Source organism: Myotis daubentonii, chromosome 2, assembly GCF_963259705.1.
Source record: "Myotis daubentonii chromosome 2, mMyoDau2.1, whole genome shotgun sequence".
In the NCBI taxonomy this organism is placed as follows: Eukaryota; Metazoa; Chordata; class Mammalia; order Chiroptera; family Vespertilionidae; genus Myotis; species Myotis daubentonii.
The window spans coordinates 181137401-181674969 of NC_081841.1; the positions used below are offsets into that span (position 1 = coordinate 181137401).

Below are 537569 nucleotides of genomic sequence, written 5' to 3' on the forward strand. Positions count from 1 at the left end.
TTCTGGATCAAAGCTCCTTCCCACGGAGAGGAAACACTCAATGAAACTGAGGGGAAGCAAAGCAGACCACAGTGCCTGGGAAAGTGGATGGTGGAGTTTACTGCATAATCTTTATCTTTTATTCTATTTCTCTATATGTCCCAGTGCTAACACTCACTGAGCTGCAACAAGTCAGTTTAAATTCAGGCCCCTAATTCCCAAACTCAAAATCATAACATTCAGCCTGACAAGAATGGGTGTATTTGTGGATAATGGAACAGAAAACCTTCAGACGCTCTAGTCACAGAAGCTTAAAACTCTCCAGCCAGGCAGTGTGTTAGGGAAGCCACCTACCTGAAGCCGCCCTGGGCTTGGAAACGCCAGCAAAGGAGAAAGAAGAGGAAGGCAAGCATGGCTCTGCTCTGGCTGAATAAAACAAGAATCAGCTGTTGATGCTATCCTCCAAAAGTTCATCACTCCAGTGAAAGCCCTCCCTTACCCAAAACGAGCTGCTGCATTCTCAAATGAGAGAACTTAGCAGCTGAAGGGAAAATCAAATGAATAATGTAACAAATTTGCTCCCCTGGCCAGACTGAAACAAGAAATATGCAAACGCTTAACTAAAGCTCACACCATTATTCCAGGATAATAATTGTACTTTGATTCAGAGGTCAGATTTTAGAAACCTCAGCCTTCCAGAAGCACAGAGCAAAAATTTAGGCCTCCAAGCACAGAAATAGAGTCAGGAATCTCGAGCCCAGAATTCAAATGCACTGCTCTTCACAAGAGGGAAACCCAATCCCTATCTCAGAAGATTCAGGTCCACAATCAACACATACTCTAAGGAAGGCCAACACCTGGGTTCCTAACCCACAACAGATTAGAAGCAGCAGACTGGGCAAGGGTGGCAATGACCCTAAGTGGCTTTAATCACCAGTCAAGAGAGGAAACGCAGACCATGAAGGCCAGCTACCTGGTGCCCTCTGGTGCAGCAGCAAACCCCTCCACTCCCAGGCAGTGCCAAGGACATCACTGAATTAAGGGATGGCCCAGAAGACCACCCCGGCTGTGAGAGGAAATGCCAGCCACCTCCCACAGGGTAACGTCTGAAACTGCCCTACTGAAATAATAAAGATGTATGCCAAGAAAAGGATTTGCTCCTGACACAAAAAGACACCAGATTTATGCCAGTTTCTCCTTAAAGTTATCCTCCTCTCAATAACTTCTTCAATTCTACAAATGGAATCCGGGAGGTGATCTCTGCAAGGCCCTTCTCTAAGGAAGCTGTGCATGGCTCCTACCTGCACTGCTGCAGCCCGTGGGGTGGGCTGGGTCAGACCAGAGCAGGGCCAGTGAGTGCAGGGGTCCTGCTATCCCAACTGATTACAATGACACACATGATCTCCTACCAATGGGAAAGTGATCAATAAACACTGTTAAAGAAATATTTAAACGAATAGGCATATCTTTAAAGGATTCTCACCAAAACAGTTAACTATTTACTACTAGATATCTATCTATTCTAGATAAACCACATATTAATGCAAAAGAAACCTCATTTTACTTCTACGTCCTTCTTGGTCCGATAACACAAATAGCATGTAACACAGATTATCTCTAATTCGAAGTCAGTCATGTTGATGGAACCCAAGCTTTAAAATAACTATGATGACACTCAGGTAAAGGCAAAAGGAAAGACACACGTATGCTTCTCTCCTCTAATCCACACTGAAATAACTAAAAGAATGAAAATGAGAAAAAAAGTCCATCTACAATAAGACTAGAAAACAGCCATAACCCAAAACTACAGATAACAAAGACTATCTGCAAAATACAGTGACAACTGAGCCACGGCCAGGGAAGAGGAGAAAATTAATCCACAACTCGCCAGGCCTGGGGCAAGAAGCACCTTCTCTGAACTGAGATGCCCTTTTCTAGGAATGGCAGGGGCTGAGGCTGTGGGCAGGATTCTGGAGTTACAAGACCCTGCCTCTGGGTACCTGGTTCATACCACAAAGCAGCCCGGGGAGGCCTGGCAGACGAGGGCCATCTCTACTTCCCCAACAAGGAAGAGAGAGAACAGCTTACCCACTTCAGACCAAAGGCAGAGGAGCCCAGCCTTCCCTTCAGCTCTGAGTGGATCATCTAGTCACCCCACGCAAGACCAAGGGGAGGCAGGCTCCATGCCGGGCAGAGAACTGTCAGGTGCTCAAGGACAGAGCTGACCCACACGGGCAGGCGCTTTAGCGGGGCTCCCTGTCCCTGCACTAGTCTCTGCAGAGATGCCTCCTAAGCCAAAGGACTCCACACAGGAGCAAGCAGAGATGCCTGGAAAAGAAAAAGGGGTGTGAAAAGGAAATACAACCAGCCAAAGGCAGAAGGAAACCTTTCCGAGGAATTCCCAAGGGAGAGGGGAACCGGTTCATACAAATACTCCTCTTGACTCTCGCAGAAATTCAAGAAAACTGGGACGCTCTTTTTTTTTTAAAGAATCTCAAGAAAGATCAACACAGTTGGGGATAAGTTAATGAAAACCATTACCAACGTAAACATCACATTTAAAGTAGCAAAAGTAGGAGACATTGCTAAAAACAGTGACAGAGAGGACAAAAAAATCATTTAAACATGAGAAGCTAAAAAGATAAAAGTGGTCACAGAAGATGCTACATATAGAAGCAACAAAGACTATATATACACGTATGTACTGTTTCTTAAAAATGCAAATAAGGAAGCAGCAAAAATCTCACTTCTAGTTTATCCTAAGGAAATAGATGAGCGAAACATTCATATATTCATTAGAGTTCTCCATAATTTTTTTCAAGTTGCAAACTATCTAAGCAGATGTCAGTGTAGAATTAATTACAGGAACTATCCTGCAGCCATACAATGAAATACCAAAGAGCCACTCAAAATAATGTTGATTTATTGACATAAAAAAAATCATCCTAATGTTTAAAAGGGAAAAGCATATTATAGAACAGTACATATAGAATGGTTTCATTTTTGTGGTGTGTGTGTAACTTTGGAAGAATGTACACTAAAATATTAACAGTGGTTATGTGTTTTTTGATTGTTTATTTTTTTGTTGTTAATCCTCATCCAAGGATATTTTTCCATTGATCTTTTAGAGAGAGTGGAAGAGAGAGGGGAAGACAGAGAGAAACATCAATGTGGGAGAAATACAGGACCCCTCGGTCCACAGGCTGACGCTCTATCCACTGAGCCAAACTGACTAGAGCAGTGATGGCAAACCTGTGACACGCGAACTCATTTTTTTGGTTGATTTTTCTTTGTTAAATGGCATTTAAATATCCTATATAATAAAAGGCTAATATGCAAATAGACCAAACAGTGGAACAACTGAACAACCAGTCACTGTGATGTGTGCTGACCACCAGGGGGTGCACGCTTCTCTACTTCCCCCTGCTCAGGGCTGGAAGCTGCCTCTCTCAACTGCTGCCGGCAATGGCTCCACTCTCACCTGCTGCCGGTGCCAGAGCTGCCTCTCATACCCACTGCTGGCGCCTGATACCGGTCCCGATCACCCCTAAGGGCTTCTCTACCTCCCTCTGCTCATGAGAAACAACCAGGGCATCAGCTGCTGCTCACACCCATGGATGGCCCCGGCCGCGATCGCACCTGCTGTAGGCACCGGCCCCAATCACTCCACTCAGTCAGTGGGTGCGAGCGGGGCCGGTACCGTCAGTGCATGGGAGTGGGGCTGCTGGCAGACAGGGAACTGGGGGCCACAGTGGGAGGGGCTGAGCGGGGGCGTGGAGGATGGGCCAAGACCCGCCCCTATGCCCACAGCAGCCTCATGGCCCACAGTTCCTTTCAAGGTGCACGAATTCGTGCACTGGGCCCCTAGTATAAAATAAGTATCAAAAATATAAGTCTTTGTTTTACTATGGTTGCAAATATCAAAAAATTTCTATATGTGACATGGCACCAGAGTTAAGTTAGGGTTTTTCAAAATGCTGACACGCCGAGCTCAAAAGGTTCGCCATCACTGGCCTAGAGCTATCTATGTTTTTTTTTAATTGATGTCTTTCTGCAGTGTCCGAATTGTTAACAATAAGCTTATTTTACAAATGTACTAAGAAAAGTGGAGCTATAACCTTTCTACACGTAGGTACACTGAAAGATGAGAGAAGTCCAGGCCTGACTTCAGAAAGAAAATAGTCCAGAATTCTTGGATCAAACCATTCTGGCTACTACAAAAGACTGGTTACCAGACATCTCTAATCCATTTCCTAAATCAATCTGGATAATAAAGAAGCTAAAAGCAGCAAATGTCCTTCTATATTAAATTAAACATCCTGAATTATATTATACCAAACACTGTAGTTATTGCATTACTTTTAAATAATTCTCTCCATAAGAACCAATAAACAAAATGAAAATACTAAAAAAGATAAATCCTCCTCTAAAATCTCAAGAAAACTTAAATCCAGCTATATTTGCACTTATTTTTAAAACCACTTAAAATTTTTATTCAGAAGATAAAAAGGAAACATGAAAGTTGTTTGAAAATTGGGAGTTCATGAGCTCTGACTGGATGGCTCAGTTGGTTGGAGCATTGTCTGGTACAACAAAAGGTTGCAGGTTTGATTGCTGGTCAGGACACATACTCAGATTGCAGGTTCAATCCCTAGTCAGGGTCTGTATAGGAGGCAACCAATCAGGGGGCTGTACAGAAGGCAACAACCAATCAATGTTTCTCTCTCACACCTCTTCCCCCTCCCCCCGCCCCTCTCCTCCCCTCTAAAAGTAATGAAGACATATCCTTGGGTGAGGATTAAAAAAATAATAGGGAGATCATGAGAAATTTTTAAGATATGATGTAATGCAATACTAGTTTTAAAACCTTTGTCAGGCCCTGACCAGTTTGGCTCAGTAGGTAGAGCGTTGGCCTGTGGACTGAAGGGTCCCATGTTCGATTCCAGTCAAGGGTATGTACCTTGGTTGCGGGCACATCCCCAGTAGGGAGTGTGCAGTAGGCAGCTGATCGATGTTTCTCTCTCATCCATGTTTCTAACTCTCTATGCCTCTCCCTTCCTCTCTGTAAAAAATAAATAAAATATATTTTTTAAAAAAAACTTTGTCATTCTACATTTCACTGAAGAAACAGAAATAACTCCAATATATGAAATCATTAAATTTAAAAACAATGACATGGTTTCAGGCAAAGACAAGTTTCACAGTAGCAAAGGCTGAAGAGTATGATTTACCTTTCACAATGGACACTTGGTAAAGAAAGTGCTGGCCTGCACGTGGCATTGGTCACCTTCTCCCTAAAACTGTTCTCCATCCAGATAGGTCCCTACAGGCCAGGCAGATCTCAAACGGTTAAGCCCATAAATGAAAAGACCCCCCACTCTTCACTTTCAAAGACCTACTTACGTTCTTCCCACTAGATGTTACAAAACTCAAATAACATTTGAGTAATTCATTGTAAAGTCCTTTTTATATTTTGTTTTGCTTTTTTTATGATGAAACTATAAGAACTATCAAAAAGCTTCAACTATGGATAACATTGTTATAAAGTGACCAATTCTGCCAAGAATATGGTGAACAAAGGCTTTCTTCCTTCACTGACCAACTCAAGTGCTTACAGAGGCAGCAATGGCCTTACCTACCACAAGAGTAGCTGTTGGCCGAAACCGGTTTGGCTCAGTGGATAGAGCGTCGGCTTGCGGACTGAAAGGTCCCAGGTTCGATTCCGGTCAAGGGCATGTATCTGGGTTGCGGGCACATCCCCAGTAGGAGATGTGCAGGAGGCAGCTGATCGATGTTTCTCTCTCATCGATGTTTCTAACTCTCTATCTCTCTCCCTTTCTCTCTGTAAAAAATCAATAAAAAATAAAAAAAATTAAAAAAAAAAAGAGTAGCTGTTGTATTTCTACCTGGCTTCCATTCAACCAACCCAAAACAGGCAGTCTGGCTGCTCATCTTCCAAATTATCACCCACCACAGGTCTTCTTATCACCAGTCCCACAAAAGCAGGTAGCATAACCTCCACCATGGAAAGTTAAAATCCCATTTCTCACTTCCAAAAAGGTGTCGAGAACCAAGCAACAGGCGCAAAAGAGCCAAGAAGATGGATTTTTCTCAACTAAAAACTGACATAGCACAATCTCTTCAAGCTTGTCAGGTGAACCATTTTAGAGTTATTCACACCTTGATTTCTAAGGCCCTCTAACAGCTCAGGTTCCCCTTCTTCCTATATCTAATTGTTTTAAGGAACAATTTTTTTTTTTTATCCCGAAGATATACGTACTGATTTTTAGAGAGAGAGAAAAAAAATCAATGTGAGAAACATCAATCAGTTGCCTCCCTTACACACCCCCATTGAAGATGGGACCCACAACCTAGGTCTGTGACACAAACAGGAATCAAACCCACAACCTTTTCGTGTACAGGACAACAACCCAACCAACTGAGCAACCAGGCCAGGGCTTATGGCACAATTTTTTATATTAAAAAAAAATTAAAGATGATACAAAGTAAAAAGTCAATAGGGTGCTAGCTGTGCATTGTTTTCCCCATATTTGTACCAAGACACTTCTTGTCCACAGATTCCTGTTAGGGGACGCCTTGGGGGTGGGTGAGGGAAGATTAGGGCGTGTAATCTTCAACTGGCCATCATTATTTCCTGTCAGGCTCCCAGTTTTGTTCAGCTATCAAGCCAGTAACCTTGGCCTTATCATCAACTCTTTCTGACCAACTGAGCAAACTGAAAAAATGCACAACACATACAAGTAACCTTTTCTATGAGTCAATATCACAGCCTCAATCACCTATCCAATCAAATACTCCAATAAATCAATCTCAAGCCATGGCTCTTCACCAAACTAAAAAACCTGCTGTTAAACCTTCATGGTAGGTAATACCACTGATGGGGCTGGGTCACCAATTCCCCCTTCTCCCTTGAGAACTCGACATTCCAGTGGGTAAGTCCACTGGTGAACCTGGCACCAAATGCATGTGGATTCAAATCCATCTCCACCTTTTACGCGTTATTTCTCTAGCCCAGTGGTTCTCAACCTTGGCTGCACATTAGAATCACCTGGGGATCTTTTTAAAATCCTGATTTCTGGGCCTCATCCTCCGGAAATTATGTTTTTTTGTTACTAATGTTGTGGCCTCACCCCATAACAAAGAAATAGGCCTTAGTTTACTCATCTATAAGAGATGAGTGAAAACGCATACATACTCTAATTTTCCTGTGAATAAAACAGGAAAAACTAACTTAAAAAAAAACCCACAAACTAGTACACAACTAATGTTCCCATTATAGTTGCACCTTAGTTGCATTTTCCTTGAGTCGGAACTGTCAGAATTACAAGCATTATTAGTTGAAACACAGATGAATATCACACAGTACATTTCAACTGATGGCTGGATATGGGAAGATAAATCATGCCTGACACATCTCAAGAGTTTATCCTCAAATTATACACCTGACCACATACTATGTCACTATTCTCCCTCATGCTACATCTTTTCTATGAAAAATGAATAAACTAATCTACTGTATGACATTCAATGTGCATCTGGATCTCTCAGGTGAGCTTTAAATAATAATAGAGAAGACGCCAATTATTGTTCGTGCTAGGACCACAATGGTCGTGATTCAGAGGCCACTGCAGTTGGGCTATTGCTAATACAACTCCAGCAGCAGCTCCATCCTGAGACCACATAGGTAACAGAAATGCTATGAAACACAATGGTTTCAGTTAAGGGAATTTTTTTGCTCCAACCATTTGAAAAATAACCTCATCAATTGAGTTATCAACTTCCTCCATTAGCCTAATGCCACCCACCTCTCCTCTGCCCTGCCAGCCTATGCTTGGTGTAACCTGACAGAGTAGGAAGTCACATCCTCCAACTGTCCCACTTAATGACCCTGACTGTTCTACAGGAACCTCACTTACTCATTTAGCATATTAACACCTTTGTTTACAGCAGCTAGAGTTATAGTGCTGTAGGTTTCCCCTGGACAACCAAGTTATCACCTAATTCCCAAAACATCACTAACATTGTTAGTCACTGCCTAATGAGATAATTTTACAGAAAAGCTAAGTTTGTTTCTTAAAAAACGTGTGTGTGTGTGTGTGCAGCCTCCTTCCTACAGTTCTGTCGTTTTCTCAGAAGACAAACCACCGGTAACCATGACTGAAGTCCAACTGTGCTTCCTAATACACTGGCCTCCCATGAAAGCTCACTGGCAGGGCCATTCTTTCCTCAGATGAGAGAAACCCCAAAGCTCCTGGCTCAAAGGTAAAAAATGCCCGTTTGCATGTTATTTTTTGTATAAATTTTACTGTTTAGTTCTGAAGTATGAAAATAAAATGAAACCATTTATACAGCAAACTGTGCTCCAAGTGTATTCGACTACTCTTCTCACCTGGCCAGTGTGGCTCAGTGGCTGAGTGTCAGCCTATGAACCAGGAGCTCACAGTTCAATTCCCAGTCAAGGCACATGCCCGGGTTACGGGCTCTACCCCCATTAGGGGGGCATGCAGGAGGCAGCTGATCAATGATTTTCTCTCATCATTGATGTTTCTCTCTCTTCCTCTCCCTTTCTGAAATATATACTAGAGGCCTGGTGCACAAAATTTGTGCACTGCCCCCACCCCACCCCCACCCCCAGTCCAGCCTGTGCCCTCTTGCAATCCATAATTCCTTGCTCCTTACCACCGGCCTGCTCGCTCACCACTCGGTTCGCTGCTCCTTAGTGCTGCCAGGGAGGTGGGAGAGGCTTCCATCACCACTACTGCGCTTGCCAGCCATGAGCCTGGCTTCTGGCTGAGCAGCACTTCCCGTGGGAGCACACTGACCACCAGGTGGCAGCTTCTGCATTGAGCGTCTTCCCCCTGTTGGTCAGTACGCATCATAGCAACCAGTCATTCTGGTCATTCCACCATACGGTCACTTAGACTTTTATTATATAGACTAGAGGCCCAGTGCACAAAAATTTGTGCACTCGGGGGGCGGGGGGTGTCCCCTCAGCCCGGCCTGTGCCCTCTCGCAGTCTGGGACTCCTTGGGGGATGTCCACCTGCTGGCTTAGGCCTGCTCCCAGGAGGTGGGGGCGGAGGGGGGGGGGTTGGCCTAAGCTGGCAGTCAGCCATCCCTCTGGCAGCCCGGGAGCCATTGGGGGATGTCCACTTGCCAGCGAGGAGCAGGCTTAAGCTACAATCGGACATCCTTAGCGCTGCTGAGGCGTGAGAGGCTCCCGCCACCACTGCTGTACATCAGCCTGGCTTGTGGCTGAGCAGAGCTCCCCCTGTGGGAGCGCACTGACCACCAGGGGGCAGCTCTTACACTGAGCGCCTGCCCCCTGGTGGTCAGTGTGTGTCATAGTGACCAGTCATTCCCAGTCATTCTGCTGTTAGGGTCAATTTGCATGTTACCCTTTTATTATATAGGATAAAGGCCTGGTGCACGGGTGGGGGCCGGCTGGTTTGCCCTAAAGGGTGTCCCAGGTCAGGGTGGGGATCCGCTGGAGTGCCTGGCCAGCCTGGGTGAGGGGCTGATGGCCGTTTTCAGGCTGGCCATGCCCCCTAGTAACTCAGCTCCCAGCCCCTCTTTGAGCAGAGGTCACTGCCGGCTGGAAGCAGGTATCTGGGATTTATTTATCTGCTATAACTGAAACTTTGTAGCCTTGAGTGGAGCCCAGGTCCAGCCAGGGCAGGTGGGAAGCTTGGCTTCCTCCATCGCTGGGGGCTATCCAAGCCTCCTGCTCACTCCAGCTCCATGGCCATCGCCATCTTTTGCAACAGTGATGGTTAGTTTGCATATTGCTCTTTTATTAGATAGGATAGATGGCACTCTTCTGTATCAGGAATGAAGATTAAGCTCAACTTTTTAAAAATATACAGACATATGTGACCAGCCTATAAAAATCAAGACCCACCTAGGTTTCCAATCTCTCCTTGTGATCTGTCCCTGAAGCAAATCAGAAATATACTAAGAAGCCACCAAGGCCACCTTAAGATTGACCCAGATTACCCAATCCATTAAGGAGAAACCCCCACCATATTTCCTTTGTTTTTTAGCACTTTTATCCCACTCCAAACTAAAATCTTTCTATTACCTTTTCTTTCCCATGATCTCAGGTAGGAGGAGGGGGAAAAGAAACCTGACTGAGTCTTACTCCTCTCCACCAGTCACCCTAAACTATAGGCAATTCTATGAACAGACCCTATCTGCCCAGAATGCCTTTTACCCAGTAGCTCCTTAAGGAGTTGCTTAATACAGATGTAGATACAGATATAAACACAGAATTGCAAAATTCTTTGCTTGGAAAATAGTGAAGACAATATCCTCCAGCATTGCTATTTCTGGGGTAAAGGCTGGTCTGGTGGAGCAGGTACTTGATGTTCTTTGTACCCTGTTTGTCATGCTCTCTCAGATACCATCTTCTCACAGATGCTCTTTCTTCTCACCTAGGCCTCAGCTCAGAAATTACATGCCCAGGGAGGCCCTCTCCCTGCACCCATCACCAGGAGTCGCTGGTTCCCTGTATGCTCTTTGGTATTATTTGATCACAATTTCTTTCTAATAGTATCTTGTCTATTGGTCAATTATTTTGACTGGTCCCAACTACAGTGGGGCCTTGACTTACGAGTGTCCCGACTAACGAGTTTTTCGAGATACAAGCCGTCTCTCGGCCGATTTTTTGCTTTGAGTTGCGAGCTAAAATTCAGGTTACGAGCCAGCTTCAGATACCCCACCGCTAGTTGGCGCCGCGAACGTCACAGTGAACACCACAACATCAGCCCAGCATCATGTGTCTCACTCGTTCACTTCTTGATTTGACATACGAGTAATTTGAGTTACGAGCTCTGTCACGGAACGAATTAAACTCGTAAGTCAAGGCCCCACTGTACAATGTTAATTTCATTTAGTTATCTGTTTTGCCCCTGCTATGTCCTCAGTGCCTAATATGGTGCCTGGCACTAAAGAGGTTCTCAACAAAGAAATACATTAAATTTTTTTTAAGAATTGCTTAAATCCACTTGAATGCCACCTCCTCCAGCAAGACTTCCTTTCTTTTACCCATTTTGGTTAATATCATTCACCTTGTACTCCCAGCACTTGCTTGCTGGAATGTCTGCCCAACAAAGCTGGGCTGAGTGTGCATTAAGAACAGCCTCTAGCACAGTGCTTTAAACCTAGCAGACATCCAATAAATCTCTGCTGGTTGAGGAATGAGTACCATGTCTCATCAGGACTACGGAAGCACTTAAGTGCTGGTAGAAATTAGATTGCTTAAGGCAGCAGTTCTCAACCTGTGGGTCGAGACCCCTTTGGCAGTCAAACGACCCTTTCACAGGGGTCGCCTAAGACCATCCTGCATATCAGATATTTACATGACGATTCATAACAGTAGCAACATTACAGTTATGAAGTAGCAACAAAAATAATTTTATGGTTGGGTCACAACATGAAGAACTGTATTTAAAGGGCCAGAAGGTTGAGAACCACTGGCTTAAGGGGTCTTGGTTAAAAGTTAGTGACATTTCTGATGGAATTGCTACGATAGGGAAGAAAAGAAAACATTAAATGGAATTCCCAACCTTCCCTTCAGTTCTCAATGGAGGATAGTAACAATTCTTTGCAATTAAGGTAACCACAGAACATATACTCTCAACATTAGTTAGCCCTGGGGAATAAAATCATAAAATTCTGTAGAGTTCGATCTTTTACAATAAGTTATGTATTATTTCTATAATACTGTAAGTGAATTAGTATTTGTAATGGCTCAAATTAAAAAGAAAAAAATGCATTAGTTGGGGGGGAGGGGAGAAGCACCATGTGGCATTTTTCCCTCCTTACAATCCCTAACAACCTTCCACAAGAACTGGAGTTAAGGAGGTGATTTAGACCATAAGTACCAAACCAAGGTCAGAAACATGAGAGACACGGAGGCCAGGTCCACAAGGTGAGGGCAGCAGTTTCACAGGGCCTCAGAGACTGCAAGAGCAGGGAGGCGGGAGAAGCGGGGGAGGGGGAGGCAGAAGAGGCTCAGAGGCAAACCACTTGCAAAGGCTAGGGGAGTGCCTGCCTTTCCATCCCTGGGGTGAGATCTCCTTCCACTTGACCCAGCTGGTAAAGGGCAAGATAAGGGAAATTTTAGGGAGTAAAAATTTAAAAATAAAGGGGGAGATCTATGTAGAGAAAAGGGGACCTCCATTTTCAGAGTGGACACTTAATTTTTTGACTTAAGAGTCTCAAAATAATTGGAGGGAAACAGGACCAAAAGGGCTGTCCTATTAGTATAGTATCTTCCCTTGTGGGGTTCCTGGGTGGTTGCTGAGAGCCACTAACTTCTCAGGATTTAATTTCAGACACTCTCACCTTGAGAACCCCATGTGGATGCAGCTTTCATGATGATAGAGACCAAGGGTGATCCAAGTACCACCACACCAAGAGAAATTACTTTTACTTGAATCAGAAACTGAAGAAGCCAATAAGGAAAAAATTATATATACAGAAAAATAATTCAGTAGAATTCAAAATAACATGTTGTTGAGGGAGGTGAAACTATTCTGTATAATACTACAAAGGGTGGTACATGTCATTATATACTTGTTAAAACCCATAGAATATACAACTCCAGGAGTGCACCCTAATGTAAACCTAATGTAAACTTTGGGTGATAATGATGTGTCAATGTAGGTTCATCAATTATAACAAATATAATCTGTTGCAGGTATTGATGGGGGCAGGGGGAGATATATGGGACATCTCTGTATCTTCCACTGAATTTTGTTGTTAACCTAAAACTGCTCTAAGACATGAAGTCTATTAAAAAATATATACCCCCATTATTCTAGTTAATCCCAGAGAGCCCACACTTTGCAGACATTTAATGCCCACTGCCAGAACAGAGCTTTAAAATGGGCCATTTCACTTTAATTACTAAGATTTCCTCTGGCTAAGAAGTCATAAAACCGGAATTCTGATTTAACCTGCCAAGTTTAATAAACTGTCATTTCCAGACCCCCAAGTTGTCTAAAACATCACGCCTCTAAACCAACTAGACGAAATGCCAACATCCCTTTCTCATATAAAAGAAGCATTTTGTAATGCTTAAACTGTACAAACAGTAAACTTTTAATAACATGATCACTTAAAACATCCTACCCCTATCAGTGTTTCAATATTTTTTATTACTCTCCACTTGTGCCAGGTGGGGTAAGAGGCACCACAGGAAGCCCAATACCATCCGTCTGGGTTAAGATGAAAGTTTCCTTGGTTTAGTTAACCAAAGAGGCTTCTACACCAATTTTTGCAGGTATAACCAATATGCCCGAACAACATCCTTGTTAAATTTTGCTATACAAATTATTTGAAGTTACGGTGTAATCTATTTCAGGAGTCACATCCATGAAAGTACACATTAATGAGTTTTAGGGTAAAAATTAAAATACTGGGTACTCGGAGCTCTGACAGATGATTTATCTAGTAAAACATTTAAAAAGTAAGTCCTGTCACTTAAGAAACTACATACAAGCTGCTTTTGACTTATGAACAATCAACTCATGATCTGCTCCCACTGAAAACAGATTAGCCAACCACACTGCCCCTCTCTCACCCTCCCTCCACCCGGGGCCCTTGTGGAGATCTCCAGTAGGAAAGCCCTGACACTGACAGCAGTGTGGGCTCTGTGAAGGCAGGTAAAGAAAGGTGGAGCGCCTGGGAGAGCTGAAACACGGGCTCCTCCCTTCCAAGCACCGTCTTCAGTGCTCACACCTGTTCTACTGCTCTCCACCACTGGTGACCCAGTTAATAAACCACCAGCCTCAGTCTTCAGCCAGACTCTTCCCCCACGTTCCAGACCCACATATGTAACCACCTCCTCATCTCCTCCACCTCCATTCCAGTTATCTGAAATAGAATTCCTTTATCTTCTATACCAATTGGTAACCAACATACCCAAGCCAGAGCCCTAGAGGCCATCCTAGGACTCCTTCCTCCATTGCCATCACCACCAAACATGTCCCAATCTACCCACAGCTCCCTCTTGAATTCCTCCCCCTCCTCCTCACCCAGCTACTGGTGACTCAATCCTATCCTGGTAAGCTCTCCCCTAGGCCACAGGAATGGTCTCCAGGCTGAGAGACCAGCCTCTGCCCTCTACAGTCCAACCACCAAACTGTTAAAGCCCCACATTGGTCTCATTCTGCCACTTCAAACTTCCTTGAGAACTTCACATCACCTAATAGGCTAAAGCCCAAACCACTCAGCCTGGTCCTTTCTTTATGACCTGGTTCCCGACCACCTTCTTTAACCTCATGTCTCTTGTTTTTTATTTCCCTTTGAAGTCCAGCAAAACTAAATTCTTACACTTTTCCAAACATTGTTCTTTAAAAAAAAAAAAAAAACCTGTCATTTTTTTGCCTTGAACAGAAATTCTTCTAGAACAGAACTCAGGCATCATCTCCTTACTAATCTTCAAGTTGCCACCTCAATAGTTAATTGCTCCCTCCTCTGTGCTACTTCTGTGCTTTATGCTGCCTTCTACAACTCCGTCTATCCAACTGAAATATATGCTTACATACACGCCTCTGCTAATAGACTGTAAACTCCTTGAAGACAGGGTTTATCATTTAGCTACCTAATCTCAATGCCAGCAGTGTCTGACACTTGGCAGATTTCTTCAACCCTAAACGTCATCTATAATAATAAAAGCATGATATGCTAATTAGACCAGAAGTCCTTCCAGACATCCTTCCAGATGAAGCCAGGGCTGCAAGGGAAGCCCAGGTCCCGGGTGCCAGAGGGAAGCCGGTGCCGGCAGCCGGGGGAAGGAAGGCCTACTCTTGAATGAATTTCATGCATCAGGCCTCTGGTTCTTATATAATGTCATCAAATTTTCACTGCCTGATATTCCACCTATTAGATATCTATTTACATCAGGGTGGAGAACGTCTGGCCCACAGGCCGTAACAGGCCTGTGAAATCATTTGGTCTGGCCCTGCCAAGGCAACTGCAGGCGGGACTTGAAATTCAATAAGTCTAGGAGCTTTTTTCATAGCAACATAAATTTATATTAAGTGAATTATATAAGTGAATTATGTTATAAATATCCAAATGGCCCTTGGCACAAAGAGGTCCCCCACCCCTGATTTAGATTAACACACATTCTTCCTATATTTAAAAAGGACTACTACTGCCCGGCGGCGTGGTTCAGTGGCTAAGTGTCCATCTATGAACCAGGTAGTGGTTTGATTCCAGTCAGGGTACATGCCTGCGGTTGCAGGCTCAATCCCCAGTGCGAGGCGTGCAGTAGCCAACCAATCCATGATTCTTTCTCATCATTGATGTTTCTATCTCTCTATCCCTCTCCCTTCCTCTCTGAAAACAATAAACACATATATATATATATAAGGGAGGAGCCCGTGTTTCAGCTCTCCCAGGCACGGAGGTGCTCCACCTGGCTTTACCTGCCTTCACATACTCATATATATGTGTGTGTGTGTATATATATATATTTTAAAGGACTATACTACCTCATATTAACTGTACAAGTGCTTTTCCAACATCTAACTAAAATCAATTTTAAAACAAGGACTGCCGGGGTCCAGCCCCAGCGGGTCCAGGGGTCCCCAAAGGTGTAGACGGAGTCGGCGAAGAAGGAATGACACGGAGACAGCGTTCAGTTGATCAGCAACCTAGCCAGGATCTCCAGCCAAGTTCTGGTCTCGATCTCCAGAGAGGTTCTGCTCAGGTTCTCCAGTCAGGTTCAGTCACCAGGTTCTAGTCAGGCTCTCCTGCCAATCTCCGCAGTCAGGTTCAGTCCAGGATCCCCTGCCATGCTCTCTCGCCAGGCTCTGCCTCCAGGCTCCGAGGCCAGTCCCAGTCCAGGATCCTCCGGCATGCTCTCGCCAGCGAAGTTCTTCTGTCTCTAGAGAACGTTCTGTGTAGGTTCTGTGCCTAGGCTCTGTCTCTCTTGGTCCTGTCTTCCAAGCCCTGTCTCTGAAGTTCTGTCTTATAAGTTCTATATCTTGCTGTCTTGTTACATCTGTATTTATACCAGTTGATTTTAATCCTGTCAATTTCTATTCCAAAGGTTAGGGCGTTTCTTATCTCCATTCCAGGGAGTAAAGATTATGTAGCTTAAGCATGATTGTTCATAGTTAAAGTGATTAGTTACCCGCCTGGCACTTAGTTGAGGGGTTTTATTCCCTCCCTAACTTCAGGGGAAAATCCCTACCTGGGGATTCAACCTTTCTCGGAGAGGTGACCTTGGTTAAAACACAGCGCCAAGAAGGTGAGCAAACATATTAAGAACAGTATGCCATATATGCCAGGTCCCTTGAAACAGCAAGGATGGACCGGCTCCCGGCAAAGGACTAGGAAATTTAAGTGAGAACTTTTGAAACCTACTAAAGGGATGTAGGAAAGAGGGCACCACACTGGAGACATGGTATCAAGAAGGCATCAAAGGATGGAGGAGAAGGGGACTGGAAGTACAGTGAGGACCAGCACAGCACAGCAGACCAGTCTGAACTCGGATATATTGCAGGGGACCAGCCCTGCACCAAGAGTAAAGAAAATTCTTCTTTCTCTTCCAACTCGCTTCCTGCCTTCAGAACCAGGAACTTAACTCATAGCATTATAGTTTCGTTAGGCTTTTCAAGCCTAGCCTCTCAACTTAACCACCATTTATAAACTAATTTCTACAAGAAAACACACTGGATTTCTAACTAATGAACTCAAAAATGAAGTCTGAAACACAGGAACTACCCATAATTTAAATGTTATTTCTGACACACACAAAAATTTGCTTTTTTTTGCATCAAATTATAACAATGGTGATCAAGTGAGTAAATTACAATCAAAATATTGATGTGTCCCTTGTTAATTTTTCAGTTTTATAAAATACTATAAGGTAAATGGTCAAATTCTTCCGTTAGAGTTTCTCAGCTTAAAATAGCAACAATATTTATGACACAGTCTGACAACACTTCCTGTTTTTCTTTAATTGTACTTCTATCCAACAAGTTTTCATTTCCGTGTTACTCTCATAAGAGTTAAACAAGTACCTAAAAAAAATCTTTCATTTGAATAAAGAAAAAAAGCAAATGTGGTCTAGCAAAATTCAGAAATGCTAAATTCTCATGTTATTACCTTATATTTCTCAAGTTTTTCTATTCATTTTATATATAAATGGTACAAGGGCACTAACAGGTCCATGCCCTTTACCCAAAATCCTGGAAATCAACTGTTTTTCATAACTCCTTAGAGGGAAGATCTAAGAGCCCATTTGGCAGGAACATCTGAGCGCCGTGGGACGGATGCCTTCTCAGTGCTCCAGCCACAGGCTGCTCCAGGCAACCTGGAGTCCAGTGTCCCGTCTTCAATGCTGGCGTTACTGCCAGCAGTCCCTCACTAGGGTATGCACCTTGAAACATGTATGCCCGGTATGTTATTATTTCAATGACTATGCCCCTCAGTTAAAATGCATTCACTATGAAATTGTTAAAAAGCAGACTGGTCCCATTTGGGGGTAAATGTTCATTCAGCAGCAATTTTAAGTCACAATATTTGTGCCTCTCATAGTCCTGCAAATTTCCATATCTTCTACACTTTTTCATCAAACAGAACGACTATAAAGAAACAGAAAAGAAATAAAAGCTATTCCAGAACTGGAATATTCATCACATATACAGTGTATTCATCTGAAGGACAATTAAGAAGAACATAATTCAGGCAGGCGGAATTCCCTATTCATCTTCTTCAGGCCCTTTAATTAACAGCCCAGAGGTGGCCCAGAAAGGAGAGTGGTTACACACACACACACACACACACACACACACACGCAGTCTTTGTGGACCCCAGTCCACACACAGTGTCCTCTGGGCAAGGAGCAAGGAGCACAAGGTGTATTTGTAATACCACTGGGCTAGCTTATCAATGTAAGCAAAGCAATTAACTACAAAAACCTCACTAAATAACAGTAACAGTGTTTTCCAATAATAATGTTAAGGGAGAGAAAGAATAATTTTTTTCTTTACCTAAAGAAAGCAGAGAAATTATTCTAACTAACACAGCCAAACAGGAATGTGTAACTGACTATAACTGTGTCCTAAAGATGAGACATGCCTTTCATTAAAGGAGGCCAAGGTAAGTCAGTTAAGACATTAAAACAACCATTAGGAGCCCTGACTGGTTTGGCTCAGTGGATAGAGCAATGGCCCATGGACTGAAAGGTCATGGGTTCGATTCCATTCAAGGACATGTACCTCAGTTGTAGGCTCGATCCCCAGGCCCAGTTGGGGGGAGTGTGAGGAGGCAACCAATCGATGTGTCTTTCTCACATTGACGTCTCTCTTTCCTCCCTTCCACTCTCTCTAAGAATCAATGGAAAAATATCCTTGGGTGAGAATTAACAACAACAGCAAAAGTAATAATAATAAATTAAAAGGCTAAAAATATTTTATCTGGATTAACTTTTCATTCCAATTATTTTTCAGGATGTTGACGATTTTGTTCCTTTTAGAAATAAAGAGGAAAAATGAATTCTGACCAGGAGCGATATGGCATGAGCTTCTTTTAGGCTACTTACTCATAAAGTCAGATTACAATACAAAAAAAAACCAAAATAACAGTTTTTATATGCACACACATGTGTACATAAGCATATATGTGCACACATATTTGGGAGCGGGTGGCTGAGAAAGCCTACCCTAAAGAAGCCATTTGCGCCACAGAAACAACAATTCATCTGAGGAGTCAGGTAGAGCTCTGGGGAAACTGCTTTTCAACTCAAAACTGTTGTAAATTGTGTGATCATGTGAAAATATGACTCTACTTCATGCCTATGGGGAGAACTTTCATCCCCCAATAGCTGGGGTCATGCCTTCAGGCTACTGGCACTAATGACCCAGACCCCTTTGGGAGTGCTGAGACCACCCCTATCACTAGGTGAGCACCCTTCAATCACATCCTAGCCTGCTTCACACACAGCCTGAGAAGGCCAGGAAATGAAGCAGTTTCACTTTTAAGTGCCTCGTTTTTTCTTGAAGACAATATGGAGGAAACCATTCTGAATGACATAAGCTGGGTTTTTAAAAAGACTTCAGATTCTTCACTGACAAAGGAAAGGAGTCCAAACCTCACAACTTCCTTCCCTGTCACAGTCCATCCCCTAAGTCTGCTTAATATGCCATTTACAAACCACAGAAAAATTACAATGACTTTTTTTTAAAAAAGTACCAACCCCCCCCCCCATAAATAAAAAATAAAAGAAAACCCTCAAATAAGCAAGTCTGGTAAGATCAACGTCTAGCCAATTGCAGTGCACTCTAATAAAAGACTGCTAATAAAGACTTTTTAAAATTAAAAATCAAATCAGACATCCCAAACATTAAAAGGTCTACTGATCCAGAATATTTTTCCCAGTTCAGATACACACACACACACGTGTGTAAAATCTTCAACTAAGGGTTAACAGGACAATTTCAAGAAAAGGAAGGCAAGGCTGCCCAAAGAGAGTCCATTCATTTCCTAACTGGAACCTCAACCCCAGCAGGTGCTCATCCAGGGGCCTGTGTCCTAACCATGAGGGGAAGCTGGCTGGTTGGTTGGTACAGGCCTTCTTTGAAGCTCCTTCCTTAAAATGCAATTAAGAAAAAGAGGCAACATGATATAAATAACTAACAGCTCACCAGGGGTTACCAGGCAAAGGAATCTGGGGGTATCCTGCAGGGGTGAGCAGGCTCTCAGAGGCAGGAGGAGCACAGGGAGATGAGGTGAGCTGACAGGAGAGGTGGTTGGAAAGCTGCCCGAAAGGAAGCTGGGTATTATTAACACAGACCCTTAATTTTAAGCTGGAGTTTATATCTGGTCAGAAAACAGCAGGAAGCCACCAAATGTTCTTGAGCAGGGAGTGACATGGCAAAAACTAGTTAGTGTGGAAGCTCATCAGGTTCAGGGCTTTTGTTCTGGCTCAGGATTTTCCAGCGAAAGCACAGAACGCTAGCCCTAAGAGATGCATTTCTTAAAAAATAAGGTCCCAAGACCATAAAGACAACAGCCCCACACAGCTTATAACACATGCTGAAATAGTAAAGGCTCTAGCAATTCTTACATCAAAGCTCATTCAACTCCCAACGTTAGACCAGGGACTCCAGGTCGGTCTTCTGAAATACAAGCCACGGTCCCAAGCATGGTTTCCACTGAGCTGTTTCTCAAAGGGATCGCAGTAGTGTGCTCCGCAGCAGGGAGCAGTAGGGATTTAGGAGTTTTAATGTCCAATGCAGTGGTTCTCAAAGTGTGGCCCCTGAGGCAGTCACACATTAGAAAAACTTGTTAGAAACAAAAACCCCATCCCAGACCTATGATGAGGATAAACACTAAAATGTGAAAACCAGCCCTGACTGGTTTGGCTCAGTGGATAGAGCGTTGGCCTGTGGACTGAAGGGTCCCAGGTTCGATTCCAGTCACAGGCACCAAAAAATAAAAATAAAAATGTGAAAACCACTGTGCTAGATTTACAGGGGATTTTTTCAGTTAATATTGCTTCCCACTTCAAAACCATATGGGAATACCTGAAAGGCATAAACAGAAGCCAAAGGCTCCATGCCACTGTACAAGAGGGCCTGAGGGCTTTATCTCTAGACAGAATAGAGATAAAGGAAGAACAAGGAAAACATCTTAAAGTCTAAGTCACTTTCCCCCACACCCACAATACCAACTTCCAAGATGCCAATTAAAAATAATACTGGAACATGAACAAAATCTTTTTTAAAAATAAAAAAATAAAACAAACAGTGGAGCCCAGCCAGCGTGGCTTAGTGGTTGAGCATCTATCTATGATCCAGGAGGTCACAGTTCAATTCCTGGTCAGGGCACATGCCCTGGCTGTGGGCTCAATCCCCAGTGGGGGGGCGTGCAGGAGGCAGCCGATCAATGATTCTCTCTCATCATTAATGTTTCTATCACTCTCCCTCTCCCTTCCTCTCTGAAATCAATAAAAAAATGTATTTTTTAAACAGTGGAAATAAAAGTGCCTACAAATGCCACCAGTGACTAACCCTGAACTAGGTCGGTTTCACGGAAGCTGTATGCACAATGAAACAGAAGCCCATGGGGTGGAGGGTCAGGATCTGAGATGCTTGGTAGGAGGCATTCTGGTGTAGAGAAGCAAAAACCACAAACGCTTGCACCAAAAGTTAGAGCTCTGATACCAACTGGGGGCTGTTTTCTAGCTGAGGGCCCCTCCCTCCCCCACCCGCACTCCCACTCCCACTCCCACCATTAAGCTTTGTCATCTGTGAAACTAGTGTAACAGCCCAGCCCTATACAGAGGCTCTAGGACAATCCAAGGGCATAAGCAGCCTACCACAGGGCCTGGCCCTCAGGAGGAATGCAATAAAATGCAATTCCCTTCCTAGAAGGCTTCTACTATTCAGGTAACAGAGTGAACAGAAGGAAAAACAAATCCCCCCTACCAGTTGGAACTGCTGAGGAAGTAATTCTTTGTTCTTTTCTTTTTAAATTACCTCTCGTGAATGTTTGGTACAATGAAAGTTCACGAACACACTAACGTTCAAACAATACCTTCTTCAGCAGGTTCTCAGTTCATCAGGAGTTCAGGTAGCAATTTAACTACTTTGAATTAACCACTCTGACAATGACTGTAAAATTCTATAAACCTGTGCCTACAATAGCTGCTGGCTAGCACCTAATCCCCAAGTTCTTTCATTTTCACTCAGCGGTTTATCGCTGTAAATTTCTACCCAATAAAAGTGCTTTGTTCTTATGTAGGAAACCATTTTAAGGCAGTATCCCAAAGAGCAGCTTTTCCTGCTTCTATCTGCACCCTTGAGTCATTCATCCATCCTGTCAAGTGTGTAAGGCACAGTGCTGTTCAGTGCCCCAGCTTGTGCCGGGGCACTGAGCATAGAGACGCCCCTCTCCATTCCTGAGTCTGCAATCCTTTGACCAGCAGCAAACTGGACTGCCACACGGGCTCCTGAACCCACCCTGGCAAGCTATTCAACATCCGCTGTGCACCTGTGCTCAAGTCCTATGCTGACAGCCACAAAACATACAGCCATGGCTAACCCGGCCCCCGCCACCCTCCCAAGAAGCAGACATCAATTCTGGACTATTGGCTGAGCCCCCAAAACATCAATCAACTTAAGCAAATGTTTCTCCAAAGAGGGCTCCTTGAAACGGTCCTGTGCGCGCCAGATCTTGGGACCAGTAAATGAGACAGAATGGAGAAAAGGGGGTTCTCGGTCCAAGTTAGGGGGGTAGAGGTCACTGACTGTTAAAGATGCGGAGAAACAAGCACAGGTTTATACGGCTGCTTACTTACAGAGAGAAAACAAGGTGCAATCTCCAACGATGGGAGAGAACAGTGTGGCTGAAGAGTCCTTCCCCACCCTCAGGCCCCAAGCAGTCCTGACCTTGGAATGCAAATTCTACTCATTGCAAAGAACTTGTATGCATAAATGCATAACCCATGAACACAGACAAGAAGGTGATGAGGGCCTGGGGTGGGCTAGCAGGATAGAAGGGGTCCATGGGAGAAAAGGGGGTCATATATAATACTTTCAACAATAGATTTTAAAAATGAAGGGGGGGGATAGAACTTTCACTTTTAAAAAATTCTATTCATTCATTCACTTATAAATTGAAGAACAGTGACTTCCAGATAGAGAGCATGAGCATCTATTTTGGTTAATCCTAAAATCCCACTAAAGAGGGTTTTCTTAAAAGACTAACCCTCTGTGTACAAGAAGGGGAGAGAAGAGCAACAGCAATGAAATTCCAGAAGCTGCAAAGTGGGTAGTGGGGAAAAAAGATGGAGAGGAGAAAACTAATGCTCATCAAGAAGTGGAGAAAGCAGAGTCAACTCTGTCCAGTGCCGAACCAAATCCCTAAAACTCAGGAACTGGCAGCACAGGTGCCTCTGGAAGGGAGCACCTACAATGAGGAGAAGTTAAAGAAGTGGTCAGATATTGGACTGCCTTCCCCACTCCTCACACCAGACAACTGATTCATGCCTCCCCTATCGAGGAAACCACTGAAAGCATATTCCCTGGAAAGGAAAGCTGAGGGTTTCTGGAACAGAATGAAGCCACATAAGACACTTGTGCTCACACTGTCCTTTCCCTCCATCCAGTGCTCAGGTGGGCATAAGGCCTCAGGCCAGAGAAGGGACTAGGCATCAGCTTGAGGGGTACATCAAGGGTGAGCAAGGACCACCAGTCCAGGAGCAGGTCAGAAGGTTCCAGGGAAGGCTTTCAGAAGATGTGTATAAAAAGCTAAAAGAAACTGACATAAGCCATTCCTCAATTCTCCAGTCCAGTAGGAGCACCTGACATTGAGGAGACAGAGGGAAACTAGATAGGGACTGGGACCATTTGGGGCGGGATAGAACCGGGAACCCAACTAGGCAGAGTTACTAAGGCACTCCAACTGGGCTGGAAAGGAAGGGTGCCTGTGGGAGACATGAGCTTTAAAATGTATGAATGTTGCAAAGGCAGGCAGCTTGCAGATTACCAATCACAAAGATGTTATAAACCTATCTCAAAGATGTTACTAAGGCAAAATTCTTTGAAAGGACTAATCAGCAACTAACAAGTATATACACAAAAAAGCCATGCGCTTCCTGCTTCTCACCACCCCTGCCCCCCAGCTAGATTCTTGGGTTGATGCACTCCCCTGCGCCCACATGTTTATGGACATGTGGGCCTCCACACACAGATTAATACACTTTAACACCCGGCTGTAACATGGAAAGCAAGCTCAGAACACTGGCCTGCTCCTGGAACCCCAGCTGCACCTTTTCCAGGACTGGCCTCCTTCAATAAACTTTGGTTCCCTTTCGTGTGTGGCTTCATTCTTCAATGTCATACGACAACAAACTCAGATTCAAACAGCCCACACACTGGTTTCAACATCTCCATGCTTAAAAAAGCCTCATTCGAGGGCTGAGATTTCCAACCCACTCTGACATGAGTGGACATCTGAAGGCAGCCTCTATCACAAAAGGACAGACCAAAGCAGTCCAGAAGGTCCAACATCCAAATAACAGAGTTTAACACATTAAGCGCCCAGCCTGTTTTGTCTTCTGGACGGAAAGTACATATAGTGTCAGTCACCAGTGACTGACATGCGCTTAACGTGTTAAGAAAAGAGAGAACATGTGAGGACACAGCAATAAGACACTGTCAATGAACAAGGGTTCTCACCAGAAACTAAATCTGTCAGTACCTTGATCTCAGACTTCCCAGCCCCCGAACTGTGAGAAAGAAATGTTGGCTAAGCCACCCAGTCTAAGATATTTTGTTACAGCTACCAGAACTAAGTACATTACAAAAAACAACTTCCAAAAGAGATCTGAAAAGTAATCCTGGTTTACTAATGGCTGGGCTGTGAATACTGTTTACACAGTCACATTAATGTTCACACTGATCTAACCAAAGTTACAATGTAACTATATGGGTAGAGGAAGGGGAGACAACAGGAGAGTGAAGGAGGCAAGAAGAGAACTAAATCCTCATCTTCAGAAGGGATGTCTGAAACAAGAAAAACAGTAACAGCAATCTTTATTATTCTTTATAATCAAAGGAGTAACAACAATCAGCTAAGAGAGATCAAAGGGGCTGCCTCTGGGGAGGAGAAAATGGAGGCAAGGGGAGTAACTGCTATCTTTCCAAGCAAACCTTATGAAGCCATCTGACTCTGTAAGACATATGTATAATTTCTTTAATAAAATATAAATTAAAATTCTAAATTTTTAAAATTTTATCAAAGGATTTGGGTCTACATGGTCCTTTCAAATCTTAAGGCCTACATGTCTTTTTAAAAGTAGAAAGAGACTTAAAATAATAGGAAGATAAACAGCTACATATTTGGTAAGCATTAACATAAAACCTGAAATGTTCCCACAATTTATTCTGATACCAGGAGGGTGCTGACCAGGTAAGATTTCTTTTGCTGACAAAGAACCTTCCTGAGAACATAATGAAAGGTCCCTAAAGTCAACAAGGGGCTGTGCAGTTGTGCAGTTTAGGGGTGTGTACATAGACTGCTTTGTAATCCACAATTTGGGATGTTTTCTACTTTGTAGCAAACAAAGGTACAACTTGTTTTATTTTCTCTAATCTCAACCCTGGAAACCAGGGAGCCAAGTTTTAGATTAGGAAACTCATGTTTACCCCCAGGAGCCAGGTGTTGCAATAGCTATGTTTTTCTTTTTCTTTTCCCAAGAAAGAGTTTTAGATACACTGCAATGCAAAAACATGAATTATGGGAAATGACTGGTCCAATGACAGCAGTTGACTCTAAGCAGCAAGAGAGGGATATCACAGGGCAACTTCTATTTTCTTCACTCCTGCCAGATTCCATTCATGATAACAATGTTCAGCTAAAGCAGAAAAAAAGCCACAGAAGGCCTGGTTGGGTGTGGTCTGTTTCCTGCAGGTAGGAGTTTCCAAGCAGGCAACTCTGAATCACGGGGAGAAATCACCCAAGTAGAGAGTACAGTGAGTACAGCAGTATGTTTCTCAAGAGATCAAAGGACTCCTGACTCTGGCTCTAGGACTGAAAAAATACACACACTAGAAAGCAGCAGCAACTACCAACAGCCCCATTTCTTCAGCAACTACTCACACTACATCTAGAACCAAGGTCCTAGAAACACACAGTTCAACTGAAAAGCAAAGTCAACCTGCATCAAAGGAAATAAGTAAGCTCAGCTCCACTCCAGCAATAAGAGAATAAATAAATGAAGGACTATAAATAAATGAAAGACTCTAAAATGTTCATTGAGAGGTCAGATGACCAAGGCTTGGTCAGCCTTGTGAAAAGGTCCACATGGGCTAATCTGCTGGCACGGGGACCTGCAACCACTCACTCTTCTCCGCTCCTACTCTCACTGCCCTGAGGTTCCTTTGAGCTAAAGCACTACTGCTGCCTTCCAAACTGGCACGCGGCACTCGCCAGAATCCAGCTCCTTCCACCATTTCCTACCACAACTGGCCCTCCTTCCCTGGGCCTGAGATGCCCCTCCTCCCCCAGCCCGAGAACCAGCTCCCCAACCACAGCTAGCACCTCAGTTATTCATTTGAATCGGCCCTACTAGGCTGCTGAGGTCCTGAGGACAGGCCCAGAGGAGTTTCTCACCTGTACCTGCCATGGCTGCTGACAGCACACTCCTCAGACAAATGTGCTGCGTGAACTCGGGCTCCCCAGCGCTTTCCGACACTAGGCCCAATTCCCACAGTTCAACATTTCCCTCCAAGTGCTTTCAGAACCTACATCACAAATACCCTCATGTCCACACTGTAACATGCCAACCTTTCCCCACGGTGCCAATGGTAACAGGCTGAACATGGGGAGGCCTCTTCCATGGAAACAGGGGAAAAAACTACGGAAATGTGACACTAAGAGGGAAAAATAGGACAAGAGCACTTAAGCCACAATTAAATGCAGCTGTCCTTCTGTTTGCCTTCATTTCCCAGATTTTGCAGAGCACACAGGTTTCCCCAGGGTAAGCAAGAGCACTTGAGAAAAGCTCCCAATGCATCCAAACTGGCCATTAAAAGTCTTTCTCACTCTCCCCGCACAAAGGGGCGTTCTCAGGCAAAGGTTCCCCCAAGCAGCTAGAGAAATGGAAGGATGATGCCGACCAGGAGGAACTTTCCGTTTTCTAGCCATGTCTACACTTTGAAATGTGAGACTATCCTATACTTATGACATCCTTAAAACGTGCTAATTGAACTTAGGTCAAACTTAGGTCAAAACCACTCAGCTGTGAAATCAATTTAGTGTTGCAACCAGTTGTTTTTGTGTGTTTTTTTTTAAAAAAAAAAAAATACATCACACAACTACTTCACAAGTAGGAAGGACTAGGACTGTCTCCTAAAGCTTTTGTTTCAGGTGTTGATGTAAAATATATTTCTTACGGGGGTCATGGCCCAGAAAAGTTTAAAAGTGACTGATAAAATTCTGTAATAGAAATTTATAGACCAAATCTAATTCTTTTTAAATTACAATTTATGCAAACTATAAGCTGTTCAGTGCACTTGCCTGGAACTGATGCTTGATTTTCTTTTAATCTTAATTAAATTGAATGAAACGCCTCATGTTCAATGAAGGACAGGGTGTAGTTAAATCCACAAATCAACCTATTTCTTCATGTCTCCTTGTGGTTACTACATTCAGTTCATGATTTCTACACCCCCTTCCCCCCACCACTCATGTTAATATGAAACTGAGGTGTGGGAGGTAAAAAGGAAAGGCCCCTGGCAACCTCCATTAAACATTTATTTATAATGATAAGTCATTCAGATTTACAGCCATCAATCACCTAGGCCCTGGCACAAGACTGTTCAATAACAACTGATTGAATAAATAAAATATCGGTCTTAACTTCTAATTTCTTCAGCAAACCCAAGTTGGAATGAAATAAATGTTAAATTTCTGCAAAAGTAATGATAAAGCAATAATACATCATGGTAGGGAGTATGGCCTTAAAAGTAGAAAATAACCTGGTTTCAAGTCACAAATTTGCCACACAACACTATCTCACCTTCATCAGTTCAATGAGGCTCTGCTGGTTTCCACACCTAGATAATGGCATAGGTGATACCTACGCTTCAAGTGGTACCAGTAAGAATCAAGAGGCATAAAAATGATTTGCAAAACAGTGAAAAATTATGTTTCTACTAAAATGTCCTTTCATTCAGGTTTATTTTTTAAGCATCTTTGCCTAAGCTGCCAATGCACACTGATGCCTTTCTGAAATTTTTAAGTGAGCTCCTTATGAGCCCTGGTCAGGAGATGAGATAGGGGAAAAAAGGAAGGGACATGAGATGTATCAGGACAGGGCACAGGAGGGTTAGTAGTTCTGTTTTATCCTAGAGAACAGGCAAAGCCAGGCGTGCCTATAACGTAATCCTCAACAACTCTGAGGAAAGCCTCCCTGGGCAGCTGCTAATGCAAAGAAAATAAATGTGCTTGTTTTTGGGGGGGAGGGAGAATGTTCTTCCCCAAATGGCACACTAAAAACTATACAGTTTGTAGATGTACAACACAAATATAGTACCAAACAGTTTGTGGCTGTAAATGCTGGGATGACTGTCAGAAGTCACCTTTGCACTTCTGACACTGTAACAGCTGCAAATTCGGTTGTTTTAACCAAATAAAAACTCATCAGCTTTTATCCTGAAAAAGGAAAATAAAAACCGCTCCCTTGTAACATTACGTAGGAAATACACTATATTTACTTGAGAGGCAACGTTATTAAAGGAAATTCACCTTCTTTGCCCATGATTTAAAAATGTTGGTCCACACCCTTGAAGAAAAAAAATGAGGACAAAAAAAGTCTAAGACCTGATACCACCTGGTAACCATCCGATACTGACTTCAGGGCACCAGCCAGTGGGGCTTTAAGTACCTTTTCAAACTCTCTTTCCACAAAGGCTGAATACCTTGTGGTAAACACGAAGGGAGGCATTTGTGCTAGATTGCAACCTGATTAACAGTCTAACAGGAAGCATTTTTTTATCATTACAAGAGGGCCTTCTTGCTCTACTGGTCAGAAATAATTTTTCACCCAGTTCACCCTGCCTTCCCATTCAAACCAAACCAAAGCAGGAACTTTAGGAAATACCAAGAAGCCACATCTGATTTTCACCTAGCAGTCAGCGGAAGCTGAGTTCTTAAATGCCTGTTGAGTTTTAAACCTCTTTAGATGAGATTCAAGGGCAGTTTTCTTGAAGCACACTCTTCAGATACTAACTTTAACTGCTGCTCCTTTAAAAAAAAAAATACAAAACAAACAAAAAGAAAACCTTGGACTACAATTCTGGCAACATGATGTTACCATTTTTCTATTTCAAACCTGAACGGTGAAGTCCAGGTTTCTTTTTATGCTTTAAAAGAGAGAGAAAATGACCTATCTGCTGGGCAGAGGGGAACAGATTCCCGACTTCCAGGAGGCCGGGTCCCAGCCCGCAGGAGCGCAGGAAGGGCGCCTGGGCCGGCAGATGCCTCTCAGAGAAACAATCCGCTGGGGTACTGCGGCGGCTTCCTTGGGCTCACTCGCTAAACTAAACTGGGAGAACAGAACTTGAAGGACATGCCCTAACTACACGGAGATGTCAGTCCCCATCCCTTGGCCACCACTTATACACGCTGACCAATGTGACACATCAGCCGAGGATGGTGATTGTGTTTTTTCAAAAAGGCCAAAAACAGCCCCCGAAGGAGGAAAGCTTGGGTGCATCCGCGTACATTAGGAATTCACCCCCTCCCCCCAAAAAGTCAGCGGCAGGCCAAGAGGCCACCCAGGACCAGCGGAGAGGTGTCCCGGGGAGGAACTCGTCTGGATCCCATCCAGCCTCGACGTCCACCAGCCCAGCGCCCCGGGCTCGGCGGGTCGGCCCCGGCTCGGGGCCCACGGGTTCCCGCTCCCGGTTTCCAGGCTCGCACTTTCCCGGCCGTCGGCACCGGAGGAAACGCGCGGAACAAGCGCACTGCGAGCGGGGCCGGCAGCTGCACCTTCCTGCACCCCACCCTCCGCCGCCGCCCGGCCCGGACTGGTCGCCGCGCGCCCCGGGCTCCCCTCCCGCCGCAACTCACGGCCGGCTCCTCGGGAGGGGAGGGGAGGGGAGGGGGCCTCCGCCGCCCGCCGCCCCCCGCCCCCTGCCGTGCGCAGGGCCCGGGGACGGCGCCGGGGCCTCCAAGGGCACTTCCCCCCGCTCTCCCTCCTCCCCGGGGGCTGGGGCCGCGCCGGGCCTGCGCTCGGAGACGCGGGGGGCAGAGGGGAGCGCGGAGGGCGAGGCGGCCCGCACCCCACCGGCGCCCCGCATCCCCCCCCCCTACCACCACCGCGACTCGGAGCCAGCGAGGGCCGCCTCCAGGCCGCAGCCCCAGGCCCGAGAGCGCGGCGCCGCGCAGGGGCGCCCGGGGGGCCGGCGCGACCCCGGAAGGGGCGGCGTGGGGGGCCGTGCGGACACCGGCAAGTTCCCCGCTTCCGCCCCGGCCCGCGCATCCCTCCCGCCTCCTCCCTCGGCGCCGGCCCCTGCCTACCTGCATGCCGGGCAGGCCCGACTGCACCGGGGAGTGCGCCATGGCGCTCGGGACGGCCGCTTCCTGGGACGGGGCGGCCGGGCCGCGGCGATTCGCGCGGGCGACCAGGCCCGCGGGCCACGCGCAGCCCTCGGGCGGCGGGGGCGGCCGGCCAAGCCCGAGTGCGGCTTCGGCGGGGCCGGCGGGAGCCCGAGGCCACCGCAGCCCCCGCGGGTCCCGGCCGGACGGTGGCTCAGCGGCGGGGTCCGGCGGCGGGCGGCGTCTCCATGCACGGCGCCCGGGGCGGCTGCGAGGGGCGCGGGGCCTCGGCGCGAGCTGCTCGGCGGGAGCCCGGCGGCCTGGAGCCGGAGTGGGCGCGCACAGACGGCCGAGCCCGCGAGCGCCGCGCCCCGCCCCGCCGGCCCCCGCGCCCGCCTCCGCGGCCCGGCCGGGGACCCCGCCCCGCGCTTCCGGGAGGGGGAGGAGGCTCCGGCCCCGGCGCCCTAGGCCCTCCGCCTGCGCCGCCGCCTGCCGGCCTGGCAGGGACCCGAGCGTCGCTGCGAGCGGCTCCCGCCCCCGGGGGTGGACCGGGGAGGAGGGCGCTGGGTGCGGGGAGGGCACCTCAGCCAGTCCGCCCGGCGCGGGGAGGGGGCCTGGGCTGGGCCCGGTAGGAGCTTAGGAAGTCTGGCCGGGCAGGCGCAGGTTCCTACCAACTCTTACTCTGCCATCTTCCTCCAGCTCTCCAAGCTAGCCCCCCTGCACCGCAGTCCCCCTGTCCGCCTGCCCCCCAGCCCCCCCCCTGCCCGGGGCATGGGCTGGGGCGACCTCCCCTCCCCCAGCGCAGACTGTGGGCCTGGAGACCTCGAGGAAGAGTGCCTGGCCGGCCGGCCGGGCGGTGCAGAACTACCAGGGCAGAGCTGCTTGGGTGTCTCCGTGAAGTTTGCAACCGACCCAAGGAGGAAACCGAGAGGGAGAGTCCGGGAGCTGTGGGTTCCCAGCGCTTTAGCCACTTGAAAGCAGCCCCGCTTGGAATGTGGAGCGGTGAGGGTGCTGAACCCCACCGTGGCCGGGTCGCTGGGCTCCTGTGGGTCCGAGGCCCAAGCGTCCACCACGAGAAGGAAAAAACGGAGGGAGGGGCGGGGAGGAAGGGAGGACAATCGAAGGAAACGTGTCTAGACTTTCCCCAGCCCTCTCCCTCTTTCCGCTGCCTGCAAAAGCTCTGCCTCCACCTTTTAATCCCCTGTTCTCCAACTAGAGGAGAGAAATAAAGGAGTCCGTGCCGCCTCTGGGAAGTATCTATATATTTAAAAGCCAAGCGACCTGAGTGACTGGTCACTATGACATGCACTGTGGCCGGCTAGCAGGCCGGATGGGGGTGGCTACCCTCCCGCGTTTCCTCCCTCCAAACACCACCACCACCACCACCACCATCACGGGCTGCCCCGATCTAGGCCGGGGTGGCCAGCCAGACCCCACCTGTGCAGGAATTCATACACCAGGCCTCTAGTTTTATTTATAATGACAGAACAGTAGCCACTGAAATGATCTGTACCTCAAGTTTTTGGGGCCCTGGCATCCCCTCATGCCCATGACTGCCCATGTTGCACCATTGCTGTGTGAGATTGGACATAGAAAAAAATGAGCCCCCAAGAGTTCACAGACTGTTGGAGGAAACTCTATAAAGTCTTCCACTGAGATAAGGCGTGTTTATTCTCTGAGGTGTCATTGTACTCGGAGAATTTCATTTTCCTCCCATGCTCTGGGTCAGGCAAGGAAAGGGGTGCTAAAACTTGAACCCTGCTTTCCCTTTTGAAATGTGCGTGTTTTCTTCAGGGTTCTCCGAGATACCTTCAAATACCTTCGTGGTCGGTGGTGGTACACTAACTTCACTAAAACCTGCCAGCCCCAAGTACTGTGAAGGGAGTGTGGTAGGTACAAAGTTGAGAAAAGCATGAACCCTCATACCTAGGAGTTCATCATCTTGTGTAAATTTTGTGTACTTAGAAAACATAGATGAACAACAAAACAAGCAAGAGCATGAATATTAAAAATGTTCATAATCTTCATCCCAAGAATCCTACTTACAGTAATGTGTGCTAAGGAAACAACCAAGAAATGCATGAGAACGGATATAAAAAGATGCAATGCAATGATACTTATAATTATGGAAAACTGGGAACAGATTAAAAGTCTAACAGAAATTGTTAAATGATAATATATGCATCAGTTAGTACTACATAGTAATTAAAATTGGCATTTCAATATTTAGTGATATGGCAAAATACTTTTATGTTGGTAAGAAGGAAAATTCAGGGTACAAAACAATATGTAAAGCCTGATCTCAAGCTACTTCATCTATATATATAAAAGTATATAAAAGCCTAAGCGGCCATTACGACAGAACAACCATAATGACCAGTTGCTATGATGCGCACTGACCACCAGGGGCCAGATGCTCAACGCAGGAGCTGCCCCAGCCCACAGGTCCCAATCTCCAATAGGGCCTGCCGGCCAACCTCCCAGTCTCTACCCCCAGGCCGCCAGGCCCCTGGGCTGGGATGGGGAACCGGGGGTGGGTGGCAGCAGACACGGGCAGTGAGTGAAGGAGGGGGGGCGGGGAGGTGGGGAACCAGGTAGTGGTGGCACAAGCAGCAAGGGAAGGAGGAGGTGGGGAACCTGATCGGCCCTGATCACCAGTCAGGCCTAGTGATCCCACATGTGCACAAACTTCATGCACTGGGCCTCTAGTGTATATATAAATTTAAATATATATCATTTATAATATGTGTGTAATTTTATGTGTACACATGTAAACAGAGAAAAACCTGGAAGTATATGCACCAAGATTCAGCAGTGGCTATCTCTGGAATTAAAGATGATTTTTTTCACTCAGTAGTCAGCCAAGAGACCATCAGGATAAGAGGTTTCTCCTTAAGGTTAGCAGGCAAGGCAATAACAGGGCAGCAATATAAGGAGGGAGAAGCAGGACAAATGGACAGAAATGTTTGGGCACTGATCTGAGGCATTACCAGAGGTAACTCAAACAGTGGGGCCTATTTTGCTGTGGGTTAATTTCCAAAAAATAAGCCACAGGGGGATTGGACCATAATGCTCTGGGCATAAAAAAGTAATCCGAGTCCCTTTTGGCATCCAGAGGCTAGTGAGGTTCAGAACATGTGGGTTACAGTGGGATATAATTTATCTGGACACAGTGACTTGCATTCATTAGCTGGTCTGTTTCCCTACACCCTGTTTAATCTCCTCACCATAACTGAACTTCATTTCCTCTTTTGGCCATATTTATACTATCGAACACCATTCTCCTTGAAAGAGAAGCAGCAAATTAGGAGTTACTGTTGCACTCAGTCATATTCGGACATTACCCAGTAGACCCTGGATAGTGGCTCTCTCTCTTTGTTCTAGCAGAGCAGAAATGATTGACAGGGCCCAAGCCCATGATGTGGTCCTGCCCAATTGCTCATTATATTCATGTATACGCAAACACATTTTTTGAATGCCACCTACATGACAGACATGTATCTGGTTCAGCGTTGGGCATATAAATACTAGATTCTCAGGTGCCTCTTATTCTGTCCTAGGGATATGGCCTCCCAGAATCCTAACTTAAGAATTTTATAACTCAATTGATTAAATTTAGTCACAATAGCTATATTTCTACTAAGGAAAGAAGAGGTTTATGCTTTCTCTTCCTCTTGTCACTCTTCCTTTAACCCTTAACTTAGAAGTACAACAGATCATATACTACTGTAATAACAGAAGGAGAGATTTTGAGGGTCTCTATAGAGAATATGCATTTCCTAGTCTCCATAGAGACACTAACCCATGGAATTATTTTCATCCATGGCCCTCTTTGTTTTTTGTGTTGACCTAAGGACATAAATTGTGCAATGACTTGTGCTCTGACAAATATTTGGGACCACAAAGGACATTTCCATAAACCTATGTAAGGCCTTCCATATATAGAACCCTGTGTTTTTACTTCCCCTAAGCCAGCTCATAGCCTCCGCAGAGCTCAGAATGCAGCCAAAAAAACAAGAATTCAACAATCAATCTCTTCACTTCTTCTGAGTTGAAAAGATAAACACCCCCAAATGCCACTTTATAAAGAACAGCTAGACAAGTAGCACATTAGCAATTTAAATTTACAGATTAAAGAAAGGGACTTACCCGGTGAACTTTAAAGAGAGAAATATGAGTAGCTTGGATAAGTAGCTAACAGAAGGCTTGGCAAATTTCTACACATGTTCAGCAGGTGAAGACACAAAAGAGGAAGACAGATTGCTGAGATCAGTAAAAGCAGCATGGCTAGTCATACTTAGATGACATGACAGCAAGAAAATGTGTGCTAAAGCCTTCAGAAAAGGTCCAGCTACATTGTGGAGTGATGAAAAGGCAGTTTCGGTGGGAGTGAGACTCAGAGCACAAACTCTCACAGCAACATCACTATTAGAGGGTTCCATGGGCGGGGTGGCCTAAATGTCAGAAGTTTATCTCCTCTCAGTTCTTGAGGCTAGAAGTCTAAGGTCAAGGTATCAGTAGGGTTTGTTTCTTCTGAGGCCTCTTTCCTTGGCTTATAGATGGCCATTTTCTCTGTGCCCTCACATAATCTTCCATGTGTGTGTGTGTGTGTGTGTGTGTGTGTGTGTGTGTGTGTGTGTGTCCTGATCTCCTCATCTTATAAGGACACTCACCAGATTTGACTAGGGCTCACCCTAATGATTTTATTCAACTTAATTACCTCTTTAAAGACCCTATCTTTATTTTATTTTATTTTTTGAGTAAATACTGAAAAAAACTTTTTTATTTCACTGCACTGTATTCATGATTTTTAAAATAGGGTACTTTCATAGTATATTTTCAAATAAGAATTTTAGTAATTTGAAGAAATCTCTTCATGGACTTTCTTAAATAAAAAAGATCAGTAACAAATACATATAGTGTCAAAATATAGAGTGAAAGTGTTAAAAATTTAAAGTTTTTTACACAAATGTTGAATGTAATAATACATTTAAAAATATATATGCTAAAGAATAGTGAACAATGACTAAATCTTATAAAAGCTAATATTATGCTATGTGAGTATTAAACATTGACACTCACAAATACAAATAAAAATAGCATGAGGCAGAAATATGATCAGCAAAGGACACCTTTCATACTGCTCCTAGGCTCAAAAAATGAAACATAAGAAATCAAGTTTTAGTAAGTTAATCAATTAATATTGCCATTATTTCAAAAGCATGTATTTAGTTCATAGAATATGTTAAACACTTTATGCCGGGGTCCAACCCCAGCGGGTCCAGGGGTCCCCAAAGGTGTGGACGGAGTCGGCGAAAAAGGAATGACACGGAGACAGCGTTCAGTTGATCAGCAGTCTAGCCAGGATCTCCAGCCAAGTTCTGGTCTGGATCTCCAGAGAGGTTCTGGTTAGGATCTCCAGCCAGGTTCTGTCTGAGATCTCCAGCCAGGTTCGATCACCAGGTTCTAGTCAGGTTCTCTTGCCAATTTCTGTAGTCAGGTTCAGTCCAGGATCTTTTGCCATGTTCTCTCGCTAGGTTCTGTCTCTAGATTCTAAGGTTAGTTTCTGTCCAGGATCTTTTGCCATGTTCTCTCCAGGAAGTCCTTCTGTCTCTAGAGAACGTTCTGTGTAGGTTCTGTGCCTAGGTTCTGTCTCTCTTGGTCCTGTCTTCTAAGACCTGTCTCCTAAGTTCTGTGTCTTGCTGTCTAGTTACATCTGTATTTATACCAGTTGATTCAATCCTATCAATCTCTATTACAAAGGTTAGGGCGTTTCTTATCTCCATTTCAGGGAGTAAAGATTATGTAGCTTAAGCATGCTTGTTCATCGTTAAAGTGATTAATTACCCGCCTGACACTTAATTGAGGGGTTTTATTCCCTCCCTAACTTCAGGGGAAAATCCCTACCTGGGGATTCAACCTTTCTCGGAGAGGTGACCTTGGTTAAAACACAGCGCCAAGAAGGTGAGCAAACATATTAAGAACCGTATGCCATATATGCCAGGTCCCTTGAAACATCAAGGATGGACCGGCTCCCGGCAAATTCCCCCTTTTTTATTTTTAAAAAGCAAGCATTAAAAAGAAAAACCTCAAATCCTCTCTTATATCCATTTTAAGAGTAGGATTGGCGCTTTCCGCTATTACCTGAGTCCTGATCTATCATCCCAGGGAGAGCTTGCCAATCCTGCACTTTCCCAGGGTAGAAAGGCTGCAGTGGGGTTAAGGATAAGGCTCCTTGGGCCTACCTTCTCCCATGCCATTACATTTACCTTTCCTTCCTCAGAAAAGCATGGACATACTTCTTGTATAAAACGTTCTGTCTGACTGGGAGTAACCTTAATTCCTCTGCTAGCAAGCATATATGTTAAAAGATCAATACAGAGTCTTCTTTCTTTAGACTCAGTATGGCACATCTTCTTAATCTAAAGATCAATACAGAGTCTTCTTTCTTTGGACTCAGTATGGCACATCTTCTCAATCTAAGTTCTGTACTATCCACCTTCTTACCCTACTTATCCTCTGTAGGGGGGTTTGCAGCACCCTGGTGGAGTCCTATCCGTCCTGAATGTGGGGGTTCTCAATGGGGGGGGGGCTTACCTATGGGAATCCTGTTCCAGGGGTTCCCAAAGGTGTGGACGGAGTCGGTGAAGACTATCCACCCTTTTCCTACGGTGGAGTCCTATCCGTCCCGAGTGCAGGGCGCTTGCCTGGGAGAATGGGGGGCTTACCTAAGGGAACCCTGTTCGGGCGCCAGATGCCGGGGTCCAACCCCAGCGGGTCCAGGGGTCCCCAAAGGTGTGGACGGAGTTGGCGAAAAAGGAATGACACGGAGACAGCGTTCAGTTGATCAGCAGTCTAGCCAGGATCTCCAGCCAAGTTCTGGTCTGGATCTCCAGAGAGGTTCTGGTTAGGATCTCCAGCCAGGTTCTGTCTGAGATCTCCAGCCAGGTTCGATCACCAGGTTCTAGTCAGGTTCTCTTGCCAATTTCTGTAGTCAGGTTCAGTCTAGGATCTTTTGCCATGTTCTCTCGCTAGGTTCTGTCTCTAGATTCTGAGGTTAGTTTCTGTCCAGGATCTTTTGCCATGTTCTCTCCAGGAAGTCCTTCTGTCTCTAGAGAACGTTCTGTGTAGGTTCTGTTCCTAGGTTCTGTCTCTCTTGGTCCTGTCTTCTAAGACCTGTCTCCTAAGTTCTGTCTAAAGACCCTATCTTTAAAAACAGTCTGAGACACTGGGGATTAAGACTTCAACATATAAATTGGGGGGCAGGGGCACTCACTCAGCCCATAGCACACCCCTTTTACTGTATATGTATTTATGGTCAGTGCTCTGTAACTGGTTCCTCCAGGCTCAGCTCCAGGAGCAAGCGCTTCCTTTCTCCTCTCCCAAGGCCTCTGGACCTTGGTACATACTTCACATTTCTGCTAAAAGGCATTGCTTCATATTTCCTTGGGCGTAGTCTCTAAACTTTATCTCCCATAGAAACCAAGGCACTAATCTCCAATCACTGGACAACTGAGCACAGAAGCAGGTTAAATATTTCTAATTAATTATAAGAAATCATCTGGAATACATGGCAAAACCCATCAGAAAAGAGTTCAGAATATTTTGCAGGGAGTACATCAAAAGTAATAAGTACGAATTTCAGCCAAAATGTTACTGCTTTACTAAGGTCTATCTTTCTCTCTAGTGCCTCCTTCACCCCTATCATTGCAGTCGGAGGTGAAATTTCCAAGGAGGACTGGGGTCTGAGATCCCCATGGGGAAGGGGGATTAGTTACACAATCTCAGTGTGGAAGTTCCAGAGGCTCACACTAGAGAAGTTTGGTCTGTTTAGAAGGGCGCACTAGAACAGGCTCACTAGAAAAATTCTCAAGTGCAATTTTGCCTGGCAAAGAGCCAATTAATGGGGCTTGTCTCTCTCTGAACAATGGCCACTTGACCATGCCAATCAGCTTATAAAGGCTCCAGTATACAAAGACTCATCAAGCCCGTGTGTGTGTGTATGTGTGTGTGTGTGTGTGTGTGTGTGTGTATTTCCCTCCCTCCAGGGGCTGAGTTTGCTTTCAGTTCTATTCAGAAAGGGCATAAATGAAATCATCCCCAGAAGGGTGATGTCATCTGTCCTACGGTCACAAAAACTGCAGCACCAGTTCTTAAAAGCCCTTGGCCCTGCTTTTTGACAAGGAAGAAAAATTGTGGGAAATCATTTTAATTTTCACTTCAAAGGGATCTAGGGAATTGTGTGTTTAAAGAGGATTATATAACCACACAAAGGTAAAATGTGCCTATGAGTTACAGGCACTGGTTCCTAATGCACATAGCCAAGTATTCTTGGACCCCTCATGGAAATACTGACCTAAACACCTCTTTGTAAAGTCTTCACTACAAAAAAAACAAAAAACAAAACAAAACAAAACAACAACAACAACAACGAAGCATGTCGTCTCAGACCTTGATTTTCCAGCCCAGTTTTATTTGGTTTCCTGAGAAGCTGTGTTAGTAATAGTATTAGTCAGAACTCTTTGAAGAACAAGTGACAGAAACCTAGCTCAAACCTCCATAAGCACAAAAAGGAAATTTTAGCTCAGTGACAGCTTAGCTAAATCAGGCATGGATAAATCCAGGAGGGAGAGTTCAATGATAAAAATCAGCATGCTCTTTCTCTATGCCTTTCCTCTGTGTTTCGCCTCTGCTAGGCTCTGTGTGGCTGTATCCCCATATGTGCTGTCTCAGTGTGGTGTCAAGAGTCACTCTATATGGTCCTTGTAATCCCAGGGAGAGGAGAGTGGCTTTCTCTTACCCTGTGTCCATATGCCACATCTAGTGAAGGAACTCACATTGGTGTATGTGCATCCTTGTAACCAGAGGACAAGAAGAGGCGGGGAGGGAACAGTCCAATCCCAAAAGCATGCACTGTGGAAGTGGCAGCTTCTCAATTAAGAAAAGATTCTGGTCTGATACATTCCAACTGTCAGTGCGCAGCACGTGCATATACTTGTGCACACACACGTGTTCTCTTTTTCCATGTGTATGTTTTCTTCTGTACCCTTCCCAACATAACACAGCCCACCCAGGTGTGACCATTCATGTACCTATCTCTTCCCCAAAGTAAGTCAAGCCCAAGTGCCTTCTAGTTAGACCATCCTAGTCCAGGGGCTCTGGATAATACGTGTTACTCTTTGTCTCTGAATGTGGCATTTCACAGACCAGCAATCTGTATCTAAATGGTAAGTGTTATCTTCCTTAATGTGCTTAATATATTTTGGAAAAGAACATTTTGATAGCCACCTTAAAAACTTGTTTATGAAAGGGGAGAAAAAGGGAAATAATATAACAGTGATTCTCAACCTGTGGGTTGCGACCCCTTTGGGGGCCGAATGACCCTTTCACAGGGGTCACCTAAGACCATCGGAAAACACATATAAAATTACATATTGTTTTTGTGATTAATCACTGTGTTTTAATTATGTTCAATTTGTAACAATGAAAATACATCCTGCATATCACATATTTACATTATGATTCCTAACAGTAGCAAAATTACAGTTATGAAGTAGCAACAAAAATAAGTTTATGGTTGGGGGTCACCACAACATGAGGAACTGTATTAAAGGGTCGCGGCATTAGGAAGGTTGAGAACCACTGATCTATAGCATATAGTTGAATCTTAAACAATGCAGGGCACCAACCCCTTGTGCAGTTAAAAATTCACTTATAACTTTTGACTCCCCTAGAACTTAACTACCAATAGCCTACAATTGACCAGAAGCTTCATCAATAACATAGTTGATTAACACATATTTTGTCATATGAGTCTGCCCCTTGAGTGTGTCTCTGGTGGAAGTTGTTGGGTGGTGCTTCTGAAGCTGGTGAACAAATATGCTAGGTCTAGTAGGTGCAGGCCCTTTTGCCTGTGCCTTGCCCAGGGCCATCCTGCATGAGGTACAAAGCAATCTGCAGATGGCTGTTACTTGTGCTGAGCTTGGAGGTGTCATATTATATGTTGTATCCTTACAATAAAGTAAGCTAGAGAAAAGAAAATGTTATTAAGAAAATCATAAGAGAAAATACATTTTATAGTATTTATTGAAAAAAAACTATATGTAAGTAGACTTGTGCAATTCAAACTCATGTTTGTTCAAGGGTCAACTGTGCATGACGCCTTCCCTGAAAGTAAGGCAGTAGGAGGAGGGCCTGGGTCAGCGCTGGTGCTGCACTGGCTCTGTTCTTTGGAAGGTTCTACCTTTTCCGTGGTCCTTCATGGCCTCACCTGAGAGGAGCCTGGGCAGGCTGGTCCTTCGGGAGGCTGCACTACTTTACTAGCCCAGCTCTATTGGTGAGGATTTGGGGTTCTGGGATCATCTTAGTGCAAAGGTACCAAACTTTCTCCTTCACAGCACCCTTAGTATCGTAGTAATTTTTCATAGCATGTAACAGTCCAATGAACTAAGAAGCTAGGTACAAAAAAGTTGAGTATTTCTGTCTTAATTGCTTAGTAGTCTCATATAGGCTGACTAATTAATTTGAAGAATGCTACAAATTAAAAATAATATTTTAATTTCATTCTTTTTAAAAATATATGTTTTTATTGATTTTTGAGAGAGAGGAAGGGAGAGAGAGATAGAAACATTGATGAGAGAGAAACATCAACATCAATCAGTTGCCTCCTGCATGCCTCCCAACTGGGAATCGAACCAGCTACTTCCTGGTTCATGGGTTGACGCTCAACTATTGAGTCACACCGGCCAGGCTAATGTCATTATTAAGTAATTACAATTATTTGCAAAGGGTACAGGTGTTCCTGTTGGACACTGCACAACATTTTAGAATCAGATTGGACACCACCAGTTTCAGTTCTGGTTTCACTGACTGTTGTGCTGTTTATCACAGCAACTGCCAAATATATAAGCAATAGCTTTGCAAGACGTCTGACATCATTGAAAAGAATGTTATAACTGTGGACCACCTGTCAGTGTGGTATCTGATAGATGTTTAGTACTGCTGTGTTTCCTAAAAAAATTAAAAATATCTCATGGTACCTTTGTAAATTCTCTGCAGTACTCAAAGCACGGTGGGCAGAGTGGGAACCATGGATTTGAAATTAGTCACTAAATTGCTCTGAAAACTAAGTAGAAGACCAAAGTCATCAACCTGTTGAGTCAGGGTTCCTGAACCTGAACCTTTTCATTGCATTTTCTGGCCTTTTTATATCTAGATCCTCATAAATGTGGGCTGTGGCACACCCATATGGCAGATGTCTGTGCCATGGGCAGTGCCAAGGCATCCAGAGCCCCAGGCCAGTGGCCTCTGGTGGGGAGCTCCCTCTTTTGTTTAGACCAATGTATACAGATTTCCATCCTCTGTACCTACTGAGTCCAAAGCCTACAAATAATCCAGGTCCTGAAGTACAGCTGGTAACCATTCGGCCAACCTCAGACCAAGGATCGTTCAAGCCAGGGATCACCAGCTCTCTGGATACTGTCTTCCATCCAGTCTTACCCATGCCAACTACCCAATTTTTCTCTTGCACCTTCCATTCCTGGTTCCAGTTTTTTTACTTGTCTGAACTCTTGGTTTCATATGACAGAAACCCAATTAAATTAGCTTAAAAAGAAAGAGTAATTTATTGTCTTGTATAACTGGGAGATTTAGTATTTATAAGGAAGTCACAGTCAAGTTCAAAGAGAAAAATTATAGGAGGTAAAACTAGCTTCTGGGGATTGACTTGACTTGGGGATTCAAAGATGGTAATCAGGACTCTGTGTGTCTTGATATTTTGGCTCGTTGGCCTCTGCCTGCATTACTTGTCAGATGGGCTCTTTCCATCTCTTTCCATAGGAGAGCAGGATGGTTATGTCAGCCTTAGACCTTCATCATCCTCACACTGTGAGAACCCAGATTTAAAGGGAGCATCTCTCCTGATAGCTCTACCAAAAGTTGTAGGGGTGATTCCTATTGGCTGGTGCAGTGAGTGGGGCAGAATCATTCCATCAGAATGCAGGAACAGAGGACAGTCTCTTAAAGGGCAGGCGTGGGGGGAGAGCAGACAAAAGACCTGGAGTGAGGGAGATGGAGGGTCACTTGTGTAGTTGCTTGATCTTATTAAATTCAGGATCTTCCTGTAGAGTTATAAGAACCAGGGGTTGGCAAACTGTAAAGGGTTGAATAGTCAATATTTTAGACTATGTGGATTGTATGATCTTCACTGTTGTCAGCAAAACAGCCACAGACTATACCCCACAAATGAGCATGAGGTGATCCAAGGACACTTTGTTTATAAACACAGCTGGCAGGCCAGATCTGTGCCCAGGTGTCCTTTGCTGAACCCTGAATCTCAATGAATGACCTTGGTAAGCTGGGTGAGTGGTCAGACCATTGAATAGAGTTTAAACAGGACAAGTTTAGGGAAGTACAGGAAGGAGGAAAGAGAAACTATAAACATGCTACATGTCTGTAGAGTTGACAGGAAGAGACAAAGGAGCTATCCTGGGCTGGGTATTGTAAATATATCCATACTACATAATTGTAGTTAAAGATAAAGGCAGCGTCCAAATTACATATACAACTGGTGAGAACACCAGGAAACAAATTTCCATACTGAGGATCCAGGCCTTCTGGGAACATTACCAATGAACCTGCATAATGAAAAGGACTCATGGAAGAATTATGTGTGAAGAATCATGAGCTCTTTAAGGTCAGCATTCAAGTTTAGTTTTTTCCCTTGTGATTCTAAGAATGTTCCTGGTATGAGGCTACATAAGAAAACTATAATAAATGTTTGCTTATTTGTGTCAGACACAGGCAAGTTTAAAGCTTAAAATTCTACTATTTACAAAGTGCTTAAAAATATAGGGAAACTGGCATGTATACACTGCTGGTGGAAGTATAAATTGATATGATTTTCCTAGGGGATTTTTTTAAATTAAGTCTTTATTTTTCAGATTATTACAGTTGTTCCTCTTTTTTCCTCCCATAGCTCCCATCCACCTAGTTCCCACCCCACCCTCTGCCCTTACCACCCCCTCAACTGTCCTCATCCATAGGGGTACGATTTTTGTCCAGTCTCTTCCTGCACTCCCCACACCCTTTTCCCCCTGAGAATTGTCAGTCCACTCCCTTTCTATGCCCCGGACTCTATTATATTCACCAGTTTATTCTGTTCATCAGATTGTTTATTCACTTGATTTTTAGATTCACTTGTTGATAGTTACGTATTTGTTATTCATAATTTGTATCTACCTTTTTCTTCTTCTTCCTCTTCTTAAAGGATACCTTTCAGCATCTCATATAATACTGGTTTGGTGGTGATGAACTCCTTTAGCTTTTTCTTATCTGTGAAGCTCTTTATCTGACCTTCTATTCTGAATGATAGCTTTGCTGGGTAAAGTAATCTTGGTTGTAGGTTCTTGCTATTCATCACTTTGAATATTTATTGCCACTCCCTTCTGGCCTGCATAGTTTCTGTTGAGAAATCAGCTGACAGTCGTATGGGTACTCCCTTGTAGGTAACTGACTATTTTTCTCTTGCTGCTTTTAAGATTCTCTCTTTGTCTTTTGCTCTTGGCATTTTAATTATGATGTGTCTTGGTGTGGTCCTCTTAGAATTCCTTTTGTTTGGGGTTCTCTGCACTTCCTGGACTTGTAAGTCTATTTCTTTCACCAGGTGGGGGAAGTTTTCTGTCATGATTTCTTCAAATAGGTTTTCAATATCTTGCTCTCTCTCTTCTTCTGGCACCCCCATAATTCGGATGTTGGTATGCTTGAAGTTGTCCCAGAGGCTCCTTAAACTATCTTCATATTTTTGGACTCTTTTTTCATTTTGTTTTTCCGGTTGGGTGTTTTTTGCTTCTTTGTATTTCAAATGTTTGACTTGATTCTTGCGATCCTCTACTCTGCTGTTGGATCTCTGTATAATATTCTTTATTTCAGTCAGTGTATGCTTAATTTCTAGTTGGTCCTTTTTCAAACCCTTGAGGATTTGCTTTCCTCCATTTCTGTCACTTGTGACCTATTTCTTTGTCTCCGCATTTTGGCTGCTTCCCTGTGTTGATAGAGTGGCTTTCTGTGCTAGGTGTCCTATAGGGCCCAGTGGCTCAGCCTCCCCAATTACCTGAGGTGGACACTCTTGCTGCACCCCTTTGTGGGCTATGTGCACAGTCTTGTTGTAGTTAAGCCTTGATTGTTGTAGGTATCACTGGGAGGAATTGACCTCCAGGCCAATGGGCTGTGAGAATCAGGTGTGTCTACAGTGGGAGAACTTCTGTGCTGGAGATACCCTTATGGGGCAAGACTTGCTTCAGTGGGGCTTTGGTGCTCACTGAGTCTGCCCTCTGAGTATGTCCCTTATGGATCTGAGGAGTTGTAATCTGGATGGTCCCACTCTGACCACTGGGTACACTGGCTCTTGGATCTCTAAGGAGGTGCTAATTTAGCCTCTGCCAGAGGCTACCCAGCAGGTGCTATGGAGAGATCTGCAGATTCCTCTTTTTTGTTTGGGGTTTGGAGGTGCCCAGATGAGGCCCAGCTGTGAAGCAGTGCAAGCTGCTGTGGGGCCTTGGCCCTTCTTTTGGATGTTTGGGTCTCTCTGACCCAGCTGCAGTTTGTTAGGTAATTTTAGATTGCAAAGGGCCAGGCCATTCATATGCAAAAGCCTCTGTGCACAGCTTGGGTGGGGCGGGGTCTCAGGGAATCAACAGGGTGTAGCAAACAGTTATGGCTGATCCTCAACCCTGCCCTAAGAGGCCCCAGGTCTCAGTGTCTGCAGTAATTGCTGCAAGCACCTCTGAGAGAAAGCCGCCCTTGAGTTCCGCCCGATGCCAGACAGTCCAGTTTCTCCCTGTATGAGTCTGGGCCCCCAGAGACTCGCCCGGAACTGGAGTTCAGAGCAGTCGGGAGCGTGTGTCTCCCTCCCGATTGAAAAAGACAACCGGGTCCTCAGTTGGCAGCCCTTTCTGCGTGCGCCTCTGTACCTCTGCACTTTACTTCCGCACCTCCTCTGGGTCTCAGTGTGCTTTTCTCTTTCCTTCTAGTTGTAGAATTTCCACTCAACCAGCCTTCCTGTGGTTCTGGATGATGTCCGTTTTGTCTTTTAGTTGTATTTTTGATGTGGTTGTGCGAGGCAGCAATTTCCAGTGGTTTTAAACAAATTTTAAAAAGTGTTTGATGTTATCAGAGAACAAGTAAGGTGACTTGTAGAGCCAAGATCCAGAAGAAAGGAAGCCAGGAGATGTGGACCTGGCATTTGGGGTTGCTTTTTTCCCCTTTGAGGCAATTGCTAATTTGAAAGAGACAATTGAGTAGCGAAAGATCAAAACAGCACTTTCATGGGGCCAGGTGAGCAAAGTTTAGATTTCAGTGCCCTCTAAGGAAGATAGGTTCTGGCAAACCGGAACCTATGCCACCATCATCTCCTAGGGGATCTTAAGATAACAAAATACTTATACTTTTTAATATTATATTCTTCTTTCAATGTATTATACTTAGGAAATAATTACAACTACTTAGGAGTGTACTAGTATATATGAAGATGAGCCTCACATTGCTGTTTATAATAGAGAAAAAATAAAAACAGTAGAAATGTTGTATAAGGATTTGGTAAAAAAATTATGATTCACTAACAGAAAGTATAAATTTTTTTTTAAAGTTTATTTTTTTTATTTTTTTATTTTTTTAAATATATTTTTTATTGATTAAGATATTACATATGTGTCCTTGTCCCCACGTTACCCACTACCCCCCCACCCCCCCGCTCATGCCCTCACCCCCCCGTTGTCCGTGTCCATTGGTTAGGCCTATATGCTTGCATAAAAGTTCTTTGGTTGATCTTTCCCCCTTACCCCTCCCCTCCCCTACCTTCCCTCCAAGGCCTGACAGTCCAATCAATGCCTCTCCGTCTCTGGATTAGTCCTTGTTCATCAGTTTATGTTGTTCATTATATTCCACAAATGAGTGAGATCCTGTGGTATTTATCCGCTCTCCAGTTCCATCCATGCTGTGGCAAATGGTAAGAGTTCCTTTTTCTTCTTCCTCTTCTTAAAGAATACCTTTCAGCATTTCATATAATGCTGGTTTGGTGGTGATGAACTCCTTTAGCTTTTTCTTATCCGTGAAGCTCTTTATCTGACCTTCTATTCTGAATGATAGCTTTGCTGGATAAAGTAATCTTGGTTGCAGGTTCTTGCTATTCATCACTTTGAATATTTCTTGCCACTCTCTTCTGGCCTGCATGGTTTCTGTTGAGAAATCAGCTGACAGTCGTATGGGTACTCCCTTGTAGGTAACTGACTGTCTTTCTCTTGCTGCTTTTAAGATTCTCTCTTTGTCTTTTGCCCTTGGCATTTTAATTATGATGTGTCTTGGTGTGGTCCTCTTTGGATTCCTTTTGTTTGGGGTTCTCTGTGCTTCCTGGACTTGTAAGTCCATTTCTTTCACCAGGTAGGGGAAGTTTTCTGTCATTATTTCTTCAAAACGGTTTTCAATATCTTGCCCTCTCTCTCCTTCTGGTACCCCTATAATTCTGATGTTGGTACGCTTGAAGTTGTCCCAGAGGTTCCTTACACTATCTTCATATTTTTGGAATCTCTTTTCTTTTTTCTTTTTCGGTTGGGTCTTTTTTGTTTCTTTGTATTTCAAATCTTTGACTTGATTCTTGGGATCCTCTTGTCTGCTGTTGGATCTCTGTAAATTATTCTTTATTTCAGTCAGTGTATGCTTAATTTCTAGTTGGTCCTTTTTCATGTCCTCCATGGTCTCACTATACTTATTGAGGGATTCATTAAATTTATCTGCGGTTTCCATAAAATTCTTGAAAAACCTTATAAACATGGCCTTGAACTCTATATCCAGTCGTTTGCTTTCCTCCATTTCTGCCATTTGTGACCTGTTTCTTTGTCTCCGCATTTTGGCTGCTTCCCTGTGTTGATAGAGTGGCTCTGTGCGCCAGGTGTCCTGTAGGGCCCAGTGGCTCAGCCTCCCCAGTTACCTGAGGTGGACACTCTTGGTGCACTCTTGGTTCCTTGGTTGTTGTAGGATCACTGGGAGGAATTGACCTCCAGGCCAATTGGCTGTGAGAATCAGCTGTGTCTGCAGTGGGAGAACTTCTGTGCTGAAGACACCCTTCTGGGGCAAGACTTGCTTCAGTGGGGCTTTGGTGCTCACTGAGTCTGCTCCCGGAGTGTGTCCCTTATGGATCTGAGGGGTTGCAATCTGGATGGTCCCCCTCTGACCACTGGGTACAGTGGCTCCTGGATCTAAGGAGGTGCTAATTCAGCCTCTGCCTGAGGCCACACAGCAGGAGCCAGGAAGAGGCTCAGCTGTGAAGCAATGCAAGCCGCTGCGGGGCCTTGGGCCTTCTCTTGGAAGTTCCGTGTCTGCCTGGCTCGGCTGCAGTTAGGTAATTATCAGTTTGCAAAGGGCCGGTACATTCACATGCAAAAGCCTCCGCCGCAGCCTGGGTGGGGCGGGGTCTCAGGGAATCAAAGGGCGGAGCAAAGAGCTATGGCTGATTCTCCGCCCAGCCCTAAGGAGTCCCGAGTCTCAGTGACCCGATAATTACTGCAAGCACCTCTGAGGGAAAGCCGCCCTCAAGTTCGCCCGCTGCCCGACAGTGCAGCTTCTCCCGGTATGAGTCCTGGGTCCCCAGAGACTTCCCGGAACCGGAGTTCAGAGCAGTTGGGAGCTTGTGATTCAAAAAGACAGCCGAGTCCTCAGGTGCCACCCGCTTCCCACGCGCGCGCGCGTGAGCCGCTGTACCTCTGCACTTCACCTCTGCAGCTCCTCTGGCTCTCCCTGTGCTTTTCTTTCCTTCTAGTTGTAGAATTTACACTCAGCCAGCGTTCCTGTTGTTCTAGATGATGTCTGCTCTGTCCTTTGAGGTGTTTTTCAATTGTTGTGGGAGGAGGCAATTTCCCGGTGTTTATCTATGCCGCCATCTTAGTTTCTCCAGAAAGTATAAATTTTATGTAGCCACTTAAAATTATTCTATAAATTAATATTGACATACTTATTAAAGGTATTCATAGTGCATGTGAGGATGCATAAGAAAACTAAATTATAAGAATGTATGTATAGTAGAATAATATTTTTCATTGGACTATATGTAGAATCCTGCCTTTGGCAATGGCTGACTAGGTTATTTCAAAACAAATCTGCCATTAAGAATGACTAGAGCCCTGGCTGGTGTTGCTCAGTTGGTTGGAGCATCATCCCATACACTAGAAGGTTATGCATTCAATTCCTGGTCAGGGCACACATCCAGGTTTCGGGTTCAATTGCCAGTCTGGACACATATCTCTCCACCTCCTTCCTCTCTCTTTAAAATCAATTTTTAAAGAAAAGAATGACTAGAAAAGCTAGACAAATTTTTTAAAAAGTGTTTGACTTTATCAGAGAACGAGTAAGGTGACTTGTAGAGCCAAGATCCAGAAGAAAGGAAGCCAGGAGATGTGGACCTGGCATTTGGGGTTGCTTTTTTTCCCTTTGAGGCAATTGCTAATTTGAAAGAGACAATTGAGTAGCGAAAGATCAAAACAGCCCTTTCACGGGGCCAGGTGAGCAAAGTTTAGATTTCAGTGCCCTCTAAGGAAAATAGGTTCTGGCAAACAACCCAGGGCTTTGATTGGGACTACAAAGCAGTATATCCTAAGAGTAAGGGTGAATGAGAACTAGACTAATCCTCACAAGGAATGAAGTCTAGCTTCAAAATCAGCTCTCTAAATTAGAGATTGAAAGGATCTGCCCTAGCCTTGCTCTATGCCAGAAGTAAACATAAATTTTTTCTGAAGAAGAGACCATCATCTAGAGTTTCAAATCATCTCTACATTTTTCAAACACAATGTACAACACTTAATAAAACGTAACCCAGCATGGTGAAATAGGACTTACAAAATAAAACTAGGCCATTGATGGCGATCCTTTTGAGCTCGGTGTGTCAGCATTTTGAAAAATCCTAACTTAACTCTGGTGCCGTGTCACATATAGAAATTTTTTGATATTTGCAACCATAGTAAAACAAAAATGCATATTTTTGATATTTATTTTATATATTTAAATGCCATTTAACAAAGAAAAATCAACCAAAAAAATGAGTTCACGTCACCTCTGACACACGTGTCATAGGTTCGCCATCACTGAACTAGACCTACAAGAAAGCAAGACTTGACAGACAGCCAAGAGAAGATATATACAATAGAAATAGACTCACGGGAGGTATTGAAGGGATCAGAATGAACATTAAAATAAATATGACTTACATATTCAAAAAATTAAACGACAAGATGAAGATTTTTTTATTGTTAATCCTCACCTAAGGATATTTTTTTTTATTGATTTTTAGAGAGAGTGGAAGGGAGAGTGGGAGAGAGAGAAAGAGAGGAACACTGATATGAGAATGACACATCAATTGGTTGCCTCCTACTCTTGCCCCAACCCAGGCCAGGGATGGAACCAAGGTACATATCCTTGATCTGGAATTAAACCCGAAATCCGCCCCTTCGAGAGCTGATGCTCTATCCACTGAATCACACCGGTCATGGAAGGATGGAGAATTTTGACAGAAAACTGGCAACTATAAAAAAGAATCAAATGAAAATTCTAAAAACAGAAAATATAATTTAAACATTTTTTTTTAATTTAAACATTTTAAAAAAATGTTTGTGTGTGTGAGTATGTGTGAATACACATGGCAGCTCAAAGCAATGTTGAGTAAAAGAAGGCAGACATAAAAGAATACAGTACATATAACATACTGTCCAGTTATACCTGTATAAAGTTTAAAAACAGACAAAACTAATCTATAGTGTTAGACATGCTGAATGGTTAAATTGGGGGAAGATGAAGGGAATAATGATTTGATATCAGAACAAGGGCGGGTATTTTTTGCCCAAAGTGGTTTCAATGGTGTATTCATTTTGAATTATTCATCGAGCTGTTTGTGATTTGTGTTTTTCTTTCTGTATATGTTATACATAATAACATGTTAAAATACATGTGGATACACACACATAAACATGAAAGACTATTAAAAGAGATTATATTTCAGCATTGTGGCCAATTTTTTCATTTTTATTTTCTTCGTGGTTTTTCCTACAATGATCATGGATTTCTTGAGGAGGAAGAGGAGGGGGAGGAGGAGGAGGAGGAGGAGGAGGAGGAGGAGGAGGAGGAGGAGGAGAAGAAGAAGAAGAAGAAGAAGAAGAAAAAAAAAATACAGGGGGGCCTTGACTTACGAGTTTAATTCGTTCCGAGACCGAGCTCATTAGGGAGCTCATTAACTCAAATTACTCTATCAACTCAATGCAAAAAAATCGGCCGAGAGACAGCTGGTATCTCAAAAAACTTGTTAGTCGGGACACTCGTAAGTCAAGGCCCCACTGTACTGGTCAGTTTTTATTTATCCTAGTTCTTCTGATCATGGAATAAAAGAAAATGTGATTTATATTTGGTGTAAGAAAGAATATCCTGGAACTAAAAGATGTTAAACAGAGAAAATGATGGATTCTTCTTGCACGGTGGCCTTTCAAAATAGAGTAAGTGTTAAGTATGCTCTTTCCTGAAGGCATGGTTATAGACCAGAATACCTCTTAAGATTCATTTTGCATCTATGATCTTATAGTTTTCTGTATGAGGAGATATATTGAAGAAACTTGTTTTATAGTGAGTTTACCTTCCAGGAAATAATAATATGTAACCATGTTTTTAGGACCTTGCAGTCTATGAAGATCATATAATTATAAATGAAATGTGATAAAGTAGAATAAATTAACAATTCATTCACTCATTCATTGACAATTATGAACTGTACTAGAGGCCTGGTGCATGGATTTATGCACTGGTGGGGTCCCTCAGCCTGGCCTATAGACATCCCCTGAGGGGTCCCAGATTACGAGAGGGCACAGGCCAGGCCAAGGGACCCCACTGGTGCACGATTGGGGGTGGGGAGGGACCACTGGAGGGCTCCAGGGCGTGTCTGGCCCATCGCACCTAGTCCCAGTCAGCTGGACCCCAGCAGCAAGCTAACCTACTGGTTGGAACATCTGCCCTCTGGCAGTCAGTGCACATCATAGCAACTGGTCAAATGGTCGAACAAATGGTTGGACACTTAGCATATTAGGCTTTTATTATATAGGATAGGCATGAGTCAGACTCTGATTGGACTGGAATTTTGCAGTAAGCAGAAAAAATCCATGCTCTCATGGAGTTTATATTCTAGTAAACATATATATATATACTAGAGACCTGGTGCACAAAAATTTGTGCACTCGGGGGTGGGGTGGGGGGGGGCGTCCCTCAGCCCGGCCTGTGCCCTCTCGCAGTCTGGGACCCCTTGGGAGATAATGCCCTGCTGGCTTAGGCCTGCTTCTGGGTGGCAGAGGGCAGGCCCAATCCCTAGGTGCAGCCCCTGGTCGGGCTCAGAGCAGGGCTGATTGGGGAGTTGGGGCGCCACCCCCTGTCATGCACAGAGCAGGGCGGATTGGGAGGTTGCGTTGCCACCCTCAGTCACGCTCAGGGTAGGGCCAATTTGGGGGTTGGGGCACTGCCCCCTGTCACACTCAAGGCAGGGTCGATGGGGAGGTTGTGGCGCCACCCCCTGTCACGCACAGAGCAGTGCCAATCAGGGGGTTGGGGCGCTGCCCCCTGTCACGCAGAGAGCAGGGCCCATCAGGGGTTTGGGGAGCTCCCCCCTGTCACGCAGAGAGCAGGGCCCATCAGGCGGTTGAGGAGCTCCCCCCTGTCACTCACAGAGTAGGGCCGATAGGGGAGTTGGGGCACCGCCCCCTGTCACACACAGAGCCGCAGGGTGATCAGGGGGTTTGGGCGCTGCCCCCTGTCACGCTGATCCCGGTGCCGGGAGGCCTCGCGGCTCCGCTGATCCCGGTGCTGGGAGGCATATTACCCTTTTACTATATAGAATAGAGGCCTGGTGCATGGGTGGGGGCTGGCTGGTTTGCCCTGAAGAGTGTCCTGGTTCAGGATGGGGGTCCCCACTGGGGTGCCTGGCCAGTCTGGGTGAGGAGCTGAGGGCTGTTTTCAGGCTGGGAGTGAAGCTCCCAACTGCTCCTTTTTTTCTTTCTTTTTTTTTTTTTATTCTGGGCCAGCTTTAGCCTGGCTCCAGCTCTGAGGCCTCAGCTGCTGGAAGCAGGTATCTGGTTTGTTTAGGTTCTATAATCGAAACTCAGTATCAACTCCAGTTCTGAGATCCCAGCTCGCTGAAAGCTGGTTTCTGGGGTTTTGTTTAGCTTCTATATTTGTAACAGTGTTTCAAACTGCAGGCTCAGAGGCCGGCAAGGCAGACGGGGAACGTTGGTTTCCTCCGTCACTGAAGCAAGCAAGCCTCATGTTCAGTTTAAGCTGCCTGGCTGCCGGCCGCCATCTTGACTGGCAGTTAATTTGCATATTGCCCTGATTAGCCAATGGGAAGGGTAGCGGTCGTACGCCAATTACCATGTTTCTCTTTTATTAGATAGGATATCACATTAAATGGTAATAAGTGAAATGAATATTTTTTTAATCTTTATTGTTGAAAGTATTACTTAGGTTCTCTTTTTCCCCCCATTAACCTCTTCCAGCCCACTCTCATCCTCCCCGTCACCCCCAACCCAGTGCAATTTTAAAAAGCAGAGCAATGATAAAGAATAATGGTGACATGGTTGTAGAGAGCTATTTTATTTTTTAAATAGTTTTATTGATATCAGAGAGAAAGGGAGAAGCAGAGAGAAATAGAAACGTCAATGATGAGAGAGAATCATTGATTGGCTGCCTCTTGCATGTCCCACACTGGGGATTGAGCCTGCAACCCAGGCATGTGCCCCGACCAGGAATCAAACCATGATCTTCTGATTCATAGGTCTATGCTCAACCACTAAACCATGCCAGCTGGGCATAAAGTGAGCTACTGTAGATAGGATAGACAAGGAAGGCCTCTATGTTGAGGACATTGGGGAAGACACCTGAATGAAGTGGGAGAGTGATTGATCCACATGGCTTTCCAGACCTGAGCAGTACAGAAACGGACCAGTATGAACAGGCAAGAGGGAATGGTAAGAGACCACATGGCTTGGAGCAGACCACATAGGGACTTGAGGTCCTTGGTAAGGACTTTCAACTTTATCTTTGTGAAGTGGGAAACTACTGGGGAGTTTGGAACAGAGGCATGATATGATCCAACTTAAGATTTGAATATCTGGCTACTAAGTAGAGAATTGGTGATGAAAATAGAACTGTGGAAGTAAGATTATGAGAAGGTTCTTGCTCTTCTCTAGGCAGGGCGTGATAGTGGTTTGGACCACTACCACAAAGATATCATAGGAACTAGGGAAAAGGGACATAATTCTGGAGATATTTTGAAGGCAAAGACAATAGGACCCATTGAAGGAGATGTGGAGTGTAAGAAAAATAGAAGGGTCAAGAATAATTCCAAGGATTCTGGTCTGAGAAATTAAGAGAATTGAGAAGCAACATTTACTAAAATGGTGATGGTCTTTTTTAAAAATATATTTTTTATTAATTTCAGAGAGGAAGGGAAGGGAGAGGAAGAAAGAGATAGAAACATTAGTGATGAGAGAGAATCATGGATCAGCTGATTCTTGCACACCCCCTATTGTGGATCAAGCCCACAACCTGGGCATGTGCCCTGATGGGGAATCCAACCTTGACCTCCTGGTTCATAGGTTGACGCTCACCACTGAGCCCCTCGGCCAGGTGAAGTGGTAGTCTTGTGAACTACCATTTGGAACTATAGCACCAGAATCAACTTATTGTTTTGTTACCACAAAGGCAGCAGCAACTAAAACAGCGGTTCTCAACCTGTGGGTTGCGACCCCTTTGGCGGTTGAACGACCCTTTCACAAGGGTCGCCTAAGACTATCCTGCATATCAGATATTTACATTACGATTCATAACAGTAGCAGCATTACAGTTATGAAGTAGCAACGAAAATAATTTTATTGTTGGGTCACAACATGAGGAACTGTATTTAAAGGGCCAGAAGGTTGAGAACCACTGAACTAAAAAGACTGAGTTAGGCAGGTAACCCTTCAAAATGGATGAAAAGAACCATTCTCACATTTCATAGCGCTTTCAAAAATTTTGCGCACCACAGAGTTTGCAATGCTAATAATTTAAAAAAACCACTTGCTATTAATTTTGCTCAAATTGCTCTTTTTTTCCCCCAGTTGTTTGAATAGGATCATAATTAAAGCAAAACATAATATTCACTCCTGGGGGCCATGTGAACTCCTACACATCTTCTATCGCCATCCTCAAGTGTGGCCCTTCTTGGGAAACTTCTGTAGAGTTCCATAAAACTCCAAGGATTATTTTGTCATATTTCTTTAGCAAATACACTGTATTATAATCACCTATATTTCTAACAGATCAAATGGACAGGTACAGTTATCTTTGAATACCCCGTAGCAAACTCAGGACTTGGCACTCAATAAAAAAATGGGGAGAAAGGTAGAGAAGGAAGGTGGGAGGAGTCTGGAATGTACTGTCTCTCCATTACCTGGAGATTATTTTATTGTAACAGGTCCACTTTGGTTAAGTTCAATTAAAAAAAATCCTCTCCTGTGGATATTTTTCCATTGATTTTTAGAGAGTGTGGAAGGGAGGGGAAAGACAGAGAAACATCAATTTGAGAGAGACACATTGATAATGTTGCCTCTTACACTCACCCCGTCCCGACAGGGCTGGGGATCAAGCTTGCAACCAAAGTATGTGCCCTTGACCAGAGTTGAGTCCGGGACCCTTCAGTCCAAGGGCTGATGCTCTAACCACTGAGCAAAACCGGCTACAGTACTTAAGTTCAATCTTGAGCCAAGTGAGATGTAGGTGTACTCCAGAAACGTTGTCTAGTGTGATCAACTGGGAAATCAGAACATGATGACTTCCGGAAGTATCTTAACAGCTTCCCTCTGTTGCAGTTGTATTGAGACTAGCATCACAGACTAAAGCTGCTCAATAGAACTTTCTCTAATGATGGGAAGGTTCTGCTTCTGTGCTGTCAATAGAGCAGCCACAAGCCACATACAGCTGAAATGTGACCTGTGCGACTGAGGAACAGATTTATAATTTAATTAATTTAAATTTAAGTAGCCACATGTCGCTAGTGACTGTTTGGATAGTTTGGATACTGAAAGTCATATTTTTAAATTTCCTCACTTTACACATGAAGAAACTCAGCCTTATAGAAGCAATGTTATTTGCCCAACTTCCTAATTCCTTGTATGAAACATGTTTCTGATTTTGTCATTAGTCATTCTTAATATGACCTTTATGTTGAAACCTACTTTTTCCATAGAAACTTTAAATTTTCAGATAGACCAAATGCAACCCTTACAGACTAGCAACAATAATAAACCACTTAAAAGGAAAAAAAACCCCACAACTTTAAGTGCCACTATATTTAGAAAAATGTGACTTTTTTCTCAATAGGGAATTTTAAAAAATTATTATGATTATAAAAATTACATACGATGGCTCATCTGATGAGTACTTTTCTTAAGTGGTATCATTTGTTGGAACTCAGAGTTAGCTGCACGTACCACTACTCCAGGAGTAAACTGAATAATTGAACAGAGAGCTCAATTTCTGATACTTTACATAGATAATAATGAAGTGGGGACACATAGAATAAATGAAAAATGACTGACTATATAAAATAAATATCACATCTACCTTCAAAGCACCTCCACATTATGTATAAATATTGTGGGTGGACAAAGGGTTTGAGTTGTGTGACTAGATGATGATGATTGGGCAGGAGTTGGTGGAGGGCTGGCTGGAAGTGGGGAATTATGTCTCTTCTCCTGTAATAATGAGCACAATTCTTGTGAACCTACTGTGTGCCAGGCCCTGTAGCCTATAGAACATTCTTTTCAATAGTATAAACCAAACTCTATTCCTCTTTGGACTTTTCTCACATATTCACCTGACAAATCTCCAACCCTAGATGAACATCTACCTTCTCTCTCTTGCAGCTGGGATGCTGCACCCCCGGGGGAAATCTCACTGGGGGCAGACTGGCTACAGATGTAAGATCACCAAGTCCCAAATCACCACCTGCTACCTAGGGAGTTTTCCTCCCACTCTCCTCACAGTCCAGCACCCTACCTCTGCCCATCACTCTTTATAAATGACCTCTTCTCCAGTCTTGCTGAGAGCAGAATTTAAAGTGCTTCCAGTATTTACTAGTAAAGGTTGGGTAAAATAGATTAAACGCACTGAGGTTTCTCATCAGATGAGAAACTTCTCAGTAGACGCTCCATGTCGACAAACCTATTGACATTGGCCCCAATTTTCTCTTCCTGTTACAATTGAGACATGACTTTCCCCACATCGAAGTCCATTTCCTCCACCCTTTTCAGCGACCTTATGCTCTTTCTTATTCTTTGTCACTTCTCTCTTTTTTAACTTGATCTTTCCCATCAGCATTTAAACACCCTCATACCTTTAATTTGTTTGAAAAGATACAAAAACGACCTTGCCTATACACCACATACTCCCCAGCTACCATCCCAACTATCTTCCTTCCCACAAACAAACTTTTTGGAGGTGCATTTAATTTCTTTACTTTATCCTCCCGTCTCAGACCCCTCCAATCTGGTGTATACCCACCACTCCACAGCAACGGTACTAAATTCACCAATGACCTAGGTGGGTAGCCTCATGGGCCATTGGCCGTCTTTTCTTTTTATTCAGCATCTGGCATGGTTGACTGTGCCGCCTTCTTGAAACATTTCTTCTGTTGGCACCTACATCACACATTGTCCTGGTTTCCTCTTACCCTTTAGGTTTCTCCCTCTTTGCCTCCCCAGTGGGTTCAATCTATTTTTATCCAACCTTTAAATACTGGAAGCTCTTAAGGCTCAGTTCCAGGGCCTCTCATACTTGCACTCCTCTTTGCTCTCTTGGGTCCATTATACCATTTAGTTATCTGATGACTCTCAAATTTATATTTCTAGGCCTCCCTTTTGAGTTCAAGACTTAGACATGCAACTGTCTACCTGCCATCTCCATTTGGATGTTTCCAAAGGTTGAGATCTTCTCTGACAATCTTGACTCTCTTCCTGTGTTCTCAACACTGACTAATCAGACCACAAGACCAATTCACTCAACATCATGGGACTCATCCTTGGCCCTGCATCTACGTCTCCTTATTAATCAGTTAATCCTACTAGTCTATCCTCCACATGGCTCTGAAATCCAGCCAATTCTTCCATCTGTGCTACTATGGCCCTACTCTAATCCCTTGCTACTCAAGTGTGGCCCATGACTAGGAGTACCATATTCATCTTGGAGCTTGTTAGAAACACAGTGTCTCAGGCCCCACCCAGACCTACTGAATCAAAATCTGCATTTAGTAAGAACCCCAGGTGGTCTGTGTGCACGTGAAAGCGTGTTATTCCCCCACCTGAGTTCCTTGCTTCGACGTCTGCCTCTTCCAACAGATTCTCCACACAGTGAACCAAATCATGTCACTCACATCCTAAAAGCCTCTCAATAGCTTCCCATTTTTCTTAGAATAAAGTGTACCCTGTCTACTTTTCCTTTTATCTGCTATGATTCAAGATACTGTTGTCCTTTCATTGTCTAACTTTCATCTTTATTGTAAATCCTCTAAGACAAGAAATATTTGACAGCTTTAATTTTTAAAAGAAACTTAAATCAAGAAATGTTTTATCTAATTTTGTTCTTTGGTTTGAATGTTATGTTTGCATTGCAAATGGGACTATTTCTCAGTCCATGTAGTTAATTTATATACTAAATGCACATAAAGAGCCCTCAAGTATTAAAGAAGTGGCTTTCTTTGCAAAATGGCATATATTATGCTCTGAAAGCGTGAGATAAATCCAATTGGGTGAACAAGATTAAAATCTGAATGTCATAAGCACAGAAAATAAAACTCATTAATTGTACTTATTTTTTTATGAGGAAGGCAGCATTCTGGTCACAAGGGCCACTTCTTTGAAAGAACATCATCTGATTTATCCAAATATGTTAAAAACAGGTTCTGCCCTCTGTTTCAATTCCCATGTCAAATGCCACTGTGGAAAAAGTTTTTGTTGTCATGGGTAACCTTCAGACCTTTGAAAACAAAAGCACTACTGTTGAGTCATAAAATGCAATTAAAAAAATATCCCTCTTACTTGTTCAAATATAAGAGAGGAGTTTGGGAATAGAAATATTTCATAAGGCTATGGATTCTAACCCATAATAAAAATGCAGTGTATATTCTCTTTGAAAGCTCTCTACACCTCATAACATGCAACGCGGAATGAGATGCTGCTGATAAACTTGACCTGAGCTGTCTGAAATGTTGGCTGCAGTCCTTAGGCAGCCCTGCTTTCAGGTAGCAGAATCCCAGACGCTTCCAGGAAGACAGAGGGAACTTTTCTGAGTCATTTGAAGACCTGGTGTTGACACAGGGAGAGCCACAAGCAAAAAGCAGGATTTCTTAAGGACACCTTTGGGAGGGATGACAGCAAAGTTTCTACAAAGTAGGGACTGCAGAACCTGGAGCTTGGAGATGGGCTTGAAAGGACCAAACTTGTGGGAGAGAAGGAGGAGGATCACAAAACCCAAAGCAGCTAAATAGAAGAAGCCAGTGACACAGGACCACATATTGCACAATTTCATTTGTATGAAACATTCATAATAAGCAAGTCCATAGAGACAGGACGTAGATTATTGATTGCCAAGGCTGAGGGAGAGGGATGGAGAGGTTGTAAGTCAAAGGCTAAGGGGTCCAGTGTTCCCTTTTGGCGTAATGAAAATATTCTAAAATTATAGTAATGATTGCACAACTCTGTAAATGTAATGAAAGGTACTTCAAATGGTTGAATTGTATAGTATGTGAATCATATCTCAAGAGAGCTGTTAAAAAATAAATTAAAATAAATTCTAAAAAATACCTCCCTCCCAAAAAAAGATGAGGAAGGAAATGGGTAAGGTATTGAGCAATAATAGTGATGATTATTTCATCAGATTATATATAACTATTTCTAGATATTTTTCTAAGTTAGCTATCAACCAATGACTCAGTTATATAAAATGAACATTTCACTTCTTATATATCACCCTTCAACATGCACACACATACTTTTTTCTCCCACCTTCCTCCCATTATAGCTGTATTGCAATTTTTGGTAGGATCAATATTTAGCACTGACGACTCTCCATGTTGTATCGCCAACAGAGTTCTTCCCAGTGTCTGAACGCTATCCAAGTGCTTCATAAACATCTATACTTTACTATTTAATACACATCTCAACCTTAATTTGTCCCGAACTGAGCTCTTCATACTGTCCAAAACTTTCTCCTCTCACTGCCTTTCCCTTCCTAGTAAGTGGCATGCTATGGTCCCAGTTGCTCAAGTTATGAACCCCAGAGGCATCTCTGCCTTCACTCTACCTCTCCCATCTCTAACTCTGCCTTCAACAGACATCCACACTCCGACACCTTCCCACCACCTCCTTGATACCCCCTGGTTCATCATTTCTTCCTTGAATTGCTGCAGTGGCCTTGCAGTTGGTTTTCCCACTTCTGTCCTTGGTCCTTTCAGCCTCCTCTCAACAGAGTGATCCAGTTAAAATAAAAGCAGATCACACCACTCTTCTGCTCCAAAGCTCCCTTACATTGCAGGGACATCAGTGGTTATGAGGTTCCTGAACCAGTAAATGCAATTGGCCTCTGGCTGGTCTCTTACCCTAGCACACGAGCCTAATGCCTAGGATCTGTAGTTTTCTGGAAGGGTTAGGAAGGTTAAAACTCCGCTTAAAACATCAACCACAGAAAACAACTCAGCCTGTGCCTGTTAAGCTTTTAACACTCTCCAGTGAAGCATTTTCCACGCTGGTAAACAGAAATCCTCACTATTGCCCTGCGCCTGGGATGAGGACTCCATTTTTCTACCCAGTCTACACTCCTCTGAAGCAAATCTATTTCTGATTTCCTTTATGAAGAGGAAGCCGCTCGTTTTTCCTGAACTGCTTTCCATATACACAATCCTCTCTGGGTCCTTACACAAAGCACATGCAGCCTTTGCAGGGTCAAACAAGACTTTTCAAGAACAGACTGAGACATCCATTGGGGCCAAGCTTGGAATGTCTTAACACTGTTGCTTTCTGTTTTCAAATGGCCCTCTCCTTTATTAGCATGACATTCTTGATCCAGTGTTTGTTTTATTCATCCACAACCATCATCTTAATCTGTGAAATTCAAGTATGTTATCTGGGAAGCAGTGTCACTAGGAATTGAGAAATAGAATTTCCTCCATGGATTACAGAAAATTTGCCATAAGCTGGAAGGATTTATGGAAAATTTGCTATAAGCTGGTTCAGGAAGCATGCTTAGTAAAATACTCATTTTTGAGCCTATTGTTTCTCTGAACTGCTGGGAAGGGCGCAGTGGCTAACGCATTTCCTTTTGCTGAGCCTATTAGAGACTCTCCTTGCAGTGAAGGAGGGCCTACAAGGGAAGCCCTCCTCTCTAGGTCTCTTGCTAGTTAAGCTTCCTCAGTCCTGGCCCTACTCATCCATCTCTGTTGATTCATCCAGGCTCCTGGGGTTCAATCTGATTTCCTTTTCTCCTCAAGTCTTTTACCGAGTGTCTACCTCTTAGAGCTCTTTTTCCAAACCCACTTCAGTTCCTCCAGCTTTCTTTTTCCTTGCTGTCCATCATTCTCCTACTTACAAATATTTATTAAGTGCCTGCTATGCTTTTATCAGACTCCATCTCTGCACTGGTGAAGATCACAAGAGCAAGGCAAGCAGATGGAAAATGCCAAGACAACCCTATATACTCACACACAGATGCATGAGCTTTTGCATTTCAGCATTGCTGAAGTTGAAATGTATCTTACAGGGAGGGGGGAGGGGGGACGGGACTTTCCAGTCCCCAATTTAGAGAACACCACAGCATAGTTATCCTTGAGTACTTTTGGTTTTTCTCTCTTGTATGTGCCTGTGTGCTTCTAAATAACGTGCGGAAGTTGCACTCTGATGTTGCATTCGCCTGGGAAGCAGAGCCTGGGGCAAGGGCTTGCATCTGAGCAATCTACTGGGGCCGATGCCAGTGAACAGGAGCGAGGGGCAGGCGAAGTGCAACAGGGGAGGAGGGAGAGTCAGTACAGGTGCGCCATGATGGTCAGCACTGTGAGCAACTGGGGTTCAATTCTTTGGAGGAGCCATGTAGAACAAGCCTCAGAATTGCCTACCCACGGATAGGAGGGGGAGCATTTTCACACCAGCTCCCCATTTCCCAGTGCGTGAGTGCCACAGTGCGTGCTGGAGAAGGCCCAGATGTGTGGTGCGGCTGAGGCGAGATGCTGTCGGATGATATGGACTTAAAGCAGGTTGCTGAAGCAATGCAATGGTTAGAGAAAAAGGTGGGCTGTGGGGGCAGCAAAAATGTCCAATACAACTACTGTTTCTTCTCTTTTTAGACAGAATGTTTATAGCAGTTTTATTACAATAGCCCAAACTCAAAGCAACCCAAAAGTCCACCAAAGGAGAATGGATAAACAAATTATGGCATATTCATCCAATAAAATCCTACTCAGTGACAAGAAAGAATGGATCATTGATACAGGCAGCAGGAGCGAAACCAATCTATGGGTGTGGATCAGAACAGTGGCTGTCTCTGCTGGGAAATGAAGATTAAATGCAAAAAAGCCTGAGAGAATTTCTAGAATGAAAGAAATGGTCCATATCTTGATAAGGGTAGGATTGTATGGATTTATGCATTCATCAAAACTCATCGCATTGTGCCCTGACCAGCATGTCTCAGCGGTTAGAGCATCGGCCCACATACTCGAGGGTCGCGGGTTTGATTCCCGATCAAGGGCACGTACCTGGGTTGTAGGTTCAATTCCTGGCCCCAGTTGGGGCACATCCAAAGGCAACCAATTGATATGTCTCTCTCACATCGATGTTTCTCTCTCCCTCCCTCCCTTCCACTTTCTCTAAAAGTTAATGGAAAATGATCCTCAGGTGAGGATTAACAACAACCAAAAAACCCCCCAAACTTGATGCATTGTACATTTAAGATGTGTACATTTCACTGTGTGTAAATTTTACCTAAAAAACAACAACCCTATAAACAAATATTTAACTCTAGCTGGTAGATTTACCTTTCACAGTGGTATAGGTTAGTAATTCTAAAATTACTTTCTGTGTACTCAGGTCTTGAGCAAATGAATTGGATATGTTTAGGATAATGAGAGCTAGGCTTCTCACTGTTGGAGAAAGGAATTATAAATATGGACAGAAGGAAGACTAGAATGTGTGCCCTGTGGTGTTGGTTTGAAACTGGAGGTATTCATACAAACTCATGGTTTTATATAGATAGATAGAAATATACCTTCGTGTGTGTGTGTGTGTGTGTGTGTGTGTGTGTGTGTGGTATATGTGGATGCATACACATATACACACACAAATACACACACGCACACACATTTCCTGACTCTGTCTGCTGAGAGGGCCCACCCAGAAGCAATGATGCACCAGGAATAATGAGCACATGGAGAGCCCAGATCTTGGTTTCTAAACATCACTCTCTACTAAAAGGAACCAAGGCTCTTTGGAGAAAGGGCTGACGCCAGGGCTAGGACAGTGAAAGTACAAAATCACCCTGAAACATCTTGTACCATTAAGTAAGAAAGTGGCTTACATACCAATGGGGAGATATCAAGGGAACAGAGGGACCAAGCTGAAGGAGTTCCCAGTGGTCAGATGTGGGGCAATCTGAGCATCAAGATAAATAATGATTGTGATGGAAGCTTGTTGTCATGGAACCCTTGACAAACTAAATTGAAAAGGATGTTGATAAACTAACAGAATTAATAAATGAAGCAGGGAAGGCAGCAGTTGGAGACCATGTCCAACTCAAGACAGTACTGTTAATGCCCTGATAAATAGCATCCTTCCGCTGGACTGCGGGAATGCCAACTACCCAAGTATGTGCAAGCGCTGCCAACTTACCAAGAGTTTTCGGGCGGCCAGCCAGACTTCTGCAAAGCACCTGACTTAGACTCTTGTGTCAATTCTCATCAAACTAAATCTTTCAACCCTCCCGTCTGCCCTGCTGGAGGAAACTTATGATTCCATTGTTATGGAGGTCTTGTTCTTTCCCAGATTCTCAACAGAAGTCGGAAATTCTATGTGGTGCAGAAAACTTGCAAGTCCCCTTGCAAGGGGATTTGAGCCCTCATCTCCTTTTTCTAAATTCATCATGATCTCTTTAAGCCTCTGCTTCTTGGAGCCTTGTAGCTAGGGCCTGGCTTTCCTAACCCTTCTTAAATCTCAACACTTCCGCTGGGGGAGCAGGGAGCCAAGCCCAAAGGCTGGGAGAACCCCCTGCTTCCCTACCTTTGCCTCTAAGATGCTCCTCTCCCCATTGGTGTCTTCAAAGGAAGAGAGCATGATTCTCTAACGAGCTCTGGTTTGGGGAAAATAAAGGCCAAGAGGAAAAGCATCTGTTGAGTAATTTTATTTTTAGCACAGTAACCTCCAACTTCCTCTGAGGCACAGGGTTAATGGCAGAGGTGAGGGGGCATAAAGGTCCTACCCAGCTTGGGGGGCGGGAGGGGGAAGTGTCAGAAGAGACACCCCAATAAATCATCTTGTCACCTATGTTATGTATAAGTGACCAGACCCTGTGTTGTTTGTAAAATGAAAACCAATGACTTGTGCTTTAATCACTCCTAAGAATCAAGAGAGAATTTGTATTTTAAGACCGGTTTTAAGTTCATCGGGGGAAATTTGCGGTCTACCAGTCTTTCGTCAAGAATCCTGACTTGGTCCAGACTCCAGTCATGTAGGACACCCTTGTCACAGGACGGTCACCCAGCTCCTGCTTCCTGTGTCCAGGCACAGGAAACAGCTGCCTCCCAGGGCAAATGATGTCTTTCCTGAACAGCTCTAATCTAAGGGCACTTTCTGCCTCTTGAGCTTCTTTCCACTGATCTATCTTTCGCCCTTTGATGCTACCCTGGATTTGTCTGGTTTACTAGCAGTGGTTCCAGGGACATAGTTTTAAAGTTTCTGCAGGGCTCTGGGGAATAATCTGCTTGGGCCTGGCGTCTTCAACTCATTTAAAACATCTAGATCTTCTCTTATCTCATCCTTGAGCTAGGACTTTGTATCCTCTTAAGGATATCTGTTCTCCCAACTCACGTTGAAAAATTTCTCATTAGAAAAAGCTAACTTAAAATTAAGTCACTCTTTTCTTTCTTTCAATGTTTAACACTATTTTCATTATAAAAACAATGGAAGTTCATATTTTTTAACTTTTAAAATATATTTTTTTATTGATTTCAGAGAGAAAGGGAGAGGGAAAGAGAAATATCTATGATGACTCCTGCACGCCCCCTACTGGGGATTGAGCCCACAACCCGGACATGTGCCCTTGGCTGGAATTGAACCTGGGACCCCTCAGTCCCCAGGCCAATGTTCTATCCACTGAACCAAACCAGCTAGGGCGGAAGTTCATATTTTTTTTTAAATGGGGGGAAAAAGATAGAAGAAAAAGTTGCCTATTACTCAATACCCAGATCTCTCTCTCTCTCTTTTAAATGGATAAATATAAGCCTGATTATACATTTACCAAATATCCCACTGGCTGTACTGTTTTGGACTTGCTTTCTCCACTTAACAAAGGTGTCTTGCAAAGGCCTGCATTCTCACACTATTCATTTGCCATTAAAACCCAGTCTCAAGCAGTGAGTTACACCTTTGTGATTCTTTTTATTTCAAATATATCTATTTTAAGCTTCTGAATATTTTGTCTTTGGGTTCCTGGAGCTGCTTTTTGTTCCATACTTTCATTCACTTGATTCCATATGCATCCTGTTGTCTTGTGTACACAATGACCTACAATCTGCCCATGTTGGTGTCACTCATGTACAACCTGACTTTCTTTAGATGGTCTCCCATTTCTTCCTCAAGAAAAGGATATCACTGGTCATTGCTTGTTCGGAATTTTGCTTTTGGTAAGCCCTCATCCCTCTTGAGCCAGCTAGGCTTTTAGAGCCTCTGGCTGTGGGGTCAGATCTATATTGTCCATCTGGACATTTTTGATATCAGCTTTCCTTAAATCTAGGGTATGAGGGTGACTGAGCCCAGAGCAGGGGATCCAAAGCAGAGTTGGCCATGCCCATCCTGACCCTTTCAGAGAACTTGTTCTTCTGTCTACTCCTCTGCCCCAACATCACTCACACACACACACACACACACACACACACACACACACACACACAGACAGACACACACACATGCACTAAGGCTCTGTACTCAGCAGTTGACCTATGGATCATTCTTGGATTTGTGACGACAGTCAGTTGGACTTGGATAGATATGCCTGGCCAAACACTCCTGTAGATTCTCTTTCCTGGGAGGATGGAACCAGGAAGCAGAGACTATCAGTCTCTTACAGGCACTTGCATGGGAAGTGGTAGGGAGCAGAGCCTGGAACAGCCACCTCTGGCCCAGATGCACGCAGATGGCAGAGAAAGCTGGGAGAGAAAGAGAGAGAGAGAGAGAGAGAGAGAGAGAGAGAGAGAGAGAGAGAGAGAATACAGAGCAGCTACAGGGAAGGCAGCAGAGATCTACAGCAGACATAATTGTTTCCCTGCCCAAATCCCCTTGAGTTCCCCTTACTAGCTCTGTGCATGCCCATTGCCAGCCTCTGCAAGCCTTGTTGCTCACCACCTTCACTAGTGACTTTTGAGGATTGCCTTGGGTGCCGAAGCCTCCCCGTCCATATGGAGAGTTAGAAGCCCCTGGGGGTTGTTTCCTCTTATGCCCCTCCTCCCCTCTACCCACGGACTATAAGCATCAACTAATCAGTGTCCAAGTATAGAAGTCCAATTTCATTGATTAAGGCAGAGCAAATCTGAGGTCTAATTTGCAATCCTGAGCTCCCCATTCCCCAGCCCTAACTAACACCCAAACCCTTGGTGGCTGGAAGAACCTGATGAACAACAAATGGAAACCAGGCAGCCCAGAGAAACAGACTGGGGCCTCAGGCCTAAGAGATTGCTAGTTCCTGCTTCGGGTCCCTTGTGAGTCCAAAAGATTTCCCCTCTGTTGGTTCTGTGGCCTGCTCCTGAATCTTTGACTCACTTCTCCTCTAAGCTTGAACCAGCCAGTTTCTCTGACTTGTTACCCTAAACACCCTCCCCAGGCACCCAGCATTCCCTCCCTGGCAGAGGCACTGTCCTCCAGATCAATTTGATTATTTATTTCCAATTTGTCAGCATCTGGGAGATGAAATTATCAGCAAGACAGATTTAGAATTTATCAGAGGCTCTGCTTTTACTGAAAAGTGGATGCTGGCAGAATTTCTAAACCTTTAAAGTCACTCAATCACTGTTATTTTTGGCCATACTTATGCTTCTAGATATATTTCTAGACCTTGAAAGGCTAAATATACATTATATTATTAAATAAATATATACTTTTAATATATGTAAATATTATAGATAAATATTTATATATGTGTCACATTTGTCCTAGAACAAATTTTTTTACTGTAATTAACAGCTGTAAAAATATTATTTTAATGGAAAGTTCATGTCCTTTGCCCTGTTATCCAAAAGTCTATTTCTAGAGTGGAAAAAATAAGCTCATGTTCCTTATTTGGTGTTTGTGTTTCTTCTATTATAGTCTGCCTCACAAAGATATTTTTGTTGCTGACACAGTTTCTTTTACTTTTTTTTCTTTAAGGTTCTTTCATAAAAGCTATAGACTTTTTAATATATTAGTTATCAAGATCCTCCACGCTGTGATGAAACTAATATTGACTAATAGACGTTTCTGTCAATGGATTGCTTCCATTGCATTGAGAACACAACAATTTAACAATAAAAAGTCAGGAAGAAGAGAGGGAAATCACTATGGATCTTCTAAAAGTCATGTCTCCATCAGGCCACCAACCCACCCGTTTCACCCTGGTGAAATAATAACCTGGATATAAAATACCTCGACGGTTCCTTTTAATAGTCAGAGGGAGATGTTGGAAGGAAATGGTAGCCACACATTGATTTGGAGAAGCACAGGACTGAAACTTAGTGCTCATTCATCGTTCAATGCTTTTCTGTTTTCATCATCTTTAAGGCCGTGGTTTTTTTCTGTGTTCTCCCCAAACTGCTCCTTGGTTGCTTCTTGTGATTCCCTGATCTCCTTCCACCTTTAGACACACCTGAGCAATGCTTAGGGACTCCCAACATTTCCAGCCAGCACTTCCACAGGTCACTGGGCTTGATTTGGTTGAATGCTGATCACAAATCTAGAGGGCCCTTTGCACAGCACCGCACATAGTATTTCAGCAAATGCTTGCTAAGTGGCTGGATCAAAGAAGGCAGAGAAGATAAGGGAAGGACCTAGAGTTCAACTTAATAATCACACATACTGGGTGTTTTGTTTTTTTTTTGGGGGGGGGCATTTTTGGATCCAAACCTCAGGACCTCTGCCTTCTGAAGGACTGGAATTATGTAATAACTATGTATGTAATGAAATAATAACTGCTAACATTTAGTGATGCTTAACATGTGCCAGGCATAATTGAATTTAATCATCACAAAGCTTTAAGATGGAGGTAACACTGATATCATTAAATCAATGGGGTTTTTGTTTGTTTTTCCCACTAACATCTCAGAGTCCAGATTGATCTTACAAGTGGTGGTATTTTACAATCAGTATTGACTGGCAGTGTACATAAACCTGGTCATTGCTGTTAATATTTGCATTTCAACTGGGTTATATGCATTGTTGGGACTACGTGAACACAGAAGAGCATGGAGATAGATGGAAATGTGTTTTTGGAGAAATGACTGCCCTTCTGTATTTTCTTGCAAAACCAAGAGCTTCTGGTATAGATGACAGAAATTTCAAAGCCATTAGATGTCAGTATGACCAATTTATGTACTCCATAGAGCTATTTTTTAAACTAAGGCAACATGCCAAAGTTTAATTGGCAGTATTTGTCTTGCTTAGAAGTAAATAAATGATTCCTTTTATCAAAGGCATCTTAGATTTGATTGAGTATATTATCTTCATTTTGCAGATTTGAAAACTGAGGATTGAAGAAAGTAGGTGATTTGCTCATTTACAGTGCTAGGAAATTATAGAGCCAGGGTTCAAATCCAAGCCCATCAGATTCTAGATCTCATGGTCCAAGCCACAAAACTACACTGCCCCTAGCATGGTGCCTGGTAAAATAAATATTTGTCAATACCAACTGAACTATTTATATTCTTGGTGAGAAAATAATCAGCCCGACTGGCATGGCTCAGAGGTTGAGTGTTGACCTATGAGCCAGGAGGTCATGGTTCGATTCTCTGTCAGGGCACATTCCTGGGTTGTGGGCTCAATGCCCAGTAGGGGATGTGCAGGAGGCAGCTGGTCGATATTTCTCTCTCATCATTGATGTTTCTATTTTTCCCTCTCCCTTCCTCTCTGAAATCAATGAAAATATATTCAAAAAAGAAAAGAAAAGGATCAAATACATAGAGAATGTCACCAGACATGGAAACATCATCAGTCTGATGAGAGCAAATTTAGAGCATAGTTGCTTTCAGAGTGCCAGCCCAAGGATCATGGGAACCTCAGAGGACTGCATCCTGCACGCAGTGTCCTGCCCAGACCCCTGAGTGGGGGGCCCAGGGCTGGGAGCTAACTGCCAGGGACCTGGGTCTGAGGCAGCAGCATGCTCTGGGACCTCTGGCTTGGAGTTTGTAAGAGCCATTCCCCAAGAGGCTAATGTCAACCTATCAACTGAATTATTTCTAATTTTGAAACTTAAAAGTTTTATTATAACATTAATTTTTTCCTGATTTCTAAACTAAGTCATGCAAAATTTTTTTTGAAAAATTCATGAAAAAATAGTAGCCACTGTTAATGTTCTGGTACACATACATTTTCTAGTTTTGAATTAGGTGGCTTGGTAACTTTTATCTTTAGACTTAGTATATTTCATAAATACCTTTCCATATATTAAACATCTAAAATATAGTATTCTATCATGCAAATATTGTCCTTTTGAAACACTTAAAACTTGTAGAAAGTCAAAAGATGTATATATATATATATATATATATATATATATATATATATATAACACACACAAAAAAATACACCTGATGAAAGCCACAAATTGGGTGGCTTAAAACAACAGAATCTTATTCTGGAAGCTATAAGTTCAAAGTCATGGTGTCGGCAGGGCCTGTCCACTCTGAAGACTCTAGGGGAGATGCTGCCTTCCCTCTCTGAGCTTCTGGGGGCTGCCATAAGTCCTTGGTGCCCTTTGGCTCATAGAGGCATCACTCCCATGCCTGCCTCCGTCTTACCAATGCTGGCTCCCTAGGTGTCTCTCTGGACCTTCACAGGGCCTTCTCCCCACTGCGTCTTTTCTTCTTTTAAGATTAGCAGTCATGTTGGATTAAGGGCCCGCCCTACCTCAGTAAGACTTTACCTTTTCTTTCTTTTACTATTATTACTTCTTGTTGTGGTTAAAATATGACTAATATAAAATTTACTATTTTAACCATTTTTTGTGTGTGTACAATAGCATCAAGTATATTCATGTTGTATCATCATCTCCATGTTCTACTGCCAGAACTCTCCATTAATTTAGGTATTCATTAGTTGCTTTCAGGATTTAAATTTTTGTTTGTTTTTAAATATTTTATTGATTTCAGAGAGGAAGGGTGAGGGAGAGAGAGATAGAAACATCAATGATGAGAGAGAATCATCAATCGGCTGCTTCCTACGTGGCCTGTACTGGGGATTGAGCTGGAAACCCGGGCATGTGCCCTCACCAGGAATTGAACCGTGACCTCCTGGTTCATAGGTTGATGCTCAACCACTGAGCCACACCAGCTGGGATATGCTCTTTATTTCTATGTTTTGCCTTATTGCACTGGCTAGGACTTTTAGTGAAATATTAAAGAAGATGCAGAGCTTTTGTGGTTTTTGTCTTTTTGTTATATTTTTTGAGGTTGCATTTATCAATCTCATATGAATTTGGGATTTTAAGAAATGATAGAAAAGAGTTTCTCACTGAAAATTATTTTACAACTGTCCTTTTTAATGTTTTTTGGAAAAAAAGATGCTAGGGAGGCTCTGAGTCGGAGATGAGAGAAAAAGAGATGTAAAGAGACAGTACAGTAGTCTACGTATTTCTTTTTATAATGTTTGAGAATTGTAATACAAAAACTTGAGCTATTTTGAAATTAATTTTTTATTAGTGTGCTCTAATCACACACCACTCTTGAGACAGTACTATGTGGGTGAGAGCTGTTTAAGTGTCATATTACCAAGGATACAAAAGGTATCCACACTCACTTTTAACACATGGGTCTGTTTATTGATGCAAAGTGAGATAAAATTCAAGTGGCCTGACAACTTTAAGTATGATTTCAAGAATGTTTGGAGGGGTGGGAGGAGGTGGCACAAGGTATAAGGGGGATAAATGGTGATGGGAAATTTTTAAATTTAATTTAATTTAAAATTACTGGTCATTTCTTCTACCATGCAAGGGACGTGCCCTCTTCTTTAATTCCTCTCCTCCCAGGTTATGATTTCTGTCCATTTTTTGGAGAAAATTGTTAGATATCCTTTGCCTTGTCCTATAAGATTTAAGCTAAACCTTGTGGACTTTAAGTTTATAATAAAACATGTCTATTTAGAGATATTGCTAAATAAAAGTGGTTTCTCCTTGAGAAAAATTCTGTAATACACTACTTTTTCTTCTTTTACTCTGAATTGAGAACATAAATTAGAATTAATTGTGAAAACTGTAAAATGTTACCACTCTATATCTGTGTGTGTTAAGATTGTGTGTGATTGTTGCTTTCTCTTTTTTTTAGGACTTTATATTTTCAAAAATTTCTATAATGAACATATATTTATAACTAGATAAAAAGTAAATAAACCATGTTAATCTAAAAACACAAATAAAATTATTAAATTGAAAGAAAAAAGAATGATTAATAAATATATGACAAGATTCTCATTCTTAGTAGACATCATGAATGCAAATTGAAGCTCTAATGTGACACTGTTACATACTCAACACAATAGTTAAAATGGAAAAAGACAAAAATCTGTTAGGATTAGTCAGGCTATGGAACAAACAGAACATTCATGCACTGATGTTTGGAGTGTAAATTGGCACAATCACTTTGAAAAATTGGTAATATTTACCAAACACTACCATGCATTTGGACTGTTAGTAGGTTACAGTCTTAAGTAGATGTCCAAGATAAGTGTATGCATATGCTTGACAAAAGACATGTACAAGACTTCTTAGCAGCACTATTGAAATTGTTCCAAATTGGAAGCTATCCAACTCTTCACTAACAGTAACATGGACCATGAAATTATGGCATATTCACACTGATATACACTGAGTGGCCAGATTATTATGACCACCTGACGTTTGTAGGCAAATTAGCTATAATTTCGTGCTGAAGTTGCTAGAGGGCCAGACCATTGTAAATAGGGAAGCAGGTTGTTTACCACAACAGTAGAAGTGATTTTTTTCTGAAGATATGGGTAAACTACACGATTTAACAGCCTTTGAACGTGTTCTATATATATATATATATATATATATATATATATATATATATATATATACATACACATATACACACACACACACATACATACATATACACTGAGTGGCCAGATTATTATGACCACCCATCAGTACTGCGTTGGGCCACCTTTTGCCTTTAATACTGTGACGATTCTTCTTGGCATTGACTCCACGAGATGTTGAAAGGTGATGCGAGGAATCTGACACCATGCCTGATGAATAGCACTGCCCAGTTCTGTAAGATTTGATGGTTGTGGAACCAGCTGCCTGATGGCTCTTTTGACTTTGTCCCACAAATGCTCAATTGGATTGAGATCTGGTGATTGTGGGGGCCACCTAAGCAAGGTAAAGTCTCCCTCATGTTCTTGAAAGCACTCCTGCACGATACGAACACCGTGGCATGGCGCATTGTCTTGTTGGAAGAAGCCATCTCCATTGGGATACGCCATCAACATGATAGGATGAACTTGATCAGCAATGATACTTAGGTATGTTGTGCTATTCAGACGTTGTTCTACATCCACCAGCTTGAAGGGTTGTACTCATGCATGTGGGGTGCATGCTTTCATGCTGTTTCCGCCAAATTCTCACTCTGCCATCTGCATGATGCAACTGGACGTGATTCATCGGGCAACATGACTTTTTTCCAATGCTCGACTGTCCAATCCTTGTGTTCCTGTGTGAACTGGAGACATTTTATCTTGGTAACTGCAGACAGCAAAGGTGTTCAAACAGGCCTTCAGCTTCCATATCCCATACAATGCAGTGTACGGCTAATTTGCCTACAAATGTCAGGTGGTCATAATAATCTGGCCACTCAGTATAGAGTATATGGCATAGTCACACTGATTCACAATAATATAATGAATCTCAAAAACATAATGTCAAGTGAAAGAAGCTAGACACAAATTAATACATACTATATTCATTTACATAAAGTTCAAAAGTAAACTAAACTGATCTATGGTGCTAGGAATCAAGATAGTAGATAGCCCTGAGCAGGGTAAGAATGAAAGGAGGCGTGAGAGGGCTTCTGGGATTCTGATAATGCTCTATTTCTTAACATGCGTGCTACCCATGGATTTGCTCAATTGGTGAAAAATTACCAACTAGTACACTTATGACTGAGACACATTCTTATGTATTTAACACACTTAAAAAAATTCAGTATGTTCTTATTTAGGCAGTATGGCAACTAACAGGTGGAGTAAGATACGACTAACACCAACATACAACCTTATGGACTTGAAGGTTATAAAGGGTCTGTTTATTGATGCAAAGTGAGATAAAATTCACTTTGAAAGCAAACCGCAGCTTTCAGAACACAGTTCATCTGCCGTGGCATTCGAAGAATCAGTGACACCTCGGTCCACTGCCTTGCTAGTAATGTCCGTTCTTTAGGTAATTTGACACATGGAATAAAGTGAGTGATGCTTTACTTTTAATGTGCTGTTGCTAACGTTTTATTAAGATTGTTACATTGCTATTCATAAGTGAAACTGGTCTATAGGTTTCTTTCTTGGTGCCATCTTGATCAAGTACTGGGATCAAAATGACACTCGTTTCATAAAATGGCCTTGGAAAATTTCCTTCTTTTCCCATGCTCTGGACTACGCTAAAGAGTGCTGGGACTATCTGATCTTTAAAGGTAGATAGAAAATAGAATTCCCCTGTGGAAGCTGGACCTGGTGCATTGTTTAGTGGAACGCTTTACTTTTTTTTATTTCTTCACTGGTAATTAGTCTGTTTAGACAGGTGAGTTTTGACAAGTAGTGCTTTTTTTTGAAAATGATGCCTTAGATCACAGTGTTATCGTAGGCTAGTTTCCTAATAACTGGGAGCCTCAGTTTCTCTGTCTGAGGGAGGGAGAGAATGACAGAACGCCTTCACATGTGGAAAACTCCTGTCTGGTAAGTAGCAGGTGCTTGGTAAATAGTAGCCAGGATGCTAGCAAACCTCAGCTTTCACAGCACAGTTCATCTGCCGTGGCATTTGAAGAACCAGTGACACCTGAGTCCACCGCCTTGCTAGTAATGTCCGTTCTTTAGATAATTGGACACATTGAAAATTTTTGCTTTTTCAATTTTCCTTATTGTTTTCAAAGCAATTTCACATATACTGTATTGTTTTCACATAAGAATTGAAGATGGTGGTTTATAAATATATCTATTTAAAAATATCTCTTAAAAATTTCTGAACATGAAATTCATAGATGCTCATCAAAGAAACTTTAGACATTTTAGAAATGCCTAAAGTGTAGAAACTTACTATCCTAACACCAAAAAACAGGCACTCACATAATGGTGTTTTCACCTAAAACATTTCCTGTGCATTTAAGAATAAAAGTTGTGATTCAACTTTATATGCAATCTTGAGTCCTGGTTCTTAAGCTTACTATACTGAAAACAACGACTTCATCATCTCCAGTCCAGTCTCAGCACAGCATCCCACCCAATAACAACTCCGATGTGACTCTAAGAAGCCTGGAGAGATAAGGTCGAACTTTACTCAGTGTCTCTTAAGGAGATGCAGATCGAAGCAGGTGAAATAAGAAAAACTCCATGAAAAGTAGAGCAGTGTAAAATGGATTTGGGGATGTTTTGGTGTTTTCACGAGTAGCACTTCTCTGACAATTTCTACGGATGGTAACAGGATAACAACTCTTTTCTTGTTTGTCTTCCTTTAGCCTTTTGGGCTAATTGTCCATCCACATGGACTCTCCTAATTTGATAGCAATGGGATCATCAGTTGGGCATACAGTGGCTCTGCTAAACACTACATTTCCCACACTCCCTTGAACGTGGTATTGTGATCAAGTTCCAGCCAATGGGGTATGTGTAAACTGATTCTCATCACTTCCAGATTGTGGCCCCGAAGGGTAAGGGTGTTTCCTTTCCTTCCCCTTTCATCCATCTCCTTGACTAGGATATAGGAATTAGAACAGTCATCTTGACTGAGGAGATGGAAACTGTGCTGTGAATGGCAGCGGCGCAGAATAGAAGGAAGGGGTCTCTGAACTGGGAATCCAGTTCCGGACAACCTGCCTGGATTTCTCTGCAAGAAAATTATACTTCAGTCATGTTAAATAGAAGTTTCTCTGCTAGAGCAGCCAAGTCTAAATCCTAACAATACATCTTCTCACATGAGTTTATAGTCGGTTCTCACTGGCTTTACGCTTATGCTGTCCTCTGGCCCACTGGCCTGGCGTCTCTGTGAATGCCTTACCCAAGGTGGCTGGTGCCCATCCCTGCTGCCACCCTCCTCCACCCAAGCTCATCTGTTCCCATCCTTTCCTTCTACACGGGTGCCTCTCCATCTCCGTTAAGGAGAAGACTCTATTAAGCACTTAAGTAAAAGTGATTAAAAACTTTAAAGAAACGGGATTTTAATGGCTGAAAATGTTCCATTGTAAAATTTTAAAATCAATCCTTATCATTGGCTGTTTAGGTTGTTTCCAAAAGGTTGCCATTACAAACAAGAACAAGGCACAGTGGAAGGAAAATGGGCTGCGAGAAAGCGAGAAAGGTGGTGGGAGTTTGACTTCAGCCCTCCCACCTGCCATGTGTAATCTGGGGCAGGCCTTTCTCCTCTCTGGCCTTCAGTTTTCTCATTTGTACGATAAACACTACAATGCCCACCTCGCTGACTTGTTCTGACGATTAGATAAATCAGCTAGCACAGCAGCATTCACACATTAAATGAGTCCAGGCTTCTTAGAGTTTGTTATAGCAGCCTTAACAAACGGTAGTTATGAACAAAGGGGTGATAGCATTTTTTGTACATAATGCTATTTCTGCATACCAAAATTTTTCTTAAGTGATAAAATTTCTGAAGTGGGGGATTATTTGTTCAAAGGACAGAATGTTCTTTAGATTTCTAATACGTAGTTGGTAGGACTTACTGACATTTCTCAAATTCAGAAACCAAAGCTCAGAGAAGTTAAGTGATTCAGCTATGGTTTTAGGAGTCCAGATTAAACCCATATTTCCTAACTTCTGTCTTGGGAAATTTCTACTAATTGTTACAGACCCCAAACCTTAATCCTTGCATCGTGGGAAACTGAATTAAAACCCTTCATGGAAACCAGCTGTGTATGCGCTTCCTCGTAGACATACTGTTTCATTCTGATTGTCCTTCCCTCAGAAAACGTCTGGGCATGCAGTAAGGAAGGGGGTGTGGTGAAAGGCCATCAGCTCTGGTCAGGGAACCAGGAGGCCTGATGTTTCTTCCCAGCTCTGTCATCGCCTCTTCGTGTTATCTTGGCAGACCCGTCAGCATATCTGGATGACAGTCACCGTGTCTGTACAGTGATAGCCCTTCTGTTTCCTAAGGTCACTTGTTTAAAGTCCTCTGATTAAGTGGAGTGATGTGGACCCATCTGGGTCATCAAAATGAAGTTGCCTTCCTATATGCCTTCTACTAAGTGCTCTGCCACCGCTGAATCAATGGCTGCAAATGTGTGCACATTAGTCCACATTTTCTTTCAAAATATAATATCTTCAGACACAGAAAGAACAACCCATGTCTGCATATTCCATAAATGTTCATTAGAAGGTAGTATTGAGAATTTGAAGTTGGGTCTACTAACGAGTTTAATGTCCGAGAAAAACATGTGTTCGTGTGGTTCAGGATCAGAAGGAAAATGAAAAAATGAAAGCTATTGGATTTGATGACTAGCATAAGAGTAGAATTTTTCCATTATCCTCAACGTTGTTCATGCAATGCCAACATCAACAACAATAATACTTCCTAAGATGCTGGGGGTAAATTTTGGCTTTGAGAACTTTAAAAAAGTAAAAGTCTTGTTCTTTAAAACATTTTCCCCCACCCTGGCTCGTGTTCTCAGTGGTTAGAGTGTTGGCCTGCACAATGAAAGGTCCAGAGTTCAATTCCTGGTCAAGGGCACATACCTGGGTTACAGGTTTGATCTCCAACCCCCGGTCAGTCAGGGTTTGTGAGGGAGGTAACCAATTGCTGTGTCTCTCTCACATCGATGTTTCTTTCTTCTCTCTTCTCCCCCCCCCCCATCCCTGCTTCTCTCCTCATCCATCCCCCCCTTCCACTCTAGAAATCAATGGGGAAAATATCCTCGGGTGAGGACTAACAAAACAAAAAAACCCCCAATTCCCCCCCACCCCAAATCCTGTTTGAGTCACAATGAGTAAACATAATAGATGTGGGAAGCCTTCAAGTGGTCTCTAAAACTGGCCAGAATCTATGCAAAGGCAGATTTCGGCACAAAGCTTATTTAATGGGTTTTGAGATAAAGGCAGGGGCCCATCTGAGTCAGGACACACCTGCTCACTCCAACACTTCCCTCACTCCAGTCTCTCTGCAACTATCCGAGAGGCAATTAGTGATAGCTGCTTGCCCTCCCGGCCTCTTCCCTGTGATTTTGAAAGCACGGGGTCCCCTTTACATCCACACTTCTCAAGCAGGGGTGGTTGGGCCCCCTACCCCCACACCCGGGGTCTTTATCCATGTCTGGAGGTATTTTTGGTTGTCATGCACTAGGAAGGTGTTTGCTGTCTAGACTGGGTAGAGGCCAGGGATGCTGTTAAGCCTCCTGCACAGGACAGTTCCCACAGCAAAGACAAATCCAGCCCCAAATGTCACTAGTGCTGGTTGAGAAACCCTGCGGTAGAGATAAGGGAAGTGAAGACAGGGTGGGGGCTCCTGGCCTAGTCCCCGTGGCAGGCTGTCATTTGCAAAGGGCACGGAAAGTAAGTAAAGGGTCACGGCCAGTCCTGCAGTTCCGCCCGGTGACATCATCAGCCCCTGAAATCGGGACCAGGAAGCTTTGTCTGGATGTTGACCAACCTCCCTGGAGTCTGCCCACATGTGGACGCAGGAAATTGGACTTTGACATACACTCCTACACACTCAAGGCTTCTTCGTGCCAATTGCCCTTTCTGCGAAGCCTGTTTCTCACCCAGCAAGCTTCCTGCAAAACCAGTTTCTCAAGTTTGACAGCATATCCCTGACAAGTCCAAATCTCCTCTCTCTTGATTATGTGAACTCAAAGGGCATGTAGGCAAGGAGGCCAAATACGAGGTGAAGGGGAAATTGGCCTAAAAAGAGAAGCTATCTGAAACTATCACAAAGCCAGCAAGTCCTAGTGAGGAAGTGCATGGAAAATTGGCACAGACTCCACCCAAAGGATGACGACGGGGCAAGAGCTGGCGAGTTTAGTTCTGAGAGTTGGCTTGCGGCATTGAAAAGGGAAAGGAACTGGTCAGAGACCCTGAGCCAGAGAGGAAGAGGGTTCAGAGACAGGATAAAATAATGCCCAGGCCTCAAGAGTGAGGAACAGGAACCTATCACCGGACCCTGCCTTGGTGACAATGTTTCTTACAGCCTCTGGCTTTTTACTTTAATTTTGTATTCACTGTGCAACTCTGACCTCAATGTGTTTTTCTAAGATCATGGCTTTCTGTTGATCAGCTGAAATGAAGACGTGACTGCCTTTGCCTTAAGTTAATAAACGAGCATTTGGGCTTGCCGAGCGCTGCCCGCTCACCCCCAGTGAGTCTGAATGGCAGGACCCACAATGCCAAGGAGCCCGGAAACAGCAGGAGGCCTTTGGTGACTTCCATGGCAACGCGATGAGAGCCCATCTTGCCTCAGGGGCGTCCTTCTGTAAGGCGGTATTAGCCATGGATTTCAGCAGGAGTGGGTCCCTGTGACAGATACAAACAGCACAGCGCACAGCACAGCTGTGCTCCCGGAAGCCCAGGCCCTTTCCGTCTTTAGGGTTGACAACATTGAGGGAGGGAAGACAGAAAATAAGGCCTCTGGAACACCAGGTTACTTGGCTATCCCCCTCCTGTGGAAGGGGTTTGTCTTCCCATCAGTCCAGCCAAGGATATAATCGCATTAATTAACCAAGACAATATGTGGCAAGGGAAAGGGAGGGCCTTTTAAATCCAGAGGAGTGGGACAGATGGATGAGCCTGAGAAGGTCATTTAGCATAAAAGGTTTTTCCAGCGTGAAGCTCAGAAGAATCCCTGGTACAGTTGTCGAGGCCAACGTGGTTAAGAGAGAAGGGACCAGGCGAGGCAGGCAGGGCCCTCTCTCCTGGTGCCTCCTGACATTCTGAGCCCTGGGCACATACTCCTGGTGGTTTAGGCCTTCTCCCAGCTCCTCCGCCCACCAGCTCTGGAATTTCTGCAGTCTTAAATCTGCTGCTTCAGACTTTGACTTTGCCCACCTCGGATTCTGGGACTGAGCCCGCTCAGACTCGGTCTGCTTCTCTACTTTGGGTCTCCTCTTGGCTTCATCACACCCAGATCTGTCGGGCTGCTTAAATGGATTCAATTAAAGATTCCACCAGAGGTGTACAATCGTGCATCCCCTCGACTGACTGTTGTATTCCTACGCCCTTTACCTGAGATCAACACAACCACAGAACAATTCTGGGCTAGGAGAATACCACCCACACTGTCACAGAGCATATGAAGACCCGCGGAAAGCCTGTAGAGGCCAAATGATAGCTATGAAGCCCGTGTAGCAGCCAGGAAAGGGGCTTGTGGGTGAAACGTTTCTGAGAAATATGATAGGAATGTACATGATGTCACAAGGATATTTCTCAAAGTCAATGCTACCAGAAATATCTAGGTCTCCAGTTCCAGTTCTGCATTTGAAGTTAGAGGCCAGGAATCTTAACTGTAACAAGCATTCCTGTGGCTCTTACGACTTTAAAGAATGAGCGCCATGATGGAAAGAACTGTGTGCGTAGGACCTAACCCTGCAGTAAGGCCTTATGTCAGATGCAGTGGGATTCTTTTTTATTCTCACCCGAGGATATTTTTTTTATTGATTTTTTTTTTTTATCCTCACCCAAGGATATTTTTCCATTGATTTTTCGAGAGAGTGAAAGAGAGAGGGAAAGACAGAGAGAAATATCATTGTGAGAGAAACACATCGATTGGTTGCCTCCTGCAAGAGCCCTGACCAGGGCCTGGGCTGGGGAGGAGCCTGTAACTGATGTACATGCCCTTGACCAGAATTGAACCTGGGACCCTTCAGTCCGCAGGCCGGTGCTCTATCCACTGAACCAAACCAGCTAGGGCTGTTCATTTTTATTGATTTGAGAGAGAGAGGAAGTTGGGGGCTGGGGAGAAACAGAAAAACACTGATGAGAGAGAGAAACATTGATCTGTTGCCTCTCAAACAAATGGACTCAAACCTGCAACCCTTTGGTGTATGGGACAACGCTCCAACCAACTGAGCCACCCAGCCAGGGCCAGTTGTAGTGAGATTCTTGATGGATTTTTCTTACACCACAATTTGTACTACTGCTGTTTTATTTTTATAGTGCAAAGTGAAGTACTTTACTTTTACAATCACAAATAAAGACAAAAAAATAGATAAAAAGGAGGAAGAGGGCATTAGATGGAGAAGGACCTACAGACAGGGACCCAGGTAGAGAGCCCTAAGAGCCCAGGTGAGAGATGGGAAAGACAGGACCTATGAGATGTGGATATAGAAGGGGGACCTTTAGACCTACTGGAAAACTTGGGTTTGACACCAGCTCTGCATCACCTGCTGTTAGCTTGGGTAAAATATTGAGGCCAGGTTTTTGTGAAGTCTGAATTTAATAACTGCTGACGTCATGGCACACTTTCTATATGCCAGTCCCTGTTCTCAGTGCTTTACATACATGATCTCATCCAATCATCAGGGAAACACTTTGGGACAGAAATTATTATCATTCCAACTTTTTGGAGTAGAAAAGTGAGAAACAGAGAGGTTAAGTAACTTGCCCAAAGACACTCAGCTAGGAAGGGGCAGAGCTGAGAAAAAAGTATGAAAGCTCACTTTGTAAGGTCATGAGGCAGGTGTTTTGTGATTTTTGTTTTGGTTACCATTGTTTGCTTTTGTTTTTTAAATGGCAGAGTAATCCCTTTAATCAGAAGGCAACCTTTTGATCCTTCTCTGTGACTTTACACTTTGTCCACTCTGTTCCCCAAGCGTTCTTCTCGTTGAGATCAGCACCACCTGAGACAGGCTCTTACCTGGATCTGCTGGGAAACATCATCCTTCCTGCGACAAGTACTAAGTATTGTCACATGGAAGTCCGGTGGAGGCCAGCATCTTTGCACTGCACCTGCCCTGCGCCTGAGAGGTGTTACCGACACGATGAGCTCCATGAATTGGCTCTTCAGCAGGGCTTGGGTTTCAGTGTCAATAGACCTGGGCTCAAGTCCCAGCCCTGCCACCTGCCGGCTGTGCAATGACGGGCAACTCATTTAGCCCACTGGTTACAATCCAACCTGCTGCACTTGGGGATTACTGGGTTCTTAAAAAGCCCTTCAGGAGATTTGAATGTGCAACCAGCGCTGAGCACCTCTGATACACCTCTCCAAGATTTTTGTTCCTTATGTGTAAAATGGGAGTTACCAGTCATAACAAAACTTACTTTTTGAGTAGCTATAAACATTTTCTCATTTATCCATTAGAGAAAAAAAACAAACCCCCAAAACAGGAATCCAGCACTATTTATCTCTTATTTCACAGTTAGTTTGTGGTTAGTGGCAGAACTGAGCCTCCCACCCAAGTGCCCCGACTCCGGCTCCTTCCACCGCCTGACATCACTCCGTCAACACATTGTTCACACACAGTTGTTCTGAGGAACAACCAAGAAACTCCTAGCACAATGTCTAGTACATAAGTCACTAAATGAAAACTAATAACAAGTATTTATTGATTTTAGAGAGGAAGAGAGAGGGAGAGATAGAAACATCAATGATGAGAGAGACTCATTGATTGGCTGCCTACTGGGGATTGAGCCCACAACCCAGGCATGTGCCCTTGACTGGAATCAAACCCAGGACTCTTCAATCCACAGGCCGATGCTCTATCCACTGAGCCAAACCAGCTAGGGCTGAATAATAATTATTAACTTGAGATTGGAATCTATTGGAATCTACATCTTTCAAAATGTCTTGAAGCACTTATCTCTCTCTCTCTCTTTCTCTCTCTCTCTCTCCACACACACACACACACACACACACACACACACACACACACACACACATATATATATATATATATATAGCCCGGTGCATGAAATTCGTGCATGGGTGCGGGGATTGTCCCTCAGCCTGGCCTGCACCCTCTCGGGGCCCCTCGGGGGATGTCCAACTGCCGGTTTAGGCCCTGGGAGATCAGGCCTAAACTGGCAGTCGGACATCCCTCTCACAATCTGGGACCACTGACTCCTAACCACTCACCTGCCTGCCTGCCTGATTTCCCCTAACCACTCTGCCTGCCGGCCTGCTCGCCCCCAATTGCCCGCCCCCGCCGGCCTGATCACCCACAACTGCCCCCCTCTGCTGGCCTGCTCGCCCCCAACTGCCCCCTCGCTGGCCTGATCACCCCTAACCGCCTCTGTCTCAGCCCTACCACCATGGCTTTGTCTGGAAGGACATCCAGAAGGTCTCCTGGAAGTTCTCCTGATCTAATTAGCATATTATCCTTTTATTAGTATAGATATTTAAATATATTTTTATTGATTTCTGAAAGGAAAGGAGAGGGAAAGAGATAGAAGAAACATCAATGATGAGAGAGAATCATTGATTGGCTGCCTCCTGCATGCCCCCTACTGGGGATCAAGCCCACAACCTGGGCACGTACTCTGACCAGGAATCAAACCAGCAACCTCCTGATTCATAGGTTGACGCTCAACCACTGAGCCAGGCCGGCTGGGCTCCTTTATATTTTTTAAAGGCAAGGCAATGGGTTCTTTCCCAGTGATTACTGGATGCATAAGATTAAACATCAGGGCCTTGCCCCGGTCCTGCATTTCTCAGGCTAACTTTGCTCAGCCGCGGTCTGCATCCGGAGGTCCTTTGCAGCCACTCCCACACGGTCTGTTAGGGAACAGAGGAGCACGATGCCTTCCCGCCAGGGTGGGAAGTGTTGGTGACATAATGCAGCTGGTGCTGTAGCACCTTTGTCTTCGTGAGGGTCTCGTTTCAGGAAATCTCTGACTGTTGTCTTTGGGTATCTGGATGACTTACTGATCCAGTCCAGAAATACCAGAGTTGTGGGCAGCGCCTGCCAGCCCAGTGGGCCAGCCGAGGCCTGTGCAGTCTCTTGGTGACAAGGAGGTGTATGAAGGGCACGGCATGTCAGCAAATCCTCCCCCCCACCCCCTTGAAGTCCTCTGCTCACTTTCTCTGTGTGTCAGAATCACCTGCAGGCTTGTTAAATGCCCATTTCTGGACCCCATGCCTGAGGTTCTGATTGAGTACAGTTGTGCAATTTGAACTAGTTCTCAGGTGATGCTGGTCAGGAACTTGGAGAACTAGTACTGGACTAGAGAGAACAGCCATCATGATCACCTGGGTTTTGGGAAGCTGACTCTTGGGGATTTCATGATGACTTTGAGGCAACCTCACACCATGCCTGGCCTGGCCCAGGAACTCCCTTTGGTCTCATTGAGGATAGAAGTCCACAGTGAGGCGTGGGGGCTGTGATGTTGGGCAGACCCAAGACCAGGAGTCTAGAAACTCTAGGTGATACCAAGGCTGGACAGGGACCATCTGGAGTTCAGAAAGTCTTACATGCTCGCAGTGACTATCAAAGTACAGGGAGAAACAGCAAAGTCTAGGGAAAGCTTAATTGGGTTGGTGACGCTGATGAGTGGGGATACTACCACCATGACTGGTTCTCGGGCAGAAGGACTTGATATTCTGTATGCTTACACTTTTGGCTGCAAAGGGAGCAGAAAGGGAGGCGATGTACTGTGCTCGCAGGGGAACAAGTGATAAGGAAGAGAGAGTCAGACAGATGTGCTCTGTGCCTGACTGGGGCCAAGTCCCAGGGGCAACCCTGGCTAAGCTGTGTGAAATATGCTTGTGATGGACGTGTGCTGTTGCCATGGGAAATCTAAAAATAATATTTTGTATGATGCCTAGTGAGGCAAGACGTTGACCTTGAGAGACCGTTTTGGTAGAAAATGACTAATGGCGATGGCTTTTGCACACTGTAGACAATTAGCACTCAGGCCAACCACGGCTTTGCATCTGCTGGTTCAGTCCCAACCCCTGAAGCGTCACCTTCATTCATTTTGAAATTGCACTGCATTCTGCGACATGATCACGAGCAAGCGAGATGGCAAAGCTGAGGTTAGGAATGGTTAACTGTGTTCCTGTAGTGCACAGCGAAACGCTGGCAGAGCCCCAAGCCTCTCCTAAGCGTCTCCATTAATCATTCAGGCTCTCTGTGACATTTCCAGACCAAATGAGGACACACGGCTTTAGGAGAGAAAAGAACACGACCCAGCCTGGGACTTATAATTATTCTCATGAAGAAAAACGCCGCACGTTGCCTCATCCTAATAAAAAAACATTTGAAACCAACTGCTCATCTATTGGTCACTTGTTTTTATTGGAGAATCTAAATAGCATTAGGGCGATCGGCGCGCTGCAAAATGCACTGGTATCCAGGTCAGGGGAGGCTGTTTCCTGCACCAGGCGCCGCTAATGAAAAGGACGCCAGGGTCTGGATGCTTAGCATTCTCCGTCGGTAAGCACGTTTCAGTTTTGTCTTCCACATGTTTTCCCCTTAATGGAGTTTTAATTTGATTGAAAAGTGTAGTCACTAAAATAAGGGTGAGTGATAGCAAGGAAGTATCAAGATGAGGAAGCACAAAAATGGAACAGGAAGTGAAAAAATTTCCAGTGTGATGACTGACAGTTAAAAACGAGAAAGGCTGAGAAAATCTCCCAGAGCTGATAATGGCCTTCGACACAGTAATTACACTAAAAGGGATGGGAACGTAATGGGAGACAGTGGAGTTTGACAATGCTCGGCTCATCATCTCTGAGGGCTTTTTCAGAGCATTTTTTAAAGAAAAGGTCCATAAAGCGAACCTTAGTGCATTCACCAGGTTGAATATTCACCGGGGTGTCATTTTGAGACATTCTCAGACCAAGCAAACGTTACTACTGTCGCCATCTGACGGGGACAGCTCCTCATCTATTCTGACTACGTTTTGATGACCAGATCAAACCTAAACATCCCTGTTACCTGGTGCTTTCAGCCACACAGATGCTTGTTAGCATTTGCTTTGTCAATTCCTCTCTTTTCATCCCCGTGCCTTATTTCTTTGAGGCCTACAGGGTTTTTCTGTGGACAATAGCAAAAGCAAACAAAAGAAGAACAATACTGGAGTTAGCAAGGACACTTCGTGTCCAATCTCGTCTCTGATCGGTGCTGACATTTGGAGGATTGGTTATGTATGCTTCTTTATAATCCTTGGATCATCCCACATGGCTGAGTTAACGTTCTCTCAAAACATGGGAGAATCAGTTTTAGTAACATCACAGTCTTTCTCCTAAGGGCTTAGCATAAAAGATAAAGGCAAGAGACATCTCTGAATATTTTTCTGGAAAGTTAATTTCATTTCATGAAGGAAGAGCTGGAGAAGGTATGTGAAACTATCTCAGGAGGTCTGAGTCACTGTTTCTTTTTTAAAAATATATTTTTATTGATTTCAGAGAGGAAGGGAGAGGGTGGGAGAGATAGAAACATCAATGATGAGAGAGAATCATTGATCGGCTGCCTCATGTATGCCCCCTACTGGGGATTGAGCCCGAAACCTGGGCATGTGCCCTTTATTGGAATCAAACCCCGGACCCGTCAGTCCCCAGGCCAACGCTCTATCTACTGAGCCAAACCAGCTAAGGCTGAGCCACTGTTTCTACTGGTAACCTGACTCAGTCTTTGTCTGAACGTGGTGGTTGGGATGGGGAAGAAGAGGCTGCCTGGGTCACTTATCTGACCAACGCTATCACCAGCCATCACACTACCCCAAGGCATTGCCAGGCAGAGTCCTGCTAATGCTCTCATCGTGTTTCCCTTCCTACCTCAGCCCTTATTGCCACCTGCACACTGTTTGCTTTCCAGAGGAGGTGGGCCATGGTCATTGCCCACGAACCTCCAAAATGATGCCCACAGATCTGATGCCTCAGTAACTGTCCAGGTGGGGAAGATGCTTTCATAACATGTGAAAACCACTCAGACTCCTGCCTCATCCCCTCCTTTGGGGGGAGGCCAAGCTGGAATGAGGTGGCAGGACTGATGGTAGGGTAATGGGAAAACTCTGGAAGGAAGAGGGCCTTTATGCCACAAGCTGGAAAATGGCATGATATCTTTCATAGCTTCTGCCTGTGGTGACCTTGACCATCATGCCCAGTTCTGCAAAGCATCCTGGCCTCTTGGACACATCCCCACAAACTTACTTTGGCAGGAAAGGAGGCCATTGCTCATCATGCACCCCACCCATTTCCAACCCTGGAAGGAATCTTCTGAGACAAGTGAAGTTGGTCTTATTTTTGTGGAAATAAACAAAGACCAACCCAATAAGAAAAGCAGAGGCTACTTATTCAGAGCTTGCCCTAGCAAGAGAGGCAGCCACCAACACTGTGGTTGGCAGAGACTCAATGCAGGCAGAGGAGTGGAAGAGCTTCATAGAGGAAAGAGGGGAGGCTCCCGGTGTGCCCTGGTTGGAGGCTCCTGGCCTGGGGAGGCTGCTAACTGGAACTGGGGTGTCCTGGATGATTGGCTAAGGGAGTATGTTCAGCTTTTCCTGATTCTTCCTAAGTTGGAAGTGGGGACAAATATATGGGAAGCTTACAGTTATTAATCAAGTCCTAGCCATTTTTGACCAATTGTTAGAAGGGCTACTGTTTAGCTTCCTAGATGGGCTGCTAGAGCTAGTGGTCTGACTTGCTACAAGTCTGACTTGCAGATAGGGGGCCGGCTTCCTGAGCTGGTTGCTGCCACTGCTACTGTTATATCTGGTCTGGCCATTGCCCATTTGTATATTTAGTCTCTTTCCTTCATTTTATGGCCCCAAGTTTCCCCCCAAAAGGATAACAGATTGGGGACCACCAATAGCAAGATGAAGAGTAGAATGAGGTGGAGGAGCCCTGTATTCCCAAACCCAAAGGACCTACTGAAGACGGATGGCTCTCCCATCTAATCTAATGCATCATAATGCACGGTCCATGAATTTCCTAAAATACTCCCCCGCCCCCCCCCCCCCCCCCGCCCATGGTGCCCTTCACTTACACACCCAGCTCTAAAATAACTTTCTCCATATCCACCCTTCTTTAGTCCTCATCTTCTCTTTCTAAACTCCATCTCAAAACATGAGACATTGGTGTGACATTTGCAAAAAGCAAAGAGGTTAAGATTGAGTGTGCCGGCAGAGCCTTCCTGGGAGAGGTGAGGAGGAGGCGTATCCTGGGGCAAGTAATTCTTATCCTGTGCAGTGGGAAGGCCTCTTTAACTGTGTTGGCTTGCTGAGTGAGAGGACAGCCACAGCCAGGGGCAGGCAGCAAAGTGAGGAGTGAGCACGGGATTTGATGCTTCCTCGGGGCCATGCAGGTCATAGGAATCATACCATTCACCTGGCCTTCCAGGTTGGAGATGGAATGAAAGCATTTGGACGGTCAACAGCCCCCTCAGGTCACGTACGAAATTCTGTTCCCATAGATTAAACCACATAGATTCAAAGCCCAGAGATACAAAAAAAGTCAGTGGCTAGGAATCTGGGAAAGAAGCCACAGAGAGCTGGGTCTGAACTGCCTTTGTTGGGTCTATAGAGAGGTTTCCATGTCTTCCTGCTTGTCCTTGACATGAAATTCATGTCCCTGGTGTTGTACAAAGTGTGGGGAATGTAATTGAAAACAAAATCCACGCCTAACCTCCAAAATCTCTCCACAAAGGTGGAAAAGAAAACAGTTATATTATTGAATAAGCATTAAACCAGAATGAGAGGAGGATCATAGGCAACCTGCTGAAGGGATTGCAAAGACAAAATAATCTTGCTCTGATGATGCTACACGGATAAATTGATTACATTAGGTAGGTTTCCGCAAGGTGGAGTCAGGTAACAATTTAGGCCATTGGCTCCCAGGAAACTGGGAGATAGACTGTTATCTTCCTCAATGATTACATTGCAATGAGGTGGCTCCCAGGTCCTTGAGGAAACAGTCCTGAGTTGTAACACTGGCAAGTGACTTATATGGCCACGAAAAAGATTTAAGTACATTTGAAAAGGACAAAGAAATTCTGAAAGAAAAAGGAGAGGTGGGGTAAGCCCTTTTCCCCTTCCTTTCACGTGGGAGAATTAAGCCTCTTATTTTTAAACTAGAGGCCTGGTGCATGACATTTATGCACTGGGGGGTGGGGTCGAGGGAGGGAGGGAGGCCCTCAGCCCGGCCTGTGCCCTCTCACAGTCCGGGACCCCTTGGGGGATGTCCACCTGCCGGCTTAGGCCCGGGGAACAGGCCTAAGCTGGCAGTTGGACATCCCCCGAGGGGTCCTTAGCACGGCCGCAGAGGCAGGAGAGGCTCCTGCCACCACCGCTGTGCTTGCCAGTTGTGAGCCCAGCTTCTGGCTGAGTGGCACTCCCCCTGTGGGAGCGCACTGACCACTAGGGGGTAGCTCCTGTGTTGAGCGTCTGCGCCCTGGTAGTCAGTGTGCATCATAGCAACTGGTCGTTCTGTCATTCTGCCATTCGGTCAATTTGCATATTAGCCTTTTATTATATAGGATTTATAGTTGCCCTTAGAACAGCCCCACCTGACTCAGGACTCAAGGGCTTGGGCAGGTTTAGAGGGACTCCAGGGACCTGCAGCCACCAAGCCTGGCAGGGACACCGGGCTGTGCAGGCAGTTTCCCTTCCAGATGAGGTTCTGTCTTCCCTCTGCTCCTGCAGCCCACAGTGAGGGAAGAGGGCTCCACATTCCTGGCTAGCCAAGCCCTCTTGGGCAAAGGTGGGGGGTTTATCAGGGTTTATGTTCCCCTTTGCTTCTCCCCACTCAGCCTTAACCTCCACCCACTCCCACCCATTCAGTGCTCACATTTTTATCTCTCACCCTGACTCACAAGATAAGGTTTCTATAATAATGGAAATAAGAGCAAAAACAAGCCTCAGGTGGTGAGTCAGAGTCATTCAACAAGCAACTTAGGAAGCCCTGCTCCTAAGGCTGACGCTGGGCTGCAGCAAGAAGTGGGAGAGAGCAGGGACCTGCCAGTGCATCACAGTCCTATCTGCACACATTTCCCCCATTTCCTGCTGTGCAGGCAAGATGCCTTGCCTCACCTCGCCTCAGGGTCCTTTTGTAAACAGACTGTTAGCCCCATTTTCTCTAATACTTTTCCTTATTTCGTTAAAGGTATTAAAGGAGAGTGGTCCATGCATCCAATTACCTTGCTGATCTTGCATAACTGGGCAAGCCCAAAGCTCTCCTTCTAATATAGCTTGCCTGACGCATGATCCCATAACTAAGGAACTAGTTGATGAGTGGAGGTGGAGGATCAGAAAAGGGTTCCTCTGATGGTGGGGCCTTAGGTATTACAGGCTCTACTTCAGGAGGAGGGGGTGGTGGTAAATCCTCCTGGCATTCTGAAGGCTTTTGATCCTCAATATGAAGTGGGCAGAGTGCAGCTCAAACAAGATCCCACATAGTTAATGATGACAAGGGCACTCGTTTTCCCTGGGCTGATTTCTCTTTAAATTCCTACCTACTTGTTCCCAGAGATCAAGGTCTAATGATCCAGCATCAGGGAACCAAGGATTATCCTATATAATAAAAGGCTAATATGCAAATTGACCAAATGGTGGAACGACTGGTTGCTATGATGAGCACTGACCACTTGGGGGCAGATGCTTAATGTAGGAGCTTCCCGGTGGTGGTCAGCGTGCTCCCCCAGAGGGAGCACCGCTCAGCCAGTGGCCGTGCTCACAGCTGGCAAGCACAGCAACAGTGGCAGGAGCTTCTCCCACCTCCATGGCAGCACTAAGGATGTCCGACTGATAGCAATCAGTTCGACATCCCCCAAGGGCTCCTGGACTGCGAGAGGGTTCAGGCAGAGCTGAGGGAGCCCCCGTGAGTGCAAGAATTTCATGCACCAGGCCTCTAGTAAATTATAACAGTCTGCAGCAGGCTCTTTAATTGTTCTTCTATAACCGAGGCACCATTTGCTTTTAATGACTGTTTCAGTAACAAAGAAATCTGTTACTTGGTGAACAGCTGCTGTCCTATTGTGAAACTTTAGCTGAGAAACAATTCCCTTGAACTTGGAAATCCCAAACAAGCTCCAATAACTTATTGCACAGTTACTTTCATTTCCTTCCTCTTTGTTTTCGAGGTTTCCGCCATGTCTTGTTGTGTTCCTTGGTCCTCACACAGGGCACCACTTTGCCGAGGCTGACCAGCAGACCCTGAGTGACGGATGAATCATTACTCTGACACAGCGTTTGCTGTGAAAGAGAGGGCTAAGGGACTGCCTGGATAAAGGAACCAGACAACCTTGATTGCCTGCCTTGTTAGGCTTTTATTGTAACAGCAGTTTGAGATAAAGTTTATCTTTTAGATACAATCAGTAGGGTAAGTAATCTTGGGAGGGCACATGTGTCTGCAGTGTTCTCTAAGCAAGGACACCTAAAGATTAAGCATAAGGATTCCAGTAAACACCTGGGGGTCTGCACAATGCCAGACTTGTTTGGAAAGGTCAAGGAACAATTAGGGGCACCACCTTCAGCACTCCCCTAAATTGGAATTCCAATAAACAAGAATGGCCGTTTTCAGCACACTCATTTTTTTCAGAATGTCCTCCTTACAAACTTTCCAACCAAGTCCTGTGCTTCCCTACATTGTAATACTATATGTAATACTTTAAACAACAAAGAATTAAAAAAAAATCCTCTGTGCTCTTCCTATTCATTCTTCCCTTCCCCCAATCCCTGGCAACCACTGGCAAAACTATGGAGACAGTAGAAAGATCAGTGGTTAGATATTGATTTTAAAACTCAGCTATCCTATTCAGCCAAAAAAACAAAAACATTCAATGCCTCTGTAGTCCCAGAGGACACCATTACTTAGGCTGAGTGGTCTATGGGGAAATTGAGATGGGATGAGGTGGGAGTGAGTGAAGGACAAAGAAGGGAAAGGTAAAAGGGTAACCAAAATAGCTGAAGAAGCTGTGAGCTCAAGAGCTTATGATAACACTAGAGGCCTGGTGCACGAATTCGTGCATGGGTGGGGTCCCTCGGCCTGGCTGGTGATCAGGGCCGAGGGGCCAATTGGGACAGGCCAGCCAGAGGGAGGGATCGTGGAGGTTGACTGTGGGAATGCACTGACCACTAGGGGGCAACTCCTACATTGAGCATCTGCCCCCTGGTGGTCAGTGCACGTTATAGCTACTGGCTGGTCATCTGGTCATCGGTCATCTGGTCGTAACAGTCATTTAGGCTTTTATATATATAGATTAATCTTGCAGCTCATCCTGTATGGATCGCCTCTTCTTTCTCAAGGAAGGGATATCTGCATATCTTTTTGGGACCAGTGCCCTGTTTGGTAGGAGCATTTTAGCACCTGTATCCTCATCTTGTCTCTACTCCTGTTCTAAGTTCTTTTGTCTAGCGACCTTGTTCCTCCAGGACTGGGATCTCACCTTGTCCCCTACAACTTGAGGGCCCCAAAGCCTGCCCTTGAAACCCTGAGCTTGTGGCTACACCCCTATTACCCACTGTCAGGTTCTCTTTTTATCTCCCAGAGCTTAACCCTGTGTCTCTCTCACTGCATGGTCCCCTCCTGAGCTGAGCCCCTGGATGGGCTGGTTCTGCTCCTGACAGGCATGTGCTAAAATCCTGACAGTGGCACAGATGCCCTATTAAGTATAGAAATGTACTTGAGCAGATCTTTAAGACAGAATGAACTGGAATTCAAGAAATCTTTGGAATAAACAGGTAAATGGAGAAAAACATAACACAAGTATAGGCATTTTAAAAAACAGCTCTTATATCAAGCCACCCCATACCCGGCCTTGAATAGATACTGATTACATCAGTAAACAGGAAGTGGGGATGCCAGGAGTCAGATAGCTGGGGAAGAGTAAGTGGGCAGCTCACTACAACAATATGTTACTTCACCTTGATTATATGCCTAAAGCAGTGGAGCAGATGCTCAAGAAAATTTGCCATATAATTAATTGAATTGGAAATCTTATGTCTGCCTTTTCAAAGCAGGTTTGTTCATGTTGGATTTTAAATTTTACAATGCTTATGTTTTTTTAAAATTAAATCTTTATTGTTCAAATTATTACAGTTGTTCCTCTTTTTTCCCCCATAGCTCCCCTCCACCCAGTTCCCACCCTACCCTCTGCCCTTAACCCCCCCCCCCCACTGTCCTCATCTATAGGTGTACGATTTTTGTTCAGTATCTTCCTGCACGCCCCACACCCCTTTACTCCCCGAGAATAGTCAGTCCACTCCCTTTCTATGCCCCTGATTCTATTATATTCACCAGTTTATTCTGTTCATCAGATTATTTATTCACTTGATTTTTAGATTCACTTGTTGATAGATGTGTATTTGTTGTTCATAATTTGTATCTTTACCTTTTTCTTCTTCTTCCTCTTCTTAAAGGATACCTTTCAGCATTTCATATAATACTGGCTTGGTGGTGATGAACTCCTTTAGTTTTTTCTTATCTGTGAAGCTCTTTATCTGACCTTTAATTCTGAATGATAGCTTTGCTGGGTAAAGTAATCTAGGTTGTAGGTTCTTGCTATTCATCACTTTGAATATTCCATGCCACTCCCTTCTGGCCTGCATAGTTTCTGTTGAGAAATCAGCTGACAGTCATATGGGTACTCCCTTTAGGTAACTGACTGTTTTTCTCTTGCTGCTTTTAAGATTCTCTCTTTGTCTTTTGCTCTTGGCATTTTAATTATGATGTGTCTTGGTGTGGTCCTCTTTGGATTCCTTTTGTTTGGGGTTCTCTATGCTTCCTGGATTTGTAAGTCTATTTCTTTCACCAGGTAGGGGAAGTTTTCTGTCATTATTTCTTCAAATAGGTTTTCAATATCTTGCTCTCTCTCTTCTTCTGGCAACCCCATAATTCGGATGTTGGTACGCTTGAAGTTGTCCCAGAGGCTCCTTACACTATCTTCATATTTTTGGATTCTTTTTTCTTTTTGTTTTTCCGGTTGGGTGTTTTTTGTTTCTTCGTACTTCAAATCTTTGACTTGATTCTTGCGATCCTCTAGTCGGCTGTTGGATCTCTGTATAATATTTTTTTTTCCAGTCAGTGTATGCTTAATTTCTAGTTGGTCCTTTTTCATATCCTCAAGGGTCTCACTACATTTATCGAGGATCTCACTAAATTTATTGGTGGTTTCTAGGAAATTCTTGAAAAACCTTATAAGTGTGGTTTTGAACTCTATCTCCAGTAGTTTGCTTGCCTCCATTTCTGTCATTTGTGACCTGTTTCTTTGTCTCCGCATTTTTTATGCATCCCCGTGTTGATAGAATGGCTTTCTGTGCTAGGTGTCCTACAGGGCCCAGTGGCTCAGCCTCCCCAATTCCCTGAGGTGGACACTCCTGGTGCACCCCTTTGTGGACTTTTTGCACAGTCTTGTTGTAGTTAAGCTTTTATTGTTGTAGGTATCACTGGGAGGAATTGACCTCCAGGCCAATGGGCTGTGAGAATCAGCTGTGCCTACAGTGGGAGAACTTCTGTGCTGGAGACACCCTTCTGGGGCAAGACTTGTGTCAGTGGGGCTTTGGTGCTCACTGAGTCTGCCCCCTTATGGATCTGAGGAGTTGTAATCTGGATGGTCCCACTCTGACCACTGGGTACACTGGCTCTTGGATCTCTAAAGAAGTGCTAATTTAGCTTCTGCCAGAGGCTACCCAGCAGGAGCTGTGGAGAGATCTGCAGATTCCTCTTCTTTGTTTGAGATTTGGAGGTGCCCAGATGAGGCCCAGCTGTGAAGCAGTGCAAGCTGCTGTGGGGCTTTGGGCCTTCTTTTGGATGTTCTGAGTCTCTCTGACTCAGCTGCAGTTTGTTAGGTAATTTTCAGATTGCAAAGGGCCAGGCCTTTCATATGCAAAAGCCTCTGTGCACAGCTTGGGTGGGGCGGGGTCTCAGGGGATCAACAGGGCAGAGCAAACAGCTATGGCTGATCCTCAGTCCTACCCTAAGAGGCCCCTTGTCTCAGTGTCTGCAGTAATTGCTGCAAGCACCTCTGAGAAAGCCGCCCTCGAGTACCGCCCGATGCCAGACAGTCCAATTTCTCCCCATATGAGTCTGGGTCCCCAGAGACTCGCCCGGAACTGGAGTTCAGAGCAGTCGGGAGCGTGTGTCTCCCTCCAGAATGAAAAAGACAACCGGGTCCTCAGTTGCCAGGCCTTTCTGCGTGTGCCTCCGTACCTCTGCACTTTACTTCCGCACCTCCTCTGGGTCTCAGTGTGCTTTTCTCTTTCCTTCTAGTTGTAGAATTTCCACTCAGCCAGCCTTCCTGTGGTTCTGGATGATGTCCGTTTTGTCTTTTAGTTGTATTTTTGAAGTGGTTGTGGGAGGCAGCAATTTCCTGTGTTTACCTATGCCGCCATCTTGGTATCTCCTTATGTTTTTTTTAACTTAAACTTTTTATTCTGAAAAAACTGATACCAGAAAACTTACAAGAATAGTATAATGAATTCCATATACCCTCTTCCAATTTTAGCCATTTTTATGCATTTGTTTTCTTTCTTTTTGTTGTTTTTGTTGTTGTTAATCCTCACCTGAGGATATTTTTTTCCCATTGCTTTTCAGAGAAAGCAGAGAAAAGGCAAGTGGGGAGGGGAGAGAGGAAGATATCTATGTGAGAGAGAGACAGCAATTGGTTGCCTCCTGCCTGCACCCTGACCATGGGCAGGGAGCAAACCCACAACCGAGGCTTGTGCCCTTGACTGGGAATTGTACCTGAGACCCTTCAATGAGCAGGCCGACACTCTAACCACTGAGCACACCAGCCAAGGCTGTTTTCTTGATTTTATCCTCTACTCTCTCTCTCCTTTCTCTAACAAGAACAAAGATATTCTCATATCTAAGTACAATTAATCCAAGTCAGGCGATTTCACAATGCCATTTTATTATCTAACCAATTACCCAGTAATATCCTTTATAGCCATTTGTTTTTCTCATCCAGGATTGTACTTTGCATTTAGTTGTCATGTCTTTTTGAAGAGTACAGGCCATTTGTTTTGTAGATTGTTGTTCCATTTTAGCTTTGATTGTTTCCTCATGATTAGAGTCAGCTTTCTTTTTGATTAGAATCGGGTTGTTCATTTTGGGCAGGATTTCTACATCGATGATATTGGGTCATTCTTAGTGCATTGCATCAGGGAGCCTATGATGCTGGGTTCCCTCATTATTGATGATCACTCTGTGAAGGTAATACCTGCTATGTCTCCACTGCAAAGTTCCCTTTTTGCCCTTTGCAATGAATAAATGAATTGTACGGATATATTTTGACATGTGTAATAGCCAGTAACCCATTGTATTAAGGTTCTCCAGAGAAACAAACAAATCAATTTATCTATCTATCTATCTATCATCTATCTATCCTAGATGCTCAATGCACGAAATTTGTGCAAGAGTAGGCCTTCCTTCCTCCAGCTGCCTGCACTGGCTTCCCTCTGGCACCCGGGACTGGGGCTTCCCTCGAAGCCCCGGCTTCGTCTGGAAGGACTTCTGGTCTAATTAGCATATTACACTTTTATTATTATTGATATAGATATATAGATATATAGATAGGTCCATATAGAAAATAGGGAAATATTAAAATTGATTGATAGATTTTAAGAGATTGGCTCAAACAGTTGTGGAGGCTATCAGCTCCAAAATCTGTAGGGCAGGCTGGAGGCAGAGTTTTCTTTTTTTTAATCCTCACCTGAGGATATGTTTATTGACTGTTTTAGAGAAAGGGGAGGGGGGAGAGAGAAACATTGATTGGTTTCCTCCCATATGGGCTCCAACTGGGGATCAAAACTACAACCTAAATATGTGCCCTGACCAGGAATCATACACGCAACCTTTTGGTGTACAGAATGACACTCCAACCAAATAAGCTGAAAAGTTCATGTTTTTTTCCAACAAATTGATAAGAAAGACACTTTTATCAAATTCTAATTCCCATATAATTTGGGTTTGTTTTGATTTTTATATTCTATTACATTTGTTTGTCTTTTCATGACTTGTGTTAATTATAGAGGTTTTATAATATGCTGCGCTATCTGTTGGGAGACAATTGTCTTAGGGTTTCTTGCTTTTTTACATCTTTTGAACTGAAGATGCCTTTGTTCTGGGCTGTTTTTCAAGGGTATGTGTGTAGCAAACAGCCTTGTAAGTGAAAGAGTGTCTCCTAACAGAAAATTTTAAGATTTTCCTAAAATCTTAGGAAAGATTTGGGCTTCCTAAGCTCAGTTTCTGCCTCTTAATGCAACCCAACTGGCCCTCTTTGTGTCACCTGTTGAAATTAGGGCTTGGGGAACCCATACAGATAATAAAAGGTGGATAATGCTGCCCCAGCCAGGTGGTTCAGTTGGTGTGGAGTGCACCAAAAAGGTTGTGGGTTCGATTCCCACTCAGGGCACATACCTAGGTTGCTGGTTCGATCCCTGATCAGAGAGAGTCTGGGAGGTAATGGACTGATATTTCTCTCACACATTGATGTCTCTCTCTCTAAAATTCACTCTCTCTCACTTTCTCCCCTCCATTCCCCTCTCTCTAAAATCAATAAGCATACCCTCTATTGAGGATTTTAAAAAGAAAATAAGGTTGATAATGCTGACATTTTGACTTTACCCAGCATCTCATGTCTCCTACCAGCCATGTAATGGTGCCAGAATAACTTTTAGCTTGCAAGAAGGGTACTGTCTCTGATTCTTCCTAGTTCTTGACATCATCTCTTAGGGAAGTCCTTTCTCAATGCTCTTCCTGTTTAGCATTTTCCTGCTATTGCATGTTTATTTGTACAACTTTAGAAATTAGTTAATCCCAAAGTCAGTCAATCAAACAAACAAAAATTTTTACTTTTATATGAAGTGTGTTAATTTTTCAAATCAATTTAGGAAGAACATATAACTTCATTGTTAAATGTTCCCCTTTTCTGTTCTCATGGTCAATGTTTTAATCCAGGTGTTATAGATTTATACCTGAATTGCAGCTCTTTTTTTAAAAATAAATTTATTGATTTTTTACAGAGAGGAAGGGAGAGGGATAGAGAGTTGGAATCGATGAGGGAGAAACATCAATCAGCTGCCTCCTGCACACCTCCTACTGGGGATGTGCCCACAACCAAGGTACATGCCCTTGGCCGGAATCGAACCTGGGACCTTTCAGCCCGCAGGCTGACGCTCTATCCACTGAGCCAAACCGGTTAGGGCTGCAGTTCTTTTTAAAATCAAAACTTGTATTTGTTTTAAATAAGTTGGGAAAAAGCCCTCTTAAACCCCGAAGATGAAAAGTATAGTTGACAAACACATGCTTGACACTTAATAGATCCTGAGCTTCATCTGTAAATGAGTAACAGAACACACCCCACAGGGCTGCTGTGAAGAGGAAATAAGTTCATCCACGTGGGTCAGGCACGGTAAGAGCTCAATAACTGGTAGTAATTATAACTTCATTATTATAACTATTTATTTTTTTTGTAACAGGGATCTTTTATTTCATTTGTTCAGAAAAATCCCAGCTCTAACCACGTTAATATGTACAAATCTGTATGGTGAGGAAGTCTGCGAGAATTCTTAAAATAAGAAAATATGATTAAGTGGATACCAATCTAACATGATTCATTAATTTGACTATATGATTGTGATCATCTATAAATAAAATCCTCTTTCTCAAGTGTATCTTTTAATTAAAAAGCATTTCACATTCCTCATGGAGGCCACTACTCCATCATTTTTACAGCGAAATGAGAAGGAAAGCCCTGCTTATTCAGGAAAGTGATCATAATGGATGGCTTTGTTCTGTATCAGAACTATTACGATAGTTCTGAGTCCCCTGTCCTTGGAAAAGGTTGGCTCATAGATGAAAACTGATAGGAGACATAGCAATCTTAAGAGCTTTTAACTGGAATTTGGTTATTTGCTCTATTCAAAGGCATATTTTTCAATTGTTATTATTTCATTTGGATAGTAAAAGGCATGCCTTTTATGATATAAGGTACCTGAACGATTTCCATGATAATATGCTAGCCTTTTCTTTACAAAAGCCTAAATCTAAAACGCAGAGGGAGTTCTGGGCTGTTAAGAACAAGCAGGGTAGCCTCCCCAGACGCAGGAACAAAACTGAGGCAAGGCCTGAGTGGGCATTTGGAGCAGCCGGTGGGGTTTGAGGCCTGGTCTCCAAGCCCAGCCCCACCATTCCCCAAATCCCTAACACTCAATCTAATGGGGGAAGGGAAACCAAGAAGCTAGTTTCACATCAGTTGGTTAGCAGGGATAAGAAAACCTGATTAACACATTTCTCTGGAAGAAACATGTTTTATGAGGAGTTACGGAGGCGAGCAGGAAAATGGCTCCAACATCAAAGTCAGCCCTGATGGGCGCTCTGGTTTTAATACTCCGTCTGGCTCAGGATCCCTCTCCCACTCTTGGCAGTTTAGAGTATCAGAAACTGCCGTGATCTGTAGGAGCAGATACACTGCAGTGTGGCCAAGCTCCCATCTTGTCATGTAATTTGGTTCTCTCTCATAGGTGCTTTACCTTTCAGAAAAAGCATCCAGGGTATTCACTGGTTCTCTCAGAAGGTTGTAGCTGAAACCACATTTTGTTTTTTTCCCAGGCATAGTTTCCAGAGGCCCTTCGAAGTCCACTCTCCATCCATCTCCACTCTGCTCTCTGCCCTAGGAGCCTGGTCTGTCGGAACTGCATCAGCGGGCTGCCTTGCTCTGGCTTCTGGTTGGGTTTGGCCAATGGAAGAGGGAGGCCAGGGACACTAATTTCTTCCAGTTGCTGTGGGTGAGCTGCACACCTCCATTGAGGACCCCAGCCCTCTCCTGCAGCCTCTCTGTTCTCTCCGGGTTTCAGAACGGCTCCCTCCCTTTGCCCCCTGAGAGTGACACTGGTAAGGTCTTTTCTAGACCCAGGTGCTTATCCTCACGTTTGGGTACCAGCAGGCTCGTCCACACTTTTGCTTATGGTTCCTACAGATTCTCCTCATTGCCCCTTTTGAGTGTGCTCTCTGTCTTCTGCTGGGGCCTGCATTCATTTCCTGCCCTAAACAATCATCACAAACAGGGTGGCTTCAGACAGAAGAACTGTGTCCTCTTACAGTTCTGGAGTCTAGATGTCCTCGATCACAGTGCCAGCTGCTGCAGAGGCGTGCTCTCTCTGAAGGCTCTGGTGGACCGTCTGTCCAGGAATTTCTGTTCCCTTCGGGAGTGCCAGCCGGTGGGCATGCCTCGGCTTGCAGCTGCATCACTCCCGTCTCTGCCCTGTGTGTCTGCGTCTATTCTCTTCTTACAGGGACACCTGTCATATTGGATTAAGGGCCCACTCTATTCCAGCACAACCTCATCTTAACTCAGTGGTCGGCAAACTCATTAGTCAACAGAGCCAAATATCATCAGTACAACGATTGAAATTTCTTTTGAGAGCCAAATTTTTTAAACTAAACTATATAGGTAGGTACATTGTTATTAACTTAATTAGGGTACTCCTAAGGCTTAGGAAGAGCCACACTCAAGGGGCCAAAGAGCCGCATGTGGCTCGCGAGCCGCAGTTTGCTGACCACGGTCTTAACTTGATTACATCAGGAAAGACCCTATTTCCAAATAAGGTCACATTCATAGTGCCCGGGGTTAGGACTGCACACAATTTTTTTTTGGGTGGGAACAATTCAGTCACAATAGGACTTGACTAATGTAGTGTCTTAAGGGGGCTTTTCTCTCCCTCCAGGTTCCCATGCCCCCAAATCTCCCTCCCCTGGTCCTTCCTGCCTTGCCCTCTTCCAGTTGCTTTCCCACTTGATTTCCCAATTACTTCATGTCCCCCTGAAAATTCTTCTTTCTGTCCTGGTCCTATTGCCATCACTCTAGTTTTAAGGCATTCATTTGCTTTGCCCTGTCTGGGTTGCCTGACTAACTCTTACCCCACCTCCAAGACCTGAGCCCATTGTCCATTCTCTGCTAACAGTTATCAGAGCAGACATGGCTGGCATGTGGTATACAATGAACATGAAAAGAAGGAATTTTGCTTGGTGAACAGAGATAAGACTCTGTTTCTTCTTGTCTTTCTTTGAGCCAAACTGATGACAACCGCCAGGAAGCAAAAGCTCAATGGATTGAGGACATGCTTGAGAGAATGGCAGTTTTGCAGTTTATTTTACACATTAGAATAAAAGGAGGAGCTGTAAGGAGTGTTCCCTGAAAATCATTGGTGGTAGATTAAGGGGGCAGAAGAAAGCAAAGCAGGCAATTCTCCGAGATTGATAAAGAGTAAAATGAAGAGACAAATACTTCTTTTACATTGGCAGGTACAGGACAGCTAACAAGGAACATGTACAGCACATAGAGCTGGTATGTGAGGAGCAAGATAACCATGAGGGGTTCTGTGGTCCCCTGCTCTGGTGGGAGATTGTGCGCTGAGGGGTCTGAAAAAGGGGGATTACTCTGACGTTCCAAAGGTGCATTACCGTTGAGGCACAAAGACAATAGACAGGCTTGTTTAAGGTAAAGATTGATTGACCTTTGTCAAGGAAGATACCGGCCTAGGACATGACTACCTTCCATGACTCATTTTTAGTTAAGAAGGTTTTTTTTTTTTTGTGTGTGTGTGTGTGTGTGTGTGTGTGTGTTTTTAAATTTATTGATTTGCAAGAGAGGAAGGAAAAGAGGGGCGGGGGGAAGGGGGGGGGAAACATGGACTTCTTGTTCTGCTTATTTATGCATTTATTGGTTGATTCTTGTGCGTGCCCTGACCAGGGATTGAACCTGCAACCTCGGTGTATCAGGATGATGCTCCAACCAAAGAGCTACCTGGCTAGGGCAGCTAAGAAGTTTTAATTTCAGACCATCCTATGTGGTTGCTTTAGGTCTCTGTGCTGTGAGGCTGCCACGCAGGCCTCCCCGGAGCGTGTCAGGGCCCGTATGTGGCCCCTGTGCACACACACTGAGCACGCCTCTGGAAGCTCTGCTACGGGCACAGCCTCCCATTGGCCGCGAGGGGAACTGGCTTTAGAACGAGACAAGAACAGTGTGAATGGAGAAAAACTGGAAGGAGAGGAAAAGCCTGAAAGAACTGGGTTGCTGCTGACACTGTAGAACAGCTGGATCGACCAGTCCGGACGGCTATCCCGCCCTCGGACTTTCAACTATGTAACTTAAAACAGTGTTCATGTCACTTAAATTGGTCTCCATTGGGGTTTCTGTTACTCGCAGCCAAAGGCAAGTAAGTACACGACCGGGGCTTTTCCTGTTTCTAAATGACTAAGCAGATGGGAAAAAACGAAACACCAATCAGAAAACAAGTGTCCTGGATGCAAGGTGGCCGCATGGGAATCTGAGGCTGCCTGGTTCTCAGTAAGGAAGGCGATGGAGGCCACATCTCCTCTTCCAGATCCCCGGGTCTTCAGCCCCACGGCCTGTGTGCCCCGCGGGCCGCACTCTGGCTTACGGCTTGAGACCCCGAGGGAAGGAGAGCGGTGGCCGGCTGGCCTCTGCGGGGTCCAACAGACGGCTTTGGGTTTGGGAAGGACAGGTTGGCAAGCTGCCCCTGGAGGGAAAGGCAGCTTCCCCAAGCATTTGAGCAAACTGTTGGGAAGAGTAGAGACGGAAAGCATGTTTAATGTAAAGAAGGCTGCCCTGGGACTTGTGGATAGAGATGAGAGCGGAATATAAACATTTACATTTACTTCCTCCTTAAGCTCACTAAATGACAGCGGAGATGGTAAAATATATTCTTTTAAATGTATAAGCCCATAAGAATTGGAGAGGAGACAATATTGACAATTTTGGAAGCCAAAAAGCAGTGGTAAGTAACTTAACTGATTTCAGAAAACTGGATCAAAAGCTTGTTTTATAGGCAAGCCATAAAACAAGTCAGATTGTGCGTGCTCACACACACACACTCTCTCCCCCTCCCCCACCTCTCAGGATCAGCAGCACTGGTACCTTAGGAAGCAGGGGGAAGGTGGAGCAACAAGCAGGGATTTGATCCTTAAAGGCCCTCCTGCCCCTGCACAGTTGAGAGCTTTTCCTGCCCCACCACCTCGGTGGCAGCCAGTCTTTGGGGAGGGTGGCTCAGGAGGCAGCTGGCACCACTGGGGGCAGGATACTAGATGGCAAACAGAGTGTAAGCGAAGCTTTACACCCTGAATGCTAAGCTCTTCCTCCTCCTCCCCCACCTGGAGCTCAGGACAGTCATCCTTTCATCCTTTCATCTGGATTAGCTGAAGGGAATCAGACCTAAAAGTGCCACCTTCCAGGCCTGTGCATAGAGATTCCAAGTGGCTTTTAGACCCCTCGTCTTCACCATGAGCAGACAGCCAAGAATCAGAGGACACTGGAGGAAATGCACTATTTGGAAAAACAGAGTAAGAAACAAACAAGCCAGAAAAAGAGCAACTTGGAGGGAATAGAGACTACACAAAGCACCCATAGGAATAGTGTAAAAGTTAGACTAGAGGATGCTGTCATCAGGAAATAGAAGCTGGGTACTGCCATAAGTAACAATTCAGAGTTAAAAAGACTCTGGATTAAAGACACGATGGTAGAAACTTAAAAAATACATTAGAGAGTTTGGAAAATAAGTTGAAGAAACCTCAAAAGTAAAACAAAAATAATAAATCAGGAGAGAAAGGATAAGAAACTTAGAGGGCTGTTCAGGCGTGAATAACATTTAAATAACAGGGAGTTCTAGAGAGAACAGGAAATGGAAGAGACAGAATTTTAAAAAATTCATGAAAATGGCCCAGGCTCAAAGGACATGAGTTCCCAAATAAAAAAGGCCCACTGAGCATTCAGCAAAGTAGACAAAATGGACCCACACCAACATACATCACCATGAAATTTCAATTACTAGAAGCTAAGAAGCGACCTGACCAGCTTCGAGAGAAAAAAAAAGTTTTCATACAAAAGTTTGATAGTCAGAATGTTTTGGGCTTTCAATAGTGACACGGAAAGCTAAGAGACGATGGCTTTCACAATTCCCGGGGAAAATGGCATTCAGCTGGAATTCTATACCCATGTCAATCAAAGGCGAAGGGAGAATAAAAGCATTTTCATGCATGCACGACCCTAGAAAAAATTTACCTCCCATGTTCCATCTCCCAAGGAGATATTACAGAAAAGTGTCCAACCAAAAAAAAAAAACAAAAACAAAAAAAAACCACAAAAGGAATAAATCAAGAAAAAAGGTGACATAGGATAGACAATGCAGGAGGTGACAAAGTAGAGAGGTAAAGGAAACCCCAAGAAGGATCCTTCTGGCCTTTAGAAGGTTCTAGACCAGTGGTTCTCAACCTTGGCTGCACATTAGAATCACCTGGGAATCTTTTTAAAATCCTGATTTCTGGCCCTCATCCTCCAGAAATTCTGTTTCTTTGTTACTAATGTTGTGGCCCCACCCCATAACAAAGAAACAGAATTTCCGGAGGATGAGGCCCAGAAATCAGGATTTTTAAAAGGTTCTCAGGTGATTCTAATGTGCAGCCAAGGGTGAGAACCACTGGCCTAAACCCTTCATTGTTTCACTGTCCCCAGCTTTAATAAACGTCTCTTATAAAAAAATAAATGGTTGAATGAATGAAATGGATAGAACATTTAGTGTCTGTGATCATACCGAGAGAAGATTTCCTAAACCAAGGGAGATTTGGAGGTTGAATTAGTAAAAATGTGTAGAAAGTAAGCAGAGAAGAAAAAAGTTGTAGTACACTATGTGGTTTATGTGAAAATAGAGCTCACAGGAGCATAATAATGTGACAGTGAATATTAATCTAACAAAAACCACTGTATAGCTATATTGGGGAACAGGGACCCCCCTCCCCACACAAACAAGTCTGCATTTATTTGTAACTGGTGTCAATGGCAGCTGTGCGCAAAGAACCAAATCCTCACCCTCTATAGTAGGAAGTTAATACAGAAAGTTTAAAACTGGAAACCAACAAGTAGTTTTAGAAGAAGGCTACTTAGAGATCAACAATCAGATGAAACAATTCAAAGTGGTTCCTAGAGAGAGGGATTGGGCGGGGCAGGGGAGGTGGAGAGCTGCTCTTTTTCAAAGTAAGTCCTGTAGAGATCTTTGCCTTCTTAGATTTTGCATATACTGTTTTGATCAAAACACTGATGCAATTAATTTAAGAAATATACGACATCAGTGGTTCTCAACCTTCCTAATGCCGCGATCCTTTAATACAGTTCCTCATGTTGTGGTGATCCCCAATTTCATTGTTACAAATTGAACATAATTAAAGCATAGTGATCAATCACAAAAACAATATGTAATTATATATGTGTTTTCCGATGGTCTTAGGCGACCCCTGTGAAAGGGTGGTTCAACCCCCAAAGGGGTCTCGACCCACAGGTTGAGAACTGCTGTACTACACTAATACAGAGTATTTGAAAAAATGGATTGGGTTGGACAAACGTTTTGATTCGGGTGGGTGTGGAGAAATTTCATGCACCCAAAGCTCTGGTGAGAAGCTGACCGGAGCCTGAGGTAGCAGGTGACCAGCCACTCGGTATGCAATCTCGCCCAGCCCTTGGTTAAGGGCACCTGATCTGCAAGCCTCGCGCTCCACCCTGTACTGTGCCTTTGCACCTCACTGGGTGCTCTGGAGAGGAACAAAGAGGAGCCAGCAGGATGCTTTTTCCTATCTTTGTTGCCAAACCACATTGCTGAGAGTGTACCATTCTTTGTGGGTTGTGTGTGTGTGTGTGTGTGTGTGTGTGTGTGTTTAGTTGCAAGTAGGTAGAAATTTCAGAAAAGTTTCATTTAATCTATATTAAATACTACATTCAACTGATATATGATTTTGATTCACATGAATTTCAACCTTCAGCTTAAATGTGGGAAACATGGAGGTCAACATCTACATCTAAAGGCTCCCTGGGCCCAGGGCTGGTGCTGCTGGTGCGGCGACTGGAGGAGTCGGGTGAGGAAGGAGATGGTCGAGAAAAGGGCTTGCTGGGTTCAGGAGAACTCTGGGAGGGAGTTCCAGCAAATGGAGAGATGTCCAACCTGTTGGTAATCGGTTATCTCTCCAGGGCAGAGATGGGAGCCCAACTCAGGCCGGGAGGGAATCTCATCACATTTTATTTCCCAATAAAATGGGGTCCAAGCAAGGCATGTGTATATAGTATTCATACTTCCTCTATGCAGAGGTCTTGGCTGGCATACCTTGCTGGAGAAAATGATCTAAAAATTACACACATCTGTACCAGGGTCCCAGGCACCACTGAGGTCTGCTTAGGAGACCCCCAATATAATATTTTTCTCTAGCTCAAAGTCAACATGCTCACTCAATTAAATTAATATCCTTATTTCCATAGATTCCTTCAGCAGATCACATGCGGATGTGGACAGATGAAAGAGCAAAGGCCCACAAGGAAGGGCAAGGATGTGAGAAGGTTTTACACTTTACGGAGATGTGACCACCAACATCTCATTATGCTTGTTATTAACCACAGCACCACAGAAATCCAAACCTTGCTTTGGAGAAATTTATATCTAAATTTCACATTCTGAAAAATATACAGGAAAGGAAATATGCCTGTACTTAGCTCTACACCATACTTATTATGCCAGTCATCACAGCACTGAGCGACCCATGATGCTTCAGAAAATGCATTTTCCCAATAAAGATTCACCTGGGTTGATGGGAGGCAGTTCCCACTTAAAGTGCTTCGTTTTGAAGGGTTGTCTTCCATGACCCAGGCCTCATTTCCATGCACTGACTAGATCTAAAGTTGTCTTTCCAGAAAGGCACATATTCTTAACCACAGTGTTCACCTCACATTTTTGCAGTTTTTATTTTGGTTTCACACATGATTTTGAATGCTGTGGTTTTAAGCTGTGGCTACTTCTTAGAATCCCTGGGAGCACTTAGGACAAAACCAGCTGCCCAGCTGCAACCCCAGAGTTCTGATTCCAGGCACTAGGGTGAGGCCCAGGCATTGGAATTAGAGCTCCTCAGATGGTTCTAATGAGCAGGCAGCATTGAGAGTCCCTGACCTGATAGCTTCCCAACATGCAGAAGACAAATCCCAAGGTCCCTATCATGGCCCACAGGCCTTCAGTAGTCAATCTGGGTCACCTCTCCCTCATCCCTTGCTCACTACACTCTGGACACAGGAGCCCCTTTGCTATTTTCAAACACACCAACCAAATTCCCATGTCAGGACATCTGGCCTTCTTAGGACTCCTTCTGGAATGTTCTTCCCCTAGGCATTTTTAAAAATAGATTTTTATTATTTCAGAGAGGAAGGGAGAGGGAGAGAGAGATAGAAGCATCAGTGACGAGCCTTAGACGGTTTGGCTCGGTGGACAGAACATCAGCCTGCAGACCAAAGGGTCCTGGGTCCGATTCTGGTCGGGGGCATGTACCTTGGTTGCAGGCTCCTTCCCGGCTCAGGCTTTGGTCAGGGCTCCTGCAGGAGGCAACCAATCAATGTGTTTCTCTCACATTGATGTTTCTCTCTGTCTTTTCCTCTTTTCCATTCTCTCTAAAATTCAATGGAGAAATATCCTCGGGTGAGGATTAACAAGAACAAACAAACAATCCTATATAATAAAAGGCTAATAGGCAAATTGACCAAACGGCAGAATGATCGGTCGCTATGATGTGCACTGACCACCAGGGGGCAGACGCTCAACATAGGGAGCACTGCTCAGCCAGAAGACAGGCTCACAGCTGGCAAGTGCAACGGTAGTGGCGGGAGCCTCTCCCACCTCCATGGCAGTCGGACATCTCTTGAGGGCTTCTGGACTGTGAGAGGGCACAGGCTGGGCTGAGGGACCCCCCTCTGAGTGCACAAATTTCATGCACTGGGCCTCTAGTAAATAAATAAAGGTGATTAAATGCTAAAAAAAAAACACCCAAAAAACACATCAATGATGAGAGAGAATCATTGATCAGCTGCCTCCTGCATGGCCCTTACTGGGGATTGACCCCATAAAACCCCAACCCAGGCATGTGCCCTTGACTGGAATTGAACCTGGGACCCTTCAGTCCTTAAACCAACGCTCTATCCACTGAACCAAATCAGTTAGGCCTTCCCTGAGGCATTTGCCTATCTTGCTCCCATACTCCATTCAGGTCTCTGCTCAAATGTCACCTCTGAGGAGAAGGCCTCCTTGGTGACCCCATCTAAAATACCAGCCTCCACCACTTTCTATCCCCTTACTCTGCGTATTTTTGCTTCATTGCACTTATTGACACCTGACACATATTTATTAGTTCATCTGGCCTACATAAATACATGTAAACAGTAGAAGCTTAATAAATATTTTTGAAAGAAAAAAGAGTGGACAAGGATAGATGTAAAATAATGCAAACGCTGGCATGTAGACAGTGCTTGATAAATGTGAGTTTCTTTCCCAAATCACATAAAGCCAGTACTTCCACATGCTGCCTTGTGACATACTGAGAAACAGTGACCCCTGCTGGAACTTGTATTGGAGTCCCAGAGAGGCCAGAAGTCCGCTAATCGCCAGGCCCAAGAAACTTTTAGAGATATAAATACTCCGTATCTGATGAGGCCTTTTGATGTGCATTCACGAAACATTCCCAATAAGACATTTCTGACATTTGCAAAAGCCTTTGGTTGGCACCACATTTTCCAAAACATGTTCTCTTCTGCTGTCTTGTGGCCAAGATGGGGAATTTCCAGGCTGTGTGATGAACCTGTTTAGTCAAAAGGAAAGTTCGGGGCAGCTGGGCTGGCCCAGAGCCATTTGGCAAAACACCCGTGGTCATTTGACCAGGCCCCGGCGCTACCCAGATTCTCGGGCTTCCATTTTTTAGAAACATGAAACAACTGAGGTGTCTGCCTTCTTTGGTGACTTCTGCAGCGTGACACCTAAGATCAGCGCCTAAGGGCCACCTCCCAGGGCCCAAGCCCGTCTGAACTTTGTCCTCCCATCCTGACACAGCTCCCATTATCAACCAGTCGCAGCCGGACCCTGACCATAAATTCTTGTAGACTCCACCAGGGCAGGCTTTATCTATTTTGTACGCCCTATTTTGTGGTTTTGTATCAAACCACATTTAGCACAGAGCAGGTTACTAAGTAGTTGATGAAGGAATAAGATAATTGCTGGCACTTACGGAGCACTTACTATACGCCATGCACTGTAGAGAGCCCAGGCGCTTTACATACATCCGTTCATAAGTTTGTGTTCATAAACTCGTCCTGGTTTGCTCAGAACTGTCCCTGGAGCTCCCTCAGCCCCTGACGAAGGGGTCAGTTGGCCCCTGTACAGTGGGGCCTTGACTTACAAATCCGAGACTGAGCTCGTTAAGGAGCTCGTTAACTCAAATTACTCTATCAACTCAATGCAAAAGATCGGCGGAGAGGAGAGACAACTGGTATCTCAAAAAACTCGTCAGTCGGGACACTCGTAAGTCAAGGCCCCACTGTATTAGTCATATCAGGCTGCCGATCTCTACACCACAGGCTGGGGAGCTTAAAAACACAAAGGAAATTAATATTCTCACGGTTCTGGAGGCTGGAGTCCGAGAGGCCATCAGGGTTGGTTTCTGGTGGGACTCTCTTCCTGGCTGGGAGGCTGCTGTCTTCTCACTGTGGGGCGAGGGCGGGGCGGGGGAGCTCCTTTCCTCTTCTCGATGATTCCATCACGAGAGCTTGCTCTCTCCCTCGTTCCGGGCATGCCTGCTGCGGGGCCTTAGTACTTACTGGACGCACACGGGCTGTGACTTTTAGTAGCTGCGCGAGACATACAGGTGTACCTTGTTTCATTGGGCTTCGCTTTATTGTGCTTCAGAGAAGTTGCAGTTTTTACAAACTGAAGGCAATGTGACCGCGGCTCACTTTATTGCGATGCCTGCTTTATTGAGGGGGTCTGGAACCAAACCCACAATATGTCCGAGGCATTCCCTGTGCAAAGAATTCTTTCCAGGCTCGCAAACCAAACCAGGACCTAAGAAAGACTAGTGACCTCCAGAAGTTTAGTTTGAAGGTCAGTCTTACCAAAGACTAAAACCTGGGCTGAACAGCAGGGGGCAGCAGAGAACGTCATCTCTGCCCAAAGGTACAGTTTAGGGAAGGAGGGGCTCTTGGCATCTTTGGCTGACAACTGCAAAGCTGGGGAAAGCCTCAAGCAGAATTCTGGCAACTTCCTCTCTCTTTCCTGGGGGTGAGGGTGGGCGGTGAGGGTTGGGGAAGGGGGGACGAGAGGGAAGAGAGTGTTGTAGGAGCCTCCTATAAAATGGAGACCTACGGGAAACTTCACTGACCCAGTGCGTAGGATGAGGCAGTGCCCAGGCACAACAGCCTGCAGTGGGGACCAATCCTCTGCCTCCCCCACAAGTAGGAAGCTCTTAGGGTCCCACACTGGCCTCCAGAACCCTCAGCCTTAAGAAATACAAGGCTCGTTGTTCCAGGGTCACCAGGATGGTGACCTAGAAGATCCGACCCCTGTTCCTTTTGAGCCTTTAAACACATGTGTGGATTCTGCAAGTCTCCTTAGAACAAGCCAGGTGTTCCATCAATAAAATCTCTGGTGGCTTTCATTGCCAGAGGTTAGTAGAATACAGGAAAGTGAGATGGACAGCCATCCTGGTCACACTGCAGTGGATGGAGTAAACTGGGGTCCTTACTGACATATCTCAGGGCCCTGAGAGGCCTGGGCTCTCTCGTTTATTGCCTTTGATCAGGTTGGAGATGGGGCCCCAGACACACAGGGCTCCCTCTGACATCACACGATGAAGGCAACTGGAAGGAGAAGTGCTTCTTGTTTCTCTGGAGGCCGGGGGGGGGGGGGGGGGGGGGAGGCGCGAAGGGAATGGGGAGTTGGTATGAAGTTTCAGGTTTGCAAGATGAAACAGTTCTGGAGATGGATAGAGGCGATGGTTGCATAGCAACGTGAAGGCTCTTAATGCCACTGAACTGCACACTGAAAAAAATGGCTACATGGTCAGTTTTGTTATGTATATTTCACCACAATTAAAAACAAAATGAAAGGGCCTGCACTTCTCTGCCGTCCTGTGCGGGGACCTCCTGCCTCCTTCCTTCTCCTGCACTGCCACGGCCACTCCCCCTCACACCCACCCCTCCCCCAACCAGCTGCCCCTCAGGGTGAGACACTGGCCTCTGCGCGGCAAGCGTCAGAGCGAATCACCTTTAAGGAGCCAGCACTGGGACTCCCATTGGCAATGGGGATGTGCAAACCTCAGACGCGTGGGGCGGGGCTCCAGCATTGTCAGGACGTCAGAGGTTCTTACAGGAGGCCCTGGCTCCTTCTAACGTGGTAAATGTGTTGAATCTTTTCTGTTTAATCCAAAGAGCAGGACTTACAGCCTCTCCTCCCTACACACAGCTCCCCTTGTCCCTCTAGGCCAGCCCTGGGGTGTCCACCATCACCTCTCTGAGGCCTCCAGCATCCATTTTGCTCTTGGTCCCTTTACCTCACTCCCACCATCACATGTTTGCCTTTCACTGTGTGAAAGGAGACAGTATAGCCTGGTGGTTAAGAGACAGGACTTTCTGTTCAGACATGCTTAGGTTCAAATCCTGCCTCAACCAACTACTAGGTATATGGCTTTAGGTAAGTTGCTTAAGCTAGGTGTTTCTCAGTTTTCATATCTTTAAAACAGGGGTAATAAGACCTCCTTAGTGTTATAAGGATACAATGGGTTTAAACCACACTGGCAATTAAACATTGGCATCAAGAGGCAGGTTTGTGGAGTGACTGGCAGCCTGGGCTCGGGACCTAGACCAGTGATGGCGAACCTTTTGAGCTCGGCGTGTCAGCATTTTGAAAAACCCTAACTTAACTCTGGTGCCGTGTCACATAAAGACATTTTTTGATATTTGCAACCATAGTAAAACAAAGACTTATATTTTTGATATTTATTTTATGTATTTAAATGCCATTTAACAAAGAAAAATCAACCAAAAAAAGTGAGTTCACGTGTCACCTCTGACACACGTGTCATAGGTTCGCCATCACTGCCCTAGACACTACTTGGTTTCTCTGTGCCTGCTTTCTCCTCTGTGGGATGAGGATAATAATAATGATAGTGATCTATATTGCAGAGCTGTTACAAGGGTTATATGCTTATAAACTTCATGCAACAGAGTGTGTAACATGCTATCTACACATACTCAGTATCCAATAAGTGTTAACTACTATTGTTTGTCATTAAAAAAATGAAGCTGCAAAAAAAAAAAAAAATCCCAGAATGCATGACAAAATCTATGGCTAAAATGTCAACAAAAATCAAACTTGAACATACATTTAATAAAGTCATTTTATGATGCCTAAGATAGACTGCAAAACAAATATTTTATTACCCGGAAAGAACTAAAGAACACCCACAAAATTAAAAAAAAAACACTTATAGAGAAATGTGGAATCAAAACAAGAACAGGTTGATATGAAAACGACTCATATGAACATTATAAACACTTCTCACAATGTTCTGGCTTTTTGGTATAAGCAATGAAGCCCTGCTATTTTCAATGAAAGCATTTCCATTCTCTCCAACCCATGTTGAATTGTACTTCAACAGTCAGCCAGTCTTTCACGTGTACTATTTTTGTTATACACTGATCAGCTCAGAACTTAGAGAAAGGCATCAAACACCAAAAAATGGGGGCTGAGGAAAGGGAAGAAGACCAGAAGTTATTGACCTGGCCTCACGCGTCCCTTTCACCACCCCTCCCCCATGACATTTGCCATTGTCTTATGTCTCACATCTAGAGCACCCATCAATCTTAATTATGCTTGGAAGAGGTCAAATAATAGCCAGAGGGAAGATTACTCTGAAAACTCTACCCTCATGACCCAAGTGCCCCAGTTCTCCTCCGTGCCTTAATCATATCGTTTAAAGGCCTATGAAGATGATGTAGGAGTCATTTCCATCCATATGCAAAGCACTCTATAGTGTTAATGTCAGAGTCCATACAGGGGCGGGCCTTCATTCAAATATTTGGAAGACCATTGTGTGCCAGAAACCCTCAAAGGATTTTTGAAACTCAGATCATCTAGGGTTCTGTTTCATAGAAGAAAATGAGATCTAAGAGGTCCAGAGGTGCCCAAAGTTACCCTGAGGCTGCAAGAAGAGTTAGAAGTAGCATATCTTTCAATTACTGACAAGGAAAGGAATGAAAATTGAGTGCTCATCACTGTTAGCTTCCCCCATCAAAGGCATAAAATAGAAGCTAGAGAGCAGAAATCATCAGAGAGGCAAAATTAGCTGTCCTGTATACCCAGTCTTTGACACTGGACTTCGTTAATTAGGCTCATTCAAATCAGTACTGAATGTTAAGTTCTTCATCTCTTCCATCTCATTCCTCCAGCCCGAGGTTCACATTTACTTAACACATAGAGGCCTGCTGTGTTCTGGAGAATGAAAGCAGAACAGGGTGCATGCAGAAAGCTTCAGGGAAAGCTAGATAGTTACAGTACAGTGAGGGTGTGTGCTGAGAGACACCTCCAAGGAGACACAACCCAATGCAGGGGAATGGGGGCAGGGAAACTCTTGGAGAAAGTAGCCTGAATCCTGAAAATGAAGAGGCCCGAGCCAGACGGAGAGGTTGAGTGAACAGTAGGTAGAGATTAAGTGTCTCAGGATTTGATTTTTCTTTAGCCTTTGACCTGGAAGTGAGAACCTGATGCATTCCTGATGCATTGAAGAAACTCAATGTTGGTTAGATCATGGTGAACAGAGAGTAGAGAGCTATGTCCAGAGAAAAAAAAGCCTCATGGGCCCAGTTAAGGAATGAGCACTTGATCCTAAGGGTGGAGAAGGTCTTCAGCGAAGTGTGATCATCTCATGTGCATTTCTCTCTGGATTTTGAGTTACCCCTGCTTCCCCCACCAGCTTCAATCTGTGCCCACAGTGCAATGACAAGCGTGTGCATGAAACACCTCAGAGATCCAGCATGGGCTCTTCCTGCCAATCCAGAAACCAGTTCCAGCATTCAGGGCTGTGTACAAGTTTGTGTAAGAACAGTGGCTTGTTTTTATAAGAGTGCTAATGTAGACTTGCTTTGGGTCTGAAACCTGGGAATGGTTAAATGAAATATATCTATAGAATGAATTAGGCATTCAGTGTTTATAATGTTTAGAAGAATTTTTATTTAAGCAAAAAATGCTTTAGTATTGAGAAAATCACTTTGAGATGGTACATAAATATGCACATAGAAAGATCTTAGTAATAAAAGAGAAAAAAAATATATACTAATAAAAGGGTGATATGCTAATTAGACTAGACATCTTCTGGACGTCCTTCCAGACAAAGCCATGGTGGCGGGGGCTGAGGCAGAGGCAGTTAGGGGCAACCAGGCTGGCAGGGGACAGCAGTTAGGGGTAACCAGGCCAGCAGGGGAGGGCAGTTAGGGTCAACCAGGCTGGTGGGGGAGGGCAGTTAGGGGCAACCAGGCAGGCAGAGTGGTTAGGGGTGATCAGGCAGGCAGGCAGGTGAGCAGTTAGGAGCCAGTGGTTCTGGATTGTGAGAGGGGTGTCCGACTGCTGATTCGAGCCTAAACCAGCAGTTGGACATCCCCCCAAAGGTCTCTATTTGGAGAGGGTGCAGGCCAGGCTGAGGGACCCCCCCCCCCCCGACTCCATGCATGAGTTTTGTGCATGTATGGAGATAGATAGATATCTATCTCCCTGGGGAGAATAAAACCAGGAAGAAACAAACCTCCATATTTCATGTTCCTTTCATTTATTAATGTGGTCATTTCTTTTGTTCATGCTTTTATCAACCTCTGATGAAATGTTAACATGTGTATAGCTTTAACACTCAGGAAACATGTTAAGGATTACTCTACCCAAAGACATGCAGACATTTATTCTTAAGAACAGGAATTTATTTCATACCATTGAGACTCTAAAAATCATTATTGACTTTTACCTGAGTGGTTTTTTAAGTTACACATAATTTAAAAAGAGGTAGGGACTGGAAAAACAAAACAAAACAAAACAAAAAACAAAAGGCAAAGGTATCAGTTAATACTAGCTTATCATATACCATTCATAAGCCTATAAATTCACTTTCACATTGTCTCTGGACTCGTTTAACATTGTTTCCATATAGTGTTAGAATGCAAACCATACGGAACTTGGTCACTTTTTCCAACAATTAAGTTAGTCCCAAATAACTTCATTTGTGTGACAGGAAAAGAGTTGAATGCAGGGAATGCTCATAGTGCTGTAAAAATGTGTATGTGCACACATGCGCACCTTAAATAAGATTTCTCTTAAAAAAAAAAAAAAAAGGCTTCTTCCAGAGTTTTAGGTTCATTGAGGGCTGCTTAGAAAATTGCTTTCTTGGTTTGGTTCATAATGCTGACATCGTCCCCATTAGGGGCCACCCAACAGCATCCTGCCACCTGGAGACACAAGTCAGGGCATACTCTGGGCCCAATTCGTCCTCCACTGGCTTCCTGACATTCACATCTTTGTCTGCAACGTCTGTGAGGCGGAATCTATTTCGGCATATACGGTTTCTGGCTTCTTCTTTTTTTCATCCTGATCAAACTGAGCTTCAATTTCCGCCGGATTGATGTAAGTATACAATCGAGCCATGATGGCAAAGATGATGCAGACAACCAGAAGCAACGAAGCAAACAGAATGTACTCGGCCCACTTTGAAGGAATTGGAGTTGGAGCAGGAAAAAAACACAAAAACAATCCCGGTTATAGTAGTGGATATAGCACATGTATATTTTCTTGCTATGCCCAGATGGGAGGTACTTTGAAATTAAATGGTGAGGGAAAATCGGTAGGCTTCTGCCACAGACATAGAATGGTCAGCAATTGCCACATATACAGAAGGGCCAGCTTTCATGAATGCTCAAGTATCAAGATAACATTCTTTCTTATAGCACTGGAAAGTAGAAACACAAGACTTTGGGAAGATGAGGGAAAATTTCTGAAAAACCCAAGTCATAAGGCACATAGCTGGGCCCTGGGAGACCAAAGAAACACCAGGCAGTACTCTTGAAAGAAACAGAATATGCCAAACTGTTTGAGGGAAGAGCCCCATGCTATCCTTTGCAGTACCTCAAGCCCGTGAGCTCGCAGCAGTAGCGCATGTTCTGAGGGGACCGGGTAGGGAAACTAATGAAACTGATGGGGCGGGGTAAGGGACAACCCCCTTATGAGGATATGCTGATGTGCTGAAGGAGAGAGTTTACTAGTGAGTATCATAGAAAGGCCTTACTTTATTTTAGCTGGAGAAATTACAACCACCTTTAGGATGCCTTTAACTTTAGGAATAATGCCAGTTTCTGGATAACATGCCTAGTTTGGGGCCATTACGTTGCATTCTCTGAAGCCAGGACAGAACTTTTCTTTGATAGTAAACGGCATCAGGGTGTATGCTTGTGAACTCAATCTGGTTATTTTGGTTGTTACTTTTCAACTGCATAATGCCCAGTGGACGTAAGAAGGATCAGCACACACTTGGCCATAAGACCATTTGGTAACCGCCCCATCTGGCCGGCCTGGCAGTTTATCCAGCCGCTCACCGAGATGACCCTGTGTATCTAGGAAGGGTCACCATGATGACCACTGATGGGTGAGACAAAGGTAGCTCTCCTCTCCCACCCCTACCTGTTCCTTGATCTGGCCTGCTCCTGCCACGATGAGCACGATGATGTTGCCCACAGCCACTGTCAGCAGCCATCCTGCCTGCAGCACCGACTTCATGTTGGAAGGAGCCTGAGGAAGCAGAGCAAAGAGGATGCCAATCTGGATCTCAGCCTCAGCAAGAGAACACAGCCAGCGATTTCTGTGTGTAAGCAGTCACCCTAAACATGCACATGAAAGGTCAGGCTGGTTTGAATGTAAAAGGGATAATTGCTTGGGTAGCAAGATACCCCAAATCTTCAAGTGGCACAAACATACAAGGAACCCTTGTTTTTCACTCTCAAAGTTGCCATCCTAGTTAGACAGACAAATGTACAGGCGAATGGATCCCATTTCTACAGAAGGGCTTCCAAGCAAAGCCATCCAGCACAACACCTTCGCGCCCCCCACCCCCTTCCCCCATGGAGGCTGCGCTCTGGGCGGTGATCTTGCTCTCCTGTGAGCTTCTCTGCCACGTCACCAAAGGCTCCCTTCTAACTTTTGTCACCTATATTATATCATCTCCTGTGAGGTCACCACAGAAAGGGATCATCCAGCTCATATTAACGATTGTTACTGCAAGACTTGAAGGTACTAGACATGATGGGCATACCCTGACTATAACTGTAGCTTTGATAAAATCATTCAGAAATTAAGTTCGGAGTCAGGTATTGGCAAACTTTGCCTCATTAATACACTAAGCAGTGTTGTTGTTTTTTTAATGTTTAAAAGCTAGGCCCTAATCTGTGTGTTTACTAGGAGCTATAGAGAGACCACGACTGAACCATAAAGATAATGAGGACACAGGCCTGGAAGTGAGCACTTTTATGAATCATTGATACCATTGGTTTGTTTCAGAAAGAAGAGCCTTCTCACTCTCATGACCCTGGTGACCGTTGTTAATATAGTTTTTCCTACTTAGGACTCTAAACCTCTGAGTATGACTGTGGGAATATAGACACAGATGATATACACACTCACAAAGCTAAACAGTAATGCTATCAGTCAATAAAGACAAGGCGTGGTGACCTCAACAACCTGGTTTGGTGGAATATACCAGAATGCTATCTTTAAAACTATAAATGTATAGCTAACACAGATTTAAATGAAGTCCCAGCAGTGTTTTGAAGGCAGGGTAGAGGAAGAGTGGTAAGAAAATGAACAAGAAACCTGAGAATATGAGAACTCCAGTCCGGTGACAGAGAAAACCACCTCGCCGCAGGTCATGAGGAAATACTGTGGGATTTGCAGGGCCATGTTAACGGTATTGGGTGGAATATCTTCAAATGCATCCAGTTTAGGGCATCTACCACTCTAAACCAATAAGGCAAAAGTGAGAAAAATAAATGAAAATCAAGACTGCTGCTAAAGTAAAAATTGCTCAAATTGGAAAATTAAGTTTTGACTTCTAGAGTTACGTCAAATGATTTACCAAGTAAGTACACATTATCTTTTCTTTAAAAATTTATCTATCTGTCTATCTATCTATCTATCTATCTATCTATCTATCTATCTATCTTTATTTATTTACTAATCCTCAACTGAGGATGTTTTTTTCCCATTGAATTTTAGAGAGAGTGGAAGGGAGGGGGAAAGACAGAGAGAGAGAAACATTGATGTGAGAGAGACATCAATTGGTTGCCTCTCGCACGCTTGGGGATCAAACCTACAACAGAGGTACATGCCCTTGACTGGAATTGAACCTGAGACCCTTCTGTCCACAGGCCAATTCTCTAACCACTGGGAAAAACAGGCTAGGACAACTAAGTACACATTTTCAATGAAAATATGCAGCATTGTAATTTGTACTCATGATGAGATAGCTATGGTGGGATTTGGAAATATGTTCCCTAGTGTATTCCTTTTAAATAAGAGAGTAGATTGGGAGTCAGATTTGTTTCAAAGATTGCCATCTCTGTGCACTAAGAGCACCAGATACTGGTCAATGTGAAGTTTTGGTGAGAGTATGTCAGTCTGCTCAATGTTATTCTAACAGTGAACTTAAGTCAATGACAAGTTAAAGACTTGGTGGTGAACTTCATTAATTCTAAGCCCATTTAAAAATACAGATCCTAATATTACTCTGGTCAAAACATGACTATGTCCTAAGTGTCTGTGAGACTCAGATGAAGACGGTTTGAGAGGCGCTTCTGGCTCGATGGAATGGGCTACTAACCTCGGTGATTACATATGTATATGCACTACCGAATCCAAAGTCTAATGATTTAAAAAAGTTATTGCAGCCTCCTGGAATCCCTAGTGAGCTCAGTGTGATGTTTTTCCTATGGAAAGAAAGAATAATATAGGTTAACATTCTGGGTATTAGAAGTTTCAATGTACTGTTTAAAGAATAAGACTTGGAATCCATAAACTTTGGAACAAAGTATTCAGTATAGGTACTTACGTGCCATAAGAAAAGAACTGATATTTGCTGGCATTGTAACTGGTAATGTCTTCATAGAGGATCCCATCCACTGTGACGTTCAAGCTCTCACCAAAAGCATTTACAAATCTGAAACAGAAAACCATCTTTCTTGTGGCTGGACTAGGGAACGATTTGCTCTCAGTCACAGTATTTTGCACCTGAAACTGGTCTATGCTCCCTATCAGAGGGAACTGAAGATTTCTAGAGTAAAGGCAGAAGGTAAGCAATCCCAGGCTCACCCACTCATGAGGACACACCTAAAGCAATTTATTTAATACAGTTAAATGCCAGGAACTGTTCTAAGTACGTTGTAACGAGGAACAATTTCAGTGACGTTTGGGATATTAGGGACAGGCTGAAATAGGTGCCGATCCCTTCCCCTTTAAGAAGGTAGCTATGCCTTTGCATTCCTTGCTTCAGAAGCTTTAGAGCTAACGCGGTGAAAGACCAACAGCAGAAGTTGCTGAGAATGTATGAATTAAACTCAGGTCTGACATCCTTAAGCATTCCACTTGGTGTAGTTTGATAGGTGATTAATATAGAAAATGGCAGCTGGTGCGTGTCACCAGGAGCCTAATAGATAGAATGAATACTGCTCCAAATTGTCAAAGCTGCTTTTATCAAAGATTAAGATGAACCATTCAAAAGCGAGACAGTGGGCAGAATATAAAGTTAGGAAGTGGACACTTGGGCCTGGGTAAGAAAGTTCCCTTCATAGTTTGCTGGGAATTTTTCTCAGAAATGGATACTGAATTTTATCAAATGCTTTTCTTCTGCATCAATTGATATGATTTTATGGATTTTCCTCTCTAGTTTATTAAGATAATAAATTATATTGGTTAATTTTAAAAAATATATTGAACCAGCATACCCTCTTGGGATAAATCCATATTCTCATTTTATATCCTTGTTACAGTTGGACATTACTATGGGTATACATTACTTCCATAAGAAGCTGATACAACTTAATTTTTAAAGGCATACACATACCTGATTCCATTTTGTCCTTTTTCTGGCTTCTTGTTAAGGCCATCCTTTATCTGAGAAAGAAAACATGTTAAAATCGAATCCATTAGAATACATTTAGATGACCATTTTAGCCTCTGAAAGGAATGATGTTGACATTTATCCTGGGAGCTAAGGGCATGATGATTACATTTGCAGGGCTCCATCCTTCAGCCCTAGTTTTCCTTGAAGTTAACATGTGTCTCTACAAGTTTTTTTTTTCTTTTCTTTTTTTCCTCTACAAGTTTTGATGCTTGCTTCCCAGTGGTTCTGCAGAACACTGTGCTCCAAGAATTCAGAACAATCCATTCAACAGCTCCCCAATTAAACACATGACTCAGAGGTCTTACTTCAATATTGCAGTCCTATAGAAGCTCACTTACATGCACCTTGCAGAATATCTACAACTCCCTCATTTAGTTCAATGACACCTTCACAGCTTCTTTATATGCTAAATGGCATATCTAGATCCTATACTTTGTCATAAAATATTTTATATGATTTTTATTGCTTTTACTTGATGCATTCACTATACTTTTTTATAGAAACTGCACCAATTTCGCAATTATTCAGGGAAAGATTTTAAAATTAATACAATTAAAGATATATTTTAAATTTTTTATTTCAAAAAGTCACTGAGAATGCACACACATACTCTGTGTGTCTTATGTACACACACACACACACACACACACACACACACACCATGCTCAAAGGTTATTTTTTTAAAAAATCCTCACCCAAGGATATATTTCTATTGAGAGAGAGAGAGAGAGAGAGAGAGAGAGAGAGAGAGAGAGAGAGAAGAGAGAAACATTAAATTGCCTCCCATATATGCCCCAACCGGGGATCAAACCCACAACCTGGGTATGCGCACTGATTGGGAATCGAACCTGCAACATTCCGGTGTATGGGATGATGCTCCAACCAACCAAGCCACCTGGCCAAGGCACTAAAAAGTTCTTTATACATTATTTAATATTAACCATTCACATCCACCAGTCAAACTTTTATTGGAAGGCAAATGACTTGTGTGATTGAAGAAACAAGAAATTGAGGGCTAGCCCTGGCTGGTTTGGCTCAGTGGATGGAGCGTCGGCCTGCGGATTCGGGGGTCCCGGGTTTGATTCTGGTCAGGGGCATGTGCCATGGTTGGGGGCATGTCCCCAGTGGGGAGTGTGCAGGAGGCAGCTGATCGATGTTTCTCTCTCATCGATGTTTCTGGCTCTCTATCCCTCTCCCTTCCTCTCTGTAAAAAAAATCAATAAAATATATCTTTGAAAAAAAGAAAAGAAAGAAATTGAGGGCTCTCTAATATATTATGACATAGAAGTAAAAGTCACACCACTAAAAGACCATGTAGACCATGTCTCTAATAGCACATCTAGAAAAGAGTCAGCTGCAGGTGTCCAGCTACTTACCACTCGATAATCATTGGGGCCCCACACTAGAAGAGTATGGCGATGGCCCTGCTGAAAATCAGGAGTTACTGGAGTGACTGGTGATCCAGGAGAAGAAATGTTTATGCTTGTCAATTTGTCCAAATCAAAAGTCCTAAATTCATTTGTCTGTAACAGGGGAAAAGGAGTCATAGTTAACACCTCAGAATCTTGCTCTGCACTGTGTAACTGAAAATTGTCATGGCATATTACTTGACATTCCCAGTGCACATTCATACACATCAAAAAGTGCCTTGGGGGAGCTGGCATGTCTCAGGCCCCCATCCTTACAGACTCTACCATGAAGTTGTTTAGTATTACCAAAGGAATTACACTTTTCATCCAACATTTTATTATCATTTTCATTTATGAAGATACATGCTATAGAAATCATTTCTATCATTGGGCAAAGAACAGCATCAGCCCTGGAGATCATCAATACTGGATTGCCCCAAGCATTAGGAGTCAAACTTTTTTTTTTACTTCAAGATTATTAATTTGGCAAGATCTAAGGTAGTGGTTCTCAATGGTGTCTAAATAGGAATGAGACAAGTTCAATCAAAATCTATGGGGGTGGGGCCCAGATATCAGAATTTTCAAAGCTCTCCAGGTGACCAAATAAGGACTCAAGATTGACAACTTTAATCCAGACCAATGAATGTCCACATTAGGGTTTTCTAACATTGGCACTATTGACACGTGGAGCTAGGTAATTCTTTGTTGGGGGGAGGGACTGTGTGGTGGCATCCTGGCTTCTACATAGGAGAATAGCACACTTCCAGTTGTGATAATAAAAAAATGTCTTCAGAGATTGTCAAATGTCCCTTAACTACAGAACACCTGATTTCTAGGACCTGATCTTAGACTAAAGGCATTAGGAGTCAGTGTGGCTCCATTGTGGGTTCAACAGGCATGTGAATTAGCTTGGAAACTAACCATTATTAGAAGAGTTAGAATACAAAAGGGAAGAAGTCCATAAAAAAGATAATTTACACACTTTTGAAGTATTTTGTGAGTGCTGAATTTCTTTTAACTAGATATTTTAAGAGTTCATAAAAGAACAAGTTTTATAAACTTCTCTCCCATTATATTGCCCCTGGTGGAGGACCACCGACGCAGATCTTGCTATTTAAAGTGTGGTTCATGCACCAGCAGAGCAATATCACCTAAAAGCTTGTTAAAATGGAAGGTTTCAGACCTACTGATCAAGAGTCTGCGTTTTAACAAGCTCCCCAGGTGATTCATATGCACATTAAAGTTTAATGTGCACTGATCCAGATAGAAACCAAAAGGAGATCATGATATTAAGACATTTCCCTTCTGGGCTTATCTTGGAATTTATACCAGGACCAAGAAGATCAGATTCTGAAAATCCTATTATCACTCAGGCCAGATGATAAAAAATAAATTTCTGTTCCTTCTACTTACTGCAGATATTTGGCCAACGTGCACCGTCTCTCCAGGAAAATATATAGTCATGTTATTGCTTCCTATATTCAGTACTTTAATTTGGACTTGGTTTCCTTCGGGGAAGACGGGAAGAGTTTTCTGAACAAAATAAAAGACAATTGGCAGTGAGGTCTTCAGTTTGTATGGAATATACCTTAACCAGAGGCATAGGGTCCCCTTCCCCAGCCACGGAAAGCTGTGCTGGCTGAGGCACACCACGTACTTAACTGGCCCCCAAAGCCTCTAATCACTCCCTTCATGGCACCCATAGAAAATGATGTTTGTACAGAACATGGAAGTAATCAGAAAGAGGCTTTCTTGCTCTTAACCTCCAGGCCAAGGGATGGTAGGTTATGAGGCCTAATAAGTGAGGGGGTCAGAGAAACCATAGCTTAAATGAATGCGTGTCTTGAGGCACCTGAGAGCTGCTTGCTCGGGGTGCCTCCCCTCCAACTCTGGACGTCCAGACCTCAGCCCTGGACATGGTGCTCTAAACAGCCTCTCACAGATGTTTTATGCCCTCCTGCCCCCACACCTTTTCTCAGGGTTTCTGCCTTTCCCCTACATGTCCTCTCTCGAACTCCACTGTCACTGAAGTGATCCATTTCTATTTCAGCGCCACAAAGCTAGCTATGTTCAAGAGAAACTGAGTACACCCATGTTCATAATAGCATTATTCATAATAGCCAAGAGGTGGGACAACCTAAGTGTCCATCAACAGATGAATGGATAAGCAAAATGTGCTATCTCCATAAAACAGAATATTATTCAGCCTTCAAGGGCATTCTGACACATGCTCCACATCGATAAACCTTGAGGTCATTATGCTAAATAAAATAAGTCAGTCACAAAAAGATAAATACTGTGTGATTCCACTAGAATATTCAAAGTCACAGAGACAGAAAGTAGAATGGTGGTTACCAGGGTTTGGGGGTTGGGGAGGAGGAATTGGGAGTTGTTGAATGGATGTAGGGTTTCAGTTTGGGAAGATGAAAGCGTTCTAAAGATTGTGTGCACAATAATGTGAATATACTAGTATTTAGCATTGCTGAACTGTACACTTAGAAATGACTAAGATGGTAAATTTTGTTATGTATATTTTTATCATAACTAAAAATATAAATTAAAAAAGAGAGAAGGAAAGAGTGAGGAAGAGAGAGCGAAAGAGAGAGAGAGAGAGAGAGAGAGAGCGCGAGAGAGAGCTCTTCTACCTCTTATTTTACGTACTACATAACACCAGGTTCCTAGGACCTGATCTTAGACTAAGGGCATTAGGAGTTGAGTTTAGCCCCATTGTGGGTCCAATAGACATGTGAATTAGCTTGGAAACTAATCATTATTAGAAAAGTTGGAATACAAAAGGGCAGAAGCCCATCAAGAAGACAATTGACAGAGTTTTGAAATGCTTTTGAGTGCTGAACTTCCTTTCACTGGCTCTTTTAGGAGTTCATGAAAGTACTAGTCTCATGGACTTATCTCCCATTATAAAAACTGCAGAGGAAGCTCCTCATGTAAATGTGGTCCAGGTTTTCTCCTAATTAAGTGTACCTATCGACCCTATTCCTGGCTGCATCCTTTGCGAGATAACACCCAGCAGTCCATGCTGTCAGAAAGGGACTATTTTGCCCCTGGGTGCATTGTCCATAGTTCCAGGACAGTTGATTAGCAAAGATCCTGGCCTCCCCTAATCCTTTCACTCCTGGAGAAAGAAGACTTCTGAACACCCCACCCGAATGCCTGAGCCAGGAAAGGCCACTGGAGAATCAGAGGACAACTCACATCAATTTCCAGCTGCACAAATGCAGCCACCACGAAAGACATGGAAGCCAGGAACATGCCGACTGTCATCTTCTTCAAAGGGCTGATGGGATACAAGAGAGTGACTCCCAACCAGTCTCATACAAACAAGCTAATGCTATGCCCCCCAAAGACGCACTCCTCTCCCACCATCCCCAAACAGACTAACTTCCCTTCCAAAGCACACGCGATGGAAAGCATCTCTTCATTTGTTATTCATGACCAAGACTAGGGACACTAAATGTAATAGAGAGTCTCATTTGTGTTTTTACATTTACTTTATAGAAATTATAATTCGGGTGATACTCCGCATGATAGTTAACATTTTATCATCTAGATCAGCGGTTCTCAACCTGTGGGTCACGGCCCCTTTGGGGGTCGAATGACCCTTTCACAAGCGTCGCCTAAGACCATCGGAAAACACATATTGAATATATAATTACATATTGTTTTTGTGATGAATCACTATGCTTTAATTATGTTCAATTTGTAACAATGAAAATACATCCTGCATAGCAGATATTTACATTACGATTCATAACAGTAGCAAAATTACAGTTATGAAGTAGCAACGAAAATAATTTTATGGTTGGGGGTCACCACAACATGAGGAACTGTATTAAAGGGTCGCGGCATTAGGAAGTTTGAGAACCACTGATCTAGATTATGGGGGAGGAAGAGATTTTCCTCTACCCTTCTAGGTTCTTTCTGTTGGTCTGATAATTAAATTGACATGAGATAGATTAACAAGTGAAAGTAACCAAATTTAATTGCATATATATGGATGGGAGCCCCACATACATGAGAGGTTCAGAGACAGAAAGGGAAAGTGGGCTATAGATAGCATCCTGAGTCAAGATGCCTTGGGCTTCAGAGGGGAGGAGGGCAGTTTGTAAGATAACAAGAAAAGCAGTTGTTCAGTAACGTGGATGTTTACCCTGCCATTTAGATAAGTCATAATAAGTTATTTCTGGTAATGACTCAATATAGGCAAGCCCCCCCAATTTAAGTTCTCCAAGGGAGAAACAGGCAGTTTTTTTTCGTGAGCCCACAGGGTCTAGATTGGGTTCAGCTCAAAATACAAAATACTCTCTGAGCCAGAGTGGCACATCCTGGGGACCCCTGTTCTGAACAACCTTCAGCATATCTGAGAGAGCCTTCCTCTGAGGCCATTTCAGGCTGCTGGTAATAACATTGTATTTTAAGGGAAAGTTTTCAGGAACATCAGCACACAGACATCTAATTCAAATGTACTTCTTTTTTTTTTTTTAATCCTCACCCGCGGATATGTTTTTATTGATTCTAGAGAGGGAGGAAGGGGGAGAGAGAGAGAACATTGGTCGGTTTGCCTCCTGCATGTGCCCCAACTGGGTATTGAACCCACAATCTTTTGGTGCATGGGATGACACTGCAACCAACTGAGCCACTTGGCCAGGGCTCAAATGTATGTCTTTAAAAGCCCCATCACATAGATGGTGTTGTGGGAGGGAAGACAGGTTCTTTTTTCCACGGAGGCCTGGAAGCTGAGGGAGTGCAGCCTAGTTGCAAAGTCCTAGGACTAACGGAGCCTCCACCCCACCCTGCCGGTCACCTACGTGAAGTTGAAGCCACATTTTGCAATCAGGGGATACACCACAGCGTCTACGATGGGGACCATGACAACGATCAAGATGGCATTCACGGTCTGCAGATGAAGTGGAGATGGACTGTTACCACTGGCTCACAGGTGACTTGGATCTCTGAAAGCAACTTAAATGTTGTCTCTTACCTGCATCTGATCCGGCTGAATGTCAAGAAGTCCCTAAAAACAGAGAAGGGGGAGAAGTCTCATTGATAAGTTCCCACAGGTGATCAACTGGGGGGTTGGGAATGTCATGAAAACGAAGGAGAAAGGCGGCAAAGGGACGAAAACAAAGGAAGAGTGACCAGGGGATGTCTTAAACTTACAATTTTCCCATTCATCGTTGTTGCTTGCAGCGTCCACCTTGAGCCCTTAAAAACAAATAAGTTCATTGCATCATTTGGGAACATGGGTTTTCAAACATTTGACGAGTCAATGTTGATTTTTTTTTTCCAAATCAGGAATGAGGTCTGAAATGTTATGGGATTTAAAATTTTTTCAAAGCCGAGTTCATCTCCCAGCTCCATGTAATACTAGGTCAGGAGAAACAACTTGGATTTCTGCTCTGCAAGTTAACATAACATATAATACCCTGACCCCAACAGAGCACCTACACAGCTCTGCTCTGAGATAAAGCTGCCCTGAGGAAAGACAAAAATGCATTTCTGAGGTTGGTGGAACATTAGCTGCCAGGTGAAAGCAGCTTCACAGCCTGAGGATAGTCTGTATTCACTGGCACCACAGTTTTGAGAGCATTGTTATGGCTAAGAGCCATTTTGACAGCCCAAGCTGTCCCAACATGTGATTCCATGAAGAGAGTGACAAATTTAACCTGAGCGGCTTCGTTATGTTAAACCCATTTCATAGGAAAAGGTGACTCAGGACTGTACGAGTATCATTATTCCCACAGAGGACTGAAGATGTACATGTTTCAGCGTAACCGATCCCCTCCATTAGGAGGACACCAGAGTAAGTCAGGGTATGGCACTGTTCTAATTCTCAATACAGGGGTATATGCCCTAGTTCTCCATGTTGATCCCCACAGCCTTGCCGCGGGTTACTATCCTTTCAGCAGGGTTAAGGGATCACCTCAAGACACACAGCTACAAGGTGGTGAGTGTATTTCTAGTGCAAGTCCACATCCAGTAACAGGTTTGAATCAATGTGCAAAACTGCCTCCCTGGTGTTTCAAACGCTGTTCTCGATTTCACACTTACCAATAAGGAGGTTAAATGTGTACACTCAACTTTCTTACGAGAGATGGTTTACCCATACAGTAATCCTCCCTGAACCATACAATCACACATGCCTGTGAACTTTTTAAAAACTTCAGTTTCTAAAAGGAATAATATCTTATTCCTTTGACTAATAGGCATCATGCATTCAATTATCTAACTCAACGCTGAAACATTCCTAGGCCAGCATCTTACAGCTGTGGGAGAAAGAGCAGGCGACAAGGCAATGACCGGGGTCTAGTTCCTGCTCCAGAACGACTTTGGGCGTCACCGTGGATCCCTGGATGGTGCTTCTAAACCACGCATCCCATATGGATGGAAAGATGTCAAGTGCCTGTCAGGTACAATATTCTGTAGATCCCATAAAAGGGACTGCATCTGTTGACCATGATGCATCAATGGGAAGACACTTTATTCTCAGTGTTTAGTTTTCTTTTTTTCCTCAGCTTTTCTTTTCTCAATTTTTCTTTATTCTCAGTTTTGATTCGAAAGAGTGTTGGACACTCTGATCCAGTTTTCCCTAAGTCTCCTTTACTTGATCACACCTAATTTCTTCTTGTTTTGCAACAGAGATGAGGCTAGAGAACCATGTAGAGTTGGTTTTTTAAAAAGAAACTCAAATGTGATTAAGTGGTCAAATAAATGAATAAAAGAGAAACTGGAAGAGAACGTTTTAAAGAACCAGATCCCATGGCTTGGTACATGGTAGCACCCAAAGAACGTTTGCTCATGAAGATGTACGAAAACATAGTTTCCCATTACCTGCTGGTCGAACAAGGCCCAGAACATGGGGAGTGGGATATACAGGAACATCACCTTCGTCACCATCTTAATTTGAGAGATAAGCCGCTCCTGTGGTTGGAGTGAGGGAGGGACTAATCAGGCAGGATTATGTCATAGCCATCAGCAATGTTAGGTTCAGTGTGGACCTATCTGCAGCTGGAGACAAGCTGGGAGGTGATGAACAATTCCGAAGAACCCTACCCCAGGCTCCTTTTGAAAACGAAAACTTCCTAAGCTATTTAAAATATGAGTGAAAACATCTGTGTAGGAGGTAAATTGCGCAAACTTATATAAACTATTAAATGTACACTCCATCACCATTTAACTCTTCTAGATTCAAACTAAAGTTATGTGATCACAATTACATGTATTAATTGGCAGATTGTACCAAATGAAAATCTATGACAAGATAATATTGTTCCCAGGTACAATTGTTATATCTTGTTAATCAAGTTTGACTCAATACGAAACAATCACACTCCCAGAGTCTTAGTTAACACGCTGTTAAAGGTTCTGAGGACACAGTTGGTGACCTCATCCAGGAAGCCTTAAGAAGATGAGTTGTAACTGTGGGCGCTCACTAGAGGAAGGTCCCTGGGACACTGCAGCAATATGATCACTTACGTCATACTTCTCCTGGGCCCAGTCCAGCCAGTGCTCCCTTTTGGGAAATTCCTTACTCCGGTGCCTAAACCTATTTTTGATGGCAAACTGAAGGAGGGAAGAAAAAGCAAATTTCAGAACAGAACTGGTTACTTTATCAGGGAAATACATTTCAATTAAACTCCTTTTAATGGAAGACTTGTGAGAGACACAAAATATAAAATTGTATACACTAGTATAATGACATTGCTAAAAGGCATGATGCGTTTATTTCTAAACTCTTGCTATCTTCAAGTGAGTTGGGGTAAACAAAGTCACACTGTTACTACTGTACTCTACAAAGTGGCAGTCAATAGAAACATAACCTGTAACATTTATGTTTTCCCGTAGCCATATTAAAGAGCAATGGTGATTTATTTCAATAAATAAATAGCTCCAGAGGTGTGATTCAAAGAAAAGAAAGAAAAGCAAAAGGGAAACAGGTAAAATTAATTTTAAATATATTTTTTTTAACCCCACAAACCTAAAACATGATCTTAATATGTAATCAATATTTTAAAAATTCATAAAAAGTTTCACACTCTCTTTTTATACTAAGTCTTTGAAATCCAGGGAATACTTTGCCCTCACAGCACATTTTAATTTGAGTGCTAAATTTTTAACAGGAATATTTGATCTGCATGTATATATTTCATAAAATTTATGTTGGAAAAACTAGAGTTAAATACTTAAGTTGTTCCAAAGATACTTAAAAATTTTCCAATAACTGAATTAAGAATCGGTTTTTAGATTTAAAAGGACCCACTCCATAGAAATACATATATAAGGAGTTATATAATTTAAATGACTTTAAGGGAAATTTAAAATTCTGTTCCCCAGTTGAACTTGCCACCTTTTATTTTACTTTTTAAAATAATTATTTTATTGATTTTTTTTTTTTTTTTTTACAGAGAGGAAGGGAGAGGGATAGAGAGATAGAGACATCGATGAGAGAGAAACATCGGTCAGCTGCCTCCTGCACACCTCCTGCTGGGGATGTGCCCACAACCAAGGTACATGCCCTTGACTGGAATCGAACCTGGGATCCTTCAGTCTGCAGGCTGACGCTCTATTCATTGAGCCAAACCAGTTAGGACAAACTTGCCCCATTTTAAATGTTCAATAGCCTCATGTGGCTGGTGGCCACCATATTATACTGAAGGTCTATAATAAATGGTACAGCCATATAAAGGACAATGAGAACCCACTACACAGAAATGGGTTTATAAAAAGTAATGGCTACAGTTAAACATGTTTTAAAACACGGTAACCCTGATTAGAAAATATGCTGACCCACCATCATACAATTAGGGGCTTTTAGGATTCCTTGTCAGTAAGAGGCCTTCCGGAAAAGCCAAGTGCACTGTAACTATGCAGCAGCAGAGAAGCTGGTGGTGGGGCAAGTTGGGGACATGCATGACTGAAAGGCAGTAACTCAAAGCTGTGGGCTGGTATTGGATGCAGGGTAATACAAGTCTCATGATTCTAAATAGCATGAAGTTGTTTTGGAGTTTGAACTATGTTGTCAGTTACTTGGGAAGGAAGGACTTGGAGAGAGCATTGGTAAGATCCCCTCCTGGCTTGGAAAAAAATTTGTGATGGGGATCGATGTCATTAATGTTAGAGGAAAGTACGGAAGAAGGAATAGCTGAAAGGGAAGAGAACAAAAACGATTCTGAGAGGACACGTTAATTTCACAAAGTAAAGTGCCCATATGTAATTTAATGCAATAAAGCCAGGCAAAGAGATAGAAAGTGACCCAACATTATCTTTGAGGATTCTTTTTTTTTTTTTTTACTGATGTTATTTAGAGAGAGAAGAAGAAAGGGAAGGAGGGAGGGAGGAAAGAGAGAGAGAGAGAGAGAGAGAGAGAGAGAGAGAGAGAGAGATTAATTGGTTGCCTCCTACACAAATCCTGACCTGGGATGGAACTAGCAACCTTTTGGTGTATAGAACAACCCTCCCACCGACTAAGCTACTCAGCTGGGCCTAACTTTATCTTAAGGCTGCCTTTACATCCAAAAAATTATTCACAATTATTTTTTTATAAAGTGGCACATTTCGCCCTGATTATACAATGTACATAGTCACTAAAAACATGGGGCGTAAATAGGGGAATCAAGTTATTTGACTCCATCACTTATATCCTGACTTTAAATGTGCCCGTATGTGCATACACCATGTAGCGGTATGTGGAAGAAACCATGTTCCGCATGTTCTCATCACCAAACAGTCTCTGAAGACGAGACTTCTGAGGGCTGCGTAACGCGGCACAGACGCGAGTTAGCCGCTGTCCTCCCATTTTTGGTGGACTTATATGTTTGCTGCTGCAAATATTTGTTTTGTTTTGTCGTTTCTTCTGTTGTAAACATTACATTGATAATCTTCACATGTGAATTTGTGCTGGTTTTTAGCCTTGATTTGTGTCCAATTTCAGACTCCTGACACGCAGCACCAAACCACGCCTCTTCGCTGCCACACCGCTGCCCAACAAACATCAGACACTGCCTACCATTTTGATAGGTGAGGGGTCGCTTGGATTTGATTTTTCATGTCCATTGATCTCATTTTGTAAGTTCAAGAGTCATTTCCATCCCTCGTTAGTTGAGTTCTGTTTTGTGTCCTTTTCCATGTGACGAATTTTATAAGAAAATTCAATTTGTCAAAATACAGGGGTGGGCAAACATAGGTTTACAGTTGTGAGCATGCAAAACACAGTTTATCCTTGTATTATTGTTTATTAATTATTGTACTGTTTATTTGTGTTGTTGTTATTGTTTTTATTTCGTATCCTTACCCGTGATTTACCTTTTAGGTGATGGAGGCTGGTAATTGAGCCCACTTCTGCCCACCCTGTAGTAAAGAACACTAATACAACGCTCAAAGGAAAGTCGACACTTCATCGAATTCTAATTTGAAGGAAGTGAAAGGTTCTGGGGTGACCCAAGGCCACTGAGAGAGAGCGACTGAGATACTTACCCCAATGCACTTGGCCACCTCACCCATGATGTTCCCTTGGGGCTGGTACTTCGTGTACATGCTGCTGCCAGCGATAAATACAACTGCAGGGCAAACGGAGATGGGTAACAGGGTGTTGTCAGAACTACCTGGGACCCAGAAGATGTGCTTTTATTTGAGTTATAACCTTGTTTTGGGTACACCAGGGTTACTCATAGAATGGGGGTACCGCCCTCTCTCCCAGTGAAGAAAGTGCTTTTGATTCTAACAAGCAGAGGAGCTTCTGAGTCTGTTATATCTGTGTTCTCACATACAAACAGTGACGTCTACTACTATCTACTTCCCAAAACTTGGGGCCGCTCAAAGACTTATAAAGTGACACATTTCTTAGTTCAGCTATTTAGGCACAAGTTCTATCACTATGTAAAGGGAGACAAAGAAATAAGTGCTTTTACATATTAGGTTAATGTATTACTCTATAAAGACAAAAATCAGCTTTACTTTTTCAGTTGCAATGACAAGAAAAAGTTCTTCTTTCTTAAAAATATAGTTGTGTTGATTTCCAAGAGGAAGAGAGAGATAGAAATATCAATAATGAGAGAAAAGCATTGATTGGTTACCTCCTGCATGGCCCCTACTGAAGATTGAGCCCGAAACCCGGGCATGTGCCCTGATGGAATCAAACCATGACCTCCTGGTTCACAGGTCCATCCTCAATCACTGAGCTACACTGACCGGGTAAGTTCTTCTTTTAATCATCAGAAAAAAATAAGGACTATCTGTTGGAACTTTTACTTACTCACATTAACAGAATTTATTCTGTGGTCATGGTACAGAATCACGGTTACAATTATTTGCATCTGCAGCTCCAGTTTTACACAAGTAAAAGCACTTTTACAATGAAGCAACTCTTAGGAAAGACATATTGTAAAAATAATGCAGGGAAAAACAGCATTTCTGGAAGAAACTCTGAAAACACAATCCCTATACTAGGATTTCTGATTATCCAATATCAGAATTAAAAAATTTTTTAAAACACTAATTGATCATCTGAATTACACTTTTTCCCCCTCAATTAAGAGAGGGCCTAAGATTTTGATAGGTGCCAACTCTCAAGCATTATCTCCAAGTATATGCCTTATTATAGATGTTCTTTATAATTAAAGAAAGGGGAGTTTACTTATAGTCTAACTAACCCAATGCCAATTGTCCTTAATCAAACATGGATGGAAGAGGCGCCCAACAGACTAAGTCTACACTTTTAAAAAATATATTTTTCATTGATTTCAAAGAGGAAAGGAGAGGGAGAGAGATAGAAACATCAATGATGAGAGAATCATTTCTTAGCAGACTCCTGCACACCCCTTACTGGGGATTGAGCCTGCAACCTGGGCTTGTGCTCTGATGGGAAATCCAACCGACCTCCTGGTTCATAGGTCAATGCTAAATCACCGAGCCACACTGGCCAGGCCAGTACATTTTTTAATTAGCTAGTATTTTAATATTTAAGCTTCTGATTAACTGAAGCCTAAGTCAAGCATAAGATTGCTGCAGATAGAAGCTTCTAGAGAGGGTGTTGATACATAGGATTTGGCTTGTTTTCAATTCCCCCACAAGAAAAAGCATAATCTTTGATGTAAGAATGACTCATACAGACTAAAAGACCATTTACCTAATGACAACTTATAGTGTCCAGCCTAAAACAACAGTTTCTGAAGTCCTCTCTACCTCCATTTCCTCACGCAGAATTAGAGAGAAAAGGGTATACATGAGCCTTTCGGGGGAGTGTGGCTGTAGTTAAACAATTATGGAAGGAAATGGACATACGAAGGGGAGAATTCTGAGCTTGAGATGGCAACTGGGCTCTGTTTCCTTCTTGTACCCAAAGATGCTGAAGTCCTCACCCCCAGGACCTCAGAATATGGCTTATTTGGAAATAAAATCGTTTCAGAAGACAATCAAGGTAAGGTGAGGTCATTATGGTGGCCCTACTCCAATATGACCGGTATCCCTATAAAAAGGGGACATTTGGACACAGATATATACACAGAGAGAAGGCCATGGGCAGACTGACATTATGTTGCCACAAGCCTGGGTACCACCAGAGGGAGAGAGAGGCCTGGAAGAGATCCTCCCCAGGGCCTTATGTGGGAGCATACTCTTCTGACACTTGATTTTGGACTCCCAGCCTCCAGAACTGTGAGACAATAAATAAATCTCTGTTGGTGAAGCCACTCAGTCTGTGGTATTTTGTTATCGCAGTTCTAGGAAACGAAGACCCTCATTATCTCTCAAGCCAAACTATCCCATGTAGTAATCTCTTCACACTTCCTAAAAAGCCAGTGCCAAGAACTCATGTGTGAATGAATGCATCTAGCACACATGTATTCATCCTAGAGGGGAGAGAGTCTAGTAGAAACATTTTGAGATGCTACACTATGGAACTCTAGATGGAATTGGAAGTATTTAAACAACTGGACCAGGTTGTCATGTCTTCAAGTTGTAGATGAGTACATGCTGGTAAGAAGGAAAGCCTTCAGCTATGGGTTCAGCTAGTCCAGCAGATTCGCCATCTTCATCTCAATCTGCCTAAATAGTATCACATGTTTAGATGTCCAACTCAGTTGATCCCTTTTCCTGCAAACACTTTTCTGGTCTTATTCCTTCTGAAAAATGCCAACTCTACATTCTTTGACTTCTCAGAGCATGTTTAACATGGGTTGGCAAGTCTTCATACTATTTACCATTACAATTTGTTACATGACTTTTTAAAAAGTGGTCACAGTGATTAAGTAAAGGCTTGATCTGATCAAAGGATTGAGTTAATTCAACTGATTCTACTTACTCAGAGCAACGGCCATGAGAGCAGCAGGAACCCCAAACGCCAGTGGGTAACAAGCTTGCTTACTGTGAATTCCACATTCTTGAACTGGGGAGAGATTACCAGATTAAAATTTATTATGGCATTGGTAATGCCCATACAGTTCCCATTTTCTAAAAATCCCTAACTGGTTATTACGTATTGTTTTTCACTTAATGTTTGAGACATGTCCATTTGCCTCACTGATATCAATGCCAGAGGAGCCAAGCAGCTTTGTAGTAGAAAGAGCAGGAGATGGAGACAGGTTTAACCCCCGCCCCTGTGTAGATCTCTGATACCGGTCATGCCAAAATCAGTTCTTACATTCAGTGGGTTTTCTTAGTGGGGGAGATAAAAATGACCTGAATACTCAGTAAATAAAATCAAGAGTGGCTTGGAAAATTAATCTCGTATGTCCCTGAATTTAGGCTAATTTGAAAATACTTAGATAACACAGGGCAGGGGTCAACAGACTTTTCTGTGAAGAGCCAGAGAGCAAATATTTCAGGCTCTATGGACCATTCAGTCTTTGTCCCAGTGACTCAAGCCGGCTTCTGTAGGAGGAAAGCAGCCATAGACAGCACACAAATGGATAGTCTTCTCTACATTTCTGGATTGGGCCTAGAGGCCAGACTTTGCTAGCTCTCAAATCCTAGGGTTGGTATACAAAAAATTAAGACATTAAGGGGCAGCAGAGAATTCTGGAAATCCTCTTAATGGAATGCTGGAACCTCCAGGAATCTGATCCTAAAGGGGTTTTAACTTTGTCTTTGACCAGCTATTTCACAGCTCTGTAGAGAAAGAAGTTAACTAGTAGAAAACATGCAATGACTTCTGTTCATGGCAAAGCAAAATAAATTCCTGTTAGTCAAATCCCTATTGGCACTGACTTGTAGCTTCCAGTTTCCTCATTTATTATTAAGTTATATAAAATCATTGTCACATGCTCATTCCATATTTGTGTGAGAATCATGATTTCACCTTTAAAGATGTTATCCTGTAACACATTCTCTAATGCACCACATGCATAGTAGATATTCTAGTAGGTGGGGGAGGTGAGAAAACATAACATAAGAATAAAAACTACTAAATTTTTATACAAAACAAGTTGGAATGTGTTTTAAGTATCATCTCCAAACTACTAGTCTATACAGAAATACAGAAACCCCCACAAAATATTTTATGTCATAATTTAATCTGATCCCATGGTCTAATTTGACCCCAAATATTCCCTTCGATGTGGGAAATCCACAAACTCTCAATGGATCCTTAGCAAGCACAAAAATCTGAGTGCTGTTGCCAGTTGCTGTCTCATCCTCTTTCTTGGGCAGTTCTTTTTGAAATATCTGAGATGATAGGAAAGCAAAATGTAAAACCTTGCCCACAGAATTCTCCCTAACTCACTGAACATTACCCGGGAGCAAAGCTGGCAGGCAAAAATGTGTGTTTTTCAGAGCTTCTACTGTCTTATCTCCTACATGAATAAGGACTTTGCATTAGTGATCCTTTAGAAAAAGTGGCTGCTGTGCTAAGGATGCTATAGATCCTCCAGTGGTCATTAGGATAAGGGATTCTAGTAAGATTGAAGAGGAGATAAAACTGGAAGGAAAAGAAGCTCAAACTCTGGATTTCAATGTGTACTCTGTTATGTGTCTGGTGGCTGAAGTATAATGGAGGAACAGAGGACAAAACAAGCAAAGCAAGGACAAACTTTCCACGTGATTTTCTCCCCACAATTAAAAAAAGAAAAACAGAAGCCCCCTCTGACATTTTTTTACCTCTGAGAATGGGAGTGATGATAGTAGAGAGCAAACTTCCAGCATTAATGGCCAAATAAAAGATGGAAAAGAATCGGTTTCTTTGTTTTTCCTATAACAAGAAGGATAAAATTAAAGTACAATGAAGTTGGCTATATATCAACTGATTGAACCTGATTATATAGCTGATAATCTGACCTTGCTTCAAACTTAGTTTTGGTCAGTATCTCACTTTCAAGTCTACTTGAAAAGAATCCAGTGGCACGCGGACCTTGTGTCGGTGGAATTTGATTCCTAGAAGTTTAGAGTCCATTTATGTGGTTTCTGTGAAGGCATGAGCTCTTACCTGGCCCTCTTCAAACTGATCTCCACCAAATGCAGACACACAGGGCTTGATTCCTCCAGTGCCGAGAGCTATCAGGCCCAGGCCGATCATGCACAGCGCCCTAGAGGCAGAAGGGGGTGAAGGTATTGCTGAAATGTGAGGTCTTAAAAGCAGGAACCTCCTGTTTCTTAGCTTCCCTCAGCACAACAGGTGCAGGGGTAAGCACAGAGAAGGGACAGCAACCTCTATACAGTGGTTCTCAACCTTCCTAATGCCGCGACCCTTTAATACAGTTCCTCATGTTGTGGTGACCCCCAACCATAAAATTATTTTCGTTGCTACTTCATAACTGTAATTTTGCTATTGTTATGAATCATAATGTAAATATCTGATATGCAGGATGTATTTAGGCAACCCCTGTGAAAGGGTCGTTCGACCCCCAAAGGGGTCGTGACCCACAGGTTGAGAACCGCTGCTCTATGAGAAGATAATGGGCAGGAATGCAGTCTTGACAGGTGAAGGGGACTTGATCTCATGGGCTTCCATGTGTATACTGTTATCTAATAACTTACTAGCTAGAAAATGTAAAGCAATAGCTTGAATACTGAACAAGGATTTTTGTATGGGATTCTTCTGCAGCCTTATGATTGTTAGCAAAAGAATAGGTAAGTGATATGTTTAAGCATTGTCTCTGTATAATCTTAATAGACTCATAACAGTCATTAAAAGACATTAGAAAACATGATTTAATGGCAAAGCAGAATATCAGGTTAGTTAATATGATCTTAACTTATTTACAGAAGACTGGAAAGTAAAGGAAAATGTTTATTATAATCTTTTACAATATTGAAAAAGATTATTTATAATAATTAGAAGGGATTAAGGATCATTTATTTGTATTTACTTTTGCATTATCCAAGTTATCTGTGTTTTATTTTCTGAATTGAAAAAAAAATCACTCATAGAATTTGCCAACCCTCATTTGTAGTTTTGTTAAATGATAGCAGGCACTACAAATTTTAGGTTTTATGTGTGCATTTTTCCATATTGCTTGATTGCTATGTTGCTTTAAAGTGCTAAAAAATATTTTCTGAAACAAAATCTAGAACTACTACGTGTAGAAAGAATTCTTTAAAAAATCACATTCATCTAGCTGAATTAGCTGGTTGAAGCACCTCTTTCCTTGTTTGCTTCTTAAGAACTTAAATGCTGTCACTCTAAGCATTTTAAAAGACAACAAAACATGGCCAGTTGCATATAACACACCCAGCAATCTTGTGAGAATTGTGGGTATGCGCTAACACAGTGATGGTGAACCTATGACACGCGTACTCATTTTTTTGGTTGATTTTTCTTTGTTAAATGGCATTTAAATATGTAAAATAAATATCAAAAATATAAGTCTTTGTTTTACTATGGTTGCAAATATCAAAAAATTTCTATATGTGACACGGCACCAGAGTTAAGTTAGGGTTTTTCAAAATGCTGACATGCTGAGCTCAAAAGGTTCGCCATCACTGCCCTAACAGGAACCCCATGAGAAAGAAAAGTAGCTAAGCTTTCCTGAGCACTTGTCACTTGCCAGGCAATGCTCCAGGTGCTCCATCTGGATGAACACACACAGTCCTATCTTAGGGAGGTGCTATTACAAATGAGGAAACCTGGGCACAGAGGTTAAGAAACAGCTAGTAAGGAGCACAGCCAGAATTTGAACCCACAAAGTCCATGTTCTTAATCAATATTGTAGATTAGGAAATTGAGGCGTGGAGAAGATAAGTTGCCCCAAGCCCTACAGCTGCTCTGTGGAAGGGCTGGGGGTCAGAAGCTGCCAGGCTGAGCTTATAGCCACTGCCCTCGACCAGCAAAGTTTCCTGTGGGCACCATGGGCGTTACAACAAAGGACCTCGTCTGGGCAGCAACCTGACTGATGAACAAACCAGAAACTCGGGGGCTGCAGATAGGAATTTAAATGTCTTTCTTTTTAAAAAAATACATTTTTATTGATTTTAGAGAGGAAAGGAGTGGGAGAGAGAGACATTTCAATTATATTTTCCCAACCGATAAGGTAGTTTACTTAGAGACCAAGGAATCGAAGCACACGAACAGGAGACAAAATAAATCTTGGTAACTTGTCTACTAGACCAGACTGCAGGGAAGGGAAATCAGTCTCACAGAGGAGCACTTGTCAATGGCAGCGTCAATGGCAGCGTCCATCAAGGACGCAGAACGTAGGGCTCGAACAAATATTTATGAAACTGAGTTAATGGGAACTCAGTAAAAGTGTAGTACAAGACAGAAAACCAAAGGTACAGGGTCTTGAGGAAACCGGTCCAATTGAGGATCAAGGTCAGTGGCAGTAACGTCTGTCCCTCCAGGGAAGATGATGATTAACATAAGTATCCCATGCACTGACCACGCGCCACATGACATGTACCCCAGACAGCAAGCCTTCGAGTGAGCAATGACTCCAGACAACTGTTAGGATGGCAACATACCAGTAATGAAGACCCAACACTTCAGTCAATTAAATGGCTTTCTCTCTATCGCTATAAAGGCCTCCTTTACACTTACGGTGAAGTTCAAGGTGAAACATTGGAGCACCAAATAAGCAACCAGTGGGAGGGGGGAGGGTAGCAGGTAACATCAACTCACACATGTAAAGGAAGATTGTTGGGGGTTCCATCGTGGTCGAAGTCTGAGAGGTCATGAATGGAGCTTACTGCGGTGACTGCCTGCCCAATTGTGTAGACGATGGATAGTGACACGATGGTCCTGTGTTTGGAGGGGTTAAGAAAAATCCAAGTTAATTGTACAGTCCGCTTCCTACTCCACCACAAAAAGGCCCCCGGCTTCAAACTTTCGAGAGCCTGGTCATGAAGGTACTTGTTTCTCAAATTGAGTAAAACTGGTAACTCTTAGAAAGGCAACCTGCTGACGAACCTGTTGCCCAGCCTGCAAGCGCAGAGCAAAGACTTGCCCAGAGGAGCCGGAGCAAGGGGGGAGATGCGTTTTATCTTCGAGCTCTTTGTAAGACCCAGTGTTTTTTGTTACCTAACTACTGAAGTCGGTACTTGTCTCTTTAGACAACAAGAGATTCTTACCTGATGCCTGGTAACAACATTTGGCCAGGAGTGGACCACTGCTTGCTCGTGTATTGAGTTATTTTGAGAGAGTGAATTTTCCTGCTTCTGTCCACATCATGCCTTGGCCTGGCAGAACCTTCACTTCTTTGCTGATTAAATCCTGGGGACTTCCTGATAACCCCCTCTCGAGTGCACTTGACCAAGGGCTGGGCTGGTGCCCCGTGTCCTCTCTGTCCATGGAGCAGTGTGAGCCTTTTGGCTGCTGGGATATCAGTTGGGGAGCTTCTTTGTTCTCCCTGCCCTTAACTCAATGCTTCCCACATCATTAATGATAGATGGTGTCCCTGCTACTATTTCAAGATGAGACAAAGATGTTATTGCTGCTTGAAGGAGGAAAGGAGAACCTACAAACGCCACTTGCACTCACTGCTAAATGCCAGGCACTGTGCCACGCTCTGGGGGTACGCGGAAGAGCAGAAACAGGGCCTAGCATGCTCTCCTAAGAGTTTCAGGTTTCTGATTCTTTGCTCCCCGAGTCCATCATCTCAAACCACTAAGCTAATAATTACTTTTTGGCTTGCCTGGGAACAAGGAAGTTGCAACTACTCACGAGAATTTTCCCAGCCAGGAGTCGGCAATGAGAGCACCAAGGATAGGCGTCAGGTAGCAGAGGGCCACAAAGGTGTGGTAGATGGCGGTGGACAGGTTGTCGTCCCATTTAAAGAACCGTGTGAAGTACAGAATGAGGAGTGCTTTCCGCAGCAGACAGGGCAGGGGAGGGAAAAGCACAGTTAGGAGTGGCCGCGGCAACTGGCGCTCTGCACGCAAGGGGGCGGGTGTCGAAAATAGTTACCTTTCATGCCATAGTAGGAAAATCTTTCGCAGAACTCATTGATCACGATGAAGAAGATGCTCAGGGGATAACCAAAGCAACTCTGACAAAAACAAAACAGTCCAGGGTTAAAATATGCTCCCTGCTGGCCCATTTTCACAAATGAGTGCTAACGGCATGAAAAGTAATCTGTGCCTATTAGTTACTTGTCAGTGACTATCCAGAGGTAGAATCTTAGAATTAAAAATTTTTTAGAATTAAAAATTTTTTGTTCCCTTACATTCCACACAGAGGCAACGATGAAGCATCTAGTTTTGTTAGCCTGAGAAGGGCTGCACAAAGCATTTCCTAAAGAGAAGGAACATCTCATACTCAGGACTGCCCTCTCATGAACGATAGATGCACGATGCTCATTTGTTATGAGAATGAAGCACAAATGTGAACATTTTGGAGCAAAACAGACTAGAGTCTATAACAACCGTGGGCAAACTACTGCCCGCGGGCCGGATCTGACCCGTTTGAAATGAATAAAACTAAAAAAAAAAAAAAAAGACCATACCCTTTTATGTAATGATGTTTACTTTGAATTTATATTAGTTCACACAAACACTCCATCCATGCTTTTGTTCCGGCCCTTCGGTCCAGTTTAAGAACCCATTGTGGCCCTTGAGTCAAAAAGTTTGCCCACCCCTGGTCTATAAGGTGAAGCTACACAGAAAAGAAAAAGGGATACTTACATATGATTTGGACGTCCCTGAAAGAAAAACAAAAATGCCACTATTAAAGTCAAATAATTCAAATGCTTTCTGCTGAGTCTAAACTCAGGCCCTGTGACTTTTCCTGACAGTCAGATGTGTTATCCAGACCGCTGCAGCCATCTCCAGGATCCCAGCCCTAGCCATGCCTCTTGTCCAGAGTCAGGCCTGGAAGCTGCATCTTCTTTAATTAGCTCCAGACAATTCTCCTGTGGGTCAGAGTAGAGAACCAGAGGCACAGAGAACGGTGCCAAACCCATTTCCTCCTTAAAACACCCCAAAGGCTGCCCACTGCCCACAGGCTAAAATCCAAACTTTTAGCATGTTCTTGCTATCTCACAAGGTCAGCAGATTTGGTGAGGATTAAATAATGGAAATATAAAATGCTCAAGGGTACTTAAAACACAGTGAGGGTTCAACCAGCATTCTCGTCACCTGGGCCCACCTTCCTTCCAGCCCCTTCCCCAGGCAGAGAGGGCTCCCACCATACCCAGCCATTTGTTCACTGAACCGGTATGTACCCCCCCAAAGTCCTTCGTGCACAAAACAGCAAATCCTTTGCCAGGATGCTCCCTGTATGCCCTCCTTCCCTTCATGAAGCCTTCTCTGACCTCCTATGCTGCCTCAATGCCATAACAGCTTCTATGTCTGCCTCCACTTTAGCGGAAGAATCACCACGTGCTGTTCATCTCCGCTTTTCCAATAGCTACCAGTGCAGGGCCCACTGTTAGAAGAGCAAAAAGACAAAGGGCCAGAATCCGAGTGAGTTGGTACAACCCACGTGCCATTGACCATCTTCTAAACTGAGTGCCCTTCACCCCTGTTGCCAGTCTCTGCTCCTCTGTCTCCCCTGAATTTTGACAAGATTTCACCCATAGTCTTGTCTCAAGTCTTAACATTTTCTGGTGCTTCTTTCTGTACTAACGCATTGCCCAGTGTTAGTATAGAAACAAGTCTGTGTCTGTTACATGCTAGGCCCCTCGCCCTGGGGAACCATCTCCCTCCTCCTCTCAGCCCCCATTGACCACATCTTAGAGTTCTTTGCTATTAGGGTCCCCTGAGCAGTCCCCTCCTCCTCTATTAGGAATCAGTGACCCCCCAGCAGTGGTTCTCAAACTGAAGTGTGCCTCAGCATGACCCTGAGGGCTATGAGAACTGGTTGCTGGACCCCACGCCCAGAGTTGCTGTCTCTGTAGGTCTGGGATGGCCCATTGAGTTCGCATTTCTAACAAGTTCTAAGGTGATGTTGCCACTCGGGTGCAGGGACCCCACTTTGAGAACCACAGGTGAGCTGTGATGTTGAGTTGCCCGATGGATCTGCACAAATAAGTTTTGCCACTTCTCCGGCCCTGAGACCCAGACAGGTCCTCCTGTGCCAGTTCAGAGCAGGAACTGAATACAGAAACTGCTCAGCACGCAGACGTCTCCACCAAGCCTCCCCACCTCACACTCTCACAGGGTTCCCCACTCAGGGCCCTTCCTCTCCCATCTGCCATATTGTCTTCTCATTATGTGCAAATCCAGGGCCCGTCCCACAAGAAACAAAACTGGACTCTGCCCTTGGCCCAGACCCACGTGGTCTTGCAGACCTTCCCCTGCTCATCTGGGGGGGCCTTCCTTCCCCATTCTGGTCATGCTGTGCTGTGGGCATTTGCACTTCTCCAGCTCAGCATGGCCACACACCAGATGGTCTCACTTTTGCCCACATAAGAACAGTGATGCTATTTTAGTCCTTGTCCCGAGACGGGAAATAAACTGTCTGGTCTCATGGGACCCCAATTCCAAGCTCTTCTTGCCCATAACCGTTCTGGAAGGAGATTCCTCAAACCTAAAAGACTGTTTTTTTCTCCTCAGTTAGACTTCCCTGTGGGGATAGGCTGCTTTGAGGGGCATCGTGTGAAGAATGCGGGCATGGGGCCAGTCATGTGATTGAATCTCTGTCCTGTTGCTTTCCAGCTGTGACTTTGGGAGAGCCCATCTTTCCTCGGACAGGCTGCCTATCGGATGAAGATAAGGCCACCCACCTTTCAGGACTGCTGTGAGTGCTCGCTGGAAAGCCCCAGCCAGGGCTTGATGCGGCATTCAGCAGGAGATGCTACTACCTAGGAATCCTCAGCACCTCGCCGCGTGCTGCTTTCCAGGGTGGATATTAAATACTTGTTGAATGAATATGTCCCCCAAAGAACCAGTAGTATCGCGCATCAAGCACCATGTTCAGATCCTGGCTCTGCCACTCGCTTGTTCCATTGGCCCCTCCAGGCCCGCTAGCCACCCTCTGCCCATGAGGCTGACCTGCACGGATTTCATCTGTGTCCCCCCATCCTCCTGCTTCCCCCATATGGTTTGGCCGGTGGGGAGCCCCAGCAGGAGATCAGAAGATCAGGTGTTCCTTTTCCTGGCTCCTTCCTGGAAAGGTCACCTGAGACTGCTGTGTCCTCAAGCGACCGACACCGCTCCTCTGCAGTCGACACTTTCCACGTGGCTCTCTCCTTCCGGGGCTTGATCACTGTTTTGACTTTCCAAGGGTGGTAGCAATGGGGTCATGACTCTGGGTTCCTGCACTATCATGTATGGTCCCCACAATCAGTCTTTTCTAATCAGTCTTTTTTAACAAATGCTCCTATTTTGAGAATGCCATTTGTTTTCTGATGGGACCATGACTGCCATAGCCCACAAGTCAGATTTCATCACCAGACTGGGGAGAGCGCCACTCCCCAGGGAAATGAAAGGACCGTGCTTCTGTAAAGCCCTCTGGCCGTATTCGGAGCCCAGTTTCATTGCAGTGGTGCCCGGTCTGCTCGAGGACTTGGACGCGGACGTGGCAGGACCGTACCATGCTCCGCCTACTTAGACCTCATGTAATGTGGTCTCACCACGGTCTCCCACAGACCAGGCACAGCGTGGAGTGACACCACATGGGCTCCAACCTTCTCCAGAAAAGCAGGAGGGAGGTATGAACCCAAACTCAGCAGAGAGAGCCTGGGGCTTCCCTGCAGTCCTTCCTTTTGCAGATTTCTCAGAATTTTGGTTTCCAGGAAAGACTTTGCTAAATATTATTTAACACTGATTACTGCTAAATAATACTGGCAAAGGTTTTATTTACTTCAAAAATAAATAGTGTTATAGAAAAAAGACCAAAACAATCAGAGGGCTTAGGTCTTGTTGCAACCATCGCACCCAGAACTACATTATGGAAAATGGAATTTCTAAAGCCACGCAAGAGAAAACCTGAGTCCCCAGTCATTCCCTGGCAGGTGTGCATTCCAAAGGTGCGCACTGCCGGGCAGAGGTTGGCAAACTCTTCTTCTGCAGAATTCGGAACTGTTTACTGGGTGTGATACTGCAGTCAGCATTTTTTTTTATATATATCTTTATTCACCTGAGTCAACAGGATTGCTATCTTAGAAAGTGGACGTCGTGCATAGGGTGAGTCTTAAGTCTGGACTCAAATTTCAACTCAGTCACAAGAGTCTGTTTACTTTGGTACAATTGTGTCTGTTCTTGGCATCGAATCAGCAGAGCGGAGTGGTCTGATGTTTCTAGCATCATTCACGGGTCACCTGGATTTAACTGCTGGTCTGAGGAAAACAGTTTAGAATCAGGCTCGCCATGAGCTTGCTTGGTCAGCACGGGGCACAGAGCAATCGCCGAGTCAAGGCCTGTTCTTACTGTTTCTAGGCCCAGCAGTGCCTTTGTCTTTTTCTTTTGGCTAAAGAATCTAATAAAATAAATGTACACGATGGATTTCTATGATTACTGACTTGGGGGGAACAACAGGAAAAAACAAGAAAGACAGTCTAATCCAGCCCGTTTGAAATGAATAAAACTATTGAAAAAAAAAGACCGTACCCTTTTATGTAATGATGTTTACTTTGAATTTATATTAGTTCACACAAACACTCCATCCATGCTTTTGTTCCGGCCCTCCGGTCCAGTTTAAGAACCCATTGTGGCCCTCGAGTCAAAAAGTTTGCCCACCCCTGGATCACTTCCCATTACTTAATAAAACCTCTCATTGCGGTGAGCACTTCCTACTGCCTAACAAAGCACATGCCATATTTTGGACCATTTAGGGATGGAAATACGAACTTATGGTTTGTTACCTAGACATTAAGAACACCTTCAGCACCACGATGGGTGTAAACAGTGGATTTCTAGCCCTTGGACATGGGAAGAGAAGGGATGAAGCACTTTGCTAACGTCTAAGCGAGGAGAAAAGTGTTCCCTATCGTCACCAGGAATGAAATGGAGGGAATCCTGTAGCGTTGCTGGGTGTGTTAGAGACGGTGTTTCTGAAGCTATAGGGTGTGGTAGGCAGAGCACTGGTGCCCCCAAGCTGTCCATGTCCTACTCCTTTGAACTTGTGGCCCTGTTACCTTCCATGGCAAAGGGACTTTGCAGATGTGACTCGTTAAAGACCTTGAGATGGGGGTTCATCCTGGGCTGGCTGGGTGGCCCCAGTGCGATCATGAGGGTCCTTGAAAGAGTCAGAGGCGGAGACGTGAGGAAGAAAGCGGAGGCTGAGCGGGGGCCATTGCTGGCAGGCCACCACGACAAGGAATGTGGCGCCTCCAGAAGCTAAAAAAGACAGGGAAATGGATTCTCCCCTGGAGCCTCCCGAGGGAACTCAGCCCTGCTGACGCCTTGGTTTAGCTCAGTGAGACCCATGTCGGCTTCTGACCTCCACAACCGTAAGATAATAAATCTGTGTCATTTTAAGCCGCCAACTTTGTGCTAATTTGTTACAACAACAATTGCAAATAACACATGGTTTTGCCTTAAGCTTTGTAAACAGGTTTTTAATCACTATTTACAAAGAACCAAGACACAAACTTCCTAGCAGTTTTATTTGTTGGCAGGATGCCCTTTTAGTAATCCTATTCTCCCCCTCCCCGCCCCCCCCCCCCCCCCCCCGCTACATTTTCTATCTGGGGCCTTGGAAGTCCCTATCTGGTGACTGCCTTGTTGATGCGATTTGGCAGAACCTGTATGGGCGCTGCTACCTTCTGCAGGTTACCGACTGTCCGCTCTCCATCTCTAATGCGGGGCTGCTGCCAAGCAGGAGTGGTCTGCAAACGGTTCCACCAACCGGGATTAGAATAGGTTGATCATTGTTCCTTTAGGGCAGGGGTGGGGAACCTTTTTTCTGCCAAGAGCCATTTGGATACTTATAACATCATTCTCGGGCCATACCAAATGATCAACTTAAAAGTTAGCCTGTTATGTTGGGTCAAACATCTAGTTAACTCACCCCTAACGCCTTGGCAGGGCCAGACCAAATGATTTTGTGGGCCTTATACAGCCTGGGGGCTGGACATCCCCCACCCCTGCTTTAGGCCACGCAAGTGCCTTACAACGTAGGTTATGTGAGAGCCCAGAGAATGCGGTGGCTTCTGCTAGACGATAGCCTCGCTCTTGGCCTGAGTGGTTTCCGTTAGACACATTGCCCCTGTGTCTCAAGGAGGAAGGACGTGGGCCTTGGAGACAGGCAGGCTGAACCGCAGCTTGGAGACATTCTTCCTAGCCACGTGGCTTTGTTCAAAGCACTTAACCAGGGGACCCCCACTCCTTCACCCAGAGAGGCCAGCACCTTCTTTGCAAGTGGACTTATCAGGCAGAGTCTACATGAGGTTTGTTATTCACCGAGTGCCATCAAGACCGCTGGGTAGGATGGATGGGTGTTTGGAATGAATTGACTTAAAATGAAAACATGGCCCTGACCGGTTTGGCTCTGTGGGTAGAGCGTTGGCCTGCAAACTGAAGGGTCCCAGGTTCAATTCCGGTCAAGGGCATATGCCTGGGTTGCGGGCACATCCCCAGTAGCGGGGGTGCAGGAGGCAGCTGATCGATGTTTCTCTCTCATTGATGTTTCTAACTCTCTATCCCTCTCCCTTCCTCTCTGTAAAAAAAAAAAAAATCAATAAAATATATTTAAAATGAAAACACGGACAAGAATTTCCCATGGAGAGGCTTGGCTGGGGTGAGGAGGCTCTCCAAGAAAGAGGCAGTCCCCTCCAGGGTTGCTCACATTCAAAAGCAGAAGGCCCTTCTGATATCACCCGGGGAACTTCAGGCCTGGAGATTAGGACAGAGAAAAGCCAGCCTTCTCAGGTACAAGCCATAGCAGCAGGTGCAGCTTCTCAGTCCAGCTGCTTTTCTGATGGGCAGACCACAGCGTGTGGCTCCGGGGTAGCTGGAGGGGCTTAAGGGTCATTTTTAATTCCCAGGGCAGTGGTTCTCAGAGTGGGGTCTCTGGACCAGCAGCTATACCTGGGAATTCATCAGAAATGCAAACTCTCAGGTCCGTCCCAGACCCACCTAATTAGAAACTCAGAGGGCGGGCCTGCCGCTCTGCATGCTATCAAGCCCTCCCGGTGCCGCCCCACGTGCTGTGGTTGGGCGTTTGGGAGGACTCACTGCTCTGGAGTGACACTTTCTGAGGCTCTGTCTTATCTTACCTTCCGGTCTCCTGTCCACCCTGAGCTTCCCGAGATGGAGCCCTCCAGGACTGCTCTCTAGCCTGGCTGGCTCTCTGAGGCCTGCAGGGTCAGACCTGCTGCTCATCACAGCAGGTGAAGCCCTTCGGCTTCTGCCTTCCGCCTCCCTGCGCCCCACACGGAGGAAGGCACAGGACTTCCCGCTCCACGCAGGCTCTTCACAGCTGTCTGCACCATTGGGCAGTCAGCACCCACCTGCCCCCTCAGCCTCCCAGATACTCTCTCCCCACTCTTGGGTCTCTTTAGCCTCTTTACAACTGCCCCCGGCAAAGCTAGTTGTTCTGATTTTTGAAAAATGTTACAGAGCTGCGTATACTATTTTTCTTTTTTTGAGAAAATAGTGTGTACCACTTCAAAAAGAGCCTACCAGGATATGCCCGAGGCGTGCCTGTGGCTGACCTGAGGCGAGGTGATGGGACAGGGGGAAGAGGAAGGAGCTAGGTGCCTTGTGCTGCACACTTGGTTGGATTCCCGCTCCCTTCCCAGCCCAAACACACACACACACACACACACACACACACACACACACACACACACACACACACATGATCAGCTTTGATTAAGAGGAGAAATGTGCTTTTCCCCCCCAGATCAGTAGTCAGGTTAACTCAAGAGCCAGTTCTGGGCTTGTCACCAGCCCTTCGTTCTGCAGTGGCTCTCCTTGAAGCTGTTTCTTGCCTGACTTGGTGAGTTTCCCCCCTTGTGTGAATACTTCGCCCCATTTCCCACCCCCAGGGTTCCTGCTAGTCCACATGGCACTTTTCTATGCATTAGGAAGCTGTGATCTTTCAGGCCAGCTGCTGCCCTGGGAGGTGTGGCTGACGAGTGGACAGTGGCTTAGCGCCAAGAAGCAAAGGTGCCCCGGGTGGATGCATTGCTTGGCAATGGAGCAAGGGCTGCATCCCAGGCTGTTCTGGGCTGCATATCTGGCGCTTCGGCCAGCGGGGCACCTGTGCTCTCTGTTCCTAGAACACATAGATAGGAAGGTGGTCACTACTGATGCTGTACTGTGTCAGGAACAAATTGTGTAAACACGGCTTTGTAACTAACTTTGTGGTTTTTGCAAATAAAAACGCTGTAATCCTGCAGTCGGCACTGCAGCTCAGCCTTTGCTTCGGCAGAGTGCTGTAACTGTAGTCGCTGGCCAGCTTAATAAAGGCTCCTAAATCTTGATCTGAGTCCCTGGTGGTCGTCTCCGCGGGTCGCCCCATTACAAGGTCCTGGGGCCCCTCTATGGACTGTGACCCTGCCCATCTTTTAATTGAGTGTGTGATTTTTATTTTCAATAGAAATAAACCCCTTTCTTCAACTACCTTCTTCCCCACCACAAGAGAATCTATTTTTTCCTTGATACATCAACAAGTAGCTACATAAACAGGGAACACACTGGTGTATGGTCATCAGAATGCCACACTAATCCGGCCATGGGCTGTCTTACTGCACCATGGCTGAAAGCAAATGAATGATCAGTCCTTTGAGAACTAAGAGTGTCAGCTAAACCCCAACAACATGAAGCTACTTTAGAAATGTGGGGAAATCAGTGTGAATGGGACAGCACAGGTTTTACTAAGTGACTTTGGCATGGTGCCACTGCAGGGAGTGGCTGGGCTCTGGGGCACCGGTGATCTCGCTTGTACCCACGCAGGCCAGGCGGGCAAAGGGGCGAGCCCTGCTGAGGAGGACGGGGCTCTCCGTCTTGCCCCCTGAGAAGACAGATACAGAATATAAATCCATTTGGCTACAGTCTGGCATAGGCTTCTCAGCAGTGGGATATCTCATGATGCGTGCCGCCATTGTCCTTAGCTGTTGTTCTGGTGTTGCCCTTTTATTGTGGGAATAGGGCCCACAGGGAGGTGGCACCATTGCCCAGCCTTCCATTGCCGTGTGAGTAACAAGCTGCCCGAGTGTCTTTAGCCATCCATCGGCCAGGCCTGGCCCTTGTCTTATCCTGCGTGTGTCTGGCAGCCATGCCTTTGCCTTTCTTTAACCCACCTCGTCCCTCAGCTTGGGGCCCACTGGGCAGGACTGAGGGAGGCAGCTCTTGGTCGGCACATGAGTTTGCTGGGGCTGCCATAACAACGTACCACAAATGGAGTGGCTGAAAACAATGGAAATTTATCGGCCCACAGTTCTAGAGGCTGGAAACCCAAGGTCAAGGTGTGCGCAGGGCTGGTTCCTTCCGAGGGCTGTGAGGGAGAATGTGTTCCAGGCCTCTTCCCTGGCTTCCGGGGCTTACTGGCGAACTTCGACGTTCCTTGGCATGGAGGAACATCGCCCTATCTCTGCCTTCATCCACACGGGCCTTCTCCCGTGTGCCTGTCGGTGTCCAAATTTCCCTTTTCCCCAAGACACCAGTCACATTGGATTACGGGCCCACCTACTCCAGAATGACCTCATCTAAACCGATTATATCTACGATGACCTTATTTTCAAACAAGGTCACATTCTGAGGTACCAGGAGCTAGAACTTCAGCACATGAATTTGGGGGGCCGAGGGTGGGGGGCATAATTCAACCCATAATAGTCAGAGAGCACCTGTAGTGCTCAATATATGGCTGTGGTTACAGATATTCTCCTTTTAAAAAGATTTCTACACAATTGTCCAAAGTGATAGCCACCTCTGATAGTTTTATAAATAACTATGACTTTTATCATTGCTTCTGTAACCAAAGGTGTGCATCACTGACCGCCATATCTGTTCTCTTTCAGAAAGAAATGATCGTTATGGACCTCAGGATCTGACTGGCTTCGGACATGCCTAGAAATGGTTTGTTCCTCAATTCAAGGAAAGGGCAGCCAGGCTAGAGGGTGCTAGGAGTTCATATGCAATAAGCTGTCATGCAAAACAGAAAGATCCAGGCACAGGCTTAAGCTCTGCCTCAGTTACTTCAGCGAGATGGGTGTTAGGAAGGCAGCCCTCGCTCTCCAAGTTATGTCCTTTATCTACACCTGGACATTCCTTCATTCAGAAGAACATCCTTTATTCTGAACTTCCAGCTAGGCTCACTTTAAATGCTGTGACTGCTGGGAGCGAATAAACAAATCTACTCTCAGGTTAAGGAGAAGCCAGACATCCTCAGAGCAGGCTCTGAAAGGGAATGGGAGAACAGAACAAGAAGGGAAGCAGCTGTCAGCCTCCCGAACAACACCCTCCCACCACAGCCAGCTGCACACACCCAACACACAATATGAACAAGGGAATTAGTAGCAGCCCTGATAATATTGTATATGGCGGAGAAAACAATACCAAGACACGTAAGTGTCACTAAATCAAAAGGAACCAGTCTCTTGGTCCTTTGAGGGGAGGGGTTGTTTTGGAAGCAATTCAGTTGGAAACCCTAAATATTAGAGACAAAGATTTTTTTTACACTTAGATGTGAAAGCGTGGCTAGAAAATTTGCTTTATGATCACAGTAAGTGGGAAGTTAGCTACAAAGCTATGCACGAACTGTACATTTCTCCCTAGCTGATATTTAGACTGCACATGCCTCCTTCCCATCATGAATCTTCCTATAAGACATTTCTAGAAGCAGAATGCTGGTAAAACATTTGCATATTTTATTTTGTTACATATTACCTAACAACTCTCCATAGAAGTATTAGGTGACTAATTTTTTCCAGTCTTATAATTTTGAAATGAGCATACGTAGAAGAAAAAGCTATAAAAAAGTTTAAATATTATCCATAGCTAAGTGTTGCCTGGAAACTTTATCCACAGATGCGCACTACAATACCAACGGAGCGTGCACATAAGTTTTAGAATTAATTTGAGGTAAATTACCTGAATCTATGACATCGTTGTGAGCATTTCTGATTCACCTACTATTACACATGGTGGGGGGAGTGTTTTCCACACGCTTATGTCATTAAACGGATTGTTGTTTAGGATGGATCAGAACTGTGAGCAGGCAAGTCCATCTGCCGTGCTGGGGGAGACGCCAGGCACCAAACGTAGCCCCAAAGCTGCCGCAATGCGCTCATCCTTACACACTAAGAATGTTCCCTACCTAAAGTTATGTGTAGGTGATGCACGTATTTCAGAGAGAACCTTTCTATTACCATGTGTATGGGTTGGAGAGGATGTCCCCCCAAAACTCATCTCCTTCTCAGAATCTCAGAACATGACCTTATTTGAAATGCGGTCATTTCAGGCAAAGTGAGTTAAAATGAGGTCATACCGGAGTAGAGTGGGTCTTTAACCCACTAGGACCGGTGTCCTCCTAAGAAGACAGCCATATGAAGGCAGCTATGCATGGAGGGGAGATGAGGTGAAGACACAGGGACAGGAGAAGGTGACCACGGAGGCAGGGATAAGAGCGGTGTATCTACAAGCCAAGGAATGCCACAGACAGGCAGCAACCCCAGAGGCCAAGAGGAAGGCCTGGGAACTGATTCTCCCCTGGAGCTTTCGGAGCCAGCGCGGCCCTGCCAACACCTGGATTTTGGTCTTCCAACCTTCAGAATTACGAGAGAATACATTTCTATTGTCTTAAGCCACTCCATTTGTGGTACATTTCTTTTCTTTTTTTTTTTTTTTTCTACAGAAATTTATTCTCTCACAGATCTGGAGTCCAGGAGTAGGAAATTCAAGTTATCAGTAGAACACTCCTCCCTCCAGAGGCTTCGGGGGAAACCCATCCCTTGCCTCTTCTGGCTTTGGGTCACTACCGACATTCTTTGGTGTGCCTTGATTTCACTCCAATCTCTGGCTCCATCTTATCTATTACTTTATTATTTTTTTTTATTATTGCTTAAAGTATTACAAAGGGTATTACATATGTGTCCATTTTATCCCCCCGCCCTAGACAGTCCCCTAGCCTCCCCTATCACCCAGTGTCTTATGTCCATTGGTTATGCTTATATGCATTTCTTACAGTAGCCCCAGGAAACACCACTTGAGCTTATGTGTATTGACTAATGGGAAAAAGGGTTGTTCCTCCAAGAACGTCTCAGATGTACCTCCTATGTCCTACTCGCTTTTATAACAAAATCGTCCCACCTGAGGCAGATTGTAGGCGTTTTAAATGCTTGGCCCGAGAGCTTCCAATGACTTGTGTTATGTAAGTACGTTTTGCAAATTTTCCGATCTCAAGTCTGATTCTCAAACCACATTTTCCTTTGGTTATGTGCTCAGTTTCACAAGCCCCACACAATAACCGATGACTTTACACCCTCACCCAATGGCCGGCTCCTTTCAGCAGCCCCGTGGGAGGCCTTGGCTGGTTTCCAATCTGGAGTAATTAAATCTTCCTCTCATTTTAGGAGCATCTGTGAAGATCCGATCCCTTCCCCTTGACGGTGGTTACTTCCGACCGCTGAGACCATCCTTTATCTCTGTGCTGCTTGTGGACTGTAGCTGCACTTGCACCCAATCTCGGCAGCGAGCAGAAGCATGGCCCGGCCCGTGTGACACAGCCCTGTTCACATCAACCGCATGAGGCGACCCCGTGGTTTCTTCCGTGATATATTTCTGGCCTCTGAGGCCAAGGCATGAAGTTGCAAAACAATGATTCTCTGGTTCTTTGTGTTGCAACCCCACTCTGAGTCAACGTTCTCGTCTGCTGACAATACTGCTTTCCTTCTTTCACCACCCTCACGGAGGAACGTGGAATGTTCCTCGGATTTCACCCTTGTTTTTATTTCCCTATCAGCTCACCTGGGACACCTACCTACTTTCTCTCCTGCCAGGGCTGAAATCAAGATGCAACTGTGTCCTAGCGCTCCCCCGAGAGGGGGCCCGGCCGGCTGTGGAGTCCCAGTCCCTTGCTTCCATTCATTCCCTGTCAACCGTCCCTCTCTCTAGCGAGCTTTCCTGCTAGCTCAGCTAGCCCACTGCCTAACCTCTCCATCTGTTCTCTGCTTTTCAGAAACTCAAAGGGCAGCAGGAAAATCATTCATCAAAAAATCCGAGTAAAGCAAAAATGGAGTAATTCCACCCAGGACATTGTGCGGAGGTATGAGGGACTATGGAAAAATTTAGCATTAAGGAGGCAAATCCTTCAACTCTGGCAAGCCACTATTAGCTGCTGCTTTCTCTGGTCTTCTGATACGTCATGCACCTCAACTGTAACACAGTGTGGAAAAATGGGTATGGGCGAGGGTGTTCCTACGCCTGAGGATATGCGTTTCTACAAGGCAGGACTATTTCATACCTGCACATGACAATTAAATACCTGCACACATATTTAAGGAATGCAGGCCTGCCCCCTGCAGCCTGTGCTGGGCCACATGATTCATCACCTCTGTGCTTTTCTACCCTATGTTCTTAGCCTCTGCAAGCTAATTTTCTAATTCTAGCTGCTCATTTACCCCAAACTTGATCACCCTGGGCAAGCCAGGGGCCAGGCTGCACGAGCCATGATTTCATTTGGGGGCACAGTGGCAACGTTTGGATGTGGGGAGAGCCTGTCATTTAGAGCAGTAATTCTCAAAGTGTAGTCCTGGCCCAGCAGCTCCTGGGAACCTGTGCAAACACTAACCCTTAAGCCCTGCCCTAGACCTACGGACACAGACAGTCTAGGGATAAGGCCGGGCAACCTGTCAGAATAAGCCCTCACTCAGGGGATCCTGATGCATGCTGCAGTTTGAAAACCATGGACAGTCATTCCAGCCTGGGGGAAACAATGCCAGTCCTTTCTTTGTGCTGTCTGGGAGGAAGGTGCTCCCAGGGATCAGAGGCCCAAGGCCACCTTTGGCGTGGCGCTATCTCAGCATCTAGCTGTACACGTGCCACCTGTATAGGAGTGCCAGCTCCCCTGTGACCTCAGCATTGTTCTTCGGTTTACCCAAGAGCCTCTGGGAAGAGGAGAGAATGCGGAAGGATTTATAAATGGCCAGGTTCACAGCACCTTTCCGGTTAGTCCATCATTTTATGCTCCGGCAGGAGGCCCCCTCGCAAAACTCACCAGAATCCCATGCAAGGCCAGCAGGAGGCTGGGGGTTAGGGGGACAGGGGGTGCGAGGGGCAGGAACATAACAAAGTATCCTTCATTAACTGAGAGGATTTCTCAAATCAGCCTGGAGGCCCTGGGAGAGGGAGACAGGAGTTTGCTTCATAGAACTAGAGTCCTCCTCATATTTAATTTTCAAAGTCAAATATGTGTCAATGGTTTTTCAGACCAAAGTAATTTGCTATAGCAACAACTTGAACTCTGGGTAAGGGAGTGGGGTGGGGTGAGAGGAGGGATCGAATATTAGAAATCTTCAATCAAAGCATCTCAACACCCACAAAGGTCTCCGCGGTGGCTCTCAGTCACTGGAGAGGTTCTCAGCCATTCTGAGACCTGACTGCACAAGACAGCCCTTGGGAGACGGACCCTCTCTCCACCCTCAGCTCCGATCAGCACACCCATAGTTTATTTTTAAAAAAATATTTTATTGATTTTTTACAGAGAGGAAGGGAGAGGGATAGAGAGTTAGAAACATCGATGAGAGAGAAGCATCAATCAGCTGCCTCCTGCACACTCCCCACTGGGGATGCGTCCGCAACCCAGGTACATGCCCCCGACCGGAATCGAACCTGGGACGCTTGAGGACGACGCTCTATCCACTGAGCCAAGCCAGTCAGGGCCCCATACTTTATTTTTTTAAAATATGTTTTTATTGATTTCAGAGAGGAAGGGAGAGGGAGAGAGAGATAAACATCAATGATAAGAGAGAATCATTGATCAGTCGCCTCCTGCACTCCCCCTACTGGGGATGAGCCTGCAACCTGGGCATGTGCCCTTGACTGGAATCGAACCCGGGACCCTTCAGTCTGCAGGCTGATGCTCTATCCACTGAGCCAAACCAGCTAGGGCTGCACATCCATACTTTAAAGCAAGGGTTGGCACACTATTGTTTACGGGTCAAATCCAGCTCACCACCTGCTTTTGTACGCTTGCAAGCTAAGAATGGTTTCTACATTTTTAAATGATGAAGAAACAGTTTTTAAAGGCTATAGTGTGACACATGAAAATTACATAAAATTCAAATTTCCGTGCCCATAAAGTTTTATTAGAACACAGCTCCTCCCATTTGTTTACATATTTTGAACTATAAGGGCGGAGTTGAGTAGTTGCCATGGAGACTGTAAGGTCCCCAAAGCCGAAAATATTGACTCCTGGCTCTTTCCAAGAAAGGTCTGCCGACAAAGGGTCGGTTGGCAGTTTAAGATTCTAACCAGATCCTGCAACCAGGTTTAGCTATGTATCCTCACCCCCAAAGCAACTTTCTATCCAGTTTATTTTTGTGTATCCCCGTGCTTATGTTACTAAGTCTAACAAATGCCTCAATGGTACAGTTCTGACTCTCTTCACACCCCTCACTTTCCTATTCGGTCATAACTCCTGCCCCTCCATTTCCAGGGCGAGTGAAAGAACTTGGCGTTAAAATTTGTTCCAATGACAGGAGAGGACATCAGCTCAAAGCAAACATTTTTCTCTGCACCGTTTCCTGCTTCTCTCCCTGGGGCGCTCACCAACTCTTCCAGCTCTTCCCCTTTCAGTCACCAGGGGATCTGAAACAACGTGGCGCAATCTAAGCACCAAAGATCTGTTCTTAAGAGGGAAAGTTACTGCTAGCTCTTTACTAAAAACATTTTCTAATGATCTGCGCTTCACTTACTAAACCCAGATATTGAAAATTTAGGACTTGAGTAAACTGGTGTCTGCATGCCAACATTTTGTAGCTGCTCACACACTGCCAAACTCAGTTGCAAAAAACACCCACTTAGGACCAATTTGCAAACTGGAAAGGGTCCATTCACTGGGGCTACGCGTCAAAAGCTGCGTTTATTCCCCAACAATCAGCTCTCCTGATGGGAACTCTTAGGGAAGTTCTCCTGCAGAACAGACGCTTCGCAGGTAGTAGCCATCTACAGATGGAAACAACCGTTCAGAGCCACTCCCAGAAAAGTTTACACGGACTGACGGACTGACGAGCGAATGGTGCTTCAGTTGGGATCCAGAACTCTAGCCCACGAGGCAGTGGCCTGGGAAGCGCTCCTGCTGACAGCCTGCACCTGAGAGCACAGCCTCTGGACCAGCTGTCAGCCACACTCCACGCCCCGCGCTTCAGCCGGGACAGTGTGCCTCTGGGAGCCCACGCCGCTGCTACGCTCTTACACACCTCAACACAGCCACGGGGGCGGCACTGATGCTTCTATTTGATGGCTGAGAATTTCGGCCCAACGAGCTTACTTGACTGATGCAAAGTCATAGAGGTAGCAAGTGGTAGAAGGAGAACATTGGCGCAGGCAGGTGGAAGTCCGACTCCCAAAGCCCCCCTGTCTGCCTGGGCCCTCGCACGGCCCCACTTAGGGGCAATCACTGGACTTGCTCCCCATGTTGGAGGGAGAAGGGGGCTGGCTGATGTCTGGCCTCTTCCAGAACCTGCGCTCTCGCGCCTGCAATCGTCCCAGAGCGCTTTGTTCTGAAGCCGGCAGCGGGAACTTATCTCCTCGCTGTTGTGCTGACACTCCGTGCCTATGGAGAAAAGCCTCCCTCCTCGGTGCCTTCCCTTGGAGCTTAAGGAGGGTGGCAGGGTGCTAAGAGGGGCCCCAAAGGGCCAGCCCCAGTTCCTCTCCGGCCAGGCAGCACTCCCGGGGGATAAGAGAAGAAAAACATATTCTATCGCCTGAGCGCCCACAGCGGATGAAGTTTCTGCGCGCCCGATCGAGCGCACCCAGTCAAGCCCGAGCGGAAAGCCAAGGACTGAGATTCCCAACCGGCGCGGGCTGGCAAAGTGACTGCATTCATTCCAGCAACCTCTAAGCCTGGGCGCGCGGGACCCTCTGCCTCTGCAGCGAGGAGACCGCCCGGCAGAGCGACGCCTCGCCCGCCCGGTACCTTCCCCGGAGCCACGGACTCCCCGGTCGCTCGCAGCCCGGGCGCCGCGTCCCTGCCCCGCGCCCCGTGCCCGCCCGCGGTGCCCGCCCTCCCGGCTCTGCGCGCAGGTCCGCGAGCCGCCGACAACTGCGGGGACAAGCGTCGCAGCCCGGCTGGACCCCTGACATCCCCTTGGCAGCGCCCCGATCGCGCAGCCCATGCTCCCCGACGACCCCGCCCCAGCCCGGTCACCCTCGCCTACCCATGGTGGCGGCTCCGAGGGCTTCCAGCGACCGGCGAGCGAGGAGTCCAGGCGGGAGGGACTCCTGTCCTCTGACAGCAGCCCTGCCTTCTTCGCTCACTTCTGGCTCCTATGACTTGGTTTCCAGGCCCTGCCCAGCCACCTGCGCAGCTGGAGGTGTGCAGACTGGGCGGCCGGACTCCACCCTCGGGGCCGGGCGGTAGGATAGCAGGGAGCAGAGGTCAGCGCCCCTTGCGCCTCCACTGAGAGACACCTGCCCGCTGTCCGTGTCCAGCCAGGGACTCCTCAGTTCCGCCGAGGCCCTGGGGGAGGGCCAGGGGCAGGGCCGCGGCGAGAGACCTAGACTAGGGACGCTCCACCGTGAGCACTCATCGGAGTCACCTGGAGGGCTTCTTAAAACGCAGGTTCACCGCCTCTCCCCTACTGGCTGAGCGGGTAGGCTGGGGGTGGGGCCCGAGAATTTGCATTTCTGACAAGTTCTAAGGTGCTGCTGCTGCTTCCCAGGGTCACCACCTTGGAAACCACCGCGCTGAGAAAACACACTGCGGGAGGGGAAGCAAAAGTGGGCGGGGCGTTGACCAGTTTCACGTGCGTGCACGTGAGGCTTTACCTGGAGCCTGAGCCCAGGAAAGCATTTCTGGAGGGAGGATTCTGCCTACCATTTGAGGGAGGTGAGTGAGAAGCTAGGAAAATTGCTTGGCATGTGGAATGGGGAAACTGAGGCAGACAGCTGCAGAAACTGGTTGAGCCATTTATAGCGGATACAGAAGGTCACCAGCGCGGCAAGCCCAGTGCCTAACAGCAGGCAAAACTGGTGTGGGACCTCCCCCCAGGTGGCCTTTCCTCCATGGCAGATCGCTGGCCACGTGATTTAGACCCCCCTGTCCTGGTGCCGGCCAATCAGAGGAGACCACAACCCTGGAAGGGCAGGCCTGGAAAAGCTGGTGAATCTTCTCCTCAGATCCTCACCTGAGACTTCTTCCCCTAAACTCACCCTCTCTAAAACCTTCCAGATGAAGGGCCCAGGGCCTGCTCTCTCCACCCCCAGACACACCCAGGCCTTTCCCTCCTCCTTCTTATTTCCCCAATGCTGTGCATCTCCTAAACTCTAGGGGACCCAGGAGACTTGCAATCAGGGGAGCAATGGGCAGCGGCAGCTCTTCTGGGGTAACCCCCGAACCTGTCCCCAAGGCCCCTTTCCTCTGACAGCAGCCCTGCCTTAGCTCACTTCTTTCCCATAACGTTTCTGGAGCGAAAGCAGCCCAGCTAATGTGGGACAACAAACGGATGTTTCTCTCTCCGCCCACCCCTTCCTCTCTCTCTAAACATCAATCAATAAATTTTGAAAAAATAAACAACAAAAGCAGCTCAACCTAGATTCATTTCCCCACCTGGTCCCTCTCCTGTTGCTTCTTCTGTCCTGGGCCCTTCCTTGTTCCATCTTTAATGAATGTACTTTCAAAATCACCTGGACTTAATGTTATGCAATCTTTCCTACATGAAGTCAAGAACCTACACACTGCTCTGGGCCTAGTCCCCTTTTGCCGGGAGCCGGTCCATCCTTGCTGTTTCAAGGGACCTGGCATATATGGCATACGGTTCTAAATATGTTTGCTCACCTTCTTGGCACTGTGTTTTAACCAAGGTCACCTCTCCGAGAAAGGTTGAATCCCCAGGTAGGGATTTTCCCCTGAAGTTAGGGAGGGAATAAAACCCCTCAACTAAGTGCCAGGCGGGTAATTAATCCCTTTAACTACGAACAATCATGCTTAAACTACATAATCTTTTCTCCCTGGAATGGAGATAAGAAACGCCCTAACCTTTGTAATAGAGATTGATAGGATTGAATCAACTGGTATAAATACAGTTGTAACAAGACAGAAAGACTCAGAACTTAGAACAGAATTCAGAAGACAGAACACAGAACTCAGAACACAGGGCTTGGAAGACAGGACCAAGAGAGACAGAGCCTAGGCACAGAACCTACACAGAAAGTTCTCTAGAGACAGAAGAACTTCACTGGAGAGAGCATGCCGGAGGATCCTGGACAGGGACTGGCCTCGGAGCCTGGAGGCAGAGCCTGGCAAGAGATCAACTGAACACTGTCTCCATGCCCTTCCTTCTTCGCCGACTCCATCCACACCTTTGGGGACCCCCGGACCCGCTGGGGTTGGACCCCGGCATCTGGCGCCCAAACAGGGACCCCTAGGTAAGCCCCATTATCGGGACGGATAGGAATCCACCGTAGGAAGAGGGTGGATAGTCTTCACCGACTCCGTCCACACCTTTGGGAACCCCTGGAACAGGATTCCCATAGGTAAGCCCCCCCCATTGAGAACCCCCACACTCGGGATGGATAGGACTCCACCAGAGTGCTACAGACCCCCCTATAGAGGATAAGTAGGGTAAGAAGGTGGATAGTACAGAACTTAGATTGAGAAGATGTGCCATACTGAGTCCAAAGAAAGAAGACTCTGTATTGATCCTTAGATTGAGAAGATGTGCCATACTGAGTCCAAAGAAAGAAGACTCTGTATTGATCTTTAGATTAAGAAGATGTGCCATACTGAGTCTAAAGAAAAAAGACTCTGTATTGATCTTTTAACATATATGCTTGCTAGCAGAGGAATTACGGTTACTCCCAGTCAGATGGAACATTTTATACAAGAAATATGTCCATGCTTTTCTGAGGAAGGAAAGGTGCCAGAAAGGTAAATGTAATGGCATGGGAGAAGGTAGACCCAAGGAGCCTTATCCTTAACCCCACTGCAGCCTTTCTACCCTGGGAAAGTGCAGGATTGGCAAGCTCTCCCTGGGATGATAGATCAGGACTCAGGTAATACCGGAAAACGCCAATCCTACTCTTAAAATGGATATAAGAGAGCATTTCAGGTTTTTCTTTTTAATGCTTGCTTTTAAAAAATAAAAAAGGGGGAATTTGCCGGGAGCCGGTCCATCCTTGCTGTTTCAAGGGACCTGGCATATATGGCATACGGTTCTAAATATGTTTGCTCACCTTCTTGGCACTGTGTTTTAACCAAGGTCACCTCTCCGAGAAAGGTTGAATCCCCAGGTAGGGATTTTCCCCTGAAGTTAGGGAGGGAATAAAACCCCTCAACTAAGTGCCAGGCGGGTAATTAATCCCTTTAACTACGAACAATCATGCTTAAACTACATAATCTTTTCTCCCTGGAATGGAGATAAGAAACGCCCTAACCTTTGTAATAGAGATTGATAGGATTGAATCAACTGGTATAAATACAGTTGTAACAAGACAGAAAGACTCAGAACTTAGAACAGAATTCAGAAGACAGACAGAACACAGAACTCAGAACACAGGGCTTGGAAGACAGGACCAAGAGAGACAGAGCCTAGGCACAGAACCTACACAGAAAGTTCTCTAGAGACAGAAGAACTTCACTGGAGAGAGCATGCCGGAGGATCCTGGACAGGGACTGGCCTCGGAGCCTGGAGGCAGAGCCTGGCAAGAGATCAACTGAACACTGTCTCCATGCCCTTCCTTCTTCGCCGACTCCATCCACACCTTTGGGGACCCCCGGACCCGCTGGGGTTGGACCCCGGCACCCTTTCCAGTAACACTTCCTTTAAAATAACAAAAACAGCCCTGGCCCACGTGGCTCAGTTAGTTGAGCACTGTCTCAGGAACCAAAAGGTCCTTGGCTCAATTCCCCATCAGGACACATGCCCAGGTTGCCAGGCAACCCATCACTCTCTCTCTTTCTCCCTCTCCCTTCCTCTTTCTCTCTAAAATCAATATAAATATATTTTAAACACAAGAAAATAAAAATAACAGTGATATAACAATTATCTCCAGATAATTTGTGGGGTTTTTTTGTCTGACTTGATTTGTGCTCTACAAAAACTGAGAGGAACATTAAAAATGGAAATGAAGGTGAGTTTCTATTGCCTTAAGAAAATTGTGGTAAAATATACATAACCTAAAATTTACCATCTTAACTATAAGTGTTCATTAAGTACCATTAAGTATATTCATATTGTTGGGTAACCATCACCTCCACTCATTTCCAGAACTTTTTCATCTTTTCAAATAAACTACCCATTAACCACTAAGTCTCCACTCCCTTCTACTTTCTGTCTCTATGAATTTGACTACTCCAGGTACCTCATATAGCTGGAATCAAAAAGTATTTGTCCTTTTGTGTCTGGCTTTTTTCACTTAGCATAATACTTTCAAGGTCCATCCATGTTGTAGTGTGCATCAGAATTTCCTTCTTTTTTAAAACTGAGTATTATTCCATTGAATGCACCTACCACATTTTGTGAGTATCCATTCACCTGTCTGTATTAACTTTCGAGTCTTAGCAATTCCCCCAGCCTGACTGGAAGACTGTGGTATGGAGGGAGAAACCCAGGCAGCTCTCGACAGGAGTGCCTGGACCGGCCCTCCTCAGGTTTTTCTTCAGGAGGAGAAACCTCATCATGCAGTGGCTTCATTGATACACCAGGGCTGCAGCTGATGTTACCTAAAGGCATGGGGCTACAAGTAGAAAGGCTGCATCAAGTAGAAAAGTGCAGCATTGACTGAAGGAAAGAAAACTTGCTCTTGAAGGGTTGGAAGCATGCTTCATAGTTGTCCTGCTATCAGATAAGCCAGCGGGTAGAAAGGGAAAGCTTGTGCCCAGCTGGTGTGGCTCAGTGGTTGAGAGTCAACCTACAAACCAGGCGATCACGGTTCAATTCCCGGTCCCCAGTGTGGTGTGTGCAGGAGGCAGCCAATCGATGATTCTCTCATCATTGATATTTCTATCTCTTTCTTCCTCTCCCTTCCTCTCTGAAATCAATCTCTTTATATAAAAGCCTAAGTGACCATTATGACTGAATGACCAGAACGACCGGTTGACCAGTCGCTATGATGTGCACTGACCATTAGGGGGTAGGTGCTCAACGTAGGAGCTGCCCCCTGGTGGTCAGTGCACTCCCACAGCCAACCTCCCACGGTGGGCTGGTGGCGTTGGCATCCAGCATCTGTTTCTTCCATGCCCAGTCTGGCGACCGTTGCCTCCCCTTCTGACCCCTTCGGGCCCCAGGCTGAGACATGGAGCCGGGGGTGGGTGGTGGCGGACATGGCCATTTCCCAGGGGCGCTGAGGGCCGGCTCCCTCCTTGGGGCCAGCAGCCAACCTCCCACGCCCTTTCCCTCCTCCCGAATGGCAGGCCCCAATCGGCCCAGCCCTGATCAGCCCTGATCGCCCGGCCAGGCCTAGGGACCCCACCCGTGCATGAATTCATGCACTAGGCCTCTAGTAAGGATATATTAAAAAATAATAATAATAAAGGAAAGAAAGGGAAAGCGTGTGATATTTTTCTTTTGATTAAAGTTTTCACTACAAGGTGGTATTTCTGTTGTTGAGCTCATGAAGCTTGGAATCCTGGCACTCTTGTTCTAGGCCAGTGGTCAGCAAACTGCGGCTCGTGAGCCACATGCAGCTCTTTGGCCCCTTGAGTGTGGCTCTTCCACAAAATACCGACTTCTGCACATGGGCCACGAAGTTTCAATTGCACTGTACATGCGCGCCCGCACGTGGTATTTTGTGGAAGAGCCACACTGAAGGGGCCAAAGAGCTGCATGTGGCTTGCGAGCCGCAGTTTTCCAACCACTGTTCAAGGTCATGTTAACCCCAAAATAAAAGGTCTTTCAACGTGAGAGACACCAAGCATTTATTTGAGATCAAACAGCTATGGGGAAGCACTGATTCAGATAGAAGCCCAAATACTGTTTTGATTAAGAGACAAAGGCAATGGGTATTTGAGAAAGGGAAGGGGAACAATTATATCAATAGAAAGAAGGCATTTCTATTGGTGCAAATCAACTAACACAGCAGTGCTAATTCCAAACAATGTTTTCACTTCCACCCCAGTAGTCAAAATAACTGCTGTCTTGTTATCTTTGCAAATGGTCTTTGAGGCACAATGTTGCTTTAGGTTCAGTCCAAAGGCCCTGCCCCGCTTTGACATTCTAAAGACTTGAGGCCGAAGACCTGCAAGGTAGTTCCTCTGGGGTGACAGCTCCAGCTCCATTGTAAGTGGTTCTCAAAGTGAGGTCCCCCGAACAGCAGCATCAGTATTACCTGGGACTTTGTAACAAAAGAAATTCTCAGGCTCCACCCAGATCTACTGAATCAGAAACTCTCTGGTGGGGTGTAGCCCACTTTTCAGTGCTCATGAGGGAAATGCTATTTCTTCCATAGGTTTATTTAAATTCTTTGTTACTGGCTCTGAGTGGGTCTGCCTAGGGCAGGGGTGGGCAACCCCTGGCACACATGCCAAACATGGCACGCCAGTAACTTTTGCTGGCACGCGAAACCTTCTCTTATAATCTTCCATTTACAATTTTTTTCTTAATATCGACTTTTTTATTTTTCAGATAAATTCAGTGTAGGTGCATCTTAGATAAATAAATAATTTTACATGACATGTATACATTAAAAAATAAATGTATTTTTCATCATCATATACTGTGTTTTTGTCACTCGAATAAATTTTATTATTTCTTCAAGGTTCTTCACATACGTACATCTTAAGAGATATCACGTGGGGGTAACATGTTCTCAAAAAATTAGGGTTGGCATGCAGAAGAATTTTGAGTCAGAGATTTTGCTGGTTTTGACACGCACTGTTGGAAGGTAATTGTTTATTAGTTGAATCATGACCACAAAAAGGTTGCCCACCTCTGGCCTAGGGCCTGGCAGTAGTGTGTGGGTTCTTGATTTCATGCAGGAAAGATTTCACAACACGAATCCAGATGATTTTGAGAGGACATTTATAAAAGCTGGGGCAGTGAGACAAGGATGGGCCTAGAGTAGAAGAAGCAACAGGAGAGAGACTAGGGGGGGAAATGAGCCTGGGCTGGGCTGCTTTGGCTCACTAAGAAGTCAGAGAAAAGGGGGCCTTGGGGACAGGTCAGGGGTCAGCCCAGGAGGAGCTGCCGCTGCCCATTGCTCCCCTGAGATGGGTGTTTGTGGAGGAAGAGGGAGGGGGAGAAGAGGGGGGAGGGAATGGCAGGAACGGGCCTCCCCAGAGGGAGAGGCACAGAGTCCTTTGTCTGGAGGGCTTTATCCCTTTCAGGAGGGAATCTTAGGGGAGGCCTCAGGGGAGGGTTTTTGCAGAATATTCATCAGTTTCCCAGGTGTGCTCTTTCAGGGTCATGGTCTGTACTGATTGGTCAGCACGCATTGCAGCTTGTCATGGCATGTTGTCCTCCTGGTTTTGCTGCTTTTCTGGGCCTGGAGCTGAAATACAATTGAGGCCTAAATGTTATCTCTAGGGAAGTGACCTTCTGTATCTGCTATAAACTGCTCAGCCAGTTTGTTCAGCTGTCTCAGTTTCCCCATTCTACCTGCCAAGTAATTTTTCTAGCTGCTTACTCTCTTGCCTTATCTTCATTCAGCCACTATTTATCACCTCCAAAGGCGAAGTATTGTGTTAGCGACAGTATTGTGCTGTCACTGTTGGAAGGTAATTGTTTATGATTTGAATCATGACCACAGAGGCTCATATTGTCTTGTTCTTGTCTGTCCCAGCTCTGCATTCACAGAGCTTATAGTTGTTATTTTTTAAGCATGACAAGAAGAAGCATGTTACTCAAGATGGAGAAGCAAAAATGAAGAACAAAAACTGAGGGTACAGAGACAGCTCTGCTGACCCTGAGCCCATCGGCCAATCCCTCGAGCCCACTGGAATTCCCAGGGTTTTCTGGAGTATGAGGCGGTGCTCTCACCGGATGCACCCTTGTCTGTGGTGTATGTAGGGAGTACCTTGGACGTGGTGCTTCCACCTACTCACCTGTCTCGAGTGAGTAACACCATGTCAGCCTCTATTTATTCCTCCCTTCCCCTCAGCCCTCTGTGTGCTGACTTCCTGAGGCTGCCATGAACAAATGACCACAAATTGGCGGCTCAACATACAGATATTTATTCTCTCACACCCTAGAGGCCAGAGGTCTGAAATCAAGATGGTGACAGTGCACTCCCACTGAAGGCTCAAGGGGAAGACCCTTCCCTGCCTCTTCCAGCTTCTGGTGGCTCCAAGTGTCCTTGGCTTGTGGCTGCATCACTCCAATTTCTGTCTCTGTCTTCATTTCCTCTTCTGCTCTGTGTCTCCTTAGGGCACTTGTCATTAGATTTAGGGCCCACCCTAAATCCAGGAGGATCTCACCTCAAGATCCTTAACTCCATCGGCAAAGCCTCTTTTTCCAAGTAAGGTCAGGTTCTCAGGTTCCAGGAGGACAGGTCTGGGGCAGTGGTGGGGTGGGGCATCAGTGACCCCACTATACATCGCCAAGTGCCCCATATGTGGAACGTGAATGTGCAGAACTGGCAAGCTGGTCCTGGGTACACAAAACTGTCACTTGGCCTCAGAGGACTGTCCTCTAAAAACTACTGGGGAAGAAGTGAATGTTAGTGATAACGATGAGATCAGCACAAAATGGTTGCATTAAGATCATTCAACCTTAGACCTTTCATTATTATCTTTTCCCAAAGGCATGGACAGAGGTTTCACAGAGTTTATTTCAGTAAGAATGCTACCAGGGAAGGTAGCTTGTGAGCTTTTTGGAGTGATAAGCAGGGGTCCTCAAACTTTTTAAACAGGGGGCCAGTTCACTGTCCCTCAGACTGTTGGAGGGCCGGACTATAGTTTAAAAACAAACTATGAACAAATTCCTATGCACACTGCACATATCTTATTTTGAAGTAAAAAAAACAAAACGGGAACAAATACAATATTTGTATTTGCATGTGGCCCGCAGGCCGTAGTTTGAGGACCCCTGGATAAGAGTATCATTTTCTCCAGCCCTGTCCCTCAGATTTCTTGGCTGTAAAGACCTTTCAATTTGGTCTCAGAAAAAAATTGAGTAGAAGTTTTGCTAATAAAGCAACTGGAATCAAAACAGAAATAAACAACAACAAAAAAAGTGGGTCCCACTGCTACCTATTTGAGAAGAGCCGGAGATTCTGCGAAGTGGCCTGGGATGGGGGAGGAAGAATTTGAGGTCTGAGGGTACACTAAGGGTCATTTGGAAAACAGGTTCCAGGAAAAGAGAATCAGCAATCAGCTCATATTGATTCAAAGATTCTTGTTGGGTTTCGTGACTCATACCATTTCTGCACACGGCTGCTGGGACTGCTCTGCGGAGCACCTTGCTGGCAGCATGGGAGGCATGCACGGATGTACCAGGTTTCCTCTTTAGACTTTAGCTACGTATATTTGTATCTGACCAAACTCTGTTTTTTTCTTTGTTAATCCTCACCTGAGGATATTATTTTCATTGATTTAGAGAAAATGAAGGAAGGGATGGGAGGTGGGGGGGGGGGGGAGAAGAGAGAGAGAGAGAGAGAGAGAGAGAGAGAGAGAGAGAGAGAGAGAGAGACATTGATGTGGGGAAGTATATAAGGCATTTCCCCCTGATCTGAGGGGGCTCACACCCAGTGTGCCCATCCACCCTGACTGTCCTATAGAACCCCTTAGCACCTGCCACCCGGTGCAGGGGATATCTACATGGTTTTGGCACCGCCCAGGATGCACCTCATAGGTTAAACTCTTAATGTAACCAACCATGGAGTTGTCAGCCTCTTTCTCTTGGCCCCAGGAAATTTTACATAAAAGTCCTAAGTATACATAGGCCTTCAAATGCGGAGGACCAACACTTCATTACTTTCCTCATGTGGTTAGAAGGAGTACACATCTCACTAGGAAAGAAGTAAGGGAGAAACTGGGGAATATTTAAAAATTGTGATATGAATATTTACAAGTTAGATCCTTTGTTATTATTGGAGTCATTACCTAACCACCTTAGAAACCCTCTGGGAATGTTAAGAAATTGGTAGCCAATAGAAATGAGCAACCAAAAAACTCTGCTTCTAGTTTTAGCTTTAAAATGCCTCCCCAGGGCATTTATTACAAAAGGAAAAGCAGTAACTGCACAGTGGAGCAATGCCACACATACCACCTTGACCACGTGATCAAGGTCAACATGCACCAAGAAGACATGTCAACATCATGAACCCCCAATATGATGCACTGAGATGAGCAGGACATCACTTCTGTAGAATTCTTGCAAAGAATGCATGACTTTATCATGAGAAAACATCAGACAAAACCAAACTGAGTGACATGTTACACAATAAGTGACCAGCGTGCTTCAAAAATGTGGAGGCTCTGGAGAACAAGGAGGACTGAGGAACTGCCATCGATGAGAGGAGGCTGTAGGCTCAGATGACTGAATGCAATGTGCGATCCCGGGACAGAAAACGGGTGTTAGTGAAAAGCCAGTGAAATTCCAATAGGTCTATAGTTTTAATTAATAGTCTTGTATCATTGCTGATGTCCTGATGTCACTCTACAATCCTACATAATAAAAGGCTAATATGCAAATAGGCCAAACAGCAGAACAACCGGAACAACCAAACAGCCGGCCGCTTTGACGTGCGCTGACCACCAGGGGGCGTGTGTGGACTATGGCAGGCATTGTGAGCAGGGGTGCCAGAGCAAGGCAGGGTGCTGGTCACTGTCATTGGGGTGAGCCTCTGGTGGTTACTGAAAATTCTTTGCTCCCGCACACTGCATTCCCACCCAGTGCTCGCACCCACTGCCAGCGCCGGCCCCACTCGCACCTGCAGCCAGGACCAGAGCTGCTGCTTGCACCTGCAGTCAGTACCAGAGCCGCTGCTCACACCTGCTGCTGCTGCCTGGTGCTGGTCCCAATCACTCAGCGCCATCAGTGGGTGTGAGCGGCGGCAGCCGGCCCTGATTGCCCCTGAGGGCTTCTCCACCTCCCCCTGCTCCTGAGGGGCAACTGGGGCAGCAGCCGCTGCTCATACCCACTGACAGCACTGGCCCCACTTGCACCTGCTGCTGGCGCCTGCCCCAATTGCTCTGCACTGTCAGTGGGTGTGAGCAGGGCCAGTGCTGTCAGCACGTGGGAGTGGCAGAGGTGGGAATGGGCTACTGGTAGGCAGGGGATGGGGGCGGGGGGGTGCTTCGTCGGAGGGGTTGGGTGGGGGCATGGAGAATGGGTCGAGACCTGCCCCTGGGCCTACCACAGCCTCTCGGCCCACAGTTCCTTTCAATGTGCATGAATTTGTGCACTGGGCCCCTATTGGTTATATCAGATGTTAACATTAGGGGAAATGGGGTAATAGTATATGGGAACTCTCTGTATTATTTTAGCAATTTTCCCAGAAGTCTAAAATTATTTTAAAGGAAAAATATTTTGAAGATATGACATCTAAATTATATATTTTTGATAGATGGTGACAATTTAGACATTTATGTACTATAAAATAAATTTTCTCTTTTATATTACATTGCCTCAGTACTCTGGGAGATTTCTTTATCTTTCATCCTTAAATTCTTATTTAGCAAAAAGTATTCTTTTTAAATTCTAAGAGCTCTTTTTATTACATTTAAAAGTGGAATGTCTTCTTGAATCTCGCTGAAGATACATATTGAAATTTCAAAATCAAATCCCCTCCTGTCTCTAAATCATCCCAGCCCCCATCCAGGGTCTTGTTCACTCATCCAGAGGCTCCTCCTTTAAGTTGCTGGATTTCTTCCTCCGTTTGGCGAGCCTTCTTTTTTTGTCCCTTAAAAGAATGAAGGAATAGGTAGTCAATTGCAGGCATCTGGCATGGGTTTCCCCTGCACGTGGGCAGGTAGACGGATGTCCTCAATGGGCCTTCCCTCGGAACAGAGAGGCTGAGGGTGGCAGCTCTGGAGTGTGAGCAGCAGTGGTGCCCTGGGCTGGACCCTGAACTGATTGTGCGTATCTCTTCTCAACTCCACCTTTAGACTTCAGATGGGTAGCTTGATATCAGCCATGGTAGGGGCATTTACACCAAAGAAATTGGCAAATACTACTCAGGACTGTCCCCCGTCCAGAGAGCTGATTTTTATCATTCTACATGATTTATATCATTATAAATACCAATTACACAGTTTTTATGTATCAGATTATCTTAAGACCATATGTTTTTCTGCTTCCTTTATGTTTTGTTTCAAATGATATAAAATCTGTTATTCACATTAAATTATACACGTATCTATAAAGACCTACTATATTTAGTATTGTTCTCTAATATCTGCTTAGACTTTGTTGTGTAAATTTATTTCTTGAAAAGGAAAACAGAAAGTGAATGATATGAACCTAACAAGGGTACAACGCACTCACAATTGCTGTATGAATCAGCTTCCCAAAGCTGCAACATTACGTATCAAGCAGGGAGAAAACTGTATGTAAGGTTGTAAATGAGTAATGTGAGAGGTGGTGCTATTTTGTTACAAGGGTCATGATACACGTGTCTTGCTGATGATTATACAAATCCCATGGTCACAAAATTATTTATGAAAATGTGTTCTTTATAAAAACTATGTCCTTCCAAAATACCAATGTGCTTTTATAAATGTTTTGGAGTCTTTCATTGTGACGACACGTTATCAAGGATAGATTAATATGACTGCATAAAATTGGGTTTTGATTCTCAGCTTCTGCTACATGTAGTCCATGGACTTGGGCAGGAAGAGAGGAGGCAAGACTATGGTTAATTAGGTTTTTCAGTCTTCTTAAAGCCTTTAAAGAATTTCCTTTAACTCTGCTGAATGTGAGAAACTGTCCTTACAGTCTTTTAAAAAAAAATAATTTTATTGATTTCAGAGAGAGGAAGGGAGAGGGGGAGAGAGAGATAGAAACATCAATGAAAAAAAGAGAATCACTGATTGGCTGCTTCCTGCACGCCCTATACTGGGGACTGAGCCGCAATCCGGGCATGTGCCCTCACTGGGAATGGAACCGTGACCTCCTGGTTCATAGGTCGATGCTCAACCACTGAGCCACACTGGCCAGGCTGCCCTTACAGTCTTAATTTTCTACCTTATGGCAAGGCTTTGTTTTGTTTTTCCTTTGTTTGTTTGTTTTTCTTTGAAAGAGTAGGTTAATTACCACAACGCAGTGGCTTAAAACAATCGAAATTTATTCTCTCACAGTTTTGGAGACTAGAAGTCTGAAACCAAAGCGTCAACAGGGCCATGCTCCTGGAGGCTCTAGGGCAGAATCCTTTCTTCCTCTTCTAACTCTGGTGGCTCCAGGAGTCCTTGCCTTGCAATCCAATCTCTGTCTCTGTCTTCACATCACCTTCTCTTCTGTGTGTCCTCAACTCTCTCTCTGCCCCTTTTTATAAGGATACTAGAGGACCAATGCACGAAGATTCATGCAAGAATGGGCCTTCCTTCCCCTGGCTGCCGGCACCACCTTTGCTCCGTCCGGAGCCGCCTTTCTGCCTTCATTCCAGCTCGGAGCCACCTTTCCTCCTTCATTCCAGACCGGAGCCACCTTTCCGCCTTCCCATGTTGCCCAGAGGCCTGGAGCGGCTGGGGCAGTGTGGAACGCAAATTAACCTGCCATCTTTGTTGGGTTAATTTGCATACACACTCCTGATTGGCTGGTGGGTGTCATGAAGGTATGGTCAATTTGCATCGTTCTCTTTTATTAGTGTATTTATGTGATTGCATTTAGGGCTTCCCCTATAAACCAGGCCCATCTTAACCTAATCACACCCACAAGGAGCCTGTTTCCATATACTTAACATTTACAAGGTCCAGGGATTAGGGCCTATCCTTGGGAAGGCCATTCATCAATCTACCACACTTATGGGTCTATTTTCTTTTTTACTGTTGCTGGTCAGCCTCTAAGACCCTCTCCTCCTTTGGGCAAGGTCATTGGTAGAACATATTTCACCTCAGTGAAACGTGAGAGAGGTTGCCACATCTGGCATTATGGATATGGTCTCAGAGTCAGTCCATGGCAAGGAAAAATCATCCTTGGTCAAAACTGTGTGACTGGAATTGAGTTGTACTGATGAACTGATCTTTCTTTGAAACTGGAGATGCTCCTGAAATTTCCAAATCCCAAAATATTTACAATATAAGCATATTGATAAACTGGACAGTTGCTCATCAAAAGCTCATGTTTACACATTTGCAAGTGTGTGTGTGTGTGTGTGTGTGTGTGTGTGCACTTCATTCAGGTCTGGCTACTTAATTTGTGGATGTGGGTCCAGTGTAAAATGAAAACAGAGGCCTGCCTCTTGTTCAAAAAGCAGGACAAATGTGCCATTGAAGGTGCTAAAATACATAGCTTTTTCTTTCCTCCAGTTTCTCTATTGACTTGTCATACTGTTCATTTGCTATTTAATGTCATTTTGAGTAAAGAAAAAATGTAAATTATTAGCCTCAATTTTACTGTTCATCTTTGTATTCTATGATGCTTGTTTAAATGCAAGTATAAGTACATATAACCCATATTCAAAATCATCAAAATTGTATAATTCATATTCCATAGCTCACACATGCATGGGTGCTTTGTTCTCACCAGAATAGTGGAAACACTGGGAGAAACTAACTTACTGTTTTTATTTCAATTCTTGCCACACACATATTCTACCAAGACTCTTGAACTTTGGTTTACTGATGAGTAAGGAGATCAGAAAGGAAAAGGAACTGAGTTGCCCTATCTTCCTTTTTCCTTCTATGTCATCATTTTCAGTATAAGGGAAGGGCTAACAGAAAGTAAGAATACAAGTATGCGGGATGATATGAGAGAGTTCCTTGGCTGTGTTTCTTTTTTCTGTTTTTTTTTTTTAATAAATCTTTATTGTTCAGGTTATTACAGTTGTTCCTCTTTTCCCCCCCATAGCTCCCCTCCACCCGGTTCCCATCCCACCCTCTGCCCTTACCGCCCCCACTGTCCTTGTCCATAGGTGTACAATTTTTGTCCAATCTTTTCCCGCACCCCCACACCCCTTTCCCCCGAGAATTGTCAGTCCACTCCCTTTCTATGCCCCTGATTCTATTCTATTCACCAGTTAATTCTGTTCGTTAGATTTTTTATTCACTTGATTTTTAGATTCACTTGTTGATAGATATGTATTTGTTGTCACTTTGTTGTTCATAATTTGTATCTTTACCTTTTTCTTCTTCCTCTTCTTAAAGAAAACCCTTCAGCATTTCATATAATACTGGTTTGGTGGTGATGAACCCCTTTAGCTTTTTCTTATCTGTGAAGTTTTTTATCTGACCTTCAATTCTAAATGATAGCTTTGCTGGGTAGAGTAATCTTGGTTGTAGGTTCTTGCTATTCATCACTTTAAATATTTCTTGCCACTCCCTTCTGGCCTGCATAGTTTCTGTTGAGAAATGAGCTGACAGTCGTTTGGGTACTCCCTTGTAGGTAACTAACTGTTTTTCTCTTGCTGCTTTTAATATTCTCTCTTTGTCTTTTGCCCTTGGCATTTTTTATTATGATGTGTCTTGGTGTGGTCCTCTTTGGATTCCTTTTGTTTGGGGTTCTCTGCGCTTCCTGGACTTATAAGTCTATTTCTTTCACCAGGTAGGGGAAGTTTTCTGTCATTATTTCTTCAAATAGGTTTTCAATATCCTGCTCCCTCTCTTCTTCTGGCACCCCTATAATTTGGATGTTGGTACACTTGAAGTTTTCCCAGAGGCTCCTTACACTATCTTCATAATTTTTATTCTTTTTTCCTTTTGCTTTTCTGGTTGGGTGTTTTTTGCTTCTTCATATTTCAAATCTTTGACTTGATTCTTGCGATCCTCTAGTCTGCTGTTGGATCTCTGTATATTATTCTTTATTTCAGTCAGTGTATGCTTAATTTCTAGTTGGTCCTTTTTCATATCCCTGAAGGTCTCACTATATTTCTCGGAGGTTTCTTAAAGATTCTTGAATAACCTTATAACCGTGGTTTTGAACTTTATCCAGTAGTTTGCTTTCCTCCATTTCTGTCATTTGTGACCTGTTTCTTTGTCTCCGCATTTTGGCTGCTTCCCTGTGTTGATGGAGTGGCTTTCTGTGCTAGGTGTCCTATAGGGCCCAGTGGCTCAGCTTCCCCAGTCACCTGAGGTGGACGCTCTTGGTGCACCCCTTTGTGGGCTTTGTGCAGTCTTGTTGTAGTTAAGCCTTGATTGTTGTTGGTATCACTGGGGTGAACTGACCTCCAGGTCAATTGGCTGTGAGAATCAGGTGTGTCTACAGTGGGAGAACTTCTGTGCTGGAGACACCCTTATGGGGCAGGACTTGCTTCAGTGGGGCTTTGGTGCTCACTGAGTCTGCCCCCTGAGTGTGTCTCTTATGGATGTGAAGATTTGTAATCTTGATGGTCTCACTCTGACCACTGGGGAGACTGGTTCTTGGCTCTCCAAGGAGGTGCAAAGTCAGCCACTTCCTGAGGCCACCCAGCAGGAGCTACAGAGAGATCTGCAGATTCCTCCTCTTTGTTTGGGGTTTGGAGATGCCCAGATGAGACGCAACTGTGAAGTAATGCAGGCTGCTGACGAGCCTTAGGCCTACTTTTAGAAGTTCTGGGGTTCTCTGACCAAGCTACAGTTTGACAGGTTTTTTGGCAGAGAAAGGCCAGGCCATTGGTATGCAAAAGCCTCTGCGTACAGCTTGGGTCGGGTTGTAAATTGGGTGGGGCGGGGTCTCAGAGAATCACCAGGGCAGAGCAAACCACAGTGGCTGCCAGTCTGCTTTCCCTCGGAGAGGTCCCGGGGTCTGTGTCCCACAGCCCTGGTCAGGAACAATGAACGCTGCAAGCACCTCTGTGAGAAAGCCGCCCTCACGTTCTGGCCTGATGACAGACAGGACAGTTTCTCTCTGTATGAGTCTGGGTCACCAGATTCTCACCTGGAACTGGATTTCAGAACTGGATTCAGGAGCATGTTTCTCCCTCCCAATTGAAAAAGATAGCAGTGTACCCAGCTGCCAGCCCCTTTCGCACGCGCCTCCATACCTCCACACTTCCACACCTCTGCACCTCCTACCGGACTCAATACGCTTTTCTCTTTCCTTCTAGTTGTAGAATTTCCACTCAGCCAGTCTTCCCATGGTTCTGGATGCTATTCGTTTTGTCTTTTAGTTGTAGTTTTAATGTGGTTGTGTGCGGCAGCAAGTTCAGGTGTTTACCTATGCCACCATCTTGGTTGTCTCCCTTGGCTGTGTTTCTTGGAAAATCATTGCCTTCTTTCTGCATTGGAAGCAAGTTCTAGGTAGTTGGAATGGAAAGTGTGATCTCTCACGGACGTCAGTGGCCCTGCTTACTAAGTTGTAGATATAACTCTTTGCCTTGCACTCGCTCTGGATCTTGCTGAACTCACACACATCACAGGTCCATTGGGATCTCATGGACCACTGTGAACGCAATAGGCCAATGGGGCAGCGGGGAAGGACAGCAGACGATACTTATGAGCATATCGCCACTGCTCATGCTCCAGTGTTTCATCAAACTTCACTTACAAAACATAAATGCAAGGATAATATTATTAGGAGTTTCAAGATGGTGACACAGAGTATTAAATGAGTACAGCGCCCTTCTGAGCTCGTGACCCTGGGTGACTGTATGGGTTGTTGGCCCATAAAGCCAGCCTTTGCAAAGTATAAAAAATGTTTAAGGATTGCTGGTTCAGTTTAAGTTCTTTTATACCCTCCTAGCCCCAAATTTTACTAATGTCCCTGTTAGTGACACACTGGAAATCCCTTAAGCTCTGGAGTCAGACGTACCTGATTTGAGATCTCAGTTTTGCTGCTTATCTTGTGTATAATTGGTCAGGTGGCTTAACAAAAATGAAAAAATGCAGATAATGATACTTAACTGATGGTGATGTTGTGGGGATTTAGGGCATATAAAATGTATAGTCCCAGGAGTCCCATAAAACAAGGAAGCACTCACAATTGGAAGCACTATGGGTAATAATAAAAGTGTAATATGCTAATTAGACCAGACATCCTTCCGGACAATCTTCTGGATGAAGCGGGGGCTGCGAGGGAAGCCTGAGTCCCGGATGCTGGAGGAAAGCCTGGATTCCGGGTGCCAGAGGGAAGCTGGTGCTGGCAGCCGGGAGAAGAAAGGCCTACTCTTGCATGAATTTCATGCATCAGGCCTCTAGTTTCTTATAAAGAGAGAATAATTTGCATAAGTATACCTACAACCTGCTCCCTCTTAGTTCTTCCTGAGAAAACACAGTGTTGAGGAAATGCATGGAATGAGTAAATCTGAAAACCGAGGACTGATTCCTGCTCAATTAAATGGTAGCTATGTGAACTTGAGTAAGTCACCATCAAGGTTCATGTATGGGTTCCCTTTTTGTAAAAGAGTAATAAAATTACCTTTCTCACAGGAAGCTTAATTAAGATAGCATATATATAAAGTAAAATAAGCATCCAATCTTATTGTTGAGGGTGATGGATGAGGATCATTTAATAGAAGCTGGACTGAAGAGAGACACTTTGCTCATCCTTTTATTTCCCGTCTTTCTAAATCACTTTGTTTTGCACATGTCTCCTGCAAACAGCATAGAGTTGAGATTTGCTTTATGAGCCAAACTGAAACACTTTTATTTAATAGGTGAGTTAATCCATTTATGGATGTTTGATTTCAGTTCTGTCGTATTATTTCATTTCATATTTTATGTTTTCATAGTTTAAGACTTTTCATTACATGGTCAATTTCTTTGCAGTTTTAATTTTATAGAGATATAATTTATACAACAAAATCTGTCCATTCTAATGTGCAGTTTGTTGAATTTTAGATCTTTGTATTTTGGGAACTTAGTTTTTCCTGACATTTAGGGAAGAAGACTTGTATTTTTGCACAAGTGATCAGTTTATAATTATAATCTTATGTAATACCCTTAATTAGCCATTTCTTTAGATATTATCAAGTGTTCCCTACTATGAGAAATAACATGAAAATATTTCTCTTCCTCTTGAATTCCTTTCCTCCTCTTTGCCACCCAACTTAAGGGAGTTCTCTTTCTTGGTGTTTGTGTTTGTACTTTTACTTGATTTGTCAGTTGGAAGGAATGTTTTTGACTCCCAGCTAGTATAGATGAGGCAACCAACAAACCTACTCTCCTCTCCACCCCCATCCCATCCCTCTTTCCCCAGCGAGTTTTATCAGTTGTGTCCTTTCTAGCTTCTCAAGGCTCAAAACATTTACACTACGACCTGTTAGATTTTTCCCCCCACATTTGTTTTAGTCTTAATTTTATTTTTAAATATATTCAGTGCTCCCCACTGGTCCCTTTACCAGAATTTCCCAGTTATCTTTTGGTGAATACATTTCATTCATTCATAGCTCCTGTAGGGTTCATGGGGACAATATTGCCTGAAAAATATTCTTTGAACAAGGTGAACTGTATCACTTTAGTGGGGACAATATGAAATCAGAAAGCATACTTTCCCTTTCATGTGTTAACGTAAAAAAAAAAAAAAAAAACACCATTGAAACCTGTAAAGAATTTTTGTGAGTTTATTTGAGCCAAACTCTCGACATATGCCGGGAAGCAGAACCTCAACAGATTGAGATAATGCTCTGGAGAATGGTGGGGTTACATCTGCATTTATACATTGCAATCAAAGGAGGAACGTAGGTGGGTTACATGAAATTCATTGGTTATAGATTAAGGAGGAGGGATAAGCAAAGCAGGGAAAAAGTAAAATGATGGACACATACTTAGGTGGGTGCAGGAACAATTAACATGATGATGAAGGAATCTGTGGTATCTGTCCTGGTGCCCAGCACATTTGGTTATGCCCCAGGGGCTCCAGATAAAGGGAAGTCACAAGTTACCCAGACATTTCAAGGGTATGTTATCATAGATGCAAAAAGACAGATAGGCTCAGTTAAGGTAAAGGTTGACCAACTGCCCACCATAACTTCTTTTAGTTAAAGTTTAATTTCAGACCATCCTTTGTGGTTACTTTAGGTCTCCGAGTCTGCAAGACTGCCATGCAGGCCTCCCCTGAGCTTGTCAGGTCAGCATGTGGCCCCTTTCGTCCACACATGCAAGAATCTGCGATTAGATGAGAAAAGCAGCTTCAATGAACTGAATGTGCTACTGGATCTCTGAAAATAAGGTTTTCTAGGACAAACATTAGTGTCGCATCACTTTGGGGGTCCTACTTTCTAAAAGCTGACCGACAAGCAACAGGGCCAACACAGTGGCCAGCAACTCAAAGAATAAGTTCACTGATTTTATTGAGCAAGCAAGCCCAGAGGAAAAGAAGTAATTCTCTGCAGGAAAGTTTTCTTATCTGTAAAACAGACTAATAATGCTTTCTCATCGTCCAGGAGAGTGTGTCCTAAGATCACCGTGTGTCCTTTAGTGAGAACAGACTGGATCTGCAGAGATTAGATATGCTTTAACCCTCCCTACCTCAGTCATTTAGTAAGTAATCTTTGCTCTCTGCAGTGAATGTACTGGGGAATTTTTGTTTTAATCATAGTTTCTTTAAACCTACTCACCAAGAAGAGCTAACATTCTTCCTGAAGATAAGAAAGTTACTCCCATGTTATCAACAAAATCAAGGAGACAATTTTTTTTATATCTTTTTTCTTTTTTACCCTCTGAATGTAAAAGTAATACATCTTCACTATAAAAGTTGTTGGAAAGTTCTTAAAACTGTGTCCAAAAAATCTATATATAGTTAAAACTAATATTTATTGTACTTTTCTGCAGACTTTTTCTTTGTACATAAATTAATAAACTCAGCGACACTGGATCGTATCATGCATGTTGTTTATAACCTTCTATTTTCACTCAACCTTATCTCCTGGACGCTTGCCCATGGAGTCTTAAATTATTATTGTTTTTAATGGCGGAATTTCATTTTAAGTAGATACCATAAATAATTTACATTTTTCCCTTTTATTTGGGCCTGTAAGTTGGTTTCTGATTGGGGCTTTTTTTTAACACTGCAATGAAGACTCTAGTACTGAAATAGTTGTGTGTCTCTCCAACGCTTTCCTAGTATAAATTCCTAGAAATTGGAATTTCTTGGTCAGAGGGTACGGAAACAATTTTAGGCTCTCTCTAAACACATCGCCACGTTGCCTTCCAGAAATACTTTTCTCTCCTCAGCAGTGTATGAAAGTAATGGGCCAAATGTATTGAATGTGGGGGAAAAAATCTCATAAACATAAGGAGAATATTTAACGTCATTGCTTCTTTAGAGGATCTGTTTCCAAGATTGCTGCGGGCACCTCCGGATGGGGACTGCCTGTGCCGCATTTTATAGGCAACTGGCCAGTGGTTTGCCCACTCACTCAGGTTAGAATCCCTCCGCAGCCAGGTGCGGCTCTGCGATCATCTGCCTGCTTCTTCCTTCCTCCTGCTCATCCTCGGGCATTTGCTCTGCGCCTACCGGCTGCCCTCTGCTCCCACCCGCCCCCCCTACCCCTGCCCGCCCCCTGAGATGCAGCCCACACCGAATGTTAATGAGTTGTGCACAGCACACAGCTGTAGCTACGTGTGTCCTCAAATTCGGCTCTCAGCTGGTAACCTCAGGACAGGTGATAAATTAGTCATTACTTGCTGCAATAATATATGACTAAGGCTGAGGAAGGGAGAACTCTGGTGGGAGGACTAAAGGGGGAGCCCAGGTGTACACTTGGGCCTCAGGAAAATGTTTTTAAATAAGATAGAGAAGGGCAGACAAATGGTACGTTTGGCTGGAAGGGGAGCACATAAGCAAGGCCTGGTTACCTCATCTCTCTAACCCTTAGTTTCTCTGTTCTGTAACCAGAAAATTACCTTCTTGGTTGTTATAAAGAGGAGAGGCAGTCTATGTTCGGTGTGTGGCCCAGTGCATGAAAATCTATAATAAGAGCTCTATCGGTACTGTTTTGAAGAATTATCATTAGTTGAGTGACACGAATATCCAGAGACCCGAGTGTGTAGAATCTGAATTGAGCTGAGCATCAGTTTTTGGAGGAACTGACCTTCTGCCTGTCCTTTTGCCGACTGGATTTCACCAAATCTAAGATGCCAACTATCAGGAGCAGCTGCATGCATTACTAAGGAAGAAAAACCCACAGCTAACTGATGACACAGGCTTTCTTTTTCTTTTTTTTTCTTTTTATTGTATGAATTTTTTATTATTATTATTATTAGTTAAGGTATTACAAATGTGTCCTCATCCCCCCCATTAACCCCCAACCACCCCCCAACACACAAACTCATGCTCCCATCCCCCTGTTGTCCATGTCCATTGGTTTGGCTTATATACATGTATACAAGTCCTTCGGTTGATCTCTTCCCCTTACCCGCGCCCTCCCCTACTTTCCTTCTGGGGATTGATAGCCTGATCTCTGTTTCTCAGTCTTTGGGTCTGTCCCTTTTCATCAGTCTATGTTGTTCTCTATAAGCCACAAATGAGTGAGATCATGGGTATTTATCTTTCTCTGACTGGCTTATTTCACTTAGCATAATGCTCTCCAGTTCCATCCATGCTGTTGCAAAAGGCAAGAGTTCCTTTTTTTTTACCGCAGCATAGTATTCCATTGTGTATATGTACCACAGTTTTCTAATCCACTCATCTGCTGATGGGCACCTAGGCTGTTTCCAAATCTTAGCTATGGTGAATTGTGCTGCTATGAACATAGGGGTGCATATATCCTTTCTGATTGGCATTTCTGGTTTCTTGGGATATATTCCTAGTAGTGGGATCACTGGGTCAAATGGGAGTTCCATTTTTAGTTTTTTGAGGTAGCTCCATACTGTTCTCCACAGTGGCTGCACCAGTCTGCATTCCCACCAGCAGTGCAGAAGGGTTCCTTTTTCTCCACATCCTCTCCAACACTTGTTGTTTGTTGATTTGTTGATGATAGCCATTCTGACAGGTGTGAGATGATAACGCATTGTCGTTTTGATGTGCATCTCTCGTATAATTAGTGACTTTGAGCAGGTTTTCATATGTCTTTCGGCCTTCTGTATGTCCTCTTTCAAAAGGTGTCTATCTAGGTCCGTTGCCCATTTTTTTATTGGATTGTTTATCTTCCTTTTGTTAAGTTTCATGAGATCCCTGTAAATGTTGGAAATTAAACCCTTATCGGTGGTATCATTGGCAAATATGTTCTCCCATGTAGTGGGTCTTCTTGTTGTTTTGTTGATGGTTTCCTTTGCTGTGCAAAAGCTTTTTATTTTGATGTAGTCCCATTTGTTTATTTTCTCTTTAGTTTCCATTGCCCTAGGAGCATTATCAGAGAAGAAACTTCTTCGGCATATGTTTGCGATTTCGCTGCCTGTGGATTCCTCTAGTATTTTTATGGTTTCCCGTCTTACATTTAAGTCTTTTATCCATTTTGAGTTTATTTTTGTGTATGGTGTGAGTTGGTGATCTAGTTTCATCCTTTTGCATGTATCTGTCCAATTTTCCCAACACCATTTATTGAAAAGACTGTCTTGACTCCATTGTATGCTCTTGCCTCCTTTGTCGAATATTAATTGGGCATAGTGGTTTGGGTCGATTTCTGGGGTCTCTATTCTATTCCATTGATCTATATGTCTGTTCTTGTGCCAGTACCAAGCTGTTTTAAGAACAGTGGCTTTGTAATACAGTTTGATATCTGGTATTGAGATCCCACCTACTTTGTTCTTTCTCAGGATTGCTGCAGCTATTCGGGGTCTTTTTTTATTCCAGATGAATTTTTGGAACATTCGTTCTAGATTTGTGAAAAATGCCGTTGGTAATTTAATGGGGATTGCATTGAATCTATAAATTGCTTTGGGTAGTATGGACATTTTGATGATGTTGATTCTACCAATCCATGAACACGGTATATTCTTCCATCTGTTTATGTCTTCCTCTATCTCTTTTTTCAGTGTCCTGTAGTTTTCAGAATATAAGTCTTTTACCTCCTTAGTTAAGTTTATTCCTAGGTATTTTAATTTTTTTGGTGCAATGGTAAATGGGATTGCTTCTGTAGTTTCACTTTCTGTAAGTTCACTATTGGTGTAAAGAAGACACAGGCTTTCTTATTGGCTATAGGAGACATCTGATTTCAGAGATGTTTACATGGGAACACACATCTTAGACTCAGTGAGTGATGGTTTGCTGTGCTTCATCAGATAAGCTCTGTGACCCCTGGACTCTACCTGGGCAGGGAGCAGGGGAAGGAGTGGGCACGGGCGCAGGCAGGTGAAGAGCCTCTGAGAGTACAGTCAGGACCAGAGGGGGGGGGGGCCGGGAGGACTGGGTGACTTGTAACCCTTCGCACGTGCATGGATGTACCTGGGCACAGGCCGAGGATACACAGGTTACTTATACACTAGCTACACTTTCCAGTGACACACCTCAGAGAAGGCTGTGTGCTCAGAGATGGACACAAGAGGCTGTCAGATAACTTCGGGAGATCAGAACATTTTGTCTCAAACTTCCTGACTCTTAAACCATCAAATAGGGTCTCTAACCTTGTGAATGTGTTTTATGTCATTTTTCAGGGTGACCTGAGGAAATACAGATTTTACAGCACAGTGCAAAGAGAAAATATTCTGAGGAGAATTAATTCTTTTGTTCAAACGTATTTACTGAGCACCTATCATGTGTATCCTATTAAAAATGAGAAGCTCTTCCTCTCATAAGATTTCCAGTCTTGTGGGACAGGCTATGCACACCAATGAGTGACCTTTCTTTTTAAAAAAATCGATTTCTTTTATTGATTTCAGAGAGGAAGGGAGAGGGAGAGCGATAGAAACATCAATGATGAGAGAGAATCATTGATCGGCTGCCTCCTGAGTGCCCCACACTGGGGATCGCTCCAGCCCACAACCTGGGCATGTGCCCTAACCAGGAATTGAACTGTGACCTCCTGGTTCATAGGTCAACACTCAACCACTGAGGCACTATGTTTTACTGGCATTGTCAGTATTGTGTCTGTTGCAATTTCTAAAGCAACCTCTTAGAAAATAATTTAAAATACGTAGTTAAAAAATCAACAGGAGTTACAATGATATGTTATAACATACTAGAGGTCCGGTGCATGAAAATCATGCACTGGGGCGGGGGGGACCCTCAGCCCAGCCTGCGCCCTTTCGCAGTCCCGGAGCCCTCAGGGGATGTATGGCTGCTGCGGAGGCAGGAGAGGCTCCCGCCACTGCTGCTGCGCTCACCCAGCTTCTGGCTGAACCTGACCACCAGGGGGCAGCTCCTGCGTTGAGCATCTGCCCCTGGTGGTCAGTGCGTGTCATAGCGACCAGTCGTTCTGGTCGTTCTACCATAACCGTTGCTGGGCTTTTATATATATAGATTTGTTTAACATGAAAGAAGGCAGTGATGATTAGAAAGAGGAACAAAAAAGGACATGAGATATACAGAAAACAAAAGCAAAATGGCAGATGGAAATCCAATCATATCAATAAGCACATTAATGGGAACTGAATATCAACACTCCAATCAAAGACCAGAGATGGTCAGATTGAATTTTAAAAACAGGATCCTTCTGTATTTTGTCTACAAAGGACACATTTTAGATTAAAATCACGAGTAGCTTCAGAGTGAAAAATGAAAAGAATATATGTCTTGGAGAATGGAAACAATATAAGAAAGCCCAAGTTGCTATGTAAATATCAGACAAAATAAGTTTTATGACAAGAACTATTTCTAGAGGCAAAGAGGGACACTTCATGATGAGAAGAGGCTCAATACATTAGGAACATACATATAACAATTATAAATGTACGCACCTGTAATAATGGAGTTCCAAAATATATGAAGAAGAAAACCAACAAAGTTCAATACAAAATAGGTGCCAGAGGGAAGCTGGTGCCGGTAGCAGGAGGGTGGGGGGGAGGGGGGAGGGAGGAAGGTCTATTCTTGCACAAATTTTGTGCATTAGGCCTCTAGTCAATAATAAAAAAGAATAAAAGAGAGAGAGCATCACTATTGACCTTACAGAAATTAAAAGGATTATACAGAAATAACATACAATTTTATGAGAACCAGTTTGATAATCTCAATGAAAAGGACAAATTTCTAGAAAGACACAAAATGCTGCTACTGATTTAAAAAAAAATCTGCATAGACTTATAACAAATGAAAAGGTTGAATTAGTAAATAAAAATCTTCCCCCAAAGAAAAGCCTAAGTCCAGATAACCTCGTGAGTAAATTCTACCAAACACTTAAAGAAGAATTAATGCCAAACCTTTATAAACCCTTTGAAAAAATGTAAGAGGAGGAAACACTTTGCAATTCGTTGTATGAGGCCAGCATTTCCCTACTGCCAAAACTAAAATCATTGCAAGAAAAGGTCAGCATGCCTTATGAATAGAAGGAATTTCTCAACAAAATACTAACAAATTGAATCTACCAACATAGAAAAAGCATTATATGACATAACTAAGTCGGATTTATCCCAAAATGCAAGGTTTAACTTAGAAAAATCAACATAACATGCCATACTAATGGACTAAAGGACAAAACCACATAATCGTTCCAATAGACACAGAAAAAGCATTAAACAAAACCCAACATCTTTTCAGGTTAAAAACACTCAACAAACTAGAAATAGCAGGGAACTCCTTCAGTTTGATAAAGACTACCTTTCTCCTAAGATCAGAAACAAGGCAAGGATGTCTGCCCTAGACACATCTACTCAACAGGCATCCAGCAATTCTACTACTAGTTAAATCAGGAGAGAACTGAAAACACAAACACTTGTGCTCAAATATGCACAGCAGCATCATTCACAAAAGACCAAAAGTGAAACAACCCAAGTGTCCATCACCTGGTAAAGGATAAACAAAATGTGGTCTATCCAGGCAGTGGAATATTACTCAGCCATACCAAGGAGTGAAGTAATGACATAGGCTACAACATGGATGAACCTTGAAAACGTTATGCTAGGTGAAGGAAGCCAGATACAAAAGACCACATAGTGTATAAATCCATTTAAATAAATGTCCAGAATAGACAACTCCATAGAGAGAGTAAATAGATTAACAGCTGCCAGGAACAGGGAGGAGAGGAGTTGGGAGTGACTGTTAATGGGTACAGGGTTTCTTTTTGGAGGGATGGAAATGTTCTGGAATTAGATCATGGTGATAGTTGTTCAATAAATATACTAACTACTGAATTACTTATTTTAGAGGGTGAATTGAATGTATGTGCATTATATCTCAATTTTAAAAATCCACGAGTTAAAAAAATTGTGCCTGAGATTCTAACCAGATCATAAGCTTGAGGAATTTTCACCCACATGAGTGCATCCACATAACCATCACCTAAATAAAAATAAACAGCCCCACATTCCCAGAAGCATGCCTGTGCCCCCTCTCATCACTACCCCACCCCAAAGTGACCACTCTTCTACCTGCTAATACCAAAGGTGAATTTTGAACTGCATACAGATGGATCATACGATACATACTCTCCGTGTCTGGCCTCCTTCATCCAACATTATATTAATGAGATTCATACATCTGGTTGTGAACTTGAACAAAGGGCATCACCTGCCTGGAACCATGTGGACCACACCTCCCTCCTTTGGCCTCTGCAGTTGACCATGTCATTGTGAAGACAGACTTCCAGGTCTTCTCCTGATATTAAATATTTTTGTGTTAGCTGTGTGGGTAGGTAGTATTTCTTATGTAGGATATTCTCGCTGTGTTCAGTTAATCTCCCCGTGTTTATGGGGCCCTGTTTTGATTTTAGCACCATGTTAGGAACCAGGAGGGGCAGATGACATTTCACCCTTGGGACTAGCAGCAAGTTATGATCAGGAGAGCTGGCTGGCAGAGATTGAGTAGCCCTGTGGATGGTGATCCAGTCCCAAGTGTCCCCGGAGAGCTGCCTGACTGGAGTTTCTATGTGGGCCACACCTCTGCCCTGTTCTCGAGAGATGGAGAGCAGACAGAAAATGCCACTCTCCAAACAGGTGTAAATGAAGGTGAACCAGGTGCATAGACAGAGAAACATTTATAAATGTGCACTGGTCCAAACAATCTGAAAACTTCTTAGGGAGGAGATGGTGATGTCTTTTGAGAGTCCACCTGGGCCAGGTGCTAGGGCAGGTGGCTTCACAGACTCTCACATGAGCTGCCTGTGGGGCGGGAGCTACCACCTCCATCTTCCAGGTGAGCACATGGAGGGCAAGGACTGTTAGAATGGCCAGTTGGACTCCTCAAAAGAGGTCATTGTCCTCCCCCACCCTCACCCCAGCTTTACTGCTGCCAAATTTACACACAACAAAATTCTCCCATTGTAAGTGTGCAGTATGATGACTTCTAGAAATTCTGCTGTAGGCTTCCAGGATAGCCATGCCAAAGAAATGTGCACGAGGTTAACTTTCTTTTTTAGACCTCACACCTTTATTGAAGGGCAATTACATGCCAGGCGCTTGCATAGGCTCTGAGAGTACAGATGCGAACAAATAAAAATGGGGTTAATATCTCTTGCAGTTCACGTGTAATTTTAAGAAATACATGAGACTCTGTGCAAAATACCTCACAGAACCCTGGCACATTCCAGGCCCTCAGGAGGTGCTGGTGGAATTGAAATTTGAAGGAAAGTGAGAAAGGTCCATAAAAAAATGTAAATGACCTGGCAAAGGCAGTGGATAGTACCCAGTGACTTCCCCTCTTCCTCGGGCACACTGCTGCCCGGAATAAAGACTACATTTCCCAGCCTCCCTTGCAGCTGGGTGTGAGCATGTGACTAAGTTGTAGGGGGGCTGTATGTGGATGTATGTGGTGGTGGTGGGGGAGTTGGTGAATAATAGTGGAGATGGGGTAATAAATATCTATTTTAGTCATCTATTTAAGCAGTTACATCTTGAATAAACAGCAGATCTTGGGAGAGCAAGGACTCTAAATAAAATACTTGAAAAATGAATTTTCCTTGATGCACTGTCTATTACAATAGTTGAACTAGGGAACCTCTTGAAGACAGAATTGCCTGGTCAGGGGACCAAGTGAATACTCTGCAACTGGTAGCCTCCAGTTCAGTTTCACTGACCTTTGAACCCTCTGTTTTGATACTTAACAGTGTTACATTTGCTGTAACATTTCAGTCACTCAATTCAAGACCTTCTTTTCAAGTGTAAAGCTTAGGCCTCAGATTTCATTTTCAATCATAAAGCTGGACTATTTCTTCATCTGATAGTCAGTTTACAGGATGAGAGCTCTCTAGAATCCTAAAAGGCATACTCAGGGGTCAGTTAGTCTGAAAATAAACTCTAGAACAGAAGTATTTTACTTTTTAGATGACCATAACGTCTTTTTGGATGGTTATTACAACTAATCCATTCCATAAAATGACTCAGGTAAAATTATTTGAAAGTCATGATGGATCCAGCCCACAGCCCCTCTCCAATCCCTCCTTTGATCTGCTACTCAAGTTATGTTTCAGACCTCAGAGCTGGTCATGTCTCCCTCTTCCCCATCCACCCACCACCTAACAAGACCTTCTGGGACTTCTCACGGGATAAATTCCAAATTCCAATCCTATATAATAAAAGGCTAATATGCAAATTGTCCCCTTGACTGGGAGTTCGACCAGGGGGCAGGGCCAGCTGGCGAACCACTCTCGGCCCCTTCCCCTGTCCGGCCCTGCCCCCATCATCCCACCTCACTTTGATGGGGGCGGGGCTGGCCGGCCAACTGCCTGTGGCCCCTCCCCCTGGCTGGCCCCACCCCCAATTGGCCCTCTCACCCAGATTGGGGACGGGGCCGGCCTACCAACCTCCAGCATCCCCTCCCCCCAGCTGCCCAGCCTGATGGCCCCAATTGGGGTGGGCTGGCCGAACCTCACCCATGCATGAATTTGTGCACCGGGACTCTATATATATAATAAAGGCTAAGTGATCGTCCAACTGGCTGACCGGCCAGTACCTATGATGTGCACTGACCACCAGGGGGCAGATGCTCAACGCAGGAGCTGCCACGCTGTGGTGACTTGGCAGCAGCGGTTCTCGGGTGTCGCACCCCGGAACCAGAGAGGAGGAAGCCTTATATTAAAATATTTCTTCTAATTAATTTCCTTTCAATGTGCACAAATCAGTGCACTAGGCCACTAGTAGGCACATAAGAACCTTCAACTCAACGCCAACTTTGTTTCCAGCACTGGTTCCTATCATCTCAAACTCCATGTGTGAAGTTTCCCAAACACAACTGTGTTTCCTAGATCCTTATAAGAACACAGGCTGCTCTTTCTGCCCGAAATACCCTCCTCTACTTTGAAATGTCTGCCTTTGTTAAGTTGGCTCAACTCTCCCTTGGTGCTGTATAAATTGTTTTGTTTCAACACTGATGACATGGTATTGTCATGAGGGTTCCTCATAATGCAGCACAGGGCATGGCACTAGGGTTTGGCCAGCATGTGCTAGTGTAAAGAGTAAGAGGACCAGAGGGAGATTTCTGTCAACTTTTGGTCAACTTGTGACCGCTTTAGTATGGGTGGTTCAATTTTACAAGGACCCAGGTTTGCTTCTCCTAGCTTCCTTGTTTGCTTTGTGATAGGGTAGAAAGACAGGAGAGATGCCAGAACAGAATGTATTGATTTCAGAAGTGTTCCTCTGGCCTTGATCACAGAATCATGCTTTCCCAAATTACCAAAAATGGTGAAAACTTTCTGGGTTAGTTACCACTCATTAACGATAAGGTGTGTCTCATAGCTGCCCAAGGAACTATGAGCTACTCAAATAGCATGACTTAAAGTAAATGAGTTCACATCCAAAGTCACAAATTCAATGACCATGATGGCCTATAGCCCTGCCAAAGTTTTACTGGGTTACCTATTATTTATGCAAGCCCAAGTAAACAGAAGATTACACACAGTGCCATGTGCTAAGATGGGGAAGTCCAAATGCATTGGTGGCCTATCAGAGGAGCACCTAGCACAGACTCATGAGTCAGGAATTTCTGTTCAGGAGAAGTAACATTTACATTACATATACTTTCAAGAGAAGGAAAAGTGGCCAGGCACCCAGTGGCACAGCTGTGTGGGGCATGAGGGCTCTGTGTGAGGAGGTAAGGAAGCCAAGGGCAGAATGGAAGATGTTGCCTATTTCCTTAAAGCTATTAATAAGGAGTCAGCTTTTCTAAAAAACCAGGACACAGCATGGTCATATTCACATCTTAGAACACAAAGGCAGCTATTTACAGAATGACCTGGACAGAGGCAGCTTGGAGATAGGGAACCATTGTAATATTTCAAGGAAGTGGTGGGGAGACTAAAAACAAAAGTAGGGTTCATGAAAAGAGAAGGAAGAAGAAGGATTCTGGAAATATAAACGAGACAGAAATGACTCGATGGGATAATCAGGGAGAGGAGGACTACGGAGCCATGGACAGGGAGGTGATCCAGTCTTGCTAAATCTTTGTTTCTCTGCTACTGATCTTATTAATTTGGTTACTTTGGGCTACAGGTGACAGAGACCTAGACTGAAACAGACTTAAACAATGAGGACATTTATTTTCTTGCATCAAAAGGAGTCCAGACAGAGGGTCTGGTGGTTCTCAGGGCTCGGCCCCACTTCTCTGCATCTCCTGGCTCTGCAGGCATCTTGGAGAACTTCCCCCTCAGTCTGGGATCAGGCCAATGGCAGCTATTCCAGATGAACAGGAAACTTTTCTGGAATCTCCCAGCAGCCTTTCTCTTGGGTTTTACTGGACAGAATTGGGTCACATGCCCGTACCTGAAGTCCTCACTGGCCAGAAGCCTGGCATTGGTATGAGCAGTGTAGATTAATCATGATCCTCCACCCAACCAGGAACAGGGGTGGTGGTCCTGTTTGGTGATTCAGGTCTACACCTGAAATGAACCAGACCTGCAGGGATATGTGCCAGACTGTGTGGTGGTGCCCTTTGTAGAACTGCTTTATTGAATTGCCCTTCCATATGCCACCCTTGGCTTTTTGATATGAGGTCTACTGGAAGCTTGTTGTCAAAATGACCATTCTTTAGGGACCCTAAGGAGAAGTTCATGTCCTATCTCCGTTTCAAGACCACTTATGTTTTCCTTCAGCAATTGTCTTAGTCATCTATTGAAAACTGAGTTTCTTTTTCATTGACAACTAAAGATCCAAATGTGTGCTTTCCTGTGGATAAATATCTGGGTCTTTAATTATACACATTTTTGTCTCAGTCCCACTTCTTGCCTCTATTTTATATTCCTGGCCTGGTTTTCTTTTTTCCACACACCTTCCACTTTCCACTGAAGTTATTTAAGGGACAATGTGAAATACAAATAAATTAGTTAAACATGTTAGTTTTAATATTACTAAGAAAAGGGGAGCTCTCTTTTTCTGCCTTATCATCTCTTCAGCAGCTCTATGAGCCACTGCTGTTTGTTCTGGCGCAGGGAACACTGGCATCAGGGACTTGGAGTTTTGGTCCTGACTCTGCCAGCAAATCACTGTACCCTTTGAGCCTCCTTTTCCTGTTATGGAGCTCACTGGGAAGTGGTGAAGAATAATAAGATAAGCACCAGACACATGGGCCAGGTGCTTTATCAGCACAGTAATAGGCATAATTGTGGTGAGAGTTCTTCTGCTGAAACGGAACAACCCTTGGGTTTCAATGGGCAAAGAAAGGCAATCAAGAGAGGGCAGACAGCTCAGGGGGCAGGTCCAAATTCTTGCTAGACCATGAACTCTTGGCCAGTCAGGGAGATTATTATTCCGGAAGTGATGTGTTGTTGTGGGTAGAGAAGGAGAAAGCAAAGGCTTCGAACTGATGACTTTCAGGTAGAAGAACATCTGGAAGCGATTCTGAAGCCGGAGAGGGGACTGGTGGGAGTTGACGGGCTCTGGTATCTCACTGCTTTCCTCCGCCGCCCTTACAATGGTCAGGCTGACCGCCATGAGAGTTGTACCTCAGGGAGCTTCATTCTCCTGGACTTACAGTTCTAGTCCCGAGTGTCTTGTGGAGGTGACCTCTCTCTCTCCTCCTTTCCTTCCTTCCTTCCTTCCTTCCTTCCTTCCTTCCTTCCTTCCTTCCTTCCTTCCTTCCTTCCTTCCTTCGTTGCTTCCTCCCTCCCTCCCTCCTTCCTTCCTCCCTCCCTCCCTCCCCCCTCCCTCCCTCCCTCCCTCCTTCCTTCCTTCCTTCCTTCCTTCCTTCCTTCCTTCCTTCCTTCCTTCCTTCCTTCCTTCCTTCCTTCCTTCCCAAATTTAACCAACCATGATTGGATTGAAAATATTCAGAAAAAAAGTTGCATTGTTGCTAGACCTACGATGGTTGCTGGGTTCATTTGTACTGAACATTATAGACTGTTTTCTTGTCATCATCCCCTAAACTACACATATAACAATTATTTACATAGCATTTATATTGTATTAGGTATTATAAGTAATCTAGAGATGATTTAAAGTATACAGGAAGATATGCACAAGTTATATGCAAATACTATGCCATTTTATATAAAGGACTTGAGAATTGGCAGGTTTTGGTATCTGCGGGGCTCCCGGAACCAATCCCCTGCAGATACCGAGGGAAGATCATATTTACTAATTGTCCAGCACTGTGCTTGGCAACTTCCTTGTGAAGCCACTTTCTGGGCAGGTTATTCTGATACTTAGGAAATAACAGGGGGTGGGAGAGTGAGTGGAGGGTTTCAAGGCTGCACCCTCTGTAACTGACGAGCAGCTACTCAGACCAAGAGCCTTATGGGAGCTTCACAGCACTGGAACATGCAATTGAAATGTTTGTGGGATCTTCTTATTTTGAGATTAAAAATCAAAATTATTGGACATAGACAATAGGGTGGTGAAGGCATGGGGACAGGCTAGAAGGGTCAATGGGGGGAAAAAGGGGACATATGTAATACTTTCAAGAATAAAGATTAAAAAACAAAATCAAAATTATGGTGGCATCTGTCTTCACACAGATGACTGATTATATATATATATATATATATATATATATATATATATATATATATATATATATATATATAATCTATCTCCATTAGGCTAAATCCGTGGTTGGCAAACTGTGGCTCGTGAGCCACATGTGGCTCTTTGGCCCCTTGAGTGTGGCTCTTCCTAAGCCTTAGGAGTACCCTAATTAAGTTAATAACAATGTACTTACCTATATAGTTTAAGTTTAAAAAATTTGGCTCTCAAAATAAATTTCAATCGTTGTACTGCTGATATTTGGCTCTGTTGACTAATGAGTTTGCCAACCACTGGGCTATATCATTCCTTAAAAAAACACTTTGAATTTGTTAGAAAGAACTGGCTATTTGGACAAAACTGTCTACATTTTTGTAGGAGATTTGACTTTTGCTATCAGATCCCTCTTGGCACTAGGCTAGAGATTGGAGATCATGTAGAGCAGTGATTCCTAAACTTTAACAGGTCTTGTTGCAATGTAGGTTCTGATGTAGGTCTGGGGTAGAGGCCAAAACCCTCTATTTAACAAGCGTGTGCACTTTCTGCTTGAGGCTGCTGGTCTGTAGACCCCGTCTTGGCCAAGGATGGATTAATTAGATCAAGGCCTCTCAACTGTGGCACCACTGACATTCTGGGTCTGGCAATTATATGTTGAGGGGACTGCCCTGTAACATTAGAGACCATTAGCAGCATCCCTGGCCTCTGCCCACTAGATTCCAGTAGCACCCATACCCCCAAATGTCCCCTGAGGGCAAAATCATTCCCAGTTGAGAACCACTGGATTCGATGACTTTCAAAGATGCTCCCAAGTCCACGTTTCTATAATCAAAAGTCCCTATCAAAACTTCTCACTTTGAAAACACACGTGTCACTAAGCCTGGAAAAGATGGCCCCAGGGCTGGTCTCATTGTCCTTATAAAGGTATAAGGTCACAGAGAAAACTGTCTTCATCACAGCCACATGCAGCAGCACCACCCCCCCACCCCCACCCCAGCACAGGCTGGGCGAAGTGGCACTTGCACCCTGGTGTGTGGTGTGAGTGTGTGGGGGTGGCAGGGAAGGGATGCCTGTTTTACCTGTACAGATACTCCCTGACCAGGACAGATGTGAACCTACCTGCTGGAACAAGTGTCCTTCACCCTGCTCAGCAATGGAGCTCTTCCTCAAGAGGCAAGAAGGCAATTCATCTAAATCAGCAGAATGCGTTCCTTTCTTTACAAGGGGACTTTGCTCCCATTATCCGAGGGACCTAGCGGGTGTGTGAGGGCTTTAAATGGGACTGGATGAGCGGCCGATTGCTCAGTGCACATCAGGATCCTGGCAGAGGTCCAACAGTAATTGAAAGACAGGCACTTGGGTCCAGCCCAGGATGGTGGAGAGCCTGGAGATTGAAAGCCACAGCAAGAGTGAGCAGAGAGGATGATTATGAATGGCTATTGCCTGTTTAATTGAAAATGCGCTATTAGCTTTTATTGCTTTGAAGGAAAGATGAGACAGGATTTCAACAGCTGGATAAACTACTGTGCTTCCCACGTAACGAAAACAAGTCTTCAGCTGGCAAGTTCCCTGTACAATGATAGAGGAAGCTTCATAGAGAGCCCCAAGTGGGAATAGTGTGCGTGTGTGTTACGTTGAAAAAAATGGGAGGATGATCTCAAAGGCTTAAAAGGGTGTTCTTGAAGGAGAAGGAAAGACTAGAAGGGACAAGCATAGAAGCTAGACTTCTTTAAATATGTCTCTTTTTTTCTTAGATATTTGACCTTGGAACTGTGTGAATTAAAAAGATAACAGACTTTTAAAAAATATATATTTTATTGATTTTTTTTTTACAGAGAGGGAGAGGGATAGAGAGTTTGAAACATCGATGAGAGAGAAACATCGATCAGCTGCCTCCTGCACACTCCCCCACTGGGGATGTGCCCGCAACCAAGGTACGTGCCCCCTTGACCGGAATCAAACCTGGGATCCTTCAGTCCGCAGGCCGACGCTCTATCCACTGAGCCAAACAGGTTAGGGCCAGACTTTATTTTTTAGAGTAGTTTTATGTTCACAGCAAAACTGAGGTGAAAGCAGAGAGTTTTCACATACTTCCCACCCACTCCACACAAGTACAGCCTCCCCCATTTTGGACATCCTGCGCCAGAGTGGGACAACTGTGACATGCCATGATCCAACATGTCATTATCACCCAAAATGTACAGTTCAGAGTGGGGTTCACTCTTAGTGTTGTATGTTCTATGGCTTCTGATAAATGTAAAATGACATGTATCCATCATTATAGTATCATACAGGATAGCTTCACTCCCCTAAAATGCTGCTATGTTCTGCCTATTCATCCCTCCCACCCCTGGCAACCACTGGTGTTTGTCCAGAATGTAAAATAGTTGGAATCACACAGTATGTATGCAGTCTATCAGGTTGGTTCCTTTCACTTATCAATGTGCATTAAAGTTTCTTCCATGTCTCTGTTGCCATGTAAATATTTTACCAAGTCATCAACAAGATTAAATTTGAAAGGAGAAATCTTTACAAAATGAAAAAACAAAATGATACCAATGAACTTAACTTTCCAAGTGACTTAAAAGCACAGCAACTTGACTGGACATCCCAAGTTGGACAAACCCTAAGGACAAAATAACTGCAAAAAATTGTTTTTAACAATTTTCAACACTTGCTATTATATAGTGTGTTTTTTTTTTTTTTGAGGTAGTGTTGGTACTGTTATTCTGAGGTTGTCAGGTATAGAAGGTGGAGTAAAGCAAACAGGTTATTAGTGATAGTCTATCCTTCCTGATGTTCTGAAAGCCAGGATTGTCAGTGTGGAAGAGAGGGGGTAGAAGTGGAAGATAGACGAGGCTAAGTAAACAATTGCAATTCCAGATATAAGTTGACAGTAGCATTAGGAGCTCATGGGGTAGGAAGTATTTTATAGATGTGTATTTCCTAGCTGTCCCACCATAAAAGCCTAAAGCCAGTGGCCAACTCAGAGCAATGAGCATCCCTGGTGTCTACACTATGATTTGCAAACTTCTAACAAAACAAAACAAAACAAAACAAAACAAAACAAAACAAAACAAAACAAAACAAAAACCAGCCCAGGGATCCTTGGAGAATGGGCTGATTCCACATCTGTCCCAGGGAATGTACAAGGTGAGTCTGGAACATGTCATTAGAGCAAATAGGGAGAAGTTACCAAGTTTGAGGTCATGACAACAGGGCTCTGGTGCAGCCCAAGGAGGCACCACTTGCCAGGTGGGGCAAGCTGAACATCAATAAGAGTAATTACTGCAGTGCAACATCAATTACGTTCGAATCTGTGCATTCAGAATGGCACTAAAAAAAAAATAAACTGGTCACTGTAGGAGGATGGAGGCAAGTGATCTAAGTCATTATTTTGAAATATTGTAATTAAAGAAGAAGAGTGAAGTATTTAACCACTTTTCTTACATGAACTGTACTGAGGGCTAATGAAATGGTGGATGAGGGGCAGTGTTTCTTATTAGAGGAATTCCTGTTTGTAAATAAAGAACATCACCATTTTGCAGACTCTAATCAAGTAATGGAATTCTCAACAGGCCCACAAGACATTATCTACCTCAGGATGAAAGAACACACTGCCACCTGCAAAACAGTCTCACCAAAAAATAAAAATAACCAACACTATAAATTGATCAAGGCTCTGGATCTCAATTCCCACTGATGGGCCACACAAAGGACAGAGGAACACATTAAGGGACATTATAGGAATGCAATCTGTAAAACCTAGTGGGAAACTTCACGGGACAAATGCCCTCTTTCTTCAACAACTACATTTCAAGGTAGAGGAGAAACCTACCAATGAAAAAGGCTCGAAAGAAATGTCTACTTCTCAAAATGTGGATAACACTAAAAAAACTACTTTAAGAAAGCCTGACATTAATGAGACCATGGGAAATAACACTGACTGGGTATTTGATGATATTCAGGAATAATTGTTAATGTTGAGGTATAATAGTGGTACCTTTATCTTTCAGAGATACATACTGAAATACCTGGGGATGAAAGGAGGCGTGCCTGGGCTGTGTTTCTAAATAACACAGGAGGGGACAGCGGTGGGGGGTGAAGTGGGGGGTGAAAGTGAAACAAGATTGGCTGTGAGTTGGGGGATAAATGTGTCGGTGTGGGCAACATAGGTCTACAGCTGTAATACACATAAAGAAGACAATGATTAATAAATAATCATACAAGAATAAACTCCGTGTTTGGCACACTCACAAATGCAAGCCTCCCTTTGCCCACCCCTGCACATCAGAGTCCAGTGCGTATGGAAACCACAGGCTCCACAGGAAGAGGTGTCTTAGCCTCTATATTCCATTTGCTTTCAGGCTCTCTCACCATTCAGTACCTGATCTGTAACGGGGGCCTGGATGGAGCCTTGAGGATCATTAGTAATGGCTCTCATTCTGCAGAACAGCATGATGGTTAAGAGTGTGGACTTGAGCGGAGTGCATTGCTCCAAACACCAGCTCTGCCATTCCCTCACTGCGTCATGTTGCACCAATCAGTCATCCTCTCTTACCCTCAGTTCCCTCCTCTGGGAAGTGAGGCTAATAGAAATACCACTGTATTGTTGGTTGTCGGGCAGATTAAATAAGTTCACATTTGTCAATCACTAAGGCAGTGCCTGCCACATAGTAAGCACTGAATGTGTGTTAGCTTCCTCTTGTTCTCTCACTATTTCTTCAGCTCCAGCTCAGGGCGAGGAGAGTAGAATAAACAAGCGCTAATTAAGCACAGAGCACTATGTGGGTGCTGCTCTGCTTGTGCAGGGAGTGGGGGTGGGCCACACCCTAAAGGATGCAACAGCTAACCAGCACCCACAGTATGGAAAACTGACCCACAAAGAGGGCTGTGTTGGGGCAGGGCCTCCCAGGCCAATGCTATTTCACGTGCAAAGGTGCAGAACCCTGCAAGGCTGGGGCAGAGCTCAGTGGGCCATAGCGGGACAGAGCGGAATTCCTTGGGTCCCCAGGATGTTTCTGAAACTGCACCCTCCGGGCAGTGCAGGGACAGATGAAAAGGCACATTTCCTAAGAAATTACTGGGTGCCAGGCCCTGTTCGCACGGGACTGCAGCAGCCCTGTGATGTTGGCAGGGTAAAAGAGCATGAGTCATCTGCCCAAAGCTATGCGGTTAGTAAGTAGCTAAGCTGGAATTAGAACACACAGGCCTGTGTGTGATTCCAAAACCTTCTAGAGCAGTGGTTCTCAACCTTCCTGATGCCACGACCCTTTAATACAGTTCCTCATGTTGTGGTGACCCCCAATTTCATTGTTACAAATTGAACATCATTAAAGCATAGTGATTAATCACAAAAACCATGTGTAATTATATATGTGTTTTCCGATGGTCTTAGGCGACCCCTGTGAAAGGGACGTTCAACCCCCAAAGGGGTCGTGACCCACAGGTTGAGAACCGCTGTTCTAGAGATTTGACTTCTATCGGATTCTCCCTGGCTCTAGGAAAGTAAAAAACAAACAAACAAAAAAACGTTGATGGCAGTGATCTGCAAGGAGCAGGAAGGACTAGGGGTATTTTGATTCTCATTTATATTTTTCAGTATTTTATACATTTTCTACTAGGAGCAAGTATTGCTTTCATACTTAGAAAAAAAAGAATAACTACATTTTTAATAAAGAGAGGAGAAAAAAGTTTGTTGGATTTGCCTTCACATGAGACTGTGAAGAGATTAGAGATACATTCATCTCTTCTAAGCTAAATAAGTTTAGAACATTTAAAAATGTTTAGAAATGTAGGAAATTTGAGTTTAGAACCTAGGTGGATTCTGTTTTTCATGACTGCACATTGAGATAAATTATCATTTTAAATACTGTATAAAAGAGTTTTTAACAATACTTTAAAAGAGTACAATAACTGAAAAAGCAGTATCTTAAACTTTATAGTTTTCTTTTCCCTACTGTTAAAATTTTCTTTGATTGATTTTTAGAGAGAGAGAGGAAGGGAGATGGAGAGAGGGAGGGAAGGAAGGAAAGAGGGAGAGAGAGAAACATCGATTTGTTGTTCCACTTATTTATGCATTCATTGGTTGATTCTTGTATGTGCCCTGACCAGGGATTGAACTTGCTATCTTAGGGTATCGGGATGACACTCTAACCAACTGAGCTACCCAACCAGAGTCATTTTCCGACTTTTGAAAGTGTTGTACTTTTTCTTTTGGCCGCCAAGATGCTCAAAGCTAAAATTTTAGGCTTAGTCCATGTTGTGTAGTACAGACATATCTTGGATATAGTACGGCTTTGGTTCCAGACCACTGCAATAAAGCAAAGTATTGCAATAAAGCAAGTCATAAAATTTTTGCTGGTGGAGGGTCTTGCCTTCAATTTGTAAAAATATACAACATCTGTGAAGTACAATAAAGTGCAATAAAATGAGGTATCCCTGTAAATATCTCCTCCCTCTATTCCTTAATTGCCAGTATGGTATGCTTGCTTGGATGGTTTTGTTTAGTATGTCTTTATAATAATTTTCCTACTATCCTTTTGGAGAGGGTGTGGGTATAATATTAATGATTGCTCTGATTTGAGGGAAAACCTCTGTGAAGTCAAGAGGACCAGGATTTTTCTCATTTACAGATGACGAGACTGATGCTCAGAGATGGTGATATAACCTACACTTATCGCACTTGAACTAGAACCCAACTTTTCAGACTCCTCATCCAGTACTCCATCACTGTGCCAAGGTAACTAATGGGGCATTAGGATGGCTCCCTGGGACACTTGTCAGGGATGGTGACAGGAAGGGCTATATGCTGCCCACTCCTGGTAACTCCCCATCTGAAAAGGTGCAAACTAGACCAGGTGACATACCCACATTGCTGTTTATCGACTCCTAGGAAGCACATTAGGAACCAGTCAAACAAGACTGCCAAAGTCAATGGTGACAATTAATATTTCCCAATCTTGGTTTCAGAGCAAGGGTTAGTTCCTCCAAACACTTACTGCCCTCATTTTTGTCCTGTTTCAGTGACATTTTTTATTCAAACTGCTGTCCCTCTATAGGTCCCGAGTCTCTGGTACATGTCCCCGGGGAAGCCTTTGCTCTGTGTGCCCCCGTGGACCGGGATCTTGCTGCGCTAGTACCACAGACTGGGGCTTATGCAACAGAAATTTATTCGCTCACAGTTCTGGAAGCTGGAAGTCCGAGATCAAGATGTCAGCAGGGTTAGTTTCTTCTGTGGTCCCTCTCCTTGGCTCATAGATGCCATTTCTCCTTGTGTCTTCACATTGTTTTCCTCCTGTCCAAATTTCCTCTCGTTATGAGGAAGTCCATCATACTGGATTCAGGCCCACCCTAATGACCTCATTTTAACTTGATTATCTCTATAAAAGAGGTCACATTCTGAGGTGCTGGGGGTTATGACTTCAACATGAGAATACTGGGGGATATATTCAGTCCGTAACACCTGCCCTTCTGAGGTTTGGGCCATAGCTTCTGCAGAGGCCTGCATTGCCAGGTGGCCCCAGGCTGGCCAGGGTATACCCACTCTTCTTCTTTTTTTCTTTTTACACCCACTCTTCTTGAGCCAATAGCTGACCAGCCTGCCAGTCAGACAAATTAGAACCCCAGCTCCACCACTCACTGGTGGTGTGACCTTTGGCAATATCCTCCACCTGTCTGAGGTTTGGTTTCTTCATGTGAAACCACCACCTACTTAACAGGATTGTTGTTAGGATTAAGAGTGACACGTCTGTAAAGTGCTAATACCTGGGAGGAGCTCGCTGAGGGGAGGCTATGGTTGATACTTAAGCAAATCACCAGCTTTTGCAAGGAGATGCCAGGCCTGTTCTACCTCTGAGCTGGTGGGTCAGTCACACATAAAACAAAATTTGTCCAGAACAGTCTTTGGGCCTCCTCCAACATTCTCCAAGTTTCAGAGCTCAGTTCAATGTCTATGTTCAAAGAAAGAAGTTCTCCCTCAACTTCTCTCCTGCCTAGTGACTTCAAATCCCAATAGTGGGTTTAGGCCCTGAATCAGGAGTAATGCTGCTCTGACGTCTAAGGCGTAGTTAGCAACTCAGCCTCATTTCTTCACCATGGTTCCCCTCACAGACCATAGGTGTGATGGCTGATTTGTGTGTGTCGTTCCAGCTTCACCGAGCCATAGGATGCCCAGATACTTGGTCTAACATTCCCCAGAATGTTCCTCTAAGGGTGTCTGGATGAGATTAACATTTGAAGCAGTAGACTGAGTAAAGCAGGTTGCCCGCCCTAATGTGGGTGGGCCTCATCCAATCGCTTGAAGGCCTGAGTGGTACAAAAGGCTGACCTCCCCTGAATAAGAGAGAATTCTTCCTGCCTGACAGCCTTTGAACTGGGACACTGGCTTTTTTCCTGCCTTTGGACTCAAATTGAAACATGTCTCAGAACTACACCATTGGCTCTGCTGGGTCTCCTGCTTTCTGACTCACCTGAGATCTTGGGACTTGCCAGCTTCCATAATCTGTGAGCCAGTTCCTTAAAATAAATCTTTATACTCTCTCCTATCTCTCTTCCTCCCTCTTTCTCGCTGTCTCTCTTTCTCTCTCTCTCTCTCTCTCTCTCTCTATCTCTCTCTCTCTCTCTCTCTGATGAACCCTATTGGTTCTGTTTCTCTGGAGAACCCTAATACAACAGGCAAACTCCAGGTGACTACCTCCAGCATACCTGTAGGTGCCACCCCCCCCATCTCAAGCAGCGAGTCCACATTCCAGCAAATTCTAATTGACAATGACTTTAAGGAACTATTGTAGACATTGTTCTCATTTCTTCCAAACAAGAGGAGGGTGCTCCTTCTCAGCCTTGATGGTCCCCTGTAATATGCACAGCACCCCCATCTGACGTGGGAGATGACATGGCTTTCCCCTGACTTGTAGAGGGCAGTGCAAAGTGAAAGATGAATTTGCTCAAGTTACATGCAAACAAGGAAGGAGCATGCTCCAGACTTTTGTTCCAACCTTTAGCTCTTCAATGTCCGTGCAGCATGACAAGCCCCAGGCTCTTGCTGGACATCAGGCTGGTCTGTGACACGCCCCTTCAAAGATCAAGAGCAAGGCTCAGCTGGTCGGGGGGGGGGGGGGCGCGCAACCCTCTTCCTCTTCGGCTGATGTGAGTCTTACCTCACTGCATGGGCCAAGGGCAGCAGCACATGACTGCCCAGGTAAAGAAGTGACGTTGCACCTGTGCTCCTGACTAGAGCCTAAACAAGCATCTCAGAGGCACTTCTCCACATGGATCTGGGAGAGAGAGCAGGGCAGAAGATGATTTCATGTGGTCAAAAGGAGCAGTCTCAGAGTACTGAAGGCATGGCCTCGGGTCCATCAGTTGGTGAAGAGGGAATGGGAAACGATGGGCGTGCTGGCCAAGGGAACTGTGCGGTTGACAGCAGGACTCAAGGCCAGGCTCCTCAGGCTCTGTCCCAAGGTGTGCATTACCCAGAAACCTGGGAGGTCAGATGGGACTGACATGGTCTCAAACTATACACGTGCCAAGAGAATGACGAATGTGCACTCCAGACTCTGTGGGGAACCCCCTTCCAGATTCGTCACCATGGGGACATGCATACAGTTACGAGGAAGAAGACCAGAGAGTGAGTCAGGAAAAGGAAACTTCATTATTTCCATACCATGTGAGACCAGCTTGCTTAAAGTGGCATTACACTTCACTGAAACACTGGACAGGTATTGATGACCCTAACTCTCAGCCGAGCCCGGTCACACCCACTCTGCTTGATGCTCAGCTGTGGTCTTGGCTCAGACAATCCCCCTAAAGGCGACACAGGCCGTCCCAGCAGTAGGAGCATTTGGCTGGCAGGACAAGACAGGCAGCTTCGGGTAAACATCACGCTACCTTTTTACAGCCCCTGGCTTCCTCCCATCCTGTCTCCTCTCTAATCCCTGACAGCCAGTAACCTCTCCATTTCTATAATCTGTCATTTCAAGAATGGAATCATACCGTAGATAACCTTTTAGGACTGGCTCTTCTCACGCAGCATCATTCTCCAGTCACAGGCCGTCGCGAGCACCGGCAGCTCCTCCCACCTTTCTGCTGAGCAGCACTGCGGGGCCTGGATGCACCACCAACCGGTTTGCCTGCTGGAGAGCATCCAGGCTGTTTCCAGTCTTGGGCTATTGTGTATGAAGTTGCTATGAACATTGATGAATAGGTTTCTGAGTGGATATAAATTTTCCTTTCTCTGGGACAAATGACCAAGAGTGCAATTTCTGAGTCACATGGTTTTTACATGCTTAGCTTTTTAAGAAACCGTCCAAGTTTTTTTGCAGAGTGGCTGTGCCACTTTACTTTCCCAGGAGCAATGGACGAGTGATCCAGTTTCTCTCGCCAGCATTTGATGGTGTCACTGTGTGTGATGTTAGTCATCCTGACCAGTGTGTGTATATGACCTCTCATGTAGTTCTTTTTAAAAATTTTTTTTTTAATTTTATTGATTTTTTACAGAGAGGAAGGGAGAGGGATAGAGAGTGAGAAACATCGATGAGAGAGAAACATCATCGATCAGCTGCCTCCTGCACACCCCCTACTGGGGATGTGCCCACAACCCAGGTACATGCCCTTGACCGAAATCGAACCTGGGACTTTTCAGTCCGCAGGCCTACGCTCTATCCACTGAGTCAAACCGGTTTCGGCTCTCATGTGATTCTGATCTGCCTTGCCTTCATGGCGAATGATGTTGAGTACCTTTTCATTATGTGCCACCTGTCTTTCCTTTCCAGTGAAATGTTCAAGTCGCTTGCCCGTGTTCTGAGTGGATTGTCCAGAGAATTATGCTGAGAAAGGAGAGCCAGTCCTAAAAGTAAACATTTTTGCTCTGAGAAGACCCTGTTAAGAGGATGAACAAGCTACTGACTGGGAGAAAATTTTGGCAAACCAATATATCCAACAGAGGATGAGTTACCATTTTAAAGTGTACAGTTCTATGTCATTAAGTGTATATACATTATTGTGTAACCAGCACCACCATCCATCCCTACATTTTCATCTTATCCAACTGAAACTGTGTACCAGCTAAACACTAACTCCCCATTTCCCTCTCCCCACACCCTGCACCCACCCTGCTGCTATGACTGTAACTGCTTGAAGTGCCTCCTATGAGTAGGATCATGCAGTCTTTATCCTTTTGTGTCTGGCTCACCACACTGAGCACAATGTCCTTAAAGTTCATTCATGTTGTAGCATGTGCCAGAATCTCCTTTTTTTTAAAAAAAATATATTTTATTGATTTTTTTACAGAGAGGAAGGGAGAGAGATAGTCAGAAACATCGATGAGAGAGAAACATCGATCAGCTGCCTCCAGCACATCTCCTACTGGGGATGTGCCCGCAACCCAGGTACATGCCCTTGACCAGAATCGAACCTGGGACCTTTCAGTCCGCAGGCCGACGCTCTATCCACTGAGCCAAACCGGTCTTGGCAGAATCTCCTTCTTTTTTAAGGCCGAATAATATTCTGTTGTATGTACACAGAATATTTTGCTTTTCATTCATCCACCCATGGACACTTGGGTTATTTCCATCCTTTGGCTACTGTGAATATTGCTGCTATGAACATGGGTGTACAAATATCTGTTCAAGTCCCTACATCCATTTCTTTGGGGCATAGCCCCAAAGTGGAATTGCCAGACCCTGGATGTCTGGTAAGAAAAGATGCTCCAGACTCATTTTGGACACCTGTTGTCCTAAATCTCAACACAGCCATCCTCCAGGGAGCCCTGGATCCTTTTGGTAGGAAGGTATTTAGAGAATAGGATTTGGACATACAGGGGTGGTCATTAGCTACTGGCTTGGTCATTGTTTTTAGGCCTTTTCAGTGAACCAAGATAAGAAATAGTGTAGATGTTTAAGAAAAACTTATCATGAGTTCAAATTGGTATTTCCACATCAAATTCAAAACTAAAGGGCTTTAACTTTTTTGGTCTTATAATAAATTATTTTTTAAATATATATTTTATTGATTTTTTTTTTACAGAGAGGAAGGGAGAGGGATAGAGAGTTAGAAACATCGATGAGAGAGAAACATCGATCAGTTGCCTCCTGCACACCTCCTACTGGGGATGTGCCCACAACCAAGGTACATGCCCTTGACCGGAATCGAACCTGGGACCCTTCAGTCCGTAGGCCGACTCTCTAGCCACTGAGCCAAACCGGTTAAGGCTTTTTTGATCTTATAGATGCAACTTTGTTTTCTCCCATGACAAAAACTTGATTTCCAATGATATCAACGTAATTACTCACTTACTTTCTCCAGCAATAAACATATAACAGTCTCAGAATAATAATACAATCTCACAAAAACAAAACACTACTTCCACAAGCAAAACGATTACTGAAAATGGTTTTATTACTCGTTGGCTTATTTCCACTATTTTTGTCCTTAGGGTACATCCCACTGGGATGCACAGTGAAATTCCTATAAAGTCATTTGAAAAAATTCCTGTGTATTTGTCACCAATCTTCTATTGGCTTATGTCCATTTGTTGCATCTGCCTTCAATTTTTAGGAATTAAAAATAAATATTATGGAAATTATTGCATGATTCTAAAGGTAAGTATATAAAGCAAATTATATTTGGACAGGTTCATCTTCTAACCCTGTCTCCTATATCTCATTCTCTATCCCCCTATAGGTAAGAACTTAAAACTTTTTCTCTTCCATCTAACAAAATAAATGTAGCCTGGCCAGCATGGCTCAATGATTGAGCGCTGACCTGTGAACCAAGAGGCTGCAGTTTGATTCCTGATTAGGGCACATGCCCAGGTTATGGGCTTGATCCCCAATGCGGGGTGTGCAGGAGGCAGCCGATCAATGATTCTCTCTCATCATTGATGTTTCTATCTCTCCCTCTCCCTTCCTCTCTGAAATCAATAAAAATATATTTAAAAAATTTTAAAAAACCAAATGTGTTTATTTCTATATCCCTCCTTTCTTAAATAATGGGGAGCACACTATTCACACTTTTCTTAGTTTTGTGTTTTTCACTTACAGTTTCTTGAAGATCACTCCAAGCAGTATACAGAGATGTCAATTCCTTTTTATAGCTACACAATCCTCCACTGGGTAGTTGTACCATAGTTTATGCGAACGATCCCCTGTTGATGGAAATCAAGTATTTTTTTGAATGGTGTTTTTACACAGAGTAACTGTCACATGGTTAAACAAATCCTCATGGTCACTTCATAAGTTACCTTTCAATGTTCCATCCTTAGTCTCCGCAGCTTTCTCCATGCCAGGGGCTGGCTCTGTTTATGTCTACTACCTAGAATTAGTTAGTTCCCAGGTAGCAGATATGCCTGATGAGGTACTAACTGGAGTTTTATTATTTGTATCTTTATTTCTATTGTTGACACTGTTACAGATGTTCCCATTCACCCTCCCTTTGCCCACCTCCACCCAGCCCATGCCCCACCTTCCCTCTGACCATCACCACACTGTTGTCTGTGTCTATGGGTTATAAATACACATTCTTTGGCTGGCTACTAACTAGAGTTTTAATTTCAAAGTTATTTCAAAAACAATTTTCCCAAAGGGGGAATAGGCAGTTATTGTTTAATGAATATGAAGTTTCTGTTTGGTATGATGAAAAGTTTTGGGGATGGATGGTGGTGATGGTTGCACACAATGAGAATGTACTTAATGCCACTGCACGGTGCACTTAAAAATTATTAAAATGGTAAATTTTATGTTATGTATACTTACCTCAATTTAAAACAGAATAAGGCTTATGGGAAACACTAAAGAAATTACTGAAAAACAGCCATAAATATTATTTTTGAAAAAATATTTTTATTGATTTTAGAGAGGAAGGGAGAAGGAGAGATAGAAACATCAATGATGACAGACTCATTGATTGGCTACCTTCTACACACCCCACACTGGGGATCGAGCCCACAACCCAGGCATGTGCCCTGACTGGGGATCGAACCACAAGCTCCTGTTTCATGGGTCAATGCTCAACCACTGAGCTACACCAGCCGAGCATAAATATTCTTTAATGTTAAAAAATTTCTCCAGTACATTGTTACTTTAATATATAACTTTATATTGAAATTAAATTTCAATACAAAAACTAAGTGAGTTTTTTTTTTTCTTGTTGTTGTTAATCCTCACCTGAGTATATATTTTTTCACTGATTTTTAGAGTGGAAGGGTGGGGGGGGGGGGGAGAAAGGGAGGGAGAGAGAGTGAAACATGGCTGTGAGAGAGACACATCAATTGGTTGCCTCCTGAATGTGCCCTGACCAGGAGCTGGGGAATCAACCCTGCAACCCAGGTACATGCTCTGACCGAGAGAATCAAATCCATGACCCTTTGGTACACGGGGCTGATGCTCTAACCACTGAGAAACACCGACCAGGGCTAAATGAGGTTTTTAATTGATATGAATGTGTGTCATTGAAGTCAATAGTAGATGTCCTCAACTTAGAGATGGCTCCTTTCTCCACTGGTATAATAAATGAGGGCTGGTCACCTTCCAAGCGGAATCTTATCTGACAATGACATTGGTACAGATTACTCTCCAAGTTTAATGATGAGATAGCAAGTTAGCTCTTCCTAGACTTTTATTTATGTTACTACATGGTGACTTGAGTTTTATGGCTTCTATATGAGGCATTTATGAGTAGGAAATCCAGCTCAGTGACAAAGGAGATAATATCTTATATCTATTCCTGTTAATGTCAGAGTCCAGGGTGGGGATGTCAGACCCTCAGGGCAAACAAATATAGAAAAATTTCTTAGGCCCTAGATCTTGATCCACTAATGAAGGGGCTGTAGCCTCTGGTGAGTTCCTATAACACTTCACTTTCTCTTCATGACCTGTCTCCATCTGTGAAATATAGCCTCACCACGGAGAGAGAACATTTCAAAGACATCAAAGGATCCTTGGGTGCTCCAGATGTACACACCATCACATTTCCTCAACTGGTTATGGACAAGGACAGCCTTTAAAACCCTTCAAGTAGGTAAGCCAGCCGTTTCACTTCTTGTGGGAAGAATCCTCTTCCTCCACCACTGGAGCCACATGGGGCCGAGTGACAGGGCGCTGACTCACCTGCCGGGCCACCGGGCACACGAGAGGCAGGCCTGGCCCCTGCACTCTGAGCCATCACTTGACTTGGGTTCAGTGTTTGTGATAACACAGGCACAGGGAGTGTGAGCACATGTGGCCAGCGAAGCACGGCCGGGGCAAGGGACCGCCTTGTCCCAGAGTATGCATCTTGAAGCAGCAAGGGTGATGGCACAGATGAAGCCTGGATACAGTTGAAGGGGAAAAGCCAGAGGTAATACGGTGTCTACGTACACGTGGGGAACGACAGAGCCAGACCACGGTGTGACAAAGCATTTATCCAAATTCTCCGGGAGGTCTGTTCCTCACACCTACCTGCCTCTTGACATCTGTATTTTGGAAACTTACACAAAGGCAGAGAAACCGGTATAAAGACTTCCCGTATACCCAACCTCTGCCTCAAGAATTACCAACATTTGTCATTCTTGTTTCATGTACTTACCCTCTTTTTTCCCCCCTCAGGTATTTTAAAACAAAGTTCATATACCACCTTTTTTCACTCCTGAGTATTTCAATATCCTGTCCCTCCCACGGCTGTTAAACAATAAATACCCAATATTCACTACCAGAAAATCAGCATATTTTTAATACAGATGTGGTACAGAATGTTTAATTACAGCAGGGCAGAGATTCCAGTTAAATAAAATTAAAAACCTTTATTTTCCCCAATATAAAATTACTAAATTAATGTCTCAAAAGAAAATATAACATGGTGAAAGCTTTAAACCACACCATTGTTCACCACAGGATTTATGATTTACCAATGACATTCTCCACCACTTTGGCAAAAGGATGAACTTTTCAAAAACAGTTTAAAAACCTAACATAGCAAAGACTGTGTACATCTCCATATTGCACTTTTTTATGTACAAGAATAAAACAGTAAAGTCAAGTGTCTTGCATATACTAAGAACAGCACAAATCTGTCACAATGAAATTTAATGCAGAAGCTCATGTGAGGAGTATTAAAAATGTAGAAACATAACACACGTATGTACAGAACGCCGAGACTGTATTAACAAGCTCTATGTACATGACAATACACTGCATTACTTTAAACTTTTTAGCATAGTTGTGTTTATTAGTAGAGGCCTTTGGTTCTAAACTGCTTGACTAGTTTGAAGCTCACATAGTTTCTTAAGCGTTTCTGGTTTTTTCTAGACGCAAGTAAGTAAGTATAAAAGCACTAAACCTTCTGTTCACTGGTACAAAAATTACAGCGGTCAGATCCCTCAAGTCATCAAAAACTAGTCACAAAAATAGTTCTTGTATTCAACCTGAATGTGCCACAGGAAAAAATATTTTCAAGATTTCCCAGCTTAGCCTAGAGGCAAAGGGCTACCCCAGCCTCAATTTCAGTGCTATGTCCCTGCTATGTTCATTCCAGAACACTCGTTTTCTCTAGGCCATTTATCTTAATACTACTTTGTAAGGAAGAATAAAATCTAGCTTCAGTGTATGAGGGTCCACCACACGCCTCTGTTAAGACATCATGAAAACTTGGAATATTGCCAGAGAGACTTAAAAAAAATATGTGCCTTCCCCTGACTCCTCTAGAAAATCTGCTATGAAAGAACAGTTCTCTGTTTCCTCCCTCTCCCATTCCCCTGATTTCTCCTTGTGCCCCGTCTCCCCGTGTCCTGCACGAGCCCAGTGATTAGCTTTGGAAATCATCCTGAGTTTGCAAATGACAAAGCAGGTCCCCACACGCGGTCCATGAGGCGGATCACAGAACTGAGGACGAGCTGGTCATCCCGTGAACCATTGTGCTTGTTGGAGTCCCACTGATGGCATTGAAGATGTGAAGGGAATTCGGCAAAACGCTCGTCTTCTCCTCCAGGGGGCAAATCTTGAGGCACAGAAACACAACATTACCCAAGTGCAATGCCCTGAACAGCATTTTCCAAAATGGTGCGTTTCATGCAACCCACAGGACTTATCTCATCCAGTGGTAAGTGTTCCTGTGAATGATGGTCTGCTTAGATAGTTTGGTTTTGGCAGTTTTCAGAAGGATTGTGTCGGCTCATCTAGTGAATGATGTTTTTTAGATCAGGATTATAAGGAGAAAGTCCAGAACAAACATATTTTTGTCTCCTTTACAAGTTAATAAGTGGAGAGCCTTCCAGACTCACCAGATGATAAGGAGGCTTGAAGTTTATCTTACACATACTTGATGGGGACACGACCTAGCCTTGTCCCCTGGAAAAGTCTTTTAAGATGAATCTGGAGCATCTGTGTTTCTCTACTGGCTCCTTTTCTCGGGGTCCTACAGATAGGGGCTGCCCCTTTGACCCTGAGCTCATCTCTTTTTGCGTTCAGTAATTCAGGGAAGGGTCCTAAGGGCGGGAAGTGACCTACTGCTAGGCAGAAACTGAGAAGAACATACACACTCAGAGGCTCCCCTGGAAAAGCCCAAAGCAAGTCTACTCCGGCTTATGACCCTTTTTCTTTAAGCGTTCAAAGGAGTTTAATCTTCATAGTTGTTGAGATAATGGAAAGTTCAAGTTTAGAGCACAGCACTGCATCAAATGTCCACACATACAATCTGGGAGTTTATTTTAATATTTTCAGCCCATAATTTTTTTCCTACTTTCATCTTTTCTAGTGCCAAATGCTGGCACCCACTGATCAAGCTCTCCATTCTACAGGAATCTGGAGGCCATGGAAAAGACCCTGAGTGTTTTCCAAATGCTTGTGCTCCTGAGACCTTCACAGTCTGGTTAGTTATTCACATGTATTTCTTTAATCATTTCCTACTTTTCCAAGAGCCCAGAAGAGGGTTGCCTTCTTCTGCACATGCATTTGTCCTTATGCCAACATCTGCAGCTTCCCAAACTCAGGAATAACTTTATGTGAGTCAGTAAATCAAGTTTTAGAAAAATAAAATTAAAAAAAATGACATTACCATCCCATCTGATGTGTGAGCATGAAGGAGAAAAAAAAAGTAAGCAAGTTAAAGCTCAGACATTTGCTTTCCTACAACAGAAATTTCCTAAGTAAATCATCACATGACATGTTAACTGACACAAATGGTCCTGGCTTCGGTTTTGCAAGACTGAGGCAACAATGAGGGGAAGAGACAGGAGCAGTTCTGTGTTAGCAAGGTGCTAGCACTACCTATAAAGATGGCTCTGCACTCGGAAGGAGTCACTATGGTTGATGGAGAGCGGACCTCTCTGCAGTTATGTGGAGGCTGCTCTTTGACATTTACTGGGTTCCCTGGGCAACTGTCCTCTCTGATGACTACTGGGCCCTCATCCACAATTCTCCTGAAAGGAATCCGTACAGGAAGGCAATGATAGCAGTACAATCAGAAAAGATCCCATAATGACAGGGAATATAGAAACAGCCAGGCGTAATCTACTGGGGCACCCAAGTCAGCTTTAAAGAGTTAAAAACTGAACAACCCTATTTTTGTAAATGGCAAAAGACATTTAATAGAACAGGTAACTCCTTAAACTGATGGGTAAACCCTGTTCTTTCAAAGGACCGGGTGAATAAAGAAAATTCTACCAACAGTATGGGTATTTCTTCTTTATGTGAGAGGTTTTTTGTTTTATTTTGTTTTGTTATTGTCACTGTTGTTTTACGCTAGATTGGGGTGGGGGAGGGGCCACCCCCAAGAGTGTGGAAGAGGAGGTAGGAGCTGCTCTCCTCTGGTCACATTAGGTACTAATAGGTAGGCAACCTGTTCCTCGAGCTATTCCTCAATAAACTGTGGTGAGACAGTGGCAGCGGAGTAGAGCGCTACATTATTCTCCAAATCCTGGAAGGTTGTCAGAAGGGGTAGGCCATCACAGGGTGTCCTGAAGACCCCAACCAACACCTGCTTCCCAAACATGAGAACTCCAGGTGGCACGTACCTGCTCATGCATGATTTCAGAAAGCTCTTTTGCCATTTCCCTGTAGTTGGCCTTCATTTCTTCCTGATACTCTAACTGGTCTTCCTTAATCAGACGTTCATTTACCACTAAGGCTTGACCGCACGCTTCCACAAATTGCCTGAAGTGGTAAAGGAGAGGAAGAAAGGATGTTGAGGACAAAGAATGAGTCCAAGTGGCAGTGGCTCTTCCTTGATTGAGCTCTGAAGCTGTTCATACTTGAAGAGAAAAAGACACTTCTACTGTGTGCTTTACCTGAAAACTTCTTTAAGCAACTTCACTTTATTGTCCGGATATCTCTTTGTGTTTGTGTCATCTAAGAAAGCTCGGGCATATGCCAGTGGACCAGCATTGACCTAAATAAAGAACAAAGTTTTAAAATTATGTTATAAAGAAAATGACCTTTAATTTCAGTTGGTATGTGCTAAAAATGATGCCTGTAGTCATGACCCCTACCAGGAACTTACAACCCAAAAGAGTAAACCATGAAGAAAGCTACATGTCATTTAAGTTTACCATCTCAGCCATCCTCAGGGCACTGCTGATGATGGTTCATTCTATGTAGGAAGAACCAAAGCTTGGAAAACATAAGGGCCTATTCAACGTTGAACATCCAATAAGCAAAATACCTGAGATCAGAGCCCAAGTCTTCCTATTGATAATTGGCTACACTATACTCAACCTGATTAGTTCAGTGAAAAACTGGGGAAAAAAAAAAGTATATGCCAATTGTTTAAAAACCAATTGTTCACCTCACTGAATTGTATAGACAGCCATGGACAAACTGATTTGCTATCCTTGAATGGAGTAACCATCGGAAGTGTGCGGCAAGTGCCAAACATTAGGGGCATTTAGCAACAGGGTATGTGAACCAGAACCCTGCATATCTCAATTAGCCAAGAAGAGTTCTCGGTTGGGAAGGTCAACTTGTGAATGTAGATAAAAAGAAAGTTAGACATACTGGATGGGAAGGAAAAAGTCCCAGGCATCCAAGACAGCTTGGGAAAGGACTTTACCACGTGATTCCTGCATAACTTCTCCTGGAAGATCTGGTGGGCTTAGGGGGTAATTAAGTAGGGAGGGCTGTCTATCTTTTTTGTTGCTGTTGGTGAAAGAATGGGCTGTGGTTCTGATCCATGGTGTTCAGGACTTACATGGTAACGGCAGGAGATTTGCAGTGTGGGAATTCACACCAGAGGTGGGGAGCACTTTGAGACAGGAACCGCTAGCTAACCTTCTGTGATGACTATGTCATCACCCTGGATATGTGTGTGTGTGTCTGTGTGAAGATGACCAAAATGACTGATTATCCAAAATGATACAGTTGGCTTTCTGTGTCCGATAGTTCTGCATCTGCAAACTCAACTACCCACGAATCAAAAATATAGTTAAATAAATTACAGTTTGGTTGGAGCACTGTCCCATGCACTAAAAGATTGTGGGTTCGATCCCCCATCTGGATGTGTACGTAAGGCAACTGATGTTTTTCTCTCACATCAATGCCCCCCCACCAACATATCCTTGGGTGAGGATTAAACAAAACATTACATTGTTGTTGATATGTACTATGTAGTTAAGCCTAAGATGGTTGTTACTGTTCTGAACATGCACAGACTTTTTTCTTGCCATTATATCCTAAATAATACAGTATAACAATTTACATAGTATTGGGTATTATAAGTAATCTGGAGATGATTTAGAGCAGGGGTCCTCAAACTACGGCCCGCGGGCCACATGCAAATACAAATATTGTATTTGTTCCCGTTTTGTTTTTTTACTTCAAAATAAGATATGTACAGTGTGCACAGGAATTTGTTCATAGTTTTCTTTTAAACTATAGTCCGGCCCTCTAACGGTCTGAGGGACAGTGAACTGGCCCCCTGTTTAAAAAGTTTGAGGACCCCTGGTTTAGAGTATACAGGAGGATGTATGTAGGTTATATGAAAATACTACCCCATTTTATGTAAGGGACTTGAGCATCCATGGATTCTGGTACCCTGTGGGTTCCTGGAACCAATCGCCCAAAGATGCTGAGGGATGACTCATTCAATTTTAAGAAAATGCAAAGGGGAAAGTTGATGAAACGTCCTAAGGTCTAATGTAACAAGGTCTTGGAGCGCAGCGCCAGGGAGCCAGCCAGATGGCTCTGTCTGCACAGCAGCAGCCCCCGTGAGGCTCTCAGTGAAAGAATTAGAGAAACGCACAGATAAATCGATACAGCGCATATCCTCCGGCTCTAACGCTGTGTTAACGTTGGTGGGTACACATGTATGAAGTTCATCTTACTTCATCATGCAATTCTTTGCTTTTTAAGATGATTGAGCATCTGTAAAACTCTAAGGTCACAGTCGAATGGCAGGGCACATTTTGTCCTTTAGAAAGCTCAACCAGTCCAGCCCCACCTTTTACTGGCGCCCACACCCTTCTGCTGGCCTTTCGATAGAGGCTGGAGGCTCCTGGGTCACGTTGCTGAGTGGTTTTGTTGCTAGCTGCAGAAACTGTGGCCTCTGGCCCCGTTATGTAATCACTCACGTTGCTGGAATGATTATCATATTCACTTGATAACTTATTTTTGGCGCATAAGTCTTTTGGGCCATAAGAAAAGAGGTTGAAAACATCTATAAATACTTTTGTGGTGAATGACATTTAGAAAAATGTTAGGCAGCAACTCAACATGAATCTCATAAAAAGCTGACAAAAAATGATTTCAGAAAATGAACCAAGGAAACTCCAAAATCTATATATTACAATCTACATGTAACTTTCATAAACACCCTCTTGAAAGAGAAAAAATATTAGAAATACACATAAACACACACACATAAAACATGTGTTTGAATTACTTATATACACTTAAAAATATCAGTGAAGTAACAGGCATACTGCTCACTGGAAGGAGGTGATTTAGCATTTACCAATTTCATAGGAAACTATGTAAGAAACCTTTTAAAAATGTATTTTTGAAGTGTAATATACACAGAGAAAAGTATACATAATGTAAGTGTATAGCTTGATGAATTTTCATACACTGAACATATTTGTATAATCATCCCCTAAATCAAGGGTGATCTTTTTCATAAATGGTGCACACCACTTGGATAGCTATATGGAAAAAAATGTGTTTTGACCCCTATCTGCTACCACATACAGAAATCTAGATGGACTGCAGGTCTATATAGGAAGGTTAAGCAAAGAAGGAAAATATAAATATGTTTCAAAGATGTTCTTTTAAAAACAGATTTCTTCAAGTGGACATAGAAAAAGGCTACCAGTAAAGAATAAATTAATCTATTGGGCTATATTAAAATCAAGATTTTTTTATATTAATCAAAAAATACCATTAAGAGAGTAAACTTGAGGTACTTTTTCAGATAACAAATTTTATAGAAACCAGACAATCATAGTTTTATAAGAAAACCTAGAGCTATTCTTTATATTTAGAAGAGTCTTAATGGTTCCAATTAGGCACCCAGAATCCCCCAAATTACAAACAAACAAAAACCCAGATTAGTGTGGAGGGCTGTCTCCTGCCCCCGGCAGACAGTTTAGCGAGAATGATACTCTTGCAGATGGGGGAGAGCGGAGAGTGAGGGGTAGGGTGGGGTACCCTATGGTTGCTGGTATGAGGAGAAGCTGCACAGACACTGGGGGCAGGTTACGGGAATCACCCGGTAAAGCCGAGATCTACACTAGACCTTGCTGGTGCAAATGACCTGAAATATTCCCAAGGTCTTCAGTAAGGAGTCTTCCCCTGGGTTGCCCCGTGGTTTGCTCCGCCCGGCGCCTGGCTCACCTGAACACTCACGCTGCCCTGGAGTTTCAGCTGGAGTTTGATCATGTCCACGTCAGCCGAGGAGCACAGCTGCCGCAGCTCAGCCACCTTCTTACTCATCTCGTCAATGGCCACTTCGATGGGGTTCAGGTCGGTGTGGTGCTGGTACATGACGGGGACCCGCTTCTTCACGTACGGGAAGCAGTGTATCGCTGCGGAGGAACGGGTCCCAGAATTACTCCACGGTCTGCATGACCTTCACTGCTATCGAGGTAGACGCCCCTATTATTCCCATTTTACAGAGAAGGAACGAAAGCCTGCCAAAGTCATACGTCAGTACTTCATGGACCCAGAATACGTATTGTCCTTCTGTATCACTGTGGATGTCTGATGACAGGTTGTATCATAGAAAGCAACGGGAGTCGGGTGTTTGTTAACGTTTACTGTGAGAAGTGTATCTTTGAAGAAATTGCTATATTGTTCCCTCCTCAATTTTCTCATCCACGACTGCCTTGCCTTCCTTGGAAGTTGAGAGATCTGAGTGAACTAGCAGATATAAGGTGGCTTTGGAAATATAAAAAAAGACTGAATAGTTTAAAGATATTACATACAGCTTAAGTCCAGAAAAAATATAAGAAAATTCATTTTTATCCACAGAACAACTTTGAATCAAAGTCTGCATAAATCAGAAAAATGAAAAATAAGAAGTGAAGATATATTTCCAAGCAAAATATTTTATGAGCCAGAATGGCAAAAACTGTTGAAGTAGCAATAATAGAGATATTTTAAAACAAATAAAAAAATAAGTAAAAATATTAACTATTTTTTATACATTTTTAAACCAAAAAAATCAATATTGTTTTCATTTATCATAGTAAGACACCAAAGAGTTAAGTTTAAAAATGAGCAGAGAAACAGCTGGATCTACTTTGGGTTGTTTCATGTTTCTACTTTGCTGCTTTATATGGTATATAAATACCTGTACTATTCTCATTTAACATAGATGTAGTAATAGATCTTTAGATATATGCTTTCTTATTTTTTAGTAAGCAAAAATAAGGCAAGGAGAGTGTGAGTTTGGATTCGTTATTATTTATTAAGTGGCTAGGGTGTGGGGAATTACTCAGAAAGGGCTGGTCACAAGATGAGAAAACAGGCCAGCGACACGGAGTTCCTGTGGGCCACATCTGGACAAGGCTGGAGAGGGTGTTCAACCTGACCAACCTCCTTTGTCACACACAGGCCTGTTCTAGTCTCTACATGTTCTATCAACCTTAGTCCAAGAGTCTGTGTCTCCTGTTTCTTTTGTGTTCCTTGCGGGCAGTTTCTAAGTCGCAGCACTGGGATGGGTAAATCCGATTAGAACCAAAGGCTCCTCTGAGAAGGTGACCTGACTGGGCACTGCTGCTTGCCGGCCAAGGACACGGAAAACGATCCTGGGAGCAGAGGTGCACCTGGATGGGGCAGACTGACAGGTGTATGGGGAACTACAGCTTTCTCATTTGTAAGGAAGAAGCACGTGTGGAAACGTCTATGCAGCCACGGCCATGTTAAAACACAGGCCGTTGTTCTGTCACAGTGCTGAGGGCTATGGTGTGGTGGCACCACCATTTCCGAGAGAAAAGCCAGCTCCGAGGATGTGTATATGTCCATGGATTATACTGATTTCGTGTAGCATAAGAGTTCTGAGTCACTGCTTCTTGCTTCTTGCAATGATAACTGGAGACTTAAAGAGGTGAAGAAGAGTACAGTGTGGGGCAAATTAGGCTTACTGTTGTGAGTATGTGAAACACAGTTTATTCTCGTATTATTATTTATTAATTATTGCCTTATTTTTCCGTATGAACAACTATAAACCTACTTTTGCTCACATATATAATGATACAGAAAACTCAGTCTGTGCAGGAGCCTACCAGTTCCATGTGATCTGGGACTGCCTCCCCCCCCCCCCCCCCCCACGCCCCCAATGCCCTGCCTTACTTGCTGGCCTCATCTCTCCTCCTCTTCCTCAGCTCCATCACACCCCCCTACTGGCCGTCCCCTGAATGTGCAGGGCATGAAGACACCTGCCCTTGGCCTTGGACTCAAAATGTCACCTCCTCAATGAGGTCTACCCCATCACCCTACATAAACCACAGTCCACCCCCTCAGCCCCACATTTCCAATCTCTTTTTCCTTTTGTCCGGAACACATACCACCTTCCAACATGGGTATATTTATGCATTGCTTTCTGTTTATCATTTGTCTCCTGCTAGCATCTCATCTGCACAGCCGGAGCTTTGTTTTGTTAGCATGCCAACGTGGAACACCACCTGTACGCAATCAGTTTTGATGGGTTAATGACTGTATTGCTGCCAAAATGGCTAAGTGAAAGCGCAAAGTGGCTCGGAAGGTGGAAAATTAAGTGACAGACTCAGTGAGCCATCTCTAGTGATCTGCAGCTCTTTAATAAGGAAGGTGAGGAAGAGACGGTTGAGAAGTGACTGTCCATCTGCTTAGACTGAGTAGAAGATTCCAACCTGAGTGGGAATCTAAGCATGATTTAAGAAACTATGGAATAGTGATTGGAAGGAAACTCCAGTGATTGGGTAAAAATCATTCCTAATATAATTCTGTATTTGTTAGGAAGTTCTATGAAAAAAGAAACAAAGGGGATCATGCTGGGAGGGAGGCTCAGAAATACACACCAAAGGAGCCAGGTGGGTGATCACTGGGTTTTTTTTGAATGATCACAAATGTCAGTTGACTGGACTATCCTGAAAAGCGAGTGTTTGTTGGATTCAGAGGGCAGGGAGCCCTAGGGCTCTCCCGTATCTTGGAAGGCTAAAGGTCAGGTTTGAAGCAATGCAATGACAGAAGAACCTAAGAGATTAATAACATGAGGGAAAACTCTCAAGTTCAAAGTCTTTCAGGATATTCTTTAACTAAAGGTTGTATAGAATTTACATGTTTTTAGTAGCATTTTTATCTTTTTTAAAAGTATTTTTTATTGATTTCAGAGAGGAAGGGAGAAGGAGAGAAAGAGAAAAACATCAATGATGAGAGAGAATCACTGATAAGCTGCCTCTTGCACACACCCCCACTGGGGATCAAACCTGGGCATGTACCCTTGACCGGAATCAAACCTGGGACCCTTCAGTCCGCAGGCTGACACTCTATCCACTGAGCCAAACAGGCTAGGGCTTTAGTAGCATTTTTATGCTACTAAATCTCTAAATCTTTACACTTCCCAGTAACTATCTTTTCAATATTCTTAAGACTTTTCATGGCAACTATTGCACTCTTGTTCTTGTGCTTTATTTACTGCAATCCCCTTTTGGTCATCATCACCCTCAGAGGCAAGGTGAGATTTAGCAAAATGAAGTTCATTCTTTCCCCTCCTGGGCATGATATACACAATGTTTAATATGAGATGGAAAGTATAACTCTCCTTTTACAGAGGAAGAAACCAAGGCACAGAGAGGTTAAGTGACCTGCCCAAGGTCACACAACGGGGATGTGACCCGGTCTGCAGGACTCAGGCTTTGCACTGCCCACGCTTTTCAGCCCCCAGCTGTGTAAGGTGGTTATGTCCCGAGCCAGCAGCACACGTGTCTCCTCTGCCTCTCCTGCAGCGGGGTTACTCTTGGTCCCCTGTTCCTGCAGGTACAGAGCTTTGCTCCCTTTGTTTATCTAATCTAAAATACTTCTGTGACCAAGTGGTAACCCTCGAGGAAATCTGCCCGAGGAAAACACCTGGTAATAACTTTATGAATCAGAATGCCACCTGAGCGGAATAATCATAATAAAATAAAAATCCGGACCCTGACTCATCAGGGAATGAAGTTCATTTAAAGCAGCAGTTCTCAAACTTGAGTGGCATCAGAATCAACTGAAGGGGCTTGTTAACCACAACTCGCTGGGCCCCACCCCCACAGTGTCTGAGTCATAGGTCTGGGTGGGGCACGAGGATTTGCATTTCTAACAAGTTCCCAGGCGATGCTGATGATGCAGACCCAGGAACAACCTTTGATAAGCACCGATTTATCACAACTACAGTGACAAACAACCTAAGCTGATAATTCCCATAAAATGGCTCCATTTGGAAATGTAGTTATCTTGTTTATTAAGAAGCATGTGCTACTGTGTCCCTTAGAAAAACAATTCATGACATATGGAAGAGACAATATTGTCTGTGCTTTACATGTAATGTTATTATTCTAAGAGCAGGGGTAGAAACCCCTTCTTTAAGAAAGCAGATTAAAAAAATTTTTTTAAACTTTTATCCTAGGTCCCTTGTAGAAAGAGTGAAAAATTCTCTGCAATATGCTGTTCTGAGCTGTTTTGCAATGAGCTGTATTCTCTCTTTAACGGCTTTACTGAGATATCAATCATATCCCACAGAATTCACCCACTTAAAGTGTACACTCCAGTGGTGGGGGCGGAGCCTCACCCGCGATGCAGCACCGTACAGCGCTCTTCCATTATTACTGTAATGTGCACGAGCTCGCCCAGGTGGGGCACTGGGCAACACTGACTCTACACAAAAAAAGTGGGTGCTTCCTGGCTCAGTTGAACTATGGCCACCCTTTGGAAAACGTGCCTCGGCAGTGGACACAGACACACCTGGCCTTCTGAAAGGGCCTCCCCACTGATTTTTTTTAAAAGTCAAGAAAGTGTTTTATTTTAGGTTACTGCAGTCGTGTTGCTGACCCTAACCTAAGAAGGGATGAGTCAAGCTCCCTCAAAGAAGGTAAAAATCATTCCTAATATGATTCTACGCTTGTTAGGAACTTGGAAATGGTGCAAAACACATTTTTGAGAATGGGTTATGGGTGGTAAACAGCACCAAAGAATTAAAACTCGGCAACAGCTGAACAGGTGGCCTCTGACTGCAGCGAGGACCCTGGAACTGGAGCTACTCAAGTGGAAGCTGACCAACGACTCTCCGGGGCCAGGTGGGAGGGATGCAGCCTCAAGTCCCATTTATTCGCTCAGCTACACATCTCTGAGCAGGTCCATGCTGGGACCTGTGCGACCGAGATCACGCGGGTCTCTTCCCGTGAGGAAGAAACGGTACTGAGTGCAGAGGTTCTTGACCTGGGTGCTGTGGGCCCAAGATGGGTCCATGTGGGTGTTAGAAGGAGTCTGTGAATCTCCTAAAATGGTGTGCAAAAGCATCCTGAGGAGGGAGGGGCCCACTGTTTTCATCAGAGTCTAAGAAGGGACCTGACCTGACATTGGATATAAACTTGTGGTCAGGGAGAAGAAGAGAGTAGAATCATGTAACTAGAAAAATGCCATGAGCCATACCTGTCAATATGGTGCGCCGTTTGCACTGCTCCTCGACCCCACCCTGCCTCTTCCCAGCCTGCGTGAAGGGCATCTCAAACATGAAGCGGCGAATGTTATGAGACCTTTCAAACTCCGTTTTCCTTTCTTGCAATTCTTTTTCATCAAAGAATGGGGTGACGTGAGTCACCTGGATATATGCATACTTGGAATCCAGATCCTTGGGGTTGACCTTTAAATGAATAATGAAATGGAATATTGGTGCTAGTTGTCAAAGCATGCCTATGTTGTATTTTCCCACTTTTTACTAGTAAAAGTTTTGGAAAAATTCAGAAAAGTTGGAAAAAAATAGTACAAAGAATACCCGCATACCCACCAGTTAGAACAATTGCTAATACTTCGCTGTATTTGTTTTAAATATACACACACACACAGACATACATATAGACTTTTTTTTAGCTAAGCCATTTCAAAGTAAGTGGTATACATCATGATACTTCAGCCAACATCTCCTAAACATGAGGACATTCTCTTCCTAACCAATATACATTATCATACCCAACAAAATTAACACTAATTCCCTAATGTCACCCAATACCCAGTCTATATCAAAAGGTTTCAAATGTCCCCAGAATGTTATTTATAGCTATTTGTGTTTGAACCAGAAACTAATCAACAATCACATTTTACATTTAATGTTATGTCTCTTTAGTCTTGTTTAACCTAGAATTTTAATTTCCCACTATTTTTTTTCATGACTTTAAATATTTATTTTACTAAAAATATTTAAAACCTAGGTCCCCAACTGCCTTGTCTGGGCGGCTCAGTTGGTTAGAGTGTTGTCCCACTACGACAAGGTTGTGGGTTTGATCCCAGGTCAGGGCACATATGAGAATCAACCAATGAATACATAAGTAAGTGGAACAACAAATTGATGTTTCCCTCTCTATCCTCTTTCTCTCTGTCTTCCTCTCTCTCTCTGTAAAGTCAATAAATAAAAATTAAAAAAAAACCTAATTCCTGAAATTATAATTAATCTGGAGGTAGATTAGATGCAAACAGATGTAGATGAATTAATTTAATACAGGTACAGATTAATCTAAAACTAATCTAACCATAAGTTTAGTTCCTGATCAACTCAGCACATAACTACTTTCACAACATTTCTGGAATTAGTGGTGTTCCAACTTCTGGGATATGCTACAAAATTAAACATGGGCATTTTCCATAGACAATCAACAGCTAATTTATTAGGGAGTCAAATCAATTTTGCACATATCAATTGTATCCAAGCTTCTTAGAAAAATAAAAGGGGACATGAAAGAAAGGCATAGAACCTGGAGACTATACTGGAAGCAGGGCAGGCAAACGAATATGGCCAAGATAGTTTTACTGGTCTCAAATTATCACACACCACTGTTCTCCTAGGGATGTTTGTGAAGAGAAACGAAAACCAGATGTGAAAGTGCCTTAACCTTTGGAAGTTAAGAAAATACAGAGTTGTGAGTTACTTCTATTTTAGAAAAGGCCATCTGGCCAATCACTATACTAATTGCATTCAAACTTATTAAACTTAACTTCCTTTAGCAGAAACCAGTTAAAGCAGTGGAAATAAACATTCCTGACCATTGTTTTAGCGGTGTTTCCCTAGTCTGCATTTTCAAAGTTGCACATAAGTTCCTGCAGAAGGAACGGAGGCCTGGTGTTTAGGGAAGAGAAGATCTAGAAAGTCTCTCAGCTGCTACATCAGGGACTACATGTGACAAGGGGGAGAATGCAATAAGGGAAAAGGCTATAATGTTCAAGTCACAACTTGACCCAGATAAAGGTTTCAGTTCCAGAAAGAAAGGTAAATTGGACCTGAGTAATTTGGTCTAGGAAGAAAGTAGGCCTTAATACGGTTGTATTGAGGTTCCTGGTTAAAAGTGGACCAACAACACGTGTTTATCCCTTTCACTTTGTGCAATCTGTTAAAATGACAGTAGAGAATTAATAGGAGAGGACCAAGAAAAGAGGATGGCAGACAGCAGTGAATTGGAGGGTTTACAATTTCTGGAAGGTAGGCGAGCAGAGGTGTGCTATCTGATTCAGCAGAGCGAAGAAGTTCTAATCCAAGTTCCGACAGAGAAGGGTAACAGGTGACTCAGAGCACCCCTGAGAAGCTTGCTGCTATAGACTGTATGTCTGTGTCCCCCAGAATTCACAGGCTGAAAGCCTAACTTCCAATGTGGTGACATTAGTGGGATGGAGGTGATTAGGTCATGAGGGTAGAACACTTATGATGGGACTAGTGCCCCTTATAAAAGAGACCCCACAGAGCTCCCTCACCCCTCCCACCCTTAAGGACATCACCAGATAATGAATCTCCTGGCACCTGACCTTGGATTTCCCAGCCCCCAGAGCTGTGAGAAATAAATCTCCGTCGGGTATAAGCCACCCAGTCTATGGCGTTTGCTACAGCAGCCTGAACGGACTGATATTGTAGAGCACCAGCGCTAGGATTGGGGTGACCAAGAGAGGGGTGGGGCAGGAAGCAGGGCGGGTGGCCCAAGTCTATCTGGAGTGGAGGAACCCCAGGTTCCTTCCCTAGTCCTTGCCCCACAAGAGGAAAATGCTCCTTGGAGAAACTGGTCTGGAAAAAGTCTAAGTGGGGCCACCAGTGTCAGCGGAAAGCAGGAGTGAGGTACAGAGTAGAACACAGGGCAAGTAGGTGAAAGGCTGCAGGCCAAACTCGGATGTCAGCTTGTGCCTGTCTTTTGCATCTAGAAGCCAGAATCGCGCCCCGCCCCTCCCCCCCCCCGCCCCACCCTTTTCTTTTCCCCTCCCTAGCACTGGGCAGGAGACTGGAAGATTATTTTCTGGAGAAAACGAAGGGCCCCAAGATTCCAGACACTGGGGTTCAGGACAGAAACTGCACTAGGGAGCCTCCTAAAGGGCTTAGGAAGAGGGAGAGCTTGTTATTGCTGCAAACTGAGCCGGGGAAGCATTTTTAATGCCAAGAACAGGAGCTCTACCCTGGCCTGAGTTTCAGGAAGCAAAGCGATAGCCCACTTCCTGGAGAGATCCTGAACCAGTGGGACACATAAATGTACCGGGAAAACAAAGCAGGTTCAGAAAGGGTCTTCATGAGAGCGATACGGCAGAGGACAGCCTCTCTAGACAGAAGGTAGGTCTCATTCCTATAAACGTGCTGGCTAGTTAGTCCATTCCTTGATGTGTCCGTCTGCTGGTCCATCTGTCCCTACATCCACCAATCAATCGAGTGTCAGCTAATAGATAACCCAGTGTGGAGTGCAGGGGAAAGTGCTACGAGAAACAGAACCTCAGGCCCTTCTCTTACAGAGTTTCTAACTTTCTGGACTAAAAAATTTATATTCTTTCAGACGTTATTTTGTAAATGAATGTCTCTTTAAAATTATAAAATAAAAATCTGCTTAATAAAGAATTTCTAGAAAGCCAAGGAAGGTATTAAGAAGAAAAAAAAGAAAAAAATACATACACTTGCCACTCAAGGCCAACCATTCTTAATTTTTCTTGGGTCTTTTTTTTTTTTTTTCTATACACACTTATGAATATACTCGAGGCCCGATGCACGAAATTCGTGCAAGAGTTGGCCTTCCTTCCCCCAGCTGCCAGCACCGGCTTCCCTCTGGCACCCAGGACATGGGCTTCCCTCACAGCCCTGGCTTCGTCCGGAAGGTCATCCGGAAGGACGTTGGGTCTAATTATTAGTATTATATGATATGATCCATCATGCATAACCAAAACAATATTATATTGCCATAAAATGTTTCCAAACATGGTCCTACCTTTCCAGAATCCTGTATCATTCTGACATTTTCAGAACCAAATTTATCTGAGTAAAGTTTAAGGAGTCTCTGAGAAATTTCGGATAGAGGTGTGAGTTTGGGTTCTTTGTAAATATACTCCTTCCCGTCTTCATCTTCAAAGAATCCCTGTGACATAGAGCGCAATTAGAGAGCTATCACTGAATACAACCCCACAGCTACCACCCAGGAAGGATTATAAGGGTTAAAAAAATAAAATATTCTAAAATAAAATCCTAATTAAACAGGCTTTTCAAACAGGAAGGAAAATGATAATAATATGAAGTCTGGGTGCAAAGATAAAGTTAAAACACAAAACTGCAAACGCGTTCAAGAATGCTGTCATTAAGTGCTGAGTGAAATGAGAGACTGAGGATTCAAGACTGTGTTCTCTCGGTGAAGTCTGATGATGGGCTTCAAGCCTGTTTCACATTCCCAAGAAAGAAATCAACGGGGAGAGGCTCATACAGCACTTTAGGGCACACGAGGAAGCTTTTAGGTCCGGGGTAGGTTCAGCAAAAACTAAGTAAAGTTTGTGTAAATTCTATTTTGTTTCACTGATGGAAACATATTAAAGGGCTGTAGCATGATATCAGAAAATATTTTCATTATCACCAGTCATATCTGGTGCCATATCTCCAGTATTGCCATTATCGTAATATTTTAGCACCAATCATGCCTGAATAAAACAAGGCTTAGAATTGCATGGGAAGTGAAAAAGGTTGAACATTTGAAAGTCCAGACTGGGGTTAATATTTGAAATAAATTAAAACAAAACATTTCTCATCTAAAATAGAGGAGGAAAAATGGTGCCAAAAACATAGTATATATATAAAAAAATATACAGGCTAACATGAAACAGAAAACATCCACATCAAACTAGGAGTTTAGATGCAGTACTTTCACTACATAATTTGCTTATTAAGCTTTTACTGTAATTACCTCCACATCTGTTTCACTGTCTGTAAACTGGTATTGCTATAAAGTTATAAAAGACAATAACAGGATAAATTGAAGGTTATATAATGTTCATAGAAAAACCACATGACCTAAATAAATGGATTATAATTTATATCATCTAATCATGTTAGAGTCTTGGAGGTTAAACGTTCAGTTAAATTTAAGTGAACCCTTTTATACGGGGTTTCTGAAATATTACAATGGTAAATATACTGTGGAGATGATATATTACAAGAGATAGAGATAGACATAGACAAAAGAAACCAGGAAGTCTTAATTTTTGTTTAAAACATGCAGTATAAATGTATGAGGAAACAGATGATTTACTTCTGTAAATGACATAAAATGTTAATGTTTTTGGAGTCTGTGATGACTGGACAGATATACATAGAGACTTGAAAGGGAAACTTGCAAATCATATGAAGTACCAAAGATGCCACTAAGAAAGTCTTATGGAGGGAGAACTTACCGCTGCCTTAAGAAAGTAATAAATAAAAAACAGGAAGAAAGAAAAAAAAAGAAAAGCAGAAAGTTTACTACTGAGGAAGAATCATACTAAACATGACAAATTCATCAAATTAGCATTTATAGAGAGCAGAAAATTGACAAAATACAATTTTATAGAGTTAAGAAAAAAATAAAAAAGGGACTGGGGCCGCCTACGGAACAGAGAAGAGGCTCACCTGCCCGAAGAAAGCCACTCGGAAGTAGGTGCCCAGGAGCCTGCGGCCCGAGTGCATGACCTCGGTCACCTTGCTGTAGGCCCGGTGGAGCGTATCGTACAGATGGGCCAGCCTCTGGAAAGCAGAGCAAAACCCAGTTCTCTCTACTTGCAACGCGTACAACCAGTTTAAAAAAGCAAATGAGATCACGTGGGTGAAAAATCCTTGGACTTGAGCTTTTAAAACAATCAAGACTATATTTGGATTGCACAACTGGCAGTGATCCTTTTTGAATTGTAGTGTTTCCTTCCCAAAGGACCAGTGTGCATATGAGAACCCATCAAATTTCCACAATGCAGTAAGCAAATTCTGCCTTCAAGTTAACACGAAATGTCAGAGATGATAAAGTCCTATGGTGATGTTTTCAGTCCTTGATCTCCCCACTCCATCTGATATGCTAAGAGAAACTGGACGGCCTCCCAGGCCAGGAAACATGGAAGGGACACTGTTTTCCCAGGTAGGGGGAGCAACAAAGCGTCCTGAGGAAAAAAAGGCACCTGGTGATTATAAAACTGTTCCGGGCACCTTTCAAAAGTGGAGTGTCAGAACTAATTATATTTATAACACGAGATTTGGGGTCTGCCTAGAGATGGGGTCTGGGTGTGGGATGCCTGATGGCTCAGGGTGGTGACCCGCCAGCCCCACGTGGAGGGTCAGAGACCACATGCTCATCTCTGACCGTGGCCTGCTTGCTCTCTTTGCATGTAAGGAACCCTGGGGGTATATGTCATTTCACTGTTCTCTACACTGGAAAAAACAAATAACTCAGATACCTCAAAATCTCTCCGCTTCTCATAAATGGGGATGATGAGTTTATAGATGTCGGCGATCAGCTCGTAGCGTTCGGCCTTCCAGAGTCCATCGGCACACTGCTCAAGGAGCTCCATGAGCACATCCTGACCAAAGAAGGCGGCCATGGGCCAGAAAGGAGTATTACTAAGGAACAAAACAGTGTGTCCCTGCAGAATGCATGGCTGGTTAAGATGGCTAGGAGGAAAATGTCAAAACATGGAATATTTTTATTTATTTGTTTATTTATTAAATTTATTGATTTTAGAGAGGGAGAGAAAAAGAGAGAGATAAAAAGAGAGAGAAGGAGAGGGAGAGAGAGAGAGAAACATCGATGTGTTGTTCCATTTATTTATGCATTCATTTGTTTATTCTTCTATGTGTCCTGACCAGGGATTGAATCTGAAACCTTGGTGAATTGGGACAATGCTTTAACCAACTAGGTTATCTGGTCAGGGCCAAAATGTGGAATATTTTTAGACACTAACATACATGCTTGTAAATGGCTCATTAAAAAATACCAGGCATGTTTGCAAGCAGAAACGAAGGGTCACACATTGTATGACTCTGTAGTGAATTGCAAGGAAGAAACTGACACTAATAGCCTCTCATAGGCTCTCAATTTTTGTTCTTAGTTCTCTTTTTATAAATATAATGAGAAATTTTTTTTTCCTTTTTGAGGAATGATGACAATGCTGACACATGGGGAATTACTAAGCATGACTTTAACCCAAATTAAACATCTCAGAACAATTCAGCGATGACATGTAGTAGGCATTATGCCTGCTTCACCAGCATCCTTTCCACCTTCCCTTGGAGATTTCTATTTGCTGAAGTTTGAGTAGTTATCTTACCTCCTTAAAATTTTTAAACTTTTGAGGAAGCTAATACTATCCATGACAGGGTTGGGGCATGTGGCTCAGGTTTAAAGTAATCAGCATAAATCTATTACCTGGCTGAAACTGGTTTGGCTCAGTGGATAGAGCGTCGGCCTGCAGACTGAAAGGTCCCAGGTTCGATTCCGGTCAAGGGCATGTACCTGGGTTGCGAGCACATCCCCAGTAGGAGGTGTGCAGGAGGCAGCTGATCGATGTTTCTCTCTCATCGATGTTTCTAACTATCTCTCTCCTTTCCTCTCTGTAAAAAATCAATAAAATATATTTTAAAAAATCTATTACCTGGCCACAGGCATTGCTCCATCATGGGTGGACATGTGACCTAAATCAGCCAATCAGGGTAAATTATTGGCTAGCTTGGGATTTGGGGACAGAAGTGCTCTCACCAGACTGGACATAAGAGAGGCAACATGTAGTGTGATTGGGGCTGACATCCACCTCATGAAGAGTCAGGGGCCTGTCACCCTTAGTAACAGAGTGGAGGGCTCCCCCTACCTCCCAAAGCAATAGTATTATTAAATGCTTGGATTGATTGCTGCCAACCTCTCTGTGGAATTTCCTAACGGGAGCCAATTTATTTGACCTTTCCTGTTTAAGCCCATTTGAGTGGGGTTTCACGAATGATGTTGAGTAAATTTTCATGTGCTTATTTGCCATCTGTATAGCTTTGGTGACGTGTCTAGTCAAACCTTTTGCTCATTTCTCCACTGGGTTGTTGACTTTCTTATGATTGGGTTTTGAGAGTTATCTATTTTACATAAAATTCTTTACCAGACATGTGATTTGTAATTTTCTCCCAATCTGTAGCTTGTCTCTGAATTTTCTTAACAGTGTCTTTTGAAGAGCAAGAGTTTTTAATTTTGAATTAGTTCAATTTACCAAGTTGTTACTTTCTGGATTGTCCTGTATATATTATATCTATTTAAGAAATTTTTACTTAACCCAAGTTCACAGATATTTTTTCCTATGTTTTCTTCCAGAAGTTTTATATTTTACATTTAAGTCTATGATTCATTGAGTTATTTTTGAATAGTGTAAAGTATGTGTCAACATATATTTTTTCCATATGTAGGCCTAATTTTTCCAATGCTATTTGATAAAAGACTGTCTTCTTTCCATTGCATTGCTTTTAAATCTTATTAAAAAATTAATTGACCATTGTGTGCAGGTCAATTTTTGGCTTCTCTATTGATATATGTCTATCTTTGTGCCAATACCCCACTGTTTTGATTACTATGGTAGCTCTGCAGTGACATTTCTGACATTTTGGGCCAGACAACTCTTTGCTCCTGTGCATTACAGAATGTTTAGCAGCATCCTTGGCCTCTACCCACTAGATGCCAGTAGCAGGAGCAACTCCTGCCCCCACCCCCAAACAAATAACAAAAAACACCTGTGACAATTAAAAAATGTTGTCTGATTTGTCAAATGTCCCCGGGGGGAGAAAGGGGCAAAATCAACCCCGGTTGAGAACCACTGCTTGAAATCAGGTGAAGTGATTCTTCCAACTTTTTCAAAATTGTTTTGGCTAGTATAGTTCCTTTGCTTTTCCATTTGAATGTTAGAGTCAGTTTGCCCATTTCTACCAAAAGTCCAGAAGGAGTTTGACTGGGACTGCTTTGAATCTATAAATCAATTTAGGAACAATTGGCATCTTAACAACATGGAGTCATCACTTCATTTATTTACATCTTCTTTGATTTCCCTCATCTGTGTCTTGTTTTGACCATACAGATGTACACAGATTTATACCCAAGTTTCATGTTTTTGATGTTTTTATAAATAGTAGTGTCTTTGAATTCTAATAATTTATTCTTTTCAAGGAAATAAAAGTTTGGAATAAGACTGAAAGTCATCCAGTGTATTTGTTTGTAAAAACTATATAAGATAATCATTAATGATATAGTAAAACTATGGTATAAGGGTCTCTAAAAAGAAGGTTGATTGATTTTGTATATTGATCTTTTATTTTATAATTTTGCTAAATTCACTTATTAGTTTTAGTATTGTCTTCCATAAATTCTTTGGCATTTTCTCTGTCACAGAGACAACTGCATCTTAGGTTAAAATAGACAGTATTATTTCTTTTTCTTGCCTTACTACATTGGCTAGAACCTCCAGCACAATGTTGAAAAGGAGTGTTGAAAACATTTATTCTTGTCTTGTTCCCAATTTTAGGGGGAAAGCATTCAGTCTTTCACCACTAAGTGTAATATCAGCTCTAGATTTTTTGTAGATCATCTTTTTCAGGTAAGGAAGTTCCTTTCTACTAGTTTTTTTTTTTTTTTAAATCATAAATGGATGTTGATTTTTTCAAATGATTTTTCTGCATCTATTGAGATTATCATATGGTTTTCCTTATTTATTCTGTTAATAGTTATATTTACTGGCTTTCCCATGTTGAACCAATGGGGCGCTTCCAGGGTAAATCCCACGTGGTCATGATACATTCCTCTTTTTTGTATACTCTCAGATTCAATTTGCTAATATAATTTGTAAGGGTTTTATAGTTGCTTTTTAACATGTTTGATCCTCTGTCATAGTGTCAATGAAGGGTAGACACTGAATTAAGAGCAGCAGGGGTTTATTTATGTAACAGTAGTCAGTGTGTCTCTGGGTGAGTACTGGGGAGGCCAACCATAAGGTGAATGAAGCATTTCCTGCTCTCACTGAGCTGAGGCTATTGTGGAGACAGCTCCATAAAGAGATTATAAAAGATGGTGGCAAGTGTGTTGACAAAGACATGTGCAGGGAATCAGGGATGCAAAGAGGTTCGGCATCCATCCAGTGATGAGAAAAGAGGTGGGCAAGGCAGGTTGCAGAAGGTGACCACTGACTGAGTGGTCAGGAGTTAGTGAGGTGAAGGAGAAAGGTGGGAGTGGATGTCAGAAGGATGAGAGGGGAGACATTCCAGGGAGAGGGAACCGCAAAGGAAGACACAGGAGAGGGCAGCAGGTGTGGGAGGAATTTACAAGCAATATGAGGGGCTGGAGTATAAAAGCTGAAACAGAGAATGGCAAGAGATGAGGCCGGGGAGGTGAAAAGGATTAATTAAACAAAGGCTATATTGCCACACTCCAAGTTTTCTATGTCAAACATAATTTAATAATTAAATGTCAATAATTTTATGAGACATGAAAATGCATACAGACATACATCAACTACCACAACAATGAAGTAATATATAAGAGAGATGTTAGTTGATTTTGAAATGATGTTCTGTCACCCTAGCTGGTTTGGCTCAGTGGATAGAGCATCGGTCTGAGGACTGAAGGGTCCCGGGTTCGATTCTGATCAAGGGCACATGCCTGGTTGCAAGCTCGATCCCCAGTAGGGGGCGTGCAGGAGGCAGCCGATCAATGAATCTCATCAATGATGTTTCTATTTCTCTCTCCCTCTCCCTTCCTCTCTGATATCAATAAAAAATATATTAAAAAAATAAAATGATGTTTTGTCTCTCCAGGTAAGGCATCTGTGTATGGCAGCCTTTCAGGTATATTTTTAAATGGCCCTAGATTTAGTCACTTAACGAATATATATAAAACAGAGTTTATGTGAGTAATCTCCTGGGCCAAATGCTCCTAAATGGGAGACTAAGATTTGAATATTATTTTTACTCTTGTTTAGTCAAATCAAGAACAAATGGAAAGTTTAATTGAAGCCTGAATTTAAGTAGCAGATCAACACTATAGATAATTGAGCTCATTATGAAAAAAATCTGCCATATTTGGTACAAAAAGATGAACTTCAACCAGGGATACTGCTCAGAATGGTTGGAAAATGGGAAAGTTTGATAAAGTGAACTGAGCTTAGCAAATAACTTTGCAATAATTATTATGATATGATGGTAATCAAAACTTGGGAAATAACACATCATCAACTTTCATATACTACTGGACATTATTTTTATCTTTTTTTCTGATTCAGGAGGCATTTCTAGAATCTATGGTTTATAAGTCTGAATTCACAATGAATACTATAAACAGCAGAGTCCATGCAGATTTTATCCAATAACAAACTAAAGATGGCTTTTATAAAAAGGCAAGTCCTTCTCTCAGAAAAGTAGAGTATAGGTTACTGAATATCAAAGCTAAATTTGGTAAGGTACGTTATTCAAGATAACATCAATGCTACACCTAGACTTTTAAGGCTGGTGAAATCAAGTAACAATTCTTTGAACAGAAAGAACCATTGATCATCCATAAGTTAGAAAGACCATATATATGTCAACAACACAAAACTATTAAGTGTCATAAAAACTAAGACATCATAGTAACTAAATAATGGGGCACAGAAATCAGTAGGAATTCCGTGTATTAGCTGACTTTGAATTCTTAGCAATCACTGCACCTGAAAACCAGAACTAATCCAGACAATGGTCAGATAGTAATGACTTCAAAAGGCAATCATACAAAAAGACTGATGGTTTTACCACCTTTTTCAAAATTTAAATGCCAAGATTTTGTTTTTCTAAATTGTTGATATACACTAGGAACTGTAAGTAATTATTCGTTGGGGGGGGGGGGCGGGAATCCCTCAACAAACTCTATGTATTGGAAAAGTATGTATTTTATGACTAGTCTTACAAAGACCTCAGTGCACTGAGCTCATGAGCCATTGCGGAAGCTGTTTAAGACGCAATCAGCCAGCCCCATTTGTAAGTGTGCCACGGTGATGCGGCTGAGGGCACTCACAGCCTCTCTGTGGCAACAGCACACCAGTGCTGTGTATGTGCAGCTTATTCAAAATGTTTGTATTTAAATGCCATTTGCTCCATTTTAGAATTAATTTAACTTTACCTTTCCTATGAAGTTAGTTACTACTATTGTCTCTATTATCGGCCACTTGGGAATAACTGTGAATGGGTGACTTCGCTTGGACAATGTTGTACTTTATGACATAATCCCTATTACCAACTATGTTATTATTTCTCAAGATACAGTTGAAAACTCCTTGCATTAGAAAAATCACCTGGGATGCTTGTTAAATACAGATTCCCAGGTGCCACACCTACCCAGCTGAATATGTGTGTGTGTGTGTGTGTGTGTGTGTGTAGAATGGGAATCTACTAGTACACTTGTGACAAGAATACAAGTAATTTCTAAGCACACTAATGTTTGAGGACTACTGCACTGAGTGAAACTTTCTGAGGCAGGCAATTCACTTGTATATCCCAAAGTTAGCACATGGCACACAGCTAGTTTATGGAATGAATACAGAAATTTCCAGGACACAAAGAACTCAGACACCTTGCAATTCATATCTAAGGGACAGTGGCTTAGGTGTTTCTCGTCAATGGGAAGAAAGCATCAAAAGCAGTAGAGCTGCTAGGACAGGGACAACATCTTGCTCACCCTTGTATCTCCAGCACCTAGCTCAGTGCCGAGGAAGCTCAGCAAGTATTTGCACAATGAAGCAGGGGCATATCTCCAGATATGAGCCAAGGGTAGAGCATTAGACAAGCCCCACGGGTCAACACTCTACTCCTACTGCTATTGTTTTTGAGGAATCATTATAATTTTTATGGTTCTAAGAGCACTCTGGGTCAAGGAAAAGTGGATGGTAAGACAACTTTATTGGTTACAGACAATCAGCAAGCTTGGATGAGGTGTAAATAGAGGAATCATCCAATATGTTGTTAATGTATTTATCTCTTGAGATGCTCTACAGATGTAAACATTTTATGTTGGTTACTGGCAGCTATTTCTGAATAGAAACAGTTCGGTTGATATAAGCCAGAGACTTGTCTGGTTAACTTCATATGTTTGCTATGCCCAGTGGTGATAGTTGCTACTCTGTGAAACAACAGCTGAGTGTGCTAGATACAGTTGATTCTCATTCTCATGATTCATGGTAATGGCACTGTATAAAGTCACCATGATCAATGAATTAGTGAAGACTGAACCACCCCTCCTTGGGGAAATACAGGGTTAGGTTCCCAAGAGCCTCTGGCTACAAAATTTTTGAGAACCAATCAGTACGTAACCTTGTTTTACATGTGTTTCTGTGTCAAGACACCTACTGTAGTATATATTGTTGATTCATTAACATTGGACTCATGAGCCAAAGTACTCACACCTGAAAAAAGCTCATTGTCCACAAGTATTTTCTCTGTAAGGTACATCACAGATGTCCTGTGCCCAGAAACACGAGACAGCACTACACTTGGGGGCCATTTGAAACAGCAAAATCACAAACTAAAAGAACAAAGATGTGCAAAACATGGCACTGAGTAGAAAAGGACACCTGTTTAAAGCACGAGAGCCAGACCAAGAGGCAGAAGGTTACCCTGTGCCTCCTCAGCTAGGAACAGGCAAGCTCAAATTTTTTGCTGCTCTATGCATGTCCCCAATGACCACACAAGCACCTCGATGAATACTGATTTTGAGGGTTACAAAGAAATTTTAGCAACTGGACTGCAATTTCCACTCTCCCCTCTAGAGTCCCAGTCAGCCCTGCCCTTCCTCGCTCTGTGTTCTGGGAGGTGGATGCACTAGAACATCTGGCTTGCTCCCTGTCTTCTAGCTCCTGGCTGACTCGGCCAATGGAAGGCTCAGGTGCAAACTGGAGGTCAGGAGGAGAGTGAGGGTGGGGTGGCTACTCGATGGCTCCCTCCCTGCAAGGGTGCCCGGATTGTTCCCGCCCCTAAATAAAGCCCACAGTTCTATCAGGCAGTCCCTTGGTGTAGTTTCTCTTTCTCTTCAACCTTAGTCCATAGGTTGAGAGATAGTAACCTAGCTGCTGCTAATCTCAGGGAATTGCAATATTCCTTGTTGGTCTCCCTAAATCCTGTCCAAACTTTCAAAATAAGTCCCTTTATTAGACTTTTCTCAATTTCCTACTAGCATGCCACCTACTAGTATTTCCTTCCAGAACCCTGCCTGTCTGGCATAATGACAGAGGGATCGCAAAACCGCATGGGCTGTGAGGAATTTTGACACCATAGAGGATTCAGAATTCTGTAGTCTGCACAGAATCCAACTTGTGAAACAAAATTACAAACAGAAATGGGATGTTCCTTCCTTTTTATCTAATCAAAAGTAGCCGGGGTTGGGGGGGGGGGGGTTTGCCCTTGCGATCAAAGTCAGGAAACATGAACTGCGACCAACAAAAACTCATCGGAGGCCTGCTGGGAGGAGCATTATGTATTTTTACGTAACTTCTCTAAAATCATTTAGGAGATCATTAAAGGCGTTCAAATAGATCTAACAATGCAGCTTAAAAGGACAATGATTTTTAAACTATGTGTTATACACCTATTCCCTTCTCCGGTAGAGATTTTCAACTTTCTCTTTTTCCTAAAACATACTGATAGCTAAAGGAGAAAGGTAAGTGGCAATGTCTGTTTTCCTGGCTTTTCGAACACATTATCCTTTCCGTTCCTGACTAGCTTCAATCTACATGTGCCCGGCTTGCGCAGGACTTTATGATCCTGATGTGTCACATCCTAATCATCACAGATCATGCCCTATGGACCTTGTTAAAGATTTACCAACTGCATGCTTCAAGGACAGGGTGGGCAATCCATATTCTGAAAATGACTGATAAAGCTATCCCTATCACGTGTTTGGCTCTTGTGCAGAGTAAGTGCCATTCACAAATTTCCCCAATAAAACCTGTACTTTATTTCACTGGGTAATTCTCTAGGCAGTAGTGATTATTCCAGCCTCATATTTAATCAGATGAGCAAACTTGAGCTTTATTGCATCATCCCTGTGGGACAGGTTCCTGAGAATTGTTTACTTTCAAATCTTTCATTGTTGTTGACATCACTGTTTTCCTTACTGAATTCTAAACGAAAGGCTGCACCCCAAAGGTCTGAGTTGGCATGGGGGACAAGGGTGATTTCTACAAGGGGAAAATCCATTCAAGCTTCTTCTCTGGGAAAAACCCAGTTAAAACTTGCCTAGAAGTGAGTTCAAAGCCAAGAACACATGGGCCCTGTTACCACAGTGATTTCAAAGTAAAAAATTAACATCTATCCAGGCATTTCAAGGTGTGGAGACTGCTGAACAGTTAATGCCATGTAATAACCAGCTTGCTTTTTTATTTCAGGATGCTAATAAAACTTTATCTATTTTGGTTAAAATTATTTTAATATTTAAATATGAAAAACACTCAATATATTATCCTCCTTCCTCATGTTTTAAGTTAGAGTGTTGAAACTAGACATTTTAGGATAGTGATTTTTAAACTTTCTTCACAGAGTTTGACCTCTCAGCCTCACTTCACTACTAACCAGCTCCTCAAACTCTCCTTCGGGAGTCCAGGATGGATGCCTAGGAAGGGAGATGGAATGGTAGAGCTGTCCGCTGCTCTGTTCCCGGTGTCTGGAGCATTACATTCATTAGACAAAGTGTGTCAACAGCAGCTACAGAGAGAAGGGCCTTTGCCCCACGCACTGGCAGGGTAAACCACAGGGGCGGAGGTTCTCATCATTGCAAACCGCACGGGCTGGGACACTCACCTCGTTGAAGTGGACATCCTGCATGCCGACGTCTTCCATCATGGAGGCCTCCTCCTCTATGTTTGGGGTGATCACCCTGAAGGCTGTGCATCCCTGTCTAAACATGCCTAGAATCCAGACAGCAGGGAGAGAGTGAGTTGTTAACCCGTAAGTGGATGAACCGTGAGGGTTCCTCCTGCCCTGAATGTTTCTGTATTGAATGAAAGAACCGACTTTGAAATCCCCTGGGTCTCGGGCCAGCACTCCTGTGGGAGCCTGGGGAACACTGTGTGCTTTTCTTCACTCGCTTCCTCGATGTTTCTTTTTCTCACACTGTTTTATTTTTCACCCACATTTACTAAAATGTGTGCAATCTTTAAACTGTAAATGAACTGAACTAGGTATTGAATCGAATTAATTATAAAATGATGACCAATAAACAATAAATTTGATTTGGTAAGATGATATATGCTCAGATACCAAGAAAAATAAAGAAGCCAAAGCCAATCAAGGAAAAATATTGGATTCAAAGATAACTATATTTCCGTCAAGCTGCCATCTCACCCACTCTGGCTGGGGGTAACCCAGAACCTGCCCTTCCTGCATGAAGCAGTCTATAAAACCAAGATGTAACTCAGCAGCCACAGTGATGAGCCGAGAGGCTGTCTTAGCTGGTTCCACATGGGCTGTCTAGGGTAAGGAGAGGCCTCTTTCCCCCACAGCTGGAGAGCAAGAGCACAGAAAGCATGAGTGCTTCAGGGGCCTAGGCCCCTCTAAGGGGGGATGGAATAAGGTTGCAGCTGGGATAAGGTAATAGCAAAAATGACCCATTTGGGGTCTCTGCAAACATAATCAAATGAAGGACTTGAAATGTCTTTTACTCTATTTTGTGATCATTGTTTTCAATAAGCCAAAACAGAAGTCAAAACTTGAACTCAGACCTCCCATATTTTGGGAACAGGAGGAACACAGAGAATTTTGAAATCAAGTCTTAAAGGAGTAGGACCTAAAGCCAGAGATTTTCCTACTGGTCAACGTTTCCACATGAGACTCTGCCCCTATCCTAGTCTAGACCTGCGTTTGTTTAATGGAGACAAATGAAAGCCCTAATCCAGGAGCTTCGGATACATTAACGTACAAAAAGCAAAACTGCAAAAGCCAACCACCCACTTTTAGGTGCCAGAGTACACTGGAAGGTACAATTTAACTCCAGTGGGACGTGGCCAGAGGGCTTTCCTCTCCTTGCCCGCTGAACCGAGAGGCAGGAACAGAAGGAGAAAGGAGAGCCAAGGCCAAGGCCGTCCAGGCAGAGTTGAAAAAGAAAGTCCCCACACCTCTGAGTTTCATGTGGATGGGACGGCTGGGGCCCCATGGACCGGGCCCACCCCGGGCTCACCTCCCTGGCGCCTCCTCTGGCAGGTGCTGTAGCTGTGGGGGGAGAGGGTTGGCTCCCGTCGGACTATGTCTGCTTCTAAACATGAGGAAATGTATTACCTGACAATAGGTCTCAAAAGGAAAGCGTGCTGGTAGTAAGAGAATATGGAGCTCTTCTTGAATTTATTTCTCTCTCAGGCTCTGATGTATGGCAAGCCTAAGACTCATTTAAATTTCATTCCAAATAGCCAGCTGCACCAGAAATATAGACATTCGCTGGCCGGGCATCTGTGACTTCCTATCATTTCTCACTCTGTAAACACTCTCCTCATTAGCCAGACCTGGAACTGCTGTGCTTGTCACGTGCACACACGGCCAGATTTTCTAAGATCCTCGTGCTCCAAAAATAAACGCCGCCATTGGAGGCTGCACTGATTTTGCAATGGAAATGAGCAACTGGTGTTCAACCAAAAGGAACACACGAGAGGATTCATGGCCTGCTAATCTGGGAACAGATATGAAATGCACAAACGGGCACCATTCATTCATTGCCCTTTCCTTCCACGGGGAGGCAAGGTTTCCAGCCAGCAAGCTGCCTCCTCACACAATAAAGCCAACTGGGCCCTGGTCCAGAAAACGCTGTCCGATGAGCTCCCGTTACAACTGTCTTTTGATAGATAAATAGTTCCAGTGGGAACTATCTTAAGGAGAAAATAAAATCTTTTCAGCTCAAGATTGGCCTCACTTCACTGCAAAGCTCATTAACTAGTCTTTGGGTGACGGAGCCATTAGCAAGAGATGATACGACATGTCCCCCACTTTTCTTTTTGATGTTGGCATTTCTGCTGTGCCTACCAAGTCAAGCAAATGTCACCCCCCTGCAAACAAAACAATGAATAGCGTACACACGTACGTACACACACACACACACACACTCACACACATACACACACCACACAACCCCCCACCTCCAAATCTTTCTCAACAGCTCCTGCTTATCTTTGCTGGTTTGTACAGTTTTATCACACTACAAAACCCCCACCTCCAAATCTTTCTCAACGGCTCCTGCTTATCTTTGCTGGTTTGTACAGTTTTATGTTCATTTCACAAAACACAGGAAACTCCTCACCTTTCCGTGTGAGATATTCTGCCACCAGGGCTGTGACATGGACATAGCACATTGCCGCCTGCAACAAGAGACACATGCCTCAGAATCACCATTTATACAGCATGTCAAAATGCTCGTAGACAGAAATCTAATGACTGTGTGTTCTTATGTTAGATCCCAAGGCACTAACTCATGTTCCTAATAGTTGACAAATTTACCTTTGGAAAGAAGTGGAACAATTGTCAAACAGGATGGATTCCATAAAAAAGTTACAAACTTTTTTTCAGATATGGAACGTAATTTTACTAATTTAAGCAATTACAAAAGTTTAAAAATAAAAGCATGCTTCTTTGTTAATTCCATTGATCATGCCTACATGCCTAAGCACAACCCTAAACACAGTTTTCATGGGAATAAGAACATGCCTTATAGCGTACTGTTTTCCTGATTCCATTTTACAGATGTTATCGACACACAGGGGTTAAAAACTGGCTCAGTGTCACAGAGTCAGTAAATGTTGGATCTGGGATTTGGCACTTTCCCAGAGCACACACCCAACTGCTCCCCACACTATCTGCTTACTGAGACATGGCAGCTATGGACACGAGGGGGCGCTCTAACATCTACCAAGGCCACAGATGGCAATGAACAACCTCAAAAGGGGTAAAACCTATGCCCTGTCAATACTTTAATAATAGGAAAATTTAATTTTATCATAATAGAGGAATTTTAGAACTAGAGGGGATGTTGGATGCAGACACTGAGTGCACTTGAATTAGCAGGCATCTGCATGAACATGGATGTTTTCTAAGAGCTTTCAAACAATGCCCTTTTGTGACATACATATCCCCTTACAATTTGGTAAATTATTAAAATGCTTACATGACTATGAAGTAACCCTGAGCCTACACTGTTTAAAGTATCCCATATTTTTAATTGGCTTCTTTTTTATTTTATTTTTGTTAATCCTCACCCGTGGATATTCTTTCCACTGTTTTTTAGAGAGAGTGGAAGGGAGGGTGGGAGGAGTGAGAGGGAAACATCAATGTGAGAGAGACACATTGATTGGTTGCCTCCCCCAGGCACCCTAACCTGGAAGGAGATTGAACAACGGGGTAGCCCTTGATCAGGAATCAAACCTGAAACCCTTAGGTGTGCGGGCCAATGCTCTAATCACTGAACACACTGGCTAGGGCTAATTGGCTTCTTTTAATTACTGGAAAATTTTTCTCAAAATTGGCTTTTTTAGTGAATGGGGCACAGTTTTCTCAAAAAAAAAAGCCAGTGGGAAGGCTTGCACGGCTACCTCGGAGAGATCCCCGTTTTTGACGTGGATCCTGGCCATGCTGTCCAGCCACGTCTTCCGGAGCTCAGGGGTGCTGGCGTAGGACTTGGCCAGACTGTACTGGAGGTCCACCAGCATCTCAGGGTCGTTCTCGTGCTCCTTCATCTGGGCCGTGGCCATCAGGACCGTGCGTATCCTTTTGGTCAAGTCCTTCACGTCCGAGGAGAAGGTGGTGTGCTAAAACAGGAGTGGGAGAAGGACACGCGGTTTTCAGCTGTGTTCGGCCTGTCCACGTACATGGTAGAGAGGAGGCAGAGTCTTGGGGGTAAGAAAGACAAAGGGACCAGGCCACCCACCTTGATGAGCCTGTCGCTGTTGGCACAGTTGTTGATGATAGACAAGGACTGCTGGAATCTGGTTCCCCCGATCCCCACAACATCTGCTATCAGCTGGCTGACGGAAATAATGACCTTAGGGACACACAAATGTGAGCAAATCAATTCACCTTCAAGTGACTCCTCACCTGGGCTCAGCTCCTGCCTTCAGGTAGGTTGTGCATGAAGTCAGGGCAAAGGGGTAGTTCTGAGCGGGGATCACTCCAGTGTAGGAAATGATGACTGAGTGATTTTTCAAGAAGTATTCCAGAAGGGGATTATGCTATCATTAAGTATTTTATTTGCACAGGAAAATGGTAATAAGAGAGTGTAGAGCAGCGGTTCTCAACCTGTGGGTCGTGACCCCTTTGGCGGTAGAACGACCCTTTCACAGGGGTCACCTAAGACCATCCTGTATATCAGATATTTACATTACGATTCATAACAGTAGCAACATGACAGTTATGAAGTAGCAACAAAAATAATTTTATGGTTGGGTCACAACATGAGGAACTGTATTTAAAGGGCCAGAAGGTTGAGAACCACTGGTGTAGAGGAATGAGAGGGCAGGGGCAGGGGAGTGGTTTGGAGAGATTAACTGGGGAATTTATATGCATACATGCCTACCCCATGGACACAGACAATAGTGTGGTGAAGGTCTGGGGATGGTGGCTGTGTGGTGGAGGGAGTCCATGGGGAAAATAAAAAGGGGGACATCTGTGATACTTTAAAAAATAAAGGTAAGTTTTTAAAAAAGAGAGAATCAGATAAGCCCATACCATTTGGACGGTTACTATCACTTTCTCTAATAAAAAGAGAGACCTTAGATAAATACTATGCCTTGGTTTTTGGTATGAACTTTCAATAAGTGGACTGTCCTTTGCATTTTTTGTTAAAAGGTATACATATTAGCTATGCAATAGGGAAATCTTTCTTTTTTGGGGGTCAGTGAATAGCACTGGCTTTACCCAGTTACTCAAGCCAAAATGCATGGATGCCATCCTCATTCCCTCCTTTTCCGTCACCGCACCCAAGCGCAGCCAATCACAAAGTGCTGTCACCTCTACCTCCTCTTCCTTCTCACCTCACCACGACTGGTCCAGAACACCAGCCTCTCTGGCCTATATTGGACTGTGGTTTCCCCACGATCTCCCTAGATAAGGTCTTGACTCCCCCAATCCACTCTCAGCACTGGGGTCCAGGAAATCCCTCCAAATAGGCAATGATGCCTCAACTTGTTCTCACCCACATTCTCAACTTCACTAAGGACCTTCTCCAGTTCCCTGGATGGGTCCTTTCCCCTGGGTTGCTAAGCAGCGTCCATCCTTCACACCCTCTGGGAGCTTCTTCCCCTCCTTGCCCCGGGTCTCCAGCCAGATGCCCCTCCTTGGGGCACTAACATTCCTCTCTTATAGCCCAGGGCACACTGCACTCCGAGGGTGTTGGGGATCCAGCGGGATGTATACTCCGTGGGGGCCAGGAGGGGGTTCTGTTTTGTCCATGGATCCTTGTGTGTAGTTTGCAAAATATAAATACTTGTTTAAATAAAAGAATAAATACAGGGATGAAGAGGGCATTCCTCTATATGTTTGCAGAAAAAGAGTCCCTAACAAAAATACGCATGACTTTTCAGGATCTGGCATGGTTCCCAGAGCAGAGAACTTGAGACATTTTAATACTTGAGAGACAGGTGTATATTAGTAGCTGGAAGACAGACAGGAACAACTTTGGACGTTTTGTGTCTTACCTAAGATGGTTACCATGAGGCATCCTCACAGGGATTCTAATAAACCTCCATTCAATGGAATTTCGGTCAGTCTCATGTTGATCCAACATGTAAATATTAATTTACCAATAGAAACACATCCTGGGCCTAAATCTTACAAGGTTAAATCTTACAATGTGCAGGATGAAATAAACCACACCTGTCAATGTGACTTTGCATATACCACCTCCAGGCTGACCTCAGAGTACTTACGCAGAGGTAATTCAGCACACGTGACACACAGTTTCCCTGCCGGAACAGAACTTCAGAGTACGCTTGTATGGGAAAGCTAAACTACACTCACTTGCAAATGCGTCCGGACAAAGGACTTCTTCCCAGTGTAGTCAAAGTTGTTCCTCATCAGGAAGTAGAGCAGCTGGGAGGCCTCCGTTCTGATGGAGCTCAGCTTGGAGTTGCAGAACTTCAGGATCTCGTAGCACAGAGCGGCACACATGTCAGCTCTCCCTTCGTAGAACGTCGAGGGAAACTAGGTGGAGCACGAGAAAGCAAGCAGCCAAGTCACAGTCAGTGTGCCCTGCCCCTCCGGGTGCGAGAGGAAAACGCAGGACAGTCGATGATGACCTCCCCGGTGAAACACCTTACCTTATAAATTAACGACCTCAAGGCAGTGAAGACGTTTTTCAAAGCCGTTTCAGACTGATGTTTTTGAAGAAAGCACAGGTAGACGTCAAAAACTTTTTTCATGAGAGGATTATGTCCGTGGTCAGCCAGGAGCTGGTTCTAAAACACACAAGGACGGCTGCATCAGTGAGGCGCACCAGGCACTCAGGAGGTCTCACACCACTTTGAGGCTCAAAGGTTCAATTTTCCAGGTACTAAGGAAGACAACTTTAACTCTGCCACGAATCCTCTAAGAAAGCACAGAATCCTCTTGTCTTATTATAAATAAGCCTGTTAATGAATTTATGTTTCGGAGAGTTTTTTTCTATAAAAAGAGGAATTATAAAACTTCCCAGCAAAGTGTTACCACATCTTATTGTTGGAAAAAATTTAAGGGATGTTTGTTTTGTTTTTTGGTGATTCACAGATGCATTCACAGCTGGCAGGACACCTGGAAATCACAATGGTCTTTATATTATGCAACACCATGGCACAGTATTGAATTCCATCATGAGAAGAAGCAGCAATCTAATGAGCAGGAAGCGTGTTTTAATTAACTGAATATTATGTAATTCTTAGCCATGAGCAACTGTTCAGCAACCAAAAATAAAAAGGCTGCTTCCAGCGTTCGGGGAACTGCTTCCTAATTATGGGTGGAGTAAGGTCTGGGCGACTTTGGATGTGAGCTTTTATTTTCTCAGCGCTCTTTGCGCTGAGGGATCCAGAGGAAATGGTTCACAAACACTGCCGAGACCCCGTTCCTGTTGTCTGAATTGTTCCCGTCTCTAAGTTCCTCCCTCCGGAGTTGAATTATTTTCCCTTCACTCTCTCTGGTCAAGGTGTTGCTTCCCATTTTCAGGATTTAGTCTTCTTAGGTTCTGATCTCAAAACTTGCTTGTGAGAGTGGAATTAAAGCCCACTTACACAAGATATAAATAAGCCCTCACTTAAGGGGATAAAGGACCTTTATCCTAGGACCATCCCCCCACCCCCGGCCACCACCACCAGCAGCTGCCTTCCTTAATTTTCTAATCAATTTCTGCCTCTCTCTCATTAATTAGAAAGTCATATACACTAAACATAAAGAGTCTGGAACATTCACTAAGGCCCACAGGAACGGAGGCTCCCTATGAAAAGACACTTATTCTGTTAGGATCTTTACATGTATTACTTCATTTAATCCTTCTACAGCCCTATGAAATATGTACATTATTAAACCGCCTTTGCAGATAAGGAAATGGAGGACCGGAAAGGCTAAACAAATATTTTTACTCTAAGAAAGAAACGAGCTTTTATGAGAAGTGGAGATAAGCAAAGCAGAGAGTGATTTAGGTTCTGTCTTCCAAACACCCTTGCAAATAAACTGTTTCGAGAGTCACAGCATATTAATATTCATGCAGTTTCTCCCTTCTGTGCTGGAAATGGAAGCAATCATTTATCAAGAATGGGAAGCATTTGGTTCCTAAAAACAAGAGAATGCCTGAAGAGACCCTCTTCATCTGCCTGAATATTATTTCCCAAAACCCAAACATCAGACCAAAACAACCTTTTCTATCCCTGAAATGCTCCTACCATTTAATTGAGTAACAGATTTTTTTAAATTTAAGAAGGTGAATACGTTTGTACTCTCATGCTTCTTTATGGATAAATAACTCGTTTCAACCGCTACCACACTGAGACTTGTTTACGGAGGGGAGAGGCAGAGATGCCTGGTACGTTCTCGCGTTTATCACCCTGGAGGGCACAGCAAAAGCCTGTTTCCCAGGTACACGCCGCTGGTTCCACTGCTCACACACCTGTGGCACGCCCTGACCAGGCAAGCTTTATTATAGTTCGGGGAATTCACGTCATTAACTGGGGAGCAATTTCATTCAGGGCATTGAAGGATGAACGGTTTCCTTACAGGGGCAACAGCAGTGAAATAAAAAGACAACACAGAAGGCCTCGCTGGCCCAGCTGAAGCAGCACACGAATGTAAAAGGTGGAGTTCTGACCACGAGCAGCCGTTCAATACCAACCTTAAACGCCAGTGTAAACAGAGAGAGAGTGTCCAGAGTCGTGAGGCACACCTCAGTGGCGATGTTGGCTTCAAGTAACGACTGGTGAAGCACGTCTGCGTCCGAATGGCCGTAGCCTGCGTGAATTACAGCACAAGGTCACTGCGGGGGCTGCACAGAGCAGCGTGGCTGGCGGGATGGTGCAGTCAGTCAACTTTTGATTATTTATAGAAGGCTTACTTTTTGGGGGGTGGGGGAGGGCTGGTAGTTAATAATGTTTGCATTCAATTATAAGTCCTTTTCAACTCCAGAAGGGAAGTAATGGCAGCAAGCATCTATTGTGTGCTTGCTATATGCCAGCCATAATTCTATGAACTTTACATGTATTACTTCATTTAATCCTTCGACAGCCCTGTGAAATATGTACATTATTAACCCCCCTTTGCAGATAAGGAAAACGGAGGACTGGAAAGGCTAAACAACTTGTCTTAAGTCACACAGTTAGTAAACAGTGGAGCCAGGAAGGCCCCTGGACCGGACTCCATCAATCTAGCCACTTGGCTGAGCTGAAGGACGGCGAGAGTGGTGAGGGAGGTGGAGATGTCCAAAGCTTCCCACACAGACAGAGGCAGCGCACAGCACGGGGGGTAAGAAGATGAGCCGGGCTGCTGGTCCCTGGGTCCAGCTTGGCCACCTGCTAGCTGTGTGACCTTGGGCAAGTCATTTGACCTCTTTATCCTCATCTGTAGAATGGGGATAATAACAGTATGTATCTCAGAGGCTGTGGTGAGTATTAAATTCGTTAATATTTGTGAAGCTTTGAAGACAGTGCCTGGCACAGAGTGAATGCTATGTAAGCGTTAAGTCAATAATGTAAAGAGCTGTGCTATCAGCTAGAACCATGATTAATAATCAAGAGTTGACTGTACTGCTAATAGTATTCTACTTGCTTTAATGAAAAGCAGAAAAGCCAGTGTGTCTGAAAGAAATGTTTAAGGAAAGGAAAGAACTTGAAGAATCATAATTTAAGTACAAACTGATATCTTCTTATGTGGCTGTAAAATCAATTTAGTACCAATAAAAATGGAGGTCGACATACAATTTGAGATATTAAATTATGAATGGTATGCATTAGCAGAAAATATAGAGATGCAAAGATGTTACAGTATTGATCTAGATTACAAGGAAAGATGGCAATATAATAAAACATCATGTAATGTCTTTCTCCAAGGAGCAAAAACAAATCAACACTTACTATGTAGGTAATTTTCTTAATACTCCAGAGAGGAGGACATTTTGTACATGGATCAGGAAAATGAAGTACAGAAAACTTACAGAATTCTCTTGAGGCCAGAAGTGGGGGAGAAACAGAAGCTACACTGCAAATTCCTTATGGAGGTCACTGTATCATACTACACATTACGAGGGTAAAGTAAGGTAACTAGCATGATGTTATTCTGACTTTAATGAATGTCAGCTACAGGATAATTTTTAAAAGGTCCAAAAAAAAAAAAAAGCTTTTCAAAGCTACCGAGTTGCTTTTCAAAACATGATAAGAATACTACTGTGTGCTTTCATCCGAATCTGCTTGGCTTTTAAAAGGTGGTTGAAGTCCTGTGTTTGTGGACTGCATTATTTTCACACTGCGGCACAGTCCATGTGCCCTTAGGGCCCCCACGTAACACACCTGGCACCATGCTAGTTCTGCTTCTTTTCATTTCTGCATTTTCGGTAGGGAATCTCCCAGAGACAAGGAAGATGGCTATTTTGGGGACTGATATGTATTGTACTGCCTTCGCAAGCCAAGGCATGCCCTCATTCAGTGAGGTTTGTTTGGAAAGATGCAGAGACAATGAAAGAGGAAAACAGAATGATCACAAACTGGGGCAAGAAGGAGCAAAAAATTACACTTTTTATCAGACCAACCAAAACTATCACACAGCCCAGGAGGACCCTTTACTGAGGGCTGCCATGTACCCCAAATAAAGTTTTCCAGAGTCTGGGTTAATCTGTAACAAGAAACTCGCTTTGGTGATTATTTTCATTCTTTCTCTGCATGGAATTGTCTTTTTTCTTTCTTTCTTCTTCTTCTTCTTTTTTTTTTTTTTTTTGAGGTAGATATAATATTAAATCCTACAGATAAATAGCAATCACACTAAAGGTAAATGGCACTTTGCCAAATGGATGTATTCTCCAAAATGCATTGGGAAGTTACAAATCTTTTGTAAAAGTCATCATTTTTTAATTTAGATGTTTAATTGAATTTATTGGCGTCCTTTCTCTTTCTAGATAACACTGGCTAAGGGTATCCAGGTGATGATTATAGATGAGGTGGCCTACACACTTGAAGAGTCCCCACAGAATTTACCTAATTTTGAAAATGCTGGCAAATGTGCAAAATTACATTTCCAAATCAAAGAAACATCTCAGAACCCAGGAAATGTGACTTTATAGTATTTTATTTGCTATCTCGAGTAGAGACATTTAAAGTATCCAGCCCATTTCCCCTATTTTTAAATATATATTGTCCATGCTTAGACTTTTGAAAAATACTAATTTTACTTCAGAGAATATGCATTCTCTGCATTTTTCATATTAATTCAATACTCTGTGTAAAAAAGAAATTTAATGATCGTGTATTCATTTTCCTATTCTCAATTCATAAATATCAAAGAATTTTGGGGTAAGATGAGTTCCCATATGATCAGGTGCTCACCCTGTCTCTGTTTTCACACCTGCCCACACTGGCTAGTGGGCATTTCAGGTAGAAAATGCTTTCCCATGTTGACCTGAAATCTAAACTCTGCAACTAAATCCAGTGACCTTAAACTCTTACGTTGAATTACAGGAAATACAGGTTTTCTTCAAGCATTTCTACGGCTTGGCTGCTCTTTCCCACCCCAGTGGGGACTATGGATTAGCATGCAAGTTAATTTAATATATTCCTCGAATACTGTAGAACATCAAAATAAATACAAAGTTTATTTTCTATTATTTCTGCAAATGTATCTCTTATTTGCAAACATGTTTCACGTCGTTCCTCCCTCATTACCTGGTTTATATAAAATATTCTACATATAGCCATCACTCTCAACTTGTTACTTGGCACAGATCTCTTCTACTGACACACAACGAGTGCACTTTACAGTAAACCAGTCAATGTCTTAATGTTGTAAACATTTACCTTTCATGTACCTGGGCAATGACCCAAACAACAAGCCTCTATCCTTGGAATGTGTTTAAAAGTTAAAAGTATTGTCCACGAGGGGATTTTCCATTTTCATTATATTCTCTTAGAATCCAAGAGTTAAGTTAAGTCCTGGCTAGAGTGACATGTGTAGTGCCTATGATGTCTTTTCTTATGTTCTAGTGATGGGTGATGGGAAGGTATAACTTGGCCCCATTGGATTAAGTTTCTACAGTCCTCTGCTGCTCCCTGCTGGTCATGCTGAGGGCTGACAAAACCTTTCCTAGCAGGACAGAAGAGAAAATAATAAATACAAGTGTAGAGGGGACTCTTCCTGTTTTAATTCTTCTCTAAAATAAATTCATTTTATACTCTGGCATCCTAGAAAATATCTCACATATTATATATACTTCATATTGATTGGCCCAACAGAAAGTACTGTATTCATTGTTAAATAAGATTATTTTTTAAGAGACATATATGGCTATAAATTTCCCATAAAATGTCTAGGTATAGATGTAAACAATCATGTGTGTGCATATACATATACATGATCACACACATACACATGCATACATATAGTACATACTCCCTTCTCTGGTTTTTGGCTGACTTAATGATTTGAATCTCAAAAAGCTAAAAAGGGAAGGGCGAAAGCCACCCAAATACAAATAATCAGAATTAGAGCTATAATGAAGACTGAGACCCAGGGGAAGATGCAAGGACTATGAGACATCCACTTGGGAATGAGCAGGAATTATAGGAACACAGGCAAAAGGTAAAAGAATCGCTACACGCTGTGTATTGGGAAGGCAGAAGAAGAAACTGATTGAGGATTAATGTCACTGAAAACAGACTAAAGAAAAAACTCCAGGATGAAGAAGAAGAAAGGCTAGAAGGCCAGGCTCTCTGTGGGCAGCAGGAAGACAGAATGGAGATCAACTGTGTTAACAATGTGGTTTTTTGGCAGCAGAACCCAGCCAGCTGTCTCTCTCCTCCAGTTCAAGCCACTACCCCAAAGTCCATTCGTAGTGGGAGGAGCTGCTGCACATCTTAGCGGATTAGATATTCGCCTGTTGATCTCTTATTTTTGTTTGTTTTCTGCGTTTCCTAAATGATTATCTCTGGAGGTGGGGCCTTCGTCTGCTTATGATTCTTTTTAAGACATGTGTTAACGGTTAAATATTTATGTCAGCTGACAGGGAGGCAGTCCCTGTGTTATAAATGGTCGGGGCTAAGGCAGTGGAGCAGGTCCTGCAGCTTAGTGGAACTTTAATTTCTGTTTGTTAACTAGGAAATGAAAACCGAACATAACAAAGCTCCTTGTTTTGTTCATTCCAATCCCTTGTCTGCAGAGCTAGGGAAGCCCGAACAGGCACGATGTTGCACCGCCAAGGACGGCAGCTGTAGCTGTGTCACTAATGCACTCTCGACAGGTCAGTCAGAACGCAGAACTAGCGTTTGCAAGCTACCAATGCAGTATGCGGCAGAAACAATCCCGATTTAAATTAAGCCTAGACTTTTATAAAGAGAGACACTGCTCATTACATTTAATGTGGTCAGGGGAGGAAGAATGGGAAGCTGCTGTATTTTGATTGCTCAGCTTTCTTACTTTCACCTACAGCTGATCCTGGAACAATACGGGTTTGACCTGCATGGATCCACTTATAGGAAGATTTTTTTTTCCCCAATAAGCACTGGAAATGCATTTTCTCTTTCTTACAATTCTCTTAATAACATTATTTTCTCTAGATAACTTATTGTAAGAATACAGCATATACTATATAAAATACGTGTTAATGAACTGTTTGTGTTACCGATAAGGCTATTAGTAGTTAAATTTGGGCGGAGTCAAAAGTTATACGGGGATTTTTGGCGGTGAGGGTGATTGTGCTCCTGGCTCCCATGTTGTTCAAGGGTCAGCTGTATTATCAATGTAATGTGATGGGAATATTGTCTTTACTCCTGGCCTACATTAAGAAAGAGGTATGGAAGTCACAGTGAATGGAGCTCCTATGATTAGAAATGATGAGGAGATTATTAATAACCATGTATTAAAGACATTACTTAAAATGAGCACAAACATGGTCTAGATAGAACAATAACTAGCTATGTCATGCTTGGAGAAAAGATGGAACAATTCAGAGAACACACCACTAACGGAAATGGCATTGTTTATCATAAATGATCACGTTAGTTTTCAAAGTGCTGCATGGTTGATATCTTTTAGGTTTTCTGCTTTGGGAAACCCTTAAGAAGATGAAACACTTAAATTTTAGGAACAGCACATCCCCTCTGGTGACGGAAGAAAGTAAAAAACAGGGGCCCACATTTTGGCAGAGCCTCTACTGTGCAGTTAGAAAGCACCGAAGTTAGGAAGGCAAGATGAACAAAAGGTCTCGATTTGCAAGTGAAGCAGCCTTTGGAAAGCAGACTTCAACCTGATTAAATCTTACCATTGTCTACAGAAATTCCAAGCACACTTGATATCTTTCTCACACTGAAAACACAGAAAAAGTCACTTTGTTATTGGCTTTTCCACACCCTCACAAATTGATTCACCGGCTTTATGGTTTCACAGCAGTTAAAACATACATTCTAAGCTGGAATGTCAGAATGTGGACGCTGATCAATTACATGCGTGGGATCAGGGCGAACAACATCTGTCCCAGATGTTCTCAGACATTGCGGGGGTTGGGGGCGAAGGGGGAGATCAATGATAAATTGGTGACAGGCAATGAATCCGAATATTAAATTAAAAATATCATAGAATGTTTGGCTATTGAACCTGCCAAATTTTGTTTTAAAAACACAACCAGAGAGGTTGGGGCCAAGGGGCTAGCACTTTTAGGTCTGGTGTCGTAGTTGACCGTGGTCCACATTGTGTCATTCTCCTCCGAGGAAGGGACTGCGCCTTGAGCTCTTCATCCTACTTGCTCTGAGCTGGAAGAAAAGTCAGGTTGGTGATGTGGTGTGTGGTGTGGCCTGGGGCTCTCCCCTCTGAGCTGTCACATGAGATGGCTGGCTGTTACGATGGTATGTCATGGGACTTACTGTGGTTAAAAGTGAGAGAGTTATCCAGGCTGCCCAGCTGCTGCAATCTGGCATGCATCATTCCTGTTCTGTTATGGGAAACAGGCAATGTCTGAGACTTTCGATCATGAACTATGGGTCCCAACCCTTCCTGGTTCCTGCAACATGAGTGAAATGGGATAGAAGCAAAAGTTAGACTTGTTACACTGCAGAGAGACCGGGAGCGTTAGTGAGGCGAGGACACAGTGGAGAGCAGACAGGCCACGCGAGAACCAAGCACGGAGAGCCTGACAGTGAGCCAGAGGCACACAGAGCTCACAGCAAAGCACCAATGACGACGGAGACGCGAAAACCAAGCCAAAGCAGAGAACTTTTCAGTTTTAGAAAGTACTTTAGAGATGCTACTTAAAAAGAAAAAAATGGAGCCCAGCCAGTATGGCTCAGTGGTTGAGCATCGACCCATGCAGTATGAGGTCACGGGTTCAATTCCCAATAGGCGTACAGGAGGCAGTTGACTGATGATGTTTCTCTCTCATGGATGTTTCTATCTTTTTCTCCCTCTCCCTTCCTGTCTCTCTAAAAAATCAATTAAAAAACACATTAAAAATATTTTTAAAAAAGAAAAAAATTGAGCACCAGTCCAACATGGTGCTAAAGTTAGCGTTCTGTCAACTGCCAAAACACCACAAATCTTGTTGAATTATATATGCTGTTAAAGAACAAAAAAAACTTTTTAAAATTAAAATAATGCATTGGAAGAAACAGAGAACAAACATGCAATGGGAAGGGTTATATGAAGCAGTTTTAACACCTTTATTCTTACCCAGGCAGGAAGGAGAAGAGCCACACACTTTGTTAAACTTGTCAGCAGTCAAGTAAAGAAAATAGAAAAGTGATCTGGGTTAGCAATCAAACAGCTAAATTCCTGTTGTGTACCACCACCAGAGCAGAAGAAAAATGAGACCAGTGCTGGAATGACGCCTGTCCCCATCCCTTAGCCAGCCGTCTCCCTCACTGTGTTATCGTGTGGAGTAGAACAGGGCATGCATGGGATCTCATCGGGCAGCATGCTGCTGGGTGATTTCAAGGTGACACAATGAGAAGGCGCAGTACTCATTAAACCAGACCACCGTGACCAGCAAACACTGATGACGTTTAAATCACCGCTCAGAATCGTTTGCCCATGCAGAGACCGTGGTGATTTTCTACAAAGCATGGTGTGTCTTTCCACAGAGCACGTGACAAAGCACCCCCCCATCCCCCCCCCCCTCCACTATCCCCTGCTCATCCGTTTTTAAGGTGGTCAAAAGATGCATACTTTTATATGCAAGTATATACAAGGTACTTATGAAGTTGGAGGATTTTCTTTTAAAAAATCAAATGTGTAGTCACTGAAAAATAAGTTAACAGTTTCACAAGACCCAATTTTAAAATATTTTGTTGGGGCAGAAAAATGTCAGCTTCCCACACTCACCATGTTCAGCTCTGAGGCATTTTATTCTATTTTGCACATCTTCCTAATGTCATCTTGTGACGTAGGTCACAGTTAGTGCAGGAAGGGTGGGAAGCTTGCCTGGCTCAGTGCCTTTTTGTTACAAATACACTGCCCATCTCCACGGGACAAAGTCAAAGGGGATATATTGTATGTGGATACCTTGTGTATACTTGCATTTGGTACTCAAAATCTCAAATGTAAAAATTACTGTTATGATAAAAATAAAAGAATTAAGATTAGAGAACTTTAAGTGCCAACCTATTTCTATTAAAAATAGAAAATATTATAGGAGAAAAGCATAAAATATTCTCTCTAATTTTGGCCTTTTTAAAAGAAAACATGTACTTTTACTTAACATAAAACGTAATTATGAAAATTTCTCAAATATCCCAAGAGAAGAACAACATTAACATAAAAAGCAAAATTTTCATGCAGACAGAACACATATTAAAAATCTCTTTCCTATTTCATTACTACTAAACAAAATTATAGGTAAGAGAAAAATAACTCAATTACAACTAAATTTTAAAGATTTTCTTAAAACACATGTTTACTGATAATTAAACTATTAAAAACAATAGCATTAGAAAAATATGATATTTAGACCAGGACCCCGTAAGTACATTATCACAGAACACACAGCATGGAATGAAACACAGACACACTGAATGGCTACAGGGCAGGGGGAAGAGCTTGGTAACAACAAGATGTGCTCCGGGAAGTACCTCCCAAGAAGGAGCTGCCTGGGTACCCGTCAGCAATGAGTTTCTAGCTCTCCTCAAACTCAGTGCAGAACCAAGCGTTTATTGTGGGACAGGGCAGTGTGGGTTTATGATACTCCACACAGGGTTCTGGTTGGGTAAAAACAAAAGGCACGGGTAGCTTACTTAGAAGTAGAGGAGAAAGGCTCAATTTTAGAGTTTTTGTGCAAGTCCAAACACATTTGAGATGGACTGAAAACATTCTCTCATTAAGGAAAAAGGAATGTGGTTAGATGAGAAATTAGTGTCTTTGAAGTTGGAAGACGGAATGGTTAAAAAAAAAATCTTTGAAAGTAAAACAGGGAAAGAAAAATAAGTGGGAAAGGAGAAAAGAGCCAGAAGACACGTCAGGAGGAAGTGGGAGAGGAGAAAAAGAAGACAGAAGGAACAGGACGTGAGGGAGAACTTGGAAGCAAGGGTAGAAGTGTAGCAACAGGCCACAAAGGAGTATCTTTCCAAGAGATATGCATGAGAAAAACGAAACAGAAGGAATGTAGGCGAAAGATGCAAACAGATTTTATGGAAGCAATCCAAAGACCTGCCAACTGCCTTCATGGCTGTTTATGAGAATCCCAACTGCCAATCACCACAGATGACAATTCCCACACATTCAGATCCAAGTAATACAGAAAATGACATAATACTTGAAACTGAAACCCCCACAGTACCTGGCTATATATCGCTTCCCCATGTACTGGAACTGGTGCAAGCAGACTCTGCAGACAGGATGAAAGATTATCAGGGAAACACTAAGATAAAATTATTTTCAATGCATTGGTTTATTTAAGCCCATCAACAATAACACATTCAATAAATTCTTACTAGCCCAGTGGTCGGCAAACTGCGGCTCGGCAAACCGCGGCTCACGAGGCACATGCGGCTCTTTGGCCCCTTCAGTGTGGCTCTTCCACAAAATACCGGCTCTTCCACAAAACACCGACTTCTGCGCATGGGCCACGAAGTTTCAATAGCACTGAACGTGCGCGCCCGCACGTGGTATTTTGTGGAAGAGCCACACTGAAGGGGCCAAAGAGCCGCATGTGGCTCGCGAGCCGTGGTTTGCTGACCACGATACTAGCCCCTTACTTCAGGTTGTCAGAAATTCTCTGGAAGGCCCCTCTAAACCAAGATAAAATTTCTAACCTGCAACGGAGGCCCCATATTATGCTGCTGCCAGAATTGTGGTGGGCGGTGAAAGCCACACAGAAGAAAGGCTTAAGACCCATAGGCCTGTCCATCCACTCAGGGTTCAGATGTTGACCCCAGGCAGTGTGCCTCAGAAACCACCATGGAAACTGTATGCCCTACTGCACTGCTCTGAGTTGCTTATCCATGCTCATTCAAGTCTATGTAAGGAGCTCTCTCTTTTGGCTTAAGTAAATAGACTGGCCCCTTACAGACATCATTTTTTGTTTTGTTTTAATATACCCACAATATTGATTTTTAAAAAAGCATATAATTAATAAGAAGCAGTTAAAATAATGTCCAGTAAGTTCTTCTGATGCTGAATTCCATCTCACCAAGTGACAGCTCCCACCTTTAATCATCAGAGAGAATAGTCATGAGACTATGAACCAAACGCACAAAGCTCAGAGCACCATAGGATTCCAACTGAGTTTGTGCAAATTCATTTGGCCGTGACTCAGGACCCCACTAACAAACATAAAACTACTTATAGTTGTGATTTACCCAATGGTTATGAATAATGACAGTACTGCAGAAATAATTTTTAACTGCAGAAACAGTAATGTGTTTGACCGTGGGTGTTGCCTGAGACCCTGCTGAGGTCTTATGGAGTTTACTCTATATGCAAATTTTTCAAAAATCCAAAAAATTCTGAATTTGGAAAATCATCTGGCCCCAGCAGTTCTGGATAATGGATTGTAGATTCGTGTAATGATCTTAAAGAAAACCAGAAACTTAAACTAAAGAGAAAAAATGAGATAACATATGTAATATGTAAGATTTTACTTATCTTACATTTAAAAATTATAGCAATTTTTCTATCTCAGTTTCTGCATCTATTGAGATAGGTTAGACTCAACTTAATGCAGCATCCACCCAACTCAGCTAATACATTTTCTATTATTTTATTAAAATGGCTTATACTCAAGAGTACTAGTAGTTACCTCTTATAACAACCTCATGTCTAATAATTTAAGGTTGGTCACTGACCACTGAGTCATAAGCTCATGAGAGCAGGTGCTGGGATCAGGTCCAGGAGAAATAGCTTAAGAGTATGGATATGAATATCTGCATTCCTGGTTCAACTACAAAGTATTATTCACACCTCTTCACTGGCCAGGGAAAATCAAGAGGCAATTAACAAAACAAAGCTACTCACTCAGATATTGTAAAAAAGTCCATAAGTTCAGATGTTGAAGCCTTGTTCCAATACGTAAACAAAGCATCTAGAAAATAAACATTTATCAGGTCAGAATCATGATGCGCATTCTGTACATTATGAGGTGGGAGGAGATCTCAGGAGGCCTCCAAACCCTGCCCGCTTTTACAGCTAATCAGAGGACGAACCACAGTGACCCATCTGGATAACACATACAACGGGCTTATTCAATCTAAAGAAGCTATGTTTGAACCTTGAAGTTTAATTTCTTTGTACATCATCTAGTGCTATCCTATATAATAAAAGCCCAATATGATAAGTGTCTGGTTGTCTGGTTCAACCAATCAAAGTGTAATATGCTAGTGATACGCTAAGGCTGCTCAACCATTGCTGTGATGTGCACTGACCAACAGGGGGCAGACAGCTGACTGGTCGACCAGTTGCTATGATGTGCCACCAGGTTAGCTTGCTGCTGCGGTCTGGCCAATGGGGACTGAGGGAGCCAGGCGGGACATGCCCTGGAGTCCTCCTACAGTCCCTCCCCGGCCCCAATCGTGCACTGGTGGGGTCCCTTGGCCTGGCCTGCGCCTTCTCGCAATCCGGGACCCCTCGGGGGATGTCAGAAAGCTGGTTTCGGCCCAACGGCGGAACACGACCGGTCGCTATGACGTGCACTGACCACGGGGGTGGGGGGGTCAGATGCTCAATGCAGGAGCTGTCCCCTGGTGGTCAGTGTGCTCCCTCAGGGGGACTGCCACTCAGCCAGAAGCCAGGCTCACAGCTGCCGAGTGCAACAGTGGTGGCTGGAGCCTTTCAGTCAGACATCCCCCGAGAGCTCCTGGACTGGGAGAGGGCACAGGTCAGGCTGAGGGACGCCCCCCACCCGCACCCCCCAAGTGCACGAATTTTGTGCATCGGGCCTCCACACACACGCATGGAAGCATGCATACTATGCTACACACACTGTTTTGCCCTTTGAGTTTTAATTCAACAATATGGCCTAGATCTATCTCAATGTTTTTCAAGCTGCATAATATTCCACTGTAACTGATTTAGCCAGGCTCTTACTGATAGACACTTACTTGTTTCCCCCCTAATCTTATGCTATTATGAATTGTGCTTCAACGAACATCCTTTTGCATGGGTCTTTGCACACCTGTCCAACTACGTCTACAGGACAAATTCTTAGACGTGAAAGAGCTCTGTCAAATGGTATGTGCATTTTCAACTTCCACAGACACTGCTAAATAGACCTCCAAACAAGCAGTGCCTGCTTCCCCACACAATGCTACACTGTACTCTGAATGAAGAACCCACACTTACTCTTCATTGAGACCGCCTGTATATTGTAATTAAGGCAAATTCTACAAATTTATTTGCAGGAAGTATGTTCGGTGTATGACCCTTAACCATTTAGCACACACCACAGACTGTTACCATTTGATAGTTAAATATTTTTACACTCTTACAGTATTTTACATTGAGGTTCAGAAACAGGTGAAGAGATTTCTCTCTGAGACACTGATTTGGGAGCCTGAGGTTGAGTGAGAAGGTGGCTGTAGAGATGCCAGTGGCGCAGGAAGATGCATGGCCTCGGACTGTTCCTCTGCATTGTCAGGAACAGTGACATACGGGGAAGCCAGGGGATATAGATTGAGAATCTGTTATGTGCGGGCACTGTGCTAGGTGGCCTCATGATGTCACATACAGTATACCATCAAATTCTCACCACAATCAGAGGCAGAGAGTTCCAATTTACAGAGAAGCTAATGAAGGCTCAGGGAAGTTAAGTTATTCTCCAATTTAGTACACCTGATTTTAAAAGCCGTATTTGGCCTATTGGGCCAGTGACAAGGGTGGGTCAGGGAGCTTCCATTTTTCAGGGGTTTTGAGTTTAGATTCCAGAGTGACAGACTCTGGTTATTTGAACCTGGTCATCCTGGTGTTGTGAGAACCCAGGGAGCCAACTGAGTGCTGGCGGGCCTCTCCAGGTCAACTTGCAGACATGTGTGGCCAGTCAGTGGCCAGGCAACTGGCTGAGAAGAGGGGGAAGAGCAAGCCAAGCTCCATAAAGACGGGAGGAGGCACAAGAAGGCGCAGAGGGTGAGGGCCCAGCATGGGGAAGGCGCTCATTAAGTGTGGAATAAAGGAAAGAATAGACACAGAGTTACACAATCGATTTTGGTTGTCTGTCTGGTAAACTATGCTGAAGAGTATTTCTCCCCTACCCCACTCCATACACGAAAATCCATTCTCGGTAGCTAAGCTTTAAATGTGAAAATTTAAATAATAGAGTTTTTAAAGAAAATATAGGAGAATATCTTCATGATCCTAGAGATAGTTGAAGATTTCTGAAACATGACACACAAAAAACTCTAATTATAAAGGAAAGAAATGAGTAACTTCAGGTAATTTAAAAAATACTATAAAACTCTTTTGAAGAGGTTGTTGTATCTTAAAATCTGTGCATGGCCTTCCAAAGTGCCGACTTTAAAGGATAACTTTCACTTGGATGCAAAATTTCTGGTATTTGCCTTTAAAAAGCAGTTATGTTATAAACCATATTTATTATTCGAAACTTAAAATATTTTAAAAAATCATTCAACATAGGAAAAATAGGATCATAGCTGGCTAAAAGTCACTACCATAATCGAAAGTTTAGAACTTTTGACTTAATGAAAAGAATTTCAACTTTATAACCCAAATATCAGAATAAGTGCCCAGTGCTCTTGCATTTGGTCATCAAAGAAAATCTTGTTTGTTCTTTTTTTAACTAGTTATTTAAAGGTAACAAACTGACAGAATAATGAAACAATCCAGTTCTGAAGCACTTTAAGGACAGGCATGCTATTCCTAACATCTGAGTTGTAAGATCAGGCTGTATTGCTGCTAAAATGGAAGCTTGATATAAAAGGAACACCCTGGCCGTTGTGGCTTAGTTGTTAGAGCATCAGCCCACAGACCTACGAGTCACAGGGCTGACTCCTGGTCAAGGGCATGTGCCTGGATTTCGGGTTTGCCCCCTGCCTCTGAAGGGGCACGTGCGCGAGGCAACCAATCAATGTATCTCTCTCACATCAGTGTTTCTCTCTCTCTCTCTCTCTCTCTCTCTCTCTCTCTCTCTCTCTCTCTCTCTCTCTCTCTCTCTCTCTCTCCTTTCCTCCCTTCCTCCTCTCTGCTCTCTCTGAAGGGCAATGGAAAAACTATCCTCAGGAGAGGATATTTCAATAACACGATTTGCTTCCGGTAAAGCCAGCAATGTCACACACTCTAAATGGAAGAGATGCTGAGGTTCCCCAACACTGTATTTTCTAATTCAAGAAACAGACTAATCAAGTTGTGTAAGCTGCCAGTATGCTTGTTTAAACAATGACATTTAAAACAAAATCAAAAAGCTGCTTTGCTTCTCTGCAGCTGCCTCCTTTAGTTAAGACAGTAGGTCTGAGTTCAACATAAATGTATAAAATAGTCCCATTCACATTTTAGGACTCATTCTCTAGAATAAAATAATAAAAATACTTTTCCAAATTAAGACTTTTATTTCTACTCCATTTAGAAAATCAACATGTATTTCAAACAAGGAGGAAAACTGTTTTAAATCCTTATATCCTTTCAACCAATTATAATCTTTAAAAAATAACCCAAACACCGAAACAAGGAAAGTAAAGCAGATATCTCCATTTTTACCTACCATCAGACATGCTTTTCAAGATGTAGAGGAAACACATCAGCAGGCTCTTAATCTCAGACTGGTCCAGTTTGTCACAGCGAACCATGGCGTTCCCCAAAGTGCCACTCTGTTGGTGCTAAAGAAAGGAAATACGGGTGGGTTTTTCTCCTTCAACAGCAGGTAACACAAAATCAGCTTCACTTTTCTACCTTGGAAGAGAAAGGTTCTTAGAATTGAGCCCAATCATTCCGACTGGAAGGTAGAGATAATTTGTCAACACACATCAGGCGCCTTCCCCGAATACACACACGTGCTGCTCCACACAAGCTCTGGCTCGTCTCCTGCGCACACTCTTCTAAGGGACAAGCCAGAGGCGCCAGCCTTTCCCACTGGATGGCCATCGTGGAGCTACCAGCTTAGTTCTGAAATGCCAAGTACAACCTCATGCAGAAAAGCAGGAATGATGACTCAGACGACATTGCAGAACCAACCACATCCTCAGGAAAGTGTCCGTGGCTGAGACAGCAGAAGTCTATGGTATTGCTGAGTGCCAGCCACAAAGGCCTGGGGCTGGGCTGCTGCCATTCAGTCACCTCAGGGGGCACCCTCGGGGAAGACCAGGGGCAGGCGCCCGACAGGAAAAACTGGGGTCACCTCAGCACAGCACGGCCAAAGACCCTAAGCTGATGAGGTCACTCCATCATCAGCTTAGCTCAACACCGCAAACGCCAGAAAACTCAGGATGCAGGGCGAGGGCAGTTTTGCCACTAGACAGCAGGTTCACAAGTTCAAAGGGTTCACATAAAAAATAAAAATAAAAAAAAAGAACAAGAATCGCATCTCATGATAAAAACACAGAAGATTAAAAAATCCTCAAAGTTACATTTCCAACTGAAGTCAGGGAAATTTTTTTGCCAAATACCAAAGCAGAAAGATCAGTGAAAAACTATCTCTCATTCAAGGTATCAGTGGGCAATTAAAAAAAAAAAGATAAATAGGTCTAATTCATAACATCCATGAATATTTGTAGTCAAGGAAGAAATATGGGAGCTGTTAGTGGCAAAACCGGGGTGCAGATGCATCACCTGGCCCACCCACTTCCTCAGAGCCGCTGGGAGGACTCCGCGCTTCCTGCAGCGGGAGGGAAGGTGCCACAGGCAAGGTTTCCTCGGGCAGAGGCGGGATGGTGAGAAGGGAGAAGTCCACAGTGACCCGGTGTTTCCTGGCTGACTGGCCGCTCTCCTCCTCCTCCTCCTCCTCCTGGCCAGCGCTGCGTAGGACGCAGGCGGAGTGCCTCCTGAGCAGCTTCTCCCTCTACACTCGAAGGCATGTCAGGGTCAAGGGAGAAGTTCGACAGGTCATGACACACCCCACACTGCGATGCACACACCTCTACACACAGCGGTTACGGACAGCCATGTCAATGCCAGCCACGGAAACGCGCGATGAGATGACAAAGCTGGTGCTGAGGAAGGATGTGTCCCATGTTTCTGAGAGCTAGGAATACATCCCTAAATGGTTCACATGTTTATTCAAGCTTATTACATGTGCTTGCCTATACCTTGAAATAAATTAGGACAACAGTGGCCAAGTGAGACCAACCTGTCACGGTCTCACGTTTAAATCCAAGCTTTATCTGTTCCCACAAAGTCCCAAATAGTCTGAACCTTAGTCATTTCAAGACAGAAGGTTTAATATGAGGAAGATCTGTTGGGCTGGGGTTGGGCAGTGTGAAAAAGTGGTTTGAAATGAAGCCTTACCCTGGAATCACCTGTATGGTCAATTCATCTTTTCTGGAGCTGGCTTTGGAACCAATGCCCGTGCGTATGGACAGCTGTGTTATAAATGGTGTTCTCCGGCATACAGACCACAGGGGTTCTAAATGAGTGGCATTCTGATTTCCCTAGTTGTCCAACCTGCCAGAACCACTTGCCAAACTGTAAACACTGCCCGAATCTGGTATTCTGGAAACAGGAAGCAGGGGGTTCCAGGGAATGGGCCCCATTCTTAGTTACTACTCTGATGATCTACTCCAGATTAACTGAGGTTTCTGTGGTTTTGTTTTAAAGGTCACACAATGAACACTAGGGCATGAAGTATGTTTACTTTGGGCTAAATCTATTTGTTATAAGAAACGCATTATCTGAAAAGAAATTACCTTATCCAGGGAATTGCTCTTCTCAATATTCCTTTCTGGAAAGCTGTTCCCTGAATCGGTGCTAATGAGGGATCCTCTCGAATCAGCATTTTTCACACTGTTGATGTTTGGAGTCGAAGTTGTATACGGAGAAGCTAAATGAGAATTAAGCCAAGAACAAAGTTTAGGTGAGACAGAACAAAGTACAGATAAGCACTAATCAAAGAAAAATTACTTTTACGGCACTTATTTTTTTTCTGTTAGGCATTTGGCCCAAGAGTTGCATTCAATCACCTATCAAGTAGATAAAAACTAACTTTAATCAGAAACATTCAGCCATAGCTACCAATTCACTTATGAGAAACTACCTTTGATGGCGAAGACTAAAGGAGCACATACTGTTTCAGAATGGGAGAGAATGAAGACTTTTAAGATTTAAGAGATAAAACCACCTACAACTATCAAATAAAAAAAAATTAAATCATGCAACACACCCACCGTGGTCAAACTGTGTGCTGAGGTGCCCTAGAAAACTTAGAGGGGTGTCCTGGGATAGTTTACATTTTCAAGGAAAACACAACGATACTTGACATCTGTCGGAAACTATAGTTTCAGCATTAGATCATGCTACATTCCTTTCGATGATGTCATATATTTGTGAAGCGGGGTGTTTTTGGCGGCTACTATGATAAAAAGCAAGTACTGGGCAAAAATCAATGTGGAACAAAACGAGGAGGGCTATGAGCAGACTGATTCAAAACTGGAGAAGCTGGGCAGTGCCCAACAGACACACACATCCCATTAGTAAGAGTTGTGGTTATTAAAAATAATACAAATGGTTTTCTTTAAATTTATGTGTATTTTTTTTCAAATGCCTACTAAGCTGTTAGCATATAAGTACTTAGGTTACTTGGTTCTAAGTACTTAATAAACAGTACTTAGGTGTTTCTTTTGGCCTGAGGACTCCATGAAAAAATTACCGTGACAATATGAGTGATGTGAACTGAGGATTTGTGGGAAACTCTGCAATAAACAGTGACAAGCAGACAGGAAATCTAACTTGGACATAAAATTTGTGACATCTGATAAAAACAGCATTTGAAGGCAGAAATCAGCACCCACCACGGTGCTGTGCAATTTTTCAATGTGACTGATTGACTTCCTGCTTAGATAAGATGTGTGTAAATCACATAATTAAAACTGACTCTGAGACTCGTACATCCTGTGCTGAACCAAAACGCACGCCTCCATCGGAAAGGCCTGGCTGGCTGTGCAGGGGCACCAGGAGCCTTTTGGCACCACTCTAGCAAGCTGTAAGCACGGTCTCCCATGCCCAAGCTGAGGATGCCTCTACCTGGTACCTCACATGGGCTGGCCATTTCAGGTTTCAGCATGCAAACTAGCTGCCATGGACTAAGACACTTCTAAATTAATCCCTCCCCCGACCTAACACTCGGGTTTACCCACCACCATCCCCGAAACCGAATCAGTGTATTAAAACCAAGAAAAGAAGAGCCAGAGGAATTAAAAGATGTAAGTGAAGGATGGAACATGTGAACCCTGGGCCACAGGCGGCTCCCCAGAATAGAAACGATGTGACTGATTGTCACAAGGAGCAGGTGAAAACCCCATGAAAAAACTATGAGCCATTTTCTATAGTGAGAGAGAAAAGAAACACACATTATGACCAAATTATAATTATAGTCCTCCTGATATACTTGGGCTTCATATATAATGTAGAACACAGAACTTGGGAGAAAGAGGTCCTCAGTAAAATTAGGTCCTAAATTCTCAGAGTTTTAGGCTCAATTCCAGAACTACCGTCCTAATCTGAGGAAAACAGATGGAAATGAAATAAATCAAAATCAACACGCTTAGTAGAATTATGTTCCTATATGTTATGTGTGTGTGTTTATACTTTATATCTTGGCCTAGTGCATAACTTTTAAAAATCTTACACAACATGTAAGTAAAATAAAAAGAGGTGTAGTCCACCTCTCTCACTCTATACAGATATCCCAGGGCAATACACTGAGTAGGTAATAAAAGGAACCCTGAGCCTAAGAACGTGTGCCTTTTAAAATCTCAGAGCAGGGGTCCTCAAACTTTTTTAACAGGGGGCCAGTTCACTGTCCCTCAGACCGTTGGAGGGCCGGACTATAGTTTAAAAAAAAACTATGAACAAATTCCTATGCACACAGCAGCGGCAAAAACACCCGGCGGGCCAGATAAATGTTTTTGGCGGGCCGCATGTGGCCCGCGGGCTGTAGTTTGAGGACCCCTGTCTCAGAGTGTCTGTATCCAGCAACAAATCAGTTTTAGAATTTTCATGCAGCATGTTTCAAAGACATCAACAAACACTGCTGAAGGAGCATTCTTAATATTCATGAAAACAGGATTTCTTCTAAATGGAAAAGTAAGGAGAAAGTCTGCTCTTAAAGGATAGGCACTAGATCTAAAGTTAACTGCAAATTCCTTGATGACTAAAAGAAGAGCTGCTAAAGCTACGAGAAAACAACTGGTAAACCCAGCTCATAGGTGGGGCTTCCCTGAAAGGCATTCCTTGGGAACAAGAATTTAAATCTTTAAAGATGAGGGATGGGGAGTGGGGGATAGATAAAGCCTGGGTTTAAATAAGTCTGTTGTGGTGAATTCCTATGAAAAGTGGATTCAGGTCTTGAAATGCAAGAAAAAGTGAAAAGACACTAAATCAGTAACTTCACCATGAGCACAGAGTACTGAAGGCCATTTATGCCATTTGAGTCATGCTGAAGACACCCAATGGTTCATCTTTACATGCTCAGTGCATCCCAAACCTAACAAGGGGCATGGGGAACTGGAGAATAAAGCCAGAGTCAAAACAACACCTCCTTCTAATCTGACCATTCCCACAGTTCCATGTAAGTGAAAGGTGGAACAAGAATCCTACAGAGTACTGGTCAGGGAATTAAAATTTCAACCCACTCCTAGGCCCTAGGAAACTGAGAGTATATCACAAAGCATTAATAATGCTAAAGAACTGTGCTTATTATAATAGCAGTCAAATGTTCACACTATGCCTACCACGCCAAGCACCGCGCACATCGTATTAGCTCTTTATCCCTCACCGTGACTCTGTTTTGGAGATGTGGACACTGGGTAAAGAGACGAGAGATACTGCTTGAGGTAATTAGTAAACGGTGGAGTCTGGATCCAACACCACATCTGTCTAACTTAAAGCCACTTCTGTGAACCACCACAGACAAGACCCTCTGAAGAGAGCCCCTTCTCCAGCCTGGAGCAGCGGCTGGTGTGTGCGCAGAGCAGGGCACAGACAGAGCGGAGGTCCCAGGAGAATGGCTGACGGGAACACTGTGTGCATGAACTAACGCATATACTCTCTGACGCCAAATGAGGTTAAGTATAACTATGAAAAACATACATGAACATAAGTAAGAGTAAGGATTGGTACTGGTATTGTAGGATAAATTCCAGCATTAATATGAGGTTTCCAGTTCTGTATTCTGCGCAGTTTCATCACCTACATGAAATAGCATGTTAACAAGAACAACACAAAATGAAAGGACATAAACTCAGAATGAACAACAGTCCTGCAGATCACTCAGCTAAAAGGACTGCCCTTCATCCTGCCCTGAGAGTTAGTCCCGTTATTGGGTGGTCTAAGCACTCGCCATGGCAAGACGTTTCATTTATTCCCTGTGTGGTACGAGAGAAAGGGATAAAGACAGACCAGGAATGTGTCTGTGACAATTCTGTGAAGACGTACACTTTTTGTATCATTTTCTGTATGAAGGAGCTGGGCACGGGGGCTCAATTGTTCAGAATATTAACAAGTACATTTCTCAGGCATTTTCGTTTGGAGAAACGACTCCATTTGGATCTTGATTTATGCCATCTGTTTTCCTCCTCATGGGGGCTGCTCTTACATTATTTCAGATAGAAATATATTCCAGGAAAAGAAGATTTAGAAAACCACTCTCAGGATCGTTCTCTAGCCATAAACCACTCGCCCCTGCGGGAATTATCCTGTCACATTTCATCTAAATTGCTAACACTACAAATAAATCCCACCACTCCTCTCGCACGCACCTGCAGAGATTTTCCTTTTCTAAAAGCATAAACACTCCAATTTACAGATTTAAAAATGATAAATTAACTTAGGCATTAACAAAAAGCCAACAGTACGAATATGTGATCAAGTGCACCAAATTCAGAATTCAGGAGACGCTGGGATCTCTTTTTCAGTGCGGAGGTGAGGGGGTCCAATCATTAACTATCAAAACCAGGAAAAACAATATTCAAAGCAGAAACGCAGACTTCAGAGTTCTAATCTGAAAGCTCACTAACGACTGGATTAAAGGCACCTTCGGAATTAAACCAGAGGGAAGCCCAGGAGAGCGCCGAGCATTACCGATGCCAGAGATGGCGCCAAAGAGATCTTTGTGCAGGGTGTTGTCCAAGGTGTTTCCAGACTTCTGTGGTGTCACCAAGGGGTTCACAGCGGGCAAGGTGAGCGTCTCCTCTTTCGCAGTCTGCCAAAGGGGAGAAAGAGAAGAAATCATCAAAGACGATTTAAAAAGAGTCACCAGCTGATCTTGAAAGTATGAGGGCAGGTGTTAGAACGAGACGGCACAGCCTGACAAGTGACATGTGCCCGAGTGGGAGGAGCAGCCACACGGGACCCAAGAGAGAGAAGGAGGGAGGTGGCGGGTGGATCACGGAAAGAGCAGGGAGAAGGGAGCACAGACTATTTAATGGGGGGCGAGGGGCAGAGAAGTCTTGGCTCATAGAGTCATTTCTCTCCCCAGGAGGTCTGGCACCTTGCCCGATCCAGAGCTCTGATGTCCAACAGTGCTTTACATTATTTGGTATGTTCTTTCCTTCAGAAAAAGCCTCACGTGTTCTTTCCGAAGGGAACACCAGCTTTTCTCTCATGTCGGAAACCCTCCCACACGAGCAACAGGGACTCACAGGAGCAGCAGCGAGACGCCTCTGCCAGCTCGGAGCTGCATGTGCACCCTCGGTCAGGGGAGAAACTGCGTTAACGCTAAGTGAGGTCTCCAAGGGATTTTACTTGCTGCAAGCCAAGGAGAGACCTGTGTTCCTTTTTCTCAGGACTGAAGCATTACAGAAAGGGTAGCATTATACTTGAATTACTTATTCTGATTAGCGAAGGTTTAGAGAATACAACTGTGAAATACAATTTGTATAGATAGGGTGAGATTAGCGTGGTGCAGTTTATGTAAAGACAGTGAAAGCTTAAGCCCTTTAGAACTATAAAAAACATTCTATAAGTATGGCTCTTCTCAGGGCACCATTATTTAGCTGTATTCGGAGGTGAAGAGTAAAAAAGTGCAACAATGTATCACTATTTGGGGAAAAGGGACAGAAAGATCAAAAGAAACTCCCCAAGTGTACGCTGGATGACGAAGTGGCAAGATGAACATCTGAGCTGGTTGAGGGGTCCAGAATGAAGGGGAAAAGGAAATTGCTGAACTCTGCCCAAATGAATGGTAGGTGGCTTCCAATTATAAAGCTTTGAGATAATTTCTGGGATCACCCTTCAGTCAACTTAATCTCCAATCTACAGATTTAAAATGATAAGTTAACTTAAGCCCTTTTAAATGAATGGATGAAGATAATATAAATTAAGGTGGTCAGTTCTTGGCGGTGGGGCCTGGACTCTCTGATATCGGCTTGACTTTCTGATTTTACAGACAGACACTTTAGCCCAGCCGTGGGCAAACTACGGCCCACGGGCCGGATCCGGCCCGCTTGAAATGAATAAAACTAAAAAAAAAAAAAAAGACCGTACCCTTTTATGTAATGATGTTTACTTTGAATTTATATTAGTTCACACAAACACTCCATCCATGCTTTTGTTCCGGCCCTCCGGTCCAGTTTAAGAACCCATTGTGGCCCTCGAGTCAAAAAGTTTGCCCACCCCTGGGTTAGAACTATGCCTCTTTTTCTAACCTCCCTCCTCTGTCAAGATTTGTTGAGAACACAAAGAAGATCTTAATGTTTTTACAAGATATCGGGGCACTAAGAAAGCATGATTTTTATAATGATTTTTAACAAGACAGGTTTACTGACCCCCATCTTAGCCAGAAATGCAATTTACTAAGTACTGTGTATCATTATTGTTTTAGTGGCAAAAAGAGAGAATAGGTATGTACTGGGTTGAATTGGGGAACTCCCAAGTTCATATCCATCCAGAACCTCAGAATGTGATCTTATGTGGAAATGTAATTAAGATTTAAGGCGAGACGAGGTCCCTAAATACAATCCATCACTGGTGTCCTTATAAGAAAAGGAGAGGACACCAGGCACCAGAGACACAGACACACCAGGGAGGAGGCCACGCAAAGATGGATTAAGGCCAGAATGATGCGGCCACAAGCCCAAGGCCACGGGATTTCGGGAACCACCAGACGCTAGGAGAGAGGCAGGGCTCAGACTCTCCACCCGGAGCCTCCAGAGGAACCCGCCCTGCTGACACCGTGATTTTGGACGCATGGCCTCCTGACTGTGAGAGTAAATTTCTGTTGCTTTGGGCCACCCAGCCTGTGGCACTTTGTCAGGGCAGCCATAGGAAACAGGCGCAGGCTGCGCATATGTGAATATGCTCACGTACACTGCCGGGGTTCACGGGGAAGGGCGACACCTCTCTCACGTTGATCCGCTGGACATTTTCAATCAGAAGACCAAACAGAGGCAGGTAGAGCGTGGCTATCCGTGCTTGATGGCTCTGAAACAAAGACACGCAGCACACGTTTACCCCAAGGTCTGAGCCGGCACTAGCCGCCTTCCTGAAAAGACCACCATGAGATTTTACTGCACAAACAGGGAAAAGTCTTAATGCTGTTGCACTAATTTTACAGTTGGTTACTTTCCTTCTAGTACTTAAAATAAAGGACATTTATCAATTCATGTTTTCTTCCATTGGCGACCCCTCACCCTGGAAGCGTATCTGTCATCAAACGAATGCTTTATCAGCAGGTTCTTGAGCACGCTGATGGCGATCAGCCGGACCTCCCGGAACTCCTGGAGGGCGGTCCCCACCTCCCTCAGTAACAGGCCCACCAAGAAGTGGTTTCTGCAGAACTCATCGGTTAAAGAGTAGTCGAGCTGGAGATCTGAAATGAGGACAGAAACTGCTTTAGTTAGCAAGAATGTGCCGCTCTCTGAATAAAATAAAAACCCAACCCCACCCTCTACATTCAGCCCACTCTGGGTGTGGCTTCCAATGGGAAAAGCTTGATTATCTAAAACACTGCTCTACTTCCTAACACCCAGGCTCTTATATGAAAACAAAATTCAAATACAGATAATTGCACTGAATTTTTATTTTCAAGCATATTACACCTATATAATTCAGTAAGTGAATAGTTTTAGTGCCAATTTTTATAATCTAGAACAACATATATTATGTTACAGATGTAATATTGTTATTGACATGAAGTTAAAAAAGTTATCGTGCTAATGACAGTCTTATACAAGAGTGGTCTACGGATAACAAATATGTAATTAAAGAAAGAATAAATATACGTGGTTTATTTAAATGTTCTTTACTAAATGAGTTCATTTACCCATTTCCTAGTCATTAATGCCTATATATGCCCATTAAAATCCAATGTGTTTAAAATGAACAAGTTAGCATATAACCTATTTATTTTGCTATCACTAAATGAAGAACTTATTTAATGCAGGATTTTAAAAATATACTCTTAATACTTCTGCACCTTTAAAGGTGAATAAACTAAAACAAAAGGGACAAAACACCAACCCAGACTCATAAATCATCAGCAGGCTAAAAGACAACACTAAAAGCTCGTCCGGAAAAGAGATAGAAGCAAATGTGAACTCTCCTCAGACAGGGCAAATAAAAGCAGCCAAGCATCACTCAGAAGCTGAAACACACCTTTTCAGTAAGCTGCAGTAGGATTTTGCCGGGAGCCGGTCCATCCTTGCTGTTTCAAGGGACCTGGCATATATGGCATACGGTTCTTAATATGTTTGCTCACCTTCTTGGCGCTGTGTTTTAACCAAAGTCACCTCTCCGAGAAAGGTTGAATCCCCAGGTAGGGATTTTCCCCTGAAGTTAGGGAGGGAATAAAACCCCTCAACTAAGTGCCAGGCGGGTAATTAATCCCTTTAACTACGAACAATCATGCTTAAACTACATAATCTTTTCTCCCTGGAATGGAGATAAGAAACGCCCTAACCTTTGTAATAGAGATTGATAGGATTGAATCAACTGGTATAAATACAGTTGTAACAAGACAGAAACACTCAGAACTTAGAACAGAATCAAGAAGACAGAACCTACACGGAGCCTAGAGACAGAAGAACTTCGCTGGAGAGAGCATGCCGGAGGATCCTGGAGAGGGACTGGCCTCGGAGCCTAGAGACAAAGCCTAGCGGGAGAACATGGCAAGGGATCCTGGACTGAACCTGACTACAGAGATTGGCAGGAGAACCTGACTGGAACCTGGACACTGAACCTGACTGGAGAGCCTGGACAGAACCTGGCTGGAGAACCTAGCGAGGGAACATGGCTACAGAACCTTGCTGGAGATCCGAAGCAGAACCTCTCTGGAGATCCAGACCAGAACTTGGCTGGAGATCCTGGCTAGGCTGCTGATCAACTGAACGCTGTCTCCGTGTCATTACTTCTTCGCCGACTCCGTCTACGCCTTTGGGAACCCCTGGACCCGCTGGGGTTGGACCCCGGCAGGATTTGAATTCTCATCCTTAATCTATTAGTAGAGGAAAATCTATTGACCCCTCCTTTGACTTTAGTTTCATATGAGCTGCTCCTAAACCTATCCAAAATACTAACCCAAGTCCTATGAAACCCTTTAGCAGAGGCAAGAGAAAGATTATTTGTCTTTTCAGAATAATCATGTCCACTCTTTACATTAAGCCCCATATATCCAAATGACAGTTTACAGCTTAAATTCACAAAACCCCTTAGAAGAAACCTATGGGTTAACTGTGTGTGTGTGTGTGTGTGTGTGTGTGTGTGTGCGTGTGTGTGTGTGTGTCAGTGAAAAGGGAGAGAGGAAGGGGAGAGATAAAAAACACACTCATTCCTGTCAATGTAAGGTAAACTATCTATAGGTGACCCACCCCTATCTGCCTGGGCAGTTGCTCTTGTCACCAAATACCCAGCACTCCGCTGTGAGTTTGTGCCAATCTGCTGGGCACCTGAAGGGTTTCCACTTTGCTCAGTTCTGCAGGATAAGCAACTGGACCTGCTGGGCCAGAGCGGAAGGCAGGCATCAGCACACGGTCCCCGCCCAACCACTGGGTCTGAAGAGCTGCCCTGACAGGGGAAAGGAAAAGACAGTCGCGGTCCACAAGTCCGGGGGTGGAGGGGTGCTGGCAACAGACTGTGAGGTGAGGGAGGGTGTGACGAGGCTTGAAGTGCAGGATGGAGAACAGTCAATTCCAGTTGGGTGCTGGGAAAGGGTGAGGAGGGGACCTGGCAGGCACCATGAAGGAGGTGCTGAGTGACTGGCTGGGGAGGCCGATGAGGACTCCCCCAGGGAGGTGGCTATTTGAGGTGGCGGGGGAGTTGGGGGTAGGCGTGTCACGGTTGAGGAGCTGGGAGTAGCAAGTGTGTCTGAAATATGGGACTAGTGGGAAGCGAGACCAGACAGCTGGCAGGGTGGGAACAGGGGGTGCTGAGTAATGGCTGCTACCTCGGCCCAGAATGTTTCCCCAGGCGTATGCACAGCCCCCTCACTTTCCTCAGATTCCATTTCCTGGTCACCCTATCTCAAATGTCACCCGTTTCACACCCCTTTTCTTGCTTTGTTTTTCTCTCTTAGCAATTATCACTAACATTTTATATATAAATCCCCCTTAGGTAAAACAGCCAGGGATTATCATCCTTGTGTGCATGAAAAAGGGGTTCTAGGGAAGCCTCACAGCATGATCTGATCACAAATTCCCAGGTCATGGTGGGTAGTGATGCCCAGGCCTATCACTATTTTAGTAAAAGGTTTATCTTTGTCTTAAGCAAGACCTATTGTTTTTGCGCATTTAGATTACATTCCTTCAAAATAAGAGTAACTACCCTCAAAAAGAGCACATATTCTTGTTAACTATCCTATAATATCATCCCCACCTTGCTTTCTCCTAACTTCATGGAATCTTCCTTAGGTTCCCTTCTTAATAATTCAAAATGCATAAAGGAAGCTGCTGACTGCCATTCCAAGAAGTGTTTGAGGTCTTGCTTCCTGGCAATTGTCATCAGTTTTGCTCAAATAAAATCTTACAAAAATTCTTCACAGGTCCAGACATTTGTACATGGATACTTGTCCACAACTGTATCCTGAGGCTAAACATAGTTGGTGCTGGATAAATATTTGGAGAACCCCTGAATGGCCAACTCTAGGGCCACAATCCCTCTTCTCATTCCTTCAAAATCAGTCTGAGTCTGTTTGGGGGGAAGGTATTTATGTCTCTGAATGAATGCCTTTGTGTATTTCTCTCTGAATTTCAGAGTCAGTTGATTTAGGTGTTATTAATAGTTTGATGGCATCCTTCCACTTTCTTCTTTGCTTTAGCGTAAATAATCCTGAACAAATACAGGCAAAAAACCTAGTAAAGATCACCCGACAGACCTGGCAGGCTTCATTGATTTATTCAGTGAAGATAAAGAAATCAATGTGAGCTGAACTGAAAGAGGATACAGGACAATGAGTACAGACCCAACATGCAAACGTAAAAGCATGTGGAAAGCCACGTGGCTTGTGACTTCGGCTACTGCCACCACTACGGACAAGGTCTGTGAAAATGGTGGAATAATACACTTTTGGAGTGAGCAGGCTCTTTGTTTTACCCAGGAGCAAAAAGCAAGATGCCTCCCTGGGATGTTACAGCAACGTCTTAGCAACAGTGAGAAGACATTCACTGGTTTATCATGAGTTAAGAACTGACCGAAGTATATGAGAAATGCCTGGATGAACAGCATGTGCAAGCATTTTAGCAATCACTTGCATTCTTTATCTATTAAAGAAGGAAAATGCAAGACAGCAAGCGTCACACCCCACACCTACCTACAGGAGTGTCATTTGACTCCACAGCTGGTGAAAGAAAAGCTAATTCATGAGAAAAAAGGAAAAGTGAAACCAATAAAAATAAACTACAGTAAGTAAAATGGATTTCTAGTGTTTAAGCAAAGGAATGTTTCAATGAAAAAGAGGCACACTAACATGATATAGTCTGGTAAGTTTGCGGAAAAGTAAGTTCCCATAGAATATTTTATCAATATTTTAAAATGGAAATTTTACTAGAAAAATTTTTTTAAAAAATTCAAATGTCATGTTGGATTCAGTTCTCTCATCGTATTAAAAATAAATGACTCTAATAGTGAAAAAGCTAAGTAAATACATATAAAGGTAAGATTACCTTGGTATCTTTGAATTCTGCCTTTTCCAAAGGGCATTGGTAAATTCAATGGGATATAGTGTTCATGATTGCACACCACACGAAGAAATTCAAACTTGTATTCAAAGAGGGTCTGCAGGGGAAAAATATGTTAGTCCTAAGTTAAATACCTCACTGGATACTTTATCCAGCATCCTAAAAAGCCTGTAAGAAGTAACAGACCCAGTCTTAGTTCTTGACCTTCTTGGAACAGCAAGCTCTGTGCTATTTTAGATTTCAGAATGACTGCAGGGATTTGTTTGAAAATTGAGACCACATTTCATTAAATGATGTTCTCCACTGACTTTTAGGGCATTTATGGTTTATGCTCCTCCTACTTCAATAAAGGATTTCAGGCAGCTTACAGTTATAGACACAGACTGAATACAATCAAAAAGCTGAGTGAGAGAAAAGGCCTCGGTCACTTCTATTACCTTGCTAAATAAACTGTGACTCCCAACACGCATACTTTCAGTTTTGCAGTGAAGTCATTTCACGTGTTTATGAGAAAATCAAATAGATATGTTTACTTCACATTTGGAGTTCCTGTGTCCCTAACATCTCACACATTAATGCAAACGAGTGCTATTTAGTATCTTTAAGAGGGGAGTGAGTCGTGCCTCTGGGACTGAAAGAAAATTCTGATGTGAACCAAGAGGAACAGGTGAGTTTCTGGAAGTGAGTCAGTGAGAAAAAAAAAACCAGGGTGTAGCACACACACTACCTTCGGGTCTCCGGGAGCAAAGCAGCTGGTGTAGTTGTTGATCTGCTTGAAGACGAAGCCCCGATCCATGAAGGTGAAACATCTCTGTGGACAGAACAACCCATAACGTCAAGCATCTAGGCCCAAACATTTTGGAAAGCTGGGTTCTAATCTGTCTTTACTGTTAATAAGTCTGTCCTTCAGCATACAAACATGCCACTGATGCTGACTGAGCAACTAACTGTGAACCACTACATACTAGTGACTCCTCTAGAAAGGACATTTCAGTCACTTAGCAGACGCCCTCTCGCCTGGCGCTCCCCACCTTGATGAAGACAGCAAGGCTATGATTCGCATTCTTAGATGCCTCTGGGTTATCTCGAAATTTCTGAGTGATGTGTGGCATCAGCATATTCACAACTGTTTCCACTGCATGATGATAGGACGCGGGAAATCTCTGGTTTCGCAATACCTGGAAAGAATTTAGAGCGAACGTTTATTAGTTTTTAAGTTGCAACCCTTTGGGGGAAATATCTCATCTGTGAGTCCATTTAAATAACCCAGCATTCTAATCTTATTTATCTGAAATTAGATAAGTTATTCTTTCTTCTCTCAAAGCACTGTACAAGTATTCTAATCCTCCAAAGAAGTTCTGTGGATTAGACCTGAGGTTTCAGACTTGGGCGAGATAAAGGCCTGCCTGGAGATGTTGACAGAAATGTGGAGATGTGCCTGCAGTCAGATGCTGATGAGGAGCTGCGCTTTTACCCAGTACTTCTGGTGATCCTAGCCTGAACCTCTCAGGGAGCCCCTCAGAAAACACCGCACGCATTAGGTTTAAGCTTCAAGTATTCCAGCTGCCAAGACCAGTTGAAACTGCTTGGAAGCAGTCCTCTTCGAATTAATTTTAAATTCTAATTTTTCCCTACCGGGAATGCTTACCTAAGAAATCACAATCAGACCATTCAACAATTAGCTACCACTTGCTGTAGATCTTTGACATGTCAGGAATGGCACTAGACATTTTTATGTACTTTTCATTGAATTATTATAAGATCCCTTATGAGTTTAAACCTCATTTCACAGAGGGTCAGGTTAAGCAAATGTGTCCTCAGTCACACAACTATCACCCAACAAAGATTCAAATCCAGATTGACCATAAGGAAACAGTCAGGTATTGCATGCTGAAAAGTCTCTGTATTAGTCAATACTGTCCTAACTAAAAGTGGGACAACCGGATATTGTATGCTGCCTGGTGTGGTGCAGTAGTGCACGAAGCATCCTTGGCAAAAAGCAAATCAATCCTGCATGGGGCTGAGACTCTAGGTATCACTACAAGTTCACAGGAAAGACATGGGGCACAGAATCATGTCACAGAAAACCGTGACATTACCATCAGCCAAATCTAGAGTGTGGGAAACTCTGATAAACTTTGTGGAACAGAAACCCTATAACTAGTTTGGACTTTCATGTGGAAGGGATAAATTTTTTTCTTAGGTTACTGTTATTTTAGATCTCTGTCACATGGCTGAACCCTCGGCCCTGAAGCTTAAGATATCCCAAGCATAACTCATCATGTCCTGTATTTCCTGGTAGACCATGTCCTAATTATCTCTTAAAAGCTCCATTCTTCTATGCTTTCAAAATAAGTGCCCCCCGCCCCCCCAAAAAATCCCTGACTTTACTATGTTCTGTTTAAATCAGGCTGTGTAAGGTTTAATTTACATATACTAAAATTCACTGTTTTAAGGTATACAGTTTGCTAAGTCTTGAGCAGTGTACACAGTTGTGTAACTATCACCACAACCATTTCTTTCACCATAAAAGTTCCCTCGGGTCCCTCTGAATCCCTTCCCTCCACCTCAGCCCCTGGAGATCACTGCCCTCTTTTCTATCCCTGTAGTTTTTCTTTTCCTAGAATGTCATAAAATGGGCTCATTCACACTGCGTGAAGTCTGCATGATCATCACAGTGACTTCCTGCACTTAACATAATGCCCTTGAGATCCATCCATGCTGTTGCAAGAATCAGTAGTTCGTTCTTTCATATTACTAGGTAGTATTCCATTGTATGGAGTTACCACTATTTGTTTATCCATTCACCAGTTAATGGACATTTGGATGTTTCCAGTTTTTGGCTATTATGAGTAAAGTTGCTATGAACATTTACGTGCAGGTCTCTCTGTGAATATGTTTTTTAAACTTTATTTATTTATTTTTAGAGAGAGAAGGGGGGAGAGAAACATCAATTTGTTAGTCCATATATTTATGAATTCATTGGTTGATTCTTGTGTGTGCCCTGACCAGAGATTGAACCTGCAACCTTGGCCTATGGCAGTAATGGCGAACCTATGACACGCGTGTCAGAGGTGACACGCGAACTCATTTTTTTGGTTGATTTTTCTTTGTTAAATGGCATTTAAATATATAAAATAAATATCAAAAATATAAGTCTTTGTTTTACTATGGTTGCAAATATCAAAAAATGTCTCTATGTGACACGGCACCAGAGTTAAGTTAGGGTTTTTCAAAATGCTGACACACCGAGCTCAAAAGGTTCGCCATCACTGGCCTATGGGGACAATGCTCTAATCAACTGAGCTACCCAGCCAGAGCCTCTGTGAATGTTTTTATTTCTGTTCCCTAAATACTTATAAGTAGAATTGCTGTATCAAATAATTAGTTGATTTAATATTCTCTCTTATTTATTTATAATGCTTTCCATCCTTATCCTCAATCCCACCTCATTCCCTCCAATGCTGGATCTTCATCAGCATCACCCTAAAATGTCATTTCATATTATTGCAGTTAGAGAGCTAACATGACAGGTATATTAATCTGCTCCACAGGCTAAACTCCAGGGGGACGATACACTCATTGATATAAAAGTTTCCAAGCCTCCCTGCTGACATTTATACGCTCTTTCGTCTTGTCATTTCTGCTCAAGAACCTACCTACCTCTCTGTGGTCTTTACCGAATCATCGGCTGCCTGGCCTCAAAGCCCCTCATAACCTCACTGCTGTTTCTGAGTGGATCTTGTTTTTCACTCTTTCCCTCTACCCTCAGCCTGAACTCCGCCACAGAGGCCTTTCCTGGGCATGAGCTCTTCCCTGTGCCTCTGCTCGTGCTCTTCTCTCTAACGCTGGCCTTTCTAGGCCCAGGTAAGGTTCCCTCTCTACCTCCATATTCATCTCCTGTCATTCTGGAGCTCACACATACACCTTCCTGCACTCTCCTCCAACTGTTCCAAGCTGAATGTCTTCATCAGCTTCCAGGCTGAGGATGTGTCCTCTACTCCGCGTGCATTTCTGCTCAATGCTCTCCACAGAGCAAACAACTGTTCAAAGCATTTATTCATGGATGAAAGCACGGATATAAACATCCTGCCATCGCCTGGGTACAGGGTTAACAAATATGGTTTAGGGGAAGTCCGAACAGTCCATTTAGAACACGAACCATACGATCCTCCTTCCACTTTTCAAATGAAAGCTCTTGCCTTGCTCAGTTAAGCCTGAAAATGGTTGAAGGTTAAATAAGTAACACTTAACGGCATATAGTCATCCTATCCGATGCCAGGTTTTCCAAGTACACCTGTGGAATGCCAGCAATTTGCTGGATTCGATGTGGGAGGAAAGGAAATGCAAAATGAGTCTGCTGAAATTATAGTTGCTAAATATAAAGGATAGAAAAAAAAAACCTACCTAAAATATGTTGCCCATTGAGGCACAGTGGGTTTGGGGGTTACAAACTTAGTAGGTCTCAGAGGTCTATTCAAAAGCCACTTATTAAAATTCCAAGCACATGCCACCTCCGAAATACTCGAAGTCTAGCAAAGAAATTGCTTACTTTAGATGCTTATTCAAAGACAGGCTGTGATCCACAGCCTTCCTCAGCAAATGTAACAAAGAGTAGTTGATTGGCTGGGGGTGGGAGGGTGGGCACATGTGGCCACCTCCATCTTCAGAAAGACTGTGGCATCAGAAGCAGGCAGAGCAGCGCACAAACTTCTCCCTCCACATAAATGTGCACAACCCCACTGACACAGGGAGTGTGCACTGAAGGCCTCGGCTAACATACGCCCTGTCCCCAAAGGCCGATCAATGCCAGGTACTTTCAACACCAAAAGCATGATCTGGCTCTGACATGGATCATGGCCCAGGTGTGTGCCTGGTCATGACATTTGAAGAAAAACTTGCCAATGAGGAAGGAAATCAGCTTAGAGTTATAAACAGATTGGATGATATTAATAATCTTCAGCCAAAAATAGAAAAACTCTGAGGGGATTTGATCATGATTTTGGAAATCATCAGTGGTACAAACAGGAATGGCGGTCATGAACTTGTTCCTCAAATTCAGAACACTGGGACCAGGGACTTAGATAAACAATTCTTAAGATGTAAGTATAAGACAAACATAAAAATAACTAATCGAAACACATAAAACTCACTAGTCCTAAAATATAAGGCAAAAAATGAGAGAAAAGTTTCTAGATCAACAATGTGTGACTTAGGGAAAAAGCAGCATGGTTTCCGGGTGATACGGAAAAGAAGTTCAGAGGGGACCCTTCCAGAGCGAACATGTTCAGCTCTCCCAGGTGGTAAGCAGGCATTTGGGACTCTTTTTATAGTAAATTATGTTATAGTTAAGTTTTCTCCTTTTGGATGCTAGTGTTTATTTTTTAAGCTGGATAACAATTTTAAAATAAGCTACTTCCCAAAACTCTCTGAATACTGTTTTAGGACCAAGACGCAATTAACTTCCGGAAAAGCGTGTGCCTGGTGGCCTTTGAGTGGTTTGTTCCACAGAGTTCCAAAAACAAACGACGTCCCAGGGCCCCGGAGAACTAGGTTATGGGGCGGGACATGGCGGAGCATCTGGGAGAGACTGATTCTGACGCCAGCGTAAGTCAGGCCTTGGCTCTGCTCAGCTGGGTAGCCCTGGGCAGGTTACTTCATGGGTCTGTACTTCCATCTCACCCGCTGTGACATAAGGGAGAAGCTGGACCAGGAGGGAGCTCTCAGGTCTCTACCATCCCTAAAGGTCCATGGTCTAATTTGGCCTCTGGAGTAAAGAGCACATACAATTGAGTTTCTTTATTAACCTATCACAGGTCTCAGAAAGAGATCATGGACACTTGATTGTAAATATACTTCTGTGAGTGTTTTCAAACTGTTCATTACCTCCCTGACCATCGCTGCCATGGTCTAGTTGTACACTTTCCCACCTAAATTCGTGAGGGCACAAACCACACTACATCTAACTTCGTAACCCTTGAGTCTGCATATAATAAAGGGCTCAAAATATAACAAATCAGTTATATTTTTAAACATAAGCAAGTCATCTATCTTTCTGAAGTGATTATATTGATTTAGAGCAAAAAAATAATAAAATATCCAGTGGGACCTTGTTATGGACTGAACTGTGTTCCCTGAAAACTCATATGTTCATGTCCTGCACCTCAGAATACGACGGAATTTGGAGACAGAGTCTTGAAAGAGGTAATTAAGTTAAAGCAAGGTCATTCAGTGGCCTTGCTCTAACAGAGCTGGTGTCCTTATCAGAAAGGAGATTAGAACACAGAAGAAGGATAGTATAAAGACGCAGGAAGCCATCCACAAGCCACGAAGAGAGGATTCAGAAGAAACCAAACCTACAGACATCTTGATCTCAAACTTTCATCCTCCAGAATTGTGAGAAAATAAATTTCTATCGTTTAAGCTGCCCAGGCTGTGGTAGTTAGAATGGCAGCCCAAGCAAACTAAAATAGGCTTAAAGCCCATCCTGCATATGACAACATTTTTATTTATTTATTTTTATTTATTTAACGACAACATTTTTAAGAGAAAGGTAATATATCCAAATAACCTGCCCACGTGTGTGTGCGTGCACATGGGTGTATGCATGCGTATATAAGCACGTATACTAGCAGCACACTGCCAAGTAGACAGTCTGCTGGAGTTTTTCCTTCGAAGGCTGTCCTGGCATGATTCGGATGGTGCGTTACTCGGTGGAAGGCAGGGCCCACCTCCATCTGGCATCTCCCTGTGTGCTAAAGCTGGATTTAAAAGGAAACCATCTGGTCAGGCACCCGCGCCGGCACTACTAGAGGAAACTACAGCTTTAGGGTCTGAACCACCAACCTTCTGCCTGACAAAACCCACCAGCCTTTCCCAAGGCTTCCTCCTGGAGTCCAGATGGCCCAGATCCTGACCCTCCCTGCCTGGGACTCCGCCCTCCTCCCCACATTCATTTAGAGAGACTGCCTGGCACCACAATGGCTGCTCCCTGCATAAGCACCTTGGGCTGTCACCCAGACCTCTCCAGCTCCCACTTCTGCGACGATGTGGCAAGAACTCACAGTCACAGCAGCAACTGCAAGACTGTGCATTTCAGGAGCTCTGCAGCATGCCACCTGTGCTTACTGTCTTAGGACTTTATAAAAATTCATCTGTGCTCACACAGGCAGCAACCAGTCATACCTCGGCAGGCAAAAGTCCAGACATGAGCCTGGGACAGCATGGAGACCCAGAGAGTCTTACAGGCACACACACAGCACCTCGGAGAGGTAGACCTGGGGGAGACTATGTTATCTGAGTCCATTCATTGGCTACAGAGGACGTGAAGTAGCATCAGACATGCTTCTAAATCCCTGAGAAATGTCTAGGATGTGCAAGACACTTAAGAAACACCAGGTAAATGCATTTTAAATGAATTCTTAAACTACTATTCCCATTTCAACAAACTGGGAGATTTCTAAGCTAGTCAAAGGAAAGGATTTAAGATCACGGTGCTTGAGGAGAATGGGCCTGAGCCAGAGTGATCTCAAAACCTGGCTCCCTCCATTCACCAGCAGCATGCATGGCCTTGGGCAGGTAACGCAAGCATCCAGGCCTCAGTTTCTTCATCTGTAAAATGGGGGGTAAGACTAATACTCCCCTCACCCACATTAGGATTGTAATAAAGCTAAAAGGCTTTATCACCCGAAAGTAATTAAAGCAGTACTGTAAGCAGCACACAGGAAGCTTAATAAATGTTAGCCACAAACACAATGAAAGATACTTTTCCCTAAGAACCACCACCCGATGGAGCAACATACCTTAACCTTGGAGTTCTCTATCAAGTGCTGAGCCATGGATTTTATCAAAACATCGAAGAAAAACCATGAGTACTGAAAGAAAAAGAAGGATTCCAGTAAGCAAAACAACCAGTTGGAAGAGACGTTCATTCTCTTAGGCCGGCAAAGTCACTGACATAAATCAAATGTGACCAAAACACCACGGCTGAACCTCTTGGCAAATTATTACCGGACCAGATGTTCTGGCAGGTGTTCTCCTGCTTTCACATGTCTGACAATAAGTGACTCCACCCTGCCAGGGAACAGGGTACATAAGCTCAGCAACCCACCAAGAGGCACCGCTCGATGACATACGCAACCTTTCCTCTTGCCTGCTGACACTTGCCTGTAAAAGCTCTAACTCACGGTCCTCCAATTATTCAAATATGACTTACTAATGCCTAAGAGGCCATGAAACTTTGAGTATAATAATAATTTGCAGCTTTAATAGGAGCACCGGTACAAGGGGCAATGTAGGTACTGAAGAACTAACTCTGTTACTGCTTTTGAGGAGGCGATGATCATCTCTAAAAGCACACAAAAAGGGTGAATTGATCTAGCTGAGGAGTCTGAAGTTTCCTTAATCAGTTTCCATACTGCAGAGTCACACTGGCCTCCCACCATACCTTAAGTAGTTTGTTGCTGGTGAGAAAATCGGCAGAAGGCTTGAGAATTGCGGTCATGGATTTGGCCAGTTCTTCATGCACTGTCTTATATTCGGCGGCAATATACGGCTCAGCCTTGTACGCGTACTTTGAAGAAAAGGGAAAGATGCTTTAATGCACTGGTTCTCCAAGCTGAGCTGAAAGCTGAAGAGGCCCCAGAGGAGGAGGATCAGGGACCCAGGTACAATCGCATGGGTGGGGGAGGAAGGTGTGGAAATGGAAGGTGGGAAGGGTTGTTGTCATGTGACAGAAAGAGGGAGCTCAGGCTGTCTTCGGGGACCCACCTAACTATGTGAATCACCTGACTCAGGTCAGTGGTCCTCCAGCCCACAGCTCCACCTCCTAAGGACTTCAGGAAACGTGTCACATGACACAGGGGATCTGATTCCCTGAACAACCCGAACTTCACTTTTTAAATGAACACATAGCTAAAATTCATACTGTCAAAGATTAAATGGAACGTGTGCAACTGTTTAGAACAATCGCAGCCACCATGTTTACTGAATATTGTCCATAAATGAAGACCTTGTTGATATTTATCCCAGCATGTAGATGGAGGCGAGAGCTAACCTTCCTGTCTTGGGAGAAGCAGTATTCCTGGGAATTTTAGGCGGGAAAAAGAAAAATGAAGGCAAGAAGCCATGCTAGAGGCCTAGCTGGGAGTGAGTTAACACTCTTCTTTAAACTTCCACATCATGTGCAGCACCCATAAAAGAAGAAATGTAGCTGACAAAATGATACTAAGTAAATAAATGAAAGGCTGCCCTCTTTGGACGTCCCCTCATCTAGGTGGGAGCACTGGCTATGTGATACAGAAGAGAAAGCAGAGGTATTAAGTTTCATCCCCAAATATACCCCCAAATAACTAGATTTTTTAAAAATAAGTTCTTAGAAGGAAAATTGGAGAGCCACAGATTTAAATGATTGGGACAGTTTATTTTACATACCTTAACATATGACCTCAAGTGGCTCTCCAATTCTTCCTCATGGCACTGGGCAACCACATGAATAATGACCCTACACACCATAGGAATGAATAAAGCAATGAATAGTAATGTGAAAATGGAAACATTTCATTATTATCACAGTAGAACAATGATGATGCTATTGGCACCACAGGAAACAAAGAATTAGATGAGACCTCTACACATGCCTTAAATATAATGTTTAACACACACTAGCATCCGGATGTATGATTATGCTCCAGATGTGGATAGACCGAAGGGGAAGGAGAGTATCCACCTTACACCTCTCTCACCGTGTCACGTTGACGGCGACTTCCTCATGAGTTGCTCTGGTGAGGACACGGAACAGCTGGTTTAGGATGGTGGGCAAGAAGGCGATCATCACGTGGCCTTCCATTGCATGCAGGCTCTACAGGCATGGAATACCAAAGTCCGAGTTATCCTTTGACATTAAACCAATTTTCACTGAGCAACTTTCAGTGAAAGTTGGAAGATGGAAGAAGCGCATCTAAAGCAAAAGGGAGGCAGTGGCAGGCGGGATAAGGGACAAAGAAGTCCATGTCTGTGAACATGTTACATGGCAAAGGGAATTAAGGATGCTAACCAGCTGCCCTTAAGATCGGGGGACGCTCCTGGATTTAGTCAGGTGGGCCTGATGTAACCACAGAGGTCCTTAAAAGTGGAAGAGGGAGGCAAAAGAGGAGAGTCAGGGGAGATGTGTCTAAGGAAGAACGGTCAGTGGTGCAACCTGTTGGCTTTGAGATGGACGAAGTGGCCACAAGCCAAGGAATGAAGGCAGCATTTAGGGTAAGAACCCAGATTCACCCCTAGTTTCCAGAAAGGAAACTCACTATTAATAACACCTTGGTTTCAGCCCAGTGAGGCTCATACCAGACTTCTGACCTACAGAAGTGTTAAGATAATAAATTTGTGCTATTCTAGGCCACCAAGTTTGTGGTAATTTCTTACAGAACCAATAGGAAACCTATACAAAGGTTCTTCTTCAAGTCACATGGCTCTCTCTGAGGCAGCCCAAAGGTGATTGGGCACAGGAGTGATTTCAGGATTACCCAGTCCAATTTCTTTGCTTAAATCAAACAAACTTCTGCAGGTCTCACCTTTCTTACATTTTGTCCCCATGCCTAGAATGCCCTTTTAGTTACTTTCCTTTTAAAAATGTTTCTCTAGAATCATGTTCTGGATGTAACTCCCTTAGAGAAACCCTGCTTGCTCCCATGTGCAAGGACTCTAGGAGGTCCCTGGCCCTGCACAAGGCTGGGGTTGCTGGCATGTGTTATCTGTTTTGTTTTGTTTTGAACCCACCTGCTATGCATTCTCGAAGCTTGTGTTATCTCCTACAATGAACCAGAAGTTCCTTAATGGTAAGACTACAGTCACTGCTTCTACATGCCTGATTCTGTGCTGTGAGCCCAGTGAGTGCTCAACATGAGCGGCCTCTGTAAGTGAGGGGTTTCCTATGCAGGGAGCAGTGTGTTTTAGGTCTGGCTGGAGAAAAGTATGCGTGGGACTAGGACGAAGGTAGGAGGAGCACCATTTCTGAGTGCTATCTTAAACCATACAGAAGCTGATGGTGCGAGAGTATCTAGCTAAGAGCACCACCAAAGAGAAAACCCAATCAACTCCAAACTCATTAAAAAAAGGGTCACTAAGAAAGCCATCTGATACCTTAAGGTACTTCACAAGTTCATTCCCTAGGGCTTGGGCTCCAGATTCAGTTTTCTGACAGTACTGGAAAAAATTATGCAAATGCTGATCCTGGGAAGGGGAAAAAAAAAGTTTATTAGCATATCTGCTATAGAAATAGAAGTATTTGCTTCTTACAGCATGCATGTTTCATTTAGACTATGAAAACTGATCATATAAAAATGCAAATATCAAAGAGATAAAAATGAAAACAAATTTTAAAAAACGCTTCCAAAGATCCTCCAACAAAAAAGGAAAACTGTTAAAAAATGTTACTTGTACTCTTCATTTATTTCCGTACCAATGAGCACCTTATCTGTACTTCCTTCCTTCAAAAGAGGACTTACAGAGTAAAAATATATCCATAGAACATGTCAATTAGACTTTTGTTTTGAAAAAAAAAAATTATACCAACTCATTCACAGAGCAATCACTGCTAATTTAACGGACTAGCGCATACCTGAGTATACACCGTAGAAACCAGATGAGTTGAAACTTTCAGCAGTGGCTTGCTTCCATCCACCCATTTAATTTCTGGACCACAATGCTGAAAAATATGGGGGAGGGGGTGAAATCCCAACAGATGAGTGATCTTGGCTTCAATCACCATCCCGAATAAGGGCCCTGATGAGGTGCGGAAGCCCCAACAGCTCTGGTGACTCGATAGTCATGCCTATGCCTGGCTAACAACAGGATGAAACCAACAATAATTCCTGCCCGCTTTCTTTCCCCAAGTACAATGTTCTTCTTCCTGGATTTTATAAGTTATCTTTCCTGTTGAGCTGCAGCTGTAAGGATTACTGTCCATTTGAGAGGGAAAGAATCCTATTCCACCGATGACTCAACCAAACTCGAGCTCAGGACTCTGAAAGTGATGGCACGAGGTACCAGATAAAGCGAACAGGACAGGAAGTACTCCTGGCACAGTCAAAGGGTCAGTATCTGTTCGTGCCGATTTTTAGTTTCAGAAACCTTCATTTTTCTCATGTTCAGATTAGGAACTATAATGAATGTTACATGATTTAACCTTATTTTGGAATATTTTAACTATTTGTTCATAATATGGGCCCACATTTGGCTCCATTTAAAATGTAGAGAAACATTAAAAGCCATTCAAAAATGAAAGGAAACAAAAACCTTTTCTGAGCATCTTATAAAACTGAAGTCTATATAATCTAAGACAGCTTAAAAAAAATGCAAAACCAACACACCAATAGGAGGAATCAGAGACAATTCAGGCATTAATGAATCAGAACGAGCTACCATGTGGATGAGATATTTGCTTACTGGACTTATTACATTATGTTGGAAGATAATTCCTAACCATTTGCATGACCCTAAGAATGCATCTTTATTTGAGCATGGCTAGTTCGCAGAGATTTCCTTCCTTATCCAATATCTCCAAGTCTTCATGTCCTTGCTGAGGCATTGCTACTTCTGGGCTTATACTAAAATGCCCGAACTATAATTCTACATTGTGACACTGTTAATATCACTGTTTCCCAATGGCCTAAGTTTACTTGAAAATGAATAATGAAAACCAAGATGCCAAGACTGGGAAAAATACTATGTGCTTTTTTTGTGTCACTGTTGCTTTAGCTGATCTTTAATGTTTTGTGAAGGAATGGGATAAATCAATCTTAAATTCCGATACCCTGCCCATCCCAAGCTCCTGGTAGCCAAGGTAGCCAGATGGGAGATTGGCTGAGACAGGAACATGCTGCTCATTGGTCACCACCCTTCCATCTTTCAGAAGAGGAAGCCAGGAATATCCAACTGTTGAAACAAAGAACAAAACAGATTCGCTGTAAGTGTATGAAAACTGATGAAAGAAAGCCAATCTTACTAAATTACCCGATCTTCAAGAACCGTTAATATCAATCAGGGTTAACAAATTGAAGAGACCCTGAATACAATCTCTGTAGAACATTGACTGCTTTGGGATTAGAATTCTAAAGTGACCTTTTATAGAAACTTACATATACAAACCAGGCATGCTACCTTCACGAACATCATCTAAAAACTCCTTTGCAAAAGAATGCAAATTCATATCAAAATAAAATCTAAGAACCTAATGTTAAGTTATCAAAAATCAAAGGGATAATGAAATTTCAAACCTTGTGTTTCAACAACATCCTTCTTCTTTGTGCTTCCTTTGTTTGAATTATCACAGCTGACATGGAAAAACGTGAACAACAAGTGGTGCTTTTCATGTAGCTGGGTGGGCAATTCTATTTTAATCTGCAAGGAAAACAAAGCAACAACTTTTCTAATATTCCTGAACAACAAAATTTCTTGGTGACAGCAGCCACACAACGTGTCACCCAATGCCTAAGGGTGCATTTGGTCTCCAAACTAATAGTAACATTTGTAGTTAAAGAAATCTGAGACTGTAAACTGTGCTAAGGAAGAAATGAATCCTGGATACAATGTTATACTGGTATGGGCTGAATCTTTGTGTGTCCTCCCCTCCCCCCACCCCAACCCCTTCCCAAATTCACATGTTGAAGTTCTAACCCCCAAAGGTGATGGTATTAATAGGGGCTTTTGGAGGTGATGATGTCATGAGTGCGGAGCCCTCATATACAGGATTAATGCTCTCATATAAAAGAGATCCCAGAGCTCCCGAGCCCTTTCCACCATGCGAGAATGCACCTGAGAACCTGCGACACTGACCATGCTGGCACTCTGACCTCGGACTCCCAGCCTCCGGAACTGTAAGCTATAAATATTTGCTGTTTATAAGCCAGTTAGTCTGTGGTATTTCGTTATAACAGCACAAACAGACTAAGACATGACTGACTCAAACTAGAAGAGTCGATATTTAAATTCCAGAAGGAACTGGAAAACACATGAGAGAAACCACTACATTAACTTAACACCAGCCAGGCCTGGTGAAAAACCAGGGTAGAACACTTACCAGTAGAATTCATATAGTAGTTTTAATGACCTACATATAATTTTACATAAGGAAACCCAACAATAAGAAAGGTCCAACAGATGTAACTATACTTAAGTATGAATTTGAAAGAAACTATATCAGAATTATTAATTGTGGTAGTGATAGAGGAGGGATTTTTAAGTTTTTCTTTTCTACATTATCTGCATTTTCCAAGTTTTAATTTTTTACAATAAATACATTGCTTTTATAATTAGAAAAAATTATGGAAAATAGATAATTCAACATTTTTTTAAAAATCTTTAAATTCTTTATTAGTTAAGGAATTCCAAATGTGTCCTCATTCCCCCCCATTAACCCCCATCCTCCCCGCCACCCCCAACTCATGCTCTCATCCCCCTGTTGTCCATGTCCATTGGTTTGGCTTATATGCATGCATATAAGTCCTTTGGTTGATCTCTTCCCCTTACCCCCACCCTCCCCTACTTTCCCTCTGGGGATTAATAGTCTGATTGCTGTTTCTCTGTTTTTGGATCTGTCCCTGTTCATCAGTCTATGTTGTTCTCTATATTCCACAAATGAGTGAGATCATGTGGTATTTATCTTTCTCTGACTGGCTTATTTCACTTAGCATAATGCTCTCCAGTCCCGTCCAAACTGTTGCAAAAGGCAAGAGTTCCTTCTTTTTTACCAAAGCGTAGTATTCCATTGTGTAGATGTACCACAGTTTTTTACTCCATGCTGATGAGCACTTAGGCTGTTTCCAGATCTTAGCTATGGTGAATTGTGCTGCTATGAACATTTAGTTCTATCACTGTCATTTCAGTATAGTATGCACCTCCCCTTGAATTTTGCTTTACTAAGCAAAGAACTTGAGTTTTCCTTAAAATGGGTTAAACTGGGTTTTCCCTTGAAAATCTTACCTCATCATAAAATTCTGGGTTTTGATGATGGTGTAAAACGGCAGCAAAGGCGCTTCTTGTGAACACGGGCCCACCAGGCCTGCCGTAAATGCACTGAAATCAGAGTTAGCAAGGGAAACACCAGCATTCAATTAATAGAGTAAGAAATCAAACTCAGATGTGTTGTAAAGAGCACTCCCACAGCAAAGCTTAGCCCTCTCTGATGGATTTCTTCTGCCTGTGAGACTCCAGACCCACAAGCCCCTTTAGTCCTGGGCCCAACTCACCCTCCAGCTCCTCTCCCACCCACTGAGCTATCTCGGAACCAGACCTTGCTCACGGCTCCCTTTCCCACTGCCATGCCTCTGCTTATGCCATCCTCTCTCCCAGGGATCTTCCCTTCTCTGTGCCCCAAGCAAACTCTCGTGCATCCTTCCAGAAATGAGGAACTCCTCCCTCTGTGTCCCGTCAGCATTTTTCTGTTCTAATTACTCAGTTTTGTAAAATAAACCCTTTCAGTACCTTCTGTATGCCAGGAGCTTTTCCCCCCATAACTGTCTTTTCCCACCAAACTACACAATTTCTTGAGGGTGAAACTAAACTACATTGTTTTCTGCAACTTTGTCTCCTTCCCCTCTTGCAAAGTCATTTTCATAAAGTTTCAGTAAGGAATTTGGGCTCTGGGGCCAGACTGCCTGGGTTTGAACATCAGTTCCCCTAATGTATGACCCTAAGCAATTTATTTAAATTCTGTGCATTAATCTCCTCATCTAAAAAAATGCAGGTATTCATAGTACCTAACTCAAAAGACTGTTATGAGAATTACAGGGGTTTAGTGCCTATAAGGCTCTAAGAGCAGAGCCTGGGATATAATAAGCATTCAGTAAGCATCAATAATATACTACTATTATCATCATCACACTATAATAAACATTTAATAAATGTCAATCTATTATTATTATTATTTATATTATCAATGTTATTAATATAATTCTTAGCATCCATACAATGCCTGACTCATAGCAGGTGCACAATGTGTTTACTGAATTGAACATGCATAAGAACCCTTCACCCCTAAAATGTATAACAAAAAAGAAATAGTGAATTAGGAATAAGAACTCAATTATTCCATATTCCGTAAGGTTCAGCATGTGTGGTTATATGTTGTGATGTCATGTATTTGTGTGTTTGTGTCCATTAAAATGTGCCAGATTCCTTTAGTTGTGCCATAGCATGCAACTGCATTATTAAAGTGGGAAAATGGGAATATATATAAAAAAACAAACCTTCAAAGGCTGAGAGTCTTCTTCATCTGAATCTTTGAATTCAATGCAAATAGCAATATTTCTGGCCTGCAGCATATTTAAAGAAAAAAAGGGGGGGAGGGGACAAAAAGCCAGGATATTTAAATATTTATAAAAGAACATGAGAAACCAAAACCCAAGAGAATTTAATACCAAAAATGAAACCTCATTCTTTATACTCACCTTGGCAAAAGACTTCTGACTGTCATATTTCAAGTACTTGGGATAAACATAAAGGTGGTTATTGTAGGTGGTGTACGGCTGAGTATATTTTGCTAGGCAGGGCACAAATTCCTCTACTTCAAACATGATTGGAGTTTTAGTACAGGTTTCAAATTGCTTTGTGGGAATGTATGATGAATTAACATAATCTGAAAAATTAAAAACAAGCAAATTGAAGTAAAAAACAAACAAACAAAATTTGTCTGTTTATTACACAGAACTTACACTTACTGGGAAAGTCTGAGGAAACATTATCGATTGTAATGTCTAGATTGCCCAGTATCACTGGAAGCTTAGCCATCTTCTCAGGTCTACAAACAAAGAAGAGAAAAAATCAAACATTTATAAGTTAGATGAGCTCCAAAGCCTAAATTATAGAGAGCACTTCCCAGAGAAATATAATGCAAGCCACAAAAGTAGTTTTAAACTTTCCAGTAGGCACATTTAAAAAAGTAACAGGTAAAATTAGTTTTAAGAATATATTTATTTAACCCATTATGTCCAAAATATTATATTTAAATATATAATCACTATAAAAAGTGCATTCGAATTATTCAAAGTCAGATGTGTATTTCCATTACAGCTCATTTCAGTTTGGACTTGCTATTTTTCAAGTGCTAAACAGCCACATGTGGTAGTGGGTACTGAGTTGGACAGCAAAAGTCTAGTTAAGAACATCAGCAAAATGTTAAAGTTTTCCTGAACCATTCCAACCTCACCATACATTCTTCGCTCATTTAGAATCATGACAATTCAGAAGGAGAAGTCATCTTAGTCTCTAGCGTCTAGCAAAACACCGGGTACCACGCAGGTACTCAATGAAATGTACGGTGTCTGTATTTGGTCTGACTCAATCCATTACAGGAATCTCCTCTACAGTGTGCCTGACAAGCACTGCACTGCTTCACCCTTCCTACTGCCAGGAAACTTTCAGCACTCAGAATGCTCTTCCTCATAGCAAGGGAAGGGCACCTCTCTGAAACTTCCACTCATCAAGGGGCTTGGTTATGCTTCCCTATGGAACACCTTTCAACCATCTAGAAACAGCCTTCGGAAGTCTTCCATTCTCGGCCCTTCTGCACCTTCCTCCAATGCCATTTCTCTCCTCAAAGAAGGTCCCATTTATATTGTTGCACCCAGAACTGCATAGATCAGGCCCAATGGCCTGAGCAGTGAGGGCAGGATAGCTGTCTGTTTTTACTTTATCTTTTATTGATTGATTTTGAGAGAGAGAGAGAGAGGGAGAGAGAGAGAGAGAGAGAGAGAGAGAGAGAAGCAGAGAAAGAGAGGGAGAGAAACACTGGTTCGTGCACTCATTGGTTTATTCTTGTATGTTCCCTGACAGGGAATTGAACCTGCAAACTTGGCATATCGGATGACGCTCTAACCAACTGAACAACCCAGCCAGGGCCATATCTATCTGGTTTTGAACAATACACTCATCTATTGATGCTATTACTTTTAGGTAGCCACACCTAGTGATTCAAATGAAATTTACAACCACCTAAAAGTCCTAAATCTTTGTTCACATGCTTTACTATCATGCCACATCTCTCCATTCCGGATTCATACAATTATGTTTTTGGAACTCAGAACAGGATTTGATTTTTGTCTTGATGAAATTTCATTTCTTTATATATTTTGAGGCATTTCTAGTTTATCAAACCCCCCCTAAATCCGGGTATTAACATCTAATGTATTAGATATTCCTCACGGCTTTGTGTTGCGAAGACATTTCACCAGCATGTTACAGTCTCTTATAAAAGTCACTGATGAAGATACTGCACAGAATATTGCCATGAACAGGTTCCTCTCAACCCTCTCGATGCTCATCGCCAGACTGACACTAGCCTATTCATCAGCCTTCTTGGCATCTGGTTACTCCAGCAGTTGAACATCTGTCCACTCAAGTGTACTACACTTCTCTGACTTGCTCATGGGACATCTTGGGATATACACTTGTCAAAGGCTTTGCATTCCTGTTGTACCAGCTTAGCAGCCCAATTAAAGAGAGAAGCAGAAATGTGATTAGAATGACTAGTTTGACATGACATGACTTATTCCTAGAAAACAGAACAGTTTCGTGGTTCTTCATACGCCACCTGTTTAATAATGTCGTTTAGATACCGCCAAGAAACATCAAAGCTCACTGGTCGACAGATGAAGCATTTGGTTTTGTCCCCATTTTTTGAAAGTTCCTAACTCCTGCTTTTAAGATTCCTTTGTCAGGAAGGCAAATCAATAATTTTTCACACATCCTGCCTCCTGTCAAAAAAACTTATGGCCAAAAGATGCCCAGCAAAGGAAATCAGTTTTTGTAAGTTCAGAAATGAACTCCTCAGATTCTCAGCCAGATTAACTTCCACCATTGCCCAACCTCTCTTTATCACATTGTTATGGGTTGAGTTGTAGTCCCGAAAAGATACGTTTAAATCCTAACCCTAGTATCTGTGACTGTGACCTTATTTGGAAATGGAGTATTTGCAGATGTAATCAAGTGAAGATGAGGTCACTAGGGTGAGCCAATATGACGTATTCTTGTAAGAGGAAGGACGTTAATCAGACACACAGGAAGACAGCCATGTGAAGACAGGGGCAGAGTTTGGGGTTATGCTGCCACAAACCAAGGAGGACTCCAGCTGCAGAATTGTGAGAACTAACTTCCACTGTTTTAAGTCACCCAGTTTGTGGTACTTTGTTATGGCAGCCATAGGAAACTAATACACTCATTAACAGATATAAAGCATTTAGGACTATAAACAATAAGTACTATATAAGTTATCCTCCCTTCCCCGCTACCCAAATCACCCATTCAGTTAATAGTACCAGGAGCACTCCACTGTGTAAGTCAGAAACCTGGATTTATTTATCTGAGACTACCAACCATTTTTTTCTCTTTCCACCCTAATGTCCAATCAGGAAACCAAGACCCAGTAATTGGGCCTCTCTGACATAACTTGAATTAGTTTCATTCTTCCTGTTTCCACTTGTAGTGGCTTTGCTGAAGCCCCTCCCACTTCTTACAGAGGTTCCTCAGCTGCCTCCTTCTTCCCCAGGTTCATCTCTACCCTCAACCCACCCTTAACGGACCCACCAATAACATCCTTTACAGAATTCAAATCTACTAGGTTACTCTTCCAATTTTAAACCCTCTCTTCCTTCCCAAGGACTTGAGGTAAAGTTCCATGCTCACCCAACATGCCCCGGGATGTTTGAGTGGAGCAATTTGAAAGACTGCTCCTGCTTCCTCCCTCCCCACCAAACAACGTCAGTTCTCAGAAGTGGAAATAAGCAAGGCCTGGAGACTCACTTCCGAAAGTCCGCCAGGAACTTGAGCATGTCGTCATTGGAGAGCTTATTGCTGTCTTGCTTGTAGAGAGCAGAGAATCTGGCATTCTTGTCAAGGTTTCCAGATGTATCCCTAAACAACGTCCTGAAATAGCAAAACAACACTTTCCAAACTGAATTTCCAAAAGACCAAAATAAACCCACGACTTAACTCTGGTTTCTATGTGAAGACTAATTATTATTCCATTGGCTGTAGCCAACAGAAATCTCATTACCTAAAAACCTGGAAGATATTTATGAGGATGAACAAAACTAACTCAATTTACACAGGAAACATTTCCAGCAAATGGCCTGTGCTTGGGAAACAACATACACAGTCGAGTTCTTAAGAAGCAGAGATTGAAAACTAAAGAGGACCGGCAGACCGCACGGGCACTCGCCCATGCCCAGCTGGAGACACGTGGCTGGGACCTGGAATACCATCTCTGCAACACACATTCCTGCTCTTCCTGCCAATGCCACACAGCTACCCACCAACCAGCATCTTTCCTTTCTGTGACTCTAATAAATGATTATTCAGATACAGGGCTTACTTACTTTTCAACTTTACACATTTAAATCCTATTCATCTCTGGGCAATAAAGAGAATAGGTTGATCGATCTATAATTCGGTCTGTCTATCTATCTATCTATCTATCTATCTATCTATCTATCTATCATCTATCTATCTATCTATCTACCTATCTCCATATATCTACACCTATATCAAAGATATAAAAGATGTTCCCCTTACCTTGCTGCCCAAGCAAATGGCATCCTGTACTGTCCGAGCCTTTGGCATGCCTGCTTGGCATTCTTCAGCACCTTCTGAGCAACCTTGAAGACATCAGAATAAAGCCATGAGATGCCGAATCCCACTGACAGAAGAATTATCATCTAAAGAGCTTGTGCAGAATCCCATAATTTGGGGATATACATTATTAAAACATGATAGGTGTTGTTAGGGCAAAGTTTTAATTTTTATATTTTTGCTTTCTAAGTATAAATTCTGCTATTTTCACTTTCTAATAACTAATTTTGGCTTTTTGTGGGTTAATTGATTAACTCTATAGTACAGAGTGAAGCAGATTTGCTTTTAGCTTATTATGTACACATGGCAGGTCTATGAATCAACTATACACCATCGCTAAAGCAGATGACACTTTATTTTCCAAAATTTGCTTGTACTGGGATATGGCATTGTTACCAATGCAAAGTCTGATTCATTCAGAGTGATGTGTTGAAGGGCTTTTTACATTAGTTAAGTACATCCAAGATGAACCAAGTTTAGGAGAAATAATCTAGTTCCTGTGAACCGGTGTGTGCTCTGCAGACTGCAGCATCAGCATCAGGGGGAAGCTGTGAGGGATGCAGAGCCCCAGGCCCCACCCCAGGCCTCCTGGGTCAGAACCTGCATCTGACCAGACCTCTGGTGGCCTGTGTGCACTGGGACTAGGTTTGAGAAGTGCTCATCTAGAAGGCTCAGAAGTAGAATAATAGAGCTGTCTGTCTCTAAGTCAAATTGAAACCAGCTGTTTGAATCTATAGGCCATTACACCTCTCTAGGTTCCACTTTCCATACCTTAAAAATGAAGGGCTTAGTTTATACCTTTCATTACAAAACATTATGATTCTGTCATAATCAGGCTGTGGGAACTGCTGCCTTCATGAGTGAACTGGAAAACACATCTTGATTCAAACAGATGCCAGAAGCTCAATTAGGCCCTCCCTTTCTTCTTCAAGTGGGGTGTATTCATGTGGGGACTCAGGGGGACCAGTCACAGAGTAAAATGGCCTACTTTCCTGGGATGGCAATTTGGGGAGAAACTATTATTTTTCGGTTTAACAATAATGACTATATTGTGGAGTAAAATGCAACATCTGCATGAAACTTAAAGCTAAAACACAAGGCTTCAAGTAAGTTTCACTCTTCCCTGCAGTGAATGAGGACTGAGCGCTCAGACTTCCCAAAAGTGCAAATGGATCATAATGTAGTGAAAGTCAGAGTGAAAATTTCATAGTTTTCCCTTTGGGTTTGTTTCTTTATTCCTTTTCTTTATTCCTACCTTCCTTCCTTCCTTTCTTTCAAATCTGTTCGTGATGGGTTTACAGAGACGTCTCATAAAAATTTTCTCCAAAACAAAAATTTACTCCAAAAGATGTTCTACACCATATTGGAAAACACAAAGAGACAATTTTTATATACAGAAAAAAAAAATCATCCCTCTGTCATCTCTGCCAAACCTTCCATGCGGATGTAACACCGTTGAATGTTAATCTCTGCTTACTTCGCTACCTCAGAGGTGTGACTAAATGGAACAACGTGCGAGTGGTGGAGCTTTTCATCGTTAAGTGATGAAGAAACAGCAGACAGACATCAGCAGATGCTCAGTGGACACTGGGACGTGTGGAGTGTAACGTCCAGCCCACAATGATATGGTTTTTGCACCAACATGAGCAGCCACATTTCAAACGGTGCATGTGGCAGACAGAAGTAGCAATGGTGCGTATGGGCCTTGGAAATGTGTCGCATGCACAGTCAGGGGAGTAGATCTTATCTTGGGCCTTCGCTGATTATCAATCAAAGCATCAAAGAGCTAAAAGCGCTCTCATCCTCATTTTCACAGATTTGATTTAAAAAATAAAATAGCTTCCCTCTAGAGACCAAACCTTACTCAGCTTTTATCGGCCAGAAACACATGCCGTCTGAAGCAATGCACCTGGTAAATGGGATTTTACTTGACTGGGGCTGTCATAAATGAGAACGAGGTCCTACATGGGTCAGTGGTTTGTGGAGTCCATATTAGCACTGTCTTTTACATTGTCTGTTTGATCCTAGCACTGTCCCTGAGAGAAAGGTATGAGCAGGGAGCAACATTATCCTTTAACTACAGGATTAAATATCTGGGGCTCAGAGAGGTGATAAGATTTGTCCAAAGTGCCCAGGCTAGTTAGGTGCTCAGCACTTGCGTGTCTGACTCCTAGAACCTGTTCTTTGAGGGCCACCCTGCGTCCTGGTGGACACACTTGTGATGTATGGGTGGCCACCGAGAGGGGAGAGGAAACTGAGTCAGCTCAGCAAACCTGTTGGAGCCTCTGGGTGTCCCCTCGTCCTGCTGACCAGTCCTTGGTCAGTATATTAGGGCAATCTTCAAATGACCGTGTGTTAAACATTTTTAAAATAAAAATACTATAAAACTGGCAGGACAGCACTCAACAGCTTACTCTAACCGGGTAGCTCAGAGTGCAAGCAAGTGACAGTCAAGTGTCCTTTGGCCACTCTAGCTGTGGGACACTAAGGAGGTAACTAACCCTTTGAAAACCTTAGTTTTCTGAATAGGAAAGGAGGTCTTGAACTAGATGACTTCTAATAATCAATAAGTCTATGGTATGTCTGCATCTACACATTCCCCAGGTAATAAACATTACTTTGCACAAACACCAAACATATATCTTCTTGTTCCCCTTCCTTCTTCAACCTAAGGTCATACTACCTCTGCCACCACAACCCTGTCCCCCCTGACAAAACACAAATAGACCTGAATCACCAATCCTACTGGCCATACCACCTGAGCCAGACTGTCTCCCAGTCTTGTCTCATTTTTAAGTATAAATGGACCCAAATATAATTCCAGAACCTGAGAGAAACACCAACAAGTGAAATAAACTATCTATATATATAAAAGCCTCAGTGGCTGTTAAGATCAAATGACTGGATGACTGGCCAGTAGCTATGATGCACACTGACCCAGACCTTGCTGCTGTGGCCCTGACAGCCCCGAATCTGGTTCACCCACACCCCAGACCCAGACAAAAGGGAAGAGGGAGCCTGATTCCTTATGGAATCAGCCGTTGATTAGCTTGCTGCTGGGGCCAACCTCCCGTAGTCCCTCCCCCCAGCAGGCTGCAGCCCCTCCCTCCCCCAATTGGCCCCAATCGCCAGCCAGGCCAAGTGACCCCACCCATGCACAAATTCGTGTACCCGGCCTCTAGTTTGAATATAATATGTGAACTTTATAAGGACACAAATCTTACTATTAAGCTGGTAATTCCTCTGCAAATTGTTTCATAATGTTAGGATCGTCCAGCCAAATGAAGCATTTTATTTACACATAGGACTACTTTTCATTGAAAATTGAACACATAAAATATAAATCTATGTACAGCAGTCTACATCTTTTGAAATATAAATATGGTTCAACTTTGACTTCTTTAAGCATCTCTACTTCAATGGAAAGCCTTCTTTTCCGATTGCTATTTATCTTCACAAAGCACACGAGTCATCCCTACCTTAGAAGAGTCTGAACTTTTCATGTACGGCTCCGCGCCGTGCGTGATGCTCCCCTGGAGGACCTTTTCGATTCTAGCCACGAGAAATATATCTGGATGAGGACAGGTGACTGAAAATATTCCCTAGGGGACAAAACATTTTCTTCAGTAAATAGAATTCTCAGCCACATTAAACAAATCCCATAAATATTAAAGGTTCTAAAGCAGCAAAGAAGGGTGAAACCGTTTAGCTATTAAGAAGCACCCAGTGCCAAACTGGTTAACTGATCAATAGTTCATCAACTGCTCAAATAGGCTTTTGATGGGGGAGGCAGTTTAGAAAAAAGAACTGAGAAATCCAAAGCCACTTCTCTCAGCTTGCTTTTACAAAGTCTCTATGTGTTTACATAGCATGTGCAAGCTACGGCTTGGTGTCATGACCGCTGGGCTCAGGTCCCCACCTGCTTCGGATACTGCATGGCGGCTTCATGGAGGATGTCCGGAAGGGTGGGCGAGCTCTGCCCGCTGCCATTCATCAGAGCCGAGGACGGGGTGGCCAGCATCTGCCTCACTGAGAAATGGTTCAGGTCCACGTGGAAATCGGCAGAAATCTTCCGGTTGCACTTTATGTCAAACAGGGATAGAGTGACAAAGAAAGGCTCTACCTGAGCAAAACAAAACAGAACAGTCCAGACCATCACTCAGGCTCAAAGAAGAAATGACTGGACTTATTTATGATTGTGGCTATAAATTCCCGCTAAAGAGAAACAGACTCGATCTCCATCCTTTGTGACAAACATCCTGTCCCCACAGGCTAAACAAGCCCCCACATCCTGACCTAAACATTGTACCTCCTTGATACCAAGAACTAGAATTTCATGTCTGCACTGTAATGGGAACAACTGAAACCTCTGGGTGTTTTTTTTTAAGGAAATCTTTTTTAAAAATTACATTTGTAGTGGGTCCTTCTTCATTTTCGGCAACACAGCATTGCAAATTGAAAGACAGATCATTGCACTTGACAAGAATTCTTTTTCCAAACTTCTCTTCAAATGGCTTCACTTCTGGTTCAGCTGATGGTAAATCAAGCTTCTTAAAAAAAAAAAAATGCAAACATGTAAATACATTGTGCTTGCATTAAAAAAATCGCATAATAATTGTACCCTAAAGAAACTGCCATATGGAAAAGCCATATACACGATTACTCACAATAGTGTTACTATTTTATAAGTTTATACAGTTTATAAAAATGGTCAAAAATGATGGTATATCTACTTGATGGATTATCATGCAGAGTTTAAAAATTATGGTTATGAGCAACTCAGTGTCCATCAACAGATGAATGGATAAACAAAATGTCATATATACATACAATGGAATAGCATTCAGCCATAAAAAGAAATAAAATTCTGACACAATCTACAGCATGGATGGATCATAAAACATTAAGCTACATGGAATAAGCCAGACACAGAAGGATAAATATTGTATGGTTTCACATAAATGAGATTCCTAAAATAGGCAAGTTCACAAAGACAGAAGGTAAAATAGAGGTTACTAGGGGTGAGGGGAAGGAGGCCTGGGAAGTTATTGTTTAACGGATAAAGAGTTTCTGTTTGGGATGATGAAAAAGTTCTGGAAACGGATAGTGGTGACAGTTGCACAGCACTGTAAATGTTCTTAACCCTAAACTGCACATTTAAAAAGGGTCAAAATGGTAAATTTCATGTTATCTATACTTTATCACAACAAGTAAAATATTGTCAAAATATATATGGTTATGAAGCCTGTGAAGAAACACAGAAAAACATTTATTATTAAAGTTAAGTGGGGGGAAAGAAGTTCTATAAAAAGACTATAAATGAAGAGGGAGAAATATAGAAGGAAATACTGCAGAACCATTGTCCCCCCAGAGCCACCCTACTATGGGCAGCCCTGTGGTCCTCGCCACACTGTGCCTTGGATTTTGCTGGGACACCAATGTGGATCACACGCACTACAACTTGGGGTTGAACTTGAGCAAGTCAGAAAATATCACTGTCTGCTGGGCATCTGCAGTGATACCTGTTCTTTTCTGACTATTATTTTGTGGGGTGAATTACATGTTCTTTGTAGACCAGAGAATGTCTTTGGATAACTCTCAATTTTCAACACTCAATTGAATATCAAATATTCACAATGGTTGGGCTACACAATGAGATTACAGCCTGTTTTTATTTTTCCTTTTCCCCTTGAATTTTCTATAGTGTTGTTATATTGCTTGTCAATCCAAAATAAACAAATAAATAAACAACCTGTCAAAGGCTTTATTTTCGAACTTGGTTTTAAACATTAAAATAGTTCCTACCTGGGCATCCGGGTCCAAGTAAAAAAGTTTAACTCTGCTTTCACTTTTCAGTTTGATTTCTGCTTCTCGGGTACTCTGGTAACAAGATAAACAAAAAAATATAAATTACATTTAAAAATAGCCCTTTTCTGACAGGGGTATCCCAGTTTGTTTGAAAGCCACCCCCTCCTGAAGCGCCAGGCTGCCAGACGACTCTGCCCTCAGCTTGGAGAGTCTGCCTGTCAAGGAACCAGGATGGAGCACACAGTGAGAGTGCGGCGGGGGCGGGGGGAGAAGGGGTGTCAATATCTGATCCCTGACCTTATGAAGCTGACAATCAAATGGAGAGCCAAAAACAATACAAAGAAAGCAAAAGAGAATAATTAAGCATTCCTATCAAGCAAGGCTTCATAATGTAATTGAATAGGGGCTGGGCTTTGAACATAGCGGTGGAATTTAGATAGCAAAAAGGAGGACAACAAACATTTCAGGCTGAATGAAGAGGATGCACAACATGGATAGACAGATACTGTCTGTGAAAATGAGCCCAGGTGGCAGAAAAATTTAGGGCCCACTTAAGACCGAGGGTACAAGCAACGGAAGAGAAAGGAATGCGTTTTGAACGGCAGGATGGAGAACATGATGGCAGATACTGAAGGACAGCCACAGGTGTTTGTGGCAGGGAGGGGGCACTGTTGATTCATTAAAAAAATATTTATTGGGCACCTACTGTGTATCAGGGACTAGGGACACAAATATAAATGAAACAAAGTCCCTGCCCCTAAGGAACACTAGCTGGGAAGACAGGATATACATAGGCAATAAAAATGGCAAAAGAAAGCATAGGGACAGTGAAATCTAGCCTGGACTGGGAGGAGGCAGTCAGGAAAAAGCTCCCGGAGGAAGACCCATCTTGAAGGACCAGAACATTTGGGTAGGAAAAGACAGAGGAGCATTCTAGGAGGAGGTACTGCAAGGACAAAGGTGCAAGTCATACCTGAGCAGTTACCAAACCATTCGTTATGACGGAATGCGGGGATTTGTATGTTAAAGACTGGAGATTCCATTCAAAATCCAAATAAATCCCACAGTATTTTAAGCAAAGGAGTAAAATAACCAGTTCCGCATTTCAGAAGCATCCCTCGGGGAGGGCTGAGGAAATGGATTTAAAGAGGGAAAGATGAGGAAGCCACATGATCCTTCCTGAGCATCACAGCCGCCCCTCAGTTGCACAGCAAGACCCATAACCAACTCCAGGATCCTAGCCTGAGAAGCCAGTAACTAAGATGGATAATTCAAGAGGAAGAACAAGTCTGTGGAGAAGGAGATGAATTAGAGTTCGAAGATGTATCTGGGATTTCCAACTGGAAATACCCAGCAGACAGCTAGAGATGAAACTTGAGTACAAAGTAGGGATGAAGGCTGGAATCACAGACTTGGAGAAGAGGCCATTGAGACATATGGTGGCAGAGGTGGGGGCTGCAGAAGTGGGAGTGGGAACAGAAAGAAGAAAACTCTAACATTATCACAAGACCTACGTCATCTCCAGCCACATTATTTCTCACACCTGGTGCCTCTAATCTGTATTCTGTTCGTTTTGTTACTCTGAATCTCAATGGTTAAATCTATACATTTACAGAGTCAGAATAGGATGTCCTCTCTCACATGCTCCTTTCTGCAAAAACCACATGTCACATCGTCACACCTCAGCATGGGAGGGGAACAGAAAGAAGAAAACAGGATGGAGACATATAAAAGAAGAAAATCAACAACCTGCCCAAAATAGACTCAAAGCATCCTGATGTTGCTACTAATATCCAAGAGATAGAGTCTCCACTGGAGAAACCACTGAAAGAAGGGACCACTTTAGAGGTAAAAATAACCTAAGAGTTTATAATCCACCTTACATACACTGACAGCTCTGCTATGAGACAGATGAAAGCAAACTCAGCTTCTTAAAGTGCCTCCCATCCCTCCCAAAGCCCAGGATGCATCAAACAGAAGAGATGCCCGATAAATAGTGTTTGAAGAAATTACCAAGTAAAGCCTAGACCGTAAGAAAATGAGGCTTGGGAGCAGCAGGGCTTTGCCCCTGAGCCAGGGAATAATAAGTATCTGGAAGCATCATGATGATAAAATGCGTATTTATTGATAATAGCAAACATCTCTATACTGGGTATCATTCTAAGTGCACATTTAAATTTTGTACAAACTTAGGAGGCGGGCACTATTACTGTCCTTGTTTAAAATAGAAGACACTGAGGCTTCTGTGGTAAATGCTTTGCCTTGGAACTCACAAATCAAATGGAAGCCTGGATTCTGAGGCAGTCAGGCTTCAGAGCTCAGACTCTTAATAGACAAGAAAAAAAACCAAACAGATAAAGAATATGAACAGGCCCGTCAGAAAATAATGTAAAGAAATAAATATATGAAAATATGAATAACATCGCTACCAAGCAGTGAAATACAAATCAAAGCAGTGAAACATCATTTTTCACTTTCTCTGGTGAGGATGCAGAAAAGTGGGAATGTGACTTATTTCAGCCTACTGGGAAAGTAACCTGTCAATATTTAAAGTATTAAAGATACAATAACCTCTGATCCAGAAATCCCACTTTGGAGAATTTCTCCTACTGAAATAAGAGTGCATGTATTTAAGCTCATAAATATATTATAATGTTTATTGTGTACTGTTTGTAGAGGCTAAAAACTGAAAGTAACCTAAATGTTCGTAAATAGTGAGATGGTGAACTAAAGTGAGCAATATCCATAGCTGGAATATCACGCAACTATGAAAATAAGTAAACTAGATTCAGGGGTAGCGATGAAATGTTTCTAAGTGATAGAATAAGTTGCAGAGCAACATATAGATCACGAGCATATTTTTAAAAATAATTAAAAACACTACCCGGGGGGCAAAAAGGGAGAAAAATGTGAGACATCTGTAATACTGTCAACAATAAAAAAATTAAAAACACTATGTTTATGTGTATGTTCCTATGAGCAACTGGTTTGGTGAGAGGAATTACGACAGGTTAATAGCATCGGTGTTCTCAGGAATGTGGCAATGGAGGACGAGGGAAAAAGTTATCTTTTCTTTATATAACTTTGGATATTTTTATTTTTGATGGCAAGCACATTTATTTTTACTTAAATTTTTGGTAAAGACAAAATAAATTCCTGTCATGTACTCTTACAATATAAAGGCCTACAAAATATAGCTATAAACAACAACAACAACTTATCCCACAGACTATGCCATCCTGCACTTCTCAAAGGGACAGAAGCCAGCTCTGCTCTTAAAATAACCTGTGGTTAGCTACTACTGTGAGGTAGGAAGAACTGGACTGGCACTTCCCCAAACCCTGTCGCTGCCATCCTACCCAGAGCCCATCTAATATTCTGGGTTCAGTCTAGAGGAAAAGGAGAGGAAAATGAAGAAAATGGACAATGACAGAGCTGTTCTCTGTAAAAACTGACCCTTGCTCAGAAGTCAAAGAAGAGAATGATTCCTCTATTCTTCCCACTTCTGTATACCCTAAGTTTAATCACTAATGACACCCTGACAATGTCCTCCCCCCCCCCGCCCTTGTCCTAAGAAATAATTATGGACCAAACATAATTATGGATCAAACATTTCAGAGTTTCAAGAAGGACTGCTGTAGGCCTACTTTATGTCCTCGGTTTACCTCTGAGCAAACAAAACAATCGGAGGTCAAAGACTATGGCCAACAGCGTTTCATTTTCAGAATTAGTTATCAGAATTATACTGTGTTGACTGTTGGCTCATTTAACCAAAATGGATTGGAATAGGAAAATTTAGCAAAATCCCTGGAGACCAGAATATATACTTTTAATTTAAAGAGCTGCCATGATTTGTTTCCACGACTTCCAAGATAGCCAACTCCCTGGAGAGCATTTTAGAACAAGGAGGCCCAAGAAAGGAACGCCAGCTGACCTCACAAACACAACCCTCGCTGAGTCCTTTGCATCATAATACAATCACACCGTTTTCTGGATTCAGAGGCAGAGAAGGCAGCATCTGTCACGGACCTTAGCCAAGGTGTCTGTGAAACTGTTTGGATTCTGACATGGACTGCTGCTTGGCAACCTGACCTTTACTCAAACTCGATGAGACTGTAGAGTCTGAGACACTATGCTTTATTCTGTGCTCAACTGTGGAAGATTTATCCAGAAAGGTAAGTTCATTGGCTAAAAAGAAGCTATACGGTATTTGGATATGAACAATTTTGGGTTAACATGAAACAATGCTTCTCTTTCAGAACCATATGGGGAGATCAAATTAAGATGAGTTGCTGTTCTCTGAGGGGGGAAAAAAGATCAAAAATAGGAAAGCTGTGGAGGAGAGAAATATAAGGTGGAAGCATGAGGATTTTCTTCATTCTGTCTTTACACAAGGCGGGATATATGTCCCTATGTTACCTAAGATAAATATAACCAGAGAAAGAAATTATTAAATAAATAGTAAGCAGGCTTACTAATCTCAGCATATTAACCCTAGACTTTGAAGGGTTAGCTAACTTTATGTTAATATAATCAATAAAAATCTTTAAAAGAGTAGGTACTCTGATACTATAAATGCCGTTATATTTACAACAAAGATGTTTGGTGCCATATTAGACAGCAGGAAGAGAAGAACAGGTATTGGGGTAAATGCAGCATGTCGCCTAGTAAAACAACAATAATGTTCCGTACTAATTGTCTAAACAACGTAAGGGCCAAGAATACACAAAATATTCTGAAAACCTAAGTTCATATCGTCATTACCACATGCAAAAGGCCCCTCCATTATATTCCAGAAGAGACTTCAGTTGTTTTTGTACTAAAACAACTTCCTGTCACTCATATCCTCTTTGGTCATGTCTCAGTCACAGTGGAAACAAAAGCCGGCAACATGATCAATGAAACAGAAAGAGGAGTTGACCAGAGAGGACCTGCCATTAAGTTACCCCTTTAAGGGCCTTCTGCCTGCCCCCATTGTTCTAGGCCTTTCTCTGAAATCTAAACTGTGTCCTGGTCCCCTGCTGGGCCCTTTCTTGCACCTTCCTTCCCTGGTACTGACCTCTTTCCTGCTTCAGCTCCTGAGTAAATTCCCTCCTTGCTCAGCTCTGCTTTCCGGCCTCTCTATTCTTCCCACTCCGTACTTTCATCTCAGATTCTCCCCTATGGAATCCATTCTTTCTAAAATTAGTTATTGGCTAACTTCCCTGCCTTTTTTTAACAGGTACGAATGATCACACACACACTGAAGGAGGTTGTGAACAGCCAAAACCACACTCACACTCGGGGCGCTGGGCTGTAAAGGAGCTGTGAGCGGGCACAGTGGGTGCCTGGGCCCCTCTCACTGTGCACCACAGAGGCACCACCTTGGACCCTGCCGCCTGCGAGCATGATGGCAGCACAATGAGTGAATGATAATACATTTCAATCTTCTTTATTTTCCTCTAAAACAGCGGTTCTCAACCTGTGGGTCGCCAACCTGTGGGTCGCGACCCCTTTGGGGGTCGAACAACCCTTTCACAGGGGTCGCCTAAGACCATCGGAAAACACATCTATAATTACATATTGTTTTTGTGATTAATCACTATGCTTTAATTATGTTCAATTTGTAACAATGAAAATACATCCTGCATATCAGATATTTACATTGCGATTCATAACAGTAGCAACATTACAGTTATGAAGTAGCAACGAAAATAATTTTATGGTTGGGGGTCACCACAACATGAGGAACTGTATAAAAGGGTCGCGGCATTAGGAAGGTTGAGAACCACTGCTCTAAAAAGTTACCTTTTGCCTCTTTCTACCTTCTTACATCAAAATAGCTTTAAAACACTTGAGAGCCGTGGGGGAGAGGAGGAAGCAATTAAGCCCGATATGCTGCTGCATTTTTCAGGCTTTGGCCATGACCCACCGTAAAAAATACATTTGCATCACAACCCAATGCACACACAACATCTGTATCTATACCTATAGCTATAAAGTAATGTCTATCATCATTTAAGGGAAGTGTACTTTCATATTCTCTATTCAATTCTACCCTTTAGAAAAAAAAAAATCTGGGTCACAAATGCTGAGCTGAAGAAGCCTGACACAGAGTGCACACTGTAGGATTCCATTCCTAGGACGGTCTAGAATAGCTGAGACCAGCCTCTGATGACAGAGGTCAAAAGAATGAGAAAGCCAGCTGGGAGGGGTTACAAGGCAGCCTGCTGGGTGCTGGAAATGTTCTCTATTGAGATCTGGGCGGTGGTTATGTGTGTGCACAAACGGGAAGTTCATCAAGCTGTATAACTGTACTTGAGAATTTTACTGTATGTAAGTTCTACTTCAATAAAAAAAAATTAAAAATACAAATAAAACAAATTGTAAGTAAGAAATGGAGGGAAGTTGAAACCAATTAAATTGATTTTAGCAACTAAAATAGCTTCAGTGAGGATGGTTTTTACCCACAGTTTGAAAATAGCTCCAGATATGTTATACACATATTTTAAAAAGAATACATATGTATTTTCATGTCAGACTTTTTTCTTTCTTTTTTATTTTATTTTTTTAAATATATTTTTATTGATTTCAGAGAGGGAGAGAAAGATAGAAACATCAATGATGAGAGAGTCATTGATCAGCTGCCTCCTTCCTGCATGCCCCACACTGGGGATCAAGCCTGCGACCAGGGCAAATGCCTGACCAGGAATCAAACCGTGACCTTCTGGTTCATAGGCTGATGCTCAACCACTGAGCCATAGCGGCTGGGCCATGGCAGACTTCTTTAGCTCAACATTATGTGACCCAGATTTTTTAAAGAATGTACATATGTATTTTATTTTTTAAAAAATCCCCCTACGTCTTAGGACCAAGGCATTCTAAATTATGCTGGCTAGGTAGTAGTATGCAATGAGAGAAGAATGGAGAGCACAACTCCTGTATGTCTTCACAGGAAACGATACAGATTTCTAATTAATCAACATTAGGTTCAAATAATATGAGTCTGCTCCTAGGGATCAATTGTGTTCACGCAGTAAGTGTAGAAAGTTGTGTTTTGAATTCTAGATTGCATTGCATATATTATCTGTTTCCACAAAGGTTTTGCTTTGAGAAATTATGAACCTCCAAACATCTAGAAATAAAATAGCTAATCTCAATGTAAAAAATATGATACACAGAAATTCATAACTCAAAAAAGCAAACACACACACCAAACTCTTCCCAGCCTAAAAGGTGGTTACAATGGTGGCACTAAAATTAGCTTTAATAGGCAGGTGCTAAAAAGATACTGTGGTAACAGTCAAGTCCTAAGAAAAACAATATTCTAAAGTCCTAGCCAGGGAGGGAGGTTTTACATTTTAGAAGAACCATGTTGTCTGAAGTAAAGGTCAGTGCTGAATGCTAGTCTATTTATAATTGTATATAGATAAACCACGTTTTCTATTATAGTGTTTAAGATGTGGGTGTGTGCAGTCTGTATTTCATTGTATTTTAGAAAAAAAAAAAGAATAGAAAGGCAGTAACAGAGCAAGAATATAAAGAGTTAGAGAAAACAAAGATAGTTCTCTCATTTAAAAAAGAAATCATTCGTAGATGCACACAAGGAGACAAATACAAGAATACTCACAGTAACACTGTAATAGAAAAACTGGGAATAATAGAACAGCTATGATAAATGCTTACACAATACAATAAGAAGATGAACTAGATCTATACACCAACTTGGATGGATCTCAAAACAATGCTGAATTGAAAATAAAAGCAAGGGCAGAATAATACATTACCATTTATATAACATTTTTAAACATATAAAACACAACCATATATATCATTATAACAGATACTAGTGGCCCAGTGCACAAAACTCGTGCACATTAAAAGGGAATTAATTAGAGGAAATATTTTAATATTGCTATTTGCCCTTTCTCTATAATAGAAGTGTCAGAGATGAAAGAACATTAGTAAAATGTATATAAAAATCTCGCTCCTGTCAGAGTATGGGGCACGCCGCGGGACCCAGAGTCAAGTCCCTGCCCACACACATGAGCCTCGAAAATGTGTGAGACCCAGACCCAGCTGGCCCCACCCCCATCAAGCCCCGCAGTGCGAGGTCAAAGCCTCAAGTACCCTGGCCCGGCGCCAGGCAGGGGGTGCAGCCTCAGGTCCCCTGTCAAGCCCCGCCAGGTGCAGGGCACGGCCTCAGGTCCCCTGGTGCCAGGGCAGGGGGCACGGCCTCAGGTCCCATGGCCCTGGTGCCAGAGGGTGCAGCCTCAGGTCCCCTGGCCCCGGCACAAGGGTCTGAGGGTGTGACAACCGTTTGCATATTAGCTCTTTATTATCTAGGATATTGGTAAAGATATGAAAGTAACCCCAGAAAACTCTTAATAGTGGTTGTTTCCGGTTGAGGTTGCAGGAGAATAAGGGAATGGATCAAGTATAATGTTTTAAAAAACCTTTATAATGTATTTTTTTTCTTTAAAAATATGGAAGCTAAAATTATAGTCATAGGTGTTGAATCTGAGAGGTGGGAATATAGTTGTTTTGTTCTCTGTGCTTTTCAGTAACTTGGAAGTTTCTCAAAATTATAAAAAACAGGTATAACTTCTTTTCTTTCAGAAAAACCCACGAACAATTAATAGAACACAGGCAACCCCACTTTGGTTTGTTGGCAAGATTCACACGGAACCATCATCTTGGCAATTGTGTCTTTTAACTTGAATAAGGGCTGCGTAAGTATTTTGTTCCCTTGGGAACATTAACCTGTGTGTTTTGGTTATTTCTTCAATGCTTATAATACAATATTAAATACTACGGAGGGAAATAGACTTAAAGCAGTGATTTTCAACCTTTTTCATCGCATGGCACACAGAAACTAATTACTAAAATTCTACAGCACACCAAAAAATGTTATATTTTTCTGTCGATGTGACAAAAAAATAAAAAGGTATAATTTTATTTAGTCGAACCAGAGAGCTATTGTTGTGTTGGCTGTTGGAGGTCAGTGCCCCTGATTAAACAGTCAGGTATTGGATGTTTTAAAAATTCTTGTGGCACACCAGTTGAAAATCACTGACAAAGAGTAATAAAAAAAAATACTTTGTAAGGCACTTTCTGGAAAACAGACTGAAATCAACTCAGGTGAGCAGTGTCTTTCACCTCAGCAAATATTAAAGTTAGAAAAGAGCGAGCAGTAACTACAATGTCATTTTAATGATTGACTATAATGTAACTGCTAATCATTTCAACAGATGCAATGAGAATTATTCCAGTATCATTCTATGAAGAGCAGAAGACTTAAGATGATGTTACCTTGACAAGTTCAGGCAGGTAGCTATCTAGACCGGAACCAGAACCTTCCAATTTGCTTTGTTCATCATCTAAAATGGCAAAACAGATAACCTGAGTCACTTGTAGATGAACATACATATATTTTTTAAAACAGGAGGAGGAAGGCCATTTCTCTACGTGCCCTAGAACACACTGAATTTCAACCCTGGATGCCCGTTAGAGACACTTTGGAGCTTAAAACACACACACACAACTCTGATGCCCAGGCCCACTGCTGAGAGTTCAAGATTTGACAGCTGGTACAGAATGGGCACTGTCTGATTAGAACAGATACTAGCCATGAACAGCCCACACGCCACTCCCATCAGGCGTGCTAAAAGTCAGGCCTCCCGGCACCACCCCAGGCCTGCTAAGTCAGAATCTTTGGTGGGACAAAGGAAAGAATATATTTTAAGAGTTCCCAGGCATTTTTAAGACATAAACAGGTTAAGAATCATCTGTCTAAAGAACAACAACAACAACAAAAACCCAACTGAACATATGAATTGTCAAGAAAATAGATTTCCCCCATCAATTTAATCAGAGGCTTCTCTGCCCATCTTAACTTAGTCTTGGAAGTTCCAAACAATATGATTAATGATCATGGTAACAACGATAGCTAGGATTTTAAGTGCTGACCCTATGCTAGGAACTAGACATACATTATCTTATTTAATCTTCCCATTAACCAACAAATTACATTTTTTATTCCCATTTCACAGGTGAGTAAAGCAACACTCAGAAAATGTAAGCAGCTTGCCCAAGGTCTCACAGCTGAAAAACTGTATATATTGCTGGGATTCAAACTCAAGTCTTCCTTTCTGCTTCCAAAGCTGTGGTTCTTCCAATCACATGATTTCCTTATAAAAATAATGTCAGGGTAATAAATTTCAATGTGACAAAAACCTTTTTTGGACAGGCCGTCTGTAAAAAGCTCACATCTGTCTGACCTGTCATTACGGATGCAAAATACCTGTCTACTTTCCACACCTTCTGTCAGAAATAAAGGACACTCACAGAGTGTGCCTGTGCCCGGGGGAAGCTGGATCTGCCTACCTTCATGAGAGTCTCCATTTCGCCTTTCTTGCATTGCAGCTTCGAAGTTGAGCTGGAGAATCTTGTTTAGAATTGTGATCCATTCTTCCATTTCCACTTCACTGTCTGCTGCCAAAAGATAACTACTTTTGTCCTGCATCTTCAGCTCAAAAGCAAAACGCCTGACTTTGTTGTTCTGAAATGGAAAATAAAAGGGTAACGAGACATATGTTAAAAGGATTGGGACGGCCTTAATAAGTTTTCTCGTTATTATTTGCTGGTGGATGCTATCACGTTGGCATTTGCTGACAAGCCTCCTCCCCATAAAACACTGACTATCCACCTTCCCTGCTTTCTTTCCTCCATAGCTCTGTTTTTCCATCTGACACATTCCCTAGTTCACATAGTCATCTGATTTGCTGTCTGTTCACCGCCAATGGAATGGAAGCTCGTCAGGGCAGAGAATTCTTTTGCTCAGGGCTACATCCCCATTTCTAGAATACTGCCTGGAAAATACTATAGGCTCTTGAGAGATATTTGAACGAATGAAATTTCACTGAAAGTTTTCAATTCCCTTAGCTCCTATTTTTTTTTTAAATGAACTAGTGGGTGGTATTACATTTTTAAAATCCAGCCATTACCTATCAATATGCTCGATTTCCTTATCTAGAACTTTCTCATCACTGATGAGTCCCAAAAGGTATTGGGGCACTTCCCCTTCCTTCATGCCTGTGGTTTTATGCCTCTGAAAGGGTGTCTGACTCAAAGTATAAAAACAGTAGTTCATGTGCATTAAATGATGAAGGATGACTATGCCAGGGTTTCTCCAGCTCTGTACTACTGATGTTTGGGGCTCATAATTCTTGTGTGGGAGCGTCCTATGCATTGTAGGTGTTTTATTAAACGTCCCCATTAGATGCCAGTAGCATTCCCCTCTAGTTGTCAAGATCAGAACATGGCTCTAGATATTACCAAACATCCCCTGGGGGTGACTGCATTAGATAGCGATCAAGCTCTAAGGACCATGGCACAAGATTCCTTGTGGGTCCAGGCTGAGGGAAATCACAAACTCCTGCCACCTGTTCAGGGCAGAGCTGACCCCTCACCCACTAAAATTCTAGCTGGTTAGCTGTAGTCCCTGTGGGGGCTCCTGAACGCAGGTCTCAGGGACAGGGCCACCATCCCAAAGGCATCTTCGTGCAGTTCTCAGAAATATGAAGGAGAGAGCCGCTCCGGGCAAAGCCACACAAACTACTATACACAGACTGCATGCTGTGGGCGCCCTAATTGCTGCCCTGGACCTCACTTACACTTCACTTCAAGGCAAGAATCAGAGTCCAAGTCTGGAAGAGAAATGAGTTTTCTTTCCTCCACATTCCTCACATACTCACAATTATGAAAAGTGAAAAGTTAAAAGGGGGGCAGGAGGAGACATTAGGCCTTGATCCTGGATTATTCCTGTTTCCTTATCTATAAAACAACTATAATCACTCCAAGCTTCTAAAATACTTTTAGGGCTTAACAGTCTAACCTGGATTCCATTCAGGTCCATTTTAAAAATTTACTTTAGGCATTTCTTTGAACTCATAGCATTAATCAACTAATTTTGCAATAATATCCAATAGCAATATATTCTTTTAAAACCCCAACACACTTCAACCACAACTTTTGGAGCTTAGTTTACAATAAATGTGAATGAAAACAAGCGCTTTTAAATTTTTGAAGCCTTAGATACAATTCATTAAATGAAAAACACCATCAGCCATTTCTGCAAAAAGAGTATGAAGGATGAGATGTCCACTGAAATCAGAACCTTCGGTTCTAAAATGCACTCCATAGTGAATGATAGCCCAGCATGCTGTGCTTATAAATAAATCATTTATGCACTGTGCTGAAGATGGGCACCAAAACTCCTATAAAACCAAGTAATTACTTCCTACTTTCCAAATGCCAGAACATTCAACTAAAAAGTAACTTGAAAAGTCTCTCAACTTAAAAATATAAATCAAACTCCTACTTGGGAGTCCCACACAAGAAGTTAATTTGCTATCACTGGCAATTCACTCTGGTACTCCTTACTATACACTCTGATTAAACATACTTTGATATAATTTGGTTTCTACAGTGGCAGCTTTTAGGTGAAGGTTGGGTTACCAGCCAGGAGATAGCCACATGCCAATTAGCTGATGGCGTACAATAATTTTCAGTGAACGTTAAGTGATGCTATCCTCTTGAACGAGGGCCCAAATACGCTTTCGCGTATTCCACCCCATCCCATTTTATTTTTATTTTTTATTTTTGCAGGTTTTTTTCTTTTAAATATATATTTTATTAATTTTTTTACAGAGAGGAAGGGAGAGGGATACAGAGTTAGAAACATTGATGAGAGAGAAACATCAATCAGCTGCCTCCTGCACACTCCCTACTGGGGATGTGCCCACAACCAAGGTACATGCCCTTGACCGGACTCGAACCTGGGACCCTTGAGTCCGCAGGCTGATGCTCTATTCACTGAGCCAAACTGGTTACGGTGCAGTTTTTGTTTTTTAAATTAGTTAGCAATAATTAAGAGCACCAAGGTTTAACTAAAATTCTGTATTTTATCTTCAATTTGCCCTTCTTGAAAAAACCCAATGGCCTGGCAACCCTGAGCTGGTACTTCCACCCAGCAGTATCAGTCCTCTTTAAATGGGACCACCTGTCCCCAGTTTGTCCCAGTCCCAGTATTCCCTATTGCAGTGATGGCGAACATATGACACGCGAGTCAGAGGTGACACGCAAACTCATTTTTTTGGTTGATTTTTCTTTGTTAAATGGCATTTAAATATATAAAATAAATATCAAAAATATAAGTCTTTGTTTTACTATGGTTGCAAATATCAAAAAATTTCTATATGTGACACGGCACCAGAGTTAAATTAGGGTTTTTCAAAATGCTGACACGCCGAGCTCAAAAGGTTCGCCATCACTGCCCTATTGCTTCACAATCAGGCCTCTTCTTTCACTTAATTACCTGCTTAGCCCCTGAAAACATCTGAGTTAAGGCCACCAACTTCTACTGCTGGCCATGATGAAGTAACAGAGTCTGGATTTACTCTCCCATCATAACTACTAGAAAACTGGACAGAATAGAGGGAACAACTGTTTTCAGATATTTGACAACAGGGAGGGCAGGCCTGGGGTCCCTGAGAGAAGGGAAATAAATGAAGTGAGCCTCAGCACCACCTCACCTTTCTGCACGAGTACCTAGAGTTAATGAAGTGCCTTCAAATTCTAAGGTAAAATTTACCTTGAAAATCTTCATCCAGCCAAACTATTAGTCAAGTATAAATGCAAAAATAAAGATAGTTGCAGATATGCTAACCCTCAAAAAATTAACATCTTACACGCGATTCTTCAGGAAACTACTGGAGGATGTATTCCTCCAAAACAAGAAAGTAAATCAAGAAAGAAGACAGCATAGGATTCTCAAAACAGGGACTCCAATATAGGGACGGAGGTAAAGGGAATTTTCAGGATGGTAGCTGTGCAGAAGCTAAAAAGAGGAATTACATTTGATGCTTCATTAACATGGGTTTGAACTGCACCAGTCCACTTACATGTGATATTTGGGACAATGTGAAAAAACTTGCAGATGAGCTGCATAGCCTAAAATATGGGAAGTTAAGAAAAAGGTAGCTATATCATAAATGAATAAATTATATATAGATATTAGTCTATTTTATAATTTACTACTATCAAATATTCAGAAATCTATTATACAAAGTTAAAATTTATAAAAAATTCTTCACACGCTTAGAGACCATACATGGCACCATTCGTAGTTGAGCAAAATGTAAACAAACATAAAGATGCAGTATATATGTATAACACACAAATATGTGTTAATCAACTGTCTGTGTTATTGGTAAGGCTTCTGGTCAACAGCAGGCTATCACTAAACATTGAGGGAGTCAAAAGCTATGCATAGAGTTTAGACCCTACAGGCGGTTGGCGCCCATAAACCCAGTGCTATTCAAGGCTCAACTGCAGTCCAGATTAGAGCAGAGAGGAGGGTGGCAGGAGCTACAATCTCATCACTAGCACATAATGTCCACAACTGATGAATGAAGAATACAAACACTCCTTATCTAGCAATATGAAGACAAATCCAGAAAAACTAATGAAAAGAGTTGAAAATGATCATTTTAGGAGAGTGGAGAACGGGGGAGTAGGGCTGATGCAGGCAGGAATGTGGCTTTAGTGTTACCTTTCTGCACTGTCTGACTGTTTACATCAGATGAACAATTACTTCGATGAAAATGTAATTTAATTTTAAGTAAACAAGTATACCTGAGGGTCAGACCAGAGAGCTACGTGTCTAACCTTAACCACACTGGTTCCACAAAACAACCGTTCTTATAGAACTGAGATTCAGGCTGATGTCATTAGGCAACACTGAGTCATTTTAAGGAAGACTCCTCTGATAATGGTGACTGTATCTATTGTGAGGAGTTGTCAAGGAGACTGTTCATTAATCCCACAGTGTGCCCTCTGTATGAGCGCCCCCAAGAGAAATGCCTGAATGATCTTCATTCTGAGGCTGCTCAGGCAGCTTCTGACTAATTAGATTGTATCTATGGGTGCTGTGCGACTGCATGGGTCTCCAAGCTGGGAAGTATAGGGTCCAGTTGGTTGCCCACCTAATTAGGTCTTTGTAACATACTTTTTCCTTAATTCCACTTTATCTCCTCCCTACCCTGACTCTTTGTTTACCTTTCTGCTTTCAAACCCACTTGAAATTGATGGTGTTCTGTGTTTTATGAATCCTTGTAAGTTGCTGCCTGAAAAATGGCAGGGGAATGGCTGGATGGACGGATAGATGGGAAAACTTTCAAAGACAATTCTATAAAGGTATGGAAGGAGAATGCCCAATTGGTAAAAGCAGGTCTTTGGAAAAGGGAAAAATTGGGGTCAACGAGGACTTCCACATTATCTGTATTGCCTGATATTTATAATATGTACATATTCATATGTTATATATAATTTAAAAATTCTAAGAATAATTCTACAAGTGCAGCAGAACTAGGATAAAAATATCTAATACTAGCTGCTGACTGTTTGCCATGTGCCAGCACTGTCCTCAGCTCATGCATCTATTAATTAATCCTCTCAGAAACCAAATTCAATACTATTAACATCCCTATCTAACAAGTGAGGAAACTGAGGCACAGAGAGGTTAAGTAGTATCTCCAAGGTTACAGAGTGGGTAAGTGGGAGAGCAGGGATTTGAATTCAGTTTGAATCTTAAACTAATCTCTTGACCAATATACTACTCTGCCATTGGAACTACGATAAAAGTCATCACTGAAATGCTAAGAACTGTTCTAAATATTTTCAAGTTAGCTCATCCAATCCTCCAATTTACCCTATTCAGGAAACATTATCACTATTTGAATTTTGCAAATGAAAACAACAGGTAACAGCTGCCCAAGATCACACAACTAAAAAGTGGCTGAGCCAGGTTTAGACACAAGAACTCATGCAGAAGAGCATTTGTGGCTACTATAACATAATTCTGCCTCTATGTTACACCTGCCATCTGTTAAAGTGAGGAAAACAAGCCTTTTCTCATTTAAAGTCAGCTATTTCTGCCACAAAACTGCCATTTTTGGAAGTGTTTGCTTCGATCTGCTAATTCACAGATGGTACCTTTACAAATAAGAAAACTTGATAAAACGCTTTTCATATTTACCTGAACCACACCCATACAGGAATCCAAAAATATCGATCCTTTTGGCTCTTTGGAGATCTTTTCATCTTTGTAAAAATTCAAATTGTAGGATCCATCACCAAGTTGAATCAGGTGGAAAAACCGTCTTTTAAATGACTGAAAGAAAAATACATACACAGCTATTGTTTCAAAATGAAAAGAACCACAATCTCTCGCAATTACTCACAATTCGACACATAGATTAAAACCAGTTCAATTCTCCCAAAATCAAATCTCATTCCGGCCAATGCCCCCAGGTAACTGGGTGAGTGAAGACTCTCCTTCACATCTAGTAATTTCACCTGTAGATGTTAGGAGGTGGTTCACCTCACATCTACAGGTCATTTTTCTCACCCACAGAATTTGAGATTTTTATATAACTATCCAAAAGCAGTGCAGTGAGTTCCGAATTGGGATGCAGCCCAGAGGGGTGGAAACTTTCTCAAATCCCCAGGGTTTCTGCTCACACAGCACAGAAACCATTCTCTGCCTCGTGCCTCTGAGCGATTTCCCAGCCTCAGGACTGAGACAGTCGGCATTTCCCCCGATTTGATATCTCCCTGTCTATCCTACGCCCACCCCGTTTCCAGTGCTTCTTTTCTCCTTATTATTATCCGGGTCTTTCTCTGGCCCTATTTCTGTCCTGGGTAGTTTTTTACTCTGGTTTTACTGTCCTCTTTGCAACCTTCTCCCAATGTAACCATTTTGCCTTTAGTCCTCAATTTCCACTTCACTTGACTTTGTCACAGTAGATCTCTGAAAAAGTGCTTAGGTTTAGCTTCTCAGTGACGTTCTTTGAGGTATCAAGTATCATTTTTGTAGTCAATACAGAGAAAAAAGCTTTTGTTAGCCCATCGCACCTTCATACCAGGTCAATGATCTCTTCACACTGGTGGTGAGAGGGTGACGGGTAAGTGGGTGGAGGGGGCTGTACGAATGGGGGTCAATCTTACTAACCAAAGGGAGGCATCTTACTAACCAGACAACGTCACTTTTGTCAGAAAGAACAGCAAGCTCATTCATCTTGGGCATTATTCCTAAGACCTACAGCAAAAAACGTTTAATCAGAGGGGACAACAAGGCGATGGGCCTCCTTACCCTCATGGTCACGCTTATTGCACTGTTCATGTTGCCTTTGTACAGCCACCCGTGCTTGGTGATTCCGCCCTTCTGAGAGCCGAGGGAGGCAGCATCCTGGGAGCGAAGGAAAACACTGTGATCAATCTCTGTTATTTGCTGTGAGTCTGGTTAGTGTAACAATCATTCATTTGGTTGCCCCCTGCCCCTTTACTGGAGTAACCATCTGACACTAACACCTACAAGGCACTCTAGAGTCCACTTAACAGGGAAAGAGAGGGGCAAGCCTACATTTCTGAAAACCCTAGCCCATGAAAAGGCAAAGCTAGTTCCACTACAAATTTTTATTTTTAAGTGTTTAATGAGCCACAGAAAGTACATACCATACTTGACCACTCAAGTTCTAAAGTCTTGACTGGTTTCATGAAAAATATTTTCAAATGACACTCCCCTATGACTGAAGGACAAAAGCAAATTTCTGGAAAACTTCCCAGAGGCTTAGTTCAGGGGAAGGTGAATAAAGAAAGGAAGGAAGGAAGGAAATGTGAGGCAATAAAGAAAGGACAGGTAACACGGTGGGGCAACCAGAAAAATAAGGAAAGAGGGAAGAATACAACAGGGATAGAAGAAAGAAGGAGTTAGAAAAGGGAAAGGAAACAGCTAGAAAAGTAAAGAAACAAGTTCTGACCCCAAGCTCTGAGATCCGGGTTTAAGGGGATGGCTGCTAAACATATAGGCATATATTTGTACACATAATAAACAGACCGATGAAATATATACACACAAATACACAATCCAGCAAGTCTTCCACCACACCCTCGCACACTCTTGAAGAGTGCTCCCTTATGGCTTCTTTCCCCTTTAAGGCTGTGCTCAGTGTACCCTTCAGTAGGTCCTCTGGGAAGAGAAGGCCACACAGGGTCAGCCTGCCCAGCTCACACCTCCTAAAACTAGTCTCTAATTACGATCCTCATTTCTGTACAAGCAGACGACTGCATAAAGGCCCATTTTATGCCATGTGTTAGACCAGCTCAATATTAATATTGGTGGTTTTACTGTTGTTATTATTAGCAATAATAGAAATAACTTATCTGTCTAGGATTTTACAGTTTGTTTTGTGTGTCCTTGCATGCATCATTTTACTTGGTCCTCCTCTTACTATTAATCAGCACCACATTCTTAATATCTTGCTTTTCACTTTGAATGACTACCTCCTCTTTTCAGAATTATTTTTTAAAAAGTGGTTTCTAAAATAATTTGCTACCAAGGACATTGTTAAAGTTCATGAGGGGCTGGTGTTATTGGCTTAGCTGACAATTTAAAAAGAAAAGAAAAACTAAACTCACGATGAGGTACCCTTAAGTGAGTAGGGGAGAAAGAGAAATACAGAGATGGGCAGCACCACCTTTTAGTAGGCTTCCCTTGCTCAGTGGACATAGTCCCCTTCATGCCCTGCTGTCTTTGTACACTTCCCTAGCCATTATCATTTCTCCAACAATAGGGGAAGTGGTTGTTAACATCAGAGCTTCTGGGCACTACATACTTCACTCAATGCAATCACTGAAAAACAGCAACTTAAAATGTACTGGCTACCAGATTATTTTAAGACATCCTGTTGAAAAACAACATAGTCCTGGCTGGTTTGGCTCAGTGGATGGAGTGTTGGCCTGTGGACTGAGGGGTCCTGGGTTCGATTCCGGGGGGAGGGGAGGCACGTGCCCAGGTTGCGGGCTCGATCCCCAGTGGGGGGCGTGTGGGAGGAGCCGATCTGTGATTCTCTCTCATCATTGATGTTTCTATCTCTCTCTCCCTTCTTCTCTAAAATCAATAAAAATATATTTTTTTAAAAAAGAAAAGAAAAACAATATAAACTTAAGGTCTAAGTAATCTTGATATCTTTTAACAGTGCAGCCAAATCTTATCCAGGCCTTTGAAAGTAATCTCAGAACAAATAAACAGGGCCAGGAGAACATGCTGCGTATGCTAAGTAGTCAAGTTGAAATAGAAACTTTATTTCAATCAATCAAACAACACATTTAGTAAAATTCTTCCCTGTTTCAAGAAACATTCCAATTGCTGTTTTGGGTAAATGTTGGTAATTTTCTAATTAATCTTCTAAGTCTGTAAAAGAAGTCAATTTTAAAATCTGTGAGTGATCATCCTACCTCGTCTTTGTCAACCTCCTCATCAACTTCATAGACATGAACTGGAAGTTTATCCAACTTGGCCCCTTTGCTTTAAAAAGAAGAAAAGAATATGTTTTATAATTACCTGGTCCCTGGAGAGATGCTGCATTTCTTCTCCCATCAGAGGAACCAGCATTTAACAAACCCCAAATTGGCCCACTCACATAAAGATAAAAACCATCAGTGCCATTGCTTTTCACAGTGGAGTTAGGAGAACCCCGAAAGCTATCCATAGCTTGTTGGGAGCTACATAGGTATTTTAAAATGGGAACGCTATTAATAAATAAAGACTTGGTAGGCATTAACAACAACAACATGACAGTAACAATAGCGGCTAGCATTTATTAAACGATTACGTGTTAGGCACTGTGCTGGGTACTTCACGTGTTTTCTCCTTTAGTCCTTTTGATGCGGGAACTGGTGTTACGACCATTCACTAGTAATAGATGAGGAAACTGAGGCTTACAGAGAGCAGAGTAAGTAGATGACTTAGGCAGAGATAGAAGAGAATCTATGTTCTTAGTCATTGTTACAATCTTCCCTCTCATCCTCATCACAATAACCAGAAACCCTTATTTATGCCAAAAAGTGAAGTCTACCAGCAGTAAAAGTAAAATATCATATAGGAAGTACAACATATCTCACAGTCTATTCTCTTTTAGCCACGAGAAAAGTAGGAACAACACTATCAGTGAAGATAGGTTAATCTGGTCAAATGGGAAGAATTAAAAAATCCCCACAGAGTACAGAGCGAACATAGAGCTAAGAAGCACACCCATCTGGAGAAGATAATGTTGGAGGAGAGTGTTCTCAGCTGAGGTTTTAAAAAAGGCATCTGGAAAGCTGGCTAAACAAGCTTAAGGAGTGGCTGAACCACACAAATAGAAAAAACAAATAGCGAGATCCATCAAGAATAGTATAAACAAATCAAAGGTGCAACAAACACAAAGAAAAACATATCAATAGGATCTCAAGTAAAATTTTCATTGGCGATGGTTACTTTTGAAACACAACCCATCATTATTTGCTTTCAATTTTCATACTGAACTATATTTAAATTTGCCAACTGCATCATTTATGGGTGTACCATTTTATAACAGACATCCTATCCCTGGTTTACTTTAACCACCACTAATCAATCTAAATGTACCTGCTTTTGGTGTCTTTTAGAATGAGTTAATACTTTAAAGGAGGTAAAGAAATTTGTCTGGGGAAATGCTTGTTCTTTGATATACTTTTAACATAAAATTTATTTGGTAGAATTTTTTAATTTTCATTTATTCAATATAAAATAAAACAAAAAAAATTTGTTTCTTAAAATATTCTTTTTAAGATAAAACACATTGTAGCATATTTCAAAACCCTTACATTTTCTTTGTTTTTATTTCTCACTGAAAAAATTTCACCTGTTTGTGTTTTATCAGTGGCACCCTGAAAAGAGCCACTGGAAGTAATTAAAGCATCCATGTGTTTATTACCACCTGCCAATCCCAGAGTACTGGGATCGAGTCCTGTTGTCACATGCCCTGTAAACAACAGCTATCCCATATCATACAAACCACGTAGAAATAGTTTCTCCGGTTACTCTGATTGCTAGAAGGTGCATATCTCCCTAAACATTTTAAGTACAAAGACTTTCCCTATGCGTACAACCCCACCTGTGTGGTCTGCCCATTCACTTACTTTGGAAGCTGTCGAAACTCTCCTGAGTAATCTTCGTATTTATAGTTCACAAGATGCCAGTCAGAGTTATAGGTTTTGATGCACTATTTGGGGTAGGTTAAAAAAATAGAAAGCGTATGAGAAAAATAAAAATTCTTTCCCCTTAATGCTCTCGCGCCTGAAATTCCATCATCAGAGATTCCCGTGAAGCTGAAGAACCACTTAAACACCGCCCTTGGGAGAGGGGTCGCTTTAAGTGTGATCTGAGAGCAGATTTTACAGGAGACACACATCACCTCCTCCTGCTACATTTACATTACAATGTACAGTTTCTGACTTAAAAGCATTTGATTCTTAAGAAGTTGTGTGGCCTCTACTAGAATATGAAAGTGAACAGAGAGTGTGAACCATAAGACAGTTTCATGGTATTTACTGATATTACAACTGCCTTTGTTAGTCAATATTATATAAATCTGCCCTCAGTTTTTTCTTCTATTTATAAGGGACAGAGTGAGGTATTAGGAGGAAGGATTCCATTTCACAGGGGCACCATGACATCTCCGTGTGTACGTGCATGTGTGTACAGAATGCACAACGTATGCAGCGCTCCATTGCCAAGGATTCCATCGGGGACACCAACCTGCAGAGGCCGCATTAGACTACCTCCTAAAAGACAGACTCAACGGGCCAGCATGGTGTCTTTCGTTCATCTACACAGGAGGATCCACTGAGTAGCACATACGGTCTTAAGATTATAAGATCTTCCAGATCTTCAAATACGAACAAGTCCAAATCTATAGGTGAAGTCTTTGATTTAGCTACCATCAGCTTAGCCCAAATAATTTTTCTGTGTGATCAGCTCTTGACTACATGTGTGTAGACTTCAGTATGGCAAAAAAAGTGAATAAGTGAAAACATAGGTAGATAAATGCATGTATGTATTACCGAGTTGATTTGATGCTGGCTATAACTAACATGAACAAAGTCTCTTTTCGGCTTACTTCTCTTCATTGTTTAGTTGTGAACCTTTTTATCTATTTCTTAGCCTACTGCCAGAAGGCCTTTTGAGGCAAACTCTCCTTCACCCCAAAATCATGAAAATAATTGCAGCAACAACAGCAAGTGCTTCCCCTGTGCCAGGCTCTCTATAAGCACTTTACTGGCAAGGTTGTAGAGGGAAGGTAGTGTAAGCTTTGCTATCATTAAGGTAAGATAAATAGGAGAGGTGGGATAAATAGCAGAGAAGGGTTAAGAAGAGGGTTAGGTGTGCGAGCTAAGCAACTTTTCAATTTCTCTTCTCTGTACTTACAAATGTTTTTAAATACTATTTCATTCTTGTAAATGCTTTCAAAAATTTTTCAAAGCATTTTCACCTTTAGAACATCAGATATCCACACTTAAAATTACATTCCCAAACCAGTATGATTTCAGAATTATCCGTAGATTTGGATTTTCCCACTACCGCCCGCAGGTCCATTATCACTAAGTCAAGTCTGACTGTGTATTATACAGTCTCATGCACAAGCCCCTATTCTCTTTGTTCTGGAAGCCAGATGGGGGACAGCAGCAGCACTCAGGGCCATGGTGGTTTTGCATAGAGCAGGGCCACTGAAGTTGTGCCACCAAAGTCTCTTGCAGGTCATTACAACCATTCTGAAGTATAAAATGCACCTGCCCAATTAAAACATACACAAGCACAGACAGACATGATCGTGTGCACTTATGAACGGAATACCTGAGTGCCCAAATTTTTGATATCTTAGATAAAACTAGTAAGAAACGTAATTATAATATTTAAATATGTTAAATTATAAGGAATTGCAAAAAGCATCCTTAGCCAGGTTAAGCAGCCAGAGGTTCATTCATTTAATAAGCCATTGTTGACTGCCCACACAGCAGGCAGCTACTAAATTCCAAGGTAGAAACAGAATAAGGCAAGCAACACCCATCCCTCTGGGATGTGGAAAGTCTAGGAGACAATGGGTTCAATCAGAAATCAGTATCCACAGACCCATATCTCTAAAAGCACAGAGATCTGATTTCATGACTGACCTTTCAAACTTGTGAAATGCAATAATATTTTGAACTTCGACTGCAGGTTTTTTGAAGTTGTTTTTTAAAAAGCCATTAGGTCATTCTCCTCGGGACGAGAGGATGGAGAGGAAGTGCTGTTCCACTCCACCCAAGGGAAGGCTCTCCAGAGGGCTTAGTTATGTTGGCTCCCGCAGCAGAGGATGGAGCCGCTATTGCTCAACCTGCAGCGATTAAAGAACTTAATGGAGAGCTGCCCTTCAAAAACCGTATTTTTTAAGCAATTGGGAAAACTGAATTAGTAATTAATAATTTTGCTGCAGGCTTTAAAACAGGAGACAACAAACTTTTCCTGAAAATAGCCAGACGGCAAACATTTCCAGCTTTGAGGGACATACTGTCTCTGTTGCAACCACTTACCTCTGAGCTGTGATATAAAAGCAGCCAAAGGCAATAGGTAAACAAATGGGTGTGGCTGTGCTGCGACAAAACTTTATTTATAAAAACCGGCTGCAGGCCAGAGTTTGCCTGTAGGTCACAATTTGCCTACATCCTGTTTTAAAATAAACATTTAAGATCATATAAACATACCTGGCTGTATTTGTCTAGAATTAATTTTACTAATATAATAGCAAAGGAGGCAAGATAAAAAGTTACCTTTTCAGAAGAATGAGAGAACACACTGTAAAAATTTCAAATACTTACTGAATTTTTTAAAAAATCTCCATGGAAATTAAATTGTGTTATTTTCATTGGTCTTCACTTATAAAAGCATAATTTCATTATAGTGGGCAAATTTAGCAATAGACGTATTTATCATCTAGAAAATGAGGATAGAAACGGCCCCTGCTTCTTTCTGGATCAGGGCCAGTGGCCACGCCCAGGAGCCCTTCTGCTCTCCCAGAAAAGCAGCGGCCCACTCAGAGAGCCCCTAACCCCCCAGGTACTTCAATGAAGGAGCACTTCAAGAAAGAACATTAAAACACCTAATTAGTTCATCCTACCTAAAAGCACCTGGAGGAAGAAACTAACACCCCAAGGTGTGTGTGTTGGGGGGGGAGAGGGAGAGATGGGGGGAACCAGCAATCTAAATGCAATAACTTTTCTTTCCTCATGATGATCATTACTTGTATGTTAAAACAAAATAGTGACCACACATTGATCAGGGATCGGCAGGCTCAGCTCATTTTCACCTGCCACTTTATAAATATTGAAATTGAACTGGTCTTGAAGGTAAGTTCCAAGTATAAATATGTAATAGTGTAAATGATTACATAAATGTGTGTGCTGAGTCTCCATTAAATATCCATGATGAAGCCTCTGACATTACTCCCAGTGGCTTTATTTCATAAGCTCACGCAGAATTTTCATGTTCTGTTGTCAGAAATGACCCCCTTTGGCATTTCTAAGTTTTGGATTCTGAAAACCACATGTCATCCTCTGATTTTAACGTCCATTATAAAAAAATATATAATTACTTCCCTGACACTGTCCTGAAAACATCATTAAAATGTAAAGAAAAGGGGGTGGGGGAGGCCAGCCTTAGGAAAAAAGGACTAAAATAACGTACATGAATGCAGAAGAAACACATTACCTCTGTGACAAACAAGCTCTGCGCTTCCTCCTGTGCATGAGCAGGAACCGTGGAGCATCTGTAGCGGCCCTGGCGTCTCAGGATGGCAGTCTGCGAAGGAAAGCACCAGGCAAGGGCTGAGTGAGGTGAAGAGGGGAGGGCAGCCTCCAGGTCGCAGGGCCTGGCATGGACAGTCACTTCAGTCTCTACCACCTCCTCCTCAGGTCACACAACAGAGCCCACTTGACACCCTACCATTCAAAAGTCATGCAGGGCCACGACCCCTGCTTCTTTCTGGCCGCTCCCGGGAGCCCTTCTGCTCCCCCCGAGTAAGGCAGAGGCCCATGCAGAGAGTCCCTAACCCCCCAGGTACTTGATCTAGTCTCATTACACTGCTTTTCACTTGCCCCAATTATCTTTCTGTATTGTAGTTAAATAGATATGACATAAAATTTACAATTTTAACCATTTTCAATTGTACAGTCCCGTGTCATTGTACATGTACACTGCTGTGCAACCATCGCCACTATCCATCTCTGAACTGCCCTTTATGTCTGTGTTCACTACCACATCTCCAGTGCCCAAGAACCAGAGAGGTTGAAGGCCCTTAATCAATATTTGCCAACGGAATCTATGAATTGTGAATTCTACCCCCCCTCCTATGAGCCTTAGAACTATTCTTGTTTCATGAGGCTTAAATGCTTGTTTTAAATAACAAAATGCCTCAAGACTTTAGGCAGATGCACGTCTATTCCAATTAACATTGTTTGGGCAGAACAGTAATGTCAATACAGGAAACAGGACCTCAGACTTCAGAAAGATTTCCTCTCCCACGGACTACAATCCTTGGAACTATTAACTGATTATAAAACAGCATACATGAAACATTTTGCTAACGGAATCTACCCTGTTGGCTCTTCCTGGCTAATTACTAAGCTGGGGTCTCCCAGCACCTGTCCCGGCTGTTTCTCTTCTTCCTTTGATAAGCAGCTTTGGGTCAAATCTGTGATCTCCTCCCAACCTGTAGAGGTGGAGAACCGCAGGGCACATATTTTATGTGTAACTTAATTTTATTTCCTGCCCACATTTTCTCTGTGTTGTGTTTGATTCACCTATATATATATTCTCTTATTGCACTGTGTCCATCTTTGAAATTAATCTTACCTCCTGTTTTTTAGAATAAGGATCCCTTAATTCTACAGGAAGGGAAGGAAGGAACTCTATTCTCCACCAAAGTCCTTCACAGGTGGATTATTAATTCATTCAACCTCCAAGAGGGCTTGTACGACCCTGGGTGTCTTGGTTTCTTTGCGAATATCTCAAACAAAGGATGATTCTCATTACTCACCTGTTCACATGAAATGCCATAGAGATATGTGACTAAGCTTTGCAGAGGCACAATCTACTCAAAAAGCTTCAACATAACACATAAATTATAAGAGACTGTCAAAACTAATATTAGTAAAAGGGAATTGCCTAAGAAATTGTGTATGCTCCTTTTTTTCAGATTCTATTTATTTTTTATTTTTTCCTTTCTCTCTTATTTTTTTAAAATCTTTATTGTTGAAAGTATTACATATGTCCTCTTTTTCCTCCATTGACCTCTTGTGTTTGTGTAAACTTCTTAATATTCTTACTTATTGTATCCTTATCTTGATTATTTGGGTCTATCAAGATTTTATAAACTAATGATTATACTTTTGAAAATGTTCAGGAAATGGCTCAGGCTAAGAAACAGGACTATTAGGGTCATTTCCAGCCCATTTCCCATCACAAGACTAAGAAGAAAGAAAATGTATTACAAAATTTTCCCAGTGAATTGCCAACTCAAGAAACTTTAATTATGTAATACTTTTCTAAGCACCCCTTTAAGAGAAAAATAATAGCAAATGAGTCTTTTTGATTCTCATGGACCAAAGTACCATTATGCTCTCAACTTAAAAGAAAGCAAAAATCATTAGAGACTTGTCTTTTACCAAATAATTAAAGCAATCATTCACGTGTTTATTGCCACCCACCAATACCAGAATGCTAGATTTGACTCCATTACTGATGAAGTCCTAACTATGATCCTCATAGTTCTTTTTGTATGTCTGTTTTAGATCCTCTTTTTTAGATGCCTACTATCCTTCCCTATATGTTCATGCTGTTCCTCACACCAAAAGGTGGAAACTATTTCCTCTTCCCTTGAATCTGGGCTGTTTAACACGGGTAAAATGAGGTAGAAGGGACCTTGCGCCAGTTCCAAGCCTAGCCTTTAGGAGAACTGGCAGCTTCTGATTCTTCCTTCTTGAAAGACAACGAGCATATTAAAAGATCCACCACCTGATATCACCATTCTGTGAACAAGTTCAAGCTAGTCATATGGAGAGGCTGTATATAGAAAGATGCCCCACCAGCCTCCAGCTGGTTCCAGCTATCCTGGTCAAGTGAAAAAGTCATCTTGGACATCCCAGCCCCCATAGACTCTAAATAAAGCAGAACTACCCAGCTTAGCCTTAACCAGATTTCAGAATTATGAGAAACAATAAATTATTGTCTTACTAGACTTTGGGGTAATTCAGCAATAGATAACTGTAATAAGACTGTAAGAGGCTAGGAACATCTCCTGATTAAAGTATTGGAGAATACTGCCATTTTCATGGAAATATCTTTCAAATGCGAATCACACTATAGGTTAGGACAGAAGCATGGAGGGGATACACTGCAATCTGGTTTCCATACTTACCCTCTATTCAATCAGTGTCCTAAGCGCGGGCAAGTAAGAGAAAAATGTCTGCTAGACCTAGAGAATAGACTGTAGTGGCTTCTCTTCCCAGAGAACAGTCTACTGATCACGTAAGGCTCAGTATAAATATCACTCCATCCATCCATCCATCCATCCATCCATCCATCCATCCATCCATCCATCCGTCGGTCTGTCCATCCATCCCTCTTTCCCTTCCTTCTCTCCCCCCTTCCTCCCTCTACTGGGTCCCTACTTTTTACCAACAGACAATGAACTAGCATTGGAGACACCACATTAGATAAAATGTAGTTCTTACAGAGTTTACAGTCTGATGGCAGAGGAAATAAATTATTAGAGTGTGATAAGTACTGCAGGAGGGTATGAGAAAAAAGAGCACAGATACACCGGCTGGTAAGAGAGGAAAGAGTAGGGGAGTCTAAATTTGACATGGAGGAGAAGAGGACATCAAGAAAATGTGTACTGCCTGGCCAGTATGGCTCAATGGTTGAGCATCAGCCCATGAACCAGGAGGTTGCGGTTCAATTCTGGGTCAAGAAACATGCCTGGGTTGCTGGCTCAACCTCCAGTAGGGGACATGCAGGTGGACGCCGATGTATGCTTCTCATTGATGTTTCTATCTCTCAATCCCTCTTCCTTCCTCTCTCTAAAATCAATAAAATACATTTTTTAAAAGATGTGTCCTGAGGCAAAGATGCTTAAGCTAAATCGTATTTGTACTGCATACACTTGAAACTTGGAGAGAAGCTTACCCTTGGAAAGTTAAAAGGACAAAATCAAGACATAATAAATGTGGTTAGCTCTTTGCACACACACAAAAGAAACAAACCCATTAAATCCTAGAACTGAAAAATCATTCTATGTCAAAGGAAAAACTTCCTAGAACTCTAAATTTGAATTAAACAACACTAAAACTCCACCAACCCACAGGCTAGTCAGTGGTTTTAATTCATCTGGGGAAAGAATGAGCCAACAGAAAGAAACGGGCTTTGAACCAGAGCACTTTTCTCAGTATCTTTAAAAGAAAAGGCTGGGATCCATCAGGCAGGGACCCACGGGGGGGCTACAGGACTTGGCACCAACGAGAAGTCACCATGTAATACCACCAGTTGCCAAGGTCTCCCACTCATTGCCTTGGCTCTAAGTCCAGCCTCAACAACCCACTTGTTTATAATGTGATCCCCATTTAGACTTCACTAGTTAGAGAGAACGCACAGCCAATGAATACATCCTGATTTGCTTATTAATTCCAGTTCTGAATGCACAGTTTTAGATATTCTCTTGCGGGCTTGGCTACTACAAGTGAATTCATCCAAGCCCAAATAATTCTGGTTATATTGTCCAAACCCAGTCTTTGGACTTACAAAGTAAAAAACTGACCCTAGACCCGTGATTGGCAAACTGCGGCTCTCGAGCCACATGAGGCTCTTTGGCCCCTTGAGTGTGGCTCTTCCTAAGCCTTAGGAGTACCCTAATTAAGTTAATAACAATGTACCTTCCTATATAGTTTAAGTTTAAAGAATTTGGCTCTCAAAAGAAATTTCAATCGTTGTACTGTTGATATTTGGCTCTGTTGACTAATGAGTTTGCCGACCACTGTTAGACCATGATGGCTTGTCTGATAGCTCATCATCTCTGGTTCCATTATACAAAAGTCTCTTGCAGGCACATCTTCTTTTGCCCTACCAGACTGTGGCTTCCTCCGAGGGCAGGAGATGCATCTTTCTATTTGTATCTCTGTGCCAAGTACTTAATAAATAAATGAATAAAATAGACAATGGAGAAAGAAATAGAAACTTACCAATAATTATCCATTACTTGCATATGTTTTTTTATATTACTATAAAAGTTCTCTGATCTATTATAAAAATTGACAAGGGAAGTCTACAGCATAAGTGAATTCTCTGTTTTAATTTCTCCATACATTTTTATGTATTAAAAGTTACATTCGGGTAATAGTCAACTGTATGCCAAATCAATTCACGTTAAATTTCTGTAGTTTTATTTATCTGGTTTATAACAGAATTCAAATCAAGACCAAGATATACTCCATGAACATTAAAGCCCTTCTTTAAAAATTAGCTTAATTTTCTTTTACATGGTTATGGTATTCTTTTTTTTTTTTTTTTTTTTTTTACTTTTCTATCAGTTAAAATCATATTCCTTCTAAAAGATGGGTCTGTGTCCACTTTATATAAATCAGTATCAAGGTTGAACATTCATAGACTATCAGTTTTATTTTTATATTTGGAAAGATACGATTTCCATTCTACTAAGAAAGCTTAGTAGCTTCTGACCAAGTAACTTTCTACATTTGCAAGTGGGAAGGGAAAAACATTTCACATTATGAAGTGTGATAAGACCTGAAAATTAAATCTAAACATAGACAACCATTGGGATATAAATCTCACAGTACAAAACAATTTAAAATTAAAGGCCCTCTTCTAACTACTATAATAATTTAAAAAATCATCTATATTTGGTCAGTACTATTACTTAGGTTAAACACTGGTGGTCTTTGACACAGAATCCTTAATTACCGTGGCCAAGTATGGGCAGGAGTCTTATGAGGAATTCCACAAAATTTTGGAGTAATTGAAAAGGATAACTGAACTGCTAAAGAAGAGAAAGCAAGGGGTGAAGTCCTCCCCCAAAGGCCTTATATAATGATGCACAAACACCTGAGAGCCCCAAGTAAATCCGTATAAGACTTTTCTTCTCCAATGGAATGAGATGAAGAAGTACAAAGTTGTCCCCGCATCCCCGCCCCCCCTCACCCCACCGGAATATGAAGAGTAAAATTTAATAGTGATCTGAAAATCTAATTTGGAATAACAAATTTCAAATAGATGCTTTTTTATTTTAAAAACTCTTATTTTCTCTTGGTTCAAGTGACTGCCTCCAAAAACTGAGATAATCTGATTGTCTATGAGCCACATCTGGATGCTTACCCCAGGGAGGCAGAGCCATGGGCCATCTAAAGGGAATGTGCAGAGGTATCAGGTCTCCACACCTGGGCCTTCCTGGCATTTCCCACCCCTCTTCTTCGTCACCCATTTCTCTTCCCTCATGGCCTGCTGCAACCCTGTTTCTTCAGCTTCAACTTGGAATCCCTCTCTACTATCAGAATTCCTGACCCCATCTGGTCAAGGCTCTGTCTTCCTTCTGTCAGTGCTAGACAACACACTACCTTGACCCCTCTGAGGCTGGGATACGAAGAAGCTTGTGTTTCAAACCACGAGCACCATGAAGCACATAATTTAATTAAGCTTCCTATGGAAGAATTTGAGAAGTGATATTGGAAAGCGGTTTGGATTGAGAGCCAGGAAACCTGAGTTCTCATCTGAGCTCTGCCTCTAATTAACTGTGTGATCTTGGGGGAAAGTTTTAACTTTCCACATCCATAAAATCAAGAGGTTTTCAGGATTTCCAGGTTTCCTTTGTGGTTTAAAAATTCCACAGTTCTGTGAACATGGAATTCTAAGTCTGTCTCACACGAATGGTTTATGTTAGTGCTATGCATTGCTCAGTGAGCCACCAGAACATAAAAGACATCCAGGATAAAAAAGTAATACTGTAACAGCTCTGATTTATAGTCCCCATTTATTTTGTTTAATAAAAGGAATTGTCAGATTAAAAGGAGGGAAGATTCACCATGAAGACTCAAATAAATAGAGGCATGAGTGTTAACAAAGACATGCTTTCTTTATTTCATCATTTCTTTATTTTTCTAACCCTTGAAACCCATATGGCACTGAATTTTTTTTTTTTATCATTTTACCATAAGCATGAAACTATAACAAAACAGCCTTCTTAACTCCTGATGGGAAGCATGCATATCCACTGGGTATTTAAACTATCTTATTTTATAGGGTTTTGATTAAGAGACTGAAACAATGGCCCTCCCTGCTCCTGGGACCACATGAACAATGAGCTAAAGACAATATTCCAGAGAAGTGGGTGGGCTGCAACCTGAGCCAGCTGTGTGGATCCACCACAGACTGTCTCCCCCGTCTCTCCTGTTCAAAGGAGCACAGGGCTGGGAGTGTCCTGCCTCAGACAGAAAACAAACATCGCGGGGCAGCCAGAAGGAGTGCAGGCTTTGAAACAGGGAGAGATGGCTTCTAGTGTCCTAAACAGAGCAGCTGAGTTAGATGAAGGAAGAGGGTCCTCTTCTAACTGGCCAGTAGCCACATGGCTGCAGAACAGAGTGCAGGGAAATGTCCTAGGTACCTGCTGTCTTACCTCTAAGGTGCAGATGGCCTTTAGTCAGAGAAGAAGGCCCAAGAGCCATTCTGCTGACCTGCTGGACAGAGAAGCCCACAGATCTCAGAGCCTGGTCAACCCCATTCTACCCTTAGGCTCAAACATAGACTATCTTCCCTTAGCAGTCAACCCCTCCTGTTTGTAATTCCATATAAAGCATCGGCACTAGTGTTTATTTTTGTGTTTAATTTATTTAATAGCACTATCCCTTCAAACCGTTGAGAGCTTGATGCAATCATCTGCCAGGAGAAGGGCATCCTTGCAGCGGGGGTAGGAGGGGCCAGAGCTCAGTGCCGTGAGGGAAGAGGCCCCTCAGGCTGTCAGAAATGAGAGCTCAGGTGGGCTAGGTAAGACTGAGAGGTCTTTAGGCGGCTTCCCTCAGGCCTGGCCCATCTCCCTCACTAAAGATTAAGCTCTGAGTTGAATTTTTACTGGGCCAACTGGGCCAAGTGGATAGTGTCCACTTCAATGTTCTAAAGTTACCTCGGATTTTCAACTACTCCCTGTTAGAGAGATGGCTCCCAACGCCTCCTTCCTTTCGTCTCTAGACCTGAGCCAAACCACAGGTGCCTCCCTTGTCTGTGGAGTTGGGTCCCTTTGATGTCTGCAGATACACTCCCAGCTGGGTTTGCCTGTACATTAAACGTTTTGTATCCAGGGCCACATTAAACATGAGTGCGGCTTACTGAGCACAGCAGTAAGGACGCCTTCCCAAATATCTGGCAGATGCGTTGTTTCAGAGCAGATGACTTGCTTTGCAGAGGGCGCAGTCCCACACGCGGCTGGGAACTGCAGTCCACACAGGGTGTGCCCCACGGCTCGCTGCCAGATCACGTCTTGGCAGCTGACCAACATGTTCTATTAAGATCAGACACTTCCAATTTCAGGCAAACAGTTTCCTGAGAATTTTCAGTGTTTAATTCACTAATAATTAAGAACATGGACAAAGCATGGGACAAGGGAAGGGTCTAGAGCTGGAGAAGGAATTCTATTTGGGTTTCTGAGGGATCTAACAACAACAACAAAAAAACAAAAACAACTCCCAAGGAACTGATTAAAGCCATACAAGGGCCGAGCCTTGAATACGTGCAGGGAAACGGACATCTCTCTATCTGTTTCTAACAGCTCCTCTTCACTGGCTCCTGCACGGTCCTGAAGCTTCCATCTTTAACTGCCTTTCTCCATTCACTCAAGTGTCACCCTGTGAGGTCAACGCCTCTCTTTGCTGTACATCCCTATGACAACACCCAGAATGAGGGTGCTCTTGTATGAACCTCAGTGCAGCACCCTCCCTGACTGGAATGCCCGCCTTCCTTCTATCATCCCTCTTATCCATTCTCTGCACAGCTGCCAGTCATCTTTCTAAAACTCTGATATGGTAGCATCACGCCTCAGATTAAAAGCTTTCAATGACTCTCACTGCCACCAGAACAAAGTCCAAACTCCTCAACATGACCTAAGACCTTCCAAGATCAGCCGTACTGACGTTTCCTGACTCTTCTCCTGTCCTTCTCCACCCCTCGGGCACACGGGGTACTTCTGACTCGCCCCTCCAACACGGGGTACTTCTGACTCCCTAATGCACCGACCCCACTGCCCGGCTGCAGAGCTGCTCATACCAACCTCAGGACTCCTGCAGCCACTGCCCTCAATGAGCATGTGTGTCATTCTGCTGAAATTACTCAAAAACCTTCCTGTATCTCCTTTTAGACTTAAGAACCTCCGATTATACTATTCACCTTTGCTTCTCCAACACCCAGCATAACAACATCGGGCACCACATAAATGTCTGCTGAGTGAATGGGCAGATTTTTTCTAATGGAGATTATTCTATTTAGTTGTGCAATCCCTTGAGGTTCCAAATTAGACAGGGTTTCAGCAACTGGTGAGACATCACGGAGCTTCTGCATAATGTCCTGTTTCCTAAAATATCATGTACATTTAAAAATTTCAGTAGACCTTTAGGAGTCATAAAAAATTTATTCTGCTACCTTTTCAAACCCACCAATTATCCTATCTAATAAAAGAGAAACATGGTAATTGGCATACGACCGCTACCCTTCCCATTGGCTAATCAGGGTGATATGCAAATTAACTGCCAGCCAAGATGGCGGCCAGCAGCCAGGCAGCTTGAAACTAACATGAGGCTTGCTTGCTTCAGTGACGGAGGAAACCAACGTTCCCCACCTGCCTTGCTGGCCTCTGAGCCTGCAGTTTGAAACATAGTTACAAATATAGAAGCTAAACAAAACCCCAGAAACCTGCTTTCAGAGAGCTGGGATCTCAGAGCTGGAGTTACACATTGTTTCGATTATAGAACCCAAACAAACCAGATACCTGCTTTCAGCAGCAGAGGCCTCAGAGCTGGAACCAGAGCTAAAGCTGGCCCAGAATAAAAAAGAAAAAAAAAAGAAAAAAAGGAGCAGTTGGGAGCTTCAGTCACCTGCCAGCCTGAAAACAGCCCTCAGCCCCTCACCCAACTGGCCAGGCACCCCAGTGGGGACCCCCACCCTGAAGGGTGTGTGACCAGCTGCAAACAGCCATCATCTCCTCACCCAGGCTGGCCAGGCACCCCAGTGGGGACCCCCACCCTGATCCAGGACACCCTTCAGGGCAAACCAGCCAGCCCCACCCATGCACCAGGCCTCTATCCTATATAGTAAAAGGGTAATATGCCTCCCAGCACTGGGATCAGCAGAGCTGCGAGGCCTCCCAGCACTGGGATCAGCGGAGCCAAGAGGCCTCCTGGCACCGGGATCAGCGTGACAGGGGGCAGCGCCCAAACCCCCTGATCGCCCTGCGGCTCTGTGTGTGACAGGGGGCGGGGCCACAAACTCCCTATTCGCCCTGCTCTGTTCATGACAGGGGAAGGTGCCCCAAACCCCTGATCAGCCCTGCTCTGTGCCTGATAGGGGGGAGCTCCCCAACCCCCTGATTGCCCTGCAGCTCTGTGTGTGACAGGGTGCGGCGCCCCAACCCCCTGATCGGCCCTGCTCTTTGTGTGATAGGGTAGAGCTATAACCTCCCCATTGGCCCTGCCCTGAGTATGAGAGTGGCGGCGCCCCAACCCCCTGATCGGCCCTGCTCTGTGGGTGATAGAGGGTGGCGCCCCAACCCCCTGATCTGCCCTGCTCTGTGTGTGACAGGGGGCGGTGCCCCAACTTCCCTATTGGCCCTACTCTGTGAGTGACCGGGGGGGAGCTCCTCAACCCCCTGATGGGCCCTGCTCTGTGTGTGACAGGGGGGAGCTCCCCAACCCCGATCGACCCTGCTCTGTGCGTGACAGGGGGGAGCTCCCCAACCCCCCTGATCGACCCTGCTCTGTGCATGACGGGGGCAGCGCCCCAACTCCCCAATCAGCCCTGCTCTGAGCCCGACCAGGGGCTGCACCTAGGGATTGGGCCTACCCTCTGCCTCCCGGGAGCAGGCCTAAGCCAGCAGGGCGTTATCTCCCGAGGGGTCCCTGACTGCGAGAGGGCACAGGCCGGGCTGAGGAACCCCTCAATCCCCCCCGTGTGCACAAATTTTTGTGCACCAGGCCTCTAGTACATTATAATTGCCTGTTCAAATGCAGTAAACCATAACCAAATAAGTTCAATGTTCAGAAACCTGAGTGAGCAGACTCATCCTTTCAAAAGAGATTACCTTTTGGCTTATGTTTGGTTTGGTATTACAAAGAAGCTTGTTTTTAATCTCTTCATGAATACCACTGCACAAGTGAGGAGAGTGTGTTTTGGGGGGTGGTATCCAGAAAACCAGGCGTGGCCTTTGGGTCATTCGGGGGACAAATGGCAGGCCCAGCTCCCTAGTAAGGGGCTCAGCCTGTTCCATATGACATGGCTTTGCAATTAAAACTGCTATCCTCAAAAATAAGACTATGTTACCTAGACCAGAGGAAGAAGGCTGCAATAAGAACCCTCGCCCCGCAGCTCCCTCCCAACAGGAGGACATTAGCCCAGTACACAAAGAGCTTTCCCGAATGGTCAGATCTCATTGGATTCTCATCCATTTGTGATGATCCAAATTTTAGGGCAAACATTGTCTCTGAATTACCAATTAAGAAAAGTGACTTTTAGGAGGGTTTATTGCTACTCCAAATACCCAGATTAGTAACCGACAGACCTGGGGCTATCATCTAGGGTCACATAACTAAGTCTTGGGATCTTGCCACTGACCCTATCACCCAGAGCATCTACCATCCCTCTGAGTCATCTGCATTCCACTCGGCAACATAACCTTAAGGGAGGTATGAGCAAGCATAGTTTCTTTGGTTTTCTAGTTGTCTGTGTATGGTGCTGTATGTCTATCTTTAGAATGCAATTCTAGTTGCTAAAGAGACCATACCTTTGTGTGAATGGTTAGCATAGTGAAAACGCTTCATGTTAAACCATGCCCACTATTTACATATTGCAATATGTATACCAATGAACTTTCCTTTCAGAACGCACACTCCCCCATGAGTCCCTCATTCATGTATAAGGTTTCACTGGTGCATCCAACAGCATTTCACTCAAATCCCATGCGTTTACCAGCACACCACCGCACTGGTCTTGTTCAGAGCAGCATTGCCGCTCCTGGGATGCCATCCAAATTCTTATTTTAAACACCACGGAGCAGAGATTATGCTTTGCAGATAAAATGCTAAGCAGATGGGGAAGGCCTGATTCGAGGGCTTCTAACATCAGGGGACCTTGCTGAACTTCATCTGTCCCCTCTGGATTTCATGCACACACTCAAGGTGCTACTGACACCGGCTGCTCAAACCCACGCAGGACACACTTGGCAGTGGCCAGGCTCCGCCACGCAACCCTGGAGGAAAAAGGCAGAGGTGCGGACACAGCAGGACCCTTGCAGGTTGTGGGACCCATGAAGATTTTGTACCTGGTAATATGTTAAATGGCATCTCATAGTTCTGAGGCCAAAGCCTAGATTTTCTTTTTCTTTAAGGACTTTTGTTTTTGCATGCATACATATTGTGTCTCTCCTTCTCTTCTACTCCCCTGATCTGCCACCTTGATCTATGCTCTTACAACCTCAAAGGCAGCTGGTGCCAAGATCCCAAACCATCCATTTTTTCAATACATATTTAGTGCCCACCATGGATAAAACCCTGTTGTAGGAACTCTAGCAAATGCAGAGGTGAATTTTCAAAAAACGATGGTTTATAATAAAAACCAAATAATTATGGTTTGCTACTCTCATAGAGATTTTATTTTCTATTTGGGGAGAAAATAAAGTCTTATAGTTACAAATAAGTTATAATAAAGAACAATATTCAATGACTGCTATAGATACAGTATAAATACATCTCCACCTGCTTAAGCTATCTCTGTCATAAGATTTCATCTTGGTTTAATTCTTCCTCTATCTGTGAGGCATTCACATGAATAAACAATAAACATGTAAGTAAGTATGTTAGAAGCAGATAGGCAATACAGTGAGAAAAATAAAACCAAGCAAGGTAAAGGGGCCCCTGTTTATGCCACGACACTGGTCACATTCTCTTCCTTACTACTAATATTAATTACCTCCTCTCCTAAGTTTTGAGCAACTTGAAAGCAGAAACTGTATCATATATTTATACTGCTAAGCATCTCCCGGCTGAGCCCTCTGCACAAGGAGAATAACCATAAACTATAAGCTAAATCAACACACTCTTCAACTCAGCTGATCAGTGCTATCTGAAAAACACGCTTTTCTTTTTTAAGGCATATTTGGTTATAAAAGAACGATCTGCCCCTGTTTTCTGTAAAAGGCATTAGACTTGAATTAAAATTAAAATGCTCATCTCCTGAAGCTCTGGCCAACATCAATTCAGAAATATTACTTATCCAGGTTTTTCAGGAAGGTACAGTCCTGGGCATGAATATCCCAGAAACCACAATGTTCACAGAAAGTTACATTGTTGGCCACTGAATTCCGACTGATGAAAATTTCTAGGAATTTATTTTTAAAAACCACTTTCCAATCAAAAGCTCAAAACAAAGTATTGAGGTAATTTTTTGGCAGCATATAACAAAAAGTGAGGACAAAACACCGTAGAAAAAGAAAATTCATTTCAAAAAAACAGATGGGAAATGAGATCAGAGACTTCCAGACCCTTTGTCAATAGCGGGCCCTGGCTTCCTTTTCAGGCCGGTGGTTTGTAGATCATTATCAGCCTCATGTAAGTCGAAGAGGAAAAGAAACAGAAGAAAAATTAAAATCAGGATGTTATTTAAAGGGAAATGGATTAACCACACTTTTCTATACAATGCTGAGAACATGAGGATTCTCCTGTATCCAAACATTTTCAAAAGTGAACATTTCTAGGATTGCCAATTATTAATAATCTTTGCTTTATACTCCCATCTTTCCTTTAAAATTCTTTTGCTAAGAGATTTGACGTTGATAATACTCTATGAAGTACCAGTAGAAAGAGCACCATAGAAATCTCTCCTCATTTGACTTTACACACAGCTTTAAGGATGACAACAATTTCACATCCACCTAGCACAGAAATCCTGTAACATGCTCTTAAAAAACACACATAAAACCTGTGCTGAAACGTCCATATAATATAAAATTTACCATCTAAACCATTTTTAAGTATACAGTTCAGTGGCATTATCATTATTGTACAGCCATCACCACTGACCTTCCACAGAACTCTTCATATTGCAGAAGTGAAACTGTGTACCCATTAAACAATAACTCCCCACTCCCTCTCCCCCAACCCCTGGCAATTGCCATTCCACTTTCTATCTCTATGAATCAGAACCTGTATAAGTGGAATCATTCAATATTTGTCCTTTTTTGACTGTCTTATCTCACTTAACATAATGTCCTCAAGGTTTACCCATGTTGTGGTATATGTCAGAATTTCCTTCCTTTTTAAGGCTATATCTTATTCCACTGTGTGCATCTACCACATTTGGTTATCCACTCATGCATCAATGAATATTTGGGCTGTTTCCACCTTTTGGCTATTGTAAATAATGCTGCTATGAACCTAGGTGCATAAATACCTCTTTGAGTCCCTACTTCCAATTCTTTTGGATATATCCCCAGAAGTGAGATACAACATGTTCTTTTATTCCTTCCATACAAACAGTATCCCTTGTTAGTTCATATCACACACCAAAGTCTAATATTTATACAATATAAATGATATTCATAAATTGCTTCCCAACATACTTTTTTACTATTTACTACCTTCTCCATATTCCAACACTTTAATAACTACACAAACATTGGTAAGCTATGCAACAACCCAGGATGCAAGAGCTCAAAAAGCCAACTGTAGATTCAGTGAATTGATGGCAACAGTTAAGAATGTCCCAGCACTGGCAGCAGCAGCATCTGGCAAAGGACTTCCCTTGAAGGAGAATGATGATTGGAAATCTATGGGCAGACCAACCCACACTGAATTCTATGTCTCTGATAGGAAAGGGAGGATGCCTGGGCCTTACTTTCAGTTATATATAAAGTTGTCATTTCGTAAGCAACAAATCAACTTATATTTCTTGATCTAAAACATTTTAACCAAAAAGGTTATCATCTCTATCTAACTTGCCCAATAAAGTTTACCTACAATGTACCCACGGAAAAGTAAGTTCTCAGAATAAAGGTTGGTAAGCTATCAGAAGATATATGCCTTTTAAGACTGTTTCACCTCCATTCTTTTATTTCAGAAATTATCCAACTTCCACCAATCCAAATCACTGATCAGGCAAAAAGTGTTACGAATCTAGTTACTGGCATTTCCACATGTGCTCAATGATACTCATATTTACTTCCCAAATCAAAGAAAACTACCCAATATTTACAATAATTTTACTCATTTTAAGTGAAGCTAAAAGTACCCAACCCTAGAACCCAGTGTGCAGAGGTTATGTGGATGCGGAGATGGACAGGCAGGAGGGAGCCTAGAGAGGCACCAACACTGTGCCTGAGCCTTCCTCAGGGCCACAGCACAGTGGAGACACTTGGACACAGTATGCGTAAGAAGCCATTAGTGAAAAGCCCAGTGTACTTAGGTATCAATGTACACAGTGTAAGGCAGTAAGCATTAGGGGAAATAAGAGAGTGGGGGGAGGGGAGAATTAAAGTGGCCTCAGAAGGTGAGATGGTTTTACAACAGGGGTGGGGAACCCTTTTTCTGCCAAAGGCTATTTGGCTATTTACAACAACATTCGTGGGCCACACAAAATTATCAATTTAAAAATCAGCCTGCTATATTTGGTCAAACCTTTAGTTAACTCACCCCTAACGCCTTGGCAGGGACAGACCGAATGATTTCTCCGGCCTTATACGGCCTGAGGTCCAGACATTCCCCACCCCTGTTCTAGAAGGATGGAAAAGAAGAGAAGATTTTGTTGGCAAAGAGCACCCCGAATCCAAGATAGGGAAAGAACAGAACAGACCCCAAAATACCAGGGTCTGATTCTGAAAAAAGAAGTGTAGCAGGCTAGTAAGGGCCATGTTAGGCATAGCATTCCTGTCTCTGGCCATGGCTAATAAAACCTTACTCATAAATATTCTGATAGCTGAAAATTGTTCTTTTGTTTTTTAAAATCCACATTTACTTCGTGTCTCTTAGGTTTTGTTTTTCCCCAACCCTTAGGCAATTACATCCCACAAACAAATCTCTCCGTAAGACTCATTTTAGGAGCTGACCAATACCAACATTATCCTCAAGAACGGTACAAATGTATCATCACTATCCACATTTATATTTTAGTAAACTAGAGGCCCGGTGCACAAAAATTTGTGCACTGGTGGGGGCGGGTCCCTCAGCCTGACCTGTGCCCTCTCACAGTCTGGGACCCCTCGGGAAATAACTACCTGCTGGTTTAGGCCCACTCCCCAGGTCTCAGATGGCAGGCCTGGATCCCCCGCTGGGTTGCAGATGGCAGGCCTGGAAGGCGGTGGGGCGGGCAGCAGAGCGTGTTGCCCCGCCCCGCCGCCCCGGTCACACACGGGAGGTCCGGATGGCAGCGGGCAGGCGGGCGGCAGCTCGCGCTGTGCCACCCCGCCTGCAGTATGCAAATTTAATGGCCATCTTTGTTGGGTTAATTTGCATACTCTTTCTGATTGGCTGGTGGGCATAGCAAAGGTACGGTCGATTAGCATCTTTGTCTTTTATTAGTGTAGATTATTACCCTGAATATATTTGAAAGAACTTCACACAATGTTCTATTATTTTAATAGTTACCAAATATTGTTTAACTAGTAAGTGTAGCATTGCAAATCAACCCCCAGCATGCACTTTGCTCACTATATGGCCCATTTGTTATCCAACTTGCTATCTTTTCCATATGAAATAAAATACTTTCACCTGATCTAATTTGCTCCCTGTCTCTAATAATACAATAGTAATTCTACTCTATACTGCCTAAAGAAATAAAAACCTGGACAGACATAAGGAATCTGTGACATTGCTAAGACATTTTGCTTATTCAGCTAACTAGACAGTTATTGAAATTCCCAAGACAAACTGGCAAGAAAGCACAGTGCAAATGGTCTTACTTGATTGGGAAATAGGAGTTTCCAAGAAAACAAATAACACCATCCAAATTTAAATGGAGAGGATCACAATTACTGTGGTGGGGATCAAAGCTAAAATTCAAGCTCCTTAACCTTTGGATAAACTTCCCCAAAACAGAAAATAACACTTGCTGGTTCAGTCTTGGCCAGCAAAACATCATTGAGTTCTTTGCCTTTCCGAGAATATTTGTGCCTGGTATCCCGAGAGAAGTAGATACAGGTGAAAAGGACAAAGACGTTTCTCTCAAAGTTTCAATTACTTGATTCTACAACTGCTTAAACATTTAGGTCCCTTGTTTCTGGGATAAAAGATGAAATTAAATTAACCATGTCTTGTTTCTTTGGTTTGTTAGCTTCTTAAGCAACTTTATCTCAAGTCTGCAAATACAACTCTTCATTCTAGGCTACAAAACTTGAAATAATGTTGTTACTCTAATTAATACCAAGAATAACACATACTTCATGCTCAGAGAAACGTGAGATAACCTTTAGCTTCCTCCGAGCACACTTCAGGAAAAATATGTCAACATGGATTGCAATTTGTAATCAACTGATTAACGTCTCATGTTAATTTGTTGCCAAAGTCACAGGCAGGAGGCATGGTTTTGAAGTTTCCTTTTATTTGTCCTTTAGTTGGGTAGTCTATGCAATGAAGTTTTCAAAGGCTCATCCTTTTAGGCATGATTTGAAACCATTCATCAGTAGAACACATTTTGGCAGCAGCATCACACTACGGTACTTAATGGTCAATTTCATTTCCATGGCAATCCTTACTTTCCAGGGAAGATCTAAAGGACAATAATTTTCTCCATATGCACTTCTAAAAAGTTAGAAAAAGTGAACATTTGTGAAAATTCTCAGCCTTGTTGTAAAATGAAGTCTCCTAAATTTGGTTGGGAAAGAAAATGTTAAGGAATATAATTCAACAATTATCATTAACATGGAAGTTTCTAAAGACAATTCAGTATGCACAGAATTGTATATAATTGGTTTTCTGAGAGTGGGATTAGAAAGAAGGTGGTGGGGGAGGCTTTTAATGTCAAGTATTCCAATAGTGCCTCTTTGTTTGTTTACAAGTATGTAGTACTTTTAAAATTAAACAACAAGGCATCAGTGAAGTTGTTAAAAAACTAAGGCAGCTCAATTCACACAAGACAGGGCTCAATAATAAAAGAATCAGATAGAGAAGCCTCGAGGTAGAGAAGGCGATTAGGTTCCAGGAGAGCAAGGTAAGTAACCAGACCTCCAAACAGACTGAGGTAAGTCCAGGTTATGAGGTATCTAACACCACTGTATGGGGTTCCTGGAGGAAGAATGTTCTAGCTCCTCACTACCCTCAGAGTTCCTGTGAGTCACTCAGCCACAGGCCATAATCTGAAAGGCTTCTGGCAACAATCTAGAGGACAGCTCAGAGCAGAGCTGTGCTGAATCCTCTGCTGACAGCTACTAAGCTCCAAAGAATAGCACCTGCCACTGCACCAGAGAGGTAGGCGTCAGGACACACCTGTTACCCCCAAACCCTTCTTTGTGAGCTCACACACAGTTCAAAGCCTCTCTCATGGCACTTCCCTAAAAGGATGCATGACAAAATCCTGTGCTTCTCCCCAGCAAATCTCAACCTTAAGACTCGAAGGCACTAGGAAAAAACCCTAAATTCCTCTCCAAATAAATCTCACAAGACATAGGAGGCACTTACCCATTAAAGCAGCCCACAGAATAGTACTTGTATTCAAGATAAAACACACACACACACACACACACACACACACACACACACACACACTTATATATATGACATCTATGTTGTATATATGCTTATGTTTGCATACATACATATACATACATATATAACATATAAATTCACATCTGCATATATATGCAAAAACAATGCCATTAAAAAAATCAACTCATGAAAGAATGCCTGAAGAATATAATGACATTTTCCCCTCTTAAATAACATCATCTTTTCATCTTTTAAAAATCCTAAATTAAACAAATAATAAAGCAATAGATAAATGATAATTGTAAAGATCAACTGCATGATTCTCTTTACAGAAACTGAAAAGTTACCTACCTGAAAGTCATCATAAGGGAAGAGCAGCATCTCCCTTAAACAATCATTCAGGATCTGTGTCTTCTTCTGGACGATGACATTTTCATAGTCAAGGGGCTCAATCAGCTTTGGCTTGGCCTGGAAAGTGAAAGATAAGGACTTGAAACAATATTTTTGTTTTGTTAATTCTCAACATGAGGATATTTTTTCCATTGATTTTCAGAGAGAGGAGGGAGGGAGGGAAGAAGGGAGAGAGAGAGAGAGACATCAATTCAAGAGAGACATAGTTATTGGTTGCCTCCCTCATGCCCCAGACCAGGGCTTGGGATCAAACCTGCAACCCAGGTACGTGCCCTTGAACAGGAATTGAACCTTGACCCTTTGGTGATTGGACCAATGCTCTAACCACTTAGCAACACTGGCTAGGGCGGAACATTCTTATAGACACAAGCAATTTCTTAAGATTAAAGAACTCTAAATTCTACTGTATATGTGTTTGCATTTTCCTACTTTTCTATAATTAGAGTGTGTTAGTTTCGCTACCAGGAAGAATCAGAACCGAGAGATAAAAGTTGTTTTCAAAGAAAAAGAAGGCACTTTGTGGCACTCTGTCTATATATAGTCGTGCTTGCTTAATTTTTTAAACACAAAGGAGGCGATGGATTCTGGTGGAACTTCCAATCATGTCTTGGGTCACCCCTGGCGAGGTCAGTCCCCTCCCAAGCTTTAGGCTCTGCCAGAGATGCCCACTTAGGGCTCCAGCCATGGTCTGGCAGTGGAGGCTGGATGCCCACAGTGGCTCCAGCCATGACCACCTTTCCTTGGCTCAGGGCTGAAAGCATCCACAGGGCTCACTATTTCATATAAGACTCTACAGAACTCATCTCTGAGTCTCAAAATATCCCTGTCTATCCTGAAATATTTACAACTTAGCTATGTAATACCTAAACATAGAAAAACCAGGCAAATAGCGCCTCAAAAACCAGGGGAGAATAAAAGCACTACTTAAACCAGTGCGTATGGGTGAACCTCATGGGTAGAGATGGCCATCCCTACCAGGCACTGAGAAGGGGAAAGAGGCAACAAGCAAGTGGGGAAAGAAAAGAGATAACATGCCTTTTCTAACTATTCCCAAAGTTATTCTTCTCAGGAAAAATCTCTCTCATCTTTGCCAGTCATTGCCATAGTGTTTACTGGTCACTTCCCATTTGCAAGGCACTAACGGTGAGGTCAGGGATAGAGATATGTAATTTAGCTAACTATATAACGCAGTATGTGAAGTGGTAAAATAGGTACACACACACATACACGGAGCAAGGTTATTTCTGAAAATATTAATAAAAAAGCATCTAATATCAACAAATGCTTTGTATATTACAACGATAATTAATAAATTAATATAAGAATATATGAAAGACATCTGATATGTAGCATCTAAATTTAGATATTGTGACTGAAGCTATTACCTGTTCCCAAAATCTGTCTCTTTTCCTCCAAATACAATCGGACTACATTTCCCAGCCTCCCCATGGTTAGGTGTGGTCATATGACTGTCTTCTGGCCAATGGCATGTGAGTGGAAGGGATGTGGTCATAAAAGCCTCTGCCATAGACTGAATGTTAGTGTCCCCTCAAAATTCCTATGTTGAAACTTAATCCTCAATGTAATGATATTAGGAGGTGGAATCTTTGGGAGCTGATTAAGTCATGAGGGTGGAGCGCTCATGAGTGGGATTAGTGCCCTTTTCAGAGAGACCCCGGAGAGCTCTCTTGTCTCTAGTGCTAAGGGAGGATACAGAGAGAAAAGGACTGTCTGTACCAGGAGGGGGCCACACCAGAAAAGGAATGTGCTGGTGTGTTGACCTTCCTTTACAACAGCCCCAACCCCAAGTCCATAAACGAGTACTGCCCTCCTTTGTTTCTCTGGCCTTGCATGCGGTTCACTATTGGACCGCATGTCCTGAATGGCAATTCTTTGTTGTTCCCAAACAAACCCGTTTTTCTGGAGAAATATCTGACTATTGGTTTAAGGTCAGCAATCTATTTAGCACACCAAAATAATGTTTTTGTTAATTAGATAAATTAGTTTTTGCCTAAAGGTATCTTGGAAGTATTTAAGGACAGAATATAATGTTGTAGGTATTACTTTTGTGTGTCAGTATGTATCGTTCAATAACTTGCATATTTTCACACAGGTGATCACACGTAATCCACTGTTAAACTAATTAAACAGGAAGACCATTAGACCAGTGGTTCTCAACCTTCTGGCCCTTCAAATACAGCTCCGCATGTTGGGACCCAACCATAAAATTATTTTCGTTGCTACTTCATAACTGTAATGTTGCTACTGTTATGAGTCGTCATGTAAATATCTGATATGCAGGATGGTCTTAGGCGACCCCTGTGAAAGGGTCGTTCGACTGCCAAAGGGGTCACGACCCACAGGTTGAGAACTGCTGCATTAGACAGAGGTGCTCTAAGGCCTGGCAGCCTATGTAAGCAACCCAAAATCTAAGCCTGTAAATGCCTCATGGTTACAAAATCAAACCACTAAAGACAACTAATCATAAACAGCCAACGAGACTTTAGGCTATAGGCAATCAAATAATTTCTTTTCTTTGTTCCTGCCCTTTATATAAGTCTCTCACCAGCTTCTGTCAGTTGAATGCTACTAACCATTTCCAGTTTGGTGCTGCCTGATTTGAACTGAGTTTTGCTCAAATAAACTCTTAAAAATTTTAATATGACTCTCTTTATCTTCTAACACCTCAATGCCAAAGGTAGGCATGAAACCATTGCTCTGTTTTACTGAGGCTGGAAACTGAGGATGACAAGTTGAGTTAATTGCCTAGAGTGCTCCCCACCACCCGCCACCGACTCCCCCAAGTAACAAGCCTGGTTAGAAGGCAGTCTTTCATCTGCTGGAACTCTTTCTTCTCTAGGATGCCCTGTTATGATCTGGGATCACCACTATTCAACCAGAGTAAATTGTGGAGAGTTTATTAGCAACATTTCTGTTAGAGATGAATGATGCATGTTAACCAGGAAAGCCTACAGGATTGATTTCAACAACAGAGAGACCTCATGGAAGAATGACGCGTCTGTCTTCTTCAGTCTCAAGGATCACGAAGATTTGAAACGTGTACAAACCCTTAGGTCACTTAATGAAATGACTCCTTAGAGACCTGGCTGGGCAGAGGTCTTTCGCAGTAGCAGGGAGCACTTTCCAGGACAAACCACTGACTCCACGGAAAAGGGGTCAACCCTGAGTGACTCACCTGCTACTTAAGTTAAAAACAAGGCAAAAAGCTCTTGCTTCAAATACAAATAATTGGCACAATGCCCCCCTGCGACACGTGGCCCTGAGGAAGAGGAAATAAAGAAGCTGTCAGAGGAGATAAGGCTGAAGAGGGAGATAAGGCTGAAAAGAAGATGCGGGGAGAAAGAGGCACTAGAGACAGACACCTGCAGATAAGGGAGGAAGAAGACAGAGAGATGGAGGAAACATAGGAGGAAGATGAAGAGAGAAAGAAGATATAAAAAGAAATAACAGAAGAGAGGGGACTGGGAGACTTGAGGCAAGTCCATGGGCAGTCATATCATCTACCCACTAAATTATTGGTTAAGAGTATAAACGCCTATTTTCTACTCTTCTTTAAACCGATGGTTCAATGGTTAGAGCTGTTCACTGTTCTTCAGCTTCACTAAGCTTTTCCAAGTGGTCACATGAGCTGGGGGCAGCCCACAAGGGTAGGGAACTGACTGCCCTAAAGCAGCACTGGTGAAAAGAACATCACCTTCACAGTAAAATGAAATTAGCCTGGTTACCGGACAGCCAGTCCCCATCCCCCACTCCTGGTTTAGAAGAAAGAGGTTTGGCACAGATCGGGCTCACGGCCTTGGTTTTAAAGTCATCTCAACACGCTTAAGGTCAATCTTTCTCCATGTGATAGAGCTACAAGAGCTAAGTTTTGATTTTCTATTAAAAGCAAGACTCTGTGCCCAGAATTACCCAAATTGGCCGATGGTCATGAATGGAGCTGCTCCTAGGCCATCAGAAACACCATGTTTTATAACCAGGAGAATTTACCAGTTTGAATTTTAAATATTCAAGGACACTGTGTTTTCCTAAGCATGATGCGGCTCAGCTATTCTGAGTGGATGGCATCCAGAACTGTTGCAGTGCGTGATGATGCTGCTTCCATAGTGTGTGAAACATGTAACTCGATCTACATACACAACTCCTTCAGATTTCTACCCAGTTTGGGAGGCTAAAGGTCCTTATCTATGGACATTCATTTCTCAGGTTATTATGAAATCAGAAAGGGAGAGGATGTGGTACTTTCCACTTAGAGCAGACTACAACAGTGGTTCTCAAACTGGGCCCAGGGACAGCAGCAAGGGCATCACCTTGTGCACTGACACAGAAGTAAACTAGGGCAGAAACTCCAGGAGTGGGGACCGGATCTCTGTGCTTAAAGCAAGATTGCCCGGGTATATAATGACGTCCAGGAACTATGCTGGAATTTGTAAATTCAGGGGGGGAACAAGCCCAGTACTGAGCTTCTTAGCCTCCTTGGGGTTATAGTCTCTTTTAAAAACCTGGGCCCACGCCCTCCCCCAAAATGTATAGACACATTAGTTTCCCAATTTTAAATACAGTTTTGGGGGGAGGGTTGTCACTCCCTGGAGAACAGCCATGAAACTGAGTTGAAGACACCCTGCACAGGCAGGCTCAGAGACACTTAATTCAATACAGTGAGGAGCGGTGCTGGCAGAAGTTACATACAGAGTCAAGGGAGAAGACGGAGCCAATTGCCGCCCAGGGGCTGTGAAGTTTCTTCACGTCACCACGGAAGGGACACCCTAAGAGTGCTGAGAGAAGAATGAGAATTCTTCAGGTGGACAAAGTTTTGAATTCCTTGACAACACAGCTCTCCTTGGCTAGGCTGAAGTGCAGGTTCCCGTCACCCATCTCTAGCCCTGGGGTCCATGACATAAGCAATGCAGTTCACCATTTCTGATATGAGCCTGCCGCTCACATCTCTGCACCTGTCACAGTCCTACAGCCCTTCAGACAGTGGTCTACGAAATTTTTATTTTAGGAGTAGAATCCTTCCTCTAAAAAACAAATATGCCAAAAACGCTAAAGCAGGGTTGTTCTGGCCCAGGGCATGTCGTACTTGGCCATAAAACTGGGGCACCACCTCCCTTAACCCATTAAGAGGTAGCCTTTCTCCTCTCTGACTACTGCATCCCTGGGCAGTAGCAGTCCTGGGATGCGGTTCATTCTGCTTGGATTGAATTGGCTCAGGATCAGCTTATCTCCCCAATTATTAGTGCCCTGGGACAGGGCCGGGTCTCATTATCTGTGTCCCCAGAGCATCCAGCCCAGAACCAAGAGACATATTAACTGTGCGATTAATAAAACTTAATGTCCCTCACTTGCACCGACCCCTCTCCAGGTACCATGTATGTGTCAAGTTCAGCATCTTGTCTTATTAGGATGATTTGTAGGAACACACCCATTGTGTCAGTCTACCCAATGTCCTGACTCATGACATGGAAGTGCAGAATGAGGGCCTGGATATATGGCAATACAGACAGATCCCAATTTGCATGGCCCCAGAGCTGCTTCGGGGCATTTAAGATAAGTTATTGTACGAACTGAGAATGCCCCCAAATCATATAGCTCATATAAGAAAGAAACCTAATAGATATTTTTCCAGTCCTAAAAATTTGTATGATGTTACCTAATGTGAAGCTAGAAGGAACTTTACTAAACTATGATTAATAAAATACAAATTTCAATTAATCATACTATGGGAAAGATTAAATGATCTATCCTTGCGATACAGAATGATAAACAAAATCATGATCGTATGAAGAGAGGATCACAGTATAAAGCCAAAAAATGTAGGGAAGGAAGTATTCCTGAGTTGTGTCAAGAGGTTGATAAAAATTTATTGTTTTCCTATATTTCTGACGTTTATGGTTTGAGTTAGCTTTTTAAAATTTGTAATTGTTGTGATTTCTTTTCAAATTCTAAAGAGTCACTTCCATGCCTTATTTTGTATTGGTAACATTGAATCATTGTTCTTACACAAGGTCCCCCAAATTCTAAGCTGCATTGCTCACAAAACCCGGTCCTGCCCTGATAGGGCCATGGAGCCCACACGTATTAATCAACTGAAGGCAATATAGCAGTTAAGACAGCTGAGCTGTGCAGTTACATGCGGCTATTATTGGGCTCCATTGAGTTAATGCAGGTAAAATGCTTGGAAGAGCTTGGCAAACTGTAAACACATAGTAATCACTGCTACAACAACAACAACAACAACAACAACAACAATAATAATAAATAATAATAATAATAATAATAAATGTGTTGCTTGCATGACAGTGATCTTAGATTTTTTTGAGTGCTCCACGTACAGTTTTACCAATCTGTTTACAAAAATTTTCCTGCACCCTCCAGGAATGTATGAAATAAAACAGACAACAATGGCAGGGGCATTCACAAGAGAGGAAAAACAAAAGGCCAAAGACAGAGGAAACTAACTGTACAATAATAAATAGAGATGACACTGGAGTTCAGGGACTGAGCCCAAAAGAAACATAAATAGATGCTTAGATTATGAACTGAATTGAGGAGTATTGATCAAGTTTGTGTCAGGAAGGATTGAGAAGAACAACAATGGTGGGGGGCGGGGCCAGGGTGTGTAGAGAAGCACTTAGACCCATTTCCAGTAGGCAAGTTGCACCAGAGCAGCAGGACCTAAGATTCCGGAGGAGGAGAGGGGGGCGAGCAATAAACCCCAAGGGACGCTGCTCAGAGGGTTCTGTGGCAGAAGATGGAGACAGACTCAGCTGGGGAGTCTGGGAGGCCCAGGACCCACAGATGGTTTTCTAACAAAGAATCAAAACCTTGCCTTCCGTGGAGGAGACCGACAGGCCAGGCCTGAGGCCAGGGCCATGTGATCAGAACACTGAAGGAGCTCCATCCCAATGGACGACATGTGCACAGGTTAGCCCCTGATATGGAGGCCACCCCGGCCCCATCTACTGGTCAAAGCAGCAAGCAGCATGGCAAACCTCCAGTGATCATGCGGATCTCACAGGTGCCAAAGAGCACGACCCACATGCCCTCCCATTAGCCTCCCTTTGAGGCTCTCTGAACTCACTCTTTCCTACAGCATCTGCTGCTGTGGGTCTGGCTGCTCAACATCTATGCAAATTGAAATTCCAGATCCCCAGGCAATCAGAAACCAGGGAGTCTTCTCTATGCCAAGAAAATGAGATTCCTTAAGAATCCAGCACAACTGGAAAGCATCAGACCACAAACGAGTTCAATTTTGGCCAAACATGTATGAAGCCTAGAATACCATGGGAAGAGCTAAGCAAAAAGGCTGATTCCACCCTGGCCAGGGTTGTTCAGTGGTTAGACCGTTGGCTCGCACACCAAAGGGTCATGGGTTCGATTCCCGGTCAAGGGGATGTATCTGGGTTGCAGGTTCGATCCCAGCCCAGTTGGAGTGTGTGTAGGAGGCAACCAATCAATGTGTTGGGCTATTATTCCTCCCTCTCACTTTCTCTAAAAGTCAATGGAAAAAATATCCTCAGATGATGATTAACAAGAAAAATAAAAAATAAAAATGCTTACTGATTCTATTGCTCTTCTCTCTGGCATGAGCTTCCTGTGACCTTTCTAGTCATTTCTTCTTGCCTATATATGTCTCTGATAATTAAATGTTAACATAAGCTGAAACCCCAAATGCCACTTCTTGAAATAGCAAATGAAGGAAATGGCAACTCTGTGAGCATTCTATTATAAGAGAGGAGAAATTCATCATTTCTGCTTATGAAGAATTTAGGACTCTCTTGACTTATCTGCATGGCTATGAAAGCTACTTGGTCACCTGAGATATAAACCTTTCATGGAACTTGGTCCCCTTTCAACCTTGCCAACAGGACACCAGTGCTGTTGCTGGGGAGGGGGACGAGCCTACAATGAGAAGGAGGGGCTTCTGAAGCCAAATAATAATCAATGTGGCCCCACAAGGCTTCCTGCACTACACTACTGTACACACTCTCACTATATATTCCCACCAAGAACTTTGTGAAGTTATCAGATTTGAAGGAAGAACCCTCATCTATAATAATAAAAGCCTAATATGCTAATTAGACTGGACGTCCTTTTGGGCGTCCTTCCTTCCAGACAAAGCCACGGTGGGCGGGGGCAGCGGCAGAGGCCCCGCGGCCGCCACAGTGGCAGGGACCAGGCCCTTGCACGAATTTCATGCATTGGGCCTCTAGTTTTCCTATAATTAGAGTGAGCACAGGAAATTAGCAGCTGCCTCCCTTCCTCACTTGCAAATGTTACTAGCAGTTACGTGTTTCTTCTCTCCAGAGTTTTACCCAGCCTGTCCATGTGCATGGTGCCAGGTCTTTGGGACACCAGGATAAAAAGGGCATGGCCCCCACCAGAGAGCTCACAATTCAAACTGGAGACAGATGTGTGAACAGTTACAGTAGGATGACTGACAGCAATGGGAACCCATGAGTGACATCTGACCCACCAGAATGAACCTGACTTCTCCCAACTGGACTACAAGCTCTACCAAGGCAAAGATTTCTCTACTTTATTCACTACCTTCTCCAGCACCTAGAAAAGCACCTGGCATAGAACAGGCACTCAATAAAACAATCTGGATGAGAGAAGGAACCCAACAACGTGGAATGCTTCTTAAAGGAAGTTGTTAGAGCTGAGTCTAAGAGAAGAACAAGTTAGCCAGGATTCAGGGTGGATTGGAGACTCCTTGCAAAGAAAATGGAGAAGCCAGAGAGCATGCTCATAGATGGAACCAGATTTTGTGGGGCCTGAAATTTGTATAATTGGAGGGAGGGGTGTTAAAAACATAAACTTATGAATATGAAGCTGCTGGAGGCCCTCCCAGGGCCTTGGAAGGGATCCTGAAACTGAAGCATCACCAGCTTCAGGACAAGTCCTCCTCTAAGTGTGGCGAGTTCAGGAAGCAGCAAGCAGCTCACAACAGCTGGGGCAGAGTTGCATAAAGGGTTCGGGGTGGCAGCAGGCCAAAGGCTTGGAGCACAGTCTCTAGGGGAGCTACAGTATCACTGGAAATCCAACTCGATGGAGAAAACCACATTTATGAGAACTCCCATCTGAAAGGGTATTACTCTATGTGACTGCAGAGGTGAACTAAGCGAGCGCAGATGGACGTGCTTGATGAACAATGGATGGTCAACCGTAGGGCCTTCGTTTCTCTGGAGTCAGAGAGGAATGGCTTCGTACAAGGGTCCCTGCTGCACCTCTGCCCTAAGCAGCCTTCAGTCTCTCATCTAAAATAGCATACAATTTGAATAGCAACCATTTGAGGGAGCACCAATGATTAACTCACCTGGTATGCCACATGTCTCAAAGCCACCCCTGGCCTATAGCCTGTGGTGAAAGATGAGGCCAGAGTGGCAGGTGGGCTATGTAGAGATGGGCCCTAAGGAAGCCAGCAAACTGGTGAAGGAAGAAGAGGACTGAGACAAAACGAGACCCTGTACCATCCTCTAGCCATGAAAAATGATCTCTCACCACCTTGTGTAATAGGCATGCTCTTCTTTCCTTTCCTTAACCCAGGACATTAAAACTTAGGAGACCCTGATAATCAGAATAGGATCACATTCCTTTTCAGTAGTACATGTTCTTCTCCAGGCTGTTCATCAGCTTGCGAGGAACATCGGTCTTGGCAGCTCTTCAGAAGCATGCTTGTTTCAAAGGAGCTGGAGGTTCGGTAACATTAGAACTCCAGTTGTGCAAACATTGGAACCTGAGATTATCTGGTCTGGCCCTCTCGTCTTACAGACAGGGAAACCAGGGAGCATGGGAGTTAAGTGACTGTCTTGGGTCCCAGGAGGGGTTGCTGCAGGACTGGGCCTAGATCCCAGGTCTCCTGGCCTGTGGTCCATGCTCTTCCTCTCATCCTCTGCGTTTTAATTTTCGCACTTTCTTTGACAACATGCACAAGCACATGATATTTTAAAAAAGTGGAGAAAGAGAAAGCCTTGGACTGAGAAGCAAGCTCAAACCTGAGCATTAAACCACAAGTGAATGAGTTCGAGAATGTTTGGAATGTATGATGACCACCTATCTCAGACATCTAAATGTATTTCTCACACTGAAATGTGGGTTATCCTCAGAACCCCAAGAATGACATAATTGTTAATCTACTTTTTTATCTTATAAACATGGATAGATGTTGAATTCCCTTTTTATATAGCACTTTAAAAAGCATTCAAATTAGAAAACTTGTCACTGAGTGAAGATTTTATTTAATTAGGCTTGGCAGCATTAGCAAAACTTGAACACTCAAAATCAATCAACCAGAAGGAAAAGAGTTTGGGGTTTTGTATTTGTCCATTTTATAAATAACTGTGGTTTTCCAAAATTATTACCCTATTACTAAAATGAACAGAATTAAAGACTGCAAAAAATGTCAAATCAATAGTACCTAGAAATGGTGTAAGAGAAACATAATAATGGAAATTGAGCTAATAATAGAGATAATCATTCCGATTACTGAAAACCCCCCAGGTGCTCATATTTAGTTCCCTCAATGGAGATGCCACTGATAATGCTAATGAAGAAAGAAGGGATAGCAAGGACTTAGGGGACTTTCTCCTCACCCATGGAACACACAAGCAGAAAGCTGAGTGGAATGGAGCAGTTGCCCCTGCAAACACAGACTGGAAGTGTCATCTATCCTGACATAGGCACGGGCTAAGAGAGGCAAAGGAGGTGTAAGGAGAACAGAGAGAGAGATAACAGACACAGAGCCAGAGTGGTTGGTTCAGCATGTGTCTCTCACACATACAACCATCCCAGCTTCTGCCTGCCATGTTTACACATGTGAAAGGAAAAAAGAAAATGGTGCGCCATGATAGTTGTATACATAATTCTATCTTAAAATTATACTACAGATTATTTTCCGGCCAATAACCACTGCCCCCCACCTCACTTTGTAGCATTATGGTCTGAAATTCTTAATTCTTCCTATGTCCATAAAAGCTATTTTTAGAACTCTGAAATGAGGAGGTCAAGTAATTAAGCTAAAAGGCTCTGAAAGCCTGATTTAGTCAGATTTCAAAACAACTTACCTTAAGCTATTTATTTGAAGATATTGAGGATGGCGATGGAATATCCATAACGTATATGATTCACAAAAGAGTTTCTACATACCTCATGGCCAGGAAGGCAGTTCAGAGACCAGTTAAGGGCAGGTGTAGGGAGTGAGGATTAAAATCCTGGTCCCAAAAATGTTTACTATTATTGGAGGTGGTGACAGGTAGCTGGGGGTTCAGAATGCCAGACCCATGTTTCTTAGTGTGGCCCAGACTAGCAGCATCAGGAACTTGTTAGAAATGCAAATTCACGCCAGACCCACTGAATCAGAAATTCTGGGGATGGGGCCAAATATTTTGGGTTTTAACAAAGCCCCCAGGTGATTCTGATGCTCACCCATGTTGAGACCCTCTCTACTAATCTATCAACTTCTGTGTATGTCTGAACATTTCATATTAAAAGTATTTTCAAAAAAATCCTGATTCCACTGATCATTGGCTATGCGGCCTTGGGGCAACTTATCAAGTCTCCATATCTGCATCTGAAAGTGGGAAAATAACTTTTCTTATAATCATCACAGGGTTATTGAAGGGTTTCATTATATAATGCCTGTAACAGGGGAGGAAATCAGCAAATGGTGATTATGGGGGTCATACATAGTTGTGTCATTCAGACATAAGAGAATTTTAGCCCCTATAACATACACATGACTTTAAAAAAATGTTTTTAAATATGTTTTTATTGATTTCAGAGAGAGGAAGGGAGAGGGAGAGGGGGATAGAAACATCAAGGATGAGAGAGAATCACTGATAGGCTGCCTCCTGCATGCTTCCCTACTGGGGATTAAATCTGCAACCTGGGCATGTGCCCTGACCGGGAATTGGATGGTGACCACCTGGTTCATGGGTCAACGCTCAACCACTGAGCTACAGGGGCTGAGCCCACATGACTTTGCTGGATCACACATGTTCTCTCATTAAACTTCCCCCATTCTCTATGGTTGCAGTATCACCACTTCACAGATGAGGAAACTGAAGTTCAAAAGGGTTATATGAATTAATGAAGGTCACACAGATGGTGACCCTTGGATCTCCTGGTTCCAAGCCCAGGACCCTTCCCATAAACGAACAACTGGCAGTAATGATGGAATTTCAGTTCTAGGACAGGAAATGGTTGCCCAATCCCTCATTTCCCTTTGTGGAAGAACTAAATAACACCACTCCACAGCTCTGGGAGGACAGAAGTACAAGACTCTGCTCTCTGCCCAGCTCAGATACCTGGAAACGTAGGCCACACTGAACTGCCCAGGCTCCAAGACCTCACCAAGGAAGAGAGAAAAGGCAGAATCCTTTTCTGAGGGATACTCATTTTCTGTCTCAAGAATATTAAAAATCATATCCCGAAATACTAAGTCTTCCTGAAGAACCAGGTTGGAATGTTGGAATACATATGGATGCCAATAGGTCGCACTTAATTTACTTTGCCAATAAACAGTTCCAGGATATGGTGGTCTTTGGAAGGAAAACCTAACCTTACACTTTTCCACATAGAATCAATGTATTGGAATGCTGGTAATAAGGCCACACAATGGTTTTTCCAAGTGTACTTCAACCATTACAGGCAATGTTATGGTTTCAGATGTGGCTCACAAGGAAGAGGTGGTACTGATGACAGAAGGGGTGCTAAGAGGAAGAGAGGAAAAGCTTATGACTTTGGCCCCTTAAGTTTGCACTTCTGTACCCAAGCACACACATATAATGTTATTTTTAATTTAGGTCAACAATAACAGAAGCACATTCGAACTTGATGGCACAATACAGCATACTCAAGCAGACTCCTCAGGGTGCATCTATTTTTTTAACCTTTTTTTTTTTTTTTTTACAATTCAACACATTTGGATATTAATGGCTAAACCTTTGAAGGTAGAAGAGGGAAGAATAAAGGAGAATTATCCCCAGATCTAGTCTTTCCTGGAAGCACCTTTCTGCAACCCATTTTTGCCAATACATTCTGCAAAGAGTGACCAGGATCATGTGGAGAAGCAAAAAAAAGGGGGGGGGGGGGAGGAGGGGAGAGGCGGCAGGTAGTTTTGACTTTATGTCAGAGATGGAATACAAACAAAGGGATGTAAAGCATAGCATAAGGAATATAGTCATTAAGACTGTAATAACTACGTATGGTGCCAGGTGGGCACTAGACTTACCAGATGTATCACTTGTAGAATTATTTAAATGTCTAACCACGATGCTGTATACCTGAAACTAACATGAAATAATATTTAATATCAACTGTAACTGAAAACAAAATCCATGGCTCCTGCTAGGCATACCCTCCCCGTACTAGTGAGGGAGACTAGAGTATAAACCTTAGCAGCAATACGGCAGAGATGCATAATTAACACACCAGGACAGTGATGCCATGATGGGTCGGCCACAGGAGCACATGGTCTATGAAAAGATTTCTTGGAGGAGCTGGCATGTGAGCTAGGACTTGAAGGGTAAAAGGAAATGGGCAGGCACATGCCAGGCAAAGGGGGTGGTGCCCACGTGTGGAAGCATCTCCACTGGAAAAATATAGGGCCGAGGACAGGGAGAATTTTGGAAATTGCAGGAGATGAGGCCAGCAAGTAAGTTCAGGGCCAGCCGCTGAGGGTCATGTAGGTCACCCATGCTTTGCCCTCTCTGTACAGAGAAGGCATTTAAGCAGGAAGTTAATAACATTATCTGTGTTTTGCAACACACACACACACACACACACACAGTCAGGTGTGCTAGCACGTTGGAGTGTGGCTCAGAGTAAGAAAAGACTGAATGCACCGGTAAGCTGACCTGGGCAGTCCAGATAACCTTTGGAGATGAGGCGTCTAGAGGGCAGACACTACTCCTATCTCCATCTGATAGAAACACAATCTTGGCTTAGAAATGTCAAACGGTGTTTAAAAGACACAGGGCCCAGGTCCCCTTTGCACCACTCACTTCTACTTCTTCCACAGTAGGGATAACTCTCCATAGCAAGGAGACTCCAAAACAGAACTACAGGCCAGCTCCTCCCCAAGAACCTGGCAACGACCTCAGAGACCTGCAGGTAAGTGGCACACACACTTGTCTGGAAATCAAGCACTAAAAACGTCTAAAGTGTCAAAATGTCATGCTTAGAGAAATGCAGGACTAGCTATATCACATTACAGGGATATTTCAAATTCTGGAAAGTTGAGAATGAACTATAATTTCCAAGCCTTCTTGGTCCTCAAATTATACTCATAGTCCTATGTCATCTGTAGGCTCAAGTTGGCTTCTTGCCTCTCCTGTGTCGTATTCCCTGCTAACTCCAAATTCCGCTGCTACTTTTACTTATTTCCAGGTTGGTCGACACATTCCACCAGTGTTATTCATTTACACTGGGTGAAAAGCCAATATCCCGTGTTGCAGCTGCTACAACTCAAAACCCAAACAATTTTGGATAAACTAAGCTTAGAACCTAAAACTAAAATTGCCAGGGTCTTGACCTGACTCCATCATAGGTTATTCCAGGATCAATGCTAACAGCCCTGAGACATTAGCCCCAGAAGAGATCTTAGAGATTATTTATTGCATGCTTCTCATTTTACACATTTAACGGCTTAAAACAGTGTCTGGCACAGAGCAAGGCACTGTGTATTTTTTTCCTATTGTATTATTACACCAAAAAAAAAAAAAAAGAAAACAATTGGCATTACTGTAACTTCCACATCGGTGACAGATATGAGCAAAGAACCATGCCAGAGCTCAGTGGATTTTCATGTTCTGCACAAGCAAGAAGCCCAGAATGTAACAGTGGCTCAGCACGGCCTTGGGGTAGTGACCCGAGCTACGGAATCCCCTTCTGTGAGGCAGTTTTCCATCCTGGCGAAGTTATTAAATTCACACCGACACTATCTCTGAAGAGTCCTTCCACGGACCACTACACAAAGTCTATGTGCAACTCTGGGGGGCTCATTCACACAAACTGTTCATATGAACAGCCAGGGGGCCCTGTGCCTTGGGAAAAGCTGGGCCAGGCCTGCTTTCGGTGCTCAAAAATCGAGAACGTGTCCTTGCTGGGGCCAATGATGATTTAAATGTTGTCTGTCTTACCGGGAGGGGATGGGTGAGAGTAACACTCACTTGTGCCTAATGAGCACCCTGTGAAAAGCCGGAGGAACAAAGCTCCTCCTTACCCAGACCTTGCTGCTTGGGGAGATGAGGGGGGTTGGTCCCACTGACCTGCCTCCCAAACGCCAGTGATGGCGAACCTATGACACGCGTCTCAGAGGTGACACACGAACTCATTTTTTTGGTTGATTTTTCTTTGTTAAATGGCATTTAAATATATAAAATAAATATCAAAAATATGTCTTTGTTTTACTATGGTTGCAAATACAAAGAAATTTCTATATGTGACACGGCACCAGAGTTAAGTTAGGGCTTTTCAAAATGCTGACACGCCGAGAACAAAAGGTTTGCCATCACTGCTCTATACAGTAAGTCTGGCAAATCTCAGTGCTTAGAAATATGGGTCTAATGAACAAAAGAATGAACAAAGGAAGGAGAAAACCAAAAAGCATGGTGAAGGCTTGCGGCTCTAAACAGGTAAAATGTCCGTGTCCCCTGGGACTATGTCACTACATAAACCTTGCAGGAACTTCCTTCCTCCACCACTCACTATTTTAAAAACAACGAAACTACTGGTTAAGTATCACCAAGGTAGTTAATATTCTTAATTATTTCTAAAGACATCAATAGGGATGCAGGAAAACCTGTGGGCAGAGAGGGTTAGAAGTATAACGTAATTAACTCAACCACAGATATCTGAAGTCTTACAGGATATCATGATCATGGCCCATAAGCTTATACTTCAGGGCTTGTGCCTCAATTCACTTCTTCTGCTATTTCTAAAGTAAAGAGAACTTGGGGAGAGAGAACGTTTTCCCAGGTAATGCACTGACTTGACTCTCCTGGGAAGAGTGGCTCGGCACTGCCACGGGCTAGTGACCCGAGCTGTGGAAGCTCCTCTGAGACAGCCCTCCAGGCTGGCGAGGTTATTAAATTCACCCAGAAGCCAGGCTCCTCCTCCTTTCTACATTGGCTCACATGCTGCCTTCTCACCCAGTCAGTTAGCTAATCATCTGCTCATTCCGACATCAAAGGAGGAAAGAACTCAGGTTCCGTTTTTAACACTTGAAGATCCCAGAAGAATAACATAAATAGAAAAGGTGTCTCTGAAAAGAAACTTGCCAAAAACTACCTAATGAGTGTTTCTAACATGAAAATTCAGCTATTTTCTATCTTCACATCTTTCAACCTTCAAAATCCCCCACCTAAGACCTGTGCTGCAGTCCTGACCTGCGTCGTGAGAGTAACCCAATGAAAGGACAACACAAATGACACATTCCCAGCCACTTCTGACTCTTTGAGGCCGCACCCTTTTCCTCTAAATTGTTGGGCAGTGACGATTAGAATAAATTATTTCCAGGAATTACTTTAAACTTTGGGGGGCAAAAAAATAGGTATTCAAATGTAAGCAGGGTAGCTAACTGGGAGACATCGAGAATACCCAGATTGTTCCCCTGTTAGTCATTCACAGTCCACAAAGGCATTTTTCAATGGGGCTGGCAGGGAGCCTGGTGGATAGGAACAGGGGAGTTTCACCATGCACTTCCTCCCTGGCTTACCATCACAATGAGAGGACAAGACCTACGTAGGTGCCCGTAAGTTGAACACTGCAGCCTCTGAAACTTTATAATGTCCAAACACATACTTCTCTTATAAACACTGATTTTACTTTGCACAGAACAAGCAGCCACTGCTAAGGGCAACCTTAACCTTGACCAAGGGGAAAGAAACATCATTGCCAATGAATGCCCAGAGGAGACTTCTGATAGAAGTTTTATAGAATTAGTACTTCTGACTTGATAAGTGCTTTACTAGTACTAGTACATTCACTGTTAGTCACTCACAGTCCACAAGGTCATTTTTCAATGACTGTACCTTTCAATAATTGTAAAGAATTGGAAGCAAGTTGAATAACCACTGAATTATGGTACAGCTATAAACTGGAATAATATACAGCCATTAAAAAGAATGACATAAATCTACATATAGTGACAAAGATAGATGTTCTTGATATGTTCTAGGAGAAAATTAATGCAGAAATCTATAGTACTATCACATTTTTACACACACACACACACACACACACACACACACACAGAGCGATACTTTTATATGCACAGGAGAAAGTCTGGAAGTATATACACCAAATAATTAATAATGGGCACTCTATTTTTCCATCTTTCTACACTATTTATATTATTATATGCATTAATTACTTTTATGCTTTCTAAACTATGCAATATTTCCCCGCAAGGACTGATTGTGTACATAACTAAAACCAGCAGAACTTGATTTCAAATGTTATCTCTGGAATAAAGTAAGGTATTTACATTTAAACGTAATAGACCTGGGATTTTCACTGAACATGTGGGCTACTGACATAATAACGAATAGCACTACAAGAAATAGACCTCATGGCTGTGCGGGCATACTTTTTCAAAACCATCTTGGAAAAAAGTTGTACTCCAAGCAGTTTGTTGAATTCTCATTTGCTGTGAGCAGCGATGATCACAGGTAGGATCGGCCCTGGGCAGAGGCACTACTTAAATATCGTTGCTTCTCTTATCTGATACTAGTTAGCTCTTTTTATCTTGCTCACCCCATGGAAGAAGAGAAACACTATCAGATAAGGAAAAGTGTCTTGTTGTATCACTGTTGCCTTCACCTCTCCCTCACACCTCCCTCTGCAGGTGCACAGAGCCAGAGCTCTCCGTACTGCCAGAAGCTTCCGAGCCCTGGTGAGCATTCCCCCCAGGTGCAGCTGCAGCCAGCACGGCCTTATCCATTGCAGTGGGAGAAAAAACTCCCCGTGGAAATGCCTGGAGTGAGATCTGACCTAAACAAATAACTGGGATATGAGCGGCCAATTTTTTTTATTAATTTTAATTTTTAAGCACTAGAAAGAGAAATAATTTTAATAGTCACTTGTGGAATTAAAAATAAACCACAAAGCATCTTTCTATAGTGTATCTAATCATCTGGACACATATTTCTACACTTCTGAGAATCACTGACAAAAGATTTTTAAGAAGATTCACAAGGAAACCCAAACCACACAGCTTCCTCCATGAAATCGTAAGCCACATCAGCGGGGAACTGATTAAATCTATATAACAAGTAAGCCGGTCAAACGACTCAGTAAATAAATGAACTATTATGCTAGCAGGAAGGATTCCAAGATAATGAATAACATCTCTAAACAATGTACCAGGGTGGGAGCCTAAGTCTCTCAGACGAAAACCTGCAGTGAAAAGGCCCATCATCCTTGATGGACTTTCTCAGTTCAGTTAGCAATACAATTTTGAAGGCAATACAATATAAGGTAGTCTCACACATCAGAGGGAAGCGGTTTAATTCAAATCAAATCCACCATAGGAAAGTTTAAGCTCAGGTTCTTAAGGACATTAGAATGTTGAAAAGTAAGTTAATTAACCAAACACTTTATGATAATGGCAATCGGACATCTGTTTTTTTAAAAAATCACTCTATAATATCACTAAGTACTAGTTTAATAATCCCTTTAGCAGCTCATTTGAAAGGCTCAATTGTCCTCTTTTGCAGTGCGTGTTGGTGGTTTTTTTTACAGTTTGCTTAAAAAAAATATGTGCTTTTATTGTACTAAAGAAATTCCGAGAGAGAAGCACAACCTACTCATTGATGCTAACAACACAACCATTTTTCACATTCCTCCCTTACAAAGTCTACCGAAGCACTTGAATTTAGCAAACTGCTATGAGTTTAGCTAATGCTAAGAACAGAAACTTTTCTATCAATTGGTTCAAAATAAAGATTATTTCTAACTTTGTTTAAGGCAAACCTGTTAAAATGAGTGAGTGAGACCACATGTAACTTCAACAGTTATGTCCCTTAAAACCGCCTAGTGTCATCTTCATCATTTTCACAATAACGTACGTATATTATGTAAAAATGTTTTAATTTTACAAAGGACATCTTTTTCAACCCTACAGAAGGAATTAAAAAGTGCCTCCCTGGGTGTACCTTTGGCAGCCCTGCAGCTAAGTGGGACATAATTTTGAACAATGCATGGTTGTTCTATACAAAGAAGCCTCCTGGAAGCCACCATCACCCACAAAATGTCAACACATCTTTCCTCACAAAGAAAATCAAAGTGGAGCCGAAAACAATCGACAGGAAAAGAGGGAGAGGAGAGTTCACAGGAGACAGGCAGAGCAAGTTTTACAACCCCACAGAGGGCCAGACGGCACGGAGCATGCACACAGCACAAGCACTGTGGGGAAAGGCAGCAGGGTTGCTGAGGGTGAGCCCCTTACCAGCACTGGCCCCGGGCTCTCTGCTTCCACTTCTCCCTGAGCTGCATCCTTGTGTTGCAGGGGAGACTCGATCACCATCTCCTTTTTGGCACTTTTACTACTTGTCCTGTATTTATCAGCCTGCATTCTCGACTGAAAATGCAAGTCAGAACGTCTGCAACTTGGACAGCTGTGAGTGCCCAGCTGGGCAAGGCACAAGCATGCCAGTGGCCCAAGGCAGGAGAGGCAGCTAGCTGGCTTCCCAGGCACCAGTGGTCAGCTCCTCGGGCTGGGTCTGTAGAGCCTGCTGGGGTGGGAGGGCATGCCTGCGAGGGCCAGCCTCCAGGGGTGTTACTACTGCTGGAAAAATGGGAGGTTCCCGCTCGCAGGCCAAAGGAAAACAAACCCTGAACTGTACAATACACAGTGTACTGCCTCTCTGATAAAGACCGGCCTTATTGTGTCTGCTCCACACGGGGTGAGCCAAATGGACACAAATCAATATAGTGCAGTGTTTAAAAGAAAACCACTCACAGTTAGACTCCTCCGTAATTCCTTCAAATCTAAAGCTCCTGGAGCTGAAGGGACAGACAGCTAGGTCGTCTGGATGTTCCAAAATTCTTAGGTTTTGGATGCTTTCCTTTATGTTATGGCTAAACACCAAATGCTTGGCTGATGATCAATGCTGGTAAGAACTACCAGCAGGAGATTCCGTAGCCTGCACCTCAAGGCTGCAGGTGTAAAGAAAGAGTTTATCCCTGCACGTTAAACTTAATTTATGTGTTATTTTGTGCAAGAAAAACAAGGTCATCAAACAGTTTCATGGGCAACCATGTATTGTGGTAAATGTTCTTATTAATCAGAATGTTATTTTAAGTCCATCAACAGGCAGGGGTCTCTCCCTGCAAGCAGTGTCAGGGCTCCTTGAGAAGGCGAGATGAATGGACAGCGTAAGTGACAGATTAGCATAGTTAACAGAGATTTACACAAAGCACAAGAAAGGAGCTGAGTCACCACCCCATGGTTCAATGGGGATCGTACCCAAAATGTGTTTTTCCAAAAAGGCTGCTATTTTTAGTATTTCCTAACAATAACAGTGGAGTAAATTTTAAATCATTTTAAAATGGTCTCTTGGGGAAAGCTAAAACAGAAGTGTTAAGGGATTTATTTAAAAATTCATGGGAAATGGGCAGTAAGATGGAATTAAATATTAATCTGCACTTCCTGGGCTGCTGCAGTGCTTCTCCCAGTTAGTTATTATTCAGCTTATTTTCTTGAAATCGGAGATGATCTGGTTATAGAAGATACCAAGCAGTAGTAGTAAAGAAACAATGGAAATGGGTGTCATTTAGCAGCACCAGGTGCCATAGAAACTACTATATAAAATATAGGTACAAATCTCCCACTTTCCAGGCCAAGTAACTGGCTGGGAGGGCTTGGCGGGTCGGGGGGGGGGGGGGGAGGAACGGGACGGGGGACACTGGGGGAGCAAAGATGTCACCCTATGCCTGCCTGTTCTTCCTCCCACCAGGATCTCTGTCACTCAAACACCAGCAATAATAATTTAGATAATAACTTATTTAATCTTCATAACAACCCTATGAGGTAAGTGGTGTGGTTATTGCCATTTATTGGTGAGAATACAGATGCACAGAGATGTTATATATGTGCAGAAGGTCACACAGCAAGCAGTAGCCATATGGACCCAGTGTACACACACTTAACCCATGATACCATGCTGAACCAGTTTTCTATTCCAACTGCTAAGAAGTATAAATATGTAAAAGATACTGATCATCAATTAATGATAAAGGCAGCATCTGGGTTTAATTCCACAGAGTTAATTTAGTGAAGAGGTAAAAAGGTGAAAATGGCATAGCACAGTGTCTGGTATATAGTAAGTGTTCATTTAATGGTAACTACTGTTATTGTTGCTGTGGTTATTGCAATCTGAAGAAATTTACCTTAGTCCTGAATTCAAGGCTGGAGCTGTGTGATCTAAAATAACAACTCCACCAAAGTGTTGCTATAACACTTTACACAAAGTGCTTCAGCAATTTAAAATCAACTGTTCTTCCCTCTTTGCTGCTCAACTATGACAACTGCCTTCAAACAGTTTACTTGACATCCCTGTGCTCATGCCGTGAGCCAGGCCTCTTCTTGAAGTTGTTCTATTTTTTTCAAAATTTCAGCAGTGAATTTTTATATATCTTTTGTAACCAAGGAGAAAATATTGAATTTCCTCTGAGCTTCCAGGTAGCCAGGACAGAAAGGCAAACATAATTCATATCATCAAAAAAAGAAAACAGACAAGGCTGTCAGGCAAGTGAATTTTTAAAAAAGTTTCTCACACAGAGATTTACGTAAAAAGGGACTGACTAATGTACGAGACAAGGTTCTCAACGTATTTATTGGAAATGGCAGCAGCCAAATTCACACAGCTTTCTCACCATCATCTCAGAGCATTACACTTAAATCCTGGATAAAGTAAAGTAATTCTGAGAGCAAGACAGACATTTAGTCTAGCACCTTCAAATGGGTCCAACTTATGGAAGAAGAAAATTCTCACAACTTAGAGCAATGGAGACGCTATTGTGAGCCTTCCTGCTACTTAACTTCTCAGGCCACACAAGGTCTTTGTTATATTCTGCTCGTCTAGGACCGGCCAACACTTTAGAAATCTGAAGGGGAAGGAGAGTTACATGGTACAGCAGTTAACTCTAGGACCTAAACCTCAGAGTAGGATGTGGTTTCTCTAGGGGGTTTATGAGATCGGTGTCTGAGGACAAAAGAATGACATCTGGTCAGAGCAGCCACAAGAGGAAATGCCGTCTTAGAAGGGCAGGAAATAGGTGGCCAAGGTTTCCTTTACACCATTTCAAAAAACAAGGTGTATGCTAGACCTCTGGATTCAAACCCACAAACATCGACTGAGCTCCTACTACCTAGCAACCTCAAGCTCTTTCACACATTAACTTGTCTAACTCTTACAATAACAAACACATCTATGAACATGTATTAAGGGTATAGAGTTTTACTGTTAAAACAGAATGGAGTAAACCCCATGAGGAAGGGGGAACACTTCAGAGGTAGGATGGAATGCTTCTGTACATGGGTTTCAGTTCTCAGATTTTAATACGCATACAAATTATTATACAGGACCATTAGGTACACAAAACCACAAAAATATTATGGGAAATTTAGAGGATTTTCTAAGGGTAATTTATTTTATTTTATTGTTTTAATTCTTTGTTAGTTAAGGTGTTACAAATGTGTCCTTATCCCTCCCAATTAACCCCCATCCTCCCCCCCCCACACACACACTCATGCTCTCATCCCCCTATTCTAAGGGTAATTTCTTACTATAAGGAAGGCAAACTTTAGATTCTAAAAGTCCCCATCTTCCCCTTCACACTGTACAATGAAGTTCTATCACATTCTGAAGGACCTCTCACCCAGAGGACTCCTATGCATGCCTGAAGAACCAGTTTAGATAGCACCTTCTCTATGCAACTCCCTTGATCCTCCTAGCCAGAATTAATTAGCTCTTCTGTTAAACTTTTATTTACCTCTGCTTTGGAGCTTTTCACAATCTACCTTTTATTAAGTTTGTACATGTCACACTCTATGGTGAGACTGTAAATTCATAAGGGCAGGGACTATATTTTCACCACCTTTGAGTCTCCAGTGTCTTGGGTACTGCAAGCACTCAAAACATATTTGCTCAACTTAATGCTTATGTCAGTTTTATGTCACGAGTTATCTTTAACCCTGAAATGAAATTTAGTAGTTGTAAAAATATGCAAACATTTTTATTTGTTAATAGCCCAAAGCATTCAACTGTTCATAAACTGAAACCCAACAGACCATTTACTAATAATTAAAATGTTCCAGCCCTGACCAATTTGGCTCAGTGGATAGAGAGTCGGCCTGCGGACTGGAGGGTCCCGGGTTCGGTTCCGGTCAGGGGCATGTATCTTGGTTGCGGGCACATCCCCAGTTGGGGGTGTGCAGGAGGCAGCTGATCGATGTTTCTCTCTCATCGATGTTTCTAACTCTCTGTCCCTCTCCCTTCCTCTGTGTAAAAAATCAATAAAAATAAATAAAAATAAATAATAAAATGTTCCTTTTTCCCACCTAAAAAATATTATACTGAATAACTTGCTCTAAGATACAAATATAAGCCTTTAGAGTGCATACAAAGTGTATTTAAATACATAAAGTATATAGATATATAGCACACATATACATATTTTGGAACAGAGCCTTAAATATATACATATAAATATTAAATATATGCACATATATGCCTCTATTCCAAAATAATCATTCCTTTTCTCTTATTCTGGAAAATTTTGAAACAATAAGTAAAAATTATTAAGAAAAACTGCAAAAAGGAGCAAATGAGTAAATATTTTCCACAGTGTATTATTATTGGTCAGCCTGCCGGCCAAAGAAAAGAAAAGGTGTCAGAAAAATGACCTGCCCTTCTAAGAAAAACAGATGTATGGAACATAGGAGGCACAATAAGCAGCAAAACAGAGCAGAACAGGTTTAGAGGCAATGAGCGAAGAATGGAGGAGAGATGTGGGGGCAGGTGGAGGTGAGAGAGGAGAGAGGGTCTCTACATCAGACCCTGAGGGCCTCTTAGAAGAATTAATATAAAAATACATTCTAAGATAAAGTCTGATGCTCAACTCATTATGTCATTAGAGATTTAATCCAATAATCACAAGAAACAGAATACGCATTATTGTCTAGTCTAGTGTTTCTTAGCCGGGAATCCAAGGCTGAACTTGTGGGGAAAGTGGCCCATGAATCCTTTCAGATTACATTCAAAATTCTGTGTGCCTGTGCTTTTTCTGAGGGGAGGCCTCTGGAATTTACTTAGTTCCTAGAGAAGGGCCAAAGGAAAACCTGCTACTCACAGACTAAGGGAACTGAGGTCCAGAGAGATAAGCTGGAGAACCACCCAAAGGTGGAGGATACAAAGCTCTTCACTTTAGCAGGTTTAAGTCTATTCAAGTAGAGATAACAGGAATTTAAACACCAAGCCCCTGTTAAATAAATAAGCATCAGATGGCTATCAGCAGTGTCAACACCCGCAGCCTCCTCGCTGGTTGATGGATGGCCAGGTCAGCAAATGGATCATTACATGAAGCCCAATGCCCAGCAGACAATCCAAGGCCAATAAAGTATGACTCCAAAACAGGATAAATAATATAACCAATAAAAATTATGTGTTCTGAAAACTTTTAACGACATGGAGAAAATGCTCACAATTAAACACACAGACAAGACGAACAAACAAACAAAAGAGCCCTGGCTGTGTGGCCCATTGGTTAGAGCATCAACAGCATCAACCTGTACACCAAAAGGCTGTGGGTTCAATTCCCAGTCAGAGCGTATACCTAAGTTGCTGGTTTGATCCCAGGTCAGGATACATATGGGAGTCAACTGATCACTGTTTCTTTCTCTATTCTTTCTTTTTTCTTTTCTTTTCTTTTTTTTCTTTTCTTTTTTTTTCTTTTCTTTTCTCTCTCTCTCTCTCTCTCTCTCTCTCTCTCTCTCTCTCTCTCTCTCCCCCCCCCTCTCCCCCATCCCTTCCACTCTCTCTAAAATCAATAAACATATCCTCAAGCAAAGACTTGTAAAAAGTGACTTCTGATTACACCTGGTTTGTGAGACTATTACAGTGGGGCCTGTAGTGATTTTTTTTTTCTATAAACTGTTTTGTTTTCCCAGTTTTCTTCAAAAGCACTTATTAGTTCTATAGTCAGAAAAAAATGAAAACAATGGATTACTAGCTAATGGTACAGAAAAGCTCACACTGACGTTTTAGCCCACACTATGCCACTCAACAGCTGTGTGATGTTATAAGTCACTTGACCTCTCCAGGTTCCACCTCTCTGGGTCCTGTAAAACGAAGGACTTAGACTGAAAGATCTTTCCAGCTCTGCATACCTAACATGTGAACTATCAAAACTTCCCTTCTTGGTGACATTTGGGGGAAAATAAATCACCTCAATGGAATGATAAACATTTCCAAATCATATACACACAAAAGAAAAACACAAAGACATAGTTCTAAATGTGTCAAATCCTCATTTCCGACAGAGTGGGGAAGAGCTGAGAGGCTGGCAGGTGAAAAGAACTAAAGGATGTTCTATTGATAAAGAAGGGTCAAGGGGGAGGCCTGTCCCCACAGTGCTGGGACAGCGGGGGAGAAACCACGCTGGGCAGAGGCCTCTCACTACTAGAGATGGCTCTCTGGTACTGGCTGTGTGAATTTAGGACAGCGATCCAGACAGCGACCACACAACTCTGGGGACCCCAGCTCCCTCATCCGGAAAACAGGAATTAGAACGCCCACCATTACAATCCTAGCTAGATTCTGTTCGTTCCCAAGGTCCAGTGGATAATGGATGTGTCCCACTGTGAGCAGGAGCACTGCCTGCAGCCTCGTTCAAGGAGCTTCTCAGTAAAGACAGCCCACTGCCTCCTGGGACAGCCCCTTTCCTGCTTCTTTTTCTATAGCCTCTATCACCATCTGGGATTCTCTACCCTATTTTTCTTATTTGTTTAATGTCTATCTAACCACAACTTGGAGGAGGAGGAGGAGGAGGAGGAGGAGGAGGAGGAGGAGGAGGAGGAGGAGGAAGAGGAGGAGGAGGAGGAGGAGGAGGAGGAGGAGGAGGAGGAGGAGGAGGAAGAGGAGGAGGAGGAGGAGGAGGAGGAGGAGGAGGAGGAGGAGGAGAAGGAGGAGGAGGAGGAGGAAGAGGAGGAGGAGGAGGAGGAGGAGGAGGAGGAGGAGGAGGAGGAGGAGGAAGAGGAGGAGGAGGAGGAGGAGGAGGAGGAGGAGGAGGAGGAGGAAGAGGAGGAGGAGGAGGAGGAGGAGGAGGAAGAGGAGGAGGAGGAAGAGGAGGAGGAGGAGGAGGAGGAGGAGGAGGAGGAGGAGGAGGACGATAAGAACAAGAAGAAGAAGGAGCAGTAGCTCCACAGTGGCAGGGATTTTGTCTATTTTGTTCACTGCTCTGCTCACAGGATGGGCACTCCAAAAGCATTTCTTGAGTGAATTTACTGAAGGGTCAGGATCCCCTCAATTTGGATATAGAGTTTTTACACTACAGACACCAATAGTTTTTCTGTAAACTGTCCATTTATTTTCATCACAATAATGACAAGTCAGCCAGCAGTGTCCATGATTTGTTTTAGAGATGGAAAATTACAAAGCCAAGGAAAGCATCATGTGCCTGGGATTTTTCTGAGGAAACAAAACTCCCAGGCTGAGTTACCGAAGCCTGGCCTGCCACACAGGCTCAACCTTAACCGGAGGGATCCCAGCATGTTTTATTTCCCCTTGATAGCTCTGAACACTGTGGGTGTGTGTGTGTGTGTGTGCAGGTGTTGGCACACAATTGCACACACACTCTATGTACTGTGTACACAGTAGGCAATCTATAAAAATTTGCTTATAGAATGAATGATGAAACTGCCTCATCTTGGTTTGATTTATTGCACCCCCAAGCCTCATGGGAGTCCACATGGAGCAGAGTTTTCTAACTTTCCTCACTACATGACAAATGTTGAAGTTAAGGGCCAGAGAGTAAATGCTTGGTGAGAAAAAAGATCACAACCTTTTTATAAAGTGCTAAAGTGTTTCTTTCTAAATAAAATGCCTCGTTCAATTATAACTGGAAGACAAATTCTATTCTTCCTCTTCTTCTCATATCCACCTCCTAAAGCAACCTAATGAAAAATGCAAATAAATACCCTCCAATTTTATAGCTTTTGTAATATCTTTGTTGGTGTATGTTAAAGTTATTTAAAGCGAGTTTTATCAGTGTTTATAAAGTGTAATACCAGTGGGCCATCTAGATATATAGATGACAGAGATGGCAAAGCTGGCAAAAGTCTCACGACTCTGGCTGCTCCCAGGTATCAGAGTTCATGGCCTTCAGCTACCTAACATGGGGAAGGAGAGAGGACAGGCCTGCAGGAAACCTCAGGACACCTTCTTCTGTGAAAAGGAAACCACCCCCAGGCTACAAGGGGAAAGTCTGCTCTCAGGAAACTTTGCAAAGGGGGTTGTGGACTCTCCCCTGGCACCTCTGGCTTAATATAGCTTGTATTTAAAAGATGATGTTCATTTACAATAACACCAGGTCCCCTAACAATAACTGGGAAGTTCCCTCTTTTAAAAAGCCGTAGATTATGTCCCTTCCATATGATGAACTCGTCAGCAGCAAAGATGATGTGTCCCCTCTCATCCTGCTGCCTAAATGAGGGCTTCCACTTCTTCCCAGCTCATCGTGACTGATTTCCTATATGAAATCAAGAGGCTGCCAAGGAGTAGAAAAAGAAGCCAGAGAGTTGAGGGAACTCAAACGTTATTCCTGGACAACACATCCTGATAAGTCACACTTTCTCTCTGAGTGCCTATAAAAATGTGTAACCAAGCTAAATGGCTTTCTTCATAGATTCTATATAATAAAAGCCTAAGCAACCATTTTGGCAGAACTACCGATGGCTATGATGCACACTGACCATCAGGGGCAAACGCTCATTGCAGGAGCTGCCCCCTGGTGTTCAGTGCGCTCCCACAGGGGGAGTGTGGCTCAGCCAGAAGCCAGGCTCATGGCTGGTGAGCACAACAGCGGTGGCAGGAGCCTCTCCGGCCTCTGCAGCAGCACTAAGGAGCAGCGAGCAGGCAGGCAGTAAGGAGCAAGGGGTCTTGAACTGTAAGAGGGCAGAGGCAGGGCTGAGGAAACCCCGCCCCCTTCCCCCCCCCTCCCGCCCCGCAATGCATGACTTTCATGCACCGGGCCTCTAGTGCTACCATAAAGGTGCCAGAGCTGGAGATCCAAACAGGATAGGTGGTGAGGGTGAGTGTCAAAGAAGGCCATCGAAGCTTCCTTTCTCTTCACTGCCAAATCGAAACACATGCATCATGTAACTTAGAGACCAATGATGATGGTGGTGGTGACAGCGATGGGGGAGCTGCAGCCACCTTCGGTCCTTTACTAAGGGTTGTTGCACAGTCCAGTGTTACTTCTGTTACGTTTCTAAAGCACTACACATGCGGCACAATAGGCTTCACTTTCCCCTCTCCAACAAGGGGAAAAACTCTTCCAGAAAACATGTGGTTAAAAGAGGGTGATGTTTAATCAACCTCTGAAAACTGGCTATGAATATTCATTCCACTGGCCCATGCACAAAGAGGGGCCAGGTCTTAAAAGTCCTCCGCTGATTCAAAAATAGCAGGTTAAATAATTACAAAATAAACAAGGCTTCCAACGTTACATACAGCATTTGGGAACTCCCCAGGCGCATTCCCCATTTACGCGTTGCCAAGACCTAAATCTAGAAATCAATATTTATTTATTGTTTTTATTGTAACTGTCATAGAGGAGTTTCAACACAGAAGGGGAGAGGAAAGGGAAGAGAATGAAAGGCAGAGGTGGGCAAGGGAAACACTTCCCAAGTCCCTACTATGTCTAGGCATTTGACATGCTTGCACATTTCATTTAGATCAATTTAACCCTTAAGACAAAATAAATAATAACAACACTATAATTATTTTGTTTCTAGAAACTCGTGTTCTTATGAACTAAATAGCATAGCCTAAGTTCATATAGTTATTATGCTTTGGAGCTATGTTCCAAAATTAATCTTAAACCTGGTAATTAAATAGATCAGAATATTTTAAGTTTTATTTCAAATATAATGTTCCCTCACTTTTGAACATATATCTCTTTAGGGAAGCCACAAAGAATATTGGAGGGTTTTCTAGGGCCTGAAAATATCAGAATGAAAGATAATAGAATATAAAACCCAACGGTTATTATCAATAGTGGTTGTGTCTGAAATATGGAATGTAGGCTTTTCTATTCCCTGCTTTCAACTTATCTATATTTTTCAAACTTTCCTTAATAAGCATAAATTGCTTTAAACTAAACACATTTTTTTAAAGTTTTAAAGCCATTTACTACTATTTGGGAAATTTTAATAATTAATGTCCACAAAGTGGCTGGTGCACATAGTGCATCCCCCAGGGTTGGAATTGGAGGGAAGTGAGTGAGGCATTCAATTCAGGAACAGAATTTCAGAGAGCCCGAAAACCTCAGTGACCAACATAAATACCTTAATGAAATACTCAAATAAAAATCAAAATTAATAGCAAAAAGAAAACTATGATAAACAAATCAAAACTTGAACTAGAGACAGAATCAGTATATTGATTGTTTGGGTGTTTGTTTGTTCCTTGCCTCAGACTCCAATATGGCTCTGCTCAGCCCGGCCTTCCTCTGTGCCAGGCACTGTGATCAGCGGTATATTCACTTCCCCACCAATCCCGAGGAAGGTGCTTTTATTTTATGCAGATGAGGAAACTGAGGCATGAAAGTTAGGGTTTTAGTCCAAGGTCACAGAGCTGTTATGTGGATAAACAACTTTAAACAGATTAAAAGTCATTTTTATTTGCCTTGACCATGAAGATAAAATCAACATCTATTTTTAAAACTTGGTCTACAAGTTGATCAGATCTTCAGGTACCATGCACAACTAAAAAGATTTAAAACTCAGGTTTAACATAAGTTCTTCCTTAGAAAATTAAGTAATATGGGGGCAATTGGGGCAAAGGACCCAAACCTCACTCTATTAAAACCCTTTTATTTTATTTTATTATTTTATTTTATTTTATTGTTCACACATAGGTAAAAACTCCTAATTGTTCAAAGTAGGGAACAGAGTGAGGAGAAGAGGAAATGCAGAGGTGAAGGCAAAGACTTTCTTCTCATTTTAATTCCCCAAAGGAAGGAAGGAAGAAACAAACAGTAAGCCCTGGAGATCTGGTTCCCAGGGCAAGACAGTCTCTCCATGTGATCACTTCCGTGATCACAACCCCTCATCCCATGGCCCTCAGGGTAACAAGGCACACAGCGGTTTCATCCTCCTCATCACCCCGTCCTGAGCTTTATGCACAAGGAGCACTGACTGTATTGCCTCCTCCAGCCTTACCTTCAGGCCTCCAGAATTGCTGTCCACCAACCTGGAATGTTCTCCCTGCACCTCCTGATCTTAATCTGTCAAATGCCTGCTCACCTCTGTATGGAACAGACTCCAGGACCCCACCCAGAACTTCTGAATTGGGATCTTGGGCTGAGACCCAGTGAGCTGTATTTTTCACAGCTCCCCAGGTGATACCCATGCTGCAGTCTTTCATCTATCGATATCTGAGAATCACTGATCTTGATCTAATAATTTAAAAGATTCAGGAAGAACACTCGTGATGTTTAAACCCAGATCCAATACAAGGACACATGGATGGGTTCCCAGATATGTCGCTGCTCAGGTATGAGAAAGATGACTGTATCGGGCTGAAAGTTGAGGGTGGGTTGGGAATGAGACCAAAGAGTTTACTATCCTCCATAGGACCTTAGCCTGGTTGAAAATGTCATGGCAAGTTTTGACTTAATAATGACTAATCATTTCTATTTAGCTGGACTTTTTGGAAAATCATAATTTTGTGGGTAGGTGCTTCCACCAGAATTGCCGTTCACCCACCTTCCTTGCTCTTTTCTCCCCCACCTCTGCCAAAATAAAATGCTTTTTAAGTCAGTATGAAAGGACCTACAAAACAGTACAAGCCTCACACATCTCTCAGATATTGTTAAGGGTGTGATCATGTAATTAAACACTTGCTAAGCAGTATACTTTCTAAAGATAGTGAAGAACGAAACCAACAGTAGGGTTTTGTTACCTACAATCCGTTCACAAACACCTTACTTGTTTGCCAGCTGAGTTGTAAGCTCTCATTCAAGTTCACATGTGTGACCCATGTCCCTATCTAAAAGCAATAAAACCATCTGTTTAGAGAAAGGCACCATGCATTTCTAAGGATTTCCTTTTTCCCCGCCATAAGAGGAATAACATGCCAAAGTTACATCCGCCATATGCATCCTCCACAATTCACTGCAATTAGGCCAGCAATGGGAAAAAAAAAAAAACACCCATCCAATATGGCAGGTCTACTGTACTATTATTTTCCTTTTAAATAGAATCTCTTACTCAGATTACACCTTAGATTGATGTAGTTTCATCAGCTTTCCTAGTCCCCGATTTAGGACTTGAAGAAAAGCCACTAAAATAAACAAAACAAAAAATCTTAAACAACTTTTGTTGGCAGCCTTTTAAAACTGAGTCTATGTTACACTTTCTACAACATCTCATTTTGAAATAACTGGCATATCCTACAATATGTGTTCATTAACTTAGAAGAAACACAGGACTTCTACATTTATTGCAATAGAATTAAATCAACCAAAAGTATCCACAGAGTCAGCTCCCTAGAGCTGATGTGCAACCTCCAAGTTTCTATTTGACTGGGAGAAACAAGTCCATCCAATGAGAACATCAAAATATCTGATGGTCAAGTTTCTTTCACCTCAAACTTTCCGCAATTCAGTGATTTCATATTAGTTCCACCGTTAACTGTGTTTGCTTTATTCTTCTACTGTGAAACTAATTTTGTCATACTCTGTGCAACCAGCACTCCACAAAAGAAAACATCTTAGAAACTTTCACTAAGTAATCAAAAGAGTCAAGAGGAATGTTCTTCTGTATTTTTGCATTAATGCCTTGCCTGCTCAAACCCTCAGCAAGTATTTCTTAACCGTAGGGTACAGTGCAAGGAATGAGAGGTAAGCAACACACAGAAATTAGGTGTAAAGAGTGCACAATCCAGTGAGGGAGTGAGATGGGAAGATGGAAAGGAGTGATTTCAATACCAAGTGAGGCAGGGACCTGCTAGACCTGTGCTGTCCAATATAACAGCCGCTAGTCACATGGGGTCACTGAGCATTTGACACCTGTCTAGTCTAACTGAGACATGCTCCAAGTGAAAAATGCACACTGGATTTCAAAGGCTTTGTATGAGAAAAAGAATGTAAAATACCTTTTTCATACTTTTTTATTGATTGCATGCTGAATAATACTTTGAATATACCAGATTAAATAAAATATATTATTAATTTCATCTGTTTCTTTTTACTTTTTTTTAATGCAACTACTAGAAAACATAAAATTATACATGTGGCTTGCATTGTTTTTGGTGGGTTTTTTTGTACAGTGCTTGGCTAAATGCTTCCTAATACTCTTTCTTCCTCCTGGGCAGAGAGAAAGACCACGTTTCCCAAACTCCTTGACAGTTGTGTTGAAACTATGTGACTCACACTATGTGACCACATTCTGGCCAAAAGAGGCCTCTGAGGGGGTCCTGGGCAGGAGAGAAGCCAAGAATGTGAGGAAACCAGCTTCCTAAATCATCACATGAAAGACCACCTGATGTGCGGGCAATGAGACCTTGTCACAACTTACAGTGTTAAGCTATTGCCATTTGGTTACAGCAATTAACATACTTTGATTAATTAATGCACTAAGACAGAGTGCTTTGACAAGAGGGATGACTACGTACACAAGAACTGTCAAAATAAGCTTCAACGCTAAGGTGCCATGTAGGTGGTGTCTACATGTGGTTCTCGAACTCCATTGCTCAGTATCACTCAGAGAGCTTGTAAAAACACAGGCCACTGGGCCCTCTTCTAACCCTCTCAAGGATGACCAGCTAGGGAGGGAGGTCTGTGTGAGAGTGCTGGCCCTCTAGGAGCACCATGCCCCCCACTCCTCAGAGCAGAACAGCCTCCCTTCCCCCAGTCCCTCCAAGCAGCAGGTCTGGAGCACAGCTGAGGATCTGCATCTCTAACAAGCTCTCAAGGTGCTGCCGATGCTGCCAGTCCAGGGAGCAATATCTTGTTAAAAGATGAGCAATCTTTTGTCAAACTGTGAAGAGAACAAAAGGCATTCAAGGGAAACAGAAATCTCATATACAGAAAAGTTTGGAGGGTTGGAGGAGCATGCTGGGCTCCCAGGAATAGCAAGAGTTCTGGTGAAGATGCACCACAGGGGGTGGAAAAGGAATTTGGGGAGAAAAGGGAAAGGCAGACTGGTACTCAGCAGGCAGGATTCTGACTTCTGCCTCTTCAATGAGAACTATGAAGCAGAGCTTTCGTTTCCACTTACTCTAAAGTAAATATGAATACTGACTAATTCGTATACTAATACTTCGATTACCTACAAAATTCCTGGGAAATGATGGGGTACAGCATGATAACTTGGTCATTATGGACCAAGAGTGAGACTCCAAAAATCTTAATTCTTGGATCCACCACCCATTTATTATAATCTTATGTGACTTGAGAAACAATTTAACTGCTCTGTGCAGTGAGTATGCAAATTAACCCAACAAAGATGGCAGGTTAATTTGCATACACAGGTGCCGGGTGGAGAGCAGAGCGGGAGAGCTGGCAGCTTGGGGGGACGTGGCTCCCTCAGTCACTCCCTCAAGCCGCAGGGCAGAGAGCAGAGCAGGAGAGCCAGCAGAGAGTGGAGAGGCTTGGGGAACTTGGCTCCCCAAGCCACCAGACGGAGAGCAGAGAGGGAGAGCTGGCAGCTTGGAGGACTTGATAGAGTGGGAGGCCATGGGATGGAGACAGAGCAGAAAGGGAAAACCAAGAACACGGGGAGCACCAGGAATTCTGGGAATAGTGGTTCTGGTGGCAGCCCCAGGACCTGAAGTGGAAGCCCAGAGCACAAGGATCACCAGGAATGCTGGGAATCGTAGTTCTGGTGGCAGATGGATCTCCTAGACACTAGAGCAGCAGTTCTCAACCCGTGGGTCGCAACCCCTTTGGCGGTTGAACAACCCTTTCACAGGGGTCGCCTAAGACCATCCTGCATATCAGATATTTACATGACGATTCATAACAGTAGCAACATTACAGTTATGAAGTAGCAACGAAAATAATTTTATGGTTGGGTCACAACATGAGGAACTATATTTAAAGGGCCAGAAGGTTGAGAACCACTGCACTAGAGCAAAGTGAGCCTGGAGCAAGTTACTGTTGCAGTGGGGGATGGAGGGAAGGCAAAGGTGAGAGACATAAGTAATATCAGAGTGTCTAGGAAAAATTAAAGGGAAGATATCCTAAAACTTCCAGAAAGTCTCCACGAATGAAACAAAGAAAAAAAATGCCTCTATTATTCTGTGAGCAACAAACCAAACTGGGTTGGGGGTCTCAGACAATTTGCTCGTATGATTGCAAAGACACACAGAAACTCCCGGATTGGAGAGGGCTCCCCTGAGGGCTCCCAGATTGGAGAGAGTGCAGGTCAGGCTGCGGGACCCACCCCCAGTGCATGAATCTTCGTGCACTGGGTCCCTAGTTTATATATAATCATATAATTATGTTGCTAATCAAGATCAATTAATTCACTGTCTTTGTTCTTTCCTCTCATTTGTGCTCTTAATGTAAATGTCTTTTATTCTGTATATAAAGTGGTAGTTCCTCTTCCCTTTTCTTTCCATATATTCTTTTGTATGATTTGGGGGAGGGAGGATTTGAAATATGCTTAGCAAAAATCTAATATAATTTTTTGTGTCAAAATTATATCATTATTACATTTTAGAATAGTACATTCCAGAAGCCCAAGAACATGAAACACTGAGTGTGATGTTTCTGTTTAAATTATAAATAAGTGAAAAAGCTGTAACGAGTTAGTGAAGTATAATTACTAACATTTACAAGTAGGAAACTGTGTAAATGACCCAGGTGTTCTAAAGAAATGTTTATACAGAGAAAAGGTCACTAAGATCTAAATCAAGCTCTTGGGAGCCCATCTAGGTGGTCGGTGGCTCTCAGCTGTTTGGATCTACGTGCAGATCATCAGGCCGTGAGGACACTAGGCTCACCATTACAGAAACACCTTTTCCCAGAAAGGCCCTTGGGGCACTCTGTGAATATTTTTCACTCACATAAAGCTAATGCCAGGGTACTGTTTGAACTAATAACATTACAAAGGTTCTTCTTTTATGCCAGCAAGTGGGCTGGGAGAAAGGCATAAAGGGAGACGTGTTAACTGTCCAGGGTTTCTACAAGCATATCCAGAGGTCAATGGAATCGGCTAGTAAGCAACTAGCAATGTAATCACTCATTTATTTGCAACTGTGATAAGTGCACTGAAAGAAAAGTAGAAGATGCTTTCAAAAAGTAGAACCTGCAGTCAAATAAGCCTTCTCTGAGAACTCTTAAGCTGTGGCTAGAAGGAAATGTGAAAGACAAAATGGCTGAGTTGGTAGTTAAGGGCGGGGAGGACAGCATATGCAAAGGCACTGAGGCACAAAAGAGCTTGTTCCTCTTGTGGAGCCGGAAGGTGGCCCAAGTGCTGTCAGTGCAGTAGTCCAGGGGAGAATAGCTCACGATGAGCCTGGTGTGGTAAAAAGAGGGCCGATCGTGCTGACAGGCGTCATAAGGAATGCCTGTTTTAGCCTGAGCTCACTGGGAAGCCATTAAAGGGTTTTAAGCAGAAAAGGACACGTGACCACACGTGCATGGGGATGAGAACAGAGCTTCAGATGCAGAGATAGTGGAGAAGCCACATAGAGGCAGGTGGTGGCTAAACAATGAAAGTGAATGATACCACCTACAAAGAGAATGCTGGCCCGGGACGGAGCCCCCAATAACACAGGCGCTACCAGTGATTACCACAAACCCCCTTCTTACCCACATTGCATCCGTGATACAAGCACAACTTTTTCCAGATCCTGAATACTAATAGAAATTCATCATTAGCTGACTTATGTTATACCTTCCAGAGTCATCCTGAGCTAACAGCAAAACTAATGTTATATATTTAATCTTCCATGTATTTATATTTCATACTCCAACTGGACTGTGCTTTACAGTTCCCTGATGGTCTATATTTATATGTATATATGCCAATAATCTATTTCAAAGTCAAAGAATTGCTTACCTGGAATGGATAATCTAATGCAAACTTCCCCCTTACACACAAGAAAATAGTAGCTTAGGAAAATTAAGCAGCCTGGCCAGGTCTCTCCACACTGGTCATGGGCTATATTGTTTTCAGAAGAATGACCGTGAACACACTGCCTAATTTCCTATGTAAATTTGTTTATGTTTTACTGTAATAATAATTTGGAATTAAACTACTCTGCCAATGGGAAGGCAAACAGCACTAGCACTCTGAGTGTTCGGAAAACCAAAAATACTCCATCTGTTCCAGGCCCAATCAGTACTCATTTCTCAGCTGGTTTAACAGAAAGAAAAGCAGGAAGATGAGTGTTCCCCTTTCCACAACCTCTGAACAGGAAAAGAGGCCTGCACAGCGCACTCAGTCCAGAACACACCTGCTTAATGGGACGCCTGCCCGTGCAGCCCGAGGGGTCACCCGTCTCGGTAATTTCAGGAAACTGACAGTGAAACTGCTTCGCTGAGGCCCTCCATAGAAAACATCACACTTTCCACTTGTTAATTAGGCACAGTTTCCCACCCCACCTCCAAACAGGAGCGATATAAAAACTTGGGATAAAAAAGAATTCACCAATTTGGCTCAAATTTCTAACTAAAGCCTTCTCAGTCATGCTGAAAAAGACTAATTAGAGTTGCTCTGCCTAAAAATTTCTAAAGAGAACCTATCTCTTTGATAACATGTCTTCAGGCTGACCACTAGATTCCTATTTGCCATACCTAAAGTAAAAGCAGACCAGTAACAATGGGCAGTAAAGTTTGTCTTTAACCCTTTGAGTGCCAACCAATATCCTAGGAACTATGCTAAAATTGCCAAGGCATTTTTGCTGATTTTACAGCAGTTTAGGAAAAAAATTATGAATCTCAAGTGAATGAGTTACATATTAAAAAACTTAAGGAAACCTTTACTACTTTTGTTTTCATCTTTGACATATATTGTTTGCTGATTGTATTATGAAATACTAGTAGAAAAAAATTTGAACAAAACATATAATGTTAAAATAGAGGGACACCCTTCTCCAATATACTCCACAAAATTGTCATATTTACAGCAATAAATGACATACTTAGCAATATCATCATCACTAATAAAAACAGAATTAGAACTGGACACCATTTCGAAGCTTTACAAAATCTGAGTAAATTTCATAAAATTGTAGTACCTGTAAAAAATTAGATAAATGCCAGTGATCAATTTTAGAACTACAAACATTCGGCATCATAAGTAATCTGCACTTGGGTGCCATCTGTCAATAAAGAGTGAACTACTAGCATCTAATAGTGACACTGCAGGAGGAGCGCAATAGCGCTCCCGGCACTTTTGGCAAAAGACAGGAGGAGCGAGATCGCGCTCCCCAGCACTCTAGGGGTTAAATGTACCCACTTCTCTGACACCCTTCCACCTTCTCTCAACACTTTCCTGCCTCACCCCATCCACAGGGCCCACCTCTCTATCTTCAAACTATTTTCCAGGGATGGGTATGCTCAGCCTTCACTATTCCTTCCTGGAAATTCACTTTCCCTCTCTGGGCACAGCTGATCAGGACTATATGTTAAGTCCTGGGTTGACAAGGAACACTCCAAAGACCCCCTGACTTTGTGCATCTTTGTTACAGAATAGAAAACACTTCCATGTAGGATGTTGGGGGCATGGTGAGAAGCACACTGCTTTCCAACCTCATAATTAAAGGAGGGTTTTGTTCTGTGTAGGTGTGCCCAGTCCGCCCTCTGCCAACAGGACAAATCCCTGTTAAATCCCCAGAATCCTCTTTGCTAAAGCCCTGAGAAATTTCGCAGACTGTGAGGCAGAGGCCAGTATGCTTTTCTAAGATGTGCTGCAGGCCCCAGAAACATCTCAGATGGTGGTAAAGTCACACGGTAGTGCCCAACCTGACACCCTCCTCTGCTTCTCCTTTGCACATGGTGGGCCTTCCATGAGTTAAGTCACAGCCGAGAACAGCTAACTCAGGACCTGGGTGCTAGGTGGAGCCAAAGGGTGTGCTGAGGGGACGCATCACAGAGAAAAGCCACACCGAGTGTGACAAAGTTAAGGTCGAGGCAGCCTCTCACCTCTGCCTATGGACCTCATCTCGCCAAATGAAATGGAAGTCCCTGGAGGTAGGACCTACCCCACCTTCATGGTACAAGTTGTGCTCACGCCCTGGGTATCAACTATGGGCTGATCTTTTGTCCAGGAAGACAGACAAATGGAAAAGGCCTGTCACCAATTATGTGATGAGTCCTTTTTAACCTCGAGTGCACTTACAGCACTCCTGGCCTTGGTTTCCATCTGAGTCATGTAGGCAGAGTCCCAAGACAAAGTGCCAAAGTATTTTACGAGTTTCCGATCTAAGAGACTTGGTAAAATCCATAAGGGAATGAGATGTGGTCAGGACGCATGGTCTTGGTCAGCACCTCCTCCTTCCAGACCAACTTCCGTAACTCCACACCCAGCTGAGCTCTTCCCAATCTATCTCCTACCCAACAGGGTAAGAGTAACACCCAAAGGGAGGTTACAGGGCTGCTAACACTGCAGCTTAAACTCTAGGCGTATAATTTCTTCTCAGTCATTCGATTACTCTCCATTACTTCCAAAATAGTAATGGAGAGAGGTGTTGGGGCACACTGTCCAGCAAGGTAGACAATCCAAAACCATCTATATTTGCCTAGATGAGCAACCAGATTCATCGTCCTAATGTTTCATTCGGGGCTATTATCAAAATTAGTTTGCAATTCCAAGCACACAGTGAGTGGGTGGTGGAGGAAGACAGCCACAATGTCTCTGTCGGGGGAGGAGAAGGAAAAGGGGAAAGGGGCTACACGCTTAGAATCGCAGTTTTACTATATAAATCATCTAACCACAGATAACAGGGTGGACAGGAAGTCAAAGCTACGCATCAACTCCCCCTTTTACTTTTGTGACCTAACCCAGACTCAGTTTGGCACTCGACGCTCATACACTGTATATTTTGGAAATAAATGGCCAAAGTAGTCTCACAAAACCTAGTATGGAAATTCTCTTGAGTTCCTCCAACAGACTTTCCAACTAATTAATCTTGCTGTTCATACATAGGCTCAAAGGGTGTCTATGCGTCCTGGAACAAGGTTCATCGGAGCAGCTTATGAACACCCCCCCAGCCCCTACCCCCTCGTCCCCAGGACACACACATGCTGGAAAGAGGCCTAGGAGAGGATAGCAAAACAACTGTTTTTAATATGAGAAGTAAAAATAGCTTTAAGTTTTGTTGTTGTTTTTTAAAATTCATTTCCCAATAGAAGGAATTCTTAAACAATGAACTCTCTTGCCTGGTTCAAGATCATCTGGCCTACTCCTGGATTCTCTAATTGCCTGTTGCCAGCCAAGCCCTTCATGGCTGGGGCTGCAGGACAGACAACATAAGCAGTCCCAAAAACCTATCCTCAATGTTTCTTCTTTTGTGTGTTCTTTTTTCCAACAGAGGGTGATTAGAAATAATAACGAAAAGTTTTAAGGTTCTGGTGCAGCTAGGGGTTGTTTTTAAAATTAAGAGCATAACTGCCTGCTTTCCCTTTGGACAGTGCCGTGTGTGTGTGTGTGTGTGTGTGTGTGTGTGTGTCTGTGTGTGTTCAGATAAACACGCATCTGCAGAAACTATCAGTTTCCACATGTTTTACAACACCGGTCACAAGAGAGTATGACTTGGATAGTGGCCTGCATCCTCCTGTAACACAACAGCCCAGTCTAAAAGGTGATTGAATTACAAGGGTGAAAAGTGAAAACGGAAATTCAGCACTGACTCTCTTGCATTGAAGCTCCCAGACACCATCCATGCACCTGTATGTGTTAATCTGGCAAAGAAAAACTAGTGCAATCCTACTCTTTTTAGTGGAAAAGGGAAACCAAAAATAAGACAATGATGTCTACTTTTGGGGTGGCTAAAATGTTCATGGCTCTGCCTGACTTCAATACCCCATCCCAACCAACCCCCCAAATCAGATTTATAAAAGCAGGAAAACCTGGTCTGACTTAAGGCTCTGGGAGAGAACATAGAGGAGGCTTTAGGTGATAATGTGCAACAAGACTCAAGAACACCAGCCAGTCATAGATTCAAACAAAAAAGCAACATCATGGTGCCCTGTCTTCACAAGGCCCAAAACATCTGCAGATGTTTTTGTCTCACGAGAGAAGCAGCCAGCCTTCCCAAAGCAAGATGCGAGGTTCCCAAGCTCAACTTTCAGGGGCCTTGGGAGAGGAGCTGGGCGGCTTGCAGGTGGCAAAACACAGCAGGGGACACCACCAATAGAAACCTCATGCTCTCCCCAATTAAACATTTGCAATTTGCTCTAGATAACTATACACAGAAAACTGTGGCCCACTTAGAAAACGAAGAAAAGGAGGTAAAAAAAAATTCTCCTCCTGCCATCAAAACAAAAACCCCAACTCACACAACCGAGACTCAACTGGCTTACAAATGCTATTCATTCTGCATTTTGGGAATAAATGACAACCTGCTCCAAAATCTTCCATGATCACCCGCAGTGCTACCCTTAGCAAACGTCCCTCTAAAATGCAGACTCCTTGGCAGATACAATTCTGTTAGCTGTGTATAGCATGGTGTGAATGTTTTCATCACACAGGAGCCTTACGCCAGCTGAGATCATTCGCACGCAGAGACCGACAACGAAGGTGAAGAGGAGCGAGGGTGGAATTCTGGAGCACCGAGGGAGGATCAGCCACTCTAGCGGGGCCTCCAAAGGCCAAGCCGCAGCAGGAGGACAGAGGACATTTTACCCAAATACAACCTTGTCCTTGGCGGTGCCTGCAATGACCTCCCTGCAAGGGGAGGCTTTTCAGCAGGAGCTATCCCAGGCAGACTAAACCACCGTTCCAGTGCTCCCATTCCCATTCTGGAAGTATTCCTGGGAGGCCTATCTAAATGTGCTGCCTTCCATTTACTATTATGAAACCACTTTCAATCTATTCGGAAACCATTTAAACTTGGTTTCAAAGGTTTTATTTAAAGTGAAAGGTTTCAGGTAAAATGGTTCCCCCCCCAAACTCTTTCCTGACAGGAAGAGCTAGAAGTGCTTCAGTTGAATTTATACATAGCTCCTAATTCCTGGGGATAATCTAAACAGAGAGAGCATGCCTCAGAGCATAATCCTCTTTTGGTCGTTGGTATCGATACTAGACTGAGCCCCTCATTCCATACAAGCTCTTTGTGGCATTTTCTTTCCATCTCTCTGGTACGTCAAAAAGACCGTGGAGGCAAGTTAGCTTTTCTGCAGAAAAGTCAGAAGGCACGGCATGGACTCCTCTGGACACCACGTTAAGGTAGCCCTTGGATTAACCTTAATTACCTCTGACAGTCTAATAAACAAGATGGTGATGAGCCTGAGGTTGGGAGGAGAACCCAGGGAGCCTCCGACATCTGCCATGACACAGACCCAGATTCCCCAGAAGTTAATGAAGCTTAACACATTCAGCACCCTGTCAGTCACAGGTAACTGACACTATACTTCCCTTCCGGAAGACAAAACTAGCTGGGCGCTTAACATGTTAAGCTTCAGGACCCTTCCTTGTGGAGGCCCCTCCCAAGGTCCTGCACCTACTTTGGCGTTGGTCATTTTCTATCAGTTTTCTTAAGGAAGGACTAAATTGTAAAAGCTTCAGGGCCCGTAAAAGCTGGATCTGACCCTGATCTGAAGGCTTCTCAGGCATTCGAACTCAGCAAGGCCAACAGTGAATTCATGATCTCTCTCCTCCTTTCCCTGCTCTCACACCAGCTAGACTTTCACCTGCCCTCCCCTTCTGTGCACGCATTTGATTAATGGCATCACCACCTCCCAAGTCAGAAGACTGGGCACCGTTATTCCCTGTTCCCAGCAGAGAGGGAAAGCAAGGAAGTTGTTTCAGGGTTCTCTTCTGATTGCTCTTCACAATAGATAAATCATAGAGAAAAAAGAATAACTTGTAAGACTGATTCTTTGATGATGTGGTTGCCTATTTCATAAACCTAGAAAATATACAGGGCATAGCAAAGGAGGGTAAAACTATTTAGTATATAGGACTGCCACCAAACCCACATCTTAGAATTCTAAAAGCAAACTCTAGGCATGGAGACTCTGTAAAAGGCAGAGCCTCCTGCAGAAGAGAAGAGGAAACCTCAGTGGGCATCAGCTCCATGTCCCTCTGCTTAGGTTCACAAGTCACATCGACTTCAGTTTTCTCAGATATGGGTTTTTCTTTGGCAGGGAAACAAATGTTTATTGAAATGCATCCTAGAATAGAATAGAGCCTTGGACTGTTCGTTGACATGTGAAAAAGTACCCCTTTATCCAATATTCCAGTACTGAGATGACAAAAAACACACACAACTACACACAGTCACACATGCATTCACACAGACATACAGGTACCCAAACCACACACACATAAACTGTAGGTAAGGAGGGAACTAAATTGTATTTGAAATTTGATAAGATACATGTAAAAAGAAAACTAGAATTTACTCTCCCTCTATTAAGAAACAGATGTGTTTCCGGCAGACACAAATACACTTGTTTTGAAAACTCTGGTCGTACTTCTGCTTATATTTTGCTAGAACTCCTTTTGTTAGCAAAGACCGGATATACACAAAACGTAGATTCACATCAAGGCTACTTGAGGATGCAGCTGTCACACTGGAATTTTTCTTTCCTCAAAATGCACCAGAAAGTCCTTATCAGGACAAGCTTAATCTACTTTATGAGCAGGCTATTTCACACAGAAACAGGTTTATAATATGTGCTTTTCAGACTACTTAATTCAGCAACTTATGCAGTATATAGCCTACAGAATTTATGTTTTTCTCTCCAAATTGCTCCTATTCTTACTAAACTGCATTTGAATAGACAACTGATTGAGAACTTTGCTTCTACAATGGACACAGAGTAGCACCATAACAAATCCTAGTATATGAAAAAACACAAGATATAATGAAGGAAGGATCACAAACCAGTGAATAAGGAATGGATTATTCAACAGCAGGATTGGGGGAGGGGGGGGAGTGTTGCGCTAAGGAAGAAAACAAGTTAGGGCCTTGACTAAGCTGTATATCCAAGTAAATTCTAGATTGACTAACGCAGGGGTCAGCAAACTTTCTGTAAATGGCCAACTAATAAATACTTTAAACCAACTAGTAAATATCATAGGTCTCTGTCGCAACCACTAAACTCTACCACGATGAAAGCAGTTATAGACAACATGTAAACAAATAGGTGTGGCTATGTGTTAATAAAACCTTTTTTATAAAAACATTTGGACAAAGGAGCAAAGTAGTAAATAAATAAGCAAACAAACAAATAAATTCCAAAAGAAAATACTGGTGAATGTATGATCTGAAATAGGCAAGAATTCCTAAGCATAAAAGTAAGGAAAAAAAATCTGAGTTGCTTATCACCTACATTTAAACTTGTCAGTAAAATAAGTACTATAAAAGAAGTAAACAAAATTAAAGGCAAGTGAAAAAATGGAGAAATATTTGAAATGAATATTACAAAGTATTTGGAGTTTGAAATTTCTCAAATTGGCAAAAATGATGCTGGAAATCACTTTATAAAACAAGATTAATTATAACTGGGAATATAAGTTGGATCAATCAAAAAATGCCTTAAAAGGTGTATATATATATATATATATATATATATATATATATATATATATATATTGCTTTGCTGATTTCAGAGAGGAAGGGAGAGGGAGAGAGAGATAGAAACATCAATGATGAGAGAGAATCACTGATTGGCTGCCTCCTGCCCGTCTCCTACTGGGGATTGAGCCCACAACCTGGGCATGTGCCCTTGGCTGGAATTGAACCCAGGATCCTTCAGTCTGCTCTATCCACTGAGCCAAACTGGCAAGGGTCTTAAAAGGCCTTTAAAAAATTCATCCCTGCCTTACCAAGTTCATGTTTATGAATCTGGCCTATGATAATAAGTATAGATCTCTAGAAAGATTTTAGGGTAAAGATGTCCTCTATAATCTTAATTTATAAAAACCTGAATGCCTAACAACAAAGAAACATTTAAACAAATTCTAGTGCATACATTACAAATGTAATATTATGCATCTAGTATTAAATCATGTTTTAGTGGAACATATAAAAGTGGTCATAAAAATTATAAGTGGAAAGGGCATCAGAATTATTTATGAAATTTTATATCATTTTTAATATTTGCGTAAGTAGGGGAAACTATTAGAAAATACACACTAAATGTTAAACAGTGATTATTTCTGGACTGTGGGATTATGGCTGATTTTTGTTTTCCTCGTTATTCTTCTCTATAGTCTATAAACTTTCTGTAAATAATTATGTATTCTAAATATGAAAAATAAATGTTACTTTTGAAAAGCAAAATCAGTTGTTGCTTCTCACTAAATCTGTGGAAGAAACAGGAATCAGCAACTTTGGATATCCAAAATGTAAGACTTGAGGCAAAGTACTAACAGCTTTACTCATCTGTTTCTACTCAGTATTTCTGGGGCTCTTTCCCACTTCAGTCTCCTTGAAATAGCTCTTCCAGCTCCAAAAGGGTAGAGACCTCCCAGAACAAACACATTCCAGCCCCCACATGGAACATTTCAGAATTCTCTTGGGATACTTAAGAATGCTAGTGATCATGCTTCCAGAAGTTGAGGCAAAATTAGTGCTAATTTGAACCCCAGTATAACTAACTATGTTACTTGCCTAGGTATACAGCATCTAAGTCAATGTTATTCTGTTCAGCAAACAACTTTGTCAATAGCTTAATAAAGACGAATACGGAGGCAAATTGCTTGAAGTCACAAGGGGAGAAAACAAGTTTTCTTGTCTTTAATTTTTAAAAATCTCAGAATAATCTTTCTGGTGGGCAATATAGCTATATATATAAAAATTCTATAAAAAGTAAATAAGGCCCAGCTGGTCTGTCTCAGCTGTTGAGTGTTGACCCAGGAACCAAGAGGTCATTGGTTTGATTCCCCATTAGGGCACATATCTGGGTTGGGGACTCAATACCCCAGTAGGGGGTGTACAGGAGCAGCCAATCGATGATGTTCCTCTCTCATCAATGTTTCTATCTCTATATCCCTCCCCCTTCCTCTCTCTCTCTAAAAAAAAAAAAGTAAATAAGATTGACCTGTACTCCAACTTTAGAAATCTGTGCCCAGAAAACAATTTAACAAGTGTTTAAAGTACACATGAAAAGATGTTAATCAAAGCATTTACAATTGTTTTAAAAAATGGAATTGTGGATATAGATTAAATAAAATGTCACATCCTTCAATGGACTGAAAGTCTATGTCCCTTCTAAATGGATATGCTAAAACATAATGCAACAATGTGATGATAATAAAAGGTGAGGCCTTTGGAGGTGATTAGATCATGAGGGTGGGTCCTGCTTGGATGGAATTAGTGCTCTTATAAAAGAGACCCCACAGAGACCCCTCCACCATATGAGAAACATGAGAAAACAGCCATCTATGAACCAAGACGTGGGCCCGCTCCATACGCCAAATCTGCAGATGATCTTGGACTTCTCAGCCTCTGAAACTGTGAGACATAAATGTCTGTTGTTTATAAGCCACCCAGTTTATGGTGTTTTGTTATATCAGCTTAAAATAAACTAAGACACATCCATACAATGAAATGATGTCATTAAGAACGAGACATAAATGTAAACTCACTGACATGGAAAGATGTTTGTGATATATTATGAAGTATCTTTAAAGCAAGTTACAAGACTATAAAACAAAATAACATACTTATTATACTTATGTATTAGTCAGCTAGGGCTGCCATAACCAAATGCCATAGACTGGGTGACTGAAACAACAGAAATGCATTTTCTCACAGTTCTGGAAACTGGAAGTCCAAGGCTAGTGTGACAGCACTGTCAGTTCTTGGTAAGGGCTCTGGTCATGGCTTGCAGACAGCTGCCTTCTTTCCATACCTTCACAATGGAGAGAGAGACAGAGACAGAGAGAGAGAGAGAGAGAGAGAGAGAGAGAGAGAGAGAGAGAGAGAGAGAGAGAGAGAACTTATTCTTATAAGATCACAGTCCTATCAGATTAGGGCTCCACCCTTATGCCCTCATTTAACTTTAATGATTCCCTAAAGACGCTATCTCCAGATGCAGTCACACTGGGGGTTAGGGCTTCAACATACGAATTTTGGCAGGGCACACAATTCGGTCCATAGCAACCTGTTATATATACATGTTTTTTATGAACCGTGCTATACATGGATGAAATTCTGAAAGGTTTTGTCTCAAAATGTTTAAAGCAATGATTACCTCTGGGTAGTGAACATGCTTAGTTTCTACCATAATTATCTATAATTTGACAAATATTAAAATAAATGAATCCCGTGGGTAAGTAAATGTTAAGTTTTAGTAAAGCACTGGGAAAGGTGCAGTGTGCTCTTGTGCTAGCAGCTCACACTGCCTACACTCACAGAAGCAGCGTCAATCGAGCAGTGCGATCTCAGGAGACAGGAAATGGATCTAGGGATGACAGCAGACTGTTCCTTGAAAACATCAGCCCAGTTTGCTGTTGTGATCAAAACAAACGGCAAAGCCTTGGGCATCATTAAGAAGGATAGTAGAAATAAAATGTAAAACACCACCTACCCAAAGCCATTGTCCTGGGACCAGACCTGTTGAACCAAAGAAGTGTTCCAGAAGGCAGCCAAGCAGGTCTCTGCTTTTTTACCTTTTTCAAGACTATTACAACAATGCAAGAAACACTTATGAAGAGAACACCTTGAAATAATCAAGATCCAACTTGTACTTTCCTAACTGTCTTAAGCTGACAGGTATTATAGCATTTTTCACTGACCACTTGTCATTGATTATACCACCATCTCCCCTCTCCTCCTCCACTCCACGCCTGCCATCCCACCCATTCCCACCTCCCGACACACAGACACAAACAAGCAGGACTGTAGGCTCTTAGGGGCCAGATATCATATCACCTTCAACTCTTGTTCCCTTTGCAAATATTCAATGAATGATTATTAAATAAGAAATGTGATAAATCAAAGGATTTTCACAGCCAACAGGTTTTTAAATTACAAATAACTGTTTAGCCTGGGGAGAGTATAGGTGATTGGATAAAATTCTATACATACAGTCGTAAAGGCTGAGGACACATTGATGGTGTGTAGCAAATATTATAATAGCAGAACCATGAAAAAAAACTCCAAACTCTAAGGAAGTAAGAAAAAAAATAAATATTAATTTAAAATGGGTAAAATATCGCTATATTATTCTTAACATGGCACACACACAAAATTGAAAAGAAAGTTTGCTTTTGCCCCGTGTGACTTCCAGCAGTTTGCTTTCATTATTGCTCTTATCAGCTGCCAACAGGGTCCTAGCAGCTAGGCTGCTGTCAAAGTTATAACTGAGGGACTTCTTCCGCTTCAGGTACAATCAGCAGAAAGAGATATGGGGCAGGATAGTCCCACAGCTCCTCAATTCTCCCACAGACATGATAAGAGAGGGGACGATTAGATGACTAGCTAGAAATAAAGCAGGCCAAGTCCTAGCCACTAAGGCAAGGCCATCACAAACCTCCACAGACAAGGAAAAAGGATTTTACAAGCATTTCATCTCAGCTCAAGCCCCTCCTCATGGAAAACGCCTGGGCTGGTGCCTTCAGGCCCTCTAAGGAACAGTGCCCTGTGAGACCTGTGAGCTTCCTCATCACTTCTGTACATCCAGCACACAAAAAAGCACTCAAGTAGTTTCCTGAATGAGGTAAACTAATACATTCAATTAATTAGAAAAAGGAGACTTTAGGAAAAATCTATACTCAGGAATAAAATCTATCCCAACTCAGCCTTGCCCTTCCATTGCAGTAGAATTACTCATCAAAATTTAAGTGCAATTGCACTTGAAATTCGGTCAGTCCACAATTGCCACATAAGCCCATTTCCCAGAGGACTACCCACCATGGGGCTGATTCATGCCATTTAGATATAAAAAGAAGCTTCCTGTGCAAGACTGCCTTACAAAGCCAAAGTCTGCACTCAGCACATCTGGTTTTTGCTTTGGAGCCAAACTTAATGTTGCAGAAAGGCCTTTTCTTCACTGTGTAGTTCTCTATTGGCTTATTAATTTATACCTTGCCTTTAAACCCCCAAGGATTTAATGTGATTTACATGAATACATACAAAACAAGATTTAAAAATATTTTTAAAAGAAGGTGAGAAAAAACAGACTGTAATAAAACAGTAATGCAGGAAAAATAAAAAGCAAAGTTAAAGAGGAATATAAAAAAATCATTTGATAAAAATTAAGTAAAAAATAAAAAATCATTTGAAAGTCTATGTATCTGTTAGAATTGGGTCATAAGTTTGGAACTTAGCTTTCTTTTTTCTTTTTCTTTTTAATCCTCAACCGAGTATATGCTTTTATTACTTTTAGAAAGAGAGAAAGAGAAAGAGAGAGAGATCAACTGGTTGCCTCCCATACCAGCAATCTAGGTATGTGCCCTGATCTGGAATAGAATCTGCAACCAACCTTTTGATGTATGGGATAATGTTCCAACCTACTGAGCCATCTGGCCAGGGCCTAAGCTTTCTTTTACTAGTCAAATGAAGAGGTGGCTAAGATATATTTTCTGATATACTGCCTCGGGCAAGGGAAACAAAAGAAAAGTAAACAAATAGAACTACATCAAACAAAAAAGTCTTTGCACAGCAAAGGAAACCATCAACAAAAATGAAAAGACAACCCACTGAATGGGAGAACATATTTGCTGATACATCTGATAGGGGCTTAATATCCAAAATTTATAAACAACTTATAAAACTCAACACCAAAAAAAACCCAACAACCTAACAATCCAATTAACAAATGGACAAAGGAGAAGATGGCGGCATAGGTTAACGCCGGAGTTTGCTGCTTTGAACAACTACTTCAAAAGTGAAACTAAAACACGGAACGGACATCACTCAGAACCACAGGAACGCTGGCTGAGTGGAAGTCCTACAACTAGGAGGAAAGAGAAACGCATACGGACACTCAGAGGAGGCGCAGTGCTGAAGTCAAATTCTGAGGTGCGGAATGCGCGGAGCGGGCTGGCGGCGGAGGAGGGCGCAGTTGTTGTTTTCAATCGGGAGGGAGTCACAGACTCTGAGCTCCAGATACAGGCGAGTCTTTAGGGACCCAGACTCAAACGGGAGAAGCGGGACTGTCTGGCTTCGGTCAGAGCGAGTGCAGCTTTCTCTCCGAGCTTTGCAGCGGGTGCTGGGACTCAGAGAGGCAGAGTCCCTGGGGACAGGACTGAGAGCCGCCATAACTGCTCTCTCCGGCCCACCCTGTTGATCCTGTGCGACCCGCCCCGCCCCGCCCAAGCCCTGCACAGAGGCATTTGCCGGATAGCCTCAGGCAAAGGCTAGATTAGCACCTCCCTAGAGGACAGAAGTTCTCTCACTGCTGACACAGCTGATTCTCATAGCCACTTGGCCTGGAGGTCAAACCCTCCCTGGAATTAGCTACAACAATCAAGATTTAACTATAAGACTTCGAACAAAGACCACTAGGGGGTACACCAAGGAAGCATAACAAAATGCGGAGACAAAGAAACAGGACAAAATTGTCAATGGAAGATATAGAGTTCAGAACCACACTTTTAAGGTCTCTCAAGAACTGTTTAGAAGCTGTCGATAAACTTAATGAGATCTACACGAAAACTAATAAGACCCTCGATCTTATATTGGGGAACCAACGAGAAATTAAGCATACACGGACTGAAATAACGAATATTATATAGACGCCCGACAGCAGACCAGAGGAGCGCAAGAATCAAGTCAATGATTTGAAATGCGAGGAAGCAAAAAACATCCAACCGGAAAAGCAAAATGAAAAAAGAATCCAAAAATGCGAGGATAGTGTAAGGAGCCTCTGGGACAGCTTCAAGCGTACCAACATCAGAATTATAGGGGTGCCAGAAGATGAGAGAGAGCAAGATATTGAAAACCTATTTGAAGAAATAATGACAGAAAACTTCCCCCACCTGGTGAAAGAAATGGACTTACAGGTCCAAGAAGCGCAGAGAACCCCAAACAAAAGGAATCCAAAGAGGACCACACCAAGACACATCATAATTAAAATGCCAAGAGCAAAAGATAAAGAGAGAATCTTAAAAACAGCAAGAGAAAGAAACTCAGTTACCTACAAGGGAATACCCATACGACTGTCAGCTGATTTCTCAACAGAAACTTTGCAGGCCAGAAGGGAGTGGCAAGAAATATTCAAAGTGATGAATACCAAGAACCTACAACCAAGATTACTTTATCCAGCAAAGCTATCATTCAGAATTGAAGGTCAGATAAAGAGCTTCACAGATAAGGAAAAGCTAAAGGAGTTCATCACCACCAAACCAGGATTATATGAAATGCTGAAAGGTATCCTTTAAGAAGAGGAAGAGGAAGAAAAAGGTAAAGATACAAATTATGAACAACAAATATGCATCTATCAACAAGTGAATCTAAGAATCAAGTGAATTAATAATCTGATGAACAGAATGAACTGTTGATTATAATAGAATCAGGGACATAGAAAGGGAATGGACTGACTATTCTTGGTGGGGAAAGGGGTGTGGGAGATGTGGGAAGAGACTGGACAAAAATCGTGCACCTATGGATGAGGACAGTGGGTGGGGAGTGAGGGCGGAGGGTGGGGCGGGAACTGGGAGGAGGGGAGTTATGGGGGGGGAAAAAAAGAGGAACAAATGTAATGATCTGAACAATAAAGATTTAATAAAAAACAAACAAACAAAACAAATGGACAAAGGACCTGAATAGACACTTCTCCAAAGAGGACACTCAGATGGCCAACAGGCATATGAAAAGATACTTAACATCACTAATGATCAGAGAAATGAAAATTAAAACCACAATGAGATATAACCCCACACTTGTCAGAAGTGGCTGTCGTCAATAAATCAACAAACAAGTGCTGGCAAAGATGTGGAGAAAAGGGAACCCTCATGCACTGTTGGTGGGAGTGCAGGCTGGTGCAGCCACTGTGGAAAGCAGTATGGAGTTACCTCAAAAAATTAAAAATGGAACTGTCTTATGACCTAGCAATTCCACTTTGGGGAACATATCCAAAGAAACCTCAACCATTAATTTGAAAGAATATATGCACCCCTATGTGCATTGCAGCATTATTGACAATAGCCAAGATTTTAAAGCAGCCCAAGTGCCCATCAGTAGATCAGTGGATAAAAAAGCTGTGGTACAGCCCTAGCTGGTTTGGCTCAGTGAATAGAGTGTTAGCCCATGGACTGAAGGGTGACAGGTTCTATTCCAGTCAGGGACACGTACCTCCGGTTGCAGGCTCGATCCCAGCCCTGGTCAGGGTGCCTGTGGGAGGCAACAATCGATGTATCTCTCTCACATCAATGTTTCTCTGTCTCTCCCACTCTCTTCCACTTTTTCTAAAAATCAATGGAAAAATATCCTTGGGTGAAGATTAACAACAACAAAAAAAGCTGTGGTACATTTACACATGGAATACTATTCAGCCATAAAAAAAGAAGGAAATCTTACCTTTTGTGACAGCATGGATAGACCTAGAGACCATTATGCTAAATAAAATAAGCCAATCAGAGAAAAACAAGTACCATATGATTTCACTCCTATGTGGAATCTAATGAACAAAATAAACTAACAAAATAGAAACAGACTCATAGAGAACAGGCTGACAGAGGGGAGAGGGATTGTGGCACTGGGTGAAAAGGGTGAAGGGATTAAACAAAATAAATCCAAAACTCGCAGACACAGACAACAGTATGATGATTACCAGAGGAAAAGGGGAAGTGGGGGGGCAATAAATGGTGATGGGAGGAGACTTGACTTAGGTGGTGAACACACACTACAATATACAGATGATGTATTATAGAATTGTACACCTGAAACCTATATATTTTATTAACCAATGTAACCTCAATAAATTCAATAAGAAAAAATAAAATTAAAAAAAGAGTGAACCCTTGGGTAGAAGTGTCCCAGGAGAGAACAGCAAGGCAGCCTCAAAGGCTGGAGCAAAGTGAGGAATGAGGAGAGAGTGAGAAGTAAATGAAGAGGAGGAGGAGGAGGAGGAGGAGGAGGAGGAGGAGGAGGAGGAGGAGGAGGAGGAGGAGGAGGAGGGCATGCAGGGGACAGACCTCGAGGCCACTGTAAGGATGCTGGATCTGATCTGAGCAGAGAGGAAACCATCTGACTTTCCTTTTCAAAGGAAGGCCACTGTCTGCCACATGGAAAGAGGTCATAGGGTCAAGGCCAGAAGCAGGGAGACCAGTTCCGAGGGTGCATCTTTCACATGTACACATGCTCATACAGCTTTCTCGACCTGCTGGTGCAGGCGAGGGTGGTGGGCAGAGAGCATCTGACCCAACACACAGGAGCAGCGTCCCCAGATCCAGTCCAGAGCACCAACAAAGCCCCCGAAAGGTTACTGTTTCCTCGTGCAGTAAAACAAAAAGAAAAACAAGCCGTCTCTCAAAGGTGGGTTAACTAAAGACAAGTTAGCGTGGCCGGAGGGAGCAGACGCTAGTGGGAGAGGCGTTGCCATCGCTAGTCAAGCCATCCCAGCGCTGTCAGGGTTATGGATCACACTAATGGGACAGACTGTAATGAGCTAGTCCTTCTCATTTCTGATCCCAGTTATTCTCAAAAGCCCATTCCAAAATACATTAGGGTTTAAAATATTTAATAGTTAATACAGCACCACTTAAATCCCATACCCACACATAACACTGCTTTCCAAAATGCATCTGATGCTCCAGTGATGTGATCCTTTTCTTCCTTCCAAGTATTTAGAGAGCTCAAGTCACATAAGCCCCTCCACAAAACACACCCTCGTAGGGGGCCCTGCAAGGCTGGGGCGACCCGATCTGATCCCGAGAGTCATACAGCACACCAGCACTCCCTTTCAATCTCAGAGGGCAGCCCAATAACCAGGAAAGGTTTGGGGTTTCGGCACACCTCGCCCTCACCATACTGAGTGACTGCTGGCTAGACAAACCCACAGCAACTCTCACATGTACTATTCTTACTCATTTTGACAAAAACTGTGATAAGAACAGAAGGAAAAATGGCAAGGCATCCTGAGGGAGGAGGAGAGCCATATGTAGCTTCCTCATGAGCCTGGAATTTGTTGGAAGGCGGTAGCGAGGCACACCCATCTGTGACCTGACACCTCCTTGAGCATTGTAAAGGGAGTAAAACATTGCATCCAAAAATAGTATGTATAGTTGGATGTAAAATAATAAAGCTATATTTGTCTTATACCCATTACAGTTTCTTTCTAGCTCCCCTTGAATGTCTCCCCCGAATCAAAGAACTGACCTCAAGCCATTAGTAAGAAAAACCTGGCCAAGTAGAAGACTAAGATGTAAAGGGACTGAATAATTCTCTACCATTTGAAGAGGGTTCAATATCTAATGCCCTAAATATACACTTTACCAAGTATTATTTCTGGGACGGTACCAAGATCATGTAAGCTCAAAATGCTAACTTAGAAAACTGTTCTGCAATCAAATATCTGACTCCAGCTTTTCTCTGTGTGCTTTTAGCTTTAATACCTAACATTCTCACACATACCAATGGGCACCTCCTAATTTAAACCGAAGGCCACTAATGACCCATTAATACCACACAGCCTATACATATATAGAAATAAATATAGTTGCTTTACAAGTAAAGACTAGGTTTTTTTTTAAACACCACCAAACTACGTATAAATTAAGCAAAACAGCATTTACCAGACAGTAGGAAATCAATAGTTCTGAATCTTCTTTTGTCCAATTGTATGCTGTGTATTCAAGGGCATTATTCTCTCCTGGCTGTTTGCACATATAAGCACAGTTTCTTTCAAAAACGGTGCGGATGCCTTTAAACAGAATCACACTAGTAGTGCAACCCATCCCCGAGGTGTGGATGCTCAGATTTCTAGCAGTCTCTACTCCATTTCCACATCATCTTCCTTGGCTCTTCAGAGCAGGCTCCCACTGTACCGTCTTCATGACAGGCAGCTGCCGGCACCGGAACAGAAGGGAAGCTCCGAGCTGTCGCACTAGAATCTCCTCCTGCCCAACAGCCTGGCAAAAAAAAAAAAAAATCCAGGCTCCGAGTGGAGGGGTGGTGCAAACGCAAGATGACACACCTCAGATGCACCAAAACCTTTAAAGTATCGCTTTTTCCAGTAGATTGCTTCACTGTTAATACCAAAAAGCAAATAAGCAGATTTGCATGTGGTTCCTGGGAAACTGCCGGCTCCTGTGATTTGCTCGGGTTGTTCTGAACCTCAGAACCTGCCCAAAATGAAAAAGATGGGACCAGACAGCCACCCTGCTGCAGATACCGCTGGAAGGCACAAAGAATGTTCATCTGCTGCAAGAAATCACACTCCCAGAATGCTTAGCCCAGCATCTATATTAGCAAACATCTCTTTCCTTGACCTAAATATGCTGTTTGTTTAATCCTGCATCAGCAAGGAACAGAGAAGCAAAAGACGGGGGAGGAAAGTCCAAAAACGAGTGAAATCACTAAGATGACTGCTGCTATGGAAACATGTGTAAGCCCACTTCAAACAACCATTTGCCCGTGTGGGTAATAGCTTGCTGACAGCAAACCACAAGGGAATACAAAACTGCTGCGTCGATCTTGACTTCTGTCCACTTCTACTCTTTGCTGGAGAGAGGGCTAGCAAGTTTACACTGCTTAAAAGGATTCTCCCATCTCTGGTGCCCAAAGATGCAGATGAGAACATGGATAAAGAGTATGCAAATGAGAACATGGATACAGGGTTACCTGGTCCTTCTTTCTGAAGCAGTACGCCTCAGCATGCAATGGTAAATACACACTCAAGTCCCACAGACAACAAGGTTATAATTGTTGTGCATCAGTAATCCAGAAGCTTCCACTGCAGACTGAACTCACTGACAAGCAACCTGATGTATAACTTTGGGGATGGCTAATTAGAGAAGCTTGTCATTAATAAACACTAAGTTGACTCTTGCCATTTTCCTTCTAAAAAATGAAGGGAGAAGTACGTAAAAAGACACAGGTCAACCCCTCCCACCTATGCCATGCCTCTGGAAAGAAGTGATTGCTCTTTTAAGAGCTATTCTAATAGCCTTCCTTATTTTATAAGGCACTGAGGGCTTTGTCATTTTCTATCTATAGATTTCGAAGTTAGAGTGGATTGGAATGACTGAGTGGCTACGGTCAGTAACAGAAACCTGTGGAATGTAGTCGAAGCAGCTCTTGTGAAAACACCATGCAGGCGGTCACATAGCCCCCAAATCTGTTTCTATGGCTAGTTTACCCATTAGGCTCCACAGATAAGCAAAAATCTAGGCTTTGTCTATCTCCTGCATTTTTATGCAAAAATCTAATAGCCACAGGAGATCAAAGGAGTAGAGAAAATGGCCACATGAAAAAAACAGAGGAATTATATGTGGCCTAGAATGTTCTACTTCAGAATGGTAATTCTGTAAATACAGAACAACAGTGTTCAAGATTACACCCAAGACCTAATATCAGAAGATATAATCTTCATGCAACATCACAATGCTGGCATATAAATATATGGAAACACATCTACATAGAAACTGAATACTAGAGACTGTAAGACACTAAACACATAGGGTAAATTGTCCGTTTTGGAAATTCAGAAAATTCACCAATTAACCTACCTTCTATATTACAAGAGAAACCATTTACAATAGTTCATTGAATATAAATAAAGATGGTACCTAGAAATTAAAAACTTAATGTATTATTATTATTACCCATTTTACACATCCTGGGTGTAAAAGCCAGGGAACATTATCTGAGATGCAAAAGATTATGTTTGAACTTACAGAGCAGTATAAATGATAACCAAGCAAATTTGAAGCTACTGGTATATATCTGATTTACTTTAAAAGCTCTACGTTAATATTTAAAACAATGGGACAGAATGGAACAATTTTCTAACAATCATTCAGAGGAAAAGGAAATGTTTCCTAGAGATGCATTAATAAGTATTTCAGCAACTGTACCAATTTTAAATACTAATCATTTTCAAACCAACAAAATTTGTGGGCAAGAAAAACATCAGAAACTATTTAGACTCTATTTAGAGCAAAGGCTTCAACAAGGCCAAAAAGTGGGTTTCATGCTAATAGGAGCATGACAAAATAAATCACTCAAAATGTGTGTTTGGTTTTGCTGATTTTTCTGCATCAGAATCATCTTAGATTGGTCTAAAATGATAATGACCATGAATTCCATCAGGGGACAGGAACGGATGAATGCTATCTATTGACAACCAGTTCAGTCACCTACAAAGCACATATTTCAATTTAGAGATCACGTTTACTCTCACATCTTTAAATATTATCTTTAATTTATACAACTCCCAAGACTGGGTGTCCCCCTTCACTCCCTTATGAGATCCAAGCCCATGTCTTCCTCTCCTAATGCTCCCATCACCACACACTCTCAGATGGTCCAAATCAACCATCTTGTAATATGACAAACTAGTACAGCCACACAATGGAATATTATTCAGCCATTAAAGGGAATAAAGTGCTGATACATGTTACAATATGGATGAATCTGAAAAATGTCATGCTTAGTGAAAGAAGCCAGTCACAAATGATCTCGTATTATACGCTTCTATTTCAATGAAATGTTCTCAACCGGCAAATCCACAGAGATTATAAATAGATTAGTGGTTTCCAGCGACTGAGGGAGGAGGAAATGGGGGCTGGCTGCTAATGGATACAGAGTTTCTTTCAGGAATAATGAAAATGTTCAGAAATTAGACAGTGTTTCTAACATCTACATTATCTATACACAATATGGAGTCTATGAATATACTAAAAAACACTGGATTGAACACTTTTAAAAGGTGATCTCACTTATTTATGGAATATAATGAACAATATAAACTGATGAACAAAAACAGATCCAGGGACAGAGAAGCATCAATCAGACCATCAAACCTCAGAGGGAAGGTAGGGGAGGGTGGGGGTAAGGGGGAGAGATCAACCAAAGGACTTGTATGCATGCATATAAGCATAACCAACGGACACAGACACCAGGGGGGTGAGGGCATGAGTGGGGGGGGGGGCGCAATGGGGGGCATAAGGACACATATGTAATACCTTAATCAGTAAAGAAAAATAAAAAAGAAATTAAAAAATAAAAGGTGAATGTTATGGTGTGTGAATGTAATAAAAACCTGACTCCATTTTTGGTGTTTCACTGCTGAGAGCTTTTATGTCGCTCCCTCTCTCCTCCCCTCTGTGCCACATCTGCGCAAGCTGGGAGGAAGTTCCAGGTGCTTCCCTCCTGTAGTGCCAGCGGGAAAGTCAAACCACTCACCCAGCCTCACCCCTCACCACCATGAAACCCCCAAGCCAGTCTCCTTTCCCTGCTCTTTTAAGCCATTTTAGGACCTGCTTGGAAACATCCCTGCTCTTCCAAGAGAGTTTCATTACATGAGTAACAAACTTTTGGACAGGGGGTGTGTCTGTGTGGTATCATTAGTCTCAACATCCAAAGAAAATGTTGGGGCTAGATCTATCCAGTTTCTGTGGTGGCCCCAACAGTGAATAAAGCTGTTATTAAAAATGGTAGGGGGGGGGGGGGGAATCTACTCTACCCACCTCATAAGATTGTCAAGTTCAAATATGATAGATAATGGGCAAGAATTCAACCAAAAATTGCTATAAACATGTATGTAGCTATTGTTTTCTACTTCACAAAGGATTTACTGAGTAACTCAAAACGGCCTCTTTGCTTAATGAATTTAAGAACCTCTGAGTGTTGCTTTGGCCCCACTTTCTCAGGGATACACTCAGCAAGTAACATGGGAGGTGCCTGCCTTGGGGACATGCATTTTAGACCAGGCATAATGGCCCCTTGCTGTACAGACCACCAGAAAGCCTTTACAAAGAATAAGTCGATGGTAAGATTTGCTGGCCCACTCAGTGGTTGCAGCGCACCTCAGCCATTTAGTCACAGAGACCTTAGCAAATACGTCTGAAGCTCTGAGCCCCCACAAGGCGTGTCTGCCTAGAGATGCTCCCATCTTCAGCTCTTCCTCTGCCAATGTCTTTCTGTTTTAAATATCAACTAAGAGTCAGACTCGTTTGGTAAATTTGCTGACTACTCTCCCAGGATAATGTGGGTAAAAACGAATCTGACGCGACACCTAAAAATCTAGAACTACAAACGGAAAGTAATATTGTATCTCAAACAGATATGTCTTCTGTCTAGGTTAGACCTTGGGTCCTACCTTAGGAGGCCAGGACGGAAGTGAAATTCTGTCCGTTCTGCAGTGGCTGAAATGAAGACCTCACGTTACGATAGTACATCACACATGATATAGCCACACTCACAAAACCCAAATGAATGGAGCAGGTGTAGAACTCAATCTAACATGTCACTTATTCTATTTAAGTGCTACGATAATGGCCAGTCCATATGAACAGCTTATTCTCACCCCTGACAGTACATATTTTATATATTAATGTAGTGAATTCTGCTGAATAAAAATACCTGATGTAAGGTGGCCTGTCAATACCCTATCCATTTTATATTCAACCAGTATAATCAAAAGTAAGTAAAGTGTCTAACATAGGGCCTAGTATACTAATATACCGCATGCTCAATAAATGTTGGTCTCCCTTCCCCCTTTTAACTTGAATTAAATATTTTTCTTCCTTAACATTAAGAGTAAACAGTGGCATAATTCAAGGATACCAGAATTTCAGATCTAATAAAGTCAAACTACAAAATACTTCTATTGATAAAAATGGTTAAAACAGGGAAATGCTGTATTAGTGGGGGAGGGAGTTAAGATGATGAAGAAGTAGAGCTTTCGGCAATGATCCTTATAATGTATTTTTTAATAAGGGAAATTAAGGAAATATTATTAAATAAGGACGTTTAAAAAGATAAGGAAAAGGGGAACTCTCCTACCATTGTGTATTTCAAGAATACTATAAACCTCAAATTTTGATGAGGGGAATAGGATGGATAGACTTATGCATATCTAAATGTATCCATCATTTATCATCCCCACCTCAAAACACTTTGAAATGCCAGGGCCAGTGGCATCTCTAAGTGAACAGAGATGACAGGTAGCCCTAGAGGACTTGGGTACAGACAGGAGTCTTAGACCCCTAGGAGAGCTAAAGTTTGTATCCCCGTCTACCCCTGTGGTGAAACAATTTAACTTTGCTAAAAAGCGTATCTCTAAAGTCATGAGCACATAAAATACTGAAGTCAGGTCTACTGCTAACACAGTGGTAGTTAAATGTTCTCAAAAGTAGAGAACGCAAAGTTACACAGGTGTCTCCATGTTGGTGCTGGAATACAGGGAGGCAACCAGCCCCTGTGGGGCGCTCTGACGCCTGGCACGAGCACTGGGTGAGACCAAGTAAAGGGAGTGGCAGCAACAAAGTGGGCTGCACAGAACTGAGGGGGGTGGTCTTCCCGAGGTGCTCAGTCTTACAAAAGTAAGGAGAATCCTTCCCTTTTTTTGGCATTAGACCAAGTTAAAAGCTTTTAAAATAAAACAGCTCTCCTAAGGGAAGACAAGCTTGGGTTAGGAAAACCACCTTACTTACTGGTAGGCATGTAAATGGTGCAGCGGAGTTTGGTGATTCCTCCAAATTAAACAGAGAATTACCACGTGATCCACCAAGTCCACTTCTGGGTAGGTACCCAAAAGAATGGAAAGCGGAGTTTTGAAAGATATTTGTACCCATGATCACAACAGCATTATTCACAACAGCCAAAAGAGGGACACAACCTCAATGTCCATCGAAAGATGAGTAGATAAACAGAATGTGGTATCTACATACAATGGGATATCATTCAGCCTTGAAAAGGAAGGACACTTTGATACATGCTACCACATGGATAAACGTTTCAGGACATTATGCTAAGTGAAATAAGCCAGTCACAAAAGAACAAATACTATACATGTTACCTACAATAGATAAATTCACAGAGAAAAAAAAGTAGAAGGGTGGTTACCGGGGCCTGGAAGGAGGGAGAAATGAAAATAGGGAGTTGTTTTTAATAGATATAGAGATTGTTTCAGATGATGAAAAAAGTGTAAAGTTACTTAACACCACTGAACGATATAAATTATAAATTTCATGTAATGTAAATCTTACCACAATAAACAACAGAAAAAAAGAAAGAAAGAAAGAAAGAAAAGAAAGAAAAGAAAAGAAAAGAAAAGAAAAGAAAAGGAAAGAAAAGATAGGAAGGAGGGAGGGAGGGGAGGGAGGGAGGGAGGGAAGGGAGGAAGGGAGGGAGGGAGGGAGAGAGGGAGGGAGGAAACCCACTTACTGGGCACAGCTTTCCTATGACTCCCAGTAACAAGTGATGTAAAATAACAGAAAACCAGGAGAGTAACTAGTCTTTTCTCCCTTTCTCTCCCCCTACCCCTCATAAAGGGCAGATAAGCCCAAGGAATTGGCTTCATAATATTTATTTTCCTCATAACTATTTCTAATATTTATATTAGATTAACTTATATGCTATAGTTTACATAATTATAACTAATAAGTATTTCATCATTCTGCTTGGTAATGCACTTGTTTAAAAAAACAACACCACCTTTGAACTGTGTACCATCACAGAAAAAAGATAGCTGAGATTTAAATTCCTGATTCATAGGCAACTTCCACTTCTTTCACTGAAGCTATAAAATGAACAAACCAACAGCATTTATCCAATTTATCCCTCAGCTGCAGGGAATGTCAGAACTTCAATTACTGTTATGAGAGGTCATGAAACAAAATCACGGTTTCTGGGGGAGCTCAGTTCTTTGAAGAGAAAACAATAAATCCATAACTGCTGATTCTATGTCAAATATGAGGAGTTACCCAAAGAGGCCACCTATTTGCAAAGCTTCACATTCCGTACAAACATCTGTAGGGGAGGAGCAGAGTGCAGGGAGCTGATGGCACAGAGATCGAAATGAATACTGTTAGCGCCCATGTCCAACGGAAAACAAGACACTAAGTGAAAAAGCAAGGAAGCCGAGCAAGCTCACAAAAGCATAATGAAATCAGAGCTCACAATGACCTCTTCTTGGCCTCCGCCAGCCTCTTCAAGGAAATTCTATTTTAGGAAGACACATCTGAAAAGATCACTTAGCAACAAGGTACACTGTCTTTAAACAATAGAAGAGGTACACAGCATAATTCATGTGCAAATGCACCCATGAAATGGTTTATGTGCTTCAAATATGGAGTTAAGGCTGCTGGAAAAATGTTCTTTCACGTGAAGAGAGACTGATATTCAAATTCTATACCTCAAGAACTTGTATATTACCTTCTAGCATTTTAAATTTTTTCCTCTCATTGTGTCAGTAGAGAAATATCATCTCCATGTGGAGAAGGAAAGGAAATAAATAAAAAGGAAAGCATAAACATGAAATTTAGTTTGCCAGTTTAAAAACTATTACAAAATAGTCAAATTTTCAATTAGATGAATGAAAAAGTAGTAAGATATAAAGATACTACAGTAGTTACCTACAGCAGTTACCTCTCCAAAAAACAGAGGAGGGAAAATGCAATCTTTAAAAATATCCTTATGGTTTAAAAAAAAAAAGCACAGTGAAAAGACACAAAATAAATTATGTGCTCCTTTGTCCAGGCTTCCAGTCGGGTCAGAAGGAACTAGATATATCACATGTCCCCACTTATGGAGGCTCACAAGACTCCCTTCTCTCCCTGACTCTTTACAAAGTTTTCATTTCTTTTTACAACAACTCAAGTTCAGAAGGTTTGTAAGATTCTCTTTATAAACAGCCTATGGCTTTACTATAACTGTGTTTTAAAAGGACGGTTACTTCACCCAAACATTCCCTGATGCATAAGTAGATTTCACTAGGTCAGAGAAGTGGGAAACGATTTGGGGAAACCACTCTCCATATAAGAATCGGACAGATTACAGATATTACCATCCGTCCATGCCAACTAAAAACAGATAGGACCCAAAGAAGATATACAAATGGCCAAGAAGCAAATGAAAAGCACTGGAGAAATGCAAATCAAAAGGATGAGATAGCACTTCATATCTCCTAGGATGGCTAAGATCAAAAAGACAGACAGTAAGTGTTGCTGTGGATGTGAAGAAATGGATCATTTGTATACACCTGGTGGGGGTGTAAAATAGAGCAGCTGTTTTGAAGAACAGTCTTATTGATGCTCCTCAGTTGGTTAAACATAGAGTTACCATATGATCCAGCAATTCCACTCCTAGCTATACACCCAAGAGAGTTGAATTTTTTGTCCATACAAAAATTTGTACATGAACGTTCTTAACAGTATTATTCATAATGGCCAAAAAAGTAGAAACCCAAATGCCCATTAACTGATGAATAAGTAAACAAAATGTGGTATATCCATATAATGGAATTTTTATTCAGAAATAAAAGAAATGAAATATTGATACATGCTACAACATGGATGAACCTTAAAAACGTGAAATGAAAGAAGTCAGTCACAAATGACCACATATTATATGATTCTCTTGATATAAAATGTCCAGTATAAGCAGATCTATGGAGACAGAAGACAGATTAGTGGTTGCCTATGGCTAGGACACTAAGTAAGGTGGAATTGGGCAGTGACAGCTAAGGAGTACAGGGTTCTTTGGTGGCTAATAGAAATGTTGATTATAGTGATGAATGCACAACTGTGAAATACTGAAAACCACTGGACTGCACACTTTAAACAGGTAAATTGTATAATATCTGAATCATATCTTGACAAAGCTGTTTAAGAAACCGATAGGCCATATCAGGGGCGCACCTATAAAACACTGATTTTCTCCTGAAGGCACTCTATCCTCAACACAATGATCTCTCCACAACATACCAACTTCCGATACAGTGAATTTCCAAAAGCATTCCCGGCACTGTATATGTAAAAGTGCGTGCAGAAGAGAGTGTAAGATGATTTCTTCAACCAGGGCCAGTGATTCTGCTTTATATTTACAGAGCACTTAAGGGAAACCTTTTGTCTGGTCAATAACTTTGACTCATTCATTTTTTTAGACAAGATCTGGGCCTGAGAGCTGAGTATTTTATCCCAATTCATTCTAAGGAATTAATTTTGCAGATCTTTTCCCACAAAATTTCCATCTCTGCTTTAACCACAACGCTCTCAAAAAAAAATTTTTTTGTAGAAAAAGTCAGAGGAGGGGTGGAAAGAAATTATTAACAGAGGATCTGAAATTTTATTCAAATCACAGAATTTTCTCTATTTAGGTCATTATAGAACAGGGGTGGGCAAACTTTTTGACTCGAGGGCCACAATGGGTTCTTAAACTGGACCGGAGGGCCGGAACAAAAGCATGGATGGAGTGTTTGTGTGAACTAATATAAATTCAAAGTAAACATCATTACATAAAAGGGTACGGTCTTTTTTTTTTTTTTTTTTTTTTTTTTAGTTTTATTCATTCCGGCCCGCAGGCCGTAGTTTGCCCACGGCTGTTCTAGAAGATTTGTACTTTGAATGTCAATTGTATTGTAAATTTTAAGAAAAACATTACTTAAATAGTGCTAGGCACATTTTCAACAGTGTCACATGGACCTAATTCCTGCTACATGCCTGACACTGAACAAAGAATTCAGCCACATGGTCTCTTCTAAACAACTCTAAAAGTGTTTTATAGGTGATCTCACTCATGTTTGCTCTTCTCTGACGCTGTTTCAAGTACACAAGATTTCCACAGAAACCCATGCTTGTGTGTGGGCCCACGGAAAGACTGAAACCCACATAACATCAGGGGAGTGGGACTGATAAACCCTGGGGATTGGAGATGAGTAACCCACAACTTCAAATACCTCCTTAGACCAGTAGCTTTCAAAGTATTGTCACCATGAATTATATGAAGAAACTAATTTTAAGTCACGATACAGTAAATCTGTAGAAGAGTATTTCCCCCAAAATATGTACCCTTACTGGTTACACTATTTTATTTTCTACTCCAGCCTCTCCTGTCTACTCTAGTTCATTGAACAGAAGGAAAGAAGGGAGGGAGGAAGGGAGCTGGTCACAGCCCACTGAACTGTTCTCAGGACCGCTGTGGTTCATGGCCTACAGTTTGAAAAACAATACATGTGCCAGTTACTAAGTAAACTCTGTCAACACTTGGAATTCACCATTCTCGCCACATATCTCATTACCTACAAGCAGCTGGCCCAATAGAAGACAGGAATGGCGTACTAAAGACAACAGCTGTAAGACAACATTCTGAAAGGATGGAGTTCTGTTTCATACAATATAGTATATGCTTTGAATCAGCTGCCTCTCCCAAAGTCAGAAGATATTGACTTTGAATCAAGGGGCAGAAGAGGAGTGGCTCCTCTCCCACCACCCTAATAACACATTCAAAGAACTTTTGTTTCCAGTCCTTGCTGGTATGGAGGCCCGGTTTTAAAGGGAAGAATGGTCCCTTTAAAGGGAGACAACATTTGTACAGTGAATCCAAAGGTGAGACTGCCACCAGGCCATGCTCACTTCCTCAAACCGCTGAACCAAGAGGCAAATGAAGAGGACACTCTACCAGCTGGAGTAAGAGGAAGTAGGGTTGTTGCTTCCAAAAGGATCCGGGAAGGACTATGGCTAGAATTGAGGGTGGATTCTTCAGAGCATCAGTTAGTGCTCTATCCCAGAGAGTAAAAGGTCAAGCAATCCCAAGAAAGGCAGGACCACTGAAAATTCAGACCTTCAGGTGAAGAAGGCTAATCAGTCGAGGTGCTGCCTGAGGTAAAGGAAATGAGTCATGAGTAATAGGAGGATAAAGACGTAAACATCAAGTACGTGTGTGTGTGTGTGTGTGTGTGTGTGTACACACACCAATTTCTTCTCCTTCCTCTGATATTATTTTACACAAACATTGTTGTTGAAATTTAACTCTATGATTTAGACTTTGGGTAGCATATATCCGTGCAACACTGCAACTGAATTTAAGGATTAATTAACAAAGCCCAGAGATGAATAATGTGTGTCTATTTCAAGATGGCTACATTAACTAATGAGACTGTGACTCCTTGTTTTGGGGAGTCAGCAGTGAGAACACCTTCCTTTGCATGAAGAGTACCTGTCTTCTGTTAGGCTGAACCAGTCATTGTTGTTGCATGGAAGTTCAAATATGTGTGGAAGGCAGGTCTGCATGCTGAGTAGTCAAAGGGGAGGACCGTGCCAGTTATTAAGCCATTGTCCCCCCCCCCCCCCCCGCTCCAACCCCACCCTTTACACACTCAGTTCTGTGATGCTGGTTAGGTCCGGCACTCTGACAACCACACTGTTACCAGCTGGCTCTCCGCGTAGGCTCCCCCCAAGGGCACCAAAGGGAGACCAAGGCTGAGGCAGGAGGAGGAGCTTGCTCGTTGGTGCCTGCTTCCTCCGGCTTTGGTTCCTCATTTCACCCAGCAAGACTTCTCACCCTGGCAGTAGCAGAGCCTTCCTGTGCAGCAGCTGAATCAGGCTTGCAGTTTTTCCAGCACTTACAAAACCATCCTCCCTGCACCCCTCAGAAACACCATCACCAGCCACCCAGTATCCACTCCTCACACTCCTCAGAGGTCTGCGTTTCAGCTCCGTGGGGCCCCTCCTCTAAGTTTCTAAGATTTAATAACACAATCTCATCCCTCAGTCCAGCTAGCCCCAGGGCTGCTGGTTGCTTCCTGCAGCTACCGCTTCTATAACATGTTAATGTTTTCTTCTTATCTTTTCAGTTCCCTATTTAAATTCATACCTAATACCAACACTTTATATTTCATTCTCTCTATTAAAATAAGTGGCATGATTTCAGTTTCCTGGCTGGAACCTGACTGCTATACAAGGTTCTAAACAGTTCCAAAAGACTAAGATCACCAAATAATAAGAATGGCCAATAAGCATATAACAAGATGCTCAAGATCATTAGGGAAATGCATGTTAAAACTTCAGTAACATCCACTACACACCTATTAGGATGGCTAAAATTTTAGGATGTGGAGTAGCTGGAACTCTCATACATTGCTCATAGAGCCACTTTGGGAAACAGTTTAACAGAGCCTAAAAATGTTAAACAAAGTTACTATATAACACAGCAAACCCACTTCTAGGTATCCACCCAAGAAAAATGAAAGCACATGTATAAAAATATTCACAACATTATTCATGATAGACCAAAACATGGTAAGTCTATCAACTGGTGAAGAGATAAATAAAATGTGCATTATTTATGAGGGTTGGGGAATGTCTGGACTGCAGGCCATACAAGGCCCATGAAATCATTTGGTCTGGCCCTACCAAGGCATTCGGGGTGAATTAATTGTTTGACCAAATATAGCACACTAATTTTTAAGTGGATAATTTTGTATGGCCCACGAATGATGTTATAAATATCCAAATGGCCCTTGGCAGAAACAGGTTCCCCACCCCTGTTCTGGACAATGCAGTGGATTACTATTTGGCAATAAAAGGGAGTAAAGTACTGATACAAGCTACATCATTGATGAACCTCAAAAATATTAAGCTAAATGAAAGGAGCCAGATACAAGGCTGCACACTTACTTATTCCACTTACATAAAATATTCAAAAAAGGCAAATCTATAGAGAGAGAAAGTGGATTATTGGTTGCCTGGAGCTGTGGATGGGAACCAAGAGTAAATGCAAATAGGCATGAGATTTCTTTTGGAGGAGATTGAAATGTTCTAAACTTAGATCACTGTGATGATTGCACAGGTCTGCAAATTGACTAAAACTCACTGAATTGTACATTTAAATTTTAGAGTGAATTTTATGATATGTAAATTATTCCTCCATAAAGCTGTGAAACAAAAGAATAGAAAAAACATTTGAAGAAAATCTAGTGTCAGAGGCAAATGAAATAAATCATGATAAGAAACCACAATGCACTGATAAGTAAAATGAAATGTTTGTGTCTGGACATACATATAATTTCATGTGATAAATACAGCATGCTTAAAACTAAACACTTTCAGTAAATGAAATGTCTTTCTTTCAAGTGCTTAAGAACAGGTCTGGAATGAGGCATTAAAGAAATGCCCAGCTTGAATGAAAGATGGTTTGATTGCTTCAAAACGTAACAAATGGGATAACACCAGCATTCAGATCTAGCTAATGTCAATAAAGAGGAAGATTCTGTTTTAAAGTTGAGAAAATTCTCTCATTTGAAAGGATGGGCTTTTTTGCCCCTTAGGAATGCCTCTTACCAATGACAGTGAGGTTGACAAGGAAGACAGATTGATGATGCCTCATTACAGAACAGGAAGACTGACTGTCCATAGGCATCAAATGTTGTTATCACTGAAATTGTGCTTGACTTTGAAAATAAACTTGAACTCAGATACCATTACAATGTAAAAGCAAGGGATCTCTAAAGATGGAAACACTCGCTTCACTAGAGAAACCATTCAGACAGGCAAATACTTTTTTAATGAATGGCTCAGATTTTGAACTCATTTGTTGATTCCTAGATGATGAAAAATGTCCATATAATATATCCAAAGTTCATATTTTATTCACATTTTACATTCATATTTTAAGACGACTCCCCCCAAAATCCATGTAAAATATCTCAAAAAGGAATACACTGATAACATAGATTTTATAAAAAATATTTTGTTTTTTTGTAATTAATGTTTTAAAAAGCAAGTATTTATTGTGACTTTTAAAAACTAATCTTTGGTAATTTTATGGTATAAAATTATTTTCTGTAATAAAATCCAAATAGGTAACACTGTGCCTAAGGGAAATACATGCTGAATTTAAGAGATATCTCTTTAACTGTTATCTAGGAACTAGTAATGAGACATGGTCACCTAATCAATCCCATTACAGACGACAAGACCGAGGCTCAGCTAACTAACTTGACCAACCGCCTGGTATGTGAGATATGAACCAGGGCTCCCTGGCTCCTAAGTCCCTGCTCTTTCCTGCATGTCACAAATCCCGTTAACAATCACGATGATTACACAAGGAGGGGTTAAAATTTTTAAAGTGTTTAGCCCTGGCCGGTTTTCCTCAGTGGATAGAGCAGTGAGGGCGAACCTATGACACGCGTGTCAGAGGTGACACGTGAACTCATTTTTTGGTTGTTTTTTGTTGTTGTTGTTGTTAAATGGCATTTAAATATATAAAATAAATATCAAAAATATAAGTCTTTGTTTTACTATGGTTGCAAATATCAAAAAATTTCTATATGTGAAATGGCACCAGAGTTAAGTTAGGGTTTTTCAAAATGCTGACACGCCGAGCTCAAAAGGTTCACAATCGCTGGGATAGAGCGTTGGCCTGCGGACTGACGGGTCCCAGGTTCAATTCCTGGTCAAGGGCATGTACCTTAGTTGTAGGCTTAATCCCCAGCCCCTGTTGGGACCAGTGAGGGAGGCAACCAAAAAATGTGTCTCTCTCTCTCCCCCTCTCTTCTACTCCCTAAAAATGAATGGAAAAAGTATCCTGAGGTGAAGATAACAACACCAAAAGTTATAAAGTTTTTATACATGTAAAATTCTGAAGGAGAACATGAACTTCCAGGTCTTTATTTAGTTACATTAGTTCATTTAAACAGAGCTGGTCCCCTATTTGAGAAACCTAAGGTTGGGGCTATGTCCTTTCACCAACTGAAAGGGGAGGTTTACACCCCAGAGCCAGAGGGCATCAAAGAATATCCTCAGTAAGTAGCCAGGTGTCACTTTTATTATCCCAGACCTCCAACAAAACTTCTAAAGCAGCAAAGGTGTTCATGTAAAGCATAAAGTCTCTGTATGAAGGGTCTCCTTCATTTTCTACTCGGAGCACAAATTGCTCACTTCCACAGCAGGTGAGGAACTGTTTTTTCTGTTCGTGATGAGAACCACAGGGAATTCAGGGACTGATGCCACAGTTACCTGCTTAAAATACTCCCTCAACAAACCTGTGATGTGAGGAAGAGATTAGAATCCTCCAACTTCCACAAAAGAACAACCTCAAGGCCACTCTGAGAAGACATGCTTCTTAATTTCATAATATCCAATAGCTTTACTGTACCTATTAGGTGATCAAAGAAATACCTTGATGATTGAATATTTCCTGGGAAAAATTTCTTCTTTTAACTTGTCAGAGATACCAATGTAGGTCACGAACTGGAAATCACCAGGAGATAAGGGTTCATCCTTACGCTAAATGGCCTCAGTCCAAGAAAGTTTCTCATTTTTTAGTTTTCACACAATGCACAGGAAAATGGCCATATATACTGTGTTACCTCAGTAGCAATGGAGATTCAGTGGGGATTATATACCAATGTTAAAACTGATTCCAAAATCAATTTAAATATATGAACCCCTAAGACTCCTCTATTTGGGGAAGAAAAAACTGAGGCCAGGTCCTTTGCATCAACCAAAAGGGAGGTACTGTAAATGTATGAATGTGTATGCTATAAATTAAAGTGGGCTTGTTGTTTGGTAGCTTTTTCACTGAGGATACCACACCTGTATAATTTTAAAGAAATTCTGCTTCCAAATACCACAATCTCTTTTGTACTTGGCAATAAACAAGAATGTCAACTTATGTGAACGCCTTTATTCAGCAGATGTCTAATTATGAACAGAAATTACAAATGGTGAAATTACCCATTCCCATAGAAAGTTCAAAGCTGCGTGAAAATGGAAGTTTTTAAATTTCACTTCATTAAACAGTAATAGCATATACCAGTGGTCTAAGATATCATTCCTTTTAGGAACAAATGTGTCAATAATTTTTAAAGAACAGTTCCTTGCTATAAAATCTAAGAATTTTAAGATATATGATGTTTTAATATTGCTGAGCACAGATAAAAGATTTAAATATAACTGGCTACTTTCCTACCCATCAGGTGAGAGCTAGAACTGGGAAAGATTTTGATGATTTTTTAAAAATTTCTTACAGATCATTTAATTCAGGCGGGCCCAGTAATAGAGAAGGCAAAGACAAACGCTCCCTCTAAAACAGAAAATCTGAATATGAAAGACAGATTAGATTTACAAGAACTGGGCTGCTCTGGAAAGACCAATATGTAAAAATTCTCTAATCACCAGTGTTAGGAGTCCACATAGACTAAAACAGACTAGCCTATTTGGGAGGAAATGAAACTGCTGCCCCACTGTGTGCTCGCCAGGTGAATGACATTGCAATGGCAAATGAACTAAAGTACCTCAAAGATCCTGTTGGGTCCTATGATTTGATGGGTTCTCCACTCTATAGATTATTGGCTGTGAGTGTACTTTCAGTAAGACAAAAAAGGGGAGCTAGGGTGTCTTTGGGAGCTGAAGGGGTGGTCAGAAAGTCCCAATATACCTAACATGTATGAGGTGCATCTCACATATCACCTAGTACATAGTCATTTTGCTCAGTTACATGTGAGGACACTGAGGCTCAAGGATGACATGACCATCTGACCATCTGAGTGTCTGAACTAGAACATCTACACCCCTCAGCCCCAGACTTGCAGATGAGAACTCTTTCTACTCTACCATGATGCTTCTCTGTCAGGCCCCCAAAGAACCTCATATATTCCTTATATAGAGAAGTACTAAGTAAAAGAAAAAATTGTATTTACTGAGGGAAAACCCCACAGATCAAAATGCCTGACCAACATCAGGGGTTCTGCAATATGGCTCTAATGTGAAGATCACATCTTTTCTTCCCACTTCTTATCATGAAATATATTCAAAGCATGTGCTCCATCTAGTGGATTAATGGAAGATCCTCAGGATTAGGGAAATGCACATTTATAAACCCTGACGCATACAATTGCTATACCATACCTCTACCCAAAATAGCTAAAAAGGAGATTATAAAGATTACAAACTTTCAAGAGTTGAGGATGAATTCATTCTAACTGGTTAAAACTGTACTCTAAATTTGTTTTCTCTCCCTTGTTCTCGTGTTTCTCCAACATCATACAGGGTCAGTGAGGTAGCTCACTTCACAAGTAATCAAAGAAGGAGGTCTCAGGTGGCATATACCCAGCAGGTCTAACTCAGACCTGACTTGGAAGCTCACAAAGATTCTATAGCCCCTTGATATTACTCCAGTTACTAATCTTCATCTTAAATCCAAGAGTAGATCTTCCTCTCAAAGAAAAGAACATGAGGTAGTGAGAGAAAAAACTAGGTTCGGAAGTTAGCCAACATTCCTGGTCCTGACAAGTTTCTGAATGTTGCAACCTTGAGTAAGTCATTGAACTTCTGCCCCGGTTCCTCCTGTGTATCACATGGACGATGGTATGCCCCAGTGGAGTTCTGAGAATGAAGAGGGATGGCCGATGAGGAGCACTTCACACTCTTCCTGGAGGACCAAAGCACTCAATGAATGGCAGAGACACACAGATGGATCTAAGTAGGCTCACTCCTCCAGTTTTTAGGCCCTTTCTCTCCTTTTCTTTACCTCCAAATTTCTATTTTAAAAAGGTAATACAAATGGCAAGCTGAGTTGCTGGAAGATAGGGAGATACATAACAATGAGGAACAGTCAAGAAACTCTCTTATTCAGTGTGACCAAAACATATGTGGTACAGATAGATGCCGAGTTGGGGTGAAACAAGAAGGTGGGTCCTTGTATACCATATTAATGTGCTTGGATTTCACCCAACAATCCATGGGGATCCACCAGATTCTTTTCATGACCCCAATCTGTCACATTCACACACTGCTCTCAAACTCTGTCAACCTATTTCCTAAAGAATAAGGTAAAATGTTCTTAATAAGGTGGGTTTCTATCTTATGACTCAGCTTCACAAGGTGTATGTCAACTTTCATATACAGGTTCACCCAAGACTTATGTTGTAAGTGCTGAAAAAAGATCGAATTCAATAACACCAATTACAAATCTTTTGTTGCATCATCACTCTCAACCTTTCAGTTTTGAACGAACATTTAATATTAGCAGTAAAACCCTCAATTCCAATTAAACTTTTAACTGTAACATAAAAAATATGAATGAACACTGTCAGGAACTGTTGGTTGCCTCCCTGGCTCCAATACCTATCCTCCCCTTTCAATACAATAATAGAAGTATTCATGAGATTATGACCATCCAGCCAAAGATTACGTTTCTAAGCCTCTCCTGCTTTGGGATGTAGGCAGAAGTGCTGTGTGCAACTTTAAAGTCATGCACTTAATGAGAAAGAGAATACCATCCTCTCACCATCTCCTCTTCCTGCTAAACAGAATATAGACAAGTCAGCTGAAGCTGGAGTACCAATGATCTAAAACTACAGAGAAGAAAAATGATGTGGAAAGTGGCAGAACAACAAGATAGAAGGAACCTGGGTCCCAAAATAGTAGTCATCAATTTAGCCCGGGCTGTATAGATTTGGACTATTAGGTAAGGGAGAACTTAACTTCCATCCTTTGTAAGCCACTGCTTTTTAATCCATGTAAAAGTCAAATCCTAACTAATATTGAAACAACTACAACCTGAAAACAAAGATTTTGCCCATTCAACAAATATTTATTGGGAACCTACTATGTGCATGTGCTAAGCATAGTATAGACTCTAGAAACACAAATGAGAATAAGATTCAGTTCCTGCACTCTAAGAGCTCACACTCTGATGGGCATTTTAAGACTTCGGACTAAAGTATTTTAAAAAATAAGATAATGTGAATGTACTTAATGCCACTGAACTATACATTTGAACAATGTTTAAACAGTAAACTTTATGTTATGTATAGTTTACAATAAAATAATGCCAAAAGAAAAATTCAGAAAAAAACAAATTTTAACTCAGTGACTTAAGATTTTTAAATTATATATCTGATAAAGGACTTGTATCTAGATATATAAAGAACTTTTGAAACTCAGTGATAATAAAAATCAATTGATAAACAATTTAAGTAAACAAAAGATATATAAAATATAGTACATGAAAAGATGTTCAACAATATTAGTAATCAGCAAATTTTATTTTAAAACTCAACAAGCTACCTCTACACATTTACTACAATGGCTAAAATTAAAGACTGACCATAGCAAGTGCTGGCAGAGATGTGGAGCAAAGGAACTCTAATATACTGTGATAACGCTGTTAGTGGAAATATCAAATGGTATAACCACCTTGGAAAACAGTCTGGAAGTTTCTTAAAAAGTAAAACATTCAGCAAACATATGACCTAACCATTCTACTGTTAAAAAAATTAAAATATGCACCCATACAAAAACTAATACACACTATTCTTGGCAACTTTATCTATAATAACCAAAAACTAGAAACAACCCAAATGTACAAGTAAATTGATTGACTGATTGATAAATTTTAGTATATCCATATAATCAAATACTATTCATCAATAAAAAGTTTTGAACTACTGAAAAATAAAACATAAGTAAATCTTGAAATAATTATGCTGAATGAAGTGACATCAAAAATAGTTTATAACATCTGACTGCATTTTTATAAAAACTAATTTATAGAAACAGAAAGCAGATATGTGATTACCTAGAAATGAGAAAGAATCAAGAGGAATGGATTACAAAAAAGCACAAGGAGACTGTGGGGTGATGGAAATGTGTACTATCTTGAATATGATGATGGTTTTATAGATGTCAAAAGTTATCATATTTTACATTTTAAGTGTGTGTGGTCTCATGAATGTCAATTATCCTCAATAAAGCTATTTAAAGAAATCATCTTTATGGTAGCATTTTCATACAGACACAAATGTACATTCTCTTGTCTTAGGTTGGGGGCCAATCTAATTCCGATTCTGCTCTAAGTTATAAAAAAATTATTATTACTAATTACTAAGCTGAAAAGCTAACATTATGCCATTTTTAATTAAAAAATAAAACTAGCTTCTGAAAAAAAAAAAGGCAGAAGAACATGCATTTCACACTGTCCTTTGAAAGTAAGAGAATTTCAGTTTTTCCCCATACCATTTCTGGCTTCTCCCATGGGAAAGTACATTTACACTCAGTGTGTGCACATGTATATTCTTCAAAGGTGGGTTAAGAAAGAAAAGGATAAGTAGTACCTAGGAGTTATCAAGCATTAGTAGATGAACCAAAGTTCTCCTAATTCCACTAGGAGAATTTCTCAAAACAATGAAAAACTCATAAATATGTGATATCTATTGGCTATCTAGAAAGCTATACACATTTGGTGCTTGACAATTATTGTTCCACATCATCCTCTGAATGACTGTAAAACATGAAAATAGTAATTTAACTTTATAATCTACTGGATTTATATTTACTTCCTCAGAGAGTTTCTAAATAAAAATCTGTGCTATTCCTTTTGCTATACCCAGCATGAAGTACAAAAACTTTTCAGGAAACATCTTTTATAGATTAATTTTTATTGCATTATTTTAAAAACAACATTTGTTTGGGCAATAGATCCAGTAAATAAAACACTTTACTTTTTGAAGTTAAAAAAATGTATTGTTTTGTACACATAATAATTATGGTAATAAAGTGTCCAATAAATAAGACAGGATCTTAAAAGTCTTAACATTCCAGCTCACAAAATAAACCCTATAATTGATGGGTGTTAAAATGGCTCTACAACCTAACTTTTAAATGACATTACTGTCAACCATGACTCATGGGAAGAAAAAAATGTTTTTTATTTCTTAACACTTGGGAGTTGTTTTATTCTTAACTACTAAAATAGAATAGAACCTCATTCTCTCAAATGAAAATGTGGGGGAAATGTTACAAAGAAGAAAACTTGGTAAAAAGTCATACATGTAATACTTTAATTGAATAGTATTAATAATAAAGCATAATGGCTATTCGCTACAAAATGATGCTATTCTTTCAACAAGCATTATGCTTGGTGTAGGAAATACAGCGAAGAAGAAGTAATTCAATCCCACAGGGGCCTCTGTCTAGTAGAGAAGCTTTCTACACAACATGGGAAGACCAGCCCATTCTTGGTAACAGACTGTTTCCTCCTCCATATTTGCTCAATCATCAGCACAGCAACACCTTCAAGGAGGCCAAGTGCCATTATACTGCTTTAATTATAAATTCTGCCTGGACTGCCTAATGGGAGTTATATTTTTTTGGATAATACTGAGAGGGTGCTCAAAATCCAGAGGGGCTCTGGAGTCAGACAGCCCTGGTTTGAGGAGTTCCAGCTCCACTCCTTTCTGAACAAGTTACTTAACCTCTCTAAGGTTGTTTCCCCATCTGTTAATGGGGACAGTAACAGTACCTACCTTAGCACAGTAAGTACTTCATAAATGCTAGCTATCACTATACAGTTCTTTTTATATCACATTCAGCAGGAGGGACATCTACAAATATCACTGAGACCTGAGTGGAAACAGAAAAAACTTGACATTGATTCTCTAAGAAGCCCAAGATAACATAGTCAGAAATAAATAAATTTTAGAAAACTATGTGCACAGTGATTGTGTAAGTCAGGGGTGAGGAACCTTTGTTCTGCCAGGGGCCATTTGGATATTGATAACATCATTCATTCGTGGGCCATACAAAATTATCAACTTAACAATTAGTCTGCTATTATTAGGTCAAACATGTAATTAACTCACCCCTAATGCCTTCGCAGGGCCAGACCAAAAGATTTCTTGGGCCATATAAGGCCCACGGGCTAGACGTTCCTCACCCCTGATGTAAATAAAGCATTCTACTTCAAAATTCAATCCAAATATTTAACCAGAGATTTAGTGGCAGCATAAAATATTCATGAATCTCCAGAATTGAAGTACTCATTCACCAAACATGTATGGTGCTCCAGACAGGAGGGAGAGGAGACACAGAAGGAAGACCTACTACCCTCCTAAAGGGAGATGGGGAGATTAGGGGGAGGGAGAGAACAGGGAGGTCACAACTCACAACAGAATGTACTGACCAACCCTTTTCTGCCTTGCTGATCCACCCACAATCCCCAAAGCATTCCTACATGAGCAGATCCTCCCTGCGTCAGCAGCGTAACAAAAGATGGCTTTATTACTTTAAAGCAAACGACAATGAAAACTGGTTTGGTAGTCCACACAAATGTTTGGGGGTCAGTTCCCCTGTTCCCAGGCATTCTACTCACACCCAAGGTGGGTACTGCAGAACCCTTTGTTCAGAGGCATCTAAGAGCTATCAAGTAACTGTGGGGTTACTGGGTGTGAGGGGCTATATTAGTCTGCTCTGGCTGCCATAACAAAGTACCACAGGCTGGGTGGCTTACACAACAGAAATATATTACTGCTTCACAATTCTAGAGATCAAGGTGTTGGCAGGGTTGGTTTCTTCTTCCTGTTTCCACATGGTCTTCCCTCTGTGTGAATCTGTGTCCTGATCTCTTCTTATAAAGACACCAGTCATATTAGATTAGGGCCCACCCCAATTATCTCATTTTAACTTAGTTACTTCTTTTAAGACCCTAACTCCAAATACCATCACATCCTGAGGTATTGGTTAGGACTTCAATATATGAATTGGGGGGAGGGGGGGAGGCCAGCTCAGCCTATAACAGGAAGGACTGAGCATCTACGGCCAGAGCATCTTTGAAGGGGTACAGGGAGGCATGAAGATTTTCAAGCAGGACAGCAGGTGAGAATACGCTCCTTTCTCCTACTCTGCTGGAGGAAGACATGTTCTGCTGGATGGTACGTTGTTTTGTTTTTTAAATATGTCTTTATTGATTTCTAGAGAGAGTGGAAGAGGGAGAGAGAAGGGGGAGAGATAGAGACATCGATCGGTTGCCCTCCGCGCACCCCCACTGGGGATGAGCCCACAACCCGGGCACGTGCATGACCAGGAATCAAACCAGTGACCTCCTGTGCATAGGTCAATGCCCAACCACTGAGCTACACTGGCTGGGCTCCTCTGTATGTTTTAAATGTTCTACCATAAGCTAAGAATGAACTACCTTGATGTCTAAAAGTACCATTCCCCTCAGAGTTAGGCACCTAGTGCAGACCATGGGGTGACCCTGGTACACTTGCTAGTCATCAGGATACAGATGGAGATTATACTGACTTGAATGATAGCCCCCAAATGATATGTTCATGTCCCAACCTCCAAAACCTGTGAAGAAGGGTCTCTTCAGATATTAAAACAGTGGTTCTCAACCTGTGGGTCGCGACCCCTTTGGGGGTCGAACGACCCTTTCATGGGGGTCGCCTAAGACCATCGGAAAACACATCTATAATTACATATTGTTTTTGTGATTAGTCACTATGCTTTAATTATGTTCAATTTGTAACAATGAAAATACATCCTGCATATCAAGATATTTACATTACGATTCATAACAGTAGCAAAATTACAGTTATGAAGTAGCAACGAAAATAATTTTATGGTTGGGGGTCACCACAACATGAGGAACTGTATTAAAGGGTCGCGGCATTAGAAAGGTTGAGAACCACTGTGTTAAAAGGATCTTGCAATCAGATCATCCTGCGCAAGTGGACCTGAAATCCAAAGACAAGTGACCTTAGAAGAGACAGAAGAAGAGAAGACCAGACCCGGAGGGGAAGGCCATGTGAAGGCAGAGGCAGAGATCGGAGTGATACAAGCTGAGGACACCTGGAGCCACCAGATGCTGGAGGGGCCTTCCGAAGGAGAATGGCCCTGTCAGATTTCAGACTCTGGCCTCCAGAACTGTGAGTGAATATGCTGTTTTAAGCCACCAAGTTGGGAATAATTTGTCATGGCAGCCCTAGGAAACAAATACAGAGACCAATATTATTAATACAAGAAAATGTAGAGAATTTCCTGGTGGCCTTCTATTGACAGCCTATGGCTAGGAAAATTTATTTCTGTTGTAGCCAATAATTCTAACACACTGCAAGGTGGGTATTATCTCTGTTCTGCAAACAGTCCCTGATGCACCAAAAGTTAACTTGCTTGAGATCGTGCAGCAGCATATAGCGGAGCAGCATTGCACGCCCCTGAATCCACTAAAGGTGGTCTTTTTCCTATACTTCCATGCCTTCCATCAAAAAAATGTGTTTAAGTTTGCTGCACTGTCCAGCCTCCTCCTCCTGTCCATCAGCTAACCCCCCCTCCGCCCCGCACCATCCTAGAGGGCAGAGTGATGCTTCCCAGACTTCTAGATTCCCTGTCAAACAAGGAAGCAACCTGGAAATGTTTAAAGTTGGATTGAAATATGTTAACACCAATGAGTTACTACTCCCCAAGCGTTTACATTTTTAGATGTTTTACTTTCAACTGTGGAACTAAAGATTTGTCGCCATTATATAAATGGGTCAAAGACTACTTCCGTACATTGGCCTCTCGGTACTTTATTTCTTCCCTATAGGCTGAGAGTGGTTAGCTCGAAAGCCCGCCAGTACCAAACACAAAGTGTTACACATCCAATTATTTCTAAAATGGCACAAACAAGCAGATTTTTAGGCATGTAGCCTGCTTTACATAGCCTGTGAACCTCACCTGGCATTGATAAGATAGGGTCTTATAGATAGAAGGCCCTAGGACAGTGGTCTCAACCTTCCTAATGCCGCGACCCTTTAATGCAGTTCCTCATGTTGTGGTGACCCCCAAGTTCATTGTTACAAATTGAACATAATTAAAGCATAGTGATTAATCACAAAAACAATATGTAATTATATACGTGTTTTCCGATGGTCTTAGGCGACCCCTGTGAATGGGTCATTCGACCCTTAAAGGGGTCGCGACCCACAGGTTGAGAACCGCTGCCCTAGGCCTTCAGAATTCACCTAGATACGAGCCCTCTCCAGTCTCCCTGACCCAAGAAGTCCCCTGCCCTCCTCCCCTCTGAATGGAGGTCCATTCACTATAAGCCTCTGGCTGGCCTTATATAACCCTTCTAAACACCATCTAATAAAATCTGTGTTACTCTGATCACTTGTGGTTGTCCTTTTTCCTTTGATCAGCTCCAAATCTCTCGAGCCCCCTCCATCACACCAACAGGACTTAAAAGCAAAAGAAGGAAATGGAAGAAATCGTCCTGTCTTTCCCTTGCCTTGGAAATAGAACTTTCCTTAGAGCTGGCCCCGAAGACAACCCACCCTCAGTTGCAGGCACCTGGGATGTGTGTTTTGGGGGACATACACCCATCCCTGTGCCCCACACCTCTGAGGGGCCTCCCTCACCCAGCAATCCTGGACAAGCCTCTTTCCCCATGCACAGAAGGCTCATCTGGCCTATTTCTCTTGTCTTGTGTCCTGGGGTATCTACCCCTCTAGTTTCACATCACTTACAACACGATACTCAGGAGCATGGGACTCAAGGACTCTACAGGTTCATGGAAGAGAGAGGTAGGCAGCCAGTCGGGTGCACAAACCAGACCCAAGAACAAAGTGAGATAGACAAGGTGTAACTGCCAGGGTCTGTCTCTATTCCTAATCCACTAGGGGTAAGGAGGGAAGCTGAGGACACCCCAGAGAGAACTAGGGTTTCAAGTAGGCAGTGTAATAATGGATAACTGACTCCTTTACCGGAATCATTTGTCCATAGCCCCACACTCAGCTCAGCTCCCCTCTTGCCCTCCAAGACCACACACGGCAAACTGGTGTTTGCTCACCCTTGCCCCCCACCAGCCTCCGTATGTTTCATTATTGTAGCTGGGACAGCAATGGTATGACCATGCTCCTCCACACTACCTGGGCACCAGAGGCCTCTAGTAAATGTTTGCTGAATGAATGAGTGTGAGTGTTTACATATCATTTACACATAATTACCTATAATTCTCATTTATATGACACACTAACTTTGCTATAAAGTTATCTGCTAACAATAGCTCACGGAGGTTCAGTCATGGTTTGCTGGTCACAAAGCATGTTCAACTGCTCCAGCAACATTGCTGAACATTCATTCACAAGTGGAAAACCAGGGCTGGCCCTGACTGTTCATTGCCCCGAGTTTTAGTAAGCAAACTGATCTTAAACACAGACACTGAGAGAAACAATTGCCCAACCTTCTTGCAATTATTTCTGTTGGAGTCACTGACTCAATAAACAAGAACCCTGCAGGCAACTCAGCCACTGGCAGTGGATCGTACTCAAGTTTTGTTTCTTCAGCAGTATGCAGGATGCCTGGTATACAGTAGGGCGTCAATAAGTGCTCACCCTGAGGTTTCCTGCAGCAGCAGATGCTTCCTACAGCTGATGTGTTTCAACCTCTGGAGATAACAAATGCCCCCTCACCTGGCTGAGGGCCCCTGCCAGACCCACACCACTCAGGATGGTGATGTGGTGGCAACTGGAAAGAAACAATAGACCATTAGTTATGAAAACCAGGATTACTTCCTACTTCTTTATTTTAAAGTAATACAGAACAACTACTCACTGATGCTTTATAAAAGTGCAAACTTTGTCACAAAAAGGAGAAAAAAATAATTTGGAAATCCGAAAGCTTAGAAAAAAAAATTGAGTTATCTTAAAAGAAACATATTTTGGACTCCTTTAGAAATTGTTTCCATACTGACAATGGGTTGAGGACAAGAGCAATCACTTTCCCCACAATACAGTTTTTAAAACCATGGGGTAAAAGTAAAACTAAAGAATTATTGCCTAATTATACTAGTACATGCAGCTGCTTAAATCACACATGTATGCGTTCCTTCATTTCTTCATATGTGTTTCAGGGACAGGATGGGATTTTATCATACTGAGAGAAAAGGTGGGGAGGGCGGGGACTTCCACCCTAATTCCAGCCCATAAAAACATCACTAACCAACCATTTAGCAGCAGGCAGACCTTCTGCAAGAGATGCCTTGGCGGGAACTCCTGTTCCAACACCAGCAGAGTCACGCTGAGTGAGATGAGTGACTACTCACTTGGAAGACGGGAGGGTGGAACACTCCCCAACAGGTTCTGCTGGAATAGGCCCATGGGCTCTGAGTAGGAGGATCCTGACCTTAGGGCCACACACATTACATAACTACAGGCTCGGCGCTGGAGATTAAGAAAGGAAGTAGTTTGTTGGTTTTGAGGTTTTCAAAAGGAGGAAGGATTTTACACCCAGTGTGCTAACCCCATTGGCTCTATTCTGGAAAACAGCAATTAAAAGGTTGCCCAACTTTAAGGACCTGTCTTCACAGCAAACACCCCATAGAACTTGCCAGGTTATTAAGAGGGACTGACCTCACAAGAAAGTCAAGGGCCTGCAGAGGGGGTGGTCCTAAAGAGCCACTCTGAATCACTGCTTGTTAAATACCTTGAGTGTGTTTCATACACACCCTTGAAACCAGTTGTATTCAGAGTATAAACTTCAATACCGATTGTCTCTAACTCCGTCATTTACTTTATTTCATTCTTATATTCAACTCTTGACCTCTAGCTCTCCTAAAGATGGTCCCAGAAATAGGTCATGCTTAGCTTCACACGTGCACTGATGCGACAAAATGCAGCTCTGAATGCTTCTTAAAGGGTCCTGTTCAGGTTATACTTCAGGTGAAAGTCCATCTTGAAATTTCCTCTCCCACAGGCTGAACGTGGAGAGAGAGGAGAAAGAGCACAAACATCGGGTAAATCAAAGTTTAATCTCTTGTATCCACAATAATTAATAGATAAAATAGTTATTTAAAATCATGCAAAGAGACACTGAAATATGTGCCATTTTTGGACTCACATATGGGGACCAAATAAATAAAATGAACCAAGCCTATCACTAAACGTTTCTCAATGGTAAAATGTCACAAGATGATAAGCTATAATTAAAATACATTCCAGTTGACCCTGGAAGTAACATATGGCCTATTTACCCAAGAGAATTTTATATTCTTTTTTTTTTTTTAATCCTCACCTGAGGATACATTTTTATTTTTATTCTTTCTTTTTTTTTTTAAGAGAGAGAGAAACATCATTCGGTTGCCTACAGTTACGAGGCCCCACGGAGGATTGAACCCACAACCTAGATATGTGCCCTGACTGGGAATCAAACCCAGAACCTTTTGGTGGGATGACACTCCAACCAACTGAACCACCTGGCCAGGGCCTACATTCTTGATTTCCTCAGAACACACAGTCTTTCCAATTGGATCCACGATGAATGATAATAAAGATCCCAGATCTCCCTAGATGAGGCAGGGAGCCACAGGACTGAGAAATGCGGGGCTGGACATAAGGCCCTGCCATCCAAATACTCTGGTTTCAAATGAGCACTTCTGTTACTGTCAAGGTGCCGAAATTAGGTAAGAATTAGGGATTTTTTTTTTCAATTTTTAAACTTTTTTTTGTCTAAGAATGTCTTCTTTATTGCATTGTTTTTCACTCCTGGGATGTTTGAAAGTAATCAAACAAAAAATTAAACATGAACTTCATAGTCAAACTTGTTCTCAGAATTGGTTGTTCTAAGAAGCATTAGCCTTCAGCAACAGCCTTTCCTGCAAAGTGTCCCTGGACACAAATTCAACATTTCGCTCCCTCTTCCTTTTCCTCACCTATTTTGGAACTCATTGTTTTCCTGTTTAGTACTCCTCAATAACAGAGCTTCTACTGGTCAAATAAGTGGCTCTGACAAAGTTTCAGCCTGGCAAGGCCCTTGTCAGTGGAAGGCACCAGGGACCACAATGGCAGCAAACGCATCAGCCAACACTGGTGCTCAGTATCAATGCTCACTGATAATATATTCCACCGGCTCCAGAAAATGTTCACATGTGTTAAAAATGATTCGCCACTGTCCACTTCTTGGTTGACTATTTTTTTTGTTTGTTTTGTTTTTCTTGGTTCAAAGCTCTGGCAAGAGTTTCACCAAACTGATTTTGGGGAAAGAAGCAAACCTGGAGACAGCCTATGGGGCAGGAGGGACGGGGGGGCGGGGGGGTCGCCCAGGACTCTAGGCTTTCCCGAATTCATTCCTCACTCCCACTGCTTACTGTTCACCACTCTGCTACTACCTGGTACCTACTTGGGAAGAGAAGATAAGGTGGAATTTTTAATATTGAGTATTTTGTGTTTATTAAAGTGACATGTACACATATCGGAAAAATATAAATATAAACAGGGGGCTTCTAATGAACAGCAAATGTAGCCTGGCTCACCCCACTCTACTCCCAGCCTTGCTCCTCAGAGGCAAATCCTTTCAATGACTTTAGTGTTTCTCTTGGTAGTTCCCTCCATACCTCTAATACATGGATTTTCTAAATTCACTCTTTCTAAGCATTTCCAATCAGCTTTCTACTATGAGAGGTAGGACAGTCCACAAACAGCACTCCCATCCTCTCACAGTGTCACTATTTTTAGGTCTCTTTAGTTACCTATGTATCTTTAAGTGATATACTTTATTATACTAATCCATCTCTGACAGGCAGTTTCTCATAACTTCCCACGTTGTAAAACTATCAGTACTAGAAAGTGAAAGCTGAGTCACTGGAATTTGGTTTTGCTACTGATAATCAGCTGATAAATTATGTGGCTGGGAATGGAATGAAAAGGAATAGTTAATGTTTTGGTTTTGTATGTGCTTCAGTAAATCTCTGCTCCCTGTTCCCAACTGGCAGTGTAATCAATGGCTATTCTTATTCAATTCATTTATTACTTAAGAAGTTTAGAGGTGACGCCCAACTGTGAAGCAAAAATTCATAAAGAGTGACCCTGAGTTCATCGGAACATGTTTACAATACCCGCCCCCTCACCTTCCAACTTCAGGGTAACTTGCTAAGGGAAGATTACAGGTGATGGCAAAGGTTTCTCATCAGAGCAGGTGGCTTGGCCAACCCAGAGCTCTAGGAAGCTAGCGATAGCCGTGGAATAAGGACATACTAGAAAAAGACAATCTGATTTGAGGGGGCCAGTTAAAGGCTACTTAGGAAACAGATAAAATTTTTGAAAGCATGACACATACTACATGGCCAGGTAATGATTCCTAACATATAAAATTAAATTTCAATAGGAAATTATTGACCTTCAATGTGTCAGCACTCCCTGAGACCAACAACTTCAGCATACCTAAAAATTCAAGCAGCAATTACAGTATAAACAACAACAAAAATTTTAAGCCAATATGTAAATATATTTAAAATAACCTGTGAAGCTTTCAGAGTTAATAGAAGATATGTAGGATCCACCTGATTACATGTTGAATCCTGTCTGAAATTTCAAACAGGAGACAGCAGGCAAAACAAATCAAAAACTGAAACACATATGGAATATGTAGGTTATGTACATCACAAAGCAGAAGATAAAACTTCAATAATGCTTTAATTATAATCCATTACCTACAGCTCATCTGTATTTCAGGCCTATAGGAGCAAAGTAAACAAAACAGCTTCCCGAGGGGTAATGCACCAGTAGAAACATTTGCGAGCAGGAATATGAATCAACAACAGTCGATCCTGAATGACTCACTTACTTACTCTATTGTCCATTCAATAAACATGTCATAAGCACTCATTACGTTCCAGACACTGACAAATAAGCCCTATAAACTATTCATCTATAACCTGGAGCAGCTGCAGCCTTACCCACTCTAAGGTGCCATTGGCTCTATAATTAGATTCCACTTCATACACATGATCTCCCCAAATGCTGGTTCCCCTTTGACCCAAAGGTACCTGACTCTCAAAATCAATGATCAAAACTTTTGAGACAGCTACCAGTATGGAAAGCCAGGCATGATAAACTCACTTCCCAAAGTGGATGTAAGGGGGATGGAGAGGCAGGTAGGAGACTCTTCCTCCAGCGCCCACCCTCACACTCAGCCCCCTCGCGCATGTTTGCCAGGATCCCTCCATCCAGCAAGAGTCGGTGTGAGGACTACTGCCCTCTGTGTGATTTACAGCCCTCTGCACTATCACCTGAAGCACAGGGGAAAGAATGAACCTGAAAAGGCCAAAGCGAAACCTGACCCGGATTTTTTCACTTATTTGCCAGATCAATACTTTGCTAACAGCGAGCTAGCAATTGAAACTGTAGACTTTCCCAGGCTACCCTTCCCTCCTAACTTATCAGGTTCAAAGCTCAATTATTGCTTTTTAGTTCACTGATTTCCACACACTCACTATTCATGCACACCACACCTGCAACCTTTTTCAAAGTTCCTAAAGACAGAGCCCAAGGATACACATCTCATTCAGGGATTGGGGCCAAGGGCCTGCGGACGTTTCATCCCCCACCTTCACTCCCACCCCATATCAGGAACCTGAAGCCTGCAGCTTTCATGCCAATGAAAGTAGCACCCAAACAAGAAAACTGGTTTTCTAATACCCAGGACTGAAAGTTATCAGAATGATTTACAAGTCACCCATGGACAGATATGGAGCAAATTAAAGAAAGCATAATATGAATGACAAAGACAATCTAGAGGACTTGACCTAGCTATAGAATTGAGTTTTTCACCATCATCACATTCATCCTTATTACCTGCAATGACCTCAATCCACTGACAAAAAAATAGTAATAACAATAAATGGTCCTAATTGCTATAGATGATCCACAATGTACAAAAACCCTCTCAAAAATCATCAAATAAAAAGTATGCTTCAGTCTGGAGAAAAAAAACATGTTTCACCCCTCTAGTGGCTAAAACAAAAAGTCAGCACTGAATCTGCTGAATTTCCCTCATTATAAAGTTGCCCACAAAAACACAAGAACCACAGGAAATATCTCATAGAAAGGAGAAATGAGCTGGCTTTTTGAAAATAGAGAAGAAATTCAAGGAGCAACAGAAGCCAAATTGATATTCGGCCAAGGTATCATTCCTGTTTAAAGATTCAAAACATCCTTAATAACCATAAGTCGTTAGCTCTTGGCATCCTAGCATGACCATTTTCTCCATGGAAATGCTTGGACACCAGCAGAACGAGGGTGATGGGCATGAGCCCACCACTCCACAGCTCTCGAGGAAACACTGAAAGGCATGCCAGGTGTAGCAGATACCCAGCAAAGGAAGGAGTGCGCCAGGATCCTCTCCTTTACAGGGACCCCTCCCCTGGCCCAGCCTCCACTACCTGGCCATAAAGTAGGATGGGAAAATCTCATGTTAAACAGCTGCCGGTACACGGCTTACTCCCCATCTCCCCAGATTCCTTGAAAGCATAATAATCAGCAAAATATCCTACTATCCTAAAATATTCCCAAGTATCAATTTCTCCAGTCACTCCTTGCCACAAATTTCCAAGGAAGAAAGGCTATTAAAGAGAGTAAAATTATATTATTAGTTATTGATAACCACTAATAATATATTATTTTTAAGAAGCGTCATAAATTCAATGCCTACCATGCATCAAAGCTTAAGCCAGATTTTCTATACACATCATCATTCATCAAGGCAGATGAGAGTATAAAATCAGTGACAGAGAAAAGGTGCTCTGGGGTCATTGCTGAGCCATTCTTGCCAGAAACAGCTGCCCTGATAGTGAAGTTTCACTTGTTCAAAATTTCGTCACTCATATGGTGTTCAAACTGCAGCAATGAGTACTATAATCTTAGTGCTAACTTGGTCATCAACCAAGGCCAAACTGGTAGGCTTATGACATAGCTCTTCCATTTTGTGTTTTTCCCCACTCTGTTCTTACAAGGTCAGTTATCTCATAAAATACTTAGTTAGAAAATATCATAGAAAAACATATTTGTACCAAGATATTGGTGAGTTAAGACATTATTGCTCCCAGTGATATATAATCAATAAAAGGAGACCACAGGAAGGCAGCTGTGCTTAACACAAACAAATGAATTACTAACAGTAGATATTCTTCAGGTCTCAATAATAAGGATTACATGGTAGGATGAAGTCTTCCCCATTAACGTTCAATCAGACCCTTTCTAGCACCCTGTTTCTCAGTTGTCTCAAGGAGCCCGGTTTCTAAACAGGCCTGGAAATGCCACATCTGAGCAGCGACCTCTCCACTGTGCCCAGCCCCCACAATGAATTATTACTGACATCACCACTACTCCCTCTCCTAGCTCGCACTGTGTTTACTCTCCTATTGTCCTTCTCTTTTGAAATATGTTGATTATAACTTAAAACTACATAGATAAGTAGGACTTTATTAAATGAGAAATGTAATAATTCACATGCCTATTAAATTTGCAGAACCAAGAAGATAAATTTTGTCACTTGTGTGTTGTTAAACACTACAGCAATGAGTACTATAATTTCCCCTATGCATCAGAGTTGCTGAAGAAAAAACTACAGCAACTCTGATATGTATTTCCAAAATATTACATTATGCTTTTAGAAAAAACTAAGAAAAACTTTAATTATTCAAATTAAATGTATTTCAATTTAATTATTCAAATTCAATTTATTCAAATTTAATGTAATTAGATTAAGTGAGTTGTTCTCAAAGATATTTTTTCTATAAGCCACTTGAACCATGAAACCCACCTGGTTTTATTTAAGGGCAATGGTAGGAATTTCCTGAGACAAACAGAAATCTCTGTAACTCAGATAGTTGTACAAAGGAATAAAGATATAAAAACAGGGTCCCAGCTTTCAATAAGTACTAGAGGATATCGCTTCCTGCCACAGCCTGGAGTCAGGTTCAGTGACTGTAACTAAGAAAACTCAGGCTGTTACCTGCTCCCCAGTGATAGATAGTGCAGCATGTGGCCTGGGCCAATCAGATAGCACAGGCTCCGAGGGCTATTAGCAAAGGGAGCAAAGCACCCCATACCTCCCACCGGCACTCACCCACCTTCCTACACCCAAGAAAACGCCAGGTGGTTCTGGGAGCAAGGTTAACTCTGCATTGTAAAAACACACAACAGATGGGGCTGAGATGTTTCAACACCACCTCTCAAAGAAAAGTATCTGCCCTAACACATTAAACAAGAAGGAAGGAATCATGGGGAAACCTAAGTCAAAATCTGGGGTGAATTTCTATATAGTTCATTTTTACCTTTCTCCTTTCCTACCATAAAAGATGTTATGATGCTTTGCCATATGTCAAAGGATGAGACTGTTCTGGTGGCTTGCTCGGAAATCTAGTTCATGAGGATTATCCAGGTCTATTTATAAACCCCAATGGATGCAAAATTACAAATATAACTGCTCTCACCTAGAAAAAAGAAGTCTCTGTTCTAGAGTAACTATAACATAGAAATGTGATTCTCTATTCTGTGAGGCCCTAATGGGACTTAACTTTTGTCCTAGCTGAAGATTTGAGAAAAGTCGGGCCACACGGCCCACTATTACCTAGAACTCTAGTCCAAGATAGCTTAATCGTAATCTTAGTACATCCTAACAACCAGGCGTAGACCTGAGTTCACAATAGCAGAAATAATACAAATTATGGTGAAGCAAGTTTTACAGGATAACTGGAGAAACCACACAAGCCCACACAATACAGTTAAGTTCCTAACTGTGGCAAACCTAAAACCTGGGCTTTTCTTGCTTATTGCTTTGTTGAACAATATTTGAGGGTAAGTATGAAAGAAGCACAGGCACAAAATAACATCAAATTTATTTTATTGCTATTGTTTTACCCCAGGCATATAGCACCAAGGTTTGATGAAACCCGCACCTCTTTTTACCTTTGCTACGTAGATTCTCTCTCCTCTGCTAGGAGACTCTTCATTACACTGGTATCACTCACAGACCAAGTGCAATCAAAGACACCACCATTCTGAAGGTAAGGGATAAGGCTAAAGGAGAAAGGAGGAACCCTCAAACCACCTTTCATCTGAGCTTGCCTTTACTATGAGCCATTTTTAAAACCAATATCCCACAAAGAAGATGATATCTCATAATGATGTGGTGCCTTCTCCATTTACCTTTCCAACTCAGAAAACAGGTTTTCATCCAACCATTTTATGGACCAAGAAACTAAATCACAGTTGTGACTTGCTATTAGTAAATATGAAGTAGGGAGAGAAAAGTTCTCATCCATTTTTTATATAGAAAGCCTCTGTTATGAAAATTTCTGAATGAACATATAAATGAATGGCTCATTATGCCACTACTTGGGAATTCAGTGGCTTAATTGATTCTGTTTAACTTACACAGAGAATGTGATAAGAGAGTAGAGGAATAATTCCCCTCCTAGGTATAGACACAAAGAAACTGAAAGCCAGGACTAGAATAGATACTTCTACACCAATATTCACTGAAGCATTATTCACAAAAGCCAAAATGTGAAACAACCCAAATATCCACCAAGAGATGAATGGATTTATTTAAATGTGGCATATAACTATAATGAAATATAATTCAGCCATAAAAAAGAATGAAATTCTGATACATGCTACCACATGAATGAACACTGAAAACCTCATGGTAAGTGGTAAAAAACAGAAACAAAAGGATAAATATGTATGTACGATTCCACTTATAAGGACCTATCTAGAATAGGCAAATTCATAAAGATGGAAAGTAGAATAGAGGTTACCGGGAGCAAAGGAGGAGGAATATAGAGTTATTGTTTAATGGTTACATGGAGTGATGAAAAAGATCTGGAAATGGTGACGGTTGCACAACATTATGAATGAAATCAATGCCACTGAACTGTACACCTAAAAATCATTTTAAAATCCTCGAAAATTTAAAAACATTATTACCACATGATACAGCAATTCCACTTCTGGGTATATACCGAAAAGACTTGAAAGCAGAGACTTGAAGATATATTTGTACATCCAAGTCCACAGCAGCATTATTCATAGTAGCCAAAGCTGGAAGCAATCCAAGTGTCCAACAGATGAATGGACAAACAAAAGATGCTATAGTCAAACAATGGAATATTATGCAGCCTTAAAGAGGAAAGAAGAAAATTATGACACATGCTACAACATGGATCAACTTTGGGGGCATTATGTGAATGAAATAAGCCAGTCACAAAAGGACAAATACTGTATTATCTCACCTATATGAGGTACCACAAAAGTCAAATTCATAGAGACAGAAAGTGGAACGGGGGTTGCCAGGGTGAGTGGGGAGTTACTATTTAATAGGTGCAGAGTTTCAGTTTTGCAGGATGAAAAGAGTTCTCTGAATAAATGGCGGTGATGGTGGCACAACAATGTGAATGTACTTTATGCCACTGAACTACACCCTTAAAAATGGGTAAGACAGTAAATTCACGTTTTATTCACATCCTGCAGGGGAGTCAGCTGGCTATGGCCAGCCTGGGCCCTCCATGCACTCTCTTGGAAGGCTCTTGAGAAGGTCTGGGCAGAATCCAGGAAAGAGTGAGTTGTGTGGCTCCAAGGCAGGGTCCATTTCTCCCTCACATATGCTACCAGCACACCGTTCCTGTGCAGAGCCCTCCCTTCCCATGACCAAATGATGGTCTATTTGGGCCTGATGAACTCCGATGGCCTCACTCTGACGACTCCCTGAGACCCCACATCACCACAACGGTCGCAGGCACCCAGCAGGTGGCAGCTGGCCTTGGTGTACCCTGAAACTTTACTGAGTGGCCTCAGAACCAGTACTGGTGCTGAATTTGAGTCGGTTATCAATCAGGTGAACACCACTCATTCCTACCTCATGACTCACTGAGAACCTACCTCACCGCACGAACTGGCATATCACCAGAGGATCTTTCAGTGGCTGAGCCTAAGAGAGAGCTAGCAAGAAAGGCCGGGGTGCCCTGGGCCTTTTGCTGACCTGTGCCTAGACTTGGTGCTGGTGAAAGCCAGCCTTGGTGCACAACTTGGCCCCTCCCATGCACACCCAGGCTGATCAGAGGAAGCTACAAACTGTGGATTGCAGTGTAGTGTCAAACAAGTAGCCCAGGGCTGGTCACAGGCAGTGCCTGACATTGGTCCATACCAGGGTACCTCCAAGAGGTCCCCAAACCAACACACTAGTGGTGGGGCTCAGACTATATCACAGCACAGCCCAATCAACTCCACAAGCAGCACACCCTGAGGGAGATCTCAGTAGACACCACACATGGCTGGGGCAAATTCCTCTTCATGGAGTCAGTCTCTCCATGCAGCATATACACTAGAGTCAGGGTCAACCCTCATACTCAGCTAGTCTGAGAATCAACCCCACCCATGGGTGGGCCAGCAGCAATCATGACTCAACTACAACAGAAGGATTCACATGGCCCACAAAAGGGACATTCCTGGAACACCTAACTTAGGTGACCAGTGAGACAGTGCCACTGAGCTCCACAAAACAGCAACTACATAAAGCCACCATACCAAGACTGGGAGGTATAAGAGATCTACCTAATACACAGAAACAAATACAGACAGGCAGCCAAATGGGGAGAGAAAGAAGCAAGCCCACACAAGCCCCAGGAGAATTCCCCAGGAAAAGAACTAAATGAAATGAAGGCAAGCAAGGTACCAGATACTGAGTTCAAAACAATGGTCATAAGGATGCCCAAGGAATTTAGGGGAAGAATAGATGAACTCAGGGAGAACTAAAACAAAGAGAAAGTTAACATTAAAAAAAATCATAGAAAAAGAACCTGTAAAAATGAAGAATAAAATATCTGAAATGAAAAAATACACTAGAATGAATCAGCAGCAGGTTAGGTGAAGCAGAGGATTGAATCGGCGATTTAGAATCTGCTACCTTTAAATAAGGTAGCAGAAAACACCCAAACAGAGCAGCAAAAACAAAAAGGAATTCAAAAAAACAAGAATGGTTTAAGGGACATATGGGACAATATCAAGTGTAACAACATCCACACCAAAGGGGTAACAGAAGAATAAGAGAGAGCAAGAGATTGAGAACCTATTTGAAAAAATGATGACTAAACATTTCCCAAACCTGGTGAAGGAAATAGACACACAAGTCCAGAAAGCAGGAAGCATCCCAAACAAGATAAAACCAAATGCCCACGCCAAGACATATCATGATTGAAATGCCAAAGATTACAGACAAAAGAGAGACTCTTTTTTTTTAAATATATTTTATTGATTTTTTACAGAGAGGAAGGGAGAGGGATAGAGAGTTAGAAACATCGATCAGCTGCCTCCTGCACACCTCCCACTGGGGATGTGCCCGCAACCAAGGTACATGCCCTTGACCAGAATCAAACCTGGGACCTTTCAGTCCGCAGGCCGATGCTCTATCCACTGAGCCAAACAGGTTAGGGCCAAAAGAGAGACTCTTCAGAGTAGCAAGGAAAAGACAATTATCTACATGGGAGCTCCCATAAGAATCAGCTGATTTCTCGGAAGAAACTGTGCAGGTCAGAAGGGATTCACATGAAATACTAGTATTCAAAGTGATGAAAATCAGCCAGGCTATCATTTTAAATACAGTTCGTTTTTTATTGTGTTTTTTTTTTTAGTGAGAGGGGGAGAGAGAGGGAGAAACATCGATGAGAAAGTGACGTCTATCAGTTGCCTCCCGCAAACCCCCTGCTAGGGATCAAGCCTACAACCTGGACATGTGCCCTGACCAGGAATCGAACTGGTGATCTCTGGATGCATGGGACGACACTAAACCAACTGAGCCACACTGGCTAGGGCCAGGCTACCATTTTAAATTGAAGGAGAAACAAAGGGCTTCCTGGACAAGAAAAAGCTAAAAGAGCTTATTAACACCAAACCAGTATTACAAGAAATGTTAAAGGGATTTCTTTAAGAAGAAGAAAGACAAAGAGAAACATAATTATAAAGAATAAAATGACAATAAATACCTATGAATAATCACTTTAAATGTAAATGGATTAAACGTGCCAATCAAAAGACATATGGTAGCTGAAGGGGGGTGGGGGGGACACAGGACCCATATATATGCTGCCTACAAGAGACCCACTTCAGAACAAAAGATACACACAGACTAAAGTGAAGGGCCAAATGGATACTTCATGCAAATGGGAATGAAAAACAAAAAGCTGGGGTAGCAATACTTATATCTGACTAAATAGACTTTAACACAAAGGTTATAACAAGAGGTAAAGAAGAACATTATATAATAATAAAAAATATCAATCCAATAAGAGTATATAATCCTTGTAAACATTTATGCACCCAACAAAGGAGAACCTAAATATATAAAGCAAAACTTGAAGGACATAAAGAGAGAGATGGACAGTAATACGTCATAGTAGGGGAGTTTAAGTCAGTCAGAGAAAGACAAATGCCATATCATTTCACTTATATTGGGAATCAAAAGAACAATGTAAATGAACAAACAAAACCAAAACAGGCTCATAGATACAGAGGACAGAGTGATGGTTGCTAGAGGGGAAGGGAGTTTAGGGGACTGAGTGAAAAAGGTTAAAAAATTAAGAAGTACAAATTGATAGTTACAAAATGGTCACGGGAATGTAAGGTCCAGCTTAGGGAATACAGTCAATAATACTGTAATAACTTATGTATGGTACCAGGTAGGTACTGGGAATATTGTGGGAAACACTGTGTAAAGTATATGATTGTCTAACCACTATGCTGAACACCTAATTGAGAAATAAAATTTGTAAAAATTATGTCTCTGGGAGATATTCCAAAAACTATATAAAATAAATATAAATAATGGTTAAAATAGTAAGTTTTTTTGATATTTTAAATACAACCTTATTCTGATTCCAAACGAAAAGGAGTGGGAATAACAGTAACAAACAAGATTTTACCACTGAATATTGTGATGTCACTGCCACAGGCTTATATTTGAAACTCAATAAGGAAACAACTGCTAAATCAGCTAAATATGCAGGTCCAAAACATGAAGGTATTTTTTAACTGCCACGTTCATTTTTCTCCGTCAGCATCCCAAAGATCAAGCACAGGTTCTGCTTAGCTTAAAATAGTAAATTTTATGTCATACTTATTTTACCACAATTTTTTTTAAATAAATAAACACATCAAAAGCCATTGTTATTGTACACTTCAAATGGGTGAATTATATGGTATGTGAATTATATCTCAATAAAGCTGTTAGAAAGAATTGGAGAAAGAAGGAACAGTGCTCTTTGGCTAGCTGTGGGCTATCACCCCAGCTGCAAAGCCTGCTGTCCCACTTCCGGGTGCCTCACCTTCCCGCTGACCCCAGGCCACACAGAACAAGGAGGGGGTAGTAGCACCATGACCCTCTCCTCTCCCCACTTATTTCTGCAGTCTGGCACACAGAGGACACATGAGAAATGGCTTATTGAGTGAGTGAGTAGGAGAAACTCGACTTAGTAAGAAAGATCATAATTGCATTCAACCAGTTATTAAGGTTCTCACTATCACACTGCATTGGATGTTTCAAAGTATACAACATTAAATATTGCTTGACCATGAGAAGGCAGGGTTCTTTGGAAAAGACAATAATGCTAGGGGCGGCGGGGAGGAGGCAGCAAGAAAAGAGGAAGATCAAATATGAGATGGATTGACTCCATTAAAGAAGCCATAGGCATGAGTCTACAGGAGCTGAGCAGGGCTGTTGTGGACTAGACATTGTGGGACATCATTCATTTATAGGATCTCCAGGAGTCAGAGCTGACTCAATGGCATGTAACACACACACAAGCACACAAATACAAGACAGAATTTTAAAAGGCCTAAAAGTACAGAGGAGCCTGGCTAGCTTTCCTGTACTCATGGGGTTTTAGAGTGGAGAAGAAATCGTATCTAGTTAGGGCTTTTTCCGTGTACCTTTAGGAAGATGATCAATAATAATCCACCCTAACGTAAACAACTGGGGTTTCTAGATCAAGGGTATGAGGGACTTACTGATCCTACTGCCTTTTTGTATATGTTTGAAATTCGATAAATGTTCCAAAAAACAGAATAGGGGGAAAAAATGATTAATTTGCCCTCTGTGTAGGGCTTCTTCCATTAAAGACCAACATTAAAGGGGCTTTCTAGAAACTTTCGATGGCAAACTCTGTGTCCCCTTGTAGAAAGAAGCAAAACAAGGAAACTCCCTGAGAAGAATCCAAAAGGAAAGAGGGAGCTCCTGTGGGCCTGGGAGATGGGACCTGTGTTTGGACGGGGGATGGTCTAGTGAATGGAAGAAGGTGACCGCAGGACAATGCTGTCCCTGGTACAAGAAAGCTAGGCTCTGCTGTCTAGAGCAGCGGTTCTCAACCTGTGGGCCGCGACCCCTTTGGGGGTCGAACGACCCTTTCACAGGGGTCGCCTAAGACCAAAACACATATATAATTACATATTGTTTTTGTGATTAATCACTATGCTTTAATTATGTTCAATCTGTAACAATGAAATTGGTGGTCACCACAACATGAGGAACTGTATTAAAGGGTCGCGGCATTAGGAAGGTTGAGAACCACTGGTCTAGAGAAATCAGTGGGAGGGGTTAGAAGAGAAGGGCAGCCTGGCAAGCACTCCCACTGTGGTCATTCAAAAATGCAGGGCAGAGCAGAAAAAGAGGCACAAGAAATCTGAATTTGGATTTTAATGGAAAAATATATGCAATTACATGGGCCATAAACTATGTAATTAATTACTACTGTGCACAGAGGCAACTTTTCTCTAAGCTTCTAACAGGAATAAGCCTGCACAGCCTCTCTCCAGCCTTGAATAAAGTCAGATAGCAAACTCGGGGAAGACAGCTCAGAACAGATCCTAGAAGTTTGCAGCAACTAGACCCAGGATCTGAGGCCTGTTATAAATCCCTAGCCCAAGGCATCTGAGCTTTTTCCGAAATAAGCCAAGCTTTCCAAAAGCACTGTCAGAACCAAATATCAGCTGCACTAGCATCACAGGGACATGGAATTTTAACAACGAAGTGCCTTTGTAGCTGAATGAAACAGAACCTCGTCTGGTTATTGTATACCACACCAAATGCTTTAAAGATGACAAATTAAAATTCCTAAGGTCTTCTTCCAGTTTAGTGAGCACAGTGTCTCCGTGGAAATATTTTCTTTTCAGATAAAAAGAGCACTAAATATATGTTGGGGTCATTTTTAGAACATACATGTAAAAAATACTTCTGAACACTTATTTGTGAGATGTTTTGCCACACAGACTAATGACAGGCAATTCGGCTTCCCTGGGCACCCAGTTACTTTCTTTTTTGACTGTTTTGGCACATTAAGTGGTCCCGATGAAGCTATTTTTGAGTTTGTCTTTTAAAGCAACAAATCTTAATGGAAAACATCATCGAAGGGAGGTTTAAATACTAAATACTCAGAAGAATTATAAAGATATGTTAGTATCATTATGAAGGATAGCTAATATTACTTTGTACATTAACTATGGGTGGAAAAAAGCTGTCTGTAATGATTCAACTAGGCGTGGCTCAGGCTGTGTGCTGTGTAAAACCAGCTCCTAACCTCCCAGAACAAAGAAATGAGCAATCAAAGTCATTTTTGAATGAATTTATGTTTCGGAGCAACAAACATCCCTCCCAATTCTGTCTTTCTAAGTTAAAATAAATTTCATGGCACATCTGCCCAGCACCTCCCTTTCCCCATAGACACCTTTTGTCTTAGATGTCCCTTTTTCCTTGCCCCCCACCCCCGACCCCACCTCCATGGCAGTAGGGGTCACTGAACAGGCTAGGCTGAAAGGCCACCCAGGCCGGTTCTCTGGGGTGGAGAAGCAGTCCTTGCTCTGACAAAAGACAGTGGCCCTATGGATTTATAGGTACAACAGTGGGGCTCCCAGAAGCCACATTCCCACAATGACCAATGATCCTAACCACAGCAGAGGGTTCTAAGGGTGAACATCATACCCAGATCCGCTCCTTGGGGTTTAGTTAGAGCCGGGCCTGAGAGAAGAACCATTCTCTCGCAGTTAGTCAGACTCAGAGAGCCATTTCCCACCATGCAGACTGGGAGCAAAAAAAAATAAATCCTCAGGTAGAACAGGAACCAACGACAAGGACAACAGCAGAGATAAAGGAGATCCTTGGAGACTGGGAAACCCCTCGATACACCTAGCTGCATCTCTGCCCTTAGGCTCCGGGAGATACCCTGTGTTCTTTCCCCCGCTTTCTACTTAAATTACTTGGATTTAGTTTCTATTACTTGAAAATAAGAATCCAAATAGATACACAGAATCCCGAGCATCTACACCTAAAAACTGGTCTCACAATACTAGGAGCTGATAACATTGTGCTTGAAATCTGGCAACACATAATAGATAAGCGTGGAACAGAAATAAAAGGATATTTTTAAATCCGAATTTTTAAAAAATCATCCTGACCCTCAGGAAGGGACGTCTTGGCTGAACAAGATGACCAGGCTTCATTTCACCTCTGATTTCTGTACTAATCACTGACGCAGGGTCAATTTTGCAGTTAGGGTACTTCCACATCTTGCTATTGCATAATATTTCCCAAATAAAATAATCATGGTTATTTGAACACCTAAATGTTTCCATAACACTAATGTGCTTCCTTTAATAAAGAAAAATTAACTGTAACTTATAAAAGGTTAAACGTATAAATTATAAATTCAAAATGACAGTGCCAAGCGATCGAGATCGGTGCCGGGTCCAGCAGCAGATGCGAGCGGCAGCTCTGGAGCCGGCTGCGGGTGCGAGAGGGGCAGTCACTGGCAGGGTGGGAGAGGCTGCTGCTGGCCCCAATCGTCCCTCAGGAGCAGGGGGAAGTAGAGAAGCCTTGAGGGGCGATTGGGGCTGGCGCCAGCAGCAGGTGCAAGTACCCAGCAGGACCACACTGTGAGGGAGCAAAGAATTTTCCCTGCCTTGGTCTGGAGCCCCCACTCACCTGCTCCACCATCGTACCACGGCTGATGCCCGCCATGTTCCACACTCTGATGCCTGCTGCCGACACCCGCCATGTTCCGCGCATGCCCCCTGGTGGTCAGCGCACGTCATAGCGACCGGTTGTTTGGTTGTTCTGCCGTTCGGTCTATTTGCATATTAGGGTTTTATATCGATAGATAGATAGATAGATAAGTGGAACAAATGAAGGTTGAAAGTATAAATGATAAATGTATAAGTGGAACAGCTTGAAAGCTCTTTGAAGCAGTAACTATCCCCTGCTTAAAGAACAGCAGTTTCAAAAACACAGATAAGCAGACCCAGAATTCCAGGCCGGCTCAGAACAGACTTAAAGACCAGCAGGCACTCTGTTTATCTGTGTTTTTGAAGATACTGTCATTCACATTGATTTTTCTTATCCAGATAATTCACTGTAACTTTGTTATGCCGAAAACTGATGAGACCTAGATTTACAATTCTAAGAGAATTGCGTAACTTTTACTAGACAATATTTCAAAAGGCAAAAGAATGTGCCAAAACCAGGGGTGGGGTGAAGGTGGCTATTACTTCCAAGTGTTTATGAAGTATTGCTCTAAAAACTGAGCATGACCAACAAGCCAAGAAAAATATGTAATACCCCAACTTCAAAAACCCAGCACCTCAGTGATTCAGACCCACCACACAGCAGTCCGTATCTTGACATAAACAGTGTGGGGGCCAAGAAGTGTTGGGCTCTACTAGGCCAAGTGAAGAACCAGATGGGACATCTGCTTGTTTCAGGGGCCCTGAGGTCCTCTGGCCTAATGCTGCATCTCCACTCCCCCTCCAAGCTGTGCGTGCCCCATATGCCTGGACCACTCGCCAGGGTTCCCCCCTCAGACCCTGGTCAAGCACTCAGGGGCAATTCCACAGAGAAGGCTGTGGAAGCACATATTGTGCTATGAGGCCACAACCATCGGAGGGGGCAGAGCCAAGGAAAACATGCTGGAGGCGCTGCCCATCAGCACAAGAACTCCGCCTTTGGGGAGCCCGAGGGTCACATGGGGCATCCCCAAACAAGCTCTGCTCTGGGGACATGTCTGCATTATTCATGGCCTTTACCTAAGGCACCATTTGTTGGTGAATCCAATGACACTTTGCATCTCTTACCTCTCAAAGCTTAGGATACCTTGGACTCTTCCTCACTTTGAAACACTCTTCCCTTAGCTTCCCTGACACCCGCCCTCCAGGATACCTATACATATATATCCTGCTGGTTCTGTTTCTCTGGAGAATCCTGATTAATACATCCATGTACAAGTTTTTGTGTGAACATATATTCTCAATTCTCTTACTTATATACCCAGGAGTAAAACTACTGGGTTATAGAGTAACTCTATATTTAGCTTTTTGAAGAACTGCCAAACTGTTTTCCAAAGTGTCTACAGCATTTTACATTCCAACTGGCAATGTATGAGAGCTCAAATCTCTCCACATCCTTACCAACATGACAATAACAGATATGCCTGTATTTATATAGTAGCCATCCTAGTGGGTGTGAAGTGGTGTCTCATTGTGGTTTTGAATCACACTTCCCTGATGACAAATGATGTTGAGCAGATCCACTTGCACATTTTCTTTAAAGAAATGTTTAGATTCTTTGCTCATTTTTAATTAATGAGTTGTAAGTTATTTATACATCCTGGATAAGTCTCTTTATCAGATATATGATTTGCAAATTTTTTCTCCCATTCTGTGGGTTGTCTTTTCATTTTCTTCATTGTGTTCTTTGAAACACAAAAGTTTACATTGTTGTTATACTACTGTTGGCAGCATATCTAACAAACCCTGGCCCAATCAATACAAAGTTATAAAAATACACACGCACATTCTTTTTCAAAGAGTTTTACACTTTTAGGTCTTACATTTAGATCTATGATCAATTTTGAGTTAGATTTTATACATGGTATGATGTAAGGATCCAACTTCATTCTTTTGCATATGGATATCCAGTTGTCCCAGCACTATTTGTTGAAAAGACTTTTCTATACCCATTTAATGATCTTGGCACTCTTATTGAAAATCAATTGGCTATAGATATATGAATTTATTTCTGGACTCTCAATTCTAGTCCACTGATAATCCTATCTAATAATAGACAAACATGGTAATTGCCCATACCTTCACTACGCCTCCCATTGGCTAATCAGCGAGATATGCAAATTAACCCAACCAAGATGGCAGCCAGCAGCCATGCAGCTGAAGCGAGCAAGAGGCTTGCTTGCTCCAGTGATGGAGGAAGCCAAGGTTCCCCGCCTGCCGCAGCCCGGCTCTGAGCCCGAAAGCAACAATGTTTCAATTATAGAAGCTAAACAAACCCCAGATACCTGCTTTCAGCAGGCCGTGGCCTCAGAGCTGGAGCGAGCAGGAGCCCGGCTCTCAGCTCCAGTGACGACAACAAAGTTTCAATTATAGAAGGTAAATAAATCTCAGAATTAAACAAAAAAAGAACAAAAGGAGAGGTTGGGAGCTTCAGTCGCCAGCCAGCCTGAAAACGGCCCTCAGTCCCTCACCCAGACTGGCCAGGCACCCCAGTGGGGACCCCTACCCTGAAGGGGGTGTGGCTAGCTGCAAACAGCCATCAGCCCCTCATCCAGGCTTGCCAGGCACCCCAGTGGGGACCCCACCTGAAGGGGTGTGACCAGCTGCAAACAGCCATCAGCCCCTCACCCAGGCTTGCCTGGCACCCCAGTGGAGACCCCCACCCTGAAGGGGGTGTGACCAGCTGCAAACAGCCATCAGCCCCTCACCTAGGCTGGCCAGGCATGCCAGCAGGACCCCCACCCTGATCTGGGACACCCTTCAGGGCAAACCAGCCGGCCCCCACTCTTGCACCAGGCCTCTATCTTATATAGTAAAAGAGTAATATGCAAACTAACCCTAACAGCAGAAAGACTGGGAATGACTGGTCACTATGACACACACTGACCACCAGGGGGCAGACGCTCAATGCAGGAGCTGCCCTCTGGTGGTCAGTGCGCTCCCACATGGGGGAGCTCTGCTCAGCCACAAGCCAGGCTGATGGCTGCCAGTACAGAGGTAGTGGGGGGAGCCTCTCCTGCCTCCTCAGCAGTGCTAAGGATGTCTGACTGCAGCTTAGGTCTGCTCCCTGCTGGCAAGTGGACATCCCCCGAGGGCTGCTGGGCTGCCAGAGAGATGTCTGATTGCCAGCTTAGGCCCAATCCCCCAGGTAGCAGGCCTAAGCCAGCAGGTGGTCATCCCCCGGGGGGTCCCAGATTACAAGAGGGCACAGGCCGGGCTGAGGGGATTTCCCCCCCCCCCCGCCCAGTGCACAAATTTTTGTGCACCAGGCCTCTAGTGTGTGTATGTGTGTGTGTGTGTGTGTGTATGTATATATATATATATATATATATATATATATATATATCCATCTTATGCCAGTATCACATTTTTTTATTACTATAGCCCTGAAATAAGTTTTGAAATCAGGAAATTTAAGTCCTCCAACTTTGTTCTTTTTCAACATTGTTTTTGCTATTCTGGTTCCCTGCATGTTCATATGAATTTTAGGATCATCTTGTCGATACCCACAAAAAAGGGAGCTAAAATTTTGATAGAAATTGTGTTAAATCTATAGATAGATTTGGGAGTACTGCCATCTTAACAATAGTAAGTCCTCCAACCCCTGAATATTGGATATTTTCCACTTATTTAGTATTCTTTCATTTCTTTTAATATTTTTTGGTATACCCGTATTGTACTTCTTTTGTTAAATTTAGCCTTAAGTCTTTTATCCTTTTTGATGGTATTGTAAATGGAATTGTTCTTAATTTTATTTTGTTTGTTCATTGCTAATGTATAGAAAGACTACTGATTTTTGTATTGTGATCTTATGCCCTGCATTTTTGCTGAACCCCTAAGTTCACACATATTAACATGCTCTAGAAGACCCTTCATGTTGGGCCCCAGCTCACCTCCTCAGAGCCACACTGACCAGCTCTTAGTTCCTGGGTGATTCCATGCTTTTTCTTGCCTGCAAGCCTTTACACATGCTACTTCCTATGACTAGAAGAGAGTATCCCCTTTTCTCTGACTCATTTCCTCTTATCCGTCAGTTCTCAGCCCAGATGTCACTCCCTCTGATCCAGAGTAGGTGCCTCTCCCATGTTATCACAGGAAATCCTACATGTCTCTTTTTGGAGCTCTTCTCCCACTATATTGGAACTGATTATCTACTCATGTTCTGATCAGACTTTAAGGTCTGTGAGGTGTCCAATCTACAGTTCTATAGCCAGGTTCTGGCCCAGTGGTGGTATGTAACAGTACTCAATGAATATCTGTTATTTAACAAGTTACCAAAATCAACAGATTATCCAGATCAAGCTTCTACACTTTCCATGTGACAGGTTAATCCTATATTACTCATAACAAAATGGCTGGTGGATTTGGTGATAAATATGTTTTCACACATAAAAGAAAGCCCAAGACAATTTAAGCCTTATAAGGATTTCTCTCACTCTATGAGGTAAAATTGATTGAAAGTGTAACCTCTGACAGCTGCTTGGTGATGTTTACTGACACAATTCAGTGGAATGTACATTTCCTCCTCCTCCCCTGCCCTCCCCAAAAATTTGTTTTACTCTTCTTCACCTTCTCTTTAATATAGTTAATATATTCTTTATCTCCCTTATACCCAAAGTTCTCAAAGATTCTCTCTCTCTCTCTCTCTCTCTCTCTCTCTCTCTCTCTCTCTCACACACACACACACACACACACACACACACACACACACACACACCCCACTCACGGATATACTAGTAAATCTGTCTCTTCAGAGAATCTCATTTAGCACTCCTTCTCCTTGACTGATAAGAGGTAAAATGCAGTGAGTTAACTAGACTTTAGTTTTCTAATTCTAAACAACCTTGAAATGGTCATATCTAGACCCGTAGCAGACTGGGGAAGCCAGCCTTAAAGGGTATGAAGTCATCTCTGAAGGTATGGCATGCAGGCAGGACAATCTCCCTGGGGGTTCTAGGAAGATGTTCCCTGTCTCTGCCCCCATCCCCACTGCTCCCAGAAGATACTGGTTTTCCCTCCTTCACCACATGGCTCTAATTTCCATTTCCATGGCTTTCCAGCCCATTCCCAACCTGTTAAATTGACTGTATGTGTTTTCTAATTTCCTATAATAAACACGTATTGCTCTTGTAATAAGAGAGGGAAAAGTTAGCTCTTTTTTGAAAGTACCAAGAAATGATCTCCTAAGAGTATACTAGTATGACAGCCATCTTATAAATCTAACTCAACAAGAATTTGCCATTTTAAGTGATTTTTAAACTTAAAAATAAATAAAACTTGGATAGAGTTTACATTTACTTTTACAGTTCATTGCCCCATCCCAGGCAAACTTAAAATGACCTCATGGGAAACAAAAAAACTGTTTTGGTTTTCTAATTTGTCATATGCTATACATCTTTGAGTCTGAAAAGTTTTTAAATCACAAAGAATAAACATAACCTTCTTATTAAGCATCATAAATAATAGGAAACTTTGACTTAGCCTGCAAAGTGATTGATTTCCTCTCCATCTCCTCCTATTCCTTAAAGGCACAGAAAAAAATGAGGTGCATTTGTCTGCATTCACTCCCCCAAGCCTTTTCCAACAGGATATGGCCATCCGCTGCTTGCTTTTTGTTCACTACTAGTAACAGGAAAACTCGCTTTCCTGCTTTCTCAATACCAAATGGGTTAGTCCTGCAAGGAAAAACATCCCCCTCAGAACCCAGCCCAAGGCTACAGAGAAAGCAAGAGAAACAAAAGCTGGTCCATTCTTTCCCCAAATATTCCTCTGGCAGGCAGCCAAGGATAGCGCCAGCCCGGTGGTTTAATATCCTGTCGTTTTGAAGGAAAAGATAGAATTATGAAGTTGCCAGTCAGGGTCCAGAATCTGCTCTGCTGGTGATAATATCTGCTGAGTATCCTTCGTGACATCACCTTTCACAGAAAGAAAAATCGTTCATTGTCAGACGAATGATAGAATTCAGGCCAATGGAAAGGTACATGGCTTAGAATCCAAGAGGTCCAGGAAAACTATCAACAGAGGAAAACTTTCTTCATGTTGAAAGAATTTTAAGGGTTTGAGAAACAAAAGAAAAGAATCACCATTAAGCCTTGTGCAATATGTCTAGGCAGAGTCAAAGTAGGAAAGCGCAGGGACAAATCAAAGATGAAAGCAAGCCAGGGCACACAAATATGTGATACCCTAGCATGTCTAGTGAGTCAAAACAACAGTACAAGAGCCCTGGCCAGTGGGGCTCGGTGGTTAGAGCATCACCCCACACACCAAAGGGTCACAGGTTCGATCTCCCATCAAAGGCATGTACCTGGGTTGTGGGTTCACTCCCCACCCCCAATCAGGACACGTACGGGAGACAAGTTGATGTATCTCTCTCATATCGATGTTTCTCTCTTTCTCCCTCCCTCCTCTCTCTGAAAAGCAATGGGAGAAAATATCCTCAGGTGAGGATTAAAAAATAAACAAGCACTACTAGAGATGATCCAGAAACCCCTACTCAGACCTCAGGGAATTGCTTCCAGCCTAGAAGGTCCTGCCAGCGGGGCAATACAAGTGGTTCCCTCCTTATCCACAGTTCTGCTTTCTTTCTGCAGTTTTGGTTACCCAATGAGGTCCAGAAACAGTAAACGGGAAAATTCCAGAAACAAACAATTCATAAGTTTTAAATTGTGCACCAAAATGAGTAGAGTGATGAAATCTTGCGCTGTCCCACTCCACCTGCCTGGGATGTGACTCCTCCCTCTGCCAGTGTCTCCACGCTGTGTGTATACACTCCCTAACCATTAGTCACTGAGCAACCATCTAGGTTATCAGATCAACTATCGTGGCATTGCCATGCTGTGTTCAAGTAACCCCTATTTTTTTTTAATAACTAGAGGCCCAGTGCATGGATTTGTGCACCGGTGGGGTCCCTCAGCCTGGCCTATGGGGATCAGGCCGAAACCGGCTCTCCAACATCCCGAGGGGTCCCGGATTGCGAGGCTGTGGTTCTCAGGTGATGCACAAAGGAATCAGGCTTCCTCCTCTCTGGTTCCGGGTCCGTCACCCGAGAACTGCAGCTTCCAAGTTACCGCAGCTCAGCAGCTCCTGCGTTGAGCATCTGCCCCCTGCATCAGTGCAAGTCATAGCTACCGGTTGGACAGTCGGACAGTCGCTTAGTCTTTTATAGATGGCCCCCAAGCACAAGTGTAGTGCTGCTGGAAATTTGGAAAAGCCAAAGAGAAGCCATAAAGTGCTTCCTTTAAATAAAAAAGGTATGTATGTATAAGAAAAAAATAGTATATAGGGTTCGGTACTATCCATGGTTTCAGGCATCCACTAGAAGTCTTGGGATGTATGGCCCACGGGTAAAGGGAACTACTATATATACATTCCTACCAAATGCTGGGGCTGGGCCTCACCTCGGTGTGGGCACCACGTGTCCAAACACTGTCCTCCACCCCCAACTCCTTCAACTCACCAGACTCCATCTCACTAGGGCCTCCTTTCCCCTAAGAGCTACCCAAACCAACCACTTCAAATAAAGTTACCACCTCCACAACCCTATAACAGGCCTTTTCAAACTACTTGTGGTGAAGGTCCACTTCTTCCCACAACCCGCTGCGGGCCAATACTTGTATAAAATACAAAATAAGAACAACAACAACTAATAATAAATAAAGACATAAAATGTAAGTCCCAAATTATTATTAGATTCAGCAGACTTAAAGTTGCCCTCTCAAATTGTTAAAGATTTCTAAATTCTTATCCTCAATTTCTGTACGTATGTCATCATAGGTCAGTTATACACAGTTCACAAACCCCTGTGCATGGATTTTACATTGTGTAGCACTGCCATACGGCAAGAACTGGAGGTTCAACACCTTCACATCTTCACTTTCTGCTGTGCTTCTCTACGCTGAAGGCTTCCACTAAGACCTGTAGATCTTCTCCCATTGGGGGAAGTTCTCATTTATCGTCCTCCCTTTTTACTTATCATATTCCTCCACCAACTGGCTTTCTCCCGACCCTCACAAATGTCTTAGTCAGGGCTGGAAATAAAGACATGGGGATGAGTCCTTGAAATAAAGGTAGTAGCTAAACTCTCGGAAAGGTGGCAGAAGAGCAGCATCAGGTTCTCATTCTTCTGAGGGACGACTAGAGTAGGAAGCTGGATGGGAAAACAGTGAAAGAGAAAGACATGAAAAAATAGTTATCATCATTACCATGATCGCCACACTGATTAATAATCTGGCAATAATAACAGCATTTCAATATCAAAGGAAGGCAGAATTCCAAAGAAGAGTGATTTGTGGCAAAGAAATCCAAGAGGAGGAAAACTGAGAACACTTTTCTATCTGTAATTTATCAATCCATGCAGTGGCTTAGCTTGTACTTGACAACGTTAAAGGAGCTCACATCCAAAAATGAACTGGGGCTCCTATTGTACAAAGCAGTCACATGTATTTTCTCTTACCTCAAACAAGTACACTATAGAAATGTGCACACAAAAAGGTAACAAAATTAATTACCTAGCTCTCTTCTCTCTAAATAATTGTTTATGAACCTACTATTTTAAAGGCTTCTTTAATTTTTCCCTTAAAAAGGAGAGAGAGGAAAGTTCATCCTAGAAAATCGATATGAAGTCAGAGCTGCAGCCTTGAAGACAGTGGTGGAGAAAGCAGCTGATGGGGCTTCAGGGTTTAGCACACACCGATTATGACTATTTTAAAAAGGACTAGAGAAATGGTTTTTAAAGCTGCCTGCTCTACCCTAAACACTCTCTAAAAAATGAAGGTCCCTAGCAACTCACTGCTAATCTTTCTCTGGTGGTGGTTTATAATGGGAGATAAGATTCTAATCTGTCTGCAACGGTTTATCTGAAAGCTGGAGACCAGATAAATTTACTCTCAAGGCCTGGTAACCCGGGTGGGTGTTCTCAGATTTCTTTATCACCACCTTCCAGGTCTTGCAGGGCTGAAACCAAAGGCTATATTTCATACCTCCAGCTTTTCAATCTCACCTAGCCAGGAAACACCGACCTCATCAGGGTGTGGGGGGGGGGACGAACAATTATTGATAAATTTTTATCAAATAAATAATCTAATTTAATCAGGTTCAAGTACCCGTCCCCATTATCCCAAAACACTTCCTATGCATAACTTCTTTAGTTCATGTCCTCCTTATTAACTGCTGCCTAGACTATGGCAAACGTTTTCTACCCAAAATTTAAACACCCAGCTCTCTGCCCCCATCAATGCCCCAGCCACTAGGCTCCAACAACACAGTCACCATATTTCCACAGCAAAGCTCTGATTTAGGCGCCTTCCAGCTCAAAAACCCACAACACAAAGTTAACACTCCACAACCTGGCCCTTGTCTACCCTCCCCCTCCATGGATAACCCAGATCTGTAGACCCCTAACTCTTCCTACACTTTATTCCCCAGATACACCCCATAATTTCCTTCCTCCGGGCTTTGGGTCACATAGGTCCCTCTATCTAAAACAATTGTTATATCTCAAGTCTGCTTTCAACTCAAAATGCCATCTCCTTCATTAAACTGTTTCTGATTCCCTGGACAGAAGGCACTCTCTATCCGTAGGTCCCTTTAACACTTTACTTATAACTCTCCAATGACACTGTCTTCTATGTAAACGTGTATAAAGCTTATTTTGCAATGTATATTACAAATGTACAGATGTACAATATAGATGTTCTCACAGCTATAAAATACACGTGCTTGCATATTTATTTGTCAATCAAATACTTGCTTGTTTCTTTTCCCATGGGATTATTAACATGACCCACACATGTGTTTACTGGCAGGAAGTTAAAAAAAGATAACACTGAAAACAGGGTAGTTCAGTTGGTTAGAGCATCATCCCAAAACACCAAGGTTGTGGGTTTGATATCCTGTCAGGTCACATACAAGAATCAACCAATGACTGCATAAATAAGTGGAATAACAAATCGATGTCTCTCTCTCTCTCTCTCTCTCAAATCAATAAATAAAAAGAGATAAAAACTAAACAAAAATCAAGCCTCAATCAAATACATGAACTTTTACATAAGAACCAGTTTTAGTATTTATGAATGAAGATGTTTCTTGGCACTTGAAAAGTGATGCTTTTCTAGAAGCAATGACCAGTACCTTAGTTATGCTGTCATTAGCCTACCTGCAATCATCAGGATGTCACCTTGCTTATAAAAAACCCCATTCTAAGTATTTGGTATCTTTTACATTCACTTAAAAACCCAGGAAATAACACCATGCAAATCTGTGTTCTGTGGAGCTTAAAGTCACTGATGATTTTACATTAAAAAAAGTAATTTTCTTTTCTCACACAGTTATCATAATTAATTCAGGTTATTTTTAAATTGGAGCCTCACAAAAATCAGTTTCATTTTCAGCTCTGAAGAAATCAGAGGCTTTATAGTTGTTGTACCCTCAAATATAGTATATAAAGAACTACAATAATATACTGCATATTATTTGATATTAGTTTAAAATGCTAGCATGATACTACATTATTTAACATACATTTCATATGTTACTTCTAGGGTTAATTAAGGACATAATTGAGATTTAGATCTTTGCAAATTTGAGGGTCTTTGCACTAGGGGACATATTCTAGATGCCAAGAGAAATAAATCTTTTAAATGCCCTGTTATTCCCTAATTAGCTTGAAAGTAAAGTACATGCATATAACTAAAAATCTTAATTTTAAGTCTCTGTAGAATGTTATTAGCTACATTACCATGAAAATAAAGCGCCTTCCCTCCAACTTTCTAGACTATTCTTTTGAGCCCTGATCCACAATCTTCATTGCACTCTTATCACTGACGTCAGTTTCCTTTATCCCTATCCAGTATCTTCATGAGAAAAATATTCTATCATTACTCCTACAATGAACCAGCACATGGTTTCCTGGGTCTCATGGAAGCAGAGTAATAGATGTGGAGGTCCGGGTATGTTTCTACTTCCCAGAAAGCTGACCTTAGTCTCAGCACCCTCCTATGAACTTGATAAGCACTGGTCACACCTTCCTTCTGCCTTCAAGGATGCAAAAGAACCAAGAGGTAGAGGACTCTCACAGAGGACCCAACCCAAAGGCTCCCTGGGTCCCATATATGCTCCTTTCTCCCTCTAGATTACATGCTCCTTGAGGACAAGATCTATGTCCTAACCAAATGTTTGTCCTTAAGCGTTAGAGTGAATGAATGACCAATGACAACTGGGAAGCTACTGAATACTGAAGCATGGAAGCTTTAAAACATTGCAATAACACTGCATTTTTATTGGTAATGTCATTAATAAGAACTCAAAAATGTCTCAAGACCTGCTAAGATCCTGCCTAAAGTTAAACAAGAGAACACTGAATCCTCAGAAGACTCCCAGGCACAACACCGGCCTGATAATGTGGAAGAAGATCACAGGGAAGCTGGAGCAGAGACGACTAGGCTCCACCTGGCCTCGGGCCTGTGCCCTCCCCTCTCAGAGGTCACTGCTGATGGAAACAAGCTCCAGGGCAGCACCAGGCCTCCTACAAACCAAAGGATTTGGTCAGAAAGAAGTAGCTTAAATCCACTCTGGGCTGGTCAAGGCCTCCCCAACTGTACAGGTGACACAACCCAGGCACCAGGCCAACACCACAATGGAGTAGGCCTCCCAGGCAGAACCCAGCTCTCTCACCCGGAAATGTACTGCTCACTGGAATATGCTAGTAGTTTGTGGGTAGGGCTAATGTGGGGCTTATGTCTCAGAGTAGAGGACAGCCAAACACCACGACTCCATATTGTGAAGACGGAAGTGAGCCTTCTGTTTGACAATTTATTGAAACCATGGAAAAAAGACATCTGTGATTACCTCGAGTCCTAGAAGCTGTTCTGAAACCCCCTTCCTCAAATAGAAGTCCCCATAATATCTACACCAAAGGAGCCTATCCCCACCACCCATCCAGTGGGGTCTCCAGAGCCCATAATCTTCAACCTCCTCCTCCCCAGCTTTGAAACTCCCGACCTTGATATCTGACTTATAAGATGTGACTGTCCTCAATTCAAGAAACCATCATCTACGACTGGTCATCACTCCTCTCCCAAGCTACCTCTTACACATTATGAAAACCTCAACACCAATGTGTTTACTCAAGTCTGCCCAATATATTAACTATTCCAAGAGAAACTAACACAATGCCAGGAACCTTTGCCCTCTCAATTTTAAGAGGTTTAAGTTCCTTTTAAAACTTGATATATTAATTGGGTTTTTCACAAAATTACCTTAAAAAAAGTCAGTTGAGCACACATAGTCTTCAGTTGAAAGGAAAAAAAATCATGTAACAGCAGTTACTTCTGATCTTTTAGGAAAAAAAATTATTAGCATTCTCTCAGAAGGTTTTCTTAAAAGAATAAAGAATATAAAAATGGATAAATGAACATATTGAAAGGCCTGGGAAGAAAATTTCACCTAACAGATTAAATGTCCTGTAAATTCTAGCTAGTATAACAGTTTACAAATGAATCTAATATACTATAAATATTATGGCACCTCTGCTATCACCATAGGAACTCTGCTTTCTACTTAAGAAAACAGCAATATGTTAAAATGACAGCTTAAATCAATTCTCTAAACAATCTTAGAAATGCAACTCTTTCTGTAATAATACAATTTGAACAAAATTGCCATTTATAGCAGAATATTTACTTTAGCTAAGGCAAAGCAGCTTGCAAGGTAAAATGAAATAGATTAACAGTTTATTCTACATTAAAGAATTTTAGGTTAATAGGCCTGGGAAGGTTTTCTCTCAAGCCACATAATTATTTTAACCAAAGTGTACATAAAATCTTGATTTTTCCATCCTTTAAATAACTTATTTGATTACTAAATTAATTCTTCCTTCTTCAGTAAGTTTGAGATATTTTTTAATCCTGTAATTCTTGCTTTTTATTTCTTTCTCTCTTCCCACCTAATACCCCTTAAATAGAAGTATAGAATTCCTTTTGGGCTTTGTGGGAAAATGTATTTCAATTTCACCTACAAACTGGCCTAGGCCTAATGAAATATATAAGCAGGGAGGAGATCCATGGTGCAAAGAGATGTTTCATAGTCTGATATTATCTCATTACCATGGTCTGTAAAAATACTTGATGAAAAGTGCAAGTGTAAACAAAGTCAATTCAATTATTTCCTGTGGTCAGTGGAAAATACATTGGACCAGGAGTCAGTAAACTAGATTTTGTTCTTGTCTGTAATACTAACTAACTAGCTCTATGACCACAGACAAATTGAAGACGCTACTTCCTCATCTGCAAAATTAAAAAAACTGAACCAAATGGCCTCTAAAGATACCTTTCACCTCTAAACAGCATGATTTCATTTCCACGTCACAAATTTCTGTCAACCCAGAGAATTCATGGTACTTTCCAGAAAAGTGCTTGAATTTCCAAGAAATTCAATTTTTAAATTATCTTTTAGACAATCCCAGCCATCTGAATGGGGAGGAAATGTTAACTATTATCCAGGTGACCTTAAGTGAGTTGAAAACCAGGGGGGTGGAAAACAACTATCCCTGTTTGACCAGATTTTCCAGAGGCCCAAGCAAGATTTTTTGTTAAAGAATTTTTATAAAACTGTCAAATGCAAAGTTTCATTATTTCACATGGGCTTCCTTCCTCTATGAGCATTTAATGAGCAGGGCTCCTAACTAGTTGACAATATTTTTGCAATCAAGATGCATGCGTATGTCCCACTTAGGAACACATCTGACATTAAGAAACACACCTAAGACATACAAGTGTAATTTTCAAAGAGTACTAATGTAAATGTCTTATATGCCAAAATTACCCTTCTATATCCAGTTTTCTTTTTCTTGATAGGTTATTATCCATTCACTTCTTTTACAAGTAAAACAATCCTATATAACATCCTATATAATAAAAGGCTAATATGCAAATTGTCCCCTCGACCAGGAGTTTGACTGGAAGTTTGACCAGGAGTTTGACCAAGGGGCGGTGCTGGCTGGCCAACCTCCCACGTCCCCTCCCCCGGGCCTGAGGGCCTGGATCGGGGTGGGCTGGCCAGATCCCACCCGGGCACGAATTCGTGCACCGGGCTTCTAGTTAGAAACTATTAGACTATGTAAGGGAAAATCATATGCCTACCCTTTCATGTATTCCCTTCCAACATTTTTCTTAACACACGTTATTTTTTACACAATTGTGATCATACATATTTCCAAATACTAAGTGTCTTTTTCACCCAACATTGTAATTTTTCCATGTCATAAATACTCTTGAAGCAGGACTTATAAGGGTTGTATGGTATTCATAAATAACAAAAGCTGGCACTTCTTGGGTGCCGGGAGCCGGTCCATCCTTGCTGTTTCAAGGGACCTGGCATATATGGCATACGGTTCTTAATATGTTTGCTCACCTTCTTGGCGCTGTGTTTTAACCAAGGTCACCTCTCCGAGAAAGGTTGAATCCCCAAGTAGGGATTTTCCCCTGAAGTTAGGGAGGGAATAAAACCCCTCAACTAAGTGCCAGGCGGGTAATTAATCACTTTAACTATGAACAATCATGCTTAAGCTACATAATCTTTACTCCCTGGAATGGAGATAAGAAACGCCCTAACCTTTGTAATAGAGATTGACAAGATTAAAATGAACTGGTATAAATACAAATGTAACAAGACAGAAAGACACAGAACTGAGAACACAGGGCTTGGAAGACAGGACCAAGAGAGACAGAGCCTAGGCACAGAACCTACACAGAACGTTCTCTAGGGACAGAAGAACTTCGCTGGCGAGAGCATGCCGGAGGATCCTGGACAGGGACTGGCCTCGGAGCCAGGAGGTGGAGCCTGGTGAGAGAGCATGGCAGGGGATCCTGGACTGAACCTGACTGCGGAGATTGGCAGGAGAGCCTGACTAGAACCTGGTGACTGGACCTGCCTGGAGAACCTGGACAGAACCTGGCTGGAGATCCTAAGCAGAACCTCTCTGGAGATCGAGACCAGAACTTGGCTGGAGATCCTGGCTAGGCTGCTGATCAACTGAACGCTGTCTCCGTGTCATTCCTTCTTCGCCGACTCCGTCTACGCCTTTGGGAACCCCTGGACCTGCAGGGGTTGGACCCCGGCACTTGGGTATTTACTGTGTGCCAGGCCCTTGTCTAAGTGCTTTATATGCATCTGCTCACGTAATCATCACACAGATCTATGGGATAAGTGCTATTACCATTTTCATTTTCAGGGTGAAGAGCTTTCTCAGAAGAGCAAGGTTTAGAACCTCCTGAGAGCAAGTTCTTATCAACTATACCCTATTGTCATTCCTAGCAAGAAAATAACGCTTATTAACAGAAACTTGGTTATATCACCATATTTTCTATGTTTGAGAATTCAGGAACTAAACATTTGATATTTAATGTATTCCTGAAACAAAAAAGAATCGTTTACTATAGCATCTGTAAAATCACAAAACGTTTTCATCAACAAAATACTGCTTATACTTTTTTTTTTAACATGAATCATTCTGTATATACTGTTTATAATTTTTTAACTTAGCATGGTAAACATCCTTCCTTAAAACATTACTATAACCACATGACAGAAAATGTATTTTCTCTTCAGACAATGTATTTTCTGAAAACAGAGTAAGTGAATCTCTAAGTACATAAAAGTTTGAGAATAAACTTCAACTGGTCAGTGGAGACCCTTAGTTAATTCAGACATCTGCTTTCAGATTCACTTTCAGATTAACATTCAATAAATGTCAATGGATAATAAATAAGTGGGCATGTCTCTAAACACATGCACTGACCCAGCCAGCCTCCCAAGTAGACACACTCAAGCACTATCTTAATTGAATTATCCCTGCCAACTTCAAAGAAAAGAGCGGCAGGGAGATTCAAACAAACCATTTGGCGTTACAGAATTCTGATCAGATAAGGACCTTGCTACCAATTCACTGATAAGGACCCAAGAAGTCCATGAAAGAAAAAGTGACAAAAATGTAAAAGAAATAAAAACAACTTCACTATCTAAGTAAGTGCTACTTGATGGTTTGCAAACATATGGTTTAAATGAATAAAAAGCAGCGCCAATAGTTTTTATTATTTGTATATTTGTTTTACTTGTAGTCCCGCCCTCCCCTCCCCCCCCCCCCCCGAAATTAATGAGTTACTAAATACCTAACAGAAGAGATAGAGCAGTGTTCTTTTACATACTGGATTTCCAGACAGTTGTGAAAACAAATGGTCCTAAAAAAGGAAATTAACGTTACTTGAGTCAAAAATGTGTGGCTGTTTTCAAAAATTATGCAAAGGTTATGCAGATATACTGACAACCTGACCAGTTATTTCTAAACTATTGCAAACACAAGGCCAGTGCCAAAGTGATACGTGCGAGAATACCACCAATTTATCAGGTGGCAATGAAAAATTAATTACATAATGGAACCTGCGCGTTAGGAAAATTAACCTGGCAGAGAGAGATAGGATTGAATGAAGTAAACAGAAACGGTGTAGAGGAGAGAAATTAGGGACATTGTGGAATCAAAAAAGGATGAAAAACGGGAACATGTAAGGTAGAGTCTTCAGGATGCATTCATTCATCCACAAAATATTTATTGAGCCAGACACTGAAGAAATCATGGTGAACAAACATTCCAGTGGGGGAAATACACACTGACAAATGCATATACAAAGAAATACATAACCATGCTAAGTGCTACAAATAAAAAGAGCAGGCAGGGCATGTTTTGGTTTGAGTGGATAGGCAAGGCCATGTTAGTACAGTTCCAGAGACCAAGGGGAGTGGCCTGCCAGATGATGAGGCTGGCCAGGAGGTGATGATTACCCCAGGCGGAGGTAAGAGCTTCTGCCAAAGGCCTGAGACTGGGGTATGAGAGACTCCAGAGCATGTTAAAGCGGGGCCAGTGAGCAATGACAGGGTGGTGCCCAAGGAAGAGAACACCTTACTGTCCAAGGGAAGATGCTTCCACTCTAAGGGCAGTGGGAAGCACCAGTGTATTTAAGGATTCAGAATTGAAGCCTTAAGGACAAAGTAAGAATGGCAGCAGAGACCAGATGGGCAACCCTATCCTCTACTACTACAAGGACCAAAATAAGGGCAGGAGACAGAGGGGAGGGACTTGCAGGTTGCAGCAGTCATGAGTGCTACTCGCCAGAGAGCTCTCTCTCCTTCCAGGCATACAGAGCGGGCTGTACTTCCCCCGCTTTGCCTCAAGTATAGCCATGAGACTTGCTTTAGCCAATGGCACATAAGCAGAAGTGGAAACTAAGAGCTTATGAGGGAGTCCCCACACTCTTTCCCTCAACAGGGACCCACTACATTCAAGATGGTGGCCGTTTCATCAACCCAGGATCCAGGACATGGACAACATGGTCCCCAGCCACCCTCAATGGAAAGGAAGAGTGGCGGGGGGGTGGGGGGGGGGAGAGGTCAGAATAAAACCTTTCTATTATGAGCCACTGAGATTAGGAAGTCATCAGCCCATACTGACTGATGCAGACATAGGACATAATGGATGTAGTGATGATGGAATGAGGGAGGCAAGGAGATGAACAGAAGAGATAAAGGAGGAATTCGAGATTCAAAGTTGGTGACCATGAAAATGATGCAAGAATGCAAAAAGGTGGCTGGTTTGGGAATAAAAAGTGACAACTTGTGCTTCACAGATGCTGAAGGTAAAGAACTGGTAGAACAACCAACTACACATCGGGCGGGTTAGCAGAAAACCAGATCTGAGCTGGGAGAAAAATCAGAACTGAGATAAAGATCTAGAAATTGCAAAAAAAGGTGTTCAGAGTGAAGGGAGATTAAATTCTATGAACTACTGGTAGAGAAGAGACCCTTTAGGAAAGCCCTTGGGTGGTGAGTGCAGCAGGGGGACAGAGTAAAGAAAACAAAAGAGGAAGGAAAGCCACAGAAGGGGATGGAGGAGTACTGACCAGTATCACGTGCTGCAGACGTTTTGAAGACAAATTCAAGGAGGACTGAGAAGCCAACCTACCCAAAGGGCAGAAGCCAGGCTGCAGGGTTGCAACTGGAGGTCGCACAGTGGTTAGTAACAAAGACTTAACAGAACCCAGGCAGCCAGGTCCAAGTCCCAGCCTTCCAATACTGTAAAGAATGAATTCTCTTAAGTCATTATTCTTCTAAAACAAAACTTAATGGTATCACAAATGGTCCACATTCCACCATTTTTTTAAACTACGTTAAGACCTTTAGATAGTTTGCAGTTGGTCAGCATTTTACATTTTCTGCCCTGAAGAGTCAGCACTGTGACTTAAGACACTTTAGACACATTTCAGGCTAGTCTTTAGGAGACATTCCCACAAATGTAAGTATTGGGCCAAAGAATAGGAGCTTCTCAAAGTTCTTGATACATATAGATCAACTGCAAAAAGGTTATATCATTCACCATCTTATGATATATAGGAGACAGGATGCTCATAAAATACTATGCGAATGGGGCCCCTGGAGTTGTGGAATGGTGTAGCCCTGCAAATAAGTGTGCCCAGTTCACCCACACTTGCAAATACCTTTTCTATCTTTGCAAATTTTCAAATTACCAGGCTAAACGGCACTTTATTTTAATTCATGTTTCTTTAATTATTAGCAAGACTGCACTTCTTTCTAGCTCTGTATTGGCTAATCGTATTCCTTTTTTCAAGGAACTGCCTTATTAGTGCCCTTTCCCATTTTTCTGCTGGAGTATGTTTTTTTAATTAAATTTCAAGAACTCTACATAATTTTAGAAACTTAATACTATGACTGAGATATAGATATAATAAACAGAGTACAAACACTGTTTCTAAGCCTACTGTTGAATTTTTACATTTATGGTACTTGTGACATACAGAACAGAGGTTTGTTTACATGGGAAGGCAGTAGGCAGAGATTAAGAACACAGGGTCTGAAGCCACAGTGCCCAGGTTCAAGACCCAGACCCTCCACTTACAGCTGTGTGACCTGAGGGTGACTTACCTTCCCATGTGTAAAGCCATAACACATACTCTATGACATAGCAAGTACCCAATTAATGTGGGCTCCTCAAGATCAGTTTTCCTTTATTAGCATAATACAAGCTTACATTTGTTGAGCACTTACTAATAAGCACTTTACATTCATTACCTTATTTAATCTTTAAAAAAAAACCTCTCTAAGATAATAATACCTAACAATCCCAATTCTCAAATGAACAAACTAAGGCTTAGTTGAAGTAACTGGCTCAGAGGTCCTAGCTCATCAGCGGCAAAGCCACGGCTCACCTCCCAAGCCCAGGCCAAACTGGTTTTTTCCCCCTTCATTTCATACTTTAAAAATCCTTCTTCAACCTTACATGATTATTCACCCATGATTTATGCTGTTCCTGTTATTTGTTTTATATGTAACTGTTACCTTTAGTTATAATTTATTTCAGTACATGATTTAAGATGGGGCTCCAACACTGTTGTTGTACAACATCATTTACTGAATGGTACACCCACTATATTTGACTCCTCCCATGATACCCCCTAAATGCTTACACACAGAGATATTTCTGGGTTTTCTCTTCCATACCACAGACCTCTATCCTGTCCTTGGGCCTGCATGACACAAAACTATCACATTTACCCCAAGATTACACTTAGGGGAAGATCACTCTAAGAAGCATATGTTCATAGGGTGGTTTGAACCTCTTTCCTAAAACAGATTTCACAAAGACAAGAGAAAATATTTTATGTGTTCTCAGCCTATCATAGAAATTGCTCCCAAAATTGGCAACTGTATTTCTCAAAACTTCTCTACCTCTCTCCTAAAACTTGCCCCTCTTTGTCCAAGCTGCTTTCCTTCCCCTTTGCCTACCTGGGCATCCTAAGCATTACTCAGTCTCTCATTCTTTTCTGGAAAAATAAAAAGTCCTTCTTATGTCTGTATCTTCCAGGTACAGTTCAACTCTTCATAAATCCTTTCCTATACACCAGTTCTGTCATTTCATCTCCCTCAATTTTCGGAAGCAACCATTTGACCCTTTAAATGTGCTCCTTTGTGCTATTGTCCATCTTTGTATAGATGACGGACCTTTCTGCCTGTTTAGATCATAAACCCTACAGGGCAAGGGCCTGCTCTAACAAAATAGCATATCTTTAGCACCCAGCAAAGAATCCTAGCACAAAGCAGGCACTCAATAAATGTGGATAAAGATTTCACAATTCCTTCCTTCCCTTTTCAAATTCAAGGCCCTCCCATCTCCTAGTATTCAAAAAGACTAGAAGCCAAAGAAATAGAACCTGTTGTTGATTATCTAGTTGGAGATGGGCCTCCACCCTGCTTCCTGTATTTTGGGATATTTCTGTTTGTTAGGACTCCACCAGAGGGTGGAGAAAGACAGTGAGGTGAAGCCCAGGCCAGTTCAGTTGCTGATTTACTAACATATCTGATTTAAAATTACAGCCAAAATGAGGTTTTGTGTTACCAGAGCATTTCAAAGAACACCACTCGGGTCTCACATTACCTCAGATAATACTGGAATCTTGAGCTGACTGAACTGGGAGGGTGAGGAAGGCCCAAGCACATACTCTGAGAGATTATCATTCCACACCTCTGTCCATCCTCCTCCAGTAACAAAGGAAAACTTAGTAATGACCTGACTTGGTTCCATTTCATTTTGTTTCATTCCATCCCATATTGTTAGATCCCGGCAGGGGCTTGCCATGGAAGGAGAGTTTGAAACTGAACATACTGAGATAAGATCAGTACGGAAGCCGGCAGCCAGATGACTTGGGCATCAATACCCCAAGTGCATACAGTCGGCAAACGAACGAAAAGAGCTGTGTCACAATACTTAAATCTTTCAGAGAAAGGATATTTTTAGGCCTTGAGGGGTATACTGTTATATCTAGGCCATTCTGATGCTATCTTTAATACATTGAGAGACCCAAGGTAAAATGCCTTCAGGAGCTCCAAAAGCAGTCATAACTCAACTCTGCTCTGGGAATTAATTCTAGTTTTTATTCTGAGCTTGCATATTTTGAGCATGCTGCCCTCCTGATGTTCTAAATCATGGAAAGCTCATTCTGGGATCTGTAAAGATTCTTCTTTCATTACCCAAAATCATGAATTACCTTTCCCGCAGTAAATATTACTGGAATGTTACTAGTAGTACATCTTCTACTCTTATAGAAGCAGCCGGTTAGTGGGGAAAGGAACCCTAGAAACAATTCTGTAAAGCCCCCTGTTTAATAGAACAGGAGCCCTGAGGTTCAGAGAAGTTAGGCAATAGCACAAGGTGACTTAAGTAGCTGGAAGAGCATGTGCCAAGCACTAAGAGCTTCACCTATATTGCTCATTTAATCTCCCAATAGCCCCATAAATTAAGTACCATTATTATCTCTACTCTAGAGGCGAGGAAACTGAGCACAAAGTTAAGTTATATGCCTAACACTGCATAGCTGGTAACAGGTAGAGCTGGGATTACACCCCAGGAGTTGTGTCTCCCGAGCCTACGCTCTGAACTACCAAATCTCTGGGATTAAAACCTGAGACTCTTGGCCCCACCGAAGGTTCACTCCATTATAAATCATTCTAAGGCTCACAAAAGAATAAACCACATTTGAAAAGGTCTGCAAACCATGTTAGAGCCTGATTAGAACAAACTACTAATCAAATTAGTAGTTTCACCCTAGCTGGTTTGGCTCAGTGGATAGAGCATCGGCCTGCAGACCAAAGGGTCCCGGGTTCAATTCCAGTCAGGGGCACGTACCTTGGTTGCAGGCTCCTCCTTGGTCAGGGCACATACAGGAGGCAACCAATCGATGTGTTTCTCTCACTCACATTGATGTTTCTGTCTTTCCCTCTCTTCCACTCTCTCTAAAAGATCAGTGGAAAAATATCCTCAGGTAAGGATTAAAACAAACAAACAAACAAACCAACAAAAATTAGTATTTTTTTAAACAATCTGGAAAAACTGAATAGTGTATCAATAGATTATTAATTTTATCATAATGGCACTATGTAATTATGTAAGAAAATATCCCTATTTTTAATAATACGCACATAGGGGTGAAAGGACAGGAGGCTTGGAACTCACAATCACACAAAAAAAGAAAAAGAAAAAGAAAGAAAAGGAACAGCTGAAACAAGTCTGCCAAATCTTTTTTAAAATATATTTTTATTGATTTCAGAGAGGAAGGAGAGAGAGAGAGAGAGAGAGAGAGAGAGAGAGAGAGAGAGAAATATCAATGATGAGAGAGAATCGTTGATCAGCTGCTTCCTGCCCACCCCCTACTGGGGATTGAGCCTGCAACCCATGTATGTGTCCTGACGAGGAATCGAACCATGACCTCCTGGTTCTATGCTCAACCACTGAGCTACGCTGATCCGGCTGGCAAATCTTCATAATTACTGAATCTGGGTGATAGAACATGAGGGTTCATTATACTATTCTCACCACTTTTTGTTTATTTTCAAATAAGTTCATGTAAAACCATTTTTAAAAGTCCACAACCTAAACATATAAAAAATAAGCTATGAAGCAATGAAAAATTTATGAGCATATCTCACTTTTACATTTTAAAGTCTGTTTGTTAAAAGGCAGCCTTTATAACCCACTGAACTATTTAATTTTGTTGTTTCTGAACTCACTACCAGCCACTCATCAATACTAGAAGCATGGGAAGAGCTAGTTAAATCGATATCCTGTTCGTTTTTTCTTTTAGTCCATCTGCAAAACTGCTTTATTAGTCAGCTGGTTAAGAATATTTAATGAGTGTTTATTATGCTGAAGGCATTGTATTAGCGCTGACACAAGTCGTCAAAGACAGAGCAGAGTAATATTTCCATCCAAGCACAGATCAATGGACCACAGAATTCCAAAGCCTGGCTTGGTTGTGGCTCTGCTTCCTGCATGGATGAGAATTACTTTCTTAGATCCTCCTAGCATAGCTGAGCCAGAGCCTGTGCAGCAGATGCACCTGCTGTAGCTTCCTGGCAGACACTGGGGAGTAGCAAGAGGGAGGAGGCAGAGTACCTGGCATGGGGGGAGGGAAGTGAGGTTTATGGGTAATTTTTAGTATCTGTAAGCTACCCCAAATTCCTCCTTCTGCAATGCAGAACCATTGCAATGCATTTCCCTTTCAGGGGGAGTCTTGCACTCACCAGAATAGGCTTGCCTACTTTTCTGCATTTTACATTTGTTTCATCAGACAAGTGATCACAGATAAACAACCCTAGGGACTGAGACAACAGCCAGGCTTCTGGCTGTTCATGCTTGAGGGTATCCAGGGAAAACTGATCTATTATTAAAAGTGTCATAAGGTAACATAGTAGAAGTATGTCACACACAGGTATGAGTACTAAGTCACTATCAGTAGGCCATCCTTCAAAAGGAGCAGATATTCAAGGACGGTGGAACATCAATACTTAGCAGTGTTGTATCTCTGTTGGCACTTCTGTGCTCAACCTAATGGCTTATTAAACTAATACCTCCTCTTCAATCCTGGCCTCCAGCACTTTGAAAATTATGGCACAGTCATGTTTCATTTACTCTTCTTTTGCCTCAGATCCCTGATGCGGACAGTAGCCCCCAGTTTAAAGAACTAAGTCTCGTGTGAAAACAGAAAAGGTGCCACAGATGTTTGTGGGCTTTATCCTTAACATATACATTTTGGCTGAAGTTGGGAAGATGCAGACATCCTACTTAAAAGCCAAAGCAACAGAAGTTAGTTCCGATTATGGATGAGATGCCAGGTTATGGTCTTTTGCCAACTCCTGCTCTGCTCCTTACCATCAGCAGATCAACTTCGGTAAAACAGAAAAAAAGCAATCCTTATTTATTATGGAACAAATGGGAGTTTGCAGAATCTGGAGTGAGTTGGCAGAGCTAGCAATTGAGAGAAAAATCAAACCAAGCAAGCTGAATCTGGCTATCAGCGAAACTTCATCTCCAATCTCCGCAAACATCATCCATGTCATCCTGAGTCTGCCCAGGAAAGAGATCTATCTGCCATCAAAAAGATGCCCCAGCCCCTGTGTTAGGAACCTGGCACTCCATCCTGATAATACCCCCCACACAGAGCCACAAAGTCCAGAGAATCACTTCCAAGGCCCATCTTCTTGCATTGTTCCAACCAACACCACAAGTCACCCACCCACAAACAAGCCCCTTTCAAGAAAACAAACAAAAGTGACAAGGCAAGTTGCTATTAAAAGTTTCCAGCTGCCCCGGACTGCACATTGCTGCTCAAACGTCGCTCCTCTCCCGAACCACGCAAGTGATCAGGCAGACTGCATTTCCAGACACAGCAGGACCAGCCCTGCCTGTGGAAGGTGATTTAAAACTTCATCTCCCTCACATCCACGCACCTGTTCTCTAAAGACCTTCTGCTACAGCCAGGTTAATCTCGGAGTTGCTTGCTTCAAACTTCGTAGTAATTTAAACGAAACTGAAATTACCAAGGGTTCCTTCCCATCACGCCCCCTATCCCTTCATAAGAAGAGGCCGGACGTCAGGATGCCGGCTACAAGAAGGGGATGGAGAAAAGGATGAAGAGCCCCTTCCCTACTGGAGTTCGGCCCATCCAAACCGTCCGCCGGGCCATCTCCAACCCTGGGTTGCGGACTGGAAAAGAAAGCCCCCATCTCCACGGCCCTGCGCCCCTCCAGGCTACAGGTGCCAAGCCCCTCCACATGCCGAGGGAAAAGTGGGTGTGGGAGGGCTTGGGGGCTGGGGGAAGGAGAGTCATTTCCCAGGTGGCAGAGGAGGTAAACTGCCCCGGGGGGGGGGGAGTGGCGATCTCCCCCCCCCCCCCCCGGGAAGGGACAGCAGTGGGAGAGGACCCCCAGACACAGGGTGGGGTCTGGAAGTTACCGCCCCTCCAGTACCGTCCCTTCTCCCCTGTCCAACGCCCCCGCCCCCTTTCCCACCACATCTTAATCTTAAGACCCAGCAGGGTCGGCTGCTCCAACTCAGCCCGACCCACTTAGAGGAGCGTGGAGGGGATCGCCGCCTGCCCACCTCCCGCGTCCTCGCGTCCCCGCGCCCCTCGCCCCGCACTCACCAGGACCACCGAGCCGCGCACGACCTCCGACACGCTCTGCCGCAGCTCGGCCGCGGTGCCCGGCTTACTCAGCGCCCGGGTGAACTTCCGAGTCTCCGCCGAGGCGGGGGGCAGCGACAGCTGCGACATCCTCGCCGCCGCCGCCGCGCCAGCTCCTGAGGTCCGGCCGGGCCGCGCCGCCGCCAGGTGCGCCCGGGGCGCCCCGCCCGCCCGTCCGCCCGAGGCTCCCAGCGCCGTTGCCTGCTTCCCCCGGCCGCGCCCTCCGAGCCCCGTCACGCTCCCAGGCGACCCTCTCGGCGTCCGCAGCTCCCCGCGTCCGGAGCAGCGCCTGAGCTGGGTCACCGTGCCTGTGGCCGCAGCGGCAGCGGCTCCCCCATGCCACCAGCCTCCCTCCGCGGCCGCTCGCCGGGCCGCCTCCTCGGGGCGGGGTGTCCGGCGCGGCGTGGGGCGGGGCGGACGGAGGAGGGGCGGGCGCGGCGGGGCGGGCGGGCCCCGCAGGGCTGTCCGGCCCGCAAGGCACGGCGCGGGAGCGAGGCAGCTGGACGCAGGTAGCGAGCGGTGCGGGCCGCCTGCGGGGCAGGTGGGGACCTCAGGGGGCGCCTCCTTTCAGGTCCGATGCTCCCCAAGCCGCACGCCCAACCACCCAAGGCAAGGGCCGCACACGCTGGAGAAGGGCGAAGACCCGGGAACAGGCGCCTGTGCCCTGGGACTCTGGGATCCCTGCCCGTGGAGCCCCCCAGCGTCCTGGGAACTGCAGTCAGCCTCAGGGTCCAGGTTCGGGGGGCACCACGCCCCCCTGTGCGCCTTGGGGGATCGGAAGTTTCAGGAAAGTGGCCTTTTTGCAGCACCCAGGGAACACTGGGCCGTCCAAAGCTGTGGTGGTGGGGAGCCGGACGGAGCGTCCCAGGCACCCCTGGTGGCGCTCCTCGGCCTAAATCCACCATTTCACCCCCGAGGCGTCGAGCGAACCGTGGGCAGCCTGGGGAGCCTAAGGCGCACCCCGGGATGAGGACGTCGTAGGCCGGGACAATTGCTACCGAGTCACGCAGACCTCCGCCGGCCAGGGCGACCTGCTGCGTCACCTCGGACGGGATCAGAACTTCTGAGCCTCTCCTATTTCTTCTATAAACGAAGGCCAATAATCTGCAAGAGGCTTAAATGACACGATGCGCCTCTGCCGCCCCTCCGTGGCCTGGCCAGGCTGCAAAGCGCGGGGCCCAGGAAACCCTGAAGCGCGGGGTCTGCGAACCCAACGTGACCCAAGAGCTGGCGGCTGCTGGCGACAGCTCCCACTTTGAGGATCTTCACATAGCCCTTGACGCATTGCCATCCCAAAAGGCACCCACCGCCTTTCCTCCTTTTTCTCCTTTTTTGAGGACACTCAGCAGCCTAAGCCTGACCCCGCCGCGAAGGAGGTGCGCTGGGAGGGAGAATTTGCGCAGGGCCCTAGGCGCATGCTCAGTGGATTGGGTTTGGATTTGGGTTTGGGTTTGGGCGGATCCGGGGCAGGGAACCTCTTTAAGAGTGGTTCTGATGATTGGCCAGTCCGCGCAGGCCGCGCCCACCCCTGCTGATGGACAGCTTTTTACCTGCCAGATCGGCTTACGGGGCGCGCGCGGTGGCAGCTCGCACACGGCGTTCAGGGCAATCCTGGCCGCTCCTCCCGCCCGAGTGTCCAGGGGCCTCATAGCCGCTGTCACTGCGGGGATGGAGGCCCCATTGCGTCCCACCCTGCCAGAAAACCAAACATTGGCCTAAAGCGGAATCTTAAAGTGGTAGAGAAAACTGCCAATCCAGTGCTTGAAACAAAACACCGCCATTCAGGACTTAATGGGCAGGTCTGGCACATAGTAAGACTGGAAGTCAGGCATGCAATCAGCACTCAATAAGCGATTGCTGGATTGGACTGTTTTCCTAGTGAATTGGAACGAAGAATGTGGCACTGAGTGAGCCTGACAGACTGAGAGATAAACAAAGCAAATAATGTGTGGATATCAAAAACAATCACACAGTAACCTATTTCCGCTATGAAATCAGGCAATGGCCTAGAGCAGGAGTGGGGAGCCATTTTTTGTCAAGGGCCATTTGGATATTCATAACATCATTCACAAGCCATCCAAAATTACCAACTTACAAATTAGCCTGCTATATTTGGGGGGGGGGGTGTTTTTCTTAATTATTATTTTTTACAATATACCCAATAAATCTATTTAAACATTAATATTTCAAGAAAAATCCTGCTATATTTGATCAAACATTTAATTAACTCATCCCTAATGCCTTGGCAGGGCCAGACCAAATGATTTTGTGGGCCTCATACCCCCGCGGGCCCAATGTTCCCCACCCCTGGTTCCCAGGCCTCTTCTGTTCCAAGAGTAGATTGGGTGACCCCAATAGTATAGGGAGCTACAGGCCATCCCCACCCTGCCTTTCATGGGGACCCTGTGTTGTTTTGTATGACCAGCCACACCCCAACTTTACACCTCTGAGCTACACTGGTGTACGTTAGCTCACTTCTTATCAGAACTGCCAGATGCTAGTCTGAGAATTCTAAATTAAGATTTCCCTTTGAGTTTCTGACTTCTGAAGAAGTCCCAAACAGCACAAACCTTTATCCACTATGCTAACTTGGGTCACTAATCAGTATCTAGATAGATAGATAGATAGATAGATAGATAGATAGATAGATACTCTCATATTTCATATATACATATATATGTATATAACAACAACAAGCACACAAGGTTGTGGGTTTTCTTTTTTGTTTTTAAATTTTAGCTATTGTGGTTTGTTTTTAATGTTTTTATTTACTGATTTTAGAGAGAAACATTGATTTGTTGTTTCACTTGTTCATGCATTCATTGGTTGTTTCTTATATGTATTCTGACCGGGATCAGACCCACAGCCTTGACGGACCCCGATCACACTTACCTGGTCAGGGCCTTTCCCTTTGTTTTGTTTTGTTTAAGAAAAGAGCACAAATAAGTGGAAAGTGAAGAGCTCCACAACATTCTTTTTTCTTTTTCTTTTTCTTTTTTCTTTTTTTCCGTTTACTTCAGAGAGGAAGGGAGAGGGAGAGAGAGATAGAAACATCAATGATGAGAGAGAATAATTGATCGGCTCCAACCTCCTAATTTCATCCTCATCTCTACCAGCTCTAAATTCTGTGCTTGCTAGCTGACTCGTTATATTCTAGAATTGGCAGATTTTCATTTGGAAAGCTGGGGATGGCAATGAAGGTGCTGACAGGAGTCACTGGCAGTGTCTAACCAACTGCAAGCTCTTGCAGTCAAAGAAGGAGGCATGGAAATGTAAACTAAGCCTGGAAAGACTGATGTTCCCAGCAACCTAGAGTTGAGACCCTCCTTCCTGGTAAAAGTGTGCTGTTAACAAGTGGAACATTTCTCATGTTTAAGTTTCAACAGAAACTTGGTCCTACTGTTATGGGTTGAATTGTATCCCCTCAAAATACATATTGAAGTACTAGCCCTGGTACCTGTGAATAGGCTCTTATTTGCAAATAAGGTCTTTGCAGATACCAAGTTAAAATGAGTTTATACTGGACCAATATAACTGGTGTCCTTATGAGAAGAGACACAGACATAGACACACAGGGAGAAGGCCATGTGGTAACAAAGGCAGAGATTGGTATGATGCATCTACAAGTCAAGGAACACCAAGGATTGCTGGCAAACACCAGAAGCTGAACCAGACGAAGGATTCTCTCCTCGAGCCTTTGGAGAAAGTATGGCCTTGTGCTGACACTTGATTTTGAACTGTAAGAGAATAAATTCTGTTGTTCTAAGTCACCCAGTTTGTGGTACTTTATTACAGCAACCTTTGGAAACCAATACACTTACCAAAGACTATTTTTTTAAATCCCCACCTGGAATTGTGGGAGTTCTTATTCCTGGAGAGAGGCAGTCACACCTTTACAGAAGGAGCAGCAGCTCCAGGCACAGGCGCTTAGTGGAATAGGAATGGTTAGTGTGTAAGGTGTGTTCAAAGATACGTACATCCATCCACTTTAGCTTGAGGAGTAATCCAGTCTTGGTTTTCCCAAAACTATAACAAGAAAGTTTTCCTTTAGTTGAGGATGAGACCAGTAGGTAGTGGAGATGAGATACAATTGCAGCCTGTTTTGAAAATATGCATATAAATGACTGCACTATACTCAAATATTTGTAGTTCAAATATTATGTATGTTTAAATAGCCACTTACTGCATTGTTTTCTTGTTTGGGTTGCTATAGGACAGTGATGGCGAACCTTTTGAGCTCAGCATGTCAGCATTTTGAAAAACCCTAACTTAACTCTGGTGCCGTGTCACATATAGAAATTTTTTGATATTTGCAACCATAGTAAAACAAAGACTTATATTTTTGATATTTATTTTATATATTTAAATGCCATTTAACGAAGAAAAATCAACCAAAAAATGAGTTCACGTGTCACCTCTGACATGCATGTCGTAAGTTCGCCATCACTGCTATAGGATTTATATGTGTCTTAATGATACATAATTAGTATAAAATCTTTTCCAGGCATATCTTGAAAGAGTACATATGTTTTTAGCAAAAATATAAAGTAACCTGTAAAGATTAGTCAGGCCTATGGATTGTAGCATCCAAGGAAGTGCAGAGGAGGCTTTCATGCTTTATTTTATCCTTACATTAATTGCAAATTTAAAATAAGCATCTATTAATTTTATACCTCATTTTTTCCTATGAAAGTTAAACCTATAAAAAAGATGAACTCTGTTGTATACAAGGCATTACTAGAGAGAAAAATGTATAATAATAAAATTCTGAAGTTTCTTATAAGCTAATGGTAAATAGACTTGGGGTTTTTATTGTGGTAAAATACATGTAATGTAAGGTTTACTATTTTAACCATTTTTAAGTATACATTTCAGTGGCATTAAGTACATTCGTATTGTTGTGCAACCATTATTAACATCCATCTCTAGAACTTTTTTCATCATCCCAAACTGAAATTCTCTACCCATTAAACAATGATTCCCCCTTTCCTCAGTCCTGGCAACCACCATTCTATTTTCTATCTCTATGAATTTGACTACTCTAGGTACCTCATGTAAATGGAATCATACAATATAATTCTTTTTGTGTATAGCTTATTTCACTTAGCATTTGTTGGAATTTCCTCCTTTTAAGGCTGAACAATATTCCATTGTGTCCACACACCACATTCTTTTTTTATCAATTCATCCATCAATGGACACTTGGGTTTCCCCTTTTGGCCATTGTGAATAACATGGCTGTTGTTATAAACATGGGTGTGCAAATGTTTGTTTGGGTCTCTGCTTTCAGTTGTTTTGGTATATACTCAGAAGTGGAGTTGCTGGATCATATGGTAATTTTATGTTTAATTTTTTTTGAGGAACCATTACACTGTAGTTCATTTTCTACATGTTTCATAGTATCTGTTTTCTAAGAACATTGGTTAATTTATTTTAGAAAGCAAGCTTTTTAAAATGTTACTAACATCAATAGAAGACACAACCTTTTCTTCAAAATAAGGCATCTGGGGAAAGGTATGCAATTAATCTAACACACAAGTTTACAGACACCATTTAGGGTTAATAGTATTGGAGGAATATAACCCCCTCTTTCACTTCTATTTTAGTCAGAAGAGATTCCTAGAAGAGATGAAATATGAGGCCTTTAAACAATCATTGAGACCAGGGCCTCTCACACTTTATAAGGTATATAAATCATCTGGAGATCCTGTTAAAATGCAAGTTCTGATTCAGAATGTCAGGTGTGGTGCCCAAAATTCTGCAGTTTTATCAAGCTCCCCGGTGATGTCAAACTCTTCACAAATGCAGGTGGTGCTGGTCCGCAGACCACACTATGTGAGTCGCAAGCATTTAGACATCCATTTCCAGCAGTAGGGCAAACTGCAGACCCTTAAAAATCCTCCAGCTGGCTCCTCCTCCTCCAACACCACGGCAAACAGGCAGCAGTTGGGTGAGCCAACTTTGAGCTGAGTTGAGGGGGAGGTGGGCTGGGAGTAGGGACCTCTGCTTCCCTCTCTAAGCCTCAGTTTTGGCATCTCGAATATGGGCACGACAACCCAGTTACTGCTCCTGTCAAGCCAGGCGCTCAGGAAGCCAAGGCCCAGTGCTGGACTCATTAGCAGGGAAGGCCCGGGAGTTAAGGGTGGGGCTGGGTTACATGAAATTCACTGGTGATAGATTAGGGAGTGGGGAGAAAGCAAAAGGGGGGTGGGGGGAGGGGGAATTGGATAAATAGTGAAAAAAAAATCCTCCAATTGACCTTTAAAATTTAAGGGGAAAGAAAAACAAACACTTGATAGGAAAATGGACAGAACTCATAACCAAACAATGCACAGAAAAGATATGACTGGCCAGCACTACCCTGATAAATACCATTCTGCTTTTTATATTTAGGGTTGATTTAAGCCCCACAAATTGGACATTGCTATTTTTGTTTGATATAGTCACTATTTGGTTAGATATGCTCACATATTTATTAGTTTATTTGTTTACCATTCTTTTTTCCATCCCAAGTTTTTCATTTAGGATCACTTTTATTTTACCCAGAAATAAACCAAATGACAATTTAGGTTCCTATGTAGTTTATCTCCTTACTAGAGACCCGGTGCACAAAATCTGTGCATGGGAGGGGGGTCCCCTCAGCCCAGCCTGCACCCTCTCCAATCCGGGACCCCTCGGGGGATGTCCGACTGCCAGTTTAGGCTCAATCCTCTCACAATCCGGGACCGCTGGCTCCTAACTGCTTACCTGCCTGCCTGCCTGATCACCCCTAGCTGCCTCTGCCTGCTGGCCTGATCACCCCAACTGCCCCCTCCTGGCCTGGTCATCCCCTACTGCCCCCCTCCGCCAGCCTGGTCATCCCTAACTGCCCCCCAAGCCAGGCTGGTCACCCCTTACTGCCCCCTGCTGGCCTGGTAGCCCCCAACTGCCCCTCCCCTCCCCCCCCCCCCCCACCGCTGGCCTGGTCACCCCACGCAGCCTGCTGTTCAGTTGTTACTGAGATGGTGTCCCGGACAATTTGCATATTCCTCTATTATTAGTATAGATAAATTTCTAAACATGCAAATTCTTCCCTCATTATGCTGTATCATGAGTGCATGGAAGAAGTAAAACAGTCACTGAGCTATTGGTGTCATAACCAGGCTTCCTGTCCTAATCTGTTCTCTCTGAAAAACTGCAGGCAACTTGGTTAGATACCCATTCTCAATACTTCTGGAATCCAACAGGCAGAGATAAAAATCCAGCTGCATCAACAGCCCTTCTGAATAAATGAAATTTGCCATTAAAGTAAAGGAATAAACTGTAATATATAAACAAAATGTAAGGAATTGTTAGTAAAAGGATTATATTAAATTATAAAGATTGTTTTTTAAGTAAGTGATCTGGGGACAGAGAACAGGGCAACCACGTGATATTTCTTGCTTCAGATTTTTTCCTTTTATCCTATTTTGACTCTATTCTTTTCTCAGTCATTGAAATATTGCTTAGATAATTTAGAATGATCTGTCTTTTTCTAACATCAAAGTACAAATTGAAAACATTCTATTATCTTTCACATAAGGAATGTTCTTAAAATGACATTTAGAGAGAGCATTAGGAAATACTCAACTCTGTAAAACATTAAATTTATCCTCATCTTTTGTTGACAGAAATTTATTCAGTCAACAAATATTTACTGAGAATCCACTATGCACTAGACACAATTCTTTGTACAGAAGATATAGCATGATTTTTAAAAGATCAGTTTTCTTTGTGGAGCTTACCTTCAGGCGCAGAAGACAATCCATACAAAGTCAAATAAGCAAAACGTATTTTGACAAAAGCAAGAGTTAAGATAACTAAGCCAGGAAGGGACTATGATTTATTTTGGATGAGGCGGATTAAAATGTAAGTAGTATGGCTGGGGAAAGTCTCAAAAAGAAAGGATTGGGCTGGAAACAGCTCTCCCACATCCCCCAAGGGGTCCTGGAGTGCAAGAGGGCACTCTGCAAAGTCCTGCAAAGTTGTTGTCATACTTGGTGTGGAACACAAACACAAGAGTGCAAGAAATTAGATTCAGGGCCAACAGTGCCCCAGCAACAATATAACCCATGGCCAAAGGTGGAATCGGGCTCCTTCCTCTCTGGTTTCAGGATGCATCACCCAAGAACCACCGCTGCCAAGTCACTGCAGCTCGACAGCTCCTGCATTGAGCACCTTCCCCTTGTGTTCTAACTATGACCATGGAAGTAGGCATGAAGAGAAGAATTGAGGCCCTGGCCAGGTAGCTCAGTTGGCTAGAGCATGTTCCAGATGTGCCAAGATTGCAGGCTCAATCCCCAGTCAGGGCACATACAAGAAACAACTGATGAGTGCATAAACAAGTGGAACAGTAAATCGATGTTTCTCTCTCTCTCTCAAATCAATAAATAAATGAAAAGAGGGGAATTGATTCAGTGATACTGTGTGCTTGCCCAGCAAAACCAAATCCCCAGCCATATCTTAAAAATATATTAAGGTTTCACACCCATTAAAATGGCTCCTCTTCCTCCTCCTTCCCCCCATCTCCCCCCCCCCAAAAAATGCAGGAAATAACAAATGTTGCGAAGGATGTGAAAAAATTGGAATCCTGTGTACTGTTGGTGAGAGTAGTGCAGTTGCAGTAGAAAAAAAAAACAGTATGGTGGGGCCTTGAAAAATTAAAAGTTGAGCTACCATATGATCTAGTAGTTCCACATCTTGGTATATGTACAAAATAATTGAAAGCAGGGTTTCAAAGAGATATTTGTACACCCATGTTCTTATCAGTATTATTCACAATAGCCAAGGGGTGGAAACAACTCAAGTATCCAATGATAGATGAATGAATAAGCAGAATGTATTCTATACATACAATGGAATATTATGCAGCTTTAAAAAAGAAAGAAATTGGACACATGCAATAACATGGATGGACTTTGAGGACATTATATTAAGTGAAATAAGCCAATCACAAAAAGACAAATCCTATATAATAAAAGGGTAATATGCAAATTGACCCTAACAGCAGAACAACCGCTAGACCAGTCACTATGAGGTGCACTGACCACCTCTTGGTCCCCTTCCCTGGCAAGCAGGCTCTGATCACCTGATGGCCACTCGCAGCAGGGGCAGGGTCGGCAAGCTGGCAGAAACAGCCGACCTCTCAGTCCCTTCCTCTGGCCATCAGGCACCAATCACCTGATGGCAAATGGGGAACCAGGGGTGGGTGGCAGTGGGGGACAGGGCCAGCTGTGGGCAGCTGGGGAAGATGACCCTGATCTCAGGCCAGGCCTAGGAATCGTACCCGTGCACAAATTTCGTGTTCTGGGCCATTAGTGCATCTATAAAATGCCTTTTTTCCTACAATTTTTGTTTGCATACACCCTGATAGTCTTTTCAAGACAATGATTTTTGTAATATTTTTAATAGAAGGAATAGAAAGAAAATTCAGTCTTTCTTTAAGCACCCTTAATTGAATTTTTATTAATAACTTAGAAAAGTTTCTTTTAACTTTGCAATAAGTTGTTAGTAATGTCTTGTAAAACTTTCTTGGATTTTGTCAAATTTCCAAGAAGTTTCTTTCATAAAAGAGCTGTAATATTTCAGTGCATTTAAAAGTTTGTTGTCAATGTCTTCCAACTGACAGTATTCAATAGCCAGTTTGCCATTGACATCCTCGTTGTGTTGGAGTATTAAGAGTTTTATGTTCTTAGCAATGTCAATATTTCCTGTTTAATTCATAAGAACTTAAAATTCTTTTCCAGTTAGTGATTACAATTCACAGTTTTCAAACAATCCAAATACCATCTATTTCTCCTGATAGAATGTCCCTTCCGCATAGTGAATGATTGGTTTTTGTATGATCTGAAAGTTTTGTGTTATGTTTTCCTTCTGATCCCAGAAAGCTTCTACTGACTTCATCACTACTCTTAACTGTTTTGTTTCCATTAATTTTAAGAAATGGAAAATAAGCTACCTTTATGTACATTTAAATAGTTTATAGTTTCTCATTATTTCATTGAAATGTTCCAAAACATCTTTCTAAATTGCAGTTAAGCCCTAGCCTGCATAGCTCAGTGGATGGAGCGTCGGCCTGCGTACTGAAGGATCACAGGTTCGATTCCAGTCAAGGGCATATGCCTGGGTTGCGGGCTTGATCCCTAGTGGGGGGCGTGCAGGAGATAGCCGATCAATGATTCTCTCATCATTGATGTTTCTAGCTCTCTCTCTCCCTCTCCCTTCCTTTCTGAAATCAATAAAAATGTAAATAAATAAATAAATAAATAAATAAATAAATAAATAAATAAATAAATAAATTGCAGTTAATATGGTATATTCCCAACTTAACTTTCCTTTAGCAAATCTCAAAACTGTCCATGAAGGAGATTGAGATGGAAAGACACTGTGGGCTTAACAGCCTGCAGTTAAAATACCCTGCTTCCATAAATTTTAAAAAAATGTAAGACCATGCCCTAACCGGCTTGGCTCAGTGGATAGAGCATCGGCCTGCGGGCTCAAGGGTCCCAGGTTCGATTCCGGCCAAGGGCATATGGCTTGGTTGCGGGCACATACCCAGTAGGGAGTGGGCAGGAGGCAGCTGACCGATGTTTCTCTCTCATGGATGTTTCTAATTCTCTATCCCACTCCCATCCTCTCTGTAAAAAATCAATAAAATATATAAAAACAAACAAACAAACAAACAAACAAAAAATGTAAGACCATATGAGTACAAGACTAGGACTCCTTCCAACGCATTGGAAAGAGCAGTGCACACCCGGGCCCTCAGAATTAGGCAAACCCACTTCTGCCTCCAGCCCCAATAGAGCTGCACCCTAGAAATAATGTCCAGAGAACCAGGCCAGCAGTTTGCTAATTGTTGAGCCATACGTTAATTTTACTGTTTTATGACTGCCTCCTGTCAAACTCCTCCTACTCCTGCTATAATTGGGTGTAACGAAGGCTTCTTCCTTTCTTCCTATCCCTCCTCCTCCTCTTGCTGGCTGCCTTTCCACTCCTCTTGCATCCCGGGAAATCATGCTCTGGAGCCCTGCGGCTGCTGACAGATTTCATTAACCTGACGGAAATGCTTCTCCTTCTCAGGCCCTCCTTTGGCTGCTGCCAAGTTCCTCTCAGCCTCCCAGGGTGCAGTCTCGGCTCAGGTCTACACTGACCCAGAGCCGCGGTGGCCAATGTGCCCGTGAGAGCTGGTCAGTGGGTGACATTCAATGGAAATACAACCCCGTACCCCGCACGCCCGCCCCTTTAGTTCACACAAAGAAAATCTATTTTGACCAATGAAAATAACAAAACAACTTAGGATGCCCCAAATATGATCTCTATTTTCGGCCACTCTTTGCCTTTCCGTGTATCTTTGATATCACATGAGTGAGCTGAAGGTTCAGGAACATGAGGCTCTAAAATGAGGTGACATTCAAACTGTCAGGTGCATTATTGGCACCTCATAATTACAGTTTTTAGCATATGTAAAATAGAATTGCACTCTCAATACTACGAAATGATCATTTCAACCAGTAGCCTGCTCATAAAACTCTTATTTTTAAAATTTTTTGCACTTTTATTTATTGTTTTTAATTTTTTATCAGAACAATTTATTGATAATGATTGGTCAGCTTTTTGTTGTTGTTGTTAAATATATTTTTATTGATTTCAGAGAGGAAAGGAAAGAAACATCAATGATGAGAATCATTGATCAGCTGCCTCCTGCACGCCCCCTACTGGGGATGGAGCCCGCAACCCAGGCATGTGCCCTTGACCGAAATGGAACCTGGGACCCCTCAGTCTGCAGGCTGCCGCTCTATCCACTGAGCCAAGGAGGCTAGGGCTGGTCAGCTTTTCAATGCACAAGGCACCAGTAAGTAGTCTCTAGTGAGCAGGAGAATTTTTAAAATAAAAAGATAAGACTGAACAAGATCAGGATCCAAAGACAGTGGTTTACTAAATCAACCAGCTCCTACAGTAGCTGATTGTGAATCACATTGTTTCTTCCTAGTATCAACCTCATGATGATGATGATGATAACAGCAGCTAAGAATTTTATGTGCGTTTTCTCCTCACAATAATTTTACCATTTTGCAGACAAAGAAACCAAAGCTTAGATACTTCAGTGAACTTCTTGAAGGTTTCAATCTAATAATTGGTGGAGTTTTGGTCATTTGTGTCTAAGTTGTCGAATTTATGGACATACGTTTGTTTATAATATGTATTATCCTGCTAGAATCAATGGAATTTGTAGTGATATAACTTTTTTCATTCCTGTTAGGCGTTTGTATTTTCTCTCTGTTTTTCCTGATAAGTCTTGCTAGATGTTTACCAATTTTATTGATCCTCTCAAAGAGCCAGCAGTATTTGACTTCATTGACTTTTCCTCTGTTGTTTTAGTTGTTATTGTTGTTGTATCAAATTTCACTTATGTTTGATCTGATCTTTATTATTTTCTCTCCTCTCTTAAGTTTAATTTACTCTAATTTGTCCAGTTTCTTAAGATGAAAGCTGAGATCACTAACTTGAGACCATTCTCCTTTTCTAACATAGGAGTGTAGTGCTGTAAATTTCCCCCCAGCATGCTTTAACAGCATCCTACAAATCCTGGTGTGCTGTTTTCATTTTCATTTCTTTTTTTTATGTTGTTAGTCAATTACGGTTTACATTCAATATTATTTTGTATTCATCTCAGGTCTACAGCAGAGTAGTTAGATAATCATATATTTTACAAAGTGTCTCTCCCCGAGTGTTTCCAGTACCCACCTGGTACCATACATAGGTGTTAGAATAGTATTCACTTGTTTATGTATTTATTTATTTTTAATTGAATGTATTAGGGTTATAGATTTCATTAACCTGATGAATGATTGTATGACTCTATAATACATCATCTGCATATTGTATTGTGCGTTCTCTACCCCAAGTTGTCTCCTTCCATCACCATTTATCCCTCCTTTACCCTCTTCTACCTCCCCCAGCCCCTCTCTCCCTCAGGTACAGTATTACTGACCATATTCCCTATGCTGTGCTTTACATCCCTGTGGCTATTTTTTAACTACCAATTTTTACTTTTAATCCCTTTACCTTTTTCACCCAGCCCCCAAATTCTCCCCTCTGGCAACCATCAATCTGTTATCTGTGTCTATAAGTCTGTTTCAATTTTGTCTATGTGTTTATTTTGGTAGGTGAAATTATAAAGTATTTGTCTTTCTCTGACTGACTTATTTAACTTAACATAATTCCCTCTAGGTCCACCCATGCTTTCTTGTTAAGCTTTAACATCAAGTCTGCTGAGTTGAGGCCCTGAACAGTTTCTGGAGAAAGATGAATAAACTTATTTTTACTAATGTGAACTAACTCTAGAAATGAATAGGATAGCATTCATTAGACTATACGTGTGTATTTTATATAACTGTCTTAAGATAGACAAGATAGTCAAAAGGCTATAAGACTGGAAATCAGATACTATAATTTGGGAAAAGACTTCCTAAGTCACATTATCCTCAACTATAAAATTGAGAAGATAGATAAAGTTCCTCCAATTCTAACATTTGAATTCTATATTGCTCTATTAATGTCCACAGTGTTCATCTTTTGTTGTTAATCCTTACCTGAGGATATTTTTCCATTGATTTTTAGAGAGCATTGAAGGGAAGAAAGAGAGAGAGAGAGAGAGAGAGAGAGAGAGAGAGAGAGAGAGAGAGATTAATGTGAGAGAGACTCATCAACTGGTTACCTTCCACACACACCTGACCCAGGCCGGGGATTGAACCTCCAACCCTTGACCAAACCAGTGACCCTTTGGTATGCAGGCCAACGCTCTAACCACTGAGAAACACCAGCCAGGGCTCATCTTTCATCTTGTCACCTTTCTCCTTTTTTGCATTAGTCCATGCCTCTCTCCTTCTGCTTTTACATACCACAGGAGGGAAAAAAAAGTAAAGGCCAGGTACCATCAGGTCTAAACATAGCTCAAGAAAACCCCTTGGAATAGGAATGGGAAATTCCATCCCATGGTCATAGTCCTAGGATCGATTTTTCTAGAATCTTCAGGCAACAATTTTCAGTCTTTGCTGTAATATAACTTTTCTTGTAAAGGACCATGTAGTAAATATTTTACGATTTGTGGACCATATGGTCTCTGTGCAACTCTGTCATTGTATTGCTAAAACAGCCATAGACAATATACTAATTAATGAGCATGACTCTGTTCCAATAACACTTTATATGCTTGGAAATCTGAATTGTATATAATTTTCACTTGACATAAAATACTATTCTTCTAACAGCATTTCAAAAATTTCAAAATCTAAAAATCATTCTGAATTTATAGGCCTTAAAAAACAAATGACCCTGCAGATTCAACACAATACCTATCTAAATTCTAGTTACTATTTTTTCAGAAATTGAAAAGCTGATTCTAATTTCATATGGAAATTCAAGGGCCCCAAAATATCTAAAATAATCTTGAAAACAACAAAGTTAAAGAACTCACATTTTTTAATTTCAAAACTTACTAGGAAGTTACAAGATTTTTTATTTTATTTTTGTAATGTGCTTGTCTGTCCTTATGCCAAACAAGACTGTGTGGTATTGTCATAAGGACAAACACATTGCAAAAAAAGAAAACTAAAGACCACTATCCCTCATGAATGTTGGTGTAAGAAACATTTAAGAATAATAGCAAAGATAATTAAACATTGTATGAAAAGACTAAGCCACTATGACCAAGAGAGGTTTATTATAGGAGTGCAAGACTGGTTCAATATTTGAAAAATTATCAATATAATTTATCATATTAACAAAATAAAGAAAACATCAAATGATAATACCAACTGACACAAAAAAGTGACAAAATTCAACACCTATTCATGATTTTAAAAAACACTCTCAGAAAAATAGAAATAGAAGGAAACCTCCTCAACTTGTAAAGAATATCGACAAAATACTTCCATCTAACATTATGCTTAAGACTGAATGCTGTTTCTATAAAATGGGGAACATTATTCTGATGGCTAATGGCTTTAAACATTTTTTTCGTATACTTTTTGCCATCTGCATATAATCCTTTTTAATGAATTGCTCAAGTCTCTTGTGCATTTTCAAGTTGGGTTGTTTTCTTACTACTGTGTTTTGAAAGTTCTTTACATATTCTGGATATAAATCCTTTGTTCAATATGTTATTTAAAAATATTTGCCCCAAGTCTGCTGCACACTTCTCAGAACAGTGTCCATGTCCAGGACCAAGAGGTGGGAGGACAGAGAGAGAAAAAACATTGGAAACTTGTACCCCCTCTTGAGATCACAGCTCCTCTGATTAAAAAAGGAAGTCTTGCCAAAACCGGTTTGGCTCAGTGGATAGAGCGTCGGCCTGCGGACTGAAAGGTCCCAGGTTCAATTCCGGTCAAGGGCATGTACCTGGGTTTCGGGCACATCCCCAGTAGGAGATGTGCAGGAGGCGGCTGATCGATGTTTCTCTCTCATCAACGTTTCTAACTCTCTATCTCTCTCCCTTCCTCTCTGTAAAAAATCAATAAAATATATTTAAAAAAAAAAAAAAAGAAGGAAGTCTCACTGTCCTAGAGTTTTAGATACCTGCAGACTCCTACTGCTGCAGCAAAGACTGGGATTGCTTGGGAATTAGGACTCAAGAAAATGGGGGTGGGGGAGGGAGAAAAGAAAAGAAAGGGAAGGGAAAGGGAGGGGAGGGGAAGCGGAGGGGTGGGGAGGGGAGGGGAAGACGGGCAAGCTCCTGCAAAATTCTGATGATTAGGAGTTCCCTTTCTAGTCACGTCAACCAGGAGAGCTCTTTAAGTCCATGACTGGGACCCACTTCCAGCTTTCAGACTTCCTGAAATCCAGGTATGGAAGATACAGGAGGGGCCAAAAATATTCCTATTCACTTCCACTTCATTGGTAGTACAAATTCTGGTCTTCTTTCTCAATTCATCTGCTCCATTTACTCTTCAGAGTCCTCAAATAAATGCACCACACAGATTTTGTAGCTGCATTTAGTGAGAGACAGGGTAGAATATGCTTTCTCCATCTCACCTAGGACCAGAATGCCTACGCACACGGCATTTTTATACTGTTTTAAAATATACTGAATTTTCCAGGAATGCACCTAATGTGTAAAATTAGGAGGTATTGTATTTGATCTTGTTTAGAACTATATAGAAATGTGTTCATCATCTTCTAAAGTCCCAAAGGCAACACTACCCATGGCATTTGGGTAGTGCTGTTGGCCAGCAAAACACACCCATATGAGCCTGCATTTGTAGTTTTGTATTCTCCGGTGATTCTTCAGACACGTACATTCTTTTTTCTGACTATTACTTTGTGCTTTACCTGAGGCATTAAAATATTGAAATAGATATTAGTTTATTATAAATTGTTTAACTTTTCTTTTTCTTTACACTATAGCTAGAGAATCATAGTGATATTTTTTAAATGATGTGCATTGCTGGATTAAAGAGGCCTTTAAATCTTTTGACACTCCTCTTGTCTAGAAGTGCTTTGGGGGCTGGTCAGGCATCTCCCTTTTCATGTAATCTCAGGGACTCTCTCTGTATTCTCTGGAGCACGTTGGTCTCATACATGGCAGCTCAGGGCTCCATGAAGGATCCCAGAGCTCCAGAACACAGCTGCAAGAATTCCTACAATCTAGCATTGGAAGTCCCAAAGGCCATGTTCCATTGATCAGGCAAGTCACCGAGGGCCAGCCTGGGTTCAGGAAAGGTCAAGGCAGGAGCTGGTGCCAGGAATGGCCTGTGGATAAGATAACGACTTGGACAGCCAAGGCTCCCCAAACTCCCATCAACGAATAAGCTGCTTAGCATTGAGTGAGTCTTGATAATTCATAAAACAAATAGAGAGGAAAGTGCCTTTCATTGGGTGAATTTGCATGTAGTGCACATGGTATATTTCTTGTCCTTGAGCAGAATTACCAAGGATGTCCTTTGAATGCCTATATGCATAGAACAGTATCTATTTACTCAATATCACAGTGCTAAATATGTAGGTGATACAGTTAATAAGTCTCTGCCCTTCAAGGTTCCAGTGTTATTGTAAAAACATGTATACAAATATTAATAAATCGGTATGCAAAAATTGCCAATAAAAAGGTTGTTGAATTCAGAAAAGAGAGTTAACTATTTTCACCTCAAACCATATATCTGCTATTTCAACCCTGGCTTCAGGGAAACCATTCACCTGGGGAAATTTTTAAACATACTACACCACCACCACCACCACCCCCTCTCCACCCCGCCCCCCCCCCCGAGATTATGATTTAATTGAGGGGTAGGGCCCAGGCATCAGTATTTACAAAGAGCTCTCCACATGATCCTAATGGAAAGCCTGAGCTGTGACCAATGCCTAGCCTCTCCCTACTTTCCTGATGACAGACTCCATGCTGGGTTCCTTTGTGAACTGTATCTCTTTCCCCAGGAGCCAGGCATTCAGCAGGTCTGAGTGAGACCCGAATTTGTAGTCCAACAATTGCCCAGGTGATTCTTGTCATCAAGGACGTTTAGTTAACAGGGCTGTGTTCCAATCCCTTCCCAGTGTTGAATCCAACTTCCAATCTGAATCTAAACTTTCAGTCTCAAATAAAAAGGCTGTCCCAACCTCAAAGCTCTAACTCCAACACCAGCCTTATACAGTATTGAAACCTAGCCTAACGATTTACTTCAATTGTCACCCTATCTCCTACCTCAAATTTTAACTCCCCAATCCAATCACTAAGGCCTCAGAGGAAAAGGCCCCATTTTAAACTCTATTTTCTTATTCTTTTCTCCACCTTTATTTCTATCAGCTTGATTAATCCTAAATGGGAGTCACTTGGTACTTTGGCTTTAGAGACAAGCTGACCCAGCCGTGGGCAAACTATGGCCCGCGGGCGGATCCGGCCCATTTGAAATGAATAAAACTAAAAAAAAAAAAAAAAAAAAAAGACCGTACCCTTTTATATAATGATGTTTACTTTGAATTTATATTAGTTCACACAAACACTCCATCCATGCTTTTGTTCCGGCCCTCCGGTCCAGTTTAAGAACCCATTGTGACCCTCGAGTCAAAAAGTTTGCACACCCCTGGCTGACCTCTGCTTGAATTCCAGCTCCACTTTCAGCAAGTTGCTTGATCTTGCTAAGACTCACCTTTCCTTATCTGTAAAATAAGGATGATACCTGTTTTATAAGATTGTGTGGAAGAATTAAGAAACTGATGTCTGTAAGTCATTTAGGGTTAATAGATGCATTAACATTCTTTCCACCTCTGTGATGACTCCATTCCAGGCCTCAACCCCAGAAACCTCAGTCTAAACTCCTGCTTTAGAAAATCTAAACATGTATTTGACCTCGTGGTCAAAGAAAAATCTTATCTTACACAAAAAGAGTCAGAAAAATGATGAGATAAGAATGGTTTGCTGAGATGTCTGATCTTTCCCCCTTCTGCCTACCAGTGAAAGTTCAGAGAGCAAGTTTTAAAAGTTTAGATCTATTTAAATGGGAAACTTTTACTAAATGCAGTAAAGGCATATTAGCAACAGATGTTTCATATTCTTTCTTTTTGACCTCATTTATAAATCTACCATAGTTTATTCTGTTTATGTTTTTGAAACATTTGTTTTTCCTTTTAAACAGTCATTACATTTTCTCTAGGATTTAAGTTTCACCATAAATCCACACAACTCTAAAGGAAGCAAAATCCTGTATAGGGATAATTTCAGCTTTGATATTTTCAATATTTTAGAATATAGATAATGAAAAATGACTTTTTCCCCATCCTGTTCCATGTATTCCTTGCCATACATAGGGTCTCTTCTAGAAGTAGGACATAACCTACTTTTATGTCAGTTATTAAGAAGGATCAAGAGAAAGGAAAAATATATTTTAACCTAACTTTAAAAATGGTTCCTTCTTTGGTAAGTTGGAAATGAATGGAAATGGAGTTCCCAATAAAAATGGGAAAAGAGCCCTGACCAGTTTGGCTCAGTGGCTAGAGCTTTGGCCTGTGGACTGAGGAGTCTCAGGTTCGATTCTGGTCAAGGGCATGTACCTTGGTTGCGGGCACATCCCTAGTAGGGGATGTGCAGGAGGCAGCTGATGGATGTTTCTCTCTCATGGATGTTTCTGACTCTCTATCCCTCTCCCTTCCTCTCTGTAAAAAATCAATAAAATATAAAAAAATTAAAAAAAAATTAAAATGGGAAAAGAAAAAAGATCATTTACTAAAACAATATAGTCACTGTTAGGTTTGATCAAATAATTGAATCGATACCCCCTCCCCTGGGAATTGACCTTTAGGCCACTTCACAATGGCCATTCTACTTGCTTAGACCACATTCCACTTGCTAAGACCATTATCTCTCCCCTCTGGACTTTCCCAGAATCCAGACGTGCGCAGAGAATTCTCCATCCAGAAAAAGCCCGCCTAGAGTCGTTTAAAAACCTCTGACTACCCGTCTTTGGGGGCTGGCACCATTTTGGGGCTCAGCCCATCTGGTTTTCCAGATGACCTAATAAATTCATAATTCTTCACCGTTTTTGGCCTGTGTGTTCCTCCTTTGGCAACTCTAACAGTCACATTGAATACACATACAGTCAAATTCAGGGAAATGATATTAAGGTAAAGAAAGTGTTTATTTATTTATACTTAAATTGAAGGAGGATTTGTGTGTATATGCAAAATTTTCTAGGTTTAAATTTTTTCATTTTTCTCAAAAATTCATAAACGTAATTAAAATGAAATAGAAAATATTTAGCTCAAAAGACACAAGGTCTTTTAGCCAAACTTTTCAATTCCCTTCTATAACTTCTAGGTTAATCTAATTATCTCTTGTCAGTAGTTGGGTGGTTCTACAAAGCAGAGGTCTTGATTCAGTTTTAAAAGGGGCAATGTTTCGCCCAGTCAGGGTGGCTCAGTTGGTTGAGCATCAACCCATGGAGGTTGATGGTTCAATCCCGGGTGCTTAGGGGACATGCCTGGGTTGTGGGGGTCAGTCCCCAGTAGGGGGCATGCAGAAGGCAATCGATTAATGTTTTTCTCTCTATCTCTCTCTCCATGTCCCTTCCTCTCTCTGGAATCAATAAAAATAAATAAATAAATAAATAAATAAATAAATAAATAAATAAATAAATAAATAAATAAATGGAGCAATGTTTCACATCCTAATTAGGATGTAAGAGTATCATTTACACAAACTTGCCGAAGTGACCCCAGGCAGACTTCCCAATATGTGTGCATCATTGTCATTCATTCTTAAATCTAAAGCTTTAAGTTTCAGACAACATAAAATGAATCAAAGCCCTTCTCGACCCATAGGTTGACAGGGTAGCAAAATATGTTTCTTTCAATGAGAGACAAACTGAACAAATGTTGAGTGCCTTTACTCAACAGGGGGATGAGCATCGCAATGAGAAGAAATCCCAGTGATGGCCTATATTGGCAGACCAAAAGAAAAGGAGAAAGACATTGCTGTTTGAGCAGCGCCTTGAACTGTGAGCCTGGAATGGCTAGTAGATTAGAGACAGGAGCCTGGCGGTAAAGCCCTACGTGTGTCCATGGCAGAGTTGCTTTCCCTGGAAATATGTGGAGTAGAGCAGTCTCGCCCAAACGAGGGGAGGGGATATTAGCCACAACGGTTTTGTCATAACCTTCCTAATATCTCACAAAGCACTAGCACCGACCCGGATGGGAGCTTTTATTGGCTGCCATGGGCAAGGCACTACATTGACAAAAACTTTCTTGGACTGATCAAGGAATTTCAAACGACAGCATTAGGACCAAGGAAAAGTTCAAGGGAGGTACATGTCAGTCCAACCCAGAAAAAAAAAGTCCTTAAAACTGGAGTGCTTCACTCCAAGCTGCCTTATCTTGGAAAGTCATCCCCACCAGCCACAGCAGCCAGAAGCACCCCTTAATGATTTCTGACTTTGAATGAGTTCGGCCCATACACCTCTCATAATCCAAACAATCTATAGTCCCGCTGAATATTAGTTACTCCTCACTGCAAGCAGGTGGGCTTGGGCCAGGCTTGGCATCCCTTGCATAGCCCTAAATTACTGGTGTTAAACAGTGCCAGGTCTAGTGAAAGTGTTGCAGTCAAAGCCTTGCACCCGCCATGCCCCTGATTAGCCTGGCCTGCTGGCCCTTCTGCCCGGCTCCATGACACGTATTTTCATCTAGCTTTCCCTAAAGGAGGAAGAGCTGGAAGCCCTGCCCAGCTCGCCTATTTCCTTCTACCTCTTTACCCAGGTTTGGCTCTGTGTCAGGTTTTTCTCCCTAAAGGAACATCTATATACTTCAGCCAGACAGCTGCAGGAAGGCTGGGATTTCTATGTCATTCCTGACAATTTCATCATTGGGGCCACTAGCAACTACTCGTAGCCTGATGTCACCTGGAATTGTTGTTCTCCTGTTCATCTTCACCCATTATGACTCAGGTTTTCTACATACTCCCTCAAACTTGTCACCTCCATTGCTGCAGTGTTTTTCCCCTGTTCACGTGGACCCCTTCCCCCTTGGATACTACTGGATTTAAGGAATGAATGTCATATTCCCTCCTTCAGGTCAAAAGACGGGGGGGAGGGTTCTTAATTCTTCCTACTATAGCAGATGTTCCTTTTGGATTCATTTCCAAAATCAAAGGCTGCTTATAGCTGAGTCCTGAAAATCTCCATTGAAGGCTTTCTCTGGCCTTGGGAACACTGTGCCCCCACATGGGGAAACCAGAATGTCACACATTGAATTTCCCTGGAAGCACCCTGAACCAATGGAGAATTGCCCCTTGGCTGGATTAATTCGGAGCCATGGTTTTGAGAGTTCCCCACTACGATTGAGCTCTCTTCGTCCACAGTGGTAACTTGCTTGATAATGAACGCTTTGTTGCCTTTCATCCCTTCCCTGACTTATGCCCATAATTCCAGTGTTTCCTGGGACCCTCTCTCAAATAAACTACTTGAACGTGAATCTTTATCTCAGGGTCTGCCAATGTGTGAGGCCTGGCACAGTGTCAAAGCACACAGTAGGCACTCAACAAATAAATAATTAATTAATCCTTGGCAAGTCATCTGTCAATGTTGTAGATGGGATTTCTGCATTGGGAGAGAGGCTACACTATATGACCATGAAGAATTCTTCCAGGAGCAGTAATCTGCCTGCATAGAAATAAATGTCTGTCCAATTAGGAGAACTGGAAAAGGAGCTGTAAGATGAAAACATGTGAAAAAGAGGCTTTTCTCCTCTCTGTGCCAAGGTGCTTTCAGATGTGCCAATGTGCTCTCAGGAAAGGGGAAGACAAGCATCACAGGTTAGGTATGAAATCATTTAATTTCTCGAGCCAGCACATTGCCTTTTCTGGGCACTGCAGTCGGGGTACTGTGTAGGGAGATTTCCCATCACGGTCTATATAGTTCAGAGCTCCTAGTCACAGCCAGCAAAGCCAAAAATAATATGATATTCAAATCCAAAAGTATTAGAATATAAATACATAAGGTCAAAATGGTATATGAAATAAAATTTTAATTACTCTATGACCAGAATTCTCATAACACTTTTTCATGGTTGGTTGGCACTGCATTAGTATGTCTGTGCTACAAATGAGGAAATGAGTCACAAAAACCATAAAAAGAATGTGCTGAGGACTCTCCGGCTACTGTCTTAGGAGAGCTGGAAGAAAATGTTCCTGACCACTCTTCTTACATGCTCAAGCCAACATGGGCTTTTCATCACAGTTTCAGACTCTCACATCTTTCTGATAAGAGAACAAAAGCTTGTGGTAATGAGCTACATAAGAGACATTTGTGAAGGGGAGTTTGATAAAATTATATAATTTTGGAAGTAAAATGAGAATGTGAAAATCAGATTATTTCCCCCTATAACTAGTAAGAGTTTAATATGGTTGAGCAAAATCAGATCCGTTTTCATAACTAAGAGTTCAATATAGTTGAGCACATGCAAAATGAGGTCCTCCTCTCCATGGTGCTGCCCTGCTGGGAAGTCTCTGAACTCCACACCCCTTCTATCAGACAGGAGCTTAGGGATAGAGTGGATGGGATGGGACAGGACAGTCCAGGAGGAGTCTGCATGTGGAGTCTAGACATGCTCATGGGGCAAAGACAGATGCTTAGAGAGTCAGACAGCATATCACCTGGTGAGAGGACTGTGGCTGCCAATGAATTGGGCAGTGCTCAGCACTTCCCAAGTCCAGAAAGTAGTATGTTGGTGTTTTCAGACCACTGAGGCATAGCAGCAGGGAGAGGGTAATACAGACAGGTAGTAATGCCTAGCAGCCACATGACTGACTAAAAGCAGCAGTCATTGCTCTGGTCAGTGTAGCTCAGTTGGTTAAGCATCGTCCTGTGCACTGAGAAGTCAATGGTTCGATTTCTGGTCAGAGCACATGCCCAGGTTGTGAGCTGGATCCCCACTAGGGGGCATGCAGGAGGCTGCCAATCTATGTTTCCCTTTCATCAATGCTTCTCTCTCACTCTCCCTCTCTCTCTAAAACCAATAAAAACATACCTTTAAAAAAATAAATAAAAGCAGCAGTCATTTGTTGGGCTACAAAAGTAATCTTGGAAGTCAGGAGACAGTGGAACTGAATACTAAGTAGGGCAAGGCAGGGTGTGGAGGTGATCAGCCACTAGGAGAACCAAGGTGTAAGAAAACCCATGACATGGTAGACTCAATCAGGACTTATCTACTGATATACACTTTGAAGTCCCTGCAGCTAAGGACACAGCTGGCCCCCAGGGTGGGGGGAGCTGTTTACTGACCTTGTGTGTGGGCTGGGGGAGAGGGAAGAACGTTAGTTTATTAGACCGCAGGGACAGGTATAGAGGCAGGGGATCTGGCAGACCATGTTATAAGTAATTCCCAAGAAGAAAAACTTTGATTTCTAAAAAGCAAAGGGAAAAGTGGTACCCCTCTTTTTAAAACTGAGACCCATGATGAAAAGGCCTCCAAGTTCCTCAAAGGAGAATGAGAACAAAAGTAAATTTATTATTTAAAAATAGGGCCTTGGTAAAATGAGGGATTAAATGAAAAAGAGGTGGGGCTCCTAAAGAGTTGGTTTCTGGGATGCATCTTTGGCTTTGATTTATTTTATGTATTTATCAATGTCTTAGATAAAGACATAAGATGCATAGTTATCAAATTAGAGAATGGTAAAATTTTGGGAAGCTAACAAAACTCTGGACTATAAAAGCAGGTTAAAAAAAGAATCCTGAAGCCCTGGACAGTGTGGTTCAGTTGGCTGAGCATCATCCCATGCACCTAGAAGTTGCTGGTTTGATTCCTGGTCAAGGTACATGCCTGGGTTATGGGCTTGATCCCCAGTGGGGGGCATGCAGGAGGCAGCAGATTGATGTTTCTCTCTCTCATCAATGCTTTTCTCTCTCTCTCTCTACCTCTCCCTTCCTCTCTCTCTCTAAAAAGAAAAATATATCAATAAAACATACTTTATTTTTCAAAGAGAATCCTGACAAAAATTTTGAGGAAAAGCTGTCTTAAATATCCCCATGTTCTACTCCCTTCCCAACTCCAATCAACTCAGGGGGAATCTAGAAGGTGAGAGGAGAGCCTTGGCCTCTGCCACCTTCTCTTAGTCAGCCCAGGACTTTGCCTCACTGGATCAGAGAGGAGCTATGGGACCAATGGCCAAATCCTGGAGAAAAATCAGAGAAGCCTTGGAGAGGGTTTGGCTTGTGAAGATCTATGGACCCATAACAGTGGGGTTCTACAGAGAAATGGAACCAATAAAATGTGTGTGTTGCTGAAGCCGGTTTGGCTCAGTGGATGGAGCGTCGGCCTGCGGACTGAAAGGTCCCAGGTTCGATTCCAGTCGGGGGCATGTACCTGGGTTGCGGGCACGTCCCCAGTGGGAGATGTGCAGGAGGCAGCTGATTAATGTTTCTCTCTCATCGATGTTTCTAGCTCTCTATCTCTCTCCCTTCCTCTTTGTAAAAAATCAATAAAAAATATATTTTTTAAAAATGTGTGTGTTAATATATATTGAGAGAGGGATAGACAGATTGATTTTTAAGGGACTGGCTCATACAGATGTGTGTGTGTGTGTGTGTGTGTGTCTCGGGAGGGCGGGGTGGGGGTGGGGGTGCTGGCAAATCCAAAATCTGCAGGGCAGGCCAGCAAGCTGGAGACCCATGAAGAGTTGGTGTTGAAACTTAAGTGAAGGCCATCTGGAAGCAGAATTCCCTCTTTCTTGGGGAATCTCAGTTTTTTCTCTTAAGACCTTCAACTGATTAGATGAGACCCACACACATTATGGAGAGTACTCTGCTTTACTCAAAGTCTACTGATTTAAATGTTATTCTCACCTAGAAAATAACTTCAAGGCAATATCTACATTAGCCTTTAACGGCCCGAATATCTGAATACTGTGGCCAAGGCAAGTTGACACATGAAGTTAACCATCATAGACCCTTGAGTGAATGGGTACCTCCAGAAGAATCTACTGGTCTTCCTGAAGCTGGAAAAGCATTTCATGGAAGAATGGTTCATGTCAGAGAGAGAGATCATTATAGAAGCAATTGGTGATCAAGTAGAATAGTAAAAAATTTTAGTCTTGCCCAGCACATGATCCCTCACAAATATTTGCCTTAATTAACACATTTATACCTAAAAATTTTAGGTTATGGTTTCTTGTGTCCTTTGTGGACACTTATCAAAAACCCCAAGAAGTTTCTCAATAAAAGTATTTAAACCACTGCAAAAAAAAAAAAAAAAAAGCTAGAGAAGGAGACAAATGTGTCTTTACTGCTGAGGCTGAAAACCTAAACCCATTTAGCTGAGAACCAAAGGGGACAGGGAGCCTTTCTCCCAATGTCACAATAGAGAACTGATGACATGTTAAGTGCTATAATACAGGCCCATGGGGCAAGCATTGTCTTGCTTTTGTCATTCAAAGAATGACTTCAATTTAAGTAATGTGGTAAACAGAATAATAACCCTCCCCCAAAGATGTCCACATCCTAAGCCTTGAAACCTGGGAATATGTTATGTTACAGGGCCAAAGGGATACTGAGATACTATTAAGTTACAAGTCTTAAAATAGGAGAATATTTTGGACTATCCAGTTGGGGCCAACATGATTACAAAGATCCTTATAAGAGGGAGGCAGGACAGTCAGTCAGAGAAACCGAGGTTGGAGTGAGTGTTTTGAAGATAGAGATAGCGCCATGAGTCAAGGAATACAGGCCCTACAATCTGGAGAAAACATGGACATGAATTCTTCCCCGGAACCTCCAGAGTGAAACAACTGTTAGAGTACTTTTTCCCCTTTTATTTCCTTTTAAATTCATTGGGGTGACATTGGTTAATAGGACCATAGAGGTTTCAGGTGTGGATTTCTAAGTTATAAGATTTGTATATTGCATTGTGTGCCCATCATTCAAATTCAAATCACTTTCCATCACCCAGAGTATTTGTAATAAGAATTTAGGAGGGAAAGTTGTTGGAAGAGACAGACAAAAACTTGAAGTAAAATATAAGAAGAGCACGTAAGATTTAATCACAACATACACACTTAAAGACTTTCTGGAACTAAAAACAATTTGAGAAAAATACAGAGGAGGCTCCAAGATGGCTGCAGAGTAGGAAGTTAGACTCACCTCTTCCCAGGTCCAAACTGGAATTACAACTAAATTCTAGAACACTCAACCTGTATAACCAACAGAAGAGTAGCTGAACAGAAGTCTTCTACCCAAGGATTTACAAAAGAAGCCACATTGAGGCTAGTAGGAAAGGTGGAGACCTGAAAAGCAGTAGCCCCACACCCACACATGATGGTTGAGCATCTGGAGGGACAGCTCAGCTGCAAAGATTCCTCCTGAGGTGTGTGGGTCTCAACCCCATGCCAGGCTCCCCAGCCTGGTGCACCAGACCAGAGTGAAGATCAGCTGGGATTCTGTCAACCAGGGAGAGATGGGGGTCTCCTAGAAACCCAGGTGCCCTCTTACAAAGCTGACACATAAAATCTCCTGTGTGGCCACTCACCCTGGGCTCCAGCAGAGGAAGGGCGAATCGGAGCAGACTGGAGTCCTGCAGGGAAAAACGGGGTTGTATGGCTTCAGAGAGAGAGCTGAGGGAGCAGCGGCCAGGGTCCCTGTGCTTAGTTCTCCCACAGATGCCCCCTTTTCTGCGTTGAGCACTCCCCTCCATACTGCATTAGCTTGGAGAACTGACCTAGCCTCATACTCCCAACTCCCCGTGGCCCCGCCCTGCCAAGCTCACGCCTTGAGGAGGAGTCAGATTCCTAGGCCTGTGGGGTAGACTTTCTTGGAGGGCTCTTAAGGGAGAACTCATGGGTGTCAGAGGCTGAGTTGTGTGGCCCTGGGGTGGGAGCCATTTCCCCTCCCTCTTCCCTTGCAAACCTCCACAGGAGATCCATTAGCCCCGCCAAGGGAAATCCACTATCCCCACCTTTTCAACTCCTGGTGGCTCCGCTCTGCCACCTCCAGCTCTGCAGTGTTGTCAGCTGACTGTGACAAGCCTGGACTAGCAGTGCAGGCTCTTTCGGAAGACTCTCGAGAGGTCTGGATAGACTCAAGAAGAGACTGCATTGTGTGGCTCCAGGGCAGGAGCCACGTTCCCCTTGCATGCCCGACAGGTGCCACATTCCAGCGCAGAGCCCGCCCCTCACACAGCCAAACCTTGGTCTGTATGGGCCTGATGAACTCCGCTGGCCTCACCCTGAGACCCTGCCTCACCACAAAAGTCCGTATGCACCGGGCAGGTGGTGGCTGGCCTTGGAGTACCCTGAAACTGACCCAGCACTGACACCGAGCTTAAATATGTATGAATCTGATGGACACCACTAGCCCTACCTGGGTACTCCCTGAGAACCTACTACACACAACTCACAATCCATGTACCACTAAAGGCTCTTTCCGTGACTGAACCTAACAGGCAGTTGGCAGGCAGAGGTGGATCATGGGCCTTTTGCTGACCTGCACCCAGGCTCAGTGCTGGTAGAAGCCAGCCTTGGTGCGCAGGTTTTCCTACATTCTCCCAGGCCCAGCAGAGGCAGCCACAAACTGTGCATTACTTTGTAGCTCCAAACAGATAACCTGGGGCTGGTCATAGGCAGCACCTGACAATCACCTGCATCGGAGTGCTCTCCAAAAGGCCCCAGAACCAACACACCTGATAATGGGATTCAGACCACATCAGAGCACAACCCAATTAACACCACAAGCAGCACACACTAAAGGAGATTTCAGTAGGCATCAGACCCTTCTGGGCTGAATTACTCTTTGTGGGGTCAGCCCACAAACCGCAGAACATACACTGGGGTAGGATCCAAAGATAGGCCAACAGCAATCAAGACTCAACTATATCAAAACGATTCACATAACCCACACAAGATACATTTCTGGAACACCTAGCTGAGGTGACAGGGAGACTGTGCCAATGAGCCCACAGAACACCTACTATATAAGGCCACTATACCAGACTGGGAGGTATAGGAGATCTACCTAATACACAGAAACAAATACAGAGAGGCAGCCAAATGGGGAGACAAATAAACACACCCCAAATGAAAGAACAGGAGAAATCCTCAGAGAAAGAACTAAATGAAGTGAAGGCAAGCAAACTACCAGGTACTGAGTTCAAAACAATGATTATAATGATGCCCACGGAATTTAGGGGAAGAATAGAACTCAGTGAGAACTTAAACAAAGAGATAGTTAACATAAAAAAGAACAAAGAATTCATAAAAAAAGAGCTAGTCAAAAATGAAGAATAAAATATCTGAGTTGAAAAATACACTAGAAGGAATCAGCATCAGGTTAGATAAAGCAGAAGATTGAATCAGTGATTTGTAAGACAAGGTAGCAGAAAACATCCAATCAGAGCTTCAAAAGAAAAAGAGAATTTTTTAAAAAATGAGAATAGTTTAAGGAACATCTGGGACAACATCAAATGCAACAGCACCCACCAGAAGGAGAAGAGAGAGAGCAAGGGGTTGAGAACCTATTTGAAAAGATAATGACTGATAAATTCCCTAACCTGGTGAAGGAAATAGACACAAAAGACCGGGATGTGCAGGTAGTCCCAAACAAGATAACACCAGAGGCCCACACCACCACATATCATGATTGAAATGCCAGTTGTTAAAGACAAAGAGAGAATCTTACGAGCAGCAAGAGAAAGACAGTTACCTACAAGGGAGATCCCATAAAACTATCAGCTGATTTCTCAAAAGAAACATTCAAGGCATGAAATTGGCATGAAATTTTCAAAGTGATAAAAACCAAGGACCTACAACCAAGATCACTTTACCCTGCCAGGCTATCATTTACAATTGAAGGAAAAATAAAGAGCTTCCCAAACAAGAAAAAGCTAAAAGAGCTTACTAACACCAAACCAGTATTACAGGAAATGTTTAAAGGATTTCTTTAAGAAGAAGAAGGACAAAGAGAAACATAGTTGTAAAGAATAAAATGGCAACCTATCATAACAAGTTTAAATGTAAATGGGTGAAAAGCTCCAATCCAGGACCCATATACTAGTATATGCTACAAGAGAACCACCTCAGAACAAAAGATACACACAGACTAAGGTAAAGGGGACAAAAAGATATTTCATGCAAATGGAGATACAAATAAATGGAACCATATGCCGTTCTTAGGATACAAGTAATTAACATCATTTACATGTACATTCTACCCAGAGCAATCTATAAATTCAATGCAATTCATATCAAAATACCAATGGCCATATTTCACAGAACTAGAACAAGTAATCCAAAAATGTATATGGAACCACAAAAGACCCCAAATAGCTACAGCAATCTTGAAAAAAAGAAAAGAAAAACAAAGCTGGAGGTGTTATATTACCTGATATCAAACTATACTATAAGGCCATAGTAATCAAAACAGCATGGTACTGACCTTGGCTGGATAGCTCAGTTGGTTAGAGCATCGTACCAATACTCAAAGGTTGCAAGTTCCATTGTTGGTCAGGGCACATACAAGAATCAATCAATGAATGTATAAATAAGTGGAACAACAAGTTCATGTTTCTCTCTCTCAAATCAATATTGTAAAAAAAAACAACAACAAACAAACAAACAAAAAAACACCACACAGCATGGTATTGGCATAAAACCAGACATAAAAATTAATAGAATAGAAGAGAGAGCCCAGAAATAAACCCATACATAAATGGTCAAATAATATTTGACAATGGAGGCAAGAACATAAAATGGGGTAAAGATAGTCTATTTAATAAATGGCATTGGGAAAATTAGATATGAAAAAAATAAAACTAGACCACCTTCTTACACCACATGCAGGGATAAATTCAAAATAGATTAAAGACTCAAAACCATAAATCTCCTAGAAGAAAATCTAGGCAGTATGATCTCTGACATTTCTCTTAGCAATATTTTTCCTGTATTGACTCCTTGGGCAAGGGAAACAAAAGAAAAATAAACCAGTGGGACTCTGTCAAACTAAAAAGTTTTTGCATAGCAAAAGAAACCATCGACAAAACTAAAAGACAACCTACTGAATACAAGAAGATATTCACCCAAGATATACCTGCTAAGGATTTTATATCCAAAATTATAAAGAACTCAGACAACTTAATACCAGGGGCAAAAACACCCAATGATAAAGTTGGAGGAGATTTGAACAGACACTTCTGGAAAGAAGACATACAGATGGCCAATATGAAAAGTTGCTCAACATCACAGAAATGCAAATGAAAACCACACTGAGGTATCACCTCACACCTGTCAGAATGGCTATCCTATCTAATAAAAGAGAAACATGGTAATTAGCGTACAACTGCTACCCTTCCCATTGGCTAATCAGCGAGATATGCAAATTAACTGCCAGCCAAGATGGCGGCCGGCAGCCAGGCAGCTTGAAACTAACATGAGGCTTGCTTGCTTCAGTGACGGAAGACTTCAACGTTCCCAGCCTGCCTTGCCAGCCTCTGAGCCTGCAGTTTGAAACATTGTAACAAATATAGAAGCTAAACAAAACCCCAGAAACCTGCTTTCAGCGAGCCCGGGATCTCAGAGCTGGAGTTATACATTGTTTCGATTACAGAACTCAAACAAACCAGATACCTTCTTTCAGCACCAGAGGCCTCAGAGCTGGAGCCAGAGCTAAAGCTGGCCCAGAATAAAAAAAAGAAAAAAGAAAAAAAGGAGCAGTTGGGAGCTTCAGTCGGCATGAAAACAGCCCTCAGCCCCTCACCCAGACTGGCCAGGCACCCCAGTGGGACAATCACCCTGATCCAGGACACCCTTCAGGGCAAACCAGCCAGCCCCACCCATGCACCAGGCCTCTATCCTATATAGTAAAAGGGTAATATGCCTCCCAGCACCAGGATCAGTGTGACAGGGGGCAGCGCCCAAACCCCCTGATCGCCCTGCGGCTCTGTGTGTGACAGGGGGCGGGGCCTCAACCTCCCTATCCGTCCTGCTCTGTTAGTGACAGGGGAAGGCGCCCCAACCCCCTGATCAGCCCTGCTCTGTGCCTGATACGGGGGAGCTCCCCAACCCCCTGATGGGCCCTGCTCTGTGCGTGACAGGGGGCAGCACCCCAACCCCCTGATTGGCCCTGCTCTGTGCATGACAGGGTACGGAGCCACAACCCACCTGATGGGCCCTGCTCTGTGTGTGACAGGGGGTGGCGCCGCAACCTCCCCATCGACCCTGCCTTGAGTGTGACAGGGGGCGGTGCCCCAACCCCCCAATCAGCCCTACCCTGAGCCTGACTGAGGGTGGCATCGCAACCTCCCAATCTGCCCTGCTCTGTGCATGACAGGGGAAGGCGCCCCAACTCCCCAATCGGCCCTGCTCTGAGCCCGACCAGGGGCTGCACCTAGGGATTGGGCCTGCCCTCTGCCACCCGGGAGCAGGCCTAAGCCAGCAAGTCGTTATCTTCCGAGGGGTCCCAGACTGTGAGAGGGCACAGGCCAGGCTGAGGGACCCCCCCCCCCCGAGTGTGCAAATTTTTGTGCACCGGGCCTCTAGTTATCAATAAATCCATAAACAACAAGGGTTGGTGAGGATGTGGGGAAAAAAGAACCCTTTCGTACACTGTTGATGAAAACGCAGAGTGGTGCAGCCACTATGAAAAACAGTATGGAGGGTCCTCAAAAATTTAAAAATGGAACTGCCTTATAACCCAGAGATTCCACTGCTGGGTATTCAAATAAATCCAAAACACTAATTCAAAAGAATATAAGCCCCTCTATGTTCATTGTAGCATTACTTACAATTCGTAAGTTTTTGAAGCAGCTGAAGTGCTTATCAATACATGAGTGGATAAGAAAATACAGCCCTGCCAGGTGGCTCAGTTGGTTGAAGCATTATCTGTACACCAAAAGGGTGTGGGTTCCATTCCCAGTTAGGGCACATACCTGTGTTCAGGTTTGATCCTAGCTACTTAGAGCAAGTGCGGGAGGCAACAAATCAATGTTTCTCACATCAATGTTTCTCTATCTCTCTCTAATAGTCCATTAAAAACATATCCTCCAGTGAGGATTAAAAAAAAGTAGTGATAGAATATATATAATAGAATATTACTCACCCATGAAAAAGAATGCAATCTTACGATTGCAACAGCATGGATGGAGCTAGAGGGTAATATGCTAAGTCAGTTAGAGAAAGGCAAATACTATATGATTTCACCTATATGTGGAATCTAAAGAACAAAATAAATAAACAAACAAAATTGAAACAGACTCATAGACACAGGAAACAGAGTGCTGGTTATCAGAGCGGAAGGGAGTAGAAGGACTGAGTGAAAAAGGTGAGGGGATTAAGAAGTACAAATAGGTAGTTATAAAATAGTCATGGGAGTGTGAAGTATAGCATAGGGAATATAGTCAATGATATTGTAACAACTATAGTCATGTAAAAGTGCATGACTATCTAACCACTATGGTGTTCATCAGAACTAATACAAAATAATATTAAGTATAACCTGTAATTGAAAAATAAAATTTAAAGTTCTTTTAAAAAATACATTTTAAACTAAATTATTAAAAGATTAAATAGTCATGGTTAGGATCCAATGTGGTGGCAAGAAAGACAAGCAGGAAAAAGGCTTACAAGACAAAACAAATATATAAAGTAATCGAAATCATGAGAGGAAAAAAACCCTGAAAAAGCATGAGTAGAAGAAAAAAAAAAACCAAGTAACAGGATTATAGAAAAGTAAAAAGATATGGGTTTGCTAGAAAGTAGTCAGATTTTCTATGCTGACATGTTCATGGGGAAGCAGCAGGGAGGGGAATGGGAATAAGGCAGAGAAGGAGGAAGAGTGGTTACAAAGGGTGTTTGGCCCTGTCCTGACGGGTGGTATAAGCTACTGAACCTCATAAAGGCTTCTCAAAACACGAGAAATTACTCTCCAGCTCTCATTGGTGCGCTATCTCTCATTGGGGATTCCAATGACCAAGAATGTTAGATCATTAGGTATTGTCCCTCAGGTGCTTGAGTCTCTGTTCACTTCTTTTTTCAATCTATTTTCTGTCTTTCTTGCTATCTGATCTTTGAATGCATGGTTAATGGCTGATGCCCACTGTGCCTGCTATCAAGTCAGCATTTGATTATATAACTGTCCTTATTTGTGCCTCAGCATTTCAAAAGAATGGAGCCTTGGAGACATGAGTCACAAACAAAATATACAAATGGTCAAAGCAGCCAATGTCTAAATAAATAAACCATTAGATTGAAAATGAAAGCTGACCACCAGGAGACTGACAATAAAATGTCCATCATTAAAAACCAAATCTTTCCTGATTTGATTAGCGGACACTCACTAAAATATTAACAAGAGGAGTAGAGAACCTAAAGGTAACAGATTAGTGTATCAAATAACAGTTTGGGACACCTATTTCTATTGTTGTTTTGTGGTTTACAACATTTTCAAAGGGAGAAAAACAAGTCTGGTTCATCTGGAACAAAAAAATCCCTCATCCCCAAGGAACTGTGCATGGACTTTTTGCCAGTGCTCAGTCTGATTGTATAAAGTTCATCGTAACTTTAGGTTCTCCTGGCTCTCAAGCCAGAGGAGGCTCGGAGTGTAAATATGTGACACACTGGCCTGAGGAGAGCAGAGCTGCTGCCATCAACCCCTTACTCTCTCCTACCCCCTCTCAGAAGACAGACCTAATGCTGGAAAACTCAGAATGACTGTGACTTGAAACGAAAGCCCCAGAAGTCAGAGCTTTGGCAGCTAAAATGCAGGAAAGCTCTTCTAGCCAATATGAAAGGGGAAGTGGGGGAGAAACGAAGAGGTGTGACAGAGTTTAATAAGAGGAAAGAGGTATTAAGTGTATTTACTTTACTTTTTCATTGCTGTTTGACCCTTTGCTCTCATATCCAAAGCAGTGAAGGAGTAAGGAAGAGAAAAACCAGTCCTGTGAAGAACACAGAATTTGGTTAAGTAGATTTTAACCAACTTAGAAATTCACTGGAAAAGTTCTATGAGGCCTGGCTGATGTTGCTCAGTGATTGAGCATCGACCCATGAACCAAGAGGTCGCGGGTTCTATTCCAGGTCAGGGCACATGCCCGGGTTGCAGGCTCAATCCCCAGTGTGGGGAGTGCAGGAGGCAGCCAATTAATATTTCTGTCTCATCAATGTTTCCATCTCTCTATCCCTCCCCCTTCCTCTCTCTCTCTCAAATAAAAAAAGGCAATAAAAACATACTTTTAAAAACGTTCTATGGGGAAAAGATTGAAAAGACTAAGTAAAACGGAACGAACTTTGTTTTATAAAGTCAATTCTAATTTTCTTTAAAGGGTCAGGGCCAGCACATAATTTTCAAACCTTAGCGTATACTGGGCGTTAAATGCTTCTGAGCTTAGAGTGTGGAGGAGCTGTGATGAGCAAGTCGGTACCAGGTAAGGATCAGGTAAGTGATCAAATAAACTAACCCAATGAGTAGGAGGCAACTCCAGGTCATTTAAACCAGACTTCTTGGTGGAAAGTCAAGAGAAGTTAGATGATGTGTTGAGGAAGATAGGGAATGTGTGCAAAAGGCATGTGTGTGTGTGTGTGTGTGTGTGTGTGTGTGTGTGTGTGTGTGTGAGAGAGAGAGAGAGAGAGAGAGAGAGAGAGAGAGAGAGAGATTTTAGATATTACAAACTAGATCATTTAACATGTTGGATGATGTTATCGCTCTTCTTTGATTTCCTTGCTCCCTTTTTACCATTTTATTCTTTCCTTCTTTGCGATGCTTTTGATTTCAACAAACATATACTGCATGCACTTTTATGAAAAACAACCTTTTACTTACTGGATCCCACTTGCCTACAGGCAAAGTTCCTCAGGTTGGTCTAGAACCTGTGACCAATGGTTAAATCTACCAATAAGGTAGGAGAGACTATTGCAAAGGTGGGCAAACTTTTTGTGAGTGCGTGCCAAAACCAGCAAAATCTCTGACTCAAAATTCTTCTGTGTGCCAACCCTAATTTTTTGAGAACATGTTACACCTACTTGATATCTCTTAAGGTGTACATATGTGAAGAACCTTAAAGAAATAATAAAATTCATTCGAGCGACAAAAATACAGTATATGATGATGAAAAATACATTTATTTTTTAATGTATACATGTACACTGATAGTCCGACAGAAAACTTTATGACTCCGTTTGATATTATCAGTGGGACTTTTGCTGCTGCATCACTGATGACAGAGATTTTACATCAGGTTTATATTTCGTGGCCTTCAGAGATATGCACGAGCTACTACTTTCATCCATCAGGCTACTCCTATTAGGAGACTTAACAAAATTCATCACTGAGAACAAAGATTCACAAGCGTATGTGGATGAAACCAAAACACTGGTCGGATCTAGGAAGGCAGGGAGAGTTAAGGCAGAGGCATAGAAATTGCTCTTCCCCTCTCTTGTCAATCCATGTCTATGGTCTTTAAGATAACTTGTTATGTAAAATTATTTATTTATCTAAGATGCACCTACACTGAATTTATCTGAAAAATAAAAAGGTCGATATTAAGAAAAAAATTGTAAATGGAAGATTATAAGAGAAGGTTTCGCATGCCAGCAAAAGTTACTGGCGTGCCATGTTTGGCACGTGTGCCAGGGGTTGCCCACCCCTGGACTATTGCAATTCTCAAGGTAGGAGGCTGGGTTAGAGTGATGCTAGTGGATGTGGTGATAAGATGTAAATTTCAGGATATAGATATTGTGAAGCTAGAGCTTAGCTGATGTATTAAACATGGTAGTGGGGGTGGGGAGGGTAAGGGGAGGAAAATAGATGATGACTTTGAGACTTTTGGCCTGAATAACCAGGTGGACAATGATAGAATTGATTGAGATGGGCAAGATCTTAGGAGTAACAACTCTAACTTGTTTTATAAACATGCTTCTACGTGCCTAGTTCATAACGTCCAATCATTGTCTACTAAGATTCTTTCCATCAAAGTGAAATGCTGAGTCAAGCCATATAGTCAACATGTCAGAAACTGCCATTTCTATGTTGCATATATTCATAGGTAGTGACTTAGAGCCCAAGAGAGCTAACATAATACCTGCAAGGTCATCGCCTCACCCAATGTCTGCTTGTGACCTCTTTCAGGAACTGGAACACAAGTTATGCTATAAATGGGAAACAGTGACACACATCTGTGTATGAATTGATTTAAATAAGTCTGACTAGTTTGTCCTGAATTTACAATTTAACTGATGAGTCTAATCAGTTTAGTGACGTGGCCTGGGAGCCCAATAGCAAACAAACAAACAAAAATCAGACCAGTTTGTACATGTCCAACGGGCCATGGTTTGTGAGCTCAATTGATGGAGGTGGAGGGTTGATTTTTTAAGAGACTTTGAAAATTTAAAATTCCACACAGATGATTAATACTTCTATGCAACCTAATGGGTGTTGGCAGATAATGGGAAGAAAATCTTATTGAAAGAGCAAAACAAAATAAAACAATGTTGTGGGGTGATCTCCTCTGGAAATTTAAGCCAATCTCAAGGAAATTTCTGAAAATCTGTTTCAATCTCTTTTTTAAAATATGTTTTTATTGATTTTTTTTTTTAGAGACAGAGGAAGGGGAGAGGAATAGAGAGATAGAAACATCAATGATGAGAGAGAATCATTGATTGGCTGCCTCCTGCATGCCCCCTACTGGGAATAGAGCCCACAACCCAGTCATGTGCCCTGACCTGGAATGGAACCGTGACCTCCTGGTTCATAGGTCAGTGCTCAACCACTGAGCCATGCTGTCTAGGCCAGCTAGGCCAATCTCTCTTTTTTTTTTTTTTCATATACGGCTTTGACAGTAAAATTATTGGACATGCCAGAGAGCAGCTGCCATCTAACAGTTTAGTTCAGCTACCGGGGTGAAGTGTTAACTCTTTTGCTATCATTTTGCCCATCATTATTCTCATGAAGTCTATTTTACTTCCTGATATGCAGTAATATTTGAGTAAGATTAAGTTTATTAGTAGCCATGTGACTAGTGATGAAAAGAAGCAGCCAAGCCTACCTTAGGCCAACAGGACAAGTGGTCTCCGGCAGATTGCAATGTTGGGAGCATAGGGGAGTGATGAAGACCACATTGAGCAAGACAGACCCTGGCTTATAGCTATGGTTTTGCTTAGGAAGGAAATTGGAAAGTAGGAGCCATGCAGAGAAAGGAAACTAGAGAGTAGTAAGAGGTAAAGGGTTTATAAATAGATCATCATGAGTCTGAGGGAATAAAGCTCAGGAAGAGACAAATAGTAGAGGACAAGGGTCATCCAAAACTTAACTCAGGATCTCTTCCCAAACCTGTGTCCTTCCTATTATTTTTCCCACCAAATATCATGGACCTTTTGGCATGGACCAAATGTCTCAATGGATGTTTTGGACAGGATCAAATGTCTGCTAATCAGATAGATAGATAGATAGATAGATAGATAGATAGATAGATAGATAGGTAGATGATAGATAGATGATAGATAGATGATAGATAGATAGATAGATGATAGATAGATAGATAGATAGATAGATAGATAGATAGATAGATTGATTGATTTTAGGGAATTGGCTCACACAATTGTGAAGACTCAGTGAGTACAAAACCTGCTGAGATATCTGGCAGGCTAACGATTCAGGGAAGAGTTGTAGTTTGAGTCCCAAGGCCACCTTCTGTCAGAATGCCTCATGCTCAGAGGAGAGTTAGTCTTTTTCTCTTAAGGCCTTCAACTGATTAGATGAGGCCCACTCATATTAGGGAGAGCGATCTGCTTTACTGAAAATCCACTGATTTAAATGTTAATCTCATTAAAAAATCTTCATAGAAACATCCAGAATAATGTTTGACCATTACTTACATCATTTTTATGTAGGTATTTTTATATAAATAACATACTTTTTTTCCTGTTTGCTTGGTTATTTTATAATTGACTATTTTATGTATAATTTTTAATAATTCACTATTTTGTAATGTATATGTTCTGAGATTAAGTACAGTATCTTTATTTTACTGGGTACCATGGCCCAGCCAAGTGGACACATAAAATTAATCAGGATACCTCCATACCCACAGGTTGCATATAATTTTGTGCCAAGTAGACACTTTGCAGGGTAGAAAGTGGAAAGTGCTAAGGGTAGCTTAGTCAGGGGCTGCCAGTTACAACTGCAGGAAGCCTGGTTCTGCCACAGGGCTGCAGAGGTCAAAGGGGAGCCAAGCTGTGAGGCTGTTTGTGCTCATGAAGTTTCGAATATTACTCTGTGTCATATTTTCCTTTTCAACACTGAAGAAAAAAAGGTGTTTGAGCCAAAGCAAATAGCTCCATTTGCCTAAATTTACATTTGGAAGCTAAAATGGAACATGTATACAATTGTTACACATTTTCAAATCAAACTAAAATCAATCATTTTTTAGTAAAACTAAACTACCTCTAAAAGAATTCTGAAATTTTTAACCAGTTAACTTTAGCCATTTGATTGGATGTAAAAAAAAAACACAAAACAAAACAAAAAAAACCAAGACAAACAAACAAACAAAACGTGTGCTCCTTCCAGCAGATATTCTCTCATAGGTACTGGAAAGAACCAAGACCAACGTATTTCACTTTAACAATAGAAAAGCTTGGGCTTCTCCTTTTCTAGAGATTGGAGAAATGCCAGAATTCTTGGGATATTTCCCTACACCTGAGAAGTGAAACATCTTCAGACTCCCAATGGCACTAACCCATGTTGATGAAGAGGTGTTGTTTTTACAGGAAGAACCATGTATTTATTTTTTAATTTTAAATTTTAAAAAAAATTATTGACTTGAGAGAGAGAAAGGAAGGGAAAGAGAGAGAGAAACATTGATTTGCTGATCTACTCACTCAAGCATTCATCAGTTGACTCTTGTATCTGTCCCAACCGGGGATGGAACCTACAACCTTGGTGTGTTAGGACTATGCTCTAACTAATTGAGCCACCCGGCCAGGGTGATGAAGAATTTTGATACACATACAAGTTAAACGATTTATTCTCTGCAATACCATCTTGATGGGGCTGGGAAAAGATTTATTTAGGCTTTTGAATAAAGTAGCCAGTTTGCTTAATCTAAGATGCTTAAGACATAGAATACATGAATTTTTAAAATAGATTATTTTAAAATATTTTGTGCTTGATTCTATTTATTTGCGATATCTAGAATAATCAAATTCATAAAGACAGAAAGTTGAATGGTGGCTGTAGGGGGCTATGGGGAGGGGAAAAATGGGGAATTATTAATGGGTACAGAGCTTGAAACAAAGAAAATGTTCTGGAGATAATGGTAGTGATGGTTGCACAACAAAATGAACATATTTTATGCCACTAAATCATATACTTAAAATAGTTATAATGTTAAGTTTTATGTTACATTTATTTTACCGTAATAAAAAAATATTTACTGCAGAAACTTAGCTATAATGAGTGATTCGGGGGGGTTATACCACCTCCTTGGCAATGACCAGACAATGAGCTTGATGATTAGGCCTGACTGACTATAAAAATCAACAGCTTCAAGGAGTATTGCAGTGGTTTTCATGATAAAATATAAGTTTATTTTATTTTTTTAATTGAATTTATTGGGGTGATATTGGTTCACAAAATCATTCAGTGTTCAAGTGTACATCATCTGCACACTGCATTGTGTGTCCATCGCCCAAAGCAAAGTCTCTTTCCATCCATATCACCCCCTTTACCCACCCCCACCTACCTGCTACCGTCCTTTCTCTCTGGCTATCACCACACTGTTATCTGTGTCTATGTGCTGTGTGTGTGTGTGTGTGTGTATGTATGTGTGTGTGTGTGTGTTCTGCTTAATCCCTTTGCCTTCTTTTATCCAGCCCACCAACCTCTCCTCCCTATAAGTCTATTTTCTGACTTACTGACAGAATTAGGAAGAATGTGATTAAGGGAATGCTCTTAAGGATAAGAGGTCAAAAATTTGACCTGTGCCCTATGTTAGCAATGGGAAGCATGTAGGGCAGGAAAAGAATTCTTCTCACAGAGCAGGAATTCTCTAAAATTTCTTCTTAAAGACTAGTACTTAAAAAAAAAAAATAGTGAGTAGTCATGACCTAAGGAGAAAAAAATACGTGTGTCTTTTTTTAATTGTTGTTGTGATGCACACAATCTACAAGTAATACATTCTTTGATTTTATTAATTGTTGCCCTCCCATCATTTTGACTAATATGTACTGATATTTTAACTACCAATGTACTTTAAATCAAAATCTTTTTTAATTAAAAAATATGAAATTCCCAAACATCACTCTACCTAAATAGAAAAGCTATACTTCATTTCTCCTGAAACTTTACTTAATTTTGGAGCTTATAGCTTACAAATTAGTGAATTGTTAAAGTAGCCAAATACAAAATTATTATAAAATAGCCAAGCAAACTGAAAAATATATATAAGTATTATTTATATAGAACTATCTACATGACAATTATATAATGCATAAAAAGCTCTTAAGACAGGGTCTAATACATAGTGAAGTGCTTAATAAAAGTTGTTTTTTAATTTGGCAATGTTAATGTCTTTAATTTGCTTGATCTTAAGCCCATGCATATGTAATAAATATTTAGTGTATTTTTATAAGGTAAAAGTCATCTTACAAGGCTATATGGGGGAACAGAACGTTGAAGGAGATATATACACCATTGAAAGAAAGATGAATTCTTCTAGGGGGAGGGGAGAAAACAATTACACTAAAAAACCAAAGTATTTCACTTAAGAGAAGGTGCCCAAGAATATAGAGATTCATATAGGTCAGGGGAAATTTCACAGAAGAGAAGGTATTTATTTTGGACCTTGAAGAATGGACGAGATTTCCACTTGCAAATATGACAGAGGGAGGTGAGAAACATTCTAGGTGGAGGGAGTGGGGAGAGCATAGCTGCAGAGAGTGAGGAGTGAGTGCAGGAACCAGATTTTCAGGTTTGTTGGGAACTCAAGATGGTGGCAGGAGAGTTCTTGGAAGTTAGCCTGGGAAGGCTGGTTGGGGGAGGAGCATGGAGACCTTAGATTCTGAGAATCCCTCAGATACTGAGACAAGGAAAACCCTTGAAGGTGTTTGTACATGAGAGAACATGACTGGAAGCAGTTTTAGGAAGATTGATCTAGAAGCTTCCTGCTTCTGCTGTGTTGATATAAAAAGAAAAATACCTTTTATATAGGAAAATGGTTAGTTCTCATTTCACAGATGTGGCTACTGGCTTGTCTTGGGGCAAAACCCACCCTTGGTTTTCAGACTTGAAGGCCAGTGTTTTTTTCTATTTCTGCTTGTACAGTGGGGACTTGACTTACGAGTGTCCAGACTAACAAGTTTCTTGAGATACCAGCTGTCTCTTGGCCGATTTTTTGCATTGAGTTGATAGAGTAATTTGAGTCAATGAGCTCCTTAACGAGCTTGGTCTAGGAAGGAATTAAACTCCTAAGTCAAGGCCCCACTGTACTTTAAAAGGTCTACTTGCCACTACTACAGTATCTGCATGGATCTGCAGGCAAGGTAGCCCAGTGGCTCATGGGCAGGCTTCCTGATTGAATCTGAAAAGCAATTAGTAGAATCTGTGTCCTTCGATGCCCTGCAACAGCACTGCTGCTCTTCACCCAGCCCCTCCCCTCCTGAGCCATGCAGCACACCTCAGTATTGTGGATGGGGTGAGAAACAGGTGGTCCTCTTTGGGGCTGTCCCGCACAGTTGGAGAAGCCAGGTGCTCACTCACACATCCTCACTTTCTTCAGGAGAAATCACCAGCAGAAAGGGTCTCTCTTGGCACCCAGCTGTATGGCATTGGGGGCAGGGTGACAAGGATAAAATGAAACTGTTCCTCTTACCATCTTCAATGCATTCAGTCCCCCACCTTCCCTCCATTGCCACCCCTACCCCCCAATGATGTGCTGGAACTTCTCTATGGTACTCCTGGACTTCCAAAAATATACTCTCGCCTGTGGGAGACCATCAAAATTTAGAGGAAAGACAGTAGTGTCAACAAAAGTTTGCTGCCACCAATCTAATATCCACAGGAGTCTCCAACCTGGGGGGGTAGAAAGAGGAGAAAGTTTATTCAGGTAAACAGTTTGCAAACTGGGGAAATATAGCCTCTGATGGAAACTGAAAGTGTGCTCCACTGTGACAAAGGTTCTCACCAATTTGTATAAAGTCCTGCCCTGACCCTTGATTGGCTCATTTTATGCAAATGAGGAATCCAAATTTACACAATCTGATTGGTCCAAATAGCACTGTCCTGATTGGTTGGAATTGCATGTTCTGATTAGTCATTATGGAGCTGCTCTGGTTGGTCAGTAAAGATGGATGCAAATAGGATATTGCTATGCAGTTCCAATTGGATAGGGCAGGGCTCAACTCATTAGTTGAAAGTTGATGCCAGCAACTTTTTTTGTGTGTGTACTTAAATGTGTGTGTTTTTAAAATTGTTGATAGTATTACAGATATCTCCCGCTTTCAGCAACTTTTTTTTTTTTTCAGTGTAACATTTTTATATTTAGAATTAGGCAGCTGGACTCAGTTTAGATGATTCCAATTTTGTTGGCAACATCCAAAGCATCATAGTCAGGAGCCAGTCGAACACATGCCTTCTTCTCGCCATCAGGCCTGATCAGGGTGTTGACCTTGGCTACGTCAATGTCATAGAGCTTCGTCACAGCCTGTTTGATCTGGTGCTTGCTGGCCTTGACATCCACAATGAATACTAGTGTATTATTGTCTTCCATCTTCTTCATGGCTGACTCGGTAGTCAGGGGGAATTTGGTGATGGTGTAGTGGTCAAGCTTGTTTCTCCTGGGTGCGCTTTTCCGAGGGTATTTAGGCTGCCTCCGGAGCCTTAGTGTCTTTGGCCGTCGGAAAGTGGGTGACGTGCCGATCTTCTTTTTTGTGTGTCTGTGGACGCCTTTCAACACTGCTTTCTTTGCCTTCAAAGCCTTTGCTTTGGCTTCGGCTTTGGGTGGGGCAGGGGCTTCCTTCTTAGCTTTCGGCACCATCTTCGTAAAAAGGCTCAGCAACTTTTTTATAAAGGTCAGCTCAGCTGACAGGAGCACAGTGTAGGAGGCTGCAGCTCAGTCTTGGCTTTTCTCTGAAATGCACTACGTGTGTGAGAGGCCTTTAGTAATGGCTGCTAGACTCTGGTTATGATTTTGAATGCGATTAACCAGGAGGAGTCCTCCCTGGCACATATTTTCCTTCTCAGGGTCAACAGTAGGAAACTCTTATTCAGCCATTTTGCTGATGTCACTCCACAGGTCCCCTTTTAAAGAATGAGAATACACCTGGGGAGATTAATCTATCTTTGTTCATTCAGACCTTGCAAGAATTACTTTATTTATTTATTTTTAAATATATTTTTATTGCTTTCAGAGAGGAAGGGAGAGGGAGAGAGAGACAGAAACATTAATGATGAGAATCATTGATCAGCTACCTCCTGCACTCCCCATACTGGGGATCGAGCCCACAACCCAGGCATGTGCCCTGACAGGGAATCAAACCATGACCTCAGATGCTCAACCACTTAGCTACGCTGGCTGGGTGAGAATTATTTTAGTTATACTTTCTGCTTGTGTAAGATCTAAGCAATTCAGGGCGTTTTCTTTAGAATCAAATATTGAATTGAAGGGTATCAATAGTATTCAAATGATGGATAAATTCAATCCTTTGTGAACTGGTTTAAACCAGGGTGACTATGAAAAAATGAGCTTCTGTGCTATCTCTGAAGGAAATTCCAAGAGAATTGGTCTAAAGAACATTTTTAAAAACAGACAGCACTACTTGAATTAAAAACATGGCGTCTCATAGAACCAGTCCTGTGTTGGCTTTTCTTAAATTGAACACATTTGTTTTCAAAACTGAACTTCATTCTTTTATGAGTTGTTTGTAACAGAGGCTGCTAGTGTTCACCAGTATCAAGCTTTCCTCTCCTTCCTGATCACACAGCCTGACTGTACCTCCCAGGACCTGTGGTCTAGGGGTGTTCACAAACTAGTCTTGGCAAATAAAAGGTGGAGAGAAGTAATGTGTGGCATTTCCAGATGTGGCCCCTAATCCTTCATGGATTCTCCATGTGTCCCTCTTGCCTTGTCTGTTGGCTGGATGCAGAGAATCTTCTGAGGACTCCAGGGTTCTAGATAGTAGGGTCACTAGATGAACGAAGCCTGAACCCCTTGCCTGACCCCAATCTATATTGGATTGTGACTTCTTTCTGTGAAGCCAATTAGATTTAGCTATTGTAGGTTATTCCAGTGAGCTTCTCCTGAATAATATACATCATACCTCTTACATTCTGATGGAATTGCGAAGACTCTATAGGTGACACCTACCTGGCCACAGCTGCTGCTCGTGGATCTGTCGAACATTGGCGTTGTGCTCTTTTAGTGCCCCAGGCAAGCCCCTCCTCTTGATTTAGTTTTGTTTCACTTTCAATCAGTGTCAATCAGTCTAATGACCTTAGCAGGAGATTTCCATGAGGACAGTTAGCTCTGTTGCTGATAACAGCCATTGACTTTCCAGGGTTCGCTGCTTTACAGTTTGTCACTCCTGTCTTCACCAGCCCTATTAGCGGGCCTTAGAACTTCACCAACTGCCACCCCTGATACACACACACACTCGCAAAGTGCCTGGAATCTTTCCCACATTTTCTTGAACATGGGCTTGGAGATTATGAACTGTCAGCACACAGGGCCATAACTTTCAATGACATAATCAGTCCACCAAATTCCCAGAGAATCTGAAATCTATTTTAACATCAAGTTCTCTTCTTGTCTCCTCAGGGAGAGATATGAACAAATTCATTCTATTTGTGTTGTGGAATGAGTCAGAGTGCAAACTAGTCATTTGACACAAGTGACCAAATTCTCAAGTATTAAGCTCAAAAATCCTCAGTAGACCTAGTAAATGAATGAATTTTGCCAGCTACTCAAATTTGCTAAATGTATATGTTTATGGACTTAGCTACATAGACTAACTGGCTTAATGCAATACAGACAGAGGTCTGGATATTGTTGTCTGTACATCTCCTGGAGGGACCAGATGCAAAGACCATGTCTACTAGGTAACACCGTATGTAAATGTGGGCTGTGATTCTGGGGTTAGTTGCTGATAGTTGTGGTGAATAAGAATGTTTTATAATATTTTGCTTCCAGCAAAAATGTTTATGGTTGTATAAAAATCCAAGTAGCCCATGGTTATGTATTTGGGTTGAAAAGAAATGATTGAGAACCACTAGTTTAAGTAGCCCTGGATATTTTTCAGACTAACATTCTAATGAATTTGAATTGCTTGTTACTTTCCCAGAACTACATTCCTTTTATGTGAACTAAGTGACAGGTTGCATGGCCCAAAATCATCTAAGAGAAGTTATACACCTCATAATGCATAGAACTGGGAATAAAATTAAGGGTTCATGGTAAAAAAATTTTTAAGAGGCCTCTAAAGGAGATGTTATTGCTCTGATAGTCACAAATGCAGGCAAAATCACACCTCTGAGGATTAAACTGAAACATGATTGTATATAAAGGATCTATATAAGTTATGAAACACTATATTAAATGACAGTTATCATTGCTTCTTTTACTAGACATGTTTATTATGCATCAATAATATTGTAAGCCAGACACTGTTCTTACTCAGTTAGATGTATCAGTTCAAAGTCCATGAATTATTACATATATTCTAGTTCTAAGCAGGCAATATAAATATAATAGTTTTTAATAGAAGGTCAAGAGGTGACTGATGATGCTGTGATATAAACTAAAGCAAGGTAGATGTATAGAGAGTTACAGGGGCTGCTATTTTACATAGTATGGTCAGGGGAGGCCCCTCTGTGGAGGTGACATTTGATGGGAGCCTTGAGAGATGGGAGGGAGTGAACCATGTGGGAATATGGGAGCGGGTAAAGATATGAACGCGGAGTGTTCAGCCTATGAATGTTATTCACAACCATGGATTTGGATGAGATCACTAGAGAGAAAATGTTGAGAGAAACTAGATAGACGAGAGAAGAGAGGCACCCCCAAATCACTTCATCATTTAGGATTCAAAGAGGAAGAAGAGCCAGCAATAGAGACCAAGAAAAAGCAACGAGTCAGGTGGGAGGAAAACCTGGAGCGTGTGATGCCCCTGAAGCCAGGTGAGGAAGTGCTGTACAAAGGGGGCCTGAGCACGTGGTTATCCACACAGAAACAAGCGTTGTAAAGAAACCCCCACCTTCCCTACATTACAAAACAGGCTCCACTTACACTAAAGTCCTACGGATGAAAGCAGAACTTTAAACATTTTTGAAAAACATATATATGTAGATATTTTTATGACATCAGTCAATGGAAGTATGTCTTTGAAAAGGACACAAATAGCACATACCACAAAGAAAAAAAAGAATACATTTTAAATTTCTCTTCATTAAAGAACAGTATTAAAAAATAACATAGCCCTAACCGGTTTGGCTCAGTGGATAGAGCGTCGGCCTGTGGACTGAAGGGTCCCAGGTTCAATTACTGTCAAGGGCATGTACCTGGGTTGCGGGCACATCCCCAGTAGGGGGTGTGCAGGAGGCAGCTGATCGATGTTTCTCTCTCATTGATGTTTCTAACTCTCTATCCCTCTCCCTTCCTCTCTGTAAAAATAAATCAATAAAATATATTTAGAAAAAAAATAGCAAAAAAAGCACACACTGAGAGAAGACATTTCCAGTATATATAATCAGCAGAGCTTCTTAATAATTCAGAAATATAAAGAACTCCTACAGATTGATAAGTCACATAACCCAATAGAAAAATGGGCAGACGACATAAATAGGCATTTTTTTATTAGGGGAAGCCTGAATAGAAAATAAACATAGGAAAATATGTTCAACCTCATTTAGGAATTTGGAAAAAATGCAAATTTAGATCTGCAAAAGATATCATTTTACACCTACCAGATTGGCATACATTTAGAAATATGACAATATCAAGCATTGACAAGGATATAGAGCAAGGGAGACATTGTTCATTGCTGGTAGGAGTATAAATTGGTATAACCATTTTGAGTCAATTTTGTTGTTATTTAATTACATTTGAAGATCCACAAACCCTGTGGTCTGATAATTGCTTTCCAGAGAAACTTTTGCTCATGTGCATCAGGAAGTCTGAAAAAGAATGATCATAGAAGCATTTATAATAATAAAAACATAATATGCAAATCGCCTGAATGACCAAACAGCAGAACAACCATCTGAACAACCTTCAGGATGACCTTCCGGACAACCATGCTATGACAGTCACTGACACCAGGCCAGCCAAGGCAGGTGCAATGCGATTGGTCGGGGGCCTGGCCATTGCCCCAGATCGCCCTGCAGAGGGAGGCCCAGGCCACCAGCCAGCAGGGCATTTGATCAATTGAGGAGCTCCATGATCACTCTAAAGAGGGAGGCCCAGGCCACCGACCAGCAGGCTGCGGCTGGTGGGCAGGGCTTCCCTCTGTGGGGGTGATCCATCGCGGAGCCCCAGTCAGATAGGCGGGCCTACCTCTTTGGGGTGATCAATCACGGGGCTCCTGGACTGTGAGAGGGCACAAACCGGGCTGAGGGACTCCCCTCGCCCCTCCGCCTGAGTGCATGAATTTCGTGCGCCAGGCCTCTAGTTGTTTATAATAGCAAAAAAGAAAAGAAATAACATTAATGTCATGAACATGAGAATAGATCAATAAATTGTGATATAGTCATGTGGTAGCCAGCCTCCAAGATGGCCACTGGGGTCAAGTTTTGGTATTCATGTACTTTGTGTAGTCCCCTCCCACACCGAACAGAGTTGAACTGTGTAACCAATAGAACAATTTAGAAATGATGTTAGGTGACTTCCAAGGCTAGGTCATAAAAGTCAGTGTGACTTCTGCCTCGCTGTCTTGGATAACTCTCTCTACAAGAGGCCAGCTGCCATGTTGTAAGTATACTCAAGCAGTGCTGTGGGGATATCCACATGGCAAGGAACCAAGACCTCCTTCCAACAGCCAGCACCAATTCTCAGTCTTGTGAGTGAGACATAATGGAAACAAATTATTCAGCCCGTCAAGCCTTCAGATGACTGCATACTTAGTCAACATCATGACTGTAAACTCATGGGAGACCCTGAGCTCAAACAACTCAGCTAAACCTCTCCTAAGTTGCTGACCTATAGAAAATGTTTATCATTGTTTTGAGCTGCTAAGTTTTGGAGTAGTTTGTTATGCAGCCATAGATAACTAATACAGGCATATAAAAGAATACTACTGCACAGCAGTGAAAAGAAACTATGGTTACAAGTAACATCAAAGATAAATCTCATAAAAATAATGTTGAGAGAGAAAGGTTACAAAGATATGTCCACTATGTTATCATTTATATAAAGTTCATAAAATGAAAACTAAATAATTCATTGTTAGAGGTTACACATATATAGTGGAACAAGGCAGGATGGCAAAGGAATAATAAGCACAAAATTCAAGAGAGTAGTTACATCCAGGAAGTAGGAAGGGACAAGCGATCAGAGAAAGACACATGAGAGTTTCTGTGGAAATGTTCCACTTTTTAACTTGACTGATGGGTACAACTGGTATTTATTATATTAATATTTACATCTTTTAAAAAATGTGTATTTTATTGATTTCAGAGTGGAAGGGAGAGGGAGAGAGAGATAGAAACATCAATGATCAGAGAGAATAATTGATCAGTTGGCTCCTGCAAGCCCCCTATTGGGGATTGAGCTTGTAACCCAGACATGTGCCCTACCAGGAATCAAACCTGTGACCTTTTGGTTCATAGGTTGATGCTCAACCACTGAGATATACTGGCCGTGCTATATCTTTTGAATGTATGAATAATGTCATATTATTTTTTTTAAAGATGGGAATAATTGACTGTCTAAAGGTGCCAAGAGGTTACTTATGCTAAGGACAAGGACTGGCCATTGAATCTCGCTAGGTAGAGGTCATTGATTATCCTAATGAGCACAATTTCATTGAGTCAGGGGTGAAAAGCCTGCTTCAAGTGTGTTAAGAAGAGAATTAGGAGTTAAGAAATGGACACAGCAAGTACCACCAATTCTGAGACTCTGTAAAAGGGAAGAGACAAAATAATATGAACACAAAAGGGTAATAAAAAGATACCTATTTTTGGACAAGATATATTTTGAAGATCAAATAAGAAGTGAAAATTTCATATATTCTTGAATAGTTGAGATGATGAGCTATAGTTCAAAAATGAAGAAGTTGACCTTAGACAAGAGTACAAAAATTGCCCTAGCTGGTTTGGCTCCGTGGATAGAACATTGGCCTGCAGACTGAAGGGTTTCAGGTTTGATTCTGGCCAAGGGCACATGCCTGGGTTGCGGGCTCAGTCCCCAGTGTGGGGCATGCAGGAGGCAGCCGATCAATGATTCTCTCTCATCATTGATGTTTCTATCTCTCTCTCCCTCTCCTTTCCTCTCTCTTTTTTTTTTCCTTTCCTCTCTTAAATCAATAAAAAATATTTTAAAAAAGAGTAAAAAAATTGTATATTGATATAATTCATAGACTAGTGGTAGCACCAAGGCTGGGTGAGCAGTAGTCTTCATGCAAGAGAATAGAGCACACAGACTTTCATCGTGATATTGGTGATGTGAAAGACATCAATACCATCCCTGAAATCTTAGGACAGGGATAAAGACAAAATTATGGAGCAGACACATTGTTTCCAGGAACCACCCTTTGATTCTTCTTTTGTCCTTGTGGTCCTCTCTCCTTTTTCTTCAGATTCTCTTCTCAGACTCAACCTTTTAGAATCTGATATCAGACAACAAAATCACACTGAAGTATAAGAAGTTAGCAAGTTCACATGGCTCCCTTGGGGGAAACTTTGGCACTTTAATTCAATTCCATAGTTGAAGTTCTGAGTTGGAATATCTAGGTGTCTCCTCCCTCAAACATGTGTGACTCCATGAATTTGAGGTCCTGAGGACAAGTTAGTGGACATGTTCTCAACCCAATCTCAGTCAACTTGGAAGGCAGGTATTAATATTATACTTCATGGTGAAGTGCGAGGTTGGTTATGAAGAGCCACCCTTCTTTTATTGTATAGGTGCAAGTTATATTGGTACTCCATTTATGTCATGTGGTCAAGATGTTGTAAAATTTGACCAATACTAGAGCTGGATCCAACCATCTCTATACTTAGAAACCACACCTGAGAATGGAAAATAGGGGGGAAAGGTGAATCCTTTAATGATGTAAAATACCTAGGAGAAAAGTGTATCTTTCCAACCAGAAACTAGAATCTGAAGGGAGGCCCTGAATGACAAAAAGAGGCCTTTCCTTTTGGGTTTAATTATGAAGAGGTAAAGGTGTCCAGGAGGAATCTGGTGATGAGAAATCAGCTGGGACCATCTAGGGAGACAGGCCAGGAGTACTCTTTCTTTGGGATGCCATGTGCAAAGGGAATGGACCATGAGCCTTGAAGACAAAAGGAAAGCTATGGTGGCATTAGAGTTTTATTTCTAAGACAGGCTTATTCATAGTCCTCATATTCTCCATGGTTAGTTGCCTGTTCCTCTCCACTGGCATCCTGTAAAGTCTTGCTAGGTCCAGTCTGTCTCAACAATAATAGTTTCTAACAGTACTGAACACATACTAAGTGCCAAACATTGCATGAAGTCACCTGATCATGTGAGAGACCACCCCTGGGTTAGGGAATACTCAAAGGATAGAATTAATGCCCTTAGATCAGCTATCCTGATGCACCAAATTCTAATTCTAGTACTAAACCTTGGTAGCACTGGTACTTCCTTACACTGGAAACGTCCAAATGGGAGAAATTATTGAACCTGGAAATCAAGAGAAACAAACGAGGTCTAAACTAGGAAAAACTGTGGCAAGAAAAACTGTGGAGAGTTCAAGAAAATGTAATCAAAGAGAGACAATGAGAAATGCTGCTGAAAACAACAGCTATAAGAAACAAAGAAGGGAGAGAGGATATTTAGGAAAGGAGTGCTCTATACATACAGGTAGAAGAGGCATTATCTTTCTAATGGCTTTAAGTATTTGAAATTATACATTGGTCACCTGAATCTTATTTATTTATTTATTTATTTACTTACTTACTTATATATAAATTCTCACCTGAGGCTGTTTATTGATTTTAGGGGAGAGAGAGACAGAAAGAGAGAGAGAGGAACATTGATGTGAGAGAGAAACATCTATTGGTTGCCTTCAGGACACCCCCGCCTGGGGACCCAACACATACACTACCTGGGGATGTGTTCTGACCAGGAATTGAACCTGCAACCTTTTTGGTGCATGAGACAATGCTCCAATAAACTGAGCCACCTAACCAGGGCTGAATCTTTTACTTTTAACTAGAGGCCTGGTGCACAAAATTCGTGTATCGGTAGGGTCCCTACGCCTGGCCGGTGATCAGGGCCGATCAGGTTCCCCACCTTCTTGCCTCCTCACCTCCTGCTTCCTTTGCTCCCTCAGTGCTCCGCTGCTGCCTCTGGTCGCCCACCAAGTTCTGCGCTGCCCCCCCAGTGGTCAGCACACATCATAGCGAGCAATCGAACTCCCATTCTGTTGGAACTCCTGAGAGGACACTGCATAGTAGCCTTTTATATACTAGTATATATAGAGATATCGAATCCACTGTATTTCAATCTAATTTGGAAGTGGCTTCTTCTACTATTTAAAATCCACTACCTTAAACAAACAATTCTGTATTCCCCAAACCAGTTTTGGGGCACTGGAAACATTTTGCTAGCTTTATGGTATTTTAAAAGGATTGTTTTAGTATAGTTCTTGCAGTCAGATCCTTTATCTGTGTTGCCTCAAATTCATCTGACTAGAATCTGTTCCAGTGCCCTAAAATGAAACAAGGTCAGTCTATGTGAAATTATTGTTCTAAAGTTTCTATTCTTGTTCTGTTAGTGGGGGTTTGAAGTGTGGGGACCTGTGTGCTAGGTTGTGCGTGTGTGTGTGTGTGTGTGTGTGTGTGTGTGTGTGTGTTTCATGTCATAGGTTAGAAACCATAGCATTTTTCTGCCTCTGAGGCAGAGAGAGGAAAGAAATGTGACATGAGTTTGGCCCACCCTCCTGCACTGAGGGACAGGTCATTTCTCAGCCCCAACGTGTATCTGGTCATGTTCCTTCAAGGCGTCCTCTAGTTGTGCCTCTTTTGAAATAGGGAAGAGATAACCAGGGACGGGGTGAGGGTGGTAATGATGTTTTCAGACAGAGAGGGGTGTGGGAGCAGAATTCTCAGCCGAAAATCTGGGCTGGGCACCTTTGCTAAAGCTGGTTCTCAGCAGGGCAATGCACTCCTATGTGAATTCAGGTTAATTGCTACTAAAATTACCCTGGGTTTTCTTTTCTTTTTATTGTTATAAGAAAAAATCTAGGAAATTCTGCAATTAACTTTTCATAAAAAAATGTCTCTCCAGGCATTAAAAATCTGCCTTATCCTCCATGGCAAAGACTGTCAATTGCCTACCTGATATCCATTCTCCCCTTCTTCCTCACTAACAGAACCCTGTTTTTGTTAAGGAGAGCAATATTCCCAACAACTGTATTTCCCACACAGCCTTGTATATGGATTGACCATGTGACACAGTCCTAACCAATGAGATGTGAGCGGAATCACTGGGTGCTGCCTCTGGAAGCGCTCTTTCAAAGGGGTGCAGAGTCACTGGACATGCCCCCTTTTCTTCCAGCTTGGAAGGGATCACAATGTCTGAGGGGCAGGAACCATGTACCGTAATGATGGCAGGGAGAGAAAAGAGGCCCTGAATATGGTGGGGCTATCCTATCAGCTCTGGACTGCTTGTCTCCTGACTTGTGGCTATGCAAGGAAATACAAACCCCCTTCTATTTGGCACGGCTACTGTGAGTTGAGCTTTCTGTTATGTGTAGGCGAATCTATTCCCCATTGATAAGCCTGGACTTCTGCTTTCCTTATCTCTTCATCTCACACTGGTACCGGTGGGTCCCAGGTGTCTTCGTTGCATAGCAGAGTGCTCAGCATACCACACAACACACTCAACATATATTTGTTGACTCAGCAATTCCCAGGTGAGGTTTTATGTGCCTCCTACTATGAGGCAATAAGAAGTACAAAACATCATCTAGAAAGGAATCTTGCCAAAATTACTTAACCCGGTTCTGATCATGAAGAAACTCCCGGACAAATTCGGCATGGAAGACAATCTTAACTCATCTGGAATCTTCCAAAAAGTCCCATGTGACCACAAAAACACAAAACCAACCAAACAAAAAACCACAGCACAAAAACATGAGGGCAGGGGGAATTACTCTAGATTAAAAGAGACTGAACAAACATAACGGTCAAATGCAATGTGTGAACTTCAGCTGAGTCCTGGATCCAACAACAAAATATATCCGCATCACCCCGTACACCCACACTAGCTGCCAGAAATCCTGAAGACATCCACAGTGCCCTCTGTGGTATAGAAAGGGCACTTCTCATGGAATAGATCCCCCACTTAGAACCCCACAGAGACCACTCAGATCAGTAGAGAAACTGGGAGAGTTGTTTACCCCAATACCCATGTAGCTGGGAAATAGAAATCCAGGAGTTTCTTCGCCATTCAAAGGATCAATACAGTCAGAGAGGCTTAGGAGAGCTCTTACATCTATCAGAGCTGCCCCTGCAGAGAGTGACAGGGCTGTTGTAACCAACACACGTTAATCCTGCACAATCCTTGGAGGCCACCAGGGATGCTGCTGGGAGGTGAGAATCTGTGCCTCTCATAGGCGTGCAGCAAAACCCAGCCACTGCTGCCGCTTGCTGCGATACAGCCAGTGTGGTGCCAGGGCTGCACGACTGTGAAATGACTTTTTGCTGAGTGGGAAAGAAGTGGGGGCCTCTACCCGAGTCCTGTGTTGGTGAGACCAGGCAAGACTAGAGGATCCACTAGGGGGCGGTGGAGTACGGAACTTAAGGGCAGGGGCTCTGAGTCGGAGGCCAGATCTGTCCTAGCTTCTCCACTTTGCAGATAAACGTTAGTCACAACCCCTCTGAGCTTTAGTTTCCTCAACTATAAAATGGAGATGAGAACACTATTTACAACAGAGTTTTGTTGTGATTAATACATGTGCCTGGCATATTGGAAATATTCAATTACTATGAGCTATCACTATCATCCACTGAAATCATGTATTATTCAAAGGAAAACTAGAGGGTAAGGCTGCCCCTGCACATACATATACATCTTGGGGGGGTGGGGGTGCAGCAGAGAAAAAAAGGTCACAAATGCAGTGGAACTTATGAAGCAACGCCTGGGAAATGCTGCTCATGACCGTGAGTTGAGGGATGAATCACTATGGGAACATGGAGATGTGACACATCAGGCTAGGGGTCGCCCACCCATATCCTCCACCTATAACTTTTGTTTGGTTCCTTTAAAAATGTTTAAATTATGGTAAAATACACATAATATATAATTCACCACCTTAACCATTTAAAAATATGTTTTTATTGATTTTTAAAGAGAGGAAGGGAGAGGGATAGATAGAAACATTAATGAGAGAGAAACATCATTGATTGGCTGCCTCCTGCACTGTCCCTCCTCCCCCCAACACACACACACACACACACACACACACACACACACACACACACACACACGATTGAGCTGAAACCCAGGCATGTGTCCTGACCAGGAATTGAACCAGTGACTTCTTGGTTCATGAGTTGACGCTCAAATATTGTTGTGCAAACATCACCACCATCCATCCACAGAACATTTTTCATTTTGTAAAACTGAACCTCTGTGCCCATTAAATAACTCCCCATTCTTCCCTCCCCTAGCCCTTGGCAACTACCATTCCACTTTCTATGAATTTGACTACTCTAGGTATCTCTTATAAGTGGAATTATGTAGTCTTTGTCTTTTTGTGACTGGCTTATTTCATTTGTCATAATATCCTTAAGGTTCATGCATATTGTAGCATGTGCCAGAATTTCCTTCATTTTTAAAGCCAAGCAATATCTCATCATATGTATATATCACATTTTATTTATCCTCTCATCCTTCCATGGACACTTGTAACCCTTGTTTAGTTTCTTTTGTGTAGTCCCCATGACAGTCCTGCCTCTCAGCTCCAAACCCATGCTTCTCTATTTAGCTTTGTCATGCTGGGCTGAGACCCTGCAAACCCCATGTTGGGCTCTGTCAATGAGGGATGTCACAGGAAGGCTGCAACCTCCTTTCCACTTGTGGTTCTTCTGAGCAACACCCCCAGCAATGCCTCTTCACCCAGGAGGGGCAAGGCCTTCCTGTAGCAGCAGCTGAATCCTGTTTTCAGTTGTAGAGACCGTTTCATCGCTCCTGGCCATCACTAGTCCGCCCGCAGCCCCCCTCAGAGGTCTGGGCTCCACGCCCATGTGACCACTCTTCTAAGTTGTAAGTTTCAACAATTCCAGACACTGGCTTTGTTTGCCCAGCTTGAGAGGGGGGGGTAGCTGTTTCCTCTGTGCTATTTTGTAATTCTCTCTCTTTTTTAATATCTTTTTTAAAAATTTATTTCAGAGAGGAAGGGAGAGGGATAGAGAGATAGAAACATCAATGGTGAGAAAAAATCATTGATTGGCTGCCTTCTGCACACCCCACACTGAGAATTGACCCCACAACCTGGGCATGTGCCTTGACCAGGAATTGAACCATGACCTGTCGGTTCATAGGTCGATGCTCAACTACTGAGCAACACCGGCTGGGCTGCAATTCTCTCCTAATTCTCATGCAGTTAATAGTTCTTTATATTTAGTTCTCTCTTTTCAAGTTATTGCTGTGGTTTTGTCTCCTGGACGAATTCTAACTGATACACCATTTCAACCCTTTACTGTTCTCCTAGGCAGCATGTTTAACCCCAGTCCCCTCACTCTAGCAAGGATGAGCTGGCTTCCAGTTTTATCCCTAAAATTAAAGCTGTTATAGGTGACCATAAACATGCCTTCCCACCACCCAAATTATAAAAATGTTTATAGCCAATTTGATTTTCTTCAGTCTGAAATAATAAAACATTTTCTCCCTGTGTAATTCCAAATCTTCCATAGGTGGTTTTGAGTCCATCCCCTTCCCCCCCATATCTTCTGAGACCCTGTTCTGTCCCTTATACATATCCTCTCCCAATTTTTCACATGCTCTTTTCTATTGTCTCTGGGGAGCTGACAAAATACAGGTTAATGGATTGGTAGGGACATCTTTTCCTCCTTCCTGTTAACCCAGGGGTTCTCAACCTGTGGGTCGCGACCCCTTTGGCGGTCGAACGACCCTTTCACAGGGGTGGCCTAAGACCATCTTGCATATCAGATATTTACATTATGATTCATAACAGTAGCAACATTACAGTTATGAAGTAGCAACGAAAGTAATTTTATGGTTGGGTCATAACCTGAGGAAGGTTGAGAACCACTGTGTTAACCACATCCATATTTCCCCCATAGCATCAACATCCCCAAGTCTGAATTTCCGGAATAGCTCTGCGTTCCCAGCCTCAAGCACAGTGCCTGGCAGGAAGTGCCACTCAGTAAGTATTTGCTGAATGGATAAAATAGACAGGAGTCACACTTTACCTGCTTGCTGAAGGAATCAATGAATGGGCAGGGAATCTGTAGTTAGCGGAGCTCACAGCACACCCCAGGTCACATTTTTCAAAGCGTGGTCCTTAGAATTGCTTGGGGAGCTTGTTAAAATGCTGATGCAAAGCTCACATTGATGGAGTATGTCAAAGACACAGGAGCCAACTGAAAGAGCACCCAGTGCCCAAACTGGGACAAGTTGAGCAAGAAAAAAGTAGTACATATTAAGTTATAACCCAAAGTATAAAATAAATATACATGAGTCCATACTGATATAAATGAGTCATTGAATAAGTAAATGGGGGAGAAGACACAAACCTTCTGTGCAGAAGAACTCCAAATAATTTATATAGATACCCTGTCCTGAGAGGACATAGCTCCCCTCAGGCATGGGCTGCACCTAGTGGCTTCCTTTCACAGAGGACAGTATGGGGAGGGCGGGGGGGGGGGGGGGCAGTCATTTTACAGGAAAGAAATCTGACTAACACTGCCTGAGCCAGGAATTCAAGGTCAACATGAGCAGTGATGAGCCGGGTTGATAGTATGCACATTTGATATGATGTGATGAAAATGGTATTTTACTTCTGTGGTCTTCCAACAACCTGTAATCTCGAGAAAAACGTCAGACAAGTTCCGATAAAGGAATACCCTACAAAATCTACACAATATCTGACTGGGACTCCTCAAAAGCCAGGAAGGTCTGAAAAACTGTCACAGCCAAGAGGAGCCTATAGACATGACAAGACATAAAATGTAATGTGGTCCCCAACGTGGGATCCCCAAACAGAAAGAGGACAGCAGGTAAAAACTAAGGAAATCTGAATCAAGTATGGACTTTAATTAATAATAATGGGCCAGTATTGGTTTATTAACTGGAAAATATAATACTACTAGAGTCCCGATGCACAAAATTTGTGCACGAGTAGGCCTTCTCAGTCAGTGGCTGCCTGGATCCCTCCCTCGAAGCCGAGGCAGCTGCCTTGATCCCGCGGCTGCAGTCCTGGCTTTGTCCCAGAAGGACGTCCGGAAGGATGTCTGGTCTAATTAGCATATTATGCTTTTATTATTATAGATGAGATGTTGATAACAAGAAAAGCTAGGGTAGGGTTTATGGGAACTCTTGGTATTATCTTCTCAATTTCTCTGTAAATTGAAAACTTTTCTAAAAAATATAGTTTACTAAAAATGTTTGGGTTTTATTCTTGTTTTTTCTTAGTTAGTATGTTTAATTCACTGAATGCAAGATTAGATTGATGCATATCCAGAAAGGCTATTGCAATGCTTTTTAGAGGATAGTATAAATGTCATAATAACATTATCTTTAGATATTGCCTAACACAAGACTTTCCCTGAGGTGTAAGCATCAATTAACTTGAACAGCTTTTCACATCAGCTTCATTAAACAGTTTATTACAACACTACATCTATTGTAATCAAAGTGGTGCTGTTTACAGGCATTTATCATATGAAAAAAAGTTTGGTTTTTAAAAAAATGTAAACTCCTGAGCTTCCCCTCAGAATCCCAGGTAATGCAATCTAAACAAGCATCTTAGTTGTTTTGTGCAAACTAAAGTCTTAAAAACAGTGTCTTAGAGAGCCTGCTCAGGCACATAGAGACTCCTGACTTACTGTGGTTTGGACCCATGCCACTGTATTGCACAACTCCGGAGTCACCATTGATACTGTGTTCAATTTGCAATGTTAATGGCACCCCATGAGCTGTGGAGTGAGCCTCCCTTGGGCATTATTTTGATTGATCTACATACATCAGTATGAGCCAAATTCTTCATTCAAGCCCAAAGCTCTGGGCTGCATTTCTATATCCTCCAATACCTCCTGACATTCCTGTGAAGTGGCTCAACTCTTCAGATAGGATGTGTGCTGATCAGTTCAATACATTCTCTACCACTCCTTATTGTCCCTAACACTTTAGGGGCTGCTATTATGCCTGTATTGTTGACTTTTTATAGGAAAAACAACAACAACCAGTTTTTTATATCTGGGTCACTATCCAAAGTGGGAAAATGAAAGAGTAATTAAGCAATCCTGTATTTTCAAAAACTGGGAGAGAACACATTTATTTGTGTAAGTGGGAGGATATTACTGGATGATTGACATGCCAGCTAAGTATGTCTGTTGATTGCTTATACCCAGCCTGCTTCCCTCAGTGATGGCCCATCCGAATCTCAGGCCAGTGAGAGTAGCTGCAGTGATAAACAGAACAAAGATCGATTCTGCAAGGAGAAGGGAAGAGAATGAATCTTCTCTCCCCCGTGCTTCAGCATACCCTGGGGACACTATGGAGGCCGCAGCTCAGCTCCCGGGAATCAGCATCTGGTGGAACTAAGCCAGAACCTGCATTCCGTGTCCTTCATCAAATTGCATGATCACTCTTCTGGTTCTTCATTTCTAATCATTACTTTAGGAACAAACTGTCTCTTGAGTGCTCTGGCACAAATAGACAGACTTGATTTTGAGAACTGTTTTAGCCTCCTTGCCAATGATCAGAGTATAATTGCTAAAATGATAATAATAAAAGCAAGAACTTACTATGGGCAGGACTTGTTCTTAGTGTCATATATATATGACACTAGAGGAAGGGAGAGGGAGAGACAGATAGAAACATCAATGATGAGAGAGAATCATTGATCCATTGCCTCCTGCACGTCCCTAGAGCCCGAAACCTGGTCATGTGCCCTTGACTGGAATCAAACTCAGGACCCTTCAGTCCACAGGCAGATGCTCTATCCACTGAGCCAAACCAGCTAGGGCCTTAGTGTCTTTTTTAAAAAAATGAATTAACTAATTTAATGCTCAAAAGACCCCTAGAGGCAGTATTATTATTACTGTCATTCCCTGTTTATGGATGAGGAAATGAGGTACCCAGGAATTAGGCAGAACTACTTGGAAGTCTACACTAGTGGAGAACAGAACTGGGATTTGAAGCCAGCCTCCAGGCTCTGAGCACTTCACCACCACACTACACTACCCTGGCTCTCCCAGAAGTTAAACAGATGCCTAGAGTTGTTTAATTCTAACAATAGTTCAAGGTGCCATAAAAGATGCCGAAGACAATTACCTATTTATATTTTATGTACACAGCACATTTGTGTTCACATTTTAAGGTGATAACAAACATATAATATATGGTAATAGTATATGAATCATTTCTTTTAAATAGAATTGTTGATAAAGGCCTTTGCCTGTTCGTAACTGGCATGATGAGCTGTTAGCTGGAATTGATATCAACTATTGGGGGAAATGTTGTTCTGCTGTGAACTTATTGGAATACTTTTTAAAATGATACTTTTAATCTTAAAAATCCAGGGAGGTTGTTTTCCTTATCAATCCAACTCTTGGCTTTGTTGGCAGATTCTGTTAGTGTCTCTTTTCCTTTCCTTTAGGAAATCTGGAGTAAGAGATTTGACGTTGTCAGTTATTTTCACAAATATATCATGATTAATGATATGTAATGCCTCTATGTATATACCACTTAAACTCCATGGTGTAAGAATAATATAGAAAAGTGGAGAGTATTCAAAAATAGAATCTCTATATATAAAAGCCCAGCGACCTGAAGGGCAGAACAACCAGAAAGACTGGAACGATCGGTGGCTATGACACACACTGCAGCAGCCAACTAGCCTGATCTGGGCCCCGATTGGCCCCTCCACTCTGGCCGGCCTGGCCCCCTATTGGCCCCCAACATGCCCTAAGCCCCTCTCCCCCACCAGCTCAGCCAGATGGGCCCCCATGGGGAGGGGGGAGGGGAGCTGGCCAGACCCCACCCATGCACGAATTCGTGCACCGGGCTTCTAGTAAAAATAAAAAAGGATTGAAAAGTTACAGCAATATTTAATCTGGAGACAAGGGGCTGACAGTATTTGAAAAACTCACTTCAAAGAGAATGACAAATCAGGAGAATATTAAACAGATGTTCCAGTAACTGGTAGAGCGGGTTTGGTTAAGAATATTACATCGAGCAACCATAAGGGAATAAAATAGGGGCATGAGCACCAGAGATCAGGGTTATAACCAACGAAGGGCATGTTTTTGCTGGCAGAATGGTAGGAGCACAAAGGCAGTGGTTTATTAAACATTTCTCAGCCACAGGGACATATGGTCTCAGGGACTGGCCAAGGTCAGTGTCAGGATCCCACCACTACCGTGGGCGTACCTTCTTCCTTGGAGTCTGGCTTCCTCATGCAGGGTCCACCTGAGTGTCAGTCTGTCAGCCTGGCATGTGCGCACAGGGTAAAACCTCCTTGGCCTGCACATGAGGACAGACTGCTATCAGCTGGTTCAGAAAACCCAGGTGGTTATTCTTTCATTTCTTTTTGGCCATTGATGGGCTCCCATGGCTGAATAATTTTCTTATAAATAAATACTCCACTTCCAGCCGGTGTAAGGACATAAATAATTGCCAAATCAGAACAATCACCTCACTATTTAACCAACCTCAGTTTTTATACATTTGTCACTGAAACAACATAAAGGAGAATATTAAATCCCCCTGTTTATGCAACTCTACCAGCAGACTTTCTGAGACTACCCCAGAACATAATTTATTTTACAATGCTTTTGGAAATCCTTTGTCCGTACTTGGTAGGGGAAGGCGAGTGGAGGGTGAGAAGGTAGGGAGGGAGATGGAGTTGTCTTGAATTGTACCTGGGATTTGTTTCAATCAGGTATGGTGTGATGAGAGACGTGGAGACAATTGTCTTTGAAGAAAAGTTTATTAGCTATAGTTCCCAAGACGAGGAAGCAGGTCAGGCCACACAGGGTCATATGGGGAAGCACCAGGTCAGTCAGGAGGCAGAAGTGAGGTGAGAGCATGGCCCAGAGCCTTTATTGTGGTTTCTGCAGGATTGAGTGAGCGAGGAAGAGTAGACAAATTTAAGCAAGTTAAGGATTAAATAGTTTGAATAATTTCCACGGGCTCTGAGCTATAAGGGTGGTCTCTAGTTGTCTGGGACCTGGCCCTGAGTGATTCAGAGTAGAGGAATACTGGCTTGGTGTTTGAGAGTTAGATAAAGGATTGGTTGATCTGTATATGAAAGGCATGTTCACAGGCAAGTTGTTTACTATCTCTAGAAATTAGGTAGCCCTGCAGTCTCTCCAGGCCCCAGGATGTGAAAGCACCATAAAGTAAAGAAAATAAATAAATAAACAAACATGACTAATACAGAGGTCTCATGTTCCAGAACCAGATCTGAGTGACCACTGTAAAAGGCCAAGGGCAAGTCTAGTCAGGCAGGCTGCACACACCATCTAGGGAGTGGTACAACCGGCAACAGGGAGTGTCTGTCAGGGCACATGGTGACGGGACAAGGACCATCTGTCTGCGAGGGAGCTGATGAATTTGGCATTCTCAGGCAGGTGGTTGGTCTGTGGAAGGGGATGGGATGGTGTATTAGGGTTCTCCAGAGAAATAGAATCAGAAGAATGTAGAACTATATATTTACTATATGATTATCTACCTCTCCATATCTATCTATCTATCTATAGATTAGCTTTATGGAATTGGCTTATATGATTATGGGGGCTTGCAGTCCAAAATCTGCAGGGTTGACCAGCAGGCTGGAGACTAGGGGAAGAGCTGATATTGCAATTGATTCTGAAGGTCATCTGCTGGCAGAATTCCCTCTTCTTCAGTTGAGGTCTTCGACTTGAGGCATATCCTTCCTGTTTTGTCATGATCCAAAAGAAGTCACTTACATAGCATTGATGGCTAGCCACATCCATCAGAAGGAGGAAAATGCTGGCCCCACAAAAATGTCCTTCCCTGGAACCAGGTGTAAGAGGACAAAAGGACTTGGCAATTTGGACTCACTTCTTTCTTTCCACTTTCAGCAGATGCTGCTGGTGTCCCAACCATGCCCTTTTCACCAACCCTGGAGGTCACCTAGCTTTTGCAGGACAATTTTCATACAACCACCCCTCCGCCTGAGGGCTTTCTCTGGATGCGGAAGTGCAGGGCAGTGGGGGTTGGAACACCCAGAAGCAGCTTTCATCCAATGAGGGAAGGAAGTTGGTAGGCAAATAGCTCAGCTTCCTTGCCCATTAGTGAGATAGTTTTGAGGTGGGCTTCTCAGTCTCTTAGAGGGCTCTAGTGCAGCAGGACAGTATGAAGTTAGGAAAATTCCTGGGCAAGTGGAATGGGGATACTGAGACAAGAAAATTAAACAAGACCTAACAGTTCGGGCAGCTTGCAAGACCTTATCTCCCATAACCAAGGACACTTGAGAGCAAATGGTGTATACCCTCCTCCCTAACCAGAATATACGTAGCTTAAATCACCCTGGCCTGGGAGAATAGAGAACAAAGACCCAATTAATGCCATTTGTGCCAACTAAACCCAAGGACAGATGAAGTTGGGAACAAATAACAAAAACTCCATTAAAACCAGATAGACCAAGGATAAAAGTAAAACAGTAAAACAGACCAAAGAATAATCCAAAACTCCTCTCTATGCTCACTTTGATGCGTCAGCATATTAAAAATGCATCTGGAAAGCTAATGAATATTTTACTGAAAACCTCCCCTAAGATTCTCACCTGCAGGGGGAAAAAAAAAGGATTAAAAGCCCTCAGAACAAAGATTCATTGTGGGCTCACTTTAGAGCACACCCATGCCCCTTTCTGAGCATGAACTTTTTATTTCTAAGGGTCTCCAAGAGACTTGCAACCAGTGGAAAGTGGCAGCTGAACCTGTGCTCACCCCTGTTCCTATCTCTAAGACCCCCTTTCCTCTGACTTCCTGGTGAGCTAAAGCAGCCCCACTTTAGCTCATTTCTGTCACTGTGACCTTCACTTCTCAGTGAGCTAACTGCAGCCCTGCCTTGGCTCACTTCTATAACATTTCTAGAGAGCCAAAGCAGAGTGCCGCCTAGGCTCCCCCCTGCTGTTTCTCCTACCCTGATTTCTTCTTTGTTTCACTGTCCCCGGCATTACTAAACATACTCTCAAACCCACCTGGACTTGTCTTGTGAAATCTTTCCTACACGAAGTCAAGGCCCCATACTCTAGAGCAGTGGTTCTCAACCTTCCTAATGCCACAACCCTTTAATACAGTTCCTCACTGTGGTGACCCCCAATTACATTGTTACAAAGGGGTCGCGATCCACAGGTTGAGAACCGCTGCTCTAGAGGCTGACCCAAGGCAGACTTGCTCCAGGTTGGCCCCTGTCTGGTAAAACTAGGTGCCCACAGCTGTAACCCACTCATTTTTGACCACTCTCTTTCCTTTCTCACTTCCCTAGTTCCTCACCGTGCTTCCTGAGATCACCTCTCAAATATAGAGATGGGATTTGCACCCAAATCTTTCTTTGGAGGAACACAAACTAGTAGTATTACATCCACTATCCTCTGCTATGTGGTGTAGTCAATTTGTTTAAACAATAAATAAGGGCTAGGAGATGAGGAATGTGGTATTGACATGCCACACTGGAAGGCTAGGAATCCATTCCACTTTCATTACTGTAGCAAGATCCTGTCCACTTGATCAAAACTACTCTTGGGAAATAAAAATGAATAAGGGATGATATAATTCTATTTGTGTGCAATTATAAATATTCTAAGCAACGGTCAGTGTTATGGAATATGTATGCCCATACTGAAATAATTAAAAGCTTCTGTATCTCCTATTTACAAATCATATGCCTAAAACAAGGTATAAGGAAATGTCTTATACATCTGATATGTAATTCTGAAGATTATCTAAGATTGCATTGTCTTTATTTTCATTAAGCTATTCAGAACTCAATTACAGTTTGTCAAGTCTATGCATGCATAAATGGCATGTTATCTAGTCTAATGGTTCTCAATCCTAGGAGACCCAATTCTCCTTTTTATATCAAACTAGTGACCTGGTGCACAAAATTCATGCATAGGGTGGGGGTGGCCCTCAGCCCGGCCTGTACCCTCTCCAATCTGGGACCCCTCGAGGAATGTCCAACTGCTGGTTTAGGCCCAACCTGTGGGATCGGGCCTAAACGGGCAGTTGAACATCCCTCTCACAATCCAGGACCGTGGCTCCTAACTGCTCACCTGCCTGCCTGCCTGATCACCCTTAACCACTCTGCCTACCAGCCTGTTTGCTCCCAACTGCCCCCCCCCCCAGCCAACCTGCTCACCCCAACTGCCCCCCCCCTTGCTGGCCTGCTTGCCCCCAACTGCCCTCCCCCCCTGGCCTGATCTCCCCTAACTGCCTCTGCCTCGGCCCCACCACCATGGCTTTGTCCGGAAGGATGTCTGGAAGGTCTCCTGGTCTAATTAGCATATTACCCTTTTATTAGTATAGATATTCTTTAATTCTGCCTCTGATATCCTAAATGAAACTCAAAGAAAATACGCTATACATAATTTAAATAAGCAATATAACACCCTTACTTTGGTATAAAGAAACAAAGAAAATAAATTTATTTTAAAATAATACATATTTTGATCTGTAAGCTGTTTAGACTACACTAGGAGACAATGCATGCATGCACCTATACATATATATCAGTTTGTACATAAAACAAGTAAGAAGATCTGAAGTGATGCCACAAAGAATGTATGGAAAAATGAAAGACCAGAATACAAACTAGTGTAGGATGAGTGAGTACATGTGTTGTACCAATATACCAGACATGTTTTATGTGACATGAGAAAGAGAAGTAACTTTAACTTAGCCTCCAAGAAAGAGCAGATGATCAGGGTGAAGAAGATGGGGAAGTGTGACTCTCTCATAAATGTGACAGGCTCCAGTTGAGTGGTTTAAAAATACTTTAAACCACTTTAAAAATACCCCATGTTTTAAAGGGGTAGTGATAAAGTTTGTCAGAAAACAGATCTTCTGTTCTGAAATCCCACCAAATATGCCTCATCTCTAGAACACAGATCCTGGAGACCACATCCTTTGACATGTGATAGGAAACAGAGATGAATCAGAAGAAAAAGCCTTAGAGAAATGATGTGATGGGCTTCTAAGGTGGGTCCTGAAGGAAGACTGAACAACAAAATGCAAACCAGCCCCATCACTTCTCTAAAAAAATCCCCAAACCATAATCCCCACATGTAATTTTCTCAGCATAGCCTTCTCACTGTGCTATGAAACCATAGGCAGGGTGGTGCAGGCGATACTGTCAGCATCCTGCCTTATCCCCTGAGTCAGGGCATACTTCCCAAATGCAGCTCTTTGCCTGTGAGCTTGCTCTGCTACCAGAGCCTTTGTCCACGCACATTGGGGGCTGAAAGTGATGGGAAATTGTACTGCTTGGGGGTAACCTTCAGTGATTGATAGGAGCCAATGTACGTATACTCCAGCTGCCTTGCCCTCTGGTGGGATGATGCTGGGCACTGGCTCCTGTTACCCTCAGTTAGCACTGCATCTGTTTGACAATTCAGCTCTCCTGTCTTCCATCTTTCCTTTCCCTGTCTCACTTCTCCATTCTCACACTGGTCTTTCTTAGGACCACTCCCAGAAAACTTGAAACGTTGTCTTAGAGTATGCTTTTGGGGAGACCCAAACTAAAACATATGATGATAATCTGAAATATTTTTAAATTTTTGATTGATGAGATTTAATGAGGTTCTGATTCTGATAAAAGAAATCTCAAGTGTTCTGTTACATTTTGTTGGTTTTGTAGGAATTGCTTCACTGCACTAAATCCTTTTCACTAAATATGCAGTTGGAAATACTGTCTATAATAATAAAAGCTTAATATACTAATTAGACCGGACAGCCAAACGACCTTCCAGACGTCATTCCGGATGTCCTTCTGGATGAAGCTGCAGCGGCAGGGGCTGAGGCAGAGACAGTTAGGGGTGATCAGGCTGGCAGGCAGAGGCGGTTAGGGGCGATCCAGCAGGCAGACGAGTGGTTAGGGGTGATGAGGTAGGCAGGCAGGCCAGAGGTTAGGAGCCAGCAGTCCCGGATTGCGAGAGGGATGTCCAACTGCTGGTTTAGGCCCGATCCCACAGGTGTCTCAGATTGTGAGAGGGTGCAGGCCTAGCTGAGGGACCCCTCCACCCCCCATGCACAAATTTTGTGCACTGGGTCTCTAGTACTAAATAATGTAGCTCCCATGTTAAAGAAAGATGAATGAAAATCTTAGCCAAATTAAAACCTTTTTGTAATTAGATTAAATGATACATTTTGTTGCCCAAATCATGTTTTATCCCAATTAACATTTCCTGCAAACATTGACTAATATGTTGCATTATTTTTAAGTGTATTAATCACCTAATCTGATATTATAAATCCATACTAATCTTTAGATCTAATCACTGTATGTTTTTAAATAGCATCAGAATTAGCAATATAGCCAAAACCGGTTTGGCTCAGTGGATAGAGCGTCAGCCTATGGACTGAAAGGTCCCAGGTTCGATTCTGGTCAAGGGCATGTACCTTGGTTGCGGGCACATCCCCAGTGGGGAGTGTGCAGGAGGCACCTGATCGATGTTTCTCTCTCATCGATGTTTCTAACTCTCTATCTCTCTCCTTTCCTCTCTGTAAAAACTCAATAAAATATATATTTAAAAAAAAAAAAGAATTAGCAATATAATACAAAACGAGTAATTTACATCTAATTTTAACTGCTATAGATAAAACAACTGTAAAAATTCTGGCCAAGAAAGCTCATTAAATGATGCAAATTTGTTGAAAAAATCTCACTATAATCCTTCTTTAATAATATCAATATCATTTGCTTGCAATTTAAGGACTTCATTTAACATTTCTAATACATGTGGAATATGTATCAAATCACTTCATAATATTTTGCTATCACTATTTAATTTTTATTGATTGAAACAAATATTGCATGTTAGTATTAAAGAATACATTAAATATTTAAAAACTATTTTCTTTGGAATGCTATTTAAATTCCATATGTAGGATAAGGCAAACCCCCTTTAAAGTCACAGCAAAGATTACAAAATGATCTTTTATAAAATGCATATATTTTAATTTTATTAGTAGTACTGATATCATTCATTGATTTGTGGGCTTTGCGCTAAAATTTTGGTGACTGAGGGTGTTAATGAATAATTTAATGAGTTGCAAACATGGCTGTTGTTACTCTTGTCACTAGCTGACCATGGTTGCTGCTCCATCTGTTGCACGGTGATATAGAAAAAGAAAAACTTTTCCTGTAAAATTATTTTAATAATTTCACACTTTCACAACTCTTAGTATCCATTGTCTGTACATATGGAAACCAATTTTATGCTCAATGTTTTATTCCCATGAATTTTACATTTGTGGTCAGCAAAGTTCATTATTGTATGTACAGGTTACTTGCATTCATTTGCAACAAACATTCTTCTAATTGCAGATCATTTCATAGCCTATTTTCTACCTCCTTGGATTTCTCATACAATGTGATTGCCCAACAGAATAGAAGAAAACACTTAACTCTCTTACTATTATAATAGTAACTTCTTTTACAGCTGGTAAAATTTTCTCTGCTATTGTTTGGATCAGACTGCTATTATTTGTGCTATTCTATACAAAATGATACCTTATGCCCTTCAGATTTGATTTAAAAGAAACATTTCAGGGAAAGTACTATGATTTTCAAACTTTCCTCAAATCTCTGAAGTTTCTACCTTTGCAAACTCTATCTTTTTATTTTTTTTTATTTTTTATTTTTTTAAAAATATATTTTATTGATTTTTTACAGAAAGGAAGGGAGAGAGATAGAGAGCCAGAAACATCAGTGAGAGAGAAACACCGATCAGCTGCCTCCTGCACATCTCCCACCGGGGATGTGCCCGCAACCCAGGCACACGCCCTTGACCGGAATCGAACCTGGGACCCTTCAGTCCGCAAGCCGACGCTCCATCCACTGAGCCAAACCGGTTTCGGCTGCAAACTCTATCTTTTTAAATGAAATATTCATTAAATCTAGATGAATTAAAAAAAACACTTTGTCAGTATGGATACTTTCAAATATCCAACTGAATGTTCTCAACATCTTTTTTTTTTAATTTTATTAAATTTATTGGGCTGACATTGGTTAATAAGATTATATAGGCTCCAAGTATACAATTCTATAATACATCACCTGTATATTGCATTGTGTGTTCACCACTTAAAGTCAAGTCTCTTTTCATCACCATATATTTGAACTTCTTTACCTTTTTTTAAAAAATATATATTTTTATTTATTTCAGAAAGGAAGGGAGAGGAAGAGAGAGATAGAAACATCAATGATGAGAGGGAATCATTGATTGGCTGCCTCCTGCATGTTGGACCAAGCTGGCAACCTAGGCGTGTGCCCTTGACTGGAATCAAACCTGGGACCCTTCAGTCTGCAGGCTGACGCTCTATCCACTGAGCCAAACCAGCTAGGGCTTTACTTTTTTCTTTACCTCGCCCACCCTGCTCCCTCTGGTAACCACCATACTGTTGTTTGTGTCTATGAGTTTCTGTTTGTTTTTCCTGTTTGTTAATTCATTGCTTTCAGTTTTATATCCTACCAGCAGTGTATGAGGGTTCCTTTTTCTCCACAACCTCTCCAACATTTATTATTACTTGTCTTATTGATAATAGCCATTTTAACAGGTGTAAGGTTGTATCTTATTATAGTTTTGATTTTCATTTCCCTAAAAGGTAGTAAAGTTGAGCATCTTTTTATACATCTGTTGTCTATTTATATATCTTCTTGGGAGAGGTATGTCTGTTCAGGTCCCCTGCCCATTTACTTTATTTTATTTTTTTAAAATAATTATTTATTGTTGAAAGTATTACATATGTCCCCTTTTTACCCCCATTGACCCCATCCAGCCTGCCCCCCCTCCCCACCCCAGGCTCTCACCACCGCATTGTCTGTGTCCATGGGCTATGCATATATGCATGCAAGATCCTTGGTTGATTACCTCCCACCCGCCCACCCTCTCCCGCCTTCCCTCTGAGATTCCACACTCTGTTCCATGACTCCATGTCTCTGGATCTACTCCGTTCATCAGTTTACTTTGTTACTTAGATTCCACATATGTGTGCAATCATGTGATACTTGTCTTTCTCTGACTGACTTATTTCACTTAGCATGATACTCTCCAGGTCCTTCCATGCTGTCTCGAAAGGTAAGAGATTCTTCTTTTTACTGCTGCATAGTATCCCATGGTGTAAATGTACCACAGCTTTTTTTATCCACTCATCTACTGATAGGCACTTGGGCTGTTTCCACATATTAGCTATTGTAAATTGTGCTGCTATGAACATAGGGGTGCATACATTCTTTCTGATTGATGTTTCTTAGGATATATTCCTAGAAGTGCAATCACTGGGTCAAATGGAAGTTCCATATTTAATTTTTTGAGGAAACTCCATACTGTTTTCCATAATGGCTGCACCAATATGCATTCCCACCATCAGTGTACTAGGGTTCCGTTTTCTCCACATCCTCACCAGCACTTGTCATTTGTTGATGGTAGCCATTCTGAAAGGTGTGAGGTGATACCTCATTGTCATTTTAATTTGCATCTCTCTGATGATCAGTGACTTTGAGCATTTTTTCATATGTCATCTGTATGTCCTCTTTGGAGAAGTGTCTATTCAGGTCCTTTGCCCATTTTTTAATTGGATTGTTTGTCTTCCTTTTGTTCAGTTGTATGAGTTCCTTATATATTTTGGATATTAACCCTTTATCAGATGTATCATTGCCTCCCATACAGTGGGATCCTTTTTCGTTTTGTTAATGGTTTCTTTTGCAGTGCAGAAGCTTTTTTTGATGTAGTCCCATTTGTTTATTTTCTCCTTAGTGTCTTTTGCCCTAGGATATACATTTGTTAACATATTGCTGCAAGAGATGTCTGATATTTTGCTGCCGATGGTTTTTTTTCTGGGATTTTTATGGTTTCACTACTTACATTTAAGTCTTTTATTCATTTTGAGTTTATTTTTGTGTATGGTTTAAGTTGGTGGTCTAGTTTCATTTTTTTGCATGTATCTGTCCAATTTCCCCAACACCATTTATTGAAGAAACTCTCTCGACTCCATTGTATGCTGTGGCCTCCTTTGTCAAATATTAATTGAGCATAATGGCTTGGGTTGATTTCTGGGTTCTCTATTCTGTTGCATTGATCTCTATACCTGTTGTTATGCCAGTATGTTTTGATTACAGTGGCTTTGTAGTATAACTTGAAATCTGGTATTGTGATTCCTTCAACTTTGTTTTTCTTTTGATTCCATATAAATTTTTGGAGTATTTGTTCCAGATATGTGAAATATGTCGTTGGTATTTTAACAGGGATTACATTGACTCTGTAGATTGCCTTGGGTAGTATGGACATTTTAGTGATGTTGATTTTGCCAGTCAATGCACACAGTATATTCTTCCACTTGTTTATACCTTCTTCTATCTCTTTTTTCAACGTCATATAGTTTTCGGAGTACAAGTCTTTTGCCTCCTTGGTTAAGTTTATTCCTAAGTTTCTTAATTTTTTTGCTGCAATGGTAAATGGGATTTGTTTATTTCATTTCTTTTTCTGAGACTTCATTATTGGCATATAAAAAAGCCATCAATTTTTTGGGTGTTGATATTGTATTCCGCTACATTGCCAAATGCATTTATTAAGTCTATTAGTTTTTTTTGGTGGAGTCTTTAGGGTATTCTATGTACAATATCATCTGCAAATGAGAGTTTTACTTCCTCCTTTCCAATTTAGATGCCTTTTATTTCTTCTTCTTCATGTCTGATTAATGTGGCTAGTACTTCCAGTACTATGTTGAATAAGAGTGATGAAAGCAGACATCCCTATCTTGTTCCTGTTCTTAGGGGAAATGGTTTTGGTTTTTGCACATTGAGTGTGATGTTCACTGTAGGTTTGTCATATTGTTGTAATGTACCCCGCGAATCACACAAGGACGCCTCAAGAAGTGGAATTAAGGAGTCACATTTATTTCAAATCTGGGACTACGAGGGGGCATTGTGCTCTCCAAATCTCGTAGTGGTTAAATGATCGCAACACCAGATTTACATAGGCAAAAATCACAAAGGTATTGATTACATCTCGGGATTTGGAATGAGGAACCTGGTTTGCAAAAAAGCAGTTTGTTACAGAAGCTAGATTGAGTCGATTAGTTATCTACAAAGATTAATTTTAGTTTTGGGTCTTGGGACCACTGAGTCAACGGAAACACATTATCTGGAGCCACTGGGGCAATTTAGAGTAATTATGCAGTCCTGGTCTCCAGGTACAGAGGAATGTGTTTTCTAAAACCAGTATGACCACAACCAATGGGGTATTCAAATTACAATCAATAGGGTATTCAATCGAATAGGATGATTTATATAATTCAGAAAATCAAAATAACTTTTCTATTATTTTGGCAAGCAAATAATGACAGAAGCCAAGTCAACAGGATTAAAATATTAGACAGCAATTCCCACCAAGCATGGTTGCCACCATGCTTCAATATATGGCCTTTATCATATTAAGATATGCTCCCTCTATTCTCATTTTGCTGAGAGTTTTTATCAAAAATAGGTTTTGGATTTTGTTGAATGCTTTTTCTGCATCTATTGATATGATCATGTGATTTTTGTCTTTCAATTTGTTTATGTGATGTATGCCTATTTTTCATTGGATTTGTTTTTGTTGTTGGTATTGCTCAACACCTTTTATTAATATTTAACATTATATATAGTATTTTAAAAATAAGGGCTAAATTAGTACATCTTTATGAAAGATGTAGAATCACTAAGAATGCACCAGCCATAATGTAAACTGATATTGGGGACTCAAATGTAATGAATGGTGTTAATGTAGATGGTATGGTTTTTTGAATTGGTGAACAACTCTTAAGTTCCAAATAACTAAAACAGTATAGTAGTTGTATTCCTGGAAAATTCAGAGTGAATTAAAACTCTGCAAAGCACACATGTTTACACATAAAATGGAATTGGTTTTAGACTCAAATATAAACAGGGTATTACGTACATAAGAAACATAAGGTGGGAGACTCAAAAGCTGGTTAGGAAAGAGAACAATTCTATTTTTGTAAAAGGATTGTGTCTGGCATCACTAGACACCATGTAGTATCGCCCAACTCATTGTGACAATCAAAACTACTCAAGAATTTCCAAAATGTCCCCTGTTCAGTAAACATCTATTATGAATATTATTGAATCAGTAAAAATGTGTAACTGCCCTTTAAAAAGCTTCCAGACCTATTGTCTCATAAATATTAGTTTCACAGATATTATATGCTGAAAGTGCATTTGAAGCAGTATGGAGGCTATTTTATCCAAGGATTGACCATCAACCCTAGTCATTATCTACTGATTCCTAGTCTAAAAGATTGCTGATAGAATTCCTGGGACATTAGAAAGGAGGCCTTCAGTCAGAATGTGGAAAAGGAAGTGGCCTATAAACTTTAGGCACAATAGCTGTCATCTGTTCAGAACTCGATACTTTGGATGTTTGTGATTCTTATTTTTGTTGTTGTTGATCCCTCTACTACTTAGTAATGTTTAGGAAAAATTCTAGTCTATCTCTGCTATATGAAAGGAACACTGTGCTAAAGGAAGGGTTAAATATACAAGAAAGGCACGTGTCAAGGATGTTGGTCAGCAACCTTCTCCCAGGACTCACCTGGAGATTTTTCTTCTTGTGCCAAAACCTTAGAGATGCTGTGCTTTGTTCTATTAAAGGAAGGCAATGCTTTCACCCCAAGAAACTAAAAATGGGATACATTTTGTAAGACACATTCCCTTCTTGTTAAGGGTTCATTCACCCTTATAAGCTACCACTATTACCTCAATGTAGAAAGCAGATTCAACAAGACACAGCAAGGTAAACGATGATCCCCAGTAACTGATAGGATTAATTCTTCATAACACAATTATAGAAAGACAAGGTGGACCTATAGGTAAGGACAATAAAAATGACATACACTAAGAGATCCGGGGCTGCATGATAAAGGTTGGATGAATTACACTAGTGTAAGGTTGACCTTCTGGGT

At 42.7% G+C, this 537569-nt stretch overlaps 4 protein-coding genes and 1 long non-coding RNA gene across 30 annotated transcripts in view; all 5 read right to left on the reverse strand.

The window, feature by feature from the left end:
• STK24 (serine/threonine kinase 24) overlaps nt 1–30453 on the reverse strand; it is a 103810-nt gene extending 73357 nt beyond the window's left edge. Inside the window, exons 1-2 of one of the 5 annotated variants that reach the window (XM_059685022.1) lie at nt 30054–30453; nt 18242–18349 (exon numbers count right to left, since the gene is read on the reverse strand). In XM_059685022.1, the coding sequence (XP_059541005.1) occupies nt 18242–18349; nt 30054–30095 (150 nt within the window). In that variant the 5' untranslated portion in view covers nt 30096–30453. The remainder of the gene's footprint in view (nt 1–18241; nt 18350–30053) is intronic. The other 4 variants (XM_059685019.1, XM_059685018.1, XM_059685021.1 and 1 more) reach the window with 4 other exon arrangements.
• Nucleotides 30454–113926: 83473 nt separating this feature from the next.
• Nucleotides 113927–202343, reverse strand: SLC15A1 (solute carrier family 15 member 1). 2 transcript variants are annotated; one of them, XM_059684989.1, is made up of 23 exons: nt 156826–157160; nt 140243–140259; nt 139527–139608; nt 139284–139425; nt 138243–138362; nt 135612–135711; nt 135287–135377; nt 133494–133577; nt 130670–130752; nt 127673–127759; nt 127028–127117; nt 125357–125401; nt 125178–125210; nt 125005–125093; nt 123392–123473; nt 121592–121711; nt 120146–120292; nt 118710–118759; nt 117699–117806; nt 117471–117576; nt 116465–116608; nt 115280–115387; nt 113927–114310 (listed from the first exon to the last, which is right to left on the reverse strand). In XM_059684989.1, exons 1-23 carry the CDS (start codon nt 156827–156829, stop codon nt 114116–114118), a joined length of 2127 nt encoding a protein of 708 aa, XP_059540972.1. In that variant the 5' UTR covers nt 156830–157160; the 3' UTR covers nt 113927–114115. The 2 variants fall into 2 exon arrangements, with proteins under 2 accessions (XP_059540972.1, XP_059540973.1); XM_059684990.1 differs by lacking the exons at nt 140243–140259; nt 156826–157160 and adding an exon at nt 202335–202343.
• On the reverse strand, nt 165147–191764 carry LOC132226405 (uncharacterized). 2 transcript variants are annotated; one of them, XR_009451044.1, is made up of 3 exons: nt 191655–191764; nt 184077–184245; nt 165147–165241 (listed from the first exon to the last, which is right to left on the reverse strand). It is a non-coding gene; the product is annotated as an uncharacterized LOC132226405 (long non-coding RNA). The 2 variants fall into 2 exon arrangements; XR_009451043.1 differs by lacking the exon at nt 165147–165241 and adding an exon at nt 176580–176723.
• Nucleotides 202344–206212: 3869 nt separating the features above from the next.
• Nucleotides 206213–463909, reverse strand: DOCK9 (dedicator of cytokinesis 9). Of its 20 annotated transcripts, none has more exons than XM_059684991.1 (56): nt 463486–463909; nt 340475–340591; nt 321882–321971; nt 318278–318360; nt 316574–316643; nt 314430–314525; nt 313314–313448; nt 307601–307775; nt 306527–306594; nt 297233–297307; nt 295837–295977; nt 295347–295550; nt 294907–295029; nt 291371–291453; nt 290600–290722; nt 287521–287600; nt 287251–287438; nt 287050–287115; nt 285785–285877; nt 284080–284203; nt 283617–283738; nt 282423–282509; nt 281945–282034; nt 280552–280667; nt 280241–280310; nt 279255–279380; nt 278611–278682; nt 271840–271986; nt 271536–271619; nt 270794–270905; nt 270442–270483; nt 266330–266508; nt 266007–266120; nt 263781–263901; nt 259391–259524; nt 257254–257368; nt 253563–253629; nt 251887–251934; nt 248984–249120; nt 242764–242879; nt 240728–240865; nt 240429–240611; nt 238342–238455; nt 238007–238222; nt 236722–236779; nt 235615–235689; nt 234240–234346; nt 224861–224983; nt 224049–224162; nt 223348–223383; nt 222388–222534; nt 218600–218810; nt 213329–213519; nt 209791–209891; nt 209518–209656; nt 206213–207503 (listed from the first exon to the last, which is right to left on the reverse strand). In XM_059684991.1, the coding sequence occupies exons 1-56, from the start codon at nt 463612–463614 to the stop codon at nt 207381–207383; spliced, it is 6438 nt and encodes a 2145-aa protein (XP_059540974.1). In that variant the 5' UTR covers nt 463615–463909; the 3' UTR covers nt 206213–207380. The 20 variants fall into 20 exon arrangements, with proteins under 20 accessions (XP_059540974.1, XP_059540978.1, XP_059540975.1 ...); XM_059684995.1 differs by lacking the exon at nt 235615–235689 and adding an exon at nt 394653–394988 and having other exon boundaries at nt 463486–463582; XM_059684992.1 differs by lacking the exon at nt 463486–463909 and adding an exon at nt 360009–360275.
• Nucleotides 463910–506510: 42601 nt separating this feature from the next.
• LOC132226406 (large ribosomal subunit protein uL23-like) lies at nt 506511–507036 on the reverse strand. Its single transcript, XM_059681086.1, has one exon. The coding sequence runs from the start codon at nt 507028–507030 to the stop codon at nt 506560–506562; it is 471 nt and encodes a 156-aa protein (XP_059537069.1). The 5' UTR covers nt 507031–507036; the 3' UTR covers nt 506511–506559.
• Nucleotides 507037–537569: the final 30533 nt, after the last annotated feature.

Bases quoted from the DNA above. Each gene is read 5' to 3' on its own strand.
- SLC15A1 (XM_059684989.1), bottom strand. The intron at 130,753-133,493 runs GTAAGTAGAATC...TTTGCCCTGCAG, and splicing joins TCTCATGGCCGTTGCTCTGA to TTGTATTTATCGCTGGCAGC. The intron at 125,211-125,356 runs GTAAGTTTAAGA...CTCTGTTTTTAG, and splicing joins CAACGATGAATGGGAAAATT to GGACTTCTTGACATTCAGCC.
- DOCK9 (XM_059684991.1), bottom strand. From the start codon at position 463,614: ATGTCGCAGCTGTCGCTGCCCCCCGCCTCGGCGGAGACTCGGAAGTTC. The intron at 318,361-321,881 runs GTAATGTGTTTC...TACCCCAAATAG, and splicing joins AGAGCTTGTTTGTCACAGAG to TGCATCAAAACCTATAACTC. The intron at 290,723-291,370 runs GTAAGGGGAACA...TTGCTATTTCAG, and splicing joins CCATTTGCTTGGGCAGCAAG to GACGTTGTTTAGGGATACAT.
- LOC132226406 (XM_059681086.1), bottom strand. From the start codon at position 507,030: ATGGTGCCGAAAGCTAAGAAGGAAGCCCCTGCCCCACCCAAAGCCGAA.